Source organism: Silurus aristotelis, assembly GCF_946808225.1.
Source record: "Silurus aristotelis genome assembly, chromosome: 4".
Taxonomy (NCBI): domain Eukaryota; kingdom Metazoa; phylum Chordata; class Actinopteri; order Siluriformes; family Siluridae; genus Silurus; species Silurus aristotelis.
In genome coordinates, this window is record NC_139577.1 from 3,810,107 (window position 1) to 4,222,606 (window position 412,500).

General features: G+C 38.5%; 9 protein-coding genes and 1 long non-coding RNA gene across 19 annotated transcripts in view; 4 read left to right on the forward strand and 6 right to left on the reverse strand.

Moving 5' to 3' along the window:
• The window catches only part of smoc2 (SPARC related modular calcium binding 2), a 35,208-nt gene extending 10,448 nt beyond the window's left edge, over positions 1 to 24,760 (forward strand). The window contains exons 2-13 of one of the 2 annotated variants that reach the window (XM_083540496.1): positions 1,561 to 1,723; positions 4,649 to 4,755; positions 5,258 to 5,357; positions 7,542 to 7,586; positions 9,843 to 9,893; positions 10,365 to 10,436; positions 12,596 to 12,782; positions 15,102 to 15,184; positions 21,354 to 21,453; positions 22,173 to 22,420; positions 22,623 to 22,660; positions 23,169 to 24,760. In XM_083540496.1, coding sequence (XP_083396622.1) covers positions 1,561 to 1,723; positions 4,649 to 4,755; positions 5,258 to 5,357; positions 7,542 to 7,586; positions 9,843 to 9,893; positions 10,365 to 10,436; positions 12,596 to 12,782; positions 15,102 to 15,184; positions 21,354 to 21,453; positions 22,173 to 22,420; positions 22,623 to 22,660; positions 23,169 to 23,192 — 1,218 coding nt within the window. In that variant the 3' untranslated portion in view covers positions 23,193 to 24,760. Of the gene's footprint in view, positions 1 to 1,560; positions 1,724 to 4,648; positions 4,756 to 5,257; positions 5,358 to 7,541; positions 7,587 to 9,809; positions 9,894 to 10,364; positions 10,437 to 12,595; positions 12,783 to 15,101; positions 15,185 to 21,353; positions 21,454 to 22,172; positions 22,421 to 22,622; positions 22,661 to 23,168 lie in introns of both variants that reach the window. The other variant, XM_083540495.1, reaches the window with a different exon arrangement.
• Positions 24,761 to 28,733: 3,973 nt separating this feature from the next.
• Positions 28,734 to 62,590, forward strand: LOC310725553. Its single transcript, XR_014533416.1, has 5 exons — positions 28,734 to 28,800; positions 30,880 to 31,027; positions 36,652 to 36,745; positions 39,046 to 39,241; positions 60,733 to 62,590. It is a non-coding gene; the product is annotated as an uncharacterized lncRNA (long non-coding RNA).
• Positions 62,591 to 83,552: 20,962 nt separating this feature from the next.
• Positions 83,553 to 342,153, reverse strand: cdh23 (cadherin-related 23). Of its 5 annotated transcripts, XM_083540380.1 has the most exons (70): positions 341,111 to 342,153; positions 340,600 to 340,863; positions 339,329 to 340,251; positions 321,328 to 321,421; positions 317,598 to 317,672; positions 272,877 to 273,019; positions 272,689 to 272,736; positions 272,499 to 272,591; positions 233,756 to 233,950; positions 232,365 to 232,493; positions 227,517 to 227,595; positions 206,794 to 206,906; positions 200,679 to 200,867; positions 189,259 to 189,408; positions 186,365 to 186,523; positions 169,393 to 169,457; positions 169,059 to 169,296; positions 163,385 to 163,490; positions 162,982 to 163,109; positions 160,051 to 160,123; positions 157,131 to 157,247; positions 155,793 to 155,905; positions 154,750 to 154,857; positions 152,559 to 152,748; positions 152,014 to 152,159; positions 151,597 to 151,816; positions 150,626 to 150,778; positions 150,245 to 150,358; positions 147,633 to 147,781; positions 142,957 to 143,017; positions 141,000 to 141,148; positions 139,589 to 139,724; positions 137,193 to 137,581; positions 136,882 to 136,983; positions 136,164 to 136,313; positions 135,893 to 136,021; positions 132,637 to 132,765; positions 132,224 to 132,451; positions 112,653 to 112,874; positions 112,445 to 112,564; positions 111,228 to 111,408; positions 110,067 to 110,200; positions 108,857 to 109,066; positions 108,592 to 108,699; positions 108,175 to 108,277; positions 106,151 to 106,276; positions 105,836 to 106,039; positions 105,084 to 105,542; positions 103,918 to 104,034; positions 103,403 to 103,627; positions 102,879 to 103,048; positions 101,744 to 101,881; positions 100,912 to 101,031; positions 100,539 to 100,716; positions 100,162 to 100,373; positions 97,917 to 98,111; positions 97,243 to 97,356; positions 96,926 to 97,055; positions 95,386 to 95,652; positions 95,113 to 95,274; positions 94,605 to 94,861; positions 89,662 to 89,759; positions 89,408 to 89,528; positions 88,708 to 88,787; positions 88,394 to 88,434; positions 88,186 to 88,246; positions 87,711 to 87,840; positions 86,925 to 87,047; positions 86,683 to 86,790; positions 83,553 to 85,455 (listed from the first exon to the last, which is right to left on the reverse strand). In XM_083540380.1, the coding sequence occupies exons 4-70, from the start codon at positions 321,407 to 321,409 to the stop codon at positions 85,117 to 85,119; spliced, it is 10,101 nt and encodes a 3,366-aa protein (XP_083396506.1). In that variant the 5' UTR covers positions 321,410 to 321,421; positions 339,329 to 340,251; positions 340,600 to 340,863; positions 341,111 to 342,153; the 3' UTR covers positions 83,553 to 85,116. The 5 variants fall into 5 exon arrangements, with proteins under 5 accessions (XP_083396506.1, XP_083396508.1, XP_083396507.1 ...); XM_083540382.1 differs by lacking the exons at positions 339,329 to 340,251; positions 340,600 to 340,863; positions 341,111 to 342,153 and adding an exon at positions 338,924 to 338,992; XM_083540381.1 differs by lacking the exons at positions 339,329 to 340,251; positions 340,600 to 340,863; positions 341,111 to 342,153 and adding an exon at positions 338,761 to 338,871.
• Positions 116,006 to 130,026, forward strand: vsir (V-set immunoregulatory receptor). Of its 2 annotated transcripts, none has more exons than XM_083540526.1 (7): positions 116,006 to 116,346; positions 123,625 to 123,999; positions 124,380 to 124,430; positions 124,597 to 124,707; positions 125,064 to 125,091; positions 126,078 to 126,253; positions 129,147 to 130,026. In XM_083540526.1, exons 1-7 carry the CDS (start codon positions 116,292 to 116,294, stop codon positions 129,182 to 129,184), a joined length of 834 nt encoding a protein of 277 aa, XP_083396652.1. In that variant the 5' UTR covers positions 116,006 to 116,291; the 3' UTR covers positions 129,185 to 130,026. The 2 variants fall into 2 exon arrangements, with proteins under 2 accessions (XP_083396652.1, XP_083396653.1); XM_083540527.1 differs by having other exon boundaries at positions 116,061 to 116,346; positions 124,672 to 124,707.
• A 2,414-nt stretch (positions 342,154 to 344,567) lies between the features above and the next one.
• On the reverse strand, positions 344,568 to 347,347 carry LOC310725059 (uncharacterized protein). Of its 2 annotated transcripts, XM_083539663.1 has the most exons (3): positions 346,543 to 347,347; positions 346,276 to 346,388; positions 344,568 to 345,816 (listed from the first exon to the last, which is right to left on the reverse strand). In XM_083539663.1, exon 3 carries the CDS (start codon positions 345,729 to 345,731, stop codon positions 344,700 to 344,702), a length of 1,032 nt encoding a protein of 343 aa, XP_083395789.1. In that variant the 5' UTR covers positions 345,732 to 345,816; positions 346,276 to 346,388; positions 346,543 to 347,347; the 3' UTR covers positions 344,568 to 344,699. The 2 variants fall into 2 exon arrangements, with proteins under 2 accessions (XP_083395789.1, XP_083395790.1); XM_083539664.1 differs by lacking the exon at positions 346,276 to 346,388.
• Positions 347,348 to 352,544: 5,197 nt separating this feature from the next.
• zbtb8os (zinc finger and BTB domain containing 8 opposite strand) lies at positions 352,545 to 361,205 on the forward strand. The gene is made up of 7 exons (XM_083539529.1): positions 352,545 to 352,725; positions 354,865 to 354,889; positions 355,483 to 355,604; positions 356,580 to 356,662; positions 357,161 to 357,213; positions 360,533 to 360,569; positions 360,765 to 361,205. Exons 1-7 carry the CDS (start codon positions 352,644 to 352,646, stop codon positions 360,849 to 360,851), a joined length of 489 nt encoding a protein of 162 aa, XP_083395655.1. The 5' UTR covers positions 352,545 to 352,643; the 3' UTR covers positions 360,852 to 361,205.
• A 641-nt stretch (positions 361,206 to 361,846) lies between these two features.
• LOC310725510 (CD276 antigen) lies at positions 361,847 to 368,430 on the reverse strand. Its single transcript, XM_083540523.1, has 5 exons — positions 368,063 to 368,430; positions 366,571 to 366,930; positions 364,371 to 364,649; positions 363,367 to 363,499; positions 361,847 to 363,266 (listed from the first exon to the last, which is right to left on the reverse strand). Exons 1-4 carry the CDS (start codon positions 368,211 to 368,213, stop codon positions 363,378 to 363,380), a joined length of 912 nt encoding a protein of 303 aa, XP_083396649.1. The 5' UTR covers positions 368,214 to 368,430; the 3' UTR covers positions 361,847 to 363,266; positions 363,367 to 363,377.
• Positions 368,431 to 370,534: 2,104 nt separating this feature from the next.
• Positions 370,535 to 377,626, reverse strand: khdrbs1a (KH domain containing, RNA binding, signal transduction associated 1a). Of its 3 annotated transcripts, none has more exons than XM_083540512.1 (11): positions 377,180 to 377,599; positions 375,910 to 376,031; positions 375,377 to 375,493; positions 374,613 to 374,759; positions 374,281 to 374,420; positions 373,935 to 374,172; positions 373,706 to 373,779; positions 373,520 to 373,578; positions 372,966 to 373,116; positions 370,960 to 371,016; positions 370,535 to 370,846 (listed from the first exon to the last, which is right to left on the reverse strand). In XM_083540512.1, the coding sequence occupies exons 1-9, from the start codon at positions 377,352 to 377,354 to the stop codon at positions 373,010 to 373,012; spliced, it is 1,179 nt and encodes a 392-aa protein (XP_083396638.1). In that variant the 5' UTR covers positions 377,355 to 377,599; the 3' UTR covers positions 370,535 to 370,846; positions 370,960 to 371,016; positions 372,966 to 373,009. The 3 variants fall into 3 exon arrangements, with proteins under 3 accessions (XP_083396638.1, XP_083396637.1, XP_083396636.1); XM_083540511.1 differs by having other exon boundaries at positions 372,943 to 373,116; XM_083540510.1 differs by having other exon boundaries at positions 370,960 to 373,116; positions 377,180 to 377,626.
• Positions 377,627 to 379,114: 1,488 nt separating this feature from the next.
• Positions 379,115 to 388,046, reverse strand: chp1 (calcineurin-like EF-hand protein 1). Its single transcript, XM_083540548.1, has 7 exons — positions 387,482 to 388,046; positions 385,159 to 385,231; positions 383,023 to 383,103; positions 382,379 to 382,503; positions 381,942 to 382,003; positions 380,947 to 381,069; positions 379,115 to 380,440 (listed from the first exon to the last, which is right to left on the reverse strand). The coding sequence occupies exons 1-7, from the start codon at positions 387,546 to 387,548 to the stop codon at positions 380,387 to 380,389; spliced, it is 585 nt and encodes a 194-aa protein (XP_083396674.1). The 5' UTR covers positions 387,549 to 388,046; the 3' UTR covers positions 379,115 to 380,386.
• A 21,919-nt stretch (positions 388,047 to 409,965) lies between these two features.
• Positions 409,966 to 412,500, reverse strand: part of runx3 (RUNX family transcription factor 3) — a 49,712-nt gene continuing 47,177 nt past the window's right edge. Inside the window, exon 8 of the mRNA XM_083540497.1 lies at positions 409,966 to 412,500. This exon is cut by the window's right edge and continues 178 nt beyond it. Coding sequence (XP_083396623.1) covers positions 412,161 to 412,500 — 340 coding nt within the window. The 3' untranslated portion in view covers positions 409,966 to 412,160.

Here is a 412,500-nt window from a genome sequence, read left to right on the forward strand (position 1 = left end):
TTCACATCTAAAGTTTGCAGAAGGAAAAGCAGGTGTGTAAAGCCCCAGCCTCTTCATTACCTGTAATAAATACCGCTGCTGTGTTTTTTGGCATGACACTGCTCTCGTGTCATTTTGTTCACTACTTGTGCTTTTGTTTTGGTTTTGGTCCTGTCTCGTTCTCTGTCTTGTCATTTGTCTAATTACCCTTTTGTGTTCACCTATTCTATGTTTTATTTGGTTATTTTTCTACTTTGCTGTCTCATAGGTCCAAGCTTTAGATTTACTATGTCTGGTTTCAAAATTGTTTAAAATCCCTATAAAACAAGGCTAAATCATTTATTTAGCCATTTAGCAATTGTCCTCACAAGCATCTAAAACCATCTATGAACTGTATATATGGCTTTCTGGATCGTATTCAAACCTGGATACATTGAGAACACATGCTGGATAAAGAAGTCGTAACACGTTTAACACATGATAAAAGCGAACAGTATCTGCAACCCATTTTGTCCAAAGCTGCCGACGATGAAGCGAAAAAAAGACAAACCACAATTATGTGCATGCCAAACCAGGCCGCACGTGTATTATTTACTGCCACAATAGATCTCTTTGACCTTTTGTTAGAATCGATGTTTTCAGATATCCTGCCAGGTCAGATTTTCATTTACATGTAATTCTTTGGCTGACGCTTTTATACGATGAGTGAGGTAGGATACAATGAGAGTCTGTAAAGGAGCTGAAGGTGATGTAAGCAACGACTGGAACTAGCACATGTTATCTGTAGGATAAACAAAGAAAGTTTACACAGTATACAAACCAACATAATCACACAATAAAAGCCCCAGTAATAAGGACATGGAATATGATGTATATATTAAGTAATAACACAATACATTTGCAGCTTTTTGAGAAAATCTTCATATAGCAGCACTGTTTAGGAAGCTAATTAAGGTTTATGTCCATTCTTCTAAGCTCTCCAAGCCTACTACTGATTCCCTAATGCACATTTTGTCCTGGAATTGAAATAAAAAAAGTTTCAGAATATCCTGTTTTAATTCGGATTTACTTCAAACATTTATTCTGTTTCTCTATGTTGTTGAAAGATTTATTTCCTATAGCTAGTCAATTAAGTTAAGAAACGTTTATAGTCATTTCACCCATATTTATCTGACGCAGTACACGGTAAAATGAGACAACGTTTCTCTACATCAACGTTTCTTTACATCACACAACATAGAGCTACATTAAGTCATGTGCATCGTGTGCAACCTTGTGCAAACTGTGCAAGACAAAAGAGAGTGCAAACAGACAACACAAGACAGTGTGGGTCAGATGCACAAAACACATAATTTAGCTATTTTTAGGTTTGGGCAGTTTTCCAGTGAAACTCAGTGAGATCACATTCAATTGGTCATCTTTTTTGTTTTTCTTTCTACCTTTCTGAGACAGTTTGGATGAGATGCCACTCTAAGCGATTTTCTGAAGGGCAGCCGAAGTCACCCTGCAGTTTAGCACTGTTCAAAACCATTTTTTATTTTTTATTTTTGGGTTTGTAAAACTCTCTCTTTTTCTCTGCAGTTCCTACGAGTCGACCAGGATAAGGAGTGTAACACGGATTGCTCCACTGCTCAACGTAAGCCCCTGTGTGCGTCTGATGGGCGAACCTTCGCCTCCCGGTGCGAGTTCCAACGAGCAAAGTGCCGTGACCCCCAGCTGGAAGTGATGCGAGGCTCATGCAAAGGTCAGAGTTCATCTTGAGTAACACAGACTGCGTATAGGAGAGAGGAAAGAAAAATGCAGCTCGCATTGGTAGTTTGTGAATAAATTGAAAAGTTTGAGCCGTGGATTTTGCTTGCAAGTCTGTATTGATATTGGGGTGCTTCGTATTGACTTTCATTACCCGGCAAGGTCACAGGTCGAACGAATCACAAACCCCTTTATTGTGTTGTGATCTCCAGGGAGGATTTTGTCAACCTCTTAAATGTACTTGTTTCTTTTCTCTCTTTTGTCTCCACAATGACCTCTTTCACTCTTCTTTTCTATTCATGTCTTTCGCTCTATCAGTTCCTTTCCCTGCCACTCTGTATAAGAGTAAAGGAAACACAAAAAGGAGTGGAACAACAGCATTATAGTACCAAAAATAATCATTATTTATTATCGTTGTCGTGGCCCCACAGCATTTTCTACCGGATCTGTGTCCTTAGAATGTCCTCCAGTCTTGAAGAGAAGGTTGCAGTTTTATTTCTCCCTTGGTATGCATATCAGGATTATATTAATGGATAATTTAAGTCAAATAACAGCATTAATCCGAAGGGAAGAAAATTGAGGGAAGCCAGTTTTACAAGCCTGATGACCCTTTTTATGAGCTAAAAAAAATATCAATGCATTGAGCATCGCAACATCCTCTCGACTCGCCAAAATATGTGGACAGCCATAAAAATCATATTGTGTGTAGCTCCCGTGCTGGGACATTTTAATCTTCCATACCCAGACTGTATGATTCAGGCCTCCCATCCGTCACTCTTTCCAGCCCTTTCTCATCCTTGCTGAAGACATTATTTGTGTTTTTTCCATACAGGAAAAACTTTGCAGCGTCCTCCTTTTTTAATTCTCATACTTGTCAACCTTTTCCACGATCCCTCTTTTCATCCATCCAGCCATCCATCTGGAACGAGTGCCTTTTTCTTGTTCCTGGTTGTTTATTTATTTGCACTGTCTACTGGGTCTTTACATGTGATGTAGAAAGGTATATATATATATATATATATATATATATATATATATATATATATATATATATATATATATATATATATAATAACAACTATGTACTATATATATCTATGTCTTTGAGAGTGGCGTGTGATGTAGAAATCGGATATTACCTTCTTCCAAATATTTATTTGTCCATCTAGCCTGAACATATGCAACATTTGACCATTTGTATTTTAATCTGTATTTATACTTAAGTGCACAAAGTGAAAAAACTCTTAACTAAGTCTTACAAATTAAATCTACTTAATAAAAAATTATACCCAGATCAAATACAAGTAAATGGCTTCGCATTTTTTTTTTTTAACTGGAAGGGATCAGGTTGAATAAAAAATATATAAAAAATTAGGAAGTGGTCGTGGTTTAGGGTTACTGGCTTTAAGGTTGGTATCACTGAGCTGCCACTCTTGGGCCCTTGAACATGGTCATTAACCCTTTGTACCCCAGGGGCATTGTATCATGGTTGACCCTGTGCTCTGACCCCAGTTCCCATTGCTGCTGGTATATGCGAAGAAATAATGCTGTAATGTATTTCACAAGTAAAAAAAAAATCACCTTTTGCGTTGAAGTAATCAATGACATTGTGCTGAGATTGAGATCTATGCAATGTGGCCTTACCTTTACCAGTCCAAAGTTTAGTCTTCTTTATTCCACATACAGAACAGCAAATAGGCCACATGTCAGATGTTTTTATTATTAAGGAATTTACTTTATTTTATCCATTTGTAGTTCTGCATTATACTGTCCCATTTCTCCATATTTGAACAAAACAGAGTGCATGCAGGGGTTTCTCAATTCCTTTTTGCATCAGACTCTCTATGTCCATCTATAACACCATCCATCTTTCTTTCTTTTTTTTTTAACCCATCTGTCTTTTTCTCATTCTTCTGGTCGACCAGACTGGGCAGCGTGTCCCACGCATGAGGTGCCACCTCACCAGTCTGGGGCACTGGGATTATAGCATTGCGCAGTGGAGAAAGTGAGCGTGTGTCATTGCTGAAATTGAATTCTGAGGCACACAGTTGGAGCTTCACTTTGTGGCTTGGTGTGTCGCTGCCAGCACTGAGAGAGTCCACTCACTCCGTCCAGAGGGAGTGTGATGAAGTGTGTGTGTGTGTGTGTGTGTGTGTGTGTGTGTGTGTGTGTGTGTGTGTGTGTGTGTGTGTGTTTGTGTGGGTGCGTGGGTTTTCTGTTGATGAGACTAGTGAAAGAAGGCTGTTGTTGTTCTTCCCAGTCACGCACGCATCTCCTACGTCTGTAACCTCTACTCTCTCTCTCTCTCTCTCTTTCTCTCACTCACACACACACACACACACACACACACACACACACACACACACACACACACACACACACACACACACACACACACTAACACACACACACTAACACACACTAACACTCACTCGCACACTTCATTACATACTGAATATGAATCGTCCTTTTTTCCTATATTCATATCCATAATTTCCCTAAACTCCGGGAAATAAAATAAAAAAGCATTTACCACATTAGTGGCACTGGCAAACCTAAAGAATGTATCCGGCTTCTTAAATAACCCTTTTCTCCCCCTCTTTCGTGCGATTGCTGCAAAATGGATCAGACTAATAGGATTTGCAGAATCTCATTCGACTGTGTAGAGATTTAGGTGAATGATGAAGTGAACTCGGAGAAGTGGATTGCATGCAGTGATTGTGGGTGCTCTCATTTTCCCTGTGTATTAAGATACATCACAAATATATTGTTTTATATGAGGAGACAAATATCAATCTGTAAAATAAACCATAAAAACCTTGGATGAGACACATCTGTTTAGTACTCTGAAGATTTATACACTTATCTTTATTTAGACTTAAACACAAAAGAGTGTTAAATTCCCTTGTTGTTGCTTTAGATACATCGAGGTGTGCGGCTGAGAAGAAGTACACCGAGCAGCAGGCCAAGAAACTTTTCCCACAGGTGTTCGTTCCTGTTTGCAACCCGGACGGCACTTACAGCGAGGTGAGAGGGCTGAAACTTCATAAGTGCTTGAAAAACTTTATTAAGTAGGAATTTTCTAGAATATCTGAATGGAGATTCGAGCAGCTCTGTGGTATACAAATGGTTCAATTCTCTGTTCAGCTCTGTGGTATTAAAAAAATAACAGGTTCATGTAACAGTAATCCTCGTGCCAGTAATTATATACTAGAATAAGTTTATTAGTAAGTACGCTGATGGGCCTTTTCTTCACGGTCTGATTTTCAGTTTCATTTTATGTCATAACACTTTGACTACCTCGGATACCACAATAGCTGCATGACTGTGAAAAAATGCTGAATGCAACCCTCCTGAGTATTTGCATGGCCAAAGATATTTGAAAAAGCCAGAGTATGGGTCCAACAATAAGAAAAACGATCTCGTTAGCTTCCGAGTTAACAAGCTCAGCTTTCTAAACTCTCTCTATTCTCTAACTCTGTGTGTTTCTTTCTCTCTCTCTCTCTTTCTTTCTATCTATCTCTTTTAGGTCCAATGCCACAGCTTCACAGGGTACTGCTGGTGTGTATCACCTAATGGCAGACCCATCAGTGGCACAGCAGTAGCCAATAAGAAGCCTCGGTGCCAGGGTAAGCTTCATAAACTCAAGTTTTTTTTTATTTATTTACAAAATGCATTTTCACTCCATGTAAAAGCTTAGAGGCATTTAGACACAGTTATTAGGTTTTGGATATTTTTTATGCTGAAAGGAAAATTAAAATATACAGTACACCTGCCCAGCTTCACCGCATCAACTGACTGTATATTCATGGCTCATTATAAACAGATAAATGCCTTGACAACATGCTAACTGACGTTTATGTGCACTTATACAAACTCTAAATAGCCAGCTTTGACAAATTAACAAGCATGAGACAGAGCTGTCAGAGCTGCCAACTGGACTGTCGTCTGAAAACTCTGACACACCGAGCTAGTTTCTAAAGCCAACTGAAAATGGACACAAAGCGAAGATGACAGCCCATGGATGCCATGCATGTATATTCTGCACTAGGTAAAATGGAAATAACTTTAAGAAGAGCAGTAGTCTATATTCTTAATCAAGAATAGAAACTGGAAGAGTTATGGAAAAAAAGGCCCTACATCCTAAATTGCATATTACAACACTAAATAGTACATGACGCCACCCCATCAATTACCTGCCATGCATTTATACACACTATTTAGGCCATCATTTATTTGGTAACGGTTAGTGTAAAAATATAAATGAACGTGATAAAACCTGCAAGAAAGTGCAAAATAGCGTTGTGTGTCATGATCCTCGAAAGAAAACTCCACCCTGAAACAATGAAACTCACCATTTTTCATGTTTGTTCTAAAATCTAAAGTGAAAGTGCTGAAGGCATCGTTGCAAATGCTGGTCTCAATGTCAAGGATTGCATTGTAGATAGTATATGCTGTGGTCGTCCTAAGTTGTGGGAGAGACATAGCAATCTATAAGATGACTAGTGTGATGGTGATGATGGCAATATTAACATGGAGGTTGTAAGTGTTTAAAGGAACTGTACAGACTTAAGGATTAAATCTTTAATCACTCCCACATTAATGCTTAGTTTTTACTTACAGCATAGTGGATAATGTAGAAAAATATTAATAGAAGTGAAAACCAACATGGCAGTGAAAGAAGTTTAAACAACTCTTTCAAAATAAATCATGGGCTGTAGTGAAGATATTTAAAATAATAAAGTATATAAGGTGAATATTTCTAATAATTAAATGGATAGGCCAGGTACCAATAGCTGTTTGGTTTTTTTTTGCTCAAAGGGAGCAATGTAGATATGCAAATAAGTAAGAAAATGTAAAAAATATCAGCTGATACACTAAGAAAGTTAAAACAGTGGACCCCAGCATTTATTGAGAGTTATTTATCAAATGAGAGTTTTTTTCTTTCTTTGCGGCCTGGGACCAAATGATCCACGGCCCAGTACCGGTCTTCTGCTCGGTGGTTGGAGACCCGAGTTAATACCCGAGTTAAAATACCTGCATGCCAAAGCATTCAAAATGGCAGATGAACATTATAAATGAAAGAGTATGAAAACCCACCACAGAAACTGCTGTAAACAACTAGGTTACATTCGGTAATGTTGATCGCTGACAGGTTTTGACTCAAGTCCGTGGGTGTGACATTAAAGTTTCAACAGGAGTCAGTGATTCGCTTTGGTCTTGCAGCCATGTGGGAATGGATACAAGCATCTTGGATCTCTCACTCGACCTGTTAGTATTAGAGCAGACTTGCTTTTGAACACGTTTTAAAAAAAAAGTTTAATCCTCCCGAGGTCTAGCCTCATGCCTCCTGCCAAAACTATCACATAACCAAAGCCACCTGCCCTCCTCTCAGCTGCCTGTGCAAGAGCCGATTCAGACGGGGACTGAGTGTCCTCCGATGACTGGGACAGTCTTCATGCTGAGCTTTATGCAACTATGGTGGGCATTTAGATAACTATTTTAATTGTACATGCAAGGGCTTAATCAATACAACATTGCGGAACTTTTGAGGAGAATAAAAACTCTTTATTGGGAAAAAGAGCTGGACACTTTCCAACGCAGCTCCAGAACGGTGTCATTATGTGGTCCCGCAGCTTTCTAAACATGTCTGTATGACATGATTTGGAAGAATACAACCAGGCCTGGTGTGAATTTCATTGTTTTGCTGTGCTGTTTTTTATTAATAGAGCTCTAAGGATTTTGCATCACATAATTGAATTGTTTTTATGGCGTGCTAACAGAAGGTATGTAATGTGTTCAAGTTATTTCAGGCTCTAAGCATGAGAAGATCCCTCCTCGAGAGCCAGGAAAAGCAGGTAAATACCTACACAATGTACAGTATGTGTGTGTGTGTGTGTGTGTGTGTGTGTGTGTGTGTGTGTGTGTGTGTGTGTGTGTGTGTGTGTGTGTACACATACATCCTTATACACACATTGTTTTTGATACTGTGCTTGGAAGTACTGTATGTGTATATATTTGTAATGTGTTATTCTTTACTTTGCAGTTACACTTTTCTTTCCTTGTCTTTTTTATCATTCATATTTTGGATCTTACCCTCTGTCTTCAGTGTCCACTGTTCAACTTCGCAACGCTTGTGTTGAAAAGAAAAATCACGACATTTATTAATGCATCTCCTTTTACAGCACACTGAAATAGCAGCATTTAACTCATCTACCTCATGCTGGCTTTTCAGCCAAATCATCTTTTTTTCCCTCTCCAGATTAAGAATCTTCAAATGTTCTTTATTAAATAAACCAACTTTCCTTTCAGTCCTTTTTTCAGAGGCAGAGATGCCATCTTTGCCCATTTCACTCTTTTCCTTCTCTGGTTTGGTTCCTTTCCCTCACAGTGGGATTATTCATTTATTTTGGTTTTACTTTCCTACATGAGATGACACTTATTATGCCCAGGAAAGACATTTATTTGTTATGAAAGCTCATATTTTAAAATACACACAAAAAAAACCCCAGGGCTGTATTTTAGAGTTGAGTTTTTCCACACAGAATTAAATATTGAAATTCAGACTTTGTACTTATGCACTAAACAGGCAGTTTTGTGACACACACACACACACACACACACACACACACACACACACACACACACACACACACACACACACACACATACACACACATACACACACACACATGGTGGTTTTTGGGTAAAGCAGGTGGGTCTTATTTCTGCTCAACCCTTTTCATTTGCAGTATTTACTGGACTAAGGAGCAGCCCGGTATCACTTTATTTAACACTTCAAATGTAGAGGTGTGAATTTCACACAGTTGATTTAAATGATCTGCAAAGGAAACCCTCTAAACTGACTTCAAAACTGACAACCCGACTCTGAACGTGCATACATTTCCATGTATAAATACTGGTGTAACATTATTACCCGTCTAAGTCACAGCCTTTGAACGCAACCCAAACAGGTTTAATTAAGGTACAGGCATCTACAAAAATGATCAGGAACATTGAGTATAGCAGAGTAATTATGTTTCAGATCAATTCCATATGACCTCTGCAGATACACAAGCTCATGCACATACATTGTGCATTGTGCTGTTTTATGTGAACCAGAATGAACGAAAGTAGTGCGAGTGTGAGGAGGACACTTTCAGACCAACAATAATAACAAAACAATGGTCCATGGGTCATTTTGCAATTTCCCCCAATTTCCTTATAACAGAGACTTGGTAAACAGCATAATCCTAGAAGACAAAGAAAGAGTGGGAGGGAGTGTGTAGTACGTAATTCATGACCAAAGATTGCTTCAGCCATCTTCCTTGGCCTGGCTGAGGTGACTAGCTGTTTCTTGACTTAGTTGATACAGTATGTAAGGAATAAAACACAACTGTGCATGCTGTTTTAGGAATATAATCAACAGCCAGATGGTGTGGTGTGGCCTGACACAAAGCCGAGTTACTGTAACCACTTGGAGGTTGATTGCTACAAAGCCCTGGCACTGCAGACTCCTTTCATGAATGCTAAATATACAGAAAAATCAGCAATCACACATAGCTTTTTAAATCTGTTTAAGTGGACCAGTCTGAACACGATATATATTTTTTGGATTTATCGAATAAGGGATATTTGTTTAAAAAGATACAATTTAAAGCTGCATTAGTTTTTAATATCAGATTAAATAAAAAACAGACTTTTGGATCTTAGCACATGACCTCATCTCAGCAGGCGTCGACAAATTTACTGTTACTCGAATACTTTTACTCAGACAAAACTTCCATCTTGGAACGTACCAAAAAAAAACACAACGGAATTTCAGTCTGAATTATGCACCGGCATTCTGTTACTCTTTGTTTGGACTATGTGTGGAATTATTCAAAGTTTCTTATGTCCCCATATGTTTTTCAGACAAAGCATGAATATAACCACTATTTGCTACCCTTTCTATTTTCTTTCTTATAATTAAGCTCTTGTCTTTCCTTCATTCAATCCTCTCCTCCTCTGGCCGGGCCATGTGCAAATAGTTTTTCATCTATAACATGCCTTGAATGTCTAGCTTACTCTCGTAATTGTAGTTTCCTTGCAAATCTTTTCCATTCTAAACGCAGATGAGTCGGTCGTTCTCGTCGAGGAGACGCAGCCAACAACCGACGAGGAAGGTTCGTGATGAACATCTTATTTGGACCATTTAATATATATTTAATAGAATGTAGATTTCTGGAAAGCAAATTGGCAGCAACATAATAATTCCTTGTCAATTAGAGCTGCCAATTTTCAGCACAGTAATACAGCAACTAATCATAGACAAGATTGAGCAAGGCTTACACCTTTTAAATCAGGTATTTTGGGTGATATTGTGTCATATATATTCTTGGATTCTCTCAATATCATTCCAAAATGTTTATTAGGAAGTAGGAGCATTTAGTGCTTTTGTATGTGTTGTTAATGTGGGTAGCATACGAGGCCAGTGAAACCATGGCAATTGTTAATTATTGAAAGCTAGCATCTTATTGTCAAAAAATTGCAGCCAGTGTGATGTTTTTGTCTAACTCTAGTCTCAAACAGTTTTATGGCAAAAGTTAAATTGCTTGATTGACTAAAATGATTGAGTTTTTGCCATTTTCCCCTAGACTTGATCTCACAGTACCCGACTCTATGGACTGAGCAGGTACGCAGCAGACAGAACAGGACAAGAACACAAAGTAAGTTTATTTTTCATGTTTCATTCCTCTTTCCTTCAGATCCTAATTCTAATGGCTGTTTTTAGATCAAATGAATTAATCCATTAATAAGACTTCCTTGCAGATTAAGGATCCAAATAGCAGATCCAAAGCCCTGAGCCTTCTATACGCTAGCTCAGAAGTGCTAATGTGTGTTGTTATGAGTTCAAGCCGCATGCGTTTTAAATTTTACAGGAAGCGCTGTTTTATTATGTATTTATGTGGTGCGCTGTTTTTATGTGTTCTGGATGTGTTTTTTTTAAGTTGCGATTTTCTGGTTTCTAATGCATGCAATGTATTTCAGTACTTCTTTGAATTAAGTTTCCTGAGTTGGATTGAGCTGGATGTATACTAGCTGCAAATTTTGGCTGAGGCAAACTTGGCTGCAAGGAATTTTGCTCATGAAAAGACTGGATGAGGACAATCGGGCACTAAAATCCGCTGTGAACCTGCACCTGGTATTTGTGCCACAAATAAGAACAAAGCGTTTTTGTCATTGTGACCCATAGTTTGTAACCAATCAGCATACAGGAAGGTTTCTAGCTCTGTCCAACAGCTGGAATCAAAGAGGAGAAAGCAGCTGAATTTCTGGTGCTTTAAGATTTCATAAAATTTCTTATGTGAAAAAAAAACAACTGTCTGATCAATAAAACACATACAGTCAGGTCCATAAGTATTTGGAAAACAACACAATTTTTATCCTTCTGATGTTCATTGTAGATGTTCATTATTACATTAGCGTTTGTTACTGAATCAACCAATTAGGAAATTTTAGCATTTTAGCCATTTTTTTTAACCCAATAGCAATTGTCACTGTTACTTTTTTAACAGTTAATTAAACAGTAGAATTGCATTATTTACACACTAACAAGTTTTATATAAACACATAGTTTTGTTTAGCAACAAGTCCTCAGCCTGCCAGTCCCCACCTCTTTATTAACACTTGTGGATTACAGAATCCAAGACAAATCCCAAATTATGTGCAGATGCAGAATGCAGCAGCAAAAACTGTATTGAATCCCTTTTGGGAAATAAGCAAATGCTTGCACCGAGACTGTTTGTGCACAAAAACAAGTGTGTGTGTGTGAACAGTTTGATTATGATATCCGGATGATTTATGTTCAATAAAAGCCGTGTGAAAGCAGTTTGAACATTGCTGCAATGTGAGTGTGTGCAAATAGTTTGTTTGTGACATCTTCATGATTTATGATCAATAAAAAGCCGGTGTGGGGATGGTTTTCATTAGTTACTTGTTCTTGTGGGTAAAGCGCTGATTATTTCTATACCAGCTGTTCAGAGCACAAAGAGAGAAAATAAAATATGCGTGTGGATGTTGTGAAAGAAAGAAAAGATAATAAGGTACAAAAGGGCTGGGGAAAGGAAGAGAGTTAAATGAAAGATGCATGTCTCTATTGTTCATAGTGTCCATGTTCATTTTGTAGTAAAAACGTTAAAGAGATCTGAAGTCTTCCTCTCATTTGTATTTATATTTTACATTCATTTTATTCTTTTCTGGATGGGTTTAAAACATGACTGGAGAACAGTTTGGTATGGCATTGGGCTTCTAAAGAGAAGATTGAATCCTGATGTAGCACTTGTAGCAAAAATCTAATCTTTTCAAGTCAGAATGCATTCCCCATATGGACCTTTTATTCATTCAGGGCTGAGGTAATGTGCATCATGCAGTTCAGGGTTTTGTGTGTGTGTGTCTGTGTGTGCATCGCTTTGAATTGTGTTTGAAGTTGAAATGTTTGAGTTTTAATGTCTTTTCAAGACTGAAGTGAAATAGGGCGCATCTGTGTATGTGAATTAAATATAAAATAATAATTTTGCTTATGCAATTTTTCCAGCCACAGTGCCCTTATTGCTCCTCTATCCACAATCATCCCTCTACTTTTCACTTTTAGCCTTTCAATTCAATATGTATAGTGGCTTACATACCTTTAACTCCTGAATGCTGTTTACCATGTTTATCATCATGCTTGTCTGCCAATTTTTATTGTTTTTTTACCTGGGCTAGATAACAATAAGTCTCTCTTTCACTGCTTAACATCATTAAGCTTCCATAGAAACTACATTTTGATCTATTTGCATTCTTACTTCTTCAGTAAGTTGTGAAATCTCTGTCTGTATTCCTGTAGCGTCTTCTTGCGACCAAGAGCAGCTGACTGCACAAGAGGAGGCGAGGCAACACAAGAACGAGGCTGTCTTCATACCTGACTGTGCCCAGGGTGGTCTTTATAAGCCAGTCCAGTGTCACCCTTCTACTGGCTACTGCTGGTGCGTTTTAATAGACACAGGACGGCCCATACCTGGCACCTCCACCAGGTGAGTACAAGAGTTCCATCTCATTGACTTTGATTGTATTTGTAGACGTGACATGAAGAGAAAATCTTAAGAGGAACCTGACTCATGGAAACCCATGCATGACACTCAATAGTGGAATTAGAAATGATAAATCTTCTAGAATTGGCTACATAAAGTCAAACAATACTAATTGTGCAAAAAGGATGCTCAGCTTGAGCATCGGAGTCGTTACGGTTATGGCAGCAGTTCTTGGGCATTAATCTTTTCATGTCTTTGAAATTGTCCCTGGGGTTATTGGAGCCTCCGGGAAAATTATAAAATTATTCACTTCCAAGAAAAAAAAAATGAAACTCTGTGATTGATTTAATGCTCTCTAAGCTGTATGTAAGCGCCAAACAGAGAGGTTTATTTAATTATCTATTGTTTATCCTTTTTATAGATGCAATTGTGTAAGTGAATTTAATGCTAAGTTAAATATTGCAAGATTTCTGAATGAATACTTTTGATATGGAAAATAAAGCTCCCATTTCATTAAGTATTGTTTATAAGAGAATGCAGTTCTTCTGTCAGGTCCTTCCAGAAGTAAGAATTATTAAAATGCTCTCATTTATCTCTTTGGAGTTTATTCTTTGAGTTGTTCTGTATCTCAAATGAGAATAGAAGCAATTTTGTGGAGGCTTTGAAGAAAGTTTCTTCGAAGATGACAACTATATTACACACAAAAAAAATATTCTTGTCTTCCAATAAGGATTTATCCCCTTATATAACCTTTAAGCTGATTTTGATACAATGAAACATCTTTCAGATACTTCTGGCTGTTTAGACAACAGACAGATGGCAAATGATTTATATCCTCTTCAAAAGGTATCACTGAGAGCTTCCAGATCCGACATGTCCCCAGTGATTTGAAGGGCTACCACCAGGGTCACCGTTTGGCCCAGTTCCGTTTTAATACACATGGATGTGCTTAGATGATGTTGTTCAGATTTACAGAATATGTTTAAAATAGAAATGATCTATGAGCTTAATGTACCCAGAACCGATATTAGGTCCAAGAAAGATCTCAACTTGAAGATTATTAGATGAGTTAAATTCTGTAGTGTTGCAATGGAAAGCTATACTGTTCCCCCCATTACATATACTGTATATGTATTTATTTTTTTCAACACTGTCGTTATGTTTACGGTACTTAAATATTTATTAATTATAATTGACAGTTTCGAATAGTTTTTAGTTTGGCACCCTAAAGAAGCATTTCTTGAGTGTTGAAAGAGGAAACCTTGTTCTAACCTTTTCAAAATGGTACGTTCCAGTCGACCCTATGGTACATCTAATATACTCTCGAGGCAGGGCCTATTATTCAGCTTACAGTGTGGTCCAAATATGGGTTACAGGGTCCTATAGGGTTAAATACTTTGTCAGATCTGATTTAGTTTCCGTTCAATTTTATGTCAGTCATACAAAATCATAAAAGCAACTTTTTTACTGTGATAAGACTCAACTACACTGTTACTAATCTGTGTGAAATGTACTGCATGGTAATACTACTTACTGGCTACTACAGTTAGGGGTCAGTGCTACTGATTTAGCATCAGGATTGCTCTATAAGTCTTGCAGGTTCTGTTTTCAGCGGCGTATTGTTGCGAATTGCTCACCACAGTATCGTGTTAACAAAGCTCAGGGCAGAATGCCAGAATACACATTAGTGCACCTACAGGGGTCCTCGCCTTTTCCTTCTGTCTGTCTCCATTGCGTTCTTCTTCTCTCCTGCTCGCCTGCTCTTGGTCTCACTTGGCCACTTGCCCTGACTGGAACTTGTTAATTTTCCAAGTTGACCTTTGAATACGTCTCTGTGCATTCTCTTACTCTTTTTACGTCCTTCGTTTCAGTCTTCCTCTGCAGTTTCAGTATCGCATTTGTTGATCGTGTTTAATTTTTTATTTATGGTTTTCATGCTTCTGCCTTCATCAACATGCAATCACACACTCCAACTGATCTCATTGGGTGTTCTTGGGTATTTTTCACGTTATCTTGCTCATAGTCTGAAATTATGTGCTCATAAACCAGGGCGCCAATAGACCCTAACTAGTGAATTACACACTTTACTTCAGGCCCAAATCACAAATGGAGTGGATTTCAGATCAGTAGGTGGCATTTCAAAATTTCAATACTCCATAGATTTTTGCCCGAGGTTTGCGGTGGGTATTTTGTTAGTTTACCATGTGAAAGAAGAGCCGGACCCCAGTATTTTATTCCCAGAATGTTTGGCTTTCGATTATTGTTCCATCATTTATTTATACAATGAAAACAATTGAGCTTTGTGTGGTTCTCTTGCCGCAGATACGAACAGCCAAAGTGTGACGGCAATGCGAGAGCACATCCCAACAAACCCAAAGATCTTTACAGGGGCAGACAACTTCAGGGTAAGTGCATGTGTGTTTTGAAATCTCCAGTCAACACACTTGGCCTAGCATTGGTGGTGCTAATTTGTAAATAATACAAACCATTTGTTTTAAGCTCCTCTTTTAGTTCTCTCTTCCAATACATTTCGGATTTGTGATTACACATAAGTGCACTTCAGACCATCACAAATCAGAAAAAGCAACAGCAAAACAAAACAAATCAAAGAAACACTAGCAAGTCTAGAAACATTGCTAACAAATTCACGAAATACAAAAGCAAATTTGGAAACATGGGTTTTTGGTGTTGTCCTCCTTCCTTTTTCCTTTTTTTCATTGTGTTTTTGGTTTTGTTTCAGGTTGTCTCGTTTTTTTGTCTTGCTGTTTAATTTGTTAATATGTTTTGCACTTATGCTCTACCGTACTGTCTAAACACAGGCTCATGTTTATGTGGGTATGAGGGTTCCCAAAAGAAAGTGTGTGTGTGAGAGAAAGAGAATGTATTAGGCCTTTATTGCAGTATTCCAGTGTGGTTAGTTTTGACAAATTGTTGAATTAATATCAGCCCGGTTGAAAAGAAAAAGTACCAGGATGGTTATCACCTCATTACCCACAGCCATCCAGGTGTGTCTGTGTGCTTGTCTTTTCTGCCCATGGATGTGTGTTTTCCAGCGACTGTCCAGGTAAAGGTAAAAAAAAATCCATGAGAATCTCTGAGAGGGAGGGAGACATAGAGAGAGAGAGAGAGAGAGAGAGAGAGAGAGAGAGAGAGAGAGAAGATTAGAGATTAGATAATGTTCGAGGGAGGACAGAGATGGCTGGACGGATATGTATTAGGGATGAAAAGGATGGAAAGAATGCACAAGATGAGTGGATAGTAGAGAGGAAGAGAGCGAATGACAACGTGAAAATAACCTAAAACAGACAGCTAATTTATCCGAGTCTGACTTTGATTAAGAACATCACAAAAGGGATTTTCCCCTCCCCCTTTCGAACAAATGCAAAGTGAAATGTTCACGCTATCACACAAATTCCCTCAATTGCCCACAACTTCAGCTGGCACGCAACGTTTCCCAGACACTAATGGGATTAACTATACCAGAGTTAAGTGGGCTGAGGGTCAGGCTTTTGTGCATATGTGTGTGTGTGTGTGTGTGTGTGTGTGTGTGTGTGTGTGTGTGTGTGTGTGTGTGTGTGTGTGTGTGTGTGTAATTATAACAACATGCATGTGCGCTTTATCAGTGGTGTGAATGCTTTGACATTTCAGTTGCAAAAAACTGCAAAACCGCGTAACTGTGCGTATTATCACTTTTCGAAGGAGTCAATAAAATGCTCTTCGTCATAAACATGTCACAAATTAATAATTTGGAATTTGGAAATTCCTTTACGCCATCTACAGCACCCGAGACAAACTTCTGATTGGAAATGTGTTTTCTTGGCCTCGGGTTTCCCTTCTAGTGTAATACTGCACGCTTTTTCAAACACGGTATTAATGCGGAGTGTTAATGAACAGAGCTCGCTCTGTTTGCAGGGTGTGTGTGTAAGTTTACTCAGCCGTTCCCCTCGCCAGCAGCTTGTCCGAAGGTGCTGTACGAGACCAGATCTAATGGTCATCGTTGGTTGATTACGGGGCATAAAGGTCTCTGTATGTCTACCAGAATTCCTTGCAAGTTCAAGTATTTGGTTGCTTTTTTTTCCATAATTCATTTGATAGCTAATTTCCGTTTAGGCTTAAAAAAGTAAAATGTAGTTCATTAATTATATACAGAAGATTTTCCTCATTTTGGCACACATTGTTTTGTGGTTAGAATCTTAGTCCATAGCCAATTTCCTATTTCTTATGTCCTAGGGCCAGTGGTTAGTGAAAGCCAGTATGTATGCCGAGCGTTCATCATGCAAAAAGACATTATGACTCACACAAACACAAACACAAACGCATACATACATCTAGACAGACACTAAATATTCTTTTGCCCCCTCTCCCCACCTTAATCAGACAGCATCCTGCCTCATTTGGCTAGAGGGCTGTTTCACAGTGATGGGTATAAATGTGCTTCTCACAGCCGAGCAGTATGTGTGTATTGCTGAAGGAATGGTGATGAGAGCTTTACGGGGTGAAGAGGGAAAACGGGGGCAGCCGTGTTGAAAGCACAGCTGCGGTGAGGAGGTGTATTTTCCCGCTGCCGTCCCAGGAGAGAGAAAGAGCAGACCTGGGGAAGAAAGCTTGGAGTTAGTTCTGACTGCTGGCACGGCCTCGCTCCAGTCATGTTAATGAAATAACACACACACACTTGACATGTATATACTGTGTGTGCACATCATCTATGCTACACAGGTCAAGCATCAGATCTAAATCCTTGTTTGAAATAGCCTTAAAGGGAGGAAAACTCACAAATGCCTCTATTATACTACGATAAATGGCCACATTATAAATATATTGAATATCAATCATGCACAATAAAGTCTAATTTATTATTTCCTAATCTAAGTATCTATTTTTAAGATTTTTTTTAAGCCAAAAACCGAAGGGCATGAGTATTTCAGGACCAGGATTGACAAATGCTGACTTAAGTACCTGTGTAGCTCAGTAGCTCAGTGATTGAGATGTTGTATTTCTGATCAGAAGATCATGAGTTCAAATCCCAGCACCACCACTTAACCGCCAACTGCTCAGTTGTATGATATATATTGAAAATTACATAAATGTAAGTCGTTCTGGATAAGAGCAAATGCCGTAAATACAAGTACCTGCACATTCAACATTTAATATCTAAGAGACACTCGTCTCAACACATTTTACACATTCATGAAATTAAAGACAAATTAATGATTCATAAATGCTTGTCATGTTACCAGATTTACTAATGCTTAATATCGCTGGTCCTTCAGGATACATTTATAATATTTCATAAAATGGCCAAAATGCTATTTTTTTTGTATTCTGGTCCAAATTCTCCTGGCTAGCTCACCATTATTCTAAATGGATACAACTGAGTATCTGTGAACCAGGAATAGAGCAATAATACTGCAAAAATTTAATTAAATTAAGAAATTTAATTCAGTCCCAACTTTGTGTTACAAAGATGTGGGTAAAAATGTTTAAAAATTGAAAGACATAAAACTTTTAAAAATGCCAAATAATTGCGATCGCTTGACAGCCCTAATATATATATATATAAGTCCCAGTGTATATTTCAAAAGATTTCTTGGATGCACTTTATGCATTAAATATTTATTTATTTTTATCCATTTGCTCTTTGGTTACACTTTGTCGATTCTGAGTCTGCCAGACGTCTGTCTGTTAAATAAAGCTGCCAGAGGACGTATGTAGTAATACAGATGGAATAAACAAAAAAAAAAAACATGCTTATTATATACACTTTATTACATACACTTTATTCTAATTACAATATTGCAAAATTATAATCATTATAAGATTGCATGTGCATGAAATGTGTGAAGGCTTCTCTTGGACACGTCTTTTTGAACGTCTATAATTTATTGTTCTGTTTTGGCCAATATTTGGATTCCTTCTGATTCTGCACTTCCCACAGTGCATAAAAGAACTCCTACCAGCATGTCAATTGGGATGGGGATTTATTAACTGGGGTTATTTTGACACTGATCTTTCTCGACGCATGCAAAAATTAAAGACATAATGGATTTGGATGGGCCTGAACTCCCAGAGATACTCCAGTAAAAACTACACTCTAACAAATACGCTCCTTTCCAAATTCGATTTTATCAAAATTGATTCATAGAAGTGCTTTTGAAACCTATGATGGAGAGAATTTGCAAATGAGCTAACTACACATTACAATAAAATCTGTCGTTCCACCAATAAGATGTATATCATGAAATAAATGTAGTTATTTCAGAGACTGCAGTTCAACAGGAGAATTAATGAACATTTCGTGACAGATCGGAGCTTTGATGTACTGTTTTTAGAAAAAAATAAAAAACACACTTTATATTGAAAATTTATGAGCCGAGTGCTGGTTGCCAGCACTGTAAATCCCTAGTGATATGAGGGATGGATTTCTTGGTGGGGGAGTGACTAGATGTGTTTCAAAGGGAAGAAAGAAAAATGCAGCTCTGACTCCCACTTGAACAGGTGGGCAAGATCTTTTATTGGATCTTGGCCCATGAAAGCCAACTAAAACCCAAGCTTGAGCCCTATAAAGTCTTGCAGAATCTCTCAAAAAGCAAAGAAACATGCAAGGCCTGTACTCCCCTCGTTTGTTAAGCCGTGTTTTGCCATTCCCTGTATGTGTGGAAGGGTATCAGGGTTGTGTGTTTACAGCAGACTCGGATTGACACACCTGTTGGAGAGGCCTGTACCATGCAATTATCTCTGGCGTAAGAGAATCTGTAGCCGTGGGGACTAGTCATAAACGCTCGGGCCTTCACACCTCCCCTCCACGCACCGTCTGCGAAGGTTGTACTAAAAGAGGAGAGAGTGATGGATGTGTAGACGGATGTAGAAAAGGAAGAAAGAGGGTGGTTGTGAGAAAAAAGGAAAAGCCTGAGGAGGAATCCACCTCTCTATACGCCCTCTGCAAAAGCACCTTTGGCTTACTGAAATGATGCAGCCTTCCACCATATTAGGATAATTAGGCTCATTGCACTTTGTGTTTATTTAGCCTGTGGTTGTATTTTAATGTTGCTATGGTTGATAGCCATGTGTCAAATCTTCTTTAACTAGTCTTAGTTTTTTAAATAGTCTTTTTTAGTCATTGGCCTGTGATAATAAATTCTCGTTTCATGAGCATTCTCGATTCAAAGCTTGTCTGAGAAATTATGTGTATTATTGTTCGAAAATCCCAATAACACTTTGAAGGCTCTTTAAAGGGATTCCAAAGAAGAGGTTTTACGAACTATGATTGGCCAGATTTTTGTAGGTACCACGGAGAACAAAATAAATAAAAAGATTTCCAGCTGGTGTAACATTGCAGTTACACAGCTCCAGGGTCTCCAGTTTGATCTTAAGAGCCAAAGATTTCTGGGATCCTCCCACCTCTAAAAAAATTACAAACCAGTAGGTGGATTGGCTTCTCTAACTTGCCCCTAGGTGTGTGTGTGTGTGTGTGTGTGTGTGTGTATGTGTGTGTGTGTGTGTGTGTGTGTGTGTGTGTGAGAGAGAGAAAGAGAGAGAGAGAGAGAGAGAGAGAGAGAGAGAGAGAGAGAGAGAGAGAGAGAGAGAGAGAGAGAGAGAGAGACTTTGCAAAATATAAGCATTCCATCTAGGGTATATTCCCACATCATGCCCAGGGATCCAAGTTTAAGCTCTGGTTCCACCTTAACCCAAATCAATTCATTCAAACTATAAAGTTTTTTGTTGTTGTTGTGTATAGTTAAACGAGGTCCCCTGGTGGTCTAGTGGTTAAGATGCAGCGCTCCCACCGCTGCGACCCGGGTTCGATTCCCGGTCAGGGAACCATCCCCAGCCACTCTTAGTGCCGGTCCCAAGCCCGGATAAATTGGGGAGGGTTGCGTTAGGAAGGGCATCCAGCGTAAAACATGTGCCAAATCAAACGTGCGGAGGATCCGCTGTGGCGACCCCTAACGGGAGAAGTCGAAAAGAAAGTTAGTTGTGTATAGTTAAACAGATCTCCAGGCTCTGTATGGAACTTGTAGTACTTTAGGTCCAATTATGTACCTTACAGCTGCACCTATTTACAATTTCAGGAAAAAAAAACTATTTACAGGTACATATAGTATATATCATGGTTTCCCACCAGTACCAAGGAAAAGTTTGCTGCATTCATTTCCTATCAGCAGTAAACCCTCTTTCTTCTAAGAACATGGCTACCTATGTGTTTACTTATGTCAATCAGCTAAATGCATGATTTTTCCATACTTGCTAAGCTGTTGTTACATGTACCTATAAAATACTGCGCATGATTGACAGGTCTTCTCTTCCTCTCGTTTGATGGGGTGGTCTGGTCTTTATGGCAGCCTCTAAACCATTCCACTTTGGTTGTGTTTCGTTGCAGTTAAAGCTGTACGACGTCTGTTATTTTTACACCACCTCTAACACACGGTTTATTGGGCCACGTTAAGTACCTATGATCTGAACGACTACCGTGATACAGAGGAGTTTGTACACATTCTTCTTTGATGCATAATTACATCACTTATTTGCATTGTCATTGACAAAGTGTTCTCTTGTATGTATCTTTTTGCATTATAGGATGCCCAGGAAGCAAAAAATCGGAATTTCTGACGAGCGTTTTGGATGCGCTGTCCACGGATATGGTGCACGCAGTTACCGATCCAGCTGCTGCCGGCAGGTAAGCAAACACCTGCATTTTTGAAAGTGAAAGGTTTGAAGGTGAAACACTTAAAGTGCAACAGTGCTGAGCTTTTTGAATTGCAGTTACACAACCCAAGGACATCTGGGCAAGGTTCCATTGCATTGTTTTCTCTCTGAACTTCAATACTGAATCATGGCTTTGTACGGCATTTTTATAGACCCATATAATCTCTGATCAAATATTATTTCAATGCTCTTTGGATAATTAAGGTAGCCCTCAATAATGAACTCATGAATGAAATAAGGAACGAAAAAAACCTTTTCTGTTATATCTGGAGATTTTCTTTTTTTTTTTTTTATATATTATGAATATACATTTTTTCATCCAATTTCTAAAGTGAAGCAGTAAAAAGTACTTGTCTTAAATGACTATATATTCTGGTATGGTTAAAAAAAAGGTTTTGGAAAATAAATCAATGACTGGTGAAGTTAACAATTCTAGTCACATAACAGGTCCAGTTATTCTCGCATAGACTCGGATTTCTACAAAAGCTCTTTTTTCGTAGAAATATCCATAACATCATGCCAACCATAGCCATTAACCAAAACCTCATTTCTACTAGCATTGCTTTTCTATACAGATTAGAGGTTTGTATTACACTATAAAATACCATAAATGCTCATGGATATGTAATATTCAGATTGTTTTTATATTGGCTTTGGACACAAAGTAATCACTCTTTTCTCTTTGTACAGAATGCCTGAACCAGACCCTAACCACACTCTGGAAGAGCGGGTGGTGCACTGGTACTTCAGTCAGCTGGACAAGAACTTGAGCGGTGACATCGGCAAAAAGGAGATCAAGCCTTTTAGACGTTTGCTGCGCAAGAAGTCCAAACCAAAGAAGTGTGTGAAGAAGTTTGTGGAATACTGCGATATCAGTAACGACAAGGCCCTCTCGCTACAAGAGCTGATAGGCTGCCTTGGGGTCATGAAGGAAGACGGTAGGTGGCCACACCAAGACGATAACGCTTTAATAATTTTCCTAGTATCGGTTTATTCCTGGTAAACGTGACAGATATGATATTACGTTTTTGGTTGCATCAAATAAGCGTGTAATTGTGTAATTGCACATAATTACAGATTTTCCTCAGGAGAGTTTGTTGAGCTAATGGTTGTAAAACATTCCCATTGCTTTCTCCTCAGGGCCCAAAACAAGCGATGGCACAACCTCCAGTAAACTAGTGAGTAAACGGCTGTTTCTCTTTCTGCTCCATGCTCACAACCGCATGCCCTTTTAGGCAACGTTGTCACTTACAGTATAACACATATTCGTTATAGAAAGCACTTCAGTCTAACTGTAGAGCACTTTCACTTTCTTTTCTAAGATCTGGAATTCTTAACTTGCTCTAGTTTATAATGTGTGTGCAAACCAGTTAAAAAAAATCAGTGAAAGAACCACGTTACTGTGTTACATCTTTTTGTAAGAATGCAAGCCAAGTGAAATATAGTAACAGTTACTTCAATTTTTACAAGCGGTATTTTAATGACTCCATTTGTTTTTTAAATAAAATCCAATAAAATCCCCCACCTTTTGTGTGGAATTGAGTATTCTATTTTAAGCTCCTACCTCGCCAACGAAATCATAGAGCATTACTCTTAAATCTCTTCATCGTAAATCAATAACCGTAAAATTATATACAACTTTGTCATTTTTCGTTGTCAAACATCTCGTTTCCTTTCTTTTCGCAGAACACGGTGAAAAAACAAGGCTGAGATTATTGTCCCTCGTCTCGTTGCGCTCCTGCCCCTACCAAACGGCGATGGACCCCCATAGTATTTGCACTTTGTACTTTAAAAAAAAAGATGTAAATTCACTTTGTAGAAAGAAGGTATTTAAACAGACTGCTGAACATGTGAATGATGTTAGTTAGCTTTTTTATGTCCTTACAAAAGAAAAAATACATTAATACTTTAACACATACAATGTATGTGTCCTTTGTATGTCTGCATTTCTGAGTTTGTATGAATTGTATTAAGTTTTTTTTTACCTATGTCCTGTTCATGTGTTTCTTGTTGAATATTTTTGATTCGTAATGACACCAGATTTACACATAGCTGGTGGAAGAAAATAATACATTAGACACTTGTGCTTCGGTCGTGTACTGGCAGTTTTTTTTAACATGCGTATCAAGCCTGAGACAGGCTTTGTTTTGATTAGAAATAAAGATCTTATATACTTTTTGTTTTATATCAATACACTGTATATAATGAGTTGTCTGTGAAATGTTTTTTTTTTGCTCATAATAAAGACTCTCTCCTAACTGACCCGAAGATCCAACAGTGTGTTATCATGATAATAATACCTTAACAAAGTCTATTTAGCTACTTAACTTCTGCTTCGAAGACCAGGTCAAGGCTTGTGGGTCAGGTGTCCAAAAGAACATGCAGAGACAAGCATTTTGTTTGAGAATATGCTCCCTGTTTAAGACGTAACCGGCCTCCTTTCCACGGCCTTATAATGCATTATAGGTGTCTTCGTGATTCATATCAAGCACCACAGAGTGCTTTCAAGGTCCGTCTGTGTTTCTGCATCTCGAGAGCGGATATGTTTCCAAATTAAAAGGTAAAATGAAAACTAATTCCTGTTAGTAGATCCTTTATTTGATGGAGGTCAGACATTAAAAGGACGGGCAACTGATACGTTGTGGCTAAAAGTCGTTCAATGTGGTGCCATGTGATACAGAAACTCGGTTATATATAGAGTTTCGTGAACTTTGGGACTATAGCACCACTATAACTTTAAATCTTAAGGCTATACGCTTTCCTGAAACAAACGTATACTGGTGAAATAAAAGATGTAAGGCCATTTCAAGAGATGGTTGTGTGAAAAATCAGATGTAGGCTATAAAGATTAGCACTATGAAACCTGAAAGCCTGAACACCACATACTTTATAATGCAGTCTCAAACACTGTATGGAATTTTTTTATGACTAAATATTTATGCTTCCAAAATCTAAATTTAAGTACTAAAGTATTTAGAGCCTGCTTTTGTAGCTACATTTTTTTTTGTTGGGACACGGTTTCCAGATTTTTCTAAAGTAAAAGTGTCCTAAATGAGTTTTTTCTGTTCAATTTTAGTAGTACAACCCACACAAGATTATATACAATGTTTTTCAAAGTAATTGTAAGCACCTATAATGATAAAACAGATGTCAGTTAACTCATTATTTCCATGATTTCATGTAGTCATGTTTCCATATAATTCTACTGTATTTGTATAACAGTAGACATTGTCACAAAGCTACTTTTCCAGAATAAATACAGACAAACTGATATTCAATACTTGCTAATGATTCTTTATTTATAACTTTAAATAAAAAAACAAAAGCGCAAACCTTTTGAACACACTTTCCCAATCTGGCAATGGCTTTCAATCCTAAAGCAAGTTTTTACCCCCTTGTTTTTCTCATCACCTACACTCTCTTGGGAGCCCATTGACCTGACTGTGACCCTGGTCATCACACTTGGTGTGCTATTGGTGATTAGGAGAAAAGTCCTGGAGCAGTGAGATTAGCCAGAACTAGGGCTGGTCTTGACACCCCGCCGAACATAAAGGGGGAGATTATCCACTGATGGTTCAAAAGCTTGCCAGATTCCCCAGCGTGAACACATGAGAGAGAGAGAGAGAGAGAGAGAGAGAGAGAGAGAGAGAGAGAGAGAGAGAGAGAGAGAGAGAGAGAAGTAGAGGGAGAGTGGAAGCGATGACACTAGGTACAGTAACCATTGATGAAGATCCCACCATCATTAAACACACAGACATGGAGAGAGCCAGGAAATCCTAGTACTAGTGCTTTTATTTATATACTGAACCACAGCTTATCCAATTACCATGTCATAAAAAAATGGAAAAAATAAAATGAATCACTTTAAAAAAATGAGTAAAACAAGATAAGCAAATGACCATTTTTTAAATATTATTATATAACTACCGGTACTTGGCTTATATATGTAGGCCAAGACCATTAAAGATAATGATCACGGCCCATTAGATTTAAAAAGTAAATGAAAAAAGTGAAAAACAATATACGCAGAAAGTCCAACCTCCAAGACCAAAAAAAAAAAAAGTTACAGCTGTGTTTCCCAAAGTACAGTATAAGTGTATCCTTAAACTGATAACAGTGAAAGTATGACTGACCCATTAACCCTGTTAAATAATTATCAGTATAAAATTGCAAGCCTATAAAGGATAAAAGTGGGGAAAAAACAGTGGTAGGCAGTAACAAACTAAATGTAATTTATGTATTAAGAAGCTTTTTCGTTTTTCTGTACTTTACTGTAGCATTTCCATTTGGGTGGATAAAAAACGTAACCTTTCAAGCACGCAGCAAACCACCAATTAGGTTAGAGCGCGCTCTGTTTTGAACTTGTTTTGACTGCCGCTTAGTGGTATCTACTTATCACCAACATACAGTTCAGCGTCAGTTTAACAGCAAGCAGAACCTTTTAATAGTAGTGGTTGACGAAGTACACAAACCATGTACTAATAAAACAATATCTTATTATCATTTTTGTCACAAGACTCTTAGCTTAATCAACTCAGTTTATGTGAAAAGAATAATGTTACTCTCAACACACCAGTCTATTACTAGAATGATATTAATGAGTCAAATCTATTAAATTGATTAATCTCCATTAAAATTATCATGAGCCTAAAACCTTATTTTCAACTACTTCAACTAAGGCCACAGGTGTTGTGAAAAATTTAAGTCAGGAGTTTGTGATAATAGGACATTATAGCCTTAAAAATAATAATACTTAAGTAGATTTGAAGGCAAATACTTTTGTACTTTTACTCAAGAGGTAGTTAAACGGAGTACTTTTTACCTTGTGTATCTCTATTTTAACTCAGGTACATGGTTTGTGTACTTCGTCCGCCACTGTAAAAAAACTCAATTGCATTATAAAGGACAATGTGTTATTAAAGGCCACCCAAGGAACCATGGTTGTACCTTAAACCCCCAGTTTATTACCGTTTTTCCCCCTGAAAGATTTCAGCCAATGAACGATGATTTCAGTGAAACGAGTCACGACAGAGAAAAGGAGACTCACCGGCAGTAGCGCCCGATTCGTTTCTAAGCTTTAAAATAAAGCATTCGAGTGAGCAGATCAGCTTAGCGTCTGCTTGGTTTCGGTGAGGGTGGTCAGAATAAAATGACAGAAATGTAATGAGTCACCAGACATGCTTATTAGTTGCCTTAAACAGCTCAAATCAGATGCAGATCCAGGAAAAGGAACAAAACAGACAGTAAGCTGGTTGCTTTAAGAAACAGAACCCAAACTCGCCTTCGGGGAAATTCCTTTATATTGTGCCCAAACAGTAATCAAGCTCAGTGGAGAACCTGACAATATGCTTAGTATTACTCCAGTAATTGTGTGTGTGTGTGTGTGTGTGTGTGTGTGTGTGTGTATATACCCTTGATAATTTTATCATGTGTTTCTTATTTACGGTCACACCTGAGCACAGATTTATGCGATCTCTGACTGTAATCACCAAAATTGCTAATTATGTTCCCACACAAACCTTCCAACCTGAGTCTGATGATGCGTTCAAAAGACATGAAGCCATGAATCCACTGACTGACCCATGAACATTCACAGGGAATAATTCTAAACAGAAATATTTGGCATGTCATGGTTATGCATCAGACACAAGCGCCAGCCTGAATATTTAACATTTTTGACACAGAAACAAAGAGGATTATCCTTTATTTGTTTTCTGTACGCACTTTGTTCTGATCAGGGTTGCAATGGATCTGGAGCCTATCCTGTAAACTCTGAGCAAGATATTCTGGATGTTTCTTGCAGACCACCATGCGGACACACACATATACACACACTTTTTTGCATCTAGAGGCAATTCATGTAATACATTGCCAATACATTGATGTTCTATGGGAGGTGAGAGAAATCTGAGAACTCAGAACACAGACACAAGAACGATACAGGTTCAAACCAATAGCAGACAAAAGAAAAGCTTGTCATGTTGCAAAGAAACCACAGAAGATGTACTCCTTCGCCCTGAAAGACTTTCTCAGAATGTTAAACGTACAAGTGAATCAGCATCACCCAGTGATTTGCACTTTTCATATTTGCTGTTATTAGAAATAAATCGGCAAACAATTCTGACCAATCAGATTCAAGAACTCAACCAATCTGTTTCTCTTTCTTCCTTCTTTCCTGTTCCAGTTTTTGACCCCGTCTTCTCAATCGGCTATGTGTGTTATTCGCTATGACCATAACAAATTATTATCAGTCATAAACACTTAAGATTTGTATATTTGAACATGGGAAAAATTTTGCACCAAATCCTGAAGCGTCGTTCATCAAGAGATTTGTGGTGTTAAAAAACATCTTGCCAATACACATACAGACGACACATACATACCCCCCCCAACCCTCTCTTTCTGACCCTATAACATGCACACACATACACACACTCTTTCTTGTACACACATATTACACAGAGATACTATTGATACCATGTTCTTTGGGCATGGTGTTTGACATTCCCTGGGCACAGAAGTGTGTGTGTGTGTGTGTGTGTGTGTGTGTGTGTGTGTGTGTGTGTGTGTGTGTGTGTGTGTGTGTGTTTAACGGGCACTAGCAGTATGCATTCAGGCCCAGCTTTGGCATGCTGTGTGGAGAAATTACTGTCAAACCCATCACCCATTTTAATGGCTGCTGGCTTGCCATAGCTCGATTTACAGCCAACTTGGGAGCAGTGCACCCTGGGTAAACATGACCAGGAGGACAGCAGGGGCCTGGGGACTCACTGATATATTAACCCTTATGTTCGGATTGGGTCAAAAGTACTTTCAGTAAAATTGGATTAAAATGAAAAAATAAAAATAAAAAGCCGACAATGATACATTATGCATTTTGTTTAATTTAGCATGTTACAATTACTACGTGATATTTAATGGGAGAAGCAGAAAGAAAGTTTATTTAACAGGTAAACATGCAGCAATTGCAAGTCATTTCTGGTGTATACTTAAATTTTTTTTATTTATTTATCTTAATACATCATGAGTGAGCAGTACATATGAAGTCTGAGTGGGTGATTCCATTGTGTGGTGCCATTTGTTTTCCACAGATATTCCATTTATGTTTAAAACGTATGTATAAAACTTATTAAACATGGGTCAAATGTGTTTCACAACATCCTATATGTTTCATATAATTAGTTCATGAGAATGAAAAAACCTTCAAACCCCATCTGACAACTTTCCCCCTTATGAAATATTTAGAACATTCCACAAGTCACATGTTCAACAGCTAATTGCTTCAGCTAATGTTCCTGAATTTCATGCTAACAAGGAAGTAAGTTCCTGCTTTCCATTTTCCTTCATTTGTTTCGAACTGTGTCACTGACTGACTTTGAAAGGGTCAATCTAAAAGTACATCCCTTTTATCCAAATTGCAGCTTCCAAAATTTATACAAGTTTCATTGGCAAGAATGCTAGTCAAAAACATTTTGTAATTTGCTAACTTCTTTGCTAAAAGTTCAACCTTGTTTATTTTAAACGTTACCTATTTAAACGCAAAATGCAACCAAATATCAGATTGTTAACATAAGATAGTGGGCACACTACATTTTTAAAGACTATACGAAGGTTTTTTTTTTTTTTTCCATTCCTTGTAGAAATTTCATTTGAGGAAAAAAAAATACTTTGCGAACAAAGTTTACAAAATACCTTTGCGAATACATTTGAAAAACTCCTATACAATTCTTCCAAATAAAAGAGAAAAGGGGGCAATTTACAGAACCTGTTACTGTGACAAAATGGCAGTAACACAGCAATTAATGCAATGAAATGGCCACCACATGCCAGTTAATGTAACAAAATGGCCACCACATGCCAATTAATGCAACAAAATAGTTGCCACGTGTCAATATCTGTAATAAAATGGCCATCACATGAAAATAATGTAACAGAATGATCATTAATATAACAAAATAGCCACCGCATGTTAACAAAATGGCCACCACATGCCATTTAGTATAACAAAATAGCCAACACATGCCAAATAATGTAACAAAATGCCAATTGATGCAACAAAACGGCCACCAAAAATGGCCACCACATGCCAGTTAATGTCACAAAATGCCAATTCATGTAACAAAATGGCCACCAAAAATGGCCACCACATGCCAGTTAATGTAACAAAATGCCAATTCATTCACCAAAATGGCCACCAAAAATGGCCACCACATGCCAGATAATGTAACAAAATGCCAATTCATGCAACAAAATGGCCACCAAAAATGGCCACCACATGCCAGATAATGTAACAAAATGCCAATTCATGCAACAAAATGGCCACCAAAAATGGACACAACATGCCAGTTAATGTAAAAAAAAAATGCTAATTCATTCAACAAAATGGCCACCACATGCCAATCAATGTAACAAAATAGTTGTCACAAGCCAATTTTTGTAACAAAATCCCAATTAATATTACAAAAAGGCCGCCACATGCCAAATAAATGTTTTTTGAGTATGTCTACAAGAGTAATCTGAAGAGAGAGTCTGGGTTAATGGAAAGTCCATTAGTAAGCAAAAAGCAGATCATTTAATTGGGGGTTAAGAGGTGTGAGGGAGTTCACTGAAGGGCAGGAAGGCATGTGGGGGTGTTAAGGCTAAGACTTGACTTTTAACAAGGCTTCTATTGACAGAGACAGAGAAGCCTCTACGCTTCAGTGCACTTTTAGTGCTGCCTACTCACCATGCTTTACAGTCTAATACACCAGCTCCTTCTCACACACTCAGGAGTTGTACTATTAGAGAAATGTTGTTTCAACCAAGTTGGAGATTGCTGTAACTAGCCAAAATAATAAAAAAAATCCAGGAATGGGTTTTCAAAAGCTTCTCTTTAACAACTACTAAAGCAAGAGGGATAAATAGGTACGGATTAAAACAGGTTTAAACATTTTAAAACACAAAATTGTTACCCTTGAATGACTTCGCTATACCGTTTCATAATTTTCACATTTCTAAAAGAAGACCAAAAAAGCAGACCAAAATAATGGAAAAAGAGAAACTTAAGAGAAACCTTCTCTCTGACTGTTACAATGCACTGACACTGGAGACTCCTTCCAAAAATGTTTACATTTCCTTACATAACATCTTACCTAATTAAAGATTACACATTATTGTTTGTTAAACAGCACTTTTTGTAAATTATTACGCTTTAATCGTGTGATATGTTAGATATACAAAAATTGTGAATGAACTGTTTCTACGGAAACAATAACAGCCACAGAGTTAAAGGGTTAATCGTAATGGAGTTGATCACTGAAATGTGTCTGGGCTGTAGCCCAGACACAGCAGAGTTTGAGGGATTCTCAACTATGACTGGAATGCATCTTTTTTTTTTGCCTTTTTTTTCTCCCTGAAGCTACGTCGAGGTCATGTGAGGCCATCACACACCTGCGTGCTCTCTACAGGTCCAGGGTTTTGTTGTGACAGAGCGGATCATCATCACATTTTCTCTGTCGGTCGAGCATGCATTGCTGTGTCATCACCATGGATCAGGTTGCTCACAGGTGCATCACCTTCACATTTAAACATTTTTTTCTAAAAGTGTATCAGTACTGAAGAGGATATTTTGAAAGCGACTTTGATTTTCCCTCATCCCCTTATTTAAATACGCCAGTGTCCTAGATTGTTTTATTTGCTTTAGATTGCTTTAGTTTATTAAAAGTGGAAAAAGTTTTGCTTCAATTTCTCCAAATAAAAAAAACGAAAAAATCCGTGCAGTTTAATAATGATGCTCCCTAATAAAAAAAAAAACAAACACATTTTAATAATCATGTTGTGATTCAACATAACAACAAGGGTTTTGATTTTTAAAACACAGCGGATTAATATTCCACATTTTATTCATTTTACCTCATTGCTTTACAGATTATTTTATTGTACTGCACGGGATGTTTACACATGGTTTATTTTTGCACGTGATATTTACATATGATCCATTTATTTATACTAGCCGATTTTTTTCCAAAATGGTTTGTTTAGATTTTAGCACAATTCTTATATTTCTTTGTGATTTTTCCAAATGATATGTTTGGATTGGTGTTTTTGGACATATATATTCAGTTTTTGTTCCCCATATAAGGGTTGTGGTATCATTTTTCAGTTAAAAATATATCACATGATTTTTTCTTTTTTACATGTGGAATGTTTAGCAGAGATCAAGTGCAGTTTCAGGGCAAAACATATAATGACGCACATGAATTATTTGCACTCTCACCTGTGCACACATGCCTGCCATCAGGAGGATTTCGAAGCACTTGAAGGGATTTTGTGGCTCTATTTAGACAAGCACTGTGTACACTAAATACTCATGTATTTCAATATTTTTTACTTGAATTGCTACATGGCATGTTTCAGGTAGTGAACAATGCAACAGGGATCGTTTTTATATTGTTCTTGTCTTTTTTTGACATAAAGAATTTTTGTTGGGTTTTATTTTTGGGGGCTATACATTTCACCCCTTATTCATATTCAACACAGTGGTCCTTTTGTCGTTCCGTGAGCTGGACACAGCTGCCGATGCGCCGCCATTCTTTGTCGTCGCACACTCCGCTGACTTTTCCACATTTTTCCTTTTCATTTCTTTCCCTCTCTCTTCTTTTTCAAATCACATTTTCTGCATAGTCTGCAAATCAGGCTAAGCCTTTGATAAAAGTAATGGTGGAAGGAGGAGGATGGGGTTAGAGGGGTTCTGGGGCATTGTGCCAGATCTGGAGCTGATTTCAAAGGACAGGGGTGATTATATGGCATTTGCAAAGGATAAAAACTATACTTGTGATTGAGATTTGATGCTTGATGGTATTTCTCATCCAAGCTCTTTCCGAAGCTTTTTTAATATTCTGATCTGTTTGTCAGATAGAGCTTCCTGATCAGGGGTCTTTTGGTGCTGTGTGGCAAATTGCAGATGATTAATCAACCTTAATGCAGACATTTGAACCTAATGCCATTAAAGCAGAACGCACACATATTCTCTGACTTTTAAGATGTCTAAGGCCACAGAATGGGGTGCCACAACAAGAAAGCCTTTCAGACTCTGTCAGCAGGGATTAGCTTAGCCGCTGCTCTCCACAGCTCAGTAATGTGACTGTAATTTCTCAGTGATTTGTAGCCCTGCTGCATTCTGCCAATCTAATCATTTTACACATGTGAAAGAAAAAAACACTAGATGAAACAGACTTGAAAGCAGTAAACACATCGAGTAAAAGGAGTTTTACTGCACCTGGGAGGGAGAGAACCCCATTTCAAGACTTAAATGTTTAAAAATGATTCCACATTTTATAATTATAGAGTATACAGTATAAAGGTTTGTTACTGGAGTACAAGCCCATTGAGACAAACCCTTTGCAAAAGACAACTTACAGTCTGTACAGTAATTCCTCGCCACATCGCGATTCAGCTTTTGCGGCCTCACTGTAACGCGGGTTTTCACAAAGAACATATCTAATTTCGTTTTGCGGATTCTTCGCGGTATCGCAGGATTTTACGGTATACAGGTGGTATTTTTAAGAGTTGGGGGGTATCTGGAACGAGGGATTACTGTAAATTGGTAACTATTTTTGGATACACGGCTCTCTTCTGTGGCCTGTAGCAACAATGCTGTCATTTTGATTATTTACCCACTTGTTGTTTTTCTATGGTAGGATATAAAAGCATGTGTCCTTCAAAGAGTGGAGAAGCACAACATGGCATATGAAGTACTAGAATCTGCAGTTACCAAGACATTTTGTCTTTTTTTTTTAAAAATATTATGTTAAGTCTATTAACCTAACTATTTCTCAGACCACACTGGTATTACATACAACAGCAGAATGGAAAAGTACTTATTGAATATCATGTAAACTTAATGAACTGTTGAGCTGCCTCAAGGTTTTTCGGACGCTGTTGGGTTTCTGTGTGTGGAGAATCGTGACTCTCTGCTCAGGTGCTGATGAGCAGGACGATGAGAAATTAAGAGGTGTGAACCAAGCAATTCATACCTCACAATAATACATCAACTTAGGTTTAGAGTTGGAAAGTACAGAACAACTAAAGCTTTTTTAATATCGAAACATTGTATATTTGCCACAATAAATTTATAACATTTGAACTTCTCAGGCTAGGTAAAAAAAGGATTATATGCCATTCTAAACTATGATTGTGATAGATATTCAATGTTCGAGCTTCTGGATCTTTTGGTGCTGTGTGGCACATTGCCACAATAACATAGGTATAGAGGTTAAATGAGAGAGAGAGAATTTTGGATATTTTTATTGATGGTGTATGTGCAGTATACAAATACAAATAATACAAATGAAGTGTGGTGTTAGGGCATGGCAAAATATAATGGTGGACGGCAGTGCGGTGGATAGCAATGTGATTAACAAAACTGGCAAAGAAATAAATACTGTGTGGGAGTGAGGTCTGTAAATAAAGAGCTGTTTTGGAAATGAAACAACCCATCGCTGCGCTAACCCTTTGAAAACCAGCCACCTCCCAAGCATCGGTACATTCCTGACTGTAGGGATGAGTTGTTTATAGACGACGTGTTTCTCGAGAGGCATTTGTCAGACAGACATCTCTTGTTGCCCGGTGTGATGCAGGGTAATTAAAGGAGAGGAGAATCTCCAACGTAGGAACAAAGCCTAGCATGGTGGTCCTGAGGCATGCTGCCTGATCCCACCCAAAACACTCTCCGATATCGCACACACACCTGCCTGTAGTCCACAGCAACAGTAGAACTGGAAGAAATCATAAAGAGCAGTATGTCAGGAACATTCTCATTTGGTTTTCATTTTGACACTGAATAGCTTAAAAACTATTATTGATCTTCCTCTTTTTTCCCCACGCATAAGGCTTAGTTATTCAGTACTACGCAATGCTGTTTGATGCTTATGAAGCACAAAGCTGTGCAAAAATGTGTAAACCTTTAGGACAAAATGACGAAGACAGTAAAATAAATCATGGAGTATCACAGGTAACAAAAAATAGTGTTAGTCTATGTGAAGTAGTAAATAAAAACATGCGGTTGCTGTAAAAGGAGAACGAGCAGTGATGGGGTGGTATAATGTGGACCAATGTGGGATTGAATATCATGGACTAATAACAGGTTTTAAAGCGTATCATTACTCTTCTACCATAGAAGTTGGCCAAATCAGTTTTTTTTTTTAAGAGCACTGACACATCAAGCTTTTTTTTTAAATAAAGTTTATAGTTACAAACATAGTTACTTCTAAAAATGTGGGGTAGTTCCTGTTACTGCAGGTATAATTTGTTCTCCCATTTTCTCTTACACTTAAGATGCTTAAGTATATTATTGGCAGAAAATATATTAATGGCAGTTCAGTTCAGTTTTTTGTTCGTTTGAATGTTTTTGAAAATTGGATAAGATGAGGGAATTTGAAACCAGAGGAACATTTTTTAAATTACATCTAACCAGTGATACTTAGCATAAAAAAACAACAACATGGGAATGTGTATCAATACTTAATGTGGTTAAAAAGCCCATAGCTAAAGGGCAAAGATCCACTGATGAGTCCCTGCTGACCCCAACATGCTGATTGATCAGGATCAAGCCATGCCTCAAGGCTCAGAATGGAAACGGATAGATCTGATCAAGATGTGTGTTAGTGAAACAGATAAGAGAGTTCATGCGCAGGAGTGGTTTTGTGAGGTGCTAGGACACAGCCTCTGGACCTTTCTCTAATCTGTGGTTTCTCACATTGTGGTGTGTGTTTGCAATATCAACACACGCTGCTTAACTTCAACAGCCTCATCGAAGCCTGTTAATATTCATCAGGACCCCTCCTCTCTCAAAGCAAAAGGGGTATAACAGGACTATTTACATAAAAGAAAGGAAGAGAAAAGAACTTGTTTTGCAAGACTCTTATCAAATCGGCCATCTTGGGGATACAACCACATGAGAAGAGTCCTGATCTTCAAAAGAAATAGAGTTTTGTGAGGGAGGAAAACAGAGGCTTTTAATTTCATTGTCTAGATGTGTTTTATTTCTCTTATACCACAGCAAGTTGCTACTGAGTCACTTGTGTTCATGAATGAATGTCAATGAAAAGGTTAATCTGTTGCCAGTCTCTCTCTCTCTCTCTCTCTCTCTCTCTCTCTCTCTCTCTCTCTCTCTCTCTCTCTCTCTCTCTCTCTCTCTCTGTCTAATCTGTCTATTTGTCTGTTACGCCATATTATAGTGGTCATATCTATTTCCCTTTGTTTTAAGCACGTTATTAAAGAATCTGTCTTCTTTTTGAAAAAATATTTTTTTAAATATGTTAAATAATAGACTAGATTAGAAGTGGGCATACAACAGTTAAAGCATCCCCATTGCATCCCCACTGTTATCAACTATTATGTCCATTTTAAAGGTGTCATTTTTATGACTGGATACTTATATTTAAGACAAATGTTGAAGTTTTTGTAGGTATATAGGTAATATAGGTATTTTTTTTTATTAAACATAGCTTTAAATAACATATAGGAACAGTTATGTGTGTTAGCTATAGATACTATAAAGAAATAAAATGATTTCCAGCTGATTCAGAAGTGAAAATATTACTTGAAACAATAAAAAGCATAGAGCAATATAATTTATGCATGGTTCAGATATAATGGGGCACTTGGCAGCCTATCAGAGGACTTCTCTAAACTTATTTTTCCTTTGATGAGTAGTCATTATGCTGCCAAACTGTGTGCAATGTTTATTTATGGCATAAATAACAATAAAATGCAATGCCATTCTGAGGTAAATCTAACCTCATATATCTGAAAACTCGTAATTCTTTAAGTTTTTTTTTTACTTATCTATGGTCAAAAGTAGTTGTAATAGCGATCATTTCAGCAAAATATTTTTATGCGTAGTGGGAAAATTGAGCCAACTGAGCACAAACACATCTGTATCATGTCAGTTCACACACTAAACTGTATGTCTGACATCTGAACATCTGGCTGGGACGTGGTTGTGATGTCTGTGGACATCATGCTGAGAATCTGAATGCATGGTATTGGTATGGTCTGCTCTAGGCATCTGTGGGGTAAAAAATAATCGCGAAAAAGGATTAGGAACAAAAATGAAGTTTGAATTTGAAAATAACCAACAGAATATAACGAGTAATTGAGCACTTCTGCATCTGTCTGTCTTTCCCAGTCTTTCCAGATTTTCTGCACCCATGAATGATGAACCAGTTTCTCCCAAGAGAGAAAGCTGTCATTGCTTTATGACCAATATAGTTTATGACCAGGTGAGCAGTCATCCATCCATCCATCCATCCATCCATCCATCCATCCATCCATCCATCCATCCATCCATTTATTCATTCATCTACCCATTCATCCATCCCTACATTTACTCATGTTGTCCTTAGATGGATTTCTTATCAAAATTATTACTACACCAAAAGGTAGACATTGTGTGAACAATGTGAGCACTAATCAATTCCCCCTCTCTACTCATTCATCCATCCATCTATCCATTCATCTGTTCATCCATCCATCCATCCATCCATCCATCCATCCATCCATCCATCCATCCATCCATCCATCCATCCATCCATCCATCCATCCATCCATCCATCCATCCATCCATCCATCCATCCACTCATGATGTTCTTAGATGGTTTTCCCATCTAACTTATTGCTACACCAAAAGTAGACATTGTGAGAACCATGTGAGCATTCATCCATTCCTTCTCCCTAGCCATCCGTCCATCCATCCATCCATCCATCCATCCATCCATCCATCCATCCATCCATCTCATCCCATCTAATCAAATCAAATTACATTTCTTTGTATTAAGCACATTTAAAATGAACCTTGGTTGGCCAAAGTGTTGAACATAATAGTAAAAAGCAAAAAAAATAAAACAAATAACATAAATGCAAATATAGACCATGGAAAGCACAGGGGAAAAGATGAGTTTTAAGCATGGATTTGAATTCAGCTAGTGTAGAAGCAGTTATCTCCGTTGTAGGCAAGATCGTAGGACAGAAAAGAGATGTTGCTACACTAAAGATAGACATTTTGTTAACCCGCTTAGAACAGCATGCCCCCCCACCCCAAAAAAAAAAAAAAACCTGAAAGTTTTAATCCTCACAAAAATTTCTTAATGAAAGCAAACAGGGCTCAGACCTCAGACACACGGGTGACTAAAGCAGATTGGAGCAAACCTAGAGAATGAAAGGAAAATATGTAAAATGCAAGAATATTTATTACATAACCCTCTAAAAAGGTTCAAACTGTTTACTGTATACATTTTGCTACATAACTCCTGTATGTGTTTCAGAAGGTAACATTGTCATCTCACATCTCAGGTATGTGATTCTGAACACGTTACTTACCTACTTACAAAAGATGAATGATTGAATGAATTTGAGTGAATCTGATATTCTTACAACCACAACTCATTTATGTCAAACCCAAGCCCTTATTTCAGGTCAAATTTATTCCCAGAAATCTGTGACCAAAGTAAAATAAAACATTGAGACAACACATAATTGAGCACAAGCTAGCATAAAAGTGGAACATCCCAAAAATGCCTCTTTGATGAAAAGAATCAGGATTATGCATGCAGAAAACTAGACTCGAAACAGGAGTTTAGAAAGTATGTGATGGTTTACAAAAGCATAGACCGTAAAAATCTGTGTAAAGGAGGCAGAATGCACAAGAACCATGACCTTGATCTCTTGAGAGTGGCCTACAGAGGCTTTATGCTATGTTATGGTCATTCTCTGGTCATTAGCTTCCTGATTTTCTTCTGATATAAACATCAGAAAGGAAATTATATGGACAGAGAAAGAAAAGGGCTCCCAGAGTGCATAAAACAAATTAAATATGGACCGTTTTTGACATGATGAATACTTACATGGAAAACTGTTTACAAGTCTTGTACACAGAGCAAGAGACCATATTTGTCAACTAATTGGACAAACTTCAGGAAGGGCTGATATTCCAAATCTAAAGACATATTTTGAAAAACGGTGGGCAGTTGATAGTTTAAATACAGCATGAGTTATCACATTTTTAATGGATAGTTGAACTCATCCACTGGCAGCCCTTATGGTGACATTTTGGAAATATGCTTTTGGAAGCGTATTTTATAAACAACCAGGCTGCTGGAACAAGATAAATGGAAGATAAATGGGCAACAAACAGTTTCCTGCACAATTTTAATCCTGCGTGCCCTGACAGGAACTGGGCAGAATATCAAATAATTCATTCAGGTTTTTCTTTCCCATATAAGTCTACAATGAAGGATTTAATAAAGCCTGCAAAAAAAATAAAAATAAAGAAAAGAAAAGGCGTTTTGTTTTAGGTTGCACAGAAGTTCCCAATCAACCCTAATGGCGGTAATCAAAAAGGTGTCACGACTGAAAAGTCGTCAGTTATAAATGGTTAAAGTGAGGAAAAAAGGCGTAGCTTTTCTCTTGATTTATGAGCATGAAATCCAGATGCATTGCTTGTTCTTTATTTACTGAATGTCATTCTTTATTTGTTTTTTATTAAATACATTTCACGTAGTAAAATGTCCACATGTTTTCACAGGGTTCTCTGGCTTTCCTCTGCCTTTGTTGAACATGCAAAGAAGTTGTCTAGATGCTGTTTGTGAATTGTTTCTGGGTGTCAGAAGTTGCTACCTACTGTACACAGGGTGTATTCCTGCTTCATTCACCAGTGATCCGAGGAAACCCTCCAGATCCACTGAGACGATGACCGGGATAAAAGTGTTAACTAAAAAGGGGTGAGAATCGAGTTATTACATGCGTGACTTGTTGCATACAAAAATAGATCAATTTCCAAGCTCAAAATTAGCTGAAATTAGAGAGAGAACAAGTATGCATTTATGGATTGTGAAATCCCAAAGCCGATGTGGTTTTATTTTCTCTTCTACATGCACTTGCTTTAAGGAATAGCATGTCATGCAAATGAACAATTGCACACAAATTGTGCCTCAGGCCTGAGTGCAAGAACACGGCAAACAAATGCCGAACATGTGTGCACATACAAGCATGCATAAAGTCGCACACATTCACACATATGCTGTCCTCCTTTGGGCTGGCGGTGAAGGTAATGAGTGTGTTTGCTTACCCATTAGGCCTCTCTTCAGATGTTAGAGCAACATGGACCACAAGCTCCCTGAGGAAGAGCTTTCACTGCCTTTAAAGCCACATTAAAATCCACAGAGAGAGGGAGAGACAGGAAGAGAGAGTGAGGGGTGGGGGGGCAGGGACAGTTTTGCTAATGAGAGCAGCTTGGAATTTACAGCTTTGCTGATGGACATAAATAAATGTGAATGAACTATTTCACAGCGCAGTGAGAGTTTTAGACAATGACTGATGATAAGACCAAGCAAACCTCAGGCTGAACCCAGAGAGGAATTCCTCATTCACGCACACTTATCTACATCATTTGACTTTTGAACTCCCGAGCACTGCACACAAATTAGCCGCGTACACGCTGACATATTCGGTAGCGGTATTGGTGTTAATACCGCAATCTAAATATTGTTTCTCTAAAGTGTCAGATTGCGGCTAAACAAAACAACACAGGGCACACAAGGCAAGGTTTGTGGACGAACACCGTGTATGTTTGCTCTGCAAATGTTAGCTTAAATAATGAGAGCAACACTTTTCCGTGTGCTATTTCACCATTTTCACAGTCAGTCACTTTAGTTTGGAGAAAATGGGAATGAAAGCTTGTCACCGGATGGAAACTAGTCCTGTCTATGTGTTTTGTTTGTGTATGTACACAAGTGTGTGTGTGTGTGTGTGTGTGTGTGTGTGTGTGTGTGTGTATACAAACGGTGTAAATTTTGAATTACACCTGTCTATTCAAATCATGTTTATGCAAACAGGACAACAAACATCCATGACAGCCTACTAAAAATGTCTATGTAAAAAAGCCACCTTTTGCTTTAATGACACCTTTGCAAACTGTTGCTACCCTCTCAGTCAGCTTCATGAGGTAGTCACTTGGAATGGTTTTTCCAACAATCTTAAGGAGTTCCCATAGGTGTTAAGTGATCGTTGGCTGATTTTTCTTTACTCTACTGGTCCAATTAATCGCAAACCATCTCAACTGGATTTATATCTGGTGATTGCAGAGGCCAAGGCCATCTTATTCAGCAGTTCATCACTCTCATTTTTAAACAAATAACTCTTATTTAACCTAAAGGTGTATTTGGGGTCATTGTCCTGCTGCAAAACATATGATGGTTCCACTAAGTGCAGACACCTCTTCCCCCATGCTTCTCAGTGAAACCCACACATTCAGGAACCGTCTGTTCACCCTCTGTACGTCTAACCAAGATTGACTGACCTTCATTTCTAATAATTATGTACTTTCTTTTCTCTAGCCTAGGCTAGCCTATGAAGCTAACAATGAGCCAGGCAGAAGGCAACAAGAAGTGTAGTCAGTACTTACCTTTTTACCAAAGTCTTTTTAAAACATGAGTATCTGAACTTATCTGAAGTTCTGATTATCTGAAGAATGTGTACTTTTGCAATCTCGGGGGCTAAAATATAAAACATATTCCATTCAATTAATTCAGTATTATTCTACAATGTTAAAAAGAATAAAACAAACTTTTGACTGGTGCTATATATATATATATATATATATATATATATATATATATATATATATATATATATATATATATATATATATATATATATATATATATATATATATATATATATATACAGTGAGGAAAATAAGTATTTGAACACCCTGCTATTTTGCAAGTTCTCCCACTTAGAAATCATGGAGGGGTCTGAAATTGTCATCGTAGGTGCATGTCCACTGTGAGAGACATAATCTAAAAAAAAAAAATCCAGAAATCACAATGTATGATTTTTAAACTATTTATTTATATGATACAGCTGCAAATAAGTATTTGAACACCTGTCTATAAGCTAGAATTCTCAAAGACCTGTTAGTCTGCCTTTAAAATGTCCACCTCCACTACATTTATTATTCTTAATTAGATGCACCTGTTTGAGGTCGTTAGCTGCATAAAGACACCTGTCCACCCGATACAATCTGTAAGAATCCAACTACTAACATGGCCAAGACCAAAGAGCTGTCAAAAGACACTAGAGACAAAATTGTACACCTCCACAAGGCTGGAAAGGGCTACGGGGAAATTGCCAAGCAGCTTGGTGAAAAAAGGTCCACTTTTGGAGCAATCATTAGAAAATGGAAGAAGCTAAACATGACTGTCAATCTCCCTCGGACTGGGGCTCCATGCAAGAACTCACCTCGTGGGGTCTCAATGATCCTAAGGAAGGTGAGAAATCAGTCCAGAACTACACGGGAGGAGCTGGTCAATGACCTGAAAAGAGCTGGGACCACCGTTTCCAAGGTTACTGTTGGTAATACACTAAGACGTCATGGTTTGAAATCATGCATGGCACGGAAGGTTCCCCTGCTTAAACCAGCACATGTCCAGGCATGTCTTAAGTTTGCCAATTACCATTTGGATGATCCAGAGGAGTCATGGGAGAAAGTCATGTGGTCAGATGAGACCAAAATAGAACTTTTGGGTCATAATTTCACTAAACGTGTTTGGAGGAAGAAGAATGATGAGTACCATCCCAAGAACACCATCCCTACTGTGAAGCATGGGGGTGGTTGCATCATGCTTTGGGGGTGTTTTTCTGCACATGGCACAGGGCGACTGCACTGTATTAAGGAGAGGATGACCGGGGCCATTTATTGCGAGATTTTGGGGAACAACCTCCTTCCCTCAGTTAGAGCATTGAAGATGGGTCGAGGTTGGGTCTTCCAACATGACAATGACCCAAAGCACACAGCCAGGATAACCAAGGCGTGGCTCTGTAAGAAGCATATCAAAGTTCTGGCATGGCCTAGCCAGTCTCCAGACATTAACCCAATAGAGAAACTTTGGAGGGAGCTCAAACTCCATGTTTCTCAGCGACAGGCCAGAAACCTGACTGATCTAGAGAAGATCTGTGTGGAGGAGTGGGCCAAAATCCCCCCTGCAGTGTGTGCAAACCTGGTGAAAAACTACAGGAAACGTTTGACCTCTGTAATTGCAAACAAAGGCTACTGTACCAAATATTAACATTGACTTTCTCAGGTGTTCAAATACTTATTTGCAGCTGTATCATACAAATAAATATTTAAAAAATCATACATTGTGATTTCTGGATATTTTATTTTTAGATTATGTCTCTCACAGTGGACATGCACCTACGATGACAATTTCAGACCCCTCCATGATTTCTAAGTGGGAGAACTTGCAAAATAGCAGGGTGTTCAAATACTTATTTTCCTCACTGTATATACACACAAACCCGATTCTAAAAAAGTTGGGACATTGTACAAATTGTAAATAAAACGTGAACGTGTGAACGTTTCAAATTTCAATATTTTATTCAGAATACAACATAAATGGCATATCAAATGTTTAAACTGAGAAAATGTATAATTTTAGGGGAAAAATAAGTTGATTTTAAATTTCATGGCATCTACACAGTTTAAAAAAGTTGGGACACGGCCATGTTTAACACTGTGTGGCATCCACTCTTCTTTTTTGTAACAGTCTGCAAATGTCTGGGGGCTGAGGAGACAAGTTGCTTAAGTTTAGGAATAGGAATGTTGTCCCATTCTTGTCTAATACAGGCTTCTAGTTGCTCAACTGTCTTTGGTCTTCTTTGTCGCATATTCCTCTTTATGACGCGCCAAATGTTTTCTATGGGTGAAATATCTGGACTGCAGGCTGGTCATTTCAGCACCCGGATCCTTCTTCTACGCAGCCATGATGTTGTAATTGATGCAGTATGTGGTCTGGAATTGTCATGTTGGAAAATGCAAGGTCTTCCCTGAAAGAGACGACGTCTGGATGGGAGCAAATGTTGTTCTAGAACTTCAACATACCTTTCAGCATTGATGGTTCCTTTCCAGATGTGTAATCTGCCCATGCCACACGTACTCATGCAACCCCATACCATCAGAGATACAGGCTTCTGAACTAAGCGCTGATAACAACTTGGGTTGTCCTTATCCTCTTTAGTAAAGATGACATGGTGTCCCAGTTTTCCAAAAAGAACTTAAAATTTTGATTCGTCTGACCACAGTCCATTGTAAATGAGCCTTGGCCCAGAGAAAACGCCTGCACTTCTAGATCATGTTTAGATATAGCTTCTTTTTTGACCTATAGAGTTTTAGCTGGCATCGGGGAATGGCACGGTGGATTGTGTTCACGGACAATGTTTTCTGGAAGTATTCCTGAGCCCATGTTGTGATTTCCATTACAGCATTATAGCATTCCTGTATGTGATGCAGTGCCGTCTGAGAAAGATTACGGGCATCCAGTATGGTTTTCCGGCCTTGACCCTAACGCACAGAGATTGTTCCAGATTCTCTGAATCTTTGGATGATATTATGCACTGTAGATGATGATAACTTCAAACTCTTTGTAATTTTTCTCTAAGAAACTCCTTACTGATATTGCTCCACTATTTTTCACTGCAGCATTGGGGGAATTGGTGATCCTCTGCCCATCTTGACTTCTGAGAGAAACTGCCACTCTGAGAGGCTCTTTTTATACCCAATCATGTTGACAATTGACCTAATAAGTTGCAAATTGGTCCTCCAGCTGTTCCTTATACGTACATTTAACTTTTCCGCTACCTGTTATTGCTACCTGTCCCAACTTTTTTGGAATGCGTAGCTCTCATGAAATCCAAAATGAGCCAATATTTGGCATGACATTTCAAAATGTCCCACTTTCAACATTTGATATGTTATCCATATTCTATTGTGAATAAAATATAAGTTTATGATATTTGTAAATTATTGCATTCCTTTTTTATTCACAATTTGTACAGTGTCTAAACTTTTTTGGAATCGGGTTTATATATATATATATATATATATATATATATATATATATATATATATATATATATATATATATATATATATATATATATATATATATATATAATTTTTGTCAAAGCCATGTAATCTTTATCCTTGGAAAAGACACTGTCTATTAATGAGAACGCACATGCACGGCAGTGTTAGTCATGTCGGCTCAATTGCTTGCGCGCAGTAGCTCCATGCTATGCGGCGCACTGTTTGAGTGCAAACTGGCTCCGGAGCCTCATCAATCACTGCGACTTGGCCGCGTGCACGGGGCGTGCTAATATTCGTGCTTGCGCTGGCTAATATTTGGTGGCACAAGAAAGCATTCATCCGCTTTCTGCAGCCTTTTTATCAACCTCTGCCACACGATTTATTTACGCCTGTCTCGTCAAACATGCGCCATATTTGTTTTTCACTGTTTTTTTCACGTTTTGCATTTTGATTAGGTTTTTCAAGAAGCCTGCCAGCACGAGGTCAGGGGTTCTTTGTGAATAAGTGGAATTAAATTAAATCACACCGAGCATAAGCAAATGACTCACTAAAAAGATTTGGCTCTTTCGATCATTGAGGTCTCATGACTTTTCACTGCTTATATTGCTTGGTGTAATCCAGTGGCCGGTTGTGCTTTTTACACCTAGGCCTTAAGTGTTGTTCTACCTGAATTAATCCACTTCAAAATATGATCATTATGACGCCACCAATATAAAAACCATCAATATTATAGACAAACACAAATGACAGAGCACTGAATACCGGTATCTCATGCAGCATAAATGAATGGCATTAGTATAGCAAGAAATCCAGTTAATACATATTTATGGAAAAAAATATATTAAAATGTAATTCAGTGATTCTGATGTTTAGGCCAGCAGAGAAGGTCCTGACAGCCTGCCACTGGTGAAATCTTTTTTCTACCTTCAGGTTAACAACAATATATCGACTTTTGAATGGTAATGGCCAATACTAGTTAAGGTTGGATTTGTGCAGACTAAAAAATTTTTTCTTGATTTTTCTCAAATTTCCCAAGATTCTGCTCTATATGCATTTAAAAACAAGCCTTGCCTTTCTTAGTAGCAATGACCTTTCATTGTTCCTCTGTAACAGTTTAGGATTTGATCAGAATCACTGCACACATAAAAACAGAAATTGGAACAGTTTTGATAAACATAATATACTGGTGATATTGTGTATTGCATTAAAATGTCTTGATGAGAAACTATATATCTAAACAGTTAGTCGTCTTTGGCCTGTACTGATGGTTATGTGCAATATGAATGAAATAAAGCTTACTATTTGAGGCGATACATCCCAGAGAGAAAACCACATTTATTGAGATTTGTGCCAGTTATGACAATGACAAATCTGTTATAGGTCAATTTCTAAACAGCTACATTTACATTATTGTGGGTAAAAAAAATGAGACAAAAGCAACCTGTACCTCTGTGGCAAATCAATGTTTAGCCAAATGATGCCTAACTGTATTGTCTGCCATAACATGTCTTAGATACTATATTATCAGGGTTGAGTTATGGCTGTTCTTTGGAAGTCTGATTCGAATGAGTTCATTCCCATAATATCCCAGAGGTATGTAGAAAGAATGAAGTTAGAAGTGTGGGTCATCTATGGGCAATTTATCATTTTCTATCAGTGATCACATCTTAAATCACAGCACATTTCACAAATCACTGCGTTGTGTGACACCATCTTTCTTCACCATAGGTTACTGAACTGCATGATGAAGCTGTTATATGATTCAGGTATGTTGGACCTTGATTCTACATTCCTAATAAACAGGCTTTGTGTCACATAGTAAATCTACAACACTTTAAATAAACAGTCTAAGAGTTTAAGCAGTTCTTGCATCAATTCAGGTTGTGACTGATGACATACAGAAAGATTGATTCCAATACATTTTTCCTACAAAAGGATGAATGACCTAAGGAGAGACAGATATCTGTTTTCTCCTTGCACTCCAAATGTGCTTCCAGAAATTCCCTTTTGTAATAAAGTTTGACATGATAATAGTCAAACAAACCACATAATTACACTTTAGATGCATTAACGGTCTCCTTGACAGAGGCTCCATTTGGAACTACCTTGTCAGATTGTGTCTTTGTACTGTCCCAAGAATGACCTCAATTCATAAAAAGTTACAGAAAGACAATACGTTTTCCAGATTACCCTCATTAAGCTTGACAGGGCATAATGAGCGAAGACAAAGAGGCGTTTGACAGATAAATTTTTATTACAACTGATTGTAACAAATAACAGAAACTCTTGAAATGTGGGACATTTGGATTTGGTTATTCATTTTTTACATTGCCACAGTGATTGTAAGGTATCATGTGTTTTCATTTTATATAGTTTTTATTTATATAGGTTTTTGGTTTATGGTGTCAAATTTTATACTCTTCATCTTTTTTACCCTTTTGGAAAAACCCATAAACGTTAAGGAATTTAAATGTTTTACTGAAATCGTTAGTCGGGATGATGAATAGAGGACCACAGTAATTGATTCAATATCAGGTGGAAGCTAAGAAAATGAATACTGTCTAAATGTAAAACATTTGCATTAACCCAACCATGTTGGCCTCATTTAAACGAATTTTGAACGATGAAGTTGTTGGGGGAAGACTGAACCTTGAGTAATTGAATGCATTCTGACTGAGCTTGTGCCAAAAATAATAGGACCATCAAATTTTGCAGTGACTTTTGGAGAGGTTTTCTCTACAAATCTGTACCGAATGTTGAGAAATGACAAAGAGACTGGCAAAATGTATTATTATGATTGACTGGAATAAGTGGTAGTTGCAGGTGTCTCCAGCCCTGGAGGCTAATGAGTGGATGGCTTTTAAACCACTTTGAGGAACTCTGGATTTGACAGCAGTGGTTGAGTTGGCCATCTTTAGTGACAACTGTGAGAAACACCTGTCAAACCTCCAGCATAGGTTTCACCAGGTTCGGGCAAGTGAAATAAGATCCTAGTGCTGACCACAAAAAAGTAGAAAGGACTGTCTTTGAATAATATTTTTATCTGTTGTAGCAAGCTCATACAAAAATTTCACAAGAGCCATGGCACTAACTGTCTTCACCAAAATCCTGCAGCAGGTACTGTTAAACTGACAGAAAAATCTAAACAAAGCTTATTCGGGCGTAAGTGTGGACATAGTTTTGCTGAGCCAAGATTTCACCAAGATGTTTGTCCTGCAGACAGATGTCTCAGGTGCCGCAGGCCAATTGCTTTGATAAGCTGAGAGTTCAGTCCCCAGAGGCTAGTGATTCAACTGTGAAGAAACAATGTGTAGCTGTAGAATGGTTTATTTGACTCTTTCAGGTGCTAATTTTTAGGCATTTTCAGCTAAAGAGCTCTTTGGTTTGTCTGGGTAAAATAAGGGAGTCAAATGCAAGAATTTGACTCCCTTGCACTTGTCCCTTGCCATTGCACTTGTCTTTTCAACCTTTATACAGTTAAGTTTTGTATTGCTTATTCTTTAAATTAGAGCCATTAAAAATGTATCTTTAGACTCTTTTCATCCAATAGTCATGATGGTAATAATGATTTTATAATGTGCATTATTTCACATTAAATTTGCAAGTATTCATTTACATTTGACATTGGGTCTGGCATGGAGGAGTTGGTGTTGACTAAAATGCCAAGCTAATTCATGAGTTGCTCAGGAGCTCCTAGTTTCACAATTCCATCTGACTGTATAAAACTGTAGAAAGGACATTAGTCATTATCACACATGAAATTCTCACTCTTTGGTGTTTTAATGATTTATAATCACACTCTTGTCAGCCAAATTAAGTTGGGTTTTCCTTTCCTGGGAGTCTGGTTTCTCTCAAAGTTTCTTCCTCATACCATCTAAGGAAGTTTTTCCTTGCCACAGTCACTGCAGAAATGCTCATTGGGGATAAATACACATTAATTGAAATCTAAGTGAATTTAGTTTTTACATTCTTTAAAGCTGCTTTGAGCCAAATTCTATTGTGAAAAGCGCTATAGAAATTTAATTTAATTAAATTGAAATGAATTAAATATAAGACTTGCAATCCAGGTCATTATTAGTAGAACTTTAGGAGAACTCTTTTACACAATCAAATTCACTTCCTGAAATTCAACCTGAGTTCTTCCATGAGATAAAGATGTTGACCAGCAATCTGTCAGCTTTAGGCTTACAGCTTTAAAATGGTATTTTACTACTTTAAAGTGTGTATGGTGATGTGAACGTTGAACTGGAATCCCATTCAGGGTGTTTTCCCAACCTTAAATTCAGTGTTCTTAGGACAGACTCTGGATCCTCCATGACCATTATCAGGATAAAGATGAAGATGATTACATTCTGGACTAGTCATCATTTCTTTGATGAAGAGTTTAGTTCATGGCATAAATATGCACGATTTCTACTGTTTCTTACTGTGTTATAATGTCCTCAAAAAATCCCATTGTACTTACAAGTACATATTAATCAAATGTCTATACCATCGTTCATGAAAAAGACTTTTGGCACCTGTGCCACAGTTTGGTATCCCTGAGAGACACTACCTGAGATCACAGAGAGTTTATACAGTCCAAATTCCCATGTCTTATCACACACCCATGCGGGTCTGATAGCACAAAATCAACACAGAGCCATGAATGAAATCTCCGTAGGGCTAGACCTCACAAGAATTTGCTCTATTTCTTCCAATGCGTAGGAGAATTGAGAACATAGGGGAGATTCTATCAGGACTCGATCCCTTTCACACTAGCTACTCTGTTCATTTTGTGGAACACTACAGCTTGTCTTCATGCATTCATGACTGCATGACCCTTTTCTTTTCAGTTGTTGTAAATAATATTGCATCAAGCTGTCAGGGACTATACATTCTATGATAAAGTGGTACTTAGAATACCAAATGGAGATATTTCATACAAGGTTATTAATAGGACATAAAAGCTAAAAGATGTGTGTCATCTCTTAAAAGAGGCTGTACATAAACCAGGGCTATAGAGACGGAAATGCTGATGTCTTTTTTTTCCTTTCCGAGCTGCACGTTAGCCAGATGATCTGTCTGCTTTCATTGGCTCAAGAACAAAAGTCATCAGTCCCAACAATGGTGATATTGTGAGTGAAAATATGTTTTGCAAACTTACAGACAGTAAATTATGACTCAATTAGTCTGCAGTGAACTGTGTTCTGTGGTTAATGAGATCAGTCACACTCCACAACCCATAAATCCGTGCTTTGATTAGCACATCTGCTATAATGAAAGAGGCTTTTATTCAAAGAACTGTACCAGCAGTTGTTATTCTGTATTGCTGAATGGTTCTTGCTTATGCATACATATTTAAGAGAGACTTTTAGCACATCATTGCTGATATAATTATTGGCATAAACCAATGTGTAGGAATCGCTAAACTTAAATTGAGTGCTCATATCTTTGCTTATGCTTGTTCATATCTTTACTTACATCTTCATTCATATTTAAAAGGTTTTTTGAATAGTTGGATACAATTGGAAATAAAAACAAACAAAAATCAAAGTTTAAACCCACATTACCTGTTTATATTAAGAAATACAATCAGGGTAAAAACGTTGCGCACAACTTTTAATGAAACTGTTATGTGCTAGTAAAATATTCGGCTTGGTTGGATTTGACCACAGTTTAGAGGGTGTTTAGGAGCTGTGTGTACAGCACTTTACTGCTGTAGCAAGGCCTCTGTCATACATTGAAATGCTATAAAAAAAAAATGGGCTGAACCAATCACTGCCACTCCCCCTCATCATCATTTCTTTCTCACTAACATTTTCCTCTTTCCTTAGATTTTTTCCATCTCATTCTGTTTAGTTCTTGGCCGCACATTAAGTGGGTACTCAGCACCTAATCATGTCCAGCCACACATCCTTGTGTTCAACCACTCAATTAAATTCTCCTCTTGGGCCAAATGACTCAATAAATAATGCCATGCCCCTGCCTCATCATCAATCATGGGCAAGTCCAGACCCTTTTTACGGAGGCCCTATACCTCTATACTTCCTCTTGTCCCCCTCGAAATATTAAGTCACTCTTTCCTAAATCAATTACATTTTTCTAAACATAAGAAAAGTGGTGATGCAGCAATCAACAATCTGCAAACTGTCCCCTGGCTCCTCCAATTCATTTTATGATGACTTGGTTTGACCCAAACACAACAATCTAGTACTGTGTAGCTTTTCTTGATGTTTTAGTAAGACTTAGGAGGGTTACCAGGTTTGGGCAAGTTGAGACGAGTTGCTAAGTAGTCAGCGGTTGCAACAAAAATTCCTGTAGTCACCAGAAAGCTCTTATTGCAGATAAATGCGATCAAATTTACCATTTTATGAAAACCAATCCTGGTGTTGAATATCTCTTGACCTAACGCCAGAGGTTTGCACATTCGAGAAAAATGTCCAGCCATGAACTTGATGTCTGAAATTCCATGTGTTGAAAGAGATAAATATATACATATACAGTATGTTAGGGGTGTTACGGTATTCGAACCAAGATTTTTGCGGTACAGGGCTTTCGGTTTGGTACACACACATACCAATCCAAAATAATGCAATCCTTTCCACGTGTGAAACATAGTTCAAATCTGAGTTCCCACAGGAACATATTAATAAGATTTGTTTTGCGCATGCAAAAAAACGCTAAAGAATACATAGTGGCTAGTATAATTCACACATGTTAAAAACAATAAACTGCGTAAATAAAAAAACAACAAGAAATGTAGAATTCTGAAACGTGATTTAAACGGCTTGCATTTGACCTTTCCACGTTTTAAACTTTAACCACTTTCAGTGAGGTTTTAGTGCATTTTCACTTTGATCATGTATTAACCATAATGCAATTCGAAATACCTGGTGATACCTGAACTCGGTGGGATTACCTCCCTCAGTGGAACCAATGGGAATTCAAACTACGCAGCAGTGCTTCCTCTCTTTAGTCTCCTTATTTCCATTACTTCAATAATGCCAGTGCCATCTTGTGTGCTGACCAATAATCAGCCAAGCCATCACACAGTAAGACTACATAGTCAGGTAAATAGTGAATGAGGACTCCGAGCTCTTGCTATTTTGCTTAGGCACAATTGTAAATGTGTCACTAATTTTTCACAGGAATAAAGAATATGCAGCAGCAACCAACAAATTAGCACCAAAATCACTAAACACATTCCAGATGTTTCCTTATTAACACATTTAAACTGTTCTATACTGTTCAAGGGTGGACTTTTTTCTCTTGCAGCTCTTTCTGCCAGCATTGAGAGTTAAACACACAAAAAAACAACAACAAACTAACAAAAAAAAAAAAGGATGGTCAAAGGGACCAGACAACCTTCAAGCATAAACACAGTCTCATAAAGTTATTTTGTGAGTATGACATCTGTTGTTGTTGGTGTGTGTATGTATCAAGGCAGTGAAATGAGGTAGAATGACTCTTGGGTGGTTCTGCTCAGTCTCCAGCTGTGTTTCTGCTGTCAGCGCGATGTAAATCTGCATCACTAATCTGCACTCATCCATACAGGAGGATAAATGGAGGATTTAACACATGTTAAGCACCAATTAAGATACATTTGCATTCAGCTGTTAGACTTAACTGGTTTTATTTTAGTAATATATTGATGGTTATTTTGTTGGTGACATTTTTATTCAGTACAGGCTTTAACAAGTGCTTTAAAAGAAACCGTCATTTGAAACTATAGAACAAATTGCATAATGCAACACATTAAGATGTCAGTCAGGTGTTGGGCCTCTGGATCAATTTGAATACACCTTGGTATTAATTCTGTAAGTCTCTGGAACTTTATTTGAGTGATGAACAAGCTTCTTCCAAAAGATTATAATTATTCTAAGATTATAATTATTCCCACTGCATTGGGTTAAGTTTCTCATCACAGTGATGAAATGGCTTGAACATTTGAGCTCTTAAAGGTTTGAACTCATGGTTCACATCTCCACAATGGTGGACAAAGTACACAAACCATGTATTTGAGTTAAAGTAGAGATACTCTAGGTAAAATATTAAAGTGCTTCCTTTAAACTTTCACTTTAGTAAAAGTACAAAACTATTGGCCTTCAAATGTTCTTAATTATATGAAGTATTATGATTTATTAGATTTTTATAATGTTCCTAATATAATTTTTGTCACAAGACTTTTGCTTAATCAACTCAGTTTATGTGAAATGACTATTACCATGACTGACTATTAATAGAATATTAATGTCAAACACTGATTGATATCTATTCAAATGATCATGAGCCCAAAAATCATGCAAATAAGGCCATGGGTGTCATTTATTACCCCCAGTTTTATTTGATTAATCTCAAAATGTTCTGCTTGCTGTTGAACTGATGCTGAACTGTGCATTTGTGCAAAGTAGATACCACCAAGTGGCATTTAAAACAAGTTCCAAACAAAGCGCAAGCTCTCCTGATTGGTGGCTTGCTTCGTGTTTGACCATTTGCATTTTTATCCACTCATAAATAAGAAGGATAACTGATTTTGCAAAATCTTGTAAAAAGTAAGATTTTTGACTTTGAAATGTAGTGAGGTAAAAGTAAAAGTCTCCCCAAATGGAAATACTTCAGTAAAGTACAGATGTGCTGAAAAGCTTTTTAAATACAGTAATGAGTTAAATATTCTCTGTTACTGTCCACCAGTGCATCTCCAGGGATGTTGTGACTTTGAAATAAGATAATGCAGAGTAGACTAGTTGGACAGGTGAAGCAACTTCACCCCTGACCTTGCACACAACACCTGTAGCAGAGATATGGATTAGTGTTGCGCTGAACAAAGAAGGAAAGAACAGCAAAGTCCAAAACATTTTCTGGTGTCCTGCTTGATGATTATTATGCCTCACCATGCTATGGTGAAGGTTCTTTTATGTTTTATTAGTGTGTGGGATGAAGACGGTGGCTTTTCAAATAGATCATTTCTCTTTTTTTGATGAATAAACATCAGAGATTTGCATGACATTCGTATTGATGTACAAAGCTTAGTTTGGTTTCTGCCATGGACCACTGACTGCCCTATATCATCTTAGAAAAGTGTGTGTGTGTGTGTGTGTGTGTGTGTGTGTGTGTGTGTGTGTGTGTGTGTGTGTGTGTTATTTGATCACATGCATGCAGGTGCTTCTGCCCCCAAACTAGGAAACTTCAGGGTCTTTAGCAAAAACATAATAAAAACATCCACACCTGGAGGCCTGGAGCATCCTGGAGAGAAGTGAGAGGAAAATGTCTTAGCTCCAACTCCAAACCAAAACCACAAAGCCAAGAAAAAGGGCTTTAAATCCCAGAGCACCTTCATGTGTTGGTTTACATTTTTAGATGACAGGGGCTTTTGATCTGTCTGTCACAGTCTGCTGTGCCACACAATCACAACTAAACATAACAGTGGAAATCAAGATTGCTCTGTCCTGCACATAACAACGTACTGTCTGTGGTTTCTTTTGCTTGCTTGTTTAGCTTTCACTGTGAAGATTCGCTTTCACTTGCCAGTAAAATTTCACCTTGCAGGCTTGCTTTTACCATGAAGATTAGCTTTCATTCCGGGGATTAGCTTGTACTTGTTAGTTAACTTACTAAATAAATGATTTGTCTACATGTTAGTTTCAGTTGAACTAGCTAAATCAGCTGAACTAGCTTTGATCATTTTTACTTGTTTGCTTAGCTTTCACTTTAAACAGGTTGTATTTTGCTCACTAGTAGATTAACCTTCTTTCGCAGGATTGTCTTTCGCTTGCTAGGTTAAGGTTCATGCTCTGGATTAGCTTTCACTTGCTTGATTAGCTTTTACTTCCTAGGTTAGCAAAGCATGTCTGTAACCCTGTAAAAAAAACCTTTTTGGTGGCTTCATGGTTAACGGGAAAATTCAAACCTAAAAACCCTACAAAAAAGTGTGTAGGAATATTTAAAGAGAACAAATTTGTAGGCGAAAAAGTAATGCTTATACCCAGGCAACACTGCATGCAGGAGCGCATATGGCTGCGATCAGAGTGTAAATTGTCACTTTACCAGATGTTTAGAATCAGTCATGAGCAGTGTGGGATTCTTTGATTATTTTGATACGAGGTTGGTTGTTTCCAGCACTGTGAAAAGGTGTGTGACAAAAATATTAATATTAAATAACTAATAAATTCTTAAATCTAAACAAATGTTATTATTTTATTATTATTGTTAGTTGTAGTAGCAGAAGGAGGAATACAAATGTCAAAAAGCCAGATCACAAATAACTTTCAATTAACTAGCAAACTAAAGAAAATGCAGAAGAAACTGCTTATTTTGTCGGGGAAAAAAAGGGACAGTATGATTTTGAAATATAATTATGAAATATATCCATAAAATTGATGTTTTAAATGTTAAAACGTGTTTTTCTTTTCTTAATGTAAATACCATAATAAATGTAATACAGCCATAGAGTTGCTTGAGAGAACATTTACTTTATTTGTACTTTTGGGAAAAAGGTACTACTACTACAGTAGCTTTTTGTTCGACCATAGAGACTCATGTCTATTTTCCACCCATCTCTCTCCCTCTCGCTCCCTCACTCTCTGTTAAACCCTTTCTCTTATAGCAGATGGCTCCAAGTCAAGCTCACATAGACTCCGCCAGTGTGGTCAGAGTGGGAACATTCAGCCATCAAAAACGGATTAACGTTAATTAGGTGACTCTTTTACGATGGCAACGGGTGGAATTTGACTTGGACCGACGTTTCACGCACTCCTAAGGAGCCACGGCTCTCTAAGCTAATAAATGTGAGCTCTCATTGGGTCAAAAGACCTTGGATTGAAACAGTCCAAGCTGAATACAGCGCTTTCGAGTCTGGCTAGGAGACCGTGATGCTGTATGGGCTTTGACGTTTTTACACTCGCCCTTAAAACTCAGTCTGTCAAGGCTAAATAGAGCCTTTCAGACTGACTGCTGAACCTAATTCTCTTTTTTTCCTCCTCAATCATGAACACTGCACATCGAAATGCTTTGAAAAATACACCAGCGCCTCGTGAAACGGCTGAGTGTATAAAGAAGACAAACACATAAATAAGGAGATAAGCGTCACTGTTCTGTGTTATTTATAAGCAGTCTAACAGGAGTCAAATCCTAATGAAAAGCAATGTGCAGCCCTTTTTTTAAGAGAACGGTACACCAAAGAGAAAATCTTGTAATCAGTTACAGTCTTTTAATTATCTATTGAAGCTGTTCTTTTTGTTTAAAGAATACAATTGAATATTTATTGAAAGGTAAATGTTTTTTCACTATTTATTTAGAAAGTCTCGATCGTCAGTGCTATGGAGCATGCAGTATGTCTTTCTCCATCGGGAAATCTTCACGACAGAGGAGCTTGTGATTCCCGGTTTCCTCTGAAAAAACCACAAAATGCATTTTTGTTCATATTGACTTCAGGCAAAAGGTCAGCAAGTGTTTAAAGTAGAATAAGAGGAATAACACACTAAACGTAGAGTATTTCTTATTTGCATTATTGTGTAATTGTTATAGATTATTGGTATGTTTGCTTTCATAGTTTTTGAACCTACTTGTAATACTTTTGTGTAAAAAGAGCTGTTATGAATATACAGTACAGTATAAAAAGTGCTTTAAAAAAAAAGTGCTAAGTTTTTTTTTTATCAATTAACAAAATGGAAAGTAAACAAATATGAGAAATCAAATTAATAGTTTGTGTGACTACCATTTGGTTTTCAATTCTTACACTTTGTACATTTGCACAAAGTCAGGGATTTTGTAGGATCAGAGTCAGGGTTATGATTAAACAATTCTACCAAGCAGTTGCTAATGATCATCAATTTCATATGTAGCTTGAAAATTGTTAACGGAAACAGAAACAGCTGTGAAGGTGGAGGCTTAAGACTGGGTGAGGAATAAGTAAACTCTACTACCAACCTGAGATTGTCGAAAACAGTTTCATGTCACAGGACAAACCCCGTGGCAAGACTGAGCACAGCAACAAATCACAAGGTAGTTAAATTGCATCAGCAAGGTCTCTCCCAGGCAAAGGTTTCAAAGCAGACTTGGTGTTCAAGATGTGCTGCTCAAGCTATCCTCCGTCTTAGGAAGATGTTCAGTGTCATCAACAAAGAATTGGCAGAAACCAGTGAGACCAGGTACACCCATGTACTGTAAGTCTGGCCAGAAGTGGTCTTCATGGAAAAACTGCAGCTAAAAGGCCATATTTCTGACATGTAAACAAGGTTAATCAACTCAACTATACATAGAAAACATAAGAACTGGGCTGCAGAAAAAAGGCAGCAAGTCCTCTAGACTGATGAGTCAAAATCTGTTCTTTGCCAAGAAAATATCTGCAAATGAACTTTGAGATTTGGTCGGGATTAACAGTGTCCTCAGTGCTGAGAAATACAGTCAGATACTTATCCATCCTGCAGAACCATTAGGGAGGAGTCTGATTGGCCACAATTTAACTTTGTGGCAGGAGAATGACCCCAAACATACAGTCAGTGTCATTAAGAACTATCTTCAGTGAAGAGAACAACAAGAAGTTCAGGAAGTAATAGTTTGAGCCCCTGCAATTGGGTCATGATCTCAACATAATCGAATCTGTATGCGATTACATTAAGAGACAGAAGGATTTGAGGCAGCCTACATCTAAAAAAAGATCTGTGGTTAGTTCTCCAAGAGGTTTAAAACAACCAACCTGCAAGAATAATTGATGCTGTTTTTCAGACAATGGTCACACCAAATATTGATTTGATTTGTTTTTCTCTTCTATTCATTTACTTTCCATTGTGTTCAAAAAATTAAAATACTAGTAACACTCTTATTTTTAAAAGCATTCTTACTTTACAGCATTTTTCACACCTGTAAAATTTTTGAGCTGTACTCTATTAAATATTTATATGCATATAAAAATAATCATTGGGATTGAGTATTCTGTTCTTCTAATTATATTTTCTATAAAACTTACCAAGAGCATTTTTTACTTTAGGATTGAGCGCTATTTGTTTTTAATTTTGCAAATGTAAAATGTAATAATAATAATAATACTTATTATTATTATCATTGTATAAATGTTATTCTTTTTATTCTTTTTATTCTTTTTGTGTTTGTTTGGGTACCATATAAATATTCTGAAAAACGGATGTTTGTTTTTTGTTTTTTCAGGTCTGAGAGCAGGGGCTATATTGGTAGTTGATTTTCTTTTTCCTGAGGACAGCCGACAGGGGGAGCCCGAGCGTGAGACAAGAGAAAAATATCTTTTTCAATTTTCAGGTATGGAAATGATGCTTAAAATGTAGAAATGTGTGACAAACCATGTTGTATTTTAGTTTTCAATGTCTGCAGTTAAAATAAGTGGAATTTTAAAGCGGTTAGTTATCCGCAGAGCCACAGTGTTAGCATGAATGTGTATGCATGCGAATATTGTATATATGTGTATCTGTATCGATGTGTTGCTTCTGAAAATGACACATTTTCCTTAAAATAAATTCAAATAAAAGAACCTGTGGAAAATACAAAGCATTAAAAAAAATTAGTTACTTAATTTTTTCCATGCACTTCCTGGACGTATTAAATTGATGGTCTCCTGGTATTGACTGTATTTAAAATGCTTTACTCCTTCACTGAGCTCTGTGGCTTATTGTTATAATTGAATGTATTTCTATTTAACCAAAAGCTGTATATTACAATATTTATTTATTTATTTTTTTTTTTTTGCAGAATTTTTTCAGGTCTAGGCACAATAAATAAATATTACAGTAAGAATGCTGTCACACTTACATAATATAATGATTAAATATTAACCCCAAAATAACCAAATCACAGTTGCAATAAATTGTTTAATTAAACATTTTCCATAGAGTGTACAACCTGTTAACATTATTTCACAGCTCTTACCTTCAAAGCTATTTTATTTGCAATATTTATGGTTTATGGGGCATCAAGGATCTTGCACAACTGAAAAAAAAAAAAAAAAAACACAAAGGAAAACAACTAATCATATCTGCACCACTTTCATAACATGTTCAGACAAGCCATCTGTTCATCATTCTGCTTTAGGCATTAAAAACCTGCCTCCATTTTTCCTCTGTTTATATCACTGTCAAACATTCACACACATCCACACATGCAGACCGATGTAGACATCTCACCAATGCATCAGTCAGGCTATGGCTTTTGTCTCATGTGGTTTAAAGTGTGTGTGTGTGTGTGTGTGTGTGTGTGTGTGTGTGTGTGTGTGTGTGTGTGTGTGTGTGTGTGGAGGGGGGGGGGTTGTAAAAATTGTGCTGTTTTTTTGAACCTATGAACTTTTAAATTGAACAAAGTTGCAGTGAGTAGGTTTAAAAAAAAAGATGCTAAGTGTATTGTGTTTAGTACTTTATTTACTACATTTACAGTTTACCAGACAGTTTCCCAGTTTACATAGCTGATAAAATGACACAGGTAATCAGAAAAGCTCGACCGTTGGAGGGCAAAAAAATCAAGGTGAACCAAATCTCCCATCTGATCTGCAATCGGACAAAAAAAAACGAAAACATCTTTGTCGAGGAGGTGACCTGGCCACACATGGCTAATGGAAAATAGGAAGTGAGTTTATTTTGTGTAACAATATCGTGTAAAAAGTATTCACTTTGTTGTGCAGCTCGGACGAATACAAAGCTGAGAAGCTGATAGGCTCCTTTTGTTGGTTGATAGTTTTTTTTTTTTGAACCAGAGTAAAATCAAATAGCAGTGTTGTTCTTCTTATATAATTATTATATTATATAATTATACAGTGTGTATATGTATGTGTTTGTACTAATCCTTCTTCAGCAAGTTCTTGACCCTGGTCAAGGCAGATTCTGAGTCTTTCCCGATATACTGGGAGCAGAACGGGAACACACCCTGGATGAGATCAGTTCATAGCAGGACTCCATGAACACACGTTCACCACTAGAGGCGATGTAGAGTAGCTGATCCACCTACTGTCCCCATACTGACAGTTAATTGAGCCAAGATTCTACTATACCTCTACTTCAGAGGGCTTCTTTAAACATATTTTTCATTCATATCCATTTTGTGTGTGGCTTTTTTAATTAATAGCTATTGTCACTTAGAAGCGTGAGACAAATCTGGATGTAGATTTACTCTGATAATAATAAACCAGAGGCGTGTTTGGGGTTGAAACAGTACCTCTGCATTGCTTACGACCACATTACACCATTGAGTTTCAATAACAGCATGTCCTCAAATGTTTTATACTTTACTAAGCTACACTGAATCCAGAATATAGAGAGCATCCTACATGATCAGTCGTGTTTTTTTTTTTTTAAGGAACACCATGCTTGATATTGAAATGCAGCCTAACAGCACTGACTCAACAACTGGATTTTGAAAAATGCTGCAGTATGTAGGGAACACTGGGTCGAGCTTTGTTTTCAGATAAAGACAGGAGAGAGGTGGTCTTTGATCTGTGAAATCTCATATCTTTGGGCTTGTGTTGCCAAAAGATGCTCTGAAGCACAATCAGACAATCTGCATGGGAATTCCCTTCTGATAAAGTGCACATGAAACCATGCAAAAAAACCACCCTTCTCATTCATAGGTTTATTTCCATTCTTATGCACACTTATTCTTTCTTCTAGAGACCTTCAAGCACATTCTGCTGAGGAATAATTCCTTTTGAAAGTAACTGTATAGCTTATCAGATCCCGGTAGCTTTTACGCACTGGCTGTGAGTGAACGCCTACACGCAACAATCTTTTTTTTTTTCATTATACAACAAAGATCCTCTTCTCATTCACCGCTGGATGCCATCCTAATGACAACTGCTCCTGTTTACCTTTTGTGCATCCATCCCACATATCCTGTTTTTTCATTATTTTTTTTAACCTCTCATCATTGTCCTGGGTGTATTTACCAACACGGGTATGACCTTATCACTTTGAATTCGTATTTCCGATCACACAAAGTTTCCAAGCTTAGAAAAGAAGGATGACACAGAAGCATGCATTTTCTTTGAGCTCTTTGTTTGGCATTATGGTTGTTTTCTTGTTTTCGGAAGCAGGGCCGGAACCAGGCGAAATGTGACTGATAAAGGTCAGTCTTTAAGATTAAAAGTGAAACACGCATCTGTTTAGTGATAGGAAAGGAGAAGAAGAATAAAATGTGTTTTCTTTTTTAATGCATTTTGTATTTATCTCCCTTCACGTGTGTGTGTGTGTGTGTGTGTGTGTGTGTGTGTGTGTGTGTGTGTGTGTGTGTGTGTGTGTGATGTCTGTGTATCCAATTCTGAGGGTATGTTTGTATGTGTGTGTGGCTATGTGCACGTCTCCTCCACACCTAAACAGACCTCACACGGTTCATTTGTGTCGGTTCTCTCTTCAGATTGGACATTCGATTGGATCGAGGGATATGATGTCACCACGTGGAAGTACTTTGATGGGCATGAGGGTACCGGGGCAGCCAAGCAGGACAATGAGGCATTATAGACACCACGCCATTGATTTCTATCAGCACAGGGACACCCGGGATAGTACATCGCTCTCTGATGAAAGCACCCTGCACCCTTAGCACCACCTGATTAGAACACTTCCACCACAGAACAGCATAAACATCCAGGAATGGACCTGACTGCTAAATTGTTTATTTTCCATGGTAATGCTGGTAATAAACATATCAAATATGTTAATGCACTTTTAGCACAAGGTTCTATTATGATGTTAGCATGCAATATTAACTTTTTCAATTTTTACCTGTTCATCTGATGCAAAGTCTATTTGCAATTCTGGAGCGAGACTGCCATCTGCTGGATGGATTCGATCACAATCATCTTTTAATGATGAACATCTGCCTGGAGCTTCTTTTAGCTGAAAACAATTGAATTCTGATGAGGATGGCGTTACGTTCACAGCCTAGATTTGAGATGTGTCAAGGTTATTTCTATAGCACTTTTCACAATGGACGTTGTTCTAAAAGCAGCTTTAGAGAATTTAAGAATTAAGGTGAACGATGTGTATTTATCTCTGATGAGCAGCCTGGGGCAACTGTGGCAAGGAAAAACTCCACAAGATGTCATGAGGAAGAAACCTTGACGGGAATCCAGATTCAAAAGGGGAACCCATCCTCATTTGGGAGTTATCAAGAGTGTGATTATAGTCTTAAAAACAATACAAAACACTGGAGAGTGAGAACTAACATGAGCACTGGAATGTAAGATTATGAGTAATGTCCTTTCTAAAGTCTTATACAGTCAGTTGACGTTATGGAACCAGGAGCTACTGAGCAACTCATAAAATACCTAAACATTTGAGCTCATCACAGATCCAACACCAGCTTCTCCATGCCAGAGCCTTTAAACACTCAAAGAGGTCCAATGTCCAAACTCCACATGATGTGGGATCCAAATGGCGCTGGTACGTCTCTAAAGGGTTCGGGATATTTGCGGGGTCAGCAACTACTTCTTTAAAGGTCCACAATCTTCGTTAGGTGGGACGTGACTGGCGCAACCTCAGGATGCCTCGGGATGGGTAGAGAAAGAGAAGCAGTGGAGAGGAATTAGCGTAGCTGCTGTTCATAATATTAACAAGCACAAGTCGATAATGTGCATGTGATCAGATGTACTGGAGCACAAGGTTATGATATGTGATGTGTGTTATGTGTAGGACTCGCTAAAAAGATACGTCTTTAATCTGCTTTTAAACTGGGAGAATGTGTCTGAGCCCCGAACACTGTCAGGAAGACTATTCCAAAGTGTAGGAGCTAAATGTGAGAATGTTCTACCACCTTTAGTGGACTTTGCTATTCTAGGAACTACTAGAAGTCCGGAGTTTTGAGATCTTAAGGAGTGTGATGGATTGTAGCGTGTTAGAAGTCTGGAAAGATAATTGGGAGCTGAACCATTTAGTGTTTTGTAAGTAAGTAGCAGTAGTTTGTAGTCGTACATTTGAAACGTAACAGGTAGCCAGTGTAGGGATGAGAAGATTGGGGTTATATGATCATATTTTCTCGACCTTGTGAGAACTCTGGCTGCTGCATTCTGGAAAAACTGTAGCTTGTTTATTAATAATGCAGGACAACCACCTAGTAATGCATTACAATAGTCCAGTCTGGAGGTCATAAATGCATGGACGAGCTTCTCTGCATCAGATATAGGCAACATGTTTCCTAGCTTAGCAATTTTTCTATCTCTCGTTTTCAGGTGTTCAGCTCTAGCAGCATTTAGCCCCTGTCTGTAGCTGAGCATACTGTCTTTATAAGCAATTCTAAACACCTCTATTTTAGTTTTTCTCCATTTCTTTCCAGATTACGGCCTGCTCTCTTGAGGGCATGAGTATGACTATTATACCATACCACCGTGCCGGTGTTTTTTTTTTACCAAACTTTTTTAGCCGGAAGGGGGCAACGGTGTTTAATCTGCTAGTGAGGATAGTGTTTATGTTGTTAGAAATGTTGTCAAGATCATTAGCATTTAGGGGTTTGGTGAGACATTGAGTGACCAGGCAGATTATTTATAAATCTGTTTTTAGTGGTCGGAACAATAGTCCTACCAAGACACTGTTTCTATAAAGTGGACTGTGTGTGTACTTGTAACTATTTGGCTTGTTGTACAAATGTTATCATAGTTGTAAATTGCATGATGTTTTACCAGTCAGATGGTATGCAGCATTCTAGAGATGTTGTCTGAAAGCACTGCTGCTCCAACTCTGCTGGGGTGCAGGCCATCAGGACGGAAAAACCTCGAACGCTCCCAGAAAAGATTCCGATTATCAACAAAAAGTAGTTTGTGCCCTCGACTTTAATGACTGTAGCCATTCATTTAGTGCACAAAGTCTACTAAACTTCTCAATTCCTCGCTGGTGAGTGGGGAAAGGTCCTGACCCTATAATCCTTGTTGTGGGTGATGTGATGTGCTGCGTACCATCTCCACCAGGATCCTGAAATCCCTCTTCAAGATCTCAGTTCACCTCAGCCTGGTGTCGTTCGTTCTGGCATGAATGACAACAGCTCCAAAGTTCTCATTCAGGATCGTGGGTACCTGCGCAGCGACATAGGGAAAACGATCACCATGAAAACAGAATCACGGTATCGGGGTCCCTCTCGCGGAGAGGTTCGAATCGGTTCTGAGTCGAGATCTCGAAGGCTGGTGGTGGTGGAGGGAAAGTTGCCCTCGGCCGGAGCTAATGTGTCTGTGGATGGTGCCCAAAAGATTATTATTATAAGATCTTCTTACTTGAACATTCTGATAATGCACTTGCTAAAATCCAATTCTCAAATTTTCTTAATTATTGATTGTTAAAACATACCAGTGATGTTTCTAACTGATTTGAATTACTTTTTGATGTTGTAGCCTACAAATGTAGATAAATATTCTCACTAATCCGTGTGACCCAGAAGATGAGATATTATATATGTATATACATTTATTATATTTCACATTACATACATACACATATACTGTAGCTGTGTATATAGTTGTATAAAATGTAAAAAAATGTTAATTAATTATGTATCATTTTACTTTTCCTTATCTTACTAAATATTTATCTTATTTCATCTACTGTCTAAATAACATTTTTTTAAAAAATACTGTTTTAGCATTTATACTTCTTAAGAAGGTGCCAAAAAGCCAAAGCCAGGAATCAAACCGGCAGAAATAGGGCGCAATCACTTTATCAGTGAACCATAAGATCTGACACATGAAGACTGTTTCTGACACAAAGGTAACTCAAGCTTTGTTATGGGTTTAACCCTAGCCATGTCCTACACTGCCTGCTCTTTTTATAGAGTTTAGTGTACATTTTCATGCATTCATACTATTCTTAACATATACATTAAACATAAAAAAAAACTCTTACTGTTCTAATGCTGTTTAGAAAGAACGTCAAAGTCTGTAAATATTATTTACATACATATACCTATTAAATACTTGATTTAGTATTTACTTATTAATTATAAATGATCACATGAGATATTTCACTGGTTGTAACTGAACTCCTTATATTAAACATTTATTTGCTGTTTTTCAATGTGGCTAAAGAACGCGTGAATTAAATGACTGAAGCGCGCCCTCTTGTGGCCAATTATTTCAATTGCGCTAATTAACGCCACAAATCCCATAGAGAAATTTTCATTATTGATAATAATATTAGCATAGGTGGGAAGTAACGAAGTACAAATACTTCGTTACTGTACTTAAGTAGATTTTTTCGGTATCAGTACTTTACTCCACTATTTATTTTTCAGACAACTTTTTACTTTTACTCATTAAATTTTTACACAAATATCTGTACTTTTTACTTCTTACATTTTCAAAACAGACTCGTTTACTTTAGTTTTAATCCATTGATTTGGTAAAATATAATTTTTTATTTTCAATGCGCGCTGATTTCAGCCGAACAACAGATTTCCTGTTACTGTGCGTCTTTTTCAATCCGCTGGTGTATAAAGTCCTGACTCTCACTCACCACAGATGTAGACTAGTTTACGAAGCTAAGAATCAGCAGGGCAGAAGGCAGTCAGAAGTTTGGGTTTAATGTGGATGAGACAGAGGGAGTCAGTGATGTAAACATGACTGAGAACAGACACATTCCTGATCATCATCATCTTTTCTCTGCTTGTGTTCTATATGTGGATCTTCAGCCTGAACACATTCATTAGGTAACAACATTTTTAATTCGTTTTGTATTAATATATATATATATATATATATATATATATATATATATATATATATATATATATATATATATATATATATATATATATATATATATTATTATTATAATTTTTTTTTTTTTTTCTAACCTCTACCATCATGATCTAAGAGGAAGTACTGGCCTCCTAACTATAGAAAAGCCAAGAGTCCACTCTCCTGTGTTGGTGTAATGGTCAATGAGGTGGTCGCTGCTATCTGACTCACCCGGTTCGATTCCTACCCCTTAGCTTTTCCTACCCTCCAGTTTCATATTGAACATTATAAGAAGTTTTTAAAAACAGAACAATGAAAGATCATTAAAATTGGTTGCTGGCAAATCATGGTATATCAGTGGTGCAGGTGTTGGAGATGTGGTTCTTGTACCTGAGTCACTTCTCATAGACTTCGAGTTACTGAGAGAATGTACAGGAAGGAGAAGTTTTGACCCTCTACCATCATGATCTAAGAGAAAACACTGGTCTCCTAACTATAGAAAAGCCAAGAGTCCAATAAGCAAAGGCTTGTGTGCCTCTCCTGTGTTAGTGTAATGGGCAGTGAAGTGGTTGCTGCTATCTGACTCACCCGGTTCGATTCCTACCCCTTAGCTTTCCTTTAAATTGTTTAAAAAGTTTTTAAAAAGAACCAATAAAGGTCCTAAAAATCAGCTTCTTGCAGGAGATCCTGTGGCTCAATTGGAAGAGCTTTACCTCTGGTTTGAGAGGTTGCTGGTTCAAACCCCGGCCAGGGCTCAGAGTTAAGAGTGTGGAAGGTTCCGGTGGCTGTCGTAAGGAAGGTGTCAGAAATGGCTGCGTGAAAGGTTGGATGTGGTTTCGGAGGGCGTATCCTGAGGCAGGGGGGCAATATCCGGGCATCTGCCCCCCCGGTGTCTGAGAAGCTGAAAACAAGGGGTTATGAAGCAAAAACGTACAAAAAAGTATCGACTTAGTTTTGCATATATAGGGAAAAATTCAGCCAAAATCTATCACCCTCACTTTTTCTGAGGCTGTGAAGTAGCAGGTCTTCACAACCTTTGTTTACAGTCAACTACCTCATTGCTCAGCAGACACTACCTTCCACACCACTTCATTGATTTCCACACCACTTACCCAGTGTGGGTACAAGCCAGATTTGAACCAGCAACCTCTGGGCTCAGAGGCAAGGCTTTTACCACAAAGCCATCAAGTCCCACAACACACCTTCTTTTTTTTTGGGGGTTTATCGTTTGTTTCAGGCTTCAAAGCAAGAAATTCAGACCAGACCAAAACACAGAAAGCAGGATTCGAACCCTGAACCCCACCAACACCGAAACAACACTCTTAACCACTGAACCATCGGGAAGGACTGGCTGCTGAGATTGTGTAGAGCAGGTCTATCTTTTCTTTCAAACCATCAACACAAGAATATAATGCTAAAGACAGAGATAGGAAGCAAACCCATAAGGTGACTAGCAGAGACAAAGCAGGATTCGAACCAAGATTCACACCATTAGCGAGGCACCAGCATTAACCCACTGAACCATCAGGAAGGACAAGCTAGCTTGTTTAGAACAGGTCTATCTTTCTTTTTAAACCCATCAAAACAATAATATGAATATGTAGGAATCAGGAATTTAACCTACCTCATGACTAGCAGACAGAAAGCCATGTTTGAACCCTGACCACCAACATTAGCAAAGTACCAGCCTTAACCCACTAAGCCATCAGAAACAAACAGGATGGGAAGCTTGATTAGAGCAGGTCTATCATTCTTTTCAAACCATCAACACAAGAATTTAACGGTAAAGAAAGATGTAGGAAGCGAATACAGATGTAAGTAGCACAAGTTGTAAATAACAGGAAGAAAGCAGGATTTGAACCATGATCCCCACAACCAGCGAGATACCAACCGTAACCCATTGAACCATTGGTGAGGACAGGCTAGGAAGCTTATTTAGAGCAGGTCTATTTTTCTTTTCAACCCATAAAAAAACAAAAAGATATCGCTGAAGAAAGATGTAGGAAGTGAATCCTGATAGTGACTGGCAGACAGAAAGCAGGATTCGAACCCTGAACCCCACCAAAAGCAAGAAACCTGATTTAACCCACTGAACCATTAGGGAAGACAGACCCGGAAGGTTGTTTAGAGCAGGTCTATCTACCTTTAAACCATCAACGCAAAAGCTAACGAAAGATTTAGGAAGCAGGAATAGAACCTACATCGCAACTAGCGGGCAGAAAGCAGGATTCAAACCCTGAGCCTCACCATCAGCGAGGCACCAACCTTAACCCACTGAACCATGGAAGAGATCAGCCTGGGACGCATGTTTAGATGAGGCACAAGCCTTAAACCGCTGAGCGACCACTGCTGAAAAGCATGTGTGCTTTTTAGAGGGCTCATACTTTGTTTTATGCCAGCGCAGTAAGAAAGAAGGCATGTAGGACTGGGTTTGAAACCTTATCCCCACTGAGCTACCACTGAAGTGCTTTTTTTTTTGGGTGAAGTTATCTTTCATTAAAGACCAGGAAATCAAGAAAATAATCCAACACAGTGAAAGTGAAAGTAAAGACGTTTTGGCTCTGACATGTACTTAAGTAAAAAGTAGTTATTACTGCTACCTGTTTTAGCTGTTAACTGGACCTCACATCATGATAGATAGATAGATAGATAGATAGATAGATAGATAGATAGATAGATAGATAGATAGATAGATAGATAGATAGATAGATAGATAGATAGATAGATGTGATAGCCTAGTGGGTTAATGTCAGGGTCCCCACAAGGATGAGTTTGAGAGTTTGATTCCTGGTTGAGCTGTTTGCTGTGTTGGTAAATAAAACTTCTGGACCTTGTCCACTCTAAAAACATTTCAATTCTGTGTTGGATTAATTTCTTGCATGAAACAAAGTATAAACCCTCTAAAAAGCACATATGCTTTTCAGCAGTGGTCGCTCAGTGGTTTAAGGCTTGTGCCTCATCTAAACATGCTTCCCAGTCTGATCTCTTCCATGGTTCAGTAGGTTAAGGTTGGTGCCTCGCTGATGGTGAGGCTCAAGGTTTAAATCCTGCTTTCTGCCCGCTAGTTGCGATGTAGGTTATGTTCCTGCTTCCTAAATCTTTCGTTTGCGTTGAGGGTTTAAAGGTAGACCTGCTCTAAACAAGCTTCCTGGCCTGTCTTCCCTGATGGTTCAGTGGGTTAAATCAGGTTTCTTGCTTTTGGTGGGGTTCAGGGTTCGAATCCTGCTTTCTGTTTGCCAGTCACTATCAGGATTCATTTCCTACATCTTTCTTTAGCGAGGTCTATTTTTCTTTTCAACCCATTAAAAACAAAAAGATATCGCTAAAGAAAGATGTAGGAAATGAATCCTGATAGTGACTGGCAAACAGAAAGCAGGATTCGAACCCTGAACCCCACCAAAAGCAAGAAACCTGATTTAACCCACTGAACCATCAGGGAAGACAGGCCAGGAAGCTTGTTTAGAGCAGGTCTACCTTTAAACCCTCAACGCAAACGAAAGATTTAGGAAGCAGGAACATAACCCACATCGCAACTAGCGGGCAGAAAGCAGGATTTAAACCTTGAGCCTCACCATCAGCGAGGCACCAACCTTAACCTACTGAACCATGGAAGAGATCAGACTGGGAAGCATGTTTAGATGAGGCACAAGCCTTAAACCACTGAGCGACCACTGCTGAAAAGCATATGTGCTTTTTAGAGGGTTCATACTTTGTTTCATGCAAGAAATTAATCCAACACAGAATTGAAATGTTTTTAGAGTGGACAAGGTCCAGAAGTTTTATTTACTAACACAGCAAACAGCTCAACCAGGAATCAAACTCTCAAACTCATCCTTGTGGGGACCCTGACATTAACCCACTAGGCTATCTCTATCTATCTATCTATCTATCTATCTATCTATCTATCTATCTATCTATCTATCTATCTATCTATCTATCTATCTATCTATCTATCTATCTATCTATCTATCTATCTATCTATCTATCTATCTATCTTTCTATCTATCTATCATGATGTGAGGTCCAGTTAACAGCTAAGACAGGTAGCAGTAATAACTACTTTTTACTTAAGTACATGTCAGAGCCAAAACGTCTTTACTTTCACTTTCACTGTGTTGGATTATTTTCTTGATTTCCTGGTCTTTAATGAAAGATAACTTCACCCAAAAAAAAAAGCACTTCAGTGGTAGCTCAGTGGGGATAAGGTTTCAAACCCAGTCCTACATGCCTTCTTTCTTACTGCGCTGGCATAAAACAAAGTATGAACCCTCTAAAAAGCACACATGCTTTTCAGCAGTGGTCGCTCAGCGGTTTAAGGCTTGTGCCTCATCTAAACATGCGTCCCAGGCTGATCTCTTCCATGGTTCAGTGGGTTAAGGTTGGTGCCTCGCTGATGGTGAGGCTCAGGGTTTGAATCCTGCTTTCTGCCCGCTAGTTGCGATGTAGGTTCTATTCCTGCTTCCTAAATCTTTCGTTAGCTTTCGCGTTGATGGTTTAAAGGTAGATAGACCTGCTCTAAACTACCTTCCGGGTCTGTCTTCCCTAATGGTTCAGTGGGTTAAATCAGGTTTCTTGCTTTTGGTGGGGTTCAGGGTTCGAATCCTGCTTTCTGTCTGCCAGTCACTATCAGGATTCACTTCCTACATCTTTCTTTAGCGATATCTTTTTGTTTTTTTATGGGTTGAAAAGAAAAATAGACCTGCTCTAAATAAGCTTCCTAGCCTGTCCTCACCAATGGTTCAATGGGTTACGGTTGGTATCTCGCTGGTTGTGGGGATCATGGTTCAAATCCTGCTTTCTTCCTGTTATTTACAACTTGTGCTACTTACATCTGTATTCGCTTCCTACATCTTTCTTTACCGTTAAATTCTTGTGTTGATGGTTTGAAAAGAATGATAGACCTGCTCTAATCAAGCTTCCCATCCTGTTTGTTTCTGATGGCTTAGTGCGTTAAGGCTGGTACTTTGCTAATGTTGGTGGTCAGGGTTCAAACATGGCTTTCTGTCTGCTAGTCATGAGGTAGGTTAAATTCCTGATTCCTACATATTCATATTATTGTTTTGATGGGTTTAAAAAGAAAGATAGACCTGTTCTAAACAAGCTTCCTAGCTTGTCCTTCCTGATGGTTCAGTGGGTTAATGCTGGTGCCTCGCTAATGGTGTGAATCTTGGTTCGAATCCTGCTTTGTCTCTGCTAGTCACCTTATGGGTTTGCTTCCTATCTCTGTCTTTAGCATTATATTCTTGTGTTGATGGTTTGAAAGAAAAGATAGACCTGCTCTACACAATCTCAGCAGCCAGTCCTTCCCGATGGTTCAGTGGTTAAGAGTGTTGTTTCGGTGTTGGTGGGGTTCAGGGTTCGAATCCTGCTTTCTGTGTTTTGGTCTGGTCTGAATTTCTTGCTTTGAAGCCTGAAACAAACGATAAACCTCCAAAAAAAAGAAGGTGTGTTGTGGGACTTGATGGCTTTGTGGTAAAAGCCTTGCCTCTGAGCCCAGAGATTGCTGGTTCAAATCTGGCTTGTACCCACACTGGGTAAGTGGTGTGGAAATCAATGAAGTGGTGTGGAAGGTAGTGTCTGCTGAGCAATGAGGTAGTTGACTGTAAACAAAGGTTGTGAAGACCTGCTACTTCACAGCCTCAGAAAAAGTGAGGGTGATAGATTTTGGCTGAATTTTTCCCTATATATGCAAAACTAAGTCGATACTTTTTTGTACGTTTTTGCTTCATAACCCCTTGTTTTCAGCTTCTCAGACACCAGGGGGGCAGATGCCCGGATATTGCCCCCCTGCCTCAGGATACGCCCTCCGAAACCACTTCCAACCTTTCACGCAGCCATTTCTGACACCTTCCTTACGACAGCCACCGGAACCTTCCACATTCTTAACTCTGAGCCCTGGCCGGGGTTTGAACCAGCAACCTCTCAAACCAGAGGTAAAGCTCTTCCAATTGAGCCACAGGATCTCCTGCAAGAAGCTGATTTTTAGGACCTTTATTGGTTCTTTTTAAAAACTTTTTAAACAATTTAAAGACAAGCTAAGGGGTAGGAATCGAACCGGGTGAGTCAGATAGCAGCAACCACTTCACTGCCCATTACACTAACACAGGAGAGGCACACAAGCCTTTGCTTATTGGACTCTTGGCTTTTCTATAGTTAGGAGACCAGTGTTTTCTCTTAGATCATGATGGTAGAGGGTCAAAACTTCTCCTTCCTGTACATTCTCTCAGTAACTCGAAGTCTATGAGAAGTGACTCAGGTACAAGAACCACATCTCCAACACCTGCACCACTGATATACCATGATTTGCCAGCAACCAATTTTAATGATCTTTCATTGTTCTGTTTTTAAAAACTTCTTATAATGTTCAATATAAAACTAGAGGTAAGAATCGAACCAGGGAAGTCTTTCATCATAGATCACTAATAGCATTACTTCAAAACTCAAAACTTTGTTAGACATGTAAATAAGCAGGAAAGACAGAGACAAAGACAAAGAGACACAGACACAGCTAATGAGGTGATACCGGAGAAAATGCACCTCTTCAAGTCAAGTCAGGAAGCTTTTATATATATATATATATATATATATATATATATATATATATATATATATATATATATATATATATATATATATATAAAATTATGGACATTTTACAGATTTAAATGATGTATAGTTTTTATCTGTACAATCAATAAAGACAGTAATTTAAGTTTTTGTCTCCATTATGAGGAAAACATTTTGTGCTGTTTAAAATAATTGTAATTTTGTTATATATATATATATATATATATATATATATATATATATATATATATATATATATATATATATATATATATATATATATACAAAACTAATTAAAAATGTTGTTACTCAATGAATGTGTCCAGGCTGAAGATCCACATATAGAACACAAGCAGAGAAAAGATGATGATGATCAGGAATGTGTCTGTTCTCAGTCATGTTTACATCACTGACTCCCTCTGTCTCATCCACATTAACCCCAAACTTCTTACTGCCTTCTGTGGTGAGTGAAAGTCAGGACTTTATACACCAGCGGATTGAAAAAGACGCACAGTAACAGGAAATCGGTTGTTCGGCTGAAATCAGCATGCAGTGAAAATAAAAAAATAAAATTTCACCAAATCAATGGATTAAAACTAAAGTAACGAGTCTGTTTTGAAAATGTAAGAAGTAAAAAATACAGATATTTGTGTAAAAATGTAATGAGTAAAAGTAAACAGTTGTCTGAAAAATAAATAGTGGAGTAAAGTACTGGTACCGAAAAAATCTACTTAAGTACAGTAACAAAGTATTTGTACTCCGTTACTTCCCACCTCTGATAAAATGAGTCATTATTACTAATATTCACAGTAAACATTATTGTAACCACTCACCAGTGCCGCCTACTGGCAGAAAATGTTATTTTATAAACAACATAGCTAACAAACTCACATTAAAATTTGCAAATTGATACTTTATGTTCTTCTGATGCGGTCACGCATATAAGGGTAGATGCTAAATGTCAGTTTTTAAGCAAATCTTCCTCCCAATGCAATTACATTACTTTTGTTTTTCTCTAATAAGTAAAAAAATCATTTTTAAATCTTAGACTATAATTTGTAGAAAGAGGCAAATAATAATCATGCAAAGCTAGAGCTCATAAAAAGGAGACATCTTCCTCCAATTATTAATCCACAGCTGTGTTTAGGCTGGAAAGCTGATCAGGCTTCTGATCCATGATAAAAGTAAAACAGAGGCAGGCGGTGCATTTCACACCTCAGCCTTCAGTGGTTAGGATTAGAGTCAATTCACCTCTTAATACTATCAAACATCAATTGATGGCAATATTATACAGAATTCAGTTTAACCAAGTGCTGCATCACAGACAGGAATCTCATGCAGTGAGAACGAAGAATATTACTAAAGCCAGAAACACAATGAGCACAATTCAAATCATCATCTCTATCAGAAGCATCAATATTAACCCCATAAAATGACTCTGGGTTTCCTTTTTGCTTTTGTGCATTTTTTTTCAGTGTCTTAGGGTTTTCATGGGGATTTCAATTTAAGACAATTTGTGTTTCTTGTTCAAATTCTACAAGAAAGAAAATGCATATGTATAAATGGCTTATGTAAAAGCTTCACAACTGTTTTTATAGAAACGATATGAAATAAAAACTATTGGGAATAATTAAATACTTATTCATGGACTAAAATATACTACAATGTAAGTCAATGATTCTGATAGAGTTTAAGCCAGCAGAGGCCTTGCTGGTGCTGACGGTCTGCACTGCTGTAAAATGTATTTTCTATATTAATATTCTTTATATATATTAAAAATAAAGCCAGAATATTTAAATATAACATAGTTTGACCTGAAAACTCATGTCCTTCTTAAATGCATTCAAAACATCACAATTAACGTCACATTAAATGTATCACAATCGTTTGATGTTTTTTTACTAATCCGTGTGACCCAGAAGAGGATCGTTTGATGTCTCTGGTATAAGTGGAATAAAACACTTTGTTTAACTTCAGCCATGCACTGGGTTGCATTGCATCAGCCTGGTCTGGATTATTTTCCTATAACAGCACACCCCAAAACATCTTATCTAGGTGTCTAATATAATGAATAAGTGTGCAGTAGAGCACACACACACACACACACACACACACACACACACACACACACACACACACACACACACACACACACACACACACACACTGTTAGGAAGTTTTTCCTATCCGGCTTGAAGGACCAAATGTTAGGAAGTTTTTCCTATCTAGCTCGAAGGACCAATGTTAAGAAGTTTCCTCTCTAGCTCGAAGGACCATATAAGGATTCTCACTATCTGGTATGCGCTGATCAGGGGATTGTACTCGCCCAGTGCGTCAGTAAAAACACGATACAGGATTCAGAACACTCTAATTTACTGGGTATAGAATTGATTGTATATGAGGTGATTTTGCTCTCTTCTGCTAGCTGCTGTTAAGTGGGTTGCGTGATGCAGAATGCATGCTGAAAGGCCACTGCTAAATGGTCAGTGGTGAGTGACAGGTTGCACGATGTCGAATGGCCACTGGTCAATGATGACTGCTGCTCGGTGTTCTGGCGTTTTATACGCTTGATGGAGGACGGTGCACTGTGATGTCATAGGTAGCTTGTCATTGCTTGGTAAACTGCAATGCTACGAAAAAGGAGATGTTCTGCTGTCACATAGTCCCAACTAGGTTGATCCAAATCACTTTGACAGTGTTGAACTGTGGCTTCAACAAGGTCTTTCCAAGAATTGTATTCACTGGGATCTAAGGGCTTTGATGTTTGTGTGACACCGCAGAATATACTGGCTCTTTTTTCCACTTTATCTTCAGGGGTTTTAAGGGATGGCAGGATTGGCCACTCTGATTCAGCTTGAAGTAAAAAGGGTGGACCTTGACTTCACCTGTTAGGTGTAACAAGCTCTAGTCTCTCAATCTTTTCATTATATGCAACTGCCTTCACGGAATCCTTTGCCAACCGCTGCTTTATGCTTCTTAAATTGGGCATAATTGGGCTCTAACCCTAGAGTCCTTAGAGGTACAGAGTTGTAGCATATTAGCTTTCCTTAAAAGGGGAGTTGCGTAGCGATTCACTCCATCTACCATCAACCTGGTTGTTCTGGTTTGCAACAGATCTATTGCCACTTGATCCTGCTTTGATTGCGTGACTAATTTCTCATTTCTGTGTAAAATAGTATCACCTTGCCATAGTCTCTTTACATCCCGGGATAGTTATTTTATTTGAGGAGTGATAGAGATATGTAAACATTGTTGAGGCTGTAGCTGTTGCTGCAAAAAGCGTGTTGGGCCTTCTAATGTCCAGCCTAGTCTAGTTCTGATAGCTGCTGGACCTCCAGGGGGCCCTAGGTGTACAGGCTCAACGGGTGTTATAAGGTGAGGATGGTCTGCTCCTATCAAATGATATCTTGATATCTTGTTGAATAGTTCCTAATGTTAAATCTTCCTTCTGTCCTTGTAGCCCTAGTTTCTTAGCTGCAGCTGGAAGTAACATAGTCCTTTCGGACCCGTCATCGAGTACTGCATAAGTGTTCAGGGCTCGATTGTTGTGTTGTAATACTTTCAGCAGAACATCCTTGGAACCTTCTGGCCTGTCTAGATACAGGGTTTTGTCCGTGGAACTCACTATACAGGTACTCTCTCTTTGAGGTCGGCTATTAACCTCATGAAGGATTTGAAGATGTTTCCCACTGCACAGACGACAGGGCTTCTTAAGGGTACAATCTTTAGCTAAGTGTGATCGTCCACATTTCCAACAACGCTTGTTGTCTTTGATCCACATAATCATCTGACTTGTACTGAATGCCTTGAAAGTGGTACACCGGCTTAAATAATGTTCAGTACTATAGCAGTATGGGCACAGAGGTCTGCTCTGTTCAGGTCCCCGTGCTGGCTCGAACTGATGTGAGGGCGTCAGCACTCGAGTTACTGCTTCTGGGGGTCGGTCAGCTCCATGCAGGACAGAAGCGAGTTTATGCTTTGCCACTGGGCCTGGTTTGGGCCGTACCATCTTACATCTCTGATCCTTTCTCTGATTTGAGTTCTCAGAGTCTTGACACCGGGATTCAAGCTTGAGCCACTCTGCCAGATCTCGTAGAGTGTAAGATTTCTGATGAGGCAGGTGACGTTTGAATGAAGCACGCAAATCCGGAGGTAACTTGGTGAGTAAGCGTGCTGCATGTGAGGCGCACCGTAGTTCGCCATCTGCCTCAGAGCCTAATGAGTTTAGGAGATCCACGAGAGTTTGAATTTGGAGGGCGAACAGATTAAAACTGGCTATATCTCCAGGCTCTACATTAGGGGCATCCATGACTTCTGCTATCTTAGTTAGGGCTAACTGAAAAGGTAGTCCATATCTGTCATTAAGCATAGTTATAGTGTCTGTGTATGGCCGAGAGGAATTCAGGAATGAATCTGCTATTAGGCGAGCCTCTGTAAACTTGAGGTGTCCTAGGTGAATCTGATACTTGAAGAGTTCAGTTGCATCGGGAGGGAGGATGTTATCAAGGGCTAACTTTAGATGAGTGAACTCTCTAGGGTCTGGACTGGTAAAATTTGGAATTGTTGGATGCGGGCCCTTATTGGACATGTCCAGAGGTCTGCGGGGGCTAGGTTGTGGAGTATAAGGCTCTGGCTCTGGCACCACTGCCTCAGGTGGTTTATAGATAGTTCTGGGCAATGGGACTAGAGTCTCTATGACCTGCTGTGGTCGGGGAGCTAGCAGAGCTGTCTGCAGATTTACTGTTAAATTCTGCATATCCTTATAAAGGACCTTAAATTGTCGGAGTTCCTCCAGAATGGCTGCCTTATCTTGACGGAGTTGTCTAATCTCCTTCTCCATGTCATGAATCTCTGACTTATGTCTAACGGTTGTGAGGGCAGCCTCGTCCTCTTGTAAAGAAGACTCCGCCTCTTCATCACTTTCGAAAGGCTGTGTGGTGACCCACGGTCTATCTGGTTGTATGTTAACATCCGAATGCGGAGCGCCAGTAGCTCCCGTAGTTGTGTCGAAGACATCAGTATGTGAACTTAAAGGAAGAGAAATACAGTAATCGAGGGGTAACATACTAGATTCATCTCTCATTGTGTTTTGCTGTGTTTCTTCTTCTTGCTCACGTGAACGCTGTGTATAGTATTTCACCTCATACCCTTTTAGGTGGGATGGGGGCTGAGTTCTGTGTCGTAGGCGCTGGCACTCACATGAAGGTTGCTCTGACATCCTACTTCTGTGGTAAGCACACTTATCCGGCTCGAAGGACCAAATGTTAGGAAGTTTTTCCTATCCGGCTCGAAGGACCAAATGTTAGGAAGTTTTTCCTATCTAGCCCGAAGGACCATATAAGGATTCTCACTATCTGGTATGCGCTGATCAGCGAATTGTACTCGCCCCAGCGCGTCAGTAAAAACACAATAAGAACACTCAAATTTACTGGGTATAGAATTGATTGTATATGAGGTAATTCTTGCTGTCTTCTGCTAGCTGCTGTTCAGTGGGTTGCGTGATGCAGAATGCATGCTGAAAGGCCACTGCTGAATGGTCAGTGGTGAGTGACGGGTTGCACGATGTCGAATGGCCACTGGTCAGAGACGACTGCTGCTCGGTGTTCTGGCCTTTTTACTCTTGATGGAGGACGGTGCACTGTGATGTCATAGGTAGCTTGTCATTGCTTGGTAAACTGTATGTCTGCCTCTAGTGGTGAAGTGTGGAAATACAACTGAATAGGAATCCTTTCTTACATACACACACACACACACACACACACACACACACACACACACACACACACACACACTGTGATGTGATGTGATGCGGTTGTGTCCAGTAGCTTTTTCCCTTTTTTTTGTTCTCAAATCATGTAGATATTCACAATTGCTTTAAATTGCTTATCTCTGCAGACTGTAGTCTCATCAAACTTCTTCTACATTCACACCTGAGCCAGGGATAAAGCTACCCATTATAAGTAAGAGATATATATTATCCAGGATAAATCTCTCTCCTGCATATTTGATGGTTTTCCTGGATTAACACACCAACGTTATGCGAAGAAGAACTCTTAAGAAGCTGATTAGGTTATCAGATGTTGGGAGGAGAGAAAAGACTAAAACGTACAGGACAGGAACCCCAGGATCAGATTTGGAAACCGCTGCTCCAACTTGGCTGAAATTAGAGAACTGTGGAGGAACGTTAACACAGTTTGGATTTCAGGCATTAAACTGGTATATTGCGTTTACAGGCATTTAGGATTTCTATTGATGTAATTACTGAAACGTCTTGGATCAGGAATAAGTGGAATCTCGGCCTCAGTTCGAGTTTGTTTCCCCACCTTTTTATTTATTGTAGGGCCCTTCTGAATAGAACACACAGCAGTCTAAATGTGATCAAGCTTTGCTGTCTGTAAAGAGAAGATACCAACTGCAGTATACAAGACTAAATAAACGAGCAGAAAATTCAACAGACTTGCATCAGTGGTGACTTAAATCATTTCTTACCATTACATGGACACACACAATAAGCTCATAACATTCTTGTCAGTTTATATTATTCAGAAAATTGCTTCTTTTAAAAAGCACAATCATTTGTCAATTATCACAAAGGCAGATTAATGAAGCAGCGTAATGCTATTGTGCTATAATTTATTGTGGTGTTTTATATTTTCAGATTGCAGGAAAATAAAATGCTTATGATTTATTTGATTTGATGTCGATGAAGTACCTACTCCGGCTTTTTGGATTTTTCAGATTCTCCCTGTATCTGTGTCTCCTGCATGATCATTACACCCATACTGAAAACCTTGAAGATCATCACTTTGACCTAGACTCACCTAACCAGCTGAAGATAAAGAGGATTTGAAGGTTTTTGTTGAAGCACCTCACGTCATCGTTGTCTGGCCTCTTTTCCATTCTATATTTTCAAATTGTGTGTCAGTGTTTCATGACAGGTTGCTTTTAAAGTTCACTTTAGTATGTGGAGCTGTTTGGACAGACCAGGACTCATAACAAAAGAACCCTTTGAGAGATCGTGCAATCACGTACCCAGTGATGAAAAGCCTGAAAGAATAATTTTTTATTATATTATTTTATTAATTATTATTATTATAAGCAGAATAAACTAAATTCATATGTACATATTATTAGATTATTACCCAAACTCATCATTAATGCTATATTGTTTCTATTAAATACATGGTGAGAGAAGCTGTCAATGTTATTGGTAAATAAACAGCCGTCCTACTTTCTCTTTTTACAACAGTTTTCATGATGATGGTAAGATTACATTTGATCTAATTTATTATAAAAAATGTTTGAACAACCATTGGCCATGATGCACGAACTCTGTATTTGAATAAAAACTATTACATGATAACTTGTGTGTTCGATACTGAATTAGTAAAAGCAACTCTGTATCAATAAAAATCAAGCAAAATGAATAAAATAATTTGAATAAAATGACACTTGAGACCATATTTTACATGCATTCAAGAAACTTATCCAAAACCTTTTTATGAATGTATATGTATGCACTACCATCTCCCACCATCTCTATCTGTGGCTTTCAAGGATCCAGAAATAAAACCTACTAATGAAAAATGAAACAATACCATAACTTACATGGGCACACCAGAATCGTCAAAGATCCGTACTGGAAGATCCTGTAGAGCAGTTGTAGTGTGACAGGTTTTGTTGTACAAAATAATTTGCTTCTGTTGCCAGAGCCATAGTTTTGATTTCTTCTTGTAGAAAGCCAATCCTGCAGTAACTCTTCCACTGATTTTAACTGCGTCCATCTGAAGCAGGGGAGATGATAAAGAAATAAGCAAAAAAGGCAAATATATCCAGTGTGAGATCTGCAATCAAGCCACATTTATTACACCAATTATGTTTTAAGTTTTATAATTTAAAAGGTGCACGGCACTAAAATAGATTAAAACAACAGTAGTTTGGTGCAGGACAATAACCTACTATAAATTACAAAACTTATCATATAAGCATGACGCTTGTAAAGAGAGTCACCAAGTTGTATTGAAGTGGGGTGGGGTGGGGGGGGGAGGTCTCTACAGGCTCTTCCAGTACAAATCAGTGATGACAAAAAACATTCTGGAGTGTCTATGTAAGTTACATCTCCAGCCTGCCACACCACGTCTCCTTCACAGCCCAAAACAATGCATTATTCTGTATTTCTCAGTCTCTATTTTTGGAAGCATATCTGATCTGTTGAAAAATATGAGTTGCAATACACAGACATCACAGAGGCACAAAGACCAAGTTCATTCATAAAATCTGCCTCATTAATAAAAAGTCATCATGATGCATGCTGTACATCTCTGCAGGGTTCTCCAGTAACATTTCCAGAATTTTAATCTGAAACATGATTAAAGTACATTCACTGATTTATACTTCAATGTTAGAAATTCTAAGTGAAACAGGTAGTAATCATACAGGTAACCAATAATACTGAGTGTGTTAAAATGTTTAAATACACACACTTAAATAAAGTGATAAATAAAAACATCTTTAGAGTGGGAATAGGATTTTTAGTTAATAGATGCATGTTAGAGTTGATATGGACACACACTTTTTCAATGTAATTGTAATTAAATTATCAGGAAGATGTAGGTCTTCATCTGTCATTTGAAAAGAGCCAGAGACTCAAGTTTTTTCATCACCTCAGTGCCAGAACAGAAGAGAGTGTTGAAGTATACCTACATCTTCCCCTAAGAGATGGTGGGACCAGTTCAGCAGTGTCAGAAGATCCGAGGGAGCATGGTGCAGTGCAAGAAGTGCTCAGAGCTTCTCACCCTCACAATCATCACCCCCAGCAGTTAAAATTGCATCAAACACTCCTCCTTTCTCACCAGCATTTATACAGGTGATCATCTAATCCTCTAAGTCCATGCTGCCTTTCTGTTGATGACACAGTCATACTTTTTTAATGTGTAAGTTCTGTGGATGCGCTCGATTACTGCATGTACCTTGCAAAAAATACCTAAATAGTAAATAATAATTAATCCTAAGTAAGCATTCTCAAACTCAGACACTCCCCTGCCTCACACACACTATACCTCAAATTCAGAGTTTTTTATTAAAAAAAAAAAAAAGTAAAGAAAAGGTCAATTACACAGAACCTTTTTTTTTTTTTTTTTCCAAATCAATTAAGAAGGTGCTTCTAATGTTTAATTTATTTATTAATCTACCTCAAAACCACGAATCAAAACCATATTATTCGTCATTATACACAATTACAGATTTATTCATATGAGTAAACAAAAGTAATAAAAAAAGAGAAAGAAAAGGAAGGCGCTCTGTTACTGCATGTACACAGGCTGATGTGAACAATGGTAGAATTCCTATAATACCTAAATAATAAATAATATTAAATCCTACTTGCTAAAACTCACACACTTTCCAATCTCACACACTTCACATACACAGACTACCTGAAGTTAAATTAAAAATAGTAAAAAAAAGAAAAAAGAAAGTCTATCTCTCTTTCAATTAAGCAGATAGATTTGATATTTGATTTATTTATTATTGTAATCTAAAATATAAGAATAAAAAACATTATTTATAATTTTACACATTTACAGAATAATTCGTACGAGTAAGAAAATAAGAAAAGGGAAAGAGAAAAAAAAATTATAAATGGGTATTTTCTGACGTTGTTTCTACTGCCCCCTAGTGGACGCGCTTCTGTTCGGTAAATACAAATTGTTAATTTTGCGTGTTCCCCAATTAAAACACACACACACACACACACACACACACACACACACACACACACACACACACACACACGTGTTTTAAATAATTACTCACTCACTAAAACTAAAGCTTGAGTTTAGCTTTTAGATTCCCAAAATGTTTAGCATCAAAAAGGAAAGATTTGGATAATCAAATTTACAAGCCATGTAAAAAAAACCCCCACAAAACAGGGTAAAGAAATTAATCTGAAAAGCGAATGAAACCGCATGTAACTTACTTTCATAACGTGACGCGCGCCTCGTTGCGCATGCGCAATATCTTATATCTAAATGTCCTTCAATTTCAATATTGAATTCGACTTGCGGTTTTCTTGAAGTGGCAAAGTGTTTTTCAATTATAATAAAAGAATGCCCTACAAATGCAAAAATGCACTACGTTTATATGGTGTATATATTTATATCTCAATAATATCCTCAGCATTTATTTTTTTTTCTTTTGCCGACACTAAAGTGTTAATAAAAGAAATTCTATATAAAAATGAATATTTTATTTCTAAGTCATCCTACTTGTAATACCACATATAGTATGCATGCCTTTTTAAAATATTAAAATATTGAATATTAAATTGTGCACTTTTGCTCCTCTTTGTTTGTCTATATGCATATAGAAGTATACTGTAATGATTTATAATGCACTATCCAGTGTTCCTTTGCTTCTTTCTGTACCATCTCAGCTTAGGAAGTTTTCTTCAACAGTGTCACCAATGACTTGTTCATTCGAGTGAGAAAGGCAGTGGTTAAAATATTGGACTACTACTCAAAAGGTTGGGTTTTTGAGCCTCAAAAACCATATGTGGGAGGTGATAGAACAGTGTTATAGATGGTGGACTTTTGATCAGAAGGTTGTGAGTTAAAACCCCAGCACCCATACTGCCACTGCTGGGTTCTTAACCCTTAACTGCTCAGTTGTATAAAATGAGATATTTGTAAATCGCTCTAGATTAGAAGATCTTCTAAATCAGGGGTCTTCAATCTTTTCCAGGAAGGGCCAGTGTGGGTGCAGGTTTTCATTCCAACCAATCAATGGTCACACCTGATAGTCATTGAAAATGAAGATCATTAAATTTGAACAGGTAGAATTTGGTGTGGACTTGCTTGGTTGGAATAAAAACCTGCACCCACACTGGCCCTTTCTGAAAAAGATTGGAGACCCCTGTTCTAAATGCTAAAAACTTGTGCATAAATTGACATCTGGATTGCTGGACAGCCTTTTTTTTAATCAATGTCTATTAGTAAAAATACTGTATTAATATAATAATCTTTAATACAAAATTAATATAAACTTGAAAGAATAGAACGTAAATGTAGATGCAATGATGCCACAATAGACAGAACACTTACACTGGAGATTTACTCAGTAAAAAATCATTGCTAACTTCACCTGATGTTAATTAACACCTTACCTCAATTAAAACCTCATTTGCACCATTTGATCCAGAATACTGGGATTGCAGTGGGGAGATCTGTACATGACTGTACTGATGAGAACATGACAGGAGCAAACATACAATATGGTGTATTTTTTTTTACATAAATCCTTGTGTGATTGGCTTAATTATGTACTTATATTGCAACAAATATATTAAGTTATTTTATTTTAATAGTAACACATTGAAGTGTCGAAAGGGAAATTCATTACGGAATATGCAATAAAGGTTTTATTTCCTTTACTTCTAATACTTTGAACAAGTTTTAGTACTCTAAGTACTTAAATCTAGTCCCAAGGCTTAATGATATCGTCTCAGTACATTAGTCCTGGTATAGGATTATTGTTTTACCCGACCTCGGGCCACATTTCTGATCTGTATTTAAAATCGAATCTTTTAGATTAGATTTACTAAATATAAAAATAAAACACACTAAAATAGCCTACAACATCTGCATTCTGTTACTGAAGAGAAATGTGTTCCCCTTTTTTACTGACGATCTAATAAACATTTTGAAATTGAATTTTATTTTCTCTCATTATAACATTTCTCTGTCTATTCCTACAAGATGTGTGTACAAACTTGATGCCTGTAAGGTAACTGTGCAGACAGCAGATCCCTCTCACGCAGTAATATCCTGCACGCCTGCACCAATATGGATCGGAATTCTGTTCCTTATTATTCGCAGACTTTTTCTTCTTTTTCATTTATATATCTGTTTTTGCTCCGTTTCCCCCCTGTCCCAGTGACCAGAAGAGAATAAAATTGCTGCATATTTCTTTTATTGATCATCCGACAGCAATTTCCCGTCTAGCACCTCTGAGCTGGTGACATAACACAGAAAAGACAAAAAAAAAAAACATCTTACAAAAAAAAGAATATAAAAAAATAAGGTCAGACACACTTGCATACTTAAAAGTGAAAATAAAGAAGAAAACAAACCCTTTAGATACTACAAGACATAAAAATAAAATACGGCTGATATATTTTTTACTCCGCTTATGGTTTCTCAAAAAAATATCTTTTTTTCCCATTCTTTATATTTTTATATATCAAAACTCAAAGGAAAATAAATACTTATTTAACTTACAATATTTTTGTAATTTTTTCTTCTTTTTTTTTTTTTTTTTTTAAGAGGCAGGGTTACAAAAGTATTTAAATCCAAACTAAAATTTGATTTCATCTTTATTTTTACATGATAAAACCTCATGAGTTTGGTGGAAAAATAAAATAAAATAATATAAAAAACAACAACAAAAAAAAAAAAATCCAAATACACATTTAATTTTCACTGTTCTTCATTTTTCACAATGTCGGTCACAGGTCAAGCAAAAGTCACTGAATTACTGTCAAACATTTTTTAATACTTTCAAGCCACTGGACTCTTCATCCATGAAAGAACAGAGCTCTTGTTTTTTCATATTATTGATTTATTGATTGATTGATTTATGCCTCACTGTGTTTTTAGTCTTCATGGTCTGAAAGATGACTCTCAGGGGAAGACAGATGATTTAGGAAACAGATATCATCCATTGTGTCCAGCTGTTCTTATTGTTTCACTCAGAGAAGAACTTCTTGATTCCTTTTTTAAATATCAAATGTATATTTTTTCAAAACACACCTAAAAATGAAACCTAGAGTTCCTGTTTCGGCCTTTCGCTGGTCTGAGAGGATTGTGAATCCCTTTTTAACCCCCTGTGAGGTTATGAGCATGAAGCAGCACCAAACATTTTCACATTTTTGTCTTGATGTCCTTCGAACCAAACGTCCTTCTAAACACAGTCTTTTATCTGTAGTCATAAAGTTAGAAATTTTTCCAGAGCCTTAGAGGGATGATCAGTGCAAAAATAAATAGATAAAGATCTTTGTTTACATGTAACACCAGAAATAAAAGTTAAAAACTCTAATTTGGAAACAAGATTCTGACATTATACCAAAGCGTTTAAATTTTTTTTGTAATTTTTAAGCTACATTTTGTTCAAAGATTTCCACAGAGTTGAGCGGTCATCTGCCTCAGATTTCTTGTGTGTGTGTGTGTGTGTGTGTGTGTGTGTGTGTGTGTGTGTGTTACTGAAAATTTATTTAATAGGCTTTAAGTAATAAATAAATAAATAAATAAATAAATAAATACATTTTCAAACATTTCCTGAGGCTCGACTTGGGAACTGTCCATTCTGTACAATTCAGACCACCACTGCTTTGTACATACTCATGATTCTCTCACTTGTGGCCTTCCATGTACATTCTCCCATATAGAAGATACAATAAAAGGGGGCCGAGAACCGATCTTTTTTAACTGTCCCTCTCAGACCAGCGAGGCCTCGGCTAGTCAGAGTTCTGTGATCTCCAGTGGGCTTTCTGAAAGCGAGTTGACACCCTTGTTGCGGTGCAGCGGTGTGGATTTTGCTGACTCGGTGCGAGCATTTCTCTCGGCGTACAGCGTGCCGTCTGCGTGCAGCGCCTCCAAAGAGCGTGCCAGCGCCCGCTGGTCATCTTCCGGCAAGCTGTTAAGGTCAGAGGTCAAAAGTGTTCCTGTGCTGCCATGGACTACGTGGATACCATCCGGGCCACGCAACTCCACGGGGTGCTTGTGCTTGAATCGCAGCGTTCCTCTTCCTCCGATGCTCATTCGCTCGTCGTCATCATCATCGAGGTCGCTCTGTACCAGCTGTACCAGGACAGGTGGATGGAAAGGTGGAGGAAAACAAAAAAAAGATTTATTGCGAGTTCTTGGTTAACATTAGGTTTTATAATTTCTGAGATCAGATCGGGGAGAGACGGCATCCTTTAGTACAGTGGAATAAAAGCATGAGTTTAAACATGCACAGAAAAAGTGAGGTATGCAATTATGTCCTGCCTTCATGATATACGAGAAGAAAACGGTTTTTAGATTAATTTGCTGGAAGGATTTGCGAAGAATTGGTATATGTAATACAGTTTTTTACATGCTGAATCGTTTTAAATGATACAAAAGCAAGAATAATCAGACACTCGTCATAAGGCAGCAAGAGGAAGTGTGTGGGCTGCGAACAGGAAATTTAACAGAGGAAGATATAAGTGATGCTATATATGCTAGGGGGAAAATAGAATAGTTTGTGATCAGGAAAATGTTTGCATATTTATATCACTTAGCTATTTTTGGGTCATGCACAAGAAGAAAGTGGTACACAAGTAATGGAAAAGTGATTTCTAGTACAGTGGTGTCAAAGAGTGTGGTGTGAGCATATCATTTTATATATATATATATATATATATATATATATATATATATATATATATATATATATATATATATATATATATATATATATAAAGCAGGAATATACCTGTAAAAAATAACCACATGGGAGGTTAAGAAGCAAGGTTTCAAAACAGGAAAGGGGAAAATAATAGCATTGAATAGAAGAAATTAGAGAATGATCTAAAATACAAAGAACATAATAGTGGGCTAAAGCAGCAATGTCTTAGTAAAAAGTTCTGGAAATGTTCATTTATGTAGCAAATGTTAAAATACTGCAACCCGAAATCAATACCATGGATATCTATTAGTTTAAATATCCACAAGGGGTGTCAGAAATCTGTCAAACAAAAGCGACTGTAAAAATCTAACATAGAAACAAATACGAATGTCCACTGTGAGACACTGCCCTCTAGTGCAGTGGAGTAGGTAACTGCTGAACACTTTACAGACATACACTACTTAGTTGATAAACAACGGATTAAAAGAAGATTCGACGCATATTTCTTTAGTAAACAATGGTAAAAAAAATGTTTAATTGACAGTGTGTGTTCAGAAAAGGTGAATCAGAGATACAGAGAGGCTTTTCGAACAGGTTTGTGAAAGAGGCCACTAGACAGTAGTGAGGGAGAAGAAGATCCAGCTTTTTTCTCCCACCTCTGTGATGGATGACTGGTCTTGGCTGGTCGACTTGGTGACCAGACGTGCAGCAAAGAGCTTTTTGAGTCTCAGATAATCATCCAGTACCACCTTGAGCAGCGAGCCCTGATCAAATAGTGGGATCGGTCATGTCATGTTAGAATATGGAATTAGGATTTCGAGATCTGGTCTGGGTGGCAGTTCAGCTCTCTGGCCATGAACATGTGTATTACCAGAGGTACATTATATTCTGGACTCACCTTAATGGGTCCCTCACGCATGATTTGTCCCAGTTTGGCAATGTTATCATATTCCTGGATGGCAGCTCTAAGGTAGCGGTCATCCTCTGGTTTTGAGGCCTGTGGCTCACGGCCAAAAGTACCCTAAATAATAAATAATCAAAGTTACATTATACAGTCACTGCTATTTTTTCTGCTATGACTATAATTAATTATAGGAAAAAAAATTTAAATAAGGTTGGCCATAAATAATTAGAATGCCTTTACTATCTATGTGGCATTTACATGGATTCCAGGTTTGTCCATTTGATGGTATCATATAACATCATATATTGTTGGTGGTTGACAGTAACAAAGTAAATGTAATTCGTTACTGTACTTAAGCGGCTTTTTTACATATCTGTACTTTTATAAGTTTTTTCATTTGGGGAGACTTTTTCTTTAATTTACCACATTTCAAAGTCAAATATCTTACTTTTTACTCAACAGAATTTTGCCACAAATCAGGGCTTGTGGTATCTTCCTAGCATGGACATACAGTTCAGCTTTAGTTCAACAGCAAAAATCTTGAGAGTAATAAATGAAGGAAGTATCTGCTGACTCTAACTTGCCACAAAATCCGTGGCCTTATTTGCGTGATTTAAGTAACAGGCTTTCTATAACAGCTCTGTTTACTTCAGGGAACTGAAAATAAGGAACTGGATGTAACTGTGTAGGCCTGTTAAAAAGGACTTAGATATACAAATGACAATACATAGTGTTGTTGTGATACAGACTTGCATGCATGTGTGTGTGTGTGAGACTGACGTGAGTCCGAGCGGGGCTGTTCCACAGATCTGTAATGTCACTCAGGTTCTCGGGCAGGTCATCTTCATGATCAGCCTGGGCAGCCAACTCAAGGTTTCTGCAGAATGGGTCCAGCCATACAGGATTGGCTCTATACACAAACACACAAATAAGGTTGATCATGTAAAAGTGAGATTTTCTTGGTGTAATGGGGTTTAGCATTGTAAAGACTTTGCACACAGCTCTGATAAAGTTGGAAGGTAGAGTTTTGCAGTATAATATAATAATGATACATAAGCTTCTGAAGACCATGTTTTCCCAGTGTCATGGGTGTAGTGTTAGGAGGACCCGATAAATGTGCTTATAAAAATTAAATATTTACTAGCTGGTACATTTACATAACCACTAATTTGCAAAAAAGTGATAAAAAAAAAAGAGGCCTTTGTGCATTGTATTTGTGCAGGGCTTATCAGCCGGGGCAGCTCGTCTCTCTTACCCTTCAAACGTGTACTTGTTGGTGTTGGGCATATCTAGGATGTCCATCAGTCCCTGGTTGCCTGGACAGCATGCAGAACAAACAAAGCTTGTTAACGTTACATTATAAGTGCAAAAACACACACACATGCACGCACACAAATATAAATATCTGCAAAGTCATGTTTGTTCATGGTTCTTATGAAACTGGTAACTTCCGAAGAACTCACCTGTCGAACCAGCAACGATGGCTTTCAGCTTCCTCTTGTGACTATCCAACATACACAGAAATATAATAATAAAATAATTACTGAATTACTAAATCACAAGAAAGTCACCTTCACATCAGCTTAATTCAATAAATTTAATTTTACATCCAAATGTTTATGCGCTACTGATGATTTCTTGTTGAACTCCCTGCTGGACCCTTGAGCAAAATCCTTAGCGTCTCTTTGCTGAAATAATATTCTCACTTCTAAGTTCTTATATAAGACATCTTCCAAATGTAAAGTATAAGATGAGAAGGTTTGAAACATGTACTTACACTGTTCTGTAGTACCAATTCATGAAGATAAACAACATGGCAGCCAGAAACAGCAGCACAGCCAGGATTATTATAGCCATCTGGAGAAAGAAAGAGAGAGAGAGAGAGAGAGAGAGAGAGAGAGAGAGAGAGAGAGAGAGAGAGAGAGAGAGCGAGAGAGAGAGAGAGCGAGAGAGAGTGTGTCAAAGAGTCTAGTGTTAAACTCTAGAAGTGAGACTCTGCAATGTTGGAGTAAATAAAACCCAGATACTAGAAGCTTGTAGTCAGAAAAAAGAATCATAACAAATTTTTCTTTAAAGCCGGTTTATGGACTTTATATAATATATCATTTGCATTGTATTAGGTTTCCCACCTACATGTACATGCTGACAAAATTTGTTACAAAACAATTCCAACATTTTCCAGATGCTTCAGGTTTGCCAAATCCTAGTTCCAAAATGTTTTGTTTCCTTGAGTCACTCTGTATTATACAAGTTCAGTTGTTTGTTGTGTGCTTTCTAGGTTTAAAAAAAGATTTTCCATACTCTCGAGCTGAGAGTGATTTTCTAAGCAATTCTACTTATATTCCCTCCAAATAATTATATACTTTTACTTTTTTACTGTGTACTTGATTTGTTTTTGCTTTTCCTTGTGCGTATTTCATTTTTACAGGAAACAGTTCGCCAATTTTGTTTTGGCTTCAGATGTTGTGGACACCCACCTGAAGCGTAGTGAGGTCATCAGGGGCTCGTCCACTCACGGCAGGCTGGACATCCAGGACATTGTAGTTCCTGAACAGATTTCTCAACTGCTCTTTATTCTCGTCGATCATCTGAATAACCCTGTGCCAATGGACCCATAAATCAGTGAGACTTTTCAGTATGCAGTATTTAGACTTTTCATGATTTACAGTTTGAGTACGCTGACAGATCAAGGACTAAAGTTGAAAAACAAAGAATGGACTGATATTCTGACCTCTCCACGTCAAGGATGCGATTGGTCTGTTTGTTGACGACGTGAAGCAGGACATCAGTTTGAGCAAAGTTCACTCTACCTTTTTTATCTACGTGGAACTGAAAGAGATAAAGATAAAAGGAAGTTTCCATTTAAGATTTAATTTTTTTTTTTAAAGTCGGTTCACTATTTACAAACAGCAATAGATTTACCATGAAAGGGCTGTTAAAGAAAAATAATTTTCTATTTCTGTTCCTTTTATACCTCAGCCACAACTTACACCTCTTACACCTTGCCAACAACTAGACACAAATGCCTTTTCAAACCCTGGCATGTAACTATAATTACAATTTTTTTTGCCTTATCAGTTAATTTACATGGTTGGTACTTTAAATGTTGGTACTATGACGGGTAAAGGGAGAGAGATAGCTGATATGATGGAGAGGAGAAAGGTAGATATGCTGTGTGTTCAGGAGACCAAGTGGAAAGGGAGTAAGGCCAGGAACATTGGAGGTGGGTTTAAACTGTTTTATCATGGTGTGGATGGGAAGAGAAATGGTGTAGGGGTGATTCTGAAGGAAGAGTACAGTAAGAGTGTAGTGGAGGTGAAGAGAGTTTCTGATAGGGTGATGATCGTGAAGGTGGAAGTTGAAGGGATGATGATAAATGTCATCAGTGCCTATGCTCCACAAGTTGGCTGTGAGATGGAGGAGAAAGAAAGATTCTGGAGTGAATTAGATGAAGTGGTAGATGGTGTACCTAGGAAAGAACGATTGGTGATTGGGGCAGACTTTAATGGGCATGTAGGTGAAGGGAACAGAGGTGATGAGGAGGTGATGGGTAGGTATGGTTTTAAGGAGAGGAATGTGGAAGGGCAGATGGTGGTAGATTTTGCTAAAAGGATGGAAATGGCAGTGGTGAACACGTATTTTAAGAAGAAGGAGGATCATAGGGTGACGTATAAGAGTGGAGGAAGGTGCACACAGGTGGATTATCTTCTGTGTAGGAGATGCAACCTGAAGGAGATTGGAGACTGTAAGGTGTTGGCAGGGGACAGTGTAGCTAGACAGCATCGGATGGTGGTCTGTAGGATGGTTTTGGAGGCGAAGAAGAAGAGGAGGAAAGTAAGGTTTGAAAGAAGAATAAGATGGTGGAAACTGAAGGAGGAAGAGTGTAGTGTGAGGTTCAGGGAAGAGGTCAGACAGGGGCTTGGTGGTGGTGAAGAGGTGCCGGATGATTGGGCAACTACTGCAGGAGTGATGAGGGAGGCAGCTAGAAAAGTACTTGGTGTGACATCTGGAAATAGAAAGCAAGACAAGGAGACGTGGTGGTGGAATGAGGAAGTGCAGGAGAGCATTAGGGGAAAGAGATTGGCAAAACAGAAGTGGGATCGACAGAGTGATGAGAAGAGTAGGCAGGAGTACAAGGAGATGCGGCAGCAGGTTAAAAGGGATGTGGCGAAAGCCAAGGAAAAGGCATATGAGGAGCTGTATAAGAGGTTGGACACTAAGGAAGGAGAAAAGGATTTATACCGATTGGCCAGGCAGAGGGACCGAGCTGGGAAGGATGTACTGCAAGTTAGAGCAATAAAGGATGGAGAGGGAAATGTGTTGACTAGTGAGGAGAGTGTGTTGAGAAGATGGAGGGAGTATTTTGAGCAGCTGATGAATGAGGAAAATCAGAGAGAGAGAAGGTTGGAGGATGTGGAGTTGGTGAAGCAGGATGTAGATAGGATTAGTAAGGAGGAAGTGAGAGCAGCGATTAAGAGGATGAAGAATGGAAAGTCGGTTGGACCAGATGACATACCGGTAGAAGCGTTTAGATGTTTAGGAGAGATGGCAGTGGAGTTTTTAACCAGATTGTTTAACAGGATTCTGGAAGGGGAGAGGATGCCTGAGGAATGGAGAAGGAGTGTGCTGGTACCGATCTTTAAGCATAAGGGAGATGTGCAGACCTGCAGTAACTACAGGGGAATTAAGTTGAGCAGTCACACCATGAAGTTATGGGAAAGAGTAGTGGAAGCCAGGCTAAGAGAAGAGGTGACCATCTGTGAGCAACAGTATGGTTTCATGCCGAGGAAGAGCACCACAGATGCCTTATTTGCTTTGAGGATGTTGATGGAAAAGTATAGAGAAGGACAGAAGGAGCTGCATTGTGTATTTGTGGATTTAGAGAAAGCGTACGACAGGGTGCCGAGAGAGGAGTTGTGGTATTGTATGAGGAAGTCAGGTGTGTCAGAGAAGTATGTGAGGGTGGTGCAGGACATGTATGAGGACAGTGTGACGGCAGTAAAGTGTGCAGTAGGTACGACAGACTGGTTCAGGGTGAAGGTTGGACTGCATCAAGGATCGGCCCTGAGCCCTTTCCTGTTTGCAGTGGTGATGGACAGGTTGACGGACGAGGTCAGACAGGAGTCTCCCTGGACTATGATGTTTGCAGATGATATTGTGATTTGTGGTGAGAGTAGAGAGCAGGTTGAGAAGAGCCTGGAGAGGTGAAGATATGCGCTGGAGAGAAGGGGAATGAAAGTCAGTAGGAGTAAGACAGAGTACATGTGTGTGAATGAGAGGGAGGGCAGTGGAGTGATGCGGTTGCAGGGAGAAGAGGTGGAGAAGGTGAAGGAGTTCAGGTACCTGGGGTCAACAGTGCAAAGTAATGGAGAGTGTGTTAGGGAAGTAAAGAAAAGAGTGCAGGCAGGGTGGAGTGGGTGGAGAAGAGTGACAGGAGTGATTTGTGATAGAAGAGTATCTGCAAGAATGAAAGGGAAAGTTTATAGGACTGTGGTGAGACCTGCGATGTTGTATGGATTAGAGACAGTGGCATTGAGTAAAAAACAGGAGGTGGAGCTGGAGGTAGCAGAGCTGAAGATGTTGAGGTTTTCGTTGGGAGTGACGAGGATGGACAAGATTAGAAATGAGTTTATTAGAGGGACAGCACATGTAGGATGTTTTGGTGACAAGGTGAGGGAGGCGAGATTGAGATGGTTTGGACATGTGCAGAGGAGGGACATGAATTATATTGGTAGAAAAATGCTGAAGATGGAGCCACCAGGTAGGAGGAAAAGAGGAAGGCCAAGGAGGAGGTTCATGGATGTGGTGAGGGAAGACATGCAGGTAGTTGGTGTAAAAGAGGCAGATATAGAGGACAGGGTGGTATGGAGACGGATGATCTGCTGTGGCGACCCCTAATGGGAGCAGCCGAAAGAAGAAGAAGAAGAAGATCAGTTAATTTACATATATATATATATATATATATATATATATATATATATATATATATACAGTGGGTACGGAAAGTATTCAGACCCCCTTAAATTTTTCACTCTTTGTTATATTGCAGCCATTGCTAAAATCATTTAAGTTCATTCTTCTTCCTCATGAATGTACACATAGCACCCCATACTGACAGAAAAACACAGAATTGTTGACATTGTTGCAGATTTATTAAAAAAGAAAAACTGAAATATCACATGGTCCTAAGTATTCAGACCCTTTGCTGTGACACTCATATATTTAACTCAGGTGCTTTCCATTTCTTCTGATCATCCTTGAGATGGTTCTACACCTTCATTTGAGTCCAGCTGTGTTTGATTATACTGATTGGACTTGATTAGGAAAGCCACACACCTGTCTATATAAGACCTTCCAGATCACAATGCATGTCAGAGCAAATGAGAATCATGAGGTCAAAGGAACTGCCTGAAGAGCTCAGAGAGAGAATTGTGGCAAGGCACAGATCTGGCCAAGGTTACAAAAAGATTTCTGCTGCACTTAAGGTTCCTAAGAGCACAGTGGCCTCCATAATCCTCAAATGGAAGACGTTTGGGACGACCAGAACCCTTCCTAGAGCTGGCCGTCCGGCCAAACTGAGCTATCGGGGGAGAAGAGCCTTGGTGAGAGAGGTAAAGAAGAACCCAAAGATCACTGTGGCTGAGCTCCAGAGATGCAGTCAGGAGATGGGAGAAAGTTGTAGAAAGTCAACCATCATTGGAGCCCTCCACCAGTCGGGGCTTTATGACAGAGTGGCCCGACGGAAGCCTCTCCTCAGTGTAAGACACATGAAAGCCCACATGGAGTTTGCTAAAAAAACACCTGAAGGACTCCAAGATGGTGAGAAATAAGATTCTCTGGTCTGATGAGACCAAAATAGAACTTTTTGGCCTTAATTCTAAGCGGTATGTGTGGAGAAAACCAGGCACTGCTCATCACCTGTCCAATATAGTCCCAACAGTGAAGCATGGTGGTGGCAGCATCATGTTGTGGGGGTGTTTTTCAGCTGCAGGGACAGGACGACTGGTTGCAATCAAGGGAAAGATGAATGCAGCCAAGTACAGGGATATCCTGGACAAAAACCTTCTCCAGAGTGCTCTGGACCTCAGACTGGGCCGAAGGTTTACCTTCCAACAAGACAATGACCCTAAGCACACAGCTAAAATAACGAAGGAGTGGCTTCACAACAACTCCGTGACTGTTCTTGAATGGCCCAGCCAGAGCCCTGACTTAAACCCAATTGAGCATCTCTGGAGAGACCTAAAAATGGCTGTCCACCAACGTTTACCATCCAACCTGACAGAACTGGAGAGGATCTGCAAGGAGGAATGGCAGAGGATCCCCAAATCCAGGTGTGAAAGACTTGTTGCATCTTTCCCAAAAAGACTCCTGGCTGTATTAGATCAAAAGGGGGCTTCTACTAAATACTGAGCAAAGGGTCTGAATACTTAGGACCATGTGATATTTCAGTTTCTCTTTTTTAATAAATCTGCAACAATGTCAACAATTCTGTGTTTTTCTGTCAGTATGGGGTGCTGTGTGTACATTCATGAGGAAGAAGAATGAACTTAAATGATTTTAGCAAATGGCTGCAATATAACAAAGAGTGAAAAATTTAAGGGGGTCTGAATACTTTCCGTACCCACTGTATATATATATATATATATATATATATATATATATATATACACATACTTGTACATCGTCCATGTTGACTATGGCTCCTGTGATGTTCGAGAGCAGGTTTATAAACTCCTCCTGGAAGAGCCAGACACGTTCAGGGATCTCGTTGACGATGAGCTTTACTCTCTGGTCGTCTCGCAGGATGTAGATCCCCACCAGTGCAACATCACTGTGCCCTTCCAGGTCACGTGCCAACACTTCCACAACAAAATAGCCCGGGTCGTAGGCAGTGAAGAGGTCGAAGGTTCGGATTATACCGTCTGTCTGACCTGGACCGTGTAGAGTATAGAACAGTATTGAACAGAACAGACTTAATAATTTGATAAAGTAAGGAATAAAACACGTTATTGGACTTTATTAATGCGCTTAATACATTTATTCCTCTTACACAACAATAGTTTTTTTCAATGATTAAAATTTCTGATTTATTCAAGACTACCACAGTATATTCTTCATCTATTTATAGTTACTAAATGAAACCCAGGGCGAGTTGAAACTGCGATGAGGAAGTGATACGCACCGATAGTGAAGACATTGAAGAGCTCCTCTGATTCGTTTGACTGCAGTTTGATGTAGTGGATGGACAGAATGTGATAAAGAACCAGGCTGTTGTTGCCGATGTCGTTATCGATGGCCTGAACTTTAATCAGATCTGAACCCACTTTAGCGTCTGCTGCTACACCTGCAGAGAAACAGACAACAGATCAAATATTTAAAAATATTTTTTGCCTCTACACCAGTCCCACACCTGGATCTATACGTCACTCCCACAGTAATATCTGCACTCCTGTACCTGCAGTGTACTCCAGCTTGGTGAACCTTGGCGGCTGGTCATTGATGTCTTCCAGGTAAATCCTAACTTCTTGTAGGGTAGGGTCACGGCTCGGGTCGAGCGCCAATCTGTTTCGCTGTGACCTTTGACCTCTCGGTGGCATCCAGTTCCTGTTGCTGGAGGCTTTAACGATGACGGCGTACACTTGGATTTCCTCTCGATCCAGGTCCTTTTTCACTCGTAGAACTCCAGCCACGCTCAATCCAAAGTTCCCCTCAATGTCGCCACCTACAGATCAGCAGAAAGACTCAATGTCTCTAATAGACATGAATAATCATGGAGCCACATTGAGAAGCAAATTCCTGCTGCCAGAACTTCTATCATCCTTTTTCTAAACCAAACCTGTGATTCGCCATGTGAGGCCAAAGTTTTCCTGTAATAGCAAATTCTGTGTTTCATGCCACGAATACCACACATTCACCAACTAGGGTATTTTTCAACATCAAACACGTTGACACTTTTTTTCCCCAATTTTAGTTACAGTGAAAGTTATGGAACGGCTGCTAAAAAATTTACTCCTTTTTGTTCAGCTAATGCAAAAAGAATTTCTCTGATTTATGACCTGCAACACTTCTTACCTTCCCACCTGTGTACACACACCTGCCCTCAGGAGGATCCTCAGGAACAAGGAGGGGTTTTGTGTGTTTACGTACAAAACCGTTTTGTTTTTAGGAACAAAACTGCTTGTGAAAGCAGATCCTTCAAATATAATGAGGAACGTGCTTCTTTTCACGTACGTGCATCAAACTTCAATTTTCAGAAGTTACACAATAGCAACTGCGTCATTTATTGGCCAACTTATTACGACACTAATGATAAAATATCCCTCTGGGGCTTTGTGGTAGCTGTGTCTACGTAGTTTTATAAGCATATTTGTGTGAGATGAAGTGTTGACAGTTTGAACATTTATTTTAATGTTGCTTATAGCATTATGCATTTCTGTTCTTGGATGTAGAGCTGAATCAGTTTAAATCTAGATTTAGACATGTGCTGTGTGTGTGTCTGTATCGATGGAATGCATACATATATAGAATTATACAAGTACAGTCTGATACAAAATGCTTGCATTTCTGATGTAACAAGGTACCCCTTTTTAATGTGAATGCTCCACATAATCCAAATAAGTCTAATCTATTTCATAGTTTTGGAAGGAGTCTGAAGTGTTAGCATTTTCTAAATGTAAGGATGTAAATTTAAGTTTCGGATAGTCCTCAGGACAGAAAGAGCTTGTGCTTGTTGATTGCTTGTCTGTTTACAATTTTAAGAGAGACACACAAGAATAATATTTTGGGCCCAATTTTAAGAGTAGTTATAAGAAATATCACCACTTGAACAGTCTCATGACTTTTTTCATTAACTTTTCTTGTAATTTGAAACAAATATTTGATACAAAATTAGTTGAATTTCATATTCTTATTTGCAATATTGGTTATCTGGTTATTTACACTGGAGGATAAATAACTAGAGTTTGATATACTGCATATACTGTATTTGTCCAAACCTGCAATAAAATAGTAAACCACAGCATTGGAACCTTCATCTGCATCCACTGCTCCTGTAACATTGCCAACCACTGTACCAGAGGGGGAGTGCTCAGGGACAGACAAAGACTGAAACAATGGGCCACCTCTCTGAAAGAGAAAGATAGAGAGAGAGATAGAGAGAGAGATAGAGAGAGAGAGAGAGAGAGAGAGAGAGAGAGAGAGAGACATCAAAATATACAGTAAGCCATATTATTAAAATCCACAGTCATGACCTGGTTTACTGTAAGATAAAATTGATAGCTAAGAACATGAGGGTGAATTAACATTCACTAACCGGTGGTTTGAGGAACACAGGCTCATTGTCATCAATATCAGACAGAGCCACCTGCAGAGGCTGAGTCGTCTCATACGGCACTGGCTGCCCAAGGTCATAAGCTACTACTATCAACTGCGCACACACACACACACACACACACACACACACACACACACACACACACACACACACACACACACACACACACACACACACACAGCATGATTTTCCTGTGCAAAACTTTAAATATAGTAATTATATAGTATATAGTAATATATATATATATATATATATATATATAGATAGATAGATAGATAGATAGATAGATAGATAGATAGATAGATAGATAGATAGATAGATAGATAGATAGATAGATAGATAGTGTGTACATGTATACAAAACTTTATTTGCTTTTTAAATAAAACTGAGCACAATTACATACACACACTGTATTTATGCAGCCAATGAATAAATTAATGAGCGAAAGAAAGAACAAAACACTAATAAAAGAACGAAACAGCAATAAAAACATTTGATCTTATTTGACAAAAAAATAAAAAAATAAATACATGGATTCTGTGCGAGAACAAGAAATAAAAATCTTTTAAATAATTATTTATTAATAATCAACTGAATCGGATTTTGTATCCGTGTCAGATTTGTGTCCTCAGTGAAGAGGTGCTGAGACTCACGCTGTAGAGGGCCTGCTTCTCTCTGTCCAGTTTGACAGCAGTGGTGATAACGCCGGTTATGGCATCAATGCGGAAGTTCTCCCAGTCCCGGTTCCCCGCTCCGGTCTGCAGAAAACTGTAGCGCACCTCTCCATTCACTCCTTCATCCTCATCTGTTGCAAACACCTCATACACCACAAGGCCTGGTGGCTGCTCCTGAAAAACAAAAACAAAAAGTTTTTTACCTCAGAATACACAAAAAGAGTGCTTAGTTTAATGTTTTTCTATGTTGTAACACCATGAACAAGTCTGTGATGATAAGAAACCCTTGTGTTCTGCTTGACAGAGTGACTGATTGATAAATTAACAGTCACCTGCATGGAAATAGGTGGTTTCATGTTACAGTCTCCAGTGTCAGTGTTTTGTATCTGTCAGAAAGGAATTTAAAGCAAACATAAAAGCTAAAATGTTTTTCACAATGGGAAGCACTTTTATAGTGGAAAATTCTATTGAATGAGAAGAATAAAAGCTGAGAGGTTAAGGCATTTGGATCTGGAAGTCATGTGTTCAAATCCCTGCCACACCAAGCTGCCACTTCCGGGCTCCTGATCGAGGCCCTTATCCCCAGTTGTACAAATGAAATCTGGATAAGGGTGTCTGCCATATGTCGTAAATGTAATTACTTGAAGCATTGAACTTATATTCGTAAAAACAAAGCTAAAATAATCCTAGAAATTGAATGTGACAATGGACAATGGAGCTTTCTGTCACAAAAAGAACTGATTTAATGATTTTGTGGAGTAGATATGGGAGCTTTAATGGACAAGTTCAAAAGAGCCTGTGATTGCATGCATTCAAACGCAAGCCAGCAGGATGTCGATGCCTTCACACAGATGAGTAACACGTTTGATTCAAGTTTCCCAAGAATGACAAACTTCAATGAAAGAGGTGTATGACAAAAAAATCCTGCGTCAACATGCTACAGCATGCCCGTCTTTTCAAGAACACATTAAAGGCTCTGTTGCTTTTTTCCGTAAAACATTTGACATCAGGGCACTTGGACAAACGGGTGCAAGTCGAGGCCTGTTTTGAAATGTGGGAGATGTGTATGAAGTGACCAGATGAGTTTAACTTGCACAGTGATAAACCACACAGCAGAGATAAGGAATCATGAGTCATACATGTATGACTGAATATATGATGTTTGTTTTTTTTCACCATCATTTACTAAAAAACAATACCGTTCAATTTCTGTTCATTTCACATATATTTATTAAACAACATAAAAAAGATTCCATTGTGAAACGTTTTTGCATAATGTTTTCCAAATTCCATGATCTGGTTTGCTCACTTTAGTCTTTTGCACCTGCGGCAATAAAAGATAAAAGGTGCTAAAAAATGAAACCGGAAAGCACTGTTTACTGCCAGAACTTGTTTTTGAACTAATTCTTTCCAGTGCATTTATATTCTGCTTACTTGTTTGACATTTCATCATATACTGTAACAGTCAGTGGTAAAGCTTTTTTTTTTTTTTTGTAACACCGGTTTATCCTATGACATACAAAGGAAACAATAAATAAAAAGCATTATTTGATTTCAGCTGGCAATCTAGTTGTGGTATAATGAAAGTCAGTAGGATTAAGACAAAGTGCATGTGGGTGAATGGTGGTGGAGTTTAAGTGCCTGGGATCGACTGTGCAAAGTAATGCAGAGTGTGATAGAGAAGTGAAGGAAAGGGTGGAGTGGGTGGTGTAGAGTGGCAGGAGTAATTTAAAATGTATCTGCAAAAGTTTATAAGACAATGGTGAGACCTGCTATGTGGAACAGTGGAAGAAACAGTTGAAGATTTTTATCAGGGGAGACAAGGATTAGAAAAAGAGTTTATTAGAAGGACCGAGCAGGGAGGAGGTTTTGGAGACATGTTGAGAGAGGCACGATTAAGGTTTGATCGTGTGAAAAAGGAGGGACATGGGTTATATCTGTGGAAGCCACCAGGCAAGAGGAAAAGACGAAGGCCAAGGAGGAGGTTTAAGGAGGTGGTGAAGGAAGATTTGCAGGTGGCTGGTTTGAAAGAGGCAGATGTAGAGGACAGGGAGGAACTGTATGGAGACGGATTATCTGCTGTGAAGCAGCTAGAAAAAAAAAAAAAAGAAAGAAGAAGAATCTAGTTGTGGCATGAGATTAAAGCATGTCAGGACAAGATCATCAGGATAAATGGAAGGATAAACTATTGAATCTCCATTCATTCTGATGTTTTGAGACCCACCTCGAGGATGTGCATGATGGTGCCATTCGCAGGTCTGACAAAGACGGGTCTGTTGTCATTTACGTCGACGACAGTGATTTGGAGAAGTGCCGTGCCCCAGAGAGGCGGCCGACCGTGATCAGTCGCCACTATGGTCAAATTAAACCTCTCAAAACTGTGCAGCAAACGCAGAGACCGGATCAGACCAGTGTCAGGATCTAAAGAGAACGCATCTGAGAGAGAGAACGAGAGAGAGAGATGTAAATGATCTAAATATATCAACAAAATATTTTTTTTTTTTTGTAATGGTTATTTCTGGTTTAAGGATTTTTGCTACCCTGTATGTTTGGGTATGTGTGTGTTTGTGTGTGTGTGCATGCAAATGTGTGTGAGTTGACCTGCTCCAGGCCCCTGTAGGCTATAAGTGAGCAGGGCATTCTCCCCTTCGTCCAGATCTGTAGCTGACAGAGTGATCACAGACGTGCCACTTGGCTCATTCTCAAAAACGGTGGAGCTGAACACGCGCTCCGAGAAGCGCGGTCGGAAATCGTTCACGTCAAGTACAGTCACCAGGACCTGACACAGAAAAACAGGGAAAGAGAAAAATTGAAAGAGAACGAGATGGAGGTTGATGGGTCATAGAAAACAAAATTTTGAAAGCAAGAAACTCAGTGGTATCCTATCACCACACTAGATGTCCATGAACACTGTTGATTCTGTAAAACAAAACCAACTTATTTGGTCACAGGCAGCTGGAAGTCTTTAAAATACCTGAACTGAATTTTCACGACGGTTGTTGGAGCTACCTCCAGGATTGTCCCTGGCTATAGCTGTAAGTGTGTAGTGGTCTTTAGTCTCTCGGTCCAGTGGAGACAGGATGTAGATGTCCCCCTGTGAGAAACCACAGGATCAGGCATGGAACATCATATCTTACATATCTTTGGAGTGGGTAATAGCCAGGATTTGAAGTTACATTCCCTATGCTGATGATTAGTCATATAATACGAGGTGCTATCAAAATGTTTCGAGACTTCACAAGAAAGTACTTTATTTATCTATGTTTACACACTATCTCCTTTAAACAAATCCCCTTGCAAAGCAATACAGCGCTCCCAGCATTCCTGACACTTCTGGAATTCCTTTAAAGGCGTGTCCAGCAGCCTCTGCAATTCGCACAGGATCTCCTCAATGGTGTTAAAATGGCGACCTATGGGCTGGATTAATTTTTTTTATCTTTGGGAAGACGGCAAAGGCCGTAGGACCCAAATCTGGGGAGTAGGGTGGGTGCGGAAGTGAGTCAGAATAGCACTAGTTGCACAGCTCCGATGTACACAGGACGATGTCTTTTGGCACACTGAATTATGAAAGTCGGTGCTCCCTTTGACTGTGCATGCAGTCTTGTGCTGCTATCCGTTGGCGTGTGACAAAACTAGTCTCGAATCTTTTCCATGCCATTCTGTCAATTAAGAATGGCATGCCATGCGTTTCATCCAGGTGCTATTTCACTTTTTTAATGATTATAGTCTTCCTGTCCCAAACACACCTGCAAAATCTCATTCCCTCGATCTAATTTTCTTTTCCTCACACACACGTTTGCACTTACCGTAGATGGGGTGATCCCAAACTTGCCCTCTCCGTCAACCAGCCCGTACTCTATCACTGCAAACAGTCCGGAGTCGGCATCTGTAGCACTGACTCTAACAATGATGGTGCCCAAGGCCACATTCTCAAATACTGGCTTCTGTACACACACACACACACACACAGAAGTGAGACAATACAGGTATGTGCATCAAATCTACTTCATTCTATATCAATATTTTGCTTGCAAACAGGTTCCTGTCAAAGTAGCTCCTACGTTAATGCACTCTCTGAACAACATGTTAATTTATATTTTCTGCCTATTCATTCACACTCACACTTCTAAGTTTCTCACTGGGAAACTCTTGAGTATTTCTTAGTTTGAAAGCCATGTGCAGGAATCATTTACTCCATATGCAAACTGAGCTGAGGTTATATCAGCATGACAGGAAGTGAAGCGCAGTTGAGCTGAAATCCTCCTCAACTGTTTTCGCATTCACAAAGAAAACTTTGTGGTGACTATTTTATTCGGTTTGTCTAGTTTTAGAAAAGAAAACAGTAAAAATAGAAGCTTGTTATCTTAAGTCAAGATCTTATTCCAAAAATATCATGCTAACTGTGATATATTTTTTTAGTAGAAACGGAGCTAAAGAAAGGTTTTGCTGCACATCCATTTTACACTTTATACACATTTATATTTGGTGATTGGATTCTCACCTTGAACCCTTTTGATTATATGAAATATTACATGCAAAAATTTGAATATAATGTCAAGCAGTGAAACTATAAACTATTAAAATATCCTGCTCGTGTAAGAGAACTGCACACTATTTGCAATTCAATTTATCTATGTAAATGCTCAGTGTTAAACGAAAAAAAAAAAGTGGTTTATATATTTTAGCAATTGACATGTGATAATTCATTTCGTGAAGACCAATATATGCTCTGTGTGTCTTATTCAGCAGTAAAATATCTTTTTTGAGAATCATGATTGCGATAAGTTTTCTGTCACTTCCTGGCAATGTGAAATGTTAGACTGAACTTGACATGATGATTGTGCACAAATAGGATGAAAATGTGCATGACAAATCAAAATAATACAGAAAATTACACAATACTATGTAAATACAGGAATCATCTCTTGAGAATCCTGGTACCTGATATGATGGCTGTGTGAAGACAGGGTTGTTGTCATTCACGTCGACGATGCGTAGATAAACAGGCAGTTCGGACGAGCGCGGTGGACTGCCCCGATCCTGAGTGCGTACTGTAAAGTTCAACCAGGTCACCTGCTCGTAATCCACTGTACGATTGGCTACAATCTTACCTGAGCGACAAAATGCAGCATACATCAGAGCATACATTAAAACAATAATAAACTGAATTTATTACAAATGCTTCTATGACTATGAATCATCTTCATCATCATCATTTACAAGTTTGGACACCTGATCGCTTTTCTATTTATTTATGTTTTTTCTATTGAACTATTTTAAAATAAAGACATACAAAATAACACATATGCAATCCTGTTTTTACTGCAGGTGTATGTGTACATGTATGTATATGTGTGTGTGTGTGTGTGTGTGTGTGTGTGTGTGTGTGTGTGTGTGTGTGTGTGTGTATGTGTGTGTGTGTGTGTGTGTGTGTGTGTGTGTTTTTTTGTTGTGTTTTTATTTACCAGTTGATGGGTCCTCCAGTCTGACATAGCCTCCTCTTGGCAAATTGAGCAGCTCATAAAAGATCTGACCATTTGGGCCTTTGTCCGGATCGACAGCAGACACAGAGAGCAGAGTGGTGCCAGGCTGAGCTCCTTCGAGAATGCTCTCAGAGAAGTTAGTGACACCAAATGGACGAAAACGAGGAGCATTGTCATTCACATCCAGGATGCTAATGGTAAGCCTGGCTGTCAAGAGTGGTAAAGGAAAGCAGGACAGAAAGACAGGAAAAGTGTGAGAAAAATGATTATGGAGTGGAAATATAGATAGATAATAATAAAAAATACAAATACAAATCAATAAGGATATAAAATACAAAATTTGCAGACATATTGTAATAATTTCTAAAGAAAAATAAATGTTTAGGGTAGATATTATGGTATAGTGATTCTGCTAGATATAATAGGGAGAATAATTTTAAGTATAAACAAATAAAATAGTACTAAGAAGATAAGAGAAACAGAACATCCATACTTACCATTGGGCACACTGACTGACATGTCTATGATGTCACTAGCATTGTCATGCACCGACACTATGATCTCAAAAGTAGCTACCAGCTCTCTGTTTAAAGGGTTTCGTACAAATACAGCACCTGTGGATACAGCAATAATAATATAATATGTTGGTATATGAAACATATTTAATGTTCACACACACACACACACACACACACACACACACACACACCAATCAGGCATAATATTATGACATTATAACATTATGAACGGTGAGTGAGTAACACTGATTGTCTCTTCATCATGGCTTGTTAGTGGGTGGGATACATTAGGCAGCAAGTAAACATTTTGTTCTCAAAGTTGATGTGTTAAAAGCAGGAAAAATGGGCAAGCGTATGGACTTGAGCGAGTTTGACTTGTGCTAAATTGTGACTGCTAGACTGGATCAGAGCATCTCCAAAGCTGCAGCTCTTGTGGGTTTTCCTGGTCTGCTTTGGTCTAGCAAAAGTGGTCCAAGGAAGTAACAATGGTGAACCAGCGACAGGGTCATGGGTGGCTGATGGTCGCTTTAGAGTAATTCTTGTTATACAGTATGTGTACTTCCTCTGGAGGCACAGTAATTGTCTTCTAAAATACCAGTGTTCCAGTCTCAACTTACTATTCCTTGTCATATTCTGTAAATATGTCTGTTTATACCCCACTACAGTCTCTAGCCATTTTCTTGTCAAATCTTTTCTTGGTCTTAATGCACTTAATGTTTGGTTCAGTCTTTATCAATGTCAATGTCAGTGTCAGAGTCTTTAAACCCCAACACGAGTTTCAGTCTTTGATCCAGCTACATTTCCTAGCACCCGGACCCAATCTATAATAGGAAATGTCCTGAAACCAACCAGCCTAGTCTTTTAATATATCTCTGTAATGTTTCTATCTCTTGCACCAGTCTGACCTTATAAGTCGTCCAAGACCTGTGTTTATTAATGTGCTCTCCAGTGGTATGTTTTCTTCATATTTTAGAATCCCTGGTTTATTAGTCTCACTTTTTGTTCAATATACATGGCTTTACTGTTTGTAATTATGATAAAAGATTTACCGCCAATTTTATGTATATTTCTTTAGCTATGATGGAGCTGCACAGGACTATGATCCAAACCAGATGAATATACACTTTAGACTTTGTTGTGCTCACCTGTGTGAAAGTCAATCCCAAACGAATCCTGCAGGCCACTCACTTGGTTATTATTATCATCCCTCGCTTCCACCGAGATTATATAATACTCTAGACGAGGTCGGAGGTCAGGGTCTTCAGCAGCTAATGTGGCCACCACTACACCAGGGGGTGTTGACTCGTTGACACTGATCGTTTGTACAGGCTGCAAGAAACGAGGCCTAGAGTCATTTACATCGTCCAGCACGATAGTGAGTGTGGCTGTTCCTGACAGAGTTGGCGTGCCCCGATCTGTAGCCATGACGACCAGCCGGTATGAGCCACGCTCCTCGCGGTCAAGGGTAGCATTACCCACAAGTACAGCCCCAGAGACTGCATCGACCAAAAAACGATCCTGAGCTCCACTCTCTAAGCGGTACTGCAACCAACCGTTGGAGCCTGCGTCTGCATCGGTGGCTGAGAGTTGTGTCACTACAACACCTGAGGAAAGCAGGCAAAATAATAATACATAAAATCTTTTTTAAATCGCATGCATTCAGTTAATGATGAAAACTCCAAATAACAAAACATTCCGTCTTTGCATTATTGGAACCCATGAAAAAGTCATATAAAATCCACTATGTCCCCAATTTAAACTCTCAACTTAACCTTTTAGGCTGAAAACAACTGTTTTCAGTAATCTTGAGATTACATTTCGTCACATCTAAAACTTACAGAGATACAGCTACTCCTTGCCCCTGTCAAGGAGAACTATATCTCCCTCATTTTCTTACCAGTAGGACTGTTTTCTGGCAGGCGCACAGTAAAGCTGGAAGGGCTGAACACTGGAGGATTGTCATTCCTGTCCAGGATGGTAATGGTGAGAGGAACGGTACTGTTCAGACCGCCAATGTCCTCACTAACCAGAAACAACTCTACACGCGGATCAGAGAAGGCTTCACGGTCCAACACGGCACCTTCACGCACTGATACCACAGCTAGAGCAAAGAGAAAGAGCTTGACGTTATCGTAAACTTTTTTCATCATGTCCTTTAGAGAAAAGTAGTAAAAGGCTTAAATGCAATGTTTTGATGCACAATGTATCTTACCAGTGGTAAAGTTGATGGTGAAAAGATCAATCCTTGGACCAATCAGTCCATATTTTACCACAGCATTGGGTCCAATATCTCTATCTGTAGCCAAAACAGGTCCATTCAGGATAAGCACAGTGGTACCTGGGAAAAGAGGAACAGAGAGAAGAAACAGAGAAGCATAATGGTATAAAATAGACAAAGTTCTGTTCTTCAGTTCTTATTCAAAGTATGGTGTTTTTGTTTTGCCAAAAAGCCCCAAAATAGTAAAGTAACTAGCTCAAAAAATTTCAAGAATATCTCACAACTGTTAACTGACATGTCTTAATATTTCCATGTAATTACCTAACCCTCTGGGAGTTTATGCTCTTCACCAAGAGCAGTCAAGACAAGTCAAGAATTGGAGTCACATTATGTTTATTCACATGTTCACTTCTGTTCAACAAACAGTTTTTCCTGATGAGGTAAATGATGGATCCAATGCCTATCCTGGGAACACCGGCCACAAAGTGGGCAACACTCGTTCGCACACTCGTTCAAAACCAACCTCTAAAATTAGGCCAATTTAAAGTAGAGAAACCACATGGAATGTTGAGGTGTCTACCCATAAAGGGAAAAAAAATGTATGTAAAAAAAATAATAGTTCACCGACTAACCACTATAGGAGTAGCCAGGAGTTACCCATGAGCCTTTTTTAACCAAAAGAATCTTGAATTCTTGAAATTGTTGAAAGAAAAGTAAGACCATGCATGCTAATATAAATCTAACACTAATTGCATGGTTTAAAACCAGAGTTGTGGTTATTTTGGATGAAGTTACACCAGGCTACTGGTTGGGAAATTCCACTCCTAAATACCCATATGTTTTTCACAGATTTAGTGTTTTAAACAAACTACAATCTGAGCTCAGCAAATACAGGAAAATTAAAGATGCACTGTCTATGCAGTCCTGGTAATCCTGGAAAAACTATGACTGAGACTGAGGATAGTAAGAGACTAATTAAGTTAGCTTTAACACACATATCTGCACGATGATCTAAATCCGTAATGAGCAAACCAATAGTAAAAGTGACACGAAAGAAAAAATGTCTGGCAACATAAACAGGTTATAAACCTACCTAGATGCTGAGACTGCATCTGATTTAGAACATTAATAGGAAATCTATTACTTAGCATAGAGCAAATGTCTCTCTTAGGTAACATTAAAATTATTTTTGCATACATAGTGAAGTCACGCTTAATATTTGCAGACAAATAACAGCCAGTGAGATAAGCAAAGTCAGTGAGCCAAAAAAAGACATTCCCTTGAATCCAACAAAAATGTTCCAGGCAAAATAAAAAATATCATGATTGATGGTATTAAAACCTGGATTACCATCAAGTATTACATGCAAGCAGATGTAGTCCTGGTCAGAGGCCAGTAGCTCGTAATTTATTACTTTAACCATTTGCAAGCTGTAACCCTGACTGAAAGATTTAGTGTATGAATTCTGCTTATCTAGGATATTAGAGAGAACAGATTTAATTCAATCATATAATATTGGACTATATTTCGGAAATTCAGTGTCAGGTTTCTTAATCACCGGTTTAATAACTGCTAGTTTGGATAATTTAGACATTTAAGGCCAAGGGAGGTGTTTGAAATATTTTGAACAGTGTTTGTTTGCTCCTGGCAGTATATCCATGATGTTTTTACATAAAGCCAGTGTATTATTTCAATCAAAGACATGGACCTCCGAGTGCACGAATCCAGATCAATGAAGATATGCTTTACATGAGCTGGAGTGGAAGATCTTGATAGGACTTCTATAGGGCTCTGATCTCAACCCTACTGAACACATTTGGGATGAATTGAAATGCTATATCATTACCTGACTTTACACCCTTGTTGCTGATTAAGCACAAATCTCCATATGCACACTAATTTCAGAAAGTGGAGGTTATTCAAAAAGCACATACTGTACAAATCTTATTTCAAAGTGTCCACAAACTCCTGATCATATATTGTACATCTTGTTATGAAAAGGTCTCTGAGTCACAAACCTGTTGGAGAATTCTCACTGATTTCTCCTCTGTAGCTTGTTAATGTGAAAATCGGCCGGTTGTCATTTATATCCAAAATGGTGACCACCAGATTTTCCGAATCCTGCAGTTGGGCATAAAAAGAAATCAAAGGTGATGTGGTGGTGACCGTCTACAGATATGCAAAAAGATTACACACAAAACTGGAAAAAGAGCCGAAAATCATGAGGTACTTATGCATTATAGTTTTGGTTTTACTGTTGTACTAACAATTCATTCAGCTTTGGCCAAATGACCAAATTAAAAAATAGTCATTCTACAAGATGGTGAATTTTATGTGCTATTATGGTGCATTTAGAAAAAAAAAATCGTGCTGGAGATCAGCTTTAAAATCCTACTATGCATTAATATATAATATTAAAAAAGCACAGCACATACTCTTCGAGCAATACGTTGGTTCTCTGGGTTGTCCTTCACTGTGATAGTCAGTGTATATTCTGCAATTCTTTCTCGGTCCAAGGGTCTGTTCACTTGAACCACACCTGACTAAGAAAAAGAGGAAAATAAATTAACTCCACACACAATTATTCCAGTTTAAGCCAAATGAACAATTAAACCAAAGGAAACTGCTGGCGTTATATCAACTCCTCGTCCCAAACAACAAACTGCCCTCGCTGTCTGACTCTGCACCCCATTTTCTCACAGTTTCGTTGATGTAGAAAGCTCCATCTGGATTGCCCGCTGTAATGTTGAATGTTAGGAGAGCGTTGCGTCCACTGTCGGCGTCCTGCGCTTGTACCCTCGCGATCGAAGTCTGAACAGGTGATCCCTCACTCACACTGGTGTTCAGGGGCAAGTTCATCAATATGGGGTCGTTATCATTTATATCCAGTACCACAATGCCCACTATAACCTGCACACACACAAACACAGTCGTAGCTTTAAATAGTAAGTCATGTAGCCTAAAAATATATAACAATTATAATTACATTTTTTTAATTGTTTTTGTTTAAAAGCAGAAATACAGTTATAAAGCATTGTTTCAATGATAAATGCTTTTTGTGGTTGCAATTGTTTGGAAGGTGTGACGTCAAAGGAACAAAGGAACACAAACTTTATAGTCTTATATTAACTCTGGCTAACAGTCAGATCCAGCAGGATGTATCTATATGGTAAGTACTAAACAAGGTTCTTCTTCCCTCACGTCCCAAAACGTCCGTGTCCCGTGCAGTGCTTTCTCTAACCGAATGAAGCATGGTGGTGGGTGCTTTTTTTTACATTGGCCATTTTTAGCATGAGAGTCCTTGTTAACAGTGTCAATAACTCAATGCATGAAATAGCGTTAGAGCCACATTTTAAAGTATCATACTTTGATATTTTATTAAATTAGTGTAAATAGGGAAAACTATTTCTACCCCTAAAGCATAACATTAATGATAAAAATATATAAATATCAGAAATCAGAAATACATTTAAAAAGCATTGTTTCAACGATAAATGCTTTATGTGGTTGCCATAATATCATCAATAATCACTGAAAATCATTTCTGGACCAGCAAATCTGTATATAAAAGCAACTAAATGAAATATCTATTTCATCTGAACTAAATGCAAACATAATATTCATTAAAAAAATTCTTTAAAATGATAAACATTTATTTGTAAGAGAAAAAATATTTTAGACAGGGGCTGGGATTTATTAATATGCAATAAAATATTCATTTACTGATTCTACATGCACATTGCTAAAAAGTAAAATATGAATAGGAAAATGGAATAAAATGTAAAATATTTATCGTATTAATCATTATTACATCGTTCTTGCTTGTTGTTTTTCAAAGCTACATACTGTATTAGAAGAATATCAGATGACATCGTGTGTGTGTGTGTGTGTGGTGTGTGTGTGTGTGTACCGTGCTGCTGCGTGGAGGAGTCCCCAGGTCTTTAGCAGTAACCGTGATGTTATAATAAGCTGTAGTCTCTCTGTCTAGTTCAACGTCTCTTCTGACTCTCAACTCTCCCTCCACAGGAGAGACGATGAACTCATCTGGAACACACAACATAGAGAAACCTTCAAGTCTTTCAAATGCAAACAAACGTTCTCTCGATACAAGTCAAATTCTTTGAGTAAAACGCTTTCACATGTACGATACCATTCTCACTTTTACATAATATACACTGTCACATTCATATCATCTTTCACATTCACAAGAAAAATATCAGAATCTTATAATACATTAATAGTCCGATAATATTGTCTCGTTAAAAAAATATATAAATAAATTTCAGATTTGCATAACACACACTCATATTTATACAGATCACTCAGAATTTTTTTTTCCATTTTCACAGTTTTCTAATCATATTAACCTGAAAACCTGCTTTCACATTCATTTAAAATGTGTGGTGGTCTGAAAAAGCCACTTCACCTAAAATCCTGCAAATCAGGTCTTACTTGCATGATTATTAGCACAATATAATGCTTATATCTTTCACAACAAATTCAACTACAGTGAAGTACCTGCAGCAGCTTTCGTATAATGTTGATGGAAACCTTCAATGGAAACTGAGAAAATCAGAATGAAACCTTTAAATGTAGGTTTTTTCCCCCCATTAAATTTTTGGAAAAATAAAATCAGATTTTGAAAAACTAGAAACTTTGCAGATACTTGCAAACAAGTCTAACTTTAGCAAAGCGTGTAATTTCCAGAACTTTGTTTAGCAAAATGGGGCATGATTTCACCATAGGACAGGGATTTCCCAGAATGAGACATCAACATCCTCACGTTTATATTCTGAATAGCAGCCTAAATAGACGCATGTGGTATTTCAAATTTCACTTTTTTACTCATATGGCAATCGTCACTGAGAGCATTTGAATCACATGTTTGACATTTGTCTTACACCCACATTATGGGTCTAATTTCACACACACACATATACACACATATACACACATATACACACATATACACACATATACACACACACACACACACACACACACACACACACACACACACACACACACACACACACACACACACACACACACACACACACACAACTCTCACTGTTGGGGTCCCCGGCTGTTATGCTGAATTCCACTTTTCCATTAAGACCAGAGTCCTCATCAGTGGCCCTCAGTGTGCAGACTCGAGGCCCCGGCTGGCCCTCTGTAATCTCAAATGGGCCCTCGAAATGATTCGGGAACTGTGGAGTCACATCGTTCACATCGATCACATTCACCAGCACCTAAAACACAAGGGGATTAAAACAAAGACTACATGTTTGTTTGCAACTTTTTTCACTTTGTAATGTAGCTGCACTTTTACAAATGCTCCTATACAAATTTCTCAGCAGGAGATAAATGCACATGAACATTTTTACATCAATTTCCTCATTCATTTAAAGCAATAAATAGAGAACTATAATGTATTTTATTCATCAAATCAACTCAAATTTTGTCTGTCACATACACATTTGTACAGAGTACAACATGTAGTGAAATGCTTTATATGACTGTCCAACATGTAAATAGAAAAAGAGTATTGGAAAATAAACACTGTGCTTCATTCTGTCACTTTCCCATCAGTGATTATCAGTGACTACATAAAAAAATAAACTTATAGCTCAGGCAAGCAAACATTTGCAGAAATGTCGGCTTTACCAAAAGAACCCTGGCTGGTGATTTGTCCAACTTTGAACCAGGACATATTTACAGTTTTATTGTTTGGAAGTTGTTTTGTCAAAGGAGCAATAGAACACAAACTTTATAGTCTTATATTAACTCTTGCTAACAATCAGATCCAGCAGGATGTATCTATATGGTAAGTACTGAACATGGTTCTCCTTCCCTCACATCCCAAAACACACTTCTTCGGAGACATTCTTCTCGAGCGTGTCCCGTGAAGTGCTTCTGTAACCGAATAAAGCACGATGGTGGGTGCTGATCAAAAAATAAAAACTGTCCAAAACTTATACAGACTCGGAAGGAGTGTATTTGGAACAGAAATACATCCAAATTGCTTTTTTTTTTATGACTTTGGCCATGTTTAGCATGAGAATCCTTGTTAACAGTGTCGATAACTCAATGAATGAAATAGCGTTTGAGCCCCATTTTAAAGTTTCATACTTTGATATTTTATTAAATTAGTGTAAGCAGGGAAAACTATTTCTACCCCTAAAGCATAACGTTAATGATAAAAATATATAAATATCAGAGGACCTGCATGTGAGGACCTGCATAAAGTGTATTGCAGATACTGTATGCTTATAATTTTTCACACACAGTGGCGCTAGATGTCAGTCTGAGCTGCGGTATTGGACATTGATCAGTAGCAGTGATGATCAGGGTGTAGCGTCCACCGCTGATCTCATAATCCACCGCTTTCATCACCGTGATCCGGCCCTGTAAAGCAGAAACACAAACACACAGAGCTTAATGTTTAGTTTTCTTGATTTACACACAATGCAAACTGTCCTCCGGAACCCTCTACCGTAGTGGGACTGATGCTGAACGTTTGAGCAACGTTGCCGAACGTGATGGCGTATTGCAGAGTCCCGTTTAGTCCTTCGTCTGGGTCAGTAGCCGTAACCGTAGCGATCGTGGCCCCTATCGTGTCGGGACCCTCAGTGAGGATGGTCACATACTCTTTTGCAGCAAAAGCTGGAGCGTTGTCGTTCTCGTCGATTATCCGAACCCATACCATGGTGGATGTCTGTAGTAAGATATGACATGTTAGGTGTCATGTGAATACATTTATTATAAGAATTGCTTAACTTCTGACAAATCCTATTGAAGAATTGAAGAGCTCAGAATCAGAAGCTAAAATAATAGTGCCATGACTGTCTAGATGGTTAACGAAGCATATTGCCAGCACCGTTTTTGTTGTAGGCAAAGTAAACAGTCGCCTGCCCGGCCAATGCCCTCGCCCTCGCCCTCGCCCTCCCCCATTTAAATTATATACCTGTTGTTCTCCTAAAGTTTAATATATGTTGGCATACTCGAATTCAGGCAATTTTGCAATGATTCTTAAATGTGTTTAACTTTTTGTATTTAAGGTTGCGAATGATTGCATGGTGTGGGAGTGCAGCATTGTGGTGTGAGGGTGGAGCTATTGGGGGCAGGGGGTGACAATAGGAAACTCGCCTAGGGTGCAAAAAAGGCTAAGAAAGGCCCTGCATATTGCACATACGTAGGTAGGGTATGATTGGTTCTGAATGGTTACCAATATATATACAGCTATGGTCGAGCCAAACGTATTTAAAAAAAAAAAAGTGCTAAATGCAATGCTCATGCTTCAATTCAATATTAATCTTTGCATTCTGACATAATGCTGACTGTTGTCTTATTTCTCCAGAAAATAACAAGTTTAAACAGAACAAATGAGGAAATGGAGTTCAAGTCAAGACAAAGGCTGACAGGATGTTTCACAGAAGAACTGCTCGATGTTCTACCACAGGGTCAGTGAACGCCCAACATTAAAAAGTGAAAAAGTCTCTAAAACCAGACCATTGTTGTACTCTGTAAAACCTCTTCTTTATTCCTAAATGTTATTCTCAAGAGTGTTATCTGTACGTATCTGTAATGTGACCTATAAAATAAAAAAAAAAAAAAGGTTCACACAAAGGAAGCATTTCCACACATACACTTGTTCACATGGTTCACGTGTCATTCTCAAGCTCGGGGACATGACACAGTTTTCGGGGTAGAAATGAATGAGGTTGCATATGAGGTTGCAAATGAGTGCGTAAAACTTTGTCCTTCCTGTTTGTACAACATGTACCTCAGTAACAGAAGAAAAAAAAGTCACCCAGAATGGCAACATCATGGGAAGATGAATCAAATAAAGAATAGATTTGTGTGTGGGATTGGACATGTTTAGATATTAATGGGAAGAGCAGATTGAATATGCTTTACTAAAGTAAATATAAAAATAAGGGCATATTAGCAGGTGTTGTTCCCGCTCTGCAGTGGTCAGTATCTATCGAAAGTGGTCCAAGGAAGGAACTGTTGTGAACCGGGTCAGGACTGTTTTGGCAGAAAAATAGGGACCAACACAATATTAGGCAGGTGGTCATAAAGTTATGCCTAATTGGTGTACATAATAAATACATACTGTATATTACAAAGCACTGGAAAGTCCTTCCAAAAACACCAAATAACCATCTCCCTACCGACAACAGGTTTAGATTATGTCAAGTGAACACTAGGCCCGTCCCTGTGACCGTCCTGATACTATAGAAACAACTCATGCTTACAAGCACATTAATAAAAACCTGGGGTTTTCCCTGTAGTCCAAACTACTGTCAGAACTGCTGTTGTACAACATCTTGTGTCCAATCATTATGGAGAACTAAACAGCACTGTGGTATAATATATCCAAAACATATAAAGCACATATTTTCAGAAAACAATAATAATGCTTTAGGGCTTGGTATTACTGAAGGCCTGGGTGCTTTCTTCAAGCTTCACTTTTTTCTTGTTGAATGTATTTTTACTCATTTTTTCTAAATGTCCAGGTACACTGAAGAAGTTCAGGTGATCTATAGTACCTTATTATTTTGGATTTATGAGTGTTGTTTTATAGTGTAGACATAACAGGCTTTGTACAAAAGGTGCATTTGATATTCAAAAAATGCAAATTGTTTTGAAACAGTTGAGATCTGACTGTGAAACCTGGCCCCTTTTATTTACTTTCGCACACATTAAAATGCGTAAATCTTCTTACATAGGGATACGCCGGTCTATATCTTATGACACGCATGTTGAATGCCATTTACTGAGAACTCGGAGAGACCAGAGAGCTGCAAAGCCTTTGGGTTGGTCAGCGTTAATGCGAAACCAGTGGTGAAACTACTGCATTCAAATTGAACGAGCGCACATCCAGAACACGACGTGTGCTTCTTGTTTTTCTTCCTGTTTGGCCTGTTCAGCCTGTTGATGTTTTACAACTGCTACTTTCATAAGAGTGGCGTGAAAACTGTTGCTTTATTCTTATTTTCAATCATCATAGAAGTGGATAAAAAATGGCAAGTGGGTGGGAAAAATCTAATTTGTCAAATCCAGTCATGGGTCTTCCACGGGAGGGTCTGTGATCCCAAGGTTTTTCGTGGGGGGGGGGGGGGGGTACTGCAGGGGGTCTGCTCATTATGTTAAATTAACTTCAACTTGAAGCTGATGTTTATGTTAATGTATAATAGTCGACCTGTCAGTAAAATGTAATGTTAAGCTCTATTAAAAGTTCATATAATTGTATAATAGACCACCTGATAGTAAAAGGAAAAGAAAAAATGTTGTCTTAACATAATAACTGGCGTAATATGACTGGTTTTTTTTAATATCAGTGACAGTGTTTGACACATTTTGTATCAGGGGGTCCCTAACCCATGTCTCTATCACCTAAGGGGTGATAAAATTTGAAGACCGCTTAGTCATTTTTAATTTCAATTTCAGTCGATCGAGATCTGATATGCTGACGTAACAAAAACCCCGTATTGAATTACCACCTACAGCATCGAATTTAGACTTCAGACGTTCACAGTAGATGTTAATACTGCATGCATTCGCTCTGTAATTGTTGTTAACATTAAATAATAAGAATAACAATAAGAGTAGTAAAAGTAGTAGTAATAATGGTGGCAGAGGAGGTACTAGGATAAATAATCCTAAAAATAAAGGAACCAAACGAACAATGGAAAATGTGTTATGTTTTAATATTTAATGAATGTTTTTAGTAGGTGGAAAAACTTAAACAAAATAAAAATTTGTATATAATTCAAATTGTATTTACCTAAAGAACCTTTAGATTTAGAAACTTGGTGGAGTTTTTCATGTGTCATCTGTTCATTTATGTAAATGTGTTTCAGACAGAGAGGCAGACAGGGGCGGATACATGTGTTAATGTGAGTGTGAGTGTGAGAGAGAGAGAGAGAGAGAGAGAGAGAAAGAGAGAGAAGAGAGGCGCATGAAACCATTGTGTGTAATCAGCAGCAGTGTGCGTGTTCTGCAGTCCTCAGGAAAATTTTGCGGTTAGGAAACCTGGCTGTCCTGGTTGACTGATTAGAATCCAAAGCAGGAGTTGTGGCATTTAAGAAGTTAAAGCAAACGTCCAAGGAGTGGATCTACAGACGAGATGGAGTTGTTTACGCTTGTGTGGCTTTGCCTTCACCTCTTCCTGGCTGTTGAAGGTAAATGAGTGTGTGTGAATGTGTATGAGAGAGAGACAGAAAGAGAGACAATCCATAAACTTTTCCCAGCTGCAGGCTGTAAAAAAAAAAAATGCTTTTCCAAACAAACATATATCCAACCTTATTACTGCATTGACTAAACACACATTCCACAGCCTGAATGTGGCTTTATGAATAAGAGCATCACTGTGTTACACTGAATCTACTGTGCAGGATGAAGGATTTTATTTGCTGTTGTTATTGTAATAAAGAAAGTTTATTCACTGTGCATTACATGAACTGAACCCGGAATTAGAGCAGGTCAGTGACATGTTAGATAGTTCCCCTTATCATTTTTAAAGAATTGTGTCATGCTGGAAAAGTCGCCTATTTACCCAAACAGTCCTTGAGCCAAATGTTGAAGCCACACGACGTTTTAGTGCATAACAGCCAATAGCTTGTGTAACCTTTGTCTTATTTTCTACCCTATTTATTTGTAATACTGATACAAAAGTGGAATGACTGTTGCCCTATTTATTCAAAGCGCTATTTCAAAAGAGACATAGTATGTGCAAACCTTTGACTTATTTCCCCATTGTATTTATTGTAATACTGATAAAAAAAAAAAAAAAAAAGCAAATGCAAAAAAATATCAACAAAAAAAACCACAGCTGGTTTTCTGTTGTTCCCTCAAAACAATACATTTCTCTTCAGTAACTAATTTACAGTTATTGACAGTTTGTTAAAATGGAAAAAATAAAGTAATACAAATTCCCAAGTGGAAACCGTTTTGCTACCCCTCATGGTACGGACTTATTATCTTTGAAGCGTTCAAGTTCCGCCCCTGAACATCTGGCGAATGTTCCGAATCATTTTTTCCCCCCCAGCAAAAAAACATTGAAATGATTCGACATCTGCTTAGATTTGATTCATTTGATTCATCACTAGAAAAAAAAGAACACCCGGAAACAAAATACCGAGTAGGCTGCAGTTAAAAATTATTTAGTACTGCATTGCATGACTTAGAATAAAACAAAAATATTTACGTATAATCTAAACCAAATATTTTCTCAGACTTGGCCATTAAACTTGATCTAAATGAGTTTTTGCAGATTTATTTGAGAAAAACAAAACCACGAATATAATTAAATGGTTATAACATAAATGAACACTATAAAACAAGACTAGAACAGTTCCTAAATATGCAATAAAACATATTACTAAAGTTGCTAATGCTCGACATAAAAAAATTATAATTAATAATGTTTATTAAAACAACTGATTCGCTGCTGCTGGACCGTTGTTGATGTTCCCACACAATAATGGCATGTGCCAAGGATGGAAGCAGTGTGTCCTTGTGGAGATTTTGACTAAGGATAAACGGAAAAATGGCGTGTGCTTGTTTGGAGCCGATGAGCAGCATGGGATTGATTGTGAGCAAGTGCGGATATGGAGCTGAGAAACACAGCTGGGCATCTCCTCCCCATCCAGCTGGGTTTCACAGATCCCAGTCAGCACAAGCTTGTCAGAGTCCAGTAGGAACCTCTGAATAGACTATATCGATTTGTACCATTTCCTTGATTGGAAGTTCCTGCTTAGTGTACATTTGACTGTCTATTAAATCAACAAATATGCTGACATGGTTGCCAGGTTTCAGTAAAGGTTTCACTTCAAAAATACCTCAAACTAACCCATACAATTCAGAGCTTGAAAAGGGGAGTATTATGATTCTCAGGCCACCACAATAAGTCATTTCAACAGTAATACACGTTTTTTTTTTTTTAGCACCACAGTGTGATGTCATATCAAGCAGACTTACTTGACTTGATCTAAATTACGTCATTAGACATCAAATGCAAAATCTAATTGACAGGATCCAGGATTAAAGAGAAATTTCTTGCTCAAGGGCACAACCCCCTGGCTGTTCTTGTTCTCACAACCTTTAAGATAAACTATTAAAATTGTGTTTATTGTCAGAGTGTGTGTGCTATATTAGAGTAATTTAGCATACAGTATTGTCATTAGTGATAAAGTGGTTAATAATGGGTGAGAGTAAATGACCCTATCAGTGACCCTATTAACACCTTTTAACGAGCCTTCTTATTCAAAGTGTGTATGATGTATGTGTGTGTTACAGTTGGCGTTAGGTTTATAAAAATAGACACACATAACCCTATTAGGTTAAAGCTTTCAGTTGTGTACATTTGTTGAGTTTATAGTCTATAGATTTTACACACAGGTTTGGGCAACATGACAATATTTTATTAAGATTACGATTTGTAGCATCATCCAAACAGGGATGACACGCTGCAATTGGCAACTTGTAAATAAATCCTTTTTGTGTAATTCTGCTTTTTCAAGTAGTTAAAATCAGTAATTTTACTTTTACTAAAGTATGTTTTGTTTGAAGTATTTAACTTGGCTACATTTTAAATCATACTGAGTTAAAAAAAAAAGAAAAAAGATATAAAATGCACACCCTGGAAACTACAGCACTGATTTATTAATGGCCAGAGAAAAAACTCACAAGGAAGGAAAATGTAGAGAGACAAAACAGACGCCAGGGATGCAGACTCGGCTAAAAGCGTAATACAGTCGAATCGAAAGTTGTTCAATGTGTGTGTCTCTAATTATCATAAATGAATACATTTGCTGCGAAAGTGCACAACTCACATCGGACTTCTTTTATTTATTGTATTGTACCGCACTTTAATTTGTAAAAGCCTTCCTTCAATCAAAAACAACTGAGATTTATATCTCCTTTATGAATCCCCCCACACACTCCCCCCACTGTTAAAAAAGTAACGCTGTAAATTTGATACTAAGTAAATTTTAAATGAGCTACTTTTAACTTTTTCTTTTTTGGACCTGTAACTTGTACTAAAATAAGATTTCATTGAATTAACAGTCATTTTACTTGAGTAGAATATTTTATTACTCTTTCCACCTCTCCAAGTGGGGAACTGAAGAAACATTGGACGACAGGTGCAAATGAAAGTATCATTCACAACCTTTAGATTTGTCATGGTCCACGTCATACCTCATTTGCAATGAATTGAAAAGTTTCAATGTTGCTTTGTTGCTTGTTACGGTCAATGAAGTTCTGATGTGTTCTGCACGTATTTTGAATTTGAATGCTTTGCAGTTGCTTGTGCTGACTGTAAATTACGTTTCCTCGTCATGTTGCTGGATGTTGTGTCTTGACCCAAAGGCTAGCATTTCAAACAGCAATACGGGATAATGAGAGTATCAGGCATCAGATTTTAGATGCAGCCTGATTGTCATGTTTGAGTTGTACAGACAGGCTGGGCGATATTAAGCTGGATCTTTCCACCCGTCAAAATAATGCTCCATAAAAGTAATATATGAAAGCTCTCCTGTGAGTAGAAATGGGCCTCGAGCAGGGAGAATAATTGGGAAGATCAGGAAAAATGAGAATAATGGATTGGAACGGAATCAGATTTGGCTCTATTGTCCATTCGAGAGACAGGAACAGGCACAGGGCTTGCGGCTACTTGCAATCACACAGCGTGCTTTTTCTATTGCTGTTCCTGACCCCCCACCCCCAACACACACACACACACACACACAAACATGAGCCTTGACCACTAACCGATTACATCAACAGAAGGGTCAAAGCCTGTGCATATGCTAAACAGTGTAAGTTCTGGACCTGCATATATCTGTGTATGAATGTGTACAAAAAAATCTGTAACAAACATGAACTTGGATTTATATGCATAAATATTACAAACATGACATTTCACAACTGTTGGTTAGCACCTGTTTAGCACATTCAGCTCATTTTCCATTCGGTAAGGTGTGTTTTTGTGCACCGATTAGAAATAGGACTCCAGGAGGATGAACTGCTTAAGAGTGGGTCATTTTACAAAATTATCTTGCACACATTATACAACATGCAAAATCCATTACAGTATATGGTTTTTAACAAACTGCCACTTAAACAGTAGCAGAGCTTAAACAATTATCATTGAAATTCAACATTTAAATTATGTTATAATGTGGTGTTATGTTATAAAAGCTCTCTCAAAACCAACACTATATCAAAGTACCAATTAATTCCAATATTCTTACTGCCGAGCAAATATTAGCAGTAGAAATGACAGTTATTGATGTAGATACAGTGCAGTTTGCTATGTAGCCTGTAGTTCAGCTAGCTAGATACAACCTTAGTGCTTGTTTGTTTAAAGCATATACTACAGAAACGTCATCTTGTAACGCAAGATTAGGTGTTCCCTTCTGGAGATAATTACCACAGGCCATGCCCACACTAAGCCAGGTTTTCAGTCCAAAAGAAACGTAGCTTTTCGAATAAGGATGAATCTGAAAACGGCATTTTCGTCATTGAGAAAATGGAGGTTTCGAAAACGCCATTTTTGTCCGCAGAAAAGTAAATAAATGGCAGGCGGAAATGACGCAGGTCGAAGAGTCTTACGTATTTGCCCATGCGCAATACAGGGACGTAAGAATTTTCAAACGTTTTAGTGTGGATGAAAAACCTTTGGGAAACGACTGAAAGTGAAAGTGTGGACCCCGAGTGTTTTTAGATGAAAACCCTGTTTTTTTTCTCCGGAGTAGTGTAGACGTAGCCACAGTGGACATCCGTTGGACATCCATTATTTGGAGAACATGGAACCAATATATTTTACCTAAATAGAACCTTGACTGCAACACAAGTGTAGAGAATGAACTAAACTTCTATTACGTTGACCATGGAATAAGCGGCGTATGATTTTGCTGGCCAGCCACATGGCAGTCTTTCAATTTTCTCTTCCCTCATAGTGGTAGTTTAGGCGGTCCGGTTTGTTGGAATGTTCACAGATGACTGATCTGCTGATCTTTTTTGTTACCATTAAATTCCACTAGTTTCCATGGAAATGGGGTGTTGCTGTAATCTCTCTTTGGCTTTGCGAGCCAAGACCAGAGCAGGAAGGAAGTTTCTGCCCCTCAGCCCCTCAAAAGCATATGTCTCTATCACTTCCAAACATCCGGAACATTCCTTCTGTATTGCCCTCTTCTCTCTCTCTCTCTCTCTCTCTCTCTCTCTCTCTCTCTCTCTCTCTCACTCTCTCACTCTCTCTCTTCTTTTTGCAGTTTCTATCATGCAGATGTTATACAGAAATGTATCAATGAATTTATCGATTTACCATGATCATATGCTGACACACATATACATATCCCACGCACACACCCCCATGATGACAGCACCTCAACAATGCTGTGGTTGCAATTACTGAAAGTGTCATTGTTTGGGGGACAGGCATGAAGGGTAAATGAGTCATTTGTGATCTGGAATGCAGCATTAGGACTGCCGGAATTCCCTCTGTACTCAATTGAAAGTAGAAATACTCAGAGCGTACAACCCGAACGTGCAATTAGAAAGCCGCTGGGCCGCTGGGTGTGGTTGAATTCAGGACTCATGAGTCAGAGTCAAAAACATAGAGAAATCCAGAGGCTGATTACGGATTGTACATACTGAAGTGAATGGAAATGTTTTGAAAGATTACTTGTATGTTGTGAGATATAAAGGCATAACTGTAACCTGCAAACATTTCCATTTCCATCTGATTTTCCCAATGAAAAGGGAAAATGAAATGCATACATACATAGTCATAAATTGTGTCCAATATGAAATAAATAGGTGGTTTTCTTTACTTGTTACATGTACATTACAGCACGGTGACATTCTTTGCATATCCCAGCAATGTTAGGAAACTGCTGTCGTAGAGCAGAGTCAGTCGTGATACAGCGCCCCTGGAGCACAGCGGGATGAGAGCATTGCTCAAGAGCCCAAGACTGGTAAAAGGGGGGTTTCAAACAAACTGGGTTCAATTAAAGAGTTCTTCAATATATATATATATATATATATATATATATATATATATATATATATATATATATATATATATATATATATATATAAATATTGCAATCATTTTCAAATTTCTATCATATAGGATGAATAAAATGTTTGGGGAATTTACAAGAAGATTGATTTCTGTGTCATATTCCTTCACTGTACAACTTGCAGAAGACATACAGTTCTGCATGTAGCTACAAAATCTCCTGCTAGTTACCCAGCTTGTCACACAAGATGACTTAAAGGTACATTGCTTGTGCCCAGATGTCTGCAAAAAATAAATTAATAAAGATGTTTCCTTAATATTTAAGTTAACACTTTAGACAGGGTCAGCTATTTGCAACAGTGTGTGTGTGTGTGTGTGTATGGACACATATAGCAATAACTGAGTGTTACTCACCAAAACAAAGAGAAGGAAACTTAGAGGAGGAACCTTGGAGACCAAAGAAGTGTCTGAAAGTCACAAGGTCAGCTAAAATAGAGTGGAATGAAAGCCCCAGAGAGGCGGATGGAAAGAGTTTTGCTGACATAGCTAGTTCAGTTTTACTCCGTCTAAAATAACTGACACTTACAGTTAAATATATAGCATGAATGACAAATTATGTATGTAGATGTAAAAAAAAAAAAACACATTAAAGTACATTAAAGTAAAAGCGAGAAATATTTATTTCTTGGTTAATAACCAAATATTGTCTTAAACCAGTATAATTTTCTAGATTTGTGAAAAATTCCTCTCTAGTTTTATGACATAATAAGCATCTAGTACGTGTATTAAGCTCTACGTAGGCATTTTTTTTTTTTTTTCAAATTTGATTTAAAGCGTGGTGTAAAATCGCAAGCTCGGGGAAATCATAAACTTGACGATGAGTCAAGTCGATAATGGCATGACGTTTTGACATTTTGATTGAAATGCCAGCTCAGCTTCGGCATGCACGGTGGTACAGGTGGAATGAATCACAGTCCAGTAAATGAGCTCTCGCTAAACGACGGATGTAGGTCGTGCGCTCTTTCGGTTTGCTGCAATCATGCACACGCTCACACCTGCACACCTACAGTACACCGCTTACGAAATGACCACAAAACTCTCATGTCTGAACATTTGAATGTGTATGAAGCTGTGCTCAAGCAACAACAGTGAAGCACACGTGTGCTGTGTGTTTTCTTTCCTTTCGACTCTAATAGTAGAATCCAATTGGGTGTAAAAACAGGCAAAGTTTACAGTCACTTTGACACCTGTAACAGCTCAACAGCGAGCTGAAGATGGTATGAGAAGGATCATGGCATGAGATGGATCCTAGAGGATGCTCTAGTGTCTTTATGACTTTTTTATAAAAGAAAATATTATAAATAATGACACTAAGACGAGGTTTAAAATCGTGTCATTTTTGTGTAAATATGTACCATGTACTCATCCCCAGGTTACACCGAACACGACTCTCACTCGCTCAGCGTCTCAGTCCCCTACGTCTCCTACGTGTGCCCGGAAGGTGCCAACGCCACGATGATTTGCGAACAGTCCGGCGCTATGAAACACCCGACGGACCACCTGCAGCACGTCTGGCTCTTCACGGAGCACATCGACCAGCGGTGTCACATGCGCCTGCACAACAACCGCACACAAAGTTTGGTATACAAAGCCCAGGCCACGTCTTTTAGCGTCACGCTGATCAATGTGACTCGGGCTAACCAGGGACGTTACTGCTGCCTGGCACTGGACATGCTGCAGGATAGCAAGCACAAGCCTATCTTGCAGCAGCGGTCTTACAGTCACATGATCCTCACCATTACCCCAAGTAAGGACACGACAGGCTTTGTTTCCTGCCAACAGTTATTCCCTGTTATTAAAAAAAAAACGATTGTCTTTAAGAACGTATTATTTACAGCTTAGAATTGATCTTTTGTAGCATGTAATTAAACATCCTGCTCCTATTGTATCACTTTTGCAACAATGGCAACTTTTAACACGTGCGGTGTCGCCATGTCTTAAGAAATAAAACACCATGGCCTGTTTGTGTTGCCTGATGCAATTCAAAAAGGAGCTACTGTTACCCCGCTTGAGTAAAACACTACTCTCGATGCTGGACGGATCTTTCTGTCCGATCCGATTTGAGAACTCAGTATTGCTGTGGTAAATAAAGCTTGATATCTATATAAATCATATGTCATTCCATAGGTCGCAACGGCAGTTTGACGTGTACACAGCTGCCGCCTCCACCTAACACAGGTACACTGAACATAGAGTATAGCAAGAGATTGTTGCTAATTGTAGCTGCAAACTCCCCCTTTTTTCCCCCAATCATTGTGTTATTCTGGACAATATCTAGCTGACACTATCTACCAAATTTACCCACACGGCTTGATGATTCTGTTTATTTTCTATCGTCCTCTAGATTCATTCACTACAGGTCTGGTTACAGCTGTACTGGTGATCTGTATTCTTTGTCTGCCTCTCTTATTGATCCTAGTGTTCCGTCAAAAACAAAGACCTCACAGCAGCCGACGTAAGTATACACACTGATCTCATCTACGTCTGGCTATAAATATTCCTTAGCCTAAATGGTTTATTATTAGCAAGTTATGTCATGTAATACATAACTCATAGTCAGCCATAATGAATGAGTCAATGTCTGGTGTCAGTCATAATGACATGTACTTAAACATCTGTTACAGTTTAGATTTGAATACCTAGCGGCCTCCCAGAATCCTTTAGTCTTTACTAAAAGTGACTTACAAGATTTGTGTGCAGGTTTTAGCCTCACATCCTGCACAACGCTGCATATTGTGACTGCAGGAAATTATAGTCGACTATATTCTCTATGTCTCACAATGACCAGTTTCCACTTCCTGCTTCTCACAGGTGCACAAGAGCTCGTTCGCATGGACAGGTGAGTTCCCACGCAATCACCACATCTGATGTACAAAGCTCGCCATGCTAGTCTGTTTTAGATGTAAATAAGTGGCACCGGCGTATCTAATAGCTAAAGAACGCTCGTAGTTCGCAACACTGCATTATGCAAAGTGTATGTATAAATCCTAACACATTTACCTCAAACCGCACAGAGTTGTTAAGTAATCTCAGAACTGTCTATGTGGTTTCATACATACACTACACAACTAAACACAAGCTTTAGGCTAGGTGATTATTAAACACAGAATTTAGCATTAATTCAAAGCTACTTTCAACATATGTGATTTGGCTGCATCTTCTGTGTGAACAGAAAAGGCAAATAGGTTTGTTTGTAAGAGCCCAGTTGCCTTACAATCTATTAGGGAAGACATCAAAACATGTTTCACCCAATGTGAGTTTTACATGCACAAAAATGGCATATACCATTATCCAAAAAGTGATTGAGGAATGCAGGTTGAACCACAGAGCTCATCCAACAAAATCTGTGGTGTCTGGTATCAGATTTTAATATAAATGTTAAAAGATATGTCCATCACCATCATGTGTATCATTAAGCCCTACACCAAAGACTGGGGAATGTTATCCTGAATGAAAAGAATGTGTAAAATAATTCATATTAAAACAATATTAACGCAATAGTAACATAGCCAGAATCACTTCCTCTCATAGCATGCAGTTATGCTACACAATCCCCAGTTGTATCTTCATGTTTGAATTAGGGTGAACCAAACCAACCAACATATTGCTGGTTATTTAGGCATGTGATCATGCGAAATTACTAGTTTTAATGCAAGACAAGTATGATAAGCTTTCCATAAGTGTTAGCTACATCCAATAGCACATTAAAGCAACTTCAGACACCATTTCCTTGCTATATTTGTAATTAAGGGGATGACTGTGCTGAAAAAATGTCATCTATGATGTAATTGCCCTTTAAATGTTATTTTGCCTCTCTCTCATCAGTGAGGCTCAAGGCCACGAGAACCCTGTGTACATGGCAGGTTCTCCACAGGTTCCGTCTCGCAGCGTGGCTCAGATCATGACAAGGCAGTCTTCTGAAACAGGACGCCACCTTCTGTCCGACCCTGGCACCCCTTATAGCCCAAACCCACAGGGAGAGGTGTTTTTCCCTGCGCATGGTAAGAGAAAAAACTTACACACTCCAACTCAGCACAAGATACACAAATCTATATGTAAAATCACACACATTACAGAGCAAACTATTACAAATCTTTCTGTGTGTAATGTTGATTTATGCACAGTATTCTGCCACACACACTCTTGACATCTTCCTCTGTGCTCAATGGAGTATTGTTTCGGCAGAAAATAGTTTGTAAGTCTGAGTGTCTATGGATTGCAGAGAGAATGCAAAGTGGATGGTTACTTGCTGTCGAGAAACAGATATAAACTCCTAAACTCATGAGTTTAGTTCACAATCAGTTTACAGTCATTTCTCATCAGCACTCAAAATGTCACACCACAGTTTAAATATTTAAATGAGATTTTTTTCAGCCGCATATAGACTTTAGAATGCTTGAACCTCACTTGCGGTTGAGAGACATGCAAAAAGAAAAACACTGAATGGAAGAACACGAAGAATTTATGATAGATAGATAGATAGATAGATAGATAGATAGATAGATAGATAGATAGATAGATAGATAGATAGATAGACAGACAGACAGACAGACAGACAGACAGACAGACAGACAGACAGACAGACAGACAGACAGACAGACAGACAGAGATAGATAGATAGATAGATAGATAGATAGATAGATAGATAGATAGATAGATAGATAGATAGATAGATAGATAGATAGATAGATAGATAGATAGATAGATAGATAGATAGATAGATAGATAGATAGAAAGAAAGAAATAATGGAGTTGTATTTGACCACATAACCAGAATCACCTGAAGGAAATTGGCAATAAGTGCCTGCTTGAAATGAATTACTTGCATATGATCATATTTTGTCCCTTTTTTTATATATATCCATTTTGTGAACGTTAGAACTGAAGTAGAACATGGGATCGTAAACATTCAAACATGGTTACGTGACTGCCTTTGAATATGCAAATATTATGGAAATTCAAATAGTATTTGAACAGTGGAATTTGGTTCCACAACACTAACTCACACACACATGTGCAGTATACACATATACAGAAAACAAAAATACAACACTACATCATGTGTAAAATTAGTCAGCAGTAACATTAAACACACACACACACACACACACACACACACACATACACACACACACACACACACACACACACACACACACACACACACACACACAGCTGTAGGTATTCTTTTGTGACAACAGCATGAGCTCATGCAGCCTGAAACATCTGGAAGCAGTGAGGAGATATTTTTGATGCAAACACACACACATGTACGTGCATACACACAAACACACACACGTAGCTCATCCTCAAGTAAAAGTTCCTCTTGTGATGCTCGGAAGCGAAGTCCAAATGTACACTACATTGTTTTCTTCATCTACACTCACCCACTCCCGCAACATTTTGACCTTTGACCTTATTTAGTACAAGTGCAAAGTAAGATTTATTCTCATTTGGGTGATGATACATTTCTGCTCACACCATTTATGCACCCAAAAACCGATACGAGCTGCAATTCTAAAGACACTGGAACACACGTGTTCTTCTTCTCAGCAGATCATTTCAAATAATTTCTCAGATCAGATTTTCTCTCCTGCCAAACTTGACCTTGTGTTTTGGTTCTGAATTGCACTTCAAACTTGACTTATAGGAAGTTTGAAGAGAATTTTTTTTGCGTGTCAGTTTTAATGATGATAACGCAGAGCAATAGCCCAGGGTCTGGGAACGCTGAACTGTAGAACATGCACGCTGTTTATAAAGAAGTCCTCATTAAAAAACAAATCCGAGCATATTAAAGCAAAGGAAATGAAAATTAAATTCAATTAGGGAAAAAAAAAATAGGCGCCTGGTAGATTTTCTTATCAGAAGCCAAAAATGCATTAAAACACACCCACCAGCTACATGTGACTCACTAATATGAAATCTGCTCTAATATTCTCAATTTAGCTTAGAGCTTAGAGATGTGTTCTGCGGTGCGAAGTTCTTTGTGGATGCAATGCAAAGCGAGGCTACATACTGCGTATATGGCTGTAATACATCGGCCCGGAAAAAAGCAGAACGCAAGATTTTTTCCTCACCTTTTATCAGCACTTTTTGTTTTCACAACCCGACACGCTTACACAACGACCCACTTCTGCTTTTCGTCTCTGTTCCTGCAATCCCCGATTCTGGGAAAGGGTTTTTGTTGCAGTTTTTATTTCTTGCTCCACACTTTGGCTAGGTTTTGTAAAACATATTTACTCACAACAGGGACATGTTATTGGGCAGCACTTTCAGGGCAACAGGTCATTCGCAGGGACTTGTACGGCTGTAAAGAGATGTTATTTCATTTTTTTTGGAAGGAGTCTCCAGTGTCAATGTTTCGAAACTTTTAGAAGTAAAGCTGCAAGTTTCCTGACACAGGAAAGAGGTTAACAAAAGGGGTTGGGGTTTGTGGTTTCTATCTTCACTTGTAGAAATGTGCTATCCATACGGTAATAGAATGATTTATTGCAAGAAGAAATTATTATATAATAACTGAGCAAAATAATCATTATACTTTTAGGGATTGCTTTTACAGAATCTGTGCATGTGTGTGTGTGTGTGTGTGTGTGTGTGTGTGTGTGTGTGTGTGTGTGTGTGTGGAGTATTAAAAAGTCTTGCGTGCACATTTTCTGAGAAATAAAGTTTCTCTATAGAAACACAGAAGACAGAAGTAAAAAAAAATCAGGAACTACTTAAAATTAAAACTACCAAATTGCACTTTGTCCATGGTGTGATGTGTGTGTGTGTGTGTGTGTGTGTGTGTGTGTGTGTGTGTGTGTGTGTGTGTGTGTGTGTGTGTGTGTGTGTGTGTTTTTACAGAAGAGCATGTGTGTTCGTATGTACACTAATGAGTTTTGTGTTGTTTTGCAGAGCCCATCCCAGAGTCACCCGACTTCCAGTCATTGTAGGATGAAGAGACGCTGTCTTTCTCAGCACCACTGAACTGCCCTGCACTTTCCTTTCTTTCCATCTTCTTCGCCACCCTCACTTTCTCTGTGATCAGATGGATCTTTGCCCCCACCTTCTCCTTCTACTCACACAAACACACACATGGATTGCTCATCTAAATATGTGGTAAGGTGGGGCATTCTTTTTCAGCACACAGACTGGATTGTTCCATAACCTGGAGGTTTTAGAAGGAGGTGATAATCAGAACCACTGAGAGAATGCAGCTTCTCACTGGTTAAATGCCATTTCTTCTCTGGTCTCGTCTTCGTTTTTTTGTATTTTTTCCTGAACAATGAGACAGAAAAACTGCTCCATCCTCAATCGGCCTTTGCCTGTCTGGTGCTTTTTGTAGAACACACGGTTTCATGATTTTTAGGTGTGTCAGACCTCACCAGGTGGTAAAGCGTATTTGTTTCTTTCTATGTTTATTTTGGCCAAAACGATGACGACTGCTAAAAAAAACTACAAAAAAGATGAATTAATAGAATTTATACATTAATTATAGGTCCTTAATTCAGATTTATACAGTTTTATATGGATATATATATATATATATTGCTGTTTGTAAGAGAAAAATGATCCTTCAGCTGGCCCTGAATTCAAACTCCCAAACCCAAAATAGTTAATGGAATCAGTGTGGATGTAAATATGTATGTATAGATAGATATATGTAAGGATGGATGGATGGATGGAGAGAAAGAATTTAGGAATCCTATTTCTCTGTATATTTGAGACAATGAAAATGATAAATTATATTCTGCACTGTATATGACTTGTCTATAAATGCCTTAAGTAGCCATTATTATGTGTACTTGTTTTAAATGCTGTAAAAGAATATTTGTTCTCCTTTTTTTTACAATAAAATAAAAAAATGACAGATGCATATATATATATACAGTATATACATATATATATTTAAATAAAATATATTTATTTTAATAATATATATAATAATATATATTTAAATTATATATACAGTACAGACCAAAAATTTTGGACACACCTTCTCATTCAAAGAGGTTTCTTTATTTTCATGACTATGAAAATTGTAGAGTCACACTGAAGGCATCAAGGGCTATTTGACCAAGAAGGAGAGTGATGGGGTGCTGCGCCAGATGACCTGGCCTCCACAGTCACCGGACCTGAACCCAATCGAGATGGTTTAGGGGTGAGCTGGACCGCAGAGTGAAGGCAAAAGGGCCAACAAGTGCCAAGCATCTCTCGGGGAACTCCTTCAAGACTGTTGGAAGACCATTTCAGGTGACTACCTCTTGAAGCTCATCAAGAGAATGCCAAGAGTGTGCAAAGCAGTAATCAAAGCAAAAGGTGGCTACTTTGAAGAACCTAGAATATGACATTTTTCAGTTGTTTCACACTTTTTTGTTATGTATATAATTCCATATATAATTCCATGTGTTAATTCATAGTTTTGATGCCTTCAGTGTGAATCTACAATTTTCATAGTCATGAAAATAAAGAAAACACTTTGAATGAGAAGGTGTGTCCAAACTTTTGGTCTGTACTGTATATATATATATATATATACACATGTCTAAAAGGTCTAAGTACACAATGTAAATTGAAAAATAGACAAAACGGATTCAACAAGTTCATCACGTAGCCAACAAGACAAAACCATTTCTTCTGCCATACAAGGAAGTTTTTAACACAAAGAGAGAAAGAGCGAACAATTCTACCAGAATGTAAGAACATGAAACCGGAACTAGCAGAATATTTAAAATTGTTACTTCCTGATTCAGAAAAAAGCACACTTGTTGGTTTCCTGTTTTTGCAGTTCATCATTTTACATTTCCTGTCTTTAAATGGTAAATGGTAAAATGTGCCAGCAGGTTGAAACACTTTGGTGTTAATACTCAGCTTAGGCATCACTCTTACCACAAGAATTTAAGGTTCACTCAGGGGTTCACTAGAAGTTCAGCACTTTTTATATAATTATATAGATATAAATAAATAAATAAATAATATATATATATATATATATATATATATATATATATATATATATATATATATATATATATATATATATACAATACAAGAGTATTGCACATTGCTGTTTGTATACCAACTACGTCTGCTCATAAATAGAAAAAAAACAACATTACATGGTCATGATTTTGATGTTTTTTCCCACATTAACAATCACAATAGCACTCACATTTGTAAAAGAGAGCGCTTTCAACTGAAAAACATTTTCTAGTCGCAGTAAACCTCTACAACAATCCTGTCCGTTAGCTAACTAGCTAAAAGTAAAATTGAATTACAAATTTGAAATTGTGCATTTAGCAAATCAAACTACAGTAGCTATTCAGTCAACTTTTCCCCGGTTTTTGTTTAGAATTAAAAGGAAAATAGTTAGGATTATATAACTGCTGCTTCATCCAGACGTTTAGCAGGCAGTGATTCTCTACAAGTCCCAAACAGTTATGTTTTTGAAACAGTGTGAAAACCACACCATCACATGAAATTGCACGTTTTTTTTTCTCAAGAATTGTGTTTGTAAGCATAGTGGACGAGTACCTTACGTGTTCTAAGTCTGTCGCTAGTAGATTTTCAACAGTTTTACGGACTTGGAAAACACTTATTTGGTTAGAAAACACAAAGAATACGTAGATGCAACTCCACTTTTTCAATATAACAGACATTTTGTTATCTATATCACACGATAACCCACTATGTCCCAACCCTTTCGTAAGTATAGTATTTAAATATTTTAGCCATCAATCGTAATATTCAGCCCAGACCAATACAAACTGACTAGAGGTATGAAAAGCACTAGGGTTTTCTATAAGAGCTTCGATATCTTGAAATTTCTCCTAAAAGATGTCCTACTGCTTCTTGACTACATTCTTTATTCATTTGCTTTCATCGGCCTTCATCGATTCCTTAAAAAAAAAAAAAACTTTGTACAAACATAAGATCTTATAAGATGCTGGACATGGAGTTTCCCAAAAGAGGAAATAATAAGAGGAACTTACCGATAGTGGCGGAGTTCCATCATCCTCCACCGTGACAGTGAGCATGTACTGCTGCTGTCTCTCTCTGTCAGGAGGTGAAGGCCGGGTCACAATCTCTCCACTCATGCGGTCCATGCGGAATGTTAAATCCTGGTTGCCATCGGTGATGTAATAAGACAGCACAGCGTTGGGTCCGATGTCCCGATCTGTGGCTACAACACGCAGGACCGACGTACCGCCTCCTACATTCTACACAGAAATACATACATAAGTACTGGATTTGCTAGTGTTTACGATTCAGTGGTCGATTAAACAGAAGGATTTTAATTCAGCTTCAGTAAGCTGCCATTGTTAAGTTCCTGAAATGTACAACCCTCTGTGTTTCAAGAGTTCTCGATCTTGCCATGATTTCTTCCTCCACTGATTGCACTCACCTCACTGACACTGACATTGTAGCCACGGGGGCTTTGGACGACAGGTGCATTATCATTTACATCCACGATGTTCACAGTGAGCGAATGATCCGTAGAACGAGGAGGAGAGTCGCTATCTAGGGCCCTCACCTGCAAAGTACACACATGCAAAGTAGAAGGAAATTATGTGGATTGAAATGTTGTAGGCCATGACACTGAAGGGTCTGTCGCTCATTGTGTTTTAAGGATTCTCCCAAATTCTCGCTTTTTCTAAGCATTTTTTATCAGTTATGTTGACTTTTTTTATGTCGCCGAACCCTGATATTTTGAGCACAAGGGGGGAAAAATTTGCCATTTAACGTCGGTTATCTCGGTGCAGCCGCAGAAGAACTCGCGGAAGTGGCGGAAAAATCAAATCTTACAGCTGCTACAGGTGTTGTATTGTATACTGGTGAATCTCTGCTGTTAGTTAGTGCTAGTGTTAGTAGTGTTAGTAGGGGCGCGGCGCGGCTTTGGGAAGAAAAGAGCAGCCGGTGAGAGAGTGCCGGTGGGAAGGCACGTACCGGGAAACACATGAGCGATAACAACGACCGCCGTGAACCAACATATACCAACAATAACGGACAGTGAGAGTGTGGAAGTTTAAATAGGAGCTGGTGATGATGATAAACGAGCACCATATGTGCGCGATTAAAGCCGGGAGCTTCAGAGAAAGCGGCCGAGAAAGCACCTGACACACTGAAGGGGGCCGAAGGGGGCGTGGCAGGTGGATTCCTGACAGATAAACATGTACTGTATGTATTTTTATAGCATGCCTTCATTAAACAAATCGCGGCAACGCTGTTGTGTAAAAAAAACCTTCAAAAACACGTGCATGCACATTCTCATTTATTAACGCACATCATGTACATCAGGGGTCTCCAATCTTTTCCAGAAAGGGCCAGTGTGGGTGCAGGTTTTTATTCCAACCAAGCAAGTCCACACCAAATTCTACCTGTTCAAACCTAATGATCTTCATTTTCAATGACTATCAGGTGTGACCATTGATTGGTTGTAATGAAAACCTGCACCCACACTGGCCCTTTCTGGAAAAGATTGGAGACCCCTGATGTACATAAAGAAATTTCAAGCACGTTAATATATTGCCGCCATTTTGATTTTCGTTTATCTCGATCATCGGTTATCTCTATGCTTTTTGGCAACCTCCAAGGACATCGACATAACCGGGTTCCACTGTAAATCTAATGTATATAAATATTCATATGTATGTACAATAAACATATACATACAGTGGTCCTGATTTCTTAATTTTTTTGCATATTTGTCACACTTTAATGTTTCAGATCATCAAACTAATTCAAATATTAGTAAAAGATAACAAAAGTGAACACAACATGCAGCTTTTCATTGAAGGCTTTTATTAGTGAGGGAAAAACAAAATCCAAAACTACATGGCCCTGTGTGAAAGTGTTTGTCCCCCCTGTTAAAACTGTGGTTTATCACACCTGAGTTCAATTTCTCTCGGCACACCCAGGCCTGATTACTGCCACACCTGTTCACAATCAAGAAATCTCCTAAATAGGGCCTGCCTGCAAAGTGAAGTAGACCAAAAGATCCTCAAAAGCTAGACAGCATGCCGAGAGCCAAAGAAATTCAGAAACAAATAAGATAGAAAGTAATTGAGATCTATCATTCTGGAAAGGGTTATAAAGCAATTTCTAAATCTTTGGGACTCCAGCAAACCACAGTGAGATCCATTATTTACAAATGGCAAAAACATGGAACAGTGGAGAACCTTCCCAGGAGTGGCCGACCAGAATTACCCCAAGAGCACAATGACGACTCACCCAAAAGGCCACAAAAGACCCCACAACAATATCCAAAGTACTGCAGGGCCTCACTTGCCTCAGTTAAGGTCAGTGTTCATGACTCCACCATAAGAAAGAGACTGGGTCAAAAATGGTCTGCATGGCAGAGTTCCAAACCGCTGCCGAGCAATAAGAACATAAAGGCTCGTCTCAGTTTTGCCAGAAAACATATTGATGATCCCCAAGACTTTTGGGAAAGTACTCTGACAAGACAAAGGTTTAACCTTTTAGAAGGCGTGTGTCCCATCACACCGCATAAAAAAAAAAAAGAACCTCATACCAACAGTAAAATATGGTGGTGGTAGTGTGATGGTCTGGAGCTGTTTTGCTGCTTCAGGACCTGGAAGACTTGCTGTGATAAATAGAACCATGAATTCTGCTGTTTACCAAAAAAATCCTGAAGGAGAATGTCCGGCAATCTGTTTGTGACCTCAAGCTGAAGCGAACATGTGTTCTGCAGCAGGACAATGATTCAAAACACGCCAGCAAGTCCACCTCTGAATAACTAAAGAAAATTTAAGACTTTGGAGTGGCCTAGTCAAAGTCTTGATCGGAATCCTACTGAGATGCTCTGGCGTGAACTCAAAAAGGCGGTTCATTCTGGAAAACCCTCCAATGTGGCTGAATTACAAGAATTTTGCATAGATGAGTTTCCTCCACAGGATGAGCAAAATTTCTCCACAGCTGTAACAGACTCATTGCAAGTTATCACAAACGCTTGATTGCAGCTGTTGCTGCTAAGGGCGGCTCAACCAGTTATTAGGTTTAGGGAGCAAACACTTTTTTACACAGGGCCATGTTTTGGATTGTGTTTTCCCTCAATAATTAAAACCTTCATTTTTTTTTAAACTGCATGTTGTGTTCACTTGTGTTAGCTTTTACTAATATTTAAATTAGTTCGATGATCTGAAACATTAAAGTGTGACAAACATGCAAAAAGTAGGAAATCAGGACAACACTTTTTCACACCACTGTGTGTGTGTGTGTGTGTGTGTGTGTGTGTGTGTGTGTGTGTGTGTGTGTGTGTGTGTGTATATATATTACAAATAATACAGTAATTAGGTGCCAATGTAAAGAAACATTATTATAGTCAGTCCAGTGTAGAGTAATCTTCTGTGTCAACAGCTGATATATTAACGCTGGTGATCTCAAATGACAGGTTTACAGTAATGCAAGTGATTATAGTATTGTTTCTATAGTAACAATAAATAAACTCTTAAATGGTTTCAATTGTGCAATAACAGGGGACGTTCCAGAACATTAAACACACTGAATAAACCGATAAAATAGGTACTTTTTTTTAAAGACAAATGTAATTGTATTTAATTTATCTGAATGCAATTCCTTATTATCCATGTTCATTTGCAAAAGCAAAAACATTGTGCAACATGTGTAAAATTAGCCCTCACCTTAAGTAAATAGCGATCTACTGCTTCCCGATCGAGAGGAGCATTTACATAAATGTCTCCAAAAGTGTTGTTGATGGTTCGAATCTCGAATATATCCCTCATGTTCCCTGCCACCAATGTGAAGTTTACCTGGATGTAGCAAACGAAAAAGAACGAGGAGCTTCAACAAAAGTATGAACAAGTGCCAGAAACCAGCGAGTGAACCAACATCGGGTTGCATCTCAGGTCCCACTGTAGGATTAATACCAGACCAATCTTCGGTCTCTCTCACCAGTCCGTTCCTCCCGGCATCTTTATCGCGTGCCGTCACCATGGCCACTCTCTGGCCGATAGGTGTATCTTCTGGAACGTTCACTGATAGGTCGGACGTGAGGTCGAACTCGGGGCTGTTGTCATTCTCATCGAGAATGGTGATGGACACCTGCCAAGATTTTAAAAATATTTCAGTAGTATGCGCAGTCTAAAATATACTTAAATACAGGTAGTCCCTGTCTTACGTAGGAGACGTGTTCTGATGACCCCATAGTAACTTATTCGAAAATATTCGAGACAATATTCCTAGACTACCCAAGAGTCTTAAAGAATGGTGATCACTAAGGGTAGTATTCTGTAATTTGTTGAAAATTTAACAAATTACAGTAAATATTTGAGCAAAACAGAGCAATTTACAGTACTGTACTGTATAAACTATACAGTATATAAGTAGGTGGCTCTGGATGAGTGTATGAGTGGCATATATATATATATATATATATATATATATATATATATATATATATATATATATATATATATATATATATATATATATATAAATATACAATTCATTAAAGTCCAAACTTTCAAACTATTTCTTACCTTCTACAAGGGCACAATATGTTGGGCAAAAAAAACAAAAAAACAAGAAAGCATTTTGGTCAGACATGTACAGACATTGGACAACATTATTCAATCATTCTAGTAGTTTCCAGAAGATGCTACAAGTTTACCACAGTGGATCCTCTTTTAGGCCCTCCGTCATCAGCAACCACTGTGAGAGTGTAGGAGTCACCCTTCTCTCGGTCTATCAGACCAGTCACAGTGATTCGACCCTGCAAAACAGATACGCACAATGCAGACAAAAGAAAATGCAATCCTTTTAGAGTAATGCAAGGATTTGACCATTTCCTCTATTTTCTATGTGTATGCTACTTTGGACAAGTCATCTCAGACATCAGGTCTCAAAATAACTGCCATATTTATTTAACAACGTTTGGAAATATGATTTGTCAGTATAAGCCCTAGTTTAAAACATACTCACCGTGAAGGCATCGATCTTGAAAAGCGCAAGAGCAGCCGGTGATGTATCAGGATCGAAACGATACGTCAGCTGATTCAGATTATCTGCTGACTGAGCTCGCACTTGGATCACTTCCGTTCCGGTGGCTATATTTTCCCTCAGGGATGCTTCATAGCCGGCCATCAGAAACGACACGGCCTCGTCCAGCTCATTCAGCAGAGTGACATATACAGTGCAGAAGGCCCGATTAAAAGGAGGAGCTTGGTCTGTCGCCGACACGTTCATTAGGTAGCTGGTTTTGGTCTCGTAGTCGAGATAATCCACAGTGGTCACTAGTCCTGTACTAATATCCACCTCGAATTTACGGTCTGAACCCGAGATGAGGGCGTAGGACACGGCGCCACCATCTCCTACACACAGATGTTGAGAGAAAGAGAGAGACTGGATAACATATTGTTGTACCACAATTGTGCAGATTGAACTGGAAGTTTTGGCTATTTACATTGTGTACAGGTCCTTTTCATGATTATAGTACCTTGTTATATGTTGACCCACTTGAACCTCTTCACATTTTATAGTGTAGTATTTACATGGCATTAACCTTTGGTTGGGAAAAAGTCATTGTTTATTTTATTTCTCTAGGAGAAGTTACTATTTATGATGGACAGTGATGGAGTAAATGCAATTCTTTACTGTACTTTAGTAGCTTTTTTTGTACTTTAATAAAGTATTTCCATTTCGGGACACTATTACTTAAACTTCACAACATTTCAAGTCAAATCTCGTACTTTTTACTCAACTGCATTTTGCAAAATCAGTCGTTCCTTTTTATTCATGAGTGGATAAAGACTTAACTGGTCAAACACGCAGCAAGACACCAATCAGGGTTGAGCGCCTGCTCTGTCTTGTTTTGATTTGCCGCTTGATAACATCTGCTAAGCAACAACATTTTGAGAGGAATAAATGATGGAAGAATCTCCTGACTCTAACATGCCACAATAGCCATCTTTATTACTCATGTACAGAGTGATGATGTAGCCCACTGGTGGTGTGTTAATCAGAAGTGTGAAAACCACAAAAGTATTTTCCATCAGTAATTTAATAGACAGAGAACATTTCTGGTTCTTAATTTAGGGCTTAATTTAGGGTTCTGAGGAATACAAAGGTTATTTTACCTGAGGATACAATTGCATTGCACATTAGAGAGTCTGCACAGCTCATTTTCTTGCTTTAGTAGAAGTAACACGTATTCTGACCATAGTCTCTAAAAGTGGCTGTGTCTGTGTCTGTTTTTCCTACCGCGACTTCACATTTATTGCTGGTCAGCTGGTAGAGAGGCTTTTGCTGCACTATGTAACTTTCGGCACCTTTAATAGCTGCCTCACTTGTAGGTTGCATTGAAAAATCGGCAGCCAAATACCGTACACAGCTTTTCACCTAATACCAATAGCATAGTGAGAGACAGGGAAGTGAGACAGGGAAGTCACTACAAATATCCTAGGAGTTGTGCATCATACGCAATAATGGAAAAAACACAGCTTGCAAGTCGCTACGTTCTCAGAAATGAGCTACAAAAAGGAAACGAATAACCGAAGCAAACACTTTTATTTATGTGCATTATTTTTTACATGCTTTTTTGCACCTTCGACTTTATTATATTATACTACACTGTTTACATGCTGTCTTTTGCACCTCTTGATTGCTGCTGTATTTTCGCATTACATTGTGTTTCTTATATTCACTCCCGGATATAGTTTCTACAGTTCACAGTACTGTATATCCAAGTATACAGTAGGTTTACTGGTCGGCGCTATCTTGGTTTTGTGTCTTGTCTTGTGTTGTCTGTCTGTACTGTTTTTTGTCTGCACTGTTTGCACCAGGTTGTGTTGTGTTGTAGCTTTATGTTGTTGTTTAGTGTAGCACTAGGGTTCCGGAGGAACGTTGTCTCGTTTTTACTGTGGATTGTGTACCACTGTGTATAGTAGAAATGACAATAAAAGCCTCTTGACTTGACTTAATTTTGCCTAGTATTTCATATATATATATATATAGTGGACTTGTTTATTCAGCTTGCACATTTCTTTAATGCCATAACCTTATAACCTTCTACTTCTACTTGTTGTTCCTTTACAACAGTGTCTGCCATAGAACCATTTACTTGTACTTTTCAATAATCTCCACACATCTCTGCACTGCTAACTGCTATAGCCTTTATATTTGTTCACTGTGTATATATATATATATATATATATATATATATATATATATATATATATATATATATATATATATATATATATATATATATATGCATATAAATATAAAGACTGGATGTAATTTACAAAGGAGACAACTCTAAATACGTAACAATAATGAATTTAAAACATCCCCACATGAAAAACACATACTATACACACCTGTGTCTGGGTCAGTGGCTCGTACCACAATCACAGAGGTCCCGATTCCAGCTGTTTCTCTTAGGCCGAGTCTGTTATACTGCTGCTGGGTGAACACTGGACGCTCATCATTAACATCCTCCACATACACAATGACCTGCAGAATCATAAAAAAAAAGAGGCATTGAGGGAGACAGATGGAGCTGAAGGACTTATTTTTGTTTGGTAGATGACAAGGGAATTCACTGACATATACAGTGTATACACATACATACATACATACATACATACATACATACATACATACATACATACATACATACATACATACAAATAAAAGTTAAACTATATATTATATAGATTATATTTTATTGAATATTATATACCTAAAATACTATACCCAAAATTATCCACCTTTCCTACTATAATAGAGTCCAATCAACTGGGAAAGTTCTTCACTAGATTTTAGTATAATGTCCTAAAACCTTGTCCCAAAAGTGTTAAATGGACTTGAGGTCAGGACTATTAAGGTGAACCATGTCTTCATGGACCTCAAATTGTGCACAAGAGCATTGTTATGTTGGAACCGGTTTAAGCTCTTTAGTTCAAAACCAGGGAGCACTTCGTCACCCGATGTGTGCTTTCAACATTTTGGCAACAGTTGAAGAAACACGTGATGTTTAGGTGGCCACAAGAATTCACAATATAGTACTTACAATGGTACAAGCAACAAGAAAAAGCATAGCATTTTTTTTTTAGACAGAATATGGCACACTTCCAGGTTTTATGTATTCTTTTTCAATGTGTTTGGGTATGGTTTATGTCCTGGGTCTGGCCATGCCATGTAACTGGTTGCTTCCCCTCACATGTCCTTGTTGTTCTCAGCTTTTTCCGTTCAATCCTTTGAATATTCTGTGTTCAAATACAAAGTGTTCAGTGTTTCAAACCTGTCCATATCAAGCCTTTCATTCCAAATTTTGATTTCCTGGTTTTGATCTCGTCTTATTCATTTTTTTCTTATTCATGTCTTGTTTCCCTTTGTTCATGCTGTCAGATATAGTCATCTATAGAAACAACTAACACAAGGTATGACGGCTATTACACATAAATAAATCAAAAATGTGTAAAATTTCAGGGGTATTGAGGTAATTTTACACTTTGACATCTTCAAGATGTTAGACTTTCATGAAAATAGGACAAGATTCAGTCCTATTAACTTGAAGAGAGAGAGAGACAGAGGCTGGTGAGGTAATGACTACAGCTGATGGAAAACCAGCTTTAAACTTTAAATGAATAACAATGACAGTGTTAAGGAACAAAACATGTTTAAATGAAATGAAAATCCTTAAATAAGCACATAGCACAAGTATCCATATGTACGCGCACACACACACACACACACACACATACACACACACACACGCACACACACCCTGACGGTGCCACGCATGCTGCCCTGGTCGCTGTTGTAGGCCTCCACCTCCAGCAGGTGGGAGCTACTGGTCTCTCTGTCCAGAGCCCGTTGTCCTCGAGTGATCAGGCCAGACAGAAGGTCTATACTGAACTGACCACCACTGTTACCTACACAAGACAAATACACATTATTGTATATTAAGTCCAAGATGTCAAGAATCAGAGGTAGTTGTGGAATTACCGTATTTTTCGGACTATAAGCCGCTACTTTTTCCCCCACGTTTTGAACCCCGCGGCTTAAACAACGAAGCGGCTTATTCATGAATTTTTCCTGGGTTTTTCCCGGTTTCACAAACTTCAAGCCAAAAAACTGAGAATGGAAACGAAAAAACACAACTCACCTGTGTTCTGAGCTGCACGGCATCGGGAAAAAAAAATATTTTTTATTTAAACGCACGACGATGCCAAAAGATAAACTCCCGAGAGAAATAGTTGTGAAAGGAAGGAGGAAGACAGTGAACAATGACTTTCTTGGTAGGCTACTTTTTAGATACAAGCTATTGCAGCGCGTTGAGTCTGGGTGAAGGGAGAGCTCGCTAACTCCAGTTGCAACAGAAATCATATAAGCACAGACAGGTTTCCAAAACTCGTGCTTTTTTATTTTTCTTGGCAACATCGTTACGGGTTAGTCAAAGAAACTTAGAAATGAGCATCAGAAAATAATAAGGAAATAATCCTCGGTCTCCACACATGCAGTAATAGCGGAAAAATGCGGCGGCAGGCTATTCCCAAAATACCGCTATGCTCCTAAAGGAAGTGCAACATATTTCACCTGTTACACCATGTAACAGACATTGTCTTTCCTTGAAGCCTGTGTAAAGTTCATTAGTTTCAGTGCAGACACCTGCGGCTTATACACAGGTACGGCTTATTTATGTTCAAAATAAAAATCTTTGTCAAATTCAGTGGATGCGGCTTATATATGGGTGCGCTTTATAGTCCGGAAATTACGGTATATGATACATTATAGATACATATGAAGCAGCTACCGATATGATGCGTTATGATTCGCCCTTATTACGAGTGCGATCCAAATTTGAATTGATTCAACACAACGCGATTCAATGCGAGACGATGCAATGAAAAAAAATATGATGCAATATAATTCAATATATTACAGACAGTTCACTTTTATTTCTTTAATTCAGACAGACAGCAAATCATCAATTTAGTTAAGTGCCCTCTAATGCATGGTGCTTTACAAACAGGTCTTCTGTCTGCAAGATATATATACACACACATTTATATATTAATCGATTTTTCCCATGCACATATGTTAAAAACTATAGCAGCTTGTATCTGATGCACACTTTCGGAAATTGATGAATCACAACCCTGACGAAACACATACAGACACGGGAACCTTGGAGGCGAAAAGCACCAGTGGTTCCACGTAGTCTTATATGCTGGACAACCAAGTAAAGTAGTTGTCAATGTTTCATTGCTCAGCAGTCACCTGAAGCTGTTTAAACTCTCCAGGAGCACTGCTGCACCCAATACACTCATACACACCTGTATGATTAGCACCACACCCACTCATTTACTCTATAGTGTAATAATAGAGATCATCTCTGCATAATCACCATTAAAGCGCTCTTTACGTGCAGCTGAACTGAAGGAAATCCGCCCCTAGGGTCACATTACACAGGACTCGGAGTCTGAGACACAATCAGTGTTTACATGACTGTGGTTTCTCATTACTTCCTTCAACTCACAGGCTGTTTTTCTCTGAGCTGTCTGTTTTTTTTCTTGTTGTTTATTGTGTTTGCACAGCACCTGACTCTGTTATGATGTGTGCTGTGTATTCTTGGCTTGTATGGTCACCCTTGGATCAGGTGGCCATAAAGTCATAAACTAGAAACTCATAAATCGTGGGTAGAAAAATATATATATATATAAATAAATAAATAACTCACCCGAGATAATTCGGTATAGCACCCTGCCATTTTCTCCCTGGTCTGCATCTGTTGCCTGGACCTGTCCACACACACACACACACACACACACACACACACACACACACACACACACACACACACACACACACACACACACACACAAAGTGAAGTCTTATAGCAGTGAAACCTCATTTACAGCTCAAACCATAAGCACTAACAAGTGCACACACACAAAAACACACGCACACACACACCTTTAAAAATGTAGCTGATAACATTCGAATTCGAATTCTGAAAGCAAACAATAAAATAAATGAAAGTCTTATTTATTTGTGATGTTTTTAGTCACTAGTTAACAGGTTGCCAAGACAACATCAGCTTCACAATAGTGGCCTAATCAGAGGAACCACACTAAGAGGTTCACACTCACACACACATATACACACACCGACTGAGCAGGGCCCCTTCTTCAGACTCATTAGTTTTATAAAAGGTTTTTGGGGACAAGCAGAAGAAAGAGGGCGCAACGGGAGGAGGGAAAGAGTGAGAATAAAGAGTTGGGGGGTCACTCTGAGATTGTTGAATAGACCGGGTTGTACCATATCTGTTCCTGCGGGGGTCTGAAACTTCACACCAGCGCTTTATTTATTAGCAACTCACTATAAATCGCTCCATAGAGAGTTTAGAGGAACACCACAGATTAGTGCCTTGGATGAATATGACGAGGCTAATAGAGTTGCGCTGTCTTGTCGGTTTCTAAAAGACGAGTCAGATTTGTCAGGATTTTGAGCGCTCCCTCTTGGGCCTGCCAGTCTTTTTTTTTCCATGCTTGCTCTTCATCTCAGAGGGGAAAAACGGAAAAGGAAGCAACGCCACTGCGACGACACATTCACTGCCTTTCCAAGGTAAAGTTTAGTTTTTTAGTATATAGTTCAGAAGTTTGTGTGTGTGTGTTTGTGCAGCTTGTATGGAAGTCACAATAACCACCCACAAATTGCATTAAAGTGAGTATATGTGTCTCTTCTATTGATGGGATTCTTCTAATGAGTGAACGGATGGCCTTTTGCGGACATTCTCTGGCATTTCGGACTAATTTCACATCCCAGTGTGTGTTTGCTAAACGCTAATTTTGTGATCAACCCAGAATTTAACACACTGACATTTCCGAAGACCACTGAGGCGAGCAAAGGGGTGGGGGTTACTCATCATCAAATCAGGCATGTTGTATGTATATTCATGTCTGCGTGTGCAGGAGGAGCTCATTTGTATTATGCTAAAGAACATCCTGGAAGGCTCACTTGTTCAGAAATAGATCTCACACACTAGTAAAATCACTGCAAAATTGCAGGCGTGTATATAAGCAGACCAAACAGCCTTACAAGGACAGGAAGAACTGACATTTTTGACTTACAAGGACAATCAGCTTTTAAAAAATGATGATAACAAACTGTTAATGATGTGAATGGAAGGTCCTTATATGGATAGTGAAAACAAACATACTGTACGCATATGTGTGCTGCTTTTAAATACTTTCTGACTCGGAAAGAGTTCACGAAATGCTTAAACGGATCATCTGAGAACTAATATGTTTATTTCCTGCAATGACACAACTTTTCACAAAATTTTAAAGGGCCCAAACAAGCAAAAAAAACTCCACGACTCCATGAAAACATTACATCCAGACCAAAAAAAACCATAACCAAAAAAGGTCCCGAAAGCCTAAATCTTAAAATAACAAAATCTGCGTTCAGGAGGAAAAAAAACGCAAAACTTGAAAAGATCCAACCCACTTTCTACATCCACAAAAACCAAATATATATACTCAAAATCAATGCAGCGTAAAGAGATAAACAACCAAACCCTAATTTAACAAACTCCTGCCCACAGAACAAAGATTAGCTTTATAATGAATGTACAAAAGGCCCCCCTTTAGAAAACGTACATTAATAAAACAACCACATTAACAACAAAAAATCATAGATTTCAGGCCCAAACTCTTTGTACTTTGTATTTACTCAGCAATCAGACAAACCGTCTCATTAACCATAAGAGAGGACAAAAAAAGAGAGTCTGCTGAGAGATGACTGTTTGCAGCTGCTATAACGTAAGTGACAACAGGAACAGGATGTGCCAAAACATCACATGAAACTATAATTCGAGGAAATATTGATGTCCTTTAAATTCAAAAATGCACCCGAATCACACCAACAATTTTAGCATCCATAACACTGATTTGGATTCTGTGTAGCGGATGTATTTTAGCCCAACGTACTTCACATGTGCTAAAGAAACTCCTACATATACCACATCCTGCGCTCTGCACAGAAACCATTTGCAATAATCCACAGTCCAGATCAGAGCCGCTGATTATATTCTGCTTTTTCCTCTTCAGATCCAGACATCATGGAGTCCACAAACAGCACCTTTAACCTCACCTACACTACTCTTACTTTCACCTATCCGCCCCCACTGACCAATCTTTCCACTGCTGCATACTCTGAGCTTCATCACCCGCTTCCCACCATCATCACCGCTGTGTGTCTGTTCCTCGTGTTCGGAGGGTGTGTGATCGTCCTGGCGACGTGCTTCTGGTCAGGAAGGTCTGGCGCATGTAACGAGGGATGTGCTCCAGGAGAATGCGAATACGCCGGACAGGTGGCATCCGACGAGCCTCAGCTGAAACTTTGGAAGCGCCTCGGTTCTGGACGATACTCGTTTTCCTCATCGTTTCGGAGAACTCCACAGCGTTCTGCACTGAACAAATCTAAGCGTTCGTTTCAACTGGAGCAAGACAGGAAAGAACTGCAAGCGCAGCTCACTATACCTTGCTTGCTACAGTACGCTACCGAGATTTAAACACGAAAACACAGCCATGTAGGGCAACTAAAATACTCGGTTAACAACTCAGCGCCGTGCTCTTTTTATATTTTAGTTCAATTTCACCCTCAAGAATGCAACTCTGAGGCCAGGAATCCGGTAACTAAGAAACTTATGGTCATAAACTTAGTGGTGGATGAGAAAGAGATACATAGCAATGCTCCAGTAAAATTGCTCCCTTTAAACTTTAGATTTAAAAAGTACAAAAGTATTTGCCTTCAAATGTACTTAAGTATCCAAAGTACTATGATTTATTATGGCCATAATGTCCTATTATCATTTTTGTCACAAGACTTTTGCTTAATCAATTCAGTTTATGTTAAAAGACTCAGAAGAAATGACTCTTAGCACACTAATCTATTCATAGAATGATATTAATGAGTCAAACAATGATTGATATCGATTACAATTATTATGATCCCAAAACTCTGTTCAATTACTTCCTGCAATTAAAGCCACGGGTGCTGTGGCAAGTTAGTTTCTGGAAGGTTCTTCCATTATTTATTCCACTTAAAATGTTTTGCTCGCTGTTGACTTGACGCTGAACTGTATTCTTGGTGCTAAGTAGATACCACCAAGCGATGGCATTTGGAAAAGCTTTTGAAAAAGGTTGTCTCCCCAGATGGAATACTTCAGTAAAGTACAAAGACTGGAAAAAAAAAAAGCTACTTAAGTACAGTAACTAAAACTTTCTTTCGGCTTCTCCCATCAGGGGGCGCCACAGCGGACCATCCACATGTTTGATTTTGGCACATGTTTTTACGCTGGATGCCCTTCCTAACGCAACCCTCCTCATTTATCCGGGCTTGGGACCGGCACTAAGGCTTGTGCAACCCTAATGGCTGGGGTCGGTTCCCTGACCGGGGATCAAACCCGGGTAGCAGCGGTGAGAGCGCCGCATCCTTACCACTAGACCACCAGGGAAACTACTTAAGTACAGTAACTAATTACAATTATTTCGTCACTGTCCACCACTGCATAAACTTTGCTGCAAATGGACGACATTAATAGTGACATAAACCTTGAATACGGTTCAGTGATTTATTCTATAGGCAGCTACTATTTAGTATAATTTTACAATGATGCCATAATACACATTCGAAACTCACAAACAGTCATCCTGTATACAGTTTAGCAGCTTTCAGTTTGTGTGGTTTTAAATGTAATTTTTTTCAATTGTGTTCAACACAGCAGGTGTGTTTCCTGTTGAGGCACACACACATAGAGAAGGTTAACGTCATTCATTTGTAGGAATTGTGGAAAATTCATTTCTTTGTGTGGAGAAACAAGGTCACATTTCTGACACACAAACAACTTCTGATATTTCTAATGATCCAATCCATAATTTCTTGAAATGTTTGCAAAATACCTTACAGTAGACATGGTTCACTTTGTCGTAGACACCCTTTTTCTACGTTTATTAGATTTTATTTGAATTCATTTCTACAAAACAGAGATCTTGGCAATTGTGATGACTGAAGCTCTGCACCTGAGCATGGGGCAGCCTGATTCCTGCCCATGTGGGCCTCTATGAACAGGGTGCTTTGGTTTATTCAAACAAACAAGCAAACAATTTAATTACATTTATTAGGAATAAAGATATTGCATAAAATTATAATATTGCCAAACGTAACGTGTTACACATCTATTTACCAAAATCACAATATTTACTTTAAAAACATTCCTACTTCGAAGTAACAGTGATTTGGTTAATTTCAAAACGTTAATTTCTATATATTATATCAGAGTTTGCACTGTTACCTGTGGTATGTTTGACATATTATATGCATATGTTTTTTATGTTATTTTGTCCGTACCTGTAGTACACTGGTTCCTCTCGGGACGTTCTCCAGAATAGTGGTCTCGTAGCTGTTCTGAAGGAATATGGGTCTGTTGTCATTGACATCCAGCACTTCTACATAGACAGTGGCTGTGCCTGTTTTTCTGTCTCCAGCCGGACCGTTATCTACAGGAACAACAATACCATGCAACTGTCAAGAATTTGGTCAGTTGGAGAGGAATGGTCAAGGCAATTAAAAGGTTGTGTGTTCGAATCCCAGAAGCGCTCAAGGTTCACAACTGACTCCCAATCTTGTTACATTGATGTATTTCTTTTCTGTTTTACTTGTAAATTGATTTAGAGGCAAAAAAAAAAAAAAAGCATCTGCTGGATGGATAAACATCTGTAGATTGCAATGCTACATCAAACACGTTCATCAAGTTTATAACTCAAAGATACATCCGTGTTCTTGGGGTGGAATTTTATTGTAGAAATAATACTAAACTTGTCAAACTAACAGTATATCAATAATAGACTATAAAGAAATTTCCTTAATTAGACAAATGAATTAAGAAAAAAGAAGTATTTCCTTGATGTACATAAGTTTTAGAACACATTAACATTGGGAATGATACAGTGTAATGTTATTTTGATTGAAAAATAAATTAATTTTGTGTATAAATATCGCATGTACAAGGTGGAATCAAAAGGTTACAAGACTAATGTTGCTAACTGGTGCTATTCTGATCACGTCTGCGATTTCATCACGGACAGCACATGGTAGAACAAAGAGCAAACGTGAAATTCTGCATGAAACTGGGCAAATCTGCCACAGAGACTTTGGACATAACACGTTTGACGTACGCCAATCGACGTTACGAGTCGTTTGACGTGTTTTGAGTTTTTAAGAGCGGAAGAACATCACTAGAAGATGACAAGAGATCAGGAAGACCTTCAACGAGCTCAAACCTGGGAAAATGTCGAAACCATTCGGCAACTTGTGCGTAATGATCGTCAGAGAACAATCCACATGATTTCACCTGCACACCCAACCTACTCACCAAATTCTGGCACATATTTCACCCTCTTCCAAAAGATGAAGATCCAGCTCAAAGGTCAGTGTTTGACACCATTGCGGAGATCCAGCACGAATCGCATAAAGGTGCTTAAAGAAGACTTCGAGGACACGTTCCACAGGACACATTGCTGTGCAAGGGGACTATTTTGAAGGTGATAGTGTGTAAATGTAGATAAATAAAGTACTTCATTGTAAATAGAGCTTGTTTCGACCCTTTTTGATACCATCTTTTACATTAGTATTCAGACCCTTGATTCAGTACTTAGTTGAAGCACCTTTAGCAACAATTACAGTTTCGAGTCTTTTTGGCTATGACTCGACAAGCTTGTCCCAACTGGATTGGGTGATGTTTTGCTATTCTCATTGGCAAATCCTCTCAAGCTGGGTCAGGGGGACCGTCAGTAGACAGTTATTTTCAGTTCTCCCCAGAGATCTTCAAAAGGGTTCAAGTCAGGGATGTGGCTGGTCCACTCGGACATTCACAGAGTTGTCCCTAATCCACTCCTGTGTTGTCTTGGCTGTGTGTTTAGGCTTGTTATCATATAAGCAGGTGAACCTTCAGTCCAGTCTGAGGTCCAGAGGTCTGTGGAACAGGTTTAAATTGAGGACATCTCTGTATTTTGCTTTATTCACCCTCAACACTGTCCAGTCTCTAAGTTCCTGCTGCTGAAAAACACCCCACAGCATGATGCTACTGCCATCATGTTTCACTTTTGGGAATTTCCATAAGAAAGAACATTTAGAAACGAGGCCAAACAGTTCAATCTTGGATTCAATTAACCAGAAAATATTGAATATTGAATATTTTTTAATACTTTTAAAATTAATACTTTCAAGATTAATGAGAAAATTTGAACGATTATAGACTTGTAAAACTAAAAAACTTTAATTTATGACACTTGACAACATATTAAAAAACACAATATCTACGTAAACTTATTTAAAGACCCTAAAATGTACTTTTTATATAAGAAAAGCAAACATGACCATATTATTGCTTATAAATGTATTTTTATTTGCCAATAACAAAATTTTCATGAACATTTTTTTCTGATAAAATGAAAAAAGATGTGCTGTAGCAGGGCAAAGTGGCTGTAAATATACATTTTCTCTTAATGGTGAATTAGTTTTTTAAAAATATTAATTTCCATTTCAACACAATTTAGACCCGATTCAATTCTCTAAACCTTTTGATCTTAAATCCTATTCGGCATTTATTAAAATATGTTCGTGTGAATGAGTAAAATTAGCATGCGTGAGTGTAGCAGTAACACGTGAAGGGTGTAAAATGCTACACTCGGTTCTTGCCACACACACACACTGCACCTATACCGCCAAAGTTTCGCTCCAAACAGGAAACCTCAACGCTGCCTGCACCATTCACGCAGGAAGTGAAGGTGTTTAGCATCATATGTGCATCCTGCTGCATGCAACACTGAACCTGATTACTAAACTTACCTGTAGCTGAGACAAGACAACACGCGCACGCACGAACGCACACACACACACACACACACACACACACACACACGCAATCATGGATGGCTACAGGTGCAGATTAAAAGGCTCACCGATAGCTTCGATGATGAGGGTGTATGAGGCTTGTGTTTCTCGGTCCAGATCCACCACTGTGCGCACCACACCGTTCCTAAAGCCCACGCTGAATTTTCCATCCTGATTTCCACCTGTACCACACACACACACAAACCACACACACACATATTCTAAGTGTGATGTTTTCTATTTCACATTCAACACTATAAAATAAAGAGATCAGTATCCAAATTTAACACACATTTGAGGCCCCTTTACACATTATTACGTATGTCATAATCATGTAAATGTGCACACACACACACACACACACACACACACACACACACACACAAATCTGTCCCCAACACCCTCTCTGTAGGGTGTAGCAGTATAACCCAAAGAGTTTGACCTCTGACCTGTGATAAAATAGCTGAGTTCAGCATTAAGGCCAGCATCGTTATCAGAACAGTTGAGCCGCACGAGCACGTAATCCCGCGGAACGCTCTCCAACACTGACGAGTTGTACACACGTGGGAAGAAGGTTGGGGTCTCGTCATTCATGTCTAACACTAGAAACAGACGGATAAAAAAAATGACAGGCAGAGAAAGAGGTGACGATGATTTTGTGCTAATTTGGCAGGTTAACAATGATAGAAATGATAGACAGAAAGATAGACAGGGAGACAGATTAACAGCCGGAAGGATAAATCGATAGACAGATCAATACACATATCAGCAAACTGACAGACTGAAAGACAGATACAGGGACCAACTAATTCACCAAAGGCAAACAGACAGACAGACAGACAGACAGACAGACAGACAGACAGACAGACAGACAGACAGACAGAGAGAGAGAGAGAGAGAGAGAGAGAGAGAGAGAGAGAGAGAGAGAGAGAGAGAGAGAGAGAGAGAGAGAAGGAATTACATAACAGACTCCAGACAAGCAGACAGACATATAGATGGATGGACGGACGGATGGATAGACGGACAGAGAGAGAGAGAGAGAGAGAGAGAGAGAGAGAGAGAAAGAGAGAGACAGACAGACAGAGAGACGGACAGACAGACAGACAGACAGACAGACAGACAGACAGACAGACAGACAGACAGACAGACAGACAGACAACATAAATGCATACAAACAAATGGATAAATAGATTGCTAGGCAGACAAACAGACAGAAGAGCAGATAAACCACACAGAATGACATCCTGACAGCCAGTCAGCAGACAATCAGACATAGACTGGCAGACAGACCTACAGAAAGACACACAGACCAACCAACATATCACCAAATAAATAAACACCCAGACAGACAAATAATCATAGAACCTAAATGCCCTCTGCCCCATGTTACCCAAAATCTAATACTCATTTTTGATCGTACCTGTGATGGTGAGGGTGCTTGTGGAAGTGTGTGGAAATTGGCCTGCATCAAACGCCACTAGCCGCAGCTGGTACTGAGCGATCCGCTCACGGTCGAGTACAGTGGTAGAGAACAACACACCTGTGCTGCTGTTGAGACGAAAGTCCAGCCGGGGAAGGCCCATCTGAAGTACCAATGTCACCGCCCCATTCTCCGCCTCGTCTGGGTCCTGGACATGCACCTGCATGGCCACAGCAGAGATATAATTCTGTTTGGGATAATTGCTCATAATTTGGGGCTGTACTTATAAATATGGTAAACACTTTGCAACAAAAGCAAAAATGAATATTTGGAAATATCTTGAGATATATTTTTCCACATTGCTCATCCTTAATGCATGCTCAAGAAACAGAACTAGACTGAGTAACCCGAACCAACCCTGAAGACAGACGAGTCGACAGGAATCCCCTCAGGCACCTCGGCGATGAACGGCAGGTTGAGAAAAGTGGGGTCATTGTCGTTAAGGTCCAGCAGACTGACATATACTGTGGTGCTGGCTGAGGAGCGCAGTGGCGGATTTCCACCTCAAGAGGGCAGTAGAGCATTACACACACACACACACACACACACACACACACACACACACACACACACACACACACACACACACACACACACACACACACAATTGACAACCTCAGTCTTGACTTCTGTTCAGTCATAAAATCCACTCAGGTGGAAGAAATCATTAAGAGGAAAGAAAAATGGGGCTGAGAAGCGATTATAGAATCAGACATTCAGTCAATGGGACATGGACGGGACAAAAGCAACACTACGTTTGCTATATAAAGTCTGGTCTCACTACCAAAAACAAATTCGTTATACATGAATTGTATTGGAATTATTTATAATTTAATATGTAAAAACAGTTTTGTTTTTTTTCCCTAAAAGATGGAATGACTAACAGTGTGTTCTGTACTTACGATCAGTAGCCGAGATGACAATAGTCCTCATAAGCTGGGCAGCTCGAGGATCCAGACTCTCTCTGTCCAGCACGGCGCCACTGGTGCGGATTTTACCGGTTCTGTTGTTGATAACGTAATAAGGGTTTGCTGGACTGATACTATACACGACTGTCCCGTTCTCACCGTTATCAGCATCCAGGGCTAGTACCTAAAAAAAAAGAGAAAGACAGAAATAAGTGGCTGACAGGGTGGTAAGCACACTGTCCTGACACTTTGGCCCCTGGCGAAATCGAATGGTAGGCAACCTAACCCACCCAAAGGGCATGATGGGAGATTTCTGTGCCTTGAGGCGTAGCACAATGCTGTCTCAACCCTTTCTGTTACATTTTTAAAGAGGCGATCGCTTCACAGCACTAACGCAGAAATGCTGCAAATTGCCTAATTGGTCATTAGAGAAAACAGAGGGTCTTTCAGTCTTTAATTATTGAGAAAAAGACGACAAGGGTACTAAAAAGGGGGGGAGAAAGAAAGAGAGAGAAAACTGAGTAGGCACTAAATGTAGTTCATGCTCTTACAAGCAACATTAGAAAGCAGTGTATTTTAAAGTTCACTCAACTGAGTTGGATTGTAATTACAATTTTTTCTGCTTTATCTCTCTTTTTTTTTTAACTCTTTCTCTCACAAGTACACACACACACACACACACACACACACACACACACACACACACACACACACACACACACACACACACACACACACAGTACAAGTGTGCATTTGTAACCTATATAAATCTTCTCTGTTTTACATCAAACCTGCTTCCCAACACCCTTTAATCAACACCCTTCTGTTCCTTCTGAAATATATTTATAATGATTAATATGTGCACGAAAAAAAAAGAGGTTAAGTACATTTCATGTAATCAGATTTTAACCTTTTAAATGCTTCGCTCAGTGGAAGTTCAGATATTCAGATTTCAGGAATGATTTAAATCTAAACTCTGATGCATCCTGGCAGTCTGAGCGGTTGAAAATGTATTGTTATTGGCACTGAAACAGAGCAGAGGATTGTACTGAGGCTGCTTTATAAGTTACAGGTGATGACAATAAGCAGGATCGAAATTGAAATCATTTTTAAAACGGGTCATGAAAAAAGGCGGCCTTCTTTTTCAGTTTACGTTCAACAGTAAAAGTGTGTACTTCATACTCCATACTACACACTAGGGATGGAAAGAGTCACCGATTCGCATTTGTGCATCGGCATAAAAGTTAAAGATGTGATACATCGATATAAAAAGTATTTTTTAAATATTTGCATCAGCAAAAAACGATTTACAGGCTTTTTTAAATATAATTAGTAGTAGATGCACTATACTTTTATCATTTAGAAATTGACCAATATTTGATTTCTTGCATAGAATACAGATTGACATTGCAGAGGTAGAGCTGTCATCTGGATACAGAACAGGAAAAAAAAAACGTCTGGTTTTATTGAATCTTCTTTCTTTTTCTTGCAGTACAAAGGCGTGTGTGTGAAAATGCCTTGCGTTAAAAGTCAGAAGGCACTTAAGTAAAATAATGATTTGCGGTCTGTCGTCTGAACCAAAGAAATCAAACTATCTACCTTATTGAATTGATTGAATCGTATTGCATTGTGTTGAATCTAATCGAAATCTGATCGTAATTGCATCGTAATTGGGATGAATCGGAATCGGTAGCTGATTCACGTGTATCTTTAATGTATCTTATCGTTGGTTATGCATCAAGATGCGAATCGCATAGACTTCAATTATGGAGATGCTCCTCCCTACTTCACACACTCTCACACACACTGTTTAAAAGCCATTTAATTCTTTTCCAGACGTGATCGGGTAATTACCTCTGCAGTTCACCCCAGGCTACATTTTGATTAGTCACCTGAACCTCTTAATTAAGCTTCGAGTTGGCATGTTCATGAATGGACATACAAAGAGGTTTAATTGGCATATAAACATCAATAACAGAACATAATGAAGGGCAATAAAGGGCTAGCATGGACACCTTTTAAGCAGGGGGAGTCCATTCAAGCAGTACTACACGAATTGAATTTTTTCTAATCAAACACAGTGCAGGAAGTAACCTATAAAAATATTCTGAAACTCTAAAGTAAAAACAGTGTAATTTCTGATAGAATTGGATGTTTAGCATGAAATGAAGCATGAAGGACTCACAGAGATAACATCGGTGTTGATTGGACTCATTTCCACAACATTAGCGAGATATGGCTCCTCCTGCCACATGGGGGCGTTGTCATTAATATCCAAGACAGTGATGTTGACCTGCACAAAAAACAACTCAAATATTTATTAGAGGTATACAAAATATAGCATAATATAAAAAAAGGCATATAATCTAGTTATTTTATACTTTGAGGAAAAGAAAGTGTTCCTCAAGTGTTCTCTGAGTAGTTCCAGGTTCTTGAAACCTGATCAAGTGCTTTTTGAACATCCCATTCCAAATGTCCCCATTGTGCTCTTATAATAAGCTCTTCAAGATTTTGGAGTGTCCCTGTGGAGATTTGTTTCAGACTCATTCAGCCACAAGGGTGGTTGTAAATTCAGGTGCTAATGTAGGTGAGGTGAGGAGGCCTGAGGTGCAGTCAGCATTCACATATATCTCAAAGGTGTTTAATAAGGTTGTGGGTCAGAGCAATATAGTGGGAGGTCTTCCACTCCAGCAAATGTAGAGCATATCTTCATGGAGTCTTTTTGTGCACAGGGTCACTGCCATGATGGAACAGGTTTGGGTTTCCAGATTTAAGTGAATGGAAAATATCATGTTAACACATCCAAAGACATCCCATACAATTGTGGTTGCCTCCAGGCTTGTGGTAACTGTTTGTGGAACAGCATCCCAAAGGTTTTTACCCATGGAGTGTAGCACCTTTAAATGTTCCCAGAGCAAAACCCACAAAATCCACCATGTATCTACAGTGGTAGGTCATATTTATATGGCTCTTCTACCAGATTATCAAACATTTCACACAATTTCCCTCATATTATATAAGAAATAGAATAATTAGGGTTTGGTGCGGAAGAACTGTGCAATATTGTGACGTGGCTCAACACAATGCTGAGTCAACTATTTTCCCAATAAGAGAAAATACTGAATTGTTTTGTTCCTCATTTACTATTGAGTTTATTTTATTTACTACACAGAAGACAAAATCAAAAGTACATCTCGAATATCAAAAAGGAAAGCGTTGTGCTATTACCGTGGCGATGCCGGTTTTCTGCAGAGGCCCCACCCCTCCATCCACAGCTCGCACTATCAAAATGTACTCAGACTTCAACTCACGATCCAGCAGAGCAGTGGTGGTGATCTCCCCTGTAAACACACACACACACACACACACACACACACACACACACACACACACACACACACACACACACAAAATACACAAACATTTCACCTTCCTATCCATCATTGCTAGTAGTGACCATCCCTACATACACACACACAAACACGTTGCATTCCAATCCCGTTTCAAACCTGCCCTCAACAATGTGGTCAGGGTGTGCATATATGTGTGTGTGTGTGTGTGTGTGTGTGTGTGTGTGTGTGTGTGTGTGTGTGTGTGTGTGTGTGTGTATACATACATACATATACACACATACACATATATTAAGGTTTTTTTCTTATTTTAATGATTCACTAATCCAATTTGCATCCATGCCAATGCTCATAAGGACGACATTTTGATTTCAAAGTGCAAGTGCAGACTGGATTAAAGAGACTCGGGTAATGACATTATAGCTGCTGCTCCTACATTCAGTTCGAACGTTAAATCGCATTTTCCCCATTGTTTTATGACGAAACAGCCATAAATCACAATGCCTTCTGGGTATGTTCTTCTCCTATGTCTACACAAGAAAAAAAAAATTCCCTTGGGCCTCTACCAAAATGTAATCGATCTCAATGTAATAAAAGCGATTTAGTAACAAACTTCACTTCAGCTTATAATGTATCAGATTAGCTTTTAAGGTGGTCGTGAGGACTCCCGTTAGAGGAAAAAAAAGACAAGAATTTGATCAAGTTGGGTTAAAGTGGAACCAGAGCACAGAGCACATTTTAGGGCTAAATTAAACTTTTTAGCATCTAGTATAGAACTTTGACCTTGACCAATGGCTTGGCACATACTATATAGATTATACATAATAATCTTTTTTTTTAATAGTGCCTTTAACAGTTACATCCCAAAGCGCTTGTTACCGTGAACGTCACCATGAGCGGTCAAATCGTCAACGCTGCGCTTTCAGTAGTTTCGTTGTAATGCATGAAAAGTGACTTATCAAATAATATGTTTGGTTATCGCTAAGAAAAAAAAGGTTGAAAAAAAGGAAAAATCGTAAAACTTTTTTTTTTCAACAAAATCTGGGTCAGATCGAGGAAAGGACACGACTTTTATTCTGGAAAAAAAATCCAAAGTGCTTTTTTCATTAGTTTAATGAATCATTTAATTTAATAAATATGTCTGAGTAATACCTATCTCATGTCTCTTCCAGCACTAATCATGTGCATGTGCATGTGTGTGTGTGTGTGTGTTCACCTGAGCGTGTGTTCAGTCTGAATTCAGAGGGGCCCTGCAGTGAGTAAATGAGCGAGGCCTGGCCAAATTCTCTGGAAGCATCCAAATCTGTTGCTGTCACAAATAACACAGTCGCCCCTGAGAGAAAGAGAGAGAGAGAGAGAAAGAGAGAGAGAGAGAGAGAGAGAGAGAGAGAGAGAGAGAGAGAGAGAGAGAGAGAGAGTGAGAGAGAGAGAGAGAAAGTGAGAGAGAGAGAGAGCGAGAGAGAGCGAGAGAGAGAGAGAGAGAGAGAGAGACTATTGTCAAACCCTTCTGACTGATAATGAGCTTATGGGAGTGCAGCCAATAACAGCGGCAGATAATAGCGATAGAGTGCGATAGAAAAGGCCCTGTGCACCAACACGTGGCAAAAATGACAGAATTCTAAAAGCAGATGAAGTAAAATCACGACTCGGAGCCGCATTGATGAGGCAGGCGCCGAGAGTGTTTATGGATTTTCGGATTATCGGGGAGTTTGGCAGAGAGAGAGATAGGCAGCAAGCCAAGCACTGGCTCTGATCAATACGGCTCGAGTCCAAACTAGACGAGCCGCCACAATCTCACATGCCACCGAAGCAACTAACCCACACACACACACACACACACACACACACACACACACACACACACACACACATACACAAGTGCATGTAACTCTCACACTTATGCATTCACAATAAGGTCCCATAACATCTTACACACACAGTTTTATAGTAAAATTGTAAACACACAAACACACACACACACACACACACACACACACACACACACACACACACACACACACACACACACATGAAATTCCCTCCATCCCACACTCAGCATTACACCCCCAATTCCAAAAAAGTTGCGACAATGTGTTACATGTAAATAAAAACCGGAAAGCACTGATTTGCAAATCACATAAACATACATTTTACTCACAACAAAACTTAAAAATATATCAAATGTTTCAACTGAGGAAATTTACCATTTTAAGAATAACTGCATACTGCATCTACAGTATGAGACATGGCTCTGTAGTAGAGGAGTCCAAGTGCTGAACTGGTCTGCCTGTAGTCTAGACTTTCCACCATTTGAAAACATTTGGTGCACCATGAAACGAAAAACACAACAAAGGACACCCAGAACTGTTGAGTAGTTTGAATCCTGTATCAGACACATATGGGACAATGTTCCTCATCCAAAACATCAGCGGCTGGTCTCCACAGTTCCCAGATGTATACAGACAGAAGACGTGATGCTACACAGTGGTAAACCTGGCCCAGTTCTTCACAAGTTTTTTGAGGACTGTTGCACCATAAAATGTAAAAAGACCTTATTTTTGTCTTTAAAATTGTATATATTCTCTGTTCAAACATTTAATATATTTTTTTCTTTTGTGTTTAATTCTGAATCAAATATGTATTTATGAGATTTGCAAATCATTGCATTGTGTTTTTATTTAGAGTTTACACAGTGTCCCAATATTTATGAATTAGTGTCTACAGTATATTGTATATACTGTAGACACATATTTTCTTGTCACTATATGTAAAGTTGGTCCGCTAAAAGAGAAACAACTACAGTGCGCACATCTTACTCACACACACTCTCACATGCACACACACACACATGCTCAGCATGGGCCTTTTGGCAGACACTGACCAGTGTCAGTGTAATTTTCTCAGGCGATTGGAGACAGATCTATTGTCTGGGACAAAAGCATCGAATGAATAAATGCATATGAATGACAAGCAGCTCTATAGCTGAACACTCAATCCGAGCGAAACCTCTCGCCCAAGACACAACGTAGCCGTGAAGTGATGTGAGCACTAAAGAAGGAAAAAAACAGAAGCAAGCAGGGGCAAGAGGAGGAGCAGACAAACCCGTGTCCACGATGACAGTGCAGACAGACGAGGGTAGACGAGCACAGAAAACACGTCGTGTGTCTGACTTTAATTTCCCGTCTAAAGTAGTCTCGACTTGTACAAGTTCGTGTGAATGATTATTTGCATGTTCAGCTGGTACACAGGGGCATGTCTAAGGGTGAAATGTTTTTTGGACATCTCACAGACATTACGGAATAAATTTTAAGGATTATAAATAGTAAAAAAAAAACATCTCCAGATTCAAGATACACAAATTTGTATGGTCCTCTCAAGAGCAGACAAAAACATCAATAGGCTTTGCACGGTTACATATGATGTACAGCTGTAATCACTTAGGGTGTACTCACTTTTGTTGCTAGCTATTTTGACAATATGGCTAAGTTTTCAATAATATTTACAATATATTCTATATAGTATAAATTATAGAAATTTACATTATAATATAAATTTGTTATAAAAAAATGTTATAATTGAAATCACAAGTTACTCATATATGCTACTTTCTTGTACATAATTTAAACGTTGGAATTGAGTCACATCAACAAAAGTGGATTAAATTCTGGTGTGATTAATGAAGTGCACTTGATGCTGTTAAAACAATTAATAACTCCGGTGTTATTAATTATAGTTATCAATTATACTGGTTATTTGTTTATAAAAAATTTCAATGTACGAATCGAAATTGTAACAGTTTGCTGGGGGAAAAGTGATTTCCTTTTTTTTTTTTTTTTTACAATTTATTAATTATCCATTATTAATATTTAATAAGCGACGCTCAATGTCCGATTTATTCCCACCCTGACGAGCATTTCCTTTTGATGTTCACAGAGATTTGTTTATTGTGAAAAGTCGTTCCCCTTTGTAAAGCCATCATCTGATTGGTTCAACAGAACAAAAGTGTTCAACTCGAACTAAGGAAGTGGGAATTACTGATGGACCATGAGCGCAAAGAAAAGGAGAAGCACTCGTGGTGAAATCTCCCACTTGAGCAGAGTTTCGTGTTCACTTTGAACCTGGTTCTCTAAACGTACCTGCAACCATGTTCTCGGAGATCCGTACAATATACGAGGACTGGCTGAACTCTGGAGGATTGTCATTTTCATCCTAAAAAACAACAACAAAGCAAATAATGAGATTTTGAGGATCTTGAGGGGCATCAGCTGTGTTCATTTTTCATGTTTTTGTGTTCATTTTCTCCCATTTCAGATAAACCTATAACACTGTCTAACTACTACAACTAGAAATAATAACGCAATTATTAAAAGCATCAGTTGTGTTCATTTTTTCTTATTTTGTGTTCATTTTTCCCATTTCAGATAAACCTATAACACTGTCTAATAACTAGAAATAATAACGCAATTATACCATGTTGCTACATGTATGTAGTGTTTTTTGCTGCTAGTGACAGGCAATAAGAACAAACTTTTCCCACTTATTAAGGAAGAATAATGTAAAATAGAATCTGACAGATTTTGTATTCTTCCTGATAATAAATGTGGGCTGTAGTAGAACTGATATACTGCATTCTCTCATACAGCCACATGATCCTTTAGAATAAAATGCAAAAATTTTGATAAGGATTCATTTGCAAAAGCAGCACATACGGAATATCGCTAAGCCCGGCTGGTGGTTTCCCTGTTAAGAGAGAGCTTTTATGCTGGAAATTGGCTTTGACTGAACTGAACTGAACTGAAGCGCATGGTAAGGGTTAAATAAAAAAGAAAAAGAAAAAAAAAAATCAAAAGGCTTATTTTCTAAAAGAGTTCAAAGCGCTATTAGCCGGAGCTGGCCAAAGTCACTGAATCATTTCAGCCTTCAATAAGGAGCTCAAAAAACCGTGACGAACTTAACGGGTAAATGCAGCGTCATGCCTTTCTTTGTATTCCTCTTTAATCATGGTTGAAAAACAAAGAATACACACAGAGACTGACAATCATGCTAACACACAAACGCACACACACACACACACATACACTCAAACACACAGCTGACTAAATGGCTTGACCCCCTCCTGCCGGTCTGCAGCAACTGGAGCAAGTATAATCATAACTATGGTAATAAAGAAGAGGAAATGTCAGAGAGAAATGTTCACGGGTTCATGAACTCGGCCTGCAGACTCCAAAAAGTTCAGAGAGGAGCTCAATTAACGCACGCACACATATATTCACAAATACGCTCGGAAGGCAGAAGACACCACACACAAACCCTGCGTACGTCATTCCTCTACTTGCTTTATGCTAATTGAATATAATATACGTATGGAAGAATGAGGAGGCCACGCGTTACAATATATTTATTCTCACTACTGAAAAAAACGTTCTCTCACAACGTAATGGCATCGGGACGTAAATCTCGCGCCTTGTGGATGTCCGAGCGAGTCCCTAATCAAAGTAAAAACGAATGCGATCGTCCATCATGTTGCAACGATGCTGCCTCTAGAACATGCCCTTATACCGAATATGCAGAAAAACTGAGTATTGATCACGAGGAAACAATGTTGGTTATGTCGAGATCACAAGAAAATGATGTCGTGATCATGAGAAAACAACTTTTGTTATGAGAAAGCAAAGAAATATATAATGCATGGAATCTTAGGACTTCCGTATATGTTTATATTCATATACACTTTATTTCTAATGATTTATTGTGCTGTGTGACAGCAAAGAAACTGTATCTGTTTAAGCAGTACTTTTTATTTTCTTTCCTCTCTCTAGCCTTCTGGTTAGTTCATGTTAGTAGTGTAAGTTGGTTTATTTAATAAACTGTTTGGACAGAACAATCCAAGCAATCTAGTAACCTTTACAAGCATTTATCACAATGAAAAAATTTGATTTTTTTTTCTTCTGTGACCACTGAATATATTACGACCCAAAATAATGAACTTGGGTGAATCCGTTCCAGATTAATTTTTGTTGAATAAGAAATTATTGCCCCCCCCCCCTTTTTTTTTTTTTTTTTTACATGTTCCCTACAGGCTAATGAGTGTTTTTTTTTTTTCTAAATTCTAAATATAGTGTTGAATAGTGGATGAGCTGAAGTTTAGGACAATCCATCCAGAATCTGTCTAGCTAGCTTAAATATAACGCTATATTGCTGAAGGTGTTATAATAAAATTACATTTAAATTAAAGCTTTCACCTAAAAATGTTGATGTAAAATAGCACTTTATTATACAGACCAGATAAAAGCAAAAAGTGGTCAAATTTTTGACGATTGTGTCATTTCGTGTTTTCATTTTAAGTAATTAAATATTTAAGTCTAAATCTAAGCTTTAGTTGCCTTCTATGGACATTTCATATGTTCCCATTTTGTCCCTTGATTATTCATTTTAGATTGTTTCTGTCCCTGTCCGTTTTATACAATGATACATGGCCAATCAGCACCATTTGTAGGGATGGTGGGGGTTGGTGAGAGGACACCAGTAAATGCCCCCTGCCTCGCAGTCGCCCTCTCCCTCCCTTTATTCATCTTTTTTCTGCTGAAGTTCAATATACAGTATATGTATACAATTTAGCAATTTCGCAATGCTTATTAAACGTGTTTAACCCTTATTTATCAAAGATTGTGAATGATTATTATGGTGTGGGGGTGGAGCATTGTGGTGGAAGGGCGGAGCCATTTGTTAACAAGAGGAATCTTGCCTAAGGAGCCAAAAAGGCTAGAAACGGCCCTGACCCCAATCACTGATTTGCTCCTGATTCTTCAACCTGCACTTTTCTTTAATCCATATTTTATTTATAACTATACACTTTAAGATTTGTGGGAAAAAAAGGTCGTTTTCTACCTTCACAGAAACTTCTTCCACAGGCAGCTCTTTTAACAGATACAGGAGTTTCACACAAATTTCATTTAAGATTCCACTATTTGAGGAATAGTATATAAAATATACGAAATATACATGCGAATTTCCATTTCTGCTGAGAAAAATATAATGTGTGTAATGTGCGAGTGTAAATTACTCACAAACAGCTCCACAATGATGGGGACAGTGCTGTTAAAAGGTGGAGCTCCTCCATCGATGGCCATCAACGTCAAATAGATCATTCCACCAGGAACCTGCTCGTAGTCTAGAGGTCTGTTCACTGTGATCACTGAGAAAAAATAGGAACGGAAGGAATACTAATATAATGTCAAAAAAGCCTCGGAGACTCAATACGCAACACATATGCGCATCATCTAAATAGACATTAATCCGTAAAGGCCCCGGTTTAACCTGAGAGGTTGAGCCGAGTGTGCAGTCTGCTGTAATCTCATAGGTCGTCGAGCTTAAGAATGCATAACCATGAGCTAATCACTTCCATTTGACATTGTACCGAGTTTAATTTAACGGCTGTGAGTTAGGGAAGGTAGCTCGGGGCGCACGTACCTGCGTAGCCCTCCACCATGGTAATGCTGAAAAAACTGCGGAATTGAGAGGCGTAGATGATGGAGTAGGTCAAGTCGTTATTAGGAGGAGAGTCTTCATCGGTCGCCTGATGAAGCAGAGAGACAGAGTTAAAAAAAAATTTTTTTTTTGGTTTTTATTTGTCTGATTTGTTTAAATCATTTGAGTCAAACGCAAACATAAAAGAAGTGATTAAAGTAGATACAAACTAATAAGTCAAATGAATTCCAGAGCAGTAAGAATAATTATACTTGGTAAGATTTCTTGAAATGGGAAAAACATTTCCAGGCTTTAATATGTTTCAAATAAGCATAAAAACACTTATTCCAAACAGTCGATTAAGTCAAATTACCTTAAATCTAGCTTTTGGATTATTTTTCAACAGTTTGCTTTTCTAATTTGTGTAAAACGCTCTTAGATTTACTAAACAAGAGAATTCCTGTAAATTCAAAAATAGTCATTATTATTTATTCGGTCTTAAAATGAGACAAAGCATTAAAAACAAAGATTACTATTAAAATCAAGATCACGCGTACGTGCGTATTGTCGACAATAATTTATTCAAATGGAAACTGTCTTGTGGCACACAGTAGTTACGATGCAAATACGAAGCAAAATCATTACTTACTGCTTCTGAAAATACTTAAACTTATTGTAACATAAAACAATACTGTATGTATTTTGCCATTACTGAACACTGACAGATGTGAGACATGAGAAATAGAAATCAAACTACACAACAACTTCGCAAAAAGTCTTAAATACTTTGTATTACAAAGTTAATAAAAAAAAATAACCATACTGGATAATGTTTGGAAAGTTTGTGCTGACTTAAGACTGCAGTCTTATCAAATGCTATAAGGTATAATGCTATAAATGTGTTGATTTTGACATGTGTGATTGGAGTTTGACATAAAACAAGTCCTAGGATGATTATTGAGCATTTTTTTACTGGCAACCTTCAAACCAGTTATTACAGCTAAATTAAAGTTTAAAAAAATACAAGGCCTTAATATTGTTTCTGATGGCAATTAAGCTCAATTTGCAGGTGAAATAACCAACTTTAAGCTTTACTGAATAAAAAAAGATAGAACATCTTAAAACAATCATAACAATCTTACATAATCTGCTTTTGCATAGTATTTTATTCTTAAAATAAGATCAATGCGATTTTTATGGCTAGAAAAACGATCTTGACCAGGTTTTTGCAGTGCAGACTGAAAATGAAATCCGAAACCAATGAAAATAAAACAATAAAACTATGAAAAATACGCAGAGATTTCAGACTTGTTTTGATTGGATAAATGAATAAATAGGGTAAATAATCAACTTTAGGGTTAACCTTCACACTGTTGCCATGTTATGAAATTCAAATTTAAATTTTATTCGTCACATACACATACACATACAGTACACACGGAGTACGACATGCAGTGAAATGCTTCGACGTTCTCATTTTATGACGACTGAAAAATGTTTCTGCACTCGTCGCATGAAACTCGTAAGCGATTCAGTCTCAGAATCAGAATTCGCGAGAACCCAGGAGCAAACTCGTCCCCACACACACGCTGCAGAAACCAACAGATAAATCAACACGTCTGAATGTAAGCAAACGCTTTGTGACAGGCCCGTTTCCAGCCATCTGTCTATCATCGCTCAGGGTACCACTCAGATGAGAAGTGTGATTAGCTGACTCAAGAGACGCTCAAACCCTGACATGACGTATTAACCGATAATACAGAGGCCTAGATGCCGAGACAGGAGTTTAATACGTGCTAAAGAGTGAAGTGATTGGACCAGACAGCAGGACACGATGAACGCTGACAACACCGGAAATCTAAAGAAGAACAAGATGCTAAGAAAGAGGTTCAGGAAGAGGAGCTCCAAAACATTCTCAATTAGATGAAGAGGACACAACATTATATATATATATATATATATATATATATATATATATATATATATATATATATATATATATATATATACAGTGGGTACGGAAAGTATTCAGACCCCCTTAAATTTTTCACTTTTTGTTATATTGCAGCCATTTGCTAAAATCATTTAAGTTCATTTCTTTTCCTCATGAATGTACACATAGCACCCCATACTGACAGCAGATTTATTAAAAAAGAAAAACTGAAATATCACATGGTCCTAAGTATTCAGACCCTTTGCTGTGACACTCATATATTTAACTCAGGTGCTTTCCATTTCTTCTGATCATCCTTGAGATGGTTCTACACCTTCATTTGAGTCCAGAAATTTTTGATTATACTGATTGGACTTGATTAGGAAAGCCACACACCTGTTTATATTAGACCTTACAGATCACAATGCATGTCAGAGCAAATGAGAATCATTAAGGTCAAAGGAACTGCCTGAAGAGCTCAGAGACAGAATTGTGGCAAGGCACAGATCTGGCCAAGGTTCCAAAAAATCTTTTGCTGCACTTAAGGTTCCTAAGAGCACAGTGGCCTCCATAATCCTCAAATGGAAGACGTTTGGGACGACCAGAACCCTTCCTATAGCTGGCCGACCGGCCAAACTGAGCTATCGGGGGAGAAGAGCCTTGGTGAGAGAGGTAAAGAAGAACCCAAAGATCACTGTGGCTGAGCTCCAGAGATGCAGTCGGGAGATGGGAGAAAGTTGTAGAAAGTCAACCATCACTGCAGCCCTTCACCAGTGGGGCTTTATAGCAGAGTGGCCCGACGGAAGCCTCTCCTCAGTGCAGGACACATGAAAACCCGCATGGAGTTCTCCAAGATGGTGAGAAATAAGATTCTCTGGTCTGATGAGACCAAGATAGAACTTTTTGGCCTTAATTCTAAGCGGTATGTGTGGAGAAAACCAGGCACTGCTCATCACCTGTCCAGTACAGTCTCAACAATGAAGCATGGTGGTGGCAGCATCATGCTGTGGGGGTGTTTTTCAGCTGCAGGGACAGGACGACTGGTTGCAATCAAGGGAAAGATGAATGCGGCCAAGCACAGGGATATCCTGGACGAAAACCTTCTCCAGAGTGCTTTGGACCTCAGACTGGGCTGAAGGTTTACCTTCCAACAAGACAATGACCCTAAGCACACAGCTAAAATAACGATGGAGTGGCTTCACAACAACTCTGTGACTGTTCTTGAATAGCCCAGCCAGAGCAATGACTTAAACCCAATTGAGCATCTCTGGAGAGACCTAAAAATAGCTGTCCACCAACGTTTACCGTCCAACCTGACAGAACTGGAGAGGACCTGCAAGGAGGAATGGCAGAGGATCCCTGAATCCAGGTGTGAAAAACTTGTTGCATCCTTCCCAAATAGACTCCTGGCTGTATTAGATCAAAAGGGGGCTTCTACTAAATACTGAGCAAAGGGTCTGAATACTTAGGACCATGTGATATTTCAGTTTTTCTTTTTTAATAAATCTGCAACAGTGTCAACAATTCTGTGTTTTTCTGTCAATATAGGGTGCTATGTGTACATTCATGAGGAAAAGAAATGAACTTAAAGGATTTTAGCAAATGGCTGCAAAATAAAAAAGAGTGAAAAATTTAAGGGGGTCTGAATACTTTCCGTACCCACTGTGTATATATATATATATATATATATATATATATATATATATATATATATATATATATATATATATATATATATATATATATATATAAATGCCTTCTTCTTTCTGCTTCTCCCATTAGGGGTCACCACAGCGGATCATCCGTCTCCATACCCATCTGTCCTCTACATCTGCCTCTTTCACACCAACTACCTGCATGTCTTCCTTCACCACATCCATAAACCTCCCCTTTGGTCTTACTCGTTTCCTTCTTCCTGGTAGCTCCGTCCTCAGCAGTCCAATATACATCATGTCCCTTCTCTGCACATGTCCAAACCATCTCAATCTCGCCTCTCTCACTTTGTCTCCAAAACGTCCTACATGCTCTGTCCCTCTAATAAACTCATTTCTAATTCTGTCCATCGTCGTCACTCCCAACGAAAACCTCAACATCTTCAGCTCTGCTACCTTCAGCTCCACCTCCTGTCTTTTACACAATGCCACTGTCTCTAATCCATACATCATAACAGGTTTCACCACAGTCCTATAAACTTTCTCTTTCACTCTTGCAGTTACCCTTATATATATATATATATTAGAGAAAAATGCACTCATCATTATTTTATTCGCCAACTCTTAAGATATAAGTATCTGATCAGTCATATTATTATTAGAATTACAGAAATAGCTAAATCTCAATCTCCTAGGCAAATAGATATATTTAACACAACTCTTAGGAATTGACTAGAAAAAAAAATTGTTTAGAAAATAAGGAAAAAAAATTTGCCAATTCTATGCTATAATCTTCCCAGTTTCTAGTTTTCTTGCCAGCTGTTTAACATTGTTTCTGATTCTGACCTAAGTTTGCCGAATCAAATCCAAATATAAATTAGTCTTTATTAAATGCACCTGTGATCGGACTCCTACTGTGGACTCGGGCCATGATTATTGAAAAGTCCATAGTAAAAAAATTTGGCACAGACGTTTACACATTTAACACATTTATTGTATTTACTCTGATTCATTTACATATTATTTTGAATAAAAAAATTACTGGAAACTGAATTAACCTGAGATGATGGATGTGATTGTTGTGTGTGTATATATGTGTACTGGCTACGCACTGACACACTTGCGGGTCAATTTCTTCAAGCGCTTTTAGGACTGGATGTAAGCTTGTATTAGCATTTCTAAGACTGTCTTTTTGGGCTCGCCATCTCCTGACATTAAATTCTGACATGCCGTATTTCTTGGCTGATTGACAGTAGTTAGATAACTCTAACAGATAAATAAGATTTTATCACCATGAGTTTAAAATTTGCATCAAAACCTCGCCTCAGATGCTGGTTTACTTGGCCGACTTTCAAACCACTATGTTCTGGACAGTCACTCACCATCATGCAGCCCTGGCACTGTAAACGACCGTAGTTTATTAGGTTGCTTCAGTCCATATATATATATATATATATATATATATATATATATATATATATATATATATATATATATATATATATATATATATATATATATATATATACACATAGAGCAGATATCCCCCTGTCCTCTACATCTGCCTCTTTCAAACCAACTACCTGCATGTCTTCTCTCACCACCTCCATAAACCTCCTCCTTGGCATTCCTCTTTTTCTCCTGCCAGTTTTGGATTTCGTTTTCCCTCAATAATAAAAACTGCATGTTGTGTTCACTTGTGTTATCATTTACTAATATTTAAATTAGTTTAATGATCTGAAACATTAAAGTGGGACAAACATGCAAAAAAAATAATAAATCAGGATCCAACACTTCTATATAATCCAAACACCACTATATATATATATATCAACCAGGCATAACTTTATGACCACCTGCCTAATATTATGTCGGCCCCCCTTACTGATGTTGTCCACTACAGACCAGGAACAGCCCACAAGAACTGCAGTTCTGGAGAGGCTATATCTATAGAGAGAGTATATATATGTGTACAGAGTGGTGCAGGAAAGCCTGGAATTTTGGAAGTAGGAGTCGGAGACACTGAACTGAATTGTTTGGAACCGGTGTGACTACTTGTTATTAGTTATTATTATATATTTTAAGGACTCACCCTCGCTCTGGCCACCTGCTGAGCGACTTGCTGGTTTTCCATGAGTGAACCAGAATAGGCGTCCTTCTGAAAAACAGGAGCGTTGTCGTTCACGTCCATCACGTTGACTCTGAGACGTCCTGTGGTCTCCTCCCCGCCTCCGTCCCGGGCCAAGATGGTCAAAGTGTAGCGGCGGGTCAGCTCATAATCCAAACGACCCCTCAGTGTTACCCAGCCTGTCTCAGGGTCCAACGAGAATCTGCAGGGGGCGGAGTTACAGACAGCATGTCTACATTAGCGTCCGGTCAAAATTAAGTAATTCAGAAATTTGAAAATGGAGAGATAATTTTCTCACTGGTCAGGCTCGTCGCTGAAGTAGTAGCGCACAGCACCGAACGTGCCGAAATCGTTATCCGTGGCCTTGAAGAAGACAGAAGTACAAAGTCATACATAATCAACGTCATACTCTCGATTTCTATCGAAGTCCGAATTTATATCATTTCCGTTTAGAAGTCGCAGCCGTGATGGAGGAAAATGTGTCATGGCGTGTCTGTATGTGAAAATCTATAAGTTTATAGCATTTTTGCTTTGACTGCAGATTTTTTCATAACATCTGGAATGACGCAACAATTGCGAAATCTCAATGAGCCTCTGGGAGAAACGGAAAATCCTGTTTGGCCATATATATATATATAATATATTTTCACATATTTTATATAGTTTATACTTTTTCACTGCATGTCGTACTCTGTATGTATGTGTATGTGACAAATAAAATTAGATTTGATTTGATTCTCACAGCACATGTTCATGAGAAAAGTTACTGTCCAGTGCTACACACACACACACACACACACACACACACACACACATTCACAAAAAAGAAGGTAAAACACAAAATGTACAAATCATACTCAGATAAATACTCACTAGATACACACAAAAAAACAATTTCTACACAACTAATGCTGAAAATCTCAAATATACAAACAAGTACACAAAATGAAATAAATAACACAAAAAGGAACACAAAGCTCAAAGTAACAGGTACACAAACTGAAATGTGTTTTTAGTGAACACACACTATATGTTCTCTCGGCACATGGTCAGGAGTGAGGTTTCTGTCCAGAACTTCACACACACCCACACACACACACACACACACACACACACACACACACACACACACACACACACACACACACATTCTTTCACTCAATGAAACAATGGCTATGAGAATGTTTGTATGCAGGTGGTAGAGTATATATATGTGTGTGTGTGTGTGTGTGTGTGTGTGTGTGTGTGTGTGTGTGTGTGTGTGTGTGTGTGTGTGTGTGTGTGTGTGTGTGTGTGTGTGTGTGTGTGTTTGGTTGTGTTGTTCTGAATAGCTATTTCAGCCCTGCAGAGCGTGGAGAAGGAAATTGCTTTAGATAAATGCTTTGATTTTCAAGTGTATTTATGCAAATAGGCGAATAAACGACTGAGACAACAGACAACCATCACAAAGCCTGTTTCTCCAACCTCATGTGTGTGTGATAATAACAGCATTACAAATGCTCTCACAGCCTTTTCTCCCTCTCACTCTTTCACAAACACACAAACACTGGGAAAAAGAGCTCAGACCATCTGTTTCAATACTTTCTTGTAAGCTAAGATGTAAAAACACACCAAAAAACCCCACACGCAATCTGGTATATGTAACTTAAGGTAATACACACAATCAGGTACTGTACTCATCAAACTCAAATGAATACACACTAGCTACACAAAACTCACACAAACTCAAAGTAGCACAAACAGGTACACACACTAAGGAACACACAGACAGGAACATAAACTCAAAGTAATACACACAGACAGGTACACAAAGTCAAAGTTAAAACACGAACACAAGGTTAAAGTAGCACACAAAATCAGGTATGCAAAGGTTAAAGTAACACACAAATAGGGACACAAATTTAAAGAAACACAAAGTGTACACAAACTTAATGTAATACAGAGAAACAGGTACATGAACTCAAAGTAATACACACAAACAAGTACACAAAACTTGAAGTAATACACACAAACGTGCACAGAAAGTCAAAGTAAAGCACACACAACTAAAGTAATATACACAAAGGCACACCAAGCAATACTGTCTTTCTTTTACACACACACACACGCACACACGCGCACACACACACACACACACGCGCACACACACACACGCGCACACACTCAGGGAACTGGTGTTTAATTGGTGTTACAGTTGAATAATGTGGCCTTTGGCTCACAGGATTGCTTAACATTAGTGCTGTCTGTAATACTGTTAGCAACTGTCTTACTGTGTGTGTGTGTGTGTGTGTGTGTGTGTGTGTGTGTGTGTGTGTGTGTGTGTGTGTGTGTGTGTGTGTGTGTGTGTGTGTGTGTGTAGATTACTAGCATGTATGCTAACAGATAATAAACCCAGTTAGCCAGCTAACTAGAGATAAACATCACCCAGTAAGCAAAGCATTGATTTGTCAGACTAGACACAACACCAAGTCTAATCACAAAGACAAAGCTTAAAGAAATCTGATCAAATCTGCTCGACTTGTATCCGATGTCGAATAGAACTCAGACCAATCCAAGCAAAAAAGGGATATGGTTGAGGGATAACGTTTAGGGATAAGGGCCTTGCTCAAGGGCCCAGCACTGCCAGCTTTGATGGTGATGGGATTTGAACTTGTGACCTTCCCATCCAAAGTGTTAACCACTAAACTCCCACCTCCCAAATCAACAACCTTTCATCTGTCAAATGCAGGTAAAATTCGACACTCTTTTTTCCTTTTTCTACACTCTTCTTTTATTTCTTTCTTTTCTCACACTCTCCTTAATATTTTGTTTAGGACTTATTAAAAAACCTGTGCTCAGAACTTCAGGTTGTGATTGAAGACACAGGCCAGAAGACTTTACTTGCTCTTGTTGTACTCTTTTTTTTTCCTTCATTCCTCACCCTCCATCCATTTCTCCTTCTCCTTCTGTCTCTTATCTGTTCCTTCGAAATGTCCATCTTGGGCTACATGTTCACTACTCTGAATCTCTTTCTCTTAAAAAATAACTTCTCTCCCCTTGCTACCTTTTTGCCCTCAAGCTACTCCTCTTTTCTTCGCTCTCGGTATATCTCTCAGCTGCTCGTTGTCTCGGATACAGGGGTCCATGAGTACAGCAACAATGCTAGTGAGCCTGATGATGAACAGTGTAACCTCATGTATTTAAATATAAAGGGGCATAAAAGAAAGAGAAAAAAGAGCAAACACCCATAAAAAAAATGGTAGTCTTCCTGTTTCTCTCTTCTTTCCTTCTGGTGCTGAAGAAAAAAAAAAATCACCTGACAGGTTGTCCTCTCTCTTTTTTTTTCCTGGAGGAAAGATGTGAAACTTTCGACAAAGCTGAGTGGCGTGAGATAACGTCTGTGGAGGGAGGGATGGGGGGACTGAGAGATGGAGGGAGAGAGACGGCCTCGTGTCTGATGGTCAGTCTGATTTTCTTGGCCCTATCGAGCGTGAGTGACAGATGCTAAATTATGTTTGCGCTTGAACAAAAAAAAAAATCAGGGTGTCGACCAGGCGAGAGTGAAGCCTCCGAGCAAAAGCTGAAAAACAATCCGTCCAGAGCGAATGATGCACTCGAAGTGTTCAGGCTAAAAGCCGTGGTGAGAGGGTACAATGAGTGTCATTTTAACTGTCAGTCTGTAATCGCAACACTTAGAGCGATATAGCCAGCAAAAGCCTGACGCCGTCTCCCAGGTAGGCACTGGTATCCTGTCAGCAAACACTCTGAGAACTATTAGGTAATGTCCTACACTGAGAACTTCAACTTCCAAGGTTTAAAGAGTATTATTTTAGACAAGAAATCAGAAATTATTACTTGAAATTGCTTACTATACACACCATTACACTTAACCAGGGGCCCCAAACTTTTTTTCTGTGAGGGCAACATTTTTTTTCCTTTCTTTAATGGGGGACAGGTCAGTCTGTAACACAGGTGGTAGTTTAATGGTAAAAGCATTGGACTTTGATTCCAAAGGTCATGAGCTCAACTCCCAGTCACACCAACCTGCCACTCCTGGACCCCTAAAAAAAGACCCTTATCCCTAAATGAGATAAATGTAAGTTTCTCTGGATAAAAACGGCTGCCAAATGCCATGCTAAATTAACAATACAATAAACAGAATGCAGGAAAATGCAAGGCTCCGACTTCCAGTATGTACACAAACAAAATAATCAAGGGCTAACAACACAGAACAGGTAAACACTATAAGTTAGCAAACTCAATTAAAAGATAAACTAGAACAGAAACGAAAACAAGAACACACACATTTGTTCTCGCTGTATTACCAAATTACTTTTGCTTAGCTATGCTCCAAAAACAGCCACAAGGTGTCCCTAATATACATTACCCTTGTATAAGTAAGCTAATTAGTAGAAAATAGCATTAATAGCATGATTTTGCCACATCATCATGCCTTAATCCCATGTTTTCTTTGCGCCCTGAATCTACAAAGTTTATGCTTGCACGCCTTGAGCTGCACCTAGATGTTACGATCATGAAACGCAATGAGGATAAAGTTTTTGTCTATATCCTCGATCTTCTGTAAAGGTGTGTGTGTGTGTGTTGAAGAGAGTGCAGATGTGAAGTGACGTGCTGCACAAATTGCTTTCTGCTGCTTCTCCAACCAGAGGGAAGAGTGTGAGGAAACCAATTACCTTCTGTCAGAGCAAGCATCAAATACATACAACTATAAAAAACACTAAACACACACTGAGAAGAGGAAGAGAGAGAGAGAGAGAGAGAGAGAGAGAGAGAGAGAGAGAGAGAGAGAGAAAGAGAGAGAGAGAGAGAGAGAGAGAGAGAGAGAGAGAGAGAGAGAGAGAGAGAGAGAGAGAACTGCATGGAGAAGTCTGAATTTATCCAATAATACAATTATTGAGCACATACAGTACAGACTCAGTATTTTACTTGCAGATAGCTGTGGACTACCTAAAATCATTAGCTCTCCTTGCTATGTATCGTTAAGCTAACTTTAATATTAAGGTAACTTTGTGATTATTAAAACTGGTCCAGATTATTAAAACATGGTCGCCATGATTTTGACCATGTATTAGGCCGCGTGATTAAAAGCACACGCCCAGGACAGTCCTGTATGTTAGATTTCAATCCTCCCAGTTAGGTGCATTGACTTGAAAAGGATTAAATGTGACTTTCTTTTTAAATAACAACACGTTACAACACAGCCATTTTTAAACAGCATTTAAACATACAAATAACGTGTTTTAAGCTGGGGGTTTTTATGTGTATTACGTACTATGTATGTACTATGTAGTAATATATAACTGTAGTAATGTTGGTTGGCATTAAACCCACAATTCAGGCTGCTTTAACTGAAGAAATTACACACCATATTCTGACCAAGCAGATAAAATTGAAAAGTATGTTAATTTAAATACAGATTCTAATTCAAATTAAAATGTATTTAAATTTTATTTATACATACACATTCACACAGAGTATGACTTATAGTGAAATGCTTTTTACGACTGTTCAACTTGTGAACATGAAAAAGAAATACAATATAAAGATGAAAAATAAAAATAGTAAAGTAATGTAACGTACAAATAAAAAAAAAAAGTATAAAAGTATATTAAAATATATATATATATATATATATATATACATACAGTACAGACCAAAAGTTTGGACACACCTTCTCATTCAAAGAGTTTTCTTTATTTTGAAAATTGTAGAGTCACACTGAAGGCATCAAGGGCTATTTGACCAAGAAGGAGAGTGATGGGGTGCTGCGCCAGATGACCTGGCCTCCACAGTCACCGGACCTGAACCCAATCGAGATGGTTTAGGGGTGAGCTGGACCGCAGAGTGAAGGCAAAAGGGCCAACAAGTGCCAAGCATCTCTCGGGGAACTTCTTCAAGACTGTTGGAAGACCATTTCAGGTGACTACCTCTTGAAGCTCATCAAGAGAATGCCAAGAGTGTGCAAAGCAGTAATCAAAGCAAAAGGTGGCTACTTTGAAGAACCTGACATTTTTCAGTTGTTTCACATTTTTTTGTTATGTATATAATTCCATATATAATTCCACATGTGTTCATTCATAGTTTTGATGCCTTCAGTGTGAATCTACAATTTTCCTAGTCATGTCATGTCAAGTCAAGTCAAGTTTATTTGTATAGCGCTTTTCACAACAGACATTGTCTCAAAGCAGCTTTACAGAAAACAAAAGTGAAGGTGAATGGTGTGAATTTGTCCCTGATGAGCAAGCCGTAATGAAAATAAAGAAAACTCTTTGAATGAGAAGGTGTGTCCAAACTTTTGCTCTGTACTGTATATGTGTATATATGTATGTATTTATGTATATACACATACATAAATTAAACAGAAGGGATGGATGGATATGTACGGCAGATATTTGCAGAAGTACAGATTAAAGTGACTTAGTGTGATTGTAATTGTCATTAAAGTGTCCATTTGCTAGTATACATTGTTTTTAATTGAAATGTCCTAAAATAAATCTTTATGCTCCAAGATATGCAAAACCGGCCGTTTACAAAAACTGCTTAGTTCCAAACACCCTTTGTTGATCGTACAGAGTGCTAAGGCTGTTATAACGATATCAAGCAGACGAGCTCAAAAGAAAAGTTCTATCTATGCTATTTGCGTCTCAATCCTTCTGCAGCTCTGCTGGGAGACGTGCTATTGCGGGAAATTACTCAGTGTGGACCCAAATGAGCAGCTGCAACAGGCCCAGCGTGCCGCTAATGTAATAAAGAAACAATTTGGTTTAAAATTGCAAAATTTATCTATTTGCAGAATCTCCGGCACAAACAACACAATGCCCACAAACAGACAACTACACGATGATTTGCACACAAATTTAGCAAAGAATATATATATATATACACACACACATGCACGCATGAGACTCTCGCTCTAATTTCTCTTTTTCTCCTTAACTCAATCTTATTTTTACCCCTCTGAAGTTCGGTACTCATTTCAGATTCTTGCTGAAAAGGCAGGATTCTGCAGATGGCAAGTCTACACCCGATTAGCAACAAAGCGTAAGCATTTCACTAAAAGGCTCTGGAACAAAGTTCTAAAGTGCACATGCATTGAGTTTATCTACTTGGTACTACAAATTAATACGTTATTCGGACGATTCACCCTTATCCTACAATCTCAATCGGAATGGGTGTGGCCTCTCACAGCATAAGAGCTCAATTGGTATTTTGTACCTTCATAGTCAACTGATCGTGACCAAATTTAATATCTGATTTGTACCACATGGTGGAGCAAGACTTATCTTGGGGATAATGTGAACTTTTGGGTCAGAATGTAGTGTGGAGTAAAATTTGGAAAACTGAGAATAGGGTTTTCCTTTCAAATTTTTGCCATTTGGAAGACACCCTTATCCAGAGCAACTTACGGTTTTAAAGATGCATTAAATTACTGAGAACTTTGAGTATGGATTTGGACTGTAATTAATATGAACAGTCTGCTACAATGGTTTAGGAACACAGGTTGCATTTAATAACAATAGTGGACAAAATACTAGTTATAATGAACAAGCTTATACGTTATTTTATTACTGCTTTGGCTCTGTAAAGCTGCTTTGAGACAATGTCCATTGTTAAAAGCGCTCTGCAAATAAAAATTAATTAAACTGTATTTCAGTTTTACAGCTGAGCAATTGAAGGTTAAGGGCCTTGCTCAAGAGCCCAGCCATGTCAGCTTGGTGGTCCTGGGATTTAAAACCATAGCATTCCTAAAGAACCTGAAATAAAAGTTGGGCTTAGAAACTAAGATTAAATGTTTCAATTCTGGTCTGACATCTAAGAAGGAGTTTCAACGTTTATATGGTGTGAAAAAATTTAAGATTAAATTGTGGTTAAATTTAATTGTTGGGCAGAATTTGATGACCAGTTCAAATCCAGTTTGGAGTTAGGTGTTAAACCTGGGCTGATTGACATCTCGTGAAGTATCTGATGCTTAGGTAAAATCTTGGATTTGAATAATTAACCCTGGGGGTAGAATGTTAGTTCAAGGTAAAATCTTGAGGCTAGATATTTAAATATCAGAGGTTCGGATAAAAACCTCATTTACCAGGAAGGACATGTCGCAGCCCTGGTTGTTTACTGTCCAAAACCTACTAATGCATTTACGTATAACCTTACACATAAACAGGCAGAAGCAACACACAGTCAAACCGACCTACAACCGCAGACTTAATCGCAAACACAAACACTCGCATTCACACGGTCAGAAATTAGCAGGTGAGGGATCAGCGTCTTTCCAGACTGTGAGAAACTGATAAGAAAATAAGTCAAACAAAGTGATTGGATTAGAAGGAAATGAGTAAACACACAAGCAGAGTGCAAGAGTGAGATTATATATATATAAAAAAATGAACAAAAGTTGCAACTCAGACACAGATTCTGTTCTGCTGCTGACAGCAAAATACCGAAGGCAGAGACAAAACTGAGGGGGAGGAAAGAGATAGTGAGCGGTGTAGAGAAATTTCAAGCATGAAAAAGAGCAGAAAAAGGAAAAGATGAGAGGAATTGCTTTTATAATAAATCGAAGTTAATGCCGCCTCCATGTATGCACCTGGCATAGTGATAGAGTAGTGATGGGAAGCTCAGATCATTTAGTAACTTGGTTCATTGAATGAATCTGTTTTTGGAGTCGTTTAGTTCATTTCATTCCTTTGATCGAAAACTGAATAAAATGTTAAGTTTTCAATAAGCAGATCCCCAACACGTCCACATACACAAATTTAGTTTTGGACTTTTTCCGATAATGAGAATATGACAATACAGATAAGGACAAATTATAATAAACAGAACAAGTAGTTCATCTCTCAAATCTTCTAGTCTGTGTATTTTTTGTCATGTGATTCCCATAATTATTGTAACACTAATGTCAAGATTTGGACCAAAAAACCCTGATCTATTGCATTGTGTAGCGTCTATTGGAGCCAGGTGACAAAAGAACGAACAACTCGGAACATTGGACTCATGAGATACTCAATTCTGTTTGCTGTATATAGCCTACAAAGATTTTGTGATGCTATGATCATGCACACACAGTGGAAAATGAACGAATCACTCTTTGAGACTACTCGTTCTTTTGATTCACATTAGAGGCTCGTTCACAATGAACGAATCGTTCATGAACAACCCATCACTAATGAAGAGAGGGCAGGGTCATGACAAGTATCAGCAGACACACCGTCTCAGACAAAATAGTAAGCTTTTATTTGATTTTATACAGAAATCTGAACTTCATGTTTCCCACTATATAGCACACACTCATTTGTTTGGACAGAATGGACAAAATCCCCAACCTCCATTCCCATGTAGGGCTGCCACACACAAACTACAGCAAACATCACCAAACACCATACAAACAAAGATTCAAGCAGATACACACACAGGGACAGAAACCCATTAGCGATATAATGGATACAGGGGAATAAAGAAAGTGAAAAAGGAAAGGAAGTTGATAAGAGATGGATGAATGCAAACCTACTCCAGTCTGGCGGATGGGGGGAGGGAGAGAACAGAGCAATTTCAGAGATATGAGGAGATCCAGGGTTCTGCAACCTCAGGAGAGCCAACACACACACACACACACACACACACACTGTAAATCACTATAAATATTTATAATGATCAGCAATGCTAAAAGTGATGAACACAAACACGGTGTGAAAAACTGCACAAACCTAAAAGCACAAGTACTGTATAAGACCACTTGACAATGCTACAAAAAGTCAACTAAATGCTAAAGATAATGCCACAGCTCACTTCCTCACTTAACCTTCTCTCCATTTAGAATAGGGAAACAAATTAACAATGTAGCCTTATAGATATCCAGTGTGTCCTGGGTATAAATAACTAAAAGCCATTCCATTTCCTGTGTTCCTGCGCAGTTCCATTTACATATTAGCCCAAATTAGCATCTAAGTAAGTACGTGAAAGCAACCATATGGCTCCTTAGTACATGATAATGCTAGCCATAACAAACCTCCAGCAACGTGTAAATATTTAAACTGTGCAGCATTGAGTAAATGAATAAATCGAGGAGAATCACAAACAAAAAGTGGTTCAAGCAGACAACAAATTACGACTTCGTATTCTCATTGTAAAACCCGGCCCATGTGCCAGAACGTGTACGGCATTTCCAGAGCGCTCTATAGTTTCAATTCGGCAACGCAACCAAGAGGCAAACAAATAGCGCGAGGGCCTTATTAGCCGTCGACAGTGTGCAGTGTGCAGCAGGGATCTTGACTTCGCCCTTTATTTGAACCATGTCCTAGATTTTTTATATATTTAAAAAAAAAACACATGCTTTTCAGACAGGAAGTGCATATAATACATTTAGGTCAAGTTCAACACAAGGGGAAGTTTGGATAAGTTTACTGATTTAAGGAGTTGTCTAGAAAAAGAATCACAAATAAAATTAATACTCAAGACCTGCCTCAAGTCTGACTGGGATGAAACGATCATTAAAAATAATCCATTGAATATTAAATCTAAAACACTTAAAGGTCTAATAGCGTTTCTTTATTCGTGAATCCAATTAAAATAATTCTCCATCATAAGCAGTTAAGGAAGTAAATACCTCTTGACTATAGCTACACTACATGAACAAGTGTTTGTGCACATCTGACCATAAATTTGATATCTGAGAGGTAGTTTAGGCATTGGACGCTGGATCCAAAGGTCACAAGTTCAAATTCTAGCACTACTAACCCAAGCTGCAACTGTGGGCTCTTGGCGAAGGCCCTTAACCCTGAACTGCATAGTTGCATGTTGCTGTGCTTAAGGGTGTCTGCCAAATGCATTAAATGTCCCCAATCTATGTGCTTTTCAAACATCCCATTCCATATTCAAGCCCCATTTTCTTTTATAATAACCTCTACTCTTCCAGGAAGAATTTCCACTAGATTTCGGTGTGTGTTTGTGGAGATTTGTGCAAATTCAGCTCCTCAGATGTTAGCAAAGCCAGGTACTGATATAGGTGCGGTGAGGAGGTCTGGGGTGCAGTCAGAGTTCCAATTCATCCCAAAAGGTGTCCAGTAGTGTTGAGGTCTGAGCTCTATAGCAGGAGATCTACCTTTTTAACCTATATCCTCTGAGAGCTGGCTTTGCGCATTGTTATGCAGGAACAGGTTTGGGCCTTCTAGTTAAAGTAAAGGAGAAATGTAATTCTACTGCATCCGAAGACGTGTGTGTGTCTCCATCTTTGTGGTGAAAAAACACAGGCTGAGAAGGTCAGATGTTCCAATACTTTTGCCATATAGTGTATTTAGCAATCTTATAAACATCATGTTGCCTCGAGTTATATGATATACTCTATCAGGCAAGCCATCACTGATAAGACAAAATTTCACATTGACTTTTGACCATGCCTGTTTGCCAAAGCTTAAACTAAAGATGTCATGCAAAGGGCGTGTTTTATCATTTTGCATTCATTTGTAAAAAAAAATTATAATAAATAAAAGATTGGCAGTTAGTTATAGTTCAATTAAATCATTCATTACTATGATCATATTTCATTAATGATCAGTGATTTGTATATACAGTATGTGAACATATAGTATAATACTCGGTATTGCTGTAAAAAAATAATGACATTTATGACAGTGGTGTTAAGAATTAGAATAAATGTAATTTGCTACTGTCAGAGGTGGAACGCAACCAATTACATTTACTTGTGTTACTGTAATTGAGCAGTTTTTTGTGTATTTCTACTTTTGAAAGCAGTTTTTATAATCTGTAATTTTACTTTTACTAAAGTATGTTTTAAGTATTGCATTTAACTACAGTTTACATTTTTACATCTTTCTCTACCCATCCCGAAACATCCTGAGGTTGCGCCAGTCACGTCCCACCTCATGAAGATTGTGGACCTTTAAAGAAGTAGATGCCGACCCCGCAAACGTCCTGAACCATTTGGATCCTCCACACTTTATGTGGAGTTTGGACACTGGACCTCCTGGAGTGTTTAAAGGCTCTGGGCATGGAGAAGCTGGTGTTGGATCTATGATGAGCTCAAATGTTGGGCTATTTTATGAGTTGCTCAGTAGCTCCTGGTTCCATAACCACAAATGACTGTAAAAGACTGTAGAAAGTACATTACTCATAATTTTACATTCCAGTGCTCATGTTAGTTCTCACTCTTCAGTGTTCTGTATTGTTTAAAGACTATAATCACACTCTTGATGTCACCCAAATGAGGATGGGTTCTCTTTTGAGTCTGGTTCCTCTCAAGGTTTCTTCCTCATAACATCTAAGGGAGTTTTTCCTTGCCACAGTCACCACAGCTGTTTATCAGGGATAAATACACATCGTTCACTTTGAATCTTAAAATTATGTAAAGCTGCTTTGAGACAATGTCTGTTGTAAAAAGCGCTATAGAAATAGACTTGACTTGACTTGACTTGACTTGACTTTTGACTTGACTTGAATAATATAGGTCCAAAATAATTTAAAACATGGGTCCGGATATGCTTGGGTTTCTCATGTTCATGGTAATGTTGTGGAATTTACTAAATAATATGTTTCAAGGAAAAATGTTAAAAAAATTAATGAAACTTCAAGATGGTAATAATATGTAGCTGGGATTGTTGATTAAAGATTGTCTGAATCTTGACTCAAAAGAAAATAAATCATTTTTCCCTTTTTTTTGTTCAATAACTTTATCAGAATTACTGCTTTTAAACTAAACTAAAAGCTTAGAAGAAGATAATGTACTATTGTACATTGACCTGACAGAATAAACAAGGAAATGTGAATAGACATTTTTTTAAAACAGAAAAAACCCACATTCCACTGTGCTAAATGCCACAGGTAGCATAATATTGTGACAAACTACTCAGTACAGTTAACCTTCATGTGTGAGATGAATGAATGCTAATTTCCCTCCATCTTCCAGGCTTTATTACGAGACTGTATCAACCCAGAGGTGAATCGTCCTCCATATAAAGCCATTAACAAGACTTCAAATTAAAGGTCATCTAACACGGTTTAACACCGCACTCAATGTCCACAACCCTGTAAAACAGCAGCAGTTTTATGTCAGTCGTAAAAAGCACCACTGTTTTATGAGCTTCTCCCTGAGCAGAATCAGGTCTCCGCTACCGGATCAGACATCAACTACACTTGATTAATAGCATAAAGTAAGACATTTTTAATGGCCAGATAAGATGCTAAACAGGCCGTGGGCTAAATGGGAAAAACGATTAGAATGGCAGATTATTCGGAAACAACAGTAATTAAACATTGTTAAGCGCTAATGAGAGTCGGTTCGGATGAGTGAATGCTGTCAGATACCAAGAATTGAGATTGTAACGATGCTGTTCTACCTTGCTTAGTGGTAAAAGAGAGAGATGAAAATATGGGTCTAAACACAACACTGTTATACTGGTTACTTTCTTTATTAGATGCAATATTTTGCCTGAATCAATGTCCTTTGAGGGTTTTACTATATATTTATTTTCAGAAATACGTTTAAAATTATTCTAAATAGTCAATTATCTTCATATTTCGAGTTGGTGACTCTGGGGCCATCTAGCAGGCGTACAATAACGTTGCCATTTTCACGTCGTTTGATTGGGTGGACAGAGAGCGCACCAGTCAGAGCTTGCAAACTGCATCTGTAGAAAACTGCACAAGATCAAATATATTTGTTTGGATTTAATAGTAAACCATTAACACGTTCAAGTTTTCTTTCTTGTAGATTTTGCGCAAAAAACACACAATTTGCCTTTATTTTTAACCCCCCGGAAAACCATAATCAACGGAAAAAATGCATGGAAAACCCGGGGTCATTTTATGAGGTTAATATCAATGTTTCTGCTAGAGCTGATGTATGCAGGCAGCGCAGCTGTGGCTGCAGTGAAAGGAGACTTGTTGAATTGTGTTAATTGGGTTCCTTGCTTTGGTAATGGCATTCATTCCTGTCTGTGATGGAGCACTCTGTTATAATGTGTTTCTTTATAATATTGATGGTTTCTATAGCTGTGTGTCATAATTATGGTAATAAGAGATTGGTTGATTCAGGTAGGACATCACTGAAGACCTGGGTATGAAATGCACGGCCCGCCACTGGGTTTAAATGCATCGTTTATGATCAGAGTAGTGGAAAAATCTCAACTTTCATTTTCAAGCGTCAAAACTACAGAACTCTAGATGCAGCATTTGTAAAATTTATAATATCAGTCTTAAATGTATGTACCATTTCTTTTGACAGGAAACCCAAAGAATACACATGGTAAGCATACGCTGCTCTATGTTAGAGTATCGATGTGAATATTCTAGACATTGCTAAGAGAAAAAAAGAGTTTTGGTAAATATTACCTAAGGCTACTGTGGAAAAAAGTAAGATGGATATACAACATTCTGGCCACTAGCAATGATCCTTATCTATGACCACTGTTTGAAATACTGGCTCTCTAAAGATAACTCATTGCAATAATATGGCCAACAGGCTACATAAGACATATATAGTGCAGAAGCATCTTGAAATGAATATGAGTTGTCCATTAGTGGGGGAAACATGACATTACAACAACTCTCATGTATTATTTACAAGGCTGGATCTACATCTGCTTGCTTCTCCATTGCGAATGATCTAATGTGACCCGAGTGGTTCGCCGTCCTGCTGCAAATCAAAAGCGATTCAGCATGCCGCATATAGAGGACATCGTGAAGCAGAATTATTATTTTCGCCGTTTATATCTTAAGTGATGGCGATGGATTGATGGAAAGCTACTATGGAACATGAATGGAAACAATAAGAATCAATCAGCTGTTTAAAAACCAGGCATCAAACCTTTTACAGGTGGTGCTTGGAATTAAGTGGGGAGTGGGAATGGAGTGCGAGAGAGAGAGAGAGAGAGAGAGAGAGAGAGAGAGAGAGAGAGAGAGAAGAGAGCTTTGTCTGAGAAGGAGTTACACAGTGCTAAGAGAATGACATACACAAGCTGCTGTTACTGCACATGCAGCAAATTCATACAAACATATCAACACTATAAGTCATTACTGAGTCAATGTGCTTTAAATATACCATAAAAATATGAGAATTGAGGTTCTCTAACAAAGAGCAATGCTTTCTTTTACATATACTGAAAATACAGATTCACTTCACGGATCCAACATTTGGAAAGATCATTCCTGTCGAGTTCCTGTTCTGCTACTGCAAATATATTTAATTCAAATTTTAACTGGATTAAAAATACCAATCAGCCATCATGGTGCTCAGTTAGTACTCATTTAGGGTTAATTTAATTTCAATTACTGATTAGATGTTTCTCTTGAGACATTCTCTTAAACCCCACGCTTGGGCCCCACACAAACAGAAATGTTTGTCTGTCAAGGCTCTGGGTTACTGAACAGAAGGTTGGGAGTTCAAACCCCAGCACCACCAAGCTGCCACTTTTTGGCCCTTGAGCAAGGCCCTTTATCCTCCCTGCCAGGAGCGCTATATCATGGCTTTCTCTGCACTCTGACCCCAGCTTTAGATATATGAGGAAATAATTTCACTGTTACTGAGGGGAGGTGGTAGGTCAGTGGTCAAGGCTTTGGGTTACTGGTCAGCAGTTCAAGCCCGGTATTGCCAAGCTGCCACTTTTGGGGCCCTTAGCAAAGCCCTTAACTTAATGGCTGCCTATGAGCTCTGCCCCCAGCTTCCTACATCACTGGGATATGCAAAGAAAAAAAAAATTTTACGTGGGAAATAAAGTATAAAGTATATAGGAAGGTGGTACAGTGGACTTTGGATCAGAAGGTCATGAGTTCATATTCGAACCACTTTAAGCTGCCAACTCTTTCCCCTTAATCTCATAGCTGCTCAGATGTATGAATGAGATCAGTGTAAGTCGCTCTGGATAAGGGCGTTTGCCAAATGTCTTTGTGTCCTACAGGTTCAGGCAGCTGAGACACAGGGCAGGGTTACCATTGATAGATTGTTGCTGGTCCATTTTAGTTTTTTAAAGCCAGCATAAAGTTTTCAATGTAAGTCAGTGAAAGGAACAAAGGAGTGGAGTATCTGAGATAAAAAAAAAAATTCTTGAGTGGACCCTTAGAAAACATGGTGTATTGTAAAGAAAAACAACTTCAGAAGTCAGGTTTGCAACATGCTCGGAGAAAGATAAAAAAAAAAAAAAAAAAAAAGATCATTCAACAACCAAAGTTAGGCTTTCATGCATTTTTCAGTCGGGCGATAAAGGAGTTCTTAAAGGGAAGGAGGAAATACATGGACAGGGAATTTATATGCACTTTCAGGAAAATACAGCAGCATCGTTTTTCTGGGATTTAGCCTTTGTGATGAGCTCTGAAGCAAAGCTCAGATAAAGAGAACTAAATAAATAAAAAATACAATCATATTTTATGATATTTAGACAGAAACAAAGCAAATAAACATATATCTGTACCCTAAAGATTTTAATAAAGGCTAGTGCATGATTTAAGATTCTATTCAGTCTCAATCTGTGTCTATCACAAGGTCAATGATACGCTTGAAGAAGTTTTTTTTTTTTTTTTACTGATCTGTATTGATTTCTATTCCACTTATTGTGACAAATGGGGACAAGTGAGTGAATTAAAGACGAAATAAAAAGTTATGAGCACCTGCACTGAACGTGTTGCCCATTTTACATTATTGATGGTAACGATGATATAGAAATGACCTTACTGAGCACGGGATAATGAAACATATTCCAGCACTTCAGTCAGGATCTGGACCAAAGTTGAATTCTTGCAGTATTGATCGCAGCCTCTATTTCTTCAATTCTCTCTGTTTTTAAGCATAATAAATGTATTTACATAAAGCATTTTTCCCTCTATCTTTGGGATTTGACTGTGTGTATGCAAGTGTTCCTGTGTGCAACTCAATTTCATGTTACGATGCGGTCAAGGTTCGCATCTCCATCGTAAATCGGGGACTACTGATATATATTATGTGCTCAATTTGGCCATTTCTGCCATTATTTAAATGTTGTTCAGTATTTAAAACAAAGTGAAAAACACTTATTTAGATGTCCCAATGTTTCTGCCCTTACACTCTTAAAATGCCATGCATTTCTATCTTTTATTGGCGGTTGAATAAAACAAACTTTTGGACTTTCTCATTTAATTGGCCATGCTGCCCTCCAAACATATAAAAGATCACATCCAACAAAACAAGAAAACTGCACATGTAATGTATTTCCACCGAAAAGCTTGTTTTTGATGGTGTTAAGGTGTGTGTGTGGGTGTGTGGGTGTGTGGATGTGTGTACTTACTTGGATTCTTACTAGTGATGTTCCGGTTGCTGTGCTCTCCAGCAAGCTGATGTTATACAGCAGTTGGCTGAATACAGGCCTGTTGTCGTTCTCATTGAGCAGATCGATGAAGACCCGAGCGAAGCCCACGTGCTCTGCCACAGACTCGTTGGCATACAGCTGAACGGAAATCACAATTACGGAAAGTTTTATAATCAAGAACAGCTTTTTATTATCAATAACACTGCACAACAATCTTTTGGAAAAGTTTTGCTTCCTGAAAAGTTTTTGCTGATTGGGTATGCACAAATATATATTTTGTTTTTGTTGCATCACGTAGGAATTCTGAGAAATAGACAGTTAACTGTTTACCGGCAATAATGTATTTAATCGTGTTTATGTTTCTAAAACCCTTTTAGGTTCAACACAATTAAAAGTGTTTTGCTTCTGTTATTCGTTTATATTCAATGTCTGGTGCATCACGTTGCGGTGTCCAACAGTAGTCAGCAGGCATTGATGGATTCCAGTTGCCCTGATATCGTTTTTCCATTGTAGCAATGTCCAGGTGAAAACTTCTTTCACCGTGTTTGTCACTGACAGAACCGAGATTTGCATGGATAAAGTCCAAGTGTGAGTGAGGGAAATTAATATTGAGTGACATGTTACGCTTCATTGTTTTGTATGCATTGAGAAGTTTGTCTACCAGCTGAATGTAATGTGGGGCTCTGTAACATCTGAATGACTTGTTACAGCGCTACTAATGCAATATACTATATTCTGAAACAATATGTACACACTGTAACATCTATATTAATCCAATGAGCAGCATCTGTATATGCAAGCCACTTTCCTAGCCTGCTGAGTCAGTGTCAAGCTGGCTCCGGCCTGCCCAGGCATGCCCGGGCTGCATGCTTCCACAGAACAGCTTCCAACCTGGCCTGATTTCATGCCTGGGCATGCCCAGACTGCACGAAACTTTGTTCATACTGTAGGTCTTTTAGAGAAACAAAATCTTTTGGACACAAATATAAGAAAAAACATGACAAAACTTAAGATTGCAATGAAACTTTGTTGTGCGGTGTAATTAATTCATCTACTTAGCTGATTTGGTAATGACGCCGCTCGCTCTCTGACGCCGTCACTATGACGGACGATTCCGTTTAAAACTTTCTTTCGGCTTCTCCCATTAGGGGGCGCCACAGCGGATCATCCACATGTTGGATTGGCACATGTTTTTACGCTGGATGCCCTTCCTAATGCAACCCTCCCCATTTATCCGGGCTTGGAACCGCACTAAGAGTGGCTGGGGTTGGTTCCCTGACCGGGGATCGAACCCGGGCCGCAGCGGTGAGAGCGCTGCATCCTAACCACTAGACCACCAGGGGAAAATGGACGATTGACGGACGATTCCGTTTAATACGTTTAAAACGCTGCAGCTTGACCAAAAAAGGAAAACTACAAGTCTGAGCACTTAGGGAAATATTAACTTTGTAGTTAGTGGATGGAAATAAAAGCCGTTTCGTGAAAAGTCCTGGTAGTTCAGTGTAAAAAAAAAGCTATTCTAACCAAATGCCACATATACTGCATATTAGAGCAGAGGTTATATATTCATACAGCTCCAAAACATTAAATATTTAAATGCAGTCAGTGGGAATGCAGTGTTGCCGCTTAACTCCGATCGGGAAAGACTTTAAGGCTCAGACACAAATAGTGATAGCTGAGCCAAGGTTTTCTAGAAATCTCCAACTGCAAAAAAAAAAGGCTATAAAATGTCGGTTTTTATACCCAATTCAGCTTCGAGACGAGTCATAACTTAAATTTACTTCTCCTCTGAGAGCGGCAGCGTGCCACTTCAAACACGACGAACTGATGCTTGAGGCTGTGCTCCAGTCACCCCGACTACATAAGCAAAAAAAATCTAACACCAACTGAAATTCTGCAGCACTCTGGCCAAATCATTTAATATATTTCATTACTGTATTTCTTTATTTTCCCTATGTTTAGTCATTTATCCTCAGCTCTCAGATACAAATATTTGGAGATCATTGGAGAACTTTGCTTGAACTGGCATGAAAATGTCTCCTGAGTTTGGTTTGGGATGCGATTTATTCTGGATCTTTTCTGGCATGCTGAATTCTGCCTCTAGTGCAATTATACTGAGTTTCAGAGTTTCTGAATGATATTCTCCTTTTAATATTTAAGCCACAATACATTTTGACTCAGTGTTTTGTCTCGTTGGCCAAATGAACGTTTTTTCTTGACTTCAATTTGACTGCTTTATACCTGAAATGTGTGAAATATGAATACCTGAAATATGACTAATATTCTTGTGATACGACCACAAACAACCAAAGTCAAGATCTATTTATTGTTCAACTCTTTTTTCAGTAGCACATTTTATTCTAATGTGTTCTGCAGCAAAATAGTACATTTTAAGAACTCACTCTTTCCTCACATTCCTCATAATATTCAAGCCATCATAAACTTTGGCCGAGTGTTTTGTCTCATTGTCCCAATGAAAGATTACTTCTTCAGTTTTTTCTTGGCTTTATACCTGAAGTGGCATTTGTACTTAACATTTTTGTTTATGACTAATATTCTTGTAAAACAACAAAAAAAAACCAACAAAAATTAATGGTTTATTTTTTATTATTATTATTATTATTATTATTATTATTATTATTATTATTATTATTATTATTATTATTATCATTTAACCCCCATTTTTTTAGTAGCATGTTTCATTCTAATGTGTAATACAGCAACATATTCAACTTGTGATCATGGATGTCACACTGAAACACACGCTTTTCAAAGACGGTTTTAGATTTTAGCTGCCCTATTTTTTTATTTTTATTGTATAAATACTCAATATTATGTGAGCCAGATTAGGATAAGGCCAATAGTCTACTTACAGAGAAGCTGTAGCTTCTGATAGTCTCGAAGTCCAGAGGCACAGCCACACGCACACGGATATCAGCTCGGCCCTGCACCGACGTGGGGGAGATGGTGAAGTGATCCGAGTTGTTTCCCATCAAGATCACCTCAAACATACTGTTCACTCCCTGCAAAGAGCCGGAGAGAGAAAAGTGAGAAAAAGAAGTGATTAATGGTAATGTGTGCTTGTAGCAATGTATAAGTGTTTGTTTAATATTTACTGTTGAACACATAATTTGCAATTTTAAATTTTTTTTAAAAAGATTGCAAAAGGCCCATTATTTCTTCTTCTCCTAATTTTTCTTCTGGCTGCTCCTTTTACCACAGCGGACCGCACATGGAAATTGTTGAGAGAGAGGGGGGGGGATATATATATATATATATACTGTACATCCTACTTGGCCTTTCTATTTTCCTCTTGCCTCGCACCTCCATCCTCAGCATTCTTCTATTGCTTCATATACCCCATGTCCCTCCTCTGCACGTGACCATACCATCTCGATCGCCTCTCTCACCAGTCTCCAAAACGTCCCACCTGCATGGTTCCTCTAATAAATTCATATTTACTGTCCCTTCAGATAAAAACCATTTTTCAATTCAAACACAGCGAATACTAAGAACAAAAAAAGACTTACGATGTATTTTTAGTGTAGTGACCAAACAACATCAGAAATGTTCTCTATTTATTTATTTATTTATTTATTTATTTATTTATTTATTTATTTAATTTCTTTTTTTTTTTATGGACCTCTCGCGTGTCACTGCGAAAAAAAGCCTTTGCACTGTCATCACAAAATCATGAGTTTGAATACCAGCAATTCAAACTGAATGCCATCTATGACCTGATGTCCAAGAGAGCACATTTGCCCCTGCACTCTGGGTGGAAAAGTACGGTCTTACTTCCTCACCTGTCAATCACTGTGATACAAGGCTTGAAGACAGTCTCAAGGGAGAGTGCCGGCCAGATGATGGAAGGACGAGAAAACAGGGATGGAAACAGGAGGTTGAAAATGAAGGATGGATGCCAAACATGCTTCACAACAAAACAGGTGGTTTCCAATGGCATAGAATTCATTTCCCAGAATTCCTGGTGATTGCATAATGCCACCTTTGCACGGGTTCTTGTTAGTCACCAAGGCAAGCTGGGAAAGAGCTACACCAACTTGGAGCTAGACACATACAAACACGTACTTAATTTGATGCCACAGGTGGTGGAAGAGATCCTGTCAAACCTAGATGTGTCAGAATGTGCCTCATTAGTGTCGTTCTTTCTTCCTTTAAGGAATGGAGGGATTTGAGGGGGAAAAGGGAGTGATAACTGCTTCTAAGAGAAAAGGAGGATTGAAGTGAAAACAGAGCACGAGAGAACGACGTAAGAGATGAATGTTGATTATGAAGAGGTCTTACGATCTCGCATGTATGAAGCATTTCAAAATTGGACAGTGTCCAGTCTCAATAACTGGACAAGATCTCGTGGGTGCAGTGTTGAAAACAGTAAGAGACTCATATATTGAGACAGTGGGGATGCAGAAGACCTTCGTTGTGTAATGAGAGACGGCAGGCCTGTGAAAGTTATTCACTTTCTGCTGCTTTGAATGGTCCCACATGAATATCCATGAAGATTTGAACAAAACTACAGCAGCCCTAAAAGGCCATGCATTTTAGTTTTTGCTACTTTCTTGTTTTCTCATGATCACGACTTTATTTTCTTATGAACTCAACATAACAAACATTGTTTCCTCATGATCAGTACTTACTTGTTCTGTGTATTCGGCATAAGAGCATGTTCTAGAATTATCAGCATCGGCACATCAGAACCATAACCATTTGTGGCAGCGGGCCGTGATAACGTGAAAACGACTTCTGTTATGTCGAGCTCACTTGAGAATTAATGTGATCACGAGAAAAGGACTCGCTATGTTGCGATCGCGAGAAAATGAATGCGTGATCACAAGAAAATCATTTTTATGTCGAGGTCGAGTGAAAACAAATTTTATGTCAAGATCATGAGAAAATGAGGTCATGATCGTGAGCAAAACAACTTTTGTTATGGCTGAGATCACCAGAAAATGAAGTCGTGATCATGAGAAAACAAGAAAGAAAATTATATTCTAACGCATGGCCTTTTAGGACTTCTATTCAAAACTGTTTATGCCCAAGATTCACCCAGACTTCAGTGGATAATCTTAGCTGTAGTTACAGTACATAAGAACTGCTGATGTAATCATACACCACCATGATGCTCATATAGTGAACATCTTTTCTACACACTTAGTAGTGTTTGGCTTCAAAGTGTGCACTTTAAGATGGGCTCCCTTTAAATTTCTGCTTCTTTCAAGTTTTCGTTCACAGGTGTTATCTCAGGGAATTTTTCCTGCCACTCTGAACTCTGAAATCTAAATCTGGATTTCTTGCAATACTGCTTTGAGGCAATGTTTATAGCTGAAAATGGTGTATAAATGAATAAGTCCCACAGACTGTGGCTTAAACAGAAGCAGGTACTAAGTGGGATTTTCTTCCATCATTGTCAAGTAGGTGGTCTGTTTTCAGCTTCGGTGACAAGCATCAGCATTTTAATGTGATGAAAAGACAGTGAAGGAAAGACAGCAATGGAACAATGAGGGAGAACTATGCATCAGTTGAATCTGTTGAAGTGACAAGGAAGTACTTGAAGCTCAAAGTCCAATATGACAAAAGACTGAGATTTTGATTGGCCTCTGAATTGGGAAATGAACTGTTCTAATGTTAAGATGATTCCTCAGCTCATAGTGTTCTCCAGGAGGATGGCAGGATCTTGTAGTGGGCACACATTTTCCAGCAATATTTAATAGGTGGAATACACTTTCATGTGAACGAAGGGAGGTGTATCCGAGGGAGGAGAGGAGACGATAAACGTGTGTCATCGACATGTCAGGTATGAAAAAGTCCTGTGAGGATTTAATCTCACAAAGGTAGTAGAGAGTGAAAGAAAATCACAAAAAAGGAACGATCACTGAGTCTTTTGGAAATCCAGTGGGAATCCAGTTGGGCATGGAGCAGATGGTTTCCACGACACCAGATATGATAACCTGTTTGACCAGGAAACACCGTACTTATCTGTTAAATCATTACAGACTTGCTTCAGAAGACTTTGGCTTAGTAACCCAATTTATACAGAAAAAAAATTAATTAAAAAAAATTGAGTTAAGATGTATTTAATAAATGTACTTAATGCTTTGCTTGGATGGTCTGCTTTAGACACTGGCGTACCTGTACTTTTAGTTCTATTCTAACTAGAGATTTTTAAGTTTTTATTTTTTATTTTTACGCATTTCTTAACTGCATTTGGTATCGTGTTTTTTGACAGGTTGACAACATTCACGTTACAACTTATGGAAAAAGGTGGTTTTGAGCTTTATTCCAGTATGGAGAAACTTTAGGAAATTTTTTCATCATCTTCCACCACACCACAAACATACATACATAAGCAAAATGTAAAAGCATTTAAGTAGCTATAAGGTATAATATACAAAAATAAATTATTATCCATATGTCTCAGGCAATTTTTCGTGTGATAACCAAGAATATCAATCATATTTACTCTCATGGGAGGTGGTAGCATAGTGGTTAAGGCATTAGAATTCAATACCTGGGCCCCTAAGTAAGGCCCTTAACCCCATAGCTGTTTAGTTGTATGAATAAGATAAATGCAAGTCAATCTGGATAAGGGCATCTGCCAAATGCCATATATGTAAATGCATTGGACATACTGTATATATAAATTTTATATCAAATTTTATATCAAATTATATATAAACATATTTATTTTTAAAGCTAACTAGTGTTAATTTTCTATTAAACGGCTCTGCAGCAATGACCTGTCTCTGGAGTACATACATAGCTAATAAGGTATACATAATGTGTGTATGTAGAAAAGTGCATATGAAAAAGACACACACACACACACACACACACACACACATACACACACACACAAATTACAAAGGCCCGCAGTTTAATGAAGTGAAGCAGACAATTACCATACACTCAGACACACACATAAATACCAACACACACACACACACAGACACATACACACGCTTCTGGATCTCATTTGCAGACGAAGTCATTCGCGACCGCAGTGCGAGCGATTGATCCGAAGAGGGAAAATTGTTTCGGAGTTCAATAAACATTTCACCTGGGGAGATCCGCTGCGGAGCAAAATACCGAGACCAGGGAAGCAGCAGAAAAAAAAGATTAACGGACAATAACCGCAACAGTCGGCGATCGAGGTTAATCCATGCCTCCCTTTTTTTTATCTCTCGTTTATGAAAATCGCTTCTCCGCAGGCTGTAGATTGTAATTGTGGGCATGAATGTGGAATCACAGGCCTCCCTTCATGCTGAAAGACTATGATTAGAAAGAGAAGAGAAGAGGATGAGCCTGGCTTTAACCACATGGCAGCATGTCCTCCTGATGGACTAAATGAGAAAACAAGAGAATGATGTTAGCAGGTGGGATTGAAGGCTTGCTGACAAGAATAAATGTGACAAAATCTCAGTATTTGGCTTCCTCTTCATTAAGATGGATTGTAATATGCAGTTATATACAATGAAATCCCTCCCTGGTGCACATCACTTTGTCTTAACACGGTTTTTTTTTGTTTTTTTTGGATCGTTGTACACGTTTGACAGGTGTTTCTTAATAAGGAACAGAGCTGATATTGGCTACAGACATGCTACATTTTTGTTATTAATATGTCTACAAAACCGAGACGTTTTATTTGAATTAAAATTCTTTTTATTTACACTACTACTCAAATAACAATTAGTTATCTGGGTTACTGATCAGAAGGTCAGGGGTTTAAACCCCAGTATTGCCAAGCTGGCACTCTTGGGGCCCTTGAACGAGGCCCTTAACCCTCTGTGCTCCAGGGGCACTGTAACATGCCAGACATGTGCTCAGAATCCAGCTTCCCAACATCACTGGCAAATGAGAAGAAAGAAATTAATTGTTAAGCACCTTTGTTTCTTTCTTATAGCAGTACAAAGTTCAAGACTGAATAACAGAGACAGTAATTAGTTTGTTTACCAATTATTTACTGCCATGTTTACTGCAGTGTGTTAATCTTGACCCTGAATATCTCTTTATATATATTTTAATTCACTAGGAATTACCTGTCCATATGCTTATTCCTGCAATTAGAACAAATATGCAATTGGCATTTGGCAGACACCCTTATCTAGAGTGACTTACATTTATCTTATTCATACAACTAAACTTCTATAGGATTGAGGGCCTTGCACAGGGGCCCAGGAGTGGCAGCTTCCAAAACCGATTGACAACCACCGAGCTAGTCCTGTGCGTAGCTTAGACAGAAACAGGTGAAATGCTTCAACTTTTTATCAAAACTAACAATGTATTCAAACTGAATTAAACCCTGCCATGTTTGTTAGCGCCAGATGGGCTGGTTTAAGTACAGTATTTCAGAAACAGCTGATCTCTTGGGATTCACACACAACCGTCTCTAGGGTTTACACAGAATTGTGTTTGAGAAAAAAAAGCTTTCAGATTTTTCCACTTTGCAGTTGGACATGTCGTGGTGATGTGAGCGGGTCACAGGAGATTAGCAAGCCTGGGTTGAGCTGACAGGAAGGCGATGGTAACTAAAATCTTATCTACAGACTTGGTGAGGTGAGAAGCATCAAAAATAATTGACGTGGACTTTTCTATAAGGATTTTTATTTATACTACATTAATGGAAGGAGTCTCCAGTGTCAACGCCTTGTAACAATCAGAGGTAAGGTTTTCCGGTACAGGGAAGTCTTCAGGACGGAGGATTTTTTGTTTTTCTCAGTAACAAGAGGCAGTTTAATTCTTATTAAAACAAAAATATTTGTTATATTGTAGATCATAGAAAGAACCTAGTGGGCTCATAGACATTCCACAACATTAAATAGAATTAAAACTGGTGGGAAAAAAAGTATGACATTGAGTAAGACTAAGACGGAGTTTTCATTTAACAAAAACAGAGCTTTTTTAAAAACGCTCTTCAAAGTGGATGAATTTGAAAGCCCCGTTTTTGCGTCTCAGCATGGACTGTGAAAACAGAGGCTTTGGAAAACAACGACGCATTTTTAGTCATTGCCGCGAAGTTTCAAAGAGCCGGAAAGGAAAGAAATGCCAGGCGGAATTTATCTGGATGAGTGCCGAGAGCCTGAGTAATACACACAGTCATGTTTCATGTTTAAGATAATTGATCTTTACCTAATTGTTTAAATAAATGAACAATGTCATTAAATGAAGGGATCGGATTTTCACCTTCACGCCAGTCTGACATTTGGTACGCTCTGAAAACGCGCTGTAAAACGTGCCTACATTGCAACACCTACTTAGGGGACAACGCCTTATCATCGCTGGAACAAATGCCGGCTCTGAAGAAGAGGACCGCTTCTGACGTTCTGGATCGATGGCCGTGTTACGCTGGAGGTAGTTGTTTTTGCTTTCCCTTCTTTCTTTTTTTTCTTTTTTTTTTTGTTTGGAGCTCTTAGGGAGCCATTGTGGCTGATGGGCGGCTATTTAAAGAGCCATCCAATATGCAGGGATGTCAACACACCTCGGCCATAAGCGTAATTGCCCGTCCATTTCGCCTTCTGCCTTTAGAGAGAGAGGATAAAACCAGCCTGTCATACAGGCCATCAAAGTTTTGCAGACAAGTCGTGTAGAGAAAGTTTAGACAAGTGTGTGTACGTGCGTGTTTGTATGTGGGGGGGGGGGGGGCATCTTCACACCTTCAAAAACGGCATCTAAATTTGTGTATAAAGGTATGAAGCAGTCAACAGCATTCCTGAAGAACAAAGACGTCTGGACATGTTGATAGGGACGATGTGGTTTTAAGTGTGAGAACATGTGTTAGGTTGTGTTTTTTGTGTGTGAGTGTGTAGGGACAAAAACAAGTAGATAGAAAGAATACAAGATTCTGTCTTGTACAGAGAATACAGGGAGACAGAAGCTTACTTACTTATTAAAATGTGTGTATCCAATTAGTTACGACCCATCTGGTACAGTCGGATATTCTTCCTGGCGCAAGTTCTAGCAGACTGGATGAAGATCTTTGGTCGAACAGGGTTTTTTCAGGTCTTGCTGCAAATTCTCATTCAGACTAAGGTCTGGGCATTTGGACCTGTTTCCCAATGATGAAAAGTAGGAGGCGATGCAGGAAACCCATGCAGCCAAGCACCCATAATGGACAGCTTCAAGCCAAATGAGCACACATCATTCTACACAAGTAACCTTTGAATAGCAAACCTACACAATCAAAAAAAAAGTACAGCAAATACCTCTCTTTTAAAAAAACACATTTTCAGCTGTATTCTCTCTATCTTGGTTCAACTATTCCTTTTTTGCTTCTAATCTTTGGCCAGATCATCTTTCACTCATTATATGATCCATTTTTTTTCCTGTCAATTCCTTTTTTATAATTTGGTACTTTTGCCAGCTTTGGATCGCCCTCCCTTCCATTTTTTCTCTCTTTTTTAAAACTCCCTAAAGCGATTTTTCACTAATCTGTTAACAAAAGCCAAACACATTCTCTTTGCAACATTCATATCCAACTACTCCTCTACTTAAATACAAAATAATTTACACTTTCAGCAAGAAATAATCAATTGTGTCTGTTCTATTAACGGATAGCAATCAACAAAACAAAGCAGAGTTCATCTTTGTGGAGATGTAGTTGACTGTGTTCATCTAACAGTGGTTTGTAATTGGCACCAATAGTTGATTGCTGGAACTATGAGCAAAAATACATACCGATAGTTTTTCCGGGTTGCGTTATACTGTACGAGAGCGGCCTCTAGTGAGGAATCACTGACATCAAATGCTGTTTATTTGAATTGTCTATTCATTTTAGATGTAACTCCTTGTATTTATTCAGACTTATTTTTGTTTCAGTTTGAATGCATGTCTTTTACTTTCCTCAGTATCTATTAATATGAAAGTATATATTTATATTTATTTAATTTAGCACATTTTCATGATTTAGTACTGTTTTATTATTTTTTGTAATAAAATTCAGTACTATTTTATATGGAGTGTTATGTTTGTTTTTAATCCAGTAACTTGGACAGCACAGTGTCATTCCCCCCCCCCCCCCCCTTCAGTCCATCAAATCCACAGTTTCCTTCATTCTTCCACACCCTTCTCACTCAGCCTCGTCGATCCATCTCTCACTCTTCCCCCTTTTCTCTCACATCGATAGTTGACCAGATTTCCCCACATTTTCTCTCTTTCTCTCTCTTTGCTTCTTTTCATTTCCAGTTAGTGCTATTTTTTTACCCACCTGATATCTAATCCTATTTTTTCTTTTTTTTTTTTTTATTCCCTGTCTTTTCCACCTTACCTACCCACCTAACCCACCATTTTCCTCCTCCCTTTCTACCTTTATCTGTCAGGCCCCATCCTGGGTAGTCGAGGTGCGAATCAATCAGAGTCCAATAGCTCTGAGCTTATCTCTGCCCTTCTCTGATTGATTCTGCTCGTTAGCTATAATTTGACGCTCTGTCCCCTCTTCTCTGGAGCAAATTAAATTGCTGCAGAGTCGAATGTGTGCCAAGTGCTGCTCTGCTGGAGTGCTGGTATATGTGTGTGTGTGTGTGTGTGTGTGTGTGTGTGTGTGTGTGTGTGTGTGTGTGTGTGTGTGTGCGAATGTGTGTGCGAATGTGTGTGAGTGTCTGAGTGTCTGTACTTGACTAGATATGACTAATGGGAAGTGACAGGCACTTGATGTAGGGCTAAAGAGGCCACTGTTGAATCACTGCTCAACAGTGACGTGTGTATGTGTGTGTATGTGTGTATTTCATAGCCGACACTACACAACTCAAATAGCATGACTCTACTAAAAACACCACCTCTGAAACTTTAGGTAATACACCTAAACACAAAAAAGATAACTCTATCCTGTGATACTTACATCTCAATATAATGTTATTGTGTGTGTATGTATATAGTGGGAGTGTAACGGTTAATGTATTCCTACCGAACCATTTCAGTACAGGTGTACCGAATGCAATCCTTTTGCGTGCAGAACATAGTTACAATCGGAGTTCCCTCACGAACCTATTAAGTTGTGGACCACAAGTCTCTCCGATACGCAGTGTCGCTGTGGCTACTCCACTCCATACCAGAAATACAATTTGAAATGCGCAAAAACTCTGTTTTAAGCATGCGTGAAATCACTGCCACTTCCTGTTATCCGCTACATTTTAACGACAGTCTAGCGATATGGATTCTTTCGCATTTCATGTCCAGTTACAATTTCTCTTAAAAGGAGAAAATCCTGACAATTCCGCATATCGAGGGAGCACATGAATGGAGGATGGAAGGAATGAAGCCATTTGGTAACGTATGCTGTAAGAAGTAGAACTGTTTAGTAGAACATATCTTTCAAAAAATTCAATATTACATGAAAAACACACCAACATACACAGAAAAATTACAGTAGCTCACAATAATGAGTACAGCCCTCACATTTCAGCAACCATTTCAGTTTACCTTCTCAAAGGACAATATTATAGAAATAAACGATGGATATATTTTAGAGTAGTCAATATGCAGCTTGTATAGCAGTACAGAATGAATGTCCTCTCAAAATAACATACAGCCATTATTGTCACAATAACTGCCAACAAAAGTGAGTATATACACCTCTGTATAACCCAAATAGAGTCTGACAGATATAAACAATTTAATTAACATTTTTTGATAAATTGAATTTTGTTGAATCAATTCAATTTGTGCCAATTTATTCGATTATTTGGTTGAATCAATATAATAAAAAATTTATTAATTAGATTTATTCAGAGATTTTTTTATATTCTGTATACAATATTATTTTATATATATATATATATATATATATATATATATATATATATATATATATATATATATATATATATATATATATATATATATATATACACAGTACAGACCAAAAGTTTGGACACACCTTCTCATTCAAAGAGTTTTCTTTATTTTCATGACTATGAAAATTGTAGAGTCACACTGAAGGCATCAAGGGCTCTTTGACCAAGAAGGAGAGTGATGGGGTGCTGCGCCAGATGACCTGGCCTCCACAGTCACCGGACCTGAACCCAATCGAGATGGTTTAGGGGTGAGCTGGACCGCAAAGTGAAGGCAAAAGGGCCAACAAGTGCCAAGCATCTCTCGGGGAACTCCTTCAAGACTGTTGGAAGACCATTTCAGGTGACTACCTCTTGAAGCTCATCAAGAGAATGCCAAGAGTGTGCAAAGCAGTAATCAAAGCAAAAGGTGGCTACTTTGAAGAACCTAGAATATGACATTTTTCAGTTGTTTCACACTTTTTTGTTATGTATATAATTCCATATATAATTCCACACGTGTTCATTCATAGTTTTGATGCCTTCAGTGTGAATCTACAATTTTCATAGTCATGAAAATAAAGAAAACTCTTTGAATGAGAAGGTGTGTCCAAACTTTTAGCCTGTACTGTATATATATATATATATATATATATATATATATATATATATATATATATATATATATATATATATATATATATATATATATATATATATAATTTTTTTTTATTGTTTGTAATAATAGTTAAACTGCGTTGAAATGACAAGCAATTTTATTTTTTTAATTGTTACCCTTAATTGCAATGAAATTAAACTGCAACTTGACTTAAAAACCAAGGTACATACCAAACTGCGAATTTTGTGTACTGTTACACCTCTGTTACACCTCTCTGTCTGTCTGTCTGTCTGTCTGTCTGTCTGTCTGTCTGTCTATCTATATAGACAGACAGACAGAGAGGTGTAACAGAGGTTTAACAGTACACAAAAACAGTACACAGTCAGCCTGGCCTTCCAACACCTACAATAAAGAGCAGCTCTTCTCCACACATACTTCTAAACGTAAGCTGCATATTCCCGTCACTCTTGAATTCATGTGTGGTTCAGAAGCGGTCCATGCAGTGTGTCGGAAAGGCTTTCTTGTGTAACAGGCTCCTGCTATGCAAGAGAAAGCTCAGTAATTGGAAAGGTGCGTCCTGCTTGATCAATAGCTTGTTACCGACCGGCATCGTATCTTCACAGCAAACTTTAAATGCTGAGATAAAAGTTTGTGGCACACAATGAGGTTAATTACTGACAGCTGCTTGTTTGGGAGAAAGCATGTCAGATCTAAAAAGCACCTATACTTTCTTCAACGATACTTTACACTTTGCATTAAGTAAGGCATAGACTTAGCATGTCCTATGTATATGTAAAATAGACATGGAACAATGTTGTATAAGGTTCTTACAGGTAAAGAAAAAAAACATGGTAATATCTCATTTTTCCACAATGTCAACTGCGATGTTTTGTCTCACCTCGTCTTTGTCCTCCACCTGTATAGACAGTGGCAGGGCAAAGCCCACCTGAGCCAGCTCGGTGATCCGCACCCGGTACTCGGAGCTGTTAAATTTGGGAGCGTTGTCGTTCTTATCGATGAGGAGGATGGTGAAGGTTGTGAGGACGGTCGCTGAGGACGGGGTGCGGTCCTCATTCAGCTCCGTCGCCTACACACATGCATATAGACAGACAAATGAGCACTAAACGTTTCTTCAAAAGAAGTGAAACAACAAAATTAGCTTTTTTTCTGATTATTATTTTACTATGTGCAGAATACAAATCCCCATCTACATCAACCTTTTCCCCATTGGAAGAACCAACGAGTTCCATCCAGAACACACATTGCATGACTCCAGCTCTGTCCTCCAGCACTTGTTATAGATCTTGCATGTCAATTTAGCCAGGATGCACCGAAATCCAATTCCCAGCATGCCTCAGAAGCCGATCCGCCCTCTCAGCGCTTCATCGTGCTGGAAATCTCGACACCTGCAGCTTGTTCCCTGCTAATTAAGGACTCCATATAACTTTAGCACGAGCGCCCAGTCTTCATGCAGCGTGCTCTCGAAAAACACCACCCTTATAATATACATGTGCAATTTTCTTCTCCATGTTCACGCTCATATGATCGTTCTTTAGTCTGTTTGTAGTTTGTTTACTCCGTTGCTGATAAGTGTTTTATTCAACTACTTCTCAAGCGTCATCAGTTCAGCATAAAAAAGTAATAATGTGCTGCAAAGCATGTTTACTCCACTTCCTGCAACTGAGATGGAGCAAACGTTCAGTGCAATCGATCAGCGGGAAAGAATTTGGAAGGAGATCTCACAGAAAGTCGTTGGTTTCATTCAAGCCATGTTCACCTTTATGTGGAGGTGGAAGCTCAGTGTTTAAGGCATTGGACTTTGGATTGGAGGGTCAATGTTCAAATCCCAGCACTACCAAGCTAGGACCTTAAACAAGCAGTGGTGGATGAAGTACTATATACATAAGTATCCAAAGTACTATGACTTTTTTTGGCTATAATGGTTCTTTTATTATTGTCATAAGATTCTTTACTTAATCAACTTAATCGTTTATGTGACTCTAATGTTACCCTTAACACACCAATCTATTAATAGAATGATATTAATGTGTCAAACACTGATTGATTTCTATTAAAATGATCATAAACCCAAAATCTTCTTTTCAATGCTATGCTTCTATGCTGTGGCAAGTTCGGGTCAGGAGTTTCTTCCATCATTTATTCCTTTAAAAATGTTCTGCTTGCTGTTGAACTGATGCTCAACTGTATGCTTGTGCTAGAATATAGTAATAGACACCAACCAGCTCTACCCTGATTGGAGGTTTGCTGTGCGCTTGACCAGTTAATTTTTTATCGACTAAAATAATTATAGTTGAGTAAAAAGATATTTGACTTTGAAATTTAGTGAATTTAAAGTGAAAGTCTCCCCAAATGGAAATACTTCAGTTATGTACAGATACGTGAAAAAGCTTAACTTAAGTACAGTAACGATTAACAATCACTTTGTTACTGTCCACCGCTAATCCTAAACTGCTCTGGATGAGGGCGTCTGCCAAATGCCATAAATGTTATAGGATCATCAAAATAATGGTTTGAATCCTAAAAGAAAAAAATATTTGTTGTTTTTTTACTTTTAGGAAACGTCCTCAAAGTTGGAGAAACGTCAAAAGCCTGTCTAGCGTTTCATGTTTCGAGCATGCTAGCATTGTGTTTGTCCTGGCTGTTGACCAGAATGTTAGTTAACAGCATTTATTTGGTTGACGTGTTCGCAAATGAATGCCGTTACACCCCAGTGTGGAGGCGTTCGAGTATAATAGTCCAAAGAACACTGTAAGTGTAGGTTCTTCATTAAGATCTGAGAATACAAGGAATACTAGAGCCACTTGCTAATCCAAAATCTGTAATTCGGTTCTTTACTGCTCAATATGAAGGCTCTTAAAGTCATTCTTCAGCTTTTTTTATTATGACAGTTGTTTTTTGAAATGCTTTTAATGTGTAGATTAAACTTCATACATTTGGAAAAAATATTCCAATAGGCTTCAGATGAATTCTGCATTTGTACTCATGTGTATCACCATCAAATATTTATATTAACACGTATTTAAATACAGTTCATGGTCTAAAAGTAAAAGTGATATAGATTCAACGTATGTCACCACATATTAACTGTGTGTGTGTGTGTGTGTGTGTGTGTGTGTGTGTGTGTGTGTGTGTGTGTGTGTGTGTGTGTGGCTTGCATTTCTCAGCTAGTCACCGAAACAATATCAAACGATGAATCTTTTAAATATGGCCTACAGTGCTACAGAGCGAGCGAGTGTGTGACAGGAAGAACGATCGAAAGAAAAGATGGATCGATCATGACGGCACATGAAAGGTCTCCCCTCAATCTCACCCTTGTGTGTTTTCTTTTTTATTATTAGATAAGCTGAGAAGGGTAAAAAAAAAAAAAGATAAGTGGGGTTAAACAAGGGCCAATGCATCGAAACACACAAACACAATCCGATTTGAGTGCGAGTCTAATCGGAAACAATTACTCGCTCTCGTTCGCTTCCCTCTCGTCCTCGCCGACAGCCTCGCCGCTGAGGGATCATGATGAAAAAGGAATACGCCGTATTGGCTGAACGAGGGACGGGGGGGTAATTTCAGGAGAGGTTATAGCTACGAACCCGTAATCATAGAATGTCCTCGAATTTCTTATTCTTTTTTTATTCCTAATTTCTACTCAGAGCTTATGAATGCGCTGACCTCCAGTGCAGCACCTCTTGCCCCATCCGAGCTTCGTGAAGTTGAGAAATTAGTTTTATTACCTTCGCACTCGAAATCAATATCCGAGCCAATGAGAGCGGCTGGAGGGAAAAAAAAAAAAAGAAAGAGCGGGAATGAGGCGACGCGTGATGGAGAAAAGGAGTGGAAGAAAATCTATAACTTATGAATATGTTTTTGGAGCAGGTGTTCGCTGGGACTTTTCGTGAGATCATTGATTTTAATCACGAAGAGAGACGTCGCCAGGAGAGTGGAGCGGAATTCGCAATCAGCAACATGCTATGATTTCTGAGTGGCAAATCGTACCTTATGCATTATATTACTACAGCGTGCACCGTGGAGGCGACCTCACAGCACCTGGACTGTTATAGGTAGTCAGTAGGGCACCAACCTCCAAACTTCAAAATTAAACAAAATTTTATCAAAACTATAAGGACATTTTGGTCATGTTACCTATAAATATGAGCACTTACACAAACGAGGGTTTAAACAAAACATGACAGTCAAAGTTTGATAAAAAGATGAGCATGTTCTGCTTTACGATATACAAATATTGTTTTGCTACACAAAGCCACAGAACCACATTTGCATCGAATGCACCACCAAGAGCATTCTATAAACCTTTGACCATCCAGATTTCCGAATCAGTTTCACTTCATTGCTGAAGTTTCATATTTCTGTTTATAAAAAGGCTATGATGAATTTTAGCTTTAATACAACAAATCAGAGGTGTAAAGAGTACCTGAAAATCATACTTGAGTAAAAGTATAGATCTCCTTACTGCAAAACTTACTCAATTACATCACTAATTCCAATATGACTTGAGTAAATGTTTTCGGCTATATGATTTGAACAGTATTTGAGTATTTGACTCGCATTGAACGTAGGCTCAGAGGTGCACCAGGCCTTAACACCAAGCCACATGTTTGTGAAAAGCTAAAAACAAGTGATTTGTGAGGTTTTATAGCCTAAATCAAATTGCACACCTCAATATTGCGTTAACCATCAACAAAACATCCTCTTCAACATTCAATGGAACCAAGATCAGACAAATTGGTCAACAAAAAAAAGACAAAGTGGCAAAGCAGTTTTTTTAATACGACGAAGAAAAGCACTGGTTGCCATTTCAGACTGCACAAAACGCTTAGTGTCTTTTTTCTTCTAAAAAAATTTAGTTTTCTACAGAACCGCTGCAGTGTCCGTTCATTAATTATAAGTCCATGCTGATGTGCCAAATGACAATTTCCTTATTGCTAAATCCGAGCCTAAAGTAGGATTTAACCAAATACTCAACATCCGTTGTATGCAAAAGTAAAAAGTTTCTAGCAATTGTTTTCTCAAAATATTAACACGCTAATCTCATATTGCTATGACTTTATTCTCTAGATAGTTCAACTTTATTCTCATAATCTCGACTTGATTCTCAAAAATTCAGATTTTATTCTCGTAATTTCGACATTATTCTTAAAATATTTTGACTTTATTCTTGTAATTTCGACTTGATTCTCAAAATATTTTGAATATATTCTTATACTGGTACGACTTTATTCTTAAAATATTTGGACTTTCTTGTCGTATTGCTTCTGTAATCTCGTAATCTTCGATTCTTTAATTTTTTTTAAAGTGCCACTAAAACGCTGTTGTACAAAAAGGGTATTTTCAGTTAACAAATAAAATTACAAAGATAAAGTAAAGCCAAATATTCAGAGTGGACTGACTGCAATATGTAATCAGTAACGTCATTGTCGATTAAAAATATAGTGGAGTAAATAGTAGATATATTGAATCATAATATAGTTGAGTAAATAATAATGATACTAAAAAAAAGCTACAAAAAGACTTATGTACAGTAAAGAAGTACATTTACTTAAGTGCTTTACGGCACTGCAACGAATGATCATATGCTGAAATATCCGAGTAGTGTAGAATAAAAGCGCCATATGGCAACAGCACATGTCCCTAATAACTGCAATCTTAAGAGCCTATTACAAAAAACTAACAAAATACTTACAGATCTGCTAGAGTTCTAACATTAATGTGAAACAGTTATAAATAAAGTCTTATATCCTAAATTTGGCTGCACGGAGCTGAACAGGGGGTTCACGACTGACAGCAGCTTGGTGTTAATTTGCGATAAGCTGCCAGAGATGTGACTAAAGACCTAATTTTCAACTTCTTTCAAAGTCTTTAAAACTTTGTTGAAAGGCAAGTCACAAAGAAGGAGAGATTCCAGCCCGAGGCCTATACTGAGCAACAACGAGAACACACACTTACAGACACAAACACAGACATTTACATTTATGGCATTTGGCAGACGCACTTATCCAGAGCGTCTTAGAACTGAGCAGGGGAGGGTTAAGGGCCTTGCTCAAGGGCCCAGCATTGGCAGCTTGGTGGTGGGATTTGAACTTGTGACCTTCCAATCCGAAGTCCAATGCTTTAACAATTGAGCACCACCTCCATGCACATAACATGCACACATATGCTTCTTTCAGCCTTGGGGCAAATGACTTGGGCATATAGTGATTAATTGTGAAGTTCTTTCTATATATACTCCACCCACACTCCACACACACACACACACACACACACACACACACACACACACACACACACACACACACACACACACACACACACACACACACACACACACAGACAGAGAAAAAGTCTCTCAGAATGATCTTAATAGATTCCCAATCCTAACTGAATATTAGCTCATTCATACGTAACTGCGGAACATTACTTACAGCAAGTGGACATTTATAAAATACTCTTTAAAGCACAACAGACTTCATTATATCTGCAATTTGCTGTCCATTAACATCAGCAGCGAGAACGTTTCCTCACATTTCTCTGTCTAGAAGAACATGCTGTAAAATTAGCTTTATAAACACGACTGGCTGTGTGAGTGAAAGTAAGCCTTTTATTATGCATCATGCCATTTAATTACACACACACACACACACACACACACACACACACACACACACACACACACACACACACACACACACACACACACACACACACACAGCAACTCTGGGAGACTTTTTTTTACTCTCTCTCTCTCTCTCTCTCTCTCTCTCTCTCTCTCTCTCTCTCTCTCTCTCTCTCTCTCTCTCTCTCTCTCGTGGTGTTTGTCATTTGTAATCAACGGCGCTGATTAGCAACCCTGACTAGCAATCAATTCAAATTGACAGCGTGAATTGTCCTGAGAATGTATACTAAATCTAAACACACACACACACACACACACACACACACACACACACATACTGCACACACACATACACACAAACAACACACACCTTGACAGTGAGCGAGAATCCTGAAGCATACAGCGGGTTCTCTCGGTCCAGCCGGCCATTCACCGTCAACGATCCGCTGATGTAGTCCAAAGCAAACACGCTGTTGGTGTTCCCTAAAGGAATAAAAGAAATGAATCACAACAGAGGAAAAAATGTGAATAGAGACGATCGAAAGAAAGGAAAAAGAAAAGAAAAAGAGCATTTCCTTACAACACAGAACTCAAACGAAAACACTTTCATTGTGTTGTAAGAGCCAAAGGTGAAAAGATGAACTCTGATTATACCATAATTGCATTTACTATAAAAAAAACAACAACCTTGTCACAAAGAAGGAGGTGAGAAGTGATGTACAGCACAGTTCACATGGGAGACGCTGTTCAGAGTATAATCATCTCATTGACAAAAAGGAGAAAAGGAAGTTTGTCAAATGATGGAGTTTGCCAAAGTGCTTCCACAAACATGGGGAAAAAAAGTTATTTTAGCTAATAAGAGCAAACCCCAAACTTTCTGTCTTTGGGAGAAGAATGCGACACTGCTCATTGCCTTGAGAATATCATCTGGTCACTGAAGCATGGTAGTGGTAGCATCAGGTTGAGACATGCCACTGGCTTCTTGGTGGCAAGTCTCTGACTAATGTCTATTTACATGACCAGTAGTAGTTTTGGTGGATGGCCTCCTCCAGGCAGGCTTAACTAGGAAGTTTGTCAAAGGCCAAGCATGAGACTCCGCAAAAGTGTGGAAAAAAATTCTTTGAGCTCATGAGAACAAAATTCTAACGTTTAGGTTTATGTTTAAAATTAATCATTACTATTTGTGACAATTTTTTCCACTAATAATAAAATGTTTGTATTTTTTCATGAGTCTAAACTCTGCTCACAACATGCTAGTTAGTTGCCATATGGAGAGGGAGCTACACACCTCGTCCTCCTCGTCCTCCTTTCTCCCGCATTCCTCCCATCTCTTCATCCCATAATCGTTTTCGATGGCAGCTCAAGTCATAGCAATTGTTATGCTAAATTGGACATGACAAAATCATTTTGTCGAAGCGCTGCTACTGAATTGAGACTGTGCGCATTAGAGCATGCATGGCTTCATGCATTTCAATCCAAATTGCCACCATTGTGCAATGGGAAACCTAACAGACCGAGGGTGGTACAAGTATGTGTGTGTGTGTATGTGAGAAGAGAAGATATGTCTAACACACACTCTGAGCACTCTTGACCTGGTCATTTTGTTTAAAAAAAATTCACTCCAAAATACAGTCAGATGGTATTTATGCACAGGACTGATTCAATACAATTCAGTTCAGTTTTATTTGTATAGCAGCTTTGCACAGATCAGTATTGCAGGTTGAACTAAATTTGAACTTATAATGCCTATAAGTTTGGTGCCTATAAGTTGAGCCCTAATGAGCGACCCAGTGGTGACAGTGGCAAGAAAAAACTCCCTGAGGTCATGTGTACACTAATTCATTTGCTTTTAAAAATGCATGTTTTTCTCTGTTTCGGTCTTCTGTCCACACTGAGACTGTTTTCAGTCAATGTCACATAGTCATTGTCTTGACATTTCAAAGAGCCGGAAAGTGAATAACCTGCAAGCAAAAAAATGTAGGTAGAAGCATCTTACATTTTGCAAAACAATTGAAACAAAAGTGTGGATGCTGAGCATTTTTTCCGACAAAAACGCAGTTTTCAAATTGAACGGGATTAGTGCAGACGTAGCCTGAGATGGTACGAGGAATAAACCTTGATAGGAACCAGACTCAAAAAGGAACCCCAACCTCATCTGGGTGGCAGTGAATGTCCATTCATTATAGGTTAGAATTGGAAAAGCACTAAGAATGCTAACTCTCACGATCAGATTCACCACATGCCAAAATTACAAACATCTTTATTTAGAAGATTATTTTTCATTTAGAAGCAAATATTTTACCATCAAATCAGCTCAATCTAACACCACTGAATTAGGATCCGTTCAGATGCTGTTTCAAGCCTTTTATATTTGGATTGTACTCTAAAAAAAAAAATTTAACTTATGCCTTTAGACAATGCAGGATTCCATTTGTGAATTGAATGCTTATGGCCGATTGGACGAGTTATCGGTCACTCATGGTATACAAGAAGTAAGAAATTGTGTATCTAACTTTAATTCTTGTGTATGTGTGGAGCTCTGCGTTCACTATAAACCAGTTTTTGTATAAATTTAAACTTAAGAAAATAACCAAAGTTCATTTGCACACTTTCTACTGCTACTAAAGGCTGTTGTACTTCCTGCATATCCTGAGTGACAGATGTCCCGTCCAATCAACGGTATTAGAAGTATTGCATTCACGAACTATAGCTACCTTTACCGGTTTGTTAGTAATTGTCACTGTGTTTTCTAAATTGTTATTTTGTTTTTTATTTCTTATCCACTGCAGCATAGTGCCATAAATTTGCCACGCAATTTAGTCGTAAATGATGTTATACTCAAGGATTTCGCATCTTTTGCATCAATTGGCATCTAAAATTTTCACAAAATCATGACAAATTTGCAACGGCCTGAGAATATTATGTAATTGTTATAATTTCTTGGATATGTCAGAGGTGTTAAAACCAACTGCTCGAATAAATAACAGGTTATAACGAATAATAATAATATCCACAACCGGTCCGTTTTTTCTTCCATGTTAGTGAGCTCATTAATATCAACAAAATTAGCCCCAAAAATACTAGCACAGCATGCTAACACAGAGTTTACTAGTGAAATGACTTATCTTTGCCCTGAGATTCAAGCACACATTCGTATTCCCCCACACAAGCATGTTTGCCTGCTGCATGTGTAAGAGCTGTAAAATCAACGCTAGTCCCAGTCCAATCAGCTCCTCTCCATTGCTAAGCCTAGCTCATTGCTACAGTAGTGGCAGCCTTTAGCGGCCCTCCTCTGCTATCTCTGCGCAGCAGACCGATTTACTACATGAGCCACTCCGTCAACCCTGATCTCAGACAGTCTAACACGAGCAGCGTTAATTAGCCTACAGTTACGGGTTAGCAAATGTGCGTAGCCGATAGTAATGCTCGGTTGCATTTATCAAGTCAGCCAAGCGACAAATTAGTGGACACGTGCTGACTTTCATTACGCCGGTAAATAGAGTTGTATGCACGGAAACCCTATAACAGAATGGGACGAGAGGGGAAAAGAAGTCCTGTAATAGATTCTGGTATTAAACCAAAAACAAGTTATTCCCAACTTTAGTACTTAAAGTAACAAATAATGTAGAAACCCTTTGATTTCGTTTATAAAAGCATTTCCATGGCAAAAGTGTGTAAGATTAACTAGCTCTAACTTTATTGTTTTTGAACTTTATGAACTTTCAGTGGTATGTGAATTTCAGTTTTCTCACAGTTCATAACTTGGAAGCAATCTGGCTCGGAGCGATAGCCCTCAAAGTGTTATTGGACTTGTTTAATAGCCCGAGTCTTTGTGTGACTACTACAGAACACGAGCCATTTTGTTTCCGGGGATTCCCTCCGGCTGAACTGCACACCCACTCCTGCTGCCTGATGTGATGCCTGGGCCTAATTCTTCTGACACACGTCTACTGCTGGAGCTCGTCTCTTCCTCCAAACCTGCCTGACTAATCCTGATCCTTTGGGATTCTGCAATTGTGTGTGCTCTAAATGGGCCCACATGGATACACACTTCTCAAAATGCCCAGGTCTTACTCTTGTTTTAGTGGAAAATCAGGATTAAATACTGTTCAGCTGCTACTGTAATCGTAAACACTTTTCTGCTCTCATCCCAGAACTAAATATCTCAATATCAAGCACATTAGTACAGATAGTCCCAGAGTTATGATGGAAACGCGCTACAATGACCATAATAACCTAAAAATGAGTCAAGACATGGAGTCAAACAGTCCCAGGAGTCTTAAAGAATGGATATCAGTATGGGTTTGTATACTGTAGTATGGTAATAATTTAACAAATTGCAGAACATAATTTAGTAAACAGAGCAATTTACATGTATCAACTTTACAGTATATATGTATGTGGCAGTGGGTGAGTGGAGCTAAAAGACTTTAAATTGGGCTTTAAAACACCAAAAATATGCACTCTAACACCAAGACAACTGAACTCTGAACTCTGTAACACACATGCAGTTTTTTCCAACTCTGTCACTGTAGACCAGGGGTCCCCAAACTACAGCCCCCACATTGCGAACAGCGCTCTGAACAAAGCCTAAAACATATTTAGAAAAGTAAATTTAAAATATATATTATAGGAAAAATGATGTGGCCCTCACAAAAAACGTTTGGTGACCCCTGATAAAGACCAAAAGCTTCAAGTTTGAGGACTGAAGAACAAGCAAAATGCTGCAGCAGAATCAACCAATGTATGGAAAAAAATCCGTCCGTCATTTATAGACACCAGTTTTCTCTTCTGTAGAAAATCCACTCTTGTAGCATTGTACGTCTTCAATTTTCACACAGCTCCCATTTAAACACCAGCCCTTTGTGTCATGTTTGTTGCTGTATGCTGCTGTTAGCCTGTGTCCTCTGGCTCCGCGAGTGTGAATCAAGTGCACTAGTGTTTGAACATAAGGTCTCATAACGGCAAAATGGGGTCGTGTTGACAGAAGTGAGGGCAAGCGAGATTAACCTCGGGTCAGACTTGTTTTTGGTCTCGGTCCACTTGGGCCTGGTCGAACTATTGTTGAACTGTGAGTGGGGTGACAGAGGGCCATCGACAACAAACCAAAGCATGGGAAAAAAGACACAGCCTTGTGGATCATTTTCGTGAATTGAGGCCAGAGGTGGAAGCAAAGAACGGTGGAAGAAAAAAAGAACAGTGGAAAAGTGGATTGGCTGTAAATTGAGTCTTAGCCAATGAGCGTGTACGAAGGTGACATCCTTTTGCAAATGCTGGACGTAGCGTCTTGTCGGTTTGGGATATCAAGACTTGTGTATCCCTTTTAAGTGGGTTTAGGGGAAAACTACATTTTACGTTGATGGCATTTGGCAGATGTTTAACACAATCATACACCTGAGCAGCAATGGGGTTAAGGGCCTTGCTCAGGGGCCCAAAAGTGGCAGCTTGATGTGGCTGGGATGTGAAATCATGACCTTTGGAAAGTCCAAAGTCTAATGCCTTAACCACTAAGCTACCACGTCCATATTAAATAAAACCAGTAAAACAACACCAGGCCCACAAGCTAACCATCCAAATGATAAAGCTTGAACTTATATTTGCTAATGCGATGCTACAATGGTTTTGAAGTTCTATAAATGAGTGAATGCAAACAGCCGGTTTTTCGTGCAGGGGGAAGCTGACAGAATTCATTTATAGCCGTCTGGATGCAAGCGTTTTATCACAGAGGAGACGTGCAAATATTTTATCTCGGTTGTCATTCTGGAAAACTAATTACAGTCAAAAGATGATGTCAAAGTCCATGTCAGGTGTTCTACAGATATATCTACAGTGATCCTGGGATATTAAGTACATCACATACTTCTCAACGAGGCAATAAAAAAAACAACAAATATGCGTATTTACATAACGTGATAATCAGCTTCCTGCGAAAAAAATGCGATTATTCATGTAGCAGTGACGTGCTGAGAGGTTTAGGATGGATGAGGCACTGGACTAACAGATCCATGAACACACATTACACATATATAAAAGCCAAAGCCATTCAATGATTCTCAGTAACTTGGTTTGATTGATATTATTTCATCACTGTGGCATGGGGTACGTTTTTACTGCGGCAACAAACCTAAATATCTTCTATAATGATATGTGAAATAAGTGACCTAGACTATGGAAGGTGATGACATGCAAATAAGAGTCTACAGTTGCATTTACACTTACAGCATTTGGCAGAGGCCCTTATCAGGAGCAACTTACATTTATATTACTCATACAACTGAGCAGCTATAGGGTTAAGGGCCTTGCTCGGGGACCAGGAGTGGCAGCCATAACATTATGACCACCTGACTAATATTGTGTTGAGTTCAGACCAGTCAAGCATTAACAGCATTATCTTGTTCAGTAATTTGAGCTACAGGAGCTTATACAGTATGTTGGATTGGACAACACGGACCAGCCTTCGCTCCTCACTTGCATCAATGAGCCCCGGCCAACCACAACCCTTTTGCTGGTGCACCACTGTTAGAGCACTTTAACATCTGAGGGAGTTTTTCCTTGCGAAGGTTGCCCCAGGCTTGCTCATTGGGGATAAATAAACAAATTTAAATATAAGTAAATTTGAGTCTATAATTCTTTCATTCTGTAAAGCTGCTTTGAGACAAATCCCGTTGGTGAGAAGCGCTACAGAAATAAACTGTAATTCGACGGAATAAAATTAATTGTGCTGGATCGACAGTTCAGATTTTTTTTTTTTCAATCTCTACACATAAAATATTTGCTGAGTGACTACAGATGTCTGTAGTTAACCTTCAACGTGAGCATGGATTTGAGCTGCATTAGCGCCTGCATTATTTTTAGAACGTTGATGGTCCTTAAGCTGAGTGGCACGTGTTTGGTGCCCAGTCACACTGGGAGGGTCAAAGTATCCGTGATGGCACGAAATTGCTTTGTGTGCTTGACCAGAATTATAATATAATGCAACAGCAGTGTACTAAACGGCCCACTGCCGTCCTCACATGTCATTCACACCTGCGGAGGCGGAGACATGATGATGAACCACACACACACACACACACACACACACACACACACACACACACACACACACACACACACACACACATATATGCAGAGTTAACAAGATAAAGGAATGCCTGTGGAAGACTAAATGCACATGCAGCATGGAGAAAAGCATCCAATCTGCATGCGTGTATCATTTAATACACGAGCACACACTTATGCACATCTGCAAGTGAAAATCAACTGATTTTTTAACACATGCGTGCACACAATCACAGGAGAAGATTGCGTAGTTTTTCAGAAGTAACAGAGCAAATCCGTGCCATAATAAGCTTCAATTCACTGCTCTCGCCATGGCTTCGGCTCTCAGAAACAACACGGGTGCAAAAATGAAAGGCCACATCAACATTTCTAAATGGTTACAAGGAGATTACCATGATGAGGCAGTTATTTTAACTTATCAGGGTTTTAGGGTAATTACTGACATTGAAAATGTGACAACGCTTACGGAAGAAATCGATTATAACCAACAAAACGTATGGAACTAATCAAATAAAAATCCCAGGGTTTTTCTGCACACCTCAGGTTTCGTACTGAGCTCCGAACAAAGTTAATCCTGCCAGGTTGAGGATGTGAAACGTGTTTCAAATTGGTACAAACACACACTCCGAAGGGAAATTCATTTCTACTTCAGATACACGGAGCATAAAACTGAATGCAAACAGAGTGTAATAGTGGCGTTTTTAATACACTGTAAATTTTATGTTCGACCAGAAAAAGGTTTCCACAAAAGGAGTAATTGCCATAAGAGTAAATAATGTGTGTGGATGTGTTGGTGTGTGGGTGGGTGGGTGGGTGGGTGTGTGGGTTTGTGTGTAGAGGTCAATACAGAGGTGTGGAACATGGGCACATTGCCAAAGCTTTCACATTATTGCCAGTAGTGAGCTGGAAAATGAGAAGCCGAGCCATCCACAACTCACACATGTGACTGAACTTGTGCACACACACGCACACACACGCGTGCGCGCGCACACACACACACACGTTAGACTTAAACGTTCCTGATTTTCATGACCAATAGATATAGAATGGTATATAAATTTCAGTCTAAAGGTTTCTTAAAGAACCTGCTGTTTTTCTGTCTCTACAGGTAAAATCCCTTCCCTTACCATGCTAGCTGTTTAAAAAGCCGTTAAATAAAAACACAACTAAAAAACAACACAATATGACCAAGATAGAAATGTATGGTTGAAAATATGCACTACACCATCCTTTTCTGCGAATAAACCTAATATTTAATGTAAATGGGTTGGTGTTTTAATCCATGCGTCTGTTATCGCCATACAATAATAGGCCTATTGCTTGTCTGTCAAAACCTATGCACACTTGGAACCACACACACACACACATTCATGCTCACACTCTTCAAATTGGCGTTTAATCGGGCGTAACAGGAGTGCAGCGCGTTTTCTTGGCCCTCAGTCACGCTAATGCAAGGTTTAGTGTGCATTTAATTAGCTCGGTTTCATTGGATTTGGAATGGCGTAATGTGAACCGTTCACATGAATCTCAAAGTTCATGTTCTATTCAATGGACGTCCAACTGAATTATGCCAGTTCTTTAGAGATTACCCAAATACAAATGCGCACGCTGGGAAATCTATCAGATAGCAGTGCGTTTAGAGTTATGGCTACGTTCACAACGATAGTTCGGAATCGAGGAAAAAGGCTCCGCTTTCCGACCAGTGATCGGAAGATCGGATCATCTCAGTGACTTGAATCTTTTTTCTCGAATCTTTATTGAGTCATTTAAGATATTTCGTTCTTTTGATAAGAAATATTATCAAATGTTACATATTCAATAAGCAGATTCCCCCAACAAGTCTACATACACAAACTTTGTAGTTCCAATAATGAAATTATGACAATGCAGCTGAATACAAGTTATAATAATAATTATGTCCTTATTTTGTACATATCTTCTGGTCTGTGTCATTAGTTCTTTTGTCACGTGACTCCGAACATTTTTGTAACAGTAATGTCAAGAGAAACAACAAAAAAAAACTTGATCGGTTGCATTGTGTAGCATCTATAGGAGTGACAAAACAATGAACGGACCAGAGGGATTATGAGATGAACTACTCAATTCGGGTTCCTGTGGAATGCATTACATAGCGTTTATAGGAGTCAGCTAATTAAAAGAAATCTGCCGTCAACACTCGACTTTGGTGACATCACCAAATATCTCCCAGGGCAGGGGTAACTCGAGAAGTCGTCAGGAGCAGCAATATAGAAGCCATACAACAAGATGCAAAGCAGCGAAATTCAGAAAAACAAATTAGAATTGGCAATGGAGTGCAATACTTAACCTTAAAGTTTATTAAACCACATCTGCAGCAACTGCATTCCACAATGGCTGAAAGAGGAGAAGAAATTGATTCGGTCGCGGATAAACTTACAGGGACATTTAAAAAAAAAAAATTTTTTTTTTTTTTTTTTTAAAACTGGACATAGTGAGGAAAAGTCGGGCCAAAACACTTCAAACTGGTTGTTAATCTTTTTTTTTTTTATAGAACTCTTTTCTGTAGAATTTGCAAAAACACACCATTTGCTCATTTTAAATCCCCAAGAAAACGTATGGACAAAAAAAAAAAAAAAAAAAACACGGGCTCATTTTATGAGGTTAAAATTGATACTTTTGTTAGAGATGATGTATATGGGCGGTGCAGCTGTGGCTACAGTGAAAGAAGACTTGTTGACTTCTTGTGTTTATTGCGTTAGTAAAGCCATTCATTCATCGTTGTATGAGATTCCTGTCTGTGATTCAGCTCTGTTATACTGCGTTTCACTATAATACTGATGGTTTCCATAGTCGTGGGGTCATAATGATGGTATTAAGAGGTGGACTGATTCAGTTAGGACACCACTGAAAGTCAAATATTAGGTGTTATTTACTTATGAAATCTATTTGTTCCAGAACCTTTGTTCGCCAAAAATCAATGTAAGACAACACAAGATTTTAAATTAATGTCTAATTATTCTATAAGCATAAAACCACCTTAATTATTACACACAGCAGCTGATGGTATAGAATTAATGCCCTTGTAGTTGTATGTTTTTGCATTTGGTAAAAAAAAAAAATGAAGTCAGTTATTGAAACTGGAATAGATTATACTAAACAAACCGAGTAGATCAAGGCCATTTCTGAAAGGCTTTAGTCAAGAGTGATGCCGCAATGGATGAATTGAAACGAGGAAAACACGGCTATGTGTGTCTGCCAGGATGTGGATTAAAAATGAAAGCGGTGTCTGTTTTAGCGATCACGATCAGAGAGAATCTGTAAGAGAGAAACAGAGTGAGAGAAAAAAAAAAAGAGAAAGAGAGAGAGAGAGAGAGAGAGAGAGAGAGAGAGAGAGAGAGAGAGAGAGAGAGAGAGAGAGAGAGAGAGTCTATGCCTTACAATTTATTAGTTGGGTCATAAGGCAACACTCTATCCAGAGCACTCGGACCCTGGAGAGATAATCAACGTCATGAAAAAGACTGTGATCTTTGATCTGTCTAGAAAAAAAAGTGTCATCTGTATTCTTGGAACGATTTCAGCTCATCAGGAATGAATTCTTGACCTGACTCTAGATGTCTGAATGCAAGTGACATGGACATGCTTTAGCAGACATCACTTTCCCCGTTTTACATATTAGAAACATGGATGGTGTCGGATGGTGTCTGGGTAAAGATCACAATGATGTAGTGCAACTGGTTCTGATTCTTGTACATGGCGGAAAGGAAAGAGCAGCTTTGGGAAAAGAGCTAGACAAGACCTAACAAGATTCTATTACAGATAAAATGTAAAAAAAAAAAAAAAAGGTGGAATCGTGCTTTTCAGATATCACCCATGAATGCTTTCTGAGAAAGAATGGAAAAAGCGGATTTTCCAGATCACACACACACTGCTGCCAGCAACAGTCACAGCTTACTGCCTCTAAATAGGCTGCACAAAGCAAGTGGCAAATGAGCCTGTGCGTGTGTGTGTGTGTGTGTGTGTGTGTGTGTGTGTGTGTGTGGGGGGGGGGGGGATTAGAGCAGCTATCAGGATTGAGTCCAGTTTTCCTGTAGCTAATTGAAAAGCTACAGAGTCGTAAGATAAAGATCCTGTTGAAGAACATGACTGAGCTCAAGCAGTGCTACACTTAGGAGTCTGCCAGGTGGACAAGTGGCCATAACAATGCAATGGATGTATGTGTGTGTGTGTGTGTGTGCGTGTATGTCTCAGACTAAACAACACAAGCATATTGTTGACCTAAACACATAGCCTCTAATATGTATAAGACTTTTATAAATCATTGTAAATAATTGAAAACACCAAAATTACATAAATATTTATTCAGAATCTGGCTATGAATGACTTTAAGTAACAATATGTGCCCTCTAGTGGCAGGACGTGCATTTCACACCTATACCTTCAGTGGCATCTGAATCAGTTCACTGCTTTTATACCATCATTAAAACACCATGGCTACAGAGACCATGAATATTTTAGAGAAACTAAAGCAAGAAGCCCAATGAACAAAATCAACTAGTTTCCTTTCACTTTAGCCACAGCTGCAATGACTGCATACATCATCTCTAGCAGAAGCATCAATATTAACGTCATAAAATGCATTTGTTTGCAATCATTACTGTTTTCCTGGGGATTTAAAATAAAGGCAAATGTGTGTTTTTGTGCAAATTCTACAGACGCAAAAGTATAAATAGGTCATGAAAAAGCTTAACTGTTTTAAATAGTTTTATTCCTCACGATGCCCAGCTTTTCTTGAGAACTCTGTCTTGTGAATGTATCTCATGCATCTGAGACCAGTTTCTTCTCCTCTGTTTATCGTTGTGCAATTAAAAAAAAAAACCAGCTATTAAATCCGCACGAATATATTTTAACTTGTGTAGTTTGCAACTAAAGGCTGTGAAAATGTCAACGTTATTGGACGCCAGCTAGGCGGCCTAATCGCATTCTGATTGGTTAAACTTGGATTTGAAGCTACCAAGAGCGTATTTTGTTCATTTCTGCTGGTCTTACTGCAAATCGTGATGTGACGGCTGAAATCTGATTGGATAGAATCTCCAATCTAAAATTTCACCCGTTGGTGAACCCGTTGGGTGGGCTGCCTCTTTGGAGAAACCCGATGAAATAAAGAGCATGGACTATTGGGAATAATTTAATATATATTCGTGGACAAAGCAATATATTTAAATGTAAGTCAGTGATTTTGTGTTTCAAGGATAAGTAGGCTGAGCATTTTTTTTAAGTTTTTTTTAAAGTGTATCTGAAAAAAAAAAGTGAATTCTTGAGATATGCAATGCGTCCAATTAAGATCTCGCCTCCTGGTGGTAGATCATCATAATTAACTGGCACATGTCTCTGGTTTTGGCACACATTGAAGAAGACACATCCTGAGCAACTGGCTGCGTTACATCTGTAGGTATGTCTGAATGTTTACCTCAACTTGAAATATAAACCTGAGACCAAAAAAGATTTTTCTCCATAATATTTTATGTATTAATCTTTTTTCTTGCTATATCAGGGACAGTTTTCTCCAGCTGCCACAGCACCATGGTTGGTTGGGTATTTATGTCTTGTCGACTGTTTTTCACCGATACTGAGGCATGTAAAAAAAAAAAGAAAACCACAATATTGCTGCTGAACCCTAGAAAGAGATGGACGATGAATTAAGTAGCTGTATACCTGCAAAAGTGCACTTAATGTCTGCTAAAAGGGGCAATTTTGTTTATAATTGCCTCTATCTGCCCTAAGTGTCCACTTCTGTAATCGCAATGTAAGCACAGATGTCTGTGATGGTCTAAGGTCGCTCTTATTGACAGGGGTGAGCAAGTCTCTTTACCACCATGGGAGCACAGCCAATTACGCTCAATTAGACTCTGGGTCACAAATGGCTATGGCATTATTAAGAGTTAAACTTGTCATCTAAATATCTGAAAAGTAAATTAATTATCTTCAGTCATTAAGGTGTCAAAGGGTTTTTTGTCAAAAATCAGCAGCTGTACTGGTCGATACTGAAATAATCCATCATGGTTACTGAAAACATCCGGAACTGGAATCAATACAGTCAAGAATAGCAGCAACTCCCAATGTCTTTTATGTACTTAAAGCTAACTGGACCAGAACATGAAGCTGAATCCATTCTTGAAATTCATGACATGGAGAAAAACCTGAAGGCTTTCTGCCAAGGCTGGGATTTGAACTCAGACCCATGTGGTCACTATTGCAGAACTGTAACTGCTGTGATACCACTCACTATGTAAATGGGGCTCCTGATGGGAGTTGAGAATCTTAAATCCTCCTTTTATCTCCTTCTGGACGCGGGACTGATTTCACCAGGCTTTAACGTTAGCCCTTAAGGCCAGCGTAGCTGAAAGGTTTAGCAGGTTATATCTAGGAGTGTCTTTTTCCTTCTTTTTTTTTTCCATAAAACTCATTCTCCTGTGGCGCTTCATCATGTATTCATCAGACATGAGTGCACTTTGAAGACCCTTTCGAGACTGCCAAGAGGACGGACACACAAGTCACACATCTGGTACACTTTTCTCCTACTTGCAGAACCCACACCCACAGCCACAGCCACACACACACACACACACACACACACACACACACACACACAGGTTCAACACAGCCTGCGGTTTTAAGAAGCTCAGAGGTCACAGCTGTGACAATGTGCCAGCAGCACTATACATACTCATACAGTTTACACTTGCACTCTTTCTCTCTTTCTCTCTTTCTCTCTCTCACACACACACACACACACACACACACACACACACACACACACACACACACACACACACACACATCACACACACACACACTATTCCTGTTTCATTTCTTTTACAAGGCTTTTTGGCATTCAGTAATACCTTATACCTACGTTTTTTCTTTCGGCAAATACTTTAATCCAAAGTGAATTACAAGTGAACCTGAATCCAATTGAATCTCCTAAAGCTCATGAAGAAGCCAATACACAAGTGCCATAACACTTCAACAGGTTATGAGACCAAAATTCTAATTTGTCTAATGTTCTCTACTTTGCCTGGGATAACTACGCTCTCCAAAATCATTATGATCCTGTTTATTGTATTTAAAAAGGGGGGGGGGGGGCCCTCTGTGTCTGTTAGCTTTAGTGAAGGAGGATCGTATTATGTAGAAAAAAGGTTTCGTCGATGCATATTAATGTTTTCTTATGTGCCATTCCTAATATATTAGGCAGCGATGACACATATTTATCTTCCCTTTCCGAATATTGAACTTTTCCGAAAAAAAGAATCCGATGTTATTGTTTCCCAAAGCCTACTGATTTGTATTTTGGCCAGCAGAGGAGAAAATGAGGTTCATTTTCTATTTCGAATCGACTCCAGTGCATACTCCAGCAAGTTTAATTCTCATTCTCTCTCCAGTTAAAATTACAATCAGGTTTTTTTTTGTATTTAATGACTTATGGGTAAACATTTCTGTCTCCTAGAATTATAATTCATTAAGTGTTTACAATTTTCATTCAGACGTTCAAAGCAAAAATTATGAATCAGAAAGCTCTATAGTCAAGACATTAACCTCTTCTCGAGCCATGTCATGGGTTAACTCAATCTCATCTCTCATTTCGACTTCATTACATTTTATTTCCTTATTTTTAATGTGTATTTGAGTTTGACTCTGGCGTCAGAACCGGTACTGGTACTGAAATAACCATCTCTTCCAAATTCCTGGCTTGATTTACGGCAAAAGGGCATAATGCCAGGCCTGGAGGACATAAGAACATGAACAGTTTCACCACAAACAAGTTTATTAGGAAAGCAGGCTCTGTCATGGGAGTGGAGATAAATGGATGGTCTCTGTTTGAGGTGTCTGAGAGGAGAATGCTGAGGAAACTTCCTACCGGAGCACATTCAGCCATAGAATGAGACCACTATAGACATCCACAGAATGGCACTAATGGTTTTCCTACCAGTGGCCATTAAACTCTATATCCCCTCCCCTTTCAGAGTCTTATGGGGAGGTGGCAGGTCAGTGGTTACGGTTCTGACTTATTGCCAAATTGCCACTCTTGGGGCTACTGAGCAAGGCCCTAAACCCAAACTGACCCCAGCTTCCTAGCATATGGGATATGCGAAGAAAGGGGATTGTGAAAAAGACCAGGTCTGGTGAGCACATTTCTCCAGTTTTGGAATCAATGCATTGGATCACTGTTCAATTCTGGATTGATTTGAAAATTCTTATGATGACCTATAAGGCCCTACATGGTATAGGGCCTCATTACTTGTCACAACATTTAACTGTCTACACTCCAAAGCATCTCAGCTACTCTGATTTTGGTCTTTTAGATGTTCCTCCCACCCGTTTACGTTCTAGGGGTGATCAGGCTTTTTCCTCCAATGCACCAAAACTTTGGAATTTTCTTCCCATTTAGATTTTTTATTTTTATTTTTGTGCAGTATCTGTGATGCTTGTTATTATTATTATTATTATTCATTAATTAATTCATGTATTTATTTATTGATTTATTGATTCATTTATTTTCCAATATTTATGTTTGAGATGTAACTTTTAAACATGCTATAAAAATTACTTATTGATGAATTTCTGTACTGTAAAGTACATGTGACAAGTATAAAGCACCTTTCCTTTCCTTTTCTTTCCTTGGGGAGCAAGATGACAAAATCAACGCTGACTTTACCACTGTGCCATTATTTGCATTAACAAAATCTTTTTTCTAATCTTTAAAACACTTGGTAAGTGCCAGGTTTAATTGATGTGTCCGAGTAAGAAAATCACCAAGCCGTGCTTGCCCCATGCCTCTGCAGGATGGGAGCCTACCCTTAGTTTCACCCGCAGTTCAATACTCTGAGAGAACATTTTCCACCTGAAATGCCGCAAAGCCTTCTCAGAAGTCTCTGAAGCAGACAGAGAGCAGGTTGGGAAGCTCTGAAAAGCGAATCATGCCTCTGAAGTCAAGTGCAATAGTGATGTCCTAAACCCTTTCATCCAGAAAGAGAAATAAATGAATTGAATTTAACATGTAGTAGGAGCATGGGATCCGATCTGAAGCAAGCATAGTAAGTGATTACTAAGGTGATTATACACCAAACAGCTTCCGAGCAACCTCTTGGCTACACTCGGTGAGGGAAAGCAAGGGGAAGCATGAGTCAGAAAGAATGCAAGTGTGCTGGATATGCTAATCTCCACTCTTGAGCTCATTAACAAATATTACCCTGGCAATTAAAAATGCATTTATCTTAATTACTCAACTAATAATACGAGTCCCTGAGGACATGCACTCCCACAGAGGACACCCAGGAACAAACATGCACATGCACACAAACACACACAAACACACACAAATTGTACAGAGAGAAAATATGATTGAAGAGCACACACACATTAAATCACATTAGGATCCACATTCTATGATTATCATTGGAGCATCTGCCTAAATGAATGTGTGTGTGTGTGTGTGTGTGTGTGTGTGTGTGTGTGTGTGTGTGTGTGTGTGTGTGTGTGTGTGTGTATATATATACACAAATGCTAAAAGCAACATCAAAAACAATAAAAGAGACTGTTATGTCTGGTGAATGTGGACTGCACCCAAACACCCTGCTGTGTTAACTCTACATGTTCGTTTTCTGCCTCTTACAACCGTGTGTGTGTGTGTGTGTGTGTGTGTGTGTGTGTGTGTGTGTGTGTGTGTGTGTGTGTGTGTGAGTTTTCATTGAGTTTTATTACATCAACAGAAGATATATTATGGATTTCTTGTCTGTATTATGAAAATCTAACAAACCATCTCTTGGAAAGAAGGTAAAAAACAATCGCTTCACTGTCAAGCCCTCAGATTTTGCATTTCTTCTGCGCATACCTGTGGGTACCGAGGATTTTACCATGGTTTCATATCAGGTCTCATGTAAATCTCTTACGATTCACATTGATCTTACGATGACCGAATTCAGCATACCAGCGATTCACAGCTAATTAATCAGTTCAGGACACTCACATTAATGGTCCTAGGGCAATAGATTTTACCATTAAACATGAGTGTGTTTGGGGAAATTACACTTTGCTTTCAGTTTGAAACACTCCTAATGGTCTGTTGCTTAAAGACCGTACAAGGGCACTTACATTCTCTCTCTCTCTCTTTCTCTCTCTCTCTCTCTCTCTCTCTCTCTCTCTCTCTCTCTCTGATTTTGCTGTTTACTTTCTACTAAAGGAGAGCAGAGGTTTGGTTTATAATCCCACTTCTAAAGAAATAATGACCAATCCTGCCCAACATTTCTTTCTTTCTTTCAGCTTATTCCATTAGGGGGCGCCACAGCGGACCATCCGCATGTTTGATTTGGCACATGTTTTAACGCTGGATGCCCTTCCTAACGCACCCCTCCCTATTTATCCGGGCTTGGGACCGGCACTAAGACTTGTGCAACCCTAACCAATCCTGCCCAACATAAGAGTATAAATGATTATCAGGAGATAAAAAAACACCCAGTTCTAGTAGCAGGAGAGTAAACACCACCACCGACCACCCCATCCACCAGCATATTAAAATCAAACCGAGACTAAAAAATCCAGCAGCATGTGACTAAAAACAACCCAATCCAGCAACACAAGACTAAAAAAAATTCATAAGCAAATTCATTTCCTAAGCAGAAACATGAAAAAACAACCAACTCCTATTAACAGTAGAGTAAACACTGCCTATTCCTATAAGCAATACACAAAAAATCTAAATTATTCCTAATAACATGAGACTAAACAAAAAAATCCCAACCTCCCAGCAGGAGACTAAAAACACCTATTACCAACAGCAGGAGACTAAAAACCACAGACTTTACCAACATGGGGCTAAAAACCACCCACTCCTACCAGCAAGAGAGTAAAAACCACCCACTTTACCAACATGGGGCTAAAAACCAACCACTCCTACCAGCAGGAAAGTAAAAACCACTCACTTTACCAAGATGGGGCTAAAAACCACCCACTCCTACCAGCAGGAGAGTAAAAACCACCCACTCTACTAACACTGGGGCTAAAAACTACCCACTCCTACCAGCAGGAGAGTAAAAACCACCCACTCTACTAACATTGGGGCTAAAAACCACCCACTTCTACCAGCAGGAGAGTAAAAACCACCCACTCTACTAACATGGGGCTAAAAACCACCCACTCCTACAAGCAGGAGAGTAAAAACCACCCACTCTACTAACATTGGGGCTAAAAACCACCCACTCCTACCAGCAGAAGAGTAAAAACCACCCACTCTACTAACATGGGGCTAAAAATCACCCACTCCTACCAGCAGGAGAGTAAAAACCACCCACTTTTACCAGTAGTACACTTTTAAACCTATGATTCATACAAGTTTCTTCATCTAAGTGTACATCTACACATTTCTGGCCCAGAAATAAGCTTCGTCTCCACTAGGAGCAGCACACATGGGATATACTGTACAGATTTACATAGAGATGCAACCTTTATTTATTAATGTCCATCACTATAGTATGCAGAAGGCTATAAAATGACAAACAGCTCCTTTTAAATTGTATTGTCTGGAGACTACAGGCTTCACCCTGCTGACAAGTTGAAATCCTGATCCTATCACAGTGTTCACAGGGTAAAACTAATGAATGAACTGTTGAATGAACTGTTTCCACACATTTTCTAATACCTTTTACAGTGACTAGCATTATATATAAAATAGCAGAATGCTCAGGAATCCATGGTAGCTCATACTGGCCGCCTTTATCAGCTAATAGACTCGGTTTCCGGATGCTGAATGTCATCGTTCGACATAAATCATCTCAAACAAAATGTGTTTGAAATGCACCAGCGCACCATGTCCTTGAGTGTGGACATTTGCAGCCACATCACACATATCAAATGCCTCATTCTGACTCGCAGTTTGTCAAAAAAATAAATGCAGACCGGACCGAATGAAGGATGGAGTGCTTTTGGTATGAGCTGATTGATAGGAGTAATGAGTATGATGTGTAAAATCGCCGTGCTTTTCCTGCAGCGCTAAATCACTCGACCAGCCCGAAAGAACAAACACATTCTTAACTCACTGGCTTAACCTTCTAACACAACATGCATCATATTAAAGAAGTGGTTTGTGAGTTGTAAAGCTCCTCAGTGCCTACAAGGTGAACTGTAATGAGTACTTTGACAAGCCTTCACCTCCCTTCAATCAACCCTACTGACTCTGTTGCAGCTGAGCGGCTCGGATTCGCCCGCTCGTGGAGCCGATTTCCCGACTGATAAAAAATGTCCGAAAGGAAGAAACAAAACATATCTCCAACTTTTAACATGGTAATAAATAATACAAAATGAAAATATCTACTAATATAAAACTTATCATAAATAAATTGCTTTCATAATATAAGATGTGAGACAAGCATGTGTGGTATAGGGTCTCTTTCGGTGTAATGGATGCTGTAAAGATCCATTTCAATCCTATGTGTCATGGCCTATAAAAAGGCTCTGAATGGTGCAAATGTGGCCTTTTCATTTGTATGACAGAAATGTAAAGGTGTTAGTAAGCTGCAATCAGATTGAAAGATATCTCATCCATAGTATCTCAACCTCAAAAAGAGAAAATAAGTTTAAAAAAATTTCAACTGTTGCTGACAAGTTGACAGGCGTCAGTGGTGTCCAATTGAAGCTATTCAGCCCGGGTTTTTCATAAAGACATTACCAGGAATCAAACAGAAATTGTAAAAAGAAAGCCTGATATGTGATAATTATCCTAATTAAACTCTATTGCTCATTGCTTTTGTGAAGTGAACAATGCGCTAAAACGTAGCTAATGTGGTGTGTCCATTTGGTGTGTGATTCCACTGTGGCGTTCAGGCGTTAATAAAATAAAATAATAAAAAATGGCAAATCGATAAATGATGTGCATGGTAAAAAGAAATTTTTACTTTCAGACCAAACCAGTACGTTTTCTATAACCACGTTAGCCGTGTCTGGTTTGTCGCTTTACTCCAGGTCTTTTTTCCATATAGTTTCCATGCTGATGATAATTATCATAAAATGATCATGATAATGATAATAGAGAGTAAATAAAATTAGCTGGGAGTCCATGACATCAAACAGGGTTTCCAAGCCTGTCTTTAAATATAAAAACTACTTTCCATTACAGAAAGGAACATAAGAACTAAAGTAGACTGAAAAAGCATTGAATAAAGGTTACATGTTTTGATCATGAAACCAGAGCCATTTACAAAAGTCTAAGTAGAACTTTTAAATGCAAATACTGTGAATTAACTTGCAGAGAAGGTTAGGACAGCAGCATCAAGGCACGGTTCAAACAAACTTAGATTCATATTAAGTTACTAAAAAAAACATCTCCTAAACCGTAACGCTATTCTAAAACCATAACTTTTAATAAAACAGCCTCATCCTCTAGACGGTCAAGAAAGTCCTCACTCTTGCATTTTTAATTAAAACAAGATTCATCTCGACTAAACTGTACTCCTCTTTAAACTGGAGTTAAAATACATTTCATATAGTGTCATGGATATTTTTTTGGAAAGTGTCATAACTTGAGCAAGTGATGTATGGAATTGAATGAAAAGGGAATTCACTATTCTAGCAATTCTAATGTGACTTAATAATGACATGATTAATAATTAATATTCCATAGTGAGAAAGTCTTAAGCAAAGTGATTAAGTGTATTGTAATGCATTGATATGTTCTATAATGAAATGCCCTTTCTGTGGTAATTCACAAAGGTTATGGGGCAGCTTCAGATCGGCTAGACACAGCAGAGATAATGTTAATGGAAAATGGCCCGAAGCCAAATGCCTTGCCAAATCTGCCCAAAAATATCTTAATCAAAAGCTTGTTTTGCAGCTAATGAAATGTTTTTGGTCACGGCCATTAGCGCAGCATTAGCAAAGACGCACATAATATCAGCAGATCGTGCATTAATTCAATCTGGCCGAGATACCCATGTTTGGGTAAAGGTTCTAATGCAATAAAACAAAGAGTCGGTCACTCTCATCGACGAGTAATCGAATCTCACTGACCTGATAAAATGGTGTATCCGATGCCTCGTGGTTTGCCCAGATCCTGATCAATCGCTCTGATCTTACGCACCTCGAAACCCTGCAGACACAAAGAACATGAAGCAGATAGTAAGTGTACACACACAATTCAAATAGACATTCTTTATTTTTTTCAGAAAATGTTCCCGGGAAAATGTGAAAGTCAGTGGCAGGCCATCCGGGCCAGAAAGTGCCTTTTCTGCTAGCGAAAAGTCGGAATTCCAGATATGTTTAAAAAAATTTTTATCTAAACTTTCTTTCGGCTTCTACCATTAGGGGTCGCCACAGCGGATCATCCGCATGTTTGATTTGGCACGTTTTTACACTGGATGCCCTTCCTAATGCAACCCTCCCCATTTATCCAGGCTTGGGACCGGCACTGAGAGTGGTTGGGGTTGGTTCCCTTTAATTCATTTAATTAAGTCTTTTCTCTTCAATTCATAGATTGTGAGTTTATGTTGGAATTTCTATCAGATCTCAGCCATCACTTCACTTTTTTGCTGGAGTCAAAGGTATCTAGGAGCTGAAACTTGCCAGCACCTACTGGCTTTTTTCAGCATACACTCCATATTGCTCGAAGGCCCCTTCGAGGTGCTCTAGAAGGCATCCAATAACATCAGCATGTTCACCCCCTTTGATTGGATGGTCAGAAAGCACACTAGCTCATAATCCGAGTCTGTATCAAACTGCACAAGCTATAAATATATGCATGTGGATTTAATAGTTGGTTTCTTTTATTCCGCAAAGGCTACCATAGGAGAGGTACGCTTACAAGGACTTTTATGACCTTTCAAGAAAAGCTGGACTTTGTGAGGAGATCAAGTAAAAACAGTTTCAAACAGTTAAGCTTTTTCATGTACCATTTCTGTGTTTTCTTTTCCGTGGAATTTGGAACACACAATTTTCCTTAAATTCAAATTTGGTAATGCACGGAAAAAATGCAGGTCATTTTATGAGGTCAAAATCGATATTTCTGCTGGAGATGATGTATGCGGTGGTGTAGCCGTGGCTACAGTGAAAGGAGACTTGTTGATTCGTGTTCATTGGGTTTCTTGCTTTAGTAATATCATTAATTCTCACTGTATGAGATTCCTGTCTGTGATGCAATGCTCTGTTATACTGCGTCTTTCTCTAATATTGATGGCTTCTATAGCCGTGGCGTCATAATGATGATATTAAGAAGTGGGTTGATTGTGATTAGTGAAAAGCACTGCCTGCCACTGATACCATGTGCCACCATGCACCTCAACTAGTTGTCAAAATGCTTGAACACACATACATTTCAACTCAAATCCATTTACACTGTCAGCATTTTCCCCTTCCTGAGAGGCACAAATCCACTCACACGCTGATCTCACACAATCCCACTGGGCCTTATTATACAACATTTTCTTCTCAGCAAGAACAGAAACACCAGAACAGAGCGACTTAAAGAAAATAGATGTTGCATTATTTCATTCATCAATAGGAACATTAACCCAGATCTTAAAATTGCATCTCAATGATTTCAGCCTACACACACACACACACACACACACACACACACACACACACACACACACACACACACACATACACACATATAAACACATACAAAACACCCAGGTCCTGTAGAGCAGATTTCAGGAAGCCTCCCTGATAATTCTGGGCTTTTGGATGCCGCTCAGTTTATGATCTCCATAAAGATTTAATAAGTGGCAAACTACTTGAAAGCCAAAATGCCTGCTTAAAAGTACACTGTGTGTGTGTGTGTGTGTGTGTGTGTGTGTGTGTGTGTGTGTGTGTGTGTGTGTGTGTGTGTGTGTGTGTGTGTGTGTGTGTGACAGCAAAAGAGAAGATTGAACCATTTAAGAATTATTTTATCATGCATCATGAGTACTAAAAGAGCAGCCTGCACCAATTACAATACAATTTACCTTGCTGAAAGAGAGCAAGAGAGAGAAAGACAGATAGAGGAAAAGAAAGAGTGAGAGAGAATGATATAAGAAAAGAAGGATAAGTGAGAGGAAAAAAAACTCGGGGAAGTGAAATGATGCTGAAATTATTTGAGAGCCGTTCCTCCGCTGTCCACACATGTACAATGCTCACTCAGCCAAATACTCATCTTCACAATAGTCTTTCTCTTTCTTTCTGTCCTTCTCTCTCTCTCTCTCTCTTTTGCTCCCTTCCCTTATGAGAGGAAGTATGACAGCCAAATGGTGTTTGACACTAAAAGGCTGAAAATGTCAATTTGAGGACACCAGGATACAAAAACAACCGTTTAGATACCTCTCCAGCATCTGATGTGCATCTATGGGCTTTGTGTGTGTCTGTGTGTGTCTATTTAGAAAGTGTTGCATTGTTTTGGCATTAAGTCTTTTATAAAAGTATTGCAAGGCCAATGCTCTTTTTTTTTTTTTGCGATACACTGAGGACATTTTGGGTTTCAGGTCCAAAGATGGATATGAGATGTATCAGAATTTCAGCAGATGTTTTCTGATATATACATCTATTACACAACATCCATTTTTTGATGCATGATTCCCAGAATTATCCTCTTGATGGAAATCCCAATGTGTCAAGAAAGGAAGGATTTTGATCTGCTCATCATCCAGTATATGAAAGCTCAGTGGAGGTAGTGTCATTTGGTGGGCTTCCATGGTTACTTCTGGAACAGGCTCAGTAATCTTAATTGAGGATGTAACTCGAGATAGTAGACGTTTAAATGTATCTGCCAATTTACAAAGAAATGCATCTATTTAAACTTGTAGGAGCTTCATCATGCAGAAAGCATTGAAGAACAGCTGGGTGGTCTCAGATATTCACTGAACATAAATGCATTTTGATGAAAAAAGCAGGAAAATAAAAATTCAATTGCAACAAATCTTTTTTTTCTTTTTTTCTTTTTAGGTCCAAATGCATTCAGTTTACAGAAGAAAAACATCTGCTGGTCCAATCTTGAATCCGCATGCCATAAGCAAAATGTTGACTTTTGTCAGTGTGTTTCATCCAATGATTGATCAGGAGAAGATAGGGACTATGTCTACACCAGGGGTGCACACACTTTTTCAGCATGTAGGCTACTTAGAAAATTATCTACCTACTATAAAAATGCATAAATAAATATACTTTATTATGTCATGTGATCTACCCACACTACCTTTGCGATCAACTGGTAGATCGCGAGTGAAATAATGGGCACCCCTGGTCTTCACTGACTCCTCCACTGGAATTTTGATCCTTGTTCACTCTCCTTCATCTGTATAAATGTATTGAACTCGCTAACTAGCAGGCCATACAGTTTCTGCGAAAGCCAAATAGGACAGTGCAGCATGCTGGAACGTCTCCTTGCCTGGTAAGCTAGATAACATATTTATGATTTGTCCGTCCCTGACGCATCTATTTGTTACCATCTCAATACAATATACAGGAGCACGACGAAACACTGCAATAAAAAGAAGACGGTGTGCAAACAGATTTGATTTCGTCCCCAGTAACTGTTAAAAGAAAAGCAGGTTTTAATGGACCGAATTCAGGCTTTAGGGGACTAGAGCTTAAAGCCAGAGAGGATTTGGCAACCCATAACACACATTTGTCATAGTAAATTCTCCTCAGTCACAGAGCCAAGAATCGGCAAGCTCATAGCATCTCTCTCTCTCTCTCTCTTTCTCTCTCTATGTCTCTCTCTCGCTCTCTCTCTGACCTTGTTTGGATGAATCAGCCAGTCACCAAACCCTCATTTCTTTCACATACTGTTAATATTCATGCAAATATAAATTCTGCCATATTACTATAGAAGGATGAGTATGTGTGAGTATACGAGTGTGCGTACATGTGTGTGTATTTGTGTGCATGCATTTACAAGTAAGAACGACAATCCTAGATCTCTAGCACACACAAACACACATGTATACACACACAGACGAACATATAGACACAAAGTACACAAACACACCTTCATACATACATACATACATACATACATACATACATACATACATACATACAAAAAAGCACACATATACAAAACAGACCCACACACACACACACACACACACACACACACACACACACACACTATATTGGCAAATGTTTTCAGACATATGATCAGAAGTTTGTTCTTTTTGATAGTCGTATTCTAGTCGTATCTACATTTAGGCTCCATTTGCTTGTATAATCCCCTCCACTCTTCTGAGATGTTCCTCTAGATTTTGAAGTGTGCTTGTAAAGGTTTGTACTCATTCAGACACAAGGGTTAGTAAAGTCATGATGTACATGATACTGATGTAGGTCAGGTGATCAGGCCTGGGGTTCCACTTCATCTCAGTAGTGTTCCCTAGGTTTGAGATAAGCTCTATAGTAGCTTCCACTTCAACCCATACGAAGAATATCTTCAAGGAGTTTGCTTTGTGCACAGAACAGGTTTAAATCTTCATCTAATGCATACAATTCTGTGCCTTCAGCTTTGCGATAACAGTTTGGGAAAGAACCACACATGGCTGGGAAAGCAGGTGTCCCAATACATATATATATATATGTGTATATGCGAGTGTACGTGTGTGTATGTGTGTGTGCGTGCACGCGTGTGTGTGTGCGTGCGTGTATAGAATACCACAATTAAATCTTAGCATAATCACACAGTCCCCAGGAGCATAGATTTGCTTGTGCACTCTCTGACATCGTCCATAAAAGGAAGTTACAGAGATAAAAGTAGAGGCGACAATTCGAAAGTCACTCTGTGAGACTGGGGGATTGTAAAAACTGGTCAGAGTGGTTCAGATGAAAGTGAAATGCAATATCGGATGGTTGCAGATTAAATTTGGAAGTGTGTGTATGGGTGTGGGCACTGACCAGCGGTGCTTCCTCCTCGACATTGGTGCTATAAGGGAGGTTGGTGAAAATGGGGTCCATGTCCTGAATGTCAGAGAGAGTGATGGCCAAGTTAACCAGACTGGAGAGAGGACGGAGCTTGTCCTGATCCTGTAGTGGAATAAAAAAAGGGCATGAAGTTGTGTTAATGTACTATATACTGTTCCTAATCATGGTACTATCACAGAAGTAATTGCTCTGATGTAAATACCTGATAACATTTTTACTAATCACTATATACAGTGCATTCAGTGTATTTAAACCCCCATCACTTTTATTTGAATTTTGATAAATTGCAGCCGCAACTACAATCATTTATATTAAAATTTTTTATATTTATATTACATTTTTTTTTATTTTTTACATTAATCTATACTCAGTACCTGAACCTTTGGCACAGACTGATGCCCTGAGTGCTGTAGAACAAGTTTTTATTGAGGATATCTCTACTTTGCTCCACTCAGCTTTCCATCAACCCTGACCAGTTGCTACGTCCCTGCTGCAGAAAAACACCCCACAGCATAATACTACCACCACCCTGCTTCACTGTTGAGATGGTTTTGGGCATTTGATCAGCGATGCCTGGTTTCATCCAGACATAACGTTTAGAAATGAGGCCAAACAATTCAATCATGGTTTCATCAGGCCAGACAATCTACTTCAGGTGCCTGTTGGAAACTCCAAGCAGATTTCCATGGGTTTGGCACTGAGGAGATTCTTCCATCTAGTCATTGTCAGCTGTGAGGCCTTCTATAGAGAGGTGTGTCTTTTCAAATCATGTCCATTCAAGAAACTAGAATCTTAGCATTCGAGCCAAAGTTTGTGAGTTCAAATCCCAGCAACACCAACACCTGCCACCCATGGGCCCCTAAGCAAGGCCCTTAACCCAATAGCTGCTTAATCGTATAAATGAGATAAATGTAAGTTGCTTTGGATAAGGGCATCTTAGAACATCTCAGCATTGATCATGAGAAATGGGAGCCACCTGAGCTCATCTTAAAGTGTTTTGCAAAAGATCTGAATACATGTGTACGTGTGATATTTCAGGATTTTTTTTAATTAACAGAATTCTGTTATTACTTTTTTATTATGGGCAATAGAGTGTAGATTAATAAGAGAAAAAAATTGTTGTATCAAACTACAACATAAGATAATCTTTTAAAAACATTTAAAAGGGTCTGAATACTTGTACAAAATGTACAATACAATGTATTTTTATATTCTACTAGTCTTATTTTGTGCCAATGTAAAGAAGAATGTTTTACTTTTACCTGGTTAGACTGGAGTGAGTGAGTGAGTGTGTGTGTGTGTGTGTGTGTGTGTGTGTGTGTGTGTGTGTGTGTATGTGTGTGTGTTGGTTTGTGTGTATATACCGTAGCATTGACAGTGAGCTGGTAGGCACTCGTAATTTCATAATCTAGACGTCTTGCCACCGTCACAATTCCTCTGGCTCCGTCAATGGAGAAAAAGGGAGAAGGAGGCTGGAAGGAGAAAAGCACACTCCCCCCAGTGCCTTGGTCTGGGTCTGTAGCATTGACCATCAAGATTGATGTTCCCACTGCCATGTCCTATAGACACACACACAAAGAAAACAAACGTGACAAACCATTCATTGTTCAAAGGTCCGATAATTCAAATAATTTGTCTATATTTTAAATATTCATTGTAAACACTGAACAAAGGAATGCAGAGTGCTTTACTTGGTCAAACTGCACATAAATTCACACAAGTGGGAAAAAAAAAGTCTGAAATTCTTTGTTTATTGGAACTGTGAGTATCGGTCCTTTGAGAAGTCCGGATTAGAAAAAGATTCCAATAAATGATAACAGCAAGAACATAAAAGAGCATGAAGCAAAAGATCGACCAGATGAAAGGCAAAGAGGATTAGAGAAGAAATCTAAAGGTTTGGGATGTGGCTTCAGCTCGACGCGTCGAACGCTGAGCCACCTCGACTCGCTGAAGCACAAAAGCAGGACGCAGTGTTCAACAGTCAAGGCTTTGCTCCCAGACAAGGGCATTCATTTGATAAATCCAGGTGTCAAAAAAACCCAGAGATCATCTACACAATCATATTTATCTCATTAACCGTGATGGGAAGTGATAGCTCAGTGGATCTACACTGCCACCGCTGGGCCCTTGAGCAAGGCCCTAAAGCCTTAACTGCTCAGTTGTATGAATAAGATCATTTCAAGTAAAATTTCATAAATGTAAAAATGTTCACATACATTTTGTAAAATCCATATCGGTTAACTCAACTTCACTCATTTTTCCACTCAAAAAATGTAAAAAAAAAAAACTAAAAGATAAAATGAAATGCTCCTATGAAAAGCACTGAAGTCCATAAGCTCTGACCTAGATAACGTCATTTTCACACACAAATGCAACAGGAAACCGCATTCTCTTGTGGTCCAGCCCTTACACTCGGGCCAAAGGATAGCGAATGTCAATATTTTAGTGTGAACAAGCATCAAATATTCATGTATCACCAATAATGGTTATGATTAGAGTAAATCAAGGGGGAGGGATATACATTAATAATCTTGTTACAAAAAAAGGTAGTGCACACACACACACACACACACACACACACACACACACACACACACACACAAGGTTTCTGAAGAAACAGTGAGAAGTGTCCCATGGGAAAAAAAACGAACCATAAAGAGACATCAAACACTGTAATACAGAATACAGCAGCGAAAAAAAAAAGTCTACAACCATGTGCTGGAGAACAAGAGGAAGCGAGCGAGAGCACATCTAATAGCCATTAAGAAGTGCAAATACAACTGGGACTCCCTGAACTCTTTCAACTGGAGGCTTGCTGTATAATGTGAGTGAGATTATTCCTCTAAGCACTTTGAAAGACAGATAGGCACAGAGAGAGAGAGAGAGAGAGAGAGAGAGAGAGAGAGAGAGAGAGAGAGAGAGAGAGAGAGAGAGAGAGAGAGAGAGAGAGAGAGAGAGAGAGAGAGAGAGAGAGAGAGGCAACATAGGGGTAAAGATCTCAGTCTGCATTAAGGATGATAGATTTGTGAGCTTCGCGATGGGAAAGTCACATGGGGAATCGTTGGCAAAAAACTCAGAGGGTCAGCGGGGTCATATCAGACAGACGATCCAATCCACTGACTCTGAGCATGCGGCTTTGGAGCTTGGCACAGGCTGAGAGATGATGCTCTTTGAGGTTAGAAGGTTAGACAGGGAGCGGTGAGACATCTGTCTTTGTGGCGAGTGGCCCTCAAAACATCGCAGGGCTTTATTACAGAGACCTGCTGACCCACTGCTCTGTGCTCAAACTCATTTATAGGTTGGATGCTGCCCAGTGTACTCAATTCATAATTACACTCGACTCCATTTTTTAAACTACCTACTCATTCACATTATTAACAGACAGCTTTAGGGTTTCTGCTCGAATACGAGTTGGATATGAGTGCTGGACTGGTGCCAAGTCTTTTTCTGATCTTATGGAACTGTTAGTAATTTCCAATATAAAGACAGTACTTGGAGTACATCTTTTATCCATTATTACCCAGCGGATAACTAGGGGGTCTGTCAACAATTTAGGAAAATCCTAGCTTTAATCATTCTTGAAAAACACATGCATGTTCCGTTTGTTCCTATGAAACTAACTAGTACATTTAATATTATGAAGATTTACTTTGACAAACAAAAATATAAATGACCAGATCTTCTTTTTCTTCTTCTTTCGGCTGCTCCCATTAGTCTCCATACCCCCCTGTCCTCTACATCTGCCTCTTTTAAACCAATTACCTGCATGTCTTCCCTCACCACATTCATAAACCTCCTCCTTGGCCTTCCTCTTTTCCTCCTTCCTTGTGGCTCCATCCTCAGCATTCTCCTACCGATATACCCCATGTCCCTCCTCTGCACATGTCCAAACCATCTCAATCTGGCCTCCACATCTTGTCTCCAAAAAGTCCTACATGTGCTCTCTCAAATAAACTTATTTCTAATCCTGTCCATGCTCGTCACTCCCAATGAAAAGTTAACATCTCTGCTCTAGAATTATACGGTAGCCCTAGCAATATACACATTAATCTTAGATTTGTGCTATGTTGAAGATCTTTAAAAATTTATTCAATTGATGTTCAATGGGTGTGTACATTTAAACACAATGGTGAAAAATTCACCTCAGCAACACACGCTATAGAGCATATTATATAAAGATTTCATATGAACAGAAAAGATGTGTGGTACACAGTATTAAAGTAGTTCAGCACCATGGATAGCACACAAGCAGAGTAACGTAGTTTAGTAAAGTAATAAACTAGAGAGTTTAGCACTGTACACAATACATACTGTATTTCAAAGCAAAGTAAGGAATTGGACAGTTCATCACCATGGAGAGCATTCAGGCAATAGAAATGTATTAACTAAAATAGTTAAGAACCATGTACATCACATCATTTATAGAACATGCAGTAGTGTGACGAAAGCGGTGAAGTGGAAAAAGCATGTGCATTAAAGTGTAGTAGAGCATAATTAAATGCTTACTGAACTCAACATAGAGAACACATTCTTTACTGGTGCCAAATTACTGAAAGCGATACAGTGGTACCTTGACCTACGAGTGCATTAATGTACGAGTTTTCCGAGGTATGAACCGTCACTCGGTCGATTTTCTGCTTTGTTATGTGAGCAAAAAATTGAGGTACGAGCTCGAGATGCCGCTGCTAGATGGCGAAGCAAAGCCAGAAAGCGAAGATGGTAACGAAAATTAAGATAAGCAAAGAAGAAAAAGTGAAAAATTTAAAGTTTAGGGATACGTAGTGTACAGTAGTGATAGAGAGAGTAGCAAAAAATGAGTTTTCCCTCCTCCGCCACTTATCGCCTCTACCAACCCCCTACGCCCCCCTCCGCCAGCGTTTTCTTTAGCTCAAGTCGTCTCACCTCCAAGGTAAATACACTGAATAAAACCTTATTATATCTTTACATACTCTTTCGATTATGTTTTTAGACAAGATTTGTTATTTAGAAATGTATTTTCCTAATTTAAAAACATGAAACATAAAAACAGGGTGGCATTTTGAGGGTTGGAACGGATTAATGCCATTTTAAGTATTTTCAATGAGAAAAATTGATTTGATGTGCGAGCAAATTGAGATACGAGCTAAGCCACGGAGCGAATTAAACTCGTAGGTCGAGGTACCACTGTATTTAATAAGCGCACACAGAACATAATGTAAACATGTATACAACTGAGCAGTTTAGAGTTGAGGGCCTTGCTCAAGGGCCCAGCAGTGGCCACTAGACTTGAACTCACTTCGTTCTGATCAGAAGTCAAACTTCTTAGAACAATCTTAGACAGTGAGCTACAGTATTCCTTTCCTGAACTACTGAATTGAATGGTTTAGCACAAGTAATAAAGACACTTTAGAAAACTCCCCTAAAAATACTTTTCTTGTTATTTATTAGTTGTTAACAGTACCAAACTTTTAGATCCCACTGAATAAGACCAGCTATCCCACTGCTCCATTTGAATGCATTAGCAAAACTAGTACAGTTTTAAACACATACTAGCATATTATATATATATTTTTTTTTACAGAGTCTACATGTTTTTCATGAATTTAAACCCACATGTAAAAATGTTCATGAGAATACTTCTGAATAATTCTGCTCACATAATGGAACGACCTAATGAGGCATGGTTGATTGCAATTATAAGGTTCTGTTTTTTTTCTTTTTTCTTTTGGCAGAAGGGACCGACGAATAATAAAAGAGGCGTGTAGTGAAGGTTAAGACTAAGCAGGGTGTTAAGTATAGCTCGCAGCTAGATCTAAAGGGTTAACAGGGCCTTTGTGTGGATGATGAGTAGGACTTAGCATAATACTACAAATCCAAAGCGAAGCTGAATGGTGACTATGGTGCAATTTGCAGGCGATGGTGCTCTTTGCTAAAGGCCCGGCACCATAGAGGCAAGGGTCGATCTGTCCAGCTGCTCTGAACAATGTGACATTGATTACACCTACGCTAGCTCAAAGGCCATATTCCGATAGCCGCGCTTGCTACATCTAGGAAACTGGGCGCCTGATTATACAGCTCGGTCTGACTCTCTTTTACTCGGCATCACTCAGACTCTGCAATGTTCGCGTCCTGAGTCTTTCTCCTCGAGCAGTCTCTCGCTCTTGTTTATTCTGCCGGCTTCTTTTTCTCGCCTCGCCTTCGCTCAGACTGAAAGAATTTAACTCTGATGACTCCGAATGATCACATGTTGAGCAGCGGAGATGTAAAGGATAGCAGAAAGAATGTGAAAAATACAGTGAGGAAAATAAGTATTTGAACACGCTGCTATTTTGCAAGTTCTCCCACTTAGAAATCATGGAGGGGTCTGAAATTGTCATCGTAGGTGCATGTCCACTGTGAGAGACATAATCTAAAAAAAAAATCCAGAAATCACAATGTATGATTTTAAAACTATTTATTTGTATGATACAGCTGCAAATAAGTATTTGAACACCTGAGAAAGTCAATGTTAATATTTGGTACAGGAGCCTTTGTTTGCAATTACAGAGGTCAAACGTTTCCTGTAATTTTTCACCAGGTTTGCACACACTGCAGGAGGTATTTTGGCCCACTCCTCCACACAGATCTTCTGTAGATCAGTCAGGTTTCTGGCCTGTCGCTGAGAAACACGGAGTTTGAGCTCCCTCCAAAGATTCTCTATTGGGTTTATGTCTGGAGACTGGCTAGGCCACGCCAGAACCTTGATATGTTTCTTACAGAGCCACTCCTTGGTTATCCTGGCTGTGTGCTTCAGGTCATTGTCATTTTGGAAGACCCAGCCTCGACCCATCTTCAATGCTCTAACTGAGGGAAGGACGTTGTTCCCCAAAATCTCGCAATACATGGCCCCGGTCATCCTCTCCCTAATACAGTGCAGTCGCCCTGTCCCATGTGCAGAAAAACACCCCCAAAGCATGATGCTACCACCCTCATGCTTCACAGTAGGGATGGTGTTCTTGGGATGGTACTCATCATTCTTCTTCCTCCAAACACGTTTAGTGGAATTATGACCCAAAAGTTCTATTTTGGTCTCATCTGACCACATGACTTTCTCCCATGACTCCTCTGGATCATCCAAATGGTCATTGGCAAACTTAAGACGTGCCTGGACATGTGCTGGTTTAAGCAGGGGAACCTTCCGTGCCATGCATGATTTCAAACCATGACGTCTTAGTGTATTACCAACAGTAACCTTGGAAACGGTGGTCCCAGCTCTTTTCAGGTCATTGACCAGCTCCTCCCGTGTAGTTCTGGGCTGATTTCTCACCTTCCTTAGGATCGTTGAGACCCCACGAGGTGAGATCTTGCATGGAGCCCCAGTCTGAGGAAGATTGACAGTCATGTTTAGCTTTTTCCATTTTCTAATGATTGCTCCAACAGTGGACCTTTTTTCACCAAGCTGCTTGGCAATTTCCCTGTAGCCCTTTCCAGCCTTGTGGAGGTGTACAATTTTGTCTCTAGTGTCTTTGGACAGTTTTTTGGTCTTGACCATGTTAGTAGTTGGATTCTTACTGATTGTATGGGGTGGACAGGTGTCTTTATGCAGCTAACGACCTCAAACAGGTGCATCTAATTTAGGATAATAAATGTAGTGGAGGTGGACATTTTAAAGGCAGACTAACAGGTCTTTGAGGGTCAGAATTCTAGCTGATAGACAGGTGTTCAAATACTTATTTGCAGCTGTATCATACAAATAAATAGTTTAAAAATCATATATTGTGATTTCTGGATTTTTTTTTTAGATTATGTCTCTCACAGTGGACATGCACCTACGATGACAATTTCAGACCCCTCCATGATTTGTAAGTGGAAGAACTTGCAAAATAGCAGCGTGTTCAAATACTTATTTTCCTCACTGTATATAGAAGAAAAGGAAATGCAAGAAATTGTCGTTTTCACCGAGCTAAGCTGGTTTTGCCAGACTTTAAACCTTATAATAAATAAAAAGAAATTAGTTTTCATTGAAAATAGGAGGTAAGAATCCAGTATGGCTGGTCTAACCAAAAATTTCCTTTTTTAATATATCCATATATACAGGATGCACAATGTTTTGTGTGCGAGCAAAAAAGCGCTTTAATAATGCCACACCCCATCTGGGTCATTTATGCAAACATGTAATCTAGATAAACCTAAAACCATCCTCTAGCAATATTCCTTGGCATGCATGTCCAAAAATCTTACCTCCATAACATCCACAACCATGCATCTCCAATTTTAAAAAGGCATAATGTGGATAAGAAAATTATTTATTATCCCAAATAAATCCTTTTAATAAACTATTAAAGCAAGACCATAAAGGAACTGTATGAATTTAATATCTGAAGCTGTGCGAGATGCAGCAATAGGTGATCTCACTACACTCGCATTCATCATACATCTCCATCTATCAGCTGTGAAATGAGCTGCTTAATAATTCAGCACGTTATTGAACGAGCAGACGCTTGATGTCCTTCAGTCCAACACCATAAAAGAAACCGAAGTGTGTATAAGTGTGTGCGGTGAACCTTGCACAGAGTTAGAAAGACATAGGTCACTAAAAGATAAAATGAGTAAGAAAAAAAGAGGAGAAGAAAGAAAGAAAGAAAGAAAGAAAGAAAGAAAGAAAGAAAGAAAGAAAGAAAGAAAGAAAGAAAGAAAGAAAGAAAGAAAGATACTTTACACATTTTTTACATTGGCTGCCTTTTTAGTCTTAAATGGCAACCTGTTTATGTTAATGTAGAGGGCGGGGCTAGGCATAATGACCATTGCTGATTGGTTACAGATACCGCAATCAGTCACATATACAGATAGAGACACAATAAATTAATAAAAGCATCAAATAAAAAAATACAAATCAGTAAGTAATAACATTCATATACTCATATAATGTGTCATATATATATATATTTATAAAAATGGCTTCACTATGATTCTACAGAAAACTTTTTCTATCAGAGATACAAGACAAACAACAATTTATACCAGATGTGAATGGAAACAAAAAACAAATGTTTCTTTAAAATACAATCCCAAAAAATAATAAAAGAAATTCACTGATGTTCGTATTCTCATTTTTTTTTCTACAAAAACAGTCACTCATCTGTCATTGCTGTAAGCTGGGTGTCTATAAATCTTTTCATCAATAATTCTACTGCAGTTAAAATGAGTTGATCACCCAAATGTCCAAACAAATAAAGGATAAAGACAAAGTCTTCTTTGATGTTGGAGTTAACAATTCACTTTGTGCTCATCTCATGACCAGCTTTTGGATTATTATTCTTTTTGTATCCTATATTTAACGTCTGTTTTCTGCCTTCATTTTTCTATTTTGCTTTGCTGTTAGATTGAGACTGATGGTGTGTATGAGTGTGTGCATGTGTGTGTGTGTGTCTGTGTGTTAGAGACAGGGAAAAAAGATGAAGCCCCTCACAGATTGGCCACAAAATGCAGGGCCAAAGCTATGTTTATTTTTATCACTTTCTTTACTGTCAGAGAAATAATGAGTGCTGATGACAATAGTACACACACACACACACACACACACACACACACACACACACACACACACACACACACACACACACACACGGTCTATCGAGATCATGGCAGGTCCAAGAAGTGGTGAATGATTTTGAAAGGCACTGAGCCACAGCAAATGATCTCAAGCCATTGACCTCAATGCAGTGCAGTCAGCGTTCACATTTATCCCCACAGTGTTTAGTAAAGTTGAAATCAGAGCTCTATAGTAGGAGATCTTCCACTCCAAACCATGTCTTCATGGAGCTCGCTTTGTGCACAGGGGCATTGTCATGCTGGAACGGGTTTGGGTTTCCAAGTTCAAGTGAACGCAAGATTTCATTATACCACCTCCAATAAAATTGTGCTTTGTGGTAACAGGTTAAAGAAGAACCAATACTTTTGCCTGTAAAGTGTATATGACTAAGTCTAAATACATTTGCATAGTAAAGTTTACATTGCAATGATATTGAAAGTTTGCTGTTCCCAGAGTCTGCAGAAGTGATTATAAACGTAAACCCATTATTATTCCAAAGTGTTTGGAGTTCTTTGACACCCCTTATGTGAATCTAAGTGTGTGTAAACAAATAAAATAAGGAGTAGTAAGTTGAGAAAATGAACAAAAATGCAGCATTTTTAAAAGAAGGGCTTAAAAAAAGAAATGGTAGAGAGAAAGAGAAAGCGTGCGAGAGAGAGAGAGAGAGAGAGAGAGAGAGAGAGAGAGAGAGAGAGAGAGAGAGAGAGAGAGAGAGAGAGAGAGATGGAGAGAAATGAACATGATGGTCTATACTGTAACAAAACACAAGGACACGGAGCAGCGCTACAGTAACTGCTCACTCCGGTCGGCACTCGCTAATTCATCCTGCTTTCACAGTCTCTAAAGACAAGAGCCAGGGTCAGAGCCAATGACACACACATGGAGAGAGAGAGAGAGAGAGAGAGAGAGAGAGGGAGAGAGAGAGAGAGAGAGAAAGAGAGAGAGAGAGAGAGAGAGAGAGAGAGAGAGAGAGAGAGAGAGAGGGAGTGTGCACAAGAGAATCGACAGAAACAAAGAGCTTGGGCTTTTTATTTAAGAACAAAGCTATGAGTAAAGACAATTCTGCTGAGAGAGAGAGAGAGAGAGAGAGAGAGAGAGAGAGAGAGAGAGAGAGAGAGAGAGAGAGAGAGAGAGGAATGGGGGAAAAGAAAAAAATTACAGACAGAAATGACAACAGCAGCACTAAAACGGTAAAAAAATAGAATAGAGCAGAATTAAATCAAATTCAAGTCAATTAAATATTATATTATATATAAGCAAGAAATATGAGTGTAATTCAACATAACTTATAGTAATTGAATAAAAATGTGCATTAAGATAAGAGAGAGAGAGAAATGGAGAAAAAGCGACAGTGTCTGAAAGAAATGACAACGGCATTAAAACAGTAAACCACCAGAGAAATCGAGCATTAATTAAAATGAATCGAATATTGCCAATATATAAGCAAGAAAGGTGAGTGAAATTCAATGTACATTTATATTAGTTGAATAAAAAATTTGTATGAAAAGGAAATCCGTTTGCATGTTAATTCAATAAATGTAAAACATTTGAGTGAATGTGTGATAGTGGATTAAATAGAATAACTGAATAGTAAGAATATATAAGCAAGAAAGATAAATGGAATTTAATAGAAGTTAAATTAATTGAATAGAAATGTGTATTGAATAAAATAAGATTACATTTGATATCATTTAAATTTTACATTTTGAATTCAATTAAGCCAAATCAAATAGAATTCCTTCATGCCGATTATTTAATTAAAAGGAAACAAATGGATGAATTCATTTGAAGACTGAATTGCTAAATTGAGCGAATGTGGAAAAAAGAGAGGGAGAGAGGGAGAGAGAGAGAGAGAGAGAGAGAGAGAGCGAGAGAGAGAGAGAGAGAGAGAGAGAGAGAGAGAGAGAGAGAGAGAGATAATTGCCTCTTTGATTTGACATTAGTTCATAGTTGTACTGTATAAATATGTAGATTAATGCATGTAGTTTAATTGATACAGCTGAGAGAACAACAACACCGGGAGCGTTTAAAGCGGCGCAAAGCATTTTTTTCACTGCGGTAAAATGATATCTAGAGGTAATGGTGGAAAAAAAAAACAGACCCCCGAAGTGCCGAGCATGCCAAGTGCTTTTTTATCACCACAAAAACCCCACTCACCGTTTCTGTAGCAAATGAAAACAACCACGTGGAGGGCTGTGCACTGATGTTAAAACCATTACTGAGAGAATATAGGGAGGTTTACAGCACTGCGTTACATATACTTCAGGATTTCAAATGGGAATTGTGTCTAGAAAGGAAAGTTTTGGGACGGTCACTGGCATTTGCAGCCGCAGTCATAAAGATTTGAAAAGCTCGAGCTGCACTCTTTCTGATATATTATCATTTCATAGCAAGTTGGCGTGTAGACACAAAAACTGAATGGCAGATAATCTACACGATATCGAATTACCAAAGGAAGGAGTTTCCCGTGTCAGTGTTTTTTTTTCCACCATCTTCAAGACTTTTTCTGGTTTCTCACTCACTTCAACAGAAAAGGGGACAAAAAGCAAGAGACTGTATACAGCTGTTATAATCTATGTAATATAGAAAATAACTCCAGACATTCCGGTCTATAATTATGCATATAGTGAAAAAAATCCAATGTGCTGCTGCGTTATAAGAGGAATAAGACCCCTGAGGACATGTTTTAGAGACCACAAGAGAGATTTGAAGATATAATCCACCACTTGATTGTTTTATTCCTTACACACATACACAATTAAAGGCGAAAAGTTGGTAAATGCGTCCTTTTTTTTTGTCACTTTCTTTTCATCATCGCTTATTCCTCTGTGTGCTCCCCTTCATCTGCGTAATAAGGTGAAATGTATTTTTTATGCAAATGAAGGCAGGCTGATTATCATATAAAGGGGTGTTGCCTGAGGTGCCACAACACTCTGACTTCATTTACTTATTTGATTCTATTTTCTCTGACTCTTTGTACAAGTGTTTGTGTGTGTGTGTGTGTGTGTGTGTGTGTGTGTGTGTGTGTGTGTGTGTGTGTGTGTGTGTGTGTGTGTGTGTGTGAGACACGAATGACCTCCTTGCTTTCTTCTATCCTTTTTTAAAAATTCTTGGCATAATTTATGTGGCATCCTACCATTTCTTTTCTATATATCTGTGCATATATTGTTATATTTATAAACCGGGTTTATAAATCAGATTTGTGTGCGTGTGCGCTGATAATTACATATTGTGACTAATTCATTAAATAAATCCGAAATCAATTGAATAAGAACAACTGCATCGTGCTCAAGAATATTATAATGTATTTTCAACATCACATTTTTTGTGCTGTTGTTTGTAAGTTATGTAATTTGTCGCCTAGGTGAAGGAGGAAAAAAAGTTGGAATACTGCTTAAAGAGGAAGGCCAAAGAGGAGGTTTATGGATGTGATGAGAGAAGACATGCAGGTAGTTGGGGTGAAAGAGGCAGATGTAGAGGACAGGGGGTATGAAGACGAATTATCCCCTGTGAAGACCCCTAATGGAAAAAGCCGAAAGATGAAGATGAAGAAGAAGAAGAAGACTGCTTAGCGTCTGTGTCAGGAGAGAACAGGTGTAAAGCAACGTAATATTTATTTTCAATAAACAGTACGGAACAAGTGTTGTTTATATTGCCACCTGCGACAGGAGTAACAACATGCATTCATTTGTTATTAGCGTGTAATCGCGAGTGTGTGTGAATACACTCCTATTTATCCCTGGTGACAGTTTTTTATTTGATGAACAGCAAAACTGTAATCCATACTTTAGAGATCCGGTGGATGAAAAGAAAGAGAATGGAAAGAATAATCGAACAAATCCCAGAATGCATGTATCAGGCTATAAAGCGGTAAAGATCTCAAAGTTCTCAACGAAGGACAGCAAAATAGAATACTCGATTAGACATATGTATTATCCTTGTGATGGTGTCCTGGTTTGTGTATAAAAAGGTGTGACATCATCTCTAAACAGGTTTAAAGTTTAGAAATGAAAGTTCCCAGACCTCATCCTGGTCCACCCTGCTCTAACTGATGATTGATTGAATCAGGTAATTACCCCTACTGTAGACTGAAAGGTGGGCAGTCGTTCCCACAGCTGATCCACTTTCTCACATGATTCATGTTCTCGCAAAGCTCCTATGACTTCAAATGAAACAACGAGATATAAGTGCACAATTAGGGTTGCGAAGGGTTGGAAACTTTCTTTGGGAATGCTATCTGGGAAATATTCCAAGTTGGAAACTTACTGGGAAGTTATGGCAATTTACAGGAATTTATGGGAGTTAGAAACAGAGGGAAATTTTAATATACACACAAAAAAATAAATATTTTGTTTGGTCATAAGCGGACATGCTTGCAAACTAAAACAGGATTTAAAAAATTACATTTGGTTTAATTGTTAGTATAATTTTGTTGCTTACGCAAAGCGAAAAAAAGTTTTAAACAAATGTATGTAATTTACGTGAAAATAGGCCAACATGGACATTTTCTGACATTATTATGTGTGCATGTGACTGATGAATGTGCAACATAAAAATTCAACTGAAACTGCATTAAATCTGGTTGTTTTAACCAAGACCAAGTTCCCTGTTATAATCTAACCTGCAAATTTGTAAATTCCCAGTTTATTCCTATTAATTCCCATATATTCCTGTTTAATCCCATATTTTCCCATTAATTCCCATGACAAGTTTCCAGTCTTGAAAATTCCCAGAAAACCCTATGCACCATACACAAGCCCCAATCCGACTGCAAACACTAGTTTGTAGGGTTTTTCTTTTAAGTCCAAAACAAGTGTGATTTCTTTAAGAATACCGTAAAAGCAGCCAACAGGAGCTCAGCATGTGGGAACTTCTGCCAGACTGTGGAAAATGCAGCTGGTCTCCTCATGAAGCTCCTAAGTAACAAATGCCAGGAGTGTGCAAAGCTGTTTCCATGGCTCTGATAAAAAGGTAAACCTTTTGTAATTGTATTTAAAATCATTTAAATCAGATAAGTGAGGAAATAAGCATTACACACACCCCCATAATAGATAACTCCAGCCAGCACTATGCCGTGTATTAATTTTTAGACAACTTCCTTGCTTTCTTTTCTTTCCTTTTTTTTGGATGGGGGTGGGGGGTATGTTTCTACATGTAAAATTTGGTCTTTTATACCTTTACATTTATGATCTTAAGTGCAATAAATGGACAATATAATTATTATATTTTAATAAAAAATTTTACATAATAAAGGATTATTATATAACAAATATAATTAATATAATAAATAGACAATGCATACTTCAATTCAAACAATCAAACATCATAGACATTTTAAACATTTTAAGCTGATTGGTATACTGTATTTATTTCTGTTCCATCACAATATCTGCACCTGACCTCTCATGATCAATAAATGTAGCAACAATTCCACTACAGTAAGATTCTAAAAGTACATACTAGAATTTCAGATTTAAAAAAAGAGGATTGCTGTTGTACTTACGAACGATTTATCAAATTATACAATCATACAATGTACACTATTTAAAAATAGTTTACTATTCATTTTTATTGTGGGTTTTTTTTACACAAATAATACTGTAGTACCCATCCTGTCATACCAGTAATCCCAATTCTATCTAAACACACATCTAAATAGTATCATGGATATGTTATTATAATCCCGAATTGCAGCCCAGTCATATCGTATAGTAATTTTGGTAATTCTAACATTGGCAGGCTGGAAGTCTCACCTGCAGACTGGTATATCTGATTTTCTCACTCATTGTCTGCATTCTCAGTATCAAGTTTATGTGTATTTAAAAACTGGGGACATTTTGAAGGGGGGAATTTTGTTTTACTGGAGACACATTGAATTTATGTTCAATGATAGAAATTTATGTTCTGAGTTAGGAAATGGAATAACTTTTAACCTGGACATGTAGAAATAGACCTAAACAAGGACGTGTCCATTGTAAAACTAAAACTAATGCATACACACTTAATATTTTTGTTATACAATGGACACCTACAGATTTAGTTCCCTTTCTACATGTCCAGATAAATAGAAAAGCGATACTATTTGCATGTTCAAAACATAATATCCTTTAATCGGAAATGTTTTAAAACAGCAAATTCTGCCTTGAAATGTCCTCAGTCTACCAGACATGTAGACCTGATACTGATTCAGTGAACATGTACAGCTGTGTGTAATTATGTACTGCATGTACTGTACAGTGTGTACACATAACTGAATCGGCACTAGACCTCGGTGCCATGCGTAACTCACTCACTCACTCACTCACTCACTCACTCACTCACTCACACACACACACACACACACAGGCAGTGGATATGCTCTGTGATTTTATGCCACCCTGATGTTCCAATCCTGCATGAGAAACAGTATGTGAAAGGTGTTTGGATGTATTTCTCTGGTGATTGCATTGCATGCTTGTTATCTGAAAAACCAAAGATGAATGGGTGTGTGTGTGTGTGTGTGTGTGTGTGTGTGTGTGTGTGTGTGTGTGTGTGTGTGTGTGTGTGTGTGTGTGTGTGTGTGTGTGTGTGTGTGTGTGTGTGTGAGAGAGAGAGAGACAGGGATAGAAAGAGAGAAAGATAGAGACAGACAGAGAGTCTGTTGAATTTCCTGCACCATAGTGAGTGAAAGTTTACAGCTGCTGCATGAGACACAATGGTGCCAGACAGATGAAAAAAAAAGAAAAAAGAAAAGAAAAGAAAATCTTTTAAATGCAATCTAAGTGATTCACTGATGATATGATTACGATTAAAACAAGGGACAGGTGGGCAGCTGGGAATTCGTTTAAAACAGCTTGATTTATAGAAAACCTAATAACCTCGTTCAACAAATCCTCACACGTGTAAAGAGCAGTTGTGAAATGAAATACACAAACCATGTAGTTGAGTTAAAGTTGAGATACAGGAGGTAAAATATGACTCCAGTAAGTTTTCACAAGACTCTCACAATCAACTCAGCTTGGAAAAAGACTCTAATGTTAGTCTTAGCACACCGATCTATTAATAAAATGATATACATTATTCAAACACTGATTCCTATTTATTAATATATGAAAATTATGAAACCAAAACCTTTTCAACTACTTAAAAAAAACACCTAAATAAAGCTGAGTCAGGGGTTTCTTCCATCATTTATTCCACTGAAAATGTTCTGCATGCTGTTGCAGTGATGCTGAACTGTATGTTGGTGATAAGTAGATACCACCATGTGCCAATCAAGACAAGTTTAAAACAGAGCCTGCGCTTTAGCCTGATTACTGGTTTTCTGTGTGTTTGAGCAGTTATGTTTTCATCCACTCATAAAAAGAGTGACTGATTCACAAAATTGAGTTGAGTAAAAAGTATGATATTTGACTTTGAAATGCAGTGAAGTTCAAGTCTTCCCAAGTGGAACAACTTCAGTAAAGTACAGGTACATGAAAACCTACTTAAGTACAGTAACAAATTAGATTTACTTTGTTACTGTCCACCACTGGTAAAGAGTATTCGAAAATCATATTTGAGTTAAAGTATACATACCTTAGCCCACATACCTTACATACTGCAAAACTTACTCCATTACAAGTCACCAATTCCAATTTGACTTGAGTAAAAGTCTTTAAGCATCTGATTTGAACAGTACTTGAGTATTTGACTCGTATTGAACTTAGGCTCAATGATGCACTTATCCTCAACACCATGTTAGTGAAAAGCCAAAAACAGTTGATTTGTGAGGAAAATCTTTCAAAAAAAGGAATCTTCAATGAACAAATCAAATTACTGCATGTCACAAAGTAGAAGAACCATTAGTATTCAATGGACAAATAAAACAAAAGTAAATAATTTTAGATAAACCAAATATTCAGAGCTGACTGTGATGTGATGCACCTCAAGGAGCAACAAAAGCTGGTTCTCAAAGTATTTGGAATTGATTTGAGCTCTTTTTGGACTGAAAATGAGGTCAGCGGTGCTAAAAAGTTACTCACAGGTAACAGATGCAGGTAGGGGAGTGTTGAACCTTAATGACATCTACAGCAGAGGTGTCAATTGGTAACTCTGATTGTCAATTAGAATATATTCGAGTATGAGGTGGTATCAAAATGTTATGAAACTAGCTCTATTTACAAGGAAGAACTGTATTACTTATTTACTTTATCTAAGTTTCCACACTATCGCCTTCAAAATATTCCATTTGCACAGCAATACAGTGCTTCCGGCAATCCGGCCACTTCAGGAATCTTTCCTGGAAGTCTTTTTTCCGAAGCGTGTCAAGCAACTTCTGCGATTCGCTCTGGATCTCCGCAATGTTGTCAAAAGGAGCTGGATCTTCATCTTCGCGAAAACTGCAAAGTCTGTAGTAGCCAAATCTGGCAAGTAGAGTGGGTGCGGAAGTGAGATCATGTTGATTGTTCTCCGATGATCATTATGCACAAGCCTAATCGTTTCAACAATTTTAAAGGTTGAGCCTGTTGAAGGTCTTCCTGATCTCTCGTCATCTGTGAAGTGAAGTTCTTTTCGCTTCTTGCATGTTCGACTCAAAACACCTCGAACGACACATCGCAGCATCGCCGTTTGTCAAACGTCTCTGTGGCAGATTTGGCCAGTTTCATGCAGAATTTCACGTTTGCTCTTGCTTACTTGCTGTCTGTGATGTGGTAACGTGGTCAGATTAGCACAATTTGGCACGGTTAGTCTCAGAGTTGCACAAGCCAGTGCACTCTTAGTGCCGGTCCCAAGCCCAGATAAATGGGGACGGTTGCGTTAGGAAGGGCATCCGGCGTAAAACATGTGCCAAATCGAACATGCGGATCACGAATACGGATGATTCGCTGTGGCGACCCCTGATAGGAGATGCTAAAAGAAAGAAAGTCTCGAAACCTTTTGATACCACCTTGTATATTGAATCATAAATGTAGTTGAGTAGAAAGTAAAAGTTGCTTATATCTTTGACACTCGATAAAACTAGAAAGTAGGCAAAATATGACTAATAAATACGTCGTAAATAAAGTCATAAGTGCAGTAACGAAAGTACATTTACTCAGAATACTTTACATTACTGCAAATTCTCGATTTTGAGATTGGATTTCCGAGAGATAGCTCCAAAGTTAAATTTCGAAGTGCGATTTCTGATATAAATATTTACTCACATTTCCCCAACATTCAGTATTCTATTCATAATATAATTTTTTTTTCATCTCTGCACTCTTAGTTTGCATGGAAATCTAATGTGAAAGCCCCAATTGCTTTGTCTGTCTATATCTATAGTTTGTCTCTGTCTGTCCTTTGCTTTATTCCTTGTCACTTTCTCTCCCTCTTATTATCCCTGCATCTATCTCATTCTATTTCTGCCTCACTTCTCATCTCACATTGGATTTGGACTGCTCATATTTCTTCGTTTCTTCTCACCCATTTTTCTGCTTCTTTTCACACGTCTTAGCATGTTCTCTATATGTCCTTCTCTTGTCATATCGCTTTGTCGAGATCTGTTCTTCTGTGTGTACCAGGGATACGCTGTTATCTCAGCTTGAGCATGAAACTCCTTTGGCGTTCTGCATGTTAACCTTACCACGGACCATAAAAACTGGAAAAAAAGCTACTGAGACGGCTGTGTTTCACTTCCCTCCCATACCCCATTCATACATACAACCTGCTTTACCTGGAGAGTGTTTGAGGTGTTAGTCATCGTTTCTGACGCCCAGTTGAGACAGAAATCCTGATACATGGTCAATTAGTGTCATTCTGAACTAGGCTTAACAAAACGATTGGTGTGTGTGTGTGTGCTCAAATGAATTTGCTCTCTCATTCTTTTTTTCAGACTTATAGTTCATCTTCCCTGCTGTTCCCTTCCCTTCATTTTCTCCAGGGAAAAGGGAGGGGGAGAAGAGGGAAAAGAAGGACATGGAGCAAGGCTCAATTATACATCAAAGTGGGTTATGAATAAGGAATGTAGGAGAGTGGAATAAAGTGTAGGGAGGAGAACACTGAGGATATACGTGAATGTGTGCCTACTTACGGCCTGAAAGTCTGAATACTTTCCAAAATTCTTCTAAACGACTCTCTATCCATAAATGATATTCAATCCATGTTTACGTCAACTCAAACCCGTAAAGACAAAACGACCACTACACAGGAGGATGTTGCAAAACGGAAAAAGCAACACCTCAGGACCAGAATCACCATGTACAGGCATCTAAAGAACAAAGGACACACTTCTGAGGACGAAAGGTACACATTTTGGACCGATGGTTTGGGAGACGAGTGAAGGAGGCCATCTACTGTATGTCCAGGTTGAAAATACTTCTCTCAACAGAGGTCTTAGACACAACCTGTCTCTTATTTTTCTTGCTGCTCTTTCATCCATCCCCAAAAAGATCAAGACCTCTTTGCACATCCACCACAAAAGTCTCGCCCATGGCCCCCCCATCGACTCCCACATTCACTGAGTGTTACCCCTCTAATACTTTTCGACACTCTCCCTTTATTCTCCAACTCTGGGGTAGTTACATCTTAACGACTCTCATTAACGACTCCCATTACTCTTGACGGAACGGGAAACCAATAATTGGCATGTCAAGATTCTGCTTTAAGAATGTCCTAATGCTTTAAGAATGTCTCAATTGTCCCATTATATCATTAACACATTCTTATTATCTTATCGATGCAGCTCAATCATAGCATCTAGGAATTTAGGAAATTCCAAAAATGGGGGAGGCTGGTAGTCTCACCTTATGGACCGGTTTCAACAGTTCTACCACAGACATTACAAACTTACTATAGGCAATACTTAATAAAATGATTATTATTTTTTTATAAACTCGTTTCTAATCCTGTCCATCGTCGTCACTCCCAAAGAAAATATCCACATCTTCAGCTCTGCTTCCTCCAGCTCCACTTGAGTAAAAGGAGAGATACGGCAGGTAAAATATGACTCCAGTAAAAGTAAATGTGCTCCCTTGAAAAACTACAAAAGTATTTGCCATCAAATGTAATTAAGTATCCAAAGTACGATGATTTATCGTGGCTATAATGTTCCTATTATCATTTTGGTCACAAGACTCTTTCTTAATCAACTCAGATTATGTAAAAAGACTCTAATGTTACTCTAAGCACACAAATCTATTAATAAAATATTAAGGAGTCAAACACTGATTGATATCTATTAAAATGATCATGAGCCCAAAACCTTCTTTTCAACTACTTAAAAAAAAAATCACACAAAAAAGGCCATGGGTGTTGTGGCAAGTTCAAGTCTGGAGTTTCTTACACCATTTCTCAAAATGTACTGCTTGCTATCAAGACAAGCTCAAAACCTGGCAACCCTGATTGGTGGCTTGCTGTGTGCTTGACCAGTTAATTCTACTTATAAATAAAGAGGAACGACTGATTTCAATTGAAAAGTGAGATATTTGACTTTGAAATGTAGTGAAATTAAAGTAAAAGTCTCCTTAAATAGAAATATACAGATACATGAAAAAGCTACTTAACTAGAGTAACGAATTACATTTGCCTCCATACTGTTCATCACTGTAATTGTGACATGATCCAGTTCAAACATTTGTGACATTTCGATTCTAAGCCAAACATGGACCTGTCCAACAATGAGTATGACCTAATTCACACCCATGGTTCCTGTTAAACCAATAATAGCTCACAGGTTCTACAGCTTTTTGCTATTCCAACAGGGACAGGGTCTTGGTTCTAACCTGGTTCTATCAACTTTCTCTCATGTTCAAAGGCATGCCCTGATCCTGAAGTCTAGAGAACTTCTAAAGATTAAAATAATAAGTAAGTACATAATATGGTGTTGACAATTAATTATAGGATTATAATAATACAATATTAGATACATGAACTTGCTCAGTAAATGTTTTTACAGGCTCTGTATTTAGATTAAGAAAAGCTGATGCCAGAAAATGCAACAAATGGCAGGAAAAACAGATATTTGAAGAAGGGGTGTTTAAAGTTATGGTATGCTGGCAGCACAACAGCCATGTCCCTGAGACAGAATGGAAAGCATGAGATAGAGGGAAAGTCTGAGAAATGGGGAAAGTGCAGACTGTCTTTGTTGTTTGTGTCATTTCATTTTGCAGTGACTTTGCTCTGTAGCACCTTTCTCTCCTTTCATTCTCTTCTGTGTGTCTCTCTCTCTCTCTCTCTCTCTCTCTCTCTCTCTCTCACACACACACAAACACACACACACACACACACACACACACACACACACACACACACACACAAATATTCTTTTTCACTGTGAGAGAAGCAAAACAGATTTAGGTAAATAGGGGAATAAATCACAAAACTCTATTAGGGGTAATTGAAAAATTTAAGAGAAAAGTTGAGAATAAAAAAAAAAAACAATCTTTTCTTTACACAATAAAAGACAGGTGTCAGTTTTTTAGGCATAATTAGATTATATTCTGTCAAATTAAAATGTGCTTCTCTCCAGTATCGATGCTCACATGGGAAAAGAAAACAAGTGTTGCATAAAAAAGAAATGGGTGGTGTGACTGGTAACATGTTCTGCTCAATGTAGTAACCTCTGTCAATTACACGCAGATTACTTTAATACTTCTTGACAATTAGGTTGCTTCTGTCATACAGATCTGGCAACCTTGGTCATAGTGCATCAATTATATTTGAGTCACATCTAACAAAGAAATTTTAACAGACATAACAAGACACTCTCCGATTTCCCAAATGTTATAGATTTTAGATTTGAGGAAAACTTAGCGCTGTTTAATTGCACGGCTTTATACGAAATAACATTCTTTTAACCCAATCTGCTTTAAATGTAATGAATATTCAGCTGCATTAGTGCCTTGTCCATGGTTCTGAACCCTTATGTAATAAGAATGTACTAAGAAAATTCCATTTCAACTTTTCTCCCAAGCTCTGTGTTGAATCTTTTGATAATTAGCTACAGCTTTAGTAGGTAAAATGTAAATTTGAAAGACACTACTAAAATATTTTCCAGCAAAATTTCATTCATAATACAATACTTAAGCCTGAAAACCACTAAAACCTGCACAGGAAAAGTCAAGCCAAAGGTCATACCCTGCACTTGGCGAATTTAACCAGACATTAATAGTGAACTCACCGTTGTATTAACCTACATATTGGCAGCCTGAGCAAAAATAAATAAAAAATAGAAAGCATGAGATGGGGAAAGAAGGAGGAAAGTTAGTGTGTAAATGAGGAAGTGCTGATGCCAGGAAGCCGACACAAGAAAAGAAACGACAGGTTGAATTATTCAAAGTGTGTGGGAGTGGGGAAATCAAACTTTAATGGCGTTAGGGAACACACCTTCTTCCTCCGAACCGACTGTAACCATATGCACAAACACACACTTCCTATCTCGCTCACACACTCACGTACTTGTTCTGACAGTCTATAGCCACTTACGCAAACTGAGTTTTTTCTGACAGGTGAGTTTAAGGGGTGCAAAAATGTGAACACAAATCAGAGGTGTTCTTCATGCTCAAGCGCTTAAAGTAAAATGGGAGAGAAATGGAAGGAGGGAGAGAGAGAGAAGAGAAGAAATGAGAGCGAAAGCACAGAGGAGGGCAAAGCCACATAGAAAAAATAGATATGTATAGTAGACCAAATGTAACTCAAATAAATCCATGTTTAAAGCATTGCATTTGGACTCATCTTCATTAAGTAACTTTCGCATGAAAGCACTCGGAGATTTACATTTACGGCATTTAACAGATGCCTTCACCCACAGCGGCTAATCTTTTTCATACAAAGAGCAGCTATGGGGTTAAGGGCCTTGCTCAAGGGCCCAGGAGGCAGCTTGGTGTGGCTAGAACTCATGACCTTTAAGTTCAATGCCATTAAGCTACCACCTTTCTGAGATTGTTTCACAAAGTTTCAATAGTTTCACAAAGATGTCTTCATAACCTAATTTTTTACTTAAATAAAAAATTAATTCAAACAAATAATGAACCTGTGTTTACTTTGCAATTGGGAAACAAATCAAATTCTTGATTCAGCTTTTAAATTTAGCTTTATAGCATACTATATGGTAGAAACTATATAATGATATTATTACTATATTACAACTATATTTAAATTTTTGTGTCGAAACTTATATTCAACAGGTCAAAAGGTCAGGGAACTAACAGCTAGAGATACAAGATTTCAGGAAACATTCTAGACAAAGACGTTGTAATTCTGTTAGGTTTTATTTTAGCTACTTGTAATATTTGTTCTGTTAGGTATCAAACTTGAGTTGCACTTTACAAACAGAAACTTGTGCGGCGTATTCAATACGAAGACCGACCCCCAGGAAAAACCTTGTTTTCAGTCTCCCAGACATTTTTTATGCTGTTATTTCTGTTAATGAGTGCATAATTCTTATTAACAGATTTGTTCTGTCGTATTCCGATACGTGTAAAATAATGTTATATTCATAGGCTGATTTGTGAATATAAAGAGGAGCGAGCGAGTGTTAGAGGAACTGGTGCAGTCAGGAAACGTGGAGAAATTTGAGAAAAAAAGGTAAAAGTTCGAATGAGTTTTGCGAAATGGCACGTCTGATTTCGCCGATTCCGCCGTCTGATTCGGACCCTGTGGTAATAAGTGATAAGCAAAAACTGAGGGTGAACCTTTTTTTCTTGGACATACCAATAAAAATTTCTTATAATAATAATTATAATAATAATAATAATAATATATATAATAATAATATATATAATAAAAATTTTATAATATAATAAGCAATTTTATAAACCTCCTATAAATGACATAAAAAAAAAAAAATACACTAGGGCAGATGGAGTGGTGGAGTGTTTAGGGGGTGGTGGAGTGTTTGGGGGTGGGTGGGTGTGTAGGATTTAGGGTTTTGACATGCAGGACCCAGATGTGCTGTTACGAGACCCCAGTGAAGCGTGCACATCATATCTGACAATACTCTACATCCCTGACATGGCATTCAATATCCATTTGTGTTGGTAAATGGGACTTTACATACACACACACACACACACACACACACACACACACACACACACACACACACACACACACACACACAGCTACTACATGGAAGGCAACATGGAAAACACACCACCACAGCAATCCTGTTTATTGCTGTCAGCTATTATTAAATGCACAACTACAGAAACTACACAAACTATTATAGAAAAACAGAATACTTAACAGCACACTGAAATTCTTTCTTCACACATCCCAGCAACGTTAGGAAGCAAAATTAGCCCTGGAGCACAGAAGGTTAAGGGCCTTCCTCAAGGGCCCAACAGTAATATAATTCGGCTTGAACCACCGACCTTCCGATCAGTAACCCAGCGCCTGAACCACTAAACTACTACATAGACCACACAGGTAATGCTATCTATATTTACACCAACAGTCAATGATAATTTGTAATCCTAATCTGACCTTTAAAAAAGAATATTAATATCTAGCCAACAAGCTACAGGGTTTTTGAAGAGAGGTAAGATGTTATCAAGCCGATGAAATTTTCAGAGACCTCACACTGAATCGGAATGCTTTGGCTGCCAGAGTAACAAATCAGCAAATCAAACATCCGAGTTGTTCCACACACACTCACACACACACACTACCCAATTCAAGCATGATCCCATAGGGACAGAGATTCAGATCCTTTCAAATCCCAAAGATTGAGGGCTAGCAAAGGTGTCTACTCTGAAACTGATGAACTTTACACAGGCTTTAAAGAAACACAGTGTCTGTTACACAGCTTGTATCTAAACAGTAGCCTACCAAGAAAGGCATTGTTCACTGTCTTCCTCCTTCCTTTCACAACAATTTCTCTCTCGTTTTTCTTTTGGCATCGTCGTGCGTTTAAAAATCACCATCGGTGAAGCTTTTCTCCCGATGCCGTGCAGCTCAGAACACAGGTGAAGTGCGTTTTCATGCCCGGTTGTTTTCAGCGTGACGAAAGATTCGCATTTCCTGTAGACGGTCCGAGTGAGCGGCAGGTCAAACGTCAGAGGAACATTTATGTTTATGATGTGGTGCGGCTCGATTCAGTGGGAGCGCATCTGATTTAATATAAAGAGTTTCATTAGTTCACCTGAACCCGTTCAGCAATTTCATTGGTCTAATGTTATGGAGCTCAGTTTTTTGGCTTGAATCTTGTAAAAACCGGGAAAAACCCCGGAAAAATCCATATATTAGCCGCTTCGTTGTTTAAGCCGCGGGGTTCAAAGCGTGGGGAAAAAGTAGCGGCTTATAGTCCAGAAAATACGGTAAATGTGAAGAGGGTTCACTAAAGCACTTTGATGCCTAAAATTAAAATGCTGTGTGACCAGTGTTTCTGTACTTGAGTGGCTTTTTCACACAGCTGTACTATACTGAAGTACTTCCATCTGGGGATACCTTTACTTTAATGTTTTACATTTCAAACTCAAATATCTCACTTTTTACTCAACTACATTTTGCAAAATCAGTCGTTCCTTTTTTATGTATGAGCAGATAAAAACGTAACCGGTCAAACACGCAACAATCCACCAATCAGGGGCGAGCGTGCGCGCTGTTTTGAACGTGTTTTAATTGCCACTTGGTGGTGTCTACTTATCACCAACATACAGTTCAGTGTCAATTCAACAGCAAGCGGAATATTAAGAGAGGAATAAATAATGGAAGGAACTCAACTCAAACTTGCCACAACACTTTTGGAAGTAGTGAAAAAAGAAGGTTTTAAGAAAAAGTCTTGGAATTGAAATTATAATAGGAACATCGGAACATATATAGACATAAGAAATCATAGTAGCTTTGGATACTTAAGTACATTTGAAGATAAATACTTCTGTTGAACATTTAAAGGAAGCACTTTCACTTTTACTTGAGTAATACTTTACCTAGTGTATCTCGACTTTAACTCATGTACATGGTTTGTGTACTCCGTCCACCACTGAGTGTGACGCACATTGCCCAGGACCTTATACATATATACTATGTACCCTTTATTCTTGTTATTTCTTTAATAATAATATTTATATTTGCTGAACTCTCTGCCCTGGATATATTTATACATGCTATACTTCGCATTGCATGTAAGTCATGAGTCATGTGTCTCAAACCCTATGGCCTGAAGCTTGTGAATTGAACTCTGAACCTTATGTCATCACATGCCCTTTGCACTATTCAATGCATTATAAACACTGCGCCTTTATCTTATAAACAATGGCCTGTATCTTCAACCTGCAATGTCATGTAAACCCTTTTCCTCCGACACACTAGGGTGTGTACATTAACCAAGCCGCCCTATAGCAGCCCTATATCTTGGACACGAATACCCTAAACCTCACCCCTACCCAAGAACAATGGAAGTCTCCAGATTCAATCTGATAATACATTCATCAGGTCCAGTGCAAAGCAGCCGCCCGAACACGCACCAAAACCAAACACACAGCGCTAAAGAGAAAACGTAAACAGATAAAGCCAAAAGCTCGCTTATCTATCTCCGAAGACCTGCTTGCCTCTTTGTTTGCCAATACTTTTCAATACATTTATATAGAGCATTATAGCAGTCGAATAAGCACTGGCTTCACCTTATAAAATTTCCATCAGGCTCGGACTTATCCGGCAGAGATTGCTATTCAAATACTCATCTATCAAGCAGAGTAAAGACACCACACATATATAGCACCAAACACTGATATTAAACAGAAAGCGTGCAAATTTTAATTCGCTGGAATTGAGGGGGGGGGGGGTATTTTGGAGCCATTTAATCAGTAGGAGATCATTAGAGGAAAAAAAAGACAGCTGGATGCTAAAACTGTGAAAAGGGAAAAAGGAAAATGAGTAAAAAAAAACAAAAAGAGTATAAAAACAAAACAACAAATGGGGTGGTGATCAATCAGAACTTTTCACGTACGCTTACGTAAGTAGTAAATGATATCATGAATGTTCCTGCTTAAAACACACAGGATCAAGGGTGGGAGGGAGAGCAAACGAGCTGACTCGAAAGAAAACCGAGACACTGCGAACACACCCTATTAGCCTCGACTCCCAAAAATCACAATGTCCAAATGATACAAAACAAGTGTCACAGGCAGTGAAAGCTGCCGAGCTGATAAACATGATAAACGTATGGTTTCTTATGCAATATGTTCATTAAAACGCTTTCTATACACAAATGACACAAAGTTCCAAAATATAAAAAAACAATAAACACTGTCAGACGAGTCTTTCTGAACATTCTGAATGCTATTCCTTTAGTTTAACTGTCAAACACTGGCTTTATTATATATAAGTGAACATTGTTTGAAATGAGAATGCAGATTATATGTGAATCATGGGATAATGCATGTAGATTATAGCTACATTGTCTGAAAAGTGAATGTAGATTATAGTTGAACTACCGTATTTTCCGGACTATAAACCGCTACTTTTTCCCCACTCTTTGAACCCCGCGGCTTAAACAACAAAGCGGCTAATTTATGGATTTTTCCTGGGTTTTTCCCGGTTTCACAAACTTCAAGCCAAAAAACGTTACATAACATTAGACCAATGAAATTGCCAATCGGGTTCAGGTGAACCAATGAAACATTTTATATTAAATCAGATGCGCTCCCACTGAATCGGGCCGCACCACATCATAAATATGGATGATGTTCCTCTGACGTTTGACCTGCCGCTCACTCGGACCGTCTACAGGAAATGATAATCATTCGTCACGCTGAAAACAACCGGGCATGAAAAAACACACTTCACCTGTGTTCTGAGCTGCACGGCATCGGGAGAAAAGCTTCACCGATGGTGATTTTCAAACGCACGACGACAAAATCTTTGTAAAATTTAGTGAGTGCGACTTATATATGGGTGCGTTTAATAGTGCGGAAATTACGGTATGTAAAAGTGAATGTAGATTATACAGTAGTTGCATTGAAAATTGATCAATGTAGATTATAACAACTATGTAAATGTGAATGTATCTTATAGCAGAATGAGGTAAAAAATTTATGAATGTAGATTATAGTTGAATCATGTAAAAATTGATGAATGGAAATTATAGGTGGATTTAAAACTCAATTCACTTCAGAATATTATCGCATGCCAGTCTTAAATACAACTTTAATGAAGTACATTTAACAGAAATCTGAAAGCGCATTAAGTCCCCTATCCTGATTTTTTTTGTGTCAGGTTTTTACCTCTGGCTGGTACAAAGCACTGACAAAGAGACTCATTAAATAAATATACAATTGAAAAAACTTTTAAAAACTCCAACATAGCAAAGATCTAAGATTAATGTGTATATTGCTAGGCCTACCGTATATTCTAGAGCAGAGATTTCCAAACTAGGGCACTCGGGCCAAAGTTGAGCCATGATGACATTTGATTTGGCCCATCATGCTGATAGAATGTTATAATGCTATCATGTGATAGAAGAGTATCTGCGAGAGTGTAAGGGAAAGTTTATAGGACTGTGGTGAGACATGTGATGTTGTATGGATTAGAGACAGTGACATTGAGTTGGGAGTGATGAGGATGGACAGGATTAGAAATGAGTTAATTAGAGGGACAGCGCATGTAGGACATTTTGGAGACAAGGTGAGAGAGGTTGGAGATGGATGAGATGGTTTGGACATGTGGAGAGAGGGACATGGGGTATATCGGTAGGAGAATGCTAAGGATGGAGCCCCCAGGAAGGAGAAAAAGAGGAAGACCAAGGAGGCGGTTTATCTAAAATTTAATAAAATCATAAATGAGAGGATCCACAGCAACATTTATTTTAATCAAATGTTTTTATTATACTGCAAGATTTATTTTTCACTCAAGCCCGTTAGTAAGGTTTAAAGTTTGGGCCCCTCTGGTCTACAGCATTCATCATACACGTCCTGGTGAATTAGCTGTTACTATAGAAATGAAACAGTTCGTTGTGGTGTGACGTGTAATCAGTAAAAAAATCTTTCATAAAATACATTGAGTACTGTACTGCTATTAATATGTATTAAAGATAGTAATGGTTAAAAATGCGCAAACACACACGTTTGTCCAAATGCACGAAAATAAAATGTATACCGATACGCTGCTGTGTGTATGTGTCCGCTGCGGCGTACCACTTTCCTCTTTCGAACACACACTCCAAATGACTCATTCATCAAACTCTTCTGTTCACTAGTAAAAACATACAATTTACTGTGTACTGTTCATCTTCTCACCTCCGATTACACCATCTTTAGTTTGTTCATCGTTACAGTGACCTTTCTTTGATCAGGAAACGCTCTCTCTTTTTCGCTCTACCCTGTTGTCTACAAACACAGATAAACACGACAACACACTTTCTCACACACACACACACACACACACACACACACACACACACACACACACACACACACACACACACACACACACACAACAACAATGAGAATGGAAGAAAGCGAGATGGATATAAATTTCTCCGACTCATTCTAGCTGTCAGACAGAATGCTAGCCACCTGCTCCCCTAATGTAAAATGCCTCCCAGATTTTTACGACCCCACAAATTAAACATGCAATTACAGGACCATACACGTCGCATTCCTGCCTCACACACTATTCAACAACCAATTACAAGATTGAAAATAAACAACACTCCTATCCCTTTCATACTCACTATTCACACAATGGAAACCGTCCAGGTTTGGGTTCACTACGTTTTTTCCACCATTCGTCATTCAAAAAAAAAAAAAAAAACACAAAAAAAACATTGTAGACATTGTGACCAGGTTAGTAAATCATCCAAATTGTTTTGTTTGTGAAATCCTGATATTAACGTGAAACACGTGTCCTATTGTCTCTCAGAGCAACATATTTTTTCACTGATACTGGTAAAAAAGTGAATGCTTTCTGGTTGAGAAGCATTTATGTAAAATTTCTTTATCATTTTTTTCTAAGAATAATTCGATTTGCTTCCAATGAATGCTGTGAATTAATGGTTCACAGAGCCTTGAATATTTACAGCTGATTTGTGCTGACTAATGATGATTGGTGTTGGATAATTATCTATAAACATGGTTTTGAATATATTTTTAAATCAATGTGCTCATTCAAAAACTAATTTTTTCTGCAGAATTTGATGATATTTCCAAAAGTTTGGAAACACCTAGCATTTCATGATTTTTTGAGACACAAGCATGTTCCTTTCATTTCTAAACAATATACTAGATATAAAGAAAAAACACATAGGAATTGAAAAAAAATCCTGAACCAGCATGGCTACTATCCCATACCTCAACACCATGCAATTCCGTCTGGACTGCAGCTCATTGGATCCGTATTCACCATACAACAAGACATTGACCCCAAGCGTCCGTCCAAGCTCGAGTCATCTGGAGTGTTATATATCATGGAATTGCCTGCCCAGTAACTGCTCTGGGATGAACTGGATCTCAAGAAAGAAATCTCCAACTAGTGAAGAACACCTTTAGCAAGTTTTACAAGAGGCATTACAAAGTATTTTAGCTAAATCTTTTGGAGAAACAAACTGTCCGGGTGCCGAGAGTGTGTAAAGCTGTTCTATGTAAAAGAGTGGAATATCTGGACATTTATATATTTGTTTGGTCAAAGTGAATCTTCATGCTGTTACATGATCTAGTTTGTTGCATTAAAAAAAGGAACATGGATTTGTCTCAGAAAAACCATAAAAAACTCCAAACTTTGGATTGTATAATTTTCACAAGGAATCTCCACATGGTAACAGTGAACCTCTCGGCTAGACACTGTTTCCCTGTGCAGTTCGCTGAAACACGAGTGTACCACGTCATTTCAGTGATATTTTGATGGAGTGATGTCGTGGTGTGTTCTTGCAGACTGTGTGGGGTCGCAGGGGGGTCGGTGGAGGTAATGAGGCCATAAAAATGCAGGAAGAGTGAAAGTGGAGAACAGCAGGGATGTGTGGACAAAAGAGCAGAACTAAACAAACAATCAAAAAAAAAAAAAAAGGAAAGAAATCTGGAAAAGGAACAGTTCCTCATCCATCCTTTCCCAGGTTTGGATTAGAATACTTTGAAATGACCTGTGTTATTCTGAATATTTTTTTTATTTGAATTTTGTTTATGTATTTAATGTAGCAGTTATTCAATTATAAGTTTAGATTAAATTAAATTAGATTAGATTCAACTTTGGTTCCCTGGTGGTTTAGTGGTTAGGATGCGGCGCTCTCACCGCTGCGGCCCGGGTTCGATCCCCGGTCAGGGAACCAACCCCAGCCATTAGAGTTGCACAAGCCAGTGCACTCTTAGTTCTGGTCCCAAGCCCGGATAAATGGGGAGGGTTGCGTTAGGAAGGTCATCCAGCGTAAAAACTTGTGCCAAATCAAACATGCGGATGATCCGCTGTGGCGACCCCTGATGGGAGAAGCCGAAAGAAAGATTAGATTCAACTTACTTGTCATTATGCAGACTACAAGGGCCAAAGAAATGCAGTGAGCATCTAACCAGAAGTGCAAACAGCAATGTATATAAATAAATAAATTCAATATCTATGTAAATGATCCGCTGTGGTGACCCCTAATGGGAGAAGCCGAAAAAATGTTTTTTATGTAAATGTACATAAGCATACACAATAAATGTATTATAGGAGTGGAGAGGTGGAATATATATTATAAATAATACAGTATAAGGCGCAAATGTGAAGTTAAACAGAGAAGGGTTTATTTGAGAACTGACTATAACCAGATGAGTAAGCAATCATATCTGATTATCCATTTTTTGCCAGATTTGCCCGATTAAACTTTTATATAGTCGATTGGAAAAGTTATTTGAAAGTAAATCAGAATTTATGCCTAAACAATTATTTATTATCTTCAATTATATTTCTTTATAATTTGCTACTCACTTTGCTACAGTCAATGTGTGTAAGGCAGGGCCGTTTCTAACCTTTTGGCACCCAAGGCAATGTTCCTGTTGCTGGCCTTCCAACAACCACCTAGTTTTCCTATGTGTAGAAACAGTGCTAGTGTAAGGAATTAACACAGTGGTGTGTGCTATGAAAATAATCGAAGACAAGGTGTTGTGATGTGGCTCAACCAACTCGACTAATGTGCAGAAAGCAAACAATTATATTATATTATATTATATTATATTATATTATATTATATTATATTATATTATATTATATTATATTATATTATATTATATTATATTATATTATATATTAAAGCTTCACATAGAGTTTGCCTCATTTGTAATTCTATGCTAGATGTCTGTTCTAAGGAAGTATATTTACATGTAGGTTTGCTTAGTTCTTCATCATCATCAGTAAGAACAACAAATGAATGCTTAGTATCCTGAGTGCTGTCTGAGGGAGTAATATCGAGCGTCCCACCTCCTCTATCGTCTTCGATCATGAGAGAGCTTCATCATAACGTCAGAGAATGCAGATTGAGTTAAATACATCTCTCTGTCCTCTTTATTTACCCGTCGTGACAAAAGAAAAAAAACGCCTTAGGCTTTGAAGATTTAAATGCATGGTGCAAGGGGGTGCGCATGTGTGTGTGTGTGTGTGTGTGTGTGTGTGTGTGTGTGTGTGTGTGTGTGTGTGTGTGTGTGTGTGTTTAAATGCCAAATGGACTGAGTGAATGGGATACAGAGAAGGAGAGACACTTCACACCCTGTTTGAAGTTCTCTGCTTAACTCATATCAGGGATTAGATGAAGAGAAGAGAGAAACTGAAATATAGTGAGAAAGGGAGAGAGAGAGAGAGAGAGAGAGAGAGAGAGAGAGAGAGAGAGAGAGAGAGAGAGAAAGAGAGTGAGAGAGTGAGAGAGAGAGAGAGAGAGAGAGAGAGAGAGAGAGAGAGAGAGAGAGAGAGAGAGAGAGAGAGAGAGACTGCAGGGTAAAGGAGACAGAAAAGATGACAAGTGAAGATCGAAGACAGGCAAGCAGAGGAAAACAGATGAAGAACTTTGAGCAGGAATCCAGGCAGAGAGATTTTACGCAGTTGTGACCACTGAGATACACAAACATAAGAACAAACTCTCTGACAAAGGTTAAAAGGAGAAGAATCATTTAAAAGGTTGGTGTTGCTAAGAACCTAAGAAGGTTGAACTTGTTTTGCTGCTTCGTGGTTTGCATTATTAGTAGTTTCTGTATGATCATGTATTGGCCTGAATTCATACGGTATTTCATTAGATCAATATTAATGCAATGCACCGGCATCCAGGATATTCTTCCTGATCCACACCAACCAGTGTGACAAACACATTAACAAATGAATGAACAACTGAAAAAACAAGCAAACAGATGAAGGGACGGACAGATGAAAGGCCAACACCATTACAGTGGAGCATTTCTAGGCCATTCATATTATAATATTAGTTATATTTTGCAAATGTGCAAAAGTAAACCTCATCTTCACAAGTAGCCAAAGAAAAAGACAAAGGAACAAGTTGCTGTTCTAGCACTGCTCCTCTGGTCCCACCATCTCTCAGGGTAAGTGGTAAGTATACATCAGACTCTCTTTTGCCCTGGTACTGCGGTGGTGAAACGAATTTCTCCTAGATGTCCAAACAGTTTAGTCACTGGCTGAGGTACATGATGGAGAGAAGGGAAATTAAAGTCAGTAGGAGTAAGACAGAATACATGTGTGTGAATAAGAGGGAGGGCAGTGGGGTCTTGCGGTTGCAGGGAGAAGAGGTGGAAAAGGTGGAGGAGTTCAGGTACCTGGGGTCAACAGTGCAAAGTAATGGAGAGTGTGTTAGAGAAGTGAAGAAAAGAGTGCAGGAAGGGTGGAGTGGGTGAAGAAGAGTGACAGGAGTGATTTGTGACAAGATTATCTGCATGAGTGAAAGGGAAAGTTTATAGGACTGTGGTGAGACCTGAGATGTTTTATGGTGTAGAGACAGTGGCATTGAGTAAAAGACAGGAGGTGGAGCTGGAGGTAGCAGAGCTGAAGATGTTGAGGTTTTCATTGGGAGTGACGACGATGGACAGGATTAGAAATGAGTTTATTAGAGGGGCAGAGTATGTAGGACGTTTTGAACACAAGGTGACGGAGGCGCGATTGAGATGGTTTGGACATGTGCAGAGGAGGGACATGGGGTATATCAGTAGGAGAATGCTGAGGATGGAGCCCCCAGGAAGGAGGAAAAGAGGAAGACCAAGGAGGAGGTTTATGGATGTGGTGAGGGAAAACATGCAGGTTGGTTTGAAAGAGGGAGATGCGGAAGACAGAGTAGTATGGAGACGGATCTGCTGTGGTGACCCCTAAAGGGAGCAGTGACATAGCAAACTTGATGATTAATAACATATCTCAAAGATTTGTTGGTTTGTAGTTAAACAAAGGAGTAGTGTGTCAAAGACTCAGTAACAGTGCTGAAAATAATGGCAACAAATCGGCACAAATTGAGTAAAGAAAAGTTGCAATTCTGCCAACAAAAAGTGGAGTACGTAGGAAGCGTTCTATAAGGAACCATGTAGAAGCTATCAGAATAGTTCCAAAACCACAAACGGTGAGACTAATTTTAGCCAAAAAAAAAAAACATGCCAACAAATGGCAGCACAAGGCCGCATGCACAGTCACAGGGAGCACCAACCTTCATAAGTCAGTGTGCAAAAGACATCGTCCTGTGTACAAATCTGGAGCTATGCAATAGAGCACAGCATGGGACTCCCGCTGAATTTCTGAAATTTCTCCCCTACCCCCTACGATTTTTTTGTCCACTTCGGCCCACTCCTACAGACATTCTGTCTCAGCTTATAAAGCTTGTGTAAAAATGTACACAAACGTTTGGGCTTCAATTAACTTACAGAATAATAACAGGCAGAAACCGTTAAACAGATCTTCTTCTTCTTCTTTCGGCTGCTCCCATTAGGGGTCGCCACAGCGGATCATCCGTCTCCATACCACCCTGTCCTCTATATCTGCCTCTTTTACACCAACTACCTGCATGTCTTCCCTCACCACATCCATGAACCTCCTCCTTGGCCTTCCTCTTTTCCTCCTACCTGGTGGCTCCATCTTCAGCATTTTTCTACCAATATAATTCATGTCCCTCCTCTGCACATGTCCAAACCATCTCAATCTCGCCTCCCTCACCTTGTCACCAAAACATCCTACATGTGCTGTCCCTCTAATAAACTCATTTCTAATCTTGTCCATCCTCGTCACTCCCAACGAAAACCTCAACATCTTCAGCTCTGCTACCTCCAGCTCCACCTCCTGTGTTTTACTCAATGCCACTGTCTCTAATCCATACAACATCGCAGGTCTCACCACAGTCCTATAAACTTTCCCTTTCATTCTTGCAGATACTCTTCTATCACAAATCACTCCTGTCACTCTTCTCCACCCACTCCACCCTGCCTGCACTCTTTTCTTTACTTCCCTAACACACTCTCCATTACTTTGCACTGTTGACCCCAGGTACCTGAACTCCTCCACCTTCTCCACCTCTTCTCCCTGCAACCGCATCACTCCACTGCCCTCCCTCTCATTCACACACATGTACTCTGTCTTACTCCTACTGACTTTCATTCCCCTTCTCTCCAGCGCATATCTTCACCTCTCCAGGCTCTTCTCAACCTGCTCTCTACTCTCACCACAAATCACAATATCATCTGCAAACATCATAGTCCAGGGAGACTCCTGTCTGACCTCGTCCGTCAACCTGTCCATCACCACTGCAAACAGGAAAGGGCTCAGGGCCGATCCTTGATGCAGTCCAACCTTCACCCTGAACCAGTCTGTCGTACCTACTGCACACTTTACTGCCATCACACTGTCCTCATACATGTCCTGCACCACCCTCACATACTTCTCTGACACACCTGACTTCCTCATACAATACCACAACTCCTCTCTCGGCACCCTGTCGTACGCTTTCTCTAAATCCACAAATACACAATGCAGCTCCTTCTGTCCTTCTCTATACTTCTCCATCAACATCCTCAAAGCAAATAAGGCATCTGTGGTGCTCTTCCTCGGCATGAAACCATACTGTTGCTCACAGATGGTCACCTCTTCTCTCAGCCTGGCTTCCACTACTCTTTCCCATAACTTCATGGTGTGACTGTTCAACTTAATTCCCCTGTAGTTACTGCAGGTCTGCACATCTCCCTTATGCTTAAAGATCGGTACCATCACACTCCTTCTCCATTCCTCAGGCATCCTCTCCCCTTCCAGAATCCTGTTAAACAATCTGGTTAAAAACTCCACTGCCATCTCTTCTAAACATCTAAACGCTTCTACCGGTATGTCATCTGGTCCAACCGACTTTCCATTCTTCATCCTCTTAATCGCTGCTCTCACTTCCTCCTTACTAATCCTATCAACATCCTGCTTCACCAACTCCACATCCTCCAACCTTCTCTCTCTCTGATTTTCCTCATTCATCAGCTGCTCAAAATACTCCCTTCATCTTCTCAACACACTCTCCTCACTAGTCAACACATTTCCCTCTCCATCCTTTATTGCTCTAACTTGCAGTACATCCTTCCCAGCTCGGTCCCTCTGCCTGGCCAATCGGTATAAATCCTTTTCTCCTTCCTTAGTGTCCAACCTCTTATACAGCTCCTCATATGCCTTTTCCTTGGCTTTCGCCACATCCCTTTTAACCTGCTGCCGCATCTCCTTGTACTCCTGCCTACTCTTCTCATCACTCTGTCGATCCCACTTCTGTTTTGCCAATCTCTTTCCCCTAATGCTCTCCTGCACTTCCTCATTCCACCACCATGTCTCCTTGTCTTGCTTTCTATTTCCAGATGTCACACCAAGTACTTTTCTAGCTGCCTCCCTTATCACTCCTGCAGTAGTTGCCCAATCATCCGGCACCTCTTCACCACCACCAAGCCCCTGTCTGACCTCTTCCCTGAACCTCACACTACACTCTTCCTCCTTCAGTTTCCACCATCTTATTCTTCTTTCAAACCTTACTTTCCTCCTCTTCTTCTTCGCCTCCAAAACCATCCTACAGACCACCATCCGATGCTGTCTAGCTACACTGTCCCCTGCCAACACCTTACAGTCTCCAATCTCCTTCAGGTTGCATCTCCTACACAGAAGATAATCCACCTGTGTGCACCTTCCTCCACTCTTATACGTCACCCTATGATCCTCCTTCTTCTTAAAATACGTGTTCACCACTGCCATTTCCATCCTTTTAGCAAAATCTACCACCATCTGCCCTTCCACATTCCTCTCCTTAAAACCATACCTACCCATCACCTCCTCATCACCTCTGTTCCCTTCACCTACATGCCCATTAAAGTCTGCCCCAATCACCAATCGTTCTTTCCTAGGTACACCATCTACCACTTCATCTAATTCACTCCAGAATCTTTCTTTCTCACAGCCAACTTGTGGAGCATAGGCACTGATGACATTTATCATCATCCCTTCAACTTCCACCTTCACGATCATCACCCTATCAGAAACTCTCTTCACCTCCACTTCACTCTTACTGTATGCTTCTTTCAGAATCACCACTACACCATTTCTCTTCCCATCCAATACCATGATAAAACAGTTTAAACCCACCTCCAATGTTCCTGGCCTTACTCCCTTTCCACTTGGTCTCCTGAACACACAACACATCTACCTTTCTCCTCTCCATCATATCAGCTATCTCTCTCCCTTTACCCGTCATAGTACCAACATTTAAAGTACCAACCCGAACCTCTACTCTCCTACACTGCTCCTTTTCCTGCCGTCTCTGTAGACGCCTTCCTCCTCTCCTTCTCCTCCTTCGGCCAACAGTAGCCCAATTTCCACCGGTACCCTGTCGGCTAACGATACCTGTGGCGGTCGTTGTTAACCCGGGCCTCGACCGATCCGGTATGAAATTCTCATTTGTGATCCGCATATTTGATTTGGCACATGTTTTACGCTGGATGCCCTTCCTAACGCAACCCTCCCCATTTCCCCGGGCTTGGGACCGGCACTAAGAGTACACTGGCTTGTGCCCCCCTAATGGCTGGGTTTTAGATAAAATAGTAAAAAAAAAAACATCAAATAAAACAATGCTAAAGTAAAGCACCACAAATGACAAACACCTTAGGATATATATTATTAGCCTTAAAACTCTTTTTTCAACTTTAAAACCAAACATTACACCTAGCAAGATCTGCAGGATGGTGCTCGTTGACCACCCACTTCCGTCCACGGCAAAGGTAGAAGAAGATTGCAACTGGTGCTATTCTGATCAAGTGCGTTTGAACGTCTGCTATTCTGACCACGTGTGCACTGATCTTTTCTCACAGGTGAGTTTCTTGCCGAAAAAACAACATGATGTCACTTCCGCAGCCACCCTACTCGCCAGATTAAGCTCTTGCGGACTTCGCACTGTCCCTGAAGATGAAGATCCAGCTCAAATGTCACCACTTTGACACCATTGCGGAGATCCAGTATGAATAGCAAAAGGCTGAGAATTACCCATAATGCACAAGCAGTTTGTCTTCTAGCTAGTTGAGACCTAATAAAAAAAGGATGCTTGTGAATATTCCATACTGTGAATTTAGCGCTACAGAACATGAAAACCAGCACTTCATTGCTTTCGCTCAAAACTTTAAGATAAAAAAATGTTTAGATCTCGCAGAAATGGCAAACAGATTGCTGTCTCGGTGTGCCAAATATTCCGAAAAATCTTTTTAGAATTTTTTTTTTGCTTTCCTTTTAACAGTCAAGTGAAAAGAAAAGCTTTTACTTGTCACATATACTTTACAGCACAGTGAAATTCTTTCTACACATATCCCAGCAATGTTAGAAAGCTAAAGTCAGAGCACAAGGTCTGTCATGATACAGTGCACCGGGAGCACAGAAGGTTAAGGGCCTTGCTAAGGGGTCCAAGAATGACAGCTTGGCGATACTGGAGCTTGAGCCTCTGTGAAGATGTTTAAGTCGCTAAGATTTGTACTAAAACACTCATAAGAGGTTTCCAGGCTTATTTGCTTCACTCAAGAGGACAGATTTGAAGAATTTTATTAGGGAAAAAAAAAAAAAAAAGACAGCACGAAAGCAGACACTGGCATTTTGTAAAGCTGCAGGTAAGAAAGCAGGAGATGCTCTCAGGCGGATGAAGCGCCATTAATCCCGACGATACAAATGCCACTAGAATGAAGTCCCGCTCGTGACAACAAATGCAATCGATGTCTAAAAGTGCGGCCTTGGGCTTTCCGCCAGAAATCTATAAATGTGTCAGAAACATTCAGCCTCCAGCTGCACCAAATAAGTAAAAGGTTATTTAGAAGATGACCTGATAATTAGAGACGTCGGTAGTAAGAGTTGCAGAAAATATTCGACCATAGCGATCTATAACCACTTATAAACAACAGCAAAATATACACATCATACACATATACACATATACATGCCTTTTTCTTGTCACAGCATAATGGATTTCTTTCTTCCCATATTAGGAGATTAGGAAGCTGGGGTCAGAGTGCAGGTTCAATCATGATACAGCACAACTGGAGCACTGAGGGTTAAGGGACTTGCTCAGGGGCCCCAAGAGTGGTAGCTTAAGCACTTAAACTCCCAACCATCGAAACAATAACCCAGAGCCTTAACCACTGAGCTACTGTACCATCTCCCCTTACAAATAAGTGGCACATACTGGTCTGTACCTCTGGTATATTCACACTGTAAGGCTGATTATGGAACGTCGGAGCGTTGTCATTCACGTCTCCAATCTGGATGTTCACCGTGTCCTTCACAACCTGTCCGAAAGAAACCCATGAGCTCAGGTGATCTGATTGGGTTGCAGTATTTTAAATGGGAGAGTGAAGGAGTGTTAGTTAATGAGTGGGTGCTTACCCCTTGACTGTCGCTGACAGAAAACACCACCTGCATTTCAGACTTTGTCTGCAAAAAAAAGTCAAAGAAATACACAGCATTTCAATTATACTTAAGTTGCTTTGTCGATTTTCCTTCCACTGAACAGAATGTGCGTTTGTGTGTGTGCGTGTGTGCGTGTGTGTGTGTGTGTGTGTGTGTGTGTATACCTCTCGGTCAAGTAGCTGTCGGAGCCACACCACCCCACTGTTCTCCTCCACGGCAAAAAACCTCGAGGCCTCCTCGCCCACCACGCCAAAAATGAGCGGCTCTTCATCGGGATCCATGGCTGTAAGTTGAGTTATCGAAGAACCTACAAATACACACAAATACACATTTAATGGGGTTCGTTTCCATAAAAAACACAACATTTCATAGCTAGAACACTCCCAAGTAAAAAAGTAAAATAAATAAATAAATAATGCTTATAGTTTTATGAACACAAATATGTACCATTTCAAGCCTTTTGTTCATAAAGTATTTACTTATTCTTCAACTATTAAATAAAACCCATGGAGGTATGGGGGACAGTGTATTTTTATGGCTCCTCACTCCAAGCTGCATTTCCTCCTGTCTTAATCTTCAAGATCTTCAAAAGAAATTGACAAATGTTTATTGCTGTTACACTATAAAACAATGACTTAAACTCATTTCTTGAACAAACCGCAAGCATTTGAATGCGTCAACGGATAAAACTCTGTATGCGTATTAGGTCTGTGTATCTGCAAGAAGCTGGCAATATGTTACGTATCACGATACAGGCATTGAGATACAATATGTTGCGATACTGCAAGCAAGACAATATACTGGGATATTTTTTTATTTTAAGAATAGGATATCATTTTATTAAAGCTGTCATTAAGAACATACCACCAAATGCAGCCCATAGCAAAAACTTTATATTTATATTTAACTAGAACACAGTGGATTATGTGTGAAATTACCCATTTTACACCTTAGTGGCATCACTATTAGTATCAATGCACATCACATGGACATTTAAAAAAACTTTTTACAAAAAACAGATGCACATAGTCATTAAAGACACCTAATATAAAGTGAGATTATTGATCGAGTTTAATATTATTAATATTGCTATTAGTATTAGTCTAGTAGTAAATGCATTACCTAGTTACAATCTGAGTTCGGTCACGAACATATTACGTGGCGGACCACAAATTTGTTTCGTTTCTGATTTGCACTTTGAGCGCCGGGTCCCTGTAGCTACTCCACACCGTACCAGAAATACGATTTGTAGTGCGGAAAACGGATTTTGTTTTGCGAATGCGCGAAATCGCCGTCACTTCCTGTCATCGACCGCGTTTTTAGGACATTCTAGCGATATGGATTATTTTTCACTGAAAGAGTTTCTCTTCAAAAGGAGTAAATTCTGACTTTACCTGAAGACGTGTGTTAAAGTATGCTGAAATACATAAAACAGTTTGTAGATCGTATCGTTAAAAAATTTTATATTAAATTTAAATATAAAATTTTTACATCTGTATTACCCAAATTGGGTCTAACAAATGTAAACTATTGAATTGAACTTTTCCGTTAATTTAATTAAATTTAATAAAATATTATATATTAAAAACGTGTATTCAACTAATCAATATAGTAAAAACGTGTATTGCATTTTGATTTATTATATTTTATTTTTTATTTAAAACCAAGCAAGCATTTTATATTGTTTTAAAAATGTTGTTAATAATAAAAAAAAAACTGCATTAATAAAAAAATTTAAAAAACGACAAGCATTTTTATGTTTTGTATGTCTTCCCCCTAACTGTACCGAATCTGAACCAAACTGTGATGTAACTGCAATGGATTTCAAGCAGCCGCCCAGAAAACAGGGGATATAAACATTACAAACAGTATGAGATATAAAGACTGCGGTCAGGATATAAAAAAGGAAACAACTGCCATGAATCTTGTATTGCATTTCTAAAAATCGATACCGTATCACCAAATAAAATATTGCGATACTCACTTGTATGGATATATCTCACCCCCCTAATATGCATAACTCATTTCTGTTGTATAAGTAAAAGCACTCACAGGATGTCCTGTTATTGAAAAGTTATTTGGGGTCATAACAGTAACATGGGACTCAAATTGATCTGTGAATTAAGACGTCACACCCAGTCACTGATCGCACACACACACACACACACACACACAGAAATTCAGTGTGTCTCTGTGTGTGTTTGTAAAACAGGTGTGTGTTTATGGAGGCACCTGTTGAGGGGCTCTCTGCCTCATTCTGGCTCTGGAGCAAATCAGCGCCATAATGGTGCCAAACACTACTAATAAGGATTATCAAGAGCCCCTCCTCTCTCTTCAACACACACACAAACACTATACAAATCTCATCCAAACACCATGCAACCAGGTACAGAAACCCATGAAGCATGACTGCTCTTTACATCTACATCACATGAGTCACAAAGGCCAATTAAATTCACACAAACACACACACACACTCACAGCCTCCCGCTTTTTATTAATTCACACCGCCGTGCCGTGGAAAAAAGAGGAGGAAAAAAAGACTAATTAATAGAACGATTTATGAACCCTTCGATGTCCTTCTAATGAGATTTATGCAAATTCGCCTGCTTTCGGTGCGAGTTATAATTTTGCCGAAGACGGTGCAAATTAAGCATTTTACTCGCCGCTCATTAATAACAGGCACTCTGCTCTCCCTACCACTCTCACGGTTCCCTCGTCTCGCTACGGAGAAGGAAACATCCATCGCCTGGATAACAAATGGACGTTTGGCGAGCGATATCTTGTCTCGCAGCTCGGAGAATGTAAGACATTTTCCACTGAAATGCAAGCCACAGGGCATCAATTAGGCCCTAGTGGGAGGGCAATGGTTGGAGAAAATGCTAATGATATGTGTGCATGGAGTAGATAGGTTTGTACTTTACAAGCAGAAAGGATATGATTTTAAGCAATACATTTGTTTTTCCAAAATGGTTTGTTTTTTGGGGGGACATATTTGGACTGTATTAACGTCTACTGTCTACTACAATGGCACAGGACCACAGGTTTGCTTTTAAGGGTCTATCACTGCACACCTCAACAAGGATAAACTGTAATGAATATACTGACATTCTGTATGGAGGATGAGGATGGGTTCCTTTTTTGAGTCTGGTTCCTCTTATGGTTTATTCCTCATGCCATTTCATGATCTTTTTTTTTTTTTTTTGCCAGAGTCAGCAATGGCTTGCTCATTAGGGACAAACTTACAATTACGACGTGATATCAAAAAGTTCGGAGACTAATGGTGCTAAGTGATGCTTCTCCGACCACGTGCATTCACATGTCTGTGATTTCATCACGGACAGCAAGTTAGAACTTAGTTAGAAGAGCAAGTTAGAAGAGCAAATGTTAAATTCTGCATAAAACTGGGAAAATCTGCCACAGAGACATTTGACATGACATACGTTTGACATACGACGATGCTACAACGAGTCGTTCGAGGTGTTTTGAGCGACGCTCGTGCTAAAGATCGGAAGGACATCACTGAGAGATCGGGAAGACTTTCGACAAGCTCAACCCCTGGAAGACGTTCGGCAACTTGTACGTGATGTTCGTCAGAGAGAACGATCTCTGTGATCTCACTTCTGCACCCACTCTACTCGCCAGATTTGGCTTCTGCGGGTTTCGCCCTCTTCCTGAAGATGAAGATCCGGCTCAAAGGTCGCCGTTTGGACACCATTGCGGAGATCACAGAAAGTGCTCAGCATGATGGGAACAAAAGACTTCCAGGACGTATTCCAGACGTGGCAGGAACGCTGGGGGCGCTGTATTGCTGTGCAGAGGGACTATTTTGAAGGTGATAGTGTGGAAACTTTGATAAATGAAGTACTTTCTTGTGAACAGAAAGAGTCTCGAAACATTTTGATAAAACCTCGTACAAGGAACAAACATACATCCCTTTATAACAGTTTTATCTTTGTAAAGCTGCTTGGAGATGACGTCTGTTGTTAAAAGTGCTACACAAATAAAAATAAATCAAATTGAATATGCTGACTTATGTGCTTTGTTATGAACTTTCTTTTCATAGCCATTGCCAAACTGCAGCTTGTCAACCAATCTTTTTTGCCTGTATAAACCTTTGAATATGCAACAGGTATGTTTTTCTAGCTGCTGATGTTCTCCTTGTTATGGGTCCAGCAGATCCATTGCCTTTAGTGCATACTGTATCCAAAGAGGTGGCTCCTGTGCGATGTGGGTCCTGTGCTTTTCAAGATATTTTTCCCCTAACTATTCATCTCCTGGCTGTAAGTTTCTGTATTCCTCTAGATGTGGTTCCTATGAATCTGCATATCAAGGCTCCTGTGGTTCTCTTGATGTGGCCCCTGGGGATCCTTAGATGTGCTCCCCTAATTATAGCCTGCTCTGGCTCTAGTTAATGTTGTTTCCTACTGTAGCTGCAGTACCTGCAGTTCCTTAGCTGTGATTCCATTGCTTTTGCTCTTCTAGTTGTAATTGATGTGGTTCTTCAGCTGTGGCTGCTAGCTTTTCGTTTGTGGTTCCTCAGAAAGGTTATGAAGGCCACAAAAGGAATATTTATTTTATGTGGTCATGAGATACTAAACCAGGCTCACAGAGTTATATCATGCTCAAACAACTGTGTTGTTCAGGTCAACCTTTTACTGGTTGTACCATGGATTCATGGAGCATAGAAACAATATGAAAAACAGAATGAAAGAACAAAAGTCTACACACACCTTGCTATTAAAATTTTTCCAGCCAGTCGCTGAAAACAAAGCTGTTAGCTAAGTAATGTTATCAATATATTCCCTGCAAAAAAATTAACGGTTGCAAATGGTTATGGTTTGGAAGAGTTGTGGGGTTAGCAGCCATAGATCTTCATTTGTTCTTGTTTTTTTGTTGTTGTTTTTTTACAACCCCTACAAAATGTGTGGGAGATCAGGTTTGTGCACGTGGTTATTTTTTTCATTCTGTGTGGTTATCAGCAGCCAGCCATGTCCTCTGTTCCTCTCCCCAGCCTCCTGCTCATACTGACAAATGATGCCATTTAGGCAAAAGTGATGCTGGTATTAAGTTTATGAATGATACACTGCACATTAACAGCCTCCAGAGCAGAGAGCCACAGACAAGAGCAATGTGCTGCAGGACTCATCTATCTCTATCCTTCTCTTGTTTCCTTTTACTCTTTCTCCCCCTCTCTTTCTCTCTCTGGTTGGTGCTCCGCAGACACAACGATTTTTTCCAACGTTTTTACGATGACCTTGTTGCCTTCCCCTTATGGAAGCACGCATCACTTCAACACGTATGTGGTCATTTGCAGTGATGAAGTACACAAACCATGTAGTTACGTTAAAGTAGAGATACAGTAGGTAAAATATGACTCCAGTAAAAGTAAAAAACTCTCAGCGCACCAAACTATTAAAAGAATGATATAAATGAGTCAAACACTGATTGGTATCTTTTTAAATAAGCCTTTTAGATGCTGCGGCAAGTCAGGAGTATCTTCCGTTTTTTATTCCTCTCAAAATGTATTTAAAAAAAAAATATTTGAAAGTATAGCTAAACGAAAGTCACGTCTGAGAGTAAAAAGTTGAGTTGTTGCTGCAATTGTCAATGGTGTAAAATATTTGAGTAAATTACTAAACTTAAGCCATTTTCTGGCTACTTTCTATTTTTTTTTGTATCGAAGATATAAGCAACTTATACTCTCTACACAACTACATTTATGCTTCAATATATGTACTATTTACTCCACTATATTTTAACTGAAATTCACCATTACCAATACATTCTTTATTTCACAGAAGAGGTGACTAAATATTACTAATAGTTCTTCTACTTTGTAACATGCTCCTCTAATTTGATTTGTTAATAGAAGATCCCCATTTAAAAAATTGCTTTACTACTTTGTCCTTTTTTTTGACTGACTTGTTTGATCTTCGTTCCATTCTGGCATGTTGAAGAGGCTGTTGTGTTTATGGTTAACGCTGTGTTGAGGTTTACAATTTTATTAGTTTTTTAGTAAATAAAACCTCACAAATCAACAGTTTTTGGCTTTTCACAAACGTGTCTCTGTGTTGAGGGCAAGTGCATTTGAGCCTACGTTCAATACGAGTCAAATACTCAAATACTGTTTAAATCAGATACTCTAAGACTTTTACTCAAGTCATATTGGAACAGGTGACTTTGAACTCGTAATGGAGTAAGTATGCACTTGTACTGAAGTATAATTTTCAGGTACTGATGTATAAAGCACTAAATGGTCTTGCACCGCAGTATTTGAGCAAACATTTGATTAACTTTTAATAAATAGGGAAGTGATAGCTCAATGGATGATGTTGACATCTGATCGGAAGTTGTATGTATGTTGTATGCTATAATGTATGTATGTAACAGTGTTTAGAAGTATCATATATACAATCCAAAATGGCTTTCTACTATTTTCATATGCATTTAAACCAATGTGGACGCCAATCAGGATTTATGATGTGCTTTCTCCTGAGTTATTTTGGTTATAAAGAACTCCAAAATCAATATACTTTAGCATGGACAAATAACAGTTTACAGTTTTTGTTTTCTGTAATATTGGAGTGTGGGTCATTTTAATAACCAGACTGAGCTTCTGGGAAACATGACAAACACCTGTGTAGTTTGGATTATGCATAATTTAGTGTCTGAAAACGTTCTCTGTGCAAATGCTGAGGTAACATTTGAGCTTAAGTTCTTCATAACAGACTACCTTGAAACACTTCATTCTTAGCTAGACAATGTATAAGCTAATTATCACACTGATCATACAAATCTCTAGTGGCCCAGTGGTATACGACCTGTACCTCTGTGAGGAAACGATCAGGGTTCAAGTCTTGGTTCAGTAATTCTAATGTTACGTTCAGTTGTTATTTTGGGAGGTGTAGCTTTATTTTAGGTGTAGGTTTATTAGTTCAAATCCCAGCCACACCAAACTGCAACTCCTGGGCCACAGAGCAAGGCCCTTAACCCCATAGTAGCTCAGTTGTCTGAATGAGATACAAGCTCTTATGCCAAATAGCATAAATGTAAATGGAACACTAAATCAGACTGAAATACATGTATAATTACAAGCACTTGGGTATTGGGATGAGAAGATATATATATAAAAAAAAAGGAGTTGAAATATAGCAGTTACAAGACAGCCAGTGTTATCACCTTCACTATATCAAATTCAATCCAAAATAATGTCCCGGTTAATGTTGTGTCTGTATAGCAGAGCATCAAATCAGTTCCATTGTTTGCATCTTGAACAAATAGAGTGAATATCAAAAACTTTGAAACACTTAGTCTTTAATCACTTTTGAGACACATGCATGTGTGTTTGACAAGCACTGAATATGTACACCAAGCAGGGTCTGATTTGTGAGCCACTGAATGAACATCTCTCCACTTTGGAAAAGTACAAAATAATTGATCTTCTGGTATTAAAAAGTTTTAAGACTGGCTCTGTTTACAAGAAAGTATTTTATTTATGTACATTTCCACACTACCACCTTCAAAAGAGTCCACCTTGCACAGCAATACAGCGTCCTCGGCATTCCTGCCACTTCTGGAATGTGTCCTGGAAGTCTCCTTTTTGAAGATTGCCGAGTACCTTCCGCGATTCATGCAGGATGCCCGCAATGGTGTCAAAACGGCGATCTTTGAGCCGGATCCTCATCTTTGGAAAGAGGGCGAAGTCCACAGGAGCCAAGTGAGATCATGTCATGGAACTGGCGTATGAGGAGAGCGCGGTGACAGGGTGTTCTAACTTGCTGTCCATGACAAAATCGCAGACGTGGTAACACGTGTTCAGAATGGCACCAGTTGCACAGCTCCTGATGTACGCAGGATGATATCTTTCAGCACACTGACTTCAGAAGGTCGGTGTTCTCTGTGACTGTGTGTGCAGCATTGTCCTGCCATTTGTTGGCGTGTTACAAATTTCTTTTTACCACCTCGTAGATTTATGAGTATGTTTTTTGTTTTTCAACATTTTTGTACATCTCCACTGTAAGTCTTCAAACTCAACCATTACATCAAAGGTCTGATGACACCAGACACATTCCGAAAGAATTCTTGACTCTGGAATTGTGTATTAATTTTAACTAGTAATGCACTTCACAAGGACCTGCTTCTACTTCCTAAAAACAGACAGTTGCACAAGAACTGCTCATGCAGTCTAGTTTCTAACAGCTGTAACTCCAAAGCCCATTTCTGTGGTGTATCTGAGCCGAGTAAAGTTTTTTGTATTTATGTGACTGCATTTTTATTTAAAGCACAAAAAGAACATAGCTACCTCTACAGTCCATATTTTCTATCCCTAAAATTTAAAGGCTTTAATGGCAAATGCGTATTTGGTGCAATATTGTCCATGATGGAGGCCTGGGCACTACTGGGAATCCCTGCTTAGAACAACATGATTGAAAAGACATCTGGCAACCTCAGAGGTTGAATACGATATAGATGGAGACTAAAGTAAATTACTTTGGATAAGGGTTTTTCGGCTTTGCTTTGTTTATGTGTGCCTGCAGCTGTATGAAATTTTCAGAAATGAGAATAAACAACAGAGTCACTTTTTAAAGTTAATTTTGGTGTAAATGGTGAGTGATGACTGACACCACAGACTGTATATTTGGACATTAGTTTAAATATGTGTGAAATCACATTGACCAGAGTAGCACATATGGAGCAGCAGACCAGTGTGCATCATTTAACTAGACAATTTGAACCTAAATTAGTGTCAGGGCCTACAAAGTGTGTGTGTCTGATCATGATGGCTGGGTAAGTACAGAGCCTGAGGCTGCCATATGTTCAAAATAGCTCAGGGTTTGTACAAAACAAGGCCCGTGGGGCGTTTAAATCTTCCCGCAGCGGGCGTTCATCCCTGAGAAGATCAATAGAGTAGCTCCTCCAGGGCCCCTAAAGGACAGGGGCAACACACCTAAACTTTATTAATGTCCTTCTCATCTCGACACACAGCTGGGACACTGCATGAGGAGGAGGCTAATGTCGGGGGGTGCCACGTGTTATTAGTATTTTTATGCCTTTTTCAACAGCACACAAAGTGATCTATCTATTACACATCAGTAGCTTTTTTTGCTTTGGGGTTTTGCATTAATAAACAAAGTGTGGGAGGATTCCTTTCCCAGAATTCTTTTTCGTTCTAGTCCTCACCACAAGCTCAAAGTCTCGTGGAACTTTGTGTAAAAAAATGATAAAATGTCTATTTGTTAGCAAACCCGAGTTTTATATTAAACCTCTGGAGAAAAATTGGAACAGGAAAGTGCTGCTCAAACAAGAGATGAACTCACTTATTACTGCATAAATGACTGAGGACTAGTTTCTAAGGCATGCAATGAAAATCCTATCATGTGTCATTAAAATTCTAGAATATGTAGCATTGCTAATGGTGGCAATCAGCAGAGACTTAAGAATGATAGTAAATGTTGAAAAAAAGCTTTAGAGTATATACGTACAACTTATGTAGTATATACAGTGACCAGGCATAACATTATGACCGCCTGCCTAATATCATGTTGGTGTATTGGTCCCCTTTTTTGCTGCCAAAACAGTCCTGACCCATCGAGCATTAACAGCATCATCTTCATCAGCAATCGTCAGGAGCTCGTCTGTTGAATTGGACCACACAGACCAGCCTTCGCTCCACATGTGCATCAATGAGCCTCGACCACTTTTAATAGATACTGACCACTGCAGACCCGGAACAAGAGCTGCAGTTTTGGAGATACTCTGATCCAGACGTCTAGCCATCATAATTTGACCCGTCAAACTCGCTTAAATCCGTACACTTGCCCATTTTTCCTGCTTCCGACACATCAACTTTGAGGACAAAATGTTCACTTGCTGCCCAGTATATCCCACCCACTAACAGGTGCCATGATGAAGAGATTTACTTGACCGTTTATATTGTTATAATGTTATGCCTGGTTGGTGTATAATGGATGGACGGACAGACGGACGGACGGACAGACAGACAGACAGACAGACAGACAGACAGACAGACAGACAGACAGACAGACAGACAGACAGACAGACAGACAGATAGATCATACCATATGCATATGTGTAGCCGTTATAGTAAATCTTTAAAAATGATCATATTTTATAATTTCTTTTAACCCAGAAGAAAATTTTTTTTTTTTAAATATATTATTCATATATTTTGATCATGAAGAACCTTTCTGTCCATTTTTCGCATTACAATTTGTTCGTTAAACTTGCCAAATGTGCAGGAACACAGGCTCTACCCAAAATAGAGCAGTAAACTAAGCTTTCATGATGGAAGAGTGGTAAGATAGACCCTGACATGGACACCAGGACATAAGAGTCAGAGACACTAATAGTATTTGTATTTCCTTTTACACATTGTCTAAAGTATGAAGTCAGCAGGGTATAACTCTGTGACCTTGTTAAATGCTGCAAGGATGTTAAGGGATGTGAGCGATGATGTAACGTCATCAACAAGGTGAGACCCAGGATCCATTTGTTTCACAGACAGATCGATCATTAACATCGAATTCCAAGTATGTTTCTTTCATAGAATCACTTTTTCAAAACCACCTTATTGCTGCTGTTTAAATTAGACGGCCGTTTGAATGATATTATTGGCAAAATGACAAATGTGAAGTCAGTAGAATGAAATAACGAATGAAACATGCGACCATTCGTTACGATTAGCATAGAATTCGCTATTTCCACTACAATCCATATTATTAAAAGATATATTTCTCAGGTGATAACTAAAGAACAGTGAGCATTAGTAACGGAGTAAAAAAAAATCAGCGAATAGAAATAATTTATACGTAATAAGAATGTTTTGATCCATGTTTTATGAGAGCATGAGCTCAATCAGCCATTGTGTTAATAGCAAGTGTTTCATTAATAGGCCTGAACCCTAAATCAAGTCGCCTCCTAATTGGCTCGGTGTCATAATCTCTGTAGAAAGCAGTTCTTCATGCATGTTACCATAATGCCTTAATGTCCGTGTTTCCTTTCGGGTAATGAACGGGGAGCAGCCGAGCGTTCCGGTCCTAATTTGTTCCTGAGCCGCCGAGAAAGGTTAACCCCTCCCGACATCCATAATGGTGCACTCTGTAATATGTTAATGGATGAGGCAAATACCATCCGGCAAAAATAGAGGGGGAGGGCTAGGACGGAAAGTGCGCAGTAGGTCTTTGACCCTGGTAAAGAAATCAGTGGTGTGAACGAGTCATGTGGGACGATTTTTCCTCCACAGACAGCTGCCTTTAAAAGTTGGTATACCCAAGTCTTCTGTTCTGTGTGTGTGAGTGTGTGTGATGTGTGGAAATGTGTGCATATCATTTGACCTGCAGTCTTTTTTTGATAGACCCTCCAGGAGTAAATATAATCCGGTCTGATTCGCCCCCTGCAGCTGCTTCATTCAACCCTCTTTCACACACACTCTCTCTCTCTCACACACACACACACACACACACACACACACACACACACACACACACACACACACACACACACACAAATTCACTTCCTATGCACAAAACATGTAAACATTTTCAATCACTCTTCCACACTGGACACACTCCAAGACTAATTTGCCAGTGCACACATTTCGACTTCCACCCCATCGTAGATAAGACCCACACTACACACACACACACACACACACACACACACACACACACACACACACACCACCACATCACCCCTGCTCCATTTGCCTGGTTTAATCTGTTTAGGTCTGTTTAATCATTTTGGGGAAGGCTGTTTCTGTGTGTTTTCTGAACCCGATCAGGACAATGATGTCATCAGAAGGGCAGTTATCATGGCCATGTGCAAAAACAGTGGCAGGGACAGATTTTTATTACTTTTCACACCATTTTCTTTCTCACAATGAGATCATCACATTAACACCCACCTGGTATATTGCGGACAGCACCACAGCGAACTACACTATGATCTGGATGTTCAATCTAAAGACCGGACCTAAAGAGCTTTATTAATAAACAGATCGATAGAAAGTAAAAATAAATCTAAATCGTAGCTCTCACTCGCTTCTTTCTTCCCTTGCCTTTCTTAATCGCGTCTCTCTCTCTTTCTTTTTTTCTTTCCTTCGCTCTTTCTCTCTATTCTCTCCGCTCTTCAGTTAGTACACTAATATCAGGGTTGATGGAAGGGCGAGAGACTGATAGAGTTCCTGACGTCTAAGAGAACCCATGTTTTACCATTACACTCACACACACACACACACACACACACACACACACACACTAACATAGTCCTTGGGCCAGCGTGTCCTAATCCTGCAGATTTATGGTTAAATATGTCACACTTCGAAGGCGCAAACCCTCCACCTTTCCCAAAATTGTGCTTGAGAACAAAACACACACACACACACACACACACACACACACACACACACACACACACACCAACAAGAGAACGAGTGAGAGAGACCCAGAGGCAGAGAAGGACAGCTATCCACATAATATTCACATCAATCACAGAGATACAGCACACGTACACACACACACACACACACACACACACACACACACACACAAACGCACACACACGCACACACACGCACACACACACACACACAGAGATTAAAGGTTCCATCTCCCGCTGTTATTTAAAGCTGTTTTTAAAAGTTTCTGCAGATATAATTACTCGACTCACATGGGCAAGGTCTGTCCCAAAAACCCAATCCTAGTGCACTAAATAGGGGCAAAGTGAAGCAGACTCCACTTCACATCATGACTGGAGGTTACAGAAGGATGGCATGTGACAGTGCAGGTTTTTTCTATCCTGACCCAGTCTAATGCGAGTGATTACACATCGACATGTGCGTACACACACACACACACACACACACACACACATACACACACACACACACACACACACACACACACACACACACACACACACACACACACACAACCCTTGCTCAGGCCTAATTTAGCCGTCAGTGTAAGGAGGCATTTAAAAGCACATTAGGGTAATTCTACCACACAGTCTATCTTTCTCTCTCTCTCTCTCTCTCTCTCTCTCTCTCTCTCTCTCACCAGCCATCACAACCCGGTCTTTCTGCCTTCCTGTCAACCTCATTGCCTGTCTTCTTCACTTTCTATCGAGTGCAGCGTCACTCTTGTTCTGTCTCTCTGTCCACCTCATTGTCTCTCTCCCCAATGCCACTTTACCTTATTTTCTATCTCTCTCTTTCTCACTTCCTCTTTCTCCCTACCTGTCCATTGTTCAACCTGTCTGTCTGTCTGCTTGTTTATGTCTTTCTTTCTTTGTCTCTGTCTATCTCCCTGCATATGTCTTTCTTTATCTCTTTTTTTTTAACACTGCCTTTTTGCCAGCTGTTTGTCTCTTTTAATCGTTTTGCCACCTTGTCTTTCTGCCTGTCCCTCCAACAACTTCTTAGCTCTTTGTCTTCCTTGATGTTTTTCTGTCCATCTAAGTCTTAAGACTTAATATATACATATATAAAAAGTTTCAAGACTAGTTTTGTAACACTCTAACAGATGGCAGCACAAAACTGAACACACAGTCACAGGGAGCACCGACCTTCATCAGTCAGTGTGCCAAAAGACATTGTTCTGTTTTCATTGGGAGCCGTGCAGCTGGTGCTATTCAGACCAAATCTGCCACAGAGACGCTTGACATGATTCTCAAGTTTACGGCACTGCTGCAACGAGTCGTTTGAGGTGTTGAGTGGCACACACGCTTTACGGGATGAAGAGCATCACTGAAAGTCGGTGACGAAACTTGGGTGTACGGGTATGACACAGTCTTCAGAGGGGAAAGGCCCATCATCTCCACCATCGAAAAAGATGAGGCAGGTTTGCAGCTCGACCAAGTGTATGCTCATCATCTTTTTTTTGACATTCGCACCTTTGTGCGACATTCATCGAAAGCGACTGGATGTGAGGGGTGCCAGTCTGAAAACTTTTGATACCACCTCGTATTGTGTACTTATTACAACTCTGTTACATGCTTCAAAAAAAAAGCAAGCGTAAATTAATATATTTTTTCCGAATAGACTTCTTTTTATATTAACATTTTAAAGTCATTTGTATAACCCATTTTGTATCTTCTTTGTATCTTCATGACTATCTTCTCTTTTGTCTGTCAGTCTGCCTTTCCTAGTACCTTCCTCTTTCTTAATCAATCTATTCATTTTGTCTGTCGATTAGCATGCACATATTTAAGCCTCTCTGCCTTAATGTCTGCTTCTGTACTTCTCTTTTTACCTCCTATTCTATCTGCCTTTCCAGACCTCTATCTCCCCATATATACACCGACCTATACGTCCATCTTTCTGCGTCTTTGCCTATCTGCTTTCCTTTGTCTCATTTCCTATCTTGGACACTTCTATCTGACAGTACAGCTAAAAGAAATCCTCTCTATCCTTCATACAAGCATAACCATAATCACTCCATGCTCTGTCTGTCTCACACACACACACACACACACACACACACACACACACACACAGAGCGCTATAGAAGTGGTCCCCTGGGTCTCTGCTAAATCAAAGCACAGGTAATAGCAGCGCTGCATTTACGCTAAACTTTCCCTCACACAGGAACCCATTTCATGCCACTCATTCACTCTCATCCGTTCCTTCATCCCTTGATCGCACCTCGCATAAACCAGAAGACCTTTCTAAAGCCGGCGTCATGCCTGCCATCACCTGAGTGAGAGGCTCAACAGCACTGCAGAAGCTGATGTTCAGAGACGTTTGCTCACGAAAAACTCAACATCGTGGCATTTCCCCCAAAAAACAAGACACTCTCTCTGAGTGGGCTGAGTATGACGCAGCAACAAAAAGAGGGGGAAGAAAAGAGAGATGAGTGTACCTTCTATCCTGCTTTTTCACTGAGCTAAGGGATTTACACCTGGGAACTTGAACCCTCAAGTCAAAAAGTCTAAAGTGGAAAAACTTTAAGACCACAAAAGTTAAAACAATTTGGGTAGGATTTGAAACCAAATAAGAAAGCCCCAGCCAAGGAACTTTAACCCAGAGGTTTACCTCAGGAAGTTTAGACCAGAAACTGTAGGCTAGGAACTTAAGCTGAGGAAACTTATCCACGGGAATGTTAAGCTCGCAAACTTTAACATATATAGCCTGTGAAAAAGAAACCCATAATTTAAGCCTAAATATGAAAGTCCTAAAGGCCATGCATTATTATATTTTTATTTTCTTGTTTTCTTGTGAGCACGAGAAAACAACTTATGTCGAGATCACTAGAAAACTAAGTCGTGATCACAAGAAAACAAGAAAATAAATATATCAATGCATGGCCTTTCAGGTTGTCTATATTTAGGCTTAAATTATGTGCATGTTTTTCACAGGCTATAGAACCTATGTTAACGACTTATTTTCCTTATGATCACGACTTTCACGTGATTTCGACAGATGTTGTTTCCTCGCGATCACGACACGGCGAGATGTTCTCTCCTTATGACAACATAAATTTCTCGTGATCTCAACGTAAAAAGCCGTTTTCTCACTGCGTAATTGGATTGTGAGAAAATCTTGCACCTTGTGAAAGTTTCTGGTGAATATGTAAAAAATTCGGTCTGAAATCCCCTATAATAAAGTTGCTAATTTCCCAAAACAAATATAGACTTGACCTCTGCAATTGAGAGAAAGGGGTGAAGAAAGAGAAGGAAGATAAATGTAGGCCTTGAGTTAAGATTATAGATTACCGTAATTTCCGGACTATAAAGCGCACCCATATATAAGACGCACCCACTGAATTTTTACAAATATTTTTATTTTGAATATAAATAAGCCGCACCTGTCTATAAGCCACGGTTGTCTACACTGAAACTAATGTACTTAACACAGGCTTTAACGAAAGACACGTTACACACGGTGTAACGGGTGAAATATGTTGCGCTTCCTTTAGGAGCATAGCGGTATTTTAGGAATAGCACAGCACTGCATTTTTTCCGGTATTACTGCATGTGTGGAGACCGAGGATTATATCCTTATTATTTTCTGATGCTGATTTCTAAGTTTCTTTGACTAACCCGTAACGATGTTGCCAAGAAAAATAAAAAAGCACGAGTTTTGGAAACCTGTCTGTGCTTATATGATTTCTGTTGCAACCGGAGTTAGCGAGCTCTCCCTTCACCCAGACTCAACACGTTACAACGGCTTGTATCTAAACAGTAGCCTACCAAGAAAGTCATTGTTCACTGTCTTCCTAATTCCTTTCACAACTATTTCTCTCGGGAGTTTATCTTTTGGCATAAAAAAAAACCCACTTTTTTCTCCCGAAGCCGTGCAGCTCAGAACACAGGTGAGGTGCGTTTTTTCGTTTCCGTTCGGAAATTTCATTGGTCTAATGTTATGGGGCTCAGTTTTTTGGCTTTAAGTTTGTGAAACCGGGAAAAACCCAGGAAAAATTCAGAAATAAGCCGCTTCGTTGTTTAAGCCGTGGGGTTCAAAACGTGGGGAAAAAGTAGCGGCTTATAGTCCGAAAAATACGGTAATATAAGGCTTTTCCTGTTTTATGGTCAGTGAAACGGTAACACCAATAATTCATGTTTCATAGCAACTGTTTTAAAAATCATGTCGTGATCACGAATAAACAAGGAAAACATTTTTTATAATGCATATCCCTGTGATGTAAGGAAGTTGGGGTCAAAGTGCATGGTCAATTATGATACAGCACCCCTGGAGCACAGAGGGTTAAGAGCCTTGCTCTAGGGCCCAAGAGTGTCAGCTTGGCAATACTGTGGCTTGAACCTCCGACCTCCTTATTAGTAACCCAGAGCGAGTGACCAGCGAGATACTACTTCCTAATTTCATTGAATAAATTAGTCTTATCTCTGATTAATTTTAAATTTTAAATACTCAGCAGATTTTATAAGCTTGTAAAACTGCCACTTGATTGTTCTTGACTTTTTTTTTTTTATACAGTAATTTGTAATGTATTGTACTTTTACTACTACTAAAAATAATAATAATAATAATAATAATAATAATAATAATAATAATAATAATAATAAGACAATTAATAATAGTCATTTAAAACCTTTTTTTACTTAATTGACTACATGTATCTCAGCCAAAGCAAATGTTTTAATCTTATCCAAAAACAGACAGCTGGACTTTATATTTCCCCATAAACAGATGCCTCGCTGCTCAAAATGCTGCCTCCCGAAGCGTCCCGTCCCTCCATCTGCTACTCAGTCTAACTCTTTCTCTGCTGTCCTGCCAACAGTTTCATCTCACTGAGCCTGTGTGTCTATGTATATATATATATACACAACTTCTTATTACATCAAGGCTCTAATTTCATCACACAGTCCTCACTCCTTGTTCTAGTGCTGTTCAGTTCATGTGATTCTGCTATTCTGTGGTTTTTCTGAACAACATCGCTGAGCAGAAGAGAGATTTGGAGAGATGAGTCAGTCTAGTACTCTCTCTCTCTATATACATCTCTCTCTCTTTTATTTTTTTTGCTCTCTCATTCTCTCTCGCTCCGTTTTTTTTTTTTTTCCAACAAAACCCAGAGTACTATACTAAAACATTTACAGTCTCATACAATTTGGAAAGCTGGTTTTGATTGATTGACTGATTCATTGATTGATTGACAAACGCATTGATTGATTGTTTAAATGGTCTATTGATTCAATGATTGATTCATTGGTTAGTTGATTGTCTCACTGATTGTTGATTGGTCGATTGGTTAATTGGTTGATTGGCTGACTCACTGATTTTGATTGGTCGATTGGCAGGTTAGTTAGTCGGTTGATCGATTTATTGATTGACCAAATTACTCACTGATTGGTTGATTGTCTGATTAATTAATTAATTAATTACATTAATTTATTGATTATCCTCCAAATTCAGGTAAGCCTCATCGCCTCTTTATCACCACTAGCATGATAAAACCCAGGAAGGAAGAACGCGAAAATCTAATACAGGAGCTTATTTAAAGTAATGTGTATATAATTTAAAACAAATACAAAATTCATGTTTGGCTTCCAAGCACCATGCTTACAGTGCCTCTGGCTCACTTCTCTTTGCTCACCACTTGCTTGGAGTTTCGGTCGCGGGTTTCTGATCTGCTAACAAGCCACGGTTGTTTTATGGATTATAAATGAAGTAATTATCTGTGACGCTCATTAGCTCGCAGGTCCTAATTAGCAAAAAAAAATTAATATTGGTTTTGATAAAGATGCTGGCAGAGGCAAACTGGCAATTGACCTTCTCCAGCAATCTGGAGAGGGATACAGAGACATGAAGTGTGTGCACGTATGTGTATGTGTGTGTGTTCGTGTGTGTAAGAGAGAGAGAGAGAGAGAGAGAGAGAGAGAGAGAGAGAGAGAGAGAGAGAGAGAGAGAGAGTGTAAACAGTTGGAGAAAAGCCTGTGCACGGCAGCTGGGCTCACTGATTTGTCAACATTAATACATGGAATAACCACAAGCAAGGGAACACACACACACACTCACACACACACACACACATATATATATATATATATATATATATATATACACACACACACACACGCACCATTTTTACAGCCATTCATTAACAAATCCAAAATAATTAAGCACAAATCACACATTAACTGAGCATCCAAACAGCCAGAAAAGCAATGATAAGCTATAAAAAAGAAAAATCAGGATGAAACAGGACATGGACTGTCTCCTCAACATGGTGGACATTTTCCTGTCCATTCTTGACCCATCCATGATTCTGATCAGTTCTTTTACAATTCTGTGGATACATCATTTAAAATATCAGCTGTCACTGATGGTGTTGAGAGACAGATGGTTTTGAGAGGGGAGTGAAGGAGGCCGTCAATGTCCAGGTGAAAAATCCTTCTCTCAACATAGCTGAAGGTCTTATGCACAACCTGTCTCCTATTTTTCATGCTGCTCTTTTATCTATCCCCAAGATGATCAAAACCTTGTCAAGCGTTCACCATAAAAGGACCCCTTACATCCACTCTGACATGCTGATACTCGGTCGTCGGGCAATATTGGGGGTTATTTGAGCGCCGGTCGGGTGTAGTTTTTCCGGTATGTTCCACAAAAAAAGAGACCTCATTTGAATATCCTTTGAATAATACCAGGACTTTGATTCGAAGAGCAGCTAATCACTATGATCCAGGAGAGGCTGCCACTGTATGACATTACAGGGAAACGTCAATCCAACACGAATAGTGAAAGCTGAATTCTGCAGTGTGGTTAAAGACTAGAAGATCAAGAGTTGACAGTGCCATTTGCAACTTAGCAGACATGATTAAAAAAAGCTACACGCATCCGTTAGTAATGATCGTGGCAGGTATATATTCACAGTTCCAGCTCTTCCAGTTTCCCTGTTTGGATGCCAAATACAGACTACTGCTACCTGCTTGTATGGGAGAGTTCTGTTCTCACACACAAGTTTAGAACGTACACGCTAGTTGGCCTTCATCGCTTCATGGAGGGGAGGATCCTTGACCCTGAAGCATACAAAAAGTCTGAAGAACCCGCTCGGATGAGAAGTGAAACATTTCGATCCAACGAGATAGAAGTCCGGTTGACGTGACTCAACTTTCAGATGTATCGGTGAACCTTAAATGAATGTGTAAATAGTCTGATTTATCACTATGCTTGCTGTAAAGCATTATCAGACGTACCAATGGGTGCACACATGGCAGTATGTTGACCATTATAACCTTTGACTCTATAGATCTTTGAGAAATGCTTCAGCGGTTTGCATGATCACATGTTTGGTGTGGAATCGATAGATGTTCATCATGTGGTACAAACTGAAAAGCAACACTGCCGTGTTTCACAGTAAAGAATGATCCTTTCCAATCTGTAGCACAAATACTTTCACACACTGTACTATGGATTTTTCTCTCTGTTCAGGTGCTGACATGCTCATATTTCATAGTATTTATAACACAGTGTGGTCCAAACGTCTACACCCAAGAACTGTCAATGTAATACAATGCAGCAAAACTGAATATGTGTTTGTATATATGCAGTGGCAAGAATCATTGATAGAATACATTTTTTTAGTTTTTATCCAATCAGATCACAGCCGTTACATGTTGCCAAATTCAAAGGAATCTACAGTGAAGCCTTTAGAATCAACAGTGTGGTGCTTGTAGCATAAAGTATGTGTTGCTTGAAGCTGTTGCGAAACGCCATCTAGCAGTCGTACAATCATATCAGCTTTTTCGAGTCCTTTAATTGACTGGAAATTGACAAAAAGCACACTAGTCAGAGTGTGCAACCCACATCTGTAGCAAACTGCATAACCGTTAATATATTTGCGTGAATTTCATAGTGTTTTTTTATTCTAAAGTTGCTAAGAAGAAATGTATTTGGTTGCAGATACACTTTTACAAGTTGGACTTTTTTAAAGAAAAGCTGGACATCATGAGGAAAGGCCGGCCAAAACAGTTCGAAACAGGAGTAACGCTTCTTTAAGTACAATTTATACTTTTGTGGGTTTTTACCTGCAGAATTTTGCACAAAAATACACAATTTGCCTTTGTTTCAAATCCCGAAGAAAACTTTAACGGACAGAAAAAAGCAAAGAAATGCAGAGAAGACCTCAGGGGCATTTTATGAGCTCCTGCTGGAGATGATGTATGTGGGTGGTGCAGCTATGGCTGCAGTAAAAGGAGACTTGTTGAATTCTGTTCATTCGGGTTCACTGCTTTAGTAATGTCATTCATTCTCACTCTATGAGATTCCTGTCTGTGATGCAGCGCTCTGTTTTCTGCATTTCTCTAGAATATTGATGGTTTCTTCAGCCATGGTGTCATAATGTTGGTATTAGAAGGTGGATTGCACGACTCAATACAGTATGTATATACATATGAATTACAGTACAGTGAATTTCTTTCTTTGCATTCCCAGCTTGCTCGGGATGATATGGCGCCCCTGGAGCACAGAGGGTTAAGAGCCTTGCTCAAGGGCCCAAGAGTGGCAGCTTGGCAATTCTGGGGGTTAAATCCTCCTTTTGACCTTTTGATCAGTAACCCAGAGCCTCAACCAATGAGCTGCATCTTGTTTTGAAAAGATGAATATTTTTTATGTTCTGAAAGGTGAGCTGTCAAATCTATTATTGACAAAGAAAAATAATGTTTTTACCGTTTTCAAGAATTCAGCCCCAGCTATATTAATCAAGTTATAACCAGGGGGTATGGATAAGGTCAGAATAACACATACACAATACACACATATGTCAATCAATTACAGCAGGAATTGACAGAAGAAGCAAAAAATTATGGACTTGCCAACACAGCCTTGGATGTAGACAATCAAATTACAAGTTTCATCAATATGTCTTCGCTGTTTATTTGTTACTTTTGGACACCGGGTTGAGAAATCAATAATCTTTTTTTGTCATCCACTCCATTGTTCTGCTTGATGTCAGAAACCCCAAGAACCTCTTCAGGGTTCAAAAATCCAGAGATCTTGCTGATATGTAACCAGCTGCCCTGCATCACTCAAACAACACACACACATTTCTGTCATAAACACAACAACTTTTGTGGCTAATAAATCAGATTTGAGGACTTTATGAAGCATATTGTGATGCCTACATCCTTCTCTGCTCCTCCATATGGTACACTGAATGTGAAGTAAATAAGTGCTAATAAAGAAAAGATAGTTTGTCATATAAAAGGAAAGAGAGATGGAGCACACAGCGAGAGAGACAGAGAGAGAGAGGGGGGGGGCAAGAAGGTGACAGAGGAGTGAATGAAGTCTGCTCTTCATGTTAAATGTCAACCACCTTCACCTGACAAAGATAAGAGGGAGCACCTCAATTTTCCTCCAGTAATTATATTTCAGTACCACACTCAGCCTGTGTACACACACACACACACACACACACACACACTCCTCTCTCTCCAGCTTAAAGTAAATTAAATACAGATACAGGTTCACTTGTATTTCCTGATACTGTCAGATTGAGGACATAATTGTCTGGGCTGAGGTCACGTAACCTAAATGACAATGAGACTCAGCAGAGTGAAAAGATGGAGAAAAAGGAGCGTGCGAGAGGAACGGAGTGAAAACGCACAAGAGAGACAGAAGGGGGGGGGGGTGAGAAAGAGGGAAACGCGAAAGAGACTTCAAAGCGGAAGGACAGTAGATTAAGTGTGACAATGGAAAAAAGGGGGGAGGAAGAAGGAGCCGAAGAAAGAGAAATTGCAAACAGAAAGAATAAGACAGAAAGCCTGAGTACAGCGAGCTGCATTCAGTGTTGAGTTATGTGAGCATCTTGAAGAGTTAATACCGAAAATGCGGTGCTCAGCCTCAGACGTGACTGGAGACATAAGCACTGTTCAGAAGTTATGCAACAGATGAGAGGAATTGGAAAAAAGAAAACAGAGGCGTGTCTCGGTTTCATACGATTCTGTGTTTTTCTCCTACCTCTAGTGAAAGACAGAATTAAATCAAGTGTCAAAGTCACAGTTTAAGACAGAAATCATATTACGCTGGACTTGTTTGTTTTAGCCTGTGAACACACTCACAAAACCAATCAGTGCTAATCAAAGCCAACATTAAATATAGCAATGAGAAAACGGCATTAAATCATATGCAACAGAGTAAAAGTGCATCAAAGAGACAAAAATATTGACGTGACGATTCAATGACCTCAATTTAATGTCTTGTGTCACCACCAGGGTCTAACTTTCAGCTAGAATATGCTGGTTTGAGCGCTATTTTTGTTAGCTTATAAATGATGAGTGTGGTAGCCATACAGCTAAAAAAAAAAGTCCGCACAAACCTGCCGTTCCAGTGAGGGAAATTTCGGAACGAGTGAAATGTTCAGCGTGGTTTTCGCCGGAGCTACGATTCTGAATACGATATGAAGATTATATCTATTTGACTCCGATATGCATATTTTATGACAAACCTCTGCTTTCGTGTTGCTTGAATGTTAACCACACGTACAGTGCACATTAGTGCACTGTCAAACACACACACACACACACATACACACACATGCACGCACACCCAGCAGTGTCAGCCGAGCAGAGAGCAGGGCACTGATGTGAAACATCAATTTCTAGCTAGGCTGCTCTCAGTGGCTCAGCCAGGTATCAGCGTGCACACACCTGCAGCTGATAAGCAGCTGCTGCACACTGATCTCGGCGTAACACAAAGACACACAATCTCTCACACACACACACACACACACACACACACACACACACACACACACACACACACACACACACATATATATATATATATATATATATATATGCATATTTAAACACACCACTGTGTGTATACGCAAGCAGTACCAGGGCTCACCACCTCTCAAAGACACAAGCTCAAATCAGCACAGGCACACAGGCACAAGTAAGTCTAATAAGTAGGTTCTCACACACACACACACACACACACACACACACACACACACACACACAGCTATGTGTACTTGCAACGAAACACAATGTCACATGAAAATACATACAAACAAAATGGCACATGCACAAAGTCCAACAGACACTATATTTAACCTTAAATACACTTTGTCTGGTGTGTGCATGTGTATGTCACACAGTGTGTGTGTGTGTGTCTTTTGCTCTCTCTTTCCCAGACACACACACACACACACACACACACACACACACACACAGCATACAACTGTGTACACATGGAACCAGTAAACATGAAAGTGTACACAGAGACACCTAAACACAAATACACATAAGTGTAGGTTCCCAAACACGAATACAAAACCTCAAAGTCTTTCCAAACACACACACACACACACACACACACACACTTTCCACTCATCCTACATTCTTCAATGTGCTTCTGGTAAAAACATTTTTGTCTTCGAATCCTCCAGCTCTGGGTTCGGATCAGTTTCTGTGTCACTTGTAAGTCACTTTGTATAAAAGCATCAGCCGCACGAACACATTTAAATGTAAATGTAAAACGGGAGACCCCGAGATGAGAAACAATGGATGAAAAGGCTGGAGGGTAAGCTGAACAACCAAGCAGCACACACACAGACACACACACACACACACACAGCATTAAAGAAACTTAAACGTGTGATTGCTTTGTGAGTTAATATTAGTTTTATGGACACACAAACACACAATATAAAGTACAAAATAAAGGAGGCAGAGCTTAAAATTATGTAAAATAATTGACATAACCGTTGACTTAAACGACACTATTCAAACTAAAGTTTGTGGACACCTGATGATAAGACATATGTGCGTTTTGAACATCCCATTTCATATTTATTCCCCTTTTACTGTCATAATAACCTCTTCTGAGAAGATGTTCCACTAGGGATCCGGGACCCTCCATAAGGCATTAGGGACCCTCATGACAAGTAAAAAATAGACTTAGGGGGGTCCCCATGATTATTTTTGTAAAAAATATATGAATTACATTTAGTTCTCACTCTCCAGTGTTCTGTATTGTTGAAAGATTTATGATCACACTCTTGATGTCATGCACGCAAATGAAGATGGGTTCCCATTTTGAGGAGGTTTCCTCTCAAGGTTTCTTCCTCATGACATCTAAGGGAGTTTTTTCTTGCCACAGTCGCCACGGCTGCTCATCAGAGATAAATACACACCATTCACCTTAACTGTTGATTTCTGTAAAGCTGCATTGAGACAATGTCTGTTGTTAAAAGCGCTATAGAAATAAACTTGACTTGATTAAATACAAGCAGTTCAGATATGGTCAATTTTGTAAATTAATTATTTACAACCATTCATGTGACATAAGCATGTTTATTTAAATAGTGATCATGTCTCTTTAAAATGCAAACACCCCCACATCTAAACAAACACCATACGCGTGATATCATTTACAGTTTGTTTGGCGCCGCTACGTGAAGCCAGCTATGAAATGAAGAGTAATAAACCGCCACTTGGGAAGAGAAAAGCATACTGACTTTTTTGAGGGGTAATTTTAACTTTCTGTCTTTCTACTATATTTATTTACTCCATGTCACGGGTCTTGTATTCAACATTAATTATAATTTTTCATTATTAATAGGCCCGGGTGGTGCTCAGACGAAGCCAACCCTCATTTGAAGCTAGTAGCCTATAATTGTGGAAAGAATTTGGCAAAAGTCCAGTACATATTGTAGTTTGCATGCCAAAGTTGGCCATCGGCTGTCAACTGCAACAGGAAGGCAAACACAGACAAAACCAGACAGTCCACTATTGTCTGTTCTAGGTGGAAAAGTTACGCATTAGCATGTATTCTTTCCATGACATCGACTTCGCCATCCTTTTGATGTTTTAACTAATACAAAAGGTCCTTAAACAGGCCCTTAAACACTTTCACAATGGTTTGTGTTACATTGTAAATAGCTGAATCTGACAGCCCCCAACAAGTGGAAACACCCATATTACTTGACTTAATTCGAGCACTGGTTCACACAGCAACAAATCCACACCTTGTGACCAATCAGATTCCATCATTCAACCGTGCTGTTCTGTTAAATAACGTCAATTAAAAGCCAGCAAATCTCATGCAGGTAAAAAGGCTGGATAAATAAAAGAGAAAACGTGTTGGAAATGAAAGAGAGAAGCACCCGATACCTCGGAAGGCCGCACGAGCTTGTAAAGTGTTTAGTGCGTGCCATGTTAGCGGTGCAGGGTGTAAAGAAAGTAATGCGATGCACAGCCGCCCGGGCCTGATGGATGGTGTGTTTTGCAAACCTCGCTCAAGCGTATAAACCATTATTTCCAAAAGAGAGGCGTGCGAGCGAGGGAGAGACAGAGGACAAGAGTGACGAGAGAAGGAGAACAAAATAAAGAGCAAGAGAAGAGTTATGAAGTAAAACCAATCAAAAAAAAATCCCTCATGGCGGACACTTTGCTTTGCTACGCCATGATATGGAGGAGAATAATAAACTGATACTTGAGGGCTAAAATAGGTATGAAGATAATAAAAAGTCCAATATGGAGATGATGGTATCATGGGAATATAAAATGTTTTAAGATAAAGAAATGATTGTCCCTTTAAGGCATCTTTACTGGATAGCAACCGAAAAAGAATTGACACTGCAGTATTATAGTGTATGGGTGTGTGTTTGCATACACAGCTTTTAAGGGCCAAAATTTTTAATTCATATTGCTGACAGAAGCGTTACAGAACACATATTTATGAATTCCTTAATTGGTTTGGCACAAATGACTCAAAATGCAGAAAATGGTCACGATTATCAAACAAAGAACTGAAAAATCTCTATGTTGAAGGGGAAACAATGTTGTGATGTCATACATGATAAGGTCCCAATATGCAAATAAAAAACTTTAGAGTATAAAGCGATAAATGCATGAACACTGATCATGTGTATGATGATATAATGCAGTTAATATATTGCGATATCACGCACCCTTTTCACCACACCTTCTTTTTAGAGAATATAAGTGTAGGGTCATTCGGGTCGGGAACCAGGATCCACAGCTCGGTTGGCCGACACACAATTTTCAATCATATTATACTGTTTACATGATGTTACGCACGTCTCGACTGCTGCTACTGCTGTTTTTGCACAACACTGTGTCTCACACTGTCTTGTGTTGTCTGTCTGCACTCTATGTGGTGAGGACACTTACTTTAGTCCTTAGCTTTGTGTTCTGTTATGCAGCTCTATGTTGTGTGATGTTGCTCTATGTTGTTTTATGTAGCACCAGGGTTCTGGAGAAACATTGTCTCATTTCACTGTGTACAGCATCAGCTATATACGGTCGAAATGACAATAAAAAGCTTCTCGACCCAATACACACATATCCATCGTACATCCACCAACCATGTAGTTAAAGTAGAGTTACACTCGGTAATATATTACTCCAGTAAAAGTTCTCCTTTTAAACATTTACTTGATTAAAAGTACAAAAATAATTGCCTTTAAATGTACTTAAGTATTCAAAGTACTATGATTTATTATGGCTATAATTTCCCTATTAATGTTTTTGTTACAAGACTCTGCTTAATCAACTCAGTTTAAGTAAAAAGACTTACTCTTAGCACACAAATCTTTTCATAGAATGATATTAATGAGTCAAACACAGATTGATATCCATTCAAATTATCATGAGCCTAAAACCTTCTATTCAACTACTTAAAAAAAGGCCACGGGTGCTGTGGCAAGTTCGAGTCAAGAGTTTCTTCCATCATTTATTCCTTTCTAAATGTTCTGCTTGCTGTTGAACTGACGCTGAACTGTATGTTGGTGATAAGTAGACACACCGAGTGCCAATCAAAACAAGTTCAAAACAGAGCGTGCGCTCGACCCCGATTGGTGGGTTGTTGCGTGTTTGTAGTTGAGTAAAAAGTGAGATATTTGACTTTCAAATGGAGTGAAGTTAAAGGATAAGTCTCCCCAAATGAAAATACTTACAGAAAGTACAGATATATGAAAAAGCTACTTAAGTACAATAACGGATGATATTTACTTTGTTACTGTCCACCACTGTACAGCATATCAATCAATTTAATTATTCTATCTGGAAAAAATAATTGTGTTTTTTTTTTTTTACTAATTCATCTGATGTAGTATCTCCTGCATTCTGTGGCATGTGATGAAATGTTCCCGTTTCTTTATTTCTACACTGACCTACACGGCAAACACTCTAAGAAATTGAAAAGAAAGCAGTGGAAGAGAACATGTCGAGAAAATAATGGGAAAAAACCTGGGAATTGAAGAATAAACACCATTGTGGCTTTTCTTTGCTGGAGAGGTCTTTTGTAGAGGTTGGGGGGGGGGGGTTTGGAAAAATTGAACCCTGCTAGACAGATGATTATTACAGGGGTGCCATTTATTGTGCTAAATGGTAAAAACTGTAACCTTTGTACCACTGCTACACAGAACACTAACTATGATTTTCCTGTGAGACTTCCAGCTAATGGTTAATCTGTTTTTTGAAGGTACAGTGCAAATGTATTTATTATAATTCGGACAAATCCATCTGCACTCAAGTCTTTTTGTTTTAAATAGTTTTTTTCTTTGTACTAAATATGCATATAATGAAGTGACCTTAAACTAGTGTTTTGGATAGTTTTGTGTAGTTCGGTGTATTGTGTTATTTTTTGTTCATTGATGTTGTCTTATGTAGCAGCTCGGTTCTCAGTTTTACTGTGTACTCCACTGTACATGGTTGGAATGACAATAAAAGCCTATGCGACAACTTGAAGTGCTTCTTTATTGCATTATAGCAATATCTAACAATTTATTATCTGATAATAAATATGCATGGCATTCTGTCAAATATAAAAGTCTTATAGTTCATCACTGGGATCATAAATCTTCTTCTTCCGGCTGTTCCTGTTAGGGGTCGCCATAGCCGATCACCCGTCTCCATACCACCCTGTCCACTACATCTGCCTCTTACAAACCAAAAACCTGCATCTTCACAGCATCTTCAACTCTGCCTTTTGACATTGCGCCAATGCCACAGTCTCGAAACCAAACGAAACAGCAGGTCTCAACACCGTCTTATAAACCTCTATCCCAAATCACTGCTGACACTCTTCCTCACCCACTTCACCCTGCCTGCACTCCTTTTTTCTCTTTAACACACCACTTGACTCCCGGGATTTAAACCTATCCACCTTCACCGACTCAATTCCCTGCAGCCGAACCACACCACTGCACTCCTTCTCATTCACCCACATGTACTCTTTTACTTTACATAATTTTTATCCATTTTGTTTAATAACAGCGACACATTTTTGGCAACTCTATTCCACTTACAAAGTGGATCACATACATTAGTTATACACTCCAAATTTCTTTTGAAAACGGAGTCATTCAGGGTACAGCAGGTGGAAGCTTTAGTAAGTCACACCCCGAGGTCATTTCCTGCTCCTTAGCTATAAGTAGCACACGGTAGCTCATTACAGAAACCGCTATTTAACCCAGTTAGGTGCATTTTTAATGCACGCACACACTAATATGCCCAAACATGTAATGAACTTCTGGTTTAAGGGAGAACGCTTTGGTGACAATATGCTTTACAGCAGTACGAATCGTAATCCTGCCCCTACAATCAGGGAATTGTGTGCAGTGAAACTATGTGTGTGTGAGTGTGTGTGAGTGTGTGTGTGCTTTAGTTACACGACAGAGTCTAAGTTAATCAGGCAGATCAGAGTAAAGTAGGTTATGAGAGGTGAGGTGTGTATATATGTGTGTGTGTGTGTGTGTGTGTGTGTGTGTGTGTGTGTGTGTGTGTGTGTGTGTGTGTGTGTGTAGTACAGTATGAGGTGTGTGTACGTGTGTAGTATGAGGTGTGTATGTGTAGTACAGTATGAGGTGTGTGTGTGTGTGTATGTGTAGTACAGTATGAGGTGTGTGTGTGTGTGTGTGTGTGTGTGTGTGTGTGTGTGTGTGTGTGTGTGTGTGTGTGTGTGTGTGTGAGAACTGTGAGGTGTGTGTGTGTGTGTGCTTTGTAAGAAGTGTGTTGAACATGTGTGGAAGGAGTTTCCAGTGTCAGAGGTGAAGCTGAAGTACACACCTTGCACAGTATAGAGTACACACTCACACCTTATACTACACACACACACACACACACACTACACATACACACCTCATACTACCCACACACACACCTCATATTAAACACACACCTCATACTGTACTACACACACACACACACACACACACACACACACACACACACACACACACACACACACCTTATATAACACACACACACACACACACACACACACACACACACACTACACACATACAAACACCTTATATTAAACATACACAAAACTCATACTACAAACACACACACACACCTCATACTGTACTACACACAAACCTCGTAATATACACAAACCTTATACAACACACACACAACTCATACTGTACTACACACACGCACCTTATACTACACACACACACCTCATACTACGTGCGCACACACACACACACACACACACACACACACACACACACACACACACACACCCAAACTATACACATACATATACATCATGCTACAAACATAGTTCCTATGTTTTTAGCATGATGTATATGTATGTGTATAGTTTGTGTGTGTGTGTGTGTGTGTGTGTGTGTGTGTGTGTGTGTGTGTGTGTGTGTGTGTGTGTGTGTGTGTGCGCATGTAGTCTGAGGTGTGTGTGTGTGTGTAGTATAAGATGCGTGTGTGTAGTACAGTATGAGTGTTCCACCTCATACTACACACACACACACACACACACACACACATCATACTACATACATACACACACACACACACACACACACACACACACACACACCCCAAACTACACACATACACACACCTCATACTATACACACACAATCTTTACTACACATATACACAATCAGGTGATGTGCAGTGGAACTATGTGTTGTGTGTGTGTGTGTGTGTGTGTGTGTGTGTGTGTGTGTGTGTGTGTGTGTGTGTGTGTGTGTGTGTGTGTGTGTGTGTGTGTGTACGCACCTTAATTACCCGATAGAGACTAAGTTAATCAGGCAGATCAGAGTAAAGTGGATTATGAGATAAGGGGGTTTAATCAAACACAGCACTTTAGTAATCACACAGCAAACCCCGAATACAATCAGCTCCATTTGCTCACAGCCTAGATACTACAAAGAGGCTAAATCCAGAAACCACACACACACACACACACACACACACACACACACACACACACACACACACAGCGTTAGAGAGAATGATGACACACACTCAAACCAAGATAAGCAAATAAACACTGATTGCAAGACATAAACACTGGTGCCAACGCAACAAATATGAATAAAGGTGTAAATTAGCATGGCAGGATGTGCTAATAGGAAGAAGAATACCTTGTTTCTTTTGCATCCAAATCTGGAGATGTTCCACAGCGAGAGGAAATGAGCCATTTGAACCTCAGATGCAGGAATAATCACAACTAGCTCAGAAAAAGCAGATGGCGATTTAAAATAAATAAATAAACAGCAGCGGAAAACAGGGAGCTAAAAATTTATCTTAATGAAGTGTTTTGCTGTGATGGTACATTTTACTTGGTTCATCAATATTTTAATAATCCTTTGTGACAGAATAGCATATTGCTATCACTGTTTTCTCCCTTGATACGTTGCACAGGGTGCAAATACATTTACATTAGCATTTTTACACTATTTGGCACATGCCCTTATCCAGAAAGACTTACTATTATCTCATTTTTACAACTAAGCAGTTCCAGGGCCCAGTAGGAGTGGTGGGATTTGAACTAGCGTCCAAGTCAAACATCTCAACCATAGAGCTACCACCCCTTCCCTTCCCCTTTGCACATCAGGAGGACCAAGCCACAGACTTATCCAGACTATTCACACTCTATTCAGGCAATTGCATGGGAATTTTCCTAATCGGACAGAAACACACTGAGATCAGTATCAGCGTAATAAAATCTGCTGTATTCCAGATACGCATTTTAATTACACAACCCACATTTTGGCTACCTTAAGAAGAAAGCACAACATTTACACATGATTAGATCAAGTGCTATTTTATATGCAGGCAAATAATTGTTACCGTTACACACACACACAAGTATACAAAAGCCCATTTTCACAGCAAATGCTGCAATACTGATGAATACATGTAGGATTCCTATTAAACAATGGCCTTTTGTCATTTTTGACACAGGAAAGAAAGAAAGAAAGAAAGAAAGAAAGAAAGAAATAAAGAAAGAAAGAAAGAAAGAAAGAAAGAAAGAAAGAAAGAAAGAAAGAAAGAAAGAAAGAAAGAAAGAAAGAAAAAAAGAAAGAAAGAAAGAGGTGCTTTATACTTATCACCTTTACTTTACAACACAGTGAAATTCTTTCTTCGCATATCTGATATTAGGAAGTTGGGGTCAAAGCGCAGAGTCAGCCATGATACAACACCCCTGAAGCACTGAGGGTTAAGAGCCTTGCTCAGGGGCCCCGAGAGTTGCAGTTACCAGGACTTAAACTCCTGCCCCTCTGATCAGTAACCCAGAGCCATAACTCCTGAGCTTCCACTCACCCCAACTTGACCAAAAAAACAATTTGACCAAAAAAAAATACATTATATTCAGCCCGGATTTTTCTATCCTTAGTTTTAGATTCAGGTTTAAAACAAGTGTTCTAGATGCATTCGAAAGCCTAATTTGCATAATCCAAAAAAATATAATTCAAAAGGCAGAAGAAACTGACTTTAGCTTGAGTGGAATACACAGAACTCTGAATACACAGAACTTTCCTTGCATAAATATTTGAATAGAGATACCTGTTTTAATTACAATCATTTTATAGATTATAAAGATATAGAACCTATTATTTTGTAGGTCTTGAAGTTACTCCGGCTTTTAAACTATTGAAGGGATCAGCTTGATTTTACACACACACACACACACACACACACACACACACACACACACACACACACACACACACAAATAGAATCTATACGCCTTAATCAAGAAGAAATCCTGTTTATTACCAGGATTTCTTCTTGATTAAGGCGTATAGATTCTATTTGTGTATGTGTATATGTGTGCATGTGTGTGTGTGTGTGTGTGTGTGTGTGTGTGTGTGTGTGTGTGTGTGTGTGTGTGTGTGTGTGTGTAAAATCAAGCTGACATGCCTTTATAATACATGTGCATATTCATCTTCAAGTCTGTTTTTGTGCTGTGTGTGTGTGTGTGTGTGTGTGTGTGTGTGTGTGTGTGTGTGTGTGTGTGTGTGTGTGTGTGTGTGTGTGTGTGTGTGTGCACTGAGTGCAAATAAGGCCAGGAGATCCTCTGTTCTTGCATTAAATATCTATGATGACTGTGAACCAACTCTATCATCATTTCCGCACAAACACACACGTGCGCGCACACACACACACACACACACACACACACACACACAAATACACATTCTTACTTAATATTAAAATGTCGCTGTATTAATAAAAGCATGCCAGCTTGTATACAGAGACACATACATTTATACGCACATATAGTAAATTATTCTTTAGGGGCACACACACTTCCTATATATACACATCATTATTCACAAGGTTATTTGGGTACACACACATAAACACACACATCTTGCTGACCTCATCATGACTTAACTTGATACACAAGCAGGTAAATGAAACCAGTATAGCATTAGAAACCTGATCACCGATTTGCAGCGTAGACTGGCCTGAGCTGCACATAACACCAGTGAACAATGACACACACATTCACACTCGCACACAATGAGAGTCACACACAATTACACAAAGACACCGCTGTCACAACATTTGCTCGTTTTTGGAGGGTCTGATTATAAACAGCTGCATTCCAGAAAGCGCCAGAAAAGCCCCGAGAGACAACCAGAGACATTGTGAGACTCCAGATACAAGTTCATATGGTGTTTATGTCAGTTGTCTTTAGGTATTACTTTTTTTATGATTATAGATTTGGGTAAAATACTTTACTTCATTAAAACACCTACATTTGCTTGAAAAAATGTTCTCACCAGTGGTGACAAACCATGTAGTTGAGTCAAAGTAGAGATACACAAGGTAAAATATGACTCTTTTAAATTTCACTTGAGCAAAAGTACTATAGTATCTGTATTTAAATGTACTTAAGTATCCAAAGCACTATGATTTATTATGGCTGTGTAATCAGCTAAGTTTATATGAAAAGACTCTGTTACTCTTAACACCAATCTATTAATAGAATGATATTAATGAGTCAAACATTGATTGATATCTATGATCCCAAAACCTTTACGAATTTGAGGAGTTTCTTCTCTAAATGTTCTGCTTGCTGTTGAACTGATGCTGAACTGAAAGTAGGTGCTAAGTAGATATCGCCCAGGGCAATCAAAACAATTTCAAAACAGAGCACCTGATTGGTGGTTTGCTGTCAAAAAGATATTTGACTTTGAAATGTAGTAAAGTTAAAGTAAAAGTCCCCCCAATGGAAATACTTTAGTAAAGTACAAATACACGAAAATGCTACATAAGTACGGTAACAATTACATTTACTTTGTTACTACTTTACTTCGTTAGATTTAAGAGATATTAGCTCAAATACAGCTTAGTTGCTGTATCCCAGTTTTACAAAAACATTTTTTTTTTTATCATTGATGTGGTGAAGCTTTTGATGAAGACATTATTAACATTGACTTTTACAGAAGAAGTCTCCAGTTTTAGCAAAATTGCTTATTATAACATACGGGCTATTTGTGATAACTTGTGGATGTTTAATACCATTAACGGTAAATAGAAATGGATAAATATCACTTGGGAATAAAAGACTTTGGGATATGTTATTATAGGAAAATCATGGCATCATGCTGTTATCACACCACCGCCTTTTTTATAGAATGAGGCAGTTGAATGCTTGCTTCTAATTGGTCAGCAAGAGAGCGAGAGAACATCTATCTATTTTTGAACCTTATTAATCTCAGGGCATTTACTGTGGAAAATGACATTTTAAAAGCCCGCAGTCCAATAAATATTGATTTGTGAGCTCAAGTACAATATCGGATCGGATCGAATCGGGTGTGATATTGCAGCGAGTTATTCAGTACAATAGCGAGGAAATAAATAAATAATAATAGCGGCACGGTTAAACTTGTAATTGCAGTTTATATACTTTGCAGAACATTTCGCTTTCCTTTAGAGCTTGAAAACCAGGCGGCAATTCAGGTTCTGTGGCACCGTGCTGATCATTACGCCGTTATTCTTTCTTCTACTCAATTTACTTCTCATAACCTTTTCATTATGTCTGATCGTTCTTCTGTTTTTCACATCCTGCCCCTGGGAAACTTATTTTGGTGCAATAGTGCCGTTTTAAAATCCAGTCAGTCACATTTTTTTCCATCCAAAGTTTTTGGATCTTTCATTATTGTTATTATTATGACTATTATTATTACAATTAGTTAATTAGCATCTGGATAAATCATATTTAGCATTATCGTCTTTTGTGATCATGTGTATGGCATTTTCACTTCTGTAATATTGCTGTATGAAGTCTGAAGCTGAAGCCGGTCTCAGGAAGGTATTTTCGAATATTACAGCTATGTGCATCTTGGGATTTTGTTCAACTATTTCATGTTAACCTAGAAAGTTTTTAGGTTGCACACTTTTGTGCATTTGTACATTTTGAGAGAAATATATTTCCACCTAATAAAGCAATTACAAAGTGCAAATAGTTTCGGCTTTAGATGACTGATTGTATGGTCTTTTTATATATATATTGGTTAATCTAAATTCATTGCACGTGTGCGTAGACTGCGTGTGTGTAATAGAGTGTGTAAGGGAGTGTAGAAAGAGGATCTACTCCCATAGGATAAAAACACAACACAGAAAAATGTAACAGCATTAAAAGAACAGCATCATTATACATATTAATGTGTTTATACATAAAATGCACCGATCAGGCATAACATTATGACCACCTTCCTAATATCGTGTTGGTCCCCCTTTTGCTAAATAGTCCTGACCTGTCAAGCATTACAGCGATATCAGGTACAGGAGCTCATCTGTTGGATCTGTTAGCCTTCGCGCCCACACGTGCCCATGACCCTGTTGCCGGTTCACCACTGTTCCTTCCTTGGACCACTTTTAATAGATACTGACCACTGCAGACCGGAAACACCCAACAAGAACTGTACTTTTGATGATGCTTTGACCCAGTCGTCTACACATCACAATTTGGCCCCCAAACTCGCTCAAATCCTTACGCTTGCCCATTTTTCCTGCTTCTAACACGTCAACTTTGAGGACAAAATGCTCACTTGCTGACTAATATATACCACCCACTAACAGGTGCCATGATGAAGAGAAAATAAGTGTTATTCACTTCACCGCTCATAATGTTATAATGTCATAACGGTATGCCTGGTCGGTGTATATTAAAGGTGTTTAAAGCTAACAAATCGTGCTTTGGTTACGACAGTAGCTAATAGCAGACTGGAATAACAGTCGAGTTGCAAATTCATTTTATAAGCAAGTCACATACTTGCATATTTACCCACTTGTGCTTACTTATATAAAGAAATAAACTTACAAGAACTTCCTAGTATGTCCTACATTATTCCTGCATTATCACTGCGTCTAATGACTTGCTAATAACAATAAGGTAATGACAGAAATCTTAATTTCCAATCACGTCCACATATTCAGCTTGCTCAAGCAGCTCTAAGGTTTAAGCACTGCTATATTCCTATGTTACGTATTTACTATAGCATGATCCTATTCGTCTGTTCATCAGCTGCATGTAGACTGTAAATATATATGAGGTGTTAATAGCTGATAAAGGAAGTATCAGTTAGCAGTGTTCTTAACACTGACTTAATAAACAGTAAATGCATATCACATAGTAGTTATTAGTTCTTAATGACTTTTTTGTAAAAAAAAGTATTGCATGATTGGGCACGGCAGACACATCATTCATCTTTATTTTACTTATAGTTACACTTAACGGTGTGGAACATCTGTAATGCAAGTTTGTTCCTAACATCATGTACATTATAACATCTACAAACTGCCTCACACCAGCCTCTTTTTTCCTCCTCCAGATAATAAGACTTCGATTTGCTGTTGTTGGTCAAAGCCGCTGTCATAGAAAACAAACATCTTATACCTGATTGTATTTCGAGTTCGACTTCACTGTCACGTCATTATGCTAAATAATTTGTTACCAATTAGTAATTTATCTTGACTACAGCGCACGTATGGTCATGATAGGTCCGAAGGTAGGAGGAAATCCACAGGGATGTGAGGAGAACATGTGAAACCCCACACGGGTAGAGCTCAGGATCGAAGTGTGAAGCTGTGATGGCGCAGCTCAAGCCGCTGCGCCACGTCGCTACCTCGACTCATTAACAAAACGAACGGTGAATTATTAATATGCAACCTTTAATGTCGAACGTTAGCAATCGGCTCACTATGATGACGCTAAACCTGCACAAAGGCTAATCAATGAACACCTCACCATCTCGTGACACCGTTTTCTGTTGTTTTCATTTATTTTATTTACAATCTGTCATATTTTAAATATGACATCTATTTTTCAGCACTCGATGGACTTTTGAATTGGCATTCACTTGAGGAATCGAAAAGGAATTTCTCAGGAATTTCTGGAAGATTAAAAAAAAAAAAAAAAAAACAATTTACAACTGGCTAACTCAGTCGCTCTCATTTCCCTCCGTGTCTGAGCTGTTTATCATACTGCCTCGTTTCCTTTCCTGCCATTAACAGAAAAATATGTCGGTGCCAAGTGAAATTGGAGGGCGCCGTTAAACTACCATTATGCTTATCTCCAGAATGCCCTTTACCGAACGCCACATGGACCCGAAGCGTTCTGTCATTTCAACAGACAAATGCATCTGCTACAGTTAGCTAATTGACTAATTAGTCTAATGAAGTCACTTGCCAATTCGTTAGTAGGCAAACACAGCGGCCTCAGCGGAATTACAAGGCCTGTAATAAATTGTTGGAGTTAAGGGATTAAGGGAATCATGTGCATTATGTAAACTCAGACACAGTGTTTTTAAGTCATAACATACAAGTATATACAGCATGGACTGTATTAAATAATAATATTTTATCATCAAAATTAAACAAAGGGCAGGACAGTGAGAGAAAAACACGAATTTTGAAAATCCCATTCCACATTTAGTCCCCATTTACATTTAAGGCATTAGGCAGATGCCCATATCCACAGCAACTTACAGCTGAGCTGTTGAGGGTTAAGGGCCTCAAGGGCCCAATCTGGGATTTGAACTTGTAACCTTCTGATTCATAGTCCAATCCCTTAACCACTGAGGTGATATACCTCCATTTGCTGCTATAATAACCTCCACTCTTCTGGGAAGAATTCACTGGCTTTTGGAGTGTGTTTGTGGAGATTTGTGCTCATTCAGGCAAGTTTAGTAAAGTCAGTAAATGTAACGTTTCAATTCATCCCAAAGGTATTCAGTAGAGTTGGTAACAGTTTGGAGAAAAACCTTATTAAGCTGGAAAAGTCAACTCTCCCAATACTTTTGTTAATATAGTGTATATAGATCGATTTAACACCAAAACTGTCTCAGTTAAGTGTATTATCAGGTCAACAAAGTATCATTTTAATTAAGTGTAACATTGCTGAGTGTATCTCAGAGTACACACGTCCTTCACTTAAGTAAAACTACAGATGCTCATGTTTTAAAAGACAAAGTAAAAGTTAAAATAAAGAAATTTGGGGATTTTGAGGAAGTAGCCACATGTTTTAGTGTCATGCTGGTAACTGGACCTAACACTAAATTAATATATGAATACAAAAATTTTTACATTTTGTTATTTAATTAATGTATCCAGGCTGAACAGCCACCATATAGAACACAAGCAGAAAAAAAAAAAGATGATGATGATGATCAGGTGATCATGAATCAGGATCTGTTCTACGTCATGTTTACATCGCTAAATTCCTCTGTCTCATCCACGTTAGCCCCATAATTCTTGTTGCCGCGCTCGTTGTTAGCATCATAAACCAGCCTACGTCAGGAAATGATACAACAGTGATAGATTGAAAAAGCCACGCAATGCCAAGGAACAGGTTGATTGGTTGAAAACGCAAGAAGTAGAAAGTACAGATATTTGAGTAAAAACTAATCAATAAAAGTGAAAGGTTATAGTGAAGTAAAGTACTAAAACCAGAAAAATCTTCTCAAGTACAGCAACAAGGTATTTGTACTTCATTACTTCCCATCTCTAGCTCATCTAAATTAAGCCTACTGGCTGAAAAAATATGTTTATTTATATAATAAATGACTGAACAAATTAATTATTATTTAATTTGACTCATTCTTGTGCATTCCTTCTGAGCAAAACACACAGATACGCAAACACACACTCCAGTAGGCGGCTGATTCAGTGTGTTGTCACTCAGCGGATGTTCTGGAAGTCCTCCTGTGCGAGGACATCTGCGACACTAATAAACCATAATGCTGACAAATTGGTAGCGTCCGATCACACACACACACACACACACACACACGCACATGCACAGTCTCCCAAAACAAGCCATCACCATCATATAAACATAGCTAAAGGCTATGTTAAGCAGGGCAAAAAGGACAGAGGGTGTGTGTGTGTGTGTGTGTGTGTGTGTGTGTGTGTGTGTGTATATATATATATATATATATATGTGTTAACCTGTCCAGCTCTAAACACAAAAAGTAGCAGAGCAAATGGCTGCCTTTATTCCTTCACTGAACGTAAATATTGAATATTGGTTTTTATGGCTTAATAGTACAAAATCTGATATTTAAAAAAAAATCCATTATAATACTTTAATACAGGGGTCTTCATTGTCTATCAGGTTAAGGACCCCTTAGGCAATAGAGATATGGGGCAGGGACCCCCTGAAACAAAATGTGTCAAACACAGAAACTAATATTAATAGAAACCAATCATATTACGGCAGTTTTTTATGTTAAGAAGATTGGAATTGTGTCGTTGTTGCATCATTGTCGGTATATTTTTGTATAATTTCACATCTTTTAAAAAGATTTATGCATCAAAACAAACATATATTTTGCAATTAAAAGTTATTAAGTTGTTCACAGGGGACTTTTAATTGAATAGATTTGCAGTTTCATACATTTTCCTTTTACTGTCAGGTGGACAATTAATTTATTGTAATAATTATAATATTTTTAAAATTTTAAATTTTATCTTTCAAGCCATGTTTATTGTTTTTTAACAAAATAATATTTGTGATTCAACATTAATTAGCGGACCCCCTGCACCGCCGCAGACCTCCGGTTGGAGATCCATGCTTTAATACATAATACTATATAAAAAAATGGTAAATCCAACAATACCCATTCCCTGTATCGAATCAGGTTAAGCAACATTACCCTCTCATTGTAATATCAGTTGCACCGAAGTGGAAAAGCTTCAGACGAAGTGAAGCGGGTGCAAACTTTTGACCTCCTACAAAATCCACTTCAGGATATACCTCGCACCACAAACACAAACTCAAACACACACTTCAGCTACACAACCTTAAGGTAAGGTGACAGCATGTCGGTGTCCACGTTCTCGCGAGCGGTGGATTTGTGGCTCACTTCGATATACCTTTTTTTTTTTTTTTTTTGATCTGGGCCTCATGACAACACCGGGCGAGGTGAAGAAAAAAGCTGACACTCTCAAATTGCCTTGTCAATCATCGGAGTCATCCTTATACTGATGAAATGGATGGTGAGAGGAAAAGGGAAAGAGAGAGAAGGGTGGCGTAAGAAGAATGTAAGAGCAGAGCAGAAAGAGACGGAGCGAATTGCAAATTAACCTTGAAGGAAACGCGAGTTCAGTGTGGAGGTCAAATTTCGGACTTTTAGCATTATATAGATTATATTTTCTAGCTTCGAATCCACGATTATAAATAAATTATGTTGTAGTGAGTCTAATTGCAAGATGTTTTCTATCATTTTCCCAAGCGCTTCGTGATCAGAAGTCACTTAAGTTTACATCAATACGTTCCTGTGAAACCGAACATAATGCTTTCTGCTTGGAGAACATTACAGAGAAAACATCTGAGGAAACAGCTTTAATGACTGAGTTCACTTTCAGGAACAAAAAGCTGAATCCAGCTCCCAAAAGGCTCTGTGGAACCCAGTAAAAAAAAGAAAAGAGCTTGCTTTACACTTTCACATGGACCTTATTTTAGAAAGTTAAAACCATTCAATATTAAAAGAAGCCTTGAGGAGCCCTTTCATTTGAACCTGGATGTCAGGTGTGCATCTGTGGACCTGTTAGAAAACTGGCCACAGGTTTATCTTTGGAGTGATCATTTTGGTCAAATGGCTGTAATTAATAATACATAATTATAGGTGGTATTAAAAAGCTTTGAGACAAGTTTTGTAACACACCACCAGATGGCATCACAAAGCTGCCCGCACAGTCACAGGGAGCACCGACCTGCATAAGTAAATGTGCTAGAAGACATCGTCCTGTGTACATCAGGACAGGTGCGATTCTGACCACGCATTACCACGTCTGCTATTCTGACCATGTGAAACACCCACCCTACCCGCCAGATTTGCCTCCTGCAGACTTCGCCCTCTGCCAGAAGAAGGAGAGGTCGACGTTTTGACACCAGCTCGGAGATCGAGCGAAAAATAGAAGAAGGGGCTTGACACGCTTCGAAAAGAAAAAGTCCAGAACACATTGAAGAAGTGTCAGGAACGCTGGGAGTGCTGTATTGCTGTGCAAGGGGACTATTTTAGAGGTGACAGTGGGTGAACCTAGTGCAACACAATTGTGCATAGCCCAACACAATAAAGTGCTTTCATGTAAACAGAGCTAGTCTTGAATCATTTTGATACCACCGTGTAATGTGCTATATAATGACACCAAAGAGGTGCCATGCTTTTCTCACCAAACGTGAATCAAATTCACCCGGCTAGAAAGACAATACCACAAACAAGATCAGATTTTCTTGATGTAGCAAGTAGGTGACTAGCTCCTAAAACAATAGAAAATCAACCCTAAATACACAACCACAAACAGGCTGGACTACAGGTGCTGCGTTCATGCTTCATCCATTTAATACGAACAAGATTAATATCAGGAAAGAATGGGGAGGCACTGAAAAGAATGAATTAATGAAGAGAAAAAGGTATTAGAGGAGAGAATAAAGCGAGGGGTGAGAGGAAAACAGAGCAGGTGATGTGTGAGTGTGTGTGTGAGAGGGGTGTATTGTAGCAGGGAAAAAAGCTCTTCAGCATATGTAACATTGTCAGGTTTTACATGCACATATACACATACACAAACTTTGACCAATTATTGAACATACCTTTGAGCAAAATAGTTTGACCTCTACAAACAGCTACAGTTTATGTGATTTAATACACACACACACACACACACACACACACACACACACACACACACACACACACACACACACACACACACACACACACGGACCTGTACGTTTCTGGCCCTACATTCCAGCAAGTCACTACACCAAAAACCTTCACACTGCCTTTTTCTTTCTTTCTCTCTCTCATACACACTTTCACACACAAACACACACCATTACAAAAGGGCTTTTTTCAATTTGCACTTTGTACAGACAATATATGTGTAAACTCTGTATTTTCGCCTTCAAATGCTTTTTTTTTTTTTTTTATGTACAGAAAACGAAAGGAAAAAAAGATAGAATTTTCCTCGTTCACATTCATTACACCTGCGACCCATTTGACATAAGACACATGTCTCAATCACTTTGCAAGTGTAACAGACGTGTGAAAACATCAGCAGGTCTTGTAAACACCTGACGACTGAATTGCAATTGAATTTAACATCAGAGTTCCTAGAGCGAGCGTATGACGTTCTATGCTGTGAAAAAGTATTTGTCACCGTCCTGAATTTTTTAAATAAATTTGTCACACTTAAATGATTCAGATCATTAAGCAAATTTAAATATTACACAAAGACAACAGCATGATACATCTAAATTTTTCTGTTTTATCATCTGTTCTTGAATTTCTTTAGCAACATCGTGGCATGATGTGTTGAGATCTTTTAGCGTGCTTCGCTGCGTCAGACAGGTTCTAAGTGATCTCTTTATTCAGCAGGTCTCTAGCAGCAATCAGGCCTGGGTATGGCAAGTGAATTTAAGATAAGATGTACCTTTATTCATCCCACAGTGGGAAAATTTCTACATTTATTTAACTCAGCTTTTAAAAAAAAAAAAATGTGGTTAATCACAGTTCATTCATGATTTAGCAAAGGATGAGTGAGAAATGTTTTTTTTCCACATAGGGCCAGGTAGGTTTGAACACCTTTTATCCTTACACAGAATCATCATTTAAAAACTGCATTTTGTTTTTATTAAGGTTATCTTTGTGTAATATTAAATCAACTGAATGATCTGTGTGACAAAAATGCAAAAAAAAAAAAAGAAAAACAATAAAAAGTAGTTGCTGCAGTGTTTCTACAGAATCCAGTTAGCTACGAAGCTAATATAGATATCTAATATTTGCTAATAAATTGGACTTCCTAACTAAGATAAAAATTATTTGAGCAACGCTAGAAATAAACGTGAAAATTGACTTGTGGCAGAAAGACTTCAGAGGATTCCCACTTATACAGTAAGGAAAATAAGCATTTGAACACCCTGCTATTTTGCAAGTTCTCCCACTTAGAAATCATGGAGGGGTCGGAAATTGTCATCGTAGGTGCATGTCCACTGTGAGAGACATAATCTAAAAAAAAAATCCAGAAATCACAATATATGATTTTTAAACTATTTATTTGTATGATACAGCTGCAAATAAGTATTTGAACACCCATCAGCTAGAATTCTGACCCTCAAAGACCTGTTAGTCTGCCTTTAAAATGTTCACCTCCACTACATCTATTATACTAAATTAGATGCACCTGTTTGAGGTCGTTAGCTGCATAAAGACACCTGTCCACCCCATACAATCAGTAAGAATCCAACTACTAACATGGCCAAGACCAAAGAGCTGTCCAAAGACACTAGAGACAAAATTGTACACCTCCACAAGGCTGGAAAGGGCTATGGGGAAATTGCCAAGCAGCTTGGTGAAAAAAGGTCCACTGTTGGAGCAATCATTAGAAAATGGAAGAAGCTAAACATGACTGTCAATCTCCCTCGGACTGGGGCTCCATGCAAGATCTCACCTCGTGGGGTCTCAATGATCCTAAGGAAGGTGAGAAATTATCCCAGAACTACACAGGAGGAGCTGGTCAATGACCTGAAAAGAGCTGGGACACCATTTCCAAGGTTACTGTTGGTAATACACTAAGACGTCATAGTTTGAAATCATGCATGGCACGGAAGGTTCCCCTGCTTAAACCAGCACATGTCCAGGCACGTCTTAAGTTTGCCAATGACCATTTGGATGATCCAGAGGCAGTCATGGGAGAAAGTCATGTGGTCAGATGAGACCAAAATAGAACTTTTGGGTCATAATTCCACTAAACGTGTTTGGAGGAAGAAGAATGATGAGTACCATCCCAAGAACACCACCCCTACTGTGAAGCATAAGGGTGGTAGCATCATGCTTTGGGGGGTGTTTTTCTGCACATGGGACAGGGCGACTGCACTGTTTTAAGGAGAGGATGACCGGGGCCATGTATTGCGAGATTTTGGGGAACAACCTCCTTCCCTCAGTTAGAGCATTGAAGATGGGTCGAGGCTGGGTCTTCCAACATGACAATGACCTGAAGCACACAGCCAGGATAACCAAGGAGTGGCTCTGTAAGAAGTATATCAAGGTTCTGGCATGGCCTAGCCAGTCTCCAGACCTAAACCGAATAGAGAATCTTTGGAGGGAGCTCAAACTCCGTGTTTCTCAGCGACAGGCCAGAAACCTGACTGATCTAGAGAAGATCTGTGTGGAGGAGTGGGCCAAAATCCCTCCTGCAGTGTGTGCAAACCTGGTGAAAAACTACAGGAAACGTTTGACCGCTGTAATTGCAAACAAAGGCTACTGTACCAAATATTAACATTTACTTTCTCAGGTGTTCAAATACTTATTTGCAGCTGTATCATACAAATTAATAGTTAAAAAAATCATACATTGTGATTTCTGGATTTTTTTTTTTTAGAGTATGTCTCTTACAGTGGACATGCACCTACGATGACAATTTCAGACCCCTCCATGATTTCTAAGTGGGAGAACTTGCAAAATAGCAGGGTGTTCAAATACTTATTTTCCTCACTGCATATAATGAGTATGTTAACCGTCTGGGTCTCAATTATGTATGTCTGTGGTTGAATAGATTCTATTGCATTGTATTGTATTGTGTGTGTGTGTGTGTGTGTGTGTGTGTGTGTGTGTGTGTGTGTGTGTGTGTGTGTGTGTGTGTGTTCGCTCTTAACTTACCCACTGCAGTATTCTCATAAATGAGCAGGTATGACTGGAAGAAGTAGTTCTGGAACCGAGGAGGTTGGTTAATAGCTATGGGAGGAAAGGGACAGATATTAACAAAGCAGACAGTAGACACATGCATAAACACACACACACACACACACACACACACACACACACACACACGCACTGGGGCATCCATGTTTTGCGGGACATCAGATAAGAAGCACCAAAGAGCAGCGCAAATCGATCTGATGTGCCAGAAATAAAGACCTGTGAGATGCCAGCCTATTAACTTCATCTCACTAATCAATATCATTACAAAGTGTTGAAGTGTGTGTGTGTGTGTGTGTGTGTGTGTGTGTGTGTGTGTGTGTGTGTGTGTGTGTGTGTGTGTGTGTGTGTGTGTGTGTGTGTCCATGATGGTTATTTGCCTACCTGTGTCTTTAAAGCAGACTTCTGTATATTCTGAGCATTAATCTTACATCATAAAGCAGATACACAATTACCTCCCTCACACACACACACACACACACACACACACACACAACACACACACACACACACACACACACACACACACACACACACACACACACACACACACACACACACACACACACACAATCAAATGCAAAAGATGTGCCTGTCTTTAAGCCGATTCTTCATATAGTAAATGAAGAAAAATACACATAATTTATACTCCTGGATCACAATGTTGATATATTCTTTTATGTTTTTATGTTTAGGGGAACTTTTCTTACTTATCTTGTTATCTATCCAGTGTTCGAATCATATTTTTTTATTAATATAACCTAATATATAAAGAAATACCCAGCTATACGCGGTCGTACGATTATACGAGGGTTACATGAGGTTATATGAGGTTGAAAGAAAACGAGTATTTAGCCTGCATTACAGTTAGCTGTAAAAAAAAATTATAAACATATTAAACATTTCAAGAACTTAACATCAATTTAGGTGTCTTTTGAATATTCATGAAAACTCCCTCTTAGAAATGTGGGCAAATTAGCTTCCATTAGCCAGCAAACAAGCATAGTCATTAATTATTAACCATAAGCGAGATAAGCTCACGTTAGCTTTGTTAACTTTAAATATTATGAATACAATTGAACATGAATGACAAGTCTCAAATATCTTATTTATATGTATCTGACTACCATAAACTAGCTAAAAACTAAGAAAATTTAAAAGTTGGCTAGCTATTAATAACAATTATAAAATAATTAATTTCACTTGGCGGGTTTAAAAATTATGTCATTAGTTTAGTTCAGTAAAAAATCGATTACTATGCCTTAAAATCCTGACAGTCTCGCTTATTTTTTTAGCAAGCTAGCATTAGTGATAGTTTATATAACCTAATATTATACACAAAAATAAAGTTTATTATTCATTCAAAAATTCTCGTCAGTTCACCTTTGCTACTTAATGTTAGTAGAGAAGTTTATTAACTTGAAGAAATAAGACTTTGAATCCTTTTTCAAAATCCTGGCGTGTTACCTTATTTTTTTCTGGTTAGCATTAGCAATGAAGTTAATAACCGCTCAGAAATCCTGTCAGGTTAGCTAGCTGGCTAAAAAAAAAAACATAAACCGCATGCTAACATGAATGCTTGGTAGAACATGTCCATTGAGGACTTAAATGCTGTAAGCTTCAGACAGAATTGATGATCTCCTGAGTGTGTGATCTGCGATTCAGGAGATAAGCTGTTTTGTCAGGAAGATCAGCCAAAGATGTGGAAGCACTTTGATTTGTGTGTGTGTGGTGAGGTACCATTTAATGCAGAGGGATGTGAATAAACACAGACAGAAAAACGAGGCAGACGGCACGGCTCCACACTTAAGCATGCTAACTAGAACCGATAGCACGTCTCGTTTCACTAATTAGCAATTAGATTCCCAGTCGAAAACATTACACTGGTTTCTAAGGCACTGTTCTGCTTTGCGTATAATAATTAATTATAATTCATTGTTATAGATATTAAGAGTGTGAAGACAGCTCATGCTGTTTATTAGAACCTATTCGATTTAGCTTCTGGGAGGCTTTTAGCTGAACTCAAGTGCTACGAGAGGTAGTCAAGAGCCCTCATATTTAATCTCGTCACTTCATCCTTGTTCCTGTCCATCCCTGTATCTTTTTATCCCTGGATCTTTCCATCCCTTCATGGACTCATCACTTCATATTAAGCCGCACTCATGCAGACTTGCTAATTCAGTCTCACATCGTTTCCCTCAAAGCCTTCATCTTCTATCTCTCCTTCTTTCTTTCTCTTAACTTTTCCATGCTTAAAATTTAGCTAATGTTCTTTCACATTAAATTTTCCCTTCTTTTTCTCATTTCATTTCTCTTCAATCTATCGCTCTTTCACTTTTTTAATCACTCTCTTTCTAATTATATTTCTATCTCTAACTTTCCTATTCTTTCTTTTAATCGATGAGCTTCTCTGTTGCACTTTCATGAACTCCAGCTCCTTTTTTTCAATCATTCTATTTCAATGTTTCTCTTGCACTCGTTTCATTGTTCTTTTTTCCCCTCTCTTGCATTCTCTCATTGTTTTCCTTTATGTTTTTTTATACTTGTATTGCTCGCCTTCACTCGTATTACTGTTGGCCCCCGTCTCATTCTTCTCCTCTGTCCATCTTTCTGCCTCTTTCTCGCTGTTATGTTTTAGTCCAATTCTTTCTCTTTCTCCTACCGTCTTCCATCCCCTCATCGTTGTAAATAGCATAAATATAGTGTACTTCTCATCTTCTCTCACTCATTTTGTCGTTTGCTCTCATTTCTCTTCCTCGTTCTCTTCTGCTCTCCATCCACCTATGCCCTCTCTGTTTTATTCTTCTCATCCCATGTCCTCCCTTATTCTTTCTTTTTCTTTCATTTCTTACAATTCTTTTCACTTCTACCCCCATCTCTCTCTCTCTCTCTCTCTCTCTCTCTCTCTCTCTCTCTCTCTCTCTCTCTCTTTCTCTTTATCCCACTCTCTCCCTGTTTCTCATTGATGTCGAGTCATTATGCTTGGTGTGTTCATGCATGCAGCGAACAGGACGTCTCTAATTTTCTCTCGTTTTCTTCGTGGGGCCACAGAGCCTTCAACAATCACTTAGCGATAATAACCATGAAACCGCTGCTCCAATAGGATCAGCCACGGCTATTAGTTCTGAGATGGTAAATGAGAGAGAGAGAGAGAGAGAGAGAGAGAGAGAGAGAGAGAGAGAGAGAGAGAGAGAGAGAGAGAGAGAGAGAGAGAGAGAGTTAGAAGCAGAAGTAAAAGTTGGGGAAGACAGGTGGAGAAAATAAGAGCATTCAGCACGTTTTGAAGTCGTGGTTGCATGGTGTTGAAAACTTAGCATGACTGGAGAAGTCTAACACACACACACACACACACACACATATACACAAATATAGAGCAAGAGGACTAGCTGCTGATCTAGCAGAAGAGTGAAGAGTGACAGGCTGGTGGGAAATCTTGATTGAGCGGGTGAGACAGGATGAGAGGACGACAGGTGGAAAAGCAGACAGGTAATGAGACATTGCCGGGACAAATAAAAGAGCTGAGCTCAAGAGGAAGAGGATGAATAAAAACGGACAAGCCCAGGCAAACCGAGTTAATGCGAGTCCACTTTGAACTTCGGTGTGTGTGTGTGTGTGTGTGTGTGTGTGTGTGTGTGTGTGTGTGTGTGTGTGTGTGTGTGTGTGTGTGTGTGTGTGTGTGTGTGTGTTCTACCTCCACTGAGTGCTTGTAGGAGGAAGGAAGAGAGCAGCAGCTTGGCCACCGTCATCCTGCCACCGGAACCGTCAATCCACATCACCTGCAGCTACTACACAATACACACACACACACACACACACACACAAAGAAAAATATTTATTAAATCAAACATTAGAATTAAAACAATTTATTCTAAATACACAACTGTTTTATACTATTGTTTCAGACATCTGTGATATACATAATTTTAATGCATGTAGTGTAGGAGGTGGTATCAAAAAGTTTCGAGTCTAGTTTTGTAACACACCAACAGATGGCAGCACAAGGCTGCACGCACAGTCACAAGGAGCACCAGCATCCATAAGACATCGTTCTGTGTACATCGGGAGCCGTGCAACTGGTGCTATTCTGACCACCTGCGTTAAGACGTTTGACATGATTCGCTAATTTTACAGTAATGCTGCAATAAGTCGTTCGAGGTGTTCTGAGTAGCATGCATGCTTCAAAATCAGAAGAACTCTAATGGAAGATGATAATATCCAGCTCAAAGGTCGCGTTTCGCGAAGATCCAGTTAAAATCTCAGAAGGTGCTTTGGCATGTTTCGAAAAGAAGAATTCCAGGACACATTCCAGAAGTGATACCACCCCGTATGCATCCAGTGCCTTTTTCCTTCTTTTCAGGGAAAAAAATAAAAAATTCCACACAATCATGGTTGTAAGTAATTACTTGGAGGAGTGAATCTTTTTTAACACTGATTCACTGATGCAAGTTCACAACAACCAAATGACTAAACTGTAACTGCATTATATAAGCAAAAGTTTGTGAACACCTGACCATACAATTCATTCGGCCTCCAATTTCTATTACAATAACCTCCGATCTTCCGCAAAGACGTTCCAATAGATTTTGAAGTTTGATTATGGAGATTTCTGCTCTCTCATCCACAAGGGCATTAAAAAAATCATGTACTGATGTAGTTGTTTGAGGAGTCAGTACTCCAATTCGTCCCAAAAGTGTTCACAATTTCAAAGCTCTACAACAGGAGATCTTTCACACTTCCAAAACCATGTAAATAATATCTTCATTGAGTTTGCTTTGTGCACAGGGGCACTGACATGCTGGGACAGGTTTGACTCTCCAAGTTCAAGTGACGGGGAAAAAAAAAGACATTTACAGAAATCATATAAGCACAGACAGGTTTCCAAAACTCGTGCTTTTTTATTATTCTTGGCAACAGCGCTACGGTTTAGTCAAAGAAACTCAGAAATGAGCATCAAAAAATAATAAGGACATAATCCTCGTCTTGCACACATGCAGTAATAGCGGAAAAATGCGTCAGCATGCTATTCCCAAAATAGCGCTATGCTCCTAAGGGAAGCGCAACATATTTCACCCGTTACACCGTGTAACAGACACTGTCTTTCATTAAAGCCTGTGTAAAGTTCATTAGTTTCAATGTAGACACCTGTGGCTTATAGACAGGTGCGGCTTATTTATGTTTAAAATCAAAATCTTTGTCAAATTCAGTGGGTGCGGCTTATATATGGGTGCGCTTTATAGTCCGGAAATTACGGTAAATGATTTGGTCACATTCGCTAAATGTCTGTAAGTGGATCTTGGTTAATAAGTGATGGAACATGGCTAGATTTTTGAGGACCTTATTTTAAACATTAGAGTAATTAGGCGACATCAGCCAAGAGTTTCTATTACAGTCTTGTGTATTTAATTCAGCTCATTTCAAGGGAAATCATTGTAAGAGAAATTAATGATGTGTAATGCCACTGAGTGCACCCCATGTTGTAATCAGGGTAATCAGTGACCGTGTGTGTGTGTGTGTGTGTGTGTGTGTGTGTGTGTGTGTGTGTGTGTGTGTGTATTAACCGAGGACGCTACAAATAGGGGAAAGTGTGTGGGGTATTTCAAAGTGTCCACTATAATGCACTAGAGTTGGTAATGTAAGAAGATCATAAGAGGTGTTTGTTGATAAAGTAGGATATCAGATAACAGTGCACTCTATGACTCATTGCTAAATGTTTCAGCTGTTGCTTGCAACTAATTAACACTTAATGAATAGTTAAATAAAATATACATTATACATAGACGATTGCTCATTAACGTCTAACATTCCCAGAAAACGAATAAAATGAACTGCAAATTACTTACTGCTCTGTTTTTTCCCTCATTATTGCATATTGAGAATTGTTTCGATAAAGTAATTTTTAATTATGTTCATTGAATAGTTAAAGCCATGGTTCTCAAAGTAGGAGTCGAAGACCTCCAGGGATTTGTGATTAGAGGTCGACCGATTGTGGATTTCACAGATACCGATAGCTATGTTTGATTGTGCTTGCCGATAACCGATTAAATCGACCGATTTAAAAATTTCATGTAAAATAGTACTGAAATTTATTACAAAAATAAAAAACTATAGTGAATCATGAACATGTGCTAAATAAAATACATTTGAATATATTAATTCATAAATATAATTATATTAATCATAATTAAAGAGCTCTCCGTGCAGCGCACAGTTTCACGTAAAAACAAACAGCACATGGCATCAGTGATTCGCCTCTAGAGGGCGCTCTTGTAATGACAGCGTACCGGACGGCAGAAAATAACGGTACGGATTTTTGCCGATAGCCGATAGTTTCAACAAACAACTTTTAGTGGCAACTAATCGGCAAAACCGATATATCGGTCGACCTCTATATGTGATGTACTGTATAGTCACAATGAACACACTTGCATATTACTATAAATAACATTATGAGTATTAATTAATATCCATGAATGCAAGAAAGAAAAGAAAGTTGTCTGTGAAATCTTGGTTACTACGCATTTGTCCTTTAGATTTAAAAAGCAATTCCACAAAATCTCACAGCCATGAGGCATATTGTAAAAGAGAAGCTCGAAGGCTTAACGCTCGGCGTCGGGGTATGTTTTCGTAACGGAGCGTGATAATCCTATTCAGAGCTGTAATGAGTGTGTAAGGTGGGATCTCTGACACTTAATCAGCCACTCAAGCTGAGGCTAAAAGGTCTTCTAGAAAAGACGCAAAGCGAGGCGGCGGACTACGTTTACTATGCGACAGGTGTGGGGAAGTGCTGAACATGCAGCAGATGACTCAGTAAAAGAGCCTTAGGTGGAACACGATCCTCACTGTCCACAGGCTGATTCATTATTTAGAGTTTACTCGATCCCCGGCTTGCAACGCATTCAGAGTCCAGCGCATTCCACTGCTCATATTCTCACACAAGGAGTGTTTGTAGTGCATGAGACGAATATAAAACAATGTATACACTACAGACACAGTATATACTGTACTGTACATCTTCATTGAAAACAGCTACGAATAAAAGTCGCAACAAAATGGCTGGATATTGGCTAGACATTCACAATCTCAATGTTGTTGGCTTTTAAATAGAGACTGTAAGCAAAAGCTTTGCTTTTTTTAACGTACTGAAACGCATATTTTTCGCATATTTTTTTTTTTTTTTGGCCTTCCGTCCACACCAATGTGGATAAATTCGAAAAACGCCTTTTTCACGTGGCAGCGTGGTCTGTGAAAACGTAGACTTTCTCAGACGATGACTGACATGACAACGATCATTTTTAGTCATTGGCTCGATGTTTCCAAGAGCCGGAGAGTAAATAAACGGCAAGAACTGTTGCAGGTTTCTCATGCGAAGTACAGGGATGTAAACATTTTCAGACGTTTCAGTGTGGATCAGCCACTTTTGGGAAACAACTGAAATTGAACGTGCGGAGAGCTTGAAGTCAAAAACCCAGTTTTCAAATCTTATCGTAGACGAAGACTAAAGCAACGATGCGGAGACAGAAAGCTTGGTCTTAGGCTCATGGAATCATTCTTTGTGTTTGAAGTGTCTGAAATATTCCTTGGTTTGAATTTAGGTTTTTACCCTTAAATTGGGTTTCTAATGAATTTGTGGGGAAAAGAACATTAGTGTTGGGTTTATTTTTTGTTAGGCTTTTTCACGTTTTTTTACAAATATTATTTCTAATATACATTTGGGCTCGAGTCTTTAATCTTTAATATCTGTACTCACTTTCACGCATAAATAACACACGAATATTTGTTTAAAAAAAAAAAAAGGATCTCTACTTGGCATACAATTACAATTATATTTGCAGATTATCCGCAGAAAAACATACCCGCTATGTAACAAGCTCAAGGAGTTGTGTTGGATGTCAGTGCTTGATGTGGATTTGAGCTACATTCCTGGCAATGAATTGAGGAGTACATTTGTGTTTGTGTATTTGTGTGCGTTTGTGTATTTGTGTGTGCTTGTGTGAGAGGGAGAAAGGATGATAAAAAAGAGAGAGACATTTGTTTTCATTTGCGCCATGGTATTTCTTGGGTGTGATAATAATTGAAGTGCTACACTTATTGCCACACACACAAATACACACACGCACACACTGAATCTCATTTTGCGGCATGTCAAATTCACCTCGCGTTGTTTTGCCAGAAAACAGCATGAGCAATTTCTAAGAATACTTCCGATTTTTTATACAACTGAACCAGGATTAAAGTTGTCTCTCCCCGCCTACTAACTGGTCATATGTACTGGAAGATCGTCTGTAATTTCTGAAATAGACGATCCGCACGAATCCTTTTCATAGGTAGCAGGCAAAAAAACTAATGCGCCAAATGCAGGCTCGCTGTTTGTGTTGCAAAAAAGGTGGCAGAGCTGACGCTGGCAAGGTGACAGATAGAGTTAGCGTTAGTCTCAATCAGAAAGACGAGCTGTCGCTTGGTGGAAGGTGTAGAAATGACAGAGATGCAGGACCCTTCAGTATACTGCAACAGGCGATCTTGTTGTACGTCCTCTTTAGTTTGACAGCTTTTCACCTGCTTTTTGCTGATGTATTGATGACGACAAAGCGGAAGCCAGTCTCAATGCGGGACTTTAAACACACATGTATACCATGCATTTCAATTACACACACGCACATCTGTGCCAGGCCTGTCTCATGAGCGGACAAAATGGATTAAAAAGTAGCTGTGTGTGTGTGTGTGTGTGTGTGTGTGTGTGTGTGTGTGTGTGTGTGTTTATTAATTTGCTATATTATCCTATAATGCCATTCAACTTCCATTTAACTCCCTCATCTATACTCCACTCAACAGATCAGCTTCACTGCGTTACACACACAGACACAGACGGCTGCACGTGCAAATGAGGTCATCGTTAGTCTTTTAAACATGCAGAACGATCCAAATCATCAGGTAAGAATCGTGGTCTGAAGATCAGGTGATGAACAAAAAGAGTCACAAGGGGCCCAGATACCAAAACGTTAACTAGGTTCAGCACGGCTTGTTAAGTCTTTTTTGGAACAGATTCCATAGAACAATACTTAATAGTGTAGTGCACAGGAGGTGCCTTATTACTATCTGGGAGATGTGGAGCTCTGAAATATGTGCGTTTCTAGTGAATTTCTATCTGTGTCGGCCATATCGGAAGGCCATGGTGTTAGGAATTTTAATTTAATTCTAATATAGTGGTGTTTAATTCTAATCAGCAAAACCCTGAAGCAAAAGAATTTCCCTGATTTTACAATTTGTTTATGAGAAATCGAACACAAACTCTCCAGTGTGAAAACCGTGATATATTACATCATTACATTAACTCCATAAATGGAAACTATAAGTAACTATATCCTTTGCTTTGTGTCCATTGAGCTCGGGGTTTTTACAAATTTTTAAGTGTTATTTAAAAGAATAATAATTTAAACAGTACCACACACACGTACACATTTGTGCAACCGAATAAGATCATTAGCATACACTAATAAGGCAGACTCTAATCCAAACACAGAGCTGAGCAGCAGAGGGTTAGGGGTCTTGCTCAGGGGCATAACTGACAATGAGAGGAATTTAACTCACAACCTGGCCACGAGCACAAAGTTTTTAACTAAAGAGCTACCAGTGCTTTTGACCTCGGGGTAAAAAGCTGCTCCAAATTCTGCCTTTATTTATTTTAGCCATAACATACTTAAACTAGCTATAACGTACAAAGACTGAGCAGCTTTGGGAATAAAAACGTTGCTTAGGAGTGTTTTTTATATTCTGGAAATGCAGTGTTTTTTTTATTTACTGAAAACGTAGCCTTTTAAAAACATTGTCCAAAGGTGAATACATTTGAAAACCGCATTTTTCGAAAATGATGATGCATTTTTGGCCGTGTGACATTGCCTTGCCTTTGCCTTTTTCGACTTTTCGAAAGAACCAGAAAGTAAATAAATGCGTAAATGACGCAGACAGAAGCGCATTACGTTTTGCTCATGCGCAGAACAGGGACGTAAGCGTTCTCAGACGTTTCAGTGTGGATAAAATTATTTTAAAATATAGTGTGTACGCGGAGTGTTTTTTTGACGAAAAATGTCATTTTCAATTTGATCTTCCTTAGTGTAGACGTTTTTTTGGATGTTAAGAACCATTAACAGGGACACCCAAATAAAGTTAAACTTTAAATTTACATTTTTTTTTTACGTAAAGCACGAAAAAACGAGTCCTGTACTACAAAATTTTGACATAGAAGCACCGGATGCAACAAAGAGCATAGATTAAAAATAAGCATTGTGATGTGCTGATTAGTCCCATTTCTGCTTTTTTTATTAGTTTCCTATAAAAATCAAATGTTGAGTTTTTAATATGGGGGAGGTGGTAGCTCTGGGTTACTGATTGGAAGGTCAGGGGGTTCAAGCCCCGATATCACCAAGCTGCCACTCATGGGCCCCTGAGCAAGGCCCTTTACCCTCTGTGCTCCAGGGGTGCTGTCTGACCCCAGCTTCCTAATATTGCTGTGATATTTAAAGAAAGAATTTTACTGTGCTGAATGGTACACGTGACAAGTAAATGCATCTTTTCTATTCATTATCAATCCCATCAACTGGCATGGATTCTTAAATACAAATGACAAAAGACCAACAAGAAATTCTATATGAGATCTAAAACACATATAGGATTGGACTGTAGTTAATGTCAACAGTCTGCTACATTGACTCAGGACTACTTTTCGCTTCTGAACACCATCACTGTACCCCACAACATCGTATATCCGCTATGAATGGACATTCAGTGCAACCCTGATGAGGATGGGTTCCCTCTTGAGTCTGGTTCGTCTCAAGGTTTCTTCCTTATGCCATCTCAGGGAGTTTTTTCTTGCCACAGTCCCCACCGACTTGCTCATCAGGGACAAACTTACTTATAAAGAACATATTTACTATTAACCACCACATTATCTGTGTAAAGCTGCTTTGAGACAATGTTCATTGTTAAAAGTGCTATACAAATAAATATGAATTGAATTATATAGTCTATCGTCATTTTGAAAACATTTCTTTTTGCACGTTACGTCTACGACTGATTTGATTTTAACTGCTAATTGTTCTGCCTGTGGCTGATCTGAAGAGAATCACAATTTTCCAAAGAAACAGAGCAAAAGGTCGAGTAGCCAGTTAAGCCTGTGGTGTTTACAGGCCGAAACCTTTTTTTCACACAACGTACATAGAGCGGAGTAACATAGGTAGTGAGCTCCACATCGGTATTCCAAATGCACAGATTTGGCAAGAATTTCAAAATCACAAAATGTCGACGCACGGCAGCTGCAGCGAAACCACACTAATCGTACTTTTCCTTCGTATTTTCTTGCAGACGACCCCGAAATAGCATCAACCTTCAAAAGCATATTAGGGACCTGAAACCACATCATCAGTATTCCTCTACATGGGCTGTTGAACTTTTTAACTTTCAGCTATCAACATAGCCCAATTGTAATCATTTTCAATTTAGTCTACCATAAAAGCTTAATATCCTGCCAAAGCCATCTGGTTGGGGTGATGTTAGCACTCAATCAATTAATTTTTTAAACACTATCATCAGCATGAAGCTCTAAAAAAAGTTTTAAGGACTTTTAAAGTCAGGCTTCTCTGTTTGCTGCTTTAGAATAGCGCTGAAAACGGAATCAAATCTCTCTCTTTTTCTCCTCCTCCGTTTCGTTTCCTCTCCTCAGAGAAGTGGATCCCTCCTAAAAACTCCCGCTTGATGTTATTGATTGCAGGAGGATTGTATTTGACAGGACTTATCCTCACTGTCTCGCTGGAATCTGCAAGAGTTTTATGTTGCCTTAACCTTGGTGAAAGACCAATCGCTTATTCGCTCCAATCGCAAACGAATTGAGACGTTTTTCTCGGGATACATTGGGGGAAAGGTGGAGTTGCTGAACGAGGGAACACTATAGAAGCAGCAGAGATGCTTTAAGATCTTTACAGTATTTTCTGTTACACCGCAGTGCTATTAAATTCTCGATTCCGATTGGTGATTTGTTTTCTATATTGAGTGCAGCTCAGACAGCAGGTCAGCTGGTAAGGTTTATATTTATGCACAAGAAATATGTGTGGCAGATTTTCTATATGAATGGTGTGTAATTTTTTTTCATACGGTAAAGTTTTCTGTGAGGAGATTGGAAGGAGTCTTCCATGTCAAGGCTTTGGAAGAGTAAGAGTTTTTAGACAAAGGAAAGATTTTGTGGTTTCCTCCATAACAAGAGAGAACCAAAGAGAAGCTGATGAGTAATTAAGTGTTTATAGCTACTATAGCATATGAGATAAAAAAAAAAAAGGCATGCACCAAGACTCGTTTGTTCTTCGATTTTGGTCGTAAAATGAACTTCCCCTCGATGGCTAAACAGCTGAGTCTTTAAATGATGACTAAATCCCACCTCTTAATAAAGTACTTAGCCTCACATTTATGGTAATTGGCAGACACCCTTATCCAGAGCAATTTAGGATTATTTTTTATTTATACATCATAGTACCTGTGGGTTAAGGGCCTTGCTCAAGGGCCCAACAGTGGCAACTTGGTGGTGCTGGGATTTGAACTGATAAACTTTAGATCAGAAGTCCAACATCTTAACCACTGAGCTACTAAGCTGTCTTCTCCATACTATATTGCCTTCCTAGTAATACGAAACCCCATTAGTATAGTAATATAGTATGTTAATACACAAGTGCAAATCTTTTGCCTTTTTTTTAATGGGACAATCCAAAGCAACAGAAGGTGAGAACATCAGGATTAATCAGGTAAGTCCTAAGGGTGAGAGAAGCTAGCACAGTAGAAGTGAGACTCTGAGACTGAAGGCATTTAGAAAAGTGTGTACATGTGTCTTCCGACATGCCTAATGAAAGTAGGTTTTTAGCTTTGTGAGTAGGGGTTTTGTAGAGCTGCACTGCAGGAAAGGGCAAAGGCTTATGTACAAATCCCAGATTTAACCAAATAAGGCAGTGCTTTGCAAATTTTGTTCAGAAAAAATTAAATTCATAGAATTCTGAGAGAGCGAGAGAGCGAGAGAGAGTGCAGTGTAAAATTGTGGAAGGAAATTGGACATGAAGTGTGCTGTTGGCAGTCTAATTATGAGTGGATCAAGTCTTCACTCTGTGGAGAACATGGTGAGTATAAATGACTTCATCTTCATGATCTGTATATTACTTATCCAAGAATGTCCCATTAACCCAAGCTGTCTTCTAATTTTATATATTATTGCACTTCTTCGTAATACTGCTTACATTTTTTATCCATCTAATATTTCATTAGCACACACATTTTATATATATTTATATATATAAATACATATATATACATCCTAAAAGAGCTGCAGTTTTGGAGATGCTCTGACCCAGTCGTCTACAAAACACAATTTGGCCCTCGTCAAAACTCCCTGAAATCCTCACGCTTGCCCATTTTTTTAAGCTTCTAACACATCGACTTTAAGGATAAAATGGTCATGTTATGCTTGATTGGTATATATATAAATATAGCTTTGTGCAGGTGTGACAGTAAATTAAAAAATGAAAGCGAACCAAGATTAAGTCTAACCTACAATCACAATTAGACAATACTTGGAAACATGATAAACAAGGCTTGGACATGACAAAACCTGCACAGTAAGACTTCACAGCAAGACAACAACAACACAACATGGTGTAAATAGGCAAACTAATTAAAACTAAACACAGAACAGGTGAACACAATCAGGCAGCAGTCCACTGACAAGAGCCAACAAAAATCAAAACCGTATGAAAGGAATAAACTGAGTTATACTGCTTAATGGGATCATTTGGGCAGTTCCATTAAGCAGTAAAAGAACTCAATATGGCTGTGACAATGGTTAATGTAAACCATTAGGCCAGACATTTTTATCAGCAAGGACAAACTTTTATCTTTTTGTAAAAACATTTAATGAAATGAAAACTGTTGTTAGTAACAGACTTGGAATTTTACGATTTTGTAGTCGTTGGAGAAGTACATTATCGGGAAAGTATATTTACAAAGAGAAGGAAACCGAAAAATTAATTAACATCTTAAACTCCAATTACTATTACTTAATTATTTATCTTAAAGCACATTATCCCGTAAATATGATTAATTAATGAGTAACTGCAGTGAAACTAATCGGAAAAGCATTTATTATTATATTGCATTACTCATTATAATATCTAAGATACTCCTACATTTTTAATGATAAAGCTTAAATAAAGCATAATGGTCTGATTGAATACATTGACTTGTGCACAGAGGTGAAGCATTTAAATCCCTGCTGCACTGAGGAATGTGCTGGAAATGTACACCTCAGTGTATTATGCTGACATATTTATAAAACCTAATATTCTGCCTTGCTTTGCGCCCATGGTCGTGTCAGCTTTGAGCTTTGGAGGAATGAAATTCAGGGGTGATTCTGGATCAATGAGCCATCAGAAGAAGGGGGAGTTAGAGCAAAGTTTTCTCCGTCTCATAGTTCATCCCACTAAGGCTTCGGAGTTTTTTATCTTTTCTCCACCAAAATAATCTGTGAGAAGGTTGTGAAGGAAAGAGAAAGAAGAGTGGAAAGAGAACAGGGCACTTTTTCACCAAATGAAAAGCTCATAAAATCATCAAGCGAGAGGAGAAATGTCCTGGTCAACACGTTTCCTTGACCTCAACATACAGTATGGGGCAAAAGTCATTCCATTCAAGACCTGCTTATACTTTATCACGTAGACAACACGGTCCCGATAGTAGCGTTATATCGCTTTTAGATGCATGAAAAGTCTTCGTGTCAAACTGAAAGTCCAGTAAGATTTTACTGAGTCCTCAGAATTTCTCACCTCTAACTAGGAAAAAATGAAGACACTTGCTAAATTGTTGGAAATTTCATGAGTTCATATGACGTCAATGTGGCTGCTCACAGTGTCTGCACTGAATAAAGCATAACTTCATTTAAAATAGGGGTGTAGGAAAATATCGATACATACGAGTATCGCGATATTTTGCTCGCCGACACTGTATAGATTCTCAAAAATTCAATATACATTTTTTTTTTTTTTTTTTTATTATGCAAGATTCATTGTAGTAGTAGCAACTGTTCATCTTATTCAAGTACACGCATCATGGAGGTGTCCATGTTTTTTCCATGAAATAGTAGCTCTCTGCTTAGTAGCAGCCTAATTTCTCTTTTGCACCTGTGATGGGATGTCATGACTGGACGGACGTGAAGCTAAATTGTGAGACATCTGAGATACTGAGACGCCAGAAAAAGACGTTTGTCAGATTATCTGTATGTGTTGAAGGTATTCACACTTCTATGGTGCTTCTTGAGTTGTTGGATCCTATTTGCATTATGCTACCTGATATCAGGTTTGATCACGCTCGAGTTTGACAAGATCATATCACTACACATAATCATGTTGGTCCATGTAAAGTTCGTTTAAACGTGTGCTACTGATTGTTCAGAATCCATTAGAGCACTACTATTTAAAAGCCTTGCTCAAGATGAAACTCATTGTTCCAGCTTACCAAACGGAAAAACACAGGGTGAATTTAACACTGGCATCTCATTGCTAAAGTATCCTAGTTTTTGAAGTTTAGAATACGAACCATTTCGTAACCATTTTTTTTTTGGTCGTTTTTCCAGTTTCCGCCGTCCTGCTGCAATGGAATGGTATTATGAGGTGGTATCAAAAAGCTTCGAGACTAGCTCAGTTTACAAGAAAGCACTTTATTTATCTACAATATTACCTTCAAAATAGTTCGAGCTGGAATAGTTAAACCCTTTGAGCTGGAGCTTTATCTTCGAGAAGAAGGCCAAGTTTGCAGGAGCCAAATCTGCCAAGTATTGGTAGTAGTGTGGGTGCGGAAGTGAGATTATGCTGTTTCTGGGGTGAATCTAACGTGCGAGGAGAGCTCGTTGACCGGGTGCGCACGTGGTCAGAATAGCAGACGTGGTCATGCGCGTAGTCAGATTAGCATCAGGTGGTACACTGACTTGGGAAGGTCGGTGCTCCCTGTGACTGTGCACTGTCCATCTGTTGGCATGTTACAAAACCATACTTGAAACTTTTAGAGTTTTTTCTATTTTACTCTTCGTGTCACATTGTGACCCCCAGCCAGGATTAAATCATTACAATAAAAAAGGCAGATAATGGAAAGAACAGGTTTAGTACTGAATGGAACTGCATCCCCGTTTCTAAACAATAGCTCGAGTCGGCAGTGTTTTATGGGTAAAAATTGAGCAGCTTGTGCAATTTTACCATTAGTAGTCTTAAAAATTAAAGGCTCATGTGGTTATAAAAGTTTGGAACACACACACACACACACACACACACACACACACACACACACACATTAGAGACACACACAAACACACCTCCCCATAGCTGTCAGCCAGTACATAAATACCTACAACGAGGATTTGTCATGCCGTAAAGCCAGAAGTGAGCGGGATTATGGTCAGACTCTCTCTGATTATTTATGAGCCGGCCGTAATTGAACGCACTAAATCCCGTGCTTTTGAGTTCCATCAGAGCAGGGGAGGGCGTTCGCAAAGGACCTTTCACACATAACTTCCGATCTGTTCTCTCTCTCTATCGCTTCCTATAAAACTTCTACACGATGCACACGATTCACAAGGAATCGCACGTAATTGCAATAAATCAGCCAAGTTGAGACAAACAGTGTCAGGAAATGTAAAGATTTCATGTGGAACACATTCTTCAGTGTTCTGCCTTGAAGAATAAAGCAGATCTAGAAGTCGTGATCTTTCTCCATTCATCAGAACACTCTACACACTAACAATTTATACACTTACTGACCACTTTATTAAACACTGCCATACTCATTCATTTACACATACACAAGCTCATCTTTTCACCTCTTTTGAACCCACCTAGTTCGTAACCCATCTTTTGTCAGCGTCTGTCAGTTTCTGACCGTTTCTCCGCTGTCAGCTAGATTTTCAGTGTTTGGACCAACAAACCGTCACACCAAAGCGGATAAAAAGCTCTCGACGCTGTTGTGATGCACACAAATCATCACGAGACATATCAACATCAATGCTGCACACTTTGAGCCAAAATCCACAGCAGGTGAAAGCATGCATTACTCCTGAAATGATAATCTTCCATTATTGCAAAGTTGACACACAGGCTGCAATTGTCTACTTCCACTACAACCTGAGGTAAAACTTTAATCCCTGGAAAGGGAACACAGTTTGACAAACAGCTTCAAGTGTTCCTCCGTTGGTTAAATTCTTCGTTTCATTTAATATTCCTCAGGTATTTTATAAACATCTCTTAAAAATACAACTCACATAATAAAAAATCCGGCATACGTTTTTCGGAATTGATTTTTTTTTCTGTTCGTTTGTTTTATTGTTCAGTCAATTGTAATTTCGTCTGGGGGTTTTTTTCTGTGTATTTTCAGTTGCATTTTACTTCCTTGTTAAATTTTCTTCAATCCTGCATGATTTTTCTTTCACACTTCTATATTGTTTTATAAGCAATACTAAATACAAAATATACTATATGCAGCCCTGACTAAATTGCTTATACTTTGGGGAACGGATCAACTTCAAAACTGGTCAGAACTACTTCATTATAGTTCAGGAGAGAAAAAAACAGCCCACATAATACCTACTTAGCAACGGTCACATGATGGCCCGAGTTCATTAACATACAAGCATGTAGCAGTGTGCAATATTGACAAAATATATTGATATTTATTTGGATTTGATCGCTTTTATTAGATATATTGTGCTGGGACCTTAAAGGCTGCCATGGACAGCTGACTCCTGACTCCTACAAATGCATACATAATGTTTTGATGTCTTAAAGCGTTAAATACTGATATTCGATATTCTAAAAAATAAAATAAAAGGATTCTTTAAATCTGAAATTAAAACCGCCAGAAAGTCACTGTTAATCAGTGAGTCTTTGCGATTGAACCGAATCATTTAAACAGGTGATTCATTTAGGATCATCATGTTGCTCAGGTGCTGTGACTTTGAACGCAATTCATTTTTGTTGGTGAAACATAGCAAAAACATGTCTAAAACGTAAGTCTCTCAAATATCACCATGGTGTTCAGTAAATCGTTGTATAAAACCAATATCACATTTGTAATCAGGCTGATTTTTGAAACGTGTACATATTTTCTGGTCGTATCTTGAATTTTGTGATCATTCTAAATGCATTTTAAAAGACTGACTCGTGCAGTGAAAGAGTGCAGTCTAACCTACTAGACGTCATCACATAATGCATGCGTGCACTTCGCAGGTATTTGGTTTGGTTTTCGCGATATACTCGATAACGTCAAACCGTAAATCGTAAAACAACAATTGCGATATTATCGTAGACGATATATATATCGAACACCCCTACAAGCCTGTAGAGAGATTAAAATTCAATGGCTCACATTGTATCAATCCTACCAATAGTTTCGAACAGACTTCACTGTATATACACTGGAATATCCTGCATATAAGATAATATTGCATATTATTTGAGTGATTTCCAATTCCAATAAGCTGTGTGTCATTTCGTAGCGGACACACACAGAGTATAAAAACGATATCCAATCTACAGCTGTGCTCAATTAGCAGCCCAATCACACATAATCACACATAATGAAGTGTGTGAGGGCTTCTGGGACATGACACTGACTTCCACTAGGTCAAAGACGTCCAAAACGCCTCTCAAATGATTTATGGTCTTCTTTGACATCTGTCCATCTCTCTCTCTTACTGTCCTGACGGCTCGCCGAGATAGAAGGACAGGCCGGGCAAAAGCGCCATCTTCTAAACCACACACACACACACACACACACACACACACACAAACACACACACCCCTCTCTCATTCCCTCCCTGTTCCAGTTGAGTGAGCTGGCTGATTTAATGACCTCATGCAGACGGGCCACAGCAAGGGGGAGATAGATCGAGAAAGAGATCAGCAGATGAAAGAGATGAATTAACCAAACAAGAGTGAGGTGTCAGGTACAGGCTTCTTCTGCAGGAGTCATTATTGTTCATGACTATTCACCATTTCGCCTCCATCATCTCAATCTGCTCTCTGTTTCCATCATTTACATGTATCTCTTCTTCTCTGTGAGTTTAAAAACGCGTCCCTGTATCTTAGATTCGGTGCTCTTTTCTTTTTCCTCCACCCCATGACGGAGCATTTCATTTGTGGCTGCCCTTCAAAATTCCTGCCAGAAATCCAGGCTTCATTTCAAATGATCGCTCGCTTCTCCACTCTCTCTCGCTCTCTCTTTGCTTGCCTCTAGAAAATCATTTTCAGAGTAGATTTGGAGGGAATCGTGATGGGAGATACTCCAACAGAGTGGGGTTTCAGGTTCAGATCAGGAAAACAGACACATATTTTTGGTCTACGGCTTTGACAGTATTATGATGCAGAACTTTTAAATCATGACTTGAAATCACTGCCTCTGCAAGCAAGACTTTATATGCAACACACACACTGGATGGCAATTTCACACCTTTTAAGCACTGAAGAGTTGACAATTAACCTGTTTTAGGCAACTTTTTTTCTAAATAAGTGAAAAGAAAATGCACTAACACCTCGTGGGCGTTTGAGGGGTTAATACGGGCACTGTGCATTATTCATTTTACTATCAAACCACAATTCAGCATGGATTACCAGTTGCAATTAGAAGCTGAGAATGTATAGATAGAGAATTCAGAATAAAGGTATAGAACCAGTATTATATGTTTCTTTATTAAAATAAGCACACGCACCACACAGATGGAAATCTAATGCCTAAAGAGTAGTGCAGCTTTATGAATTAATGCTGTCCGAAATGCATCTTTGTTTTTTTTTTTTTTTTTTTGATTGGTCGATTGACGGTGGTCCACATTTATGCTTTCTGTTTTTCAACTAAATAATAATCCTTATTTTATATATCGCCTTTAAAATGTACATCTCAAAGCCTTTTCCCAAAACGTAATCAAAAATACAATTATAATAAACTAAATAAGTAAAATAAACATCACAGATATGTGATTTAAAAAAAAGAGAAATAAATAAACACAAAGTTTCAGCCTGTCTGATCTCAATGGGATAGAGAATTCCAAATCTTTGGTGCCTGATCACCCATTGAACGTAAATGGATAGAAGGAATGACTAAAAGACCAGAATCAGAAGAGCTGAGATCACGCCCTGGGGTGTGGACAGTTTACTTTTTGTGACTTATAATGAAGCGCCATTCTATGTAGGTCCTTATAAATCAGCATAAGGATTTACAAATCATTCTGGAATCTAACATAAAGCCAATGCAACACCTCTAAAACCGGAGAAATATGCTCAGCAGAACAGGCAGCTGAATTTTCAAACCCTAACAAGCAAAACATTACAGTAGGCAATGCGTGAAAAAAACATTTTTCAGCCACGAAAAAAGATAACATGGGGTGCAGTCTTGCAATAAACCAGACGTTTCTAGAATGTGAAAGGTTCTGGAACATAAAATTCAACGGAAAATATTTGTTCAAAAGTGATGTATTTTTTGCATTTTGACTTTCTCGGGATCCCAATGTTGCAAATGATCACATATTAAATGTTTAAATCATACATTAATAATGCATTCTAAATCATAGCCCAAATAGCCTGAACACTTATTATAGCTGATGAATTCATTTCTTATATATTGCATTAGCATATATTGTATAAACTCCTATTTCCTGATGGATATGAAAGAGTTTTTTAGTGTTACACTATTACACAGTATTTTCCATATCAGGCTAGCCAGGATTAAAAGTGACAATGTCCTCTTCTGCTAAGAAATGCAGTTTTATTGGATTAGCAGGTTATCCATCAACTTTGGCATGATTTCTAAATAGCTGTTAAAGTCAACAAATAAGAAATATAAAAATATAAATAAAATATAAATAAGTCCAGATATGTGACACACTTATACTTATCTAAAATAGAGTAAGTGCATGAGTGTAACTGTACATTCTGCATTTAATAATGTTCCAACTTCTATAAAGGGAGAAATTCCTGCTTTAAACAAGGTGATAGAGCAGGATACTGCATCTTATTAGGATGCTCGTGCAAAAATTAGACATTGCATTGCTTGCATATATATATTCACCCACCATGCAGGGGGGCATCTGCCCCACGGTGAAAAGTTTCGGAACGCACTGTTGTGAGGGGGGGGAAATACCGCGCTGGATCCTCGGGGGATTTTACAGATTAAATGACTGACGAATGAATTAATAAAGGCGCGCGCAGGTACGCGGCAGGTGCGCGCGGCGTTACCCGAGACGCGCGCCGAATCCCAAATGATCCGACCGGGTGCTCAGGCAGGGTGGAGATGCATGTGCACACCCCGTCATGTTCACTTGTATGAGGAGCAATGTGAGGTCTAATTATGCACCAAGGAACAAACTTTGCGCAAACCGAACTAACATCTGGTGAGCAACAATTTATTTATTTGCAAATAAATGAATGCATGCAAAGATACACCAAAAAAGCAAAAATAATTACTAATAAACAGAGGTCTGAAATCTCCATGCACAGGAGCATGCAAAATTATACAATTCCTAATGATGCCCATTAAACGAACACCTGCACCATGTCTAATTAGCTGCGGTGCGCGCATGCGTCCCAGTTGCCACAAACAGACGAAATAAAACAACGGAGGATCGCACACTCGGTTCTTACCTGCTTCTTCAGTCCACAGCTTTGGAGATCAGAGCGCTGCTCCGTGGTAACGGTGCGCGCGCGGTGCTTTTCCGCGCTTCGTCCTCTCACTCACTTCGCTCGCTGGATCGCTCGCACGCGCACGCGTTTCGACCCTCCCTCGCGCACGCTTCCACCAGCTCCACCTCCCACTAATGCATGAGCTGAAGAGGGACCGGGTTCACTTTACTCAAAACATTTCTAATAAATTCAAACGGATGTCAAAATATATGGCACCCAGTGCGCAAGAACAAACCCTGAACCCTTTGTGGTTTAATAATGCATTTAATAATGGATCAAGTCTTCACATGGACTCATCCGAACAGGGCCAATCAATCAATCAATCAATCAATTAGTCATTCAGTCAGTCAGTCAGTTACTCAAATATTCAAGTACTAATCACAGATATTCACATTAACATGTAAATGGTTCAACCCGACAGTCTTCACCATGTTAAAGAACTCAAGGTGTTTGCGGAGTCAAAGAAAGACCTCGAAGTAGATCATATTTCTGCTGAACGGAGATATGATCTACTTTCCGAACTTCGAGGTCTTTCTTTTAAATAACTTGCGAACACTCGTTTGTAATACCGTCTCACTGTAATGTCTAAATGTTGTCTCATTGTACCGTCCCACTCTACTTTATAATTGTACTGACTCACTGTTGTCTCGCTGCATTGTTTCATCACACTGTCTCACTTTAACATCTCATTGTAATGTCTCAATGTACTGTTTCACTGTGCTGTCTTATTGTAATGTCTCACTTTATCATTGTGCTGTTTCACTGTTATGTCTCACTGTAATGTCTTATTCTACTACCTCGGTCTGACAGTAATTCCTCACTCCCACTGTAATGTCTCACTGTACTGTCTCACTGTACTCCCTCACTCTCAATGTAATGTCTCACTGTACTCATTATACTCCCTCAATCTGAATGTATGTCTTACTCTACTGTCTCATTGTACTCCCTCACTCTCACTGTACTGTCTCAGTCTCACTGTACTGTCTCCCTCTCACTGTACTGTCTCCCTCTCACTGTACTGTCTCTTTGTACTGTCCCACTGTACTGTCTCCCTCTCAATTTAATGTCTTACTGTACTGTCTCATTGTACTCCCTCACTTTTACTGTAATGCCTCACTGTACTGTCTTGGTCTCACTGTACTGTCTCAATCTCAATGTACCATATTCCTCTCACCGCACTGTCTCGTTGTACTGTCCCACTGTACTGTTTCCCTCTCAATGTAATGTCTTACTGTACTGTCTCATTGTACTCCCTCACTCTCACTGTAATTTCTCACTGTACTCATTATACTCCCTCAATCTGAATGTAATGTCTTACTGTACTGTCTCATTGTACTCCCTCACTCTCACTGTAATGTCTTACTGTACTGTCTCAGTCTCACTGCACTGTCTCAATCTCACTGTACTGTCTCCCTCTCACTGTACTGTCTCCCTCTCACTGTACTGTCTCTTTGTACTGTCCCACTGTACTGTCTCCCTCTCAATTTAATGTCTTACTGTACTGTCTCATTGTACTCCCTCACTTTTACTGTAATGCCTCACTGTACTGTCTTGGTCTCACTGTACTGTCTCAATCTCAATGTACCATATTCCTCTCACCGCACTGTCTCGTTGTACTGTCCCACTGTACTGTTTCCCTCTCAATGTAATGTCTTACTGTACTGTCTCATTGTACTCCCTCACTCTCACTGTAATTTCTCACTGTACTCATTATACTCCCTCAATCTGAATGTAATGTCTTACTGTACTGTCTCATTGTACTCCCTCACTCTCACTGTAATGTCTTACTGTACTGTCTCAGTCTCACTGCACTGTCTCAATCTCACTGTACCGTCTCCCTCTCACTGTACTGTCTTGTTGTACTGTCCCACTGTACTGTCTCCCTCTCAATGTAATGTCTTGCTGTACTGTTTCATTGTACTCCCTCACTCTCACTGTAATGTCTCACTGTACTGTCTCAGTCTTACTGTACTGTCTCAATCTCACTGTACAGTCTCCCTCTCACTGTACTGTCTCCCTCTCAATGTAATGTCTTACTGTACTGTCTCATTGTACTGTCTCAGGCTCACTCTACTGTCTCAGTCTCACTGTACCGTCTCCCTTTCACTGTTCTGTCTCATTGTACTGTCCCACTGTACCGTCTCCCTTACAATGTAATGACTTACTGTACTGTCTCAGTCTCCTCTCAGTGTACTGTTTTATTGTACTGTCTCTCTCTCAATGTTATGTCTCACTGTACTGTTTAATTGTACTGTCTCACTCTCACTGTAATGTCTCGCCGTAATGTCTCCCTGTATACTGTTCTCTAGAAAAGCCAGAGTAACACTGTTTCCATTCGGAAGCGTGTCGTGTCCCTGGCTCACTAGGGCCTGCTTCCTATAAAGTCTGCACTGCTCACAACGGGAGATCTCATGCTTTTCTCTCTGCAGGGGCTAAAAATCCTCTGCTAAACTGTTCGGTTTAATTCTCCTTTGTTTCCCAGCACCACAATCGCTGACACCTGTAGCACAGTGCAGCACTGCTTTTCCATTCCTCAGCTTGTTCTGGGTCCACACTACCTTTTCTAGACAGAATGTTTATCACATGTACTTTACCTTTGCGCATTGTACAATGATCTTTTCACTGGAAAACAAAACTGCAGGAAGGAAAGGATTCAAACGCTTCACTTTTCTAATGTCAGTCTGGCGTTTCATGCACCTGAGGGGTAACGTCTGATCCTCTGCTGCCACCTACCGGCCTGAATGAACCGCACATTAAAAAAAAAAAAAAGAAATAAAAAAAAAAAGAAACAAGAGAAGTGTTTAGTTACATTTTGAAATAATAATAATAATAATAATAATAATAATAATAATAATAATAATAATATTAATAATAATAATAAATATCCCAATGACCTGAATCAATTAAACTATATAGTTATTTTAGTAGCTTTATTATATATTATATTATATTATATATAATATGTATTTAAAAGTTTAACTTATATAAAACACAGATATACTACATCCAGCCTCGTTTGTTTTTTACATTTTTCGTGTGATACCAATTTTAAATATATTTTTCACTTCGCAATGCAAAATTCAGCAATGCAAAAGTTATTTTATATGTAAATTAAGCTAAAAAAAAATTACAAATAAAATAAAATCAGCGCCAGATGTACGCAATGCCATCTTTACTGCCAAAACTGTAAGGTGTCAAAGATTGTGACGTGTATTTTGTTCCCCAGAATTTGGTTTGTTTGATAATATGACATGGGCAGCCTTGGAACTGTGTCCTTCTCATGCACCTGCATCTGTACAGTGTAGAGAGATATGATTGTGGAGTAGAAAATGAGACCATGAAGAAGTGTTCCGGTCCAATGTCCTGGTTAACTTTGACAATGAGCAATAGATGGATCATTTCCACGTCCTGGAGTATGTTGGAGTTTCTTCTGGGGCTTGTGGAAGTGAAACTGACTTAGGACTGTCTACAGTGTGCAACATCTGAGCATCAGACTTCTCCAACTGTTTATCTTCCTGCCAGAAGGTAAAATTCTCCAGAACAGGCTTGGGGCTTTGCAGGACGACAGATTTACATTTACGGCATTTGTCAGACACCATTATCCCTTACATTTATCTCATTTATACAGCTTGAATGGTTAAGGGTTAAGGGCCCAGTAGTGGCAGCTTGCTGGTGCTGGCATTTGAACTCACCTTCTGATCTTAAAGTCCAACACTTAACTACTGACCTACGACTTTCCACAGAAGAAGTCCCTTGTGCGCTGGCACAGTCCATGTGACTCACATTCCCATCATCTTCTACTACAGGAAAACATGTCCCCCTGTTATCCTACAAGTGGTCATGTATCACAACGGCTGGCCATGTAAACCTGTACATTAAAACAGGACTTTATAAAACTCAAAATGGCCAAAATGATAATAAATGATCATTTGTATCATTATTACATAAGTTTATTACATAGCAGGGAAAACCTATTGGGATTTTTTTTCCGTGCAGTCCAGAAGTTTTGTTTGCATGGTGCAGTGATTTTTTTTAGGAACCACTTCACTCTGCCACACATCTGTCTGAAATTGACTGTCTGTAATTCAATTCCCAAATGATCAGGCTGTGCTTTACAACTTTGACAATAAATGCAGCAGAGCCAGATTCAATGCTGACGTTTCTCCTCCACCATAAATTATTACTGGTCAGAGGAATAATGCTGGACACGAAATTTCTGTAAAAAAAAAAAAAAAAAAAAGCTGTATACAGTGTAAATGGCTGACTGTCCATAATGAATCAGGTTGGTATATTTGATTTGTGTACATTCTTTAAAATCATTATGTTTTGACATCCAAGCTGCTGAGTCAACTTTTACATCATGTCATAATGGTCCTTATACATACTCTAGTTCAATCACTGCATTGTCTGGATAGGTCAGAGAGAGTATATATATATATATATATATATATATATATATATATATATATATATATATATATATATATATATATATATATATATATATATATAAACAGTACAGACCAAAAGTTTGGACACACCTTCTCATTCAAAGAGTTTTCTTTATTTTCATGACTATGAAAATTGTAGATTCACACTGAAGGCATCAAAACTATGAATTAACACATGTGGAATTATATATGGAATTATATACATAACAAAAAAGTGTGAAACAACTGAAAAATGTCATATTTTAGGTTCTTCAAAGTAGCCACCTTTTGCTTTGATTACTGCTTTGCACACTCTTGGCATTCTTTTGATGAGCTTCAAGAGGTAGTCACCTGAAATGGTCTTTCAACAGTCTTGAAGAAGTTCCCCGAGAGATGCTTGGCACTTGTTGGCCCTTTTGCCTTCACTCTGCGGTCCAGCTCACCCCTAAACCATCTCGATTGGGTTCAGGTCCGGTGACTGTGGAGGCCAGGTCATCTGGCGCAGCTCCCCATCACTCTCCTTCTTGGTCAAATAGCCCTTGATGCCTTCAGTGTGACTCTACAATTTTCATTGTCATGAAAATAAAGAAAACTCTTTGAATGAGAAGGTGTGTCCAAACTTTTGGTCTGTACTGTATATATACACACACAAATTTTTTTTACCACATGTTGGCAACAACCCATATAATCCACACATACAAAGAAATCAAACCATAGATGTCCAAGAAATAAAGTTATGTGTAATATTGTAAAATGACACCAGGAAACAATATTGAACACTGTGTATTTAATACTTCGTACAAAAGCATTTTTTAGTAATGGCGGCTTCAAGACGCCTCCTGTATGGAGAAACTAGTGGTGAGGATGTCATAATTGCTGTACGTTAAATAAATTAGTTAAAATTAAGTACGATCTCGCAAACGGCGACAGGTTTTCATATGCATCGACATGCTGTATTTGTAGGAAAGCGATTTCCCACAGTTGCTACACGAATAGGGTTTTTCCCCTGTGTGAATGTGCTTGTGCTTGTTAAGAGTTCCTAGGCGCTTGAAGCCGTATCCGCATTCGGAGCACGTGTACGGCCGGTCATCCGAATGGCACATTAAATGCTTTTCGAGGCTGGCTCTGTCGTAGAAATGCTTCTTGCATATGGCGCATTGGAAAGGCCTCGCGCGTGGCTTCTTCGTGTGTACGTGCAAATGGGCTTGAAGAGAACACTTGTGTTTGTACCTCTTCCCACAGTAGTCGCAAACGTGCTGCTTGCACACGTGATCTGGAGACGCCTGGCTTTTGTCTTTGTGCGTGTTCATATGCTTTGCTAGCCAGTCACTGCGTCTGAAGCCCTTACCACAGAGCTTGCACACGTACGGCGTTTCTCCCGTGTGGATCCTCTTGTGAGTAATGAGCCTGGCCCTGTTTACATATTCGGCACCGCACAGATTACACATATACTTTTTCCTCGAGAGAAATCGTGTTTCCTGATTTGCCAGTTGTGTACTTTCGAGATCTGTAGAAGTCTGCACCTCTTTCTCAGCACCATGGTTCTTTTTGGTTCCAGGTAATCCCCTCCTAATCTTATAGCCCTGACTGCCCTTATGATCCTCCATGTGTAATTTAAGTTCGGCTCTGCAACTGTGTTCCGCACCACAGATTGTGCAGTCATGCATCGTATTAGATACTTCCTTTGTGTCTTTGATCGGATCAGCACCGCGATGATTAACATTCAAACCTGTGTCATTACGCCTGCGAACCAACTGATATTTCTGAGCTCGGCAAACACGTCCCACCCTTTCGGACTCCTCCAGATCACTCAGCAATAAAATGGAATGATGTTGTCTCTCGATTATGTTTAAAGACGCCCCTGTTCCTGCTGAGGTCTTCTCCCACTCGCCGTCACTTGGCTCCTTGTCGAAATCCATTATTCCAAACGTCATAAGGTTGTATAGTAGGCTGGGTTCTGTCCTCTTGGGCTCATTACTAGTCCATTAACACATTTTCTCACTTTCAAAAAAGATCAACCTGGAAGCAAAGAAATGAATAGACATGAAGAAATGGCAAAAATGTCATAGCCACAAACTCAATGCAACTCAAGCCAACACTGTTGTACCACTTTTTGAAGGGTCTCTAGTTCTTTTTTTTTTTTTTTGACAGAAATAGACCCAAAAAATAAGAATTATTAGATTACGACGCAATGGCGACGACCCCGGTATGTCTTAAAATATACTAAAGTTTTTTTCTGGACTCACAACTGGTTACCATATTTACATTTATATTACATTTATTCCCCAATAAGGAAAGGTTTAAGACACCAATGGGCACTGCATCAGAGACCTCTGCAAAAATGCATTTTTCCTTTGGACATGATACAAATCTTTTTTGGTGTCAGAAGTGGGGCCGGTCGTGTTCAAAACCTAAAGATGATGTGGATGTAAGATTATGAATGATAAAACAGTAAGTAAAGAGAAAAATAAGACCTACTTTTACTCTTCCATTGTTCCACATTGTCTTGCACCCAAGATTCAGATAATGGAGTAAAACAAGAATACTGTTGCTTCTGAATGTAGGGACCAGTTTATGGTCTTTAAAACAATCTAGAAAAAAAATAGAAATTAAGAAAACAGAAGAGACAGCGTTAAAACATCTTGAAATAACTATATGACTTTAAACTATATTTCTGAATAAATGGTACAAAGCCAGAAAAGTACAATAATCCGAAAGAATATTAGAAATACACTTTTCACTTACACGTGTTTCTGGATTGATTGAAGATTGAAGGGTTGCAGTTTTCGGGCTACGTGTTTCAACTTCCGATTTCTGACCGGAATGTTGGTTATTTCGCGCTCGCCAGCAAAGTTTCCCCACTCTTTTTTCCGAGAACACCAAATTTTTTTTTATAAAGGAAACATGTCCAAAATGAACGTCTCAAGCAGCCGCCATTGATTTATTCAAAAATACAAAAACCCCCTAACAAAACAAAACAAAAAGACCCGAGTCATGAAACAGGTTGCTAACTATGGAAAGCCATAGAGGTCAGAGATAGAAACCTGCATCAACACAATAACCAATAGGGAGAGGAGAGGAGAGAAGAAAGGAGAGGAGGGACAAAAGGTAGAGGAGAGAAGAAAAAAGGGAGATGAGAAAAGGTGTAGAAGGATAAAGTTAATCAAATATATATACATATATATTGCAGTGACCGAAAAATGCCAAACACATTAACAAATCCGAAAACAAATAAACAAATTGGAAAACATTAACAAATCCGAAAACAAAATAACAAATCCGAAAGCGAAACAACAAATCCGACAACACAACAATTCAGACAAACCGGAAAAGGTAGGTATAGTTTGTGAATGGAAACTTACCAATCATTGGACGAGACACCTGTCATTCAAGATATACAGGAAGTATGAAATCTTATAACTTTTTTTCATGTATATGTGTGAAGTTCTCAATTTTTTTTAAACAATTTTCTTTTATTTTGATTAGTGCACCTTTAAATATAAGAAAATAACAAGTAATCATTGGCAAGCAAAGAGAAACTGGTATGAATTCAAAGCTACTTTGAGGAAGGACATTCATATGCAGTGATGTTGGAGATGCTGCAGTATATCATCACATAAAGATTCGTTTTTACACCTTTACACAGACTGTTTCTTTAGACGCTTAATGGTCTGATGTCCATAACTGGTTAACATGTAACTGCTAACCCTAACCAGTTAATACTTGAAAGTGAAACCAACTTTCAACTTTCGTTTTTTTGCATTTTATAATGAGTTTTTTCTTTCACAAAAGCCCTTAAACTGATTAAAAAGAAAAATGCAATGAATCGTTTGTCCTTTATAGAAAAATATGATTTACAGAATAAACAATAGCCCTGTTTATTTTTATCTTTTTTTGATTAAATTTGATTATTTTTATAATTTTTTATTTATAATTTATTTTTATTATAAATGTTATTTATTTATCTATTTTTTTTCCTCTTTCCCCTAAATATATGTGTATATATTTGTAATTTAATGCACCTGTTCTGTGTATTGTAATGCAAATTGTACTTGTTATTGCCACGTTGTTTGTATTTGACTAATTGCTTAATAAAAAATGAATCAATAAATAAAAGACTGTTGTACTTCCTGAATATCTTGAATGACAGATTTGGATTTGTTGATTTGTTTTTGCTTTCGCTATTTTGTTTTCGGATTTGTTAGCGTTTCTAATTTGTTCATTTGTTCTCTGATTTGTTAATGTGTGTTGCACTAATCGGCCACCGTAATATATACAACATGTATATGTAACAACACTAATGTGCCATATGTGGTATATATGTATGAAATATTGTAGCTTGTTGGGTGTCTGTACCTAAACATTTTGGCACCACCATTGTATGTATTAGTGAGGACCCAAATTAGACACAGATGTTTTGGTAATCAATGTATGGATGGAGAAGTGGCATGTATTAAAATGCATTTGTGGTCCAAGCATATATAATGTGGAAATGAGACTGGAGAGTCGGTTGCTCTGCAGACCAGCTCCGGCTTTTGTTGATCGATAATAAAAGCCGTTATCTTCTGGAAGCAAAACCCGTCACTCTGAGTCGTTTCTACAACAAAGGCAGATTGAGCGAAGAGAGAGGAGAGTAAAGGAAAAGAATAGAGAAGAAAAAAAGGGAGAGGAGAGAAGGGAAAAGAGAAGAGAGAAGGAAAAGATGGAATATAAAGGCAAAGAAAGATGCATAGTAAAAGAAACTAATTAGAATCCAGGGTTGTGGTGTCAGAATGACTTTATAAAGCAGGAATAAAACAAGGCAGTTCCATGGAATGACCCAAAAACTCGGTCAATACACAATTTTTATATACTTTTTTCTGACATTTGTGTAACCGCCAATTTTTTATGTTTCCAATCATTCCTTCATCCGCCATTATTATCTTTGAATGCCTAGGACCTAGAACTTGTTATAGTACTTTTATTTGATTTCATTGTTAAGAACCTAGGCCCTAGGTTCTAAAAATAAAAGTGGCAGAGTGCATCCATCACTATTTTCTTTAAAAAGTAACGTGATTTACGTATAGCTGCTTCATGACCCGTTATCCGAGGAACCGTGTCGAATCTGTTCTTTTGACATATGTATTACTCTTAACAAAACACATGTTGTGCTCATTATTATTAAGTGTGTTGGTTCTTATTAAATAATTAATTATATTTCAAGCATAATAGAAGCACATAATAATGTAAAAAAGGTTAAAAGATAAAAAATAAAAAAAAAGCACCATAGATTACCTCCTCTGAGGCTTTTTAAGCCTTTTTGTAAAAACGACTCAGTCATGGGTTTTGCTTCCAGAAGATAACGGCTTTTATTATAAATCAACAAATGTGTCGAATCTTCTTCTTTTCTACTGTCTGAGTTTTCTCTTTTCATTTCCTCTAGGGCTCTGTTTTCCTTCTGTTAACCTTGAAAGAGTGCCTCACAACTGTTTCTCCTAACACACATTCCTAGGGTGTCTTTGGAATGTCTGTAGGATTTTACCATGTGAATACGGGGTATATGTAACATTCCTGTCTGGAATAACACATCTGTGGTTTTCTATGTCTTATTGCAAAATAAGGAATAGTTTGAGCTCAGGGTTTGTCCAGAGTATACATACTTATCCATTTCCTGCATTAAAACGATCAACGTAGGTATGCTGGCTGTGCACTTATAAAAGTTTTTTCCTGAATCTTCCGTATTATGTGTCATTTCTTCTTTCAGGCGATCATACACACTACCTATTTATACGAAAAATTCTCTCGCCATGTGCATATTTTCTTTTCTTCTAATTGCTATTATGGTTTTATTTAATCTTATAAGTTTTTCGGTCACTAAGCGTATATGAGGAACTAAGTGTGTGTGGGTGTGTGTAAGTGTTCAGGTGAATGATTAAATATGTATCATGGTGTTACAGCCAGGCACAGCTCATTCCCATCTCTCCGCAAAGCTCTATGATTTCACTTAAAAAAACAAACCGTTAAATCCAGCTGTCTCGTTTGGCTGCTAAATATGCGCTATTTCTAGACACCCTTCTTCCCTCGACTCCCTCATCCGACCCACGACTATGGCCACCTGATCTGCATTCCCCAGGTTTCTAAAGCTTCTACGCAAACAAACATATTTCTTCATGCTGCAAACACATTTTCAGGTGCCGACAATGACAGTCGTGACTACAGGCCCACCTCACCTATGAGTGAAAATCACACTTCACCTGATCGGCTTTGTAATCTCAGTCTGCCAAAAGCTCACGCACATTCCTCTCATTCTTTCAAGTATTAGGTCAAGTGCAAGCTGACTTCTAATAAATCCCAATATGTCCCAGCCCCTGCCTTCTTTTTTTCTTCCGAAAATCAATACAAGATCTAATTCTTGGGTTTAAAGGTGTGAAATTTGTATTGTATAATTTATTTTTTTAATTTATTGTTAGATTTTTAATGCCCAAACGAAACTTAATTCCTGGAGAGGTTTTCCATGCGATCTACGAAGCTCGTGGTGCCTTTATGATATCAGGGAAGAATCACACAGCACACAGGGTGGCTTATGTTCTTCTTCGGTTTATTGCAGGCAACAGAAGTGTATATATACACATTGGAAAGAAAGCCTAAAGCTGTTTCCTGTTTGGATAAGAGGATATACTAGCCGGAGATGTGTGAGCCCAGATGAAGACTTCCTGTTTACCTTACATACTAACATAGTAAATATTTTATAGACACTGAACAGACAAAGGAATGTGTGTGATCAGTGTAAAAACCATCTTAACATTAAAATCTATCTTATCATTTTTATCATTATCAATATGTACACATTGCACATATTGCCCTATATTGCACATATGGCAGATGATGAGAAGGTGGGGGGAGGGGGTGGATTAAGGTGGCGGTTCTGTCAGAACTCAGAACCTCTCTCTGAGCGAACACATCAGGAGTGCGTTCTCTGTTTTAGTCAATTCTCTATCTAACACACATAATAATAATCTAATTAAAAACAATTGACCTAAAAAACCAATGAAGGATCTTCACCCTTGGATGAGGAAAAGCAAACTTCTTTATTGCTGCTACATCACATTCCAATGAGCTCATAGAAGGTGGTCACTTAACCACAAGCGAGATGATCAAGCACACAGAATCTCCCCACGTTCTCATTTTTATACCATGATGCCACATAGAATCTCCATTGAATTCTGTGTTAGCAATTAATTATAATTTTTTTTATCTCTCATTATCTCCTGACACCTGGTTCCGCTTCAGTTCTGACACATCTGCAATGTGTATGTTTCTATTCTACTATTATTGAGTTAAACTAATATCCTCTTACATTGATTTTATGTTCATAGATGTTTAACTATTGTTCTACTTATTCATATTATTATTAACATTCACAGACTTGCTAACGTGTCTCTTCTCCGCTTCCGCCACCTTCACACGATAGTCTTACATCTTGTTATTGTGATGTTGACCTTCACTAACTTCTCTTGATCTGTTTTCCATTGAATTTCTTTTCACAAACCAGCTCTTTAGAGCATTCTTCTAAGACATTATCGCCAGTTTCAACTCTCCTCCCCAGCAACCGAGGTTGCATGATTCATTGAGGGTCTATCTGCCCCAACTGTTCCAAATTACCCCTTCCTGCCTCACACACATTGATAAAACTGCCAAGCAAGAAGGTCAGGAAAATCCTGAAAGTTCATTCACCAACATTACGATCGAATAGCTAGGTTCTTACAAATTAAAGAAAATGATGGTGGAAATATCAAATCCATCTTTATTTATTTTTTTTATGCAACGTAATTTATTCCTGGTCCAGGCCTTTGCCTGTTTATGACCCTCTAGCATGGAAACCACCTAAAATCCTGACTATTCATTCTTCTGACACGTTTCTGATTACTTTTGACAATCTTCAGTTAAGAGCAAAGTACATTGTGCTCAGATATGCTGATTCTAATCATTGTTAGAAGCACATAATAATAAGTAAAAAGATAAACAGGCACTTTGGAGTTTTACCACAAACAAAAATAGACCTCTTCTTATTGGAAACAAGTCAAGTTAAAGGTCAGGATTTATTAGAGGCAGAATTGGTCAAAGAATATATTGGGACTTAATCTTCTTCTTCATTAGGGGTCGCCACAGCGGATCATCCGTCTCCATACGCCCCTGTCCTCTACATCTGCCTCTTTCAAACCAACCACCTGCATGTCTTCCCTCACCACATCCATAAACCTCCTCCTTGGTCTTCCTCTTTTCCTCCTTCCTGGTGGCTCCATCCTCAGCATTCTCCTACTGATATACCCCATGTCCCTCCTCTGCACATGTCCAAACCATCTCAATCACACCTCCATCACCTTGTCTCCAAAACGTCCTACATATAAAAAGTACTCGTTAATTTAGTGAATATAAAGTCAGGTTATTATTATCATGCTTTTTATTATTATTATTATTATTATTATTATTATTATTATTATTATTATTATTATTATTATTACTACACTTCTCTGGATTGGAGGAGCGCAACAAGAAGAATATCAACAAGAAAAAAGAAAAAAGAATCATGTTGTGGATTATGTATGTATAACAAATTGTGCTTGTGACATTTAAGGTAATAAATGTTACTATTAGACTACAATATTATTATTATTATTATTTATCAATAACAGCGAAACGAAGTGGAACATTCACCAACCATTTTATTACTCTTAAATGAATATGGGACTTTTATTATGTTTTAGAACGTTTTTGACGCGTGCTTCACAGTACGGAAGTAAACTGTTGCGTCATTAGTGCGTTTCATTTCAACAGATGTTTAGAAGTAAAATCTGTATTTAAGCACAATGAATGATCGAGAGCTGGACCTTACTGGAGCCCAAAAGGAAACAAAATCCAAATATCCGGCTATCAACAAGAAATATGAATGTAAGTGCGGAAGAATTTAATGCCGAGCTTTGTGGATTGGAAACATTACAGGGTTGCCAGATTGGTCGTTTTAAATTGCACATGATTTTTGGAGAGTCTTCTGACAGATATATATATATATGACTTTATATATATATATATATATATATATATATATATATATATATATATATATATATATTGGATGGATTAGAATTACATCAGAATTACATGATAACAGCAGTGCGAAATTATAATTACTATGCCATCTAAACAAAAATAAATAAATAACTAGTACTCATCACTTATAAATCGGTTATACTTATATATCAGTACCAAATCCTGTCATCTACTTGCTTTTATAATTTTTTTCGCAATGTATTACTTAAAACACACAAGTGTTATCGTGTTAAATATTCCATTACAGTGCCGTGAACTTTGCACTTTTGTCAATGAGTTGTTATCTTTTGACACCGAGTCGACTCGTGGAGCCGATTCATTTAGCTAAACGACTCACACCTAACGAGCTGTAAGAAAGTGATTGAGCACAGACACAGCAGGCTGGGAAGCATTAATAACACGAATACTGGGATGCTGATAGTGTCTGTTATGAATGCACAGCTTTCCTTCTTTTTTATTTCTTCATTCATTCATTCATCCATTCATCCATCCATCCCTTCATCCCTTCATCCCATAATAAAATCCCAAGTAAAATTAGGTGTAGTTGCTCTTCTTTGGTTCTTCATTGGCCATCATGTTTCAAAGTGTCTCTTTTCGATAAAGAATTAAATAAATAAAATAATGCAAGAACTAAGCACCTTTTAGGAGCTAACGGCTCGTCTACCTGAATCACATTGAATGCACAGCGTGTGTACTACAAACCATGTGCATTTTTTCCCCCTTTTTCTCTCGCATTACTATTTCAAATGTAAACTGTATATACCATAAATCCTGTTCGTTTTCTTTCCAATTTTTCCTCTAACATTTCTATTAGGAATGTAGGCCATAAAACATGCATGCATTTTGTTAGTAATGTAAAACTATTTCAAATGCAAAAGTGTACATGGCATAAATCTTGTGCATTTTTTCCCCTTTTTTAATCTTAAATTACTATTTCGAATGCGAACGCGTATACCATAAATCCTGTGCATTTTTTTCCAGCATTTTTTCCTCTCACATTTCTATTTTGAATGCAATAGTGTTGACCAAAAAACATGCATTTATTATTATTTTTTTGTACTTTTTTTACTATATGCTATATATATATATATATACTATATGCTATTTATGCTATAAATCCTGTGTCTTTTTTTCCCTTTTTCCTCTCACGTTTCCTTGCGCATAAACAGTGCATTTATTTATATATTTATAATAATTAATATTATTTTTTATATTATATATTTTATGTTTTATATTATTATTATTTATTAATATATATATATATATATATATATATATATATATATATATATATATATATATATATATATATATATATATATATTTTTTTTTTTTTTTTTTTTTTTTTTTTTTTTTTTTTTTACCAATTTCAGAGCCAGAAAAATGTAGGTTTTTTTTTTTTTTTTTTTTTTTTTTAGATAAATATTTGGACCACTAACACACACCGTCTGATCTTCCAAAGTAGATAAAAAAATAAATAAATAAATAATAATTATAATAATAATAATAATAAAAATATATAATTAAAAAGTATTGGGGCTTGACCTGAAAAAAACATAAATAGCTTGTATCACTTAGACAGACTATTTTGGAATCTTAAGAATCCCTGAACTGTATAAATATCAATATAATTAAAGTAATAAGTAAATAAATATGTAATTTGTCTGACACAAAACCAATATATTGGCAAACATATAATAATGTTGAATCAAAGACAATGTAGATCCTCAGTAACATAGAATTGAGTGGAAGAAACCATTGTATGGGAAAAAAGAAAAAAACAGTGTTAAATAAGCTTCATCTGCTTCCAGCAATGAGGTAACTGTTATTGTTCACTAGAACAGGCGATGAGAGGATTTATTTTTCTTTTTCTGCAAATTGATGATGATGTCATAAAATAAGGATGCGTTTTGTGTAATATTGGGTCAGCTTTTGTTCTTTTTTGTGTAGTAATTCAACATTTTTTGTATTTGATTGTAGATCTGGATCATACCGCAGATGTCCAGTAAGTGAACATTTCCAAACCAGAAATGCGAAGCTTCAACAAAAAAATACGAAATTATAACACAATATGGTTCGATCAAGGTTTGGTCCGAAACTGCGTTTAGATTAGTCGTATTTTATTTGTAAACAAACCTGATTTCAATGTGAGGTTTTTTAATGTTAGTTGTTTTATAAATGAAAAGGAAATATAGTTTTACTAAAAGGTTGTAAAGATGGTAAACGTTCAGTAGTAACATTTGGCATCAAAACAGCTGCTACCAGTTTTCAGTTCTTTTGAGAGAAAAAAAAAGAATGTTAGAAAAAAGAAACCGACAATATGATACTCGAGATATGGCGAACCATCACAGTTTGTCAGGAGCCCTTTCAGGTTTTTTGTCATGTAAGCAAAATGTAAATGCAAATTGCACAACTTTATATGTTGTATATTTATCCATTTTCGGGTTACAATTCAATATCATGCATTAGTTTGGACAATAATTTGACCTATTATGTTATGAGGTGAGTTTTCTGAAGTGTGCTTAAAGTTATTATGGCATTTTATCAGACACTTTTATCCGAAGGTTGAATAACAATTTGTGTGTTTGTGTGTTTCAGGTTGCATTCTTGGGGGGATTCCTTGGAGGAGGCATTTGAACAGAGTGCCATGGCCATGTTTGGTTATATGACCGATACAGAGACAGTAGAACCTATCGATACGGTAGAAGTTGAATCAGAAGGTGTGTGTGTGTGTGTGTGTGTGTGTGTGTGTGTGTGTGTGTGTGTGTGTGTGTGTGTGTGTGTGTGTGTGTGTGTGAGGATACCTTGTGTTCTCCATAGCGAATATCAATATAAGTCAGAATCTTCAGAATCTGATGTCCCGCAAGCACTGAATCGGACACTGAAAACATGAAAATGCTGTTTTTTACATTCGATGTTTAAATATAACACAGTCGCTGAAAAGTGCAGCAGTGGCCATAAATCTTCCCTTCATCTCTACAAGAGACACACAAAAAATAAACGCTATTAAATAAGCACAGAATTAGTTAAAGATCTGTAATGTATAAAGACTGTTTTTGTTCTCAGCAGATAAGAAATAGAGGGAGGGGAAAATAGGAGAGGCTCCTGTGCATTAATGACGTTTTCATATTGAACTTATTCACCAGGTGTCGATTCCCCAGTGAAAGTACAGGAAAGTCGAGAAATCGGTCTTACAGCACGATGACTAGCGCAGTGTTATTCAGAAATACAGAGCGAAGGGAGTTTTGACCCGTTGTTGACTCAGGTTCTTCCCATTGGTAATACAGCATTGTTAAAAAGACAGTGTAGTCGCCTCTCCCTGAGACCTATTTCCTTTCTCTCTAGTGCCACCCATATGAATGATAAGTACAGCCACTCGTTAAAGGACAGTTTATTAAAATGCAGTCGCAGTGATGGATAAATTGGCAGTTTCCGTGAAATTCTCTCCCTCATACAAAGATTTCAAAGTGCATCAGTATTAAGTACTGAATTGGGTGCTGGATTTGAGTAATAAAGTGACCCACTTTTGTATTCGGAGACAAGCAGTGGGTCTAAGTGAAAACGTTTACCCTGGTGAGGCCTCGCTGAGGTATTCTGTGGCCTGAGCCCAAGCTTCTCTTTCATTGGTCAGACCAGCATGTGAAGCACTTCCTGTTTAATCTGCTTAAAAAAATTTTCTGTCTGTGTTCTCTAAGGTGAGGATATGGAATCCCTTCTCTTTCATTTCCTAGATGACTGGCTCTTCAAGTTCAGCGCTGACCTCTTTTTCATCCCTCGGGTATTTCACATTTAGAGTTATTGAGAATCTCAGTTTTACAGAAGGTATAGTCTCTGGAGAATCTCGAATGGTTTTGAATGTCAGATTATACAGTACACCAGTGTAAAGTAGATATTTTTTTTTGCTATTTCTTCCTGTATTTTATTCAGCATTGATCAAAGTTTTCTTCGAATCCGATGCACATTTCATTATTCATTTATTTTCATTTTGTATTTCATTACACATTATATAGGCAATAAGTAAATGACCTCAAAAGTCAAAATATCATTGTACAACGATTAATGTATATTGTGATCTAGAAATCAGCAATGTTCAATTTTCTAAAGTAATAAATCTTAATATGAGAGAAAGTATGCAGCCAAAATGGATGTCCTGTTGTCTGTAAAAGTAAGTCTGTAGCGCTTTTTTTCACAAAACCTTCACTCGCAACAGCAAAGACATCGTTTAAAATGTTTTTCTGAACGATCCTGATTGCGAATTTGTCATTTTGTTTCCTAGGAAGTGAAAGTGTTACACTTAGACCGGCTGCGCTTCAGAATTCGCTCTATCGGGTGAGTACACCAAAGGCATTTCATTACAGTGTACCAATGAATGGACGTATTATGTCTTCACCTTCTAAACACAATGAGGCCTGTGTCAGTGTTTTCAGTGTCGTAAAATGGGAAGTCAGATTGCTGGTCTGTGGGAGCGTCACTGTTTTTAAAATAGATGAATTCCTTTATATTCCAGCAAATTGGAGGGATATTAAAAAAAAATTCCATGAACCAGATTTTCAGTAAACGCTGGGACAGGAAATAACTCACAATTCAGCTTGGCAGAGTTTTACCAGTGGAACCTTCATTTAGGAACTTCCTGGAATTCCCCAAATCAGTGCAGGTAATGGTGGGATGAAATCCAGCCTTTCTGATATTTCCAAAAATGATCAGTTACATTTACCAATACTGCCATTATTGTGTGACAGGATCTTCAAATTTACAGCATTTCTTTAACACAAAGGGAAAAAAAGATCATATAATAAAGCTCTAGTAGTTTTAACCTGGTGTCAATCCGACTAAATAGATGAATTCTTCTTTCCTGTCAGAAAGAAATGCAGATTTAGAGGGATGAGAGCATTGGTAACTGCACACAAGTTTTCTAGATCTGTGATTTAACATTTTAAAGTCATTTATGCGTAGTAAAACTCCTATGGGAAGGGTTTCTACTTTTACTTCGGGTGATAACAAACCAACATCCTCTGAAAACTAACCCCAGCCCCAACACTCTATCGTCTTCCACTCATCATAAGTCAGTCTCAGTTTATTTTTAAAGCGAATCTGTTGAGCAAAGTTTTGTAAAATCACCCAAAACAAGATTCAGACAAACAGATGAAAGAAAAGAAAATCGAGACGTTATACGAAATCGTAATCTAAAACAAATATGTTTTTAAGACCTGACTGAAAATCATGGAAAAATTGAGAGGGGACTTGATGTGAAGTGGGGACTTGATGTGAAGTTGGAAACACATTGCAGAGCTCTACTTCTAGTAAATTCCAGTTCACTCCAGATGTAGTAACCTGAAAACACTCAGGCACCATTTTGTTTTTGAAATCCGTCTAGGAAAATGTTGAATGGAGATAAGATCTGAACGATTGGTAGGTACCAGACCTTGTAGGCTCTTATACACAAATAGAAGGCTTAAATTTAAATCTATATTAGACTAAAAGCCAGTGGGAGGAACCAAGCTTTGGAGTATATAAACTCTTCTAGTTCCAGTCAAGAACCTACAATCCAGCAGCGTTTTTGAAAAAGATGAAGCTAAGATACTTAAAACTTAAAGGGCCCCCAGGTACAGCACATTACGGTAATTAAACCTTGAGGAAATAAGTGCATGTTTCACCAAAAAAGTTGCAAATGTCTATAATATGGATAAAAGAAGCTATTATACCTAGCCTCTTCAAAACCCTCCTATGTGCAAGCTTCTGCTTCTGCTCTCTTTTACCTCTCAATATTACTCCAAAGGCATAAACAGTGCTAATTCACTTATTTTCACCCAACAACTCCACCCTCACTGTGGAAAAGATTTGTATTTTTTTAGATGTGGGAGTTAAATAGCTCACTGAAGGCAGGCCTTCATGGCAGTGGAAGGTTCTCCAGGGTCTACCAGTCACTTCTGGTTACCGCCTAGTCTGATGTTGGCACCATCTCCGTCTTCATTCGATTTTTCTCTCATTAAATGAGTTATTACAGTGCCGTTTGCACTGAAACAATCGCGTGCCACTGGGGTGTAAGGGTACACAACAATGGCAGGGGTATAAAAAAAAGAAACTAGAGTTAGCGCAGCGTCACTGTGGCTGCTCACGCCGTACTGGAAATAAGATTAGTTTTTCGCATGCATGAAACGCTAAAGAATCCATAGCGCTATTGTTAGCCGTTAACCAGGAAGTGGCTAGCGGCTAAATCTAGGACTATGGATTCTTTAGCATTTTATGTCCAGCTTCAAGAATTTCTATAAAAAGAGCTAAATCCTGACCTTGGCACATATTGAGGGAGTGAAGGAACGAATGAAGGAGGGAAGAAATAAGTGTGCTGAAATAATCAGAACAGTTAAGTAGAACGTATCTTAAGAAAATTACATATTAAATGTGAAAACACACACTTTTACACACACAATCTGTATTACCCAAATGGGATCTATCAAATGTAAACTATTTCATTTGAGTTTTTCATTTAATTAAATTTTATTTAATCAATTGATTTGGTGCCAATTTTTTTTCTCAATAGAATCAATAGAATAAAAGATTTATAGCATAGCGTTTTTATTAAATTGGTTTAAAAATGTACCGTTGATGTTCGCAAATGTTAATAACAAACCGCGGTAATTATAGATAACAATGCAAATATTATATTTTGTATTTATTTCCCCTGACCGTAACGAAACTGAACTGAACTCTGACTTTAATAACCAAGGTACATACCGAACCGTGAATTTTGTGTACTGTTAGACCCCTACAGCAGTGGTCCCCAACCCTCGGGCCGTGGTCTTACCTCCATCCACTACCTTCTTAAAGGGGCTCCCACCACTAACACATAATACATTCCCGCTAAATTCAAACCCCCAAGCAAACAAAATGAACAAAAAAACAACACAGTGGATTCACGTTTATTATTATATTTAAAAAAAAATTTATGGTCGTATCATTTTATTTTGTTGTATTTATCCACCACAACTTAAAGGCCCGTCCGTGAAAATATTGTCTGACAATAAAACGGTCAGTGGCGCAAAAAAGGTTGTCGACCGCTGCCATACAGTACGTGCCACCCAAAATAAAACATTTCACTTGAACGCCATTGCACCGGACTCCCACATATCATCTTTCACATGGTGAACCCAAGCCAAGAACTTAACATTTTTAGCCAAGGGAGGCAACTTGGACTGCCCTGACAGTCTTATTTTCTTGTTTAAATGGAAACTCTTACTTTAGCAGTCCGATAAAATTCAGTAGAACCCAGTGTTTTTCTCATGGGCGAGATTTTCTCAACAGGATTTATTATCTTCTTTGTTTTAACAGTACAGATGTTGTTGTTGTTTTTTTTTTGTTCTGATCGAAGTCATATAAACTGTTTCTGAATGGTGTAAATCCGCACCCGATATTATCTTAAACACCAAAAAGTGTTTAATGTTTAAATGTTTACATAGAAGGTTTGCATAGATCATTTTTGGTTGTGTATTTATTTGTTATTACTTAGCTACAAACCAAAGCGCTGAGCCGGGAGTCATATTGGGAAAAAACTTCCATAGCAACTGATATTTATACTGTATGGTTTTGTTGCCAGGCATGAACACGTTTTCTTACCATTTATGTCTCAGTGTTCAAATGTTTTGTCCTGCAGATGGGGTGAGGAATTCAACTTGGCAAAACACCCACAAGTAAGTCATATCAGGTCATACTGTAACTTTAGCTCAGACATTATATCAGTGGTCTAGAACATTAATCCAAACGCAAATACAGACCACACCATTTATCTAATCGACTAGTGATTGTTAAACAGTTAATTATAGTGGGAGGTTGTGGGGGATTTTTCTGTCTAATCATGTTCTTGAAAATAACTGCTCTCTTCCCAGGGCACAGAGGTAAAAGCTATAACCTACTCGGCTATGCAGATACACGATAAAGAGAAGCCAGAGATTTTTGTCATCATCGACATATGAGAAAGTGGTTTCTCTCTTATTACCTCGTGTGCGAATCTCACCGCAGAGGAAATGCTGGAAACTGAATTCAGACTGTAACTTTATGTTTTGACTGGTGAACGCAACAAAGCACTGAAGAGATGCTCTGTCATAATACAATTTCATTAAAGGCGGGTTTTCCTTTAAAAAATCTTTTACTGCTGTATAAATAAAAAAAAATGAAATATTATTTTCCTCGTATTTACAAAGGAATCCATTATAAAACAACAAGAGTTAAGGGAAGATATGTCCCAGCTACTATTTTCTTTTACATCAACTGCAACATATAAATCTATAAATTAAACTGTTTTTAATAAACTTATTTGATTGTAGTAATTTCTATGTCTTGACTGTTCCATTGGATTTATTTATTTATTTATTTTTTTGCCATTTATGTTGCATGTCTATAAATAGAAGATAAAAATGTCCAGACAGCACAAATTTGTCATTTGTACTAATTTGTACCCTTTGTACGTGCCATGGATTTATTGTCATGTCTATTTTAACAGACTAAATCATGTAACACTCGCTCTAATGACCTTTGCATTAGTGATCTTTTGCAGGAAAGTCCCTTCTACAGGACACAAAGACTTATTTGTTAGGTTGCCATGAATTCACATGAACATGGATGGAATTTTGGACGATGCTCTCACACACCAACACTGATCCAGATCCAGTGTACAGATCCAGAGACCTCAGAGATCTTGAAGTTTTCCAGTTACCACCCCTTGTGTTGTTTTTCTTTCCCCCTTTTCAATCCGCTGACCATGTATGTGGGGGGGAAAGTATGCCCTCTATTATTTTTAAATTATAATAAAAAATGAAATGGTAGTTACTCAATAACCTTTTCCACCTTGACTGGTTTTGAGTGTCCGAACTCCCTTTTTTTTTATGGAGTCTGGCTAAAATGTTGTAGTTATTTAAAACTCGCTGTTTGAAACAAACACATGCAAAAAAAAAAAATACAATTCACAAAATGACTGATAATATATTAGCTTTATTATCCAAAAAAAAAGAATTATTGTAAACATGTAGAAAAGTTATTTAATATGTCTATCAAGGATCAATCTATACAGATTAACACAACGGTTCAGCAGCAAAGACAAATTGATTGAATCTGAAAACACAAATCTCAGGAAAACAAATAGTCATCTCGTGAAGCCTGAATTACGATTTAACCGGTTTTACTTTCTCCACTATCCCTAAATCCATCAATGTGATTTTTCAAAACTTTAATGAACTGCACAGAACATCCATGCTGGGAAATAATTAATGCAATCATTGTCGGAGGTAAGCGCTGGGGTAAGAGGTAGGAGGCTAACAATGCAATGGCTAACTAGCTTGTTTAATCGTTTACATTTGTCTAAAGGCTTCTCGGATATGACTTGAGAGTAGACGTGAAAACCTGTGACTGAAACTCCAACAAACATGCTAAAAAGTAAAAATGCATCTTCCCCCTTTAACATCCGAGGGGTTGAGTCAGGTCATTTCAAAGCAACATTGATTTTGTACAGCTGAATTATATTAGTTATATTAGTTATTACTGTACATGACTTCATTTCTATACACACACACACACACAATCGCCACACAAATTTCTGTAATGGCGATTTTTTTTTTAGGCAAAATTATGGCCAATCTAAATCACTGATGGAGTAAACTTGCTAGCACAACCACTGGCACAGGTTTCATTTCACAAGGAAAACGGCAGAGCTTGAAACTTAAGTTACAATATGTGTTTGTGTACAATTAAATGTCTTCAAACTGTTTTTTTCCAGACCAACCCAGGTTTTCTTTACAAACGTAGCATGTGCCGTGATTTAAAAAAAAGGGGATATTTGGGTGGGGGGAATCTAAGCTAGCCAAATCTTGATGATATTACAGCTGACCTCATTCGTTTTTAAATCGGCCTCCTTGATTTATTACCTTTAACTGTTTAATTACTCAAAAATCATCAAACTGTGGATGAGACCTTATGTGAACACATGAAAGAAAGAAAAAATGTCACTGTAAGAACAAGATTTAACCACAAGTACAGTCTCAAATTGGCTGAAAACTACTACTGAAATCTGAGGCCATTTTGGGAAAGTATTTATCTTTGAGGCACAAACACTTTTTGTGGCCTTCAGACAGCTGTTATCATCTTCATTGTAAAGACAGGGTGAATTCTAAACAATAAGTACCAGTTGTTACTTGTGATAAGATGTGCCATGGACTCTGGGAAAGTATTTGAAAGGAATTCAGGAAAATGAATAAATAAATAAAAAACTAAATCATGGATGCTATGCTGCAAAGGCTCAGGCGATGTTGCCAGAGAAGGCACATTTAAATGATTTCAAGTGCCAAATTAAAGGTTGCTTTGAAACGTCTTGTTCTTCAAACGACACACTCTACAAACTAGACAAAAAAATATGCATTAAAGAGAAGTCATGACATGGGTTCCAGTCAAATATTGCATTTATCAATGTTTAGTATTACGTTGCACTCGGATACTTGCCTCTGCATGGCTTATTTCTGTCTTTTCAACATGCGAATATATATATAGGCAATCCCTGCTGCCACGACGAAGATTACCAAACAGACTACAAGCACAAGTACAATAATTCCCTTATGACAGGAAGGCTGAGCACCTAGAAAAAAGAGAAGGGCTGATTTGAGTTACCGCATAACACACTTTTTTTTGGTATATTTTAATGTAGCACATTATTAACTACACTACCCTAAGTGTAGCTTTGCCTTAAAACCATGACATACTTTAATATTAGGATTAGAATCCTCTGGTATTCACTTCTGTTTGAACAGCCATTAACAGTTGTTCGCCCACCCTCATCTCATTTCCTTTGTCATAAAACTAATTTCAAGGAAAGAGGAGGATTGAAAGAAATAGCTGATGTCTCCTTCAACCAGATTTACCCTCAGACCATTGGAACCAATCAGAAAGGACTGACAGCTTTGTAGGTCTGTTCACATTCACATTCCTATTATTACTCAATCCAGATCCTAGTTTTTAAAGGCCAATTTGAAGCAAAATATGAACCATGTTCATGAAGTGAGCCATAAGTGCGAGCACAGAGCAGATGCTCTGATCCATCAAATCAAATTCCTTAATGGTGACTGACTGAAATTATGTAACAGGAAGTCCATCTGATTATAAACACTAAAAAACAAGACAGTCCCATCTGAAAACTTGTGGCTCTGTTGAAAAGTGTGCACCTCTCATTACTGGAGTAATTTTTCTGCTTCTTTTTCCTGTTATTGTCCTTAATACTAGATACACTGGGGACATTAGTGGCTTAGCAGGTCACTGAGGGTTTCAGGTTTATCAAAAGGAAAATCCCTGACAAAGCCAAATAGACAAATCCCTGCTATTATTCCTCCTCTGGCAGCAAGTGGTGGGAGGTAGATTTTTCTTAGGGCCAGTTGATTCTGATTAGTCAGAGAAATGGTCAGAGGGGGTTTATTTTTCTACCATGACAGCAGCCTACTTGGTGAGTTGCTTACCGGAGATGATGACGGGCCTCTGCAGGTGTTGGTGCAGCAGCTGGTTTTTGAGAATAAATGTGAAGTTCAGTGGATTGTTTGGTGCCATGAAACTGCTTTTGATGTAGTAAAGTCCCATTCCTTCATCTGATTGCATAGATGTCATCGTTTGTTCGCTGAGGTCCTCGCCATGTTCTCCTTTCCACATCACCTCGGCAGCAGGGAATCCTTCCGTCTCATACTGCACTGAAATGTCAGAGGAGTCTACACTGATGGTTAACCTCGGTTCTGTGTAGAAAGCTGCAATAATAGACAGCACAAGTTGTAATTGTTTTGTTGTTGTTTTTATGGTGGGTATACAGTATATCTGTGGGAGACTGGGAAAATCTTTCAGGTGCCTCTAAAGTCTGGAAAACAGCTTATTTGTGAAAATTATCTAATAATATGGCAGTAGTGAAATGCATAAAATAATGCAGATACAGGGAATCAAACATCAGAAAGGGCAAAGTGTGCTGGCCAGGAGGCAATAGTCAGTCTTTCACGAGCTGCTGATCATCTGGAATGTTCATAGTCAACATAATAGTGCAAAAGGTAGCTTGTAGAGAGAGTGTCAGAGGAGAGTGCGAAAATGGATTGAGAAGGCTGCAGTAAGCACTCTTTACAACCATGCTGAACAGAATGACAACCAACTGAACCATGAGGCAGGCTAAAGAAGAAGAAAACCACACTGAATTGCACTCCTGTCGGCCAAGAACAGGGATTTGTAGATACATCAGACACAGACTCAAAATTGATCAGATGAAGATCAGAGCAATAATCACTTGGTGAGTCTGTGCCCACTGCACTCGGATTCCAAAAATGTGAGAACTTCTATAGTCAGTGGTGGACAAAGTTCTCACACCATTTACTGAAGTAAAAGTGAATGTACAGTAGGTAAAATATTACTTTAAACTTACACTTGAATAAAAGTACAAAAGTATTTGCAGTCAAAAGTATCCAATTTTGTCACAAGACTCTTTGTTTAATCAACTCAGTTTATGCGAAAAGACTTTGTTACTGTTAGTAGAATGATATTAATGAGTCAAACATTGATTGACATCTATTAAAATTATCATGAGCCAAAATCTTTTCAACTACTTGAAAAATAAGGCTGCGTGTGTTGTGGCGAGTTCAAGTCTGGATTTTCTTCCATCAGTTAATCCTCCCAAAATGTTCTGCTTGCTGTCGAACTGATGCTGAACAGCATTTTGGTAATAAGTATGTAGATACACCGAGCGGCAATCAAAACAAGTTCAAAACAGATTGTGCGCTCGACCCTGATTGGTGGCTTGCTGCGTGCTTGACCGGTTGTTTTTATCCGCTCATAAATAAAAAAAAGGAATGACTGATTCAGCAAAAATGTAGTTGAAATGTAGGGAAATAAAATAAAAGTCTCTGCAAATGAAAATACTTCAAGTACAGATAAACAAAAAAACTGAATTTGAGAAAGATTTTTATTTTAAACATAAATAAGCCGCACCTGTGTATAAGCCGTCTACACTGAAACTAATGAACTTTACACAGGCTTTAATGAAAGACAGTGTCTGTTACACTGTGTAACGGGTAAAATATATTGCGCTTTCTTTAGGAGCACAGCGCTATTTTGGGAATAGCCTGCCGCCGCATTTTTCCGCTGCTACTGCGTGTGTGCAAGACTGAGGATTATGTCCTTGTTATTTTCTGATGCTCATTTCTAAGTTTCTTTGACTAAACTGTAACGTAATTGTTGCCAAGAAAAATAAAAAAGCACGAGTTTCGGAAACCTGTCTGTGCTTATATGATTTCTGTTGCAACTGGAGTTAGCGAGCTCTCCCTTCACCCAGACTCAACGCGCTACAATGGCTCGTAACTAAACAGTAGCCTACCTTTTCGTTTCCGTTCGAACATTTTATTGGTCTAATGTTATGGGGTTCAGTTTTTTGCCTTGAAGTTTGTGAAACCGGGAAAAACCCAGGAAAAATTCATAAATAAGCCGATTCGTTGTTTAAGCCGCAGGGTTCAAAACGTGGGAAAAAAGTAGCGGCTTATAGTCCGAAAAATACGGTAAGTACAGTAACAAATTACATTTACTTCGTTAATATCGGACCATGTAAAAGGTTTTCCCAGACCACTATATAAAGGTATGCACCGTGCAATCATTAAAACTCTTGAACACATTCGGTTACAAAAAGCCTCCGCTTACCTCCGTAGTCTAGCTGTAACTCTGCTTTGTCAGTCCCTTGATTGGTGCTCACAATGCAGAGATAGCGTCCGGCGTCCTGCACTCCCACATTCTCGATCTTGACTGAAGCATTTCCTTTGTTTAGCTGGTTCCTGAAGAGTGATGTTCGGTTCTGGTATGCAGAGTCTTGAGTATTCAGTTGGTTCTGTTCATAATAGAAGCTATGAACCACACGGTTATCCTTTTTTCGTTGCCAGGTCAAAACCAAGCTGGAAATGTCCGGATTTTGTCCAAAGTCAGGAGAGAATTCACATCCAAGAATCACAGAGTGTCCCCTGGCTGCGGTCAAACGACTTTGTGGTACCGTCACATTTAATGGGTCTAAGAAAATAGATGGTTTTTGGAAAGTATTGGTGCAGTCAAAGGGAACGGACCTCTCATTGTAAACATAAAGAGTTAACAGTGAACGGAATAAAATGTTATTCAGGTCAAACCAAGAGATTAATGATGTTAGAAGAAAGATTGCAAAGAATAATATAAAGAAGTTTAGGGTTTAGTGTAGAACGCATTAAGTGAAACTTAAAATCTCAGTCAGCTTTAACTCATCAAGACCCTGTTAAAGACCCCTATTCTTCACAACTGTTGAAGAAATGCAGATGAAAGCACAAAGCACCTGCCTTATATCTATACATATTCTTTCATAACCACACTATTCAGGTCAGTGGGTAGAGACACAATGCTAATCATTGCATAATACATTCATTTGTTCCTAAATGGGTTTTCACTGAAAAGAAATGCTACACAGAACAAATTAAACAAAGGGATTCTGTGCTGGTTGAGAAAAACATTCTGTGAGCCTATTTAAACTATTAAAGCTGAACTAAAATCTTATAAACCAAATCTTACATCTATACATGAAATTCTTTGCGCTGAAACGACATCACGTTCAACAAATGCTGTTGCATTTAAGATTCCTTTGAATCACATTTCATTGTTTGGTATGATCCAGTTTCTTTTCTTTGTTTTTTTTTTTTTTTTACATTAACGAATACCATTCAGGCTTCTTTTATTCCCTTTTTCATGAACAAACTCATGAACAAGTCATGAGACAGAAAGTAAACAGGTCTCCATACACCTGGATATTATAACTTATAACCAACAAGAACTTCAATTACAATGCAGTTGAACTCATTTTGCAGTCAATGTGCTATTTAGTATTATATAAAGGAAAAAAAAAACTATTTAAAGAATGTTTGTAGGGAATAATATCACAAATTATTTTTTATTCAAGAAATTTAGATGGTGGAACAGTTTTCTAATTGCAGGTTACTATATAATATATAAGAAATAATAATAATAATAATTATACTAATAATACTTTACTTGATTTGGTCTACTCTAGAATAACTAACTCATTGCATTGCAGGAGTGGAAGAAGAGAAAATAGCAACACACACACACACACACTCTTTCTTTCTCTCACACAACAGCAAAATGCATTAACGTTCCCTACCTGCGTATGAACATTGGATGATGATTACACTGAGGAAGATGAGGAAGGTGCTGTGCACCACTCTGTGATATCCAACTGCGTGCATTGCTGGTGTTTTTTTCCTCCACCGTCTCCACGCGCAGACAGAAATAGAGTGTTGCTGTTCCGACATCCCACCGGAGCTCTGGCTGAATATAAATACTCCTTCTTCACCCTATTAACCCCTTTGTGAACTCCCTCCTCCTGAACTCAGAAATACTTCTCGACTTTGACCTACAAAAAACGAAAGCCGTTTGACACTAAGTCACACTGATAATTGGCACGAGCCCACGCGCGACCGCGTGAGTCAGTCGCTGCGTGCCAACTGCTGCAATCCATTCAGTCACACACATGCCTCTTTTTACACCAGACTTCTACTGTCTTGTGTTTAGGCTTTTGCATGAGTCAGTGAAGGATAACCCATGTAGAAGCTTCTACTATAATTACTATACTGCGGTTTATTCCAAGCTATAATTAATGCCCACTTGGATAGGGGGCGGTAGTTTAGTGGTTAAGGCGTCTTCCTGGATCTTCTTTTGCAACGGCATTTCGTGAAATAGTCACGAAATGTAATCTATATTGCCAAACATTTGTGGACACCTGGTCATAAGTATGGTATGTGCTTTTTTAAGCATTGCATTCAACAGTTGGTTCCAATTGCTCTTATAATTCCCTTCGTTCTTCTTGAAAGCTGTTCCACTAGACTTTAGTGTGCGCTTGTGGACATTTGTGTTTATCAGCCAAAAGGGTGTTTGTAAAGGCAGGTACTGAGGTAGGTGAGGTGAGAAAGCCTGGGGTGCAGTCAGCGTTCACATTCATCCCCAAGCTTCTTGGTAGAGTTGGGATCAGACCTCTATGGCGGACCATACAAGATCTTCCTCTCCAAACCATGTAAAGCATATCTGCATGGAGCAGATACAATATTCCGTTCAGGATCCTCCAATATTCCGTTCAGGATCCTAATGATTTATCTAATTTATTAATTTAGCACCACAATTGTCTGGTTCTCGGATGCTTTTCTTTCACTCTATGGCCCAGTTTGTCCCAGACCATCTCAATTTGATTTCGATCAGGTGATTATGGAGGACAGATCATGTGATGCAGCACTTCATCAATCTCCTTCTTGGACAAAAGAGCACTTACATAATCTTTTTGTTTGGGGTCATTGTCCTGTTGATAAACAATTGATGGACTTGGTGCAGACCAGATGGAATGGCACGTCGCTGCAAAATGTGGTAGCCATGCTGGTTAAATGTGCGCTCAACAAAGCAACCACACAATCACACCTTCATTTATGCTTTACAGTGGGAAACGTCTCCTTTCTCGAAATCGAACAAAGACATGGCGGTTAGGAACAACAATCTCATCCGACCAAACGATTTTTCCACTGATCTAAAGTCCTTGCGTTTCTTCGCTGGTAAATCTCCTGCAGCAGATGTAGCTCTTGTGCTTCCTTGGAGCCTGTTTTATCAATGTTTGATGATTTGGGAGACATTTGAACATACATATAAAGTTCTTGTGATTTTTTTTGTTTGACCTTAAACTTATGATGGATGTTCTTTTCTCTTTACCTTTGTTGTTTTTTTTTATTTCTACAATACTTCTTGTAGCAACAATAGGGTTATTCTCGCTGTACCCACCCTTTCCTCTGCACAAGACAGCTGATGGTCTAATGCAGAAAGAAGGCAAGAATAATCATAACCAGTTGAAAATCATTCCAGGCATCTACCTCGTGCATCCAATGAGAGAATGTCAGGCGTATGCCAAGCTGCCATTAAAGCTAAATGTGGCTACGTGGGACAATCCAAAATAGAAAACATACTCTGGGTTGTTTAACACGCTTTTGTTTATCACAAAGCAATGCATATTATTTTATAGACACAATAATAATGAAGGTGCCTTAATAAAAACAATGAAGGTCTATTTATCCATCAATTTATACCTCATAGTTAACAGAAAAAAAAGCATTAATCCATCACCTACAATCTAACTTCAAATATGAAGAACTACACATTAAAATGCAAACGCTCAAAGAAAACAGAAAATAGTCACAATAGACTTTCAGTAAGTTTTCCATAAAGGAAAAAAGTTCTTTAATATCCCTACTATTGATAACACTTCAGATTGGCTCCACACAAACGAAAATTTCAGACGAAATTTGCCTGTTTTCTTTGGCATAGAAAATCTTTCAGTATAAAAATAACTTTCCGTAAACAATATGACAATGTTTAGCTGGCAGAAATTCAAAATGTGTGTAACCCAAGTAACCGGTGGAGTCTCCCCACCCACCAACCCACCCCAAACATAACTAAACAGAGAGACCTTTCACTGGACTGTAATCCAGCCAGGCTGTGCTTCAACATGAGGGCATTATTTATTCTTGCAGTGGAGGATGGCGTCGGGAAGCAGTCGGATTGTGGGGGTGAGGAAAAAAAATGACCGTCAAAGACAGACTTGTAACAAAAGTAATTTATTGATAATTTCACATACAAAGTTTTTTTATAGAAAATCTATTTACTGGATGACTGTACAAAACGGCTTTGAGAAAGAACTTGAAAAGCGTATTTATTAAGTGGTACGCATAAAAAAATGGCAGTTATATATATATATATATATAAAAAATAAATAAATAAAATGTATTTTCCCACTCCTGAAAAACAAGACTAAGGAGGAAAAAAAAAGTCTGTTATTGTTTCAGCAGTGCCTGCATTGTGCTGGAGTGGAAACACAGATGGCTTTAAAGGATCTTGTTCACAATATGGGATCCTGAATGTGTGGCAGAAAGGAAAAGGAGAAAAAAAATAAATAAATCTGTGTTTTCTCCCAATATTCATCCACTGTATAATAATGAACACAAATGACTATTAGTGTAAATCTACCTTTTGTGGCCATCAGCTGCATCCAGTCACACATCAGTCACCTGATCAGATCAGCATCTGTGTGATGGTGGAGAACAGAACAAGAAGTTACCATTGCGTACTCGACACGTCGGAACATCTACGACTGTAAACCAATCTATGCAACTCGTGCGGATTTAAATTACTTTTATTCGATCTATTTTTAGAGTGGAAAAAAGGCTAATTTGTTTTAATACAGAACCATTAGCTCATTTATTCGTAACTATTTTACTTTTAAATAAATTCTATTTTAAAACATGAGATTTTAGAGCAAGAGTTGCATGTATTAACTTTTTTTTTTTTTCTTTTTAAAAGATTTTGAACGTGTTCCTTAGATTTTTTTTTTTTTTAAAGCAAAAACATAGTGTTGGAAAAAAATAAATAAATAAAGATATTTAGGGCAGAGGTTACCTTTTTTGTAGCGTTTCCTAAGCCACCTTTTTTGTAGCGCCTCCTTCTCGATTTTTGTTCTTTATTTTTTCAGCCCAACGCAAGTCGAGTAAGCCTGCAAGTTTGAATTGCAATCTTCTTCACACTACACAACATTTATCCGAGTGGCAAGTTGGCCACCAGGTGAGGTGGAGCTTCTTTTTTGTTCTTTCATACCCAGTTTTTATATTTTGATATACAACCCCAATAAGCCAGAGTCTACATTTTCTTTCATTTTTTGGAGACTTGTTAGCGTCAGTGAAACTTTGCTCATACGTTACCTTCTTTAAAACAAGGTATCTATTTTAGAGGCCGCACGGCAGGACTCGCCTCACGATCCTTTTCGATAAAAGAAAAAGATGGAGTGAGTATGTTTAATCAAACATCAGCACTTCCCAAGAACTCAGGCGTAGCTTTCAAAGGAAGTCCTCTTTCAACATCCCATTTTTGCAGTATTGTGTATAAATCATTGAAAGAAAAAAATAAATAAATTAAGCACACATTTCACTTCAGGACACAAAATGGGGAGTGTTTTTGTATGTTAGGGTTTTTATGTGGTTTTGGAAACAAACAGGACAGTTTATAAATAGTCATTAATTTAACAGCAGCTACGGTCACTGGATTTGATTAGCAACGGTTTATACACAATATTTTGTTTTACATCCACTGAACAAACGAAGTACATGTATTATTATCTGCATGCAAGTTTTCGTAACAAAAACTAGTTAGTAAATGGCATTTATGTACTGACAGCTAGAAGAAAAGCAAAAATACCAGGTTTTGTTAGCTGGGGAACAAGACTGCGCTTTATTGACTGACATTCTACAGAAAAACATGTTTAGTTCCCTATTTAGGCAACGAACACAAGAATTATTTTGTGAAATGCAAAAAACTATAAAACAGCAAAATAAAACGTTTAACCAGAGGTAACTTGTATATACACATACGTTTAGACTGGCCACATTCGCTTTCCTTTACAAAAAAAGAGAAACGTCATAACCAACAAAAATTATTTTTTTTTTTTTTACTTTTTGAACACAATACTGCGCCTGAACCCGAACATATTTCTTCAGAGAAAGTTCTGGATTCTGTTAATCCTGTCCAATAGCTCACACTTCCACAGCCGTCAGTTTAATTTTGATGTTTTAGTGTTGGGTTTGTACCGCGGCTTTTAAACACTTTTTTTGTTTCGAAGCCTTTTTGTCGAGATCTTTTTTCTTTTAAGGATCACACGACTCAAACCGAGCCGTTTGTTTGCGCAAACCTTGACTATTTGCAAGCGTAATCCAGGCTTCTACGTTCTACCCACGATAATTACATACACCGAAATAATACAAAATAAGAAATCAGCAAGCAAACTGCACAAGCAATCATCGCAAAGAGGAAGCGCTGAAACGACACTCCTGAGCAAGCGTATTCCTTAGTGTATCTACAAAATGGTTTGGCCAGAAGATTATTAAAAAGAGGTGAACGTTTATATAAAAAAAAGGAGGAAAAAAAAAGAAAGGAAATGAGGACAAAATATCTAAAAATTACTTTGAGCTGTTAAAAGGAGTTACAATTGGTGGCGGTTGACTGGGCAACCCCGAGTGAGCGGCGGGTCTCAGAATCTCCCGTACGGATGTTCACGATAGCTTCCTTTATTTTGGCGGGCAGGGGGGGCTTTCCCTCCACCGCTACCCCACGCAGCACCTTCCCAATCATCTTCAGCTGCCAAGAAACAAGTGGGAGGAGAGAGAGAGAGAGAGAGAGAGAGAGAGAGAGAGAGAGAGAGAGAGAGAGAGCTTTTAGTATAAACTTGGGTTCTTTCACAAACACCTTTTTTAAATATTTTGGAATAATAAAAAAAAAGGTTTATACGTAACTGGATTTATAAAAAAAAGGACTGCTATAAAATGTTTATTGTGCTTTTTTTAGGCGCTTCTACAGAACATGTGTAAACCGTAAAAGCAGGACAGACAATTTGGGCGTTAACAGAAAGGGCTGAAAACTGACCCTCTCACACATTTGCTCATTACTGTTTTTTTACCCAACACACCCAGTGTTTATTAATGCTGATGTTAATAAGGAGCGACGGGAACAAAGCTGTTTAACATGCATCCGGTCAACTTACCGTATGATTCGTAGTTCTCCTGAGCCTCGCCGTGACCGTAATCATAATATTCTGTTTCTCTGTTTGATAAATAAATAAATGATTATTGTAGTGGCAAGAAAACCACAAGATTCTATTGAAAATTCCTGCTAAACTGCAGAAACTGTGGGCTTGACTCGTTTTTACAAAAAAAAAAAAGGCACCTACCCCTGTGGCGCGGCCTGGCTATAATAGTTTTCGTAACCTTCATATTGAGTATCAGCATAGTTCTCGTCGTACGCCTGATGAAGAAAAAAACCCCAAACAAACAAGGTTTCGTTTAACAAGTACGCGGATGATCATAACATCAATTTTCGGTAAATCTGATTGAATTGCTGTGGTTTAGTAGCTAACGAGGACTTCGGGTGCAGCGGGCACAAACAAATCAGTGACTCACGTATTCCTCGTACGACTCTGGTGCCGGGTGCTGCTGGTGAGAGAGGGCGGGTGCAGGTGCCATCCTCTGCGAGGCGGCAGGTGGCCGGGCTCTTCCCGCGGCTCCTCCGCGGTTAGCGGCTGCGGAGGGATGGCCGCCTCGGCCCACGGGCGCTCCTCTTGCTGCTCCGCCTCCTCTGGGGCCACCTCGGGGGGCAGCGCCACGAGGAGCACCACCGCGTGGGAGCATGCCACGACCTCTGATTGAAAAATAATTACATCGGTCATGTATCCATAATGACAGTCAATCACTGATATTATTAAAAAGCAAAGCATACTTGAAAATGTTTTATTAGAGGGGGTCATACCTGGCCCCAGGCATTGGAAGTGGTGGGCCACCGCGGCCCCGGCCTGGACCTCCACGCCCTCGATTGTGTGCGTCCTGCGCACCATTCAGATATCCGACATCCATGAAGGGATCTTGGTGCATCTCTTCCATGTTGTCCACCTATAATCATGAATAGAATCATTTAAGGTGACCATCGAGGCTGTTATGTTTTCTGATCTAGTAGATTAAAAAACTGGAAACATGATCTAGCACCGATACCGTAAAACCCTTCAATTAATCACACTTAAACACAAAACTAAAATGTCTTTTTCAGAACAAGCCTTGAATTCTACTGCTGCAAAAATGACTTACGGGCATGAGGAACTTCTTGACCTCGTCCATAGCGTGAGCCATGCGCAGATAGCATTCCGGGATCGGCGCAAACACTTCGATGTACACGTGCAGTTCCATAGACAGGTGAGCGTATTTGGGCTCCCCTCCCTTCCGTAGCTCTTCTTCCTACCAGAAAAAAAAAAAAGACAAGTCAAATGTATTTATTATAAATCGGCTAAACACCGCCTACTAGTGGCTAAAATAAAACAAGGCTAAAAACAGACGGCTGATGCCAACCATGTACTCGCATGTTCGTGTCTGGTGCTAGAGAACGCACACAGAATTATAGAATTTCAGTAGGATCACACAAACCACACACGTGTACCTTTCACAACATTAAATAAAAGCTAAGGAAAGCTCTAAATAAAAGTCTACCACATTTTTTAACAAGGGTTGGCACGTGTTTGTGCGAAGTCATTTTGGTGAGACTGGTCATTGTGGTGACCATATAAATAAATGATTCTCAAAAATAGAATCAGAAACCATAGCTAGTCGGTCAGGGTTTGTTACAGTGGGTACAATCTTTTTTTTTTTTTTTTGTTACTTTCATGTGGGGAAACTTGTCAGCTATTAGTATTACTTCACAGTTATGCTTGATTAGACAGATCATTATCTCCAATATCAAATTACTGCCTATGCTTATAAAGAACTCACTGACTAAAGCCAGTGTATAGAGTTCACCTAGCAGGAACATCGAACAGCTAACTTTAGTTAGGAGTAAAGATGCAGGAAATGTTTTCTACCTTGTTCTTGTCCCTCATGGAACCCTTGCCAAGGACTGAAATCTTCGCTCCGGTTTCCTCTTGCAGCCTTTTGATTGTGCTGCCCTGGGGTCCGAGAATCTTCCCCACAAAGTTGAACTGGTTAAGATGAAACATGAAGCGACTTAGAATTACAGAAGTTTAAACAAAAGTTCTGCTCAATTTAAATAGTTCAGTACAGCAATATATATATATACATTTATTTCAACCAGTGATTTTCACAAATGTGCTGTAATTTTGTTACTGGAAGCAAATTGCCATTGTTACAAGTGTCTGTGACGTAGTGACCGACGTAGTGAGTCTGTGGGTAGCAGGTAGTGATTTAATTCATTACAATAGTATTAGTTACAGTCCTAGACTACAGTGTCATTTACTGAAATTGTTAGTTGGTTTTATGTCAAGGTATTTGTTTTTAAAAAAATAAAAAATGCATTGCCTTGACAAGATAAAAAAGAAAGAAAGATACAACTGCTTAGTTTCTCTTAAATAGAAGGAATACATTTCCACCCACTCACCCGAGGATACTGTTTGACAGGAATAAGCACTCGTTCCTTCACTCGCACGTTTTTGGCGGTAAACAAGTCCAGGTACGCCTCGCCATCTTTTTTCGGTTCGCCTTTCTGGATCCGTTCGATCTCTGTAAAAACACCACGGTGTGAAAATGTGCATTTTGTTTGTGCTACCGTAGTTTATCTTTGTGGGTGAAATCTCTAATTTTAATCAATCATAGTACACAAAAAAGGAGCGTGGTTTGGTGTGGCTGTGTGCTTAGTTTCAATACTTTTGCAATACTTGTCTAAATGTCTAACAAACTACATTTGTCATTGAATATTTCAGCTTTTATTGATCCATTTCTCATTCATTTAATCTGCAAGAGTAACTTGACTCCTCCACAAATACGGGGATTGGAGCCCATCGTGACCAGACAAGCGCCGAACGCAAGATTTGTGCAGAACCTGGTGACATGTTGCCGCTGCAAGCCATTTAAAAATCACCCTTCGATCCAATCATGAATTGTAGTGCATCTTCTTTAAAGGGGGCAATAGGGGAGGTCGGACTCCCAAGATGGGATCAGGGTAAGACGTTTGAACTCCTTTAGCCGACCCTAAGCCTAGCACATATCTATAAATGCCTGCTCGTGGGATCTAAATATTCCAGAATGCTGACCAAGGCCTGGGATCTAGAGACGCGAGAGAACGTGGGCAGGGCCTGGGATCTAGAGACGCGAGACCGTGGGCAGGGACTGGGATCTAGAGACGCGAGAACGTGGGCAGGGACTGGGATCTAGAGACGCGAGAACGTGGGCAGGGACTGGGATCTAGAGACGCGAGAACGTGGACAGGGACTGAGATCTAGAGACGCGAGAACGTGGGCTCTGGAAGAAACAGCCTGTTGCACCTTTTAGGGATGCGCGCGTGCATGAGACGGTATAACATGCGCCACACGGGGGTTGGATTTAAGAAAAACGTTAAATAAATAATAATAATAATAAAATAGCAAATAAAGCAAAAAATACCCCCCCCCCCCCAAAAAAAAACCCCCCACACATTTCAGGGGCCTTGGTTTTCCTGCACTCTTTGTTCAGACAGGAAGCTCAGACCCATGCTAGGCTAAGCTTTGTTGACTAGCTGGCCTAGCGTTAGCACAGCGATCCCACGTTGTTAGCATTACCTAGCAACAGTGCAGCAGCTACGTGAAGGTTACACGAGATTTTATATACATTTAAAATACTTTAATATAAAATTGTGCACATCCAAATACATAAATAAGTCTAAATAAACAGACCTGCAGCGAGCAGTTTCATGGCGTGAGTGAACGACGCATCCAGACTGTCCTTCTCCGCCAGCAGCTCCGGGAGATATTTACTCTCACTCTCCATGCTGGGGCTACTGCCGGTGCTGTTCGGTTTCTTAACCTTGGTGGTGGTGGTGGTGGTGGTGTTGTTACGGGCTGCGTCCATGAATCCGAATTATTAGCAAATTATTCGATTTAATTCCCGAGCACTGAATACGAGAAGACGCAAAGATGATACGCAGCTCTTCTAACAAAGCTAGAGGCTCCTACCAGGGTTTTTTTTTTCTTTTTTTCTTTCTTTTTTTCTTCCATCAACCGGTATTCAAAGAAGCCCCGCCCACCAAGTGCCGATAAACTATTATGATTGGGTAAATCTTAGTAACACCCAATCATATCTTAGAACCTGGGAAAGAGTCGTGTCTTCTGAAAGGTCAATAGGAACCGGAAGTTACGCTTTAAAGGGGAACATTGTCTCTCCAAAATGGCGGATGTCACGCGTTGATTTAATTGCACGTTTTTTTTTTACTTCGAATTGAAAGTTGAATAAAGGATTACAAAGTCAAATGTGGATCTTTTCCCAATTATGATGAATAAAATAATAATCGTTGTGTACTTGGATGGAGGTCATTGCACAACACATCTATCCATCCATAATAATTCTGGGCCCTCAGCCTTCTCATGGCTTTATATGTTCATATGTATTGACAAAAATATCCAAATTAGTAGCCCCATCTGCACTAGGTGATAGGAATGTGCAATCATAAGGCAGACAGAGGCAACTGGTTGACAACTGTGTGTTTTGGTAGCTAAACAGACTTGACATGATTTTCATTAGGATATGGCAAGCGTGTCATGAAATCCCATGACGCACTGAAGGGGATTAGTGTCCCAGAGGTGTCCAGCAAATTAAAAGATACGTGTACCATTAGGGGCAACCTTTTTTTTGCCACATGACATGAGTACAGTACATGTCTATATATGTCCAGATCATTCACATACTCTGCTGAAATTGTTTTGAAGTCTCACATTCAGATATGCACCTTCCAGACAGCTCATTCCACTCAAATGTAGTCTGCATCCAAGGCTTTCTAACCCCATTGTCAAGGCCTGGTCTTACTAAGCCTATGGTAGCTAAATGGATTCAAATCACACTCCAAAATCTCACAGCAGGACTTCCCTTCCTTTTTTCTAACAACCAAGATGCATAAAATCTGGAATGAGATGTTCAACAAGCAAAAAATTGTGTCTGATGGTCAGGTATCCACAATTGTTGGGCTATACAATGTATTATTTCCAGCATTGTGGTAGCTTTGTATACTGTGGAAGTTTTGTGTATTTAATGTTTTTTTTTTCCAAACTGGTAATGAAAAGTAGTTCAAAGTAATTCTGACATTCAGTCATGAACACATAAAATAACAAAATTGTGTTTGAACTGTTTAAAAGAGTAAAACGTGTGTAAAGAAATATGAGTCACCCCCCGCCAGAAACCCAGCTGGGTCAATAATCATCCTCGAGACAATCACCTGCAAATTGTCCCATCGATCACAAAAGAAGTGCATGTCGTTTTGCGAGAGTCGTCCGAGTCATCCTTTGTGATTGTGGTTCTCAAATACAGCGATACAAAAGATGTTCCAGGTTGATTGTGCTCTGTATTGTTATCCACACCAATGCAAATAATGGTAGGCCAAAAAAAGTTTGCACAAATTGCTGATTAAACCTACAAATGTCTTGGTTTAATTTACTAACAAGTTCTAAACATTAACATTAATAATTCGATTCCATTTCATCAGGGCAAATGTTTTTTTCACACTTGCAAGCAAAAAAAGTTTTAAAGTTTCTGATTTACTCAATAGAAATTGTGACATTTATGGCCCAGGTCTAGTCTGTAGCTAATTTCGAAAAGTGTAATGACTAAAATATACAAAATTCAATATGGCACTTGAAGTTTTATTTGACCCAAATCACACATTCTTACTTCCCCCCCCCCCCCCCCCAATAATATCTGACAGAAAATATTTTTTTACAAATTCCAGTGAGTAGTAAAATAATGAACCTGATTTTTAATCACAAATTCACAATTATTATTAGAGAGCATTAAACTGACATTCACATGAAGAGAGAATCAGCTAGCACTGCTGAAATAACATACGACAAACAGATTTCTTATAATCAGTAGTGATGTGAGTTTATCTTTACTAAAGCAGGTAGTGTATGCAATAAAAATGATTTGATCATGAGGCAGTTAAAGAAATAACACACACTACCAGCGTTGTTTTGGTTGAAGGCTTAGACAGTGCAGCCTACTGAACCTTGATGTATTGCTAAAGTAAGAAACTTTAGCTAAAGTGTATATATACAGCTCTATAAATCAGAAGGCCATCAAACACTGCTGTCGATGCAACTGTGTGACTAAATTACCAACACTGTTATTTAGAGCTGACAGATGAGATTATAACCCGAGCGGAAAAATATGAATTAATTTATTGATGTCAGGTTGTAGTCCTAGCAGTCAGCTCTAGTATATGTACCATGTTGTTTTAATAACCAGCAAAAAGATAAAGCTTTGGAATGCTTTCAGGAAATGTTCAGACAAATTGTCAGAGAAAAGCCATAATAAGGCTTTATCGCAACACTTCCTTTGCTGATCGTCTTTCATATCGTTCTTCTGGGATATGTGCAAAAGGTTCACAAAAACATACCCTGAGCTTGCACACAATATATATATGAATAAAAAAAAAAATAAGACCATAGAGCAAAGTGGTGAACTGAAGCTCTGTTTGAAATGTGTTAAGGTGATTAAGACACACACATCACATTAAAAGCAACAGATTTGGCTCTGAATACGTTAACCCACGAAAAGTGTTCAAACTACCCCATCACTACGCACGCTATATTGCTGGGAACGATAATAATCGAGCTGGGTTTGAACCAGGAATTGTCCAGAATAAATAAGATTACAGTCGGGTTCACCGGGTCGACAACTGAAGGCACGTGAATATTCTCTTTGATCCAAACAACAATGCGAGAGGGATTGCGAGATGATTTGACAGGATAAATAAAATTAAAGACAAACTGATGACCCATAAGACGAGTAATCGAAGCTGAAAAGGCTGAAATGTGACAGGCCGGCAGCGGGGGTCCCACGTGGCACAAACAGCGTTGGATCAGAGTTCGGTCCAGCGGGAAGGGAGTGGCGCTTTAGTGCAGGAAGCGAATGCTCATCTTCTGCTCAACGTCAACTTTCTCCAGCACCTGAAATGAGGTAAATGAGCATTATCTAGTGCATCAATGAATAATAAAAAAGTCACCATCGATCTATACAATTGTTACAAAATTATTTTGTTCAACATGCTCAAAAGACAGCTGGGTTTTATTCAGGAACAAACTCGTGAGGTGAAGTTTTACCATGTGACACCAGACGTGAAAAAAAAAAAGACTCAATAATTCTAAATAAAGTCTTGAATACCAGAGTTATACAGTTATAACTACAGCTAAATATTGATTAAATATAATTATATATTCATAACTATTACTAAATATTGATTACACACAGTTATAGAGTCGTAACTCCAGCTATTGATTACATACAGTTATATAGTCATAACTACAGCTAAAATATTGATCGCGTCAGAGTTAGCAGACAGATCTACTTATAAACAATAGTTTATTCACATATAAATTAAATTTAAATAAATTCTTTCAACTTCCAAAATGTCATTCGGCCCTACTCTTTACCGTATGAGCAACATCTGTTTTACCTTGATAAACTCGTTGAAGGAGATGCACAGGTCTCCGTTGGTATCAGCTTCTTGGATGGTCCGGTCTGCGATGCTGCCTAACTGCTCGTCAGAAATATTAACACCCACCATCATGCGCAGCACCTGAACACACACACACACACACACACACACACACACACACACACACACACACACACACACACACACACACACACACACACACACAGGAGCATGAATGAGTTACAGTCTGTTACTTCATGGATTAATGTATTTCCTTAGTCGCATTAACTGAGAGGATCCATCTTGTTCACCGTTTAAAAAGACACTGCCAATGAATCCTCATCTCGGATTGTTCAGTACGTATTACTATCTAGCAGCAGCTTTGACAGGCTTAAACATGAAGAAGAGGAGCATTTATTTGTCACATATACAGCACCAGTAATGTTAGGAACCTGGCATCAGAGCACAGGGTCAGCTATGATACAACACACCTGGAGCACACATATAGGGTTAAGGTCCTTGCTCAAGAGCCCAAGAGTGGCAGCTTGAACTCCCGACCTTCCAATCAGTAACCCACTCAGCTACCACTTCTTTGGAAAGCCTTTTTAACCTCAGCTGTAAATTAGAATCACTGTGGATAGCTTCTGTAATGTAAGCCATTAGAACTAACACTAAATGTACCTATAAACTGATTAGTACATTCAGTGTTTACTTAAAAAAAAAGCTTTAATCAATTTTAAACTGCTGTAATGTGGAGCGAAACACTCATACATGAGTATACAATCATACAATAACAATGGTAACAGAAACTCTGCTCCACGTCAACTGACTCATCCCACAAAATGTTCTTTAACCCTAAAACATCAGTGGAAAATAAGTCTCTTTTAATGCCCTCTATTAATCAGGCAGTTCCAGCTGACAGTGAGGTGTGTCTCAGGGGATTATTAAAGAAACAAAGCTCACCGTGTTTCCTTAAACAAAAAAGACGTCAAGCATTATGGAAATGTTCCCACCTGGAGTAGCTCATCTCGAGAGATTTTATCATCTCGGTCCAGGTCGTAGAGACGGAAGGCAACTGGATGACAAAAAAAGAAAAAAGAGTGGAAAATGAAAGAACTGAAAGTATTGGCTGTATGTTACAGTGAGAGAAACCTCTATAATAATAAGGTCATTCTGACAAAAAAAAATTGAATGAATAAATATTGTTGCTTTGTAAAATGAATCCATTGTCTTGTCTGCTCCAAAACAAAAATGATCATTAATAAAATGCAAAAATAAATATATATTTATGTGACAGTGCATATTATCAATACATTCTGCTTGAAGAAATATTTGAGGAGAATCAAACTCAAATCACATTTGGTTTTGTAAGATTCTTTTACACTCATATGTGGGAAGGTTCCTCTCATACACATGCAATAGAACACAACGCTGTGCCATGCACACTCACAGAGCAGTTTGTTATTCCTGCTGTTGAGCGGCTCAATGTTGGGATCCTTGTTCTTCTCGTTGTCCTCGACTGGCCGAAAGTGCGCCAAGGTCCTCATGAATCCTCGGAAGTTCACCTGATCATCTCTAAACAGAAGGGACATGGAGGCAGATCACACAAACATTCTCTTGACGGGGGAAAGGGCAGGAAGGTTCTATGACGAATATGTGTGTAATGTTTATTTAAGGAATTAGACGCCCAGTTGTCTGAAAGCAAACCACTCAACCCAGAAGAATACAGTAAAAACACGGGCCTGCATTACAATACACCGAGAATTACGCAGTTTATGTGACAATCTTTCTAGGAACGTAATGACACGCTCTCTTAAACCTGACCATGGCAAAAGGTTACTCTCTCCCTGATATATAAACAATGATATCTGCACTGGAAGCCTGACGTTTAGTAACCAAGCCGACAGTCTGTAAACCGTTTCGTGCTGCATGGCATTTTGCAAGACGCATTTCATCCAGCGTTTGCGTGCAAAAACGGCAGGCAACTCGCATTAAAATTGCAACATGCGTTCGTGGTGTAACCGGATACAAAGTCGTGCAGAATCGCATTCACGCCGCTATTGGACGTGTGGCATAGTTTAGCACCGGACTCACCCTTCTGAGAAGAAAGCATTAATTATCCGATCACCAAGAGGGTTAATGGCCAGCTCTGGAATTCTCTGGAAGTCTTCACGGCTGAACAGGAAAAAAAAAAGTGTAAATATTCTGTACATGACAAAATGTGCCCTTTAAATTTCATTTTCAGTTAGTCAAACACTTGCGATACCTCTATTTATTATGGTTTATTAACCTCAAGGGTGAAAAACAAACCAGAACGGAAATGTATGTATATAGTGTAATATATAATGTATATAGCACATATAAATGAATAAAAAATACGTGTCCTTCTATAAATAAAGCCCTTAAATGCATCTTTTTTATGAAGTGGCAAACTGTTTCGGCTGATGAGGAACCAAATATTGCTGATTATTTCATTATTTCAAAATCTGTTACATAATAATAAAGTGGTATAAAAAAAAAAAAAAAAATTGGCGCAAATATATCAAAGATCTGAGGTGTTTTCTACTGACATCCTCTTACACATTCACACAGGTCACGTTCAGGTTATGTCGCCGTAAGAATGACTGCGCTCAAAGTATATTTTCACACTAAACCGAAGCTCAACTTGTAGCAACTAAACACAAACCGAGTCACCTTGAACTCCTGTAAGCGACTTTAACGGAGACAATGTATCGTGTACATCCTGACCCAAGGACACGAAACTTTGGCTCATGTGTACTCCTAAAACAATCTCAAACACACTGACTGGTCTGTCGTAATATTTTCAGTGTAAATATATAAGTAGTCTGACACACGGAGCCTTTATACTGTGATTAAAACATGTTTCATGAGTAAACAGACCCAGATTTTGTACTATTACGTCCCATAGTTCATTTCAGAGGAGGCCTACAGGATACACAGCATCAGATATCTTTGTACACTTTTCTGGCAACAAGAGTCCGGATCTTGATCTCAATCTGATTCGCGTTCCTGCATGAAAATTTGCCATAAAATGACCTGCTCGTATTAAAACTTCAGCGGATTCAAATAGGAAATAGTGTATTGAACAATAGACGAAATAAATGCAGACGAACTAAATTGAAATAATGAACGGAAGTTTTCACGAGAGTTTGTTGAACGATTCTCTTTCGGCAAAAGATCAGAAACATCACCACGAATGAATGTTTGCGCAGCCTGTGTTTCGTTCGGTTCGGTTCGCTCCTGCTCTCGGCACTAGAACAGGATTTCCAGGTATTTTGCTCAGGATTTCTGTTAATGGAGAACAAACGTGGCTTATGAGCCATCAAAAATCCTCGCTGGGAAGCAGATGTGGCTACTTGTGTCTCGCTCTTTTTTCCACCTTAATAAACAGCTGTAACTCTGAACCAGCTTCAGGATTCATTTACATTTACGAGTTTTTTCATTGCGCAAATGCTTCGACGCAAAATAACAAAATCCAAACATAAAGCCACCATAAAAAAAAAAATCATTCCATTTTCCTGTATCTAGTACAAAAGCGACAGATTATAGTTATGGATGTGTACATATATATTCCCGTCCATCAGCCTAAAAGAGTCTCGTCAGATATCCGAGTCTTCTCAAAATGGCAGGAAAACACTCAAATACTGCCTAAAGGGTTACATCTTAATGTAAATCGTAACATCTTAAAGCTCTCAGTATTGAAGCGTACGCATCGTTTAACTCCGCTTCGCTTTTTAATCCTTGCACATAAAATACAAATATCATTTCACTTTAAAAGCCAAAAGGAACCACTGTTGGGTAATAAGGGGAAGGAGAAGCACATTAATAAATGTGTAGCATTTACTGATTTAGCACAAAAACGCAATTTCTCCAAGTTCATCTGATGGTAGGGTGATGGGGGATTGTTTCCCTTTTCAAACAGCTGCTCTGTTGTTCCAGATTTGGAAAAAACAGAAAAGTTTACATAGACATACTGAGACAGAGACGACTGAGAAGTAAATCCATCTTTTCTGACCCTGATGCAGATGTAAATGATGAACATATAGAACCGAAAAGCTCGTTGTTCTCATTAAACGCAGATTTCTCCTTTTTGTATTGAAGGTATAATTAGATGCGATTCTTGGGGGTTTTAAAAGTACGCACTAATGCTGTATTGTGAGTTCTGTCATCTGTTCGTGTGTGTGTGTGTGTGTGTGTGTGTGTGTGTACCTGAGAGCTCCGTTCTCGCCCTTGTCCAGGCTGTGAAATCGGCTGTAGAGGCGAGTGATCTGACTGTGCGAGACTGAAACAGACACCGAAATCATCATCGGGGCGTTAAATCATAACCCGCTTCAGTCACACGCATAAACCATGGTGACGCGACAATTTTCATTTGAATCAATAAATATTGATTAATATGAATGATAAATTATGAAGGAAAAAATCAGAATGGGGCCAATAACGTTTGCACAAACCCAAAGATTAAATATGGCACTGAGTGACAGTGAGTCAGAGACTCTTATAGATGGGTCACGCTGTGAATCACGGTGCGTTAGATTACACGGCGGGATTAGTCTGGTCTATCCTGTTCTTTTATCAGAGTATCATTGTTAAGATCTTGCACGTTTTAATGTGGGACAAACACCACGGTGTTAAGAAGTGTACGGGGATCAATAACCTTTAAGGACAAAGTGGATCGGTTACTGGGATCAGCGGCATAAAGTGATGCGATTGCTGCTGAAATTAAAGTCATGCATACGGGTCTCATGCATCTTCATAAACACGAACACGAGAGGCTGCAGTCATGTGCATGTGCTTGTGTGTGTGTAACGCCGGAACTAAACCACAGTGGTTTGAAGATCACATTGTTTAAAAAAGCTGCCTTGAGATAAATAAGGGAAGAAATAACCAGGATAAAAGTTCAAGTAGTCAAGAACAAAGCATGTGTAAATCCTAGATACACAGAGACCTGATTAGGTCTACTCCTGGCATTAAAGCAGCTACCGGATGTGTGAACACGTGACAGCCATCGAAAACGCTGGTCATGTTAACAGAGTTTATCGAGTGAGACTGTGAAGAAGAGGGACACATACGCATCAGTCACACAGGATAAGATTTACAGATTAGGAGTGGAGATCGTAAACATAAAAAAAAAAATCATCAACAAAAAAAAATAAATAATTAGTGGTAGTGGACATATCAAACCCTTAACAACTTTACCTTTACCATTTTTTGGAAATGTTTGCAAACAAGGAAGTCTGGGTTTTTTTTCCTATTATTGGGACCCATTTAATTAAATTTGAATGCAGAAATGAAAAAAACGCTCGACTGCTGGATTTAGAAAGAAAGTCACATTTTAAAGATTATTAGTCCTTTTAACTAATAGATACTCCAGTAAACATTACATTAGTAAAAGTAATGCAGTCCGAATAAACTGTCTATTGGTTCTCCAGGAACAACAAGTCAATGCTCGAGGTCTAGAAGTCCAGAAGTAGTCTAGAAGAATATTAAAGTCTTACACAACAACAACAACAAATCAGAACTGGTCTGAAAAGGGTTTTTTACAAAGTATGTAAGTGTCGCTTCTATGAGAAGATCGTCAATGTTTGATACTTTTGCATTTTAATCCCAAACAGAATCCCTTCATTCTCATGGGACATGATGCAATATGGAGCAATGAACAGATAATACATTACCTAGTGTTTTTTTTTTTTTTTAGGGAAACATTTCAAACACGTTCAACCACAGCACTTAAAGATTTACCAGCCGGACAATCTATTGATTCTCGGGTAAAAATCCTAGAGATACTCCATTGCATTAGTAAAAGTAATAGGGCTTTAGCTGTCGGCTTTCCAAGAACAAGGAGTGAATGCTGGAGGTCTATGATTTGTTTTATATTTAGTTACCAACGTACAATATATATATACACATTTTCGAGGTCTTCCCCAGCAGTTATTTTAATTCCAGGATGAAATAATGCTCAACTGCTGGGTTTGGAAAATCGAAACATATTTTTGGTCGACGATATAATGCATTACCTAGTGTTATTGTTTTACAGGAACATGTCAGACACATTTAACCACAATCCTTAAATATTTACAGAAACGACAAGCTATTGATTCTTAGGATGCTCCTGTGAACGTTTCATTAGTAAAAGTAATGCAGTCTGAAATGGGCTTTAACTGTCTATCGGTTTTCCAAGATCAAGAAGTCAATAATGGAGGTCTATGAATTGTTTTATAAGAGTATTAAGGTCTTATACAGCAGTTATTTACCTTTTAATTGTTTCAACAACAAATCAGAAGCTGTAAGATATAAATATAATGCCATTTATACAGTAAAGAAACCCCTAGAAAGCTCTATAACATTGTGTGTATTTGAAACGACTGTTAATACATATTCAGCTGCCTTTAATAATAATGTGATATTTTATTATTTAAGAGGAATAGTTTTATTGTATACTCTGTAAATCTGTGTTGAAAGCCAGTATTAGGTGGCCTGTTCATGCTCATGGATCTGGAAGTGTGTCGAGAAGTCATGAAGGTCTACTTACACCCCGTTTCCTTTTTAATTTCCTCGATATCCTCCTCTCTGAGAAGTGAAGATGCTCTGGAGCCCATGTCTCCTCTCCCCTGTGTTGTCACTTGTGAAATATCTTCTGCTAACACAATCTTCCAGGTTAGCCGGCTAAGCTAAAGGTTTGCTAACTAGCTCGCTGACTTTATAACAACAACAAAAAAACGTATTGTGTTATATTTGCTCTGTATTTCCAACTGAAGATTTCTCTAACAATTCTATAAACACTTTCGAGTTGGTCCTTTTTTATAACAAAACGGTTGTAACAGACACTGAGAGCAAGCGCTAGCACTGCTAACTGACCACTACCCTCACTGATTAGATAGTATGTACTGTTGTACCCAGGCATGTCGGTTTCCCCGCGACAACACCCGCCCCTTAACGCTGATTGGCTAATGGTATTCTCATATAGCATCCCATTGGATAGTTTACACGTCAGTCATATTGACGTCGTCCTCCTACGCCAAACGTACAGACCTGATCACAAATGTCTCTGTAGGACAAAATAGTGCACTTTTTTTGTGGATTATATACACCTATCTGACGCCTAGGGCTCAATTTGGGCAGCTGAAGGGGTGAGTGATTTTTTTTAGCATAATCAGGATCAAAATCAATAAGGTTGTAGGTTGTATTATTTGCCTTTTAGCTAGGTGTTGAGGAAGACAGTGGTTTTAATAATAAAAATAAATAAATAAATAAATAGGCTCTTAAAAATGCCTTACATAAAGTATTTTAAAGTGCATTAGTCTTTATTAGTTTTTTACTTGTGCAAATTGATTGAAAAAAGGCTCCATGTGATAAAAATTAGTTGCATTTTCACCATGTTTAGTGATGGATGAAGTCTACTCTGTAAAATATTACATCAGTAAAAGTAAAAGTGCTCCCTTAAAACTTTCACGTGACTAAAAGTACAAAAGTTGTTACATTCAAATGTACTTAAGTATCCAAAGTACTTAAATTTATTATTGCTATAATGTTCCTATTATAATTTTCGTCACAAGACTCTTTGCTTAATCAACTGAATTTAAAAATTCATTCATTCATTCATTCATTCATTTTCTCCCGCTTATCCGTAATTCGGGTCGCGGGGGCAGCAGTCTAAGCAGGCCCCCGCCTTCGACTGCTGCCCAATCCTCACAGCACCGTCCCTTACGGTCCCTCCTGCAGGTGGTGAGCCCACGGGAAGAATTTAAAAATAAAATAAAAATAAATAAGGCCATAGGTGCTGTGGCAAGCAGTTTCTTTCATCATTAATTCCTCTCAAAATGTTCTGCTTGCTGTTGAACTGACGCTGAACTGTATGTTGGCGATTAGATACCACCAAGCGCCAATCAAAACATGTTCAAAACAGAGCGCGTGCTCGACCCTGATTGGTGGCTTGTTGTGTGTTTGAACAGTTAAATTTCTATCCTCATAAATAAAAAGGAACGACTGATTTCACAAAATTTAGTTGAATAAAAAGTGTATGTTGACTTTGAAATGATAAAACATACTTAAGTACAGTAATGAACTACATTTTATTCGTTACTTGTCCACCACTGATCATGTTTTCATATTATATTATATTATTTCATATTATATGTATTAAAAACGTGTGTTTTAATTAGCTAAGAAAACTCTTCTGGGAGAGCGGACTTCCTGTCTGGAGTATTTGATGAATGGGCTTCCTTTTCATACACACTAGGGCTTAGGTAATTACAAAAGAAAGAAAGAAAGAAAGAAAGAAAGAAAGAAAGAAAGAAAGAAAGAAAGAAAGAAAGAAAGAAAGAAAGAAAGAAAGAAAGAAAGAAAGAAAGAAAGAAAGAAAGAAAGAAAGAAAGAAAGAAAGAAAGAAAGAAAGAAAGAAAGAAAGAAATACATACATTGTTGATTAATTAATTAAAGTCCTAATCTTAAAATAAAAAGTAACAGAATGCAACTTCGACATCTAAGCCCATGGTTCTCAAAATACTACTTAAGAATAACAAGTTTAAAAAATGTGGACATCTCCAACAATAATTCTCAGTATTGGGCAGTGCATTTCACACCTAGGTTTTTAGTGGTGTCCAACCTAAATCAGTTTACCTCTTTTAATATCATCATTACGACACCACTGCTGTAAAAACCATCAATATTATAGAGAAACGCAGCACAACAGAGCGCTGCGTCACAGACAGGAATCTCATACAGTAAGAATGAATGGCTTTTACTAAAGCAAGAACCCCAATAAACACAATTCAGCAAGTCTCCTTTCACTGTAGCCACAGCTGCACCACTTGCATACATTATCTCCAGCAGAAGCATCGACATTAACCTCATGAAATTACCCTGGGGTTTCTGTGCATTTTATTAAAATGTACTTTTTTTTTTTAAGTCCATCTTGTAAATATCCTTGTAAGTTTATATGCAACCAAATCTGCCAAAACCTCAGAAAACAGCTATTAAATCTACACGAATATATTTAAGTTTGTGTAGTTTGCTACAGATGCGGTTTGCGAGCTCTGACTAGTGCGCGCTCTGACCATCCAATCAAAAGACTTGAAAATACTGACATTATTGTACACCTGCTAGATGGCCTCAGAGTAACCAACTCGTAATCTGAACGGTTAAAGCGACAGCTTAAAGCAAAATGTAGTTCTTACATCTGCCTACCAATGACATCAGTGTCAATAACATTATACCAATATTTTCTATTGAGAATATAGAGATATAGAGAACAGATAGAGAATCGAAAATACAATTCACAAACAGACGAAATTTATAGACAAGAGGACAATGTAGAATATGGGAAAAACAAAAACTAGAACTGTATAATTTGTAAATGGTTAGGTTAAAAACAAAAACAAACCAATCATGGTGTGTTGTTGTCACGCAATGCAAATGTAAGCAGTTCAATCCTGAGTTCAGGTTACTCTCTGTTCAGAGTTTCTGTACATGCTCTTTCCATGTTGGGTTCCTTCCAGGCTCTCCAGTTTCTTCCACCATACAAACACTTGCCACTAAGTGCACTGGATGTGTTAAATTGCCCTTGGGTGTGAATGATGCCCTACAACAGACTGCTGTCCTATTCAAAGTGTATTCCTACCTCGTGTACAGTGTTTCTGAGGTTGGCATCAGTAAAAGGGTTACTGTAAATGAAATGTGTGAGTGAGTGAATTCATTTGTCCTTGTTAAAATATTTTTTATATAAAAGCATGTTTTAGTAACAATTTCAACAATTCTGAAAGCCTCGACGATTAAGAGTTCATAGCTGTATGATATCAAGAAATAAAGAGCTTGAAGTGTGTTTCCTTTAGTGCGTCATGGACGCACTCTCACGACCTTCTTCCATTCTCAGATTGCAACCACACCCCAAAGTAGGGCATAGGGCTGTGATTGCGTTTCAGTGTGGTGCAAATGTGCACAGATAAATGTAGAAATTGTGTACTGCTCACCCCAAGTCTGTCTTTAATTCTTAAATAATAATAATAATAATAATAATAATAATAATTATAATAATTATAATAATAATAATAATAATAATAATAATAATGCAACAGTCATGGAAAAGCAAAGCAATGAAAAGTTTTATTGTTTCAGAAGAAAAGCAATGAAATTCACTATTCCCAGTGGTGTGGTTGCCTTTTTTTTTTTTATCTGTCACAAAAACTTTTTCATAATTTTACATATTTATTGTCTAATAATTGTTCATGGGCAGGGATAACTGCAATGACAGATTAATTATTTTAGTATGTCGTTCTTTTTCTCCTTTCAAAAGAGCAAATTAGCTATATAAGGAGTGTAGAAGAATTGTGGAAAAAATTTTTTTTTTTTGCATTCATTTTTGCATTCCAAAATAAAGAGCTCAAGGCGTTGGCAAGAATAACCATCTCTCTAAATAGCTTTAATTAATTTGCTCAAATGCACATATGCGCTTTTGGTGCCACAATATTTTCACACTGTTTTCTGCGGTTTTGGAGGCTGCCAGTACGGATGTTGTTATGTCTGTGATTAACTTTGGCTGCGGGTTCGAGTTATGCAGCCTGCACACTAAGGTTTCCTTCACAGTGCTGGGTAAATATTGATGCTGGTTAAATATGCAGCATGCCACAGTGGAGCTTACTTAGGAGGAACATCTGGAGCAAATCCAGAACCATCACCCTGATCAAACCCCAAGCTCACAGCCATTACTCCGAGGACCACACTTATACTGAAACACGGGATTTTCACGGGTGATATATTACACCGAATATAGCAAGTGAGAATGAATAAGCTGGGGTGAGAGAGCTTGAAATTTAAGCACTGAAGTAAAGTATCTAATGTATCTCTGTTTCCCTCTCACAGACAAATCAAAATAAACTGTCATCAGTTTTGGTTATATGAGAAATCTCTACCATGTGTCTATAAATATCGCATGTTTCCATTTTTATTCCTGTAGTAATGTTGTATCTGTTGTAACAGAATTTTTTAAGCCTAAACTGAAGCAAAACATGACAACCAGATGAGGATGGATACAGTTCTGTGGCTTTTTAATCATCTCTCTGGGAACTTGTCCCCAGGCTGAGATTGCTGACATGATCAGTAGAGTTCATCTGCAGTGAAGACAATCGCATACGGAAGAACATTCAAATACGGCTTTCCTATTAAGCAAGTCTGATCTACTGAAGACATTATCACGTCTTTACGTGTCACCTCAATTTCTCCAGGTCTCTTGTTAAATCCAGGTTACAACCCCCTGTATATCTTTTCTTCACAGAGGATTTGGAAACCAAAATAGCTGAATTTCTTCTCACAAAAAACTCCATATTAACAATTAGTTAACAACAAGTGTCTATACAATACAAATAAATATGATCTCATCCTGATGAGAACAAAATCCCAAATCCCTGTATTGTCCTGTTATTCTGTGTAACAATGCACGCCTTCACTTGAAGCATTTTAGTTCATTTTATAAACAGCTCCAACGATTTCCAACAAGAAAAGTCCTTTTGTTCAATTCCCAGTAGGCCATCAAGTCTGTGTGATGTCTAAATCAGAGACCTGACATTAGCAAAGATGGCACCATGGGGGTGGTCGCCACTGGTGTGTGTTTAGGAATGCTAAGTCAGCCGTAACCTTTCGAAGCGATCTAAGTGTAACTCTCTTCGACTCTTTTCCATGAATCGTGGCCAGAATCCTTGTTTCGGGTCAGAGTAAATAAATACATACAGTGCTAGAAATTCAACTTGGAAAATAAATAAACCTGTGTTTCCAGGTTGTTTATGACACATTCTTATTAACTTTGTAGTACTATGTCAATATTGTTATACTGGTTGTGAAAATAATTTTCATGTTGGTTTAATGTCCAACTTGGTTTCGTCCCAGGTTCTCTGGTTTCAAGGTGGATTAAACACCAAATGATTCCTAAATACTTTAGAAATACATAACTGCAACCCTACACACGTGTGTACTGCTTTACCCTTATTCCTGCTGCCCTTTCTCTGACTCAACGAGATGTAAGAGGCTAGAATAGAAAAGTATGCATAGAATAGAAAACCTTGAATTATTAAGGCAGCTAGAAAATGTGGGATAACAAAATTAATTGATTGAAAGTTTGATCATGTTTGGTTTGAACGAAAAAAAGTAGCTATACAATGGCCTTTTCCAGGTACATTTGGTAATCCAGGTCCTGACCTCTCATTAAGCGCTGAAAATATCACCAAAATATAAATACATTACGACTTTCACCCAGTGCACCCAAAAAAAAAGGTATGAAATTAAGAGGATATTCATGGGAAAAATGTAAGCCAGTGATTGTGAAAGAGTTTAGGCCTTCAGAGAAGGTCTTGCTGGCCACGATGGCCATCCAAAGAACCCATGAGGATCTTTTCAAAGGTTCTGTTTCATAAAACTGTCATTAGAAAATTTTAAGTACAATATGATGGCAGATTATACTGAATTCTGATTCGAGGATTTCTATGGCAGTAGATTGTCATGTGTTTGATCTTGTGCATCATTTTAGTTCTCCATGTCACTAGAGGGAGCCACATTTCAAGATTGTGATCTAAAGAACTTCAGGATTTCAGTACTTGATGATCGTTGCATAAATACTTAAATGCTTAAATACTAATTAATATTTTTTATAAAATATTTTAATAAAAGTGTAATAAAAAAGCACCCCATACATTAACTACTATACCTGATTTAACCGATAGCTTCCATGAATAGAATTTAAGTGTGTGTGTGTGTGTGTGTGTGTGTGTGTGTGTGTGTGTGTGTGTGTGTGTGTGTGTGTGTGTGTGTGTGTGCATGTGCTTTAAGTGAAATAACAGGCCGAGCCCAACAGTCAGACCCAAAGAGGCCTTTGAAGTGGCGTCCATCCCTCCATCTTTCTTTCATTCTCCGCCAACCACTGCTGAGGTTGAGCTCATTAAAAATCACACACACACACCCACTTCATTTACCACAACCGCACAAATCTACACACAGTTGCATGATGGCATCACCTCTGTCATCAAGTGAACTCTGTAGTGATTGACTGAATGTGAACAGACACACACACACACACACACACACACACACACACACACACACACACACACACACACACACACACTTAATGTAGAGGACTTTTTTAAATGTGAAATGTTAACAGTTTATCGAAACAAATTTCTACACATTTTTTAACATACATGAAAAGAAAATTTATTTCAGAGAGCTTCATTAGTCTATAAGATCCCAGTGAAATCACCGCTGCCTGTTTACAGTTGTGTAAATTCCATTCATCCTTTCATTACTTTTACTCTGGTGGATCTGGAGCCTATCCTGGGAACACTGTGTGAATGGACGGGGTGGATGGGGTGTCAGTTTATTGCCCATTACACCCAGTGGAAAGTTAGTTATGTTGGTTAATTATATATAGTTAATTCACGTTAAGACATCTGGTAAGGAGAAGGAAATCAGAGAACCCAGAGAAAACCAACACGTGGAAATGAATCAGCAGATTTTGTACTTTCTTTTTCTTGCATTTTCAAACCAGACTTTACTTAGGTTTTAATCTATTTGGTGACATGATCAATATTTTTTCTTCGTATTGCGCACCCTTTTCAGTCCATCAACCTATTTTTTGTCATTGCATCGCTTTTTCAACCTCCACTGTTGTATCATTTCCTGGCGTTCAAGCACCACAGATGTAGGCTAACAAAGCTAACAACAAACCAGGCAGAAGGCAACAAGAAGTATGGAGTTAATGTGGATGAGACAGAGGAAGTCAGTGATGTAAACATGACTGAAAACAGAGACATTCCTGATCACCTGATCATCATCATCTTTTCTTTGCTTGTGTTCTATATGGTGGTTATTCGGCCTGGATACATTTATTAGATAACAAAAATTGAAATTCTTTAGTATCAATATATTAATATGATGTGAAGTCCAGTTACCAGCGTGACACTAAAACAGGTAGAAGTAATGACTACGTTTTCCTTAAGTACATGTCAGAGTCCAAACTTCTTCACTTTAACTTTTGCCAGAGTCTTTAAAACATCAGTATCTGTACTTCTACTTGAGTGAACAATGTGTGTACTTTTGCCATCTCTGATCTAGAACACTTAAAAGTCCATGTAGATAGAAAAACCAAACTCAGGATCGCACCAGAAGCGCTGGATCTGTGAGACAGCAATGCAATTATATGCTTGGTTTTATAAGTAATGTTTTTACAATTGCTGTATTTATAATGGATAATTTTTTCTTTATTTTAAAACACTTAAAAAAAGATCAAGGCCAGAGTGAATAAGACATACAACATAAATTGAGTCCACTTTTCTGCTTTCAGTTTCCATGCTGAACAGCCTGCTTTACTCACTGCCTTTGACTAATGGAGGCCACGACACTGGAAATTAACTCACATCACACCGGGTCAGTAAAGTAAAGCTCTGCTGCCATCGATCTCTGGCTCTACATCTTACAGGCGCTCCAGATAACTCTCTTTAATAGCTTTCGGCCCATCACTGATTCAACATTCTGGCATTAAGCAGCATGGTAAAAGCTTATATGCTTATATATTCAGACTGCTTTAACCATTAATAACACACGCAGGCTTTAATAATACAGAATAGCTGATCGTTTTCCATCTCTATTCCTCTCCCTGTCTCCTTCTTTCCCTCATGGCCTTGATCAGTGATGCAGTCATGTGTTGTGTTAAAGCAACTATTTCTGTGTCAGATTTTTTTGTCAAATTAGGACATTTGGTTAGTTTATAAAGATGAAAAGTCTTTTGGAGAATGTTCAAACGTCGGTGTTAAAAAAAAAAACTTTATGTAGTAGAAATGTTCACTTTGTCTCTAAAACTATGCTTCGTAAAAAAAGTTATTTTCTCCATCAGTAGTTCTAACTTCAAACTGATAATCAGCTGATTATAAAGGGATTATACTAAAGGGAAGAACTCAGCCTTGACCTTTAAAATAATGGAGCCATTTTAAAACATGGATATATTCATAAACATGTTACTAAAATCTTTTCATTGGAGGGCCAGTAAAATGTTCCTCATATCACCAAAAGTTCAAATGTTCTTGCCAATCAGAGCAAAACTAGCCAATAACAGGGGTTTGTAAGCTCATGTATTTGGAAGAGGGCAGATGGCGTCCTGTTATACTGTGCCGCATGAGCAGTAGTTCAAAAAGATGTGGTGACCCTGCCTTGAGAGAGCATGGGTTATCCTTTACCCAATCTAGGTAGTCGTTATAGTGAAAAAAATGGTGGGATGAAGTTTATTTATTGCTTTGCAGTGGATCCTAAGTCTATCGTGGGAACAGGCAGGAATACTCACTCGACAGAAGCACAGTCCATCGGAGCCCAGTCCATAGGACCCAATTCCATTGCAGGACATCATCCACACAACCAATAGTTTTATGAACAATTTAAAGTCGTCACTTCATCTACCTGCATGTTTTTGGGATGTGGCAAGAAACTGAAGAACCCTGAGAAAACCCATATAGTAAATGAGTAAATGTAAACCACATTCTCTTTAATCCTATTTGTGTTTTTTTGCACAATTTTGGTACACACAACAATGGAGGCTGAGGTAAAGGTACTGTACCCCGCAACATTGTATATCTGCTTTAAATGGACATTCGGTGCAACCCAGATGAGGATGGGTTCCCTCTTGAGTCTGGTTCCTCTCAAGGTTTCTTCCTTATGCCATCTCGGGGAGTTTTTCCTTGCCACAGTCGCTCATCAGGGACAAACATACTTACAAAGAACATATTTACTTTTAATCACCACATTATCTGTGTAAAGCTGCTTTGAGACAATGTTCATTGTTAAAAGCGCTATACAAATAAAAATTGTGACCCCAAAATGAAATTGAATTGAATTAAAGGCTTTGTACCCTCTGTTATACCTTCATTTAAATAATTTCATGTTAAATGCTTAGATATGCTTTGAGGGGGGGGTATCAAAAAGTTTCGAGACCAGTGGTGCTTACTGGTGCTATTCTGACCATGTGCGTTCCTACGTCTGATTTCATCATGGACAGCAAGTGAGTACAAAGCGTAAACTTTCTGCATGAATCTGGGCAAATCTGCTGCAAGGCGATGAGCATAAGCCTAGAAAACCAACATGATCTCACCTCTGCACTCAGATCCTTGAGAATGAAGAATTAGAAGCTAAAAAGACTATTATTTTGACCAGCACACACACTAGGCTGATGGTGGAAAAAGTAAGCTAGCTGCATTAAAAGTCGTTAGATGACCACATTCTGGATGGAGAAATCCTCAGCACTGCTGAACACATTTGTCTAGACCTCACGACTATATTCTAGGCCAGAAGTTCAGAGTCACACCACAGGTCTAAAAACCTGAGAAATGCAGATATACCAGGCGCATTTATTATACGTTCTTCCCGTTCTGAATGTTCATTCTGGAAAGAATTGCATTTATTTGTTGAGATATGTAGCCACAATAACATTAGTAAGAGCAGCGTATTATGGGAACGATACGGATGGTTGTGTTTCACAATTGTGGCAGTTTTGTGAAACCGTTCACCACAGCCCCACAAACACATCCAAATACATTATATCCAGGATGAGTTTTATGCTGGCAGAAATGTGTGAGTACACACAGATGTGCATGAAAACAGGACTGTCATGACTGGACAAAGCATGTTGGTGTTCTAATTTGTGCCACTTCCTTGCTCGTTCCATCTCTGAACGATTTCCCCTGAAGAAGTAACTGCTGAGTTTTCCATTTCCTTTTGGGTCTTTTTGTGCAGTTAATGTGTGAGCGTAATGTTTTTGTGTGTGTGTGTGTGTGTGTGTGTGTGTGTGTGTGTGTGTGTGTGTGTGTGTGTGTGTGTGTGTGTGTGTGTGTGTGTGTGTGTGTGTGTGTGTGAGTGTGTGTGCGTGTGTGTGGTCTGGCTGATGGAGGTGAGAGAGAGGGTGTGTGCCTTTTCCGTCCTCTGTTTTGCCTCTCACAGCAAAGTTGTGTGAACGTAGCGTGTTTGAAACATGCATGACTTTTTCAAAAGTGAATCATATGCTATTTATTGTTGATGTGTAAGTCTGTGTGTCAACAAGAGAATGAGTGTGTATGTAAAATAAAAAAATAAAAAAAGTCTATCCTTTTCTCCATTTTTTACACAGACAGTAAATGAGAGGAGAGAAGTTCGCCATGGGTTACCGTTAAACATCGGTCGGTTGTCTGTTCCCAGGCCAGGCACATGGATGCAGTTATGCGCCACCAGCTGTGTGTGTGTGTGTGTGTGTGTGTGTGTGTGTGTGTGTGTGTGTGTGTGTGTGTGTGTGTGTGTGTTGAGGAGTCACTTCAGGTCTCTTAGAGCTTTTAGTAGCATTAATGTCTTTACTGTACTGGTGAGCACCGAGGAAGGAAAAAGCATTTGACAGATGCCAGTCCACTGCTGTTCCCTTCTTGAAATAGCAAATCCAATTAAATGTCACTAATCTGATGTTCATGCAGAGTTAATAAGCCCTAGCTTATTAAAAACAGAAATGGTTTGTGCAGGAAGGACTTTCACAAGTAAAGCAGTTTCTTTGAATTAACTTCGTCTCGAGGCCAAGAGCGACACGCTGTGAAAAACAACTCGCTTAAGGACAAATACTAGATTTAATCATGTTTTACTCATCATACACCCGTCCCTCATTTACAACACACGTTACCATGTGTAACATCTCCTCATATCCACTGTACAGCTGTAGAGCTTTAACTCTTGCGGCAGCCTTGACTAACTCAACACCAAATCTGCTATTTTGGACGATGCCGACAATAGGCGTGGGATGTAAAAAAAAACAAATTTCTGCCCGTAGGCTGTCAGAAAAAGCTTGACCTTTCCATGTCACTGCTTCACTGTTACTGAAGAGGTTTGTAGTTTTGGTTGCAAATGTCTAACCACAGACCTTTTCCCATCGCTCGACAGCAAACACTATTTCGAACAAAACTATACAATAACTTTTAGGGATGCCATGAATATTTTTTCAAATCCTTTGTCCATTTAGTGAATAAAAATCACTACATGAAACCTACACTACACTACAAAACCCAAAAATAATCACTGTGATGCATCTGAACACGAAACCACACTTTCTACTGCGTACTGGAAAACTGTGAAGTGCTTTATTCCTCCTATACCTCAACACTTTTAATAAATTTCAATTAATACATTTTCTAAAAATGTATTTAACAATTATTCAGATGTCATGATTTTCATCAGTTTGTCATTTAATTTGCCAACCTGTATCTACAAAACATGGCTGTAAGTAGACCAAGCTATGTTTTCCCACTCTTTTCTGGTTAATAAGACCAAAATATAGCTTGCTAATATCCAACAATAGAGTAAAACTTGTACAAACCTTTTAATGAACAAAGTTTGACTGGTTGCACTGTTTGAACTGTGAGCATGTACCGTATTTATTATTACTTATGGTCCCCGAGTTCCAAACTTACAATGACAATAGTGATCAACAAAATTGTAAAAATGATTTTACAGTTAGCGTTGCAGGCAAATGCAGCAGCTTATGCTCCACCCTCCATTCGCAAACCATCGGCCGCCCACGCCTCCGCAGCCGCATACAAAAATACTGTATAGTTCATGCAGTACGGTACAGTAAATTGCTCTGTTTTGCTAAATTATGTACTGAAATTTGTTAAATTATTGACAAATTACTATTAACAAATTACTCAATACTGATCACCATTCGTTAAGACCCCTGGGTATGCTAGGCCGTGTCTCGACTTACGATATTTTCAAGTTACAAGGGGGTCGTCGGAACACCACCTGTATATGGATAATCCATTTGCACTACCACAGATCTACTGGACTGATCGGTGCTGCAGTGTCACTGTTTCTGCATCTCACTGGCTTATATTGTTTTTGTACAAAATTCTGTACACACATTTTATGTTGTGATCCCCAGTTAGTTTTGTGTAGTTATGTGGTTTGTGGTATTTTGTACATTTTTGTTGTCTCAGGGCCGTTTCTAGCCTTTTTGGCACCCTAGGCGAGATTCCCATTGTCACCCCAAAAAATGGCTCCGCCTTTCCACCACAACGCTCCTCCCTCACACCATACAAATCATTCGCAAAGTTCCATAAAAAATACTGAACATATTTGATAATCATTGCAAAATTGTCTAAATTTAAGTATGTAAACATATACAGTGGAACCTTGATACTCGCGACAATGACACTCACGACCTCGATAGTTGGCGACTTTTCATTAGGAACCGGTCCAAGAGTAACTCGCGAAAAATCTAATCTGAAGCCGCGAGTGTCTTTGGAAGTTTGGAGTAACATAAGTTTGTATTAATAAATTACATAAAAATGTTCGAAAAACTATTTAATTATTGTATTATTCATTTAAAGTAGTAAATAAAACATTTATGACAAGTAATTAACAATTTTTGTTGAGTTTAAAGTAAAGTACATCTACAAATCCCCTTGAAAAATTAACCATCAAATAGAGAGAGTAAAAACCTCACGATTTTTTGTTACTCACGAGGGGTCATGGAAAGTAACCCCCGCGAGTATCGAGGTTGCACTGTACTGTATATTAAACTTATCTATGCCTAGAAACAGTGCTGCATTGTATTATGTAGCACCTTCGTCTTGAGGGAACATGGTTTTGTTTTACTGTGTACTGTATTGCAAAGGAACATTTCCCAAAATGGATATACCACTTTCACACATTGCACCAGTGTACATGCACCCATAATTCTCTGTTAATTGTCTGTGTCCTCACTTAGACTGTATCGCCAATTTTATGTGTTTGGAAAAGTAGCAGAAGAGAAAAATGCGAAATTTGAAAATCGTCAGACAGGGAAAAAGCCTGGAGAAAACGGGAGGGTCAATGCCGAGGTTACGATATGTTTAGAGTAATGGCACAAACAAATTCTGTTCAGGGCCACTAATTTTTCCAAGTCGTGGTGCCCTTTGCTATGGTTTTCATTTTCAAAAATGATAGTCAGCACTCCTCAGAAGCCAGTTTAGATCATGAGGTCTGATAGCCATGAGGCGTCTGAGGCATTAATACCACAGGGGGTTCAACACGTTTTTTTTTTTACATGAGCTAAACTTCACCTCAGAGGGATATAACATTTCTTTATATGATATTTTCTTGCTGACACGTCTTATGATTCTTACCCCCTTTTTACCCCCCTTTGTCTCCCTTATCCCAAACTTACACAGTATGCCTTATTATGTGAATATTTTCGTTTTTTTCATCTCCCCTTATTCCCCTGAAATATTTGAGAAAACCTTTGTTCCCGCTCTCATTCCTGGTGTGTTATGTCTGCTCTTAAGGGCAATTATGGTTAAACATGACTCTAAGCATGACAGGCATTGTTTCAGGCCGAGCTAGTTCTTCTCTTAGCTCATCTTGTCAAGTTATTTTCATATATGTCAGAAAAGAAATTGCAATTATTCTCAATTCTGAGAAAATTAAGCATAAACATCCTCCTCCCAACACTCACTGGCACACATGCACACACCCCACACACTGAATACGGTTGGAACAAAGCCACAGATGCTCTTTTCAAATGTACGTTTGCTTGCTAGAGGAAATCTTCACACCTGCATTTTTGTTTACATTCAGCTAAAAGGAAGACTTTATGCGTTATTTCTCAGCACCATACTGCTAAGGTGATAAAAATAAAGTAATCACACCCCCATTCACCGACCATCCCTCCCCCCCACATGCCTATGTGCACAAAGTCCCCTCGAATTCTTTAGAAATATGTCTTCACCCACACACACACACACACACACACACACACACACACACAAACACACACACACACACACACACACACCTCATGATCGTAATTGTAAACCTGTTCAAAGGCCTGCTGGGAAGAATCAGGACTAAACAATCATTGAAGGTGAGAAAGTTAAGTACGATAGATAAGGGGATGATTAAAAAAAAGAGAGAAGGTGTGATAGATAGAGCAAGAAAAATAGGGTGGTGTGAAAATTAAAGAAGTAGAATGATACAGGTCGGAGAGACGGGTACAAATAGACAGAAAAGGAAATAGAGAGAAGGTAAGAGAGACAGATGGGGGATATGCAAAAAATGAAAAGAGGAAGATAAGAGAAACGATAGAGAAACAGGAAGGGAGAAACGGTAAGACAACCAGAAAGAGAAAGAGAGACAGCATGATGGGGACAGACAAGGACAAAAAAACATAGACAAATAGTAAAAAAATTTTAAAAGAGAGATGGGAGATAAACATGATACTTTTTGAGAAAGCAGAGAGAAAGGTAGGGCAAGAAAATGTAAGAAAAGACAGACAGAAAAACTGAAAGAAAGACTGTGATACAGAGAACATGAAAAGGAGGAGAATGAAGAAGACCAAAAGGAGAGAACATTTAATAGGAGGTGTTTTGATACTAAGAAAGATATAAGACTGGGATTAGGCATAAAAACGAGTCGGCAGTAAAAGAGATATAGATGATAAAGGAGGGAATATGAAACATTAGATACAAATACAAACAAGATATTGTGAAATAATCAGCATAGTGGTGGGGATGGGGGGTGGGGGTGGGGCAAAGGATTGAAAGAGAAAGAAAAAAGTGAGCATGAAAAAAGTGAGAGATGTGTCATGAAAGAACGACAGCAGGAAACTGTTAAAGAGAGAGAGCGAGAGAGAGAGAGAGAGAGAGAGAGAGAGAGAGAGAGAGAGAGAGAGGAAGAAAGGAGGTGTTGATTACTTTTGTTTATCAACTCATACTAATAAATACATATAATAATATATTCTTTCTATAAATGTATTAAATGTATGGAAAAGAGAAAACCGAAATATCACATGTACATACACAAGTATTCAGACCCATTACTTAGTACTTATTTAGCAGCAGTTACAGCCTTTTTTTGTTTATGATGCAACATGCTTTGCACACCTGGATTGGGGGATTTTCTGCCATTCTTCTTTAAAAATGCCCTCAAGCTAGGTCAGGTTGGATAGGGAGCATTGGTGGTTTATGTCAGGGCTCTGGCTTGGCCACGCTAGGACATTCACAGTATTGTCCCTAAGCCACTCCTGTGTTGTCTTGGCTGTGTGCTAAGAGTTGTTGTCACGTTGGAAGGTGAACCTTTGGCCCAGACTGAAGTATTGTGGAACAGGATTCTATTGAAGATATCTATGTAAAACTTTCTTTCGGCTTCTTCCATTAGGGGTCGCCACAGCGGATCCTTCGCACGTTTTTACGCTGGATGCCCTTCCTAACGCAACCCTCCCCAATTTATCCGGGCTTGGGACCGGCACTGAGAGTGGCTGGGGATGGTTCCCTGACCGGGGATCGAACCCGGGTCGCAGCGGTGAGAGCGCCGCATCCTAACCACTAGACCACCAGGGAACCTCATTGAAGATATATATGTATTTTTCTCTATTCAACTTTTCCTCAAGCTGCTTTGACCAGTTTCCCAGTCCATACTGCTGAAAAACACCCCTTGCTTTACCATGCTTTACTTTTGGAATGGAGCTCAATCAGAGGTTCTTGGTCACCCCTCTTCCTAAGGCCCTTCTCCCCCGATTGCATAGTTTAACCGGTGACCAGCTTATGGAAGAGTCCTCTGTTGTCCCAAACTTCTTTAATGCAGCAGAATTTGTGTAGCCTTCCATCTGTGCCTTGCGATCAGGCTGCAACATAACAAAAGTGAAAATAGTGTTTTGACTGTGTGGGTCTGATGTACTAGGCTCTTTGCACCTGTTTTAGATATAATTAGTTGCCATTCTGCCACCCAAAAAAGCCTGTTATATACAAAACCGCCAAGTTAAAGCATGCATGCGGCAACATGCAAAATGTCCTCTCATTCATACGTATGGATTTGAAGTAGGATCACACAGATGTCAGCTCAAAAAACAGGTGGAGAGATGAAACGTACAGCCGATTGCCTTTTTCATTTGATGTACTAAACTTCGTGGTAAGCTATTATTATTTTTCTTTGCCTCACAAAATTAGCCAAATGAAGATTTATCTATACGCATCATTGCTGGGTATTTATTATTTTTTTTCTGGAAAATGAAAAAAATCTCTATGAATAAAGTCACATAGGAATTTAATCTGGAAACCATAAAAAATCACTTCATATCTTTTAGTGGGAATACGGTAGACAGGACCCTGGAAATGATCTAGAATAATACCTATGTATACTGTGTGTACACAATTACGTTTCATTGGATTACATGAAAAGGTTTTTTTGCACCCTGCTTAGACCCTATCCAACAGGGAACCAGTCTGTTATTAGAGTTCTATATAAAACCCCTAATGGTCTTTTTTTACATTGTCTTTGTGATTTAAGACCCAGACGTTTTTACGCTCTGGCCTAATTATTAGGTTGTGAATTTTTCTTCCTGGTTTTGTCTTGGATTATTTCTAACTCTGATTACATTTGGTCATTTGGCAGACCCTTTCGCCGCAATGATGTAGATATCAGGAAGACTTAAAAATTATTTATAGTTGAAAGTGTTTTAATGTAAAACCATTTTGAGATTATATTTATGTATGTTATATGAAGCTTATTACAGCTCCTTTAGTAGAAAATAAAGTCCTCAAGCATCAGTTCTTGTGCTTAAAAACAACTTTAAAAACAAACCCCATATTTTTGGGGTATAACCACAATGTTGCAATCCACCTCTAGTTTGGAAATCAGGGCTGAAAATGAGTTGTCTTTGTCCCCTTACCATGTTTGTCTGAAACCTGGCCTGTAGGGAAGTGAGTGGGTGTGGAAAAAGGCCTTCACAACCTCTTCCCTCCTCAATCAAATAATGATCCATGACCCTCATACTAACTATCTCAAGCTCTGTCTTGTGTTTTTGTCCTAATTTCCCAACAAAATTGCAGGAAACACAATCTATTCTCGTTGGACTTGTTGTTTTCTTTTTCTTCCTTTTTTTTCCTTCATGTGAGAAATAAATGTTGGGTATTGATTCTCATGCAACTGCATGGGAACTGCAGCTTTTGTGCTTTTTTCAGGCTGGTTCTTCCTACAAGCGAGCGTACTGGAGTTACACTGTACATATAAATACATTTTTACCAAGTTTACCAAATGCAAACTTGACCAAGCTTATAGCTGTGATAACCGATAACAGGAACTTACTTGTTTCCTGGACGTTCCATGACGTCAACCACAATTACAAATTAATGAAAAGTATCATTAAGAGGTCATGCGTTAATAAACAAACATTTCAATTGTAACTGTCGTATTACAAGAATAAAACATTTTCAGGTAGTTTTATGGGATGTTACTTTTCCACTTTTGTGGTAGTAGCAGACACATTGGTTATTATCCCATAATTCAGTTATTGGGAGTGCTTTTTTTTTTTTTTAATACGTAGGTGTAAAAAAATCATTACAAAAGCACAAAAGATAAAGTCATAATGAGTGTATATGTGCTACAGTATTTTCTTAAAAACAATGTAAAAGGTCTGTGGACCGAATATATCCATTTTATTACAGAATTCTTGACTTCGTTTTAATTATCCACAAGAGACTTACTGTATATTTTTCATTCAGTCACGTCCTAAATTGTATACAGAGCAATATCAACTTTCCATGTGGAACTTGCCGTCTCTGGAAAAGAAGAATCGAAGAATCTAACTGGGTTTATGTAAGAATCCATGTAGAGCATGTGTAGTAAATTTATTTTCTAGAATATTTCTTACTGAATCACTTATTTAGCAGTGAATATATATATATATATATATATATATATATATATATATATATATATATATATATATATATATATATATATATATATATATATATATATATATATATATATATATATAGGAAAAGGATGGCGTTTCTATGAGTGACACGTTTTTTTAGTTAATAATGAAAAACAGTTTTTGGTAGTGGAAACTGGGTTTATTGGTAGTGTAATGGGCACTGAAGCAGGACGATGTCACTGTGGGAACAAGCGAGAGAGAAAGGGGAAGAGAGAGCGAGAGAGAGAGAGAGAGAGAGAGAGAGAGGGCAGCTCTTATTGGTCTCAGCAGAGTTAAATCTGATGAGAAACACTACCTTAAAACAGACTACTGTAATGAGACCCCCACTCTCTCTCTCTGTCTCTCTCTCTTTTATATTTTTTGTCTAATCCCTCTTTATTTATGATACCCTCTCGTCCATCCCTTCCCAGAGACGTGAGAAGGGTTGGCTTATCACTGTCAGGGTCCCCGTGGTCAAAACTTCACAGGAACTGTGTGGGAACCGTGATGTTGGCCGAGCTGTTCCTTTCCCAGAATCCTCCTCTCCGGTCCGCTTAGGAAACATTCCCGGACCGGTTCTAACTCGCCGCGTCTTCTCACGAGCGCTGGGAAGAGCGAGGCTAATGGCTTCCGCATGGACGCAGGTAGCAGTGACCCAGGAAGTGGTTTCAGTGTTCCATGAGAAACCAGAGAACGTTTTGAACTTATTATTTGCTCTGTTTTTTTGGGGGGGTTTTTTTGTTTGTTTTGCTTTACTTCCTTGTTTTTGCCCATCTAAAGTGATCTGGTGTGTATGACCTATGTTAAAAGATTGAGTATAAATGGTGACACAAAGCAACGCGACCCAGTCGGCTACGTGGAAAAAAATCACACCTTTTTAAATGTGAATTTGCTGCTTGTAAATGCGTGATTGTTGTCAATAATTAAAATAACACCGTTGCAGGTTGTTCTGCTGTGGTGATGTTTATTAGCCTGTAATTGAAAGTGTGTTCGTAATTATTAAAGATTATGTGAGACACGTTTTTGAGGGAAAGGGTAGCTTCTGATCGAAAATTGGTAAATGACAATCCCCATAAGTTGCTCTGGATAAGGCCATCTGCCAAATGCCATAAATGTAAATGTAAATGTTGTGTGTCGTCCTATTACCCCTAAAGTTCTACAGCTCCCATGGGAGAGGGAACGAGAGCGTGTGGTTCCCATATCTCTGGATGTAATCAAGGAAAGACAATGGAACATATATGTGTGTGTGTGTGCGTGTGTGTGTGTGTGTGCGGACGATGTCAATGACTAGCAGTGATGCTAATGACACAAATGGAGATGTAACAGACTGTGTGGCAATGTGTGTAGAATGAATAAGTATGTCTATGAAATCAATGCCTTCCTGCAGCCTAAAGGCCTCTGTTTGCGTGTGTGTGTGTGTGTGTGTGTGTGTGTGTGTGAGACATGAAATGAGTAATTCTCCTGAGTTCCTCTAATTAAAAACTTGTTCTTTCAGCCCTTTTCACTCTGTGGGAGAGCCGTGCACTGAGATCGTGTTGAAACACAAGGAAAAAGTCACAGTGCTGAGAGAAGATGGAGATTCTGACTCAATGTTGTGGGTTTTGAGTTCTAGTCTTTTTTAATGGGTTTTGTGGTGGGAGATTGTGGGGGGTGGGAGAGCGTAACTATAATAATGTATTTTAATTCTTTGACTCAAAATGCGTAACCTTCTAACTTTAACATTAACCTTGCCTTTTATATAGAACCATATTTGTATAACAAATTCACAATTTACAGTCAATGTTACTTACTGTGAGGAAATGTTTATTTAGCATATTTGAGTAGCGTTTTTATAGGCAGTCCTGTATAAGAGTAAGTGGAAAGGCTCTAAGTTTTCCAGTAGGATGGATTTATTTAATTACACACACACACACACACACACACACACACACACACACACACACACACACACACACGTATATATATATACGTGTGTGTGTGTGTGTGTGTGTGTGTCAGTCATATTTTAACAATTTGCAGTACATAATTTATCTAAACAGTACATCCTAGCAGTGTCCCAATGTACTGTACCTCATATACGCTGCTACGTTTTCCTGACTTGTAAACATTTATTTATGTATTTTTTTCATCATTATAAGATAATAAAATCATAAGTCAAACCATTGGAACTTAATGACTACCTTTATATGTATGCACACGTACACTGCAATGCTGGTTAATAACATGACAGGTTGTGTTTCTTTGTTTATCTTAATTTCAACAGAACAATGCTGGTGAGGCCTGGACGTGTTTTTTTGGAGCACAAAATTTAACTAAAAAAAGGATTAAATGTATAAACTCTATATACTTTACACCTCCAGTGTCATACTTAGGAAATAAAATAACAGTTGTTGCCAAATGACTGCAGTGAAATGGGAATAAAACACATTACGGTGTTGGAATTATCACAGCAAATCCATTGGACAGTAACTCTGGGTAAAGGGTTTAATTCCTTTCTGAATTGTGGTAAGGAAATGTGTGTACTTGTGTGTAAGTATGAATGCCAGCTATTTCAGGATGACAAAATATACTGACTTGAAAATGATGCTATTATGTCATCACATCTCATGTTTTTTCAAGCAGTTGTGGTAATTAAAGAAAAGCTTTATATCTTCAATGAATTTGTGTGTTTCTGGCTGACAAACAGAATAAGTAGCCTTTGTCTGCTAACAGTGACGATGTGTGAAGCATTTCAGGTGGGAACAGTTCCGTAGTAAGTGTGAATACGTGTTGTGCGTCTTGCTTTCACACTAGCCCACACACACACACACACACACACACACACACACAAATGAACGAGTGTAAGTTTCTGAGAAGAAGTGACACACCCACACACCTACATCTGTCTTCTTTTTGCTTTAGCTGATTAAATACAGGGCTTTTGTCCTCTGCGTGAGTCTTGCACACAGGACAAAATATTTGCCCCACAGCACATCCAACAGCGAAAGGAGTAGCAAAACAGATGAATGGAAAAAAGGGAAATTGGTGGGGGAAAAAAGAGGACTATGGAAGGAAAAAAAGAGTTTTTTTTGTGATGGGACGGAAAAAGATTATTACTTTTACAATATTTATTTCTTAATGGATTGTGGTGTGTGATACAGATCCTACTCTCCACCTTTTTTCTTTCCTTTATTTTCCGGTGTGGTATACATTAAGCATGCCAAACCATGCTAAAGTGAATATTTTCCCCACATGATCTTTATTGATACATTTTGTTTACACCACAGAAATTCTTTCATCATTAAAGAATGAGAAGCACTTTTTTATTCATTTAGAGCTATTGTCAAAGTAGAAGAAAGTATAGTTTTGTAACATACCAACACATGGCAGCACAATGTTTCACGCACAGTCATAGGGGGCACTCAGTTGGTGCTATTCTTACCACGTGTGTTACCACGTCTGTTATTCTGACCATGTGTGCCCTCTGTTACCAAGCTCTCTTTACACGTTTCTCACTTTCGCACCCACCCTACTCTCCAGAATTGGCTCCTGCATACTTCGTTCTTCTTCCGAAGATGAGGTTTCCGCTTAAAGGTCACCGTTTTTACACCACTGTGGAGATCCAGTGCGAATTGCATCGAAACTTGATTGAAACTATAAATCAGACTATAACTCTTGATTTTTACAAAGCAAACTTGGAAAGTGCTAATTTATGTGTTTCAGGAAGAGTTAGGTCTTCAACCGTCGCTTAAAATAGCCAGGGACTCTGTTGTACGGACATCTAGAGAAAGTTCATTATTATAATATTATTATTAAATAATATTCTGTAATGTATATATTTTTTTGTCTGACCAGCCACAGTTGTGACTCGCACTGGATATGTTTTTGTTTTCTATGTATATAAGTAGGTTGTCAGTTCATCTTTGTGACCTCAGTGATGAGTCAGATTTAATCAATCAGTAGGATTCCAGGAACCCAACTAATTCTTAATCTTAATTGTTTTTCCTCAAATATTTTATTGTTTGATGTTATTTTAACATGAAATAACATTAAATGATGTTATTTGATGTTACTTTAACATGAAATAACATCAAGGGAGGTGGTAGCTCAATGGTTAAGGTCTTGAACTTTGGATCAGGAGATCATGAGTTTAAATCCCAGTACTACCAAAGTTGTCACTACTGGGCTCTTGAGCAAAACCCTTAATCCTAAACTGCATAATTGTAAGTCACTCTGAATAAGGGCATCTGCCAAATACTGTAAATGATGTTTATTGCACGTCGAGTGTTGTGCTCACATAGTGCACAAAAATAACACAATACATGTTTTATTTTTTTATTTTTTTATTAAAATGCATCAAAAACTACATTGTTTGCACACAATGAAGGTAGACTATAGCAGAGCATGGTACAGAGTCAAAAAAATTACAATATACAGTGAATGAAAAACACTATTTGTTCTTTAGGAAATGAGCCACCAAACACTTGGCGCTATACTCAACACACACGACACAACTGTTTGTACAGCTTGAGATGAACCTTTTAGTCCTATCGTTTTTTGGCTCTTTGGGCATGCAAGTCACCAGACTAGCCATGAAAATTACAAAATGCCTTGATTTAATAAATACACAGATTTGGTCATTAGTCTAAGCTAAGAGACTGGATGATGGGTGGATGTACACATAAATGGATGTAACTATAAAGTTTTCTGCTTGTGCTTTCGTTATACATCGAACTGCCATGAAGGGCTATAAGGCATATTGTGTGTGTCATAGATGTTTCCTGAGTCATATTGACTGGATTGTCATTAGCAAAGATCGCAAGCCCAAATCTGGAAGCATGGAATCGAACTCAACACTATGAATCGCATCGAGAAAGTAATTCCACGTTGCAGAGGCACTTGCTTCCTAGATTGAATTATTTTATTTAATTGAACGACAGCTTCCTCGTTCCTCTGTTGTACAGGAACTTCTCTCGCTCGTTTGCTCAGTGTGAACCACGGCCCCGGGCTCAGGACGTTAATTATGTACAAACGACAAAAGAAAAAGAGACGAAGCGGCGTCACAAAGGCTTCAAAGTGGCTTTGGAGCGGAGCGAACAAAGAAGGCGGCATTAGGAGAACCAGTGGCCTAAAGAATGGCTGGCGGTCGTTGAAAGACGATCTCACTCCCACACTCCTCGGCACATACTCGCTCTTTTCGTCCTGGTTCTCCCTTCAGGTAGGGAGAGCAGGTGTGGTGGAGTGTGAGCGGCTGGGAAAGGCCTCTGGCTGCTCAACTATTGTGCACAAGACACACACACACAAACCTGAAAGGAAGGGAGGAACATATTTCTGGCCACTTTATTTCCACTGTGCAAGCTTGTGTGTGGTTTTGTCATTGAAATAATGAGAGATGATCAATTTCATATGTAGTTATCATCTATCGTTTCAGTTGCCTCAATGATGTGAGGAAAGATGGATAATTAAGGCGCTTAAAGCTACGTGTGTTCTTCATTCTTTACGAGGCTAGGGTGACATCATTAAATGTAACACTTTGGGCAACAAAAGGAAAGCGAGCCATCGTGCTTGGAAGTATATTCGATTATGAGTTATCATTACAATGAAATTTGACCTCTTTGGACTTGTTTTTTCATGGATAAGATTTCCTGGGATTTTATTTTGAGGGCTTTTCCTTTTTTTTTTTTTTTAAATAGAATGTTTTAGTGCACTAGAGCTACATAGGAAAAAAATACATTACGTTTAAAATTGGTAATCATTTCATAATTTAGAAATAATATATTACAGTAGCATGACTGGCAATCTTATATTAAATCATAGAAGTGAAAAAATACAAAGAAAAAGCTAAAAAAAAAAAAAAAAGATAAAAAACAAAAGATAAATGCTTTTTTGTCATCCTGGAAACCTTAAGAATAATCATAGAGCTGGCTCAAATAAATTAAAGAAACCCAAACCATATTACTTAGTTTAGACAAAAAATTATGGCTTGAAACAAACAAACAAAACAAAAAAAATTATTACTGTAAAACTGTTCATACAACAATTGTTCATGATTGTGGTAGACAAATAAAAAAACATACAAAAAAAACAAACAACTGCATTCATTTCGTACGCTTAATATCAATGCTGTACCGTCAAAAAGGTAAAAGCTGATTGTAGCCATAAATAAATCGATTACTTCGTCCCAATGCAGCATGTCCTCAGGCTTTCTTTAATGTCGAAGGTCATTCTCTGAACTTCCTGAAGTGTCTGTTTTTTGGTTTGGCCATAACTCCTGCTATTATCATCCATCTGCTCTTGTTACAGAATAAATCTAAAGGTCAGTCTGTTAGAGTCTGTGCTATTTTTTTTACATGAACTTCTTTTTCCACTCAGTTCAGTCTTAAAGCACATCAAGCCTCGTGAAATACATGGTATACCATTTAAACAACTGAAAGATACTGTCTCTGAAGGAAATGAAAGCAAAATGGAGGGGGGGTTAGACTTGACTGAACATGCAACTCTTCTGTCGTTCTCTCCTTCCTCAGTAAGGCCTCCAGACTGACTCGTCCATTCGTCCCGTTGTGCTCATGGCACTCGGCGAGTTGCTGTGGCTGCCGTCGGCCTCTACGCCATCGCTGCCACCGAGCAGGCTGCCGGCTCCTCCTCCTGACCCCGAACCTCCACCGGCCGCCGTGCAGGAAGTCAGCATGCGGGTGGGTGAGCGCTCTCCGACCGTGCTCCCGGCGGTGCCGCCTGCAGAAACCATGGAGAACTGGTAGGAGCCTGCTGATCCGGTGCCGTAGTACAGGTGGTAGGGGGACGAGTTGGTCTGGAAGTGCGAGCTCTGGTTTTGGTTTCCAGGGTATGGAGGGGGCAGGTAG

Coding starts and splice junctions, on each gene's coding strand:
- vsir (XM_083540526.1), top strand. CDS start 116,292: ATGGAGTTGTTTACGCTTGTGTGGCTTTGCCTTCACCTCTTCCTGGCT. Junction 124,431..124,596: donor GCCGCCTCCACCTAACACAG/GTACACTGAACA, acceptor ATCGTCCTCTAG/ATTCATTCACTACAGGTCTG. Junction 125,092..126,077: donor GAGCTCGTTCGCATGGACAG/GTGAGTTCCCAC, acceptor CTCTCTCATCAG/TGAGGCTCAAGGCCACGAGA.
- khdrbs1a (XM_083540510.1), bottom strand. CDS start 377,354: ATGGACGCAGCCCGTAACAACACCACCACCACCACCACCACCAAGGTT. Junction 374,760..375,376: donor CCATGAGGGACAAGAACAAG/GTAGAAAACATT, acceptor TTTTTCTGGTAG/GAAGAAGAGCTACGGAAGGG. Junction 373,117..373,519: donor GGAGAACTACGAATCATACG/GTAAGTTGACCG, acceptor GTTTCTTGGCAG/CTGAAGATGATTGGGAAGGT.
- zbtb8os (XM_083539529.1), top strand. CDS start 352,644: ATGAATGATCGAGAGCTGGACCTTACTGGAGCCCAAAAGGAAACAAAA. Junction 352,726..354,864: donor TATCAACAAGAAATATGAAT/GTAAGTGCGGAA, acceptor ATTTGATTGTAG/ATCTGGATCATACCGCAGAT. Junction 356,663..357,160: donor ACCTCTTTTTCATCCCTCGG/GTATTTCACATT, acceptor TTTGTTTCCTAG/GAAGTGAAAGTGTTACACTT.
- LOC310725059 (XM_083539664.1), bottom strand. CDS start 345,731: ATGACGTTTGGAATAATGGATTTCGACAAGGAGCCAAGTGACGGCGAG.
- cdh23 (XM_083540380.1), bottom strand. CDS start 321,409: ATGTGGATTGACGGTTCCGGTGGCAGGATGACGGTGGCCAAGCTGCTG. Junction 206,907..227,516: donor CGGATACACCATTTTATCAG/GTCAGTGAGATT, acceptor TTATTCCTTTAG/GGAACACCAACAGCGTGTTT. Junction 85,456..86,682: donor ACCAGTCATCCATCACAGAG/GTGGGAGAAAAA, acceptor GTCCTGGTACAG/CTGGTACAGAGCGACCTCGA.
- LOC310725510 (XM_083540523.1), bottom strand. CDS start 368,213: ATGTCGGAACAGCAACACTCTATTTCTGTCTGCGCGTGGAGACGGTGG. Junction 366,931..368,062: donor CATCCAATGTTCATACGCAG/GTAGGGAACGTT, acceptor CTATTTTCTTAG/ACCCATTAAATGTGACGGTA. Junction 363,500..364,370: donor GAGGCCCGTCATCATCTCCG/GTAAGCAACTCA, acceptor TCTTTTTTCTAG/GTGCTCAGCCTTCCTGTCAT.
- chp1 (XM_083540548.1), bottom strand. CDS start 387,548: ATGGGCTCCAGAGCATCTTCACTTCTCAGAGAGGAGGATATCGAGGAA. Junction 382,004..382,378: donor CAGGAATAACAAACTGCTCT/GTGAGTGTGCAT, acceptor TTTGTCATCCAG/TTGCCTTCCGTCTCTACGAC. Junction 380,441..380,946: donor CCTTCAACGAGTTTATCAAG/GTAAAACAGATG, acceptor ACCTCATTTCAG/GTGCTGGAGAAAGTTGACGT.